Source organism: Amblyraja radiata, chromosome 27 (assembly GCF_010909765.2).
Source record: "Amblyraja radiata isolate CabotCenter1 chromosome 27, sAmbRad1.1.pri, whole genome shotgun sequence".
NCBI lineage: Eukaryota > Metazoa > Chordata > Chondrichthyes > Rajiformes > Rajidae > Amblyraja > Amblyraja radiata.
This window is the reverse complement of record NC_045982.1, coordinates 25,870,584-26,393,766: the sequence shown is the minus strand read 5'-3', so window position 1 is coordinate 26,393,766 and position 523,183 is coordinate 25,870,584. Positions and strand designations below refer to the sequence as shown.

Sequence of the window (523,183 nt, the reverse complement as noted above, 5' to 3'; positions counted from 1 at the left end):
TAGTCCCTGCCTCAACTACCTCCTCTGGCAGCTTGTTACATACACCCACCACCCTTTGTGTGAAAAAGTTACCCCTCAGATTCCTATTAAATCTTTTCCCCTTTACCTTAAACCTGCGTCCTCTGGTCCTCGATTCACCTGCAAGAGACTCTATGCATCTACTCAATCTTATCCTCTCATAATTTTATAAACTTCTATAAGATCACCCCTCATCCTCCTGCGCTCCATGGAATAGAGGCCCAGCCTACTCAACCTCACCCTATAGCTCAGACCCTCTAGTCCTGGCAACATCCTCTATAGATGACGTTTCACCCTTCTTCAGAGTGATTGTAGCAGTGTAAAGAAAGCTAGAAGAGACATGGGGGTGGGACTAAACCTGGCAAGTGACAGGTGGATACAGGTGGGGGAAGGGCAGGGTTGGTAGATGGGTGGAGCAAGTGGCAAAGGCTACATGTGGAAAGGAGACAAAAGGATTTCAGATAAGGAGAGTGAAATGTAAAGCCGGAGGGAGATATATAGTTGGAAGAAGGCATGGGGGGAGGGAAGGGGGAAGTCGGGTGGGATAGTGGCAGGAATCAGGCTGGACTATTCAGGAGTAAAGGGACTTTTCCTGAGAAATTTCATTCATCTGAAACTCTTCCTCAAGACGCTTGGTGTTGATGGAATTGTGAAGATGAAGCAGTGGATCCTTGGGCCTGGCATTGAGATGTGGCCTTGATGGGAGAGTGCCGCCTCCCGTCCCATTTCACAGGCGACGCACCGTCACTGGTTCTGCGCCGTACGACGTAGTGGGAACGAGACCTCATCGGTCTTCATGATTTCCTCTCCTAATGGGTGGCAGCAGGAGACGTCTCCAACTCCATCGGCCGCAGATGCCAAACTGATAGCCCATTGTGGAGGAAAAGAGATCAGAGGCTGTGAGTAGGGTGGTGGGTTCATTTACCCCCCTGCCTTTTCTCTATTGAAGTAACTAGAAGTGATCTTTGGTAGGAGAAGGGTTTCGCCCCGAAACGTTGCCTATTTCCTTCGCTCCATAGATGCTGCTGCACCCGCTGAGTTTCTCCAGCATTTTTGTGTACCTTTGGTAGGTGAATGGCAACTTTCTGGAGGTTTGAGAACGACTGCCTGCTGACTGTATGAGAAAAGGCTCTGAATCACAGGCCACAGAACGAGAGCCATGCCCTCTGGTATTTGACATTTCTACCCTGGGGAAGAGGGTTGTGATGTGCACACTATCCATGCCTCTCATAACTTGATATACTTTATCAGGCTGCCCCTCAGCCTCTGACATTCCAGAGAAAACAATCCAAGTCTCTCTCGATAGCTGTCTGGAGAAGGGTTCTGACCCGAAACATCACCTATTTATTTTCTATCTTTGGTATAATCCAGCATCTGCAGTTCTTTCCAACACTCTCCTTAAAGCTAATCCTCTCTCATCCAGGCAGCATTCTGGTAAACCTCTTATGCACCCTCTCCAAAGCCTGCACATCCTTCCTGTCATGAGGCAACCAGAACTGCACACAGTACTCTGAATACAGTTTAACCAACATTTTGCAGAGCCAGTCCTGCCGTCCTGACTCCAATACTCAACGCCCTGTGATGCCTGACTGTGTTCCTGACTAGGTAAAGCTGTTCAAGGATAAGGGCTGTGACAGTGGCTTGTGCAAGACTCTGGCATCAGTTGCTATTGCAGAAGGCGCCTCAGCTACCCCATCCATTCAGAGCCTTGTCTCACTGTGGCAAAGTTACAAATATCCTATTAAATCTTTTCCCCTTGACTGAAGATGTTGGATCAGTGCAACCTGTTGATTCCAAGTCCTCTGTGAAGGAGGTGTGTACAAGGGCAGAGGGGCAATTAGCGAGTTTTGATGTCACCCATTTACAATGCTTTTGCACAAATAGCTGGTAAATGATGCAGAACCCAGGCTGCAAGAGGCGATGTTAACCACCGCGTCTGAAGCCTGGATGTTGTTGCCAAACCCCGTTATAGATTCTATGTTGGATCTTAGTCCTTCCACTGCACATCACTTTGGGTCTCATTTAACCTCCTGGCCATTGGACTCCATACCCAACATCACCCATCCCCCAACCCAATCCACCCCCTCCCCGCGGTTCGCATCTCTGACCGGCAATTACTGAACAGCCATCGATAATTCTCCTCCCATCCCCATATCTGATCTGACCATCCAGGTCTCGAATCCTTCACCATCACTCAAGCTGCCGTCTTCTAGATAGGAACGGCACAGTGGCGCAGCGGTAGAGTTGCCAGCGCCAGAGACCCGGGTTCGATCCTGAATACAGGTGCTGTCTATGTGGAGCTTGTACATTCACCCTGTGACCTGCGTGGGTTTTCTCTGAGTGTTCCAGTTTCTTCCCACATCCCAAAGACGTGCAGGTTTGTAAGTTAATTGGCTTCCGTCTGAAAATGTAAATTGTCCCAAGTGTTTAGGATAGAACTAGTGTACTGGGTGATTGCTGGTCGGAGTGGACTCGGCGGGCTGAAGGACCTGTTTCCACATTGTATCTCACCTGTTGCAGCGGCCCCTACAGCCTGTCTGTCTTTTTTTTAAATTTTTTGTCTAGTTAAATGTAGTTGTTGTGTTTTTTAATACTGTTTTTAACTGTGTATATATGTGGGGGGCGGGGAGGGGGAACCTTTTAATAATCACTTCCCTGCACGGGAGACCCGACCTTTTTCCTGTCGGGCCTCTTTTGTCGTTGGGGCCTAGCACCGTGGAGCGGCCTGCAGCCGGAACGACCTGGGGGCTCCAGTCACGGAGCTGCGGACTACTCATCATCGTGGGACTGGCCGTCATCGGAGCGTGGGGAGCAGTGGTGGATCGCTACTGCAGCCCGACCCTGGAGCTTGGAAGCTCCAGCTGCAGATCTGTGGACTGTCGGGACATCGGGAGCTTGCGGGTCCGAGTGGAGACCGCTTTTCGGTGCTCCTGCAACGCAACTTCTCCAGCCCATGTCGCGGGGTTGGAACGACCCGGAGCGGGGCCGTACATCGCCCGGCGCGGCTTTAATGGCCGCGGGACATTCCAGCGCCCGCCGGGGGCTCCAACTTCGTGACATTTAGACCTGGAGCAGGACCGTACATCGCCCGGCGCGGCTTAAAATGGCCGTGGGACTTACCATCGCCCGCCTGGGGATTCGACATCGGGAGAGAAATGGTGCAGAGGAGAGAAAAGACTTTGCCTTCCATCACAGTGAGGAGGAGATTCACTGTGATGGATGTTTCTGTGAATTGAATTGTGTGTATGTCTTGTAGGAAATGTCTTTGTTTGTATGGCTGTGGAAACGGAGTTTCGTTTGAGCCTCACTGAGGTTCAAATGACGTAATAAATATTGTATTGTATTGTATTGGTGGGTATATGGAACAAGCTGCCAGAGGAAGTAGTTGAGGCAGGTACAATCACAACATTTAAAAAACATTTGGACAGGTACATGGATAAGACAGGTGGATGGGACATGTTGGTTGTTGTGGGCAAGTTGGGCTGAAGGGCCTGTTTCCATGCTGTACGACTCTCTGTGACTGCTCCCCACTCCACCATTTTGCGGTTCATGGAGGAGAGACCTTGGCTTCCACGTGGTCCCTCCCCATCCTGGTTGGACCAGCTCCGACAGTAGACTTAACCCTGCCTTCCCTTCCTGGAATAAAAACCAGCCCCTGCGTTTTCCCTGGAAATTGCTGCAGTTTTTACATGTCAAGCTAAAAATATCTCCTGCAAATGAATCACCAGATAACAGCTTCTGAACTTGTCAAAAGATGTATAAAACAGGCCCAATTAAATCAGTCTGTGACTTGCAACATCATGCAAGGACACCAAGCACAGCAGCCAGAAGAGAACTGCTGTGTAAAGTACACTACCGACCCCCTCACTGTTGCAGTATATTCAGTTTCAAAAGGTTTTTATACGTGGAACCAGACTGCTCCTGACACCCTAATCACTTCAGCAAATCAGAGGAATAGCTACTCTGGGATTGCAGCTTTTAAACTAGCTGTGCAGATGTCTCAGGGTGGAATCTGGTCAGGGAGATCACGTTGAGCAACTCATACCAGCGAGTAGTTTACCCACTTGAATCCATTCATGAGGGTGGCTGCCCTATCTGTGGAAAGGCACATACCTACAAAAAGGAATCTAGCGGGAGGATTTGGGAAGATTCTCAGTAGTGTGACAAATACCCATACGTTGCTAATCTAATCATGGTTGTTGTTTGGCTAATATCAGCTGCTACCTCAATATGTCAATCCTGACCTTGTGTGCTGACTGTGTGGAGATTGCACGTTCTCCCTGTGACCGTGTGGGTTTGCTCCTTGTGCTCCTGTTTCCTCCCACATCCCAAAGGCATGCGGCTTTGTCGGTTATCTGTACATTGCTCCTGGTGTGTAGGTAGTGGATGCAAAAGAAACTTTAGAGAGTCTTTACAGACTTGAGAGACATACAGCGCGTAAACAAGCCCTTCGGCCCACCGAGTCCGTGCCTATCATCCAGTACACTAGTACTATCCTACACACTAGGGATAATTTACAATTTTACCAAAGCTGCATGTGGAGTGCGAGAAAGAGTACCCAGATAAAACCCACATGTGTTTCTGGTGGACTCTGGCACTGTAAGGCAGCAGCTCTACAGGTGTGTCTACTCTCCTGTTAGATGCACCATAGTGGCGTCGTTAACAAATTACGGCGCAAATCTCTGCCAAATACTCCATAAGAGGCCTGATCAAAAGATTAATAAGAAAACCTCACTGGAGATGTTTGAACAGTAAAGTGCTCAGGTGATCTAACTCAGCGGGTCAGGCAGCATCTGTAGAGGGAATGGACAGGCAATGAACCGAGTCTGAAGAAGGGTTCCAACAAAAACATGGCCTGTCCCTTCCCTTCACAGATACTGCCTGGCCCACTGAGTTCCTCCAGCACTTTGTGTTTTGCTTAAGATTCCAGCATCTGCAGTTCCCTGTGTCTCCCTTCATAGATGATCTGTTCCTCCCAAACTTGCTTCACTTACCACACTTCCCAACTCTAATTAATCAAATACTGCTTCACCATACATTATTTTCCAAAATAAACACAATGAATCACCAGTTTTCTTTGTCTCCCAAGACTGCTCCATCACCTTACTGAAACAATATTATTATTGAAATACTAGTCTAAAGAAGGTTCCTGACTCAAAACGTCACCTATCCATATTTTCCAGAGATGCCGCCTGACCCGCTGAGTTACTCCAGCACTTTATGCATTTTTTTTGTAAAGCAGCATTCACAGTTCCTTGTTTCTACTATCATCACGGGTTGGCATTGAACTCATTCCCTTCAAGAATCGGTTTGCCCTTGGCTTCTCTTGCTCGAGACAAGCTGATGTGACTTGTCATGGCTTACATTACCTAGTCCCTGCAGAGTCCCAGATACAGCAATCATATGACAACATTACACCATGCCCAATTTATATAATAGCTGCTCATAATCCCCCCCCCCCCCCCCCCCCCACCAATCTTTGTGGGTCTCTCTTGCATTCCTCAATATCTGCAGCATCGTTTCCATGACGTGATGCCCAGAGCACCACACGGTATTGAGAGAGCAGCTGTAGTGATGATTTACAAGCGACAGGATTACCTCACTCCTCTGGCAGAGTACCGACGTTCTAATGAATTTAATCATCCAGCTTTCTTTGTTCATTGCTGCTGCACATTGTTGCGAGAGCTTCCATTGAGCAAGACCCCCAGATCTCTGGCCCTTTCCAAGCACTTTCTTTCCATTTCCGTGAGACACTGTTGCTGGATTTTCATTTGATCTCCGAGTGAAATGCAATGGATGTCTTTACGTTGAATTCACCAGCCACCAGTTGTCCAGTCCTCCGCACACACTCACATCTCCAGTAAGTCATGCTGCTCGACTCCAGAGCTAATCTTTGTTCACCAACTGATCAACATTCAGCCTGGACTATATATGAAGACATTAAACCAAGTTATATAACCAGTGACCCCTCTCACCTGACTGGTCACTTCCCCCAGACAGAGAGATATTCTCTGCACTGCCACTCTCTGAATTTATTAATCAACCTATTCAATATCCACTGATCGTTTGCTTCATTTTCTCCATCGAAGGGATCTGTCTATAGGAGGCGCTGCCTCAAAAAAGCAGCCAATATCATCAAAGACCCACACCATCCCGGCCATGCTCTCATCTCATTCCTCCCATCAGAAGAAGGTACAGGAGCCTGAACGCAGCTGTTGGTGTCACTGTCCACAGTGGCAGAGACCCCTGTTTAATCCTGACCTTGGATACTGTCTGTGTGGAGTTTGCATGCTCTCCCTGTGACCGCATGGGTTTCCTCCGGATGCTCCGGTTTCCTCCCGGATCCCAAAGACCTCTGCAAAATGCCCCTGGTGTGTGGAGAGTGAAAAAGAGGGATAACCACAAAAACTAGTGCTATCCAATCAAATCTGAAAATATTATACCGCTGTGGTGGATGTTTATATTAACTTTTATGTATTTGTGTGCCTTGCTGCTTTTCCCCCCGTATGGCTGTATAGTAATTCGCGTTGCACTGTACCTTAATTGGTACATGTGACAACAAAAGACCTTTGAAACCTTTAAAATACAATCCAGTCAAACTCGTACAATAGTTAGAACAAAGGGGAAAGAGTCTAGAATATAGTTCTCAGCATTGCAGCTGCCGTTCCAGAGCTAAAGTCTAAAGTCCACAATGGGGAAGAGGTGAATCGGACAATACCCTACTATATTGAAGGACCATTCAGAAGCCTGATAGCAGAGGGGAAGATGCTGTTCCTGAGTCTGAGATGTTATATATAAGCCATTACCTCTCATGAAGTTTTGAATGACAAACTAATGTACTGTACATGGACAAGATTAAAAAGTGATGTGGCTCCTCGAACTCGACCTGGCATAACCTGGCAGGCAGTCTAATTTCCATTCTCAGCTTCTACGAACAGCGGCACAGCTGGTAGAGCTGCTGCATCACAAAACCAGAGACCCAGGTTCGATTCTGACCTTGAGTGCTGCCTCTGTGGAGTTTGCATGTTCTCCCTGTGACCGCATGGGTTTCTTCTGGGTGCTCCGGTATCCTCCCACATGACAAAGATGTGTGGGCTTGTAGGTTAATTGATGCCTGTAAATTGCCCCCGGTGTGTGGGGCGTGGGTGAGAAGGTGAGATCACATAGAACTAGTGTGAACGAGTGATCCCTGGTCGGCGTAGACTCGGTGGGATGAAGGGCCTGTTTCCATACTGTAACTCTAAACTAAACTGAACCAACCCTGTTCCCATTCATTTCCTGTAAATCGAATATCCCAACCACTATTGTTGAACCCCAACCAATCTCCTCAACTCAATCCATAATACCAGAGTGAGTATCCCTGGACTCAAGATGGGATAGCCTTAGTGAGATATAGGCTGAACGTGGGTGGGTGGGGCGAATGTAAATGGGGCATCTTGGTCAGCAAGGGCAAGTTTGACCAAAGGGCCAGTGACTATGAATCTTTAATGCTGCCTTAGGGTAATAAACAACTAACATTGTTCTTACCTATGAAGCCCACCCAAAGTGATTCTCGACCTCTCTCACTTATGCCCCAAAGCTGAATTTATTTCTCAATTGATGAAGTGCCTCTTTTTATTCCAATTCACCCCTGCCATGCAGTCGACAGACTTACAGATACCTGTCCTACTGATTAATGGTGGCGTGTCTCCGTGATACTACAATCCAGTTCATCAACAAGGGAACACTTCCAGACCACACAGGCCCCGTTTCTTTCATATTCCCCCGTTAATTTATTCACATTTTTAAAATCTTGTTTTGCTCTCCCTGTGGGCGACGGATTTATTACATTCTGATTTGAGATGTTACTGCCTGCCAGCCAGGTTTATTTCAGAGCTGTCCATCTGGTCTGGGGAAGCTCCGAAGCACTGATTGGTGAAGTAAGTAATGGGGGCCGCAGGGGCACTGAGATGCTGGTAGTAAATACACACACTGTGGGGGAACTCGGTCATTTGAGTAGCTTTTGTGTGCCTGTGTATGCGTGTCTGTTTGTGTACGTGTGTGGGTGATGCGTGTGTATGTTTGGTGTGTGTATATGATGGGGAACCCGGTCATTTGAGCAGCTTGTGTGTGCGTGCGTGTGCATGTCTGTATGTGTGCGTGTGTGGGTGGTGTGTGTGTATGTTTGATGTGTGTATACGTCTGTGCGTGGTGTACATCTGTGCGTGGTGTGTGTATTTGCATGCGAGTGTACCTGTGTGTCCATGCATGTAATTCAGTGTGTATGTGCTGACTTCACCGGCAATTTGTGTCTATCCACGATAAACTAGTCTCCTCTGCCTGCCCGGTATCCATATTTCCCACATATCTAAAAGCCTCTGGTTCCCCTTTATCTAACCTGTTTGTTTTATCCAAAAAGAACTCATAGCAAATTTATCAAACACTATTGGAAATTCCTGTCTCCGTGATTGTCTTGGGAATTTTTAAATGCCCTGCTAATATCTCTGTAATAATGTTTCTTTGAATTATCCTATTGACAGATGTTTGGCTAAGTAGTTTAGAGCTTCCAGTTTCCTGTCTCCTTCCTTTCATGAATAGTGGTATATCTAATTTTTCAGTCTCCTGGGACATTAGACTTTAGAGATACAATACGAAAACAGACCCTTCGGCTCACTGAGTCGGAACCGAGCAGTCATCACACTGCACACGAACTTGCACTATCCTACACACAAGCAACATTTTTGTTTTGTAACTTACCAAAGCCGATTAACTTTCAAACCTGTATGTCTTTGGAGTGTGGGAGGAAACCGAGGCACCTGGAGCAAACCCACGCGGTCACAGAGAGAACGTACAAACTCCGTCCAGAAAGCACCCATAGTCAGGATCAAACCTGGGTCTCTGGTGCTGTAACTCTACCAGTGTATCACCCCAGGACCTCTTCTTAATCCAGGGGAAATTTGGTGGATTACAGTCAACGTAAATGCTAACTCTGGAACCAGTTCCACATGAACACCAATAGGTCCAGGGGACATCAGCCTTAAACATTAATTTGCTGAGTGCATCATCCCTGCTCAGTTGTCTCTTCCCTCGAACGCCTTGATGAACCATCATAATTGGATCATTTTTAGAGATCCAATGATGATAGTACAGGAGTTTCTTGATTAGTACGGGTGTCAGATGTTATGGGGAGAAGGCAGGAGAATGGGGTTACGAGGAGCAGATAGACATGATTGAATGGCGGAGTAGACTTGATGGGCCGAATGGCCTAATTCTACTCTTATTCCTTATGACCTTATAACAAGACCTATCTAAACATTACCATTTAGAATCTCTGCTATTTTTCTATTCACCATTTGCCATATTTCATTCTCCAGAGGGGTAATACTTACTATGGTCTCTCTCTTTATATACTTACACTGTCTGATTTTTAATTATTTGCTGCTTTGCTCTCATACCATCTCATCTCCCTTTCCAATTTCTTTTAGTCGCCCTTCTCCGATGTCTCAAAGCATCCCAAGCCTCTGGCCTGCCACTAAACGTTGTCTGGGGCTTTTATTTAATTTGACACCATCTTCAACATCCTCTGTCTCACAGGGTTTTTCTTTCTCATTGCAATACATCGTTCTCCTTACGACTCCTTCTACATCTTCCACTGCTAATCTATTGTCATGCACTTTAACTTATCTTAGCCTTCAATACCCTTATAACATTGTAATTCCCTGTACTTAGGTTTAAGGCATTTGTTTCAGACACTGATCTCTCTCTCCCTCAAGCTTCAGTGCCAGGATCGTTCAGTCCTCAGAGATCCTTTACAATTAGAGTATTAATTAATCCTGTCTCATTAGGCGATGCAAGATCTCTATTAGCTTAAGATAGACACAAGTTGCAGGAGTAATTCAGCTGGACAGGCAACATCTCTGGATAGAAGGAATGGGTGACGTTTCGGGTCGAGACCCTTCTTCAGACTGTGTCAGGGGAACCAGAGATGCTGCCTGTCCCCTCGCTGAGTTTCTCCAGCATTTTGTCTATCTTCGGTTTAAATCAGCATCTGCAGTTCTTTTCCGCCGACCTCTCTATTAGCTTGCTCCATAATGGATTCCTCAACGTATTTCTCCAAGGAATCACCTTCAATACCCTCCGCGATCTCCTCCTCTAGGCTACCTTCATCAACTTGATTTGCCCAATCTTTATGAAAATTAAGATCACCCGAGATGATTACATCTCCCTCACCACTCTCACCTATTAGATTTTGACTCTGTCCGACATTGCTGCATGGCTTATCCGCCACTCTTTTTAGCCCGTATCTTACCTTCATCCAAACTGACTCCACATCTCGAATTTTGGAGCCAATATCAGCGTTCTTCACCTCAGTGATCTCATCCCCAATTCACAGAGCTACCCTGCATCCCTTTCCTATCTGTCTATTCTACCAAAATGTCAAATACTCCTGAATACTGATCCCTGATCTTGGCCACTTCGCAACTATTTCTCCACAATGACTTTCAGGTCATACCCACTTATTTCTATTTGTGCCACAAACCTAGGGTGGCACAGTGGTTGAGTTGCTGCCTTACAGCATCAGAGACCTGGCTTCAATCCTGACTACGGATGCTGTCTGTACGGAGTTTGTACGGGGTTTTCCCTGTGACCGTGGGGGTTTTCTTCGGGTGCTCCGGTTTCCTCCCACAATCCAAATACGTCCAGGTTTGTAGGATAATTAGCTTCGGTAAAATTATAAATTGTCCCTAGTGGGTAGGATAGTGTTAGTGTACGGGGATCGCTGGTCCGCGAAATCGCTGGTCGAAATCCCCGAGTATGTCTACCCTGATGCCTTTGTACTTGCCAGGCGTATGCATTTCAATTTCCTCATCTATCTCCCTTAGCATGTTCCAGTTCGGTTCAACCCTAACTCACTTTGCAATGCTCCCTGTTTGATGTCCAAGATCCAGATGTCATTAGTTGCCACATCAATGCAGCTTGCTTCCATGGGAATATCAGTCTGAGCCCATGTACCAGGTCAGTTTCATACAACATAAAACAGATCAATGTTAAATGCGTTATCCTTTACATTGAGACAAGTTATCTTGTTACACTTCGATTAGCAGAAGACGCGAGGTTGTTGGCTGAGTTTGGTTAATGACTTTAAGTACAGTGCCAGAACCTTACACAGTGACATACATCTCTCTGAGTCAGGAAACAGGAGCGCCTGACTTCTTCCAGTCTGCATAAGATTCTACGCCAGTTGAACAAAGCTTTAGAGGCACCAGTGACAGTACAGATTAGGATTTAATAATGAAAGGAAGGAACTTGCAGTTATTTGAATACCTCTATTTTATGCATTTGTGCACAACATGTGGATGCCACTAGTAATGCCTATGTTCACTGACCACTCCTGTGGCCCTGGGACCGAGGAGCCATTTCAGGCATGTTAAGCCATTCAGTGGCACAGCTGGTAGTGCCACTGCCTCACTGTCAGAGACCTTGGTTCAATCCTGACTTCGGGTGCTGTCTGTGTGGAGTCTGCACGCTCTCCCTGTGACTGTGTGGGTTTCCTACGGATACTTTGCTTTCCCCCCACATCCCAAAGACGTGCGGGTTTGTAGGTTAATTGGCCTCTGTAAACTTGCCCCTAGCTCGGTGAGAGTGGATGAGATAGTGGAATATCATAGAACTAGTGTGAATGAGTGATCAATGGTCGGCGTGGACACGATGGGCCGAAGGGCCCATTTCTGTGTTGTATCTCTAAACTAAACTAAACATGGTATTACTCCAGACCCACCCTGAGGCAGACTGCCCAGGAACAACAAAGTTTCCACACTGATTCTTGCCACAATCCTTTAGTTTCATGGTCACTATACCGAGACCTGCCTTTTTTTTAACCTTAAGATTTATACAATAATTGAATTTAGATTTGCCAGCTGTTGTATTGGGATTCAAACTAATGCACCTGGATCAATGTCTAATGCTCCAGCTACTAGTCCAGTACCCATTACACTAGCAAATGTCCAGGGCACACAAGGGGCCATGTTTTGCGGTGGAATCTCTCTTGTGAAGTTGGAAACAAGACACAGCAAGCTCCCACAAATGACAACATGATAACCACCAGAAACTCTGGTCTAGGGATCTTAGTTAATAGGAAAATAGTGGCTGGGACAGCCCATCTCATCTGTGCCAGTCAGGGGCTCAGTATAATACCACCTCCAACAGATACTTGCAGAATACTCCCTCACCCCTCTTGTGGGAAACCGACCATGATTTTGTTCAATTATCAGGACTTGGACTTTGAACTGACAACACTCTGGGTCAGCGAAAGATTGCAACCGCCAGCCATGGCTAACACTTTGCTACAACTCTGATGCCACCGCAAACTTTAAAGCCTTCCTCATTTGTCTGTGACATTCAATTTGTAATTTGCCCGTAGTTTATAACGCAACTACCCGAGGAAAACACAAAGTGGAACTCCGTGGGTCACACTGCATCTGTGGCGGGAATGGACAGTCGGTCTTTCGGGTTGGGACACTTCCAGAGGTAGGGTTTCGACCCAAAACATCACCTGTCGATTTCCTCTGCAGATGCTTCTTGACTCACTGAGTTCCTCCAGCACTTTGTGTCTTTTTTTACTAATCACATCTCCTGTCCGGCTCCTTGTTTTCTCGGTACCACCAGAGTTGTGTTCTGATCACCTTGTCTCCTTTGGGTGCTGATGGTTTCTGACCAGAGAAGGAACAGAGGTTTATCCTCTCTCCTGTCTGCACCACCTGCCTCACGCTGTTCTTTGATAGACGCAAAGTACTGGAGTAACTCAGCGGATCAGGCAGCATCTCTGGAGAAAAGGATGGGTGGGATGCCAGTCCCAGAAAAGAATAGTTGCCACCCTGTTCTTGAGCTGCCAGCACCCAGGGTCACACACACCCACCCACACCCACCCCAAAGGTTGCAAGGCGCCCAAAATTGGGCAAAATCCGCGGTTTTGAGGCATTTCATTTGGAGAACTGATTATAGAGAGAAGGCTCACACAACAGGTTGTGCAGAAGGGAGGGGGGGGGGGGGGGGAGGGAGGAGAGGAAGGGAAGAGAGGGAGAGGGTGGGAACAGAGGGAGGAAGGAAGGATGAGATGCGAGAGGAATTGAGAATTAGATTAGAGGGATGAAGCAGAAAGAGAGGGAGGGGGAAAGGGGGAGCGAGAGAGGAGGAAAGAGAGGGAGTGAGGAGGAGAGGATTGGGAAAGGGTGGGAGAGGGAAAGAGGAGGACTGAGGAGATGGCGAGGGGAAGAATAAAAGGTATGAAGGGGGGAAGCAAGGGAGAGGAGAGGAGAGGGAGAGGGGAGAGGACATAGAGAGGGAGAGTGGGAAGAAGGAAGGGGAGAGGAGGGAAGGAGGGAGAAACGGAGGGGGGAGAGGGACGGAGTAGAGGCAAGGTGCCCATCTTCAGCAGGTTCACCAGCGCCCAGCGAGGGTTAACTAACCCCCAGTTGCTATTTTAGATGAAAATACAAGCGGGCCACAAGCGGCTGGACGGTGACCCGGAGAGACGGATCAGTCATCGGGGCTCGAAGCCCCGCCGCCCGGGGCATGGGGGCGAGGCGCTCCCTCCTCTCCCGGGGCCAGCGCCCGGCGCTCCCTCCCCTCACAGCGCCTGGGGTTGTGTCCGGGAGCGGCTGGTGGTCCGGCCCCCCGGCGCTACACAACATCGCGCTGTGACCCAGAGCCCCGGGAGGGCAGGGAGAGAGCAGCCGGCACCCCTTGTCATCTACAAAATGCCCGTCTAATCCCCCCTGCACCCAGAGCAGGAATACATTACCCCCGGCCCGCGAGGCTGTGTTACTCCGATTGGTCCAAGACTGTGTAAATGCGGAATACCCCCTGCACCCATCTGTGCACCCATATAACCAAATAACCATACAACAATTACAGGACGGAAACAGGCCATCTCGGCCCTTCTAGTCCGTGCCGAACACTTACTCTCACCTAGTCCCATCTACCTGCACTCAGACCATAACCCTCCATTCCTTTCCCTTCCATATACCTATCCCATTTATTTTTTAATGATAAAATCGAACCTGCCTCCACCACTTCCACTGGAAGCTCATTCCACACAGCTACCACTCTCTGGGTAAAGAAGTTCCCCCTCATAGAGTTACCCCTAAACTTTTGTCCCTTAATTCTCAAATCATTTCCTCTTGTTTGAATCTTCCCTACTCTCAATGGAAAAAGCTTATCCACCCCTACTATACACGTGTATGACCTGTACCCCCTGTATGCCCCTATACCTCTGTAACCCCCTGCACCGTACCTCCCAAGAGCCCCTGTAACCCCCTGCACTGCCATGTCCCACCCTGTGCCCTCTGCACAGCCACAGCTGGAATGTAGTGCCCCCTGCCCCTTGACTCTCCCCACCATCCACACTCACCCACTCACACTCACCCACTCACAGTGCCGTGCTTGCCCCGTCACCTCCATCACTACAGCTGGACACAGCTTGCTGCCTGCCCTGTCCACTTGCCGAACCTCCCACTGAGCTAGTCCCACGGGTGGCACCATAAAGGTTCTACGCCCCACCTACGCCTCTCATCATTTTATAAACACCAACAAGTCTCCCCACGGCTTCCGACGCTCCAGAGAAAATAATCCAAGTCTGCCCAACCTCTCCCTGTAGCTGAAGATAGCACAAACTGCTGGAATATCTCAGTGGGACAGGGAGCATCTCAGGAGAGAAGATGGAATAGGTGACGCTTTTCGGGTCGAAACCATGCTTCTCCCTATAGCCAATACACTCTAATCCAGGTAGTATTTTGATAAACCTCCTCTGCACCCTTTCCAAGGCCTCCCCATCCTTTCTACAATGGGGTGACCAGAAGTGCACACAATACTCCAAATGCAGCCACAACCAAAGTTTTATAGAGGTGTCTCGTTAGTCACCTCCGAACCTGCAGAACTGGAATGGAAACAAGTCACCCTCCATCCCAAGAGATCCCTTGGAAGGAGTGGGGAATCTCTTTAATTTGAGTTTAGTTTATTGTCACGTGATCCGAGGTACAGTGAAAAGCTTTTGTTGTGTGCTAACCAGTCAGCGGAAAGACAATAAATGATCTCAATCGAGCCATCCTCAGTGTACAGATACATGATAAAGGAAAATAATGTGAATGACGTTTAGTTCAAGATGAAGTCAAGTAAAATCCAATAGTCTAAGGGTTGCAAATGAAGTAAATATTAGCTCAGGGCTGCTCACTAGTCATCGGTAGGATGGTTCAGTTACCTTTGAATATCCCCAATAAAATACTTTTTCTTTGGGTATTTTCAAAGTCCCTACTATTATCTCCCGCTTTCCAGGTCATGTTAACCTCGACAGTAGGGAACATTCAAGAAGCAACAATCACAAACAGAATTGGCATTCACTTTAGACAAGAGTAGTTTGACTGGGTGAATCTAACACAGATTTAATTGTTCAAAGCAAGTCATTTCCAGCCAACTTGACATGAGAGAGATTGGGAAAATATAGTTGATGTGCTAAATGTGGACTTGTATGAGGTGTCTGATGAGGTGGCGCAGTATAGCCTTGTCATCGTGAGTGGGATAAAAGGGTCTGGAGTGGCACAGATCAAAAACTGACCGAGGTGCTGGAGAGAGGGAGAGAGACTCTCTGTGACCCTTCCAACTTAAGCTCCTTCACAAATGTCCACAGCTCCTCTTTGATTATTTTTTGCCATCAACCCTACACTGCAGGGCAAATTACAACAGGCAATAAACCGACCAGCATGTGTTTGGCCATCGGAGTTCCCAGAGGAGAGCCAGGCTTCCGGGCGTCAGTGTGAGGACAGAGTCAACACACAAGGTCAGGATCAAGCAAGCCACTGACCACCGTGCCAAGCAATGTTTTGGATGGCTGTAGAGGGCACTAATTCAAAACTTTAAGCTGGCACAAACTTGGAAGCACAGCAAACTGTTTTGAGGAACATTAGTTGACTTCAAGGACATGTAGCCACTGGAAGAATAGCTGATGAAACTTAATACCGAGAAATGTATTCAGAGGGAAAAAAGAGAAGAGTCAATGAGGGGAGATCATTCGTAGAGGGAGACAAGAACGGAGATGTGCTCAGTTGATAGGACGTGGTAGAGCAGGCTGTTAAAAAAGACATTCGGGATCCTCAGCTTCATAAATAAAGACATGAGATACAAGAACAGGGAAGTCATGATGAACATTTATCAAACACTGTTTCAGCCAGTCTTTGATGAATGGCAATACACTCCATAAAATAAATGGAAAGGGAAACAATTTAGGTGTCCTGCCTCATCTCAAGAACAGATGGGGTGGAGACAGAGAAACTGAGAGATAGGGGCGGTGTCCTTACAATACATAGGGTTGGATGAGGTGGCCCAGGTATCTGTGGAATCAGCGGGTTTGTATCAAGTAGTTTGTGTCCTGAGATGGAGACAGAGAGATGAGAAAAGGGGAGAGAGATGTCGAAGTGAATCTACGGATAATGGTGAAGGTGATGACATTGATGAGTTCCGCGTGGTTCAGCACCAATGCAGCCATCGATGCAGCGGAGACCGAGTCGTAGGTTGGTGCCAGAGCGGGTTGGAACAAAGAACACTCCACATAGCTGAATAATCTGCTGGAGGAACTCAAGGGGTCAAGCGACACCTGTGGAGGGAAATGGACAATCAACGTTTTATGTTGGGACCCTTCATCTGCTCTGAAAGAGTACAGGGGAGATGGGCTGTATAAAGAGGGAAGCAACAAACATTCTGCTTTTGATGTCTATTTGACGTTGGATCTACAAAGTGTGGCCAGAACAAGACTGAGACCCATCCAGGCCATATTGCAAGAGCTGGAAAGCATCAATGAGAGAAGGTCAGAAATGATGATTCTCAAACTCCATTGGGACTGGAAGAAAGAGACAAAGTGCCCAGCATCCATGGGAAGGTGCGAAGGAACTGCATAGGAGCTGAGGTGGGAAGATGAGGAATGAATCAAAGTTGTGGGTGTGTTTATGGTATGTGGTGTCATGGTGAAAACATTCATAATGGTACCTGCCACAGTATTAGTACAAGTAATGGGGTCAAGGAAAGAGCTTTCAGAGACAGAGCTCTGGCTGAACAATTTGTAATCTTGTGATGTGTACTCGATAAGAAGAAGTACAAGTAATAGTAGGTTGTGTTAAATTAGTGCTGCAGTTAGCACTATACAAAATACACAAAATGCTGGAGTAACTCAGCGGGACAGGCAGCATCTCTGGAGAGAAGGAATGGGTGACATTTCGTGTTGAGATCCTTCTTCAGATATAAGTCATCTGGTTCTTCATTCCCCTTACCCGGGGTAAAAAAAAGATTGTGCATTCACCCTACTTATTCCTCTCATGATCTTTTACACCTCTTGATATGAATTATCTGTACCTGGCATGGATATATTAGAGATGTTCCATTTATATAATGCAGTCGAGTTATAATTGAGAAATGCAAATAAATAAGATTTATATTTGATGAGCTCCTGCAACTTTTTCATACATATCATCTTGTAAATATTTTGTAGCTTAAGCTATAAAGTATTGCAAATGTAAATATTTAACCGCTGATATAATCTAATTTATGTAATTAGTGGTTGACATTGGTCTGTCACTGGAGGCAGTGTAGTGTAGACAACTCAGTGTGTACCTGTCGGAAGGGAGTGGACGCTGGCGCGGTTTAGCTGCCGCTGCTCTCTCTTCACATTGTGTTTTTGATTTTTTTTGTCTTTGGATCGATTTCTGTCTTTAATTTGTGTATTGGTGATGTCTTTATTATTTATTTTACTCCGATTATATGTTTTTTACTCTTGTTAAATTCTGTAAGGTGTCCTTGAGACTTTTGAAAGGCCCATAAATAAAATGTATTATTTTTATTATTATTATTACCTGTGGATGCCAGGTGGAAGAACATGCAGTATTTCATTGCATGCTGTTAATTAAGTGTTAATTAAATCATGTATTTTGTGTGTATTTGTGTTTTTATGACTGTTGGCAGATTAATTTCCCTCCTGGGATAAATAAAGTTCTATTGTATCGTATCGTATCGTACTGTGTTCAGTGCTATTCCTTCTACTCTTCGCAGAGATTAGCAACACAAATGTGGTTTATGGAAATCAAGAAAATAAAGTCAGTAACAAAAATCTGCAGAATCTGGAAATCTCAAATAATCCCGGTGTTGAGAGCTGCTGGAGCTGCCCTTGTCCAGGGAGATGCCGAGTATCTCATCACTCTGCTGACTTCATCCTTGCCGATGATGGAATGGCTTTAGGGAACCATTGAATATCCAGCCTCTGATACCTCCCGCCATCAGGTTAATGATGTAGCTAAAGCAACAGCCAGGATGCTGATGTGGGACTTTGTGATGGTGATGCTGCTGCCAAGGTACACAATTCAGAGGGAAAAATCTGTATTGAAATAGCTGCCAGGAGCATTCCATGCAGATCAAATGCTGCTGTTACATTCATATGTTTAATTCTGATCCCTTTACTGCTTAATATTTCCACAACTCGAGATGTCTATTTTTTGCATTCTCTCAGTGAGGAAGACAAAAGCAGAGGGAAGATGAATGGGTGTGCAGAGAGCTATCGACATTGGTCATATCCTGTGGTACATGAGCGGTGATGAGCAGCGCGGGTGCATTGGGTTGGTGCCAATGATGATTGGGGTGCAAAGTCTCACAACACAAACCTCATCAGCCCACAGAGCAACAGCCTGGACCCACTTCCGTTTACTTTGACCCAAATCCATCAACACACTGTGCCACACGGACAAGATTCTAGTCAGACTTAGATTCAAATCCTTCTCGAGCACTTACAAAATTCAGGTGATTCCAGTTTGAAATTCCTAAATAGGACAGTGGTTTCTAAAGTGGACACATCTAACATGGGCCATGTGAGAGATTACATGAAAATACCAATCGGATAGAAGGCGCAATGGATCAAGCTGTAGACACAAGGAACTGTAGATGCTGCTTTATCAAAACAGACACAGAGTGTTGGTGTAACTCAGCATGTCGGATAGCATCACTGGAGAACATGGAGAGGTGACGTTTGAGATCAGGATCCTTCATCAGGCCAAGCTGGTTCACAATCACAATCACAATAATACTTTATTAGCCAAGTATGTTTTGCAACATATGAGGAATTCAATTTGCTACGTTGGTCATACAAATAAAAAGCAACGGAACATACAAAACACATGTTAACATAAACATCCATCACAGATTCCACATTTGTTGCCTTCCATCACAGACTCCACATTCCTCACTGTGATGGAAGGCGAAAAAAAGTTCAATCTCTTCCCTTTGCTCTCCTGCGGTCGGGGGCACCGAGCCCTCTGTTGACGGGATGATCTTGTCTCCCCTAGCTGGCGGCGGGCACTCTGCGTCGAAGTGATCTGCTCCTGCATCAGAGGGATGTCAGCTCCCCCGCGCCGGGCGATCGAACCTCGCCTCGGGGCTGGTCGAACCTTCCGCTACATTGAAGCTCCCGACATCCACGGCCTCTCCCGAGACTGCAAACTCCCAATGTAAAGACCGCAGGCCCCGGTTGGAGCGAACCCAGGCAAGGGATCAACTCTGATGTAAGTCAACAACCCGCGGTGGGGCCCAAGGTCAGTCCGAGGAGGCCTCCAGCTCCATCGATGATAGGCCGCAGAGCGACCGGTGAATGCGATCTGAAAATTAATCTCATCTCTGGCAAGGTAAGAACCTGAAAAAAATGTTTCCCCCGACCCCGACCCCGACCCCTCCCCCACATAACACAAACCGGAAAACATTTACAGGAACTGTTAACACACACTAAAAATTGAAAAAAAGACGAAAAAACAAACAGACTGTTGGCGGGGCTGCCAATCCAACGGCGCCCCTGGTGACTCTATTAGATAAGTTCGCTGACCAAATAATTCAGATCAGTAATTCTGAAAAAACCCAATCCCGTAGGTTAACACATGGCAATTCAAGCACATAGGATGTGGAGGCTTTGGTGAGGGTGCAGAAAAGGTTTATCAGTATGTGGTCTGGAATAAAGGGGATTAGCTCCTCGGAGAGGTTGGACAAACTTGGATTGTTTTCTCTGGACCATTGGAGGTTGAGGGGAGATCATATAGAAGAAAGACATAGATAGAGTAGACAGACAACCATTTTCATTAACCAAATGTCAAAGGCAAGTAAGCACAGCTTTAATATGAGAGGGTCAAAATGTAATGGTGATGTGTGAGCACGTTTTTTATACAGGGTGGTGAACGTACTACCAGGGGTGGAGGTGGAAGTAGATACGATACGCACATGGATGTGCAGGGAATGGAGGGATATGGATCATGTGCATGGAGAGGTGATTAGTTTACGCCATCATGCTTGGCACAGACATTGGGGCCGAAGGGCCTGTTCCTGTGCTCTATGTACAGAGAGCAGATGATACAGTGGTTAGCCTGAAATTCTTGGGCAGCAATTCTCAATTGGGCAGCAAAAACACATCAGCAACACTTATGGCTGTGTCAGGCATGGACACATGAAGGCTGGTTATGTATCTCTTGATGCTCATTTCAGCTTGGAGTCAAACAGCACAATCTAATCAATTGGATAGTCTGCCCGCTTTGCATTGGCGCAGAAGCCACTTTCGAAAGGGAATGTAACAGCATGGAAAGGCCCTTTGGCCCACCGAGTCCATGCAAACCACCAATCACCCGTTCACACTAGTTCTATGTTATACCATTTTTGTATTCACCTCCTACATACAAGGGGGAATTTACAGAGGCCAATTAACCTATAAACCCGCACGTCTTTGGAAAGTGGGAGGAATCCTGAGCGGCTGGAAGAAACCCACAGTCACTGGTAGAGCTGCTGCCTCACAGCGCCAGAGACCTGGGTTCGCACATAACCTTGGTTGCTGTCTCTGTGGAGTTTGCATGTTCTCCCTCTGACTGCATTGATAGCCAACCAGAGAGCTAGCAAAGACAACTAGGGCTGATTGGCCTCCTTCCGGGTGCCAAATCTTGGGGTCAACATCCATGCTTGTTTCTGACTTCTGAACAAAGCCTGAACTCACTGGAACAATCTGGACAAGAAGTTGTATTTGAGTGCTGACCAGTTCCCTTGTGGGAAAACCCTGCCTTTGGCTAATCCCCTTCCCAAGGTAATACGAGGAGAGGGTTCAAAAGACACCCGCCCCATAACAATGCTGACAACAGTTGAACCAGGTGATGTGCCAAAGCAATGCAGAAACCCTTAAAGTTCCTTGCAACAGCCCATCTCCACTGCAAATAACCAGTGCAGTGTATTACATTCACGGCAGCAGTTTGGAGAGCAGTGACAAAGATGGCACATCTGGACTTGTGACTTTACATGGAATTCACAGTTAGCTGCATCACACAGAGCAGTGGCAACAGTCAGCTGGGAAATTGGTGATAATTCACTGGAAAACCTAGACACATTACTGTACTGCAGCGGAAATGAGAGGGAAAAGGCCTTCTGGTCCGTGGGATCACCGCACCTTCCAATCTTCATCTGCATTTTGTAAAATTGATTTACATTTCAGTAAATCTTGCTTTTCCTGTGAGAAGGTCTATCAGGGAGTTTACGAGAATCAAAGCAGTAAACGCATTTAATTTACTTGAACAATTATCACTTAAGGACACACTGTTTTATGGATGTATCATGTAGCTATGACATTAGTCATAAGCTGCAAAAACACGAACATTATTTCGCAGTGGAAATCTCTGAGCTACACTCATTAAGCCTGGGTGATGCAATATTCTGCCGATATCAAGAATGCCATGGAAATGTGCAGTGCCGCACTTTGTACCCGAGATCCCTCCGTGTCTGACTGTAGATCGACACAAAGTGCTCAACGGTTCCCTCCGTGTCTGGCTGTAATTGTTCCTGAACCTGGCGGTGTGGGACCAAGCTATCTCTACCTCCTGCCCAATGGTGGCAATGAGCAGAGGGAATGCCTGGATGGTGGGGGTCCTTGATGATAGATGCTGCCATTTTGAGGCAGTGCCCTCATGTACATCCTTTCAATGGTGAGGAAGGATGTGTCCATGATGGACTGGGCTGAGTACCCCACCCTCTGTGCATTGTCTCTTGCATTCCTGTGCATGAAATAGATGTACCAGGCAAATCGTGCCGTTTCTCGAGTTGACAGCTAGTTCCTTGGTCTCGCTGACGTTGAGCGAGAGGTTGTTGTTGCGGCACCACTGAACCAGGTGTAACCATTGAACCAGGCATTGGAGCCGTGCTCATCCACACAGTGGTGGTGGAGAGTGAGTAGAGCAGGGGCTAAACACACAGCCTTGAGGTGCACCTGTGTTGATGGTCAGCGAGGAGGAGATGAATTTCTTCACTCAGAGCCCAAGTATGGGCTCTGGGAATTGAATGAAATAATTTGTTAGAAGGGGAGAATGAAATATGCAAGAGGAATATGTGTACACAGAGGGTGTGGGAGACTAACAGCATTAATGTGTAGATAAGGAGTAGAAGGGATTGGTCATGGGAAGACTGAGGGTGACATGCATCAATGTGTAGGAAGGAACTGCAGCTGCTAGTTTACACCGATAGACACAAAATGCTGGAGTAACTGGAGAGCGGGAATGGGCGATGTTTCAGGTCGAGACCCTTCTTCAGAATTCATGATACAGCACATATGTGTCAAAGGTTCATTACACAGTGTGAATACACAGTGCAAGGGAATGTGTGCAAATGTCTGCTGCAGCCAGGGAGTGTTAACACACAGGGTAGGGAGTGTGTGCAGTGGTTGGGCAAAACATTGGTGAACTTTCAATGGTGGGACATAGGGCGGGATGACTACAGATTTACAATTCCTGCTTGCAGGTTATTCAGGAAAAATTGGGATGAAGAAAATGCTGTTAGTCGGATAACTTTATTACATTTACCATTACAGGACTAGAAAGTAATAATAGACTCGAGGAACAGAATCTATTTGGTTGGAATTAAGGAACCATTCACCCGCCTTGCAATATTGACTGTTGGACAACTAATTCAAAGGAAGAATTTCATCGAGTCACAGGGTCATGCAGCATGGAAAAGGGCCCTTCGGCCCAACTTGCCCATGCTGACCAAGATGCCCCATCTACACTAGTCCCACCTGCCCATGTTTGGCCGGTAACTGGACTGAAGTTAAAATGGCAGTTTTTAATCAATTTATTGTACACTGGGAAAAATGAGTCTAAAAGGCAACGAGAGAGCAGAATTGCCAATGCAAAAGGACTAGGAACAAGTAAATATGGGGAAGGGTTAATTTTAGTGGTTTGAAAATGAGTCTGCCCTGGTAGATCAGTAAATGAGCAATAAGAGACTACTATGGATGGTTGGTGAACAAAGCAGATTTATTTACAAAGGAGGAATGGGGAATAGGAAGTTGAGGAAAGATAGAACCATTAATATGAAGCTGTAACTGGAGGCTTATGATAAACATTGTAATTCAGTCACAGGCCCACGGCTAAACATAGAAAATGCAGGAATGAGTTGAAGAAAGAATGAAGAGGCTCAGAGGGAGGGAGAGGAGGCAGGCTGGCAGCTCACCTGAAAAACAACCCAAAACATCTTTTATCAATAATATAAGGGGGTTAAATGGTGATGAGCAAGCAAAATATAAGCAGCCGTGTGAAGACGGAGGCTTTGTAAATTACTGTTTTCACAGAGGAAGAGGTTGCTGTCAATATCACAGTAAATGAGCAGGTTGTTCAGATATTGGATTGGACCAAAATAAATAAGGAGCAGGCAGCTGAGAGGTTTGTGCTGGTTTAAAGCAGCAGCAACGCTCTCATTTCGCTCCTACCATCGGGAAGAAAGTACAGGAGCTTGAAAACCGTGACCACCAGGTTCAAGAACAGCTTCTTCCTCCCAACAACTGTCAGGCTCTTGAAAATAAATCACAACTATGAAGTTATATTTTTGCACAAGCATTGTGTTTAATAATTTATTGAATTTTTATTTCTTATATATTTTCTGTGTTTATTGTGTTTACAGGCCTGTTATTCTGTTGCAAGTAAGGGTTTCATTGTTCCATTGTCGGTACATAAAATAATCAAACACTCCTGAGTTTTGAACTGGATGGGATGCTGGGGATGGAAGCTCTGGACACTCTGGCCACATCCGCTTTGGTGGCACAGTGGTAGAGTTGCTGACTTACAGCGCCAGAGACATGGGTACGATCCTGACCATGGATGCTGTCTGTACGGAGTTTGTACCTTCTCCCTGTGGCCGGATAGGTTTTCTCCGGGTGCTCCTGGTAGCACGGACTTGTTGGGCTGAAGGGCCTGTTTCCACACTATATCTCTAAAGTCTAAAGACCCATCCAACCCTCGATACAGAGTGTTTTGAGAGGACAGTGGGGTTGCAAATGCTATACCCACGACCGCAAGAAATTATCGAGAGTTGCGCATGTGGCCTAGTCCATCACACAAACCAAACTCCACACCATTGACTCCATCTACACTTCCCGCTGCCTTGGAAAAGCAGCCAACATGATCAAAGGCTTGTCCCACCCTGGTAATTTCTTCTCCCTCACGCTCCTGTTGAGCTGAAGCTACAAAATCCTGAAAGCACGCATCACCAGACTCAGGAACAGCTTCTTCCCTTGTGTTATCAGACTTCAGAACGGTCCTTCCATAAGCTAGGGTACAGCCCCGATTCTCCATCCTACCTCATCGCGGGCTTTGAACTTTTTCTCTGGAACTGTTGCGCTACATTGATGAGAAATTATATTCTGCACTCTGTATCTCTCATTCGCTCCACCTATTCAACATGAGTTTGGCCTCAAAAAGGCTGGCAGTATCATCAAAGACCCACAACATCCTGGCCACACACTCATCTCCCTGCTACCTTCAGGTAGAAGGTACAGGAGCCTGAAGACTGCAACAACCAGGTTCAGGAATAGCTACTTCCCCACAGCCATCAGGCTATTAAACCTGGCTCGGACAAAACTTTGATTATTAATAACCAATTATCTGTATTTGCACTTGATCATTTTATTTATTCATGTGGGTATATATTTATATTATAGTATATGGACACATTGATCTGTTTTGTACTCTACTATGTTCTGTGTGTTGAAGCAAAGCAAGAATTTCATTGTCCTATCAGGGACACATGACAATAAACTCACTTGAACTTGAAGTTGAATGTTCTCATTTGAATGGATAGCATGCAAAACAAAGCTTTTCACTGTATGTTGTTACAGGTTTCAATGATAAACCTAAGCCTAAATCCTTCCTGATTAAGTCGATTACTCTGCCAACCAGTTGGACTAACACTGGTAGGAGGATAATGAGAGCCACTAAGCTGGGAGCACTTGGAAAAACATTGCTGAATAAAAGCACACGTGTATTTGTTAGAGCAGGTCATGTCTGACTAAATTATTGAGACCTTTGCTGAAATAGTGGAGGCGCCGCTGAGATTAGTGCGATTGAAGTTGTTCAAATGTCGTTTAATACAAAGTACTATATTGTCAGAAAATTATTGGAATATAAGGGTCTGTAGTTACATCGAAATGCACCAAGGGTCAAGGAGAAATTAGAATGCTTGAAACACAGGATAAATATTCTCTCCATCTACCCACGGAATCCTTCAAACATCTTAACACCATGATTGGGTCTCTGTCAAACTTCTCTATTCAACACCTAAGGCAATTTATGGAACAATGATTCATTACTTAACACATTTGACGTAGCTCAGTGAATTTTCAGCTCTACTGAATGAGGCCCACTGATGGATTCTAACCAGGGCGCTGTGCTGGGCAAAAATATTTCCAACCTGTTTGGTTCCAGCCTCCTTGAGATAAAGGTCAACAGTTTCTGGGCCTTTCTAATTGTCCCCTGTACCAGACCAATAACTGTTAGTAATGATTAGATTAGTCATAGTGTCATACAGCATGGAATCAGGCCATTCGGCCCACCATATCCATGCTGACTAGTGGACACAGACCTATATTAATCCCATTTTCCAGCACTTGGCCCATAGCTTTCTTTACCAAGATGATTCAAATGTTCATCTAGACTCTTAAATGCCGCCAGTGTCTCTGCTTCCAAGTGTGTTCCAATCATTCTCCACTCTCCCAGTGAAAAAATGTACTCCTCAGATCCCTTCTAAATCTCTTACCCCTAAACCATTGTTCTCTTGTTTTATCCTCTGGATATGGGGAATAGTTTCCTGCCGTCTATTTTATCTATACCTCAATCATGTTCCCTCATCACCTTCTCCATCCCTGAACAAATAGACCTAGCTTCTCCCGTCTCTCCTCAAACATGAAATGCTCCATCTCAAGCTACATCCTGGAGTTTCTTTTGTACCATCTCCAGTCCGACAGTGTGGTGATTCAGGACCGCATGCAGTACTCCAGCTGAGGTCTAAATAATGTTTTATAAATCTGAAGCATCACGTCCCTGCTCCTGTAGACTGTAAGGGTTTTCTGCGTCGAGCTTTCGCCCGACCTAAGGTCCCTGTGGTTTGCTCTGGTCCCTCGACCAGGCCGCGCACACTGGTTCCCCGTGAGTGGCTCGACCCACTCACCCCCTACAGTTCTAGACACTGGACTTAGTTGCAGGAGCGTTGATAGTGCAGAAAATTCAAAGACCAGGGTTTAAACAGGAAAAAAAACTTTTATTTAGCGGTTGGGACTACGGTACATGAATACTTTGACACAGTTCTATAAGGCATATGCATAACTACAGTTCCTGTTTCGGGATCATAGACGCAATAACTACGATACAATACTCGAGTGCGGGATGGGGAACGTACGGCACATCGTAAAATTTGCCAGCACATCTACACTTACACCCACGTTAATATAACCCCCTCCCCCTCCCCTCTACACTAAACTATGTCCAGGATGTGCAGGATCGGGGTACATGCTCACCATGGGGCGATCACTGAGGTTACTGGCTGGTCGTGCTGCTTCCTCCGATTAGGTGGCTGTGGAAGGGTCGTCGGCGGTCATCTCGGTCTTTCAGGTGGTCCCGGGGATTCACCTCGCCCAGGGGTCCTACTGCTTTCCTTTTCTTTCCACGTGGCGGGGACTCCAGCCGGAGTGTGTGTCACACTAGACACCGTGTACTTTTTAAGCGCTGTCCTGTGTCCTCTCTCTCTCTCCGCAAGTCTCCAGATTCGTTCAGTGACTCCTTCCGTGTCTCCCTCCTTTTTTCCTTTCTTAAACCCAAAAATCGTGGCCAGTTATTCTAATCCTGACCCGTCCTATCTCCTGCCAGATCTCGGGATCTCTTTGCTTACAAGATGGGTTTCGAGCTCTCTCTTTGTTCTGCGTTATGTCCGGGAGTACCGGTGATGGCTAGACGGTCTGTTAATTTGTTTCTCGATAAGAGGTGATGGGTTTAACTGGTTTTCCCATCACCGGCCAGGTAGGTTTCTATGGGCTATTGTGCTCCCTTAACGAGATTAACTATGTAGGTCGGCTTGGGGCATTGTGATTCCTGCTGATGTCAGCGCCCCAGTGTCTGGACTTCGACCTGGTTTCGGAGGTTTCTGCACGGCCAATATCCATCTATTGTTCAGGCCGTGACTTTGCAGAAACCCAGAGACTGGGCTGTGGGGTTTCGCTTTTGTGGCTGGTCACGAGGTCCCGCGGCCATCTTGGGCCCCACTGATTGTGACATCCCTTGTTAAAACTGACCGCAGCTTTTCTCTCTCTCAGTCCCAGTCCCGTATAAAAAATGTCCAAAATGCAGCTCTTTGGTTTTGTTGATTGTAGCATGAGGAAAAACTTCTCAAATCTTACAAGACACAAGGAAGTGCAGATGCAGGTTGACAAAAAATGACGCTAAGTGCTGGGTCATGACCCGAAACATGGCCCAACCATGTTCTCCAGAGATGTTTCCCGAAATGTTGAGTTACTCTGGCACTTTATATCTCCACACTCATGTATTCAGTGCCCCGACTAATGAGGGCCAGCATCCCATATGTCTTCTTAACCATGTTATCCACTTGCACTGGCACCTCCTAAGATCTTTGGACTTGTCCACTGAGTTCCCTATGTTCCGCAATACTCTCAGTCCCTCCTTTCTATAAATCAAAGTTGTAGCCAGTGGTCGCTCGCATGAGGCTCAACTACACCGGTCTTTGTGCTGGTGATGTGGCACACTGTGTTCCAAGCCAGCTCTGGCACTCCTTGCCACCTCTTTCACTGCTGCATTGGCACTACATTGGTGCACATGTGCTGAGCGCATCAATGTTATCACCTTAGCACCCCACTCTCACATTCACAGACCATTTCTGACACTTCAGTCCCTTCAGTCCCATTTCTGGAAGTCTCTATCTCTCTCCGTCTCAGGAGACAAACCATCCATCCACACACGTGCTATAAACTCACATAAAACTCTGAGGGCAAGACGGGTCACATCTGCCTCTGGCCCCATGAGTCAGGAGCGAGTGGGTGGACCTGGTCCCTCACTGATTATGGTTTGGGAACAGCTCCATCCAAGCCCGCAAGAAATTGCAGACAATTGTGGACGCAGCCCAGACCATTATACAAGCCAACTTCCCTTCCATTGATGCCATCTATACTTCACGCTGCCTCAGCAAGGCCAGCAGCATAATCAAGGACGAGTCTCACCCCAGTCACTCCCTCTTCCATCAGGCAAGAGGTACAGGTGTGAAAATACATGCCACCAGATTCAGGGACAGTTTCTTCCCAGTTGTTATCAGGCAACTGAACAATCCTTTCATCAAGTAGAGAGTTGTCCTGAACTACCATCTACCTCATTGGAGACTATCCCTCGGACTATCTTTAAACAGACTTCACTATTCTTTATCTTGCTCTAAATGTTATTCAATGTATGCTGTATCTGTTCACTGTGGACGGTTTGATTATAATCAGGTGGAGTCTTTCCGCTGACTGGATAGCAAGCAACTAAAGCTTTTCACCGTACCTCAGTACACGTGACAATAAACTAAACTAAACTGATCCATCCCTCGCTAGTCACCCTTTTCATCTGCGAGGGCAGCCTCCAACACTGCATGAGCTCTTTCAACACATTGAAGCTGTGGTCAAAAGATCCATTGGACAGTAACGTTTGATAAGATCATTGAGTGGCCTGGAGAGCACTTTCTTTGGAGTGGCACCAGCCTTCAGGAATGATTCTGTTGTCAAGGATGCTGGGGGTCAGTTTGGCAAGCTTCATCTTCCTTTAGGTTTTGGAGAATGTTTCAGTAAATGTCACCGAGTCCGGCACATCTCAGGAATTGATTTTCATCTGTACAAAGAGAATATTGGATATCTCACAGTGGGTGGCACTGAACAAAAAGATTGGAAGGTTTATGAATAGAACCACAGAACCGTGAAGTAAGTACAGACATAAATCTAATTGAGGTTTTTAAGTGCTTTAAATGTAGAATAACTGAAATGAATTATAGCTTTGTGTCGCATTGATAGGATCGTTTGGTTTATGTATGAATAACCTATCTTTGCAACTCAATTATTGGATGGGATCTTGGGGTGTTGTATTGTTGACTAATGGCTTGCAATTTAATTGGAGGATGAAAGTGAGTTATTGGTAGAGCAGCTACCTAGGAGGGAACTCTAGTCAAAGATTCAAGTGGTTGTACATAGAATATCAGACATCATGAAGTGAGTTACAGACTGAAATCCAATCATGTGGTCTGGGTTGTTTCCCACATTGAATAATGGGCAGGATTTATGTGAGTTGCAGGTTGAAATATTACTGGAAAAAGTCCCTTAAACTTGGGGAAATATACACCTCTTCTAACGTTCTCCCCCCCCCCCCCCCCCTCTCCCCCCCAACCCACCCCTCCTCTGTAATCAGTCTGAAGAAGGGTCCCAACCCTTTCCATGTTCTCCGGTCCCGACCCTTTCCATGTTCTCCAGGGATGCTGCCTGACCCGCTGAGTTACTCCAGCATTTTGTGTCTTCCCCCAAACTTGGGTTATACTCATCACAGTATCTTGCTGACCAACAATTAGGGGTGGCACGGGTGGTGCAGCAGGTAGAGCTACTGCCTCACCGCACCAGAGAGCCGGGTTTGATTCCGACCTCCGGTGCTGTTTGTGTGGAGTTTGTACGTCCTTTCTGTGACCATGTGGGCTTCCTCTTGGTGCTCTGGTTTCCTCCCACATTTGAAAGACATGCGAGTTTGTGGATTAATTGGCCTCTGTAAATTACCCCGAGCATTTAGGGAGTGGATGTGAAAGTGGGATAACATAGTGTGAATGGGTGATGGATGGTTGGCGTGGACTCAGTGGATTGAAGGCCCAGTTTCCCTGTTTATTTTAACGATCAATTGATTAATCATTTGTATTTAGCTTTTGAAGAGAAGTGAACCAACCCAGTCACTTAAATATTTCTACTATGAATGCATGTCTGGGTTGAGCATCCTGTGAATCACCATTTGATTCCCCAAAACATTCTATCATCAACAAGATAAAAGTTGGGAGAGTGATGGAATAGGCCTCATTGTCCTAGATTACTGCAGCTCCAATTTTGCACAAAAAAGGAAAAAAACAACACACTTTAATATCACCTCGTTCATCATCCTAAACATCCGGTGTCTCCACCATCTCCGAGATACATCATCAGTTACATACACCACAGCCCGACTGGCCAAACCTTTCTGTCTGAACTCTTGACAGTCCACAGACTCTGCTGCATAGACAGCTGAAGGCAGCAGGCCCATGGGAGCATCAAAGCTAGTTGCTTTCCTTCCCAGCCACAAACAATCCTTGGATTTGGAGATGTATGGTCATTTCTTCATCTACCCAAGGTCATAATTGGTTGACAGATGCAGAATGGAAACAGGACGAAATGTGTAGGAAGGAACAGCTGATGCACGTTTAAACCGATGATAGGCACTAAGAAGCTGGAGTAACTCAGCGGGTCAGACAGCATCTCTGAAGTAACTAATATGGAGTAAAGGCCAAGATCCTTCTTCAGACTCCCTTTGGCCCACCGAGTCCACGTCGATCATCTTTCACCTATAGCAACAACCTTGTTTTCTCTCTTCCGCAGTTCTGATGAAGAGTCTTTGATGAAACAATAACTTTGTTTCTCTCTCCACACATACTGCCGAACCCACTGAGTGTTTTGAAGATATTCTGCTTTTGTTTCAGATTTTCGGCATCTGCAGCTTTTGCTTTGCACTTGCTGCTGCTGAGGTCACTGCGCCTTCCCCTCCAGGAGCTCCAACCTTCAACTTCTAGTTAATAGTTGTTTATTGTCCAATATATCTGGGTACAATGAAATTATTTGGGTGAGGCAGCATCTATGGAGCGAAGGAAATAGGCAACGTTTCGGGCCGAAACGTTGCCTATTTCCTTCGCTCCATAGAGGCTGCCTCACCCGCTGAGTTTTTCCAGCATTTTTGTCTATCTTCGATTTTCCAGCATCTGCAGTTCCTTCTTAAACAATGAAATTATTTATTTTGCTTACAATTCAGTGAAATCTTACCAAACATAAGCGCAATTGTATCTACGTAAAAATGGTAGATCTGTTCTGAGGCAGTACAAGAAACATTTTCAGCACCATCTTATACTATTCAAGTATTAAGTTCTTAAAAATACTGAGTCTTATCTTGGCTTTAAAGGCCCATTGTCCTGTTGGCAGCACTGGGCTGGAGTTGCAGGGGTCGGCCTGGCGATATTGTCGGTGTCCTCCATTGCTGCTCTGCCGCTGCAGGCCACGTGTTGTCCACGTGCTCATCCGACCAGCAGCGCCCAATCGACGTGATCGCCCGGCTGCTGCTGGACACCAGCGGCCCACTGCGCCGACACCTCGATCCTCGAACACGGCTCACCCCTCACCTCCCTCAGCCTCCATGCCCCAGGGCAGGTCCTGCAGTCGACCTTTGAACCCCCAGGACGGGCGGTGAGTCCCCAGCCCGCTCACCGCACCGATCCTCTCCTCCCTCCGTTGCAGTAACACGGGGTTTCTGCCTCTCCCGTGTCCTTGTTTGCTTGTTCTCACTGCTTTCTCTTTCCTTTCTCGCTTTGATAAAGAGTTGACCAAAAACATGCTTCCACACCTCTTTCCTTAGCAACCATCGCCAGTCCCAACTTCACAGTTCAGCTCCCCCACTGAATCACAGGGATTCTCACAGTGTTCAGCGTTTCTCAAGGCAGTGTTCACACCGGTCTCTGAGATCCCAGCTCACTGCCACGTGACAGTACAGGCATGTCCTCACCCTCGCCTGCAACAACACTTACTCACCCTCTCTCCCAGCTGTCAGGGTCCACAGTTCGAGTTTAATCTCAGAACCACAGGGAACTACAGAAGCTGGAACCTTGAGCCAAACACAAAGTGCTGAAGAAATCAGTGGGTCAGGCAGCATCTCTGGAGGGTAAGATTTCCTGCTTTGAGATGTTTGATCCCTGTTTATAGCTTCCAGCCTAACGGAATGATCATTGAAATCTCCAATTTTAGGTAACTACGTGACCGTCCCCCTCTCCCTTCTGCCCCCATATCCTCCCCTCCCCCTTTCCCACCCCCCCCCCCCCCCCCACCCCTTTCCCACCCCACTGCCCCCTGTGCCCCACCTGGGCTTGCACCTATTTCTCCCCTAGCCTTCTCGACCACCTACATTCCTTCCTCTAGCTTCACAATTCACAACTCTTAGAAACATAGAAACATAGAAATTAGGTGCAGGAGTAGGCCATTCGGCCCTTCGAGCCTGCACCGCCATTCAATATGATCATGGCTGATCATCCAACTCAGTATCCCGTACCTGCCTTCTCTCCATACCCTCTGATCCCCTTAGCCACAAGGGCCACATCTAACTCCCTCTTAAATATAGCTAATGAACTGGCCTCGACTACCCTCTGTGGCAGGGAGTTCCAGAGATTCACCGCTCTCTGTGTGAAAAAAGTTCTTCTCATCTCGGTTTTAAAGGATTTCCCCCTTATCCTTAAGCTGTGACCTTGTCCTGGACTTCCCCAACATCGGGAGCAATCTTCCTGCATCTAGCCTGTCCAACCCCTTAAGAATTTTGTAAGTTTCTATAAGATCCCCTCTCAATCTCCTAAATTCTAGAGAGTATAAACCAAGTCTATCCAGTCTTTCTTCATAAGACAGTCCTGACATCCCAGGAATCAGTCTGGTGAACCTTATCTGCACTCCCTCTATGGCAATAATGTCCTTCCTCAGATTTGGAGACCAGTGATTCCTGAATCCTTTTGTCTCATACCTTTTTTTTACATCCCAAGCCTTTGGTCACCACTTGCCTATCAAAATTCATCTCACCTGTACTAACTGATTACCTGCTAAGCTTTTGTCCTGCCCCTCCCAGCTCTCTGCCCTCCCCCCCCACCCCCCCCCCCCCCACCCTCCCCCCCCCACCCCCACCCTCCCCCCCCACCCCCCACCTCCCCCCACCAGTCTGAAGAACGGTCGTGATCCAAACAAGCCCTATCCATATTTTCCAGAGATGCTGCCTCACTACAATATTTTGTGTCTATTATAGCCAGGTTAGATGTTTGCTTCATTGTGTGAACAGTGCCATCCTGGGAAATCTGCCGCACTCTTGGCTAGATCGCAGTGCTGCAACTGCTTGGAACAGTTTGGCCGGCAGTGCTGCGAGTTCTGCAGTGCAGGTCTCCAGTACTATAGGTGGGCTGTTGTCCAGTCCCAATGCCTTTTTTGTTTCAAGTGGGGTGGCACAGTGCTGTAGCTGTGCCTTACAGTGCCCGAGACCCGGGTTCAATCCTGACTATGGGTGCTGTCTGTACTGGGTTTGTGCGTTTTCCCTGTGACCGCGTGGGTTTTTCTGGGTGCTCCGGTTCCATACAGGTTTGTAGGTTAATTGGTTTAGGTAAGATTGTAAATTGTTCCTAGTGTATAGGATAGTGTTAGTTAGTGCATGGGACTTGGTGGGCCAAAGGGCCTGTTTCTTTGCTGTAAGCCACTCAATAATCCACTCAAATTGGTTTGGCAACTTAAAAGCCCAGGAACAAAGAGGATTACAGAGAATGGTGAACACTGCCTGGTCTATCACAGGTACTGACCTCCCCACCATTGAAGGAATCGATGGGAGGGGCTGCCTCCAAAAAATATCATCAAAGACGCACACCAACCTGGCCATGCTCTCATTTCCCTCCTATCATCAGGGAGAATATACAGGAATCTGAAAACTGACCACCACGTTCAAGAACTGCTTCTTTCCAACAACCATCAGGCTCTTGAACATTAACCAACATTAACCAACACTAACCTCAACTATGAACTTCTATGGACTGTCTTTGGTTGCATTAAGGACCGGCTTTACATTAGTATCGCTTTATTTCATAGATTTTTCAAAATATTATTACATATCATCTGTATGTATTGTGTTTACGGGCCTGTTGAGCTGCTGCAAGTAAGAATTTCATCGTTGTCGGTACATATGGCAATTAAACACTTTTGACTTGAAAACCTTTCATGTGAATGGCCCCATCTATTGATTTCCTTTTCAGTGTTTTATTCCTCTCCAGGTAATTTCAGATGCATTCATTTTCTTCAAGTTCTGCCATCTCCAGACATGCCTTCACCCCCCATCTTCAACCAGTCACCACCACCGCCAACTTCTCCTGGTCTCCGCTCAGACACAGACCTGCCCTTTAGTTTGATCAATCGCTCCCTCCTACACTTGTCACTGAAAAGGTGTTCATTTTGTAACCTCTCCACTTCTGACAGAATCTTCCCTGGTTCTCTCTCCACAGATGCTGCCTGACCTGATGAACATCTCCGGGCTTTCTACTTTTACCTCATCCAGAATGCCTTCACTGTTGTGAGACTTAATTACATTAAAACAGCTGTCCCCTGTCCCACTTAGGAAACCTGAACGGAATCCTCTGGAGACTTTGCGCCCCACCCAAGGATTCCGTGCGGTTCCCGGAGGTTGCAGGTGGTTGCCGGAGGTTGCAGGTAGTGGAAGCAGGTAGGGAGACTGACAAAAACCTCTGGGAACTGCACGGAAACCTTGGGTGGAGCGTAAAGTCTCCAGAGGTTTCCGTTCAGGTTTCCTAAGTGGGACAGGGGCATTACTAAGTCACTTCTCAGACTATTTATATTGTCTTTTTCCCCTTTTAGAATTTCCACATCTGGCCCATCTTTGCTCCCTTCCATTACTTTGCTGAAAATCTAAATGGATTCTGATTGCTGCATCCAAAATTCTCTGAAACACCCTTTAGGTGTGAGTGTGGTGTGACCTGATCACATCTTTCTGTACTTTCGGTTTCTCACCCATTTCCAAGCCCGATGCATGCGACGTCAATCATTAAGCCCGGCCAGACATTTTTGTTCCTTTTCCACAAAACTTCCTTTCAATTGCTGTCCAAACTCGGTTCCTAAACTGAACACAGTGTTGGAGTAACTCAGCGGGTCAGGAAGCATCTTTGGGCGAAATGGATGGCCGATGTTTCGGATGGAGACCCTTCTTCAGACACAAAAGAGTTCTGACCCAAAATCTTCACTATCCATGTAATCCAGAAATGCTGCCTGACCCATTGAATTACTCCAGCACTTAGTGTTCTATGCAAGATTCCGGCATCAGCAGTTCCTTGTGTCTTCAGTTCCTAACGATCCCACCTTCCTTATTCAGATTTACCTCTCTCTTTAGAAGCGGCCTTGAAGATCCTGCTGCTCTAAATTGGAGGAAACTTTCCAATAGGAAGGTTGATTACAAGTTCTGTAATAAAACTACATCCCTCCAAGGTAGTGGAGGGAATGAATATTCAGGATAGCTCCCGGCGGGCCGCGGTCTGGTGGAGGGAAGCCGCCATGCTGCCCCATGCTTGTCCCCCGCGGCCTGACAAACTAAGACCTGGCTCGTGAAGGGAATGGCTCTGATGGAAATGCAGGGAGAACAAAAGGGGATCAGAGTAGGATCAGTGTAAACAGGTAGACAAAAGTGCTGGAGAAACTCAGCGGGTGCAGCAGCATTTATGGAGCGAAGGAAATAGGCAACGTTTCGGGCCGAAACGTTGCCTATTTCCTTCGCTCCATAGATGCTGCTGCACCTGCTGAGTTTCTCCAGCACTTTTGTCTACCTTCGATTTTCCAGCATCTGCAGTTCCTTCTTAAAAACTCAGTGTAAACAGGTGGTGGATGCTTGCACCATCTCTGTGGGTTGAAGGAAGGGTCTCTTTCTGTACTGTCTAACTCTTTGACTGTAACAATCTTAGTTTAGACACAAGGAATTTCGTAAGATGCTGTTAGTCTGCGGGGCCATGCTCAAGCGGTAGGTATGAGGGGGTGTCCAAGAACTGGCGCCTGTCCTCAGCATGCTAGATGCAGTTCATCTGTAGGTTTAGTAAAACGGCGTTCATACTGTGGGGCATTCTGAAATGTAACCGTACGTGCTTAGAATAATATCTGTACCATATCACCCTTATCTCTTCCAAAGTTGTCTTCATTTAATCCACATCTCTATTGTATCAACCCTTTCGAAAAAATGATGAGTCTCTCGGAGGATTAACAAAGACTAAAGAGAATACTGGAGCTACATATCCAAACTTTAACCAGTTATAAAGAATCTTATAATTTAGCAATTAACTAGATTACACAGCGTATGTTCATTCACTGTCAGATGGGAAAGTGTTCTCAGTCAGGTGAGTGCTAAACGCTGACTCAATCTCATCCACCAGTCTCCCAGAGGAGCCCATTTACCAACTAGGAGGATGACAGTATTTTACAGCAATCTGTTTTTGTCACTTGTTACGTCCCAAATTGCTGTAAAACTATCAGGCTGCATATTATATTCGTGGACAGCTGTCATAAATTACTGTCACCGCACAAAGATCCTATGATCACACGTAACTACCTGATATTACTGTCACACTTTACCGGCACAGATTACTCTGCGTCTCTGCTGCCTATCACCCTTGAATACAGTCACTGCAGATTACTGCGTTTTTCTGTGACATGTTATTGTCACAGATTATAGTAAATTCCCTCTCGCATATTTCCATCAGAAAATATTGTTACAGGTTACACTGTATTTCCATTGCGTATCATTACGAACAGATCACTGCCTATTTTTAATCATATTATACGATGGCGCGCCACGGTGGCACAGCGGTAGAGTTGCTGCCTTACAGTGCTTGCAGCGCCGGAGACCTGTGTTCAATCCCGACTACGGGTGCTGTCTGTACGGAGTTTGTCCCTGTGACCGTGTGGGTTTTCTCCGAGATCTTCGGTTTCCTCCCACTCCAAAGACGTACAGATATGTATGTTGATTGGCTTGGTGAATGTGCAAATTGACCCTAGTGTTCAAGGTTCAAGGTTCAAGATTCAAGATTCACATTTATTTGTCACATGCACCAATGAAGGTAGAGTGAGATGAGTTGCCATGCAGCCATACAATTAAAAAGAACACAATACACAATAGAATTTAACATAAGCATCCACCACAGCAATCTTCACTGTGATGGAAGGCTATAAAGTTCAGTCAGTCATGTGGTGTAGGATAGTGTTAATGTACGGGGTTTGCTGGTGGGTGTGGACTTGGTGGGGCGAAGGGCCTGTTTCCACGCTGTATCTCTGTACTAACCTATTGTCACAAATTATTGTCCAAGATTACTGTATATTCTAACCATATATTATCACGTGTTGTAATCATAGACTCTCCGAAGGTCAACACCGTGCCTTGGTGGAGAAGCTTGCATGAAACTAAGACCCTGAGATGAAGCCATTTGGAGCTGTGCTCATGGCAGGGTCACCCATGGCGGGCTGGTCGAGAGGGAGGTCCCCATCAAAGGGTGACCCATCAGCGGTGGAACAGGTGGAGGATAGTGTCTGGCCGGCGGGTGGAGCACCACAACGGCTGAGAAGGTGGAAGAAGGCTGTAGCAGGGACAGACTCCCAACTGTGGTGGAGTCCATGCTGCTGGACCTGAGTCTGTCTCTATCAGGGTAGACAAAAGTGCTAGAGAAACTCAGCGGGTGCAGCAGCATCTATGGAGCGTAGGAAATAGGCAACGTTTCGGGCCGAAACCCTTCTTCAGACTGATGGAGACTCTGTCTCTATCAGGGACCGTGTGGTGGATGTCCATGCACCCGTCTCCCCATGTTAGAAGATGTCACACACATGAGGGACATACCAGACCCACAGGCAGGACCCACCAGAACCACAATCATTTGCGACTTTAAATGTGTGCTGATGATGATTAAGGTACAAACAAGGGACAAGGTGATGATTCTTTCATATTATTGTCAAGTTACTGTTCTACATTGCTGTACACTTTTGTCATATGTAGCTTCACAAGCGACTGCTATCAATCAGACTCATATTCCTGCTATTTGTGACTGCTGCAGACATTTGCACACTTTACTGCCATGCATCACTTTTAAACATTTGTCTTAGAATCACTTGCTAAAAATTGAATCAAAGTTATGTTGATTGATCAAAGTAACCATCCACAGAGGCAGCTCTACTACAGGCACATCAGAAAGGATTACGTTTCACTTAAAGCGCTTATATTCTCCAATGCATATATTATCAAAATGAAATGCATTACATTTTACCAAACAAAATAAAATGGTGAGTAATGTTTTGAAGCAGAATAAAATCGGAGATACATACCGAGTCACTGAGACATGGCCACATAGAGACATCAGCACATAGACCACGTGTAGACCAAACGTCATGGACAGATACACAATCACAGAAAGACACAGACAGCCACATTGTGGTAACAGAGATAAAGCTCTTGCGTGTTTGGTGAAGAGAATCGTTATGCCCATGGCTGTCCATGCCCAGATGCTACAAAATAAAGACAACCCTCAGAGGTAAGACGCTATAGAAACATAGAAACATAGAAAATAGGTGCAGGAGTAGGCCATTCGGCCCTTCGAGCTTGCACTGCCATTCAATATGATCATGGCTAATCATCTAACTCAGCATCCTGTACCTGCCTTCTCTCCATACCCCCTGATCCCTTTAGCCACAAGGGCCACATCTAACTCCCTCTTAAATATAGCCAATGAACTGGCCTCAACTACCTTCTGTGGCAGAGAATTCCACAGATTCACCACTCTCTCTGTAAAAAATGATTTTCTCATCTCAGTCCTAAAAGATGTCCCCCTTATTCTTAAACTGTGATCCCTTGTTCTGGACTTCCCCAACATCGGGAATAATCTGGAGAAACTCCAGTTTCTCCAGCTTTTTTGTGTACCTTCGATTTTCCAGCATCTGCAGTTCCTTCTTAAACATCGGGAATAATCTTCCTGCATCTAGCCTGTCCAACCCCTTAAGAATTTTGTAAGTTTCTATAAGATCCCCCTCAATCTTCTTATCCCCCCTCAATCTAACTTATAGCAAGTTAAATTCACTGCATCATAGAGCGGGGTGTAGATCTGCTACTTTGGGGTGGCACAGTAGCACAGTGCTAGAGTTGTTGCCTTACAGCGGCAGAGACCCGGGTTTGATCCTGGTCACCAACAGATCTGACAAAATGAAACTTTAAATATTGAATCTAAAAGGTGCAACCAATCCCTCAGTTCATTCCTCAGGCACCTGCTGCTCTCGTGCTTGCCCCCTCTGCTCCTCAACGGTTCTCCTCGAACTTTGCTACATGAGTGGTGGAATTCTGAGCTCCAGCCCAGAACTCAGCGCTCCCACTGTGTCCTTCTGTGGAAAGGAGATAACAACTCGTGGTGTAACGGAAGTGAGATGTTCTCCAGCAAACTGCATGGTGTTTGCTTCAGGCCACTTCACTTAGGTCTATCCCACTTCTGTATCCAGTTTTGGCACACCAGGGGCACTTTCGCAACCACTCCCAGACTGTTCACAGAGGCCACTCACCCGACAAGCTCACACATCTTTGAGATGTTGGTGGGAAACTGGAGCAACGGAGGAAACCAATATGGTCACAGGGAGAACGTGCAAACTCCTCACAGTCAGCACCTAAGGTCTGGATTCGACCGGGTCTCTGCTGCTGTGTGCCACCCCAAGGAGTGAGGAATTTCTAACTTACGGAACAGGATACTGGCACCGTGTAGTCCGGTGCCCACCAACTCTGGAACAGTCCAGCATGGGCAGAGAAGCCCGTCTGTTTCTCCTCAGGTCCAAATGTAAGAATTTTTTTCCATTTTTTCAAGTCTCTTGATAGAAACATAGAAACATAGAAATTAGGTGCAGGAGTAGGCCATTCGGCCCTTCGAGCCTGCACCGCCATTCAATATGATCATGGCTGATCATCCAACTCAGTATCCCGTACCTGCCTTCTCTCCATACCCTCTGATCCCCTTAGCCACAAGGGCCACATCTAACTCCCTCTTAAATATAGCCAATGAACTGGCCTCGACTACCCTCTGTGGCAGGGAGTTCCAGAGATTCACCACTCTCTGTGTGAAAAAAGTTCTTCTCATCTCGGTTTTAAAGGATTTCCCCCTTATCCTTAAGCTGTGACCCCTTGTCCTGGACTTCCCCAACATCGGGAGCAATCTTCCTGCATCTAGCCTGTCCAACCCCTTAAGAATTTTGTAAGTTTCTATAAGATCCCCTCTCAATCTCTTAAATTCTAGAGAGTATAAACCAAGTCTATCCAGTCTTTCTTCATAAGACAGTCCTGACATCCCAGGAATCAGTCTGGTGAACCTTCTCTGCACTCCCTCTATGGCAATAATGTCCTTCCTCAGATTTGGAGACCAAAACTGTACACAATACTCCAGGTGTGGTCTCACCAAGACCCTGTACAACTGCAGTAGAACCTCCCTGCTCCTATACTCAAATCCTTTTGCTATGAAAGCTAACATACCATTCGCTTTCTTCACTGCCTGCTGCACCTGCATGCCCACTTTCAATGACTGGTGTACCATGACACCCAGGTCTCGCTGCATCTCCCCTTTTCCTAGTCGGCCACCATTTAGATAATAGTCTGCTTTCCTGTTTTTGCCACCAAAATGGATAACCTCACATTTATCCACACTATACTGCATCTGCCAAACATTTGCCCACTCACCCAGCCTATCCAAGTCACCTTGCAGTCTCCTAGCATCCTCCTCACAGCTAACACTGCCCCCCAGCTTAGTGTCATCCGCAAACTTGGAGATATTGCCTTCAATTCCCTCATCCAGATCATTAATATATATTGTAAATAGCTGGGGTCCCAGCACTGAGCCTTGCGGTACCCCACTAGTCACTGCCTGCCATTGTGAAAAGGACTCGTTTACTCCTACTCTTTGCTTCCTGTTTGCCAGCCAGTTCTCTATCCACATCAATACTGAACCCCCAATGCCGTGTGCTTTAAGTTTGTAAACTAATCTCTTATGTGGGACCTTGTCGAAAGCCTTCTGGAAGTCCAGATACACCACATCCACTGGTTCTCCCCTATCCACGCTACTAGTTACATCCTCGAAAAATTCTATAAGATTCGTCAGACATGATTTACCTTTTGTAAATCCATGCTGACTTTGTCCAATGATTTCACCACTTTCCAAATGTGCTGCTATCCCATCTTTAATAACTGACTCTAGCAGTTTTCCCACTACCGATGTTAGACTAACTGGTCTGTAATTCCCCGTTTTCTCTCTCCCTCCCTTCTTAAAAAGTGGGGTTACGTTTGCTACCCGCCAATCCTCAGGAACTACTCCAGAATCTAAAGAGTTTTGAAAGATTATTACTAATGCATCCACTATTTCTGGAGCTACTTCCTTAAGTACTCTGGGATGCAGCCTATCTGGCCCTGGGGATTTATCGGCCTTTAATCCATTCAATTTACCCAACACCACTTCCCGGCTAACCTGGATTTCACTCAATTCCTCCAACTCCTTTGACCCGCGGTCCCCTGCTATTTCCGGCAGATTATTTATGTCTTCCTTAGTGAAGACGGAACCAAAGTAGTTATTCAATTGGTCCGCCATATCCTTGTTCCCCATGATCAACTCACCCGTTTCTGACTGCAAGGGACCTACATTTGTTTTAACTAATCTCTTTCTTTTCACATAATGTATTACAATCTCTCAATACCATTTTTGGCTGCCTTTTGCGGAGCCAACCTCTTAATAATTTTCAGGCTGATCTCTTTTTTGGACATCATTTTGGCCACAATATTAAGATATCTTTAATTTCTCTTGCTGGCCGTAAATGACCTATATTTCAATTTTTCTTCTCAAAAATGGATATTAACTGTGAATGATGTTATAACTTTAACCATTTGCCAGTCTTTATCATTTAGTACGTTTTCACAATCTACTTTCAGAATCTCAGAAGACTAAGGACATTAGTTAGGCATGTCTCCAATAACACTTACCAACTTCCTCTGACGAATCACCATAAAAAGCATACTATTGGATTGCATCACAGCTTGGTTTGGCAACAGCTCAGCCAAAGCCCGCCAGAAATTGCAGAGAGTTATGCATGTAGCCCAGTCCATCGCAAATAATAGTCTCCCCACCATTGACACCATCTACACCTCATACTGCCTCAGGAAAGCAGCCAAACATAATCAAAGATCACTCACACTATAGTCATTCCCTCTTCTCCCCTCTCCCATCCGGCAAAAGCATCAAAACCCCACCAGGAAGGTGTCAAGGCCCTATGGTTGTTCCCTGAACAGAGATCCAACCAATTTCCCTCTACTAACACTCCCCACCAATCCCCCCAACTATTTCTCCACCACATTGATGACGGTATTGGAGCTGCCTCCTGCACCCGTGCAGAACTCAGTGACTTTATTAATTTTACCACAAACCCACGCTGCCACCATATACAATTGCACTATCTCTGACACCTCTCACTGTCTTGATCTCACTGTCTCCATCACAGGGGACAGACTATCGACTCATGTATACTACAAACGTATGGACTCCCACAATTATTTGGACTAAACCTTTTCCCACCCTGCCTTTTGCAAAGAATTCTGTGGAGTTCTCTGCCTCAGAGGGCGGTGGAGGCCGGTTCTCTGGATGCTTTCAAGAGAGAGCTAGATAGGGCTCTTAAAAATAGCTGTCAGGGGATATGGGGAGAAGGCAGGAATGGGGTACTGGTTGGGGATGATCAGCCATGATCACATTGAATGGCGGTGCTGGCTCGAAGGACCAAATGGCCTACTCCTGCACCTATTGTCTATTGTCTATTGTTATCCCCTGCTCTCAAATGTCCGTCTCTGCTGCATCTGCTCCCAAGATGAGGCTTTGCATAGTGGGACACCCCTCAATCGCGTCTCCTTTGTGTTCCGTAGTTCTGCTCCCACGTCCCCTTCCAAGGATAGAGTCACCCTGTACCTCACCTTTCACCCAACCAACCTCCACTTCCAACACATCATCCTCCGACATTTCCATCACCCCTTAACAAGATCCCACTACCAGTCACATCTTCCCATCCCCACCCCTATCCGTCTTTTACCAAGACCGCCCCCTCCACAACTCCTTGATTCACTCATTCATTCCTGCCCAAACAACCTGCTCCCCAGGTACTTTCCCCTGCAATCGTCCTGTCCCTATACCACCTCCATCAGGGCCCCCAGCATTCCTTCCAGGCGAGACAGAGGTTCACGTGCACCTCATCTAACCTCGTCTAGTGTTCCCGATGTAGCCTCATGTAAATGGCGAGACCAAGCGCAGAGTTGGCGACCATTTCGCTGAACACGTGCTTCGTCCTCCAAGGACTACTGGATCTCCCAGTTGCTAATCAATTTAACACCCTTGCCCATTCCCATTCAGGCTTTTTTGGCCTGAGCCTCTTCCATTGCCAGTGTGAGGCCACACACAAACTCTCATATTAGCAGCACCTCATATTAGCCTTGGGTAGCTTACAACCCCATGATATCAACATTTTTAGGTAACCACAAAACCCTCCCCCTCTCCCTTACCCCCCCCCCCCCCCCCCCCCCCCCCCCACCCGTCTCCCGTGCCCAACGTGGACTTGCCTATGTTTCCCCTTCCATCTACATTCCTTTCTCTAGCTTCACAATTGTCAATACTCTTTAGGGCAGCACAGTGGCTCAGCAGTAGAGCTGGTGCCTTATAGTGCCAGAGACCTGGGTTCGATCCTGGCTGAGTGCTGTCTAAACGGAATTTTCACGTTCTCCCTGTGACCCTGCGGGTTTTTCCCGGGTGCTCGGGTTTCCTCCCACATTCCAAAGACATGCAGGTTTGTAAGTTAACGGCTGCTGTCCCTGGTGTGTAGGATATAACTAGTGTATGGGGGTGGTCGCTGGTCGGAAGGACTCGATGGGCTTGTTTCCCCCTGTATCTCTAAGCTGAACGAAACCTTTTGATCCACTTATTTTGTCTTTTCATCTCTGGCCATTGTCCACCATCAGCCTATCAACCCCCCACCCCTCACCTGTACCAACCTATTACCTGAGGAGATAGGCACAACATGCTGGAGTAACTCAGCAGGACAGGCAGCATCTCCGGAGAGAAAGAACGGAAGACGCTTCGGGTCGAGACCCTTCCTCGGACCCCAAACGCCACCCATTAGTTCTCTCCAGAGATGCTGCCTGTCCCACTGAGATACTCCAGCTCTTTATGTCTATCTTCGGTTTAAACTGCCATCGGCAGTTCCTTCCTATATATTACCTGACAGGCTTTGTCCTCCCATTCCTCTCATCCACCGTTCTTCCCCACCGTCCTGACCCCAAACTTCACCGCTCCATGTTCTCCAGAGATGCTCCTTCACCCGCTGAGTTACTCCAGCACTTTGTGTCTATTTTGTAAACCAGCAACTGCAGTTTCCTATATCGATCTCTATAGTATGATTTGACTGGATAGCCCGCAAATGTTTTTCACTGTGTCTCAGCACACGTGACAATAATAAACCAAAAATAACGCCCAAATCCTTGTGCAAATACTGGATCTGATTCAAGATTCAAGATTCAAGAGATTCAAGAAATAATCGACGTCCGAGACATGTTATTGAAACACTGGTTTCAGGAACGATCTTGGATGCGCTGCTTCATGTCTACACATCACTGCTTGTTTATCTTATTTAATCCGCATGAAAATTGAGGTCTCCGTGATTATTTAATTATTACATGTAGCTGCACTTTCCAATGTTATCCTCTCCTGCACCCACAGCTTTAGCACGGAGTCCTTTAAACTGACAATATTTCCTAACTCTCAGTTTCTCGGTGACAGCCAAACTCAGTCTGCATCTGGATTTTCTGAGCTAAGATCTTTTTTTATCTGGCCTCTTTCTCCCATCTTTTCTCACCTTCTCTCCTTTATTCTGCCTGCCCCTTTAGAGCCTGATATCCCGAATACTTCCCTTCTCAATCATGCTTATTTTGCAATTAAGTCTTTGGAACGGCAAACATGCTGTTAATCCCTTTACCTTAATATAAATGGTTTATGCATTTAGATAAGGAGCCGTTTTCCTTTATTTTCCTTTATCCTGATGTCGCCTCATTCACTGAAACCTTTTTTTTTTAAAGCTTTCTGATTATTAATTTTCATCCAACTCACTCCCTGCCAGCAACTGTTTCCCTGTCCACAGCTTTTACAGGTATCCCGGCTTTAAACCTCTTATCCCACTCTCCTGATAGTTTAAAGATCTTATCACCGCATAAACACAAACAGAATTGCACCTGGACTTAAAGACGTGTATATTCACAATTACAGGGGCAGGAGTAGATAGATACACGCACACACACACACATACATCGAGCACACAGTTGGTAATACATAGATGCACGTAAACAGACACAGACATACACACTGAGAGCGAGCAGATGATGCCCTCACGCATACAAGCTCTGCAACCCCATACAGACAGGTAAAGAGGTCTGCTGAAGGAATGGATACTCACAGGACAGTGTTGGTTGGTAGTTCGGGTGAGGAGGTCGAGGGACAGCTGTGGGAGCCGTGCAATGCACGCCGCCAAATCTCCTGTTGAATGCAGAGCCAACCCCAAAGATCCAACTGCAAACTTGCCGTTCACTCCATTGCTAAGCGCAGAACCTCGAGCTGACTCTCCTCCAGGCTGCCTGTATTTTCATTCCCTCTCTCGCTAGAGTCAGTTGGCCATTGCCGGATGCATGAGCAAACAGCAACTCCGACGGGTCTCAAAGCAGCTTCAGCGATGGAGAGCCAGCCTGTCGTTGCATTGCCAGCCCTATCAGTCTTTCCTATCTGTGTTGGGTCCTGTCACAACCAGCTGCAGAGCATCCTCTGTTAGTCTTTACTCCCTCCCTCTCGCTCCTCTCCTCTCTGCTGTAGCTGTCATCCAGCAGCTTGTGCAAAGCTCTATCTTGAATACTAATAAGCAGTGGGAGCATGTGCATGTATGTGTCTGGTTGCTATGCTGCAACCACTCACTCGCATACTACCAGACGAGGGTATGTTACCTCATCAGACGTTATGTTTCCAGGTCAGTGGTGGCCCTAAATAACTCGGTACTCTCCACTGCAGCAGTCGCTGCCAGGCTGAGGACGGGCACCGCTACTGGGCTGGGGAGGAGACGGTGCCCAGCAGGTTGATGCCAGCCTGGCTCAGCGGTGGATCAGATCAGAGGCACAACCTCCCCACCCTGGCCGGCTCAAAGCTCAGCCTACATGGGGCCAGCTCTGCCTGCAACATCCAAACGGATGGATGGGAAGCTAGTGAGATGGGAAGATCAGTTGCAGTGTCGCAGCTGCCAGAGACCCAGGTTCAATCCTCACCTCGGCTGCTGTCTGTGTGGAGTTTGCACGTTCTCCCTGTGGCCACGTGGGTTTTCTCCGGGTGCTCCAGTTTCTTCCCACATCCCAAAGATGTGTGGGTTTGTAGGTTAATTGCCCTCTGTGAATCGCCCCTAGTGTGTAGGGAGTGGATGAGAAAGGGGACAACATAGAACTGGTGAGAACGGGTGATCATTGGCCATTGTGGACTTGGTGGGCTGAATGGTCTGTTTCAAATAAATAAAATAAATATATAGATAAATTGATGTGAATAAATGTACGGTGACTGGGAGTTGGAACAGTATTCTATAATGACTGCTATCCAATCTAGTCCTGGGTTGGTGCAATCTTCATTCTGTCCTGCCTGGAATCTTCTTCTCTTTGTGTCCATCTTGTTACAAATGTTGACCTCGCTGTCATCGCCCGTCCTGAAAAGGACGCAAGCTTCCGGCGACAATCAGTGGAAGCCATCATGTCGCAATAGATGATGGTGGTAGCAGAATTAGCTCAGGATACTTCCAGTTTCCAGCCCCGCCACGTGGATGCTTCTGCTATGGGGCCTTGCCTGGAGTGCTAGACGCAAACTTAATCTAGGAACAGTAGTGTCATTAAATCATTGAGATGATGAAAGATACAGCAAAGAAACAAGCTCTTTGACCCATCGAGCCCACGTCAACCATCGATCACCCGTTCACATGAGTGTTTTATTATCTCACCACACCCCACACACTAGGGGCAATTTACAGAGGATATTTACCTACAAGCCCAAACAATTTTGGGATGTGGGAGGAAACCGGAGCACCCGGAGGAAACCAACGCAGTTACAGGGCGAACGTGCAAACTCCACAATGACAACAGCCTCTGTCATCCAACGTTTGATTCCTCTCCCTGCACACTGGCATCATGTTATGCCGGTTCCTGTGCTCTAATCAGTCTGAAGAAGGGTCTCGACCCGAAACGTCACCCATTCCTTCTCTCCAGAGATGCTGCCTGTCCCGCTGAGTTACTCCAGCTTTTTGTGTCTATCTTCGGTTTAAACCAGTTCCTTCCAACACCCTAAGCTTCCATTCTGTATGTAATATTGATTCGGACTTGTTTGAGGATTGTGAAACCTGTCCAATCTGGTATCATGCGGAATGTTCTAGAAGCTGTCCAGCTCTATGAAGTGACCTACTGTAAGAAATTTTGTTTTGTATCGTTTTCGGTCCTTCGATACAAAGGATAGATTTGTTTGTTTTAATTGTCTGTTATTCTCCAACATCTAGAAGTGAATGTTCGAAGATAGTGAATCAATGCTCACCTGAGTTTTACTTTGTGATATAAAAAAGGTCAGAGTGGTAAATGTACGAGGGCATCTTAAAACCACCGGGTGGCGCCAGCAATGGCTGCCTCGCCAACAGTCTGTCTGTCCTTTCCTTCTTTGTGTTTAAATAGTATGTGCTAAATGAATGTTTTTAGTGTTCGTTAGCGTGTTTCGAGTGGGAGGAGGGAGTTGGGGGAAACTTTTTATAATCTCTTACCTCGATGGAGCTGCGATTTGTTTTCCGTATCGTATCTCCGTCTGCACTGCGGCCTAACATCGAGGAGTTGGCGGCCTCTGCTGGAGACCGACTTTTGAGAGTTCACTGTGGGTGCCTACGGGTCTTTAACATCGCGGAGACCACGATCCCTTTGCCAGGGATCGACCTTGGAGCTCCAACCATAGGTGCTTGCTGACTTAGCATCACGGAGCCCGCGGTCTATGGTCAGAGACCTACATCGGGAACTCCAAGCTGCGGGTGTTTCGACTGCCCCGACGCGGGAGTTTCAACCGCCGGCTGCGGGAGCTTCGACCACGCCAACCACGGGAGCTTCGACCGCGCCAACCACGGGAGAAATAAAGAAGAAGATTGGACTTTTTTGCCTTTCATCACAGTGAGGAATGTGGGGAACCCGCTGTGGTGGATGTTTATGTTGACTTTATGCATTTGTGTGTCTTGTTCCTTCTTGTTTTATTGCCATACGGCTCTATGGTAATTCGCATATCACTGTACTTTAATTGGTACATGTAACAATAAAAGATCTCTGAAACCTTTGAACCTTTGAAATGAACATATAATTCACCAGAAATACCCAGACCGTACATCTGATCAATTAGTGATTTGGATTTGAAACAATAAGGATTATTTAATAAGCTGAACCACACTGTCGAGCACATCCAGCTACTGATTTGTGCCATGATGAGGTTTCAATAAACTCATCCTCCAAACATAAACTCACCACCTAACGTTGTCTATCTGTTACTCCTCAGGGAGCAGTGAATTACAATGAAAGTAAAAGATATTTGCATTTACAGTATATTCCAATGTCTACAATATCCTAAAGCACTTTTTTCATTAATGTGTTGCTGCTGTTGTAGCAAATATTGTAATCAGCTCGAGAAGAGCAAGCCTGGAAACAGCATGATTATAACCAAATAATATTGGTGAGTAGGTATTGGCCAGCACTAGTTGGTATACCAGACCTTCTTTGCTTCAAAATGGTCTTCTTGAGAGAGTAGATTTAAGGGCGGCATGGTGGTGCAGCAGCAGAGTTGCTGCCTCACAGCGCCAGAGATATGGGTTCAATCCTGGCATGGGTGCTGTCTGTACAGAGTTTGTAAGTTCTCGCTGTGACCACGTGGGTTTCCTCCGTGTGCTCCAGCTTCCGCCCACACTCCAAAGACTTGTAGGTTTGTAGGTTAATTGGCTTCTGTAAATTGTTCCTAGTGTGTAGGATAGAACTAGTGTATGGGTGATCGCTGGTCAGCGTGGACTTGGTTGGCTGAAGGGCCTGTTTCCACTCTGTATCTCTAACTGAAAGGAAACTATATTGCTCCATTTAAAAGAGAGCAATTCTGATAGAGTCGTCAAGTCATGAGAGTCAAGAGAGTTTTATTGTCATGTGTCCCAGATAGGACAATGAAATTCTTACATGCTGCAGCACAACAGAATATGTAAACATAATACAGAACGGGAGATAAACGTTCAGTGTTATAGGCCATATATACACAATAAATAAACAGATATAGTGCAATAGTAATAATACTGTTATTGTTCAGAGCTTATTTGATGTTGTGTTTAATAATATAATAATAATAAATTTTATTTAATGGGCGCCTTTCAAACATCTCAAGGACACCTTACATAGTATATCAGAATAACATATAATCGGAATAAAACAAGTAATAAAGACATCACAGAGACACAAATTAAAAAACAGGATTCAATCCAAAAACAGAAAATCAAAAACACAGTGTGAAGAGGGAGCAGCGGCAGCCAAAGCGCGCCAGCGTTCACTCTCTCTTCACGGCAGCCATCTTGGACACAGACCTACAAGACTACAATTAGCCTGATGGCTGTGGGGAAGAAGCTGTTCCTGAACATGGATGTTACAGATTTTAGGCTCCTGTACCTTCTTCCCAATGGCAACGGAGAGATGAGTGTGTGGCCAGGATGGTGTGGGTCTTTGATCATGTTGGCAGCCTTATTGAGGCAGCGATTGCGATAGATCCCTTTTCTGTTGCACATCTCTGTTGTATCAATCAAGGTGCTTGAGGAACTCAGCGGGCTAGGCCTACCTATGGAGGGAAATGGGAAGACGATGTTTCAGGTTGAGATCATCCATCAGTCGAGATGAAAGGTCACCAGTCTATTTCCCTCCATGAATGCTGCCTGATCCGCTGAGTTCCTTCAGCAGTTTGCTTTTTATTCCATATTCCAGCATCTGCAGTCTCTTTCGTCTCCATTTTTTTTACCAGGGTGGAAACCTCAAAGACTAGAGGACATTGCTTTAAGGTGAGAATGCCAACATTTAAAGGAAGTGTGCAGGACAAATTTTGTTTTTACACAGAGGGAGGTGGGTGGCTGGAACACATTGCCAGGAGTGATGATGGAGGCAGATATGATGGCGGCATTTAAGAGGCACATGGATATGCAGGGAATAGTGGGATATGGGTCATGCGGAAGCAGAGAAGTTTACTTTGGCCAAGCATAATGTTCGGCACAGACATTGTGGGCTGAAGGGCCTATTCCTGTGCTGAACTATTCTTTGTTCTTTATTCTTTGTACTATGAATGTCAACATTGGTGGCTAGTCTACTAACTAAACAGGATAATCATTACATTGGTGGGGATGCATTATGTCTGACCATATTCTATCATACGTCACTGAGGGAATGACAACACAGTGGTCAAGGAGCTACAAATAACACAACGTTTCCTTACAATGCGGGACTGTTTCTTTTGAATTATTTACGGCTCCTTTACAATGCTGTAGTACCCTCCACACTGCAGCACAATTCTACCCGTGCTATTTCAATTCAATTATTATCGCTTTGCCCTTATTTTCTTAGACGTCTCCTTATGTTGTAGGGTTGCTGAGAATTGTACAGTTCCTCCATTGATGAACTGCAGTTGTCCGAGGCTTGTGGCTCCTATAGAACTGTGTTGCCGGTACTGTGGGGATGTGATTTTGTTCCGTTACGAGGTGTTACAGTTCCCACACTGCCTTATGACGGTTCCATATAATTGATACAGTCTACAGTGATGTGCATCAGAGCACCTGGGGTATGTTACACCTTTTGCAATACTGCAGCGCAGTTGCTTCAGTTTTGCTGCATGGTTGCTGCAGTATTGTGGCACAGTTCGCATCCACCGGAATGAAGTACTTCGTGATTATAGCACGAGTCAACTCCTGCCTCAGAAATGACTGCACCCGCCTCACTTTGTCCATTGCCGCAACAGGTCAGCAGCAGATGCTGTCTCACTGGCTCTCCACCCTGCTCTCGACCACGTGGATAACAGGAACACACACGTCAGGCCGCTATTTATCAACTACAGCGCAGCATTCAACGCTATCATCTCCTCCAAACTCATCGCCATGCTCTAATTCCTGGGCTTTTGCAACTGGATCCTTGACTTTGTCATCGACAGACCTGGGGGTCAGTGCAGATCAGTAACAATATCTCCTCCACACTGACCATCAAAACCAGTGCAGCGTAAGGCAGCAAGATCAAATGTAGACTCGACAACTTTCACCAAACGATTGGTGCGCCAATGCCTGCTGGACCTCCCGGTTGTCAACTATTTTAATTCCCTTTCCCATTCCCATACTGACCTGACCTGGGCCTCCTCCATTGTCAGAGTGAGGCCACCCGTAAATTAGAGGAACAAACCTCACATTCCACTTGCGTACCTCACATCCCAATAGTATGAATGTTGAATTCTCCAATTTTAGGTAGTTAACCAACAAAAACCCTTCTCTCCCCCCCCCCCCCCTCCCCCCCCCCCCCACATCCCCACACACTCTCTTCCCCCCTCTCTTCCTGTGCTCCATCTGGATGTGCACCCATTTCTCTCTTTCTCCTTCCCCCCGTCCCCTTCCACCAATATTCCTTCCTCTAGCTTCACATTTTGTGCATCTCCTATCCTTTTCTCACACTTGTCTTTTCATCTCTGGGCTTCGACCAACCATCAAAAACCTGTATCCACCTATCACTCTCCCACACCTCTTTCAGCTTTAAACCCCCCCCCCCCCCCCCACCCTGCCCCACAATGTTTGGGGAAGGGTCCCGACCCAAAACATCACCAATCCATGTTCTCCAGAGATGCGGCCAGACCCGTTGATTTACTCCAGCACTTTGTGTCTTTTTTTGTAAGCCAGAATCTGCAGCTCCTTTTGTCTGCTCTTCCACAATTATCAAATTCTTGAACCGATCCGCACAAACCTAATCCTACCACGACAACAGAACTCTTTCTCTTTCCTAATTATGTATTTGCACTAATGCCTTGCTTTTTTCAACAATCTTCTTTCTTTAAGAATCTTATTTGTAACCTACCCACAATTGATGTATCATCATTATTTGTATGTTGTCTGAATCAATGTACCTGTGAATCTGTTGCAGGTGAGATTGTCATTGTACCTCTACTTCACCATACTCATGCATAAGGTCATAAGGAATAGGAGTAGAATTAGGCCATTCGGCCCATCAAGTCTACTCCGCCGTTCAATCATGGCTGATCTATTTCTCCCACCTAACCCCATGTTCCTGCCTTTTCCCCATAACCTCTGACACCCGCATATAACAATAAACTTTGAACTTGAGCTAAGATGTATCTAAAGGAGCATTTGAATCACCAACTCATAGAAGGTTGATAAATGAGATTAGTGTAGATGGATACTTGACCCATTGAATTGATTGATTGAAAGATTCAAGATGGGAACAGGGTCGTCGGCCCACCAAGTCCACGCCAACCATCGATCACCCGTTCACAATAGTTCGACGTTATCCCACTTTCTCACCCCCTTCCCTAAAGACTGCTGCTATTGACTGATCATTGGTGAATAGTGTAGCTGTCGGGTCACCATAAGTGCTTAATGACCGACCGCTGGTGCATGTTGTGGCCGTGGGTTTACCAATGCCGCTGTTACTGACTGACCACTGCCGAAGGAATGCCAGTAGTAAACAGTCTGATTGCATTTGCAACGATCGCTGCTCCTCAGTACAATGTCTTGCAGGGTATGCTGCCATGGCAACATCATGGCTTCAATACATTTTCAACCGCAGACTGCATCTCGTTGTGGCCAGTCGGTCTGGTCACAAAGGGAATTACAGCAGCGCGGCAGGGACGGGAAATATGGAGTTAAGTGTTTACATTTTAAAGGCAATGCAACACTGACCGAACCAGAAAGCAAGATAGTATTGTTGAACTGCAGAATGTGGGGTTACATAGTTTTCAGGGAGTGCATTCCTGATATCCGGCAAGACTGAATCCACGGTAGACAAAAATGCTGGAGAGACTCAGCGGGTGCAGCATAGAAACCCCTTCAGGGGTTTGCCTATTTGTTGCCCGAAATGTTGCCTATTTCCCTCGCTCCATAGATGCTGCTGCCTGCGCCCGCTGAGTTTCTCCAGCATTTTTGTCTACCTTCGATTTTCCAGCATCTGCAGTTCCTTCTTAAAGACTGATTCCATGTAACTTACTGAAATACCAAGCGTTGCAGTGCTCGGGAGAGATGTTCCGGGTCCCTCTCTGAGGCAGAGGTGCGGAGGCAGCTGAAGCAGGTTGCAACCGCAGTGGGTAATGAGCCGATGAACAAAGGGAAGGCAATGTGTAGGAGGGAACTACAGATGCTGGTTTACACCGAAGACAGACACAAAGTGCTGGAGTAACTCAGTGGGTCAGGTGGCATCCCTGGAGAAAAGGAACAGTTGATGTTTTGGATTTTGGATCCTTCTTCAGTGGAGGGAATAACCTACCAAGAGAGGACTAGACAAGCAAACACAAAAGTTGAGCAAATCACAAAGCGCTGGAGTAACACTGTGAGTCGGGCAGCATCTGTGGAGGGAATGTGTAAGATGGAATTGCAGATGCTGGTTTAAACCGAAGACACAAAAAGCTGGAGTAACTCAGTAGGACAGGCAGCATCTCTGGAGAGAACGTTTCGGGTCGAGACCTTTCTTCAGACTGTGGAGGGAATGTCCACTGATATCCATAGAATGTCCATTCCATCCACAGATGCTGCCTGACTCTCTGAGTTACTCTAGCTCTTTGTTTTTGTGAATACAATTTCATGTGTGTGTTGTTAGGTTCACATGCTCCTTAAGGCGCTGCACCATTGTAACTAGGCTTTCTTAACTTGTGTTCACAAGGAACTGCAGATGTTGGGATCCTCAGACTGATGGTAGTTGGGCGAGAAAGCTGGAAAAGAGAGTGGGGGTAGGACAAAGCCTGGCGAGTGATAGGTGGATACAGGTGAGAGGGGTTTGATTGTCAGATGGGTGGAGTAAGTGTCAAAAGTCTAGAAGTGGAAAGGGTGAAATCTCAGACCCAAGCAACTCTCTCCCCTCTCTGAGGAGGTGCTGTTTAGTTTAGTTTATGTTGAAAATGTTTTCACTAGTGGGCGAGCCACAACAAGTGTCCTTCTCTCAGAGGCTCGAGAATCTCTGCTATTCTCTGTTCCCAAGGATGGAGGAGGCCGGATCATATTTAAGGTGGAGATAGATAAATATTTGAAAGATCGAGGAATTCAGGGCAGTGGGGACCTGGCACAGAGGGGGACGAGGTCAGCATGGATCAGCCATGATCGTATTGAATGGTGGGACAGTCTGAAGAAGGGTTTCGGCCCGAAACGTGGCCTATTTCATTCGCTCCATAGATGCTGCTGCACCCGCTGAGTTTCTCCAGCATTTTTGTGTACCTTGAATGGTGGGACAGGCTGGAGGGGCCCAGGGACCCTACTCCTGCTCCTATTGTCTTGGGTTTTATTTTAGTTTCAGCGGTTGTTTCAGAACGGTACGTGTTCTAAAGGGGTTTGTAACTTAAGAGAGGGTGTATCACAGGCCAGGGCACAGATTGATTCATGTGAGACATGAGCATCTCAGTGAAGGCTGGTTCATTACATACATATCTCAAACTGTACACACATGCGCAGTAAACATGTGACAACAAATAGGCATCAGTGGGAATGCACATATTTGCCTACAGCAGTTTCCTTCAAAAACAGCCCACACACACAAACAATTTCTCAACCTTTACTCATTGATTGTGAGCCTTTTCAATGGGGAGCGACTGGCGGTCAGCACACACAACCCAGGGCCATTCAATGTTTCCCCAGACTCCTTGCAGACAGAGCTAAGCCAGCTGCAAACCAGGCAGAATGAGCATCGCACCATGCTCATGAATAACCAGGCTGCTGCTTCAGTCCCCCGCTGAGAGCTGAGAGTTAACGTGTCTGCCCTTGTTGTCCGCTAGGTTAGCATTATCTCCCTTTGAAAGCTCGTTAAGTAGCACCCTGTACCGTTGCATAACTGACACCGATACCTCCCTCCTCCACCCAAACGTGGGTTCAACAGCTTGATCTCTGCTCCGTATCTAGGTCAGGAGTGTTTGCAGCGTTAACTGTGGGTTTACGAACTCTGCTCAGTGTAAGCTATGGCGATATAACAGTAAATGGTCTGTAAATTCTGCTGCCGCTGTTCATTTCAACCACCAATTTGTGGACGCAGCCCAGACCATCACACAAACCAACCTCCCATCCATTGATTCCATCTACACCACGCTGCCTCGGCAAGGCCAGCAGCATAATCAAGGACGAGTCTCACTGCAGTCACTCTCTCTTCAGGCAAGTACAGGTGTGCACAAACACATACTGAAACTGTTCTTCCCAGCTGTTATCAGGCAACGGAACCATCCTACCAACAACTGGAGAGCAGTCCTGAGCTTCCATCTACTTCATTGGAGAATCTCGGACTATCTTTAATCGGGCTTTAGCATTAAATGTTATTCCCTGTATCCTGTATCTGTGCACTGTGGTTGACTTGATTGTAATCATATATAGTCTTTCGCTGACTGGTCAGCACACAACAAACAAGCTTTGCATCTCCTCGGAACCTGGTCCGGATGCAGAATCAGTAAGGAGGAACTGCATGTGCTGGTTTAAGCTGAAGATAGACACTGAAGAAGGGACTCGACCCAAAACGTCACCCATTCCTTCTCTCCAGCGATGTTGCCTGTCCCGCTTAGTTACTCCAGCTTTTTGTGTCTATCTGCAGAATCAGTGTGTTGTCTGGGATGGAAGATTGCAACCTTCACGTGGTCCGCCCTGTTTCGATTAATGCAATCAACTCGACGTGCACAAACGGAAGATCAAATAGAACGTTGTCCAACAACTTTAGGTTGTGCACGCCACACGAAGGAAGAAGAAGTGTGTCGTCTTAGCAACATGGCCTTCCACCTATTGTTGTACCATCGGAAAACTCGGAAAATGTGTCCACCATTCCTTCCTCTGGTCATTAATGTACAGAGTGACACACTGTGGGTCAAGTACGGATCCCTGGGAACTCCGATAGTTGTAACACTGGATGCATTCGTTGATATATGTAGAGTGTAGTTAATGTTTTGAAAATTGAACTTTCATCAGAGGTCAAAGGTTTGGGAAGGAACATCACTTGAAAGGGAAATGCATATAAAATATTACAGATGGCGGAAATCTGAAACAAAAACAGAAAATGCTGTAGATAAACTCCCAACAGGCCAGGCAGCATCTGCGGAAAGAGAAACAGAGTTAACAATATTGCTTCAGAAATGGGAAAGGGAAAAGGCAAGATAGTTTTAAATTGCAGAGAGATTCAGGGAGAGATGGATGGGCCAAAGGGAATAGGGTGACGCCAGGGTTGCCATGGTGACAAACTGTTGACGAAGTTGTCTGATTGATCGATTAATGAGAGTGTTAGTGAGCGAGGATGTGAACAAAGTAGTGTCAAAGCTGTGAAGTGCTGGCGTGGGGAATATCCAACAGCTCAGGCCAGGGCCCTCAGATAGAGGAAACTGGGTCAACGTTACTGACAGAAAGTGATTGAAAATACAATCTTCCTCCCAATATAAATAACCTCATATCTTCAACATCTTCTACTTTCATCTCGGCTCCCTTGCAATTAAAGACATTTGCAATCCTAATTACTTGCTATACCTACAGTATGTGCTAACTTTCTGTGTTCAATAGATCAGAAAACATACATAGAACAGCACAGCACAGGGACAACCCCTTCACCCCACGATGTCTGTGCCGAACATGATGCCAAGTTAAACTGATCTCCTCAGCGTGCACTTGATCCAGATCCCTCCATTCACTGTGCAAATCCATGTGCCTATTCTAAAGCCTCTTATACATTACTATCATATCTGCCTCCACCACCACCACCCCTGGCAGTGCATTTCAGGTACCCACCATCCTCTGTGTAAAAAACTTGCCCTGCATATCTCCTTTAAACCTTGCCTCTCTCATCATAAATCTATGCTCTCTAGTCTTTGACATTTCCACTCTGGGAAGAAGGATGTGACTGTCTTCCCTATCTATGCCCCTCATAATTTTATATTCCTCAGAACACCCATGGTTAATAGCCTTGGACTATTTAAATAACAGTCAGTTTTGCTGATCTTCCCAGCAAAGTGGTTTGCGTCACCTTTCTCCACATTATATTCTATCTGCAGCACTTTTGCACAATCATTTAACATCCCTATACCCTTGCAGAACAACTGAAATCTTTGCAACTCACCTTCCCATGTGTTTTGGTGTTATATTACACTCAGTCCCTTCAACCATCAACATTGACTAAAATCAATGGAGGCTTCAAAGCTGAATCTCATTCACACCGCACTAGTTACAGCTTGCCAACCTAAACATTACCCATTTATCTGTTTACAATCAGATGCCAATCTTTCATTAATATTACCACCTCCAAACCCAAGAGCTTTGATCTAATGCAGTGACATTCAATGGCTTTCTACCCTAGACTACATTATGTTACATTATGAAAGAAAGTTAATACATTTATTTTAAATGATTTACCTTTCCTAAAATCCTGTTAACTATGTTTAATCATGTGATGCTTTAGAAGTGTGTAAGAAGGAACTGCAGATGCTGGTTTAAACCACAGATCGACACAAAAAGCTGGAGTAACTCAGTGGATCGGACAGCATCACTGGAGAAAAGGAATAGGTGACGTTTTGTGTTGAGACCGTACTTCAGACTGAAGAAGGGTCTCGACCCAAAAAGTCACCTATTGCTTTTTTCCAGAGATGCTGTCTGACCAGCTGAGTTACTCCAGCTTTTTGTGTCTATCTACGATACTTTAGAAGTGTTGTATCATTTTCTTAATATTTATTCTAACTTATTTCCCAAAGACTGATGCTAGGCTGACTAGCTCCGTTTCTCTCTCCCAGTTTTCTTGTAAACCAATGCTTCATGTTTTTGTTTCAGTCTGGTGGGGCCATTTCTAGAATCTGCTAATTTTGAATATTCATGATCAATGCATCTGATGATTAATTAATATTAATGCATCTAATGATATCTGCAAAAACTGCAGACATTGGAAATAAAAACAGAACCTGCAAGGAACACTCGGCAGGTCAGGCAGCATCTATGTTGAAAGAGTTAATGTTTCAGGTCAATAACCTTTCTACCATTTTGCAGTCACCTCTGTCAGAGTCCTGGTACAGCCCATGAAGTATCGCCAGCCCTCGCTACCTTCATTTACCAAGTATTTCTGAGCACAAATATGAAGACACAAATACTTCCCTTCATATTCTACCAAGAAACAAGAAACCAATAATAGTCTCCTGTTTAAACTGCAGGAGCTGTGACATGTGGTTTTATGCATGGACAACATTGGCTGCTTGCAATCCTTTTTACTTGTTTTCAGTCCTCGAATCTCAAGAGCAATAGGATTTACAGACTGAAAGCACACGCACACATGCACACACCCGCTAATACCCAGGCAGACAAACACACACTCACACAAGCCCACAGACGGACACATAAACACTCACAGTGAATTCCAAACATTCTCACATAATTTTTAAATATCTAGAGAATATCTTGAGTTCTCTGATGAAGTGATCAACAAGTTGGGATAAATGGATTACTTCCAGCTTGGCAGGTCATAGCTAATGGATTGTATGGGGATGAGTGATGGGCATCAGTCTATATTAATGGTTTAGATAAAGGGACAAAGTGTATCGGTGCCGAATTTACCCATTAAATAGAGTTGGGTAGGGGAGCATTAGTTCAGAAAGTAACTACTTTAGAGTTGCAGCATAGAAACAAGTCCTCGGCCCACCGAGGGAACCGACCATCGATCATCTGGTCACACTACTTCTATTTTATCCCACTTTCTCATCCACTCTTTACAAATTTGTGGCAATTTACGGAGGCCAATTAACCTACAAACCTGTACATCTTTGGGATGTGGGAAGAAACTGGAGTACCCAGAGGAAATCCTCACAGTCACAGCGAGAACATGCAAACTCCATACAGACAGTACCTGAGGTCAGAATCAAACCCAAGTCTCTGGTGCTGTGAGACCGTAGCTCTACCAGCTGCTCAACTGTGGCGCCCTTTAACTTTCAAGGAGAACAAAGAGGAGTCTGGAAAGAGGATTCAATTCAATTCAATTCAATTCAATTCAATTCAGTTCAACTTTAATGTCATTGCACAAATACAAATATGGGTACAACGAAATGCAGTTTAGCGTCAGTCCGTAGTAATAGTGCAATATAGAAATAAAAATACAGAATAAGCAAACAATGTGGACGGAGAGACTGAAGAAATCTATCGGCGGGACTCCGAGTTCAGCAATGTGATAGTGTTGTTGTAGAAGTTGTTCCTCATCCTACTAGTACGAGACCTGAGGCTCCTGTACCGCCTCCCTGATGGGAGGAGGGCAAACAGTCCTCACACACTCTATGTGTATGCATAAAATAAATGTGCAGTAAAGGAGCTAAACATGGGGAAATGTAATGATTTTAATGGAAAAAGACTACAGAATGCTGCCTATTAGAGAATTCTGAGAGTCGCATTGAAGAAAGATAAATAACTAGGTAGACAAATGAAACGTTGGCTTTCGTTACAAAAGGAATTGAGCGTCACGTCAGCAGAACTGAAAGTGCTGGAAGAACTCAACAGGTCAGGCAGCATCTGTGGAGGGAATAGCCAGGCGATGTTTCAGGTTAGGATCCTTCTTCAAACTGAAGAAGGATACCGACTCAAGATGTTGCCTGCCAATTCCCTCCACAGATGCTGCCTGAGCATATTGATCCTGATGTGGCTTCACAAAGTTGATGTTGAGATTCACTAGCCCTCAGGCTGAATCAGAGTCTAGCGAACAGTTCAATTTATGGTAGAGATGAATAGGGATTTCTTCGCTCACGCCTAGCACAGAGAGCTGTGGATCTTGCATCTGATCCACCAAGGAACTGATTGTGGACTTTGGAAGGAGTAGGAGGGGGACTCACAGCAGTGGCGTAGCGTGGGGGGGGGCCCAGAGGGGCGGTTGCCCCGGGCGCTAAATTTTTAGGGGCGCAAAAAAATTGTTGGATAAATTTTTTAAATAAAATGACAAAGAAAATTGTTCTAAAGGCACGCTGCACCTCTTTAGCAGCCTTCCCCTGAATTATTGGAATAAAATGTAATTTTTTTGCCATTTTATAAATTTTTTAATCTAACAATTTGTTTGCGCCCCTAAAAATTTAGCCAACAATTTTAACCAACCAGCGATCTCTGCGCCGAGGCCGCTGCAGCTTTCCCAGCCGCCGCTGTCGTCCACTGGGCCCGTGGTCGGGTCGAGTGGCCGCTGCCGCCGGAACGTGTCCCAGCTCCGAGTTCTGGTCGCCGCTGTCCCAGCTCCGAGGCCAGGTCGCCGCTGCCGCTGCTCCAGCTCCGATGCCGTGTGGCTGCTGTCGCTGTCCCCGCTCCGAGGCCAGGCCGCCGCTGCCGCTGTCCTCACTCCGAGGCCAGGTCGCCGCTGCCGCCGCCCCAGCTCCGAGGCCAGGCCGCCGCTGCCGCGGTCCCAGCTCCGATGCCTGGCGGCCGCTGTCAAAGCCGCCGCTGCCCAGCTCCGAGTTCTGGTCGCCGCTGCCGCTGCCGCTGTCCCAGCTGCCGCTGCCCAGCTCCGAGTTCTGGTCGCTGCTGCCGCTGCCGCCGTCCCAGCCACTGCCGCCGCCGTCCCAGCACCGATGCCGGGCGGCCACTGCCGCTGTCCCCGCTCCGAGGCCAGGCTGCCGCTGCCGCCGTCCCAGCCGCTGCCGCTGTCCCAGCTCCGAGGCCAGGCCGCCGCTGTCAAAGCCGCCGCTGCCCAGCTCCTAGTTCTGGTCGCCGCTGCCGCTGCCGCCGTCCCAGCCACTGCCGCCGCCGTCCCAGCTCCGATGCCGGGCGGCCGCTGCCGCTGTCCCAGCTCCGAGGCCAGGCTGCCGCTGCCGCTGTCAAAGCCGCCGCTGCCGCTGCCCAGCTCCGAGTTCTGGTCGCAGCTGCCGCTGTCCCCGCTACCGCTGCCCCAGCTCCGAGGCCGCCAGCTCCGCCATTAGGCCTCGGCGCAGGCGGAGACGGGGGATACACAAAAGAAGTCGCATCCCCCGAAGGAAGGGACCAAAAACCGCTAATGAGGAGGCGCAATATTTTAAACTGCCCCGGGCGCTCAAAACCCACCCTACGCCACTGACTCACAGCCCCATTTATATCAACGGGTCGATGGTTGAAAGGGTCAAGAGCTTCAAATTCCTGGGCCTGCACATCTTTGAAGATCTTTCCTGGTCCGAGAACACTAATGCAATTATCAAGAAAGCTCATCAGCGCCTCTACTTCCTGAGAAGATTACGGAGAGTCGGTTTGTCAAGGAGGACTCTCTCTAACATCTACAGGTGCACAGTAGAGAGCATGCTGACCGGTTGCATCGTGGCTTGGTTCAGCAATGTGAGTGCCCTGGAGAGGAAAAGACTACAACAAGTAGTAAACACTGCCCAGTCCATCATCGGCTCTGACCTTCCTTCCATCGAGGAGATTTATCGCAGTCGCTGCCTCAAAAAGGCTGGCAGTATCATCAAAGACCCACTCCATCCTGGCCACACACTCATCTCCTTGCTACCTTCAGGTAGAAGGTACAGGAGCCTGAAGACTGCAACAATCAGGTTCAGGAATAGCTACTTCCCCACAGCCATCAGGCTATTAAACCTGGCTCGGCCAAAACTCTGATTATTAATAACCCATTATCTGTTATTTGCACTTTATCAGTTTATTTATTCATGTGTGTATATATTTATATTATGGTATATGGACACACTGATCTGTTTTGTAGTAAATGCCTACTATTTTCTGTGTGCTGAAGCAAAGCAAGAATTTCATTGTCCTATACAGGGACACATGACAATAAACTCACTTGACTTGACTTGATCATTGAATCTATATTACTGACATATTCTTGGTCGCCAGGTGTCACAAGGGGGTGGAGAGCAGGCAGGAAAGTGGAGTTGGTGCAGAAGTCCCCCAGGACCACATTGACTAGCAGAGCAGACTAAGAGGTAGTGTGACCGACTCCCATTTCTCACAATTTTCAAACCAAAACATATTATTTATACCACGTTATTTATTCCACTGCATTCAAAAAGAAGCTGAAATCTGTGGGAGTTGCACCTTTTCTCCATTGTCAAGTCTTCCCGTGAGTTTTATGACATTAATGAACAAAAAGCTCTGATCATTACTTGATAGCCTTCATCATCCTATTATTGATGTGACAATTTAATTGATAACCTGTCCATCAGAGAGTTAGAAGAAATCGCAAAGAAAAGAAACTGAATAAAAATCCAGAACGATTTGACAAGTGTCACATATTTCATACACAAATTGTTCAAATAGTGTGGAAAATAAACATAGGGTAAATATAGCAATGCATAATGTCTGGCTGTCTGAATAGGAAACAGGGAATGTAAGCGAATTACATCAGTGGCTTTGTCTGTGAATGGAAGAAATAGACAGTAAATTAAAGTTATGTCCTATGTATAAGCGCTAAACCTGTACCATACAATTAACACTAGCCCTGTCATCATGAGCTGAACATGTTATTTAGAACATAGAACATAGAACATTACAGCACAGGAACAGGCCCTTCGATCCACGTTTGTGCCGAACATGATGCCAAGTTAAACTGTGCTCATCTGCCTGCACACCATCCATATCCCTCTATTCCCTGCACTTCCATGTGCCTATCTAAAAGCCTCTTAAACGTCAATATCGTATATGCAGCACATTGCAGGCACCCACCACTCTCTGTGTAGAAAAACTTGCCCCACACACCTCCATTAAACTTGGTCCCGCTCACCTTAAAGCTATGCCCTCTAATATTGGGCATTTCCACCCTAGGAAAAGGGTTCTGACTGTCCACCCTATTCTACATTCTGCTGGACAACTTGATTCCACAACTAATCTGTGAATTTACAATTATCCCTTAATCGTCTTAGTTCCTTTAAGAAGGCAACAGACGATTAGGCCTGATCCAGACTGCATGTGAGCAACTACTGTTTCTAGCAGGGGGGCCATGCACACAGGTGATTGTATACAGTGCAGATGCTCCAGTGCTGCTGGAGAACATCCTAACAAGCAGAGGTATCTGGCGGACCTTGTGAGCTGTGTGATCTTTGCAGCTTTACTGCACTTTACTGATCATCATCTCAAAGCACCAAAGTTCAGTTGCACAGCGATGAAAAGTGCAATGAGATATAACCTACTCTCTGGGTCTCGTTGTAGTATTAAGGGCCTGTCCCACGAGCATGCGATTGCATGCGGCAAGCGCGACCAAACCGGAAGTGGGGTGACCAAAGCGGAGGTCGAGTGATCCCGTACGAGCTGACGTGATGTTTGAGCGAAGACGTACGCCGTCAAGACGCTGCGTACGGCGTCGAGACGATGCGTACGCCCGTCGAGGCGGTGCGCACGGCCTCAATGTGGCTGCGTGCCGGCTGGCCATTGCCGCGCGGAATTTTTGGACAGGGTCAGTTTTTCGGAGCCCAGTGCGATGTCGGGACCAGTTCCGCACAACTCCATACGGCTCCGGTGATCGAAGTGGGACTGGCCCCGCGAGGCCGTAGGGCTCAAGCGATCACGTTAGGTCGCGCTTGCCGCATGTAGTCGCATGCTCGTGGGACAGGCCCTTTAGTTTCAGAGATACACTGCGGAAACAGGCCCTTCTGCCCAACGAGTCTTCCACCGGCCAGCGATCCCCGTACACTGACACTATCCTACCCACACTAGGGACCGCTGCGCCACCATGCCACCCTGGTCAGGTCTCACATCAGCATGGAAGGCCCAGGGCGGTGATAGTTTACTGTGTGTTCTTGTCCAACAGGAAGTAGTTGTGAACAAAGTCAAGTACCTTCTTGAAACTGCTGTAGGTGTCATGAAATTACTGGGAGACTCCGAACCAATTGAGAAGCAATGATCTGCAAAATCTAAAAGCTGGGACCACGGAAAAGGATCTTCTGAAAATGGAACAGGGAGTATTAATAAATAAAATAACTATGTTGTGGAGGAATTGGGCATCACTCAATCAGATTAATTGTCACCATTTAGATAGCTTGGAATCAGGATTGTTGCTCTTTTGCAGAGACCAGGAGTGCCTGTGGAGGGAGAACCCCATGTGGAGTGAGGGAGAGGATGTGAAGGAGAGCAGTGAACTACTGTCTGGAGGCTGGCGTTGGCTGTACCGGGAGCAGATTGGGTAAGAGTTGGTTAATGGGGTGATCACCTGGGAGTGTCGGTCAGGATGGCTCCCTGACTCCTCCATGGGATCAGAGGAAGCCTTGGCTTCCGAGCAGCAAGGAGGGATTAGCAATCAATAGCCTCCATGCCGCGATTCCACAGGTTGGGAAATATCACTCCAGGAATACAGGCACTCCCCGACCTAAGTAATACGTTACTTATGTAGACTCGCACTTACATAAATAACTCTTTAAGCCCACTGCTTTATTTGCAAGTTGTGAGTCTCAGTAGCAGTGTATTACTGCCGTGGCCTACAGCCATTTCAGCGTCAGCTGTTCTCATGGATGCTCCACCCGTGGTCTCAGCCTCGGAGCTCCCCCATGTCCTTCACGTCGGAACACCCCAGTGGTCCCCACATCGGAGCTCCCGCGTGGTCTCCAGATTGAAACTCCCATATAGTCTCCGGGTCGGAGCTCTCAATTGGAGTATGGGAGCTTTCCCATGGTCTCCGTCTCAGAGCTCGCCCTTGGTCTCTGTTTCGGAGCTCCTATGTGGTCTCCGCCTCAGAGCCCCCGGTGGCCTCTGCCTCAGAGCTCCTACGTGGTCTCCCATAGGTACTACACAGTACGAATAATAAATTTACACGTGGACCGTAGGACTTCTCTGTCCGACTTACATAACATCTGACTTTCACAAGGGTCTAGGGGACATAACCCTCACGAAAGTTGGGGAGCAGTTGTAGTTGCGGATCTGCTATCCAGTAGGGTGATTATTGCTCTGCCTCAGATCTGTAGCAGAGTTTCAGTGCTATGTCAGGGGTAGCAACCTGATCAGAGAGTTTCAAACATAGCTGTAGGAAGGAACGGTATGGTTCTGGGATTTTTAAACTGTTTAGGGGCTTTAGGTAGGAATGAGGGTTTGGAAATGGGGCAATAATTTACAAAAATAAAGATGCTTCTCAAGTGGCAAAAACAAAATCAATTGGTTAGGATAGTGAAAGAGAAGTTTTTGTTCTAATGGAATGGAGGGATATGGATCACATGCAGGCAGATGAGAAAAATCTAAATTGGAATCATGTTCGGTATGGACATTGTGGGCTGAAGGGCCTGTTCCTGTGTTGTACTGTTCTATGTTCTAAATGACCTATTGCTTTCACTAGGAAGATTGAGTGGCATTAAGAACATATACTGCCTTGCATAACGACATATGGTTGTGTGGAATTGGCTGTTCTGTGCTCAGATGTTGGGTTTTAAGGATACAGCAAGGAAACAGTCCCTGACCATCGATCATCTGTTCACACTAGTTCTATGTTAGACCACTTTTTCATCCACGGTCACATTAGGGGCAATGTAGAGGCCAAGTGACCTATAAACCTGCACATCTATGGGTTTTGGGAAGAAACCAGAGCACCCAGAGGAAACCCATGTGGTCACAGGGAGAACGAGCAAACTCCACACAGACAGCACCCAAAGTCAGGATCAAACCCGGGGTCTTTGGCGCTGTGAGGCAGCAGCTTTACCCGCTGCACCACTGTGCCGTACAACTGCTATCGTACAGCAGAACAAAAGATCAATTGACCCGACAAGCCTCTATTTGTATCGAAGCTGCTCGTTTGAATTATTTCCATCTTGCTTCATGTCATCTTATCCTGTCCCCTATCTAGTTTACTATTAAGGGGAATGCCATTTAATTCCCCTCAATTGCTCCGTGCTATTCACCTCAACTTCTCCTCATTGTTGAAGTTCCAAATTCTCACATATTTCACATATATACATATAGCCCTCTGAGCGAGGGCTATATGTATATATGTATGTAGTTTGTTTGTTTATACTATTCTTATAACGAATATAAAGCACTTTGGCCAACTAGAGTTGTTTTTTAAATGTGCTATATAAAAAAATGTGACTTGACTTGACTTGAAAACAAAGTTTCTCCTGGATTCCTTGATGTATTTATTGGTGATTGCACACGTAATGAGAAAAGTTAGCTATGTGAAATTCTTTCACGTTTTAAAAAAACTTCGGTCTCAGAGTAAATAGCTCCACCTTTTGAAAGCAGGGAGCAGAATGAAATCTTGGTGACCTGCTCTCAGGCCTAGAATTCACCTTTGCTCAAGCAGTGCGGGGTGTAATTATTCTTGTGCGGCCCCAAACACGGTGCCCAGATGGAGGGGTTAATGGGATCACCGATGGGGCAGGAAGAACAAAGCTTCGCCCAGAGGTGGCAGGTTTGTCACCACCTCATGGTGCGAACCTTTCATGCCTCGACACACAAGCAACGCTCAGCACACAGCAAATTACAGTCTTCCATGATGCAAGAGGCTTTTAATGAAAGAGTGTCATCGAGGGCTGGATATTAATACCGCATAATTACCAGCTGAAGCTGGCAAGGTTTGTAGTCTTTATAAACCTTTTTATGCATAAACCTTCATCTGTTGCTGGGTGGGGCTGACTTCTGTTTCTGTGTATGTTCTTTTACAGCCATCCTGTGCCTCAACAGTCGGATGTTGTGGATGAGAACAATCTGCTGGAAAGGAGACTCCTGACGTCCATCGCTTTGTGTCAAAACATGACCGCCTTTCTATGAAACAAGACACAAAGTGCTGGAGTAACTCAGCGAGTCAGGCAGCATCTGTGGATGGGCGATGTTTCTTCAGACTGATTGTTCTCTGGGGGGGGGAAGGATGCTGAAAAAGAGGAAGGGCATGATAAAGCCCAGCAAGTGATAGGTGGATACAGGTGAAGGGGGGGTGGGGGTGATAGGCAGATGGTTGGACAAAGGCCAGAGATGAAAAGACAAGCAGTGTGAGACCAGGATAAAAGAGGTGAGAACTTTGAAGCCAAAGGAAAGGAATGTAGCTGGAAGGGAAGGGGAAAGGGGAGAAATGGGTGTGAGTTCAGGTGCAGGAGTACGCCATTCAGCACCACCATTCAATATGATCATGGCTGATCATCCAGAATCCCTACTCTGTTCCTGCTTTTTCCCCATATCCCTTGATTCCATATCCCATATCCATATCCCTTGCTTTCCAGGCGCTTGTGCGGTAGAGTTGGCGGAGTGGACCCTGGAGGCTGGTGCCATAGACCTCCATGTTTGCATTGACACCAGCCAGGGATACTCCTGCTGGCAGTGGTGGCCCTCAGCCATCCTCAACCTTGGGATCAGCTGCAGTCAGCCAGAGAACGTGAAGCTTCTTCAAGTTGTTAAAGGGGATGGACCTTCAAATGACTCTGGAAGTTGCCTCAGGAAAACACAGCCCAGTGGCACAGCTTCTAGAGTCACTGCCAAAGTGCCAGAGACCTGTGTTCGATCCTGACCTCGGGTGCTGTCTGAGTGGAGCTTGCACGTTCTTCTGGGTATTCCAATTTCCTCCCACCTCTCAAAAACGTGCGGGTTTGTAGGTTAATTGGCCTCTGTAAATTGCAACTATTGGCATTTGGACTGGATGAGAAAGTGGGATAACATAGAACTGACGGACGGCATGGACTCGGTGGACTGATGGGCCTGTTTTCATGCTGTGTCTCTAAACTAAACTAAACTAAAAAGGAAGAATATAAATGTAATAAATATGAACTGCAGATGCTGGTTTATGCCAAAGATAGAGACAAAATGCTGGAGTAACTCAACGTGTCAGGCAGCATCTCTGGAGAAAATGTATAGGTAACATTTCGGGTTGGGACCCTTCTTCAACGTCACCTGTCCATTTTCTCTAGAGATGCTGCCTGACCCGCTGAGTTCCTCCAGCATTTTATGTTTCTCTTCTCTTGAGTACTGCAGCAGAGGATTGCGGTTCCTGACATGCAGTGAGGTCCCCAAAGCCCAATATGGCGCTGGTTGATGTGTTTGAGAGAGGAAAATATGTATTTTCACACAGTGGGGCATCTGAACAATTGCAGTGGGAGGAACCTCAGATGGAATGAATCGCAAAAGTCAAACCCCGGTGTTTACTGGAGGGGGTTTATTGGTCTCTTATAGGAGGGCAGGGACAATGTTACATTATTGGCTCTCCATCTCCTCTTCCATTCCATCTGATAATAGCTTCAGTCTGTATGTTTTTATTTCAGTCTGGTATTTTTATCATCAAAGACCCGCACTACCCTGGCCACACTCTCATATTGCTGCTACCATCGGGAAGAAGGTGCATGGACCAGAAAACCATGACCTCCAGGTTCAAGAACTGCTTCTTTGCCATCAACCATCAATCCTCTGCTGCAGTACTCAAGAAAACCACCCTGACCACAACTCAATTTCAACAACGATCTACTCTGCATTAATAAGTTTCCACCACATACTTTGGCTTGTACAAACATGGTCTGGTTTATCAAGAATAACTGTTAATCTAATGTTATTCATTTGCTGTTTTGCTGTGTTTCATGTGTCTATTCAACAGCAGCAAATAAGATTGTCACTGTTCTCGTTCCTGTGCATGTGACAGTTATACACTCTTCAATCTTGACTCTTGAGACGTTGCCTGACCCATTGATTTCTCCCAGCAGACAGACACAAAATGCTGGAGTAACTTAACGGGTCAGGCAGCATCTCTGGAGAGAAGGAATGGGTGAGGTTTTGGGTCGAGACCCTCAACGTCATCCATTCCTTCTCTCCAAAAATGCTGCCTGTCTCACTGAGTTACTCCAGCATTTTGTGTCTGACTTTGGTTTAAAACAACATCTGCAGTTCCTTCCTATACGATTTCTTCCAGCAGTCTGTTCTTTGCTCAAGATTCCGGCATCTACAGTCTCTTGTGTCAGCATTTGATCTGTCTCCTAGTATTTTCATCCTCGTCTGTAACCATTTTTCTTTCAATGGACTGGGCACAGTGAAGTGGGGAGGAGTGTGATCCTGGCTATGGAAGATATATCAACCTGTTGCTACTTTACTCTCACGCCATTAGATCCTGCACTCACTTCCCGTTCATTCAATTGGACACGAGTCATTTTGGAGAATTGAAAAACTTAATTCTTCCAGATGCCAAAACATTGTTAGCAGAACTTTAACCATTGAGTATGAGTCACATATTACATAGAACAGTACAGTACAGGAAGAGGCCCTTCAGCCCACATTATCTGTGCCAAACATGCCAAAATAAACTAATTTCCTCTGCCGCATGTGATCCAGATCCCTCCATCCCCTGCATATCCATGTGTCTATCTAAAATCCTCTTAAACGCCACAATTGCATCTGCCCCCACCACCACCCGTGGCAGTACATTCAAGGCACCCACCACCCTCTGTGCAATAAACCTTCCCCACACATCGTCTTTCAACTTTCCCCCTCTCACCTTAAAGCTATGCCCTCTGGTCTTTGACATTTCCAGCCGGAGAAGAAGGTTCTGACTATCTACCCTGTCACCCTGATTGTTGTGTGCAATTTCATCATAGAATAAAATAAATTCCTGCCTAACAAATAGAAGCAGTGGTCAAAGCTTCTCCAGCATTGTATATACTTTTGTCAGTTCTCCCTTCAGACTCCGACGCTCCAGGTTTGTACAACCTCCACTTATAGCTAATGCCCTCTAATGCAGGCAGCATTCTGGTATTGCTTTATAACACAGAAGCAGAAACTTTGCCCACTGCTTCTATTTGCGGGGCAGGAACCGATTCAATCCTATAATGACATTGCACGCCAACAATTGTTAAGAGGGTGACAACACAACAATGCAAGGCAGCGTGACAACTTGAGACAACATTGTGCTTGTGAGCTGAGTGTGGGCACAATCTGCAATACATATTTACATATGGACATTGTTAACATGTCAGTATGTGTACTTGGGCCCAACATTTAACTTAATTTGACAAATATCCCCATGGGATCATATTACCAATCTTTTAGACAATCAATGATCACCATGTGAAACAAACACAAACTATTAATCACTGAAGCTGAGAGTAAGAAACAAATAATATAAGAAGGTCATACGGAAGGTCCCAGAGTGTTGTGATGGTCAATATGGCACTTTAGTCACGGCTTTAGTGAAGGTGGTGACCTCTATGAATCATGAAAAGAAGCAATGATTAAACTATACCGATTACGTTGGTTACACATGGATGCTGGAATCTTGAACAAAGCACAAAGTGCTGGGGGACCAGTGAGTCAGGCAGCATCTGTGGAGGGAATGGACTGACCACATTCCGGCTCAGGACTCTTCTGAATATTGAACACAGAACAGTACAGCACAGGAACAGGCCCTTCAGTCCACAATGGGGGGCACAGTGCAGCAGCAGTAGAGTAGCTGCCTCACAGTGCCAGAGACCTGGGTATGATCCCAACTACGGGAGCTGTCTGTGTGGAGTTTGCACATTTTCCCTGTAACCATATTCTGGTTTCCACCCGCATTACAAAGACTTGCAGGTTTGTAGGTTCATTGGTTTCTGTAAATTGCCCCTAGTGTGTAGGACGCAAAACTGGGATAAGATGAAACTGGTGTTCGGGTGATTGTTTGTCGGTGTGGACTCAGTGGGTAGAAGGGCCTGTTTCCACACTGTATCTCTAAATTAATGTCCCTGCCGAACATGATGTCAAGTTAAACTAATCTCATCTGTCTGCAAGTGATCCATATCCCTCCATATCTTCCTCTTACCTTCAACCTCCCAAAAGGCACCACCTCACACTTGTTTGGATTAAACTCTATTTGCCATTTCGCTATCCATTTCTGTAGTTGATCTATATTGAATTGTTAAAAGAGCCAGTTAAAAAAAAAAAAATGTTCCCTACAACAGCACACAATAAATAAGTAGATAAATATCTCAGAAGATCTCAAATTACAAACAAGTAATCATCTCTTAGTCAACAACAGTTTTGCTCTGTGGTCAAATGACTGGATAGCTGTGCCAAGCAGAGCTCTCCTGCCGCCTTATGTAAGCCTTGTTTGGGAAGTACATTTTCAAGAATGTTTTTTTATGGATTTGACTGCTCTTATGCTGATGTGTTTGTGATACTAGATAATAAACGGAGCTGGTTTCAATGCATTTGTACTGCAACTTCAATGACCACTTCTGTCCTGAGTCAAAGAGTCATAGAGCACAGAAATAGACCCTTTGCACCAACTCATCCATGCTGACCCATTTAAGATGCTCACCCCATTTGCCTGTGTTTGACCCATAGAAGAAGGTCTCAACGCGAAATGTCACCCATTCCTTCTCTCCAGCAATGCTGCCTGTCCTGCTGAGTTATTCCAGCACTTTGTGGCTTTCTTCCTCGAAATCTATCCTATCCACATACCTGGCCAAATTAGTTTTAAATGCTGTTATACAGTACCTCCCTCAACTACCTCCTCTGGCAGCTTCTTCCATATATCCACTCCCCTCTCCAAGAAAATATTGTCCCACAGGTTCCTATTTAATCTTTCCCCTCTCACCCTAGATCCTATGTCCTCTGGATCTTGAGTTCATAACTCTGGGTAAATGATTTTGCGTATTCACCCCATCCATTCCCCTCATGATTTTGTACAGCTCTATAAGATCACGCCTCAGCGTCCTGTGCTCCAAGGAATAAACTCCTAACCTACCCAATCTTTCCAAATAGGTCAGCCCCTCGAGTCCTGGCAACATCCTCATAAATCCTTCATCTTAATGACATATTTCCTATAGCAATGTGACAATCGATAGGTAGCTTAAAGTCTCCCTGGACAATTGTTGTTCCCTTCCAACATGCCTGAGAAATGTCCCCATTGATGTTTCACCCTAGGGAAGATCAGAGGTTGAGGGAGATTTGATAGAAGTATAGAAAATTATGAGAGGCATAGATAAGGTAGACAGTCAGAACCTTTCCCCCCCAAGATGGAAATGTCCAACACTAGAGGTCCTGGCAAACAGGTGAAAGGGCCTGGATTGCAATGCCAGGAGTGGTGGTGGAGGCAGATACGATAATGATCTTTAAGAGTTTTTTAGATAGGCACATGGAAGTGCAAGGAACAGAGGGATATGGATCATGTGCAGGCAGATGAGATCAGTTTAACGGCATCATATTTGGCACATAGATGCAAACAATTCCTGTGTTGTACTGTTCTATGTTCTAAGGAAAGGTTACACATTGGGGTCTGTAGACTACTCCCACCAGCGTCTTCCTTCTTCCCGTAGGATATTATTTTGCCAGAAACTGATTCAATATCACTCTCCACTGCCTTGCTATTTTAGCGGTCTGAGAAATGACTACTGGAGTTTTCAACGTAACTTTATTTGAAAGATCAAGTTGCAGCATACAGGTTAATCAGACACGTCTAGCCACATCGGTGGTCAGCGCTGAACTGCCGCGCGCAAAGGAAAAACCGCGCGAAAACAACAGCCCCTCCCGAGTTCGTGACCGCGGCTTCCGAACGCCGGGTTCGATATCTGCGTGCGCTAGCAGGCGCCGCTACACTATCATGATTCAACGCTGCTCTGGTATCTTCCATGATTAACATTGCCACTCCTTTCCCCTTTGACTTTCTTTGGGAACAGTGCATTAGCTGACGTATTGAGGACCCAGTCCTGGTGACCCTGTAAACAGATTTCTGTAATAGGTATGACATCATGCTCAGATATGTTATCTGCACTATCAACTCATGTCTTGATACAAATGCACTCACTCAGCATTCAAATGTTTGTGTGTCTGTGCATGTACAGGTCTGTACATGTGCGCAGGTGTCTGCTTGTTTGTGAGTGTGCAGGGGTCTACGAGCGTGTTTATGTGTGTGTGAGGGTGTACACACGGGTACAGTGCATGTGCGCGAGTTGTCTCAGCTGTACTGCACCGGTAGTGTAAGAAGTTGACTGTTCTTGATCTATCAGGAATTTTGAGTCATGGTGAAATCTGCTGCTCGTCCTCTTCGAATAGCCCAGGCGTGTTGATGTGTGGGCAGATAGAAGCATGTGGTAATGCTTCCTCAATTAAAGGAAGGACAAGGTTAACATGTGAGAACAAGTCTTTCTCGGCTTGCACTGTGCGCTCCTGGACTGCAGCTCTGCAGTTAACCAGAGTGCTGATAAATCCCTCCAGTCAGCCAGTGAGCATTGCTGTGAAGCCTTTGAGCACCACCTGGCGGAGCATGGAACTACTGCTGACTTATTCTGCTTTATATCTTCACTGTGCAGGGTAGGGGCTAGGCAGGGCACAGAGCTGCCCAGTCATCTCCACATGCTAGCATCTCTGCACATCTCTTTAGCATGCAGAAAATCCAGTTTTTAATCACATGCACAGTTACATCTGTACCAGCTGCCCCATTCACAGTTCTGACAAGGCACAATGCAAGCTGAGAAAACAACACTTCACCTTCTTTGTAGAAGGGTCCCCTCCTTAAACATCATTTGTCCATTTCCCCCATTGGGTGCTGCCTGATCCACTGAGTACCTCCAGCTGCCTGATCCACCGAGTACCTTTGTGTGGATGAGGAACCACAAACATATGTCTATATCGACGGGACGATGATGGGGAGGGTCAATAGCTCCAAATTCCAGGGCCTGCACAATTTTGATCTTTCCTGGACCCAGCACACCGATGCAATTATAAAGAAAGCCCATCAACACCTCTACTTCTTGAGAAGATTGTGGAGATTCGGTATGTCAGAGAGTAGTCCCCTGAACCTCTACAGGTGTACAGTAGAGGGCATATTGACTGGTTGCATCATGGCCTGGTTCGACAACTTGAATGCCCATGTACATATGAATATATATATATATATATGAATATATATATATTCATACGTACATTCATTCATGCATACATATGCACCATCTTTTTGTTACTTTTAGTCTGTTTAAAAGTATGTTTTTGGAGGTTTCTTAGTCTTTTTACGTGGGGGAGGGTAAGGGGGAAACCGTTTCTCAGTCGCTTCTTCGCCCCCCCCTCGCGGTCTACCATCTGGATTGGCACGGCCTTTCCTGCCTGAGATCGACCAGAGCTTCAGCAGCGGGGATCGCCGTGTTGAAGCTCCAGAGTGTTGGGCCTGCTGCTTAACATCGTGGAGCTGTGGTTGCGGAGCTTCTAGCCGTGAGCAGCTTTGACTTTAACATCGCGGAGTCCGGGGATCCCATTGCCGAGGGCCGCCAGTGTTAAATCTCCGCCCAGCTTGGCCAGTGGACTTTGGGAGCCGCGGTCTCCGGTGAGAAGATTCAGAAACTCCTTTGAGAATGTTCTGTTCCAACGTCGGAGTTCCGATCATCCCGGCGAGAGGGCGTGAACATCTGGCCGCCATAGCGGCGACTGCGGAGGGCTCATAAGGCCCCGACCACGAGTATATATATATATATATATATACTAAACTTCTTTTCATATATTATATTGTTTACAGAGTACTATGCATACATATTCTGTTGTGCTGCTGCAAGTAAGCATTTTGTTGTTCTGTTGGGACATATGACAATAAAACACTCTTGAATTGCTCAAGATTCCTGCATCTGCATTCCTTGCGTCAGCACTTCATCTTCTGTCTGGGCATTTTGCAGCTTTCCAGTACCAAATTTATCAATTTCAGATGTGATTTTTTCTGTTTCTATCCGAACTAGTCCATTCTATTTTAGGTCATCCTTCTGTAATATTAAGATTTCTCTCTCCACGGAGACTAATTTATCTGCTAGCCATTTCCAGCTTTTCGATTATGATTCAGCAACTGCTCTGACCTTCACTTCACAATGTTGTTTGTTTGCTCTCCCTTTAACTGACCTCATTAATCTATCAACCAGACGGCCCCAGAAACAGAGGAATCACTTCGGTAAAGCAGACCATACCCTATCAGGGAGACTCCCTTTGTCGTACCCATCCCTCCCTGATGTTCTCTGCAACATAAAACTTTTTGTTTTGCACTTTCCCAGTTCTGTAGATAGATCTTTGATCTGACACTTTAACTGTTTCTCTTTCTGCAGGTGCTATCCATCTGCTGAGTGTTTTACAGCCTGACCATGAGTTACCTTTCACCGTGAGTAATAGAGTGATACAGCTTGGAAACAGGGCCTTTGGACCAACTTGCCCACACCGAACACATGCCCCATCTAGACTAGCCCAACCCGCTTGTATTTGGCCCATATCCCTCTAAAGCTATCCTATCCATGTATCTGTCTAAATGTTTCTTTTTTTCAACGTTGCAATAGTACCTGCCCCAACTACCTCCTCTGGCAGCTCGTTCCATACACCCAATATCTGCCAACAACCTGTCTACTCACACAAGGATGTACTGTCTCATCTCACACACACATCTGAACAAAACATTGGGGTTTCTCCCCCACAGTCTACTCCTCAACCCTCTTTCCAACACCCACCATCCTCTGCTTCCTTCCTGCTTTGATTCTGCAATTAATAATTACTCCTCTGTCTCACCACTCTCTCTCTCCCCTGCATCCTTCATTCTTTCTCCCCAGCAATCCTCTGGAACGTAGCTGATGCAGTCAGTAAAAATAGATTAAATCAGTGATATTATCAATATAGCCGTATTGATTAAAAATTCACCGACCCTTCCATTTTTTTCAGTATTCTCCCTTTTTCTCTGCCTGTCTCCCTCCCTCTCTCTCTGATGGGCTTTCCCTTTCTCGAGCTTTGCCTCTCTGCCCCTCCACCCTCTCTCTCTAACACGTACGTCTTCCCTCTTTGCTTCCCTACTGCTGACTCAGCCTGTTCCCTGCAAAATCATTCTGCCCATTACTCTCCCTCGCTCCACCCCACCTAATTTATTCCTAACCTCCAATCAACAGAACCTCACTTGCCTTGGAAATTATGCCGCATGGAACCAATGCTGTCAACGGTGTCCACACACACACACACACACACACATACCTGCATGCTTGTTTGCTTAAACATCTCTCACCCCTATATACAATTGGATTTTGGAATTTTTTATTAAATCCAGTTTAAGTCCATTTAATGCTAATATATTCTTAAATGTAACCTTTCAGATCTAATTACTGACTAGTTATATACTTGGCTGTTGTCCATGAGAGTTATGAGTCTGTGGAATTCTCTGCCTCAGAGGGTTCTCTGAATACTTTCAAGAGAGAGCTAGATAGGGCTCTTAAAGATAGCGGAGCCAGGGGATATGGGGAGAAGGCAGGAACGGGGTACTGATTGGGAATGATCACCCATGATCACATTGAATGGCGGTGCTGGCTCAAAGGGCCGAATGGCCTACTCCTGCACCTATTGTCTATAACTCCTGTAGAAGATGGTTATTACCTGCTGCTTGTGGTGATGCACCATTAATTGGTAATTCACAGACTGGGTGAATCAGACGGGCATTTATGACAGAGAGTATCTCAGGAGGAAGCTGAGATACTGTAGATCAGCCATTCCACACACCTGCCCAAATATGGTTGCAGTCTTGTCAGCAGCACTCACCCATTGTGCCTCAGCACTGCTCAGGATTGTGATCATCTCAATGCCTTCTCTTCCTGTTAGCGATATGAATGCCCACCCCTGTACACACCAAACTGTGGTAGGACAATAGAGCATTGATCTGATCCATAGGTTGTGGGATTGCTAAGCTTGCTGTTCTGCAATTTCACATGCATGTTGGTCAGGAAGGACCGGGCACCATCTGCAGCAACTGAAGTACATTTCCGCTTTGCCTATAACCTCATGTTCCAGTAGAAGGGCTTGTGCCAGGTAACCTGGGCAAAAGACTGCAAGGATGCCTGCATCGCCTCCAGCATGACCAGGGCCGATGACTCCGGGCGATACCAAAGCAATCAATAGACAATAGGTGCAGGAGTAGGCCATTCAGCCCATCAAGCTAGCACCGCCATTCAATGTGATAATGGCTGATCATCCACAATCAGTACCCCATTCCTGCCTTCTCCCCATATCCCATGACTGTGCTATCTTTAACAGCTCTATCTAACTCTCTCTTGAAAGCATCCAGAAAATCGGCCTCCACCACCTTCTGAGGCAGAGAATTCCAAAGACTCACAACTCACTGTGTGAAAACGTTTTTCCTCATCTCCGTTCTAAATGGCTCACTCTTTATTCTTAAACTGTGGCCCCTGGGTCTGGATTCTGCCAACATCGGGAACATGTTTCTTGCCTCTAGCGTGTCCAATCCCGTAATAGTATTATGTTTCAATAAGATCCCCTCTCATTCTTCTAAATTGCAGAGTATACAAGCCCAGCCGCTCCATTCTATCAACACATGACAGACAGTCCCGCCATCCCGGGAATTAACCTGGTGAATCTACGCTGCACTCCCTCAATAGCAAGAAAGTCCTTCCTCGAATTTGGAGATCAAAACTGCACACGATACTCCAGGTGTGGTCTCATTAGGGCCCTGTACAACTGCAGAAGGACCTCTTTGCTCCTGTACTCAACTCCTCTTGTTATGAACGCCAACATGCCATTCGCTTTCTTCATTGCCTGCTGTACCTGCTTGCTTATGTTCAGTGACTGATGAACAAGGACCCCCAGATCCTGTTGTACTTCCCCTTTTCCCAACTTGACCCTTTAGATAATAATCTGCCTTCCTGTTTTTGCCACCAAAGTGGATAATCTTACATTTATCCACATTAAACTGCATCTGCCATGCATCTGCCCATGCACTCAACTTATCCAAGTCTCCCTGCATCCTCATAGCATCTCTTCACAGTTCGCACTACCACCCAGCTTTGTGTCATCTGCAAATTTGCTAATGTTACTTTGACTCCCTTCATCTAGATCATTAATGTATATTGTAAATAGCTGCGGTCCCAGCACTGAGCCTTGCGGTACCCCACTCGTCACTGCCTGCCATTCTGAAAGGGACCCGTTAATCCCTACTCTTTGTTTCCTGTCTGCCAACCAATTTTTTATCCATGTCAGCACCCTACCCCCAATACCATGTGCTCTAATTTTGCCCACTAATCTCCTATGTGGGCCCAATGAAACAGTGCCGCAAGAAAATCAAGGCCAGATCATGCCAAGGTAGTTTCTTCCAGACAGCAGCTCAGTAACTACCTGACCACCCATTGGGCCCAAACCAACAGGTCTGTAGCTGCACAATGTTCGCTGAGTGCACACAAACTGCTAAGCTCCTCCATTAGATTAGAAGATTAGTATTCATGTCTAGCATACGAGAGGTCCGCCAGGAGTCCGGTCATGGAGAGGAAGCTGTTCTTGAATCTGGTGTCATGTGCTTTCAAGCTTTTGTGTCTTCTGCCCGACAGGCAGGGGGAGAATAGTCCTCGATTCTGATCTGCGTGATGGACTGGCCTACGTCCACAACCCTACAATTTGCTGCGGTCTTGGACAGGGCAGTTCCCACACCAAGCTGTGATGCATCCCGACAGGATGCTTTCTGCAGTGACTGCAACGAAACTGCATTTCGTTGTCTCTGTACTGTACACTGCACAATGACAATAAAGTTTAAATCTGAATCTTACTGAAATTGATGAGTCGTCAAGACTCATGCCGACTACCATAACCTTCTGATGAAGTAGAGACGTTGGTGTGCTTACATGGCCAAAGTGTAAATGTGGTTGGAGCACGGAGTGTTGGTGATACACCTAGGATCCCTCCCCAGAGGCTGCCCAACCCGCTGAGGGCTCTCAGCATTTTGTTTGTGTTCCACCTTCTTCATTTTCCTGAATGACTGCGAGGACACTTACAAACTTCCACAGAGGGGAGAATTGTCCGTGATTCCAATTGGCGTGAGACTGGGCCCGCATCTGTCCTCCACTATCACCCTGAGCACCCGCACACCACAGGGCTGTGTACTGTGTACTAAGCCCCATGCTCTACTCCCTCTTCGCACACGACTATGTTCCTGCATTCGACACCAACACCATCGTGAAGTTTGCAGACGACACAACAGTGATTGAGCTGTTCACCAACAGTAATGAAACAAAATACGGAGCGGAGGTGCAGAACCTGGCGGACTGGTGTGCACGTAACAACTTGTCATTAAACACCTCCAAGACCAAGGAGCTGATTATTGACTTCAGGAGGTCACATAATGGAGAATACGCCCCTATCTCCATCTACGGGGACAGTGTGGAGAGAGTGTCCAGCTTTAAGTTTCTGGGCACTCACATTTCAGAGGACCTCACATGGTCGATCGACACCGCTGCGCTGGTCAGGAAGGCACAGCAACGACTGTTTTTCCTGAGGATATTAAAAAAAGACTGTTCTGCCCCAACAGCTGCTGACAACCTTCTACCGCTGCACCACAGAGAGCATATTAACGTATGGCATCTCTGTGTGGTATCTCAGCTGCATGGAGGTGGAGAGGAGAGCTCTTCCGCGCGTCGTCCACAGAGCGCAGATTATTGGGACACAGCTACCAGACTTGGAGGGCATCTACCACACACGGTGCCTCAGGAAGGCCGTCAGCATCCATAAAGACTCCTCACACCCTTGTAATGGACTGTTCGAACTACTTCCCTCCGGCAGACGTTACAAGGCCTTCTACGCCCGAACCTCCAAACTCAGGAACAGCTTCATTCCCAGAGCTATAGCGGCTCTGAACCGGCCCTGCTGAGTGCCCCCCACCCTCCTGGACTGTCTCCCTCGGATGGTCATGTCGCACAGACACATCTGCACTTTAGTCTGTTTGAACTGTTTTGACTATTTTACTGTTCTTTTTACAATCCATGTTCTCGGGGTATCTAAATCAATATTTTATTAGTTATTTATGTTAGACATCGGATGGAAGCTGCATACCAAATCTCGTTGCGCTTATGTGCAATGACAATAAAATATATTATTATTATGGGCTGGACTGTGTCCACAACACTCCAATTTCTTGCAGTCTTGGGCAGGGTAGTTACCATAAGAAGCTGTGATGCATTCAGGCAGGATGCTTTCTGTGGTGCATCTGCTTGGCTCTTCCATCAGTATTTCACACTTTAGTATTTTCATCTCTGGTCTTTGCCCTATCTGCCAATCCCACCCCCCCCCCCCCCCCCCCCCCCTCCCCCCCTCCCCCCACCCTCGTTGCCTGTATTCATCTATCACTTGCCAGGCTCCCACCCCCACCTCTTTTAGCTTTCTCCTCCTCCGTCTGTATCGGTCTGAAGAAGGGTTCAGACACTAAATGTCACCTATCCATGTTCTCCAGAGATGCTGGCTGAACAGCTGAATTACTCCAGCACTTAAAAAAACCCACAATCAAAGACTTGTCCCACCTGGTCATTTCTTTTTCTCCCCACTCCCGTTGGGTAGAAGATACAGAAGCTTCAAAGTGTTCATCACCAGACACAGCAACAGCTTCTTTCCCTGTTATCAGAATTCTGAACGGTCCTTCCATAAGCTAGGGTGCTGCCCAATTCATCTCTACTTAGAACTAAGGCATTGAATGTTGTCTATGGAATTGGTGTACTACAATGTTGAGAACTATATTTTGCACTGTATTTCCATTTGTTCTACCTGATGTATTTGAGTTTGACGATGTATTTATGTATAGTATCTAATTTGATTGTATAGTGTGCAAAACAAAGCTTTTACTGTGGATAGACACAAAATACTGGACATGCGGGACATGCAGCATCTCTGGAGCGAAGGAATGTGTGACGTTTCAGAAGGAGACCCTTCTTTCGACTGAGTCAGGGGAGAGGGAAACTAGAGATATGGAAGGGTAAGGAGTGAATCCTACAGATCAAAGCAAACAATGTTCAAGGAAATGTAGAATGGTTCATTGTTAGCTGAGAGGCAGCAGACAACGAGGCATACAAAGTAAAATTAATCAGGAAGACGGTGAAACCAGTAGAACTAGGGTGGGGGAGGGACGGAGAGAAAGGGAAAGTTCTGGAGAAGGGTTTCGACCCGAAACGTTGCCTATTTCCTTCGCTCCATATATGCTGCCTCACCTGCTGAGTTTCTCCAGCATTTTTGTCTACCGAGGGAAAGTAAGGGTTACTTAAAGTTAGAGAAATCCATATTCCTACCGCTGGGTTTTAAGCTGCCCAAGTGAAATATGAGGTGCTGTTCCTCCAATTTGCATATCTGCGGAAAGGGGTGGAAATGGTAAGATGTGGCTTGTGGTGGGATCCATGTTGGAGGTGGCAAAAATGTCAGAGGATTTTGTGCTGTATGCAACAGCTGGGGATGAAAAGTGAGGACTAGGGGTACTCTGCCCGTTGCGACTGGGTGGTAAGGGGGAGCAAGAGCAGAATTACGGGATGCAGAGGAGACCGTCTGAGGGCCTCATCTATGATGGAAGTGGGAACCCCCGATCCCTAAAGTACGAGGACAATTCTGATGTACTGGTGTGGAACACTTCATCTTGGGTGCAGATGCGGCATAATCGGAGGTATTGGGAGTAGGGGATAGTGTTTGCAGGAGGCAGGGTGGGAAGAAGTAGTCTAAATAGCTAAGTAGTCTAAATAGCTGCGGGAGTCAGTGGGTTCATAACAGACGTCAATCGATAGTCTATCACCTGTGATGGAGACGGTGAGAACAAGAAAGGGAATAATAATAATAATAATAAATTCTATTTATGGGCACCTTTCAAGAGTCTCAAGGACACCTTACAAAATTTAGCAGGTAGAGGAAAAACATGTAAGGGGAATGAAATAAATAGTAGAGACATGACTGGTACACAAAGTAAAGACAGAATTCAATACAAAACAAAATATGAGGCAATTAATGCACAGATGAAAAGGGAGGGGGACGTGGGGCTAAGGATAGGCAGAGGTGAAGAGATGGGTCTTGAGGCGGGACTGGAAGATGGTGAGGGACACAGAATTGCGGATCAGTTGGGGGAGGGAGTTCCAGAGCCTGGGAGCTGCCCTGGAGAAGGCTGTCCCCAAAACTGCGGAGGTTGGACTTGTGGATGGAGAGGAGACCGGCTGATGTGGATCTGAGGGACCGTGAGGGTTGGTAGGGGGAGAGGAGGTCAGTGAGATATGGGGGGGCCAGATGGTGGAGGGCTTTGTAGGTGATGATCAGGATTTTGTAGTTGATCCGGTGGGAGATGGGAAGCCAGTGAAGTTGTTTGAGGACTGGAGTGATGTGATGCCAGGATTTGGTGTGGGTAATGAGTCGGGCGGCTGCGTTCTGGACCAGTTGGAGTCGGTTGATGTAGGTGGAGCTGATGCCAAGGAGAAGTGAGTTGCAGTAGTCCAGTCGGGAGGAGATGAAGGCATGGATGAGTCTTTCAGCAGCGGGAGGTGTGAGAGAGGGTCTGAGTTTGGCGATGTTGCGGAGATGAAAGAAGGAGGTTTTAACCACATGGCGGATGTGAGGCTCAAGGGAGAGGGTGGAATCAAAGATCACGCCAAGGTTGCGGGCCTGGGGAGACAGTGGTGCCGTCGATGGTGAGAGTGGGGTTATTGATTTTGCTGAGTGTGGCTTTGGAGCCTATGAGGAGGAATTCTGTCTTATCGCTGTTGAGTTTGAGAAAATTATGTTGCATCCAGGTTTTTATAGCTGACAAATAGGAGTTGATATGGGAGAGGGGGGGGATTTGGTGCTGAGGTAGATCTGGGTGTCATCAGCGTAACAGTGGAAGTCCAGGTTGAAGTGGCGGAGTATCTGACCAAGGGGGGGGGATGTAGATGATGAAGAGGAGGGGGCCGAGTACGGAGCCTTGGGGAACGCCTTGAGTGACTGTGGCTGTAGCAGAGGCGTGGTTGTGGAGAGAGATGAAGTGGGATCTGTTGGAAAGGTAGGAACGGAGCCAGCTGAGTGCAGAGCCTTCAATGCCGAGGTCTTTGAGTCTGGTGAGCAGGATGCTATGGTTCACTGTATCGAAGGCTACGCTCAGGTCGAGGAGGATGAGGATGTTGAGGGAACCAGTGTCAGCAGAGGTGCGGAGGTCGTTGAGGACTTTGAGGAGAGCAGTTTCTGTGCTATGGAGGGGCCGAAAGCCAGATTGGAGGGGTTCAAGTAGGTTATACGCAAGGAGGTGGGAATAAAGTTGCGACGCAACGATACGCTCCAGGGTTTTTGAAAGAAAGGGGAAGTTTGAGATTGGGCGGTAGTTAATGAGAGAGGAGAGAGGAGGGATCAAGACCAGGGAAGGGAGATGTCAGAGATGGTCCAAGTGAATTCGAGTGCAGGATGGAAATTGATAGTTAATTTAACAAAGTCCGTGAGTTCTGCATGGGTGCAGGAGGTAGCATCGATGTAATCGTCAATGTAGCAGAGACAGGGCCAGTGTACGCCTGGAACAGGGATTGTTCGATGTACCCTCGAGGCAGGAAAAACTTTTACTGTGTAGGAAAGAACTGCAGATGCTGGTTTAAATCGAAGGTAGACACAAAATGCTGGAGTAACTCAGCGGATCAGGCAGCATTGAAGGAATGGGTGACGTTTCAGGGTCGAGACCCTTCTTCAAACTACAGCTTTTACTGTACCACGGTACATATGACAGTAGTAATAAAGCAAATCTAAACCTGAATAGTCCACTGCCACTCCCCTAAATGGACCAGATGAGAGGACATACAAAGTAAGCTCTTCGTCTCTCTTGTGCATGACCCAGTTTTGGCCAAACAATCCCTTTAATGTGCCAACAAACGCCTTTAAGAGCGGGAGTTGCCGGCGACCTCTCGCGAGATGAGCTGCTCTCTCCACCCTGAAGCGGTGCGGGAGCCATCTTGTTTGGGATCGGTATTTCCAAGCGGGGGGGAGGCGAGTGACAGAGAGAGGAGCGGCGGCTGCCGGCTGGAAGTAGGCGAGTTCGGGCGGTGGGCCAGGGAGCAGCGGGTGAGTGTGGCGGCTGCGGACTGCCAGGCGCGGCTGCGGGTCGGGCCCGCGGGAGAGAGAGAGGAGACGGCGGTGCTGGGCGGCGGCGCCATCTTGAGCCCGCGTCTGCCGCCGCTCTCATTGGTGGACACGGGTCAGAGGTGTGATTGGTCTGAGGGCTACGGCCGCTATTGGTTCGCGGGCCGCAGCCCCCTTGAGCTGCCCGGCTCCTGGCCGCCGGCCCGGGACCAGAGGCTCCCACTACCAGTCCGCCAGCTCCAGCCCAGCCCCCGTCTCCCCGTGGCGCCAGAGCCGTCTCGACGCCATCGGCCTCGGCCCGGGAGCCGCGCGCCTCACACTAACTTGCTCTCGGGCCTGGATGGGCGCGTAGCCCGGCCAATCACTGGCCTCCGTCTGTACAATTATTGGCGCGCACTAGCCTTTCCGCCAATCAGCGAGCGCGGGAGGCGGGGCGGTGCGGTGCGGCCATCACGTTGGGTTGCAACCGGCCCCTCTCCCAGTTACCAGCAGCTCGGATTGGGTTGATGCAAAGGTGCAGGGCTCAGGGTACGCCTATGGAGATGGGGCCAGGAGCTGGGCTGGCTGGGCATGGATTTATTGGAACTTGGGTTGGATCTTCGCAACTCTTCACTCTCACCCACTTTATTTCAGTTCTAAATCATTTAGCTGTATATGGTCCCCCATTTTTACCCTTATCTGTCAGCCTGAGCTCTATCTGGGTACTGTCCACATTTATTTACCAATGATGTTAATAGAGTCTTAGAGCGATACAGTGTGGAAACAGGTCCTTCGACCCAACTCGCCTACACCGGCCAACAATGTCCCAGCTACACTAGCCCCACTTGGTCCATTTCCCTCCAAACCTGTCCTATCCATGTACCTGTTTAACTGTTTCTTAAACAATGGGATAGTCCCAGCCTCAACTACCACCTCTGGCAGCTTGTTCCATACACCCACCACCCTTTGTGTGAATATGTTACCCTTCGGATTCCTATTAAATCTTTCCCCCTTCACCTTGAACCTATGTCCTCTGGTCCTCGATTCCCCTACTCTGGGCAAAAGACTGTGCATCTACCCGATCTATTCCTATCATAATTTTGTATACCTCTATAACAAGGGTTACCCCCTGGGGGTAAATTTTGCCTACCCAGGGGGTAAATGTTTTGATTCTGGACTTGTACATATTTTTTTCTCATTGACTGGCTGTGTTTGGTTCTGGTTCTGTTCATCATTAGTTGTTCATAAATAAGTGAAATAACATTGTTATATGCTATTAAAGTTGCCAGGGGTAAACGGGGAGAAAAAGGTTGAGAACCCCTGCTCTATAAGATCTCCCCTCATCCTCCTGCGCTCCATGGAATAGAGACCCAGCCTGCTCAACCTCTTCCGATAGCTCACACCATCTAGTCCTGGCAACATCCTCGTAAATCTTTTCTGAACCCTTTCAAGCTTGACAATATCTTTCCTATAACATGGTGCCCAGAACTGAACACAATATTCTAAATACGGTTTCACCAACGTCTAATACAACTGCAACATGACCTCCCAACTTCTATACTCAATACTCTGACTGATGGAAGGCCAAAGTGCCAAAAGCTTTTTTGACCACCTTATCTACTTGCGACTCGACCTTCAAGGAACCATGCACCTGTACTCCTAGATCCATCTGCTCTACAACACTACCCAGAAGCCTACCATTTACTGTGTAGGTCCTGCCCTTGTTCAATGTCCCAAAATGCAACACCTCACACTTCTTTATTAAATTCCATCAACCATTCCTCTGCCCACCTGGCCAATTGATCCAGATCCTGCTGCAATCTTTCACAACCACCTTCACTATCTTCAAAACTTCTAACTTTTGTATCATCAGCAAACTTCCTAATCTTGCCCTGAATGTTCTCAACCAAATCATTGATGTAGATGACAAACAGTAATGGGCCCAGCACCGAACCCTGAGGCACACCACTAGTCACTAGCCTTCAGTCTGAGAAGCAACCTTAAAGAAGGATTCTGTTGTTCTAGTTTGAAGATTTAATAATTTCCCTACACCATTCAATCAAAAATTTCCAGCTAATACCACAACAACTTTCATTTCCATTTGAGTCAGAGAGATAATAAGCATGCAGGTACAGCAGGCAGTGAAGAAAGCTAATGGCATATTGGCCTTCATAACTACAGGAGGAGTATAGGAGCAAAGAGGTCCTTCTGCAGTGTACAGGGCCCTGGTGAGACCACACCTGGAGTATTGTGTGCAGCTTTGGTCTCCTAATTTGAGGAAGGACATTCTTAATATTGAGGGAGTGCAACGTAGGTTCACCAGGTTAATTCTCGGGATGGCGGGATTGTCATATGTTGAAAGATTGGAGTGACTGGGCTTATATTCACTGGAATTTAGGATGAGAGGGGATCATATAGAAACATATAAAATTATTAAGGGATTGGACATGCTAGTTACAGGAAACATGTTCCTTATGTTGGGGGAGTCCAGAACCAGGGGCCACAGTTTAAGAATAAGGTGTTGGCCATTTAGAACTGAGATGAGGAAAAACTTTTTCCTCATCTCAGTTAGAGTTGTGAATTTGTGGAATTCTTTGCTTCAGAAGGCAGTGGCGGCCGATTCAATGGATGCATTCAAAAGAGAGTTCAATAGAGCTCCTAGGGCTGGAGGAATCAAGGGATATGGAGAGAAGGCAGCAACAGGGTACTGATTGTTTGGTGGACGGTCTTCAGTAATGGTTGGGATGTCGAGCGGTGGTTGTGCTGAATTATTCACTTGTCATTATACAATACAATACAATTCAATTTATTGTCATTTGGACCCCTTGAGGTCCAAACGAAATGTCGTTTCTGCAGCCATACATTACAAACAAATAGACCCAAGACACAACATAATTTACATAAACATCCATCACATTGCTGTGATGGAAGGCCAAAAAAACTTATCTCTCCACTGCACTCTCCCCCGATGTCAGAGTCAAAGTCAAAGCCCCCGGCTGGCGATGGCGATTGTCCCGCGGCCATTAAAGCCACGGGACAAGTCTGTGCTATAACCTTTCAACCTTGTCTCATTCACCTGTGTATTGATTAGGCTTCATTGCCAATGAGGACAGGAATATACATCATGCTGCCCAAGTGGAATATGAGATGCTGTTCGTCCAATTTGCGTGTGGCCTCATTCTGGCGATGGAGGAAGCCCAGGGCAGTAAGATCAGAATGGGAAGGGATTTAGTAATTAGCACCAGGGAGATCGAGTAGGCCTTGGCGAACTAAGTGCAAGCGTTCAGCGAAACAATCTCCGATTCTATACTTGGTCTCGTCGATGTACAGGAGCTCATATCGGGAACACCAGATGAAGTTAGAGGAGGTACATGTAAACCTCTGTCTCATCTAGAAGGATTGCTGGGGTCCCTGGATGGAGTTGAGGGTGGGGAAGGATTGGAGTATTTCATGCAGTTGTGGTCACCCCATTAGAGGAAGGATAACTCGAGGCTTTGTAAAGAGTGCAAAGGTTCACCAGAATGATGCCTGGATTAGGGGGTATTAGCTACAGGGAAAGGTTGGACAGGCTTGAATTTTTTTTCTCTGGAACGCTGGAGGTTGTGCAGAGACCTGATAGATGTATATAAAATTATGAGAGGCATAGATATGGTAGACAGTCGGAACCTTTTTCCCAGGATGGAAAAATCAAAGAAAGAGCTCATAGTTTTCAGGCTATGTAGGGCAAAGTTTGAAGGAGATGTGCGAGACAAGTTTTTTTACATATTTTAGTGAGTGCCTGGAACATGCTGCCAGGGGTGGTGGTGATGGCAGGTACGATAGTGGCATTTATGAGAATTTTAAATATGCGTATGGGTATGCAGGGAGTGGAGGGATGTGGATTATGTGCAGGTAGGTCAGAGATGGTCTTGGCATCATGTACGGCACATACATTGTGGGCTGAGGAGCTGTTCTTGTGCTATACTGTTCTATATTCAGTGGTCGTTTCACTGAACACCTCCACTCAGTCCACAGAAAACAACATGATCTCCCGGTTGCTAAACACTTTAACTCCCCCTCCCATTCCCATACTGACCTTTCTGTCATGGACTGCCTCCACTTTCCGCATGAGACCCAACACAAATTGGAGGAGCAGCACCTCATATTCAGCTTGATTCAGCGGTATTGACTTCTCTAACTTCAAGTAACCCTTGCTGTCCCTCTCTCTCCATCACTCCCCCATTCTAGTTCTCCGACCAGTCTCACTGTCCTGATTAAATTTTATCTTTGTATGCTTTGTTGTCAACTTCCATTAGCTAACAATGATCTATTCTACATTTTCCTTGAACTTCGTCCTCTTTTATGTCTCTTTTTCACACTGTATACTTCCTTATCTCTGGTCTTCCTCTCTCCTGACTGTCAGACTGAAGAAGGGCCTTGACCCAAAACGTCACCCATTCCTTCTATCCAGAGATGCCTGTTCTGCTGAGTTACTCCAACACCTTGGGTGTATCTTCTATATTCTCAATTTTCTTTCTCTGGAAAGAACTCAGAAAGCAGGATAACTCCGTAAATGGGACCCTGGGAGTCAGATCCATATGGAATAAAGGAGACCTAGGGGTTGGAGCCCTGGGAGTTAACACAAGCAACTGGTTTAAGCAAAAAAAAAAAAAGTAATCTTAGTTCTCTCTCGAGACAGATACATTTTTTTTTATTTGTTCAAATAAATGGAGAAGAAACAGGAGCATCTCCATTGCTGTAACCCCTTGTTGCAGAATGTTTACCAGCTGGATTTTAGCATTGACCTTATTATGGTCCAACAGTTGACCTCATTGTGGTACATCCATGAGGCTGAGTGTTTCATGGACAGTTTGTATGAGGAGTGGTCACCTCACAGCTCGAGACTGCAGCCAGTGAAGGAACGTGTAGGAAGGAACTGCAGATGCTGATTTACGCCAATGATAGACACAAAATGCCAGACTAACTCGGCAGGTTGGGCAGCATCATCTGGAGAAAAGGAATAGGTGAAAAGTCACCTATTCCTCTCGACGGGGTCTGAAGAAGCGTCTTGACCCGAAGCATCTTGTCATTTTCTCCATAGATGCTGCCTGACCTGCTGAGTTAGTCCAGCATTTTGTAGGTCTATCGCCAGAGAAGAAACTTTCGACTGCCAGGTAGACACAAATGAGCAGGTTGTAGTTTAGGAGAAAGATGAGGACATCCTACTCTAATGAGTATTCAGTTCTGAGTTCTGAAGTTTCAGAAACAGGAAAATGTAGTTGATATCAATAAGTATGAACTTCTAAAAGAAGCTTTACTATTAAATAGGCTTCTAATCAAGATTGAAAGCCAATGAATAAACAAGGGTGAGCAATGTGGAAAGAAAATTAATAAAGCAACAGGAGGCAATAGACAATAGGTGCAGGAGTAGGCCATTCAGCCCTTCGAGCCAGCACCGCCATTCAATGTGATCATGGCTGATCATGCCCAGGCGCTTTATTGAAAAATTGTTTCATTCTAATGGAAGGAAGTGTACAGTAGGTCAATACTTGGGCCATTGCCTTTGTTAAAGCAACTGATTTACAGTTGGTTGTGAAAATAACTTTTTAATTACTCAGATGGTGTTGAACTTTTGAGGAAGACTGTAATAATCCTGAGGGAAACATAAAAGGCTGAAGGCATGAGGATATATATATATAGTGCCCTCCATAATGTGCCTCTGTACTCCACAATTTGAGATTTGTAATAGAAAAAAAATCACATGTGGTTAAAGTGCACATTGTCAGATTTTAATAAAGGTCATTTTTATACATTTTGGTTTCACCATGTAGAAATTACAGCAGTGTTTGTACATAGTCCCCCCCCATTTCAGGGCACCATAATGTTTGGGACACAGCAATGTCATGTAAATGAAAGTAGTCATGTTTAGTATTTTGTTGCTTATCCTTTGCATGCAATGACTGCTTGAAGTCTGTGATTCATGGACATCACCAGTTGCTGGGTGTCTTTTTTGGTGATGCTCTGCCAGGCCTGTATTGAAGCCATCTTTAGCTTATGCTTATTTTGGGGGCTAGTCCCCTTCAGTTTTCTCTTCGGCATATAAAAGGCATGCTCAATTGGGTTCAGATCGGGTGATTGACTTGGCCACTCAAGAATTTACTATTTTTTAGCTTTGAAAAACTCCTTTGTTGATTTAGAAGTATGTTTGGGATCATTGTCTTGCCGTAGAATGAACCGCCGGCCAATGAGTTTTGAGGCATTTGTTTGAACTTGAGCAGATAGGATGTGTCTATACACTTCAGAATTCATTATGCTACTACCATCAGCAGTTCTATCATAAATGAAGATAAGTAAGCCAGTACCTTCAGCAGCCATACACAGCCCAGGTCATAACACCCCCACCACCGTGTTTCACAGATGAAGTGGTATGCTTTGGATCTCTCCTCCATACTTTGCTTGTGCCATCACTCTGATATAAGTTAATCTTCGTCTCATCTGTCCACAAGACCTTTTTCCAGAACTCTTTTAAGTACTTCTTGGCAAACTGTAACCTGGCCATCCTATTTTTGCAGCTAACCAGTGGTTTGCATCTTGTAGCCTCTATATTTCTGTTCATGAAGTCTTCTGCGGACAGTGGTCATTGACAAATCCACACCTGAAGAGTGTTTCTGATCTGTTGGACAGGTGTTTGGGGATTTTTCTATATATTATAGAGAAAATTCTTCTGTCATCAGCTGTGGAGTCTTCCTTGGCCCTTTGTGATTAGTAAGTTCACCATTGCTCTCTTTCTTCTTAATGATCCAAAAAGTTGATTTTGGTAAGCCTATGGTTTAGCTGATGTCTCCAACAGTTTTATTCTTATTTCTCAGTCTCATAATGGCTTCTTTGACTTTCATTGGCACAATTTTGGTCCTCATGTTGATAAACAGCAATACAAGTTTCCAAGGGAGATGGAAAGAATAGAGGAAAGGCTAGGTGCTGAGAGCTCTCTTATATCTGCATTATGGTGGGAAATAAACACACCTGAGCATTTACATACGCCTGTGAAGCCATGTGTTCCAAACATTATGATGCCCTGAAATGGGGGGGACTATGTATAAACACAGCTGTAATTTCTACATGGTGAAACCAAAATGTATAAAAATAGCCTTTAATAAAATTTGACAATGTGCACTTTAACCACATGTGATTTTTTTTCTATTATAAATCTCAAATTATGGAGTACAGAGGCAAATAAATAAATGATGGGTCTTTCTCCCAAATATTATGGAGGGCACTAATATATATTAAGAGCAGGGGGGTCATGATACAACACTGAGCGAAACAAAACTGTTAGCGGAGCACAGCGGGCCAGGCAGCATCTGTGGCGGGAAATGGACAGGCGATGTTTTGGGTCGGGATCCTTCTTCAGACTGACGTCATCTATCCATTTCTCCATACAGATACGGCCTGAGGAGCCGTGTTCCTTCAGCCGTTTTATTTCATTTGCTCAAGATTCCATCATCCCCAGTTTCTTGTATCTTCATGATGTAACCTACTTTGACCATTGTGCTCGGTTCTGATCATAATCAAGATTGGCTGTTATAAGAAAGATGCATGAAGCTGGGAGAGGTGCAGTGAAGATTTACGAGGATGCTGTCAGGACTTGAGGGCCTGAATAATAGGGGGTGATTGGGCAGGCTAGGACTTTGTTCCTTGGAGTGCAGGAGGCATATTGGTCATCGTGGAAAAATCGAGGTAAAGAGCCTATTTCCATGCTGTATGACTCTTGTAGAGAAGGTGAAGAAATGTTTGACCAAAATTATTATGGGGTAAGAGACTTCAGTGATATTAATAGTTTGGAAATGTTTTTTTCTCGCTGGAACAGGAGAGGTTGTGAATAGTGATACTGTGTATTTATGGAGGGTCAGGAATGAGGAGGTGTGGAATCAAGGTATTTGACAAAAGACTGTTAGTGACATGGAGTTCATATTTACACGGCAAGTGGTTAGTGTATAGAATCCACTGACTGGATGATAGCCAATGCAGATTCAGTTGTACGGTCAGAAGGGAGCTGCATAACTATCTGAAAGGAAAGAACTTACAGGGAAGAGGGGAATAGAAATATTGGATTACTCTTGCACAGAGCTGGTCCTGACTGGTTTGAAAAGCCGCTTTACAATCTGGTATGATTGGGTAAAATGCTGGAATGCATTTTTATTAGGTAGCTGCAGGACATTTAGAAAATCATAATACAATGAAGTGTGTCAGCATAGTTTTATGTAAGGGAAATGACGTTTGACCAATTCATTAGTTATTTGAGAATGTAATGAACAAGGTGAACCAAGGGGAACTAGAAATAGTGGATTTGAATTTCTGGAAGGTTTCTGTACGCTGTTTCAAAAGAAAATTCCACTCATGGTATAGGGGGTAATATATTGGTTTGGGCAGAGTATTATCTAAGTAACAGAAAACATGTTTTGGGTAAACAATGAAAGACAAAATGCTAGAGTAACTCAGCCTGGTCAGGCATCATCTTGGGAGAACATGGATAGGTAATGTTTTGGGTCGGGATCCTTCTTCAGACCTATCCATTTTACATGCTACCTATCCATGTTTTCCAGAGATGCTGTCTGACCCACCGAGTTACTCCAGCATTTTGTATCTATCTTTGGTAAACTAGGATCCTCAGTTCCTCATTATTACATGTTTCAGGTAAATGGATCATTTTCAGGCTAGCAGACTAATGGGATGCTACAAGGACCTGTACAAGTACAGACCTGTATAGCTCCCTCACAGTTCCAGACTGGGAGCACTCTGACTGCTGCTGTCCTTGTGGAGTTTACATGTTCTCTCTGTGATGGGGTGGGTTTCCTCTAGGTGTCCCTCTCATATCTCAAAGATATGAGCCTGGTATGTTATAGCCATTTACCTGCATTTGGTCCCTAGCCTTTTATGCCAGCCAAAATATTGTGGGGATACCTGCCTCCACCATCTTCTCGGGCAGCATGGTTGAAATTCCATATATTTAAAAGGTTCTTATTATGTACTCTATTTATCCCTCTCATAATTTTGAACACCTCTATCAGGTCACCCCTTGGCCTTTTCCACTCCACGGTAAACAAACCCAGTTGAACTAATCTCTCTGACAACTCCAGTCCAGGCACTACCCTAGTCAACCTCTTTTTTGTTCCCTCCAGCACAGTTACATCCTCCTTATAGTGTGGCAAGCAGAGCTGCATGCGATACACCAAATGTGGGCTAACCAGTGTTTTATAAACTTGTAACTTGTTTATGACGTTTCTACTGGCGAAAGTAAGCATATTGTGTACTTTTTTTCAACTCTTCCTTGATAATATCAAATGATGACACTTGACTGTGCACCACTACAATGCATGTAACAACAAATTATTGGGAAGACTTTGGCCATTATCTTCAGACTCCATCGTAACTTTTATTCCCAAAGTACCAACCCCATTTCCTTTCCCTGGAGGTCCAATGAACTGGGGACTCTTTGCAACCTTCTGGACTTAAGATTAAGATGAATGGTGTCACACATGGTCAAAAATATCAGTATTCACTCTACACATTACCATAAATGTCCTTTTCTTTGCTAATTTGGTGCTGAAATACTCAACCTTGCCTTTATTACTCAACCTTGCTGAAATACTCAACCATGTCTTTATTACCTCTTGGATTAACTCACATAGTCATACAGCAACGAAACAGGCCCTTTGGCCCAACTTATCCAGGCCAGTCAAGATGCCTCATCTGCATAGTCCCACCTGCCTGCGTTTGGGCCATATCCCTCTAAACCTTTCCTTGGTCCACTCTACAGGACAGAGGTAATCTAAAATTCTTAAATTACATTGATTTCCAGTACCATAATGCCTTAATTGTTTTGTTTTTTTCAAATACTCAGTTCTTCTTCCAGATCTGTTCAATTTCTTCCTCATCTCTAATTATCTTTATTACTGTGAGCAATCGAGACATCTATACACATTGTAGGAATGTTACAACATTTTGAGATTTTAAAAATCCAGCCTGTAATTTATCCCATCAGATAAAGCATAAAAAACCTTTCATATTTACCTAATTCACTTTCATATCTTGAGGATTAAAAAAGTTATGATCATTTTCATACTAGGAAATTAGCATCTTGTTCCCTATTTTGCATTGACAACTCAAAAGCTGTGATCGAGGACAAGCCTCGTCACAAGGGCTGATTTACACAGACACACATACAGATCGGTCATGGCTGCCGCCATGTTCAACATGGGGGCCAGCATGTTTAACAAGGCGGCGGCCACAATCCGATCTGTATATACAGGTACTGTGAAAGTTTTTAGTCAGATATTTAGCATGAAAATAGTGATCACGGATAGACAATTACACAATACGGATAGTGATCATGTTGCCGATATCGGGGCCTAATTAACTTATTTCGCATCATCAGATTAAAATTAAATTACATTAAAAACTAGATAAGATGTTAAATAAACGTCCTATATACTAAAACAAGCGTGAACTTGCAATCTGTGATTTTAAAGGCCATGAATTTGAGCCCCGACTTTCAAATCCAGCGATGCAATAAATCAGGGGGAAAAAACGGGACCGGATGACAAAACGGGATTTCCTCTACATCATAAGCTTGTTGTAAGAAGAAATCCCTCCCTCACAACAATGTAAACCCCCCCCCCCCCCCCCCCAAAGCCTCTCGTGTCCTGCGCACAGCAGTCAGTAGATCTGGAGTGCCACTGATGGCAGGGATTGTAACAACTCTACACATTGGGATTGTGATCACCCCTAATTTATACTCTACTCCACCCGTCCAGTAGCTGCTAAACCACTGTTTAAAATTGGATCGCATTCATACAGCACAGAAACAACCCTTTGGCCCACCACGACCATACCAACATCTTTGCTCATCACAAATGCCACTTGAACACACTAGGATCTTACCTTCCCATTCCCTTCCAGTTTAAGTGCCTATCTGAAAGATAATAATTCTACCTGAATGCAGAATTGTGCCTAAAAAAATCCTAATCCACATCTTTCCAATTCTCTTCTCACTTTCTTACTTTAATGCATGCCTTAAAATCCATATCTTGTGATCAAACTTTTAATTATGACCCCACTATCTTGTGGATTTAGTCTGAAATTTTTCACGAGGCATCTTGGAATGTGCATTATAGGTGCTGGAATGGTGCCTGTAGTTGTCCGGTTTGGCCCTGATGCTGGTGTTGACTGTTGCTCAAATATGCATTCAGGAAGTCAACCGCAAAGTGTAGGCTAAGATTAATCACTTGTGTTGCAGAGCACACTGTTTGGGCAATGCTCGAGATTTTCTTTCTATGTTTGTCACTTTGCAGGATAAGTTTAGATTCGAGGAACGCTAACTTTGAGAGTCTTGCTGGACATTTGGGAAGGAATCTGACTGCAATTGTCAATGGAAAGGATTCTTCGGAATGACGCCAATTGTTGGCGTGATTGACAGTGCGCTTGGCCAATGGAGCACGGCGTTGTTCGAATGGAATGTTTGCCGGACGGTTCAGACCTATGGCGACGCTGCTGGGGCGGGACGTGTTTTAGTGAAAGGAAAAGCGGCGGAAAGTTTGCAGAAATAAAGCCGCATTGCTATTAAATCGAAGAAAAACAAAGCAAGGTTGGAAGGCGGGGTGGGCACTGCGATCCAAGCCTGTACACCAAAAGATACTCCCAAGGGCAAGCGTATAAATGCATCGGCAAATAAGACCAATGCTTACGGATTGGTTGCATTGCAAAACTCCGCGAGCTTTGTTACAAGCATACGTGTTATTTTTATACATAAAATGCTTTTGTTGGTCGCGCTGTGTGTCCAGGCCTCTCCTCCTCCTCTGACCCCTAGTGCAGGGCAACCGAACCTGAAGCCGGAAGTGTCAAATCGCCACCTGATTGATGTCGCGCTCGTACAATCGGGGTGCGCGTTCGGGGGGAAGGCTGCGGCCGTGGCCCAATGGGGAGGCGTGCGTGCGCAGGGGGCGGGCCAGCGTGCGGCAGCAGGTTGGGCTGAGTTTCAGCTTTCACTTGCCAGTGGGGGAAAGGCTGCAGGTTTGTTGTAGAGAGTTTATCACTGAGACAGGGGTCAAGTGAAAGACAAAGAAAAATGGCGATTGCGTTGCTTTACGGGGTTCAGAACAGCAAGGTTTACCCTCTGCAATGTGTCCTGCCTGCATTGTACTGGAGCTTCCTTTGGGATTCTCTGAATTGGAGGCGCTTTTGATTGTTGGCCTCCTTTTTCGGAGCCGAGGAGAGTCTTCCATTGCTCCTTTCCCACCCCCTCCCTCCGGAGCAGCAGAGGGAAAATCATACCGTAAGCCTGGACCTTAGGGTAAGTTTCACATTTTTTTCTTCTGTCAGATTGAGTTAATAGAAATTGCGGCAGGTTCTGCATGGTGGCGGATTTCCCTCCGAAAAATCCCGCGATGAAAAGGAAAACGATCCCACTTGTATATTACTCCATGCAAACATTTTTGCGGTGTCCTTCAGCGTTCCTTTTTTCTTTGCAAACCTGATCTAAAGAATCGAAGATTTTGATTCAGCCCTCTGAAATGACCAGTGAATAGACACTGATTATTAAAGGAGAAGTACAAATGTTTATTTTCGCCAAGTTCTCTTTGGAAGAATTTTACTTTGATCACATATATTTATAGTGTAAAAAACCCAGCATTAAACAGTATCGAAGTCCACTAGTTTGGGTGGGAGAATAAGTTGCCTGTGGCTTACTTTTGAAAACTTCTTTCCTCCCTCTGCCTCCAAAGAATCCGGTTGGGTTTCCCAACTAAAATTGCTTTAAAAGTAGTTTATATCGCTCCTGTGCTTGCATTCGGTTGGATAAAATTGTAAAGTGTGTGCAGACGAGTGCCAAGTTCAGCTGTTTTATCGCACAAAGTCCCAACACTGGATGCTAAATTCAATTTGAAATAGTTTATTTGTGAACCAAGTTGTTTAATAAATTCGGTACTCTCGCCAACCAAAATCTTGTAGCCTTTAACAATTCATGTTGCCATCATTGGTGGTGATTTTTGATGCCGATCCTTCGATTTCACTTTATTATTGGGATACAGTTGTAGCAGTTATCTGCAAGAGAAGAGACTTGAAGTTTAAATGGAAGGCATGAAAAAAGAAGGTATGCAGCCAAGTACCCCCTCCTGGATTTTTGTTTAGCTTGAGAATAGTGAATGAAGGTCACTGGAATGTTGACATGAATAGCTCAGTCAGCCAGTGCCTCCCAAAGTAACTACTAAAATTCCGAAGGGTACATAGCTTGGACAGTGGGGAAAAAAACACTCGCCTTTCAATTTGTCCGGAAGTCCATTAGGATTCTCATCTGAAAAGCATTACAATATCAATTAGTTTTGTTTCTGTAATGAGGGGTTTGATGAAGTGTGCTGGATGTTGGTGTAACTGGGCCTGGAACTGAAAGAAAGTGACCTTGAGATACAGTTGTCTTAATAGCTTTTCAGAGGGTGCGATAATCCATTGGATGGAAACAGGTCCAGGGTATGAACATATTCTGTGGCACTAGTTAAGTATTTATAATTATTTCAACAAGGTTTTCCCATTTTTCTTTTAATTTTCCTCACGATTTTGAAATGGGCTGCAATTTGGCAGAATGACGGGATCGATAACATGGCGTGTGGTAAATTATTGTGATAACTTTTGAACATGGTCACAACGGGCAATTGTGACGGTCACAAAACAAATCCAGGTTTGTCCTTTTTTGTTTCTCGCATGATGCAATGCCATCTGCTTCATGCACACCACGAGAAGGTGAGAACGGAGCCAGAATAAATTACATTGTCATATTTTGTTGCAAATGGTTTAAAAAGTTAATTTCAATTGTTCATCCACCCATTAACAAAATCAATCATTGTCTAGGGTTGGATGTTATGAGCAATGTCTCTTGGACCCATTTGGTCAACTTTACATTAAGTTTCTTAAGTGTAAAGAACTTCAATGGAGTATGTTGTCCATGGTTCTTCCACTATAACGCAAGTGTGCTGTACATTTTAAAATGGCAATCCTTGAAGTCTACTTTTTGCCATCTAGGAATGTATAACCTTTGGTTGTGTGTTGATGCTACTAGGTTGGATTTGGATGGCAGTCTAATTCTCACTGACATCCGCTTGTGTTGCAGTTAAATCTTTTTGGGAAAGATGGAGAATGGATCATTAATCCCAACATGAATTATTTTGGATTAACTGTATCTACTAATATTAATAGCATGGTCTTGAATGTACCAAATTAGTTCAAGTATCCTTCAACTTATCTCAGAAACCTCCAGGCCTCTGGATGAAAACAGTTTAGCTTTCCCAATTTTTACTTGAGCAGTGGTGTTCCTTTTGTTGTACACAAGGAAGGAGCAGCACACAGTGCCCTTGTTTGATCCAACTCAAAATTGCTGAACCCACCTTGGAACTCGTATTGCTTGCTCGGCAAGCAATGTTACCAAATGTACATTAACTTTTGCAAAATAAAACTGTTGTCATGTTAGTAGTGCCTACAGTACTGAAGGAATGCCTTCTGTAGTGTGAACAGTCAGCTGGCCCGTATGTAGAGATATTGATGGTGTCCAGAAATCGCACACAAGTGAAGTTTAAAGTATGGTGTAGTTGTGTTCACTGTTTTTCAATCAACTGTAGTAAAAAACAATATCCAAAAACGTCCAAGGTCCATGACCTATCTATCCAGGTCCTGTGGGAGATGCTGCCTGATATGCTGAGTTACTCCAACATTTTAAAAAAATCCAGATTTTATCTTATTTTATATAATGCTTTGTAAGAAAGAGAAGGGATAAAATGTGCCAATACTTGCAGTAGATAACTTAAATTATTTTCCGTAGAATATTCTGTATTATGTATATTGGTTGCTATAGTATGTCATGATTTGGACATCAGATCTCTTTTCTTGCCGGGGCAATTGAAACAGTCCCATTCCTTCCAAATATTAAACCAGTTTTGTCAGTTATTGCAGGTTAATCAGTGTTTTGGGAGCAAAGATTCATGCTGTTTTATTGAAGTAGGTGGGGGAATTTTCCATGTACTGAAGTGTAACTGCCTTGCGTGATCTTCCAGGGTCACAGCCTAACTAGTGTGTTCTTCCTGGTATTGTGTACATAGAGGCACTGAATGTTATAACGTTAAATATTGTGAATATACACATGCGCTTATTAAAGTTATTATGCTGTAAAAATGGAGTGTGCTTTCAGATTTTAATCTTTGGGTGTGTGACATTGATTAATTCTTCCTACCTGTTCTTACAATATGAACCCTTCCTTCAAATGTAATCATTTTTATTGATATATTTGCCCAGTATGTAAAGGGTAAGAATAGCAGTTATTACTGATGGTGACTGAAATATTCAGAATGTACTGAGAATATTTAATTTTATTGGGTTTATCAGTGTTAAATGCATAGCATTGAAATCAGAATGTGAACGCTACGAAATACTAGAACAAGTATCGGCTTGGTGAGGTGAATAGCACTTCTGTCTCTCGTTCAGTAGGGGAGATTATGTGTTTAAGACTTCTTGTCACCTTAGTCCAAACATGGACAAAAGAGCTGCATACCAGATGCAAGGTAACAATGACTGTAAGGCAGTATTTCTCCCAGTATGGTATCAATGGGTATGAAGAAAGGCCGAAACATCACCGATTTCTTCTCTCCAGAGATGCTGCCTGTCCCGCTGAGTTACTCCAGCATTTTGTGTCTATCTTTGGTATCAATGGGATCAATTCTCCATTGGTTGAAACTAAACCTTGCCGAAAGTAGGATATTTGTGAACATTAGAATTCAGTCACACGAGGCCCAGGACGTCACTGTATGACTTCCTCACTGGACTTTCCTGGTTCCTATCATCTTGATCAGCTTTGTTGATTTGGCCAGATGCCGTTGTGTTCACCTAATGCAGTGATTGTTTGCATGCTGGAGCTAACATCACTGGGGCAACTGGCAAGTAGTGAGCATCTCCAACAAGAAAGGTAGACCCGTCACTAAAATGGCGGGTGGCCAGTGGCTTTGTCAGAGACTGGTCATCCACACCAAGTGATCTCCACACCATCAAACATGGATCGGGGACCTATTGAATATTCCCACTTGGATGATTGCAGCTCTAAGAGGAAATCCTTTGGCACCTAGTGTGATATTCTAAATGTTCATTCCCTCAGCCACCACTGCAGTGTGTAACATCACCAACGTACATTGTAGTTTCGGGCCGAAACCCTTCTTCAGTCTGAAGAAGGGTTTCGGCCCGAAACGTCGCCTATTTCCCCGCTCCATAGATGCTGCTGCACGCGCTGAGTTTCTCCAGCATTTTTGTGTACCTTCGATCTTCCAGCATCTGCAGTTCCTGCTTGAATACATTGTAGTTTCCTCTGTTTTCCAAAATCCTAAGATTTCTACAATTGAGACTGGCTCAGGTTTTTTTCCGCTATTTATTTATGGAAATTGTGGATCTCCCTCTCCAGTAATATCCATGGAGGACCTTCAGAAGGACTTCAGTGGTTTAAAATGATGGCTCGTTGCCATCAGGCGTGGCTAGTTAATTTTGACCTTGATAGTGACACTTTCATCTTGTATATGAATAAGTCTCACAGCCAACTGACCTAGTAGTTTTAATTCTGGTACAAATGACTTTTTGTGGTTTTGTGATCAATTACAGATCAACCGTGCTCTTTGTATAAAGCAGGAAGTTTGCCATTGTACCAAAGCAAAATCCTGTGAATATTAGGAATTCCTAAATAAATAGTAAAAAAAAACTTAATAAGGCAGGCCAGCCAACAGTGGAATTCTTTGCCTCAGAAGGTTGTGGAGGCCAAGTCAGCGAATATTTTTAAGGCAGAGATAGATTCTTGATTAGTACGGGTGTCGGAGGTTATGTGTAGAAGACAGGAGAATGGGGTTAGGAGGGAGAGATAGATCAGCCATGATTGAATAGCGGAGTTGACTTGATGGATAGAATGACCTAATTCAGCTCCTATCACTTATGAACACATGGGGAAGGAAAATACTTGGTTTATGATGAGTTGGTTCTGACGGGGGTCAGCATTTAAAGTAATTCATGTGTGAAGTACTTTGCGACAAAAGGTACTGCATTATTGCAAGACATTTCACTTCGGGATCAAGCATAGAGATGAAAGTCTTAAACACAACTTGCCCCATTTCCACTAAAGACCAAAGGAATCGGTCCACAGTATAAAACAAGTTACAATTAGCACTAAAATAGGTTCTTTTAGAAAATGTGTGGAATGAGCTGATGTGAAAATGTAACTGTCAAAGTGTAATAGCAATTAAAGTCCAAGATTTGTCTGATCGATTGAATTAACTGGATGTGACATTGAAGAAATAAATATTATATATTTGGTATTATATACATTTTGAATCCTAACTTCGCAATGTTAGGATCCAAAATTATTGTATTTGTGAAATGGGGTGTGGTATTTATTATTCCTAATGTATATAACTACTTTAAAATAGGAAATTTATTTAAATGATTCAGGGGTGGAAAATTTGATTCACTAATTTTTTCCAGAAAAGCCAAGTATCTTGTCAGTTTAAATGTCACCATCGCTTTCTGGTCTGTCCTTTTCATTATATCAGCATTATGTTTGACCCAGAGGGCTGTTGATTAGCTTGTTGTATGGAACAAGATCTTTAATGTGTTAGTATAAATTTATATGAAGTTACAATTTAGCAATGTGTAACTGAAAACCTCTTTATGCAGTCCTAAATGTTATCTGCTATGGCACATTGTATTGAATAAATTCCTTGTCAGACAGAGTGAACATCCCATCACAAGGTATGGCAAGTCTTTTGGATGAATAGGAACTCAACATTGGTAACAACCCGATGATTGTGGGATTTGCTGTCTAACAAAGTTGTTCGCTGTTTACAATGATTCTGGATTTCCAAGAAAACAAGCCAAAGTCACCATATGTAAAACGCTGACCTTCAAGTACTGTGCTCTGTACTTATCCTCTTAACTTTAGGTACAGGCCTTCTGGGAAGGTGGAATCTTTTCCAGTAACTCCAAATTTGACTTTCAATATTTAACGTAAAAATAAGGCATATATACCAAATGTGCTCAATAAATAATCGGTTTATTATTGTCACATGTGCCAAGGTATAATAAAAAAACTGTCTGCATGTTATCCAGTGGAATCATACTATACATGAGTACAATTAAGCCATACGCAACCCCAACAGGTAGTGCAAAGAGAAAAGTACCAGCTTGCAGAATAGTGTTATAACATAGCATTACAGTTACAGTGCAGGGTCCACAATGAGGTAGGCTGGAAGATCAGGGCTACAGCCTCAGGAGGACTATTCAGTATTCTGATAACAGCAGGAAAGAAGCTGTTCCTTCATCTGGTGGTATGTTTTTTGAGGCTTTTGTATCTTCAACCTGAAGGAGAAGTGGGGCCGACCAGGGTGAAAATGGTCTTTGAACATATAGACTGCTTTCCCGAGGCCCAAACAAAACTGCTGGTGTATAGAGTCGGTGTCCTCTCCACCCTGTTGTATGGAGCCGAGTCATGGACCACCTACAGCAGGCTCTTGTTAGCCCTGGAACAATACCACCAAAGATCCTTACGAAAGATTCTGAGGATCAGCTGGGAGGACAAACGCACCAACATCAGCGTTTTGGAGGAAGGCAACATGGGCAACATGACCAGCATCACCACCACAATAATGCAGCACCAACTTCGATAGACTGGCCATGTCATCTGCATGTCCAACACACGTCTCCTGAAACAAATCCTGTACTCTCAATTGAAGGAATGTCGGCGAGCCCCTGGCGGGCCAAAGAAATGCTTCAAGGACAACATCAAGAACTGTGAAGAAATTCCACATCGCATCAAGCAACTGGGAGCACATTGCACTGGACAGGTGCTCCTGGAGGAAATCCGTGCAGGAAGGAGCTGCATGTCATGAAATGGAACTATGCCATGTCACAGAAACAAAGTGACAGCACCGTAAGGAGAGAGAGAAGGGGGCTCGACGACTACCAACCATCGCCAGTCTCCACTGCCCACATTGCACCAAGGTATGTGGATCGCAGATCTGCCTCCACAGACATCTGCAGACCCACAAGTAGACGACCCTATGGAGAGGGTCGGCATATTCGTTTCGAGTGACCACCGATGATGATGATGAGACTGCTTTCCCGAGGCAGTTTAAAGTGTAGATGAAATTGGGAGAGAGGGGGGGGGGGGGGGGGGGGTGCTATGCCACATCCACCACTTTCTTCAATTCCTTGTGGTCATGGGCACAGCTAATCTCAAACCAGGCTGTGATGCAAACTGACATATTTCTACAGCGGATCTGTAGAAGTTAGTGAGAATCATTGGAGCTGAACTTCTTTAATCTTCTGAGCAAGTAGAGGCCTTGGTCTACCCTCTTGGCTGTAGCTTCAGAGGGTTTTATCCAAAACACATTGTTGGTGATTTTTATGGCAAGAAACATGAAGCTCTTGACCGTCTCTTTTTCAGCACCACTGATGTTGACTGGGGCGTGTATGATGCTTCCTGAATTAATGAGGGTGCAAACCATGCCAAGGATTCATGTATCTTGACAAATTTCTTAACTTAAAAAACTTAGTGTGGCTGTTGAGACTTCAGATGAGACTTGTTGGCCTGCATGTTATAGGAATGGGTTTGTGCATCATAGATGTATTAGAGCATCATTTGTGTATTAAAGATTAACTCCAATATTGTGCTGTTTACTGCATAATGCTGAGCATTGTTGGTGATGCAAATAAGTTGCTTTTGATGGCATTCTCTTTTGACTGACTGGGTTTCCACTATTATTCTGGCTTACTGCTAATCTGCCTTACCCTTTCCTACACTGAATATATCTATGATAAATATTGCTGAAATCCCAGTAATGGAGGAATGAGAATTCTGTAGCTGGTAGAATGTGCAAAAAACACTCCTGGTCTTCAACATTCTTGCTTCTCTCCTGCTCTTCGACCTTCCATCGAACTTCAAACTTCCGCCTGCATCCACCTATCAATTACCAGCTTTGTACATTACCCCCCCCCCCCCCCCCCTCCATTCCCCCTAATTTTCCAGCTTTCTCTTCTCCACTGCAATAAGTCTGAAGCAGGGTCCTGACCCAGAACATTACCCGTCCATTCCCTCCACTGATGCTGCTTGACCCATTAAGTTCCTCCAGTACTTTGTGTTTTACACATCATACATTTCTTCGATTGGGGAGCTGTATGTAACTTTTGAGGTGCACAACAAGAGCAATTGTTGTGTGTGAAAATGCTTCCATGCAACACTTTTTTTTTTTCGTCTTCTTCCTTTCCTTTGAGCATAATATTGCATCTGCTTTAGTTAGCTTACAAATGTCAATGGATGGATTGTTCTCATTAAAAGCAGCTGTTGAATTCTTTTTTTAAACCTTCATTTAATAATCACTTAGCAAGATCTTTGAACCATTGCAAGTGAGGGCTGAGAAACATTTTAGTGACACAATTTGAGATCTAGATCCTATTGCCCAACTCCGATGGAGTCTCCTGCATTCACAATATTAAGAGATGAATTACTTGCACGTACTTTCAACTGTTGGGGTACTTTTAAAGCTAGCCATTACTTTTCAACTTAAATAGTGGGTAGTGTTTGTACATCTCAAAGGGAACCACTCCTTTGTGTATGACAAGGAGATTCTGGAAACTTTGATTCATTGTTTTTGTTTAAGCTTTGCATTTTGAAGTAACCTTCACATGCAACATCCTAGTGCCACAAAAATAAATTGTTTCAAAACCCATGGTCTTGAATGTTAACCCAGCCTCTCAATTTAGCTTCTACTTATTGCAGTGTTTTAATTGACAGTTGTTAAGTAACTATTTTCTTATTATGAGAATATAATTCCCATGTTGTTTTAAAATTGAGTTGCTTTGTTATATTAGACTAACCAGAAATTAGACACACTTGCATCTTGTCATCTTAAAATAGAAATGTTCCTCACCCACTGTTGTTAAGGTATAATCAGTCAAACTTGCTGCAGTCACCAGACTTCAACTTTACTAAAATACGGGGAGCCTAGATGTTTGTGGCAGGTCATTTGATCACTTTGGGGATTATTGACCATGAATTCACGAATGATTCAAGTGTATATTGCCAATTTTACGGACAGCGATACCACGCCTATCTAATGCTTCTGGGCATTGTTGTTCTGGGCAAAGCTGGGTAACGTGATATTTTGTGAATTTTGAAATCTTCACTAATATAGATTGGAAGTTGACTAAAAACAAGTGCAAATCAGGCGATTTATAATTATTTCCAAGTTCAGTGAATTGTGACCATTTGCATGAGCAAGCAAGTTGAGTTAATATAAATATTTTCAGAAAAAACTTTCCTTGTTTTCAGAAGGATGTTGCTCTTGGAAATAATTCATTACCCTGTGCTGAATGGTTGGGTGAACTGAGCTTATGCAACACTTTCAGAGTTCAAAGTGCCAATTAAATTAGTAACCAGGGACGTTTAAAAATTCTAAGAGATGGCTCTTCAATTAGAATTGCCAGTTCAAGAGTAAACCTTCAATTCCATTTTGCTAAGTTGCTAAGCTGGACAGCTGAAGGACTACAGTCTTGCCCAGAAGACATTGAAGGTAGACACAAAATGCTGGAGCAACTCAGCGGGACGGGCAACATCTCTGTAGAGAAAGAATGCGTGACGTTTCGGGTCGAGACCCTTCTTCAAAGACATTGACATTGAGACCAATTGTCGCTCCTTTGCATTCTCCTCAGTTTTGCAATTTGTCACTGTAAAAAATTTGCCCGCACCATGGATTTGAGCCTGACAAAATGTGTGGGCTTGTAGGTTACAGGGCCTCTTTAAAAATTGCCCCTAATGTGTATGAGAAAGTGGGATAACATATGGATGAGAAAGTGGGATAACATGTAACTAGCGTGAATGGGTGATCGATGATCGGTGTGAACTTGGTGGATTGAAGGGCTTGTTTTCAGGCTTTTTCTCTAAACTAATCAAAAATTGGATCTTGGCATTTTCAATTTAAATCTGATATTCCATATTGTCTTAATTGTAATTGAAGATGATAAGGAATATCAAATTTAAATATGATGAATGCAAACATTTTCTCAACATATCTCCAAAGGATTGTGCACAGCAGGCATCAATAAATGTATTTTGCGCTGAATTCAATTTGTTCTTGGGGAGGATTTTGATGGATCCTCCAGAAACTGGCAAGAATAAGATTAAGGTGTAGAAATGGAACTGCAGATGTTGTTTTATACAAAAGGACCCAATTAGCTAGCATAACTCAGTGGGTCGAGAAGCATTTCTGGAGGTGCTCCTTGACCTGCTGAGTTTCTCCATCTCTAACTACCCTTTTAGAATAAGAGTAAGATCCGTCAAAGAACGGGGAGAATTTTAATAAAATCCTTCCAAGACAACATGGCAATTCCTTCACTTGTGGGATCTGGTTACCACTCTTTGGTTAGCATTTGAAAGTGGTGGTGAGCCTTGGCTGGAACAACTTCAGCATTTCTGATGAAGGTGCTACCACAGCATTCATACCACAGGGTTGGGATTTCCAGATTTTGATGAATGGATTGCCGTCGTGGCTATACCTCGAGGTCGAGGATAATGGTCTACATTCTGTTGTTTTTATGGACTCTCATGTGGCTTATGAGTCCAATCCTGGTTTGCAGCTCACAGAACGAAGATGCCTGTGCGTGTGTTTGTTTAACGTGCACTTGATGTTGCACTCCCAAGAAGCGTACGGTCCTTCACAAATCAATCAACTAATTCCAATAACAAGAGAACCAAGACGATTGGAGCTGATAGCTGGTCCGCCGTTGAGGATACAGTGCACTCCCAAGTCATGGAGTTGAGAAGCAGCTGCAGGTTGTGCTGTTCTCCTTGTAAATGGTGGAAAGACTTTGCAGTGTTGGGAATTTAGCATCTGATTTCAACAACATTTAAAAGATGTTTCGACAGGTACATGGATAGGAAAGGTTTAGAGGGGTCTGGGCCAAACCTGGGAAAGTGGGACTAGTGTAGAAGGGGCATCTAGATTGGCATGGACAAATTTGTACTGCTGTATGACTTTATGAATCTCTATAGTAAGACCATAAACCTAAATTGTCTTTTATTGTTCATGGTATTTGCCTGGAAATTGTGTGGCACAAATGTCACCGAGTGTGAGGATTGTTTCGATCTTGCCCCATGAAGACGTGTGGTTTCATTTACTGCGGAATTGTGTGCATAATTGAAATTTATTCAAACATCGGGACGCATCCCCATTTCTGACCCTATGGACTGATGGACATCAACAATGACCACCTGTCTGCTGTATATGTACCAAGGACCTTTCCCTGCAATAAACACATCCCCAAAAATATTTTAATAGTTTTACTTTCAGAAATATGGGATATGTGGAGGACAAACATAGCGGCATTTTAAAAAATCGATCTTGTTAAAAGGTGAAGCAGACTCCATCTATTTCCAATTATGTTGTGTTCTTCCAATGTGCATAGTGAAAAAATAGGTTTGGTATTGAAACTGTAGATCTCTTATTAAAGTTACTCAGCAAAATGAAAATATTTATTTAAAGCTATTCTTATTCATATTATCCCATCAGTGCACACACTTTGAATCTCTTTTGAACCTAGCAGTGTGCTAATAGCTCTCCCTACCAATTTGCTTATACGTCTCCCCAGCACAGTACTGCACAGTTGTAGTTGCTTTATTTCAGTTAAGTGGTTAAACTAAAGACGGCTTTCTCAGATAAATATAAAAGATGCCGCAATAATATTTCGAAGAAGAGTAATGAATCTTTCCCTCTCCATCTCTTCCCCATTCTTGTTCTCCACCTAGTCTGTCTGTCTTTATTAAATTTTATCTTTGTTTGCTTCATTGTCAGCTTCCCCTAACTAACAATGATCTATTCTACATTTTCCGTGAACTTCATTCCCTTTGATGTCTCGTTTTAACACCTTACCCTTCTATATCTCTGTGTCTCCATATGAAGAATGGTTCAACCTGAAACGTCACTCAATCTTTCTATCCAGAGATGCTGCCTGTCCTGCTGGGTTACTCCAGCACTTTGTGTCTATCTTCAATGAAGTTCGCCTGTGTCTGTTGCCTATTATTTACACCACGATTAACGCCACTGTATTACCATGGCAAGCACCATATGAATGGAAATCTTTTTTCTTTTTTTAGGAATGTCTGCCACTGCAGATGGTTCGTTCAGTACAGCCGCTCAAGGAGGTGGCAACAGCGAAGCCCAACATCTGCTGCAGACGTTTTGGCCACGTGTCATGGAAGAGATACGCAACTTAACACCGGTATGCCTCGTCGCTTGTTGGCTTTGTGTCAATGATCACTGCTAAAAGAAAAACATTCTTTCCATGGGTCAAATATATAGTAAATATGTATGAGACAAAATTCCTTAAAATATTAAGCTGGCCTTTATAAGCCGTCAAAATTGGACAGTGGGCTAGTGTGGGATGGAATGCAGTTGCGGCACATGTGGTGTTATAGGCTGCGGCATGTGTTCAGGATGAGACTGATACCAGTCTTTAGACCAGTGTCCATGGTCAATCTCCCTCATTTCACCACTTGAAATAAGGGAAGCAGTGGTTCAACTAGTGAAGCTGTTTCCTCACAGCACCAGTGACATGGGTTTGATCTTGACCTCCAGTGCTTTCTTTGTGGATTTTGCATGCACTCATTGGACTACATGGATGCTCCAGTTTCTTGCTACTTCCCAAAAATGTACTGGTTGGTCAGTTAATTGGTCACTGGAAGTAGCCCCTAGTGTGTTGATTAACGGTAGAATCTGGGGTACAGTTGATGTGAATGAGGGGAAAATTAAAATTAGAGATAGGATTAGGGTGTCATGGTAGTAGAATTAATAGACTGGGGGGTCTTTTTATTTGCTGTATCACTCTACATTTCATTTATGACTCTACTTCATCTACACCCTCAACAATGCAAGTGGCTATATCAGGTCCTCTCAAGGTCAGTGGCTCTCCAGTTGTGTTTGTCAGCAAAATTCAATGACGTAGGTTGGGCTTTGTTCTTTTTGCCCTTTCTGATAAGCATCTGGAGTTGAGAGAAAACCAGTTACCACATTTCTATGTATGACTCAGCTGAGGTCCCAGATTTCCCATGAACATTTGGCAATACAATCCAGGATGCCGTTTATTATTGCCCCAGCCAGTTAGCATCTGACCTCTCTAGGTAGCCATTCCTGACCAATCATAAATGTTATTTTCAGCTATAGTCATAATTGTGCAGTTATTATTAGTGGAGGACATTTGTCACTCCAGTTGTAATCTCTAATTATTTTGTGATTCTTACTCCTTGACTAATTATTTTAATCACCGTACCTACAGAGGAGCACCAGAACCTGTGACAAACCCACTAATGACTTGACCCCAATGAGGTCGTCTCATTTACAATCAGTATCTGCATCCAATGCACAGCTAATTAGTTGTCCATCTTGTAATATCATCAGTGACGCAATTGGACTTAATTTTTCGCACAGTCACTCCCATTGTACCTGAGAATATGTTTTCATATCAAGCAGATAATGTGCGTCAGATCTCTGTTTAATAATTATTTTGTAAACACAAAGGATAGATCTGGTTTGTCAAATATCGCCTCTTTTCCAAATTGTGCTGAATGCTTCAGTGTCTGCTAATATTTAATTGAAAGGTTAAGATTTAATTGTTTTAAATAAAACATATGCTTTACATGTGGTTCTTCAACAATCCCGTTCTCTTGTTCTCAGAATGATTGCCAACATGGGCTATTTCTTCCTCTTCTTTGTTATCTAATTTCACTTAAGTTCTCAGTTTCTCCAGGTAGCTGAGACCCATGCATTCGCAGGCCCTTTGCCTTTCATTCTCTCTAACAATCAGCTAACGCACCATATCCCTTTCGCCCTTCAATACTGTGTTCATTGTTCTTTGATTCTTAGTTAAGTATTATTAATTTTAAAAATACTTGCTATTTTCATCAATATGCTTCCTTTCCCTTGCCAGCCATGTACATCCTACAAACCTCACCAAAGTGCATTAACTCGTACTCTCTTAATTTTAAGCACCATTGTTGGCTTTGCCGTCAGCTGCTTATGTGTTAATTTATGAATTTATCTCCTGTCTCTTTGCTCCAAAAAAAAAATATTTTGATCTTCTGGCCATCTGCTCCAATATCTCCTTGTGGTTTATTTTCACATTTTGTTTGAAGGTGTTCCAGTTAAATGCCTCAGGACCCTTCAATACATTTCCCAGTTTTTCTTACAGTTTAAGGATGGCTTCTATCCCAGTTCTGAGAGATTTTAGATAGCTGGTGAGGCCAATGTGGGTTCCACAAGTTCTGTATCAGGTGGGCAGGAGATAACTGCAGTGCCTAAATATTTTGGTAGGAGATGCACTTACCATTTGGTGTGTCTGTTTCAGGACTCCAGTTAGACCTGTCCAATGGTGCAAGCGGAGTACGAATTTGGCTTTTGTTGATCTGGAAAAGGACATTTAACATTGGGTCACTTATTATGCAGGGAGATTTGGTTCTGCAAGCATGACATTATTGGTACAACTGCTGTAGTTGGGAACAGAGAATATTGTTGACCTGTAGCCCCTGATCTTTCTGCTGGTTTGAGTTCCTGATCTTTTCCTCCAATGGTTAAATGCTCTATGGGTGAACTGAAAGTGGTGGATTTCTGTTCTTGGTGAGAGTGGCTGCTGAGGTGAGGCATTCCAGGGTAGTCTTGTGGATCTTTGTTGGTTGAATTTGTGGTATAGCAGGTGGGTGGATGACCCTTGAGTTGCAGATGTTGACATTTGTCCCATAGATTGGCTCCATTTCAGCGGGAAGCTTGCTGGAGATGAGGTGCTGTGTTGCTACATGAAAGACTGAGACAAGTGTTGAGGCTAGCGTGATGTCTTGCTTGACACCAGTGTACTCTGCGATTGGGCTAGTTGTGGGCCTGTTGTTTTAAGGTCACTGTTTCTGATACACAATAGTATGCAAGTTAAGGGGAGACATTTCTGCCTTTCGACCTTCTAAACATCTACCCTAATTTCTCCTTTTGTGGCTTAATGTCACATTTTATGTGCAAGTTCTCCTGTGAAGTGCCTTAGGGGAATTTGCTCCATTAAGACCCTATATAAATGCACCTTGTCAGAGTGAACATTTAGTTGAGCATTACTGCAGTCATTTCCTCCGGTGCTCAAGAATAAATTAAATTGTCTTTGGTACTTTTCCCATCTTGTGCTGCTCTGGTTTAGTGTACACTTTCCTCAAAGCAAGACAAAAAACAAGGCTTAGTTTAATTTGCTGTATAAAGGAAGATATCAATACTTGGGCAGACAGAATTACATGAAAAGTTGCTTTTAAGATGTTTCCCTACTTTGTATTTTTTCTATGAATTCTGTCTTTTAAACAAAAATGTTTTAATTTGTCGATACTCATCTCTGCTCATGTTTCAACTTCATTTTAGCATGCCTAATAATTCTTAATTTGATTTTTGGCGTTTAAAAAAACAAACTATTCCCTATCTGAAAGTCTCTCAATTGTTTACCAAGCCCTAATACTGCTTTTCAGTTCCAAAGAGGTGTGGTGTGATTTCCCTTCATTATAAAATAAATCCTTGCCTGTTACACGGCACCATTTTAAAATGAATTGAGGAGGACTTTTTAATGTATGGCAGGTTGTAAAAAAAGCTAAAATATTCCAACGTCGATTGTGATACAAGCCCAGATTCGCGTAATCGTAATCTCAATCCAAAACGTGAAAACATTCCAGAAATAAGACTGGCCTTATTTTGGAGGTGTCTGTGCTATTAAGAATAAATTTGGAATAGTCCATAGTTATTGATTATCATTTGAGCACAGGCCACCTTTCCCGAGTTATCTAGAAGTAGCAGAGGTAATTTGCTGGAACACATGCATTTTGGATGTTTGTTGTGAAGCTTTTGCATTGTGTTTTTAAACCACTCTTTCTGTCCTTTGTTTCATTATCTGACCCAACAGAATGATTTCAAGATGCAGGATCTTCCCTTGGCTCGTATCAAGAAGATTATGAAGCTTGATGAAGATGTGAAGGTACCATGGCAGTTTGTGCTGTAGTAATATCTAAAAATGAAGGTTACGTTGGGACACTGTTTCACTCTAAGTAGCATATTTTAGGAATGGGAAACTATCTACACCTGTGCGCACACACACACCCACCAAAACAAACGCTTGGGCTACAGATCACCAATACCAATTAACCGGTTGCAGCCCCACAGTGGTTGAAATGCTTTCACCCAGGTGATCAACACTAAGCCACCTTCCCTGGAAGTGTATGTAAGGGTAATGGAGAATCTAATTAGTAGCTCGTGCATGTTGATTTTATTGTTGATGTTCCCCTTTTAGAGTACAGACTAGACTAAGTGGGATCCGTTGGGTCCCAGTCACATGGGAGGCCTGATCCCCCAACACAACCCATTCCCCAACGCAATATTCCACCACTCACCCGTTTCCCCCAACGCAACCCATCCCCCAACACAATATTCCACCACTCACCCATAGCCCCTAACTGCAGCTGGGGACGGGTCGGCTTCAGGCAGGGTTCGGCGGGGAGTGTCCTGGAGCCGGGGGAGGGAAGCGGCTTCAGGCGGGGCCTGTCGGGGGCTGGTGGGGGGGGGGGGGGGGGGGGGGGAAACCGGTGCCGTGGCCTACCGCTGCTGCTCCCCACCGGCTTCAGGCGGGGTCTGCTGGGAGAGCATCCTGCTGTTGGGGACGGGACTGCTTCAGACGGGGACCGGCGGGAGCATCCTGTAGCCAGGGGAGTGGGGCAGCTTCAGGCGGGGGCTGTCAACGGCCGGGGGGGGGCGAAGTCCTGCAGCCTGGGGAGGGGGACGGCTTCAGGCGGGGCTGTCGGAGCATGTACGGGTGGGGGGAGCATCCGGGAGAGGGGGATGGCCGGTAGCGGGGGGCAGCGTCTTGCGGCAGGGTGATGGGGGCGGATTCAGGCTGGGGTTGCCGGCGACGGCAGCTGAGGCCTGTCGGGGGCCAGGGGAGGACAGCTGCCATGGCCTACCGCTGCCTCCCCCTGCCGCTGTCGTGGCCTATCACTGCCACTCCCCACCGGCTTCAGGTGGGGACCGGTGGGGAGCATCATGCAGCTGTGGACGAGACGGCTTCATGCGGGTGCCGGTGGGGGGGGGGGGGGGGGGGAGCATTCTACAGCCGGGGGAGGGGGACGGCTTCAGGCTGGGGCTGTCGGGGGCCGGTGGGGGGGGGGAGGAGAGCGTCCTACAGCCGGGGGTGCGGCCGGGGGAGGGGGACGTCGTGGGCTGATGGGGGGGAGGGGAGCGTCCTGCAACTGAGGGAGGGGGATAGCTTCAGGCGCGGGCTTTCGGAGCCGGTTGGGGAGAGGGGGGGCGCATCTTGCAGCCGGGGTAGTGGGGCGGCTTCAGATGGGGGCTGTCGGGGGTGGGGAACGTCCTGCAGGCGGGGAGGGGACTGCTTCAGGCGGAGGCTGTCAGGGGCGTCAGGTAGCACAGGAGAATGGTGAGTAAGATGGCAAAAAATCATAGCACTATTAGGTACCTTTTTTGCTCAAATGTAAATACAACACAAACTGGAAGAGGACAAGATGAGAGTTTTAGTTCAGGATAGATAGACAGTCAGATCAGATAGATAGATCAGACCGATAGATCAGACAGATAGATCAGACAGATAGATCAGACAGATAGATCAGACAGATAGATCAGACGGACGTATCCAGATTGACGATGATATTTTGAGTTTACGATGGTCATTTCCGGTCACGTGATCACATTGTATGAATGTGTATTTGACGAGATATTTTCGATTTACGATGGGTTTATCATAACGTATCCCCATCGTAGGAGCAGCTGTATAAGAGTTGAGTTACAATTTTATCTCTTGGTCTATTTCTGTTTCCTTTCTGTTTAATTTAGTATCTGACCAACCAAATCAGAATCTTGTATGATTGGGATTTAAATCCTTGCAGCTCAAAGTGCTTCATCATTAAGAAATAGTGCAGTGGCTCGCTATTATTAATTATCTTCAAAACTCACAAAAGTGTTTGTTCTGATTATTAAACAACGATCCAATAATTTTGTAGTTTTATTAACAAAATAACTTTTTTTTAAATTCTAGCAATGTGTATAAACAAATCTATCCACTCTGATGGTGAAGTTAAACAGAAATTAATGTAAAAAGTCTGCTAATTAAAACTTTGCTCACAGCATAACAGTGTCAAAGACTTCCTAATTCCTGACTCTTCCATTTGTGCCCTTTTGATCCTTTTATAGCTGTAAATCAGACTCCCTTTTTCTCACTGCAGAGTGTAGTACTTGCCTGTGGAAAAAGTAATTAATAGAAAACTGGTCCAAGAAGCATTCGAGATTAGTATGACACATCAAAGATAATTTGTGAGATTAAACTGAAGTCCAATGTGGAATGAAACCTGATACCTTTGTAGGTTATTTGGTGTTGCAAACATCCAGAGCGCCCAGTTTTAAAGACTACTGTCGCCTGATGTAGATCTACAAACAGACCTGTGGGAGACTGACAGCATACAATGCTGTAAACATCCATCGGAGATGTCTTTAGACTGAAACATATGATAGCCAGTGGAAGATGGGAACATAGATATTTGGTATCAAAGATAGAGGTGGTAATTTGATGAACTTGATCATTATGTTCAAACAAACTTTAGAAAAATAATGAGTCCAAAATGCATTTAACTATACCTGTATATAACTTAATGGTGTGGTTGCAGTTATATTACTGAACTACCAATCCAGGTCCAGTTGAACAATCTGAGATGTGGTTTCCAATGTCTGAATTTAAATTTAGTTGTGCTTTAATTTTTTTCATTGTCATTTATTTAAAATACCGTATTTCCCGGCAATGAAGACGCTATTTTTTACTTAAAATAAGGCCCGAATATTTCCCTGTGTCTTGGAGGCCGAAGGCTAGATTGTTAGCCAAGAAATATAGCCTTGGGCCAAATTGCTTTTGAAACATGGGGGGGGGGGTCTAACACGGCAACCTACGGCTCGGATCCAGCCCATAACCTGAACCCAAGCGAACTGACCTGGGAACTGCGGCCCATTCTCGGGACACGCAGCCGACCTGGGCGCAACAGCCAGACCTGGGGAAAGCGAGCTGACCTGGGAACTGCAGCCATTCGCGGGGCACACAGCCGACCTGGGTGTCACAGTCAGACCTGGGGCAAGCGAGCCGACCTGGGCGCTACAGCCAGTCCTGTGGCACGCAGGCTGTGGAGGTGTGTGGCGGTTGTCGGTCAAGTGAAAATAACAGAGAGAATAAGAATGCTGCCACCTTGTTAACAGACGCGCACAAAAGCAGTTGGTATTAGTTTTGAAATTCTCATTATCCCTATTTTTGACCTGGCTCGGAGACCGGACAGTGAGACCAACTCAAGAGCAAAGATCATAGAGCGGAGCGGTCAGTGGGCGATGGATAACAGGACAGCGGGCAGTGGAGCTTACTCCTGTGTCAGTGCGAGTAACCTCAACTGGTCCCTTGAACTAGTATTGTCATTCAATAAGAGCATAACTGATTCAACTTGTCCCGGTGTGCTCCCGTTTTTCCCACCATTTCTCCACCTGCCGTCACACTCCACCCCCCACCCATTCAGTCATTCAGAATGGAGGAGATCTGAAAGCCTTGGGAAAATTGAATTGTTACTTTCTTTCTTTATGTTTTTTTTTGAGCGTGAGAAATTCTATGTCCCGCCAGCCTTTTTTCAAAATTTAGCGACTCAAAATGGGGGTGCATCTTCATTGCTGGGAAATATGGTAAATAAAACACAAGTATGTTGAAGATTACTTTGAAACGGCTAAATTATCATAAGAATCAATCTTGTTCGCTAATATTCATTATGGACCCGAGACACATAGCAGTGTTTGGTTTAACTCAATTATACGACAATAAAAGCTGGTCTTGTCATGTTACATTCAAAACTTGAATCTCATTCTTCCCAAAATTGAAATGTTGTCAGGAGGAATGCTATTCATTGCTTCATTTTATTATATTATAAGTATATAATTACTTCATTTTATTATATTATAAGCTACTATACCTGGAGGTTCTCTTGTCCACCGGTTTTTCTGCACTAAGTGATACTTAATGAAGTTATTCCCATTCTGCCAGCATTTTCTATTCTGTTTTTTGAGCTTTTGTTTTCCCAATACCCCACACAAGTTTTCAGTCCGTCATCCAAGTTTCAGACAATTCCCTTGCACCTCTACCCAAGTTGTTTAAATAGGTCATTGAATGTATTGACCCAATACTCGTTCCTGTGAGACCCAGTTGGAAACCTGCCCCTGATCAAATTCGCACCTGGAAATTTGCTGTTCACAAGAGTTTAGCCATTTGTTCATCTATTGCAGCAACAACAGCAGCATGTTGGTTCCATGAGGTTCTGTCTTGGGAAGTAATCTGTTGTGACATACCTTAGTAAAATATCAGTGGAGTTAAATGAGCAAATGTGTGCTAAAATGATGGGTTACAAGTGTGAATATTCACTCACTATTGCACACTATGTCCAATTTGCAAGCAGAGTGTATGGCTTCACTTGGAAGGAAGAAGCAAGGGTCAGACGAGCAACGTTCTTGCCACAAAAGCACAGGGCAATATCCTTTTCAAGCAAGATAGCTCAACCACCTATCTTTGAATTTCTGGAAGGTCTTCCTCATTTAGTGTACTGAGGGAAGTTACAATTGTTCAGAACCTCAATCCCTGAGTGTCCTGCATCAACTAACTCGGCTGCCATTCCAAAACCTACAAGGCATGATCTTGTCTGCTGCGTTTTAAGTTTAGATCATTAAGGTACAGTGCATTCAGAAAGCATTCAAACTCCTTCACTTTTACCACATTTTGATACGTAACAGCCTTATTCTAAAATGGATTAAATTCATCAATCTACACACAATACCTCATAATATAACAGCGAAAACAGGTATTTAGAAATTTTTGCGACGTAATTAAAAAGAAATAACCGAAGTATCACATTTACATAAGTATTCACACCCTTTGCTATGACACTCAAAATTGAGCTTTGGTGCATCCTGTTTCCATTGATTATCCTTGGGATATTTGATTGGAGTCCACTAGTGGTAAATTAAATTGATTGTACATGATTTGGAAAGGCACACATCTGTCTATATAAGGTCCCGCAATTGACAGTGCATGTCAGAGCAAACACCAAGGCATGAAGACGAAGGAATTGTCTGGTGACCTCCGAGACAGGATTTTGTCAAGACAGATTTGGGGAAGGGTATAAAACAATTTCTGCAGCATTGCAGGTCCCGAAGAGCACAGTGGCCTCCATCATTCTTAAATGGAAGAACTTTGAAACCACTAGGACTCTTCATAGAGCTGGCCGCCTGGCCAAACTGAGCAATCGGGAGAAGGGCCTTGGTCAAGGAGGTGACCAAGAACCTGATGGTCACTCTGACAGAGCTCCAGAGTTCCTCTGTGGAGATGGGAGAAAATTTACAGTATTTTCTGTTTTCATTGTAACAATCCAGCAACAAGTGCATTTGGACTCTGGGGGTTTTGTAGACCTATGCCTCTGTTATTCATTAGCACTGTGCAGTCAGTAAGTACTTTGATCAGCCTGTTTCACAAAGAGCAGATGACAGGAGGAATTGTTAAGATGTAATCACTGCATGCTCTCTTTCTCTTTTGCAGATGATCAGTGCCGAAGCACCAGTGCTATTTGCTAAAGCAGCTCAGATTTTCATTACAGAGTTATCCTTACGAGCATGGATACATACTGAAGATAACAAGCGTAGAACTCTGCAGGTACTCTGAACACTCTTTGCTGAGTAGGAAGCTAGTTTTGGGATTGTGGGTTAAATCAAAATGTGAAGGGTCTACAACTTACTGTTCACTCTGTTTCTCATCCCATGGATGCAACTGATGAGTATTTACAGTATTTTCTGTTTTCATTGTAACAATCCAGCAACATGATTGTCCAAAACTGAATGCCTCAACTGATCACTCTTAACCTTGTCAAGGACGGGATGTAGACATCAACTAGATTCAAGGTTTCCAGTACAGAAGCTGGTCCTTTGACCCAACTCATTCTTGCTGACAAAGATGTCTATCTAAACTAGACCCATTGGGCCCATATCCTTCCAAAGATTCCCTCTTCATTTACCTTTACATGTGTCTTTAAATGATATTACTTTTATAATTCTAATTATACTTGCCACTGGCAGCTTATTCCATATACCACCTTCTCTTATGGAGGAAAAACTAGCCCCTCATGTCCCGTTTAAATGTTTCTCCTCTCATCTTGCACATATGCCCTCTGGTTTTAGATTTCCCCTCCTCTGGTGGAGAAAGGCTGTGACCATCGACGCTTATCTATGCCCTTCATAATTTTGCAACGCTCCATAAAATCACCCCCCAGCTTTTTACTTCAGGAAAAGCCGTCCCAACCTATCCAATCTCTTTATTACCTAAATTGTCCAGTCTTGGGAACTTTCCTATCAATGTTTTCTGCGTCCTTTCTAGCTTAATCACATCCTTGCGATGGAACCAGAATCGCACATAGTGCACCCAGGTAGGGAAAAGAAGGGGAATATGTTTAAATAGAAGTGCATGTCCTGCATTTCCAAACAGTCAGAATAGTGTGAAGTTCTGACAGAATTCTTAAAAGCACAATTTTCTTATTTCAGATGCTGTTTGTACATTTTCATTAAAAATTACTTAAGTGGTATTAATCTTAACAGCATTCCTTTCTTTGAATGAAAACAGTGCAGCTATTGAGCCTGGTTTCAGGCTATCCCTTGGAAAGGAGTTAACAGTTATAAGCAAGATAAAAGTTTGAACAGTTTGGTGTGCATTTGTTTTATTGGGAAGGAATATAATACAGAGCGTCTGGTTGAAATTTATACAATACAATACAATACATTTATTTGTCATTTGGACCCCGTTGAGGTCCAAACGAAATGCCGTTTCTGCAGCCATACATACAAAACAAAAAAGGCCCAAGACCCAACAATTTACACAAACATCCTTCACAGCGCATCTTCTCCTCGCTGTGAAGGAAGGCAAAAAAAACATATCTCTCCCCTGCACTCCCCTCTCCCCCCCATGTCAGAGTCAAAGACAGAGTCAAAGCCCCCGGCGGGCGATGTTAAATGCCCCGCAGCCATTAAAGCCACGCCGGGTGATGCAAGGCCACGCACCGGGTCTTGGTGTTGGAGCCCCGGCGGGCGCTCACAAAGTCCCGCGGCCATTCCAAGCCAATACTGTTTAAGGTACAAGTTTAAAACTCCTTCTGACACCTTTGTACTTGAGCTTGCAATAAAGCTTAATTGCAACTGGCAACTGTGCTTAACTTTATAGAAAGCATTTTTTTTAAGCTCAAGGAGAGCAAGAACATGTGTCCAGCTTTGTTGTCAAACACTCCTGCTCTCAATGAATGTGCAGTAATGGCAGAAATCTGAACAAGTAATTCCTGTTGATGCCCTGGAGAAAGCAATGAAAAAAGGTGCAAGGAACTTGAAAGTTTTGATCTTTTCTTGTTGGATAGCGAGAGTATAGGCAAAGTATGATTCCATGGGTATGGGGAGCCATCGGGTGGTAGTGTTCTGGTAGCACCTTAGGCATATAATTTACTGTGACAGTCTTTTGAGCCATGTGCCTCCCTTGTAAATTAAGCATAGGATAATGATTGGACCAGTTAATATCTGAAGCAAATGGGTCCATTTTACTCATAGTTCACAAAATAGGAACAGTTTGTTGTCCGTTCCTCGCTCCACTGTTTGCCCGGAGATGCTGCAGCAACTCCTCAGCTGCTGTGAACGAGTTTGAGTAATCGTGGACGGCACAGTGGCGCAGCGTTAAAACTGCTGTCTTACAGCGCCAGAGACCCAGGTTCGATCCTGCCTACAGGTGGTATCTGTACGGAGTCTGTACTTTCTGTGATTGCGTGGGTTTCCTCCGGGTGCTCCGGTTTCCTCCCAAGCTCCCAAAATGTACAGCTTTGTAGGTTAATTTGGCTTGAGTAAAATTGTGAATTGTCCCTAATGTGTAGGAGAGATTGCTGATCGGCGCGGACTCGGTGGGCTGAAGGCCCTGTTTCCGTGCTGTATCTCTAAAGGCTAAATCAGATTAGAGTATAGTTCTGCATTCAATCCACAGTTTCTGATTTACTCACTGCCGTGTTTGGGGAGAGGCCCGTGGAAAGAGAATGTTTGTATTTGCACTTTTAATTAAGATGGTCAGGGATTCCATGTTTTTGGGAGCTGTCATTCTTTGGATACAGAAAGATTTAAGTGACAATAGTTTTAATGCTGTATATGTATTGAATACATGTAGATATTTTGACCCAGGTGACGTTGGATTTACACATCACTTAAAAATAAAATGTATTAATGTGATGATGCTGTACAGGATGGTGTCAGCCTGGTTTCTACCCTGCTGATATCTGCTTATAGAAACTTTAAACAGATCGTTCCTAGCATATTATGCTGCTAGAATTCCCCTGCAAACCTTCAAACTGCACTCCATTGGCCTAACACAAATTGGGCTGTATTCCAGAGACCAGAAGTAATTTGTGCTTTGATCTGAAAATGAGGTGAAACACAGACTGGAGATGTTCTGTATGATAATCCTGTGCCTTACATCACCTTTATCCTTTCTCCTCTCTTCCCTTCCCCTCCCCTTCACTCACTCCAAATGAACCGTGCTTGTTGAGAGATCTCTCCTTCCCTCCCAGCATATTGTCATCGCACTGATCTGTTTGTATGGTGGTGTGTTTTCTGACATGCTTTTCATGATTCTCTTCTAACAGAGGAACGATATCGCCATGGCTATCACAAAGTTTGATCAGTTTGATTTTCTAATTGATATTGTCCCTCGGGATGAGCTCAAGCCACCAAAACGGCAGGTAAGGAGTTAAAATAAGAATATTGTTGGTCACTAGAAATCAAATCTGCACTTGTTCTCCAACTACTCTGCTCCAAGTCTATTAGTATTAGCTGCATATCCCTTTCGTCAAGTATGACAATATGGATGTTAGTACTGGCTGGAAAATGCTGTCCCAGTACATCAGGTGCTAGTGTAAAGTATTGTGGCAATGCCTAGGTGTCATGCTCACCATTTTTTTTTTTTTCACAAACCTTATTAATGTTATTTAACAGCTGATTAGAATTTAGCAGTCCTTGCCAGTCACTTGCAATGTTCTTAAGATCCTAATAAGTTTAAGAGGATCTGTTCCAAACAAAGTCCACAGTGTGTTTGCTTTAGTCGTGCGGCTTTTATTATTCTTATGCACAGTGTGCTTCAAACAAAGTAAATCTCGCTGAAAGGAACACAAGCTATAAATCCGTGGCCATGTAGTCCTTCAGTGTGCCTGACAGTCAGTGGACTTTCACACCAGGTACTGACTGGCTCTCTGTGTTTCAGATGCTGTCTCTATTTCAGTGGGTGTAGACTAAGAAGGGCATTTAGAAGAAATATGTAAATCTAATACGTTCAACTGTTTGGTTTTAAAACCGTGCTGTCCGTTTGCTCCTTGGGACATAACATGCAAACTAGTGCAGAGGTCATGTAAACATCTTTAACTGAAAGCTTGATGTGATAAGTACGGCTTTCAGTTAGATGTTTATGTTACCTTGTCACTAAAAGTCTCTGAATACCCTTGTTTCAGGCCGCTGGCTTCCCTAAGAAACTCAAGCATTACCGATTGTGTGAAACGAGCTGCTTTCTCGCACATGTTCTTGCCGTGGCGGTCCAGAAAGGGAGTTGCGGCTTGTTGTTTATTGCCTGACTGATTTGTGGTATTGAACTGAAACAGTCCATTGCGGAGGAGAGATTTTGATTTTAACGAGATTGTAAGAATACCAGTGTCACATAGCACTTAAAGATTCAGCCTGTGCACAGTGATGAGTTTTTAATTAAATCTTGATTGCATACTTGTTTAAGACTGCTATGCAGTACACCACATCTTAATGTTATTTTATCACGTTCTATCTAGCTTTACACTTTGCATGCTGATCTAGCCAAACTTATTGGTGCTGCATGTGCTAATATTCAGAAAATTGAGGCATCTTTTATATTTTTATTAGTAATATTTTACATTTTAAAAAGAGAAATACCAAACATGTATTTAATTCATTATAGCTAATTAATGCTGGGGACGGATGCCGGTTGAGTATCTTTCCTATTAGTTGGTGTTTGGTAAACTGGTTGATATTTTGTCATAGCGGAGATGTGGGTTAATTTTATGAGGTTCGCATGACATATTGTTAGGTAAAATGGGTCAAATCAATATATTGCATTTCAACTGGAAAGCATATGTGAGCGCTGGGGCCCTTATCTGAGGAGGGATGTGCTGGCATTAGAGAGGGTCCAGAGGAAATTTATGAGAATGATCCCGGGGATGATTGGGTTAACGTATTTTGACAGCACCAAGTCTGTACTCGCTGGAGTTTAGAAGGATGAAGGGGGGCATCCTTGATACTTCGCGAATAGTGTAAGGCCTGAATAGAGTGGATGTGGCGAGGATATTTCCACTCGTGGGAGAGTCGAGGATCAGAGGACACAGCCTCAGAATAAAATGACGTACCGTTAGAAAGGAGATGAGCAGGAATTTAAGGGTGGTGAACCTGTGGAATTCACAGCTGTGGAGGCAGTCATTGAGTAGAGATTGACAAATTCTTAATTGGTAAGGGTGTCAAAGGTTATGGGGAGAAGGCAGGAGAATAGTGTTGAGGGAAAGATAGATCGGCCATGGTTGAATGGCAAAGCAGACTTACTTGATGGGCCAACTTATGAAATTAGCAGCACTGAATGGCGTGACTTCTTTCGTGAAACTTTTCCAGAATTTGAATGATTTTAAGCACTATCTTTAATCTGATTCTCCCAAGATTCCACTGTTTCTGTTTCTATGATAGTTATTTCTGCAGCTATTTTGGTATTTTCACAACACTTGGTGCCACAAATCTTAATCTCCCTTTTCTGTAGCTCTTCATAACTGCATTGAAAATCGTCAACCATTCCTTGTCATTTCTGTATACCTTGACTTTATCATCTTCTATTTCGCTTTTTGGTCATGCGTGTACTCTTTTGAGATGATCAATATGATTACTGTCTTTAGCTCGGGGAGAGCTAGCTAACTGGACAGATAATTGTCTTCATGGGAGATGATAGTGGAAGGTTATTTTATTGTACTGGAGGCCTGTGACAAGTGGTGTGCATCAGTGATTGGTGCTCGGCCCTTTGCAGTTTGTGGTTTATATTAATGATTTTGATGAGACTTTAAAGGCATGATTAGTAAGTTTGTAGATGACACTAAAGTGGGTGGCAGCACAGATAATGAAGATGGTTATTAAAAATCACAACAGGATCATGATCTTTGGCATGTGGACGAAGGAATGGTTGATGGAGTTTAATGCAGATAAGTGCGAGGTTTTCATAGTTCCTTGAAAGTGGCACATGGGTAGATAGGATGATCAGGAAGAGTTTTGGTGCATTGGCTTTCACCAGTCAGGATATTAGTTTAGTTTAAAGATACAGTGCGGAAACAGGCCCTTTGGCCCATCAAGGCAGCACCGACCAGCGGTCCCTGCACATTAACACTACTAGACACACTGGGGACTGAAGATCTCGGAGAAAACCCACACGGGTCATGGGGAGAACGTACAAACTCCGTACAAACAAACACCCGTAGTCAGGATCGAACCCGGGTCTCTGGCACTGTAAGGCGATAGCTCTACTGCTACGCCACCGTGCCTCCCATATTGAGTTAAGAAGTTGGGAGATTATGTTACAGTTGTACAATACATTGGTGAGGTCACATTTAGAGTATTGTGCTCAGTTCTGATCACTCTGCTGTAGAAATAATGTTGTTGAACTGGAAAGAGTATAGAGAAGATTTACAAGGATGTTGCCAGGACTTAAGGGCCTGATCTATTTGAAGATGTTGAGCAGGCTAGGACTTTATTCCTTGGAGCACAGGAGAATGAGGGGGGGGGGGGGGGTCTTACAAAGGTGTGTAAGGTCACAAGGGGAATAGATAGAGTGAATGTAGAGTGTCTTTTGCTCACAGCTGGGGAATCAAGAACCAGAGGACATAGATTTAAGGTGAGAGGGGAAAGATTTAATAGGACGCTGAGGGACAACTTTTTAATACAGAGGGTGGTGGTTATAGGGAACGAGCTGCTAGAGGAGATAGTTGGTGAAGGCAACAACATTTAAAAGACATTTGGACAAGTACATGGATAGGAAAGGTTTAGAGGGATATGGGCCTTACGCAGGAAGCTGGGACAGGTGTAGATGGGGCATCTTGGTCAGCATGTGCAAGTTGGGCCGCAGAGCCTATTTCCATGCTGTATGACTGACACTATTTACGGAACTAAAACTTTGGAAAGCTGAAGACTGTTTCAATAACATCTAATCTTATCCATCCCTCAGGTGCTCAATTATGCATTTCCAGATGTGAGATAATATTAGTAAATATTATTAGACTCTGCATCCATTATTCATCAACGAGGTTTCTGTAAGGACATTGCTGAAGTCTCCAACAATACATTTAGGACATTGCTGGCAGATACCACCATTACAATGGAGTATTGTGAGAAGCCTGATTTGTCTTCAATTCTATTTTTTTTTTCTGTTCCCATTTGATCAGAAGAAATTGCTGATTTCTCAGATTATTTTTGTATTTAGTCTTGATGAAAGATATAATGAGCTGGAAGAAATTCAGTATTGTTTCAAGAATCAAAGAATCTTTTGTCCTACCTTTGTGGATAATTCACCCACTGCAAAGCTGGAAGGTTGCCTGTGCAGTGCTGCTTTCCGGTGTTACATAGCTGTTTTCTTTATATCAGCACCGTTGTTTGATCTATCAGCAACACGAGGTCCATAATTTCTTCTCTCGCTGTTTCATCTGTGGACATATAGCTGGCCAATATGTGTTTTTTCTTTGAGTGGGTTCCTGGAGAGCGAGCCCAAACATCAAAGAATGCAATCATTTTGCATCCAGCTCGTGACATTAGCATGCCTTTGGTAGGTTCTCTAATGTTCTACAAAAACTTCATTCATTTCTAAAGTTCTTTGTCATTCAGATATAAAATTTCATCTCTTCTTAATACACTCTGTGTTAGAATAACAGCATTCAGCACATAGAATATTTCGTGAACTAACAAAAGTGGCTTCTGTTGTTCTACAACTTCATTCAGAAACCTGCTGTTGGCTGTTTGGCGTGTTTTTAAGGTAGTTTTATTTTCCTCCTCCTGAAGTTATCATTTGTTTCATGGTGATGTTTCAGTTTACTAGTGTTGCATTTGGTAAGCAGTATTTTGCAAATAGGGCACAGCAGTTCTCCATCTTCAACAGTGAATGTAAAATCTTGCTTAATGTATTCTTTTGCCTGGGCTGCATTTCCTGCAATTCGATGATGCCATTGTTAGTACCTCATAAATGTAGGGCTACTGACAAGTTAAATCTTATGAATACATCCTGTAATTCACAGGCCCTAACCTCCTCGGAAACGTTCTGCAGGCAAATCACAAACACATTCAGCAAAATGGCCAAATGTCATCTGAAGTCGTGTTCTTGTGAAACTTCATGCTGAGTATGTTCTGGCAATTCTGCTGAGATTGGAGAGCAAAGTGCACTGTGCATTCTAGCACCCTACTCCACTTCCTGAGGAACCTACCATGTTTGCCACTAATCTCTGAGAGCAGCACTTGATCTGTAAAAGAGTCACATGCAGCTTGCAAGCTGTAGTTTGGCCACTCTTGCTTTCTGCTGTGATTAACGGCATAACTTTCTAGACCTAGCTACCACAGAAATCTGGAACTATCTTTTGAGGTGGTTTTGTGGTTCTGGTCCCTGAAACTGCTGGGTTATTTATAACTGCTGGGTTATTGAATGACTTTGGTGGATGTCTAACAGTGGTTGCCTTGTTCGCTGCCTCACAATAGACAATAGGTGCAGGAGTAGGCCACTCGGCCCTTTGAGCCAGCACCGCCATTCACTGTGATCATGGCTGATCATCCACATTCAGTCCCCTGTTCCTGCCATCTCACCATCTCACCCTATCTTTAAGAGCTCCATCTAACTCTCTTGAAAGCATCCAGAGAATTGGCCTCCACTGCCTTCTGAGGCAGCGAATTCCACAGATTCACAACTCTCTGGGGGAAAAGGTTTCCTCATCTCCAAATATTCCGCTTTTTCGTCTTTTATAATTGACTCCAGCATCTTCCCCACCACCGATGTCAGGCTAATTCGTCTATATTTGCCTGTTTTCTCTCTCCCACCTAAATTCACCTGCTTCAGTATTCAAGGGTCCAATTTTGGTCTTAACTAATCTCTGCAATGGGTTAGTTTAGAGACGTAGCATGGAGCCATGCCCTTTGGCCCACTAGATCCACGTTGACCATCGATCACCCATTCACACTAGTTCTATGATATCCCGGTTTCGCATCCAGTCCCCACACCCAGGAGGCAATTCACAGAGGCCGACAAACCCGCAAGTCTGGGATGAGGGAGGAAACCGGAGCATCAGATTGATCAGTTCTTGATTTGTTCTGATCAAATGCAATTTAGTGATTCTAGGTCTACATCTTGGTTTATTGGTCTTTTTGGTCTTGATGGAGGTGGTTACTGGCAGTTGATACTGTTGTAAACATCCTTGACTGGAAGCTGTGCAGCAATTGAAGGGCTTTCAGTCAGATGTTTGCAGCTGTTGGCTGCTGATTGCTTCAGTGAATCCTTGGTGCTCAGGAGTTACCTGGCCGCAGAACCTGCTTCCCGACCTTTGTCATCTACAGGAAAGCTGACTATTTCCGAGGTCCAATAGTGAAAAACTCCAACTTAGCACAGGTTCAATAAGCATTTGTCTTTTCCCTTTCTCCTCCACTACCTCACCTCATTTCCCAGTGCCGACACTAGTTCACTTTGTACACCTCTATATGTGGGGCCTTTTACAGTGTTTGGCATTTGTATCACTAGTCTAGCTGATGAGTTGATTCTACATATTTCATTTTGAAATCTGTGAATGGGAGAATGAGTCTGAGAACGGTCCCGACCTGAAATGTCGCTCATTCCTTTTCTCCAGAGATGCTGCCTGTCCCGTTGAGTTACTCCAGCATTTTGTGTCCTCCCCCAATTCTCCCCAATTCTCTCGCCTGACCCACTGAGTCTGAAGAAGGGTCTCCACCCAAAATGTCAAAATTTCCTTCGCTCCATAGATGCTGCCTCAGTTGCTGAGTTTCTCCAGCATTTTTATCTCCCTTCGATTTTTCCAGCATCTGCAGTTCCTTCTTAAACACTGAGTTATTCCAACACTTTGTGTTCTGCTTGCTTCCAGATACAGCTAAGATTCTCAATGCAATGAGTCACGTGTGTGTGTGTGTGTGTGTGTGTGTCCATTCAATGGTAAACACTTGTATACCAACGTATCAGTGATCCATGTGTAGGGCTTTGCTCCATAATTCAGGTGCATTTGCTATCCATTAATTGTTACTGTAATGTTCTTGTCGGTTTCCAATTTTAGATAAGATTCCTTTGAGCATAGACAGAGTGTGGGGCGTTTTGTGAACAACAGAACTGAGTTTTGTTGTTCACGCCTATTAAATTGGGTACCAGTACTTGGGCCCACAGACTCCACTACATATCATGATTCAACACCTCGGCAGTTCTCTCTAATACTTCAGTTCTAATAATTTGCCAAAAGTAGAAATGTGGCACTGAGCACCTATGTATAATAAATGGCGCCTGTGGTTCACTACCACAAGTTCAGAAGATTTGCCTATACTGCTGGTTATAGATACATAGACAATAGGTGCAGGAGTAGGCCATTCGGCCCTTCGAGCCAGCACCGCCATTCAATGTGATCGTGGCTGATCATCCACAATCAGTACCCCCTTTCCTGCCTTCTCCCCATACCCCCTGATTCCCCTAGCCCTAAGAGCTCTATCTATCTCTTTTTTGAATGCATCCAGTGAATCGGCCTCCCCTGCCTTCTGAGGCAGAGAATTCCACAAATTCGCAACTCTGTGTGTGAATTTTTTCCTCATCTCAGTTCTAAATGGCCTACCACTTATTCTTAAACTGCGGCCCCTGGTTCTGGACTCCCCCAACATCTGGAGCATATTTTCTGCATCCAGTGAGTCCAATCCCTTAATAATTTTATATGTTTCCGTAAGTGTCCTCTCATCCTTCTAAATTCCAGTGAATATAAGCCCAGTCGCTCCAATCTTTCATTATTTGATAGTCCCGCCATCCCAGGAATTAACCTCGGGAACCTACGCTGCACTCCCTCAATAGCAAGAATGTCCTTCCTCAAATTTGGTTATCTTTCTGTTTTTCTTGCCTGACCGTAAACACAGTAGGATTTGCGAAATAAAATGTTGCTGATGTGAAATGAGTCACACGCCATCTCTGCCATTTCTCTAACTCTACATTTGTGCATACTTGGTTGCACTGTCTCAGTAGATCACAAAATTAAACAACTAAGAGATATTGCCATTGAGGGGGCAACTGCTCAGAAGTATCCTGAACCGAAGCGTTGCCCATCCATTCCTTCCACTGATGCTTCCTGACCCGTTGAGTTCCTTCAGCGCATTCTTTTACTCAAGATTCCAGCATCTGCAGTTTCTTGATCATCCTATATATTGACTTCTCCTCATAGCACTGGAATATTTTCAATTCTTGCGATGATCTAACTTCCTTTTAAATTGTTGTTAAAATATGATTATTTTGTTTTATATTGTCTGATTCTTAATCTTCTATCAATAGAAACAGTTTTGCTCTATAGTCCCATGGAGATATTAAATATTAGATGTGCCATGAACTTCCTCTTTTTCCATCGAGGACAGCTCATGGAGTCAGAGTGGAAACTCCCTCTGAAACTTTCTTTAATTAATCTGTTTTGAACTTGAGTTATCAATCTGATGTCGTCTTATGCTTTATTTTGTTTCTGTTCTAATTCACCCTTATTGTTTTGATTATCCAGGTTGCTTTGGCAAGAATTGCCACACAGGTTCCACCCTCGTGGGAATTTATTTTCATTGCATCTGAATGATCTCCACCTTAAGGGCATTTTCTCTCTACACCACTCCAGTCATCTCAATCATTGCCACTCCCTGAACCAATCTTCCTTCCCTTTTCTCAGCACTTTGTATGTGGGGAAATTTGTAACACAGTCTTATCCTATTTGTTAGTGGCATGCCAATTTGGTTATTTTTTCCCCAGATCTCATCAACTCTTTTGTAATACTTCTCCAGATGTTGCAGCATGTTCTTAATATTGTTGATACGTTGCTCGACAAGTTTTTATTTTGAAAACAAGATCTGTTAGATTCTAAGGCATAAGCATTATTGTGAAATGAGGTCTAAGACTGTGTGTATGTCCCACAATACGATGACAGCAGTGTATCTAATGGGGATGTACGGGTGAATGGCTTGTGGTTTCTTGCCAAATTTTCATTCGCTGGCGTATAATATGAATCTTGATGGTCGTGCACCTGACCTATCTGAAGATGAGGTTGAAAGAAATGGTAACTGTAGAATGACAGCATCTTTCTCATGCTTTGACACTAAGGTACAAAATCAGAAGTGCAGGGTATCAGTTCAGTGAACAGAAGTCTGGATCAAGGCGCACTGAACTGCCGATACTGGAATCGAGCAAAACACACAGTGCTGGAGGAAATCGGGGAGGGTGGGTTCAGGCAGTATCTGTGGAGGGAATGGACAGGCGATGTTTCGATCGGTTTCACGTGTACAAAGGTACTTTGAAAAGATTTGTTTTGAATGCTATATAATCTGGTTAGATAATACTATACATAAATACATTCAAACTCGAGTACAATAGGTAGAGCAAAGGGGATAAGAGAGTGCAGAATATAGTTATAAAATAAATTTGAAAGTGCAGAGTGATCATATAGTACGATTGTAGATCCTCCTCAGAAAAGAGTCGCCACCAACTTGCATTCCGTTGAGACCCTTCAGACTAATTGGCTCGCTGGTGCTGCCGATCTTCCCAGTGATTACTGATATTTGTAGGGCATGTTGCTGTTCAGAGACAGACTCACTGGCCCGTGCTGGGAACTGATTCCAGGTGAGACAGTGGTGGGCATGCTGCAGCCAGACTGCTGTAACACCCATTTGCTGATGTGAGATGCAGTACAGGGTTTGCCTGTTGCCGCAGCTTTCATGTAGACACCTAACATCTGCCTGCCTGCACATTTGTTGGCTGCTTGGGGTTTGTTGAAGAACGAAAGTGCTTGCAACAGAAGAAAATGTGAGGTTGTCTACTTGAAGTTATTTTTTAGCAAGCAGGCTTCAGGGAAATTCATGAATTGAAGGAAGTCAGACTTGAATTTCTGTGGCATTTTTTGTAGCTTCAGAAGCTCCAAGGGATGGCGGTGGAACAGCAATGGAACAGGTGTTTCTGGGAATAATCCAGAAGATGCAGGATCATTTCATTCCAAAGAGGAAGAAAGATTCTAAGGGGAGTAAGAGGTGACCGTGGCTGACAAGGGAAGTCAAGGACTGTATAAAAATAAAAGAGAAGATGTATAACATAGCAAAGATGAGCGGGAAGCCAGAAGATTGGGCAACTTTTAAAGATCAACAGAAGGTAACTAAAAAGGCAATACGGGAAGAAGAGATGAAGTATGAATGTAAGCTAGCCATGAATATAAAGGAGGATAGTAAAAGTTTCTTGAGGTATGTGAACAGAAAAAAAATAGTTAAGACAAATGTGGGTCCCTCGACGAGAAAAACAGGTGAATTTATTATGGGGAACAAGGAAACAGCAGACGAGTTGAACAGGTACTTTGGTTCTGTCTTCATTAAGGAAGACACAAATAATCTCCCAGCTGTACTAGGGGACAGAGGACCTAGGGTGATGGAGGAACTGAAGGAAATTCACATTAGTAAGGAAATGGTGTTGGGTAGACTGATGGGACTGAAGGTTGATAAATCCCTAGGGCCTGATGGTCTGCATCCCATGGTATTCAAGGGGGTTGCTCTAGAAATCGTGGGCACATTGATGATCATTTTCCAATGTTCAAAAGATTCTGGATCCGTTCCTGTGGATTAGAGGGTAGTTAATGTTATCCCACTTTTCTAGAAAGGAGGGAGAGAGAAAGCAGGGAATTAAAGACCGATTAGCCTGACATCGGTGGTGGGGAAGATGCTGGAGTCAATCATCAAAGATGTAATAGGATAGCATTTGGATAGCAGGAACAGGATCGGTCCAAGTCATCATGGATTTTCAGTGCCCTCCATAATGTTTGGGACAAAGACATGATGTTTATGTCCCAAACATTATGGTGTCCTGAAACAGGTGGACTATGTATAAACACAGCTGTATTTTCTACATGGTGAAACCGAAATGTATAAAAATGGCCTTTATTAAAATCCGACAATGTGCACTTTAACCACATGTGATTTTTTTTCTATTACAAATCTCAAATTGTGTAGCGCAGAGGCAAATAAATAAATGATGGGTCTTTGTCTCAAACATTATGGAGGGCACTGTATGTATTTAAGTGTTTTGCAGCCAATGGAGCACTTTGCTCTGTAGTCAGTGTGGCAGTGTCTAAAATATGGCATCCAGTTTATATATCGCAAACTCTATGGCAGCTGTGTGGTAATAATCAACATGCTTCTGTGATGTTAGTTGTAGGATAAACATGACCAGGGCACTGATCACGTTTGAAATTGTGTCCTGGGACTTTGCTCCTCTTTGAAATAATGTTATGGGATCCTTATCTATTTGAGAGCATTATTAGGCATTTCTGACGATCCTGCATTATACAGGTCCTGCAGCTCACCACAAGCATACCCGCCAAGGGCAGCAGGGTGGCACAGCTGGTAGACCTGCTGCCTCACAGCATCAGAGACCCAGGATCAATCCTGACCTTGATGCTGCCTGTGTGGACTTGCACGTTCTCGCAGGTTTCCTCCGGGTGCTCCGGTTTCCTCCCATATCCCAAAGACGTGAGGTTGTAGGTTAATCAGTTTCTGTAAATTGCCCCTAGTGTGTAGGGAGTGGATGCAAAAGTAGGATAAAGTGGAACTAGTATGAATGTGTGATCAATTGTCGTGCCTGTTTCCATGCGGTATATTTTTTTAAATACTGACGATCACAATAAAAAAAAAATAAAAAAATTTAAGTTTAAATCTTTGTAGTGGGGGGGGGGGACATGATCTCTTAGCCATGGTCAGAGGGAAGGCTACTGCTTCCAGGGGTGTTTGTGCACTGAATGTTATAAACAATTATAGTGGCATGAATACATCAGAATTTGGCAAAAATTATGTATCTTTTTAATCCCATCTGTGATATTGTTTTTGTGAAGTACCAGCAAAAATATACTAGAAATTCAAATCATAACAGAAACTGGTGTAATTGCATGAAAAGTGGGATGAAGCAATCTACTGAGGTTAAGAAATTTGTGTCAGTGTTCCTTTGCCTGGAAACGAGTGCCATTGAATGCCTTGAGTGCCTTTCCTTTCATTCACTGAACTGCATGCACTGTTTTTTGTTTCCGGTTGTGTAATCTCCTTTCTTCTCGCTCTCATTTGAAGCTTTAATATTGGTGCAGAGGAATCACCATCCCGACACTGTGGTCTAGTGTGTAAACATCCTACACTCTCAGCTGTGAGCTGAGCGAGCTGGGAGAAGGATGTTTGCTCATTCTGCCACAGACTGAGCAGCAACAAGCCATCAAAGAGAACACATGGATTGTACTCTATCTGGTAGGGGGTCTGTTACCTTCCACTGACAGAAGCACCAAGCATAACGGGGTAGGGAGAAAGCCTGTCCATGTTGGAAGTATCTGTTAAAACTGATGACACAATATGAATAAATGGCTTAATTGATTACCAATAAAAGCATCCAAATGCTGCAAAAGGCTGAAAATTAAGAGACCAATAATCAAAACCAGATCCCTCCTGCACTGTGTGTTCATTCTCTGGATCTCCCTCAAAGAAGGAACTATATTAACTAGTGGTTTTGATCTTGCAAGTGGGCACCAAAATAACCTTGGACATCTAAAGGATTTAAAGGACATCTGCATGCGTTAAAATCACATTTCAGGATTAACACAGGCACCTGCTGGTGTGGGTGGAGTTGGCAGGAAGAGAGTGTGCACTATCATATCACTGTGTGCTGGCAATATCACAAGAAGGAAAATGCACAAACGGCCTGGAAGCAGGTGAGTGAAGAGTAAACAGTATCCAGCGAGCACACAGTTATTCTGCCTCTGAGCCACCATTTTCCCTATTTGGTACTGCCTGGGAGAGAATCCAATGCTTAATGCCAGCCAGTTACCACAAGTGATGAAGCCAAGATCTGTTTGTTGGAGAATGAGGAATGGCTGGTTTGATCTGCTGATGCTCTTGGAAATACACAAAACTGCAGATGCTGGCATCCAGAATAAAACACAAAGGGCTGGAGTAACAGTGGGCTAGGCAGCATCTATGAAGGACAAGGATAGTTGACATTTTACATTGAGGCCCTTCACATCTTGATGTCTGAAGAAGGGTCCCAAAATATCACCTGACCATGTTTTCCAGAGATGCCACCTGACCCGTTGAGTTACTCTAGCGCTTTGTGCTTGTGCACCATATTGGGGGCATAATCCATGATGTGGGTATCGCTGCCATATCCCACTACCACCTTCAGGTATGTGAGATTGTCTAGCTGAAAAGGACAGTTAGTAATATGCTTAATTTTATATTTAATTGTAGAATAAAATGCCTTTCATTTCAATGGCAATGTCTTGAACAATGGTAGCAAATATTCTTGCATCAATCAAGTGTACTTTTTTGTTTTTTTGTCTCACAGGAGGAAGTCCGCCAGGCAGTTCCAAGCTCTGAGCAAGTGCAGTACTATTTCACGTTGGCCCAGCAGCCCACCACAGTGCAGGTACAGGGGCAACAACAAGCTCAGGCTTCTGGTGGCTCAGCCATTCAGCCAAGTCAGATCATCATTGGACAGGCACAGCAGGGCCAGGTAGGAAGCACGGAGGCTTCAAGAAGCAGCATAAGACTTTTTGGTATCCAAAATTTTCCCACTTATAATCGAATTCCTCAGCTCACCAAGAACCCATAGCGTCTTTATTCATGAATATTAAATGTAAGTTCTTGTCTCAAGGGAGATTCAGTGACCTTTGATTCTCTGGCTTGATCTAAGACCTTGGATTCATTCTATTTGCTAAACTTTGGAGCCCAGCAAAGAGCAAGTTTAATTGTCTGTGTTTTTCGCTGAGCAGCAGGAACTCTCTTTGCCATTTGAATATACTGTATAGTTGAGGTTAAAACCATAGCAAGTATATGAATGCACAACATTTTTCTTTGGCTCAATATGTCTTTCAAAATATGGTTCAGAATTTAATTTTGGTAGCTCTTCATTTTTTCAATTCATAATAATGCCACATGCAAAGAACTCTAAATGTTAATTCTTGCAACGCCCCTTATAGTAAGCCCAGTAATTTACAGGTCACGGCAGCATGTTACATCAGCATATTTGATCCTTGCTCTAATGCAGGGGTCGGCAACTTACGGCCCCAGGGCTGACTGCGCCTTGTAACCCGAAATCCGAAGGGGAGGAGAGTTCCTTTCCACAGCATGTGGGGAGTCTGGCCCGGGTCAGCACTGCCTGGGCTGCACAAAATAGCAAACTTGGCTGGGTCGCCAGTGGTAAAGTTGCAGGGAAGGCAGGAGCGTTGAGAAGGTGGGGATCGGGGATCGGGGATCATACAACACATTCATTCACTCAGTAGCTCGGGCGGTTGCGAGCGGGAATATACAGCGGAACCGGCCACTACCTCAGCGCCTTCTGCTGGCCCGCCAGCTAGCCATGGTGTCCTTTGGCACAGGCGCAACTGGTGGAGGTGGTGGTTGGAGGGTAGCAACTGGGCAGAAGGCTGGCTGCTCCATTCCGGGCATGCTCCCTCCCTCGCTCCCCCTGGTTAAGTGACAATAAACGCGAAGTTGATCATGAGGGTTGTTTCAATACCAGTGTCTCAAACTAATTCCTATGTTCAGCAGACATCATATTTCTTAAATATATAAATATGTCAAAGGTTATTAACTATGGCGACAGATGTGGCCCTCCAACCGTTCACAGACATGGGACCCGGCCCCCTATGCACAACAAGGTTTCCGACCCCTGCTCTAATGGAACAGAATACTATGCCGTGTGTTACTGATTAGATATGCTGGTAGCGTGCATTGGAATTGCAGCATTGTGTAATTGGAAATGTTGCATCTACAGGTGCAGGGAGCCACTGTCCAACAACTGCAGCAAGTGCAGGTCGCACAGTCGCAGACGGCAGCAACAGCAATCACGGTAATTTGTGACAGTGGGGACGCAGCATGTGTACTCGGTGTTTGTGCAAGGACTTGTCTTTTTGTTCACATCACAAAAATTGTGAATTCACACGTGAATTCTCTGCTTATCTCGCATCTTGAATTCCTTTCCTAAACTCTATCTCTCTTGAAGACACTCCTTAGAAGGTGCACTCTTAACTTTTGATTACCTGCCCTAATGTCTTGTGCAATAAAATGTATTCTGAAATTGATCCTGTGAATGGAAATGCATATGCATGCAAAATGCTGCTGCCATATTGTTCAATGTAGTGTATGATATTGGACTGAGATTTAGGCTGATGGGGTGATAGCTCTAAAAGCAAAAATGTGTATTTCTGGTTGTCTATGTTAGATTGACAGCCACCAATTGATGACCACCTTGGCAATGCGGTGAAACAATGTGCCTCGAAGTGTAAGAAAGAGCAGCATAATTTCCAACGCCTTTTAGCAGACTGTGTTCCTTAAGATTACGTGCCAAGCTGCACATATTGGAGAAAGTACAGATGCTTTCAGGGCCCTTGTTAGTCCTGGTTTTACAATGGAGTCATATCTCAGAACTCTCAGCTAATACCAGAACCACGCAGGCATTTCCATACAATCTAATCGACAGTAATCAGCACTTTGGGGAAAGCATTACCAAATTTAAATCATCTAATTTGAAGAAACTAACATTTTCAATTACATTTTGGTAATCTTGCAAAAGTGAAGAATTTTACAGCCAATGGATGACAGAGCCAGCAAATAAATGCGAATCCTACTGTATGTTTGACTTGGAACCAAGTTGCTCATTGACATAAAACCAGAGCATGCTGAAATGCACAGCAGGTCAGGCAGCACCCGCAGAGAGACAAATGGTGTTAATGTCTTGCCTTGATGATGTTTCATTAAAACCTTGTTTCAGTTCAGTGGCCTTTTGATGAGCATCTCTCCAGAGATGCTGCCTGATTTAAATATTTTCAGCATTTTCTGTTTTAAGAACAAAAATATGCAAATAGGATTTGCCCATCGCTTTGCTTTGATACCCTATTCCTTTACTAATCCCGCATCCATCAATTCATTTAAAAATCAAAATTTCACCATCTCTAGTACTTTGTTTTTGAGTATAGAAATTAGGTGCAGGAGTAGGCCCTTCGAGCCTGCACCGCCATTCAATATGATCATGGCTGGCTAATATCTGGTCAAATTAGATTGCCTGACTGGGCTTCCAACCTGTGCATGTAAAACTCCTTTATTGCCTTCAAGTAGAATTGCGCAAAAAGGCCTGATCTCTGCTCGTCGTGTCGGTAGACTTGGATATCACAACTGTCAGAACTATAACAAACCCATTCAAATCATTATGCCTGCCGTGTAGAAACAAAGAACTACAGAAGCCGGTTTACAAAAAAGGACCCATGGTGCTGGGGTAACTCAGCGAGTCAGGCAGCATCTCTGGAGAAGGTGAAGCAGAGTGAAGAAGGGTCCTGGTCTGAAACATCACCTGTCCATGTTCTCCAGAGATGCTGAGTTCCTCCAGCACTTTGTGTCCATGCCAGCAGTGTTGTTGTTTTCAAGGATTTATCCCGATGATGATATGCTCTCATTTTACCTCTGGCCCCCTTGTCAATTGCATTGTCAGATTAATTACTGAATGCAGTTTTGCTCTATTCACTGATTGTCAATAGCCCTCGGCACTTCAGGAAAATCCAGTCTGCTCAAATGGAACCTGTGCATGCTGATGGGTGCAGAGTCTAACCAGTCCTGGCCAATGTTTTATCTCAGCTGATGTATGAAAACAAAGCCCTGAATTCCAGCGGCTACCTGCCAGATCCCCCAGACTTGAAAATAATTCTGTTTATAGATTTTGTTTGTATTTTTTGTGTGGAAAATGGTTTACAGCATGATCAAACAATTGTGCAACAAGAAAAAAGGACCCCACCGTTTCTTGCCCATCCAACTCAGTATCCCGTACCTGCCTTCTCCCCATACCCCCTGATCCCTTTAGCCACAAGGGCCACATCTAACTCCCTCTTAAATATAGCCAATGAACTGGCCTCAACTGCCTTCTGTGGCAGAGAATTCCAGAGATTCACCACACTCAGCGTGAAAAATGTTTTTCTCATCTCGGTCCTAAAAGACTTCCCCCTTATCCTTAAACTGTGCTTGTTCTGGACTTCCCCCTTATCCTTAAACTGTCCTTGTTCTGGACTTCCCCAACATCGGGAACAATCTTCATGCATCTAACCTGTCCAACCCCTTAAGAATTTTGTAATTTTCTATAAGATCCCCCCTCAATCTTCTAAATTCTAGCGAGTACATGCAGAGTACATTGCCCAGCATTTACGATTGTATCCTTCAGTGCCTTGTCTAGTTAAAAGTATGTCTCAATGTCTCTTAAATGTAGTAATTGCATCTCATTCAACCACCTTTTAAATATGTAGGAATTGATTGTTTACAAGATACAGCATGGAAACAGGCCCTTCGACTCACCGAGTCCACTCCGACCATCGATCACCCGTTCACACTAGTTCTATGTTATCCCACATTCTCATAGACTCCCTACACATTAGGGGCAATTTACAGAGGGCCAATTAACCTACAAACCCCACACATTTTGGGGACGTGGGAGGAAACTCATGCGATCATGGAGAATGTGCAAACTCCATACGGACAGCACCTGAGGTCAGGGTTGAACACAGGTTTCCGGAAGCTGTGATGCAGCAGCTCTCCCAGCTGTGCCTTGGTGCTGCCTTTAACGTTAGTAAGTGTGGTTAGTTGTACCAAGCTCACACAAAAAAGTGACAATAACCACAATGCACTCAAGTGATTTTTGGTTGAGAGATAAAGATTGCTCACTACTCCATGGAAGCTTGCATTCTCCTGAGATTAGCTGGGCCCTTGGTTAGGTATCTCATCCTCTCTAACAGCACAGTACTTCCTTGGGTATTGCATTGGAATATCAGCCTTGACTTTCGTGCCAATGCTTCTGTAACTTGGCTTAAACGTGTATTCTATCACCTTCAGGGTCTGAACCACTGCTGACACTGAACCAGAGTGATACAAGATGCATGTGTTTGCATGGAGTGTCTGGGATGGAGAACAGGCCAGGTTCACAGTGGGAATGTCCAGAGCATATTTCATGGAGATTTTGTATCACTGTCATAGCACATGTTGTGGGAACACAGAAACTTTAAAACTGCTTCCTAAGTTGTGCATGGTTTTGAGCAGAAAAGTAATTGCTGCTTTGCTTTGTTGCAGAGTGCCCCAGTGACGATGCAGGTTGGCGATGGACAGCAGGTGCAGCTTGTTCCTGCACAGAACCAAACGCAGCCAGCTCAGACCAACTCGGTGCAAACCATGCAGGTCATGCAGCAGATCATCACCAACACCGGCGAGATCCAGCAGATACCAGTATGCACAGCTCCTTGGAACCACTTGTAAAGTTATCAAATACAATTATTTGTGGAAACTCTTTGTTTCCCCAAATGTGCACAGCAGGACGAAGGTTTTGCGATAGGCTGTAGGTACAGGAGATGAGATTCTGCTCTCCACTGTCACTTGGTGATGCCCCAAAGCCTGAAAGCACCTTTTAGTCATTTTCCAGAGTGGTGAAGGAGATGCAACAGTAGACAGAATAGTTTATTCTTCTGGGTTCTAACCTCACTCTCAACGCCACCCCCACTTTCCTGCCATTCTGAGGTTTTTGACTGAGCTCCCTTGCGGGAATGCATGAAAAAAATAAATGGAAATTCTTTACAATCTCTAGAAGAAATAAGCAATACATATATTTTGGATGTGTAAATTCTGACAGAAAATAAAGATTAAAAAGCTTTATTACAATGTAAAATGAGGAAGTTATATTTTAATACTTACTAAGAGTAGAAATATAATTTGAATAATCTTTACAATGATAGAAACACTTTTCAAGGAGTGTAAACATGGTGGTGATGTAGCCAACCTGTGGAGTGCTCCCTCGAACAACGTCAGTCACCAGATTATTTGAGGGAAGTTTTGGATGGGACATAAGGATAGTTCCCTGGTATTCTTTGGAATAATCTCATGGATTATTTTAAATCCTCATGAAGGAGATGACCAGACCAGCTAAATCTTGAGCCTCTGTCAGTGTGGCACTCCCTGTTTAAGAAAGAACTGCGGATGCTGGAAAAATCTAAGGTAGACAAAAATGCTGGAGAAACTCAGCGGGTGAGGCAGCATCTATGGAACGAAGGAATAGGTGACGTTTCGGGTCGAGACCCTTCTTCAGACTTTCCAAGTGTTCCAGCTAGACTTTTTTCTTCAGTCTCAAATGCAATTTGAACCTATAACCTTTTGATTGCAGAAGTAATTCTTTTACTAACAAAGCAACAGTTGGAACGAAATAGACACAAAATGCTGCAGTCACTCAGCGGGTCAGGCAGTATCTGTGGAGAAAAAGAATAGGTAACGTTTCAGGTTGAGACTCTTCTTCAGAAAGGTCTCACCCTGAAACGTCACCTATTCCTTTTCTCCAGAGGTGCTGCCTAACCTGCTGACTTACTCCAGCATTTTGTGTCTTATCCTCGGTGTAAACCAGCAACTGCAGTTCCTTCCCACACGGGTGGAACAAAATGTTATATTGAACAAATGGTAAAGCAAGCACTGTGATCTTTCTGAAGAATAAACAACAGAAATGATCTGAGCATCTTATTAATACAGGACCAGTGTGAGAAAATATCTTGAGTTGAAAGTATAGATGCAGAATTGGTTGACTAATAACATGGGAAGTAAAACCAGTTAACTGCTCTGTAGACTCCCGAGCAGAGGCTAGCCTATAGCCCAGAATATAAATTGGGAAATGGGGGCTTCAAAGACTGGTACTGCAATAATCAAAATTTTAATCCTTGTATAGATTGGACAACCTAAATTTGCAATTGGGGTGTTGAAGAGAAGTTGATGGCGTATTCTGAACAGTTTCAAAAGATATGCTGTGAAACTAAGCAGAGAACTGGATAAATTAAACCTGGCCATGTGTAATGATACAGGATGGATTAATGAACTCTCAGTGAAGGATCCTGAGGAAGAATGATTATTTCATGATAGGATGCAGTGAGAAATAGTTTGACAGTGAGAAAATTGACTCTGAAATATCAAGTCACCTCCATTCACCCCTGCCCCTTTCCCACTCCTTCCAGCCCACCCAGTTTCTCCCTTTGTCCACTTTTCCTTCTTGCTTTTCCCGTAGCAAGTATTTTTTTCCTTTCATCCTCCTCTTGCAGCGTCTCGACGTGAAACACCAGCAATCCCTTTGCCACCACAGATGCTGCTTGACCCATTGAGTTCCTCCAGCTGTTTATTGCTCCATAGTTTTTTGAGTCTGAAATTAATGTCTTAAGTTCAAATCTTTTCACTCTGGTGTGAAGATTGAGTTGGCTAAGGTGAATTGGAAAATATAAAGACAAAATGTGCGCTGTGATTTAAGGGGATATTTTGCAATTCGCTGAGGAGTCATATTCTATTAATCTTCTCAACCAAAGTTAAGGATGGAAAGAAAGATGTATAATATGATTAGATTGGGGAGAAAACATTAAAACCAATAAAGGATGAGTAAAAAGATAATGAAGGAGAAAATCAATTGAGACTATGACGGTAAGAAACATAAAACAGACAAAAGGAGTTTGTGCAAATATATAAAAATGAAGGTAGCCAAAGGAAACATTCATTCCTTAGATGTCACAGGAATTAATAATGGAAAATAAGGAAATGAGACTTTGCATAATTTATTGTCACCTATCTTCAAGTATATGAAAAAAGGTGGGAGAAAAGATGGAACAAACTCAAATCAATAGATATTGATTGTGGCAAATGGAACTATGGTCTTGAAACGAGTGTCTGCAGAGATTATTTTTACGTTAGTTGTGATTTTCCAATGTTTCCCAGAATCTGACATGGTTGCTGCAGCTTAGAAAAACTGCAGATGTAACGTTCCTTTTCAAAAGAACAATGACAAAAAGCAAGATAAACAACAGCGCCATTAACCTTGTACACCATTGATAATCCATTATAAGAAGCAGGTTATCTACAAAATGATAGTGTTATAAAGAAGAGAGAATATAACTTAATTTTAAGGAAATAATGTTTGACAAACATTGGGATACTTTGAGGATGAAGGGTGGATGAGGAGGTACCTGTTATTAAAATCTGACAATGTGCACTTTACCCACATGCGATTTTTTTTTTTTCTATTACAAATCTCAAATTGTGGAGTAATGATAAATAAATGATGGGTCTTTGTTCCAAACATTATGGATATTATAAATAAAATAAAGGGAAGGTTACATACTTAGTTTCATATACTAACCTTATTCATTCAAATCCTTCAGGGCAGCCATTCCCTTTAATTCTGGTCATATCAATTGAGGGTGAATGCTATATGTTACAATTAGTAGTGACATCCAAGCAAAATCAAAATGCGACAAAAATCTGGAGAGCTGGGGAAATTAGATTATTCACTTTGATACGAAAAAATGGAAAAGCATGATATTAATCAAATGGAACATGACTGTCAGGGTGTTCTCATTCGTGAAGCACCTGTTGGCCATAGCTACAGGAAGTAGGAAGGCAAATGGAATTTGACCTTTATGGCAAGGGTGTGGGAGTAGAGAACTCTTGTTACGATTCTGCAGTGCATTGGCCTGGTCACACCTGGCCTCCGGTGTACAGTTTTGATCCTCATTAAAGAGAGACACACCTGTATTGGAGCAGAGAAGATTGCTGGATGTAGGATTATATCTGGGGAATGATTGAGCAGGTTCAACGTGCACTCATTGAAATTTAGAAGAATCTAAATGTTGTGATTGAATTGAAGGTTAAAGTTCTGTGGAGCATTGATGGAGTCGCAGATGAGAGGAGTTTCTTGTGCAGTCGTCTTTTAGCAAATGCCTCTTGGAAATCCTGGTAGTGTGAAAGTTGTCCTGAGGCAATGCCTCTCCTTATAACCGATTCTCTTGTCCATCGCTCTGAATCTCAGTAAGATTTATAAGATTTGTTCCTCCAGCCCATTGTGTATTTTCAGGATAGCACTGTAATTATCAGTTAATCTAATGAATGCATGTGGATGGCGTTCAATGTAAACTATCTTTTGGGTATCAATATTGACAGCATTACTCTAGGTTGGTCGTGTGAGCCTTCAACTGCCTCACCATTCAGGATCAATGCTGATTTTAAACCTTTCCCTCTTTCTAATACGAACCCCATATTTTTTGAATCCCTTACCTTCAACCTCTGTCCTGAATATATTCTGTAACTAAATCTGTACACTTCTTGTAAAGGGAATTTTGCTCCGCTATTGGTTAACATAGAAACATAGAAACATAGAAATTAGGTGCAGGAGTAGGCCATTCGGCCCTTCGATCCTGCACCGCCATTCAATATGATCATGGCTGATCTTCCAACTCCGTATCCCGTACCTGCCTTCTCTCCATACCCTCTGATCCCCTTAGCCACAAGGGCCACATCTAACTCCCTCTTAAATATAGCCAATGAACTGGCCTCGACTACCCTCTGTGGCAGAGAGTTCCAGAGATTCACCACTCTCTGTGTGAAAAAAGTTCTTCTCATCTCGGTTTTATAGGATTTCCCCCTTATCCTTAAGCTGTGACCCCTTATCCTGGCCTGAGTGACTTCTCAGTCATAAATGTTTTCATCTGTTATTTACAAACTATTTAACCCTTAATTCATGACACTAGCATGAAGAGATGTCACCACCCCACGTCTATTCTGGTCCTATATGAATGTGTGTGTTTGATGAGACCACCTCATTCTCGATTTGAGAGTATAACCTCAATCCCTCTGAGGGCGATAACCCCTATCCCGACAAACGATTTTGTGAATCTTCGTTATGCTCCATCAATTAAAATATATCCTTCTGTAGGTGGGCTAACCAAACCTGTGCATTGCATTCCAGGTGCAGGCTTCTGGGGCGCCGTAATTGCAGTAAGATGTATTTTAATCTTTGTACTTGATATCTCATGCAGTAAACACAAACACTCTATTTGCCTTCCATATTGCTTGCTACCCCAGCATTTTGGCATTATAATTTCCAGTGATTCGTCCACTAGTACACCCAGGTATTTCTGAAAATCAACACCTTTCAATCACATTAAAACTGTGTAATATATTTGTGTAACTGCACTTGGAGCAGTGTGAGCGGTTCTGAATACCGAGCTACAGAAAGAATGTCATTACATTTGAAAAGATTCACAGGAATATTGCCGTGACTGGAGGGCTTGAGTTATAAAGAGCGATGAGATAGGCCTGTTTTTCTTGTATAACTACGGTTACCACTCAGTCACCAAGTAGGAAGGTAAAGGTATATGAAATCACGAGGGGCATAGATAAGATGAATGCATAAGAGGCCTGACCTGCTGAGTTACTCCAGCACCTTGTGTCGTAAGATGAATGCTCAATCTCTTTCTCAGGGTAAGGGAGTCAAAAAACTAGATTGCTAGGATTAAGGTACGAGGGGAATAATTTAAGGGACCTGATGAGGAACTTTTTCCCAAACGCCACTGGGTCTGTGGACAAGTTCCAGAGGAACTAGCAGGGGGTGGGTACAGTTACAATGTTTAAAAGGCATTAGACATATACATGGATGGGAAAGGTTTGGAGTGACATGGGCCAAAGGCAAAAAAATGGGACTAAATGAGATAGGCAACATTTTAAAACTACTGTTTCCCTTTTCTTTCATCGCCTTTGCAACCATTTTGACCTTTAATCCCTGTGTATTCGAGGCAAAGTATGTATTTGCCTTCTCACTAGTGTCGGGTTTTTTTGAATACCAAGCTCCTTGAGCATTCTCACATTTTCTAGATTCTATCATTTTTAAAGTAGAATCTGCTTCTATTTTATTCACCAAACGCAATGGTTGGGATTTCAAAATTGATCTTGGCAGATCAAATCAGCTATGATTCCCAATGTTGACCATTCTCCAAGCTGTTTATGGACAATGTTCATACATCAATGGCCGTCGTATGGGATTAAACCAAGATCTATCTGCCCTGCGGTTGCTGCCAAGGGACCACAAACGTTAATGCCCATGAAATAGGATGCATCATAAATGTACCATTTAGACAGGAGGCCTTGCGTCTTGAGATATTTTCATAAACTAAATCACTGCAAGCAAGTCACTATCTTTAGTAATGAAAGTTATGAGGAAAATGTACAACTTTATGAGATTGTAGATTAATTGGTGACAGGCTAGTAAAGAATTATAGTTGCCGGTAATGTTTGACTACTGCTTTATTAGACTCTACAATGATCCTGGAATGTAACAAAATAATATTCTGCACTTGTTGCTTTGGTGAAGTTGCTGCTTGCAACTTATACCAAAGGTCAAAAGGAGTGGCTGGAGATTTTAGCATTTGATATAAAGAAACAACTTGAATTGTTCATAATCTTTACTTTTGTAAGTTTACTTCTGTTATCCTCAGGTGCAGTTAAATGCTGGACAGCTGCAGTATATTCGCTTGGCTCAGCCTGTATCTGGAGCGCAAGTGGTACAAGGACAGATCCAGACCCTTGCCCCAGGCAATCCACAACAGGTGAGCATGTCTTAGAGCCCATCCTAGGCTGCAAGACTGAACATTGGTTGTTCTGTTACAGGTAACCAGTTATGTGTTCAGTTGTTGGAGCTGATTGTAAACACCATCCTACATTGTTGCAGAGACTGTCCTGGACTCAAGCATGAATGGATAGCAAATTGGCTCCATGCAAGGAAGCAGAGGGTGACGGTGGGAAGGTTGCTTCTCAGACTGAAAGCCTGTGACTAGTGGTGTGCCTCGGGGTTCGGTGCTGGGCCCGGTTACTGTTTGTCATCTACATCAATGATTTAGATGAGAACATACAGGGCAAGTTTGCTGATGATACAAAAGTTAGTGGCTTTGCAGATAGTGAAGGTGGTTGTGAAATATTGCAACAGGATCTGGATCGATTGGTCAGGTGGGCAGAAGAATGGTTGATGGAATTTATACAGAAAAGTGTGAGGTGTTGCATTTTGGGACATTGAACAAGGGCAGGACCTACACAGTAAACGGTAGGCCTGTGGGTAGTGTAGAGCAGATGGATCTAGGAGTACAGGTGCATGGATCCTTGAAGGTCGAGTCGCAGGTAGATAAGGTGGTCATAAAGTCTTTTGACACTTTGGCCTTCATCAGTCAGAGTATTGAGTATAGAAGTTGGGAAGTCATGTTGCAGTTGTATAATACGTTGGTGAGACCGCATTTAGAATATTGTGTTCAGTTCTGATCCTATGTTATAGGAAAGAAATTGTCAAGCTTGAAAGGGTTCAGAAAAGATTTACGAGGATGTTGTCAGGACTAGAGAGTGTGAGCTATCGGGAGAGGTTGAGCAGGCTGGGTCTCTATTCCATGGAGCGCAGGAGGATGAGGGAAGATCTTATAGGCGTATACAAAATCATGAGAGGAATAGATCGGGTAGATGCACAGTCTTTTGCCAAGAGTCGGGGAATCGAGGACTAGATGACAGGTTCAAGGTGAAGGGGAAAAGATTTAACAGGAATCCGAGGGGTAACTTTTTCACATAAAAGGTGGTGGGTGTATGAAACAAGCTGCCAGAGGAGGTAGTTGAAGCTGGGACTATCCCATTGTTTAAGAAACAATTAGATAGGTACATGGATAGGACAGGTTTGGTGGGACATGGACCAAGCGCAGGCAAGTGGGATTAGTGTAGCTGGCACATTGTTGGCCGGTGTGGGCAAGGTGGGCCAAAGGGCCTGTTTCCACAATGTATCACTCTATGACTCGAGCCTTATGATCCCTGCAACACAACTATTAACATAATTCCTGCTGACCTTGGACCCCTCTCTGCTCTCTCCAACACCATTCCTAAACAATTTGCACCTCGGCAATCCTCTAGTTGTGTACAATTGCAACTCCAATCCTCTTGTCTCACACCCAGTGTGTGTTCATCTCTGTCCTTTGCTCAACCATCTGCCAAACCAACCCTTGCCTGTGTCCGCCTATGATCTGCCACACTTTGTCCTGCCTCTCCAGTCTCTAGTTTTCTTTCCTCCCACCCCTGCAATCAGTCTGAAGAAGGGTCCCGCAACAAAATGTCAGCTACCGATGGTCTGCAGGGATGCTGCCTGATATGCTGAGTTACTCTAGCCTTTTTATCTTTTCCCGGTAAACCAGCATCTGCAGTTCCTTCCATCTACATTGCTGAAGGTTTGCTGGATATGCTCTTTAAAAATAAATTTGTGGATGAAAGTGTTGGCATATTTTCCAGTTTACACACAGACCTCTGGTGTGTCGTGAGAATGGATTTCAAAGCCGGAGGTTGCTGAGAATATTTTGTTTCACTCATGGCAAAGGTAGAAAATGATAGCCCAAGGCAGAAAGTCCGTTTTAGTGCTTTTATTGCTGGCAGTAACCTTACTGCCTGTATTCAAGGTGACTATTTAATGTCCTCTATTTCTGAAATAAAGGTGACAACATGATTAAAGGCGTGATCACCATTCATAAACTTTGAACAGTGTCGTTCTCGGTATGGTTATTGGAGTGATTGTTTGACGTCTCCATGGCTCTGTGAAGCCAAGCCAAGGATCATATAGACACAGAGAGTTGAAAGCTAATTTTCCTATAGTAAGTAGAGTCAGAAAATCCTGCATGTCGGAAATGGACCCTTCAGCCCACCACATCCACACTGACCATGATCCTCATCCTAGTTTAGTTTAGAGATATAGCGCGGAAACAGGCCTTTCGGCCGACCGAGTCCGTGTTAACCAGCGAACCGCGCGCACTGACGCTAATGCAAACCTGTACGTCTTTGGAGTGCTGGAGGAAACCGGAGCTCTCGGAGAAAACCCACTCGGCACGGAGAGAACGTGCATACTCCTAACAGACAGCACCCGTCGTGAGGATCGAACCGGGTCTCTGCCACCATGCCGCCTTATTAGTCCCATTTCCTTGCATTGGGTCCGTGGCCTTCTATGCCTTGGCTATTCAATTGCCTAGCTGGAAGGCTTTTTGAAATCGCGATTACAGCTGCCTTCACACCTCCCCTGACAAAGCGTTCCACGTATCAACTACTCGCTGCGTTGAAAAACTTGTCCCTCTTTTCCCCTCCCCTAAACTCCTCACCTTAAATATACAGCAGTCGAGTGTTGACAAGAGAGGAACATTCTTGACAAATGTTCCCACCCTGAAAATCACCCAGGTTTGTCAATAGTGAATAGAGAGCTGGTGTGTGTGACTGCTCTTTGGGATACATTTTATTATTCAACACACAGGCTAGAAACCTAAAATTAAAAATGTAAAATGCTGGAAACACTCAGCTGGTCAAGCAGCATCACTAAAAGAGACATAGTCACTGTTTAGTGTTGACAATTAATAAAGTGAAAAATCTTTGTCAATTCTGACTAGGTTCCAGGGTGAAGGAGGAACAGATAAGACCAAAGGAATATCTCTGAGGGGGTGAGGCCAGTGTTGCCCTGGTGACGTGCTGTTAACAAAGTAAACAGTTTAGTCGGTATGGAGTGAGAGGAGATAAAGTGAAGTAAAAGCTGTGAATGCAGGACAGCCATTGCAGAGAACCAAAATCAAGAGGGGAATACACTTTGGGCGACTACTCACGACCATACAGGCGTCACCCCGCGACATGTCGCGGGGTGACGCCTGTATGGTCGTGAGTAGTCGCCCAAAGAGTCGTACCTTTATCTGGTCGCCGCTGGATTTTCAACATGTTGAAAATTGTCAGCGACCTGCTGCGACTATGACGGGTGCCGGCAGTCGCTGAAAAAAATCGGGTAAGTGTGACAGGCCCTTAACAGACACTCCTTTTATAGTGGTTATACTTTCCCCATCACCACTGCTACTTAAAACTAACCTGTTTTCACTTTTCCAGTACAGTACTGGACTTGCGGTCATGTACTTGTTGGTATTTTGAGGAACAAAACAGTTTGCCTAATCCCAGAGAAGCTTGCAAGATTATTGATTATTTGGGATGAAAAGCTTTTGATTATGAACAGAAGATTTAGTAATTGATAGGAACTTTGTAACGATTGTATTACATTTCTATTTGCCTGCACTGAATATGCATCAGTAAATCTTGCTGTTTGCTTCATTGAACATTATAATCTAAATTGGTTTCTCCCGGACTTGCTTGCGCTCGCAGGAAAGCAAGAGCAATTGAGAATTTCTTGGCAATTAATGATTTCCTAACTCGTGCTTAAGTTAATGGGCCTGACTTGAAGGTCAATATAACAGTTCATAAACTGAATTGCTGAGGTTGAGTTTCCCGATCACGGGACTATTAGTGTGTTATACTGATCCCTCCCCTTAGCTCTAAAGAAACAAAGAAAATACACATTCCTTCCGATGGCTGAAATGCTCAGCTCTAAGGTGGTTACGTCGATGAATGCCTGCCCTTGTAGTCAGTAGGTGTGCATTTCTAGGTGTTACCCCACAGGGGAATTAGAACTAGATAGATAGCCTGTTTGTGCAGATGACCCGCTCGCTGTTGAGAGTGGAATTAGGTCACCTCTGAGTTATGCTGCAGAAACACGAGGTTCGATCGAGAGATCTAGTGAATAGCTAGAAGTGGAAACACAAATGTAAACTTGCTCTTTTGTACTTGTATCTAACTTTGGCACATGTTTCTCCCCCGTATTTTAGGTTAGTCAAGCAGAGGTTCAACAGGGTCAGCAGCAGCAACAACAGCAATACAACCAGTTTACTGATGGACAGGTACGCTGATATTGATCAGATTTAATCTGAAACTTTATTTCCAGGAATTGTATCAGAAATATGTGTCCAGCACCATGTTTTCAGTATATCTAGAACTTGTATATCTAGAATTTTAATGTAGTGATACAGCATGGAAACAGGCCCACCGATCCATGCCGACCATCGTTTACCCAGTCACACCCAGTTCTATGTTATTTCCATTTTCACATCCACTCCCTACATATTAAGGGTAATTTCACAGAAGCCAATTAACCTACGAACCCGCACATATTTGGGATGTGGGATGAAACCGGAGCAACCGGAAGAAATCCACATGGGACAACGTACAAACACCAGGAAGACAGCACGCACGGTCAGGATCGAGCCCAGGTGCCTGGCACCATGAGGCAGCAGCTCTACCAGCTGCACCATTCTAGCAGGATTCTAGTAATGCTTATAGTCTCACGTTTTAAGATGGAAATTTCCTGAAGTATCATAAACCTATTTCTTTTGCACATCAAGATTCATAGCTAGTCTTTGCAACTTTCTCTAAAAGTTAATATGAATTAGAAAAGATCTGCAATGTTCTAAAAATGACTGACTGCGTTGCTTTTGTGCTTTAAAAATCTGTTAATGCATGTCCTCTTGTGCAGTTGCCTAATACGCATTGTAAGAATGATTTGTGAGGTCATTGCCTGATATGTGACCGGATTAGAGCTGTTGTACTGGGACAGTAATTGTCATGAACAAAGGAACTTACTATTTGCAGTGCAAGTTATGAAGCACGATTTGCGGTTGGTAGTGTGAGCTTATCAATTGACCAGGCCGTGAACTGCTTCCTGCTAGAGTTTGCCCCTACTCTTTCTTGTGAAAGAGTTGTGAAATAGGTTGTTGAGTTGATTTTGTGTTTTCAGGTGCATAGTTGGTAAGGCATTGGAATAAACGACTACGATGGGATTGCTGTGGCATTTGGAAACTGCTTGAGCAAACTGTCCATAAACAGGGCGTCACAATAGCGCAGTGGTAGTGCTGCTGCCTCGCAGCACCAGAGACCCACGTTTAATCCTCACCTCAGGTGCTGTCTGTGGAGTTTGTACCGGTTTGTATGTTAATTGGCCTCTGTAAATTGCCCCTGTTGTAGGGAGTGGGATGACATACAACTAGTGTGAAGAGGTGATCGGTGGTCGCCGTGGGCTGAAGAGCCTGTTTCCATGCTGTATCTGAACTAAACTGCAGTCCACTATCTTCCCCCTGTAGGCATCTGTCATGCTAGATAGAGGGGTCTGAGGCACTGTTAAGCCAACTAAAGAAATGTCATAGTGCAGGATGTTTTGGGGAGTTCATCTAACGTATTACTCGTTTATTGATCCTGGATATTCTGCGGCAAACAACAAACGGTACATCACCTGAGACTGACAGATTTGGAAGAGTTTTGTTTTCCCATTGCTTCTTGATACAATTGACAATAGGTGCAGCAGTTGGCCATTCTGCCTTTCAAGCCAGCACCGCCATACACTGTGATCATGGCTGACCATCCACATTCAGTACCCCGTTCCTGCCTTCTCACCATATCCCCTGACTCTGCTATCTTTAAGAGTTCTATCTAACTCTCTCTTAAATGCATCCAGAGAATTGGCCTCCACTGCCTTCTGAGGCAGAGAATTCCACAGACTTTACAAGTTAATGTCTGAAGAAGAGTTCTGACCACGAAACGTCACCCTGCCTTTTTCTCAAGAGATGCTTTTATGACCTGCTGATTTACTCCTGCGCTTTGTGTCTCTTCAATAAATCTTGATTTTAGTCGGGAAGACTGGCACCTCTACACTGTATTTTACACGCTTGGTAGAATCCAAAGTGCAATACACATAACAACTCTTAAAGTTGTAGTGTTTGTGATATAAGAAAAAGGACATATGTCCATGTGATAACAGCCCACTGACGGCACTCTGACCGTATCGAGATGTTTTTAAAGTTTTTAAAGAGATAAGAGCAAATATTAAAGATGACACCAGCAGCTCTTGACTCAAGACAGCAGTGCTTGTTACTTTTCATTCATTATTTGGGATGTAGGCATTACTGGCAGAGTATGCCCTTAAATGCCCTTGAAAGTCGCGCTAAGATTGCGCTGCACTGAAATGTTGCCAGTTACAGAACAAAGCTGCCGTTTCTGAAATCTGGACCATTCCTTCCGGGCCTCATAATCTCGTAAACTCGAGGAAATAGTGTGCATAGTGCATAGTGGTATTGCCAGCAGTAAAAAAAGAACTTAGATTTAGGGAGAAGCGGTCATCGACTAGAGATATCTCAGAGGAGTGGATTGAATGTTGCTCTGGTGAAGTGAAATGATAATTGTTGGCATTTTTGCAATTTAAGGTTCACAGCGAAGGCAACCCCTGTGGTTCCCGAGACATATATTAGGACAGCATGAAAGAGTAACATGTTATATTAATTCCCAGAAACTGGGCAGCACAGTGACGCAGCTGGTAGAACCGTTGGCTCGTACCAAGAGAGACCCCAGTTCCATCGTGACCTAGGGTGGTGTCTGTGTGAAGTTAACACATTCTCCCTGTGACTGGGTTTCCTCCAGGTGCTCTGGTTTCCTCCCACATCCCAAAGACGTGCTGGTTTGTAGGTTAATAGCCTTCTGAAAATTGCCCCTTGTGTGTAGGTAGGTCGTAGAACCTGCGGGAATTAATAACAATATGGAGAGAATATAATTGGATTATATTAGTATGAGAATAGTGTAAATGGGTGGTCGATGGTCAGCGTGGACTCGGTGGGCAAAAAGGGCCTGTCTTCATGCTGATCCATGTATGTATGCATCTATCGAACAGTGGAGTGCCAGCTGAGAATGTTCAAGAGCTGCCAGTTGCAAGTCTCAAATTCTCCAATGTCTGACTCCCGTGAAAGTACTTCCCATTGAATCTTAATTACATCTGAATCCCAAATCCTGGCTATTTTCCGGCTTAAATATGCATTGTTGCCATCACTATTATTTGAATTGCTGTGCTTATCTGAAGAATTAAAACACTAACTTTCAAACTGCTGTTCAAGGTAATATTCAGCAGCTGCTTACCATGGGTGGGGGAATAGATGTAAATAATTGACAAAGAACGATTTGACCTCCATGGATTGCATTCCTGCAGTTGACAACCAACAGCAATTCACTAACTTAACTGTGGCAACAGTTCAAATCCCTTGCATGTGCAACAGTTCCAGGTTTACAATATGATTTTAATTTTCCTTTGCTGTATTTAAATCTTTGATTGCAAAAGGTTTATAAATCCAAAAACCAGTCTATAACTAAATATTTCTCCTGTTGCTTGTTCTTGTAATGCCTTCTCTCTCTCTCTCTCTCTATCTCACACATACCCAATCTTCCCACACGTCCTCTCTGGGGTATGGCTCATTAAAAACTTCCAGGGCTGTTAAAGACAGGCAATAAACACCAATGTTTGGGAGAGATGCCCGCATGGTCATAAGGAAACAACATTGGAGTAGTCATTCAGTGGGAGGCGATGTTTTCCGGATGCAATGATAACCTGACCTCCTGGGTAAATGTGGAGGATTGCATGTCACCATTTTAAAGAAGGGTTGTGGAATTTCTCTGCAATATTATTTCCAAAACCTGTTCACCGTTCGCATTGTATTGGGTTGCTATCTTAGTACTGTTTCTGTGCGTAAATGGATTCCTCAATCCCTACATAGTGTATAGTGACTGTGCTAGAAATCCTTAATACACTCGCATAAAGCATTCAGGATTTTTCTCTCTCTGCTTATCCCTCTCTACCAGAGAGCCATTACTCCATCTTCGTGTTTAGTGCCCAACTTTAGCTTGCCTAATATCCATGTGCCAAAGCCCAGTTTGGGTTTTACTTGAACCATTCAGCTCCTGTCCTTATCACAGCCTTGGTCCCAGTAGAGTCACATTCATATAGCACAGAAATAAGCCCTTTGCCCCAATCAATGCCGACCAAGATACCTCACCTATGCTAATCTCACCTGCCCGCATTTGGCCCATATCCCTCTAAACCTTTCCTGTCCATGTACCTGTCCAAATGTATTTTTGAAAATTGTTTTAGTACCTGCTTCAACTAACTCCTCTGGCAGCTCATTCCATATGACAATAAAGGTTGATTGATTGATTGATATACCCACTACCCTCTGTTTGAAAAAATTGCCCTCGGGTTCGTATTAAATCTTTTCCCTTGCACCTTAAACCTGGTTCTTGATTTCCCCTACTCTGGCTAAAATACTCTGTGCCTTGGTTTTATCTATTCCCCTCATGATTTTATACTTATCTACAAGAACACTCGTCCGTTTCCTTCGCTCCAAGGATCAAAGTAGTAAACACTGCCCAGTCCATCATCGGCTCTGACCTTCCTTCCATCGAGGGGATTTATCGCAGTCGCTGCCTCAAAAAGGCTGGCAGTATCATCAAAGACCCACACCATCCTGGCCACACACTCATCTCCCTGCTACCTTCAGGTCGAAGGTACAGGAGCCTGAAGACTGCAACAACCAGGTTCAGGAATAACTACTTCCCCACAGAAATCAGGCTATTAAACCTGGATCAGACAAAACTGACTATTATGAACCCATTTTCTGTTATTTGCACTTTATCAGTTTATTTATTCATGTGTGTATATATTTATATTATGGTATATGGACACACTTATCTGTTTTGTAGTAAATGCCTACTATGTTCTGTGTGCTTAAGCAAAGCAAGAATCTCATTGTCCTATACAGGGACACATGACAATAAACTCACTTGAACTTGAACTTGATTAAAGTCCTAACCTGCCCAAACTCAGGCCCTCAATGTGGACGAGCTAAATTCCAGAAGCTAGGTGCAAGTGACTGCCCTTGACATCAAAGCAGTGTTTGACAGTGGGATCAAGGAGCCTTGGTAAAACTGAAGTCAGTGGTATCTCTAATGGTTGCAGTCGTACCCTTCACAGAGGAAGTTAGTTGTCTTTGTTGGAAATGACCCATACTGTCTTAAATCCATCCACGTTAAGCTGCTTTGTCAACAACCTTCATTCCACCATCAGGTCAGAACTGAGAATGTTTGCTCACTGCACAAATGTTGACATGCATTTGCAACTCCTCTGTAAATGAAATAGCCGATGTCTGCATGCGTGAGACCTGGATAGCGTTCAAGCACAGACGGATGAGTGGCAAGTAACATTCATGCCATGAAAATGCCAGGCAGTAATGCCCCTGTCCCACTTAGGAAACCTGAACGGAAACCTTACTGGCTATCTTACTGTTGTAATGTTCTTCTTACAAACCATGTTCTCAGGGTATCTAAATCTAAATTTTATTAGTTATTTAAGTTATGACATCGGATGGAAGCTGCATACCAAATCTCGTTGTGCTTATGTGCAATGACAATAAAAGATATTATTATTATTATTATTATTATTATAAAGACAAAATGTGCGCTGTGATTTAAGGGGATATTTTGCAATTCTCTGAGTCATATTCTATTAATCTTCTCAACCAAAGTAAAGGATGGAAAGAAAAGAGATATATAATATGATTAGATTGGGGAGAAAACATTAAAACCAATATAGGATGAGCAAAAAGATAATGAAGGAGAAAATCAATTGAGACTAATGCCCCTGTCCCACTTAGGAAACCTGAACGGAAACCTCTGGAGACTTTGCGCCCCACCCAAGGTTTCCGTGCGGTTCCCGGAGGTTTTGTCAGTCTCCCTACCTGCTTCCACTACCTGTAACCTCCGGCAACCACCTGCAACCTCCGGGGAACCGCACGGAAACCTTGGGTGGGGCGCAAAGTCTCCAGAGGTTTCCGTTCAGGTTTCCTAAGTGGAACAGGGGCATAATAAGACTCCAATTAAGAGAGAATTTAATCACCTGCTCTTGATACTGATTAGCATTGCTCTGGCTGGGTCTCCGACCATCAACGTGGTGTGGGTCACCATTCACCAGGAACTTGACACCAGCCAGACACATACAGAGCCTACATGAGTAGGTCAGAGGCTGGGTATCCTGTAAAAAGACTCACTTCCTGATGGTCGAAGCTGCTCAGTAAGACTGCATAATCTCTCCTTGCCTGGAGAAGTACAACTTCATCACTTACTAAGAAACTCATTAGAAATTTGAAGCCACCTTGTTGATTGGCACCCCAGCAACCACTAAATATAGAATGGAAGGAACTACAAATGCTGAATTAAACCGAAGATAGACACAAAATGTTGGAGTAACTCATGGGGACAGGCAGCATCTCTGGAGAGGTGGCGTTTTGGATCGGGACCCTGACGAACGAGTCTGAGGAAGGATCTCGACCCGAAACGTCATGCATTCCTTCTCTCCAGAGATGCTGCCCAACCAATAATTATACATTCTCTCCACCACCAGCGCATAGTAGCTGCAGTCTGCTTTGTCCACAAACTGCACTGCAGTTACTTATATCATCCCTGCCTAAAGGCCCCCAAGATGGACTAGAGCACATTTGAACAATGCCACCCGCTGGGTTCCCTTCCAAGTCTGGCACAGACCTGGTTTAGAAATCTATTCCTGTTCGTTCATTGTGCTTGGGTCCTTTTCATACCTCTAGTTTCCCTCAACCTGGCTCGGACAAAACTCTGATTATTAATAACCAATTATCTGTTATTTGCACTTTATCATGTTATTTATTCATGTGGGTATATATTTATATTATAGTATATGGACACATTGATCTGTTTTGTAGTAAATGCCTACTATGTTCTGTGTGCTGAAGCAAAGCAAGAATTTCATTGTCCTATCAGGGACACATGACAATAAACTCACTTGAACTCTCCCCTGATTCTCAGTTTGAAGAAGGGATTTAGCCCAAAACATCATCTATTCCTTTCCTCCAGAGATGCTGCCCGACCTGCTGTGTTACTCCAGCATTTTGTGCCTATCTCCGGTGTAAACCAGCATCAGCAGTTCCATCCTACACACTCCTTGCCATATGTTCTGTATACACTGCAGGTGGAGGAGGCCCTGAACCTGATGTGCACGTTTGCTTTGTACGAAGTTTCAGCTTCATCTGTGAGAGACTGCAATGTAAATGTGTATCTTTTGTCTTGTTCACTGCAGCAGCTGTACCAGATTCAGCAGGTCACCATGCCAGCCGGACAGGATATCACCCAGCCTATGTTCATCCAATCCACCAACCAGACTGTAGATGGACAGACGGCCGAGGTCACAGAATAGTCTCAAGTGATGGAGAGCGGAGAGCAACTGCCACAGAAGCCATTGTATAAATAGTACAGCCACTAAATAATTGGGATAGAAATTGATTTTTTAAAGTTTTTTTCACCATTGCATTGTGTTAAGTAAAATTAATTGTACATATATAAAATGCAATAAACTCCTTCCAAGTAGACCTTTGTAAGTGCAAATACAAGAGTAGAGAGGAAGGGAGTTCTTGTCCGTGCTGATTATCCAGTACCATCACTGAGATTATTGCTGTTCTGTCGTTGACTTGTACAGTGTTGTGCCTCGGCTTTTTTATTATATAAAGAAATGCAACAATTGCTTATAAATGTGAGCAGGGTAGCCAGATTTATTTCTTGGCTCACTTACCAAGGGACAGTCTCATCCAGAGTTTTGTAGTAACACATTTATAAACTAATATTCTCTATCGGTGACAAATTTTAAAATGTCTACATGCACATTGATGAAAACTGGAGAATGGATCATTAGGATGTGTTTATAGTATCAGGTTCAATTTCCTGCAAGGTACATTTACTTATGGCACTTGGGTTTGGCACATATACATTTAGTCAAATATTACATTTTATTTTCAGAATGCATCATAATAACTTCAAGTCTTTCAGCTATTGGTGAAAATGAAATTAATTTTCCTCATTTATAACCTTACTTGAAATTAGTGTTAAAGTAACGACTGCTTGGATCTAAGTGACCAGTGAACTGCGTTATGCTGTAAAGCTGCGTGGGTTGGTCACGTGCTGGTTTATTCCTGACATAAGAGGGTATCTATTTGTGTGAGGACCCTCATTACATGCTGAGGCTCCCTGTTTGGCAGCGTGCTGTGTTTAGTAATTTCCCTCCACATCACGTTGAAGGAGATTCCTGGTTCCTCCCATGACATTTGGCCTGTATACTGCAAGGTAATATGGATGAGGGAGATCCTCTCATCTAACCAGCAATAAATATTAAACTTTACCCTGCATCCACCTCTTATCGTGCAATATAATAATTCCAGATTTCTGCCATTGTCACTCTTCATGAAAACCCTTGTGTTGACCTTTGCATAAATGACTCGGTGGCAGTACCACAGTTGCCTTCCATCCACTGGAAGTCATGTATTGTGGATCTTTTACAGTGTTGTTTGGAATTCTACTTTTTATTGTCGCATTTACTATCATGTGGTTCTCTTGATCTTCTCTGTTTTAAACTCGACAGATCTAGTTTCTGGAGACACCAGGAACTAAAGATGCTGAAACCTTGAGCAAAACAGTGCTGGAGGAACTCAACTGGACAGGCAGCAACTGTGGAGAGAATGAACAGGCAATTTTTCAGAAGGATCCAGACCCGCAACTTTGCCTTTTCATTCCCTCCGCAGATGCTGCCTGATCTGCTAGGTTCCTCCAGCACTTTGTGTTTTGCTTAAGATCTAGTTTTGCTCAGCTTTTCTCATGAGACCTGTGGCACCAATGTTGAGGCCCGTGGGTGTTTTCTGTAGTGCTTCAATGTCTCCTTTTCTGCTTTGCAGACTAGAAACAGAAACTTCAATATGGTGCTGTAACTGGATTGTAATGCAACTTGGCGTAAGCTATGTTGCTGAGCATTGAATCAGCGTTTTAAATGTTCCTATGCACAGTGTTATATCCACTCTCATGATATGGCCAGCATTTTTTTTACTCAGCCCTGGTTAGCTGTGGTAAATGATGGATGACCACTTAGAACTGCAGTCAGTGAGGGGTAGGTGCTCTTTCAGTCAAAAGTTAGAAACCAGAGAAGCCCATAAATAAATCCCTTGGAACCCTTCTGTCATTCAATGAGATCACAGTGTATCTATGGCTCTGTATACCTGTGATTCCCTATATAAGTCTTTGGTTAACAAAATCCTATCAATCTCAAATTTAACCTCCAGGCAAGAATTGCCAATTGATGAAGAGAATTCCAGATTACTTTCACCTTCCTGTGTAGGTGAATATTTCATGCCTGCCTCTTATTTTTCCCTTTGCTCCCACAGAAATAAGAATGACCCAGCAAGTATTGTTTTTTACCCTCCATATCCCATCAGATCTTTGAAAATGTTATGTAAAGCACACATTAATCTTCTAAATTACAGGAATACAGCCCTTGTTCCGGGAGATTGGCTAAGTGTTTGCAGTTATTGACTCTAATAGAACACAACACCTCTCTCTTGATGTAGTTTTGAGTCATTTGACAATGTTCAAAGAGTAAATGCTGCACTATTTTCCTCCCTGTGAACTGGGTCTTGTCAATATTGCTTCATCAGTTTCTCCATTACTTAGGAAGTTTGCCTCACTTGATTTTTTACTACCTGTAGTTCCAAAATGAAATGCATCTTCCCAACGTTGCTACTTATGTAGGTTAACAAATTGAATTACTATATTACCAAACGTAGCGAGCAAGTCCCCTCGCAAAGAACACGGTTGGCTACTCCATAGGGGACCCTTAGTCCTTTCAATAGTCTGTTTATTATATCGAAATTATTTCCTGTTAACTGTGCTGTAGTCCGTTCCTGTTATTGAAATGGAAGCAAGAGAAGATCGGTTAACCTCTGTCCTTCAGTAAGATCTCGACTGATATCTTTGATCTCAACTCTTTTCCTTCCCAATCCCTACAACCACTGGTTGCCTCTGGTAATGGTACTGAGAGACCAGTATGTTTAGTCATAGAGCTATACAGCACGGAAACAGTCCCTTCAGCCCACTTCATCCATGCCGACCAAGTTGGCATATTGGGTTAGTCCTAGTTGCATGAATTTGGCCAATAGCCCTATAAATCGTTACTCTTCATATGTGGATTTTAAATCAGTAGAGGTGAAAATACCTGTTTGAAGGATTGAACGCGATCAGTAATCCATGCAAACAGTTACTGTGTGGATTGCAGGATCAAAGTCAGCCTCATGTCATTTAACGGCATCCTTCTCTTTTCATTCTGCCCAGCAGGGGTCAGAGCACATTAGTTTTCTAATGGTACTAATTCCTTTATAGAATTGTGTAGATGGAAGCTATTCAGTTCATCTGGCCGATGCTGGCTCTTTGGGAAAACTATCCAGTTAGGGTCTCGGCCTGAAACGTCACCCATTCCTTCTATCTTTCCAGAGATGATGCCTGTCCTGCTGAGTTACTCCAGCATTTTGTGACAGTGGGATTGGCTGGATTGCTCTTGCATAGAACTGCTACTGAATGGCCTCCTGTACTCTAATATGACTACTTTTAAATTGGGGGCAGGCTGCTTGACTTCCTAAATCTGCTCTAGCATGTGATGAGATCATGGCTGGCCTGATTTGTTGTCCAGTTTCCTTATCTGTCGGTCATATCACTGTAACCTCTGCTTTTCCAGTCCTTTTTTCTGTTTGCAAAAGTATTAAATCTGTTTCCACCACCTTTTGGATAGTAACTCCCAGATTGTAACACAAAATTATTCTTCCCTTACGCACAGGTTTTTAACTACATCTTTCATCTCTACTTACCTGCCCGTGGGGACATTTCTTCCTACCAAATTCCTTTGTAATTTTGAGTGTGTCTACCAACTGTGGTGTAAGGCCATGAAGATGGTATCTGTTGTGACATCTGAGCAATGGAGCAAGCTACATAAAAGCTGCTCCTGTGGCATCAGGGTTTATTTTCTATCCAGCATGTTGTGATGAAACGGTCTGACTTAGCATTGACTATCCATTCCCTCCCAGGTCAATGGCACAGGACTGAGAAAAATGCTGAGATTGCCCATCCTTTACGCCTCGCACATTTGGGAAATGGTAACACTAATACTGGAACAAAGCTTGAAGAGCTTTTCCCAAAGAAATCCTAACCGTGCTTGAGGTGGAACCAAATACACCCTTGCCCACAATGTGTGTTTTTATTGCAGAAAATTGTTAATCCCTGAAAATGTGTACTTGTTTGGAACATGTACTTTGGGTGGTCCCATGGGAACTCTGGTTAGTTTTTTTGTATTATTGTTACTTGAGTTAAAAAAAAAAAGATTCTGTTGGGTCAATGAAGATGCAGGGATTCTGAATCGAGTTAGGCAGAGGTCATGATGATACTGCCGTATTAGGGTAGGACTATACAAGGACCATTTGTGATGCATCATAGAATAGTCAATGATCTTTGTATTTCCAAGGTGGTGTTTACCATGAGGAAACCCACTCTACCCCACTCCTGATTGCTTCTCCCTTCTCTCCCTCCTCTGGGAATTATTCACATTCAATGTACCCCATCTTTGTTAGCATACTTGCCTGCATTCATCCTGCTAGGATATCAAGATATACGCACAAGTCATTATCTCTGGTGAGCTCCCATATCCTTCCTTTAAAGAGTTTTGTGTTCATTGAAAGTTGGAAAGGTGCAGACATTGCTGCTGCTCCTCCCCTAAAATGGTTGAGTGTCTTTTCCATTTGGAAATATTGTACATCAGGCCCTCTGCTACAATGTCTGGCACTTCTCCAACATGTGTGTAATACACCGAGTGCATTTGTTGTTTGAAATTGTCTTAAGAATTTTCTGATATCCAGAGTCTTTGATATTCTCCCACTTTTACTTTATAAATCTTTAGAAATAAAAACCTTTGTTATAAACACTCGTATGAAGCTTTGTTTGAATGTTGATGAAGTGGAGGTCAAAGAAGCTTACAGCTCAGGACACTTTTACATCTAATCATCGAGGGACCAATGCTGGAGTAATTTAAAATTCGCTGCAGTTCTCTCTACTCTTCCACATTGCCAACTTGTATGATGATGAGCGTTTGACGGCACTGGGCCTGTACTCGTTAGAGTGTAGAAGAATGAGGGGGGAAATCTCATTGAAACTTACCGAACAGTGAAAGGCCTGGATAGAGTGGATGTGGAGAGGATGTTTCCACTAGGAGACTAGGTCCAGAGGCCAAAGCCTCAGAATAAAAGTGCATGCCTTTAGGAAGGAGATGAGAAGGAATTTATTTAGTCTGAGAATGGTAAATCGGTGGAATTCATTGCCACAGAAGGCTGTGGAGGCCACGTCAATGGATATTTTTAAGGCAGAGATTGATCGATTCTTGATTATTACGGGTGTCACGAGTTATGGGGAGAAGGCAGGAGAATGGGGTTCAGAGGGAAAGATAGATCAGCCATGATTGAATGGCAGAGTGGACTTGATGGACAGAATGGCCTAATTCTGATCCAAGAACATGAACTTTCATGTCTTACAAGATTTAATGACTTCTAAGTGAGGGACTTTACATTATGACTGCTACGTGACCCAGCATTATAGTAGCAATTAGACTTGCAAAGTATATATATGATCGTAATGGTTTTGAGATGCCCTGAGGTTATAGTTGTTGTATAAATGCAGGTTCATTAATTTCAATACATGTGTCCAGTGCAGGTAGTAAGGCACGTTATTGATCCCCGAGTGCTGTGACCTCAGTGACCATAAAAAGTAGGTAAGTTTCAATTTTGGCATTGGCCAATGTCACAGAAGGATTGAAATGCAAAAGCATGTAATATGTGCCATCCGTTAAACACCCAGAGTATCCCAGGTCATCTGTGACACCAGCATGTTTCCATCCTACAGATTCGGTTAGTGTCAGCTGCTGTATCATCTGGAAGAACTAACTCTGAAGAACGATCCCGATCCAAAATGTCGCCTATCCATTCCCTCTACAGACGTTGCCTGCCCCGCTGAGTTTCTCCAGCACTTTGTGTTTTGCTCAAGACTGCAGTTTCTTGTGACTCATTAACTATGGGATTCAGTTACTTGTTCGTATAGAAAGGGTAGCTGCCACTCATCTTTTCCAAGTGTGTAATCTCAGCTGGTCTTGTGCCCAACACTCATGCCAACCTATGTCAATATAATTTACAGAAGTCCATGTTGTGTTCCTGGTGCTTCTCACTTTAACTGAAAAATATTGATGTATTCCTACTTCAAACGTGCCTTTCTTTAAACTTCTGAGGTAAGTATACTCTCCCTGACTTTTGTTTTGTGCAGTAGTGAATATGCAGCTCCCTGCTTAATTACAAAACTGGACTGGGACTTTCAAGCAGAATACCCATCAATGCAGATTTGTCAGGGGCCTGTTGAGACCTATACCTGCATTAAAGGTGCCAGATAAATACAGACTCTGTTTCGCAATAATCCATTAGTCTAGAGCAGGGGTGGGGAACCTGCGGCTTAGGCCATTAAGTGCGGCCTTTTGAATTAATCCAAATTTTGTAGAACAAATCCTTTTATTTTTATTAATGTTTTTGTTCGTCTTTTATTATTTTAATTTTAATCTTAAAATGATGTATTCAAAATACCAAAGATTAAAAGAAGATTCAACAAAATAATCCTCCCCGGCTGACGGACACAATTAAAACATTAGGAAGTCATGAGGGCTATTTTAACAAAATAATGTACATTTTGAAGTATATCTAATTGAAGTTTCTTGGATGCGGCCTTATTAGATTACAGCTAACTTAATGCGGCCTTCCAACATGAAAAGGTTCCCCACCCCTGCTCTAGAGTTTCTGGATAATGCTTTGGAGCAAGATCTTGGTTGACCTTGGGTAAATGCTTTCCTTAGCTTGGGAAGTGGTGCCACCATGTGTCCAGTAGGTGTTGGAGCCATGCTAACTCTGCACATATAACTGGGCCTCGATAGTCAGTGTACAACAAGGCATTGGGTCAAATAGTGGCAAAAATAAATTACAAAATCCCAAATTTCAAACAGAATAGAACATAAAACAGTGCAGCGCAGGAATGGGCCCTTTGCCCACTATGTGTCAAACATGATGCCAAGTTAAAGTGATTCATCTGCTTGCACATGACCTATGTCCCTTATTTCCTGCACTTCTGTGTACCTATCTAAAAACCTCTTACACACCACTATTATATTTGCTTCCACCACCACCCCTGGCATTGTGTTCCAGGCACCCCCTACACTCTGTGTAAAATAATAAAGGTTCTGACTGTCTACCCCTATCTATGCATCTCATAATTTATATACTTCTATTAAGTCCCCTCTCAACCTCTGATGTTCCACAGAAACCAATCCAAGTCTATCTAATCTTTCCCTGGAGCTGAAAGCCTCTCGGCCATCTAAGCTATATTCTTCCAATTACATGTGGGTTTAAAAAAATAGAATAAACCCCTGTGTCAGGCTCCATAGCTGATGATACATGGGGAGGGGTATTAATGTGAACTATAGTAGACAAAATATGCCGGAGAAACTCAGCGGGTGAGGCAGCATCTATGGAGAAAAGGTATAGGCGATGTTTTGGGTCGAGACCCTTCCGTCTGAAGAAGGGTCTCGACCCAAAACGTCGCCTACTGCTTTTCTCCATAGATGCTGCCTCACCCGCTGAGTTTCTCCAGCATTTTTCCGATTTTTTTTCCAGCATCTGCAGTTCCTTCTTAAATTTAATGTGAATAGTTCATTGAATAATGAGTTATTCAATAAATACGTTGATTGAACTATTCAATAAACTCATTGTTTATTATTCAATAATAAAATTGGATTATTATATCTGAAACTAATATGAAATCTTGCATCGGTCATCAGGCAGTGTGGAGTCAACAGCATAGAACAGCCATGGTAGTATTGAAAAGGTGTTTACTGTATTACACAGCATTTATGAGAAGTTGATCCAGGTATTAATATTGAGATGTATTGCTTGGAATTTTGAACAATTCCTTGATCCAGAGAAACATTGAAAGAGTGGGACTGTATTCCTGAATTCCTTGGAGTTTAGAAGAATGTGGGATGACCTTGTTCATGCATATAAGATCACGAGGGCTTGACAGGGTCAATGTTGCTTTGTTTTCACTGCTGGGTGCAGTGAATAAAGGGAATATGCCGGTAGTTACAAAGGAAGGGACTTGTCTTTTAAAACTGAGGTGTGTAAACATTTTTTTCTCTCAGAGGTTAGTGAATTTCTGGAATTTTCCCCTTGAATGGGTGCTGGAGGCCGGACCATCAGATAAACTTAAGCTGGAGAATGAGGGCCTTGGGGAAGAAGCGGAATAGAGGCCAGTACAAATCTGCCATGATCACATTAAACAGCGGGGCAGGCTTGAGGGGCCTCGTGGTGTACCCCTACCTCCTATTGTCTTGCATTTTTGTGTTGGATACATGGAAGGCAAGGACAAAGGGAACACGATCCTTGATGTGGGTTGGAAACGCTAGGGGTGAAGAGAGGCGTGGGCCATAGAATCATCGCTGCTGAAAGCCATGCCAGTGATGGCAAGGGGGGGAATTATTGTATATCAATTAATCAAATGTGTACTCGACCATTTCTGTGAGACTAGGCATGTGAGCTCAAATCCTGTTGAAACAAAATGGGAAGAACTGAAAATAATTGATTGGAAATTGAGCGGCACGATTTGCCAAGTTAGATGCACAGTCTCTTGCCCAGAGTGGGGGAATCGAGGGCCAGAGGACATAGTTTAAGGTGAAGGTGAAGAGTGGTGTGTGTATGGAACGAGTTGCCAGAGGATGTAGTTAAGGCAGGTAAGATTGCAACGTTTAAGAAACATTTGGACATGTACATGGATAGGACAAGTTTGGAGGGATATGCACCAAAAGCAGGCAGGTGGGACTAGTGTATCTGGGACAAGTTGGCCGGTGTGGGCAAGTTGGGCCACAGGACCTGTTTCCACATTGTATGACTCTATGCTGTATGTAAAAAGTTTGTACGTTCTTCCGGGACCTGCGTGGGTTTTCTCCGGGATCTCCGATTTCCTCCCACACTCCAAAGACATACAGGTTTGTAGGTTAATTGGCTTAAGTAAAATTATAAATTGTATCTAGTGTGTAGGATAGAGTAAGTGTAAGGGGTGATCGCTGGCCAGTGCAGATTTGGTGGGCCGAAGGGCCTATTTCCACACTTTATCTCTAAACTATGCTAAAATGCAATGCGATTTTGCGTGTATTGAAAAATATTGTCAGGAACAGGATGATAAACGATGGCTGGTATCCTGGACCAAAAGCCAAAGAACGCATCAAAACTGATTATGCTGGGGATGAGTGTCCAAGGTTGGTTGAGTCCAGAGGCAGAACCTTCACATACAAGGTCAAACTGAGTGGATCATCTCCCATCAAAGGACTCAAATATTCAAACAAATTGGCAGAATGAGAAGTGTTTGATTAGAGAGGGAGTACATGGAACATTGAACAGCACAGCACAAGAGTCCACCCATTGACCCCATAATGTATGTGATGAAAATGGTGCCAAGATAACTAAGACTACCATAAGACACAGGAGCGGAATTAGGCCATTTAGCCCATTGAGTCTACTCTGCCATTCAATCATGGCTGATCTACTTTTCCCTTGCAACCTCATTCTCCTGCCTTCTCCCTGTAACCTTTGACACCCTTACTAATCAAGAACCTATCAATGTCTGCTTTAAAAACGCCCAATGTCTTGGCCTCCACAGCCATTTGTGGCAATGAATATCACAGATTCACCACCCTCATCGGTCTGCACATGATTCTCATTCCTTCCACATCCGTGTGCCTATATATAAGCCTCAAATGCCATTATCATATATGTCTCTACCACCACCCCTAGCAGTGCATTCCAGGCATCTCTTGTGACCAGAAACACAACCAACCACCTGGGACAATAATGTAACTACAGTGGCTTGCAAAAGTTTTCATACCCCTTGAACTTTTCCACATTTTGTCACGTTACAACCACAAACGTAAATGTATTTTATTGGGATTTTATGTGATAGACCAACACAAAGTGGTGGATAATTGTGAAGTGGAAGGAAAATGATACATGGTTTTCAAATTTTTTTACAAATAAAAAACTGAAAAGTGTGGCGTGCAAAAGTATTCAGCCCCCCTGAGTCAATACTTTGTAGAACCACCTTTCGCTGCAATTACAGCTGCAAGTCTTTTGGGGTATGTCTCTACCAGCTTTGCACATCTAGAGATTGAAATTTTTGCCCATTCTTCTTTGCAAAATAGCTCAAGCTCAGTCAGATTGGATGGAGAGCGTCTGTGAACAGCAATTTTCAAGTCTTGCCAGAGATTCTCAATTGGATTTAGGTCTGGTCTTTGACTGGGCCATTCTAACACATGAATATGCTTTGATCTAAACCATTCCATTGTAGCTCTGGCTGTATGTTTAGGGTCGTTGTCCTGCTGGAAGGTGAACCTCCGCCCCAGTCTCAAGTCTTTTGCAGACTCTAACAGGTTTTCTTCCAAGATTGCCCTGTATTTGGCTCCATCCATCTTCCCATCAACTCTGACCAGCTTCCCTGTCCCTGCTGAAGAAAAGCATCCCCACAGCATGATGCTGCCACCACCATGTTTCACAGTGGGGATGGTGTGTTCAGGGTGATGTGCAGTGTTAGTTTTCTGCCACACATAGCGTTTTGCATTTAGGCCAAAAACTTCAATTTTGGTCTCATCTGACCAGAGCACCTTCCTCCACATGTTTGCTGTGTCCCCCACATGGCTTGTGGCAAACTGCAAACGGGATTTCTTATGGCTTTTCAACAATGGCTTTCTTCTTGCCACTCTTCCATACAGGCCCGATTTGTGGAGTGCACGACTAATAGTTGTCCTGTGGACAGATTCTCCCACCTGAGCTGTGGATCTCTGCAGCTCCTCCAGGGTTACCATGGGCCTCTTGGCTGCTTCTCTGATCAATGCTCTCCTTGCCCGGCCTGTCAGTTTAGGTGGACGGCCATGTCTTGGTAGGTTTGCAGTTGTGCCATACTCTTTCCATTTTCGGATGATGGATTGAACAGTGCTCCATGAGATGTTCAAAGCTTGGGATATTTTTTTATAACCTAACCCTGCTTTAAACTTCTCCACAACTTTATCCCTGACCTGTCTGGTGTGTTCCTTGGGCTTCATGATGCTGTTTGTTCACTAATGTGCTCTAACAAAACTCTGAGGCCTTCACAGAACAGCTGTATTTATACTGAGATTAGATTACACACAAGTGGACTCTATTTACTAATTAGGTGACTTCTGAAGGCAATTGGTTGCACTGGGTTTTATTTAGGGGTATCAGAGTAAAGGGGGTTGAATACTTTTGCATGCCACACTTCAGTTTTTTATTTGTAAAGAAATTTGAAAACCATGCATCATTTTCCTTCCACTTCACAATTATGCGCCACTTTGTGTTGGTCTATCACATAAAATCCCAATAAAATACATTTACGTTTGTGGTTGTAACGTGACAAAATGTGGAAAAGTTCAAGGGGTATGAATACTTTTGCAAGCCACTGTATCCAGCTCCCCCTCTCAGTCTCTTCCCAGTGCCCCACCTAGACTCTCATCCATTTTTCTCCTCCCTTTCCACCTGTATTCCTTCCTCTGGCTTCACTCTTCATGCTTCGTTTATCTTACACCTTTTGTCTTTTCATCTCTGGCCTTTGTCCAACCATCAGCCTTTCACCCCCCCCCCCCCCTCATTTGTATTTACCTTTGTCCTGTCCCTCCACTCTTCCAGATTTCTCCCCCCACCATAACCCAAATGAAAACCACCTGTTCATGTTCTCCAATGCCTCAGCAACCTGTTGAGTTGCTGAGGCACTTTTTATTATTAATGATAATAGTCAACAGTTTTGAAGTGATCGTGTCCTTACCTATACTGAGCAATTTGACCATCTGATTATCCCCAAAACTTTGGACTGGGTTGGTCTGCCCACCTGCTGATGGAAGGGCCATGAGCTTACTGGAGGGAGCGGGAGGGAATGTTCGTGCGTGTGGAAGTTCAGGAAGAGGATCCTGCTCTGGGTCCTGGGTGCAGCTCTGCATCTGAGCCTGGGGCCATGAAGCCCACTGCATCATGTCCCTTCAGCCTCATCCCAGGGAAGGCCGATGCAGGAGATTGTCACCATGAGGGCTGATAAAGAGTTGGTTCCTTCATCATCTTTCTTTTACATACCATGAATCTTTTAAAGTCATTTCTACCCGTTAAGCTTGTTTATTATTTTTCATTGTTCAAATAACTATTTTTCAGTCATTTTCATTTAGGCCAATCTTCAATGTCCCTGCTCTTCAGAAACATTTCAAGGAGGTGCACACAACAGTCAGGAGCCTATCTCAGGTTTTCTTCCTCACATTAATTCTAAAAGGGTTGACGGTGGATATGCAATGGAAGACATTTAAAGACTGCATGGATGAACTACAAAAATTGTTCATCCCAGTTTGGCAAAAGAATAAATCAGGGAAGGTAGTGCATCCGTGGATAACAAGGGAAATCAGGGATAGTATCAAAGCGAAGGATGATGCGTACAAATTAGCCAGAAAAAGCAGCATACCGGAGGACTGGGAGAAATTCAGAGACCAGCAGAGGAGGACAAAGGGCTTAATTAGGAAAGGAAAAATAGATTATGAAAGAAAACTGGCTGGGAACATAAAAACTGACTGCAAAAGTTTTTATAGATATGTGAAAAGAAAGAGATTAGTTAAAACAAATGTAGGTCCCTTGCAGTCAGAAACAGGTGAGTTGATCATGGGGAACAAGGATATGGCGGACCAATTGAATAACTACTTTGGTTCTGTCTTCACTAAGGAAGACATAAATAATCTGCCGGAAATAGCAGGGGACCACGGGTCAAAGGAGTTGGAGGAATTGAGTGAAATCCAGGTTAGCCGGGAAGTGGTGTTGGGTAAATTGAATGGATTAAAGGCCGATAAATCCCCAGGGCCAGATAGGCTGCATCCCAGAGTACTTAAGGAAGTAGCTCCAGAAATAGTGGATGCATTAGTAATAATCTTTCAAAACTCTTTAGATTCTGGAGTAGTTCCTGAGGATTGGCGGGTAGCAAACGTAACCCCACTTTTTAAGAAGGGAGGGAGAGAGAAAACGGGGAATTACAGACCAGTTAGTCTAACATCGGTAGTGGGGAAACTGCTAGAGTCAGTTATTAAAGATGGGATAGCAGCACATTTGGAAAGTGGTGAAATCATTGGACAAAGTCAGCATGGATTTACGAAAGGTAAATCATGTCTGACGAATCTTATAGAATTTTTCGAGGATGTAACTAGTAGCGTGGATAGGGGAGAACCAGTGGATGTGGTGTATCTGGACTTCCAGAAGGCTTTCGACAAGGACCCACATAAGAGATTAGTATACAAACTTAAAGCACACAGCATTGGGGGTTCAGTATTGATGTGGATAGAGAACTGGCTGGCAAACAGGAAGCCAAGAGTAGGAGTAAATGGGTCCTTTTCACAATGGCAGGCAGTGATTAGTGGGGTACCGCAAGGCTCAGTGCTGGGACCCCAGCTATTTACAATATATATTAATGATCTGGATGAGGGAATTGAAGGCAATATCTCCAAGTTTGCGGATGACACTAAGCTGGGGGGCAGTGTTAGCTGTGAGGAGGATGCTAGGAGACTGCAAGGTGACTTGGATAGGCTGGGTGAGTGGGCAAATGTTTGGCAGATGCAGTATAATGTGGATAAATGTGAGGTTATCCATTTTGGTGGCAAAAACAGGAAAGCAGACTATTATCTAAATGGTGGCCGACTAGGAAAAGGGGAGATGCAGCGAGACCTGGGTGTCATGGTACACCAGTCATTGAAAGTAGGCATGCAGGTGCAGCAGGCAGTGAAGAAAGCGAATGGTATGTTAGCTTTCATAGCAAAAGGATTTGAGTATAGGAGCAGGGAGGTTCTACTGCAGTTGTACAGGGTCTTGGTGAGACCACACCTGGAGTATTGCGTACAGTTTTGGTCTCCAAATCTGAGGAAGGACATTATTGCCATAGAGGGAGTGCAGAGAAGGTTCACCAGACTGATTCCTGGGATGTCAGGACTGTCTTATGAAGAAAGACTGGATAGACTTGGTTTATACTCTAGAATTTAGGAGATTGAGAGGGGATCTTATAGAAACTTACAAAATTCTTAAGGGGTTGGACAGGCTAGATGCAGGAAGATTGCTCCCGATGTTGGGGAAGTCCAGGACAAGGGGTCACAGCTTAAGGATAAGGGGGAAATCCTTTAAAACCGAGATGAGAAGAACTTTTTTCACACAGAGAGTGGTGAATCTCTGGAACTCTCTGCTACAGAGGGTAGTCGAGGCCAGTTCATTGGCTATATTTAAGAGGGAGTTAGATGTGGCCCTTGTGGCTAAGGGGATCAGAGGGTATGGAGAGAAGGCAGGTACGGGATACTGAGTTGGATGATCAGCCATGATCATATTGAATGGCGGTGCAGGCTCGAAGGGCCGAATGGCCTACTCCTGCGCCTAATTTCTATGTTTCTATTATAACTGGACTAGAGGCCTATAAATAGATAGTGGTCTATTAATGCACTGGGTCTGATAAATATATCAGGACCTCTCAATGGACTGGGACTTAACAATAGACTAGGACCTATCAATAGATTGTGATCTATTAATACATCAGGTCCTATCAACATATTGGGTCCTTTCAATGGACTGGGCCCTGTCAATGCACTATAATCTGGCAAAGGCACTAAAATGAGGGAAGGGCTAGAATTTGCTATTTGAATTGATCCTTGGCAGGATTTTTTGGACTTAATGGTGACATTAGAATGAATTAAGGGAAGTTGTAAACAATGTAACTGCTTGACACATACACTAAGGAAGAAGTGGTGTTTTAAGCCAAGCGATGAGATCTGGATAAATAGCTTTTGAGGAGTGCCTAATTTTAAATTGTCCCTTTCTGCACAGTGTTTCATGGTTTTCATTGTTTGTGCTGTCTAGTTTAGTTTCGTGATAGTGTGGAAACAAGCCCTTCTGCCCACCAAGTCAACGTCAACCATCAATCATCATTTCACAACAGTTCTATGTTATCCCACTGTCGAATCCTACACACTAGGGGGCAATTTACAGAGGCCAATTAATTTATGTTTGGAATGTGGAGGAAACCAGAGCATCCGGAACAAAACCATGTGGTCGCAGGGAGAATGTGCAAATTCCACACAGACAGCACCCGAGGCCAGGATTAAACATGGGTCTCTGGCGCTGTAAGGCAGCAGCTCTACTGCTGAGCCACTTTGCTGCCCAAACTGTGGATTTATTTACTCACTCCATGAAATTTAATGTATGTGCAATTAGCCTGATATATTGATATTGTGTCAATAAGCTAAGATGTCTATCTTCAGAATATTCCCAAGATCCTTAAAATGACAAAAATGTTGACTTAAGATAGACACAAAATACTCGAGTAACTCAGTGTGACAGGCAGCATCTCTGAATAGAAGGAATGGGTGATGTTTCATGTCGAGACCCTTCGTTAAAGATTCCATTTGTATTAAAATCCTAATCATGTAAAAAAAAAAAACAGTTAATAGTGTGTGTCCAGAACTCAAGAGCTGGTATCTCAAACTACACAGTTTACATTTAGAGATTAAACTGTCAGTAAATAATGAGGATAATAATTACTATTACTAGCTGCCCCCAACATTAATTTGTTGAATTGGAATCACAGATGAAGGTCTGAGCGACAGATGTTTAGTATGTTGGGAGTATGATGATAGAGACTGGTGTAAATTAGAACTAAGAACATGAGCATAAAGGGGTATGGAATGTAGTTGCCTGTGGATTAGAAACGGGCTGCAGCTGGAAATAGATCGAGGTTGTGGCTATAAATCGACAGAAAGTGAAAGAGAGGAGATGGGTCAAGGCAAGAGAGGCCCGAGAGAGGGAGAGAAACGGTCAGTCTGCATAGAGAAGGAAAATATAAATGGGGAAAGTGGATAAAGGAAAGGATAGATGGCAGAGAAGAGTGGAGAGAGAAGAGAACGGATAGCAGATTCGCTCCTCCTCTCCCTCCACTACACATTCCCTGCTTCCAACAGGTCCTAGGAAACTTCTTAAGCTCATTGAGCTGATGATCGGTCTACAATTCGCTCGCCTTCCCCCTGTCGTGTCTCCCTCCACATATATCCTTTGGAAGTTCATTTCTAACAGACCAGGTAGAGCCGCTGCCTCACGGCACCAGAGACCCGGGTTTGATCCTGACCTCGGCTGCTGTCGGTGTGGAGTTTGCACGTTCTCCCTGTGACACTGTGGGTGTCCTCCGGTTTCATCCCAAAGACGTGCGGATTTGTAGGTTAATTGGTCTCTGGAAGTTGCCTCTGGTGTGTCGGGAGTGGATGAGAAAGTGGGATAACATAGAACTGGTGTGAACGGGTGATCGATGGTCAGCCTGGACTTGGTGGGACAAAAGGCCTGATTCCACATTCTATCTCTCAATTCAATTCAACTCGATTCATTTCTGCTGCACACTGCGCCATCTCTGTGTGGTTGCAGCCCCGACCCGTTGAACCTCACGCATGAGCGCAGAGCAGAAGGGTGAGTATCTGCAGCGGCCTCCTGCCATGTGTCTCACTGAAGCACAAGGCTGCACTCACTGGTCTCACAATGGCTTTTACCTGTACCTTACACAGTTCTTGCAGTAATTGTGGCTCAAAAATAGAGCCATAGAGCACAGAAACAGGCCCTTCAGCCCTACTCATCCATGCTGACCAAGAGCTACTGGCATCTACCTGCGTTTTGTCAATATCCCTCTCATCTCATATTTCGCTTGGGCAGCCCAGTGGTGTAATTATTGATTTCTCTAACTTCATGTAACCCCTGCATTCCCCCCTCTCTCTCCATCCCTCCCCCACCCAAGTCGCACCAGGTTCCCGTTCTCACCCAGCAAACAGCTGACAATGGTCTGTTTCCTTTATCATCGTTACTTTTTTGCACATATTTCATTCATTTGTTCTATATCTCTCTGCATCACCGTCTATATCTATCGTTTCCCCTTCCTCTGCGTCTAGTCTGAAGCAAGGTGTCGACCCGAAACGTCACCCATCCCTTCTGTCCGAAGATGCTACCTGACCTGTTGAGTTACTCCAGCGTTTTGTGCCGATCTTCCATCTAAACCTTTCCCGTTAGACCGCTCAACGCTGCTGCGTACAGGGTTTCTGGCTGAGACGGAGAGGTGGAGCAGAGGGGAGGGCATTCCTAGGTGGGTGCAGAGGTGGATTTTCTGGGTGGCACAGGTGAGCTTTCACTGGGGCTGAGGACAAGGCAACACCTCGTGAGAGAAACCCCAGACCCACACCTCTTCATCCGTTTATTTCATAAACCCCTACAGGTACTCTCTTCAGATTAACTCTTGGTGCGTGTGTGAGCATTTTTAATACCATGTTTAACCAGTGATGGCAGTTCCAATGTTGGGAGTCTGTTGAAGGGTTCCGACCCGAAACGCCACCCATCCATGTTCTCCAGAGATGCTGCCTGACCCGCTGAGTTACTCCTGTACATTGTGTATGAACCAGCATCTCCAATTCCTTGCTCCCACATCGGGACTTCCAGACCGACCTCTCTCCATTCTATGTACAGTATGAGTGATGGCTTGTGTGTGTTGGAAGTCCATGTACCCGCCATCCTGCTCCCTGTGGCTTTCCCATTGAACCCTACTTACAGCAGGCTATACGGTTCAGGGATAGTTTCTTCCCTACAGCCATTATGCTATTAAAGGCTACAACCGCCATTAAGATCTGAGCTAGTAGACCATCATGGTTATTATTGCACTATTATTGTTTGTTTGATTTGTATCTGCGCGTGTGTATGTATATTCACTGAACTTTTTTTTCTCGTTGATTATATTGTTTACAGTGTATTATGTTTACACATTCTGTTGTGCTGCAGCAAGTAAGAATGTCATTGTTCTATCTGGGACATATGACAATAAAACTCTCTTGACTGGGGACATTCTCAAAAAGAAATTATGACATTCCGGAGGACAAATCCGCCCACACACAGGGAGTGAATGTGCAGGACCACACAAGGACCCACAGAGTGCATAGGGAATCTGCATGGGAACACGGCGCTGGGAGGAGACACGGCGCGGGGAACGGCCGACCGACCCTCCACACCCCCTGCTGTTCGAAGCCCCCCCCCCCCCCCCCCTCCTCGCTGTGTGTATGGACGTTTCTCTTGCTAGTGAAGCTGTTCCACCCGTGGTATCGCTTCTACTCACCTGTATCCACCCATCACTTTTCCAACCCCCACCCTCTTCCAGCTTTCTCCCCCGACTACACAGTCTGAAGAATTGGTCCCGCCCCGAAACGCTGTCCATTCATTCCCGGAGTATTATTCACCGCTGCAGGGGGGTATCTGGCGAAACTACGCCGCACAGGATGGGAATGGACACTATTCCCATGGATATATTCCCACAGTGGAATGCACAGAATTCGCTGGGATATTTCCAGGTTATGATTCCCAATAATATTCCCAATGGGATGTTCATGATTCCCAGCCATGTCCTCTGGGTGTGTGTACCATTCCCATTGGAATATCCATCATCCCCAGGGATACCCACGGAGAGCAAGAATCTCCGAAATGCCAGAGGAAAATCCAAGTCGGGGGCAGGGGTGTAGGCGGATAGGAATCTCGGTGCAGCAGGGGGCGAGCGAGGGGCGTGGATCCATGGAGCTGAGAGGCGCGGATTCTAAGCAGGCGCGGGGGGTCCCAGAGATAGCAATGACCAGGGCGCAGGGAGACAGGATGGTGGGGGGGGGGGGGGGGGGGGGAGGGGTGGGGGGGGGGGGGGGTACAGGGAGGTCCAGGGTTTACACAGTGCAGGAGGGAAGCTTTCAGTCAGGACATGGATTGAGGCTGTACAATAGAGGATGTGCACGGCACGGTAGAGTCTACACAGAGTCACTCAACGGGCCAGGCAGCATCTCTGGTGAAAAAGCATAGGCGATGTTTCGGGTAGGGACCTTTCTTCAGACCCTTCTTCAGTCTACACAGAGCGGGGTACTGCAAGTGTGGAATCTACATCGAATGTGTAAAGGCCTGAGACTAGAAGGCGTAAGTTTGATGTGAGAGGTAGCAACATATAAAGGAGATGAGCGGGCCAAGTTTTTTTACACAGAGCGTGGTGGGTGCCTGGAATGTGCTGGTGGTGGAGGTAGATACAATATAGTGGCCTTTAAGAGGCTTTTAGGTCGTCGCAAGATGGGGACAGTGAGGACGGGGAATCCATGGGACACAAGTGGGGAAATCGCAGAGTGCAGCAAGGAGGTCAATGCGAAGATAGACACAAAATGCTGGAGTAACTCAGCGGGACAGGCAGTACCTCTGGAGAGAAGGAATGCGTCTATCTCCGGGCACGAAGCAGTTAGTCCAGACCCGAAACGTCTCCTGTCCATTCCGTCCACAGATGCTGCCTGGCCCACTGAGTTCCTCCAGCACTTTGTGTTTTGCTCGGGATCCCAGTATCCCCAGTTCCCTGCGTCTCAGTGCAAGAGTTGTCCGGGTAATCTCGCATTCAGGCTGTTATACCCGCGGCGACCAGCGGAGAGCGACGCCACATCGCGCATATACACAATGCTGGAGTAACTCAGTGGGCCAGGCAGCATCTGTGGACGGGATGGACAGGAGACGTTTCGGGTCTGGACTAACTGCTTCGTACCTGTACCTTCTTACCGAACGTGAGGGGAGAAGTAATGTCCGTGGTGTTGCTGCTTTCCTGAGGCAGGAAGTGTAGATGGAGAGTTGTGTAGTGTAGAAGGAACCAATGGTGGGGAGTCTGGTTTGTGTGATGGACTGGGCTACATTCACAACTCTCTGCATTTCTTGTGGTCCTGAGCGGAGCTGTTCCCAAACCAAGCTGTGATTTATAGAAACATAGAAAATAGACGCAGGAGTATGCCATTCCGCCCTTTTAGCCAGCACTGCCATTCAATATGATCATGGCTGATCATCCAAAATCAGTATCCCGTTTCTGCTTTCTCCCCATATCCCTTGATTCCATTAACCCCAAGAGCTATATCTAACGTAGACACAAAATACATAGATACATAGAAAATAGGTGCAGGAGTAGGCCATTCGGCCCTTCGAGCCTGCACCGCCATTCAATATGATCATGGCTGATCATCCAACTCAGTATCCCGTACCTGCCTTCTCTCCATACCCCCTGATCCCTTTAGCCACAAGGGCCACATCTAACTCCCTCTTAAATATAGCCAATGAACTGGCCTCAACTATCCTCTGTGGTAGAGAGTTCCAGGGATTCACCACTCTCTGTGTGAAAAATGTTTTTCTCATCTCGGTCTTAAAGGATTTCCCCCTTATCCTTAAGCTGTGGCCCCTTGTCCTGGACTTCCCCAACATCGGGAACAAGCTTCCTGCATCTAGCCTGTCCAACCCCTTAAGAATTTTGAAAGTTTCTATAAGATCCCCCCTCAATCTCCTAAATTCTAGCGAGTATAAGCCGAGTCTATCCAGTCTTTCTTCATATGAAAGTCCTGACATCCCAGGAATCAGTCTGGTGAACCTTCTCTGCACTCCCTCTATGGCAATAATGTCCTTCCTCAGATTTGGAGACCAAAACTGTACGCAATACTCCAGGTGTGGTCTCACCAAGGCCCTGTACAACTGCAGTAGAACCTCCCTGCTCCTATACTCAAATCCTTTTGCTATGAAAGCTAACATACCATTTGCTTTCTTCACTGCCTGCTGCACCCGCATGCCTACTTTCAATGACTGGTGTACCATGACACCCAGGTCTCGTTGCAGCTCCCCTTTTCCTAATCGGCCACCATATCGGAATGGTGGAGTAACTCAGCGGGTGTGGCAGCATCTCGGGAGAGAAGGAATTGGTGATGATTTGGGTCGAGACCCTTCTTCAACTATCTAACTCTTTCCCTCCACTGCCTTCTGTGGCAGAGAATTCCACAGATTCACAACTCTCTGGGTGAAAAGGTCTTACACCATCTCAGTCCTAAATGGCCTACCCCTTATTCTTAAGGTCTACCCCCAGGCCTACCCACTGATTCAACCTGACTATGGTTTAGTTTAGTTTAGTTTAGTTTAGAGATGCAATGTGGAAACAGGCCCTTCGGCCCAACTGATTGTTGCCGGGTCATGGAGATTTGGTTGGGTCCTGGTCTGGAGGCAGTGAGCTTGTGATCCTGGATGGAGGTCAGTAGGTGAATAGGCATTGATTGAAGGCATGGGTCTGGCAGATGAGGTGGTGCTGAGATCGGTGTCTGGTCTGAGTGAGTGAGGCCTGCATCTGCTGGAGGGACTGAGCGAGGGCTGAAAGGTGCTGGTGCATGGCGGAGAGTGGGGATCGTGGGGCATGGAGGGAGAACTGTTGCAGGTCTAGTGGATGGAGTGTAGGTACATGAGATCCTGGTTGGGCCCCAAACTGGGAGACCTGGTAACGAGGCTGGAAACCACATTGGATAACATGATGGTGGAGGCAAGTGGTGAGGAAACACATGTGGCTGTGGGAGCAACTCACCAATATCCATGCCCACCACCAACGGCTACATTGCCTTCATTTCCTCGTGGATCATTCCTGAGACTGTAGAGATACAGCATGGAAACAGGCCCTTCAGCCCATCGAGTCCATGCTGACCAATGATCACCCTGTATACTAGCACTATCCTACACACTGGGGGCCATTTACAATGTACAGAAGCCAATTAACCTACAAACCTGTACATCTTTGGAATGTAGAAAGAAACAGGACCACCCGGAGAAAACCCATGTGGTCATGAACAAACTCCATACAGAAAGCACCTGTGGTCAGGATCGAACCCAGGTCTCTGGCGCTGCAAGGCAACAACTCTACCGCTGCACCACCGTGCCACCCTGCTCCTCTTTTCGATGACCTGTCTCAGAACCTCAGTCACGGGGTGACTGGCTCTCTGCCTCACGTGGATCTTACACGGTGGTTTCCAGCCACCATCTACAGGTGGACCTGCTGAGAGGAGCTGGGACTCCTGTTCCACTGCACTGGATCCTGTCTCTTGTTACTCACACAGAACAGTGCAGGACAGGAACAGACCCTTTGGCCACACGTCTGTGCTAAACACAATGCCAAGACCAACTCATATCTGCCTGCACAGAATCCATATCCCTCCATTCCCTCCTTGTCCACGTGTGCTAATCCAAAAGTCTATAAGACACCACTATTGTATCTACCTCCACCACAATCCCTGGTAGGACGCCCCAGACACCCACCATTCTCACTGTAAAAAACTTGCCCCGCGCATCTCCTTTAAACTTTGCCCTTCTCACCATAAAGCTATACCCTCTAGTCTTTGACATTTACACCCTGGGAAAAAAATGTCCTGACTGTCTACCCTATCCCACAAGTAGGAGCAATCCCTCTTCATCACTAGTGTGGTATCCATGCATTTCTTGAGTGTTGCTGTTACTCACTTTGGATGCAGCTGACAAAAGGCAACCAGTCACAAACTAGCCAAATGCGTGCTGGAACATTATATCAAGCTCATCCCACACGATGCTCTCAGTTCTGTAAAGCTAAATTCTAGCTGGGTTTGGGCCACAGCTTGTTTACGCTGTTGACTTTGTCAGAGAGTGGGATCGTACTATTTAATGTTACAGGATTCAGATCAGAGGCAAACTGGGACAGGCACATGTCCTCATTGTGATTTGTTGTAAAATGTTCTGGCTGATTGTTGCATAAATAAGGAACATGTCTCATGTCTCCACTTTTATTCTGGTTTCAAAGCCATGAATCCACACCAGTAGTAGGGCACACCTTGACTCGCTCTCTGTGTGCCTCCCATCTCTGTCTTGTGGACTTTAGGGATATTTTCTTGCAGAAGTGGTGAATCTCTAGAGTTCGCCACCCCAGAGAGTCATTGGGGAGACTGGATCATTGGTGGGGGGGGGGGGGGGGGGGGGGGGGGGGGGGGGGGGGGGGGGGGGGGGGGTGGGGGGGGGGGGGGGGGGGGGGGTAAAGAAGGGGTAGATAATTTTCTGAAAGATGAGGGAATTGAGGGCCCAGGACACGAGGCCTAGATTAGATCAGGCATGATCACACTGAAAGACCTGGCAGGCTTGAGAAACCAAGTGGCCAACTTCTACACCTTTGAAGGTTTTCCAGCACTTGAGGGTCTGAGCTATAGGGAGAGGCTGGGCAGGCTAGCACCTTATTCCTTGGAGTGGGAGGATGAGAGATACAGGCCAAACATGTGCGGGTGGGTCTAGCATAGATGGGGCATCTCAGTCAGCATTGGCCATTGGGTCGAGCGGCATAATTCAAGACCCTTTTTCAGACCCTTTACAGATTCCCCTTGGTTACAGTTTCCAATACTGATGCAACTGAAGTGAAGCTCATGCGTCTGAAAAATGGTCTCAACCCAAAATGTCGCCCATTCCTTCTCTCCATAGATGCTGCCTCACCTGCTGAGTTACTCCAGCATTTTGTGTCTATCAAGGAACTGCAGATGCTGGTTTATACCGAAGACAGACACAAAATGCTGGAGTAACTCAATGGGTTAGGCAGCATCTCTGGAGGAAAAGAATAGGTAATGCATTGGGTCGGAACCCTTCTTCAGACTAATATTTATTTAACAATATAATTCCATAATAATATAACGTAATTTAAGAATATAATACAATATTTTTTAAATAATATAATTCTGAAGAAGGAAGAGGATTCCAACCTGAAACGTCACCTAAAGTTGATACATCTATCCATAGCTGGTGGGTGGGAACCCTGGTTACAGTCTCCAATACTGATGCAACTGAAGTGAAGGTCATGTGTTCAATTGCAGGTGACAAACGCTTGAGGAAATATCGATCAGCAAGGTGGACCGTTGCAACAGGAGAGAGTTTTCAGAAGGTTTGGAGATCATCAGCTCCACAATAATCCCTCAGATAGTAACCAAGACTTCTGATGAAGAGGTTAACATGCAGTTAATAAACAGCTTTCACAGAGACTCACCCAAACTCTGAGACAATGTGATCGCTCTGACCACCACCAAGGTATTTAGTTAGTGAGGTCAGAGATCCCTTTGCATCTTTCCCTTATAAATAATCATAGCCCACTTCCCAAAAACTGACCCCCTTCACCCCTCCCCCCCCCCCTTTTTAGGCACTTCCTGCTTCACTGTGGCAGAGTACGCAGGACCTGATCTCATAAGTTGCCTCAGAACCCACAAAACCCAGTTATCCTCCATCCCCAGGGACTGCCTAAGGAGAAGGAAGATGGCACACCCTACAGGAGATTTGGACTTTAGACTTTAGAGATACAGCATGGAAATAGGCCCTTCGGCCCACCGAGTCCATGCCAACCAGCGATCCCTGCACACTAACTATCCTACCCAATGGAAACAATTTACTATTTTACCAAACCTAATTAACATACTAACCTGTACATCTTTGGAGTTTGGGAGGAAACCGGAGCTTCCCGGTGAAACCACACATGGTCACAGAGAGAATGCACGAAACTCTATACAGTCAGCACCCCACAGTTAGGATCGAACCCGGGTCTCTGGTGCTGTAAGACAGCAACTCTACCGCTGTGCCACTGTGTCACCCCTTTATGATAGTAAAAATAATCAACCACTTCAAGCCCTACGCCCTTCTGATCACATCTTCGGGATTTGGAATACAAGAATTGGAAATTGACTTCTATTTAAAATAATAACTACAACTTAGGGAAGCAAATATTTTACAGATGACATTGTTTGCAGCTTTCACAGAGATGAGCCCATCATCCTTCCCTCCTTCCATCGTTCCACCCCAATGAAACAATCATAAAGAAAGTCCATCAAAGACTCTACTTCTGAGAAGATTGAGGACATTTGGTACGTCAATGAATCCTCCCTTGAACCAGGTGTACGGGAGAGATCATTTTGACTGATTGCATCACATCCTCGTTCTGCAACAGGGAAGGTTTGTTTGGGTTCAAGTGTGGTTTTTTATAAGGGAAAGATGCAGAGAGATCCCTATTGATGCCCCAGGATGCAAAAGGGGATGAGTTGTCCATTCCAGATGATTGATGGCCCAGGTTTGGACTCACATTGTAAATCTACCTCTTCCTTAAGACAATTTTTACATTTGCCAAGCCAATTAACCTACATACCTGTACGTCTTTGGAGTGTGGGAGGAAACCAAGGATCTTGGAGAAAACCCAAGCAGGTCACGGGGGGAACATACAAACTCCGTACAGACAGTACTCGTAGTGGGAACCCGGATCTCCGGTGCTGCATTCGCTGTAAGGCATCAACTCTACCACTGCGCCACCATGCCGCACAATATCTGGCTGTATTTTTGACAGTCTTCCCAACAGTCGATAATCCAGCAATCTTCATGTCATCTGCAAATTTACTAACCAACCCATCTACATTTACTTCCAAGTCATTAATATATATCACAAACAGCAGTGGTCCCAGCGCAGTTACCTGCGGTTCTCCACTGGTCACAGACTTGCAGCCTGAATATTGTCTTTCCATCGCACCTTTGTCTTCTATCAGGAAGCCAATTCTGAATCCATACGACCAAGTCACTAATAATCCCGTGCACCTTAATTTTCTGGATCATCCTACCAAGGGGGACTTTATCAAAAATCCACGTAGTCAACATCCAACACCCTATCCTCATCAATCCCCTTCATCACCTACGCCAACATCTTGATCATTAGTAAGACACAACCTGTTGCATACAATGCTATGATGACTATCCCTAATTAACCCATTCTCTTTCAATGAGAGTAAATCCTATAAACCTCTCCAAAAGCTTCCCTACGACCGACATGAGTTTCACCAGCCTATAATTCCCTGGATTCTCCAATTCCCTTCTTAATCAAAGGAACAACGTTCCCTACTCTCCAGTCCTCCAGGACCTCACCTGTAGCTGGGGAAATTGCAAAGATCTTCGTCAAGGCCCCTGAAATCTGCTCTCTTGCCTCCCTCAATAATGGGATACACCCCTTCAAGCCTTGGGGGTTTATCCACCTTAATGGTCTTCAAGAGCCCCAACACCTCCTTCTTGATCTCAAACTGACCTTGCATATTAGGATTCTTCACAGTGTCCTCCATGTCCTTCTGCTTGGTGAATCCTGAAGCAAAGTTCTTTAGTACCTCGCCTACAACCCTAGACTCCAAACACAAATTCCCTCCTTTATCCTTTCTCCCTAGTTAGCCTCTTGTTTTTAATGTACGTCTAAAAAGCCATGGGATTTTCTTTAATCCAATTTACCAATGAAATTTCATATCCCCTATTGGGCCTGATAGACCACGTGTTCTTTCCGGCTTACTATATATTCCTCAAACGCCTTGTCAGAATTCATATTCCCAAACCTTACATTTTTCGTATTATCCACATTTATAACTTCTTTGGTCATCCAAGCTCCACTTACTTTGTCATCCATATCCCTCCTCTTGACTGGAACATGCCTGTCCTGAACTTTGGTTGATTGGCCTTTAAATGACTCACACATGTCAGATATGGACTTACTCAATAACAGCTGCTCCCAATGTACTCCTTAGCACCTGCCTAGTAATGCTGTAATCTCCCTTATCCCCATTTAGTACATTCCCACAAGGTCGATAATTATCCTTATTCGTAACTATCTTAGAACTTATGGAGTTGTAATCACTTTTTCCAAAATACTCTTCCATGGGGGCACCAGTCACATGGCCAGATGATAGACCAAAAATGCTGTAGTAACTCAGCAGGTCAGGCAGCATGTCTAGAGGAAAGGAATCAGCGACGATTTGAGTCGGAACCCTTCTTCAGACTGAAAGATAGAGAAGGCCAAACAAAACAGGGCCATCAGAGTGAGGCCACATGCAAATTGGAGGGACAGGGGCTGATATTTTGCTTGGGCAGCTTACAACCCAGCGGTATGAACATTGCTTTCTGTAATTTCAAGTAATTCCTGCGTTGTTCCCCTCCTTCTCTCCCCCCACCCACACCCTAGTCGTTCTACTAGTTCCCAGCATCCTTGTATCCCTGCTGTTAGCACATCTTCCCCAGCCAACAATGGGCCATTATGGATTCCACCCTTACTGAGATCATCTGTTGCGGCGCTGTTTGTTCTGGCCTTCTTTATCTTTCAGTCTGACAAAGGGTTCTGACCAGAAATGTCACCTATTCCTTTTCTCCAGAGATGCTGCCTGACCCGCTGAGTTGTTGCAGCATTATGTGTCTCTCCTCGGTATACATCAGCATCTGCAGTTTGTTCCCACACAGTCACCTTGGCCAGGCTTGTTTACCAGTGGAAGGTCCAGAATGGCCCTTCCTCTGTTTTTGTCAATAAATATTGAGGTTAAATTCCTGAAACCACTTGACCCCGATTAACGCAGTGATCAATGAATTTGAATGCTCATAAACAGGCACTTGTTGCTCTGCTCTGCACCAGCATATTCCCAGAATCAATCTCTAGCCTGTGCTCTTGGCTGATCACCATCGCTGATTAGGCAGTGCAATTCATTATCTTGCTCGCCCCTGATGTCCACGCTCAATGTTTATGAATTAAGCTTGCCTATTTCAACCTTCTCAAGGTATCTGTCAATCAGAAAGAATGGGTGCCGGTGTGGATTTCCTCAAATTTTGTGCCGGAGAATTCTAGAAAGCACTGGACGAAAGTATATAAAATTATGGGAGGCATAGATAAGGCAGACAGTCAGAACCTTTTTCCCAGGGTAAAAATGTCATATGGCTCTATGGCTATTGTTCCTTGGCTGTATGGATCTATGGCTCAAATCCATGGTTCTTTGGCTCAAAGGCTATATGAGTTCATGCGCTAAGGCCCTATGACAATGGTGCCATGACTATGGCTCTACAGCTCCATGGCTCTATCACTCTATGAATTTGGTCCTATGACTGCGACCATGGATCTATGACTATGGCAATTGCTCTATGAGTCGATGACTCAATTGCTCTTTGTCAAAGGCTCTTTGACTCTATAGCTCTGTGGTGCAATACAGGCTGTAGCAGTCCATTTCACTAACATGCCATCTTCCGCCAGCAAACTGTGGTATCGACTGCTCTTTCAAGCACTTCCTCTTCCCATGTCCTCTACCACCAAATGGAATGGGTCAGCAGATGTTTGGAGTGTCCCCAACACTAAGTTCCCCACCAGACAACCCTTTGAAATGCATCACTGTTCCTCCATCAAGCCAGGGACAAATCTGGAAACTCCCTCCCGAAAACACCCAGTGAGTGCCTTCACCAGATGAACCCGAGCAAAGAGGAAGAAAGAATTTCAACTTCGTTTACTGAGCTTCGAAAGCACTTTTCAGCTGATGAAGTACTTCGGATGTGCAGTTTCCATTAGAATGGATAAAATGTAATATTCTCGAGGGCAGCTCGCCATCACCTTCTCAAGGACAATTAAGGTTGGAGAGTAATGTCCAACAATGCCCAAATCTCATGAAAGAATAAATGAACGGAGGAGATTAATCTGTTAGACGATGCACTATAAATAGTTTTGCTCTTGTAGTGACTCTGGCACACTGTCTGTCTGTCTGTGCTGCAGTCGTGACAACACGCTCTCTTCCAAAGGACTTATTCCGTGCCCTGGAAAATAGTGAATTCACCACTAATTATTCTCATCTCCATTGCAGTGAAAAAACAAAGATGATTTCATCCCATTAAATCTCACTCATTAATGTCTTCTATTTCTGACACCCGTCTCGGTGAGAGATTTACAGTGTGTACTGTAGTGACCGAGCACTTCTTCCTAGTGACTCCTGCACACTCTGTATAAACGCAGTCCTCAATCAGTCTGACACACCATGTAATATAAAAATAGTGACAGTTCCCTCTCATTTATCTATCTTAATCCGCATCCTTTAAATAGTAAAATAGTATTACGAAGAGTGTGACTCATATTGAAAACATAAAGAGTGATAATTCTCAGCAATGACAGCTCTCTCCCTGAGTCTGAGATCTTGGTCTCGTTTCAACGTCCCAGTGGCACACTCACAAAATGACCAAGTTTTATTCTGTGGAGGAAGGATGTTGGTTTACACCAACGATAGACACAAAATGTTGGAGTAACTCAGCGGGTCTTGACTCGAACTGTCACCTATTCCTTTTCTCCAGAGATGCTGCCTGACCCGCTGAGTTACTCCAATATTTTTAGTATATCAAGTTTCACTCTGTGTTAGGGCTAGAACGATTGAGGCTGCCCTGTTTTTTTGTTGTAATATTACATATTTATTGAATTATTTTATGCAATTAAATATCGTACAGTTTCCTTAAATTGAAAGTGCTTGCAAATCCAATAAGGTTATTTGACCGCAATAGACCACAAGACTAAAGATGAGTTTTGTATGAGTCACCTAAAATTTAACCTTGGACTCCTGTAAATCTTCCATCAGATGCACAAACCTGACTTACAACTCTGGTCCACTTGGTCACTCGCTCATCTCATTACATTGCATTAGGATATTTTACATTCCCAAGCAGTGATAGAAATTCCTTCATTAATGTGGACAGACCATCATTTACAGTAGCTGTTTCAGAATCTAATCAAGTCTTTGCTCACTTCAAAGCAGGACAGAGCAGGATGTAAAATGGAATCTAAAGGAGGGACTCAGATAGTTAAAATTAACTCTAACGGATACACAGAATTTGGTTTATACAAGGAATCAGCTGACTCACGTCAAGAGTTATTGATACCCAGGTCTGGATAAGCAGTTGTTAGAGCTGCTGCCTCACAGCTCCTGAGTCCTGACCTCAGGTGTTGTCGTCTGTGTGGAGTTTGCATGTTCTCCCTGTGATCACCTCGGTTTCCTCCCAAGTCCCAAAGACCTGCAAGTTTGTAGAGTAGTTGTCCTCATATTCTATGTCGCTCTTCTAGGGAGATGCTAACTGCATTTCGTTGTCTCTGTACTGTACACTGCACAATGACAATAAAAGTTGAATCTGAATCTGAATCTGATCTGTAAATTGTCCTGAGTGTGCAGGGAGTGAATGAGAAAGTGGGAGAACATAGAGCTAGTGTGAAAAGGTGATCGGTGGTGGATGTGGGACTCAGTGGGCTGAAGGGACTGTTTCCAGGCTGTATCTTTCAATCAATCAATAACAGTCTGGATCTATTGACTGAAATCGAATTGAAGAGTGTGGATGGTTTATGTTTGGACTAGAGGATATCTAATTATGGTTTGGAATTTAACGGAGAGGTTCAAGTGGAAAACATGTAGAAAGCAGAGTGAATTACAGCTTGATATCTGATTTGAGTTAGGTTGAATTACATATAGAATAATAAATGCTGGGGATTGAGTTACACAGTGAGTGATTTGGTTGCATTAAATATAGAATAAAGGAATGTCAAGAGTAGGCTAAATGTGAAGCTCTGATGGTTGAAATATAGCAGGTGAGTAATGGGGGCTCATGAGTAGGTTATCAGTTGGAATCCAACTAGACAGTTTAGGTGGATTATCAAGCTCGGTCCATCACAGGTACTGACCTCCCCACCATCAAAGGGATCTATAGGAGATGCTGCCTCATGAAGGCAGCTGGCATTATTAAAGACCCATACCACCCTGGCCATGCTCTCATTTCAGTCCTCCCATCAGGAGAGTGTACGGGAGCCTGAAAACAGTGACCACCAGGTTCAAGAATAGCTCCTTCCCAACAAACATTAGTTTACCTGCACTCCAACGGGACACACGGTGCTGGAGCAATTCAGATTCAGATTCAGATTCAGATTCAATCTTTATTGTCACTGTGCAGTGTACAGTACAGAGACAACGAAATGCAGTTAGCATCTCACCCAGAGGAGCGAACGTAGAATAATGAGCAGTAAAAATATATATGTACAAACAGTAGCAGTAGTGCAATTTTTCTGGGGGAAGGATTGTCGGGGGGGGGGGGGGTGTAAACAGTCTGTGGCTGGGGTGAGAGCAGTCCTTGACGATGCTGCGCGCCCTTCGCAGACATCGCTTGCTTTGGACAGACTCAATGGAGGGGAGTGAGGAACCGGTGATGCGTTGGACAGTTTTCCGGTCGGAGTGCTTTCTGGTCGGAGACAGAGCAGTTGCCATACCATACTGTGATACAGTTGGAAAGGATGCTCTCGATGGTGCAGGGACCTTCTTTAGTCTCCTCAGGAAGAAGAGACGCTGGTGAGCCTTCTTGACCAGTGTTGAGGTATTATGGGTTCAAGACAGGTCATCAGAGATGTTGACCCCCAGAAACCTGAAACTCAGCAAGATAGATGATGTTACAGGTCGGCGTCCTTCTTCAGACTGATGGTAGGGGGTGATGAGAAAGCTGAAACAGAGGAGAGGCAGGATAATGGGGGGGGGGGGGGGGGGGGGGGGGGGGGGGGGGGGGGGGGGGGGGCATGATAGGTATATGTAAAAAGGAACTACAAATGCTGGTTTAAGCCGAAGATGGAGTAACAAAACAATGGAGTAACTCAGCGGGTCAGACAATGCCTCTGGAGAAAAGGAATAGGTGATGTTTCGGGTCATGGATTTTCTTTATATGGTTGGAACACAGGCCAGAGATAAAAGTAGGAGGGGTGCGGCAGGATTAAAGAGTGGCGAATTGCCACTCGCTGCCTAGAGGGAGGAAAGTGTCAGGGGACCGGGAGGGGGTAGGGGTGACAGATACTGGAGAGGTGTAATGGTGAAAGGGACTCCAGACACAACAGCCCCGAAGCCCAACTTAAAACATTTAAGAAGGAACTGCAGTTGCTGGAAAATCGAAGGTGGACAAAAATGCTGGAGAAACTCAGCGGGTGAGGCAGCATTATGGAGCGAAGGAAATAGGCAACGTTTCGGGACGTTCCAGCATTTTTGTCTACCCCCAACTTAAAACACGCGTTTTTGTGTCTCTAACAGACGCGAATTGATTTTAGAAGAGGTTTTAAAAGAAGTCACACATTGATCAAATTTTTTTAAAAAGTCGAAGGAAAGCGCTGATACTACATTTGCCGCCACCTCCAGACACCTCTCCTACCGCGGGGGAACAGTTCCATCTCACCGTCTCTCTCCACTAACACTGCACCCCAGGCCGAGTGGCGGACAGCGGACAGGTGGGACTCGCTCAGTGTAACCGGGGTGGGAGTAGTGGAGGGTGTGTGTGGGGGAGAACAGCAGCTGAACCGTGGTCCTGGGACTCGGGTACAGAGTAACATCACACACTGAAACTCCAGACAAGAACTGCACACGAAGCAAATCTGAAATACAACAGTGAATGTGGTAGACTCAATAGACAATAGACAGTAGGTGCAGGAGTAGCCATTTCGATCCTTCGAGCCAGCACCGCCATTCAATGTGGTCATGGCTGATCATCCTCAACCAGTACCCGTTTCTGCCTTCTCCCCATATCCCCTGACTCCGCTATCTTTAAGAGGCCTCTCTATCTAGCTCTCTCTTGATAGTATCCAGAGAATCGGCCTCTGAGGCAGGGAATTCCACAGACTCACCACTCTCTGTGTGAAAAAGTGTTTCCTCATCTCCGTTCTAAATGGCTTACTCCTTATTCTTAAACCGTGGACCCCTGGTTCTGGACTCCCCCAACATCGGGAACGTGTTTCCTGCCTCTAGCGTGTCCCAGCTGGTCGGGCAGCACCCTGAGGAGAGAGAATAGACCGGCCAGAGGGGACAGAGTCACGCAGACGTCGCAATTGTGGCAACGGGTAAAACAGGCAAAGGGCAAACACACGAAGTGCTGGAGGATCTCAGCGGGTCAGGCAGCGTCTGTGGAGGGAATGGAAAGACGACGTTTCAAGTCGGGGCCTTTCTTCAGACTGAAATCAGACAGAAAAAACTGAAACTGAAACGTCGCCTAGGCCCGCTACGTTCTTGCAGCACTGTGTTTTGGACAACATGCCGGCTGCTGCAGTTCCTCGGGTAGACAAAGTGCTGGAGTAACTCAGCGGGTCAGGCAGCATCTCCGGAGAAAAAGATTGGGTGACGTTTCGGGATCGGGACCCTTCTTCAGACTGAAGGTAACGGTGGGGGACGAGGTAGAGAGGTGGAGGCGAGAAAGACAGTTCTTCACCCCCTCGCCCCCACTCCTCCACCACCCGACCCATCCTGAAGACTGGTCCCGACCCGAAACGTCACATTTTCTCCAGAGATGCTGCCTGACCCGCTGAGTTACTCCAGCACTTTGTGTATTTCTTTGGCATAAACCATCATTTGCAGATCTTTATTTCTGCAGTTAATTGTGTCTCAGTTTCTCTCTTTTACAGTTCTGCCTTGCTCGTAGACTTGAAACCTCAATAGTTCTTACAAGCTGCCTGGCCTGCTGCTAGTTCCAACTCGGCACTTTCTGTTTTTTAAACATACTCACCTGAAAATAGGTAACATCCAAGAGTTTAACGGAGAGAGAGAGAGGGGAGGGAGGGGGGGGGGGAGGGGGGGGGGGGGGGGGGGGGGGGGGAGGGGGGTTGTGAATTCGTGAACAGCTTATGTCAGCCCAAGTCTAAGCATAAGTTGTGATAGAGGCAGTGCAGCGTAGGTTCACGAGATTGATCCCTGGGATGGCGGGACTGTCATATGAGGAAAGATTGAAAAGACTAGGCTTGTATTCACTGGAGTTTAGACGGATGAGGGGATATCTTATAGAAACATATAAAACTATAAAAGGACTGGACAAGCTAGATGCAGGAAAAAATGTTCCCAATGTTGGGCGAGTCCAGAACCAGGGGCCAAGGTCTTAGAATAAAGGGAAGGCCATTTAAGACTGAGGTGAGAAAAAAACGTTTTCACCCAGAGAGTTGTGAATTTGTGGAATTCCCTACCACAGAGGGCAGTGGAGGCCAAATCACTGGATGGATATAAGAGAGAGTTAGATAGAGCTCTAGGGGCTGGTGGAATCAAGGGATATGAGGAGAAGGCAGGCACGGGTTATTGATTGGGGACGATCAGCCATGATCACAATGAATGGCGGTGCTGGCTCGAATGGCGGTGCTGGCCCCGAATGGCCTCCTCCTGCACTTATTTTCTATGTTTCTATGTTTCTAAGTTGCAGCGGTCACGTTGTGCGTGCAGGCTCAGAGTTCCACTACACACCCTTTCTCCACCCGGGTGTGAGCCGGGCCGGGCAGGTCACTGCCTTCTCGGGGGCTGTTCGGGGCAGGCAATAAATGGTGGTCTTGACAGACCCCCCCCCCCCCCCTCCTTCTTCCCTTTGAATAAATACCCCCCCCCCCCCCTGTTCAAATACGCAGACTGAAATCTGCCCGGAGGTGTGGATATTTGGAGAGGGTGCAGATGAGGTTATGAGAATGTGACCTGAATCAGAGGGTATTAGCTAGAAGTAGAGACTGGGCAAATGTGGATTGTTTTCTCTGGAGCGTCGGAGGCTGCGGGGAGACTTGATAGATGTATTTAGAATTATGAGGGCCATAGATAGATGGTGTAGATAGTCAGGGTGGAGATGTCAAAGACTAGAGGGCATTACTATAAGGTGAGAGGGGCAACGTTTAAAGAAGATTGCGGGGCAAGTTTTTTTTTCACACAGTGGGTGCCCGGAACGCGCTGCCAGGGGTGGTGGTGGAGGCAGATATGATAATAGTGTTGAAGAGGCATTTAGACAGGCACATGGGTATGCGGGGAATGGATCATGTGCAGGCAGCGGAGATTAGTTGAGTTTAGCATCATGTTCTATTTACTAACTTCACCCCATCAACTTCGTGGAGAGCGGGACCGACCCGTCCCAGCCGGCATGCTCCCCCCCCCTCTGGCGCTCGGAGCCGTGCCAGCTGCGCTGCCGAGCGGCCGTCACATCTGGGCGGCGAGGGGGCGGGTCGCTGGCGAGAGCCGGGTTGTGTGGGGCGGAGATGGCAGCAGCCGCGCGTCTGGACGGAGGCTGGAGGTAGCGGATCCCGGCGCCTGATCCACAGCTCCCTGCACTCTCTACAAACTCGGCGGCATGTCCCGTTAAACTCTCTCCCCGACCCCAGCACTCCACGGCACACTCCGCAGCCCCCTCTCTCTTCCCCTTCCCTCTCACCCAGGCTCCGTCCGGCGCTGTGTGTCCCGCCGCTTCCCCTCTCCCCGGGCTGGGAGACATGCCCCGGAACCACGCGGATAACGGTGGCATGCCGGACGAGAAACGGGTGGAGTTCGTGGGACTGACAGCGGTGGAGAGCAGTCTCCCCCAGAGCCGGGAAGGGTCGCTGGGCAGCCCCGCCGAGCGCCTCCACGGTAGCCGGCTCCGGTTAGCGGGGACACCCGGGGACGGCGAGAGGCTGGGACTGGCAGCGGCGCCCGGGGATGGGGCGCACAGTGCCCGCTTCGGGCTGCTCGGCAGACCACTGCCCCTCAAACACGGCACCAAGCGGAATGCTCGCTACAGGAAGCTGCAGAATTGTCTGTACAATGTGTTGGAGAGACCCCGCGGATGGGCGTTCATTTATCACGCCTTTATGTAAGTACTCGGGGCACTGAGACAAATACAACACACTGTCTATGGAACATATTTCCAATTGATTGCAATCTTGTTTTGCTATACTTTGGGAAGTGGGTTTTCATTCCATGTATGTTGCAAACTGTGCTGGTATTGTGTAAAGTTGCAGTGTTTATACGAGTGCAGCGTGACGAGATGTTTACAAGACTGTTGTATTATTCGATGTACAGTATAACGTGTATAAACCGTGCCGGCGTTGCAAAAAAAAATGTTTACCCCTCTTGCTGTTATTTCGCCCAGTGCATCTAAATGATCACAAATGTGAATTACAGATTGTGTAGGAAGGAACTGCAGGTGCTGGTTTACACCGAAGATAGACACACATTGCTGGAGTAACTCAGCGGGACGGGCAGCATCTCTGGAGAGAAGGAATGGGTGACGTATCGGGTGGAGACTCTTCTTCAGACTAAGAGTCGGGGGAGAGGGGAGACACAGAGATAAGGAAATCTAAGGTGTGAAAACGAGCCATCAAATGGGATGTAGTTCAAGGAAAATGTAGAATAGATCGAGAAGGTTAACGATCAAATGTAATCGGGACAGTCAGACTGGTGAGAGAACGGGGGAGGGGGAGGGGTGGAGAGAGAGGGAAAGCAAGGGTTTGTTTGTTTAGATGATTATTGAAGCATTTTAAGTGCGCTTGTAAAGAGTGACATTGTAGGTCGCGGGGGCAATGCGGTCGAGGGCGGCAGCCTGTGCGATGTGGAGTACCGGGGCTTGTTGTAAACTTGTCCATGTTCACCGGCAACGAGAGGGACTTCACTCGGGACACGTCGCCGTCTGAAGCCTTCCGCATCACACACGAGTTTCAAACTCGGAAGTTTAATGAGCAACTTTTGCCTGTGTTTATAAGTAAAGGTCCCAAGACATTTAGAAGAGTGTTTCAAGTATTTCACACATTCACGTGTGATAATTCAGACGCTTGAATTCCCTCGTTGTAACTGTGCTGGGGGATAAATCCAGCATCTCACTATTCTGTTTGCAAGCTGGACGATGTAATTTGTGTCACATTAGTGCTCAGCTGTTGGGAACTACTCCAGTGTCCCGCCCGCTGAGTTCAACAGGCTCAGGGACGCCGTCATATCCCCAGCGCTATCTCCTCTACCCGCGTGTGATGGTAGCGAGGCGAAGCGTCGGCCAAACATGGTATTGACACGCGGAGTTTGGCCGCCAAGGTAGTGCCAGGGCCGGGCAAGCCCAGGTGTAAATGGAGGAAATGTCCACGGGCTTTGTGAATTCGCGCACAGACCGGTCTCCATTGATGTTCAAGAAGGAACTGCAGATGCTGGAGAATCGAAGGTAGACAAAATAGCTGGAGAAACTCAGCGGGTGGAGCGAAGGAAATAGGCAACGTTTCAGGCCGAAACCCTTCTTCAGACTTTCTCCAGCTGAGTTTCTTCAGCAATGTTGTCTACCTCCGGTCTCCATTGAGACAGGCAGCGGTTGTGCGGCGCTCGTTGACTTGGTACAGAACCGGGCAGAGTCCACACGGTCTGGTTCATTGCACCCACGTGCGCTCACTATCCCGTGTCAGGGTCGGCATTTCACCAATGCGCCGGCACCGGGCATTCCGCACCAGACACCAAACACAAAGGGACACCGAAGGCAGGTCCCGACCCGAAGCGTCACCCCTCCTTTTCCTCCACAGATGCTGCTTGACTCGCTGGGTTATTCCAGCACTCTGTATCTACAAACGGACACAAATGTGCTGGAGAAACTCAGCAAATCAGGCAGCATCTCTGGAAAACATGGATATGTGACGTTTTGGGTGGAAACCCTTCAGACTGATTTATTGGGGGGGGGGGGAGATAAATCTGGAAGAGGGGAGAGGAATGACAAAGCATAGCGGGGCGGGGGGGGGGGGGGGGTTGATAGGCGTTGATAGGCAGATGGCTATCAAAGCATAGCGTTGATAGGCAGATGGCTATAGATGCTACCTGACCTGCTGAGTTACTCCAGTACGTCGTGTCATTTTGTGCACTAACCAGCATCTGTAGTTTCGTGTTTCGAGAAGTGTCAAAAAAAGTTGCCGGAGGAACTCAGCGGGTCGGCCAGCACCTGTGGAGGCCGGAGCGGCGATCGTGCGGCTCGACCAGAAACGTTATACGTCCACGGATACTCCCCGACCCGCTGAGTTCCTCCACCAGTCTTTTATCCATTACAGCCAGTGAATGCTCTCTGAATGTAGATGAGACTGGATCTCTCGCTGCCCCGTTCTAGTGGCCTGGTGATCTCTGAGCTTCACCTGCCGCCCTCTGGGACTAGTTCACTGGCTTGGTGCTGTGGCGCCGACCGGAGTAAAGCAGAGGGGAAGTTGGAGATGGGTATCATTTACAGTTGAGTTGAGTTGAGTTAATAGTCACCTTGTACCGAAGCTTTTGTTGCGTGCTAACCAGTCCGCGGGACTGTACTCACTCTATACTCATGACTGTGCAGCCGGTCATAGTGCGAACTCCATCATCAAGTTCGCTGATGACACCACTGTTGTGAGACATATCACTGATGGAGATGAGTCAGAGTATAGAAGTGAGATCGACCGATTGACCAAATGGTGCCAGCACAATAACCTGGCTCTCAACACTAGCAAAACCAATGAACTGATTGTGGACTTTGGTAGGGGTAGGATGGGGACCCACAGTCCCGTTTATATCAACGGGTCGATGGTGGAGAGGGTCAAGAGCTTCAAATTCCTGGGCGTGCACATCTCTGAAGATCTCTCCTGGTCCGAGAACATTGATGCAATTATAAAGAAAGCTCATCAGCGTCTCTACTTCCTGAGAAGATTATGGAGAGTCGGTATGTCAAGGAGGAATCTTTCGAACTTCTACAGGTGCACAGTAGTTAGCATATTGACCGGTTACATCGTGGCTTGGTTTGGCAACTTGAGCGCCCAGGAGCTGAAAAGGCTGCAAAAAGTTGTAAACACTGCCCAGTCCATCATCGGCTCTGACCTCCCTACCATCGAGGGGATCTATCGCAGTCGCTGCCTCAAAAAGCTGCCAGCATCATCAAGGATCCACAACATCCTGGCCACACACTCATCTCCCCACTGCCTTCAGGTAGAAGGTACAGGAGCCTGAAATCTGCAACATCCAGGTTCAGGAATAGCTACTTCCCCACAGCCATCAGGCTATTAAACTCAACTCAAACAAAACTCTGAACATTAATAGCCTATTGCACTTTATCTTTATCTGCTTATTTATGTGTGTTTATATATATTCAATAGTATATGGTCACACTGATCTGTTCTGTATTTATTTATGCCTTCTATATTCAGTTGTGCTGAAGCAAAGCAAGAATTTCATTGTCCCATCTGGGACACATGACAATAAACTCTCTTGAATCTTGAGCCAACCACAGTGTACAGATACATGAACAATAAAGGGAATAACGTGGTTGGTCTTCATCACCTGAACACGGATGGTCTTCAGGGGTTATGGATGCTGGGGCAGGAGGGGATTATCAGGCATGACCTCTGGCCTGAAGGGCAGGATTATCTCCAGCTGACTCAATCAGTTAACCTGCCCCATACCCGCTCTCCCACCCAGTCACCGCCCAGTCCCCATTCCAGCCTCGCCGCAAGACCCACCCGTGGTTCTCAGCCATGTCCAGATTCCGAGCTCCCCGCTCCACCCTCCCCCTGGTTTATCAACGGCCTTTGGGCAGTTGTCACGTTGTAGAGGACAGAATGAGCCAGGAATCTTTCAAAGACACGGGGGTGGGGCGGAGGGCTGTACTCACCGTGAAGCCAGTACCCGGGCTGGGCGAGGGAGCAGTGGTGTGTGTGTGTGTCTGTGTGTGTGGTTGTGTGACTGGGTGGTGGAGTTGCAGGCACGGGAGGTTATTAATGGGGAGTTAGGGTGTGGGGGTAATTGCTGATATGGGACTTTGGCAGGAGGAGTAGGGGATGTGGTGAGTTGATGATGTGAGGGAAGTGGGATTGAGATGTGGGCTATGTGGGAGTGAAGGGTGGGGAGATACAGTCAGAGGGCTGTGAATCTGTGGAATTCATTGCCACAGATGGATGTAGAGGCCAAGTCAATGGATATTTTTAAGGCGGGGATTGATAGATTCTTGATTAGTACTGGAGTCATTGGGAGAAGGCAGGAGAATGGGGCTGAGAGGGAGAGATGGATCAACCATGATTGAATGGCGGAGTAGACTTGATGGGCCGAATAGCCTAATCGTGCACCCATAATTGATGAATATATGAATCTATGAGATACAGTGAGAGGGGAATGGGAGTGGGGTGGTTTACTGGTGGGGCTGTGTCGGTGGGCGGGCAGAATCCAAGACCTTTTCTGGAACAGATGCGAAGAGGTGAGGTTGTTCTGATGGCGAGGTTCGGGGGCGAGGATGGATGTGTGGGGAGTGTTGAATGGGAAGAGGCGGGTGGCAGAGAGTGTCTCTGGGTTTGGGGAAAGGAGTGTGGGGATAGGGATTAGGAGCTGCTGAGTGTGGATCTACCACACCTCAGGGTTAGAGTTACATGTTCAGTGATTGGGGGGGGGGGGGGAGGAGGGTGTTGGAGTCATGGTAAGAATGCCCCCCACCCCCATGTCATGCCCCCCGCTGCTCAGGCTTAGAGCCACCGGGGTTGCTGACTGTCTCCACGACTTGCTACCTCTTTACAGGATTAGAGAAAATGTGTAATACTGGGGATAACATGTGGCCCATTCTGCTCGTACTGTTTGAGAATGGACATGGAGGGGTATGGATCTTGTGCAGACAGAGTGGATTAGTTTATCTTGGCATCGTGGTAGGTACGGACATTGTGGGCCAAAGGGCCTGCACCTGTTCTATCCTGTTCTAAACAACTCATCAGCTCTCAAACCCCCCCCCCCCAGCGCTGGAACTGTGGGCCCGCAGCTCACGGCTCAGGGCGACCATATCCCAGCTGTGGCGAAGAGGTAGCTAGCTGTCAGCCCCAGGGTGGGACCGAGGTCCAGACCCCACCACATTCCCACTCCCAAACGGGCTTTGCTTCATCCGTCCGCTCATCTTCCAACAGACTCATTACATCTTCGCTCTCTGGGTTGTGACCCTCTGTTGAGGGGAATAGACACACAAGAGAAACAGTCCCATTCATCTCCAGGAGGACATCTCAGCTCGTCACACATTTATCAGCTTAGTTTACATGGTAGCGAGGTACAGTGAAAAGTTTTTTGTTGCATGTTATCCAGTCAGTAGAAAGACTATACATGATTACAATCAAGCCGTCCACAGTGTACAAACACCTGATAAAGGGAATGTAGTGCAAGGTAAATTCCAGTAAAGGTTTCAACCATCCCCACTTCTCTACTTCAGCGCCTTTCCTCACTGCTCACAACTGGGCCAGTAGTTTTTCCGATGTATCCCGGCTGGCGAGCTGGGAGCTGCTCCGTTAGATCTCGGCACGGTTGCTGATACAAATATTGGTCCAGAGTGAAGTCGTGAATTGAAGCTTGGTGTGGAGCCGGATGTGGAAGTGGACACACAAGAGACTGCAGATACCAGAATCTGCACCAACATACAAACTGCCTGGAGAAGAACTCAGTGGGCCGAGCAGCATCTGTGAAGGTAAAGTGATGATCAACGTTTCGGGTCGAGACCAAGCATCAAGACCATCTCTCTGCCTTCACAGATGCTGCTCGACTCGCTGAGTTCCCCAAGCAGTTTGTGTTTGGCTGCAGGAGATGGCAGGTGTGTCAATGGAGGGGGATGAAGCAGGCGATTGGGAATCCCTGTGCACGGCTCCCAGCGGGCAAGGAGAAGGGGAACAAGACCAGTCTTTTGCAGGGACTCGGCTGTTGGTTTGGGTTGGAGGTTTGGGACCCTGGTGGTGTGGGGCTGTATTGACCCTGGGTCTGAGTTCATGGTCTTCTGCTGGCTTCTGGGGAGTCTTGGCACTGGGAGGGGGTAGTGTTGGAACACTGAGCTGTGGGTATGGGTGGGGGTGGTGGCAGGTGCCTGTGAATGGTGGTGGCTGGTCCCTGGCACTATATATTGGGCAGGTTCTCAGGGAGTTGCCCTGTGTACAGCAGCCTCCAATCTCCCACCCAGTCTAACTCTGTTCCAGCTCCAATTGTTACATGGTCTTGCAGCACGGAAACAGGCCCTTCAGCCCAACGTGTCTATGTTGACCATGTGCCTATGCTGGACCTAATCGATTCAGTCCCATTTGCCTGCTCCTTCCTAACCTTTCATATCCACGTACCTGTACAAATGTTTTTTACATGTTGTAATTATACCCTCCTCTAACGCTACTTCTGGCAGTTGGTTCCGTGTATGCATCACCCTCTGTGTGGGGAAAAAAGTCCCTTTTAAACCTTTCCCCTCTCGCCTCAATATATCCTCTAGTTTTAGATTCCCCTACCCCGGGGACAAGATTGTGGCTACTTGCATTATCTCTGCCTCTCATCATTTTATAAGGCTTTTCAATGAGGAAGTCACAGCCATTGTCACTGTCCACACCTTGCCTTCGCAGTCTCCCGAGCAAGCGGAGAGAACTCGCATCGCCTCGCCACCAGATAGCCCTCTTCCATGACCCTCACTCCTCCTGCTCACCTTTCCTGCAGCCATCTCTTGTCACCCCGGCCTATCTCTCACCATCTGCACCCTTTTGCCTTTCTCACTTCTCACCTCTCGCCTTGGTTATTATTTCCACCCATCTCAACTCCACCCAACTACTCTGCCAACTCCCCCCCCCCCACCTGTATTCACCTATCACTATTCTGTCCCACCCCTTCCCTCTCCTCTCTTTTCCAGCTTTCTCCCCCCCTACTACAATCAGTGTGAAGGGGACCGAGCCACAATGTTGCCTGTCCATGTCCTCCACAAGCTGAGTTCCTCCAGCACGTTGAGTTTTGCTCAAGGTTCCAGCATCAGCAGTTTCTTGTGTCTCTATCTTTTCATCAGAACTCGACTGGAAACTTACAGACCAATGAAAGAGTTTTGAAACACAAAGGTCCCAGATTCATAGTTCATGGATTCCATCAGAATCAGAATCAGCAGAATTAGTATAATTGGAATCAGCAGAATGAGAAGCAGCAAAATGGGAATCAGCAAAATTAGAATCAGCAGAATCGGATTCAGCTGAATTAGTATAATGAGAATCAGCAGAATCAGAACCAGCCGAATTAGTGTAAACAGAATCAGCAGAATCGGAATCAGCAGAATCGGAATCTGCAGATTAGGAATCGGCAGAATCGGAATCAGCTGAATTAGTATAATCAGAATCAGAAGAATCAGAATCAGCTGAATTAGTATAATCAGAATCAGCAGAATCGGAATCAGCAGAATCGGAATCAGCAGAATCGGAATCAGAAGATTGGGAATCGGCAGAATCGGAATCAGCTGAATTAGTATAATCAGAATCAGAAGAATCGGAATCAGCAGAATTGGAATCAGTTCACAGATTCCAGCAGCTACTGCTTTACTCTCTTGCTCTCAGGTTTCTCCATTCTCTCTCTTTCTTTTAACTTTCACTTTCTTTGTTTGTTCCCTCTTTACATTTTGTTCTTGTCGTCTGATTTCCACCATTGAACATACAGGAACAGGAGAGTGAAGCGCTCCCTGCCTCCTCCCTGTTGCAGGCAACACTGTGAGGTGTTCTGCATTCCACTGCACGCAGGCACAATTTGGGGCCGAGCTATGAATTGATTCCACCCATCGTCAGTTTAGAGCGGATCCTGAGGGAAGTCTGAGGAATCTGGGAGGAGGCTGGAATATGAAGCAATGGGAACCGGGATGGATAAACAAGGAACAAGGAACTGCAGATGTTGGAATCTGGAGTAAAAAGTGCTGGAGGAACACAATGAGTTGGGCAGAGAGAGAATGGACAGGCAACCCTTCAGACCAGAATCAGAAATGGTTTATGGACAATATCCTATGCCCACACCAGGAGCAGGGAGATCCCAAACTAGACTAATTTCCCACAGAACACTTAAATGTTATTGCATAAAACTCAATAGGAGGAACTCAGCAGGTCAGGCAGCACCGTGGAGGTAAATGAACAGATGACATTTCAGGTCGAGCCTCTTTCTTTGGATTGCTGCCTGACCCTCAGCGTGCCTCCAGCAGTTGGTTTTGTGCTCCAGACTCCAGCATCTGCAGCTCATCGTGGCTCCATTTAACGTTATCACCCCTGCCATTCATTCAGCCCTGTTCACTGAGCGCTGTGTTTAACCAGCAGGGCACTGCTCGCTGTGGGCAGCTCAGATAGTCATTGACCTGTGAACGGCACTACAGGAGAACCAGCAAAATGATATTAAAATTATAATTGAGATGGCAACTCTGTTAATTTACAAACACGGGCCCCTTTGGGTTTACAGGTCACGTTGAGTTAGTTAACATGGATTTACCAGCAGCTGGTGATTACACCTTGTTCAGAAAACCGCTTATTTATTACAATGTTAATTTATCTGCTTCACCTTTGGAGGCCATGCCCATCACAGCTTGAACCCAAAGCTCTGGTAAATCTAGCTACATCTCCGACCAGTTCCCCGGGCTGAAAATGTCAAAGACTATAGGGCACAGCATAAAGGTGAAAGGAGCAAAGTACAAAGAAGATGTGCGGAGCTGAGCTTTTTACACAGAGGGTGGTGGGTACCTGGAACGCACTGCCAGGGGTGGTGGTGGAGGCAGATGTGACAATAGTGAGTAAGAGGCTTTCAGATAGGCACATGGATATGCTGGGATTAGTTTACCTTTAAGGGCAAAACAGTGGTACAGCAGGTAGAGCTGCCACCTCACAGCACCAGATACCAGGGTTTCATCCTGGCCTCTGCTGTCTATGTGGAGTTTGCATGTACTCCCCGTGACTGCGTGGGTTTCCTCCCACATCCCAAAGATACATGGGTTTGTAAGTTAATTGACCTCTGCAAATTAATTTGCCCCTAATGTGTAGGGAGTGGATGAGAAATTGGGGATAACATAGAACTAGTGTGAATGGTCAGCATGGACTCGGTGGGCCAAAGGGCATGATTCCATGCTGTATCTCTAAACTTTGGGCAGTGGGCAGGTGCTATAGACCTGCATGGGGAGGTATACGCTCTCGCCCCCATGAGTCCCGGGCAGATGGGGCTCGTCAGCCCTGGGAAGGCAGTCCATCTAGGAGAGGGAAAACTCTGATTTAAAACCTCCACTGCCTTGTGGCCATATCCAGTCATGGAAAAGGCTCCAGGAGTAAACCTCAAGAAAAACCGGAGTCGGAGCCCCTAAGGTAGTTCGTCGTTGTCTACAACCTCGTTCTGGCAGCTCCTGCGATGGCGCTGGTGCCAAACTGTAACGACACTGCTGTTCCTTTGGATCGATCAGCGACGTGGAGAGGGGGGACGTGCTGCATGGGCAACAGCCTGTCCTCCATATGACATCGCCCAGGCTTGCATCTGACCACACATCACCTGCAAACTAGGATGCATCACCCATGGTCAGTCATGACCAAGGGGGGCCTACTATCTCTAAACTAAACTGACCTAAGCTTGGCATCATGTTCTGTACAGACATTGTGGGCTGAATGGCCTGTTCCTGTACTGTTCTGTGTTCCATGTTTATCCCAACTCCACCTCTTCAAAAGTTGCTCAGGGCTTGCTGATCTGACCAAACATCGGGCAGCCTCAGCCAACGGCTGCCGGGAGAGTGCTCATGTACTATCTTTCTGCTAACTGGATAGCACACAACAAAAGCTTTCCACTATACCTCAGTACACGTGACAATAATAAACAAAACTAAACAGGGAAGGACAATGTGCAAAAGTTGCTGAATAAACGTACCTTGGTTGCGATGCACTGATTCAGCTGTTTTTAAAACAAAAAAAACTGCACTGTTACCGTATAAATAAGCACCAGGGAATAACTCATTTACCTTAAAGTAAAAATAATGTGCAGGGTGCATGGGTGACTTTGTGTTTTAATTTTGAAAGTGGAAATTTGAATCATAAATAAAGACTCAGCAGGATATGCTGTGAAGAGAGGGCGAAAATACTAGTTTCCGTGCAATTTAATAAGAACAGTTCTTGTATGAGTCATTGTATGAGTCATTGACTCAAGATGGTAACCACTTTCCCCTCCATGAATGCTGCCCAACCTTCTGAATATGTACAAAGTTTCCTGGTTTTATTTCAGTCTTGCAGTTTCTGCGGTATTTTAGTTTTGCCACCTGAACCATTACCACATCCCAAAGGTGTGCAGGTTGGTGGGATAACTACCCGGTAAATTGTCCGTCATGTGTAGGGAGTGGTAGAATTTGGGGTGGAGTTGGTGGGAATTTATGGGGGGGGGGGGAATAAAAATGGGAAGGGCCTATTCTCTCACAGCCATTGCCTTACTCTTCCACAAATCCCACAAATGAATGGATCTGATGAAGATTCAGATGGCGTGAAGTTAGCAAGGCATTGGGTGACAGGAGGAAGGGAGGGAGAAGGGATGTCTATAACAGCAAACACTCATGTTGAGGAAATGATTCCAAGAGAGGCTGAAGATGATTTCTTTCTTTAGTGGATCTAAGGGATACTTTACTAAATTTGCATCAGTGTAGAGACATAAAATGTTTGAATATCATTTTGCTTAACACATACTTCTCCTTACTTGGGGTGTTTGAAGGGACTGTACAACCAAGAAACTAATTGGTACATCAGGGTTTAAACTTGGCACCATTGATCACCATTACCTATTGCGGGACTTGTGCCTGTGAAGTGCAGAAGCTGGAAGTTGTTAGGTTGCCAAAAGAGGGAGAATGACTGTAAACAGGGCTGTAAATCAGCGCAGTCGGTGAGATGGTAATCTCTGAACACCCTCTCCGTATTAGTAATGCCATTGGCTCTGTGATTGCGTTCCCAACAAAACTAATGGCTAATTAATGCATAAATGCTTTCTGGATAGTTTCAGTAGAGTTTCTGTGGTGTACAGTGGTTACAAACTGTTCCAGTATAATGTTTGGCAGAACCTCTCAGACAGGCCTTGGTACATCTGGTGCTCACAAGGAAATATTAAAATGGAAGATTTGAGATACTTTGCTGAATTTGGGTCAGTGTAGATGAAGGATCTTTTGTCATAATTGTGTATCATTTATACTTCTCCTTTCTGGGGATGTTTGAAGGGAAATGTACGACCAAAAGACTAATTGGTGCATCAGAATTTAATAAAGGCTTGCAAATGATAATCCAACTCAAAAGAGCTGACAAACCTGAACATAGACAAGAGGCACAAAGACCAGTGTGTCCAGGGTATTGTACAACAGTGGTTGCACTGTGTAGGAAGGAACTGCAGACGCTGGTTTACACTGAAGATAGACACAAAATGCTGGAGTAACTCAGCGAGACAGGCAGCATCTCTGGATAGAAGGAATGGGTGACATTTTGGATCGAGATGTCACCCATTCCTTCTATCCAATGGTTGCACTGTGCCTGATTTGCAAGAGTAAGCTCGCTTTTGCATCATTCTCCATGCCTATCACCTCTTTTTAGCGTCTGAGCCTTCTGTGCGTCTTGTGTTTGTGTTAAACAACACACAGGATGGTAGTGGGTTGTTAGTGTCAGGTTGGGGGAGGAGACCAGGGAGAAAACCAGGGCTGGGGGCCCCACCTGTGAAGGAAAGAACTGCATGATGCTGGTTTGTACTGAAGATAGATACAAGGGGCTGGAGTAACTCAACAGGTCTGACAGCATCTGTGGTGAAAAGGAATAGGTGACGTTTTGGGTCAGACCCTTCTTCAGACTGACAACCTTCTTCAATCTGCAGAAGGATTCCCACCTGAAACCTGTTACCTATTCCATTTCTCCAGAGATGCTGCCTGACCGGCTGAGTTACTCCAGCACTTTATGTCTATCTGGGGTCTGAACTGATTACTAATTAGGAATCCCTGCTTGCCCACCCTCACATTCTACCCACTCGTGGCCTTGGAAATGAAAGATGTACCTTGCACTGATACAGCAGCATCTCCCGGCTTTAAGTTAAAAGCAATGTGTGGGACACGTTCTTTACACAGAGTGGTGAGGGCCTGGAACACACTGCCAGGGGATGGTGGTGGAGGCAGACATGATAGTGGCATTTAAGAAGCTTTTGGATAAATGCACTAGGGTGGCACAGTTGCACAGTGAGAGAATTGCTGCCACTGCACCAGAGGCCCTGGTTTGATCCTGACCATGGGTGCTGTTTGTGCAGTGTTTGCATGTTCTCCCTGAGGAAGAACTGCATAGGGTTTCTCCCAGTGCTCCACTTTCTTTCCGTATTCCAAAGACATGCAGGTTTGCAGGTTTATTGACTTCTGTAAATCATCCCTAGTTTGTAGGATAGATCTAGTGTAGTGGTGATCGGTGGTCGGCGTGGACTCTGTGTGCCAAAAAGCCTGTTTCCATTCTATATCTTCAAATTTAACTAAACATAGATAGGCTGGGAATGAGAGATACGGAGCTTAGTATAAGTTGATATTATGTTCGGTACGGACATTGTGGGCCGAATGGCCAGGACTTGCGCTGTACTGTTCTATTTTTTATGTTCTGATAAGCCCCCAAAATTCTGAATGTAATAATGACCAGATTACCCCTCTAATTATATCGTTTGCAGGGAAAACTCCTAAACCAAGCCAATCAGTGTTTGCAGAGAAGGCATGAGAAAGATAGTTAGGTGGGAATTATTTTTGTGCTTTGTTACTAAACGCTTGTAAGGTAATAAATTACATCCCAGTGTTAGCGATGAGGACACAGTGCCCACTAATTCTGTCAGTCCAGCTCCACCAGAGTTCCTTAGACATGTACAAATGAGACTAAAGAATGCTGCACTAAGAATCTCTATTTATGCTCATTCATTAATTAGTTTGAGCTTAAGAACAAAACGTGCCTTTCTTACTGAAAAGGGATAACAAAGCAATAAATGACAGAGGTTAATTGGTGCCGAAGGGTCCTGACCCAAAATTTCACCAGTCCATGTTCTCCAGGGATGCTCCCTAATGCACTGAGTTAAGGGCTTGTCCCACATAGACGATTTTTTTTGGCGACTGCCGGCGACAGTCACAGTCGTAGCAGCTCGCCGAAAAACTGGCGACTGGAACCCCCCCCCCCCCACGACAATGTCTACAACAACCTACCACCTAGTGGACGTCAAGCTACGGCAAGCTACCGAAAACCGGCGACCCATTAGGACGTCCACATGTGACCACACCTATGACCACACAGGCGACAACCTACGATAACCGAAGTCAACCTACGTCCACCCACGACAAGCTACGACAAACTACGACCCTGTCGGCGACAACTGAAGTCAATTCAGTCGCCACTTCAGTATCAACCTGTCGGTTGACGTAGGTAGTTGCCAATCAAATTCACCAAAGTCATCACCTGGCGACAACCTACGTCACCTGGCGACATCCTGCGTCATCCTGGCGATAACCTACGACAGGAGAAAACAAGCGACGTCAAACCCACAGTCGCCGAAAGGTTTTGAACATTTCAAAATCCAGTGGCGACAAGAAAAACGTTACGACTCTTTAGGCGACTTGAGGAGAACACGATCGTACAGGCGTCACCCAGTGACCATGTGGCGACTGTCTAGTCGCCTGTAGTCGCCGAAAAAATCGCCTGTGGGACAGGCCCTTTAATCCAGCACTTTGTGCCTTTTATGCATGTAACAAATCTGCACTGCCTCTCTATTATCAAACCTGATGATTTCCAGGTGCGTTTCACTGTTTTCCTTGATTATTATTCTTAAAAACTTCCTACAATTTGTTAAAGTGTAATTGCCGGACACGTCCGATGACTCCTTCAGGAGAAAGGCTGCTACGTTTGCTACGTTTCCAGCCCTCTGCCACTTTCCCTGTATCCGGAGAGAGTTAGAAGTATTGGATAAGCATATTTGCAACTCACCCTCACATTGCACTCAGTGGGTCAAGATGCTTCCGAACCACAGTTCCTGGTGACGTTTAGGCACAGCCGACCTTTGTAGCATTTTCTCATTGATTTCATCCCATCCATCATTTCCACAACCTCCCCTTCCACTGAGATTTTGGCAGCTCCTTCTCCTTGGTTCTTATTTATTTCTGCAGTGATACCTTCTGCCTCTAAACACCGGACCCTTTACTCATAATCAGCCCAGCGTTACTCTTCTTTCCCCCTCGCTTCATACATACTCCGTGAAGACTTTCAGAATATATTCTATATTAGTGACCATGTCTTTCTTACTCTCCCACTTCCATTTTCAATTACTCCACTCTTGTCATGGTTATAACAGCAACATGTGTGTGTGTGTATCTTCACATAATGTGGCATAGGCCAACTGCTTATTGCTAAAGATAGACACAAAATGCTGGAACAACTCTGCGGGACAGGCAGCATCTCTGGAGAAAAGGAATAGGTGACATTTCGGGTCGAGACTCTTCTTCATCTCTGGTTACTTTTCTGGTTACTCCAGCATCTTTGGTGTAAACCAGCATCTGCAGTTCCTTCCTACACATCTGTTTATTGCCATCTTGATTGCTTAATTATCCCTTCTAAATAGGCTGTCTAAAGGATTTACTGATTCTTTTGTCGCTCCATTAAGTTGTCCCGTCAATGACCCTCTTAAGGTGCTGCTGAATGAGATTAATGGCTCTGGAGATTGCCCCACTGTTGGGTTTAATAGACCTGTTGGGTTTCATGACTCCATCATTCCTATGGGTAGATTTGAGGATCCCCTCCAATGCTCTGCTGAAGAGTCGATTTGGAGCTACCCTGGTGATGGTTTAATGGGTGTCTCCAATACTAATGGCAGTTTAACAAACCCTCTTCATATCTTCAAGTAGTTTACCCAATTCCTTCCACGCCCCCTTAATGGGTTTAACAAGCTTCTTCAATGTTGTCTTGAGTGGTTTACTGAGCACCTTCCAGGCCTTATTGATTTGTTTAGTGGCCTTGTTTCATCCCGTAGTTGCTTTAATGGCCCTCTTTAAAGCCCTCATGATGGATTTAATGATCCTACGTAATGTCCATTAAAGAATTTACTCATAATTGACCCAGTTCATTGTACCTAGCAGGAAGCATCAATTGGCAGAAGGTGCTCAATGTTCCCGCTGTTGGCTTCAAGTAACGTGTCTGTCTACTCTTCTCATGATAGTTCTTTTATTTCTTGCACGCTAGCTGATCAATGATGTGCCCCAACCAATCTACTTTATACTTCCGCTCTGTGTTTGTAGTGTGAGCCCCTTGCACCGTTTCACACTGCCCTGTCCGTCAGACCTCCAGTGATTCATGCTGCCTGATTGTTCACCACGTTTTGGAACTGTGTTTGGAGTCTTCGACTGTTTCTTGACCACGTCAACTTTATCAACTTGCATTTTAGGTCCCTTCTTCGTCTTGGTATTCACCGTGCCATTTACTGACTTGGTGTTCTTTTCCTCCTCCTCAGATGTTTGGTGAATATGGTATTGGGATGTAGAAGAGGCAGCACAGTGGTGCAGCTGGCAGAGCTGCTGCCTCTCAGCACCAGAGACCCAGGTTCAATCCTTACCTCGGGTGCTATCTTTGAGGAGTTTGCACATTCTCCCTGTGACTGGATGGGTTTTCTCCGGGTACTCCGGTTTCCTCCCACATCACAATGTGGGTTTGTAGGCTATTCAGCCTCTGTAAATTGCCCCTAGTGGATGAGACAGTGGGATAGCAAAGAACTAGTGTGAACGGTTGATCAATGGTTGCTGTGGACTTGGTGATCTGACGGGCTGCTTCAATGCTGGAACTCTAAAGAGGCTGTCCCACTTGGACGACCTAATGTGCGAGTTTAGAAGAGTGTCTTCGACCTTCAAACTCGCAGCATGGTCAACACGTGGTTCTAGGAGGTCCTATGAGGTCGCTTGAACTCTCCTTCATGCTCGAGGGAAGTTCCCGTATACTCGTGGCCTCAGCTGGGTCGCGGATAATTTTTCAGCATGTTGAAACATTTTCCGTGAGTAAAATTTGGTCGGCATGGTTCTTTTGAACTCGTAATGCTGTGGAGTGGGGTCGCTATGTAGTTACAGGCAGTCGAGGGCAGCCGTAGGCGATCTCCTTCGCTGACCGGTCATTTTGATTGGCTCATTGGAGTTTTCAGGACCAAGGAAAACCTACTGGTAGGTAAAATGCACGCTAAACATTATTATACTTCTTAAAAGTGTCTCCACCCCCTCCCCTCCACTCCTCTCCCCTCCTCTCCCCTCCTCTTCCCTTCTCACCCCCTCTCTCCCCTTCTCCCCCCTTCTCCCCCCTACCCCTCCGCACTCTCTAAAGGACATACCGTTACTGTGCTGCCGTCTTTTACCTTCCTCTTCATCGCGGGTGTGAATTTCAGACAGCGCTCCCCCGCTTTCCCTGACCCCCGTCTTTGCGATGTGTGTGTGTGTGTGTGTGTGTGTGTGTGTGTGTGTGTGTGTGTGTGTGTGTGTGTGTGTGTGTGTGCGCGCGCGTGCGTGCGTGCGTGCGTGCGTGCGTGCGTGGTCGGTTGATCCAGCTCGCGGTTTCACCGCGGACAGTCGATCCAGCTCGAGGCTTTCCAGGCGAGTGCCCTCGAGCTTGAAGGTCGAAGACACTTTTCTTAAGTCGCCCAAGTGGGACAGCCCCTTAAACCTACCATTTCGATTACATGAGTAAATATGGCTCTGATACACTTTATCCCTTTTTCTAAACCATGAATATATCTGTTGGTTAATTGGTCCCTGCAAATTGCCCCTGGTATATAGGGAGTGGATGGGAAAGTGGGATAACCATGGACTGGTGATCGATGGTCAGTGTGGACCTAGTGGGCCGAAGGGCCTGTTTCTTTGCTGTAAAATGCTATGTGGAGATCAAAGCTGGCCATGAGTGGGATTACATCAGTGATATAAAGTACAGCAAAGTTAAACTTTTTAATTTCAACTAAAATCTGACTGAACCACAATTTTGTTATCTATTTAGATATTTGCTTCTAAGATCAGTATTGTGCACAATAATGTAGTGTGCTGCAGGAGGTGAACACTGCATGTGTGCGTTGGAAAGGCAGCTACCTTCCCCTTGTGTTGTGTGTCGACTCTCTGACCACTGTAAAGCCGCTCAGTTGGGCCACTTGACGTCTCAGCAACGTGCACAGCGGGATCTGATGCAATTTTAGCAAAATCCAACATCGAAAATAAAAATGTGAAATTGTAGAAATGTTTTAATTGTTTTTCAATCACGGCACTTTTTTTTGCAAATCAGCCGAGAAGTTGTGCTGGCATCTTGGCCAATATTCATTGTTGATTTAACAGTAATAAACCAGGCTATCTTGTAGCCAGTGAGAGTTTGCTATGCACAAACTGTGGACAGACCTCCCCGCAGTGCTGCACTGATTGTATCTCAGAGGTACGCAATCAAACACTGTCTTGATGCATCTTCCACTCAGAAAGTAAAACTTGCTTGAAATCGCAGGTTATGGGATATAAAACATAGATATGAACATAAATATAATTGAACCATGTAAATAGGCAGAGAAATGTCAGTCACCTCTGTTCTATGTCCTCTAACTCTTGTTGTCAGAGAGCCAGTCTCTCCCTATCTATATTGTATCGCCTTCACGATTTTACGATACGATACGATAGAACTTTATTCATCCCCAAAGGGAAAATTGTCAGGAAAACAGCACAATCAAATCTGCTGGCCATGTCCTCTGTTCCAAGGAGAACAACTCCAACTTCTCCAGTCTGTCCATGGAACCAACAAGTTTCATCCCTGGACTCATTTTATTGAATTATTTTTTCACCATCCTCAATTCCAAATCCCTCATTAACCTGCGATGCATTCCATGATATTTATCCACTGAAAATGCCGTTGACTGATCTTGTACTTTAAAAAAACGTAATTTTAGTCAATTCAGTGCAGGATATGTATACGTGTGCGCGTGTGTGTGTGTCTCGTGTGTGTGTGCGCGTGTGTGTCTCGTGTGTGTGCGTGTGTCTCGTGTGTGTCTCCCATGTGTCTGTCTCCTTTGTGTGCGTGTGTCTCCCATGTGTGTGTGTATGTATGTGTCTCCTGTGTGTGTGTGTGTCTCCTGTGTGTGTGTGTATGTCCCTGTGTTTTCTGAGTGTGGATGTTGGGTGAACGGAAGATGCTGTTCAAATATGTTGTGTCTTTGCCGTGTGCTCTAATATGACAGGTTGGCATTTCTGCCGTGTACAGTTTCAGGTTAGTTATTGGGATTGGCATTTAGTGTATTCCAAGCATAGTTTGTGGAGGAGTGCCATTCCGGGAGGGATGGTGCTGGAGAGCTGGTGATGTATGTCCATCATCAGTCATGGACAGTCGCTGAAACTCATGGCATTAACCAGTGAAGCACAGACAACAGTTGTTATCCCATTCCACCATTGGATTTGGTCTGTGATAACAACCTGGCCAAAACAAACCAGGCAACAAGGTAACGACCCAAAGTAAGATGAAGGTTGTGATATTGGCCTTACTGACCTTAAGGTGGATTAACTATCATCATCCATGCCAGACCTTTCCCTGGGACACATTCGGAGACAGACATCGGGTGCTGCTGGAATACCGTCAACTCAGAGAAAGACGCTCTCTGGTCGGCCTGAAACCTGTTGGTCTCCCAGCACAGTGAGATGACCATCAGGGAATGTTGCCCACTGACCCATTCCAGACTGCAGGAGTACGTGCTGAGGGACTCACTGAAGCTCGGTGCAGCCAACGCCAAGGCACTGCGAGGGTGGTCCACAGTCTAGGGTCCTTCCCCTGCTGGACATTGAAGGGCAGAGTCTGGTGGGGACACACCTCAAACAGGGGAAGGCATAACACCCCAGTAGAGACATGAATGGCAGGGATATGAATATGCAAACTGTAATGGGTCCATGTTGCGAGGGAGGAAGGCGCAGATGTGTTTCTTCACCAGCCTCTCAAAGCATTTGGTTAAAGATAGGTGCAAACACTACTGAGTAAGACACTAGTAATTGTATAGATGCTGAGAATATCTGAATACATTTTGCAGTTTTTATGTTGTATACATTAAAAAAAAATTCTGAGTGAAGTTTATTTTTGGAATTAAAAAAGTACCTGGGAATTAAAAAAGTGTTGCGGCCTTATAATGCTCATTTCCAAGCAAAGTGTACTCGCCTCCTGTTGTGCAGTCTCTCAAGTCAAGTCAAGTCAAGTCAAGTCAAGTCAAGTCAAGTCAAGTCAAGTCAAGTCAAGTCAAGTCAAGTTTATTTGTCACATACACATACGAGATGTGCAGTGAAATGAAAAGTGGCAATGCTCGCGGACTTTGTGCAAAAAGACAAACAAACAAACAACCAAACAAACTACAAACAGAATGGAACAGAATCACATATTCTTTTCCATATTAAATATTGTGGGCGGAAGGAAAAAGGGAAAAAAACAGCACTTTTAAAAAAAGCAGTAGAGTGGTACAGTAAAAGTTAGTCCTTGGTGAGATAGGAGTTTACAGTCCTAATGGCCTCACTGGGAAGAAACTCCTTCTCAACCTCTCCGTTCTCACAGCATGGCAACGGAGGCGTTTGCCTGACCGTAGCAGCTGGAACAGTCCGTTGCAGGGGTGGAAGGGGTCTCCCATGATTTTATTGGCTCTGGAGTTGCACCTCCTGATGTATAGTTCCTGCAGGGGGGCGAGTGAAGTTCCCATAGTGCATTCGGCCGAACGCACTACTCTCTGCAGAGCCTTCTTGTCCTGGGCAGAACAATTCCCAAACCAGATTGTAATATTTTCGGACAAGATGCTTTCCACAGCCGCTGAGTAGAAGCACTGGAGGATCCTCGGAGACACTCTGAATTTCCGCAATTGCCTGAGGTGGTAAAGGCGCTGCCTTGCCTTACTCACGAGTACTGCGGCGTGTGATGTCCATGTCATATCCTCAGAGATGTGGACTCCCAGATATTTAAAACAGCTCACCCTATCCACAGTATCCCCATTTCTCCTCAATGGTGTGTACGTCCTCGGATGATGTGCCCTCCTAAAGTCCACGATCAGCTCCTTCGTTTTTTTGATGTTCAAGAGGAGGCTGTTGTCCTGGCACCAGAGTGCTAGATCAGCCACCTCCTCCCGGTAGGCCTTCTCATCGTTGTCTGAGATCAGGCCCACCACCACAGTGTCATCAGCAAACTTGATTATTGAGTTGGAGCTGAACCTAGCCACACAGTCATGTGTGTAAAGGGAGTATAATAGGGGGCTGAGGACGCAACCTAGGGCGATCCTGTGCTCAGGGTGAGGGACTTCGATGTATTCCCTCCCATCTTGACTACCTGGGGCCTGGTGGTGAGAAGGTCCAGGGCCCAGGCACATGCCATAATTCCAGTAGCTTCTCGGCCAGTCTGGTGGGGACTATCGTGTTGAAGACTGAACTGAAGTCTATGAACAGCATCCTCACGTAGCCCCCCTTCTGGCTGTCAAGATGAGAGAGAGCGGTGTGCAAAACCTGGGAGACCGCATCGTCCGTGGATCTGTTCGGACGGTATGCGAACTGTAACGGGTCCATGTTGCGAGGGAGGAAGGCGCAGATGTGTTTCTTCACCAGCCTCTCAAAGCATTTAATGACTACCGAGGTAAGCTAATGATTTACCTCTATCCTCTCAGCCTTGTCCCTCTCTTTCTGACAATCCAACTCCCTGGCCCCCTGGTATCCAGTTTACTTCCATCTGGGTCAGTCAGGAGCAAAGATACTCGAGGAGCAAGATAGACCACTTCTACAAAATCCTCTAGTATCTTTGGTCTTAAGGGCAGTGCTTCTGACTGTAGCACACCACTAACTACATTGAGATGATTGAGCTGAGCTGAGATGTTTAGCTGAGGGTCTCTAGAGGGGAACAAGCCTACCACCTGCTAACTTGGGGACGGGATTGCTAGCATGGATCAGAAACTTAACACAAGATGGTCGGAAGATGGTGTTTCCCTGCTTTTTGTTCTTCGGAGCTATGGTCCCACTTTGCACGGGTCTTCACAGAAAGACTATCAATTAGGGCTGGGCTGTGGATAATTGGTTTAGAGCCTGGATTAACGCCTGTTGGGTTAAATCTGCCCCTTGCCTCTCGCAAACAAAAATATCAGCTGACTGGATTCAAACTTGTGGATGAGATAGTACGGGAATTTGCTAATTGGTCGTGTCATCCTGTCCCCTTGAAATATGAGCCCATTCCATGCTGATGAATGACTTACAAAGTTCATGCAAATTAAATAAAATTGGTACTCTGCTATTCCCCATTGTGAATTGTTGTTTATAGCTCAAGTAAACATCTCAACGCACGAACCACTTTTGAATTTATTAAATAGTTTATGTGCATTGATACGCCGAGTCCTTGAAAGCCATTAAATTACTTAATGGTGTGGTGAGAGCATTGTTGGCTCAGTCTGGAGAAAGGGTAGGGAAGGAGTGGAGTTTCCACGCTCAGTTAGTCTCCCACTCTCCACGTAGACACCAGCATGCCTCACAGTGAGTGCTGGGCTTTCAATGGGGCAAGCAGGTGGGATTCTGGAAGAATAAAAAGTTGAATGTAAGACTGCAGATACAATCAGAAGGTGGGGCAACTCAGTTAAGCCAACGCCAAGGCTCTGTGGGGGAGGACCACAGTCTAGAGTCCTTCCACTCACTGCTGGTCATTCAGAGGCAGAGTCCGGTGGGGACTCCCCTCAACCAAGGGAAGGGACATCACTCCAGGGGGCCACAGGAGTGGCAAGGGTTATAAGTAAACACATTAGGCTTAATTAAACACCTTAAGGTCCTGTCCCATGAGCATGTGACTGCATGCGGCAAGTGCGACCAAACCGGAAGCGGGGGCTGCGCGGAGGTCGAATGATCCCGTACGAGTTGACGTGAAGTTTGAGCGAAGGCGTACGCCATCAAGACGCTGCGTACGGCGTCGAGACGCTGCGCACGCCGGTCGAGGCGGTGCGTACGGCCTCAATGCGGCTGCGGGCCGGAAGGCCGTTGCCGCGCGGAATGTTTGGACAGTGTCAGTTTTTCGGAGCCCCGAGCGATGTCGGGACCAGCTCCACACAACTCCATACGGCTCCGGTGATCGAAGTGGGACCGGCCCCACGAGGCTGTACGGCTCAAGCGACCACGTTAGGTCGCGCTTGCCGCATGCAGTCGCACGCTCGTGGGACAGGCCCTTAAGGGACATGTTTGCTAAAGCCTCATTTTTTTAATTAAAAAAATTAACAGTGCTGAACTCAGGCGCTAAAATGGCAGCACAATGGCACAGCGGTAAAGTTGCTGCCTTATAGCTTCAGAGACCCGGGTTTGATCCGGACCGTGTCCGGAGATTGTATGTTCTCCCTGTGATCGCGTGGGATTTCCCCGGGTGTTCCGGTTTCCTCCCATATTCCAAAAACATACAATTTTGTAGATTCATTGGCTTTGGTAAAATTGTAACTTGTCCCTAGTGTTTGTGTAGGATTGTGTTAGCGTGCGGGGATTGATGGTCGACGCAGACTTGGTGGGCTGAACTGCCTGTTTCCGTATTGTATCTCTAAACTAAACAAAAAATTGCTGAATAAAGCACTATTGAATGTACAGACACTAAAAATGTTTGAAGAGTTTTTGTACAGCTTTTATTTAAGAGGAGGGGTGTGGGGGGCTGCTCTTCACGGTGTACATCAATGATTTGGATGAGGGAATTGAAGGTTTTGTGGCCAAGTTTGTAGATGATACAAAGATAGGTAGAGGGACAGGTAGTGTAGAGAAAGCAGGGACTCTGCAGAAGGACTTGGACAGGTTGGGACAGTGGGCATAGAAGTGGCAGATGGAATACAGCATAGCAGTGTGGAGTTATGCATTTTGGTAGTAGGAATATTGGTGTATACTATTTTCTAAATGGGGAGAAATTCAGAATCCAGAGGTGCAAAGGGACTTGGAAGTCCTGGTGCAGGATTCCCAAAAAGTTAATTTGCAAGTCGAATCACTAGTAAAGAAGGCAAATGCAATGCCAGCATTTATTTTGGGAAGACTAGAATATAAAAACATGAAAGTATTGCTGAGGCTTTATAAAGCACTGATCACACTGCATTATGAGCAGCTTTGGGCCACATATCTGAGGAAGGTTTGAAACTTACCAAATAATGAAAAGCCTGGATAGAGTGAATGTGAAGAGGATGTTTCCACTAGTGGGAGAGTCTAGGACCAGAGGCCATAGCCTCAGAATAAAAGGATGTACCTTTAAAAAGATGAAGAGGAATTTCTCTAGTCAGAGGGTGGTGAATCTGTGGGATTTATTGCCACAGACAGCTGTGGAAACCAAGTTAATTAATATCTTTTACTTCTCATCGAACCCAAATAACAAGATTAGAAATTGTTCAGCCAGAGCTGAACACACTTCTCGGCATCTGCATACAATGGCGTCTCTCTTGCACTTCTTGACTTCTTATGCGTGGTGGTGGAAACAGGGCTGCGATGTGAACCCTCTTTCCTTGACCCCATTAATATTTTTAAGGCGGAGGTTGACAGATTCTTGATTAGTATGGGTGCCAGGGGTTATGGTGAGAAGGCAGGAGAATGGGATTGAGAGGGAAAGATGGATCAGCCATGACTGAATGGCGGAGTAGTCTTGATGGGCCGAATAGCCTAATCCTGCTCCTATAACTTATAGACTTGAACTTATGGCTCATTGAAGCTTGGTGCAGGCTCTGTGGGGGAGGATCACACTTGACGGTGCTTCCACTGCTGGACATTAAAGGGGCAGAGTCTCTTGGGGACACCCCTCAAACAAGGGAAGGCATATTACCCCAGGGGGCCACCAGAGTGGCAAGGGTTAATAAACACTATTGGTTTAATTTTACTTCGGAGTCACGTGAGTGACTACGTGAAGAACCCGCTCAGTGCGCAGGCGCGGCATTACGCCAGCAGTGCAACAGCGGCCTGCAATGGGAGTTAGGCTCTCCCGCTACAGAATGAACCGGACCGTCAGGTGAGTACCCTGAGGTCGGGTTTTCTTTTACAGGTGAGCCTTTTTCTGCTTGTGTTTTTTACAGGCAGAGAAAAAGGCTCTGGAACAAAACTGTCCCCCGTTCTAGGAGGAACGTTTCCCGTCGGGGAGGGGGGCAGCAACAGGCGGTAGGAGCGTTACCCGGTGTTCCGTAATTCCCCGACACCGTGCCGAGGCCAGCCCGCTAGTACCTGAGCAGCGGGCTGGATGCATAGCCACTCGAGAGGCATCCGGCAGGTGTTCCCGATGTCGGACGGGACGTCTCTCCACCCGCACGGGGGGAGAGAGAGCCGCCTGAGCCGCTGGAGCGGCTCACGGAGCAGGTGCCTGCGAGACGCGCTGCTTGAGGGGCGCTCTCGCTATTACAAGGCACAAAAGCTCCAGAAGAAGGTGGTAGGAACAATTACCGGGCGCTCCGCTATCCCCATCACCGCGCCGAGCCCAGTCCCGCTAGTGCCTGAACTGCGGGCTGGATGTCTAGCCATCCGAACAGGCATCCGGCCGGTGGCGTCCGATTCGTCGGACGGGGACATGTCTCCACCTAAATGGAGGAGAGACAGCCGCCTGAGCTGCATCCAACAGCAATTGGAGCAGCTCCAGCGAGATGCGCAGAAAGAGCGCTCTCGCGGAGGGAGGTCAGGCACAGTGTTTCATGCACTGCCTCATTACTGGAGGCTAGCATTGGTGACCAGGGCTGGGCTGGTCTGGAACAGGGGCAGGCGGACGAATTCGGGAGTATGCCAGGGGTGCAGGAACATGAAGAGCTGTTGGGTGTGATGGACCGCTTGTAGCAACCCCACGGGCTGGAGCACCGCTGGAACCAAGAATGGCGGCCAGCATCAACCATTACTGGAAAAGGTGCTCGCTGAGGTGCTGAAACAACACAGCACCAGAAAACGGTGAAGCCCTCAAAGTAAAAAGTGTCAACAGCCAAATCTGGGGGCATGTGGGTCACACATCCGGACCCAAGAACTCAAGCTACAGCGGATCCTAAGGCTCCTGACGTCAGCCATCACAGCCTTTGCTCGTTCCGTGGAGACCACGGAGATGGATACCTGCCAGCAGGATGTGCTGGCATTAATGTGTACCACACAATTTGAGATCAACAATCTCCGGAGGGAAACATAAGACCTGCCCTCAATCCCAAATTTGCTGGCTTGTGTAAAGCCCCAGCTGCGGAGACGGACGCGCTGCTATTTGGGAAAGATGTCAATAAAAAACTGAAGGAGATGCAGGAAGCATCAAAAACCTTCGGCCTAATGAGGGCAGGCCCCGGGACGAGCAAACCAAGACCTCCGATACCCAAGCGGCAGCACCCCACGGCATCCACCAGTCGACGTCCGCAATATGGGACTGGTGAACGCTTGGGGTCCGCACATTATCCCCAAAGATCTTTTTAGATCAGGGCCCGCAGCGGACCCTCTGGAAAATGCGCCTCCCCCCAACATCGCCAGCACGTCAGAACAAAATCTTCAGGAAAATGAAGAAACAGAATCGCCAATAACCATGGAGGTAGGTGGGTCTGGTCCCTACCAGCATATAGAGAATAAGGGTGCTTTATTAACAGGGGGGAGATTACACTTGTTTAAAGAAGCATGGGGTATGGTCACGAGTGACAAGTATATACTCAACAGCATTAGAGGATATAAAATACAATTCATGTCAGAAAAAACGCTGCCAGTTCAACAATGGCCCCAAAGGGTATTTCTCCCTCCGTCAAAGAGAAACGTGAGGGACAAGCTGAACTGGTGAGACTTATCACAAAGGGGGTCATCGAAAAGACCAAACATGAACCTTTGGAATTTGTATCGAATATATTCACTAAAACCAAAAAAGATGGTGGCTGTCGCATCATCATTGACTTAACATCACTAAACAAATTTGTTAAGTATATACATTTCAAAATGGAGACATATGTTACTGCCAAACAACTGAATTCCAAAGGACACTTCATGGCAAGCATTTATCTTAAAGATGCTTACTATCTAGTACCCATATACAAGGATCATCGCAGATACCTAAAATTTATCTGGATGGTACAAAGCATTGCCCTATGGGCGAACTTCAGCCCAAGATTATTCACCAAAATATTGAACCCAGCCATGGCAATACTAAGAAAACAAAAACATATTGTCATGGCATATCTGGAGGATATTCTGATAGTAGGGAAAACGATGGAATTGGCTGTGGCAGCAGTATCAGCTACAAAACAGCTCCTCGAAACTCTGGGGTTCATCCTACATCCAGATAAATCTAAGTTGAAGCCATCCACTATCATGGACTACCTGGGCTTCACAATTAACTCAGTCCATATGACTGTTACCTTGCCAAAGGCAAAAATGGTTGAATTAGCACAATCATGCAACAAATTAATGGTCAACGAGCGACCAACTATTCGACAAGTAGCAAGAGTAATTGGGGAAATGGTAGCAGCATTTCCGGCTACACAATTCGGACCTTTGCACTATCAAATTTTTTTTTACAGAGAGCAAAGGTACGGGCAATAAAACGACATACAGGTCATTATGATCGTGTCATGAACTTACCCACTGAAGCAATATCAGAGCTACAGTGGTGGGCAGAAAACGTTTGGCATAGTTTCAGCCCTATCTTTATCACTAACCCTACTTTAGTTATTCAAACAGATGCCAGTGCTCAAGGCTGGGGAGCGACTAACTCCATATCCAGCACAAGTGGTAGATGGACTAACCTAGAGTCATCATTACTACTTACACTGGGCATTAACTATCTAGAGATGTTGGGCGCCTTTTATGGTTTAAAAGCATATGTATCTAATATGCAGCACTTGCATGTTCGGTTACAAATTGATAAATACTACGGGGATGGCTTATATTAACCATATGGGTGGCATAAAATCATTATCATGCGACAAATTGGTCAACATGATTTGGCAATGGTGTGTCGAAAGACATATTTGGCTATCAGCTACTTACCTACCAGGTAAGCTAAACACCCATGTCATGAGAAAATTAAACGCCTGGGTTGCAAGTTTGAACAGACCTTACCTGGAACTGGGATTGTCCAAACAAACCATCACCACCATGTCGGCATCCCTTCGAACATCCACCAAGAGGCAGTACTTAACCAGCATCAAAAAAGGGAGAAGTACTGCCAGGAAACAGGGACAACATACGCAACAGCTACAGCCACCAACATACTGGAGTTCCTGGCCTATCTACACCACGATGTAGGGATCAGCTACAGTGCCATCAACACAGCGCAGAGTGCTCTTTCTGCTTATCTCAAACCAGCGCCAGGACAACAGGCGATGGGATCCCATCCACTGGTGGTAAAACTGATGAAGGGCATTTACAATATCAAGCCCTAAGCCCAGGTATACCCATATTTGGGATATCAGTGTGGTCCTGACATATCTCAGGGAATGGCCACCAGCCAGATCCCCCGGCCTCGAGCAAGCTACACTAAAGACGCTCATGTTGATGGCACTTGTATCCACTCAGAGGGTCCAGTCACTACACCTATTGCGACTGGACAACATGATCACAGCTCCAGACCAGATCTGTCGTTATCCAGCGACTGGTCAAACAGAGCAGACCAGGAACACCTAATCCAGTCGTGGCTTACCCACCAGAACCACGGTTATGTGCCATGACCCACCTACTATCCTACATAGACACAACCAGAATATTCGAGGGAGATGAAAAGCCTTGTGGGTCAGTCACAAAAACCTTATGGTGGGATACGAGCCAAACCATTGCGAGATGGCTCAAGCAGGTGCTAGAAACTGCTGGGATAAACACTAACATGTACAAATTTTATTCCACCAGGGCAGCATCCATGTTGACGGCTAAAGAATGGACATGCCTATAGACCACATCCTGGCTACAGCAGGATGGTGGGAAGGGAAAAGACCGTTCAGAAATTTTATAATAAGCCGTTGGCAAAACCTGGTTTATTTGCAGTAAAGATTTACGAACTGCAAATATTTAATTTAAGCCCAGGGGAGCAACTTAATTCTTTGTTGTTATTGTTTAAAAAATACCATTGTGTTTTTCTACAAATAGACTCATTGGTTCATTACGATAACACTTCCTCCCTCAAGAACTTCGGCAGTGAGTGAAATGAAACTGTTACACGGTTTGAAATCACAGAGCTTTGAAATCTTCACGTAGTCACTCACGTGACTCCGAAGTAAAATAGTAAGATTAAACGAGAACTTACCAGTTTGAAGTTTGATCTGTATTTTATGAGGAGTTACGATGAGGGTATTACGTGCCCTCCGCTCCCACCCTCATTATATGGATCAAACTAATAAATTGATGTCTCCTTATCTTTACTATGTTTACTTCAAAATAACTGTGTCTATCTGTGATTCCACACCGCTGCTTGGAAGTATGCCGCGCCTGCGCACTGAGCGGGTTCTTCACGTAATACCCTCATCGTAACTCCTCATAAAATACAGATCAAACTTCAAACTGGTAAGTTCTCGTTTAATCTTACTATTAAACACCACCTAGAGTCATGTCTGCTAAAGTCTAATTTTTTTAATAAAAAATTCAGGTGCAAACGTTACTGAATAAGGCACTATTGAATGTACAGACACTAGAAATGTACGAAGAGTTTTATATTTATGAAATGTATGAAGAGTTTTATATTTCATATAATTTTTATTATGAATAAAGTTTATTTTAAAAATAATAATAAATGCGAGCTCCAGCTGAAATTATTCTAAGCAGTTAAATTATGCACTCAGTTTGTCGGGTGTGGGGATCACAGGTCGCTGCGGGCTAGCTGGGCTGAAGGGCCTGTTCCATGCTGTATCTCTAAACTAATCTATACTAAAATCAACTAAACGAACACAATCAATACGAATGATTATCTTGCCCTGTTTTTATCCTGGTTGAACGAGTTTATCCTCGTTGCTCTGGTTTTCTTCCAACCAGCATCACGATAACAGATTTTCTGGTTATTATTTCATTTGTTTTTCGGAGCTGACTGTGCACAAATTTCTCGTGTTAATAAAGGAACCACGATACAAGAGTATTTCCTTGGCTATTGCCTCAGGATGTCTCAATGCTGGGAAGATGCTTTCATAAGTGCAAGCCTTTCTTTAAGAAATGGATCCAAAAATAACATGCTGTGATTAATGATCAATTCGGACAATTGCTAAACATTTTCCACACCTTCACAAAGCCCTAAAACCCCCAGAGACTGAAGGAGTGTTCTGCTTAGTCCTTTTATAACTATGGCCTGTAAATAATATCAGTCCTGAAATCATAGCTCAGGATCACAAGACACAAATGCTCAGTGGTTTGAAGGATTAAAAGGCGTTATGTGCCCAGGAGAATCTTTGACAACTTGCATCATCCGAAATATACATGGTATTCCTCACTTAACTGCCGAATAATTAAAGCAGAGGTTTTGTGCGAGAGAGGATACAGGATAAATAACAGACCTACTGAGGTAGCACGGCAGAGAAATGGAAGCTGCTTCAGAATTCCCAGTCCAAATGTGATTTATTATAATTCATTATATAAACAACGTGGGAATTCTCACCATGGAAACTCAGCTAAAACAAATTCATAATACAAAACATTATTTATATGCCCGTATACATAAGTTGTTTTTATCTTCCAACTGTGCCAGTGATCACAATGGCTGGCTCTATTCTTTAACCCTTTCCTATGGTAATTGTATGTCCCTCTTCACCAGGTAGTGAGGCGTCAAGCTGATCGGAGCAGCCACTGACTTCTTCCTCATTTGCTCATGTCGCCTTCAATTCCTTTCATTGAGTAATTCCTGCCTTTGCTCCCTTCCTTCTCCCCCTCCTTCCATCTCCCAACTTTCCAGGTACAAAACATTCCTCATTTGGGTAATAATGGTACTCTTTGTATTCAAACTCCTAGAATTTGTACTTAATCCATCCTGATGGCAGTATTGTGGGAATGTCATGCCTTGTTTCACTTCAATGCTGGAAGTATAGGACGCGATATTCCTATTAGAGGGGAGCAGTGTAACTGTCTGAAGAAGGGTCTCGACCCGAAACACCACCTGCTCCTTTTCTCCAGAAATGCAGCCGGACCCGCTGAGTTACTGCAGCATTTTATGTCTATCTTCGGTGTAAACCATCACCTGCAGTTCTTTCCTACACTAACTGTCTTACTTCTCTTTTTAATTGCTTCATTGAAGGATACAGCAAGGAAATTAAGCAATGGGAGGTCTCTCAGCTGGAGATGTTTTCGCAGCAGTCGAGGTACATTCCTAGGTGAAGTTGATTGAACGATACAGCATGGAAACAGGCCCTTCGGCCCACTGAGTCCATGCTGACCATCGATCACCTATTCACACTAGTTCTATGTTATCCCACTTTCTCATCCACTCCCCACACATTAGGGGCAATTTACAGAGTCAAATGAACCTACGAACCTGCACATCTCTGTGATGTGGAGGAAAACTGGGGCACCCAGAGGAAACCCATGCAGTCACAGGGAGAGAGAGCAAAGTGCACACAGACAGCTTCTGAGGTCAGGATCGAACCTGGGTCTCTGGCGCTGTGAGGCAGCAGCGCATCCCGCTGCACAACTGTGCCCCCCCCTTCTCAGGCAACCCCTCTCGGTGAGGAGGATTTCCTTCCATTCTGGTTCCGTGGGGTTCCGAGTTTAGTTTAGTTATACAGCGCGGAAACAGCCATTCGGCCCACCGAGTCCATGTCGTTCACAATCCCTGTGTACTAACTCTATCGTACACACTAGGGACAATTTACAATTTACAGAAACCAATTTAATCTACATACCTGTACGTCTTTGGAGTGTGTGAAGAAACTGGAGTACCCGGGGAAAATGCACGCAGGTCACGGAGAGAATGTACAAACTCCATATAGACAGTACCTGTAGTCAGGATCGAACCCGGGTCTCTGGCACTGTATATGGGGCTTTTTCACGGGGCGAGTTGACGCAAGATGTCACCAGAGTGAAGTGGTCGTGGTCCAGCACGAGTCTCGCACGATATAACGGGGGGTAGATAAAGAGTTCCCACGGTACTCGGCATTTCTGTTATTTGTGCGAGTGACTTGTCCGTCTCCCGAGCTTTCGCGTTAAATCTTGAATGAACATCGTGAACTACACGTGACACAAATGATGTAACTTTTTTTTTCACACACTATAAATATCCTCCCTTGGTTGAATTGGCTCATTTGGAGACATGCCTATACTAAGTAATTTCGAGTACAGGATGGTGGTTTTTTTCATTGACGCGCTGTCTGCGACTTTTTTACTTTGCAGCTGCAGGGCACAGACAGACTTATAAGAGAAGTTTAAGTTAACTGCAAACACAGCACTTTTACATCAATAGCAATGTATGTTTTTAAATCTTGGATAACATTAAATGGTTCTCCTCTTGATGAACTTATATATCGTTATATAAACTCACACGAGCACTCGGGAAACTCGGCAGCCTTCGTCTCCAGCAGGTTCCTTTTTCTCTCTCCCTGTTTCTATAATCCTCTCTGGATTTATCGTAGAGAATGTTAAATTGGTACCATTCTACAAGTTCCCCCTCTTGTTCCCTGGTGAAGTCATATGGCCTTACCTTCTGCCATCTTCCCTTTACATAAGCGTCTGTAGAGGCTATTCCTACAACAGCTACTGGGGAGGCAATCTGAAATCCACCTTGCTCACCCTCTCCCTGCTCCAAGGAGCCCACAGGCAGTGTTATCTGTGGCATCTCCTGTTGCCTCTCCACCTGTCTCTCTTGCTGCGTCTCCTCCTCATTCTCCTGCATGGCAAAAACATCTCTGACACGCTTTACCCCCTTTCTTTGAGATTTTCTGGGAGCCATCTCTGCAAGTGTTCCTGTTAAAAAGATTATCCAACAATGACAATTAGGTGGGACGTCCTCGAAGGACACATGTTCCCTTGTCGATATTGAGACCACCTTTTTTACTCACCTTCTGTCCCCTCTGTCCAGCTTCCGGGTTTACCATTCGCAGGAGTTCCCACGCGCTATATCTCTAAAATCTGAAGTTAGGTAATGTCTAAAGGAACTGCAGACGCTGGTTAATGCTGGTTAATACGCACAGAAGGACACAAAATGTTGGTGTAACTCAGCAGGTAAGTCAGATCTGGGAAGAAAAACATAAAAAGCTGGAGTAAGTCAGCGGGTCAGGCAGCATCTCTGGAGAAAAAGAATAGGTGGCGATTCGAATCGGAACCCTTCTTCAGACAGCCTAATCGGAATTGAGTCTGAAGATGTGTCTCGTCCCGAAACATCAGCTATTTTTCTCCAGAGATGCTGCTTGACTCGCTGAGTTACTCCAGCTTTTTGTGTCTGTCTTCGGTTTAAACCAGCATGTGCAGTTCACTCCTTACACGGGTCTCTGTACAACATTGATTGGTAGCGTTCCGGACCCTGCTTCGGAAAGGCATCGATCGCTAGTCGGCGAGGACTCCGACCTGTATCTCTCAAAGAAGTACATGTGAAAAATTTCTCACGGACCATAAAAATGCGTAACCTTTCAGTAAAGTCCCTTTTAAAGTCCCTTTTAAAGATTATAGTTATTTTCTTGAATCTCATTAACATAACTCATGAATAAGTTGATGTCCATATGCGGATACAAATCTTTATTTTTATTTATTTTTTAAATTCAATCCCACAGAAGACAATTTTTACTCACCTTCTGTCCCCTCTGTCCAGCTTCCGGGTTCACTGTTCGCAGGAGTTCCCACGGTACCCGCAAGAGTTATTACGGATATCGCACTGGCCACTACGTCCATATAATGTTGCAATGCTCAACCACAAGTGTACAAGTCACTCTTGGAGAAATTCAAACTTTCTTGAATTTTCTCCCGAGTGACCAAGATACACGATTACCTGCCGTTAGCGCTACGGTGGTCCACGGTGGTCCACGAATGCCGTACTGTTATCGCACGAGGTTCCCACGATGTTAAACTCTGGTTAACTCTTGCGTCAAGTTGCCCCTTGGGGCAGAAGGTGGCAAGTGGGCGGTTTCTGAGATGGTCCACTCCTTTTGCTGCCTGTACAGGGATCTCTGTGTAGTCCTGATGCATGGCTTTGAGATTCTAGGAGCCAACTCTCCAGAATGAGTGGCCAGAGCTGCCCTAGAGCCAGTGAGGACGTGACATTTATCAATGAAGCTTTGCAAACATTTCTTAAATGTTCTAGGTTTAGGTTTATTATTGTCACATGTGCCAAATGCATGGAGGGATACGGGCTAACGGGAATAGTATACATCATGGTCAGCATGGAAGAGTTGGGCCGAAAGGCCACAGTCCTGTGCTGTGTGATTCTATGATTCTATAATTCTATGATTTACAATATCTGAAAATAAAATTGGTATTATTTAGTGGAAGTTGTTAGCTCTGGTGTGTGTGGGAGGAAAAGTCCTATCTTTGATCGGACTTTATTTGCTTTATCCGGCACGAAACATCATTCCCTTCTCATGTATTTGTACACTGTGAATACATTCATGAATGGTATGGTGGCGCAGTGGTGGAGTTGCTGCCTTACAGCGCTTGCCGCGCCGGAGACCCGTGCTCGACCCCGACTACGGGTGCTGTCTGTACGGAGTTTGCACGTTCTCCCCTTGACCAGGTAGGATTTCTCCGAGATTTTCGGTTTCCTCCGACACTCCAAAGACATGCAGGTATGAAGGTAAATTGGCTTGGTAAATGTAAAAAAATTGTCTATAGTGGGTGTAGGATAGTGTTAATATGCAGGGATCACTGGTCGGCGCGGATCCGGTGGGCCGAAGGGCCTGGTTTCATACTGTATCTCTAAACTAAACTAAACTAAACATTTCTTATTAAAATGTACATATTGTAGAACGCTGAAGTAGGCATCAGGCTCTTTGACACTCTCAGAAACTATGAATTATATTATAGTTATTATATTATTTTTTGAAAATCTTGTATATTATGTGTGCGTATTTTATTTATAGCTTAATTTAATTTATTGTCACATGTACAGAGGCACAGTTAAAAGCTTTTGTTGCCAGCTAACCAGTCAGCGGAAATACTATACATGATTACACTCGAGCTATCCACAGTGAACGGATACATGATAAAGGGAATGACGTTTAGTGCAGGATAAAGTTCAGTAAAGTCCAATTAAAGGTCTATAATGCTGCTGCAAGTAAGAATTTCAGTGTTCTGCAGTCGGTACATGTGACAATTAAATCCTGACTCTCTTGACTCTAGACATCAAGAAATCGACTCCAGAGTATGTTTGAAGGATACAGGTTTGCCCATGTCTGCCTTCCCCTCCTAATTCCCCCTCCTTTGCTTCCATGTAACTCTTGTGGCCAGTTGAGTGTAACCAAAGAGATTCTCATCCAAAAGCTTCAGCACTGATTACCAGTAGCACCACTGCCCCAAGCTCAACTCATACCAGAAAAAAAAACCATTGGTGATCCTCGGACTATCTTTGATCGGACTTTATTTGCTTTATCCGGCACGAAACATCATTCCCTTCTCATGTATTTGTACACTGTGAATGGCTGGATTGTAATCATGTGTTGTCTTTCCACTGACTGTTTAGCACGCAACAAAAGCTTTTCACCGTACCTCGGTACACGTGACAATAAACGAAACTGAATGGAACTGAATTGCTGGAGTCAATGCCTCTGCTCTTTGTTCAGCTGGGAGGTTTCAGTCTTTGCTGCCTGATCTTTAGAATGGAATGATACAGCTGATAGTCCCCCAAATATTATCCTTGCGAGACAGAGTGTGTGCACCAGCACCAGGGCTCCAGGCTAATCACCCTGGCACTGCTGCAGACAGAGGCATTGTCTATCATTGTGTACAGGATACAGGAAGGATTTCATTAAACCAACATGTACAAACGACATTCCTTTCAAATCATCTGCTGAAAAATTGATGATCTCCTTTCAGGGGAGTAGGATGGAGATTTACTTGGACATTGGATTCAAGGTTGGACGATGGAAATTAGGGTGAGGTAATTACTAAGTGGTTGGTAACTCAGGATGTGATAATATTTGAGACAGAGAGAGTAATATTCCCTTGTCACTGCCATTGAGTACTCCCATTTCACACACCATCCTCTCCAGTACTAGTCCCCAGTCATCTTGCCTCCTCTCTCAGCGGCACTATATGTTAAATGCTAAAACATGGACAGTTTTATGTTTGATCCCAAAAACACACTGAGCACTAGGTGGAAACATTTAGCTGCCATTGTTTAAAGAGTGAGAGCTTTACTCATTTTAAATGATGGTACTCGATGCATTCTCAGCAGTCAACATTCCTTCCAGATTCAGATTTGAAATTTACATGCAGTAAACTTTTTTTCATTGAGCATGTATAAATTGGTTTGTAGATATCGACAGTGCCAACATCAAGCCTGTGACTGATCTCTGCGCCAGGCTGAGGGTCATCACGAACGTACAAATCTGATAAAGAAAGGAAACTGGCTGATCTGAGGTGGGAGAGTCGCAGGATAACTCACAGGGATTGGATCCACGAACAGTGTTTGCAGCTCTCCACTGTAAGGGAAAGGGCAGAACTAACAAGTCTCTAATGAGACTCAAAGTATCCCTGAGGAGAAATAACTGCTGCTGCGGGTGACATTTGAAGCATGCGAGGTCTTGGAGAGACTAGTTTAGAAATGGGGATGTTAAAAACATAACGTGCGGCAGTAACTCAGCGGGTCTGGCAGCCTCTCTGGAGAACATGGATAGATGATGTTTCGGATCAGGACCCTTCTTCAGGCTGATTGTAGAAAGCTGGGTAGAGAGGTGTGAGCAGGACAAAGCCTGGGAAATGACAATTGGATAAAAACAAGTTGAGTTTGACTGCCAGATGGGTGGACAGAGGCCAGAGATGAAAAGAAGACACAGGGGTGCAAGATAAGGAGAGAAGAGGAGTGTGATGTGAAGCCAGAGGAGGGGATATAGGTGTAAGGGATGGAGTGAATGGGAAAGGAGGGGGCAGGATAGTGGGAGGATAGTTTGTGCATCTGGGTTGGGCACAGGGAAGTGAGGGGGGACAAGGGGGAGAGAGGGGAAATGGAGGGGAGGTGGGGGGAGAGAAGAATGGGGGGAAAGGCGGAAAGAGGGGGAAAAGAGGAAGAGAAAGGGCGTTTCCTAAAATTTGTGAATTTAATTTTGATACCATTGGGTTGTAGGTTACCTAAGCGGAATATGAGGTGCTGTTCCTCCAGCTTACACGTGTATAAGCCAGATTAGTGAGGGAAGATCACATGTGTTGATGTTGTGCCTCTCATGGTCAGTCAGCGAGCTGAGGTACACGTGATAATAATGCACAAAACTAAACACGTAACAAAACATCTTTCAATCCCGGTCCCGTTGAAGACTATGTGGACAATTTTCTTGTGACATGAAGCAGTAGCAGCTTATATAATCACAAACACAATCACAATAATACTTTATTAGCCATGTATGTTTTGCAACATATGAGAAATTTCATTTGCCAAGTCAGTCATACAAATAAAAAGCAATGGACACACAAAACACATTTTAACATAAACATCCAGCACAGAGACTCCTCCACATTCCTCTCTGTGATGGAAGGCGAAAAAAAGTTAAAATCTCTTCCCTTTGCTCTCCCGCGGTTGGGGGCCTCAGGCCCTCCGTTGACGGGGTGATCTTGACTCCCGTAGCCGGCGATGGGCACTCCACATCGAAGCCATCAGCTCCTGCATCGGGGGGATGTCAGCTCCTCCGCGCCGGAGGGGCTGGTCAAATCTTCCACGACATTGGAGCTCCCGACATCCACGGCCTCTCCCAAGACTGCGAGCTCCCGATGTAAAGACCGCAGGCCGTGGTTGGAGCGATCCCAGGCAAGGGATCGACTCCGATGTAAGTCCACGGCCCATGGTGGGGCCCAAGATCAGTCCGAGGAGGTCTCCAGCTCCATCGATGGTAGGCCGCAGAGCGTCCAGAGAATGCGATCTGCAAATTAATCACATCTCCGGCAAGGGTAGAAATTGAAAAAAAAGTTCCCCCTTCCCCTCCCCCTCCCCCCACATAAAACAAACCGTAAAACATTTACATAAACTTTTAACACACAATAAAAATGAAAAAAAAGACAAAAAAACAATAATAATAGACAAATTATTGACCAACGGCAGAGGTAGTTGAGGCCAGTTCATTGGCTATATTTAAGAGGGAGTTAGATGTGGCCCTTGTGGCTAAAGGGATCAGGGGGTATGGAGAGAAGGCAGGTACAGGATACGGAGTTGGATGATCAGCCATGATCATATTGAATGGCGGTGCAGGCTCGAAGGGCCGAATGGCCTACTCCTGCACCTATTTTCTATGTCTATGCTTCTATGTCCCAGTGAAGGGTACTGGGACATCTCCCATTTTCAAAACAGTACCTTGAACAGTGCAGCACAGGAGCAGGCTCTTTGGCCCACAAAGTCTGTGCGGATGCCAAGACAAACTCATCTCCTCTGCCTGTATAGGATCCACATCCCTCCATTCACTGCATATCAATTTGCCTATCTAAAAGCCTCCTCACACCACCTTCATATCTGCCTCGACCACCACTCCTGCCAGCGCCTTCGAAGCACCCGCCACCCTCTGTATAACAAAACCTGCGCCAGCCATCTCCTTTAAAATTTGTCCCTCTCACCTTGACACTATGATCTCTAATCTGTGATATTTCTACACTGGAATAAAAGTTCTGACTAAGTGAGCCTTCAACTTGTGCATATCTTTCATTCATTTGTTCTACATCTCCCTATATCACCGTCTATATCTCTCGTTTCCCTTTCCCCTGGCTGCCAGTCTGAAAAGGGTCTCGACCCGAAATGCCACCTATTCCTGTTCTCCAGAGATGCTGTCTGACGTGCTGAATTACTCCAGCTTTTTGTGTCCATCTAAAGGTTCTGACTGTCTATGCTGTTTATGCCTCTCACGATTTTATATACTTCTCTGGAAAATTGCACTGGGATATTTTCTGTCCAGTTGGTTACACATCAGCAGTATTCCCTCACTACTGCACTGAAACGGCAGCTAGATTGTGGTCGATAGGTGTGGGAGGAATCTTCCGACTCAGACCACACGTGAGTTGCGGCTTCCCCATAACATGCTGATTCCCATGAATCGGAGACACACGGGGGATGGAATTCCTCGCACGGTTCAGTTGCCGCGATGTAAACATGCAGGAAATATTGCACAAGTCTACTTGGCACTGAGCTTACACGTTCCCCAACTGCCCTGCAGACCATTCCAGTCATGAAGTCCATTCAGAACTGCTCACACAACAGGGCCGAGAGTTAAAATGAGCGATGGAGATGGCCGGAATTTGCATATGCAGAACTCAATGTGTATATTCAAATCCCAGCCATCTCTGCTCATTTTAACTCTCGGCCCTGTTGTGTCACTTATCAAACCCCTCTTAAACGCTACTATTGATTCTGCCTCCACTGCACAGAAATATTATTTCTTGGTCAATTTTTGGCTCTTTTGCCAATTGCCTTCGTTCATTGCTCCCAGTTCTTGAGCAAAACACAAAAGTACTGGAAGAACCCAATGGATCGATGGAATTTCTTGCAAGGTTGAGTTGCCGAGACATAAACATGCAGGAAAGATCTGCGGAGGGAATGGACAGTCAATGGCTTGGATTGGGACCCTTTTTCAGAGTGCCTGACCTGCTGAGTTCTTCCAGAACTTGGTGTTGTTTGCTCCTTGCACATCTGCTGCCTGATCTACTCACAAACACTTTGTTTTTTGCTCAGGATTCCAGCATCTGCAATTCCTTGTGGCTCCCTGTTCATGTTATTTCAGCCAGTATCTCTACTCTCAAATCCACCTGGAACCTTTGTCGTTTTAGACATTTCTTTCAGATCGCCCTTTACTGTTCCAAAGAGAACAATCCCAGCCTGCCCTGATGTTCCACAGAACTAAAGCCAGTTTAGTTTAGAGAGACAGTGCAGAATCAGGCCCTTCGGCCCATCAAGTCCGCATCGCCTAGCGATTCCCACACATTAACACCATCATACACTAGGGACTACACTCTACCAAGTCAATTAACCTACAAACCTGTACGTCTTTGGAGTATGGGAGGAAACTGAAGTTCTCTGAGAAACCCATGCAAGTCACAAGGAGAACATACAAATTCTGTGCAGACAAGCACCCATAGCCAGGATCGAACCCGGGTCTCTGGTGCTGCAATAGCCCTGTCCCACGGTATGAGTTCATTCCAAGAGCTCTCCCGAGTTTGCCCTGATTCGAACTCGGAGATTTACGGTAATGATCACCCAATCTCACTAGTTCTCTGTGTAGGAAGGAACTGTAGATACAGGTTTATACCAAAGATAGACACAAAATAACTCAGTGGGTCAGGCAGCATATCTGGAGAAAAGGAAGACATTTTGTGTCGGATCCCTTCTTCAGACTGAAAGATAGAGGTGGGGTCGGGGAGACTGGAGGTGAGAAAGTGGCCAGCAACAGATGACCTTAGGATGGCTGGAGTTCATAATGGCCCATTGTTGGCTGGGTTCTATGCTATCCCACTTTCTCATCCACTCCCTACGCATTAGGGACAATTTATAGAGGCCGAGCTGAATTTACTATGTTGCTACAGTTTCTATTCTATGGCCTTCAATCATGACAAACTGATTATGTGACACTTCATCACAAGGCTTTGGGAACTCATATAGACCTCATCAATTATACTTCTCTCATTGTCTTTCCCGCCCACTTTACTTAGCCACTCATGGTTTGCCTTGACCAAATCCATGCTTTCTCCGATCAATGTACACCTGCCCGAGCTGACTAATGTACTCATGCAGTACCAGAGTAATTTCCATTCTGATCTCTGATCTCCTCTTAATAGTCTTATGGAATACCTATGATCCCTTCTATGTTTGCTGCCAGGTTTTTTCTCCCGCCCTCTCTCTGCCTCCCTTTTTTCCAGTTGTTTGCAGGAAAAAACCAGACCTCTTCTTGATCGGCCTGATTCACACTTGAATTAGCTACCTGGCACCTGCCACATGCTTTCATTTTCTGCTCCACTTTACACTCCATGTGGGTCTTTGGCTTTTGGGCAGCACAGTGACGCAGTGGTAGAGTCGCTGTCTCACAGGGCCACAGACTCAAGTTCCATCCTGACCTCGGGTGCAGTCTGTGTGGAGTTTGCACGTTCTCCCTGTGACGACGTGAGTTTTCTCCAGGTGCTCCGGTTTACGACCTCACCCCAAAGGCGTGTTTGTTTGTCGGTTAATTGGCCTCTGTAAACTGCCTCTAGTGTGTAGGGAGTGGATGCGAAAGTGGTATAACATAGTGCTAATGTGAATAGGTGATCGATGGTCGGCATGGCCTCGGTGGGCCGAAGGGCCTGCTTCCATGCTGTATCTTTCAATCAATAAATCAACTTCATCCCCTCCCTCTTGGGAATGTACCCGAGGCTGCAGCCAAAACATCTCCAGCCCAATAGCCTCTCATTGTTCAGTTTCCAAGTTAAGGTTTGACTTGTTGACACCACTGAACTCACAAATAATTGCTCTTGTTTAAGTTACACAAATTAATATGTGGCATGGAATGCAGCCAGAGTCCATTCTGCCCAAGTAATCTGTGCTAGAATTGTACTCAATCATTCCAATTTCATTCATCCGCCTACGTCTCTCTTTCTTTTTCCCTCACGTATTTGTCTGGTTTGGTATTTAAAGCTTCAAAGCCGCTTTCCTCAGCCACTTCCTGAGGTTGTCAGTGCATCATTCTCACCCCTGCCTCCCTCAGGAAGGACATTTCCCTTTGTTTTTCCAATGAAATCTTGGATTCTCCGACATATGGAAAATTCTCCCCACATCCACCCCCTATCCATCTTGCTGATAGTTTGAAAGGTCTCCATGAACCGACCTCGAAAGTCTTCTCACTTCTGACGAAAGTGCCAATCTATTCAATCTTTCCCAACAGAACATGTCCAGTATTTCTTGTTCTTGGATCATCCTTCAAAATCTTGCACTTTTCCTGATCTGTCCATCTTCTTTTTATAGAATGGAGTCTCAATCAGTGCCTGGTGCTCTAAGGGCAAGCAGAATGTAGGCAAGTTCAAAATAACTTGAATTCCGTGTCTCTTAATATAAATGGCATTGGCTTGCTAAAATTTCTAATCACTTTGTTGATTTATACGACTCATTTTAATGATCACTCCAATTGCATCCTTTGTCCTTCCAGCCCATTATGTTATAAGATGCAGGTGCTGCAGGGGAGAGGGGAATGTGGAAAGAGAGAGTGGAAGAAATGGGTGAGAGAGTGGAATAGATTGGTGATAGATATAGAGAGAGGGGGGAGGGGGATAGAGAGAAGGAGAGAGGGTGGAAAAAGGGAACGAGGGAAAGGTGGGGAGAATATTGTGGAATTTGGGTAGAAATATAGGTAAAGGGTGGGGAAGTGGGAGAAAGTGGGATAGAGAGAGAGAGAGCTGGAGAGAGGGCGTGATCTTCTGATAATTCTGCCAATGTGGATCATAACAGTTATTTAGGTTAGGGTTAAATTATTATTAAATTATTCAGCCTACGCGTTTTTTAATGCCATCTTATGACATGCTGCATGGTATTAAGTTTATAAAACCCAAAGATTGGTTTAGGTTTATTATTGTCATGAGTACTGAGGAACGCTGACCAAACTGATCAGGTCTACTATACATAATTATAATCAAGTTAAACTCATGTCCAATAGAAAGAGCAAAGGGGAAGAGTACAGAATATAGTTCTCATCATTGTAGTACACCAGTTCCACAGACAAAGTCCAATGTCCGCTGTGGGTTAGAGATGAATCGGACTTAGTTCAGAAGCCCGATAACGGAGGGGAAGAAGCTGTTCCTAAGTCTAGTGGTGTGCGCTTACAAGCCTCTGTATCTTCTGCTGGATGGGAATGGGGAGAAGAAAGAATGACTGGGGTGGGTCAAGCCTTTGATTATGTTGACTGCTCTCCTGAGGCAACATGAAATGTAAAAATGGAGTCAATGGTGGGGAGCCTGATCTGTGTGATGGACTGTGCTAATGCTGTTGTATTATTGTTTCTAAATTCAGACCACAAATGTAAATTATAATTTTGTTTAACCAGCTCCAGCAGGGATGTATAGCTTTACACCTTTCTCTGGTCTGAGTATCACTCAGTTAGCCCTATACCCTAATTAGATTTTTAGTCAATTTACCATCTCTTCGACTATTTATTCCAAACCCCCAATCAAGATCATAATCTGAAATTTGGTAGTTTGCCAAAGGCCATTGGATAATCCAGGTTTGTGCCATCTACTGCTGTATTGATTTTGGCTACATTTTTCATTTATTCTTCAAAGAATGCTAGCAGATTATATATTTTAATGGACTACTGCTGAAAACCTGAATATCTGCAGCAACAACCTCCATTTCTGCCCCCAGAGTAGATTCTCAAGTTGCTCAAGGATTCCTTGCACTTGGCATCATCCACTGGTGACGTCATCCGCCGGTGACGTCATCCGCCGGTGACGTCATCCGCCAGTGACATCATCCGCTGGTGACATCATCCATTAGTGACAACATCCATTAGTGACAACATCTATTAGCGACATCATTACTCACCTGCAGCATCATCCATTGGTGACATCATCCTTTGGCAATGTCACACGTTAGTGACATCACACATTGGTGACATCATACATTGACCACAGCATTATCCATTGATGACATTATCCATTGGCTTTTGTGTCCATTCAACCAAAGTCTGTTTCCACAAATGCTGATGACTCATGTCGTTCCTCTGAAGAACCTCCATCCCATACCTGCCCATCTATATTTGGGACATCTCAGACACTGTCCCCACTTTAGTAGTTCCCTGTTTTGAAGCCCTAATCAACCTTTCTTTACTCTGCTGCCCAGTTCTTCCAAACCTTCCATTGTTCCCAAGAAAGCCTGAGGGCTTTGTATTATCTTTGAGCTGTGGGCCAGGGAAGCGTTCAGAACCAGGGGAGTGGTCTCAGAATAGGACTGACGTGAAGAGACCGGCTCTCTCAGATGGTTACCACAGAGCTGAGGGATAGAATCTTATGTATTGCAGGGTGAGACAGATTGATTTCTAATCAGTGAGGAAATTAAGAAAAGTAAGGGTCTCGAAGACTGGTTAGGCTACATTAGAAGAGTTGTGTGCAGTTCTGGTCGCCCCATTACAGGAAGGATGTGGAGGTTTTGGAGAAGTTTCAGGTTACTGAAATGCTTCCTTGATGAGAGGGAAGTAGCTACAGGGAGCGGTTGGACAGACATGGATTGTTTTCAATGGATGTCAGAGAATGAAGGGAAGCTTGATAGAAGTACAACATTTATGGGAGACATAGATAGGGTAGACATTCAGTACCTTTTTGCCGGGATGGAAATGTCAAAGACTGAAGGGCACAACTTTGTGGTAGGGGTTGAAGGTTTTTTACTGGGGCCTGTTAAATGAAATGGTGCCTATTGTTGGCATTGGGATTATTAATGGATGGAGTAAATATTGTGAGATGAATTAGAGGTACAGCAGAACAGAGGCAGGCCTTTCACTCGGGGTACCTCGTGGGTCAGCTCCTACCGTGAGACAGGGCTCTTAGCTGCAAGGAGAGGTTGGACAGACTTGGATTATTTCCTCTGGAAAGCTGAAGGCTGAGGGGAGACCTAATAGAAGTATATAACATTATTATATACAGTCAGAATCCATTTCCCAGAGTGGAAATGCTAAAGGCTGGAGGACACAGGTCTAAGGTGTGAGAGACAAAGTTTAATGGAGATGTGTGGGCCAGGTATTTTACACACCAAGGGTGGTGGGTGCCTGGAACATGCTGCTAGGGATAGTGGTGGAGGCAGACATGATAGTGGCATGTAAGAGGATATGGAGGGAATGGAGGGGTATGGATCACCTACAAGCAGAAACAATTAGTTTATCCTGGCATCATCTTCGGCACAGTGTGGGTTGAAGGGCCTGTTCATGTGCTGTATTATAGAATGACACAAAACACTGGAGTAATTCAGTGGGTCAGGAAATGTCTCTGGAGAACATGGATAGTGACGTTTTGGGTCAGGACCCTTCTTTGGTATCCAGAGATGTTGCCTGACCTGCTGAGTTACTCCAGCATTTTCTTTCTTTCTTTGGTAAACCAGCACCTGCAGTTGCTTGTTATTACCAACTATGCTCTCTGAAATCAAGGGTTATGGGGAGGTGGACAAAGGTAAGGATGGGAATACTGTCGGATCAGCCATGATCCCAATGAACAGCATGGAGGGGCTGACTCTTCCTCACTCTCTGGTCTTACGGTTCCCTGTGTTCACACTGGGAGCAGACACATTGCTGGGTTCTATCAGCCATCAGCACCTTGACAACATGTTTCTGTTATCTAATCCTGCATTTACAACTTGTAACAAACTGTGGCCTTCCATCTCTTTGGTGTCGTTAAATCACTTAAATCAACACCACAGATTCACCGCAGATCTCTCATCCAGTTCAGGAACTATTTGGGACAGATAGTAAATGCCTCCCTTGTCAGCAGTGTTAACATCCTGTGAATGAAAGGACAATCTCTTTGTCTGAAACTGATTTTCTGTTAATCCTGCTGTGGTCACAGTGAGAGGGAAGGTTGCACACAACTCCATGATTCAAGAGTTACCAGGCCATAAATATAGTTGTATCTTCAATGTTATACCTTGCACTCATTGTTGTACCATTTATCCTTTATCTGAGCACAGTGGGCAGCTTGATTGTTTTCTTGTATAATAATTTCTTTGACTGGATAACATACAAACAAAATCTCGTCACTGTACCTCGGTACGCGTAACAATAATAAACTAAACAAAACCATTGTACATTCAACAAGGTCACCCCTCAGCCTCTTACACTTCAACGAAAAAAGTCCTAGACTATCCAACCTTCCCTTGGAACTCAAGCACGCATGTCCGGCAAACATTCTGGTGAATCACTTTTGCACCCTTTCCAACTTAATGACATCCTTCCTCTAGCTGGGCAACCAGAACTGACCACGTTACTCTAAGTATGGTCTCACCAATGACTTTTGTACTCAGCACCCTTCCCAATGAAGGCTAGCGTGCCAAATGCCGCCTTCACCACCCTGTCCACCTAACTCGCCACTTTCAGGGAACCATGCTCGTGTACTCCGAGATCTCTCTGTTCCGCAACACTCTCCTGGGCTCTAACCTATACCTTTTTATTCCTGTCCTAGTTTGACATACACCAAAGTACAAACCCTCACACTTGTCAGAGTTTAATTCCATTTGCTAGTTATAGGCCCACCTTCCCAACTGATCTATATCTTGGTGTAAACTTTGATATCCTATCTCACTGATCACTATACCACCAATTTTGATGTCATCCACAAATGTACTAACAGTGGTGACTACGTTGTCTCCCAAATAATTATTCTCTATAATAAACAACAGTGGTCCCAGCACCAACCCCTGGGACACTCCACTGGTCACAGGCCTCCCATCAGTAAAATAATTTTCCACATCTACCTTTGCCTACTTCCTCCAAGCCAATTTTGAATCAATTTGACCAGCCCCTCTTGTATTCAGCTGCCCGACCCTTATCAAAAGCTTTGCTAAAGTCTTTGTCGACAACATCCTCTGCCCTTCCCTCAGTAATCGTCTTGGTGACCGACAAAAACATCTATCAGATTTTTGAGACCCAATTTCTCACTTTTCCCCCCTCTCTCCCCCAATCTCTCCCTCTCACACTCCCTCTTCCCCTCTTCCGCCCCCTCTTTCTACCCTTCTCTTTCTCCCTCTTTCTTTCTCGCTCCCTTTCTGTCTCCTCTCTCTGCCCCTGTCCATCTCCCCCACTCGCTCCCACTCTCCTGTTCTCACCACCTCTCCATGTCTCTCTATCTTCGTTATTCCCACCTCTCCATATTTCAAACCCTGTCTCCCCTTTCTTCTCTCCTCTTCTCTTCTCTCCTCTCACCCCTCTCCCCACTTTGCCCCCTCACTTCTCACCCTCCTCCCTGTCCCTCACACTCCTATCCCTATCTCTCTTTCTAACTCGCTCTCTCCTTCCTAGTGTTCTTATCCCTTTTCTCCCTTTGATTCTAATCCCTCTTCTCCTCGCTATCTGTCTCTTTCACATCCTTTCTATCTTTTCTCTTCCATCTTCCTCTGTTCATTCAGTGTCTTTTTCTCCTATTTATAGGAGAAAGTACGCCTTCTAGTCTTTCATATCCACACTCTGGGAAAAGGATCCTGACGATCTATCTCACCTGTGCCTCTTGTAATGTTATATACTCCTAGCAGGTCACCCCTCAGCCTCCAGCATTTCAGAGAAAACACTTCAAGTTTTTCCAACCTCTCCTTAGAGCTAGATTAGAACTCTCTAATCTAGGTAACATTCTAGTGAACCTCTTCTGCACCCTCTCCAAAGCCTCCATCCACATCCTTCCTATAATGGAGCAACCAGAACTGCTCGCAATAATCCAAATGTGCGTAACCAAAATCTTACAAAGCTGCAACATGCTTCCATTATTTTGGAAGATGCCCGCTTGCAGTGTTTGGTTCAGGTTGATGATGTATAAACTGATTCTGAAAATCATCTGTTTGCTTTTTCGGAACAGATTATTTCTTGATGTTTCTCAAAGGTTTATCAACGACAGTGTATGTCCATGGACTTCAAACCCGTTCAGACCGAGCTGGCTGGCTGATTGCAGGCAAAGGCATTGGCAGGAGGCAGCCAGTGAGGGTAGGCAAGAAGTGGGGAGGGATGTCAGTCTTCTGAGAGCGCTCCTACCTGTCGTTCTGAGTTCAAGTCCCAGGCATGCAAGAACATATTCAAGCTGATGCTCCTGATATCCGTTCTAACTTCCCTCTTGTTGGCACTCTATCATGAGTTTTGCTGCACATCGATTGAGCCAGGGCTAAACCAGACCCTAGAATATAAAAGCAAGCATGTAAAGCTGAAGGTTTATAAGGGGCTGGTCAGACCTCATCTAGAGTATTGTGAGCAGTTTTGGGCCCCATATCTGAGGGGGGGATGCGCTGGTCCAGAGGAGGTTTATGAGAATGATGCCAGGGATGATTGGGTTAAGTGCTCTAGGCCTGTACTCGTTGGAGTGTCGATGGATGGGGAGGGGGGGGGATCTCATGGAGTTCGGGACCAGCATTAGCGTGAACCTTTGTAAGGTAGAACACAATTCCTGGATGTTTCTATTACTTGAGCCTGTAGATATGGGGTCTTCTACTTCTGGGGTTTCACTTTGAGAGGCCTGGAGATGGGTGGAGCTTCCTGTGGGCTGTTTGCTATCAGTGGGATCGTGTCTTCACAGACCCAGTTCAGAGTGCGGAGAGCAGAGATCTGGCTAGCTGTGATTTCTAAATTGCCTCCAGTTGACCACCAAGCAGAAAGCACACAGAAAGAGATCAGCATTCATGAGGTTAAACAATGGCCAGAGAATGTCGATCCTGTCTTGTGCTCACTAAGCCTCTGACTGATGGTGTACCTAAAGCTGTAGCTTAAACGTTCAACGTGGCTTTCCCTCTATCTCGTGTTATTCTTGGCACAGGGTGACTCCTCTTCCCATGACCTGTGCAGTTCTATCAACATTCAGAAACATCGTTGTGAATTATGTTCTATGTGGGGATGGGAAGGGATGGAGAGGGGAGGGGAATTTTGGAGACACAAGACCTGCAGATGCTGGAATCTTGAGCTGAACACAGAGTGCTGGATCCACTCAATGGGTCAGGCAGCATAAGTGGAGAAAATAGACAGGCAAGGTTTCAAAATCTTTCCCCACTTCTCTTTGCGTTACTGTTTAGTTTCGAGATGCAATGTGGAAACAGGCCCTTCGGCCCACCGAGTTCTCATCGACCATCGATTACCCGCACACTAGTTCTATGTTATCCCATTTTTCTATCCTTCACACTAGGGGCAATGTTATATGATGCCAACTAACCTGCAAACCTGCACATCTTTGGGATGTGAGAGGAAACCACAGTACCTGGAGGAAGATCGCGGGGCGAACGTACAAACTCCGCACAGACAGCACCAAAGGTCAAAATTGAGCCCGTGTCTCTGGCGCTGTGAGGCAGCATCTCTACCCGCTGTGCCAGTTTGCTGCCTTTAAACCTCTGGGTCTCTTGCTTATTTATTATTGTGCTCTCTTTTACTCTCACTCATGCTTTTGGATTCCTCTTGCCCTCTCTCACTTCATGTCGTCAGTCCACCAGCTTCTGTTTCACTTCCCCTCTACATCTCCCATCCTTGTGTCTGTTTTTTTTTCACTCTCTGTCTCTGGGCAGCTCGGTGGTGCAGCAGTGGAGTTGCTGCCTCAGTGCCAGAGACCCGGGTTCAATCCTGGCTATGGATGCTGTCTGTAAGGAGATTGTATGTTCTCCCTGTGACCGCGTGCGTTTTCTCTGGGCGCTCCGGTTTTATTCCACACTCTAAAGATTTGCAGATTTGTAGGTTAATTGCCTTTTGTAAATTGTCCCTAGTGTGTAGGATAGTGGTAGTGTATGGGGTGATCACTGATCGGTGCGGACACGATGGGCCGAAGGGCTTGTTTCCGCACTTTATCTCTAAAGTCTAAAGTCAAGTCACTATCCGTGCCTCACTTTTCCCACTCTACTTTCTCACCCATTTTTTTTCTTTTATCTAAATCTCGCTCCCTTGCTTTCTGCCTCTCCCCCTCCCTCCATCCCTCCCTCCCTCCCTCCATCCCTCCATCCCTCCATCCCTCCATCCCTCCATCCCTCCATCCCTCCCTCCCTCCCTCCCTCCCTCCATCCCTCCATCCCTCCATCCCTCCCTCCTTCCCTCCCTCCCTCCCTCCCTCCCTCCCTCCATCCCTGCATCCCTCCCTCCCTCCATCCCTCCATCCCTCCATCCCTCCATCCCTCCATCCCTCCATCCCTCCCTCCCTCCCTCCCTCCCTCCCTCCATCCCTCCATCCCTCCCTCCCTCTCTCCCTCTTCCCTCCCTCCTTCCTTTCTCCCTCACTCTCTCCATCCCTCCCTCCCTCTCTCCATCCCTCCCTCCCTCCCTCCATCCCTCCCTCCATCCCTCCATCCCTCCCTCCCTCCCTCCCTCCATCCCTCCCTCCCTCCCTCCCTCCCTCCCTCCCTCCCTCCCTCCATCCCTCCCTCCCTCCCTCCATCCCTCCCTCCCTCCCTCCCTCCCTCCCTCCATCCCTCCATCCCTCCCTCCCTCCCTCCATCCCTCCCTCCCTCCATCCCTCCCTCCATCCCTCCCTCCATCCCTCCCTCCATCCCTCCCTCCCTCCATCCCTCCCTTCATCCCTCCCTCTCCCTGTCACATTGGTCTCTCCATGACCTACACCCCATTGACGAAAGCATTGCCCAGTCTACAGTCTCCCTTGTCCAGCTCTCTGCACACATCTGACTTCATATTATAAATTATTCTCTCTTTACGCAAAAGTCGTTACATTTTGCTGGATCTATGCCTTCTGATGACCATCTTTATGTAAGCCTGACTTAAAATTCAAACATATTTATGATCCTGATAATCACCATGGATAAACGAATAGTGTTTCTTGTCCACAATAAACATGTCTAATGAATGAATTAATTCTTTCAGTAAAAAAAAAATTCTGTTTGCTCGTAATTTAGGTTTAGCTTTTAGTTTTAGAGATACAGCATAGAAACAAGCCCTTCAGCCCCACCGAGTTCACACCGACCATCAATCACCCGTTCACACTAGGTCTATTATTCCACTTTCTCATCCACTCCTTACGCATTAGAGTCAGCATTACCCGGGTTTAATAAGATGCAGGCAAACGGATCTGAGGAACTATTACTAATGAAATCCAAGAGGAGTATAACCACCTTCATCTAGGCTCATGTCCCAGGGAAGCCTGGCGCGACAGGGTGTTATGGGCCTGTCCCACTTCGGTGACTTTATAGGCGACTGCAGGAGACTATGCAGTCGCCACATGTTCGCGGGTGGTTGCTTGGAAGTCGCCTTCATGGTCGTGAGGAGTTCCCGCATTCTTGGAACTAGTCGCGGCCTCATTATGGTCGCCGCAAATTTTTCAACGTTGAAAAATTAGCGACGACCAGAATGAAGCCGCCATGGAGAGTAGCAAGAATTCTCGTGCCGTAGGTGGCTCGCCAGAAGATCCAGTGGGTTGCCAGGAGGTCGAAGGTTCTCATAAGTTCTCGTAGGTTGTAGCCAGTGCTGAGCGTCGATTTGAAGGAGTTGATGGAGGGGGCAGTTCTGATGAGGAGAGGGATCCTGTTCCACAGTCTAGGTGCTGCAACCACAAAAGCACGCCCACCCCTGAGCTTAAACCTCGACCGCAGAATAGTCAGCAAAGTCGGCCGACCTGAGGGACCTGGAGGTAGAATGGTGGGTTAGAAGATTTTTGATATGGGGGGGGACTTTGTATACGAATAAGAGGAGCTTGAAGTTGATTCTGTACCGCACTGGGAGACAGATAGATCAGCCATGATTGAATGACATAGATTTGATGGGCCGAATGGCCTAATTCTTGTCCTATAACATGAACTTATGAACTTATGAAGCACTGAAGAATTTAGAAAGCTACAGCCCGCCTGGAAAAGCAGGAAATTCTAGTTGCTTTCCAAAACCCATCTATGTGCTGCTCATCTTTCTTGTTTGTTAATCTGATTGGAATCTTCTGGTGCAACTTCAGACATTCACAGTTCCCACTCCTCCCCTTCCCCACTGACTCGACCCAGGACATCACCGGCCCAAGCACGGGTTGTTGTCCCAAATGGAGTTGGAACGAGTATCGAGGTGAGGCAGGTGGAGTTCAACCCCATCTACACTCATCCAACAGTTTGTTCCCTGCCCCCCCCCCCCCCGCAGAGACAAGAGAAAGCTATTACCAATCCCAGCTTGTATCGTGCCTGTCTGCATTAGGTGTCTGCACGTCATCACCATCTCTTACAAAAGAACAAGATTCACCTGTATAAATACAAGAGCTGACACATGCTCTGACTTTGGTGCCTTCCCTCACAGTGAGAAACTTTTGATTCTGCTGTGTGGGGATGTTTTATGTTTAAATCTATCGTGTGTTGTGTTCTTTATTTTAGTGTATGGCTGTATGGTGATCGCATTTCACTGTGTCATCTGGCACATGTGACAAATAAATGTATCTTGTATCTTGTATCTTGTACATGCTCGTGTAAGTGCTGGTGTGTGTGAGCATAGAACACAAAACAGTACAGCACAGGACAGGCCCTTCGGCCCACAATGTCCGTGCTGAACATGATGCTAAGATAAATTAACCTCCTCTGCCTGCACGTAAACCATATCCCTCCATTCCTTGCATATATACTGTACATGCCTGTCTATAAGCTTCTTAAAAACCACTGTTGTATCTGCCTGTACCACCATTCCCAACAATCCGTTCCAGCCATTCACCAGGCACCACCTCTGTTTAAAAATATTTCTCCGCACTTCCCCTTTAAACGTTGTCCTTCTGTGACTGCATGTACCTGTATGCACGTGTGCGCGAGTATCTTTATGTGCCCGTGTGAGTGCGCACGTGAGTGTATCTCTGTGTGTGTATTTTTTGTATTTGAGTATATGTGTGTGTGTGTGTATGTATGAATGTATCTGTGTGTGGGAGTGTTTCTGTGTGGCAGTGTATTTGTGTGTATGTGTGTGTGTGAATATATCTGTGAGTGTATCTGCATGTGCACGTGTGTGTGTGTGTGTGAATGAGTGTGCATGTGAGTAGCAATGTTTTGTGCTATTTTCTCACATGTTACAATCAGTATTAAGTGGCACTATTGCTGTGGCCTGCCCTGTTAAGAGTACTGATCTCTGGAACTGCTGCTGCTGCTGCTGCTGCTTTAACAGCGCTGCAGAGATTTCTGGACGTCTGTCAACAGTGTCAGTGTGTCTTGGACTGTGTTCAAGTGCAAGGTAACCCCCTGGGTTGTGCCCCCTGGTTGAGGGAAGCCTACCAAGGCAGGTCAGCGTTTGCAGATCCCCAGGGGAGAGGTATTCTGACTGGGGAGAATGGCTCCAGCCTCACACATGGCCACACATCTGACTACAGTGTTCCTAAATATTATTAAAAAAAGAACTGCAGATGCTGGTTTATACCAAAGAAAGGCACAAAGTGCTGGAGTAACTCAGTGGGTCAGGCAGCATCTCTGGAGAAAATGGACAGATGACGCTTCGTGTTGGGTCCTGTCCAGACTGAATGTAGTTTGTGCCCAGTGTTTCTACCCTGACATAAAGCACTATTCTGGCAAGATTTTAGCTGATTGATTGATTGATTGATTGAATGACAGATACAGCATGGAAACAGGCTCTTTGGCCTGCTGAGTCCATGTGTGAGTGTATTACACAGATATTATTGATTGCGTAAATGTGTGCCTGATAAATACATACAGCCATGTGTGAGTGTGTTACACACAAACCTGTGCATGTGTGTGTGTGTTACACATGCACTGCTATGTGTGTGTGTGTTGTGCACAGACATGTGTGCGTGTGTGTGCATGTGTGTGCCTGTGTGCGAGTGTGCATTTGTGTGTCTGTGTGTGCGCGCTTGTTAGTGTGACTGTACGTGTGTTTGTACATTATTATATCTGTGTGTGTGTACATGTTAGTGTGTCTGTGTGCATGGGCATATGTTAGTGTGTCTGTGTACGTGTGCATATGTATATGTGCATATGTGTGTGTGCGCACATGCGCATCAATGTGCGTGCATGCATGCGTGTGTCTGTGCGCGCGTGCATTAGAGTATCTGTGTGTGTGTGTGTGTGTGCGCGCGTACGTGTATGCGTACGTGTGTACACGCGTGATTGTGCGTATGTGTGCGTGTGGGTACTGCTCACTGCACCTGGTGGTGAAATAGCGTATTCCAGATACATACTATTTGCTGGGGGTGGGAGATTGCAACCTTCATGTGGTTCGCCCTGTTTCGACTAATGCAATCAACCTGGCATGCACAATCAAATAAGATCAAATAGAACAAGTTGTCTGACAACTTTAGGCTGTGCACGCCATACGCAAGAAGAAGAAGATACTATTTGCCGCTGAATTGAATCTCATAAAACGTTCCCTTGATGGAAAGCAGGAAATAATTCTGGTGAGCTGTTAAAAACCGTGTAACATGTGCCCCACCTCCACGAAGAGGCCTTTGTTCGTTACTACCGTGCGTGATCAAAGTTTGAGCAGCATTGGACTTCTGCTCGGATGGACAAAAATATTTATACAGTTGGCTTTGCTTCTAAGAAAACCACAGGCTGTGAACTCAGTTGAGAGATTACTGGGATTACTGTCATCAGCTAAAACTTTACTTTACTGAATAATGAGAATGTTTTGTTTTTACTTCCCACATTTATTGGACTCCCGCAATTCTGAGTCGCCACGATAATGTAATTGGGTGAGAACTGATGTAACTGGCACAGATCTCACTGCAAGACCAATTCATTCTTCAAAGCTAACGTTCACAAAGTGTCTCAAATGAGCGGACACTGTGATAACACTAATCATGGCCATTTACAAATGAGGTGCAAATAAATCTGTGCCTCCAGAGGGTGGGGAACCTCTGTAATTCTCCACCCCTGAGCCGAACATTGCACGCAAAAACCAGGTTGGTAGATTTCAGGATATGATGGGTTTTGGGGATTTGGGGATATGAGAAGGGAAATGGTGCTGAGGCAGAAGAACAGCTACGATCTTGATGACAGAGCAGACTCAAATGAATCAGACTCGAAGCACCCGGAGAAAACCCACGCGGTCATAGGCAGAACGTACAAACCCCGTACAGACAACACCTGTAGTCATGTTCAAATGTATCTCTGGCGCTGTGTGGCAGTAGCTCTACCACTGTGCCATTGTGCCATCCTTACGTCTTTAGTAAGTCTGGATTAAAGTTCTAATATCAGTTCAGCAATGTGAGCACCAAATTGGTGTGGTTATCTTATTTTGTTCACTAACATTGTTCAGAGATGGCAATCTGCCTCCTCCTTCCCACCCTGGCCTGTACGAGACCCCAAATCCACCCTCGTGGCTGTGTCTTAACCCACTCTGCTGGCTAATGGAGGTGGATAATAGACCCTGCTGTGTCCAGCCACCGCTCTTTGTGGTATCAGTACATTGTTTTTTTAACAAGTTGACAACTTGCTGTGTTTAGCCATAAGAATTGAATTTAACCTGTGCCTTGGGCACCTGAATTTGTCCATGTGCATGTTAGGGCGGCACAAATTAGATTAGGTTAGATTCGCTGCCTCAAAGCGCCAGAGATCCGGGTTCAATCCTGATCTCAGGTGCTGTCTGTGTGGAGTCTGCACGTTCTCCCTGCGACCACGTGGGTTTCATCGTGGGCTCCAGTTTCCTCGCACATCCCAAAACGTACAGGTTTGATGGTTAATTGGCCTCTGCAAATTACCCCTAGTGTGTAGAGAGTGGATGATAATGTGGTATAACATAGCACTAGCGTAGACAGGTGATTGACGGTTGCTGTGGACTCAGTGGGCCGAAAGGGCCTGTTTCCGTGTTGTATCTCTAAACTAAATGAGTTGAATTTAACCTGTGAATTTGACCATGGGCATGTTTGGCCAGCCAGCGCCCCACAGTATGGGTTACGTCACATGATTATACTTAAGAATTCAGTTCATTATCTGCTCACGGATAGAGTATGAGTTTTTACAGCCCAACACTCATATCTCAGCGTGTTAATCCAGCAGCTCCTTATAAGGGAAGGTACATCTTTCACATGTTTTTAAATAAAAGTAGCCCTCCTTTGTAGCTGTGAAAGCTGTTTAAATGTCTACACTTCAAAGTGAAAGGATAAAATAACTGTTTAAACATACTATAAAGTATTTATTCATAAAAGTGACAGGATAAGGAAACTGGGCATCACCTCCAAAGGAATCATCGAGTTGTAAGTGGCTTTTCAGAGAAGGTTTGTCTGATCCACACCTCTCATCATTTATTACAGGGAATGGATGAGAGAGTGTTTCGGTGTGAATATCCATTGGAGACCACGACTGTGTTTAGTACTGAGCGGGAGAAATCATATTTCCCGAAGCAGAGCTAACAGAAAGCTTTGTTATCTACTCCTTACACTTTATACGGATCGGCTGCAGAGACCAATCCTCTGTTCTCTCACTTTTTGTTCCCCTTTCCCATGCCCCCATCACGGTAACCCCTGCATTCCTGCCCCTCTCTTCCCCCCTACCCCACCCTAATCATCCTACTAGTTCCACTGTTTGCATCATGTACCCCTCTTGTTAGCACACCCAGCCCACAATGGGCCATGATGGACTCCACCCTTCCCACCTATTCCTTTTCTCCAGAAATGCTGCCTGACCCGCTGCGTTATTCCAGCATTTTGTGGTATCTTCGGTACAAATCAGCATCTGCGGTTCCTTCCTACACCTATTTTCATATCGCACTTCTTTTCCCATCCTGCTCTCTCACTCATATTTCACCAGCAGCGTGTCCCCCCCCTCCCCCAATTCCTGGTTCTGGTTCCATCAGCCGTTCCCCTCTCCTCTAACGTTATATGCAAAACACTAGGTGCTGGAGGAACTCAGTGGGCCGTGCAGCATCTGTGGACAGGTGACATTTCAGGTCGGGACTTCTTCTTTAGACTCATGAACGGGTGACCTGAGTCATCTTCTGTCCACTCTCTCCACAAATGCTACCTGACCCGTTGAGTTTGTCCAATACTTTGTGTTTTGCTCCAGATTCCAACAAGTGCAATTCCTTGTGTCTCCCACTACAACCTTCCTTACTTATCAGATTGCATCACTGGCATCTTCCTGCGATATCCACCTGCACTCTCCTCTCCCCTCTCCTGGCTTCATCTTTTTACCTCTTCTATCTGCTCCCATCCATCATCCGCCTTCCTCTGCCTCCCAACTCCAATCCTCTTACTTCCCTACCTGGCTCCATTGTCCTTCACCCATCGTATTGTTACTGGTATTGATATAGGTTTATGATTGTCACATGTACGAGATACAATAAAAAACTTAGATTCGCATAGAATCCAGACAAATCACATTGTACATGAGCACAACAGGTGGTCCAAAGAGAGCATGCAGAATATAGTGTTACAATTGCATAGAAAGTGCGGATTTTTATTTAAGTGCAAGGGTCACAACAAGGTAGGTTGGAAGATCTGGAATTCATCCATAGCATATGAGAGTTTCGTTCAAGAATCTGAGGGAATGACTGGGGAACAAGTGCATTGCACTTGAGTATGTTGGCTGCTATCCCAAGGAGTTGATGGGATGGAGCTGATCTGTGTGATAGACTTGGCTGCTTCCACAACTTACTGAAATTTCTTGCTGTCTTGGACAGATCAGTTGCCATACCAAACTGTGATGTAACCCGAGAAGATGCTTTCTATACTGCATGTGTTTAATTGCTGATAGTCAGTGGGGACATGCCGAGACATTCTGAATCGTTGACTTGTTTCTTGACTGTAGAGTCAATGTGGTTGAGGCTGGACAAATTGCAGGACCTGGAACTCGGTGGACTGGGGCGGTTCACTGCTCACCTCTCAATCTGTCTCCCCATATCCCCTCTCCTCTTTATTCTCTCCATCCTCTCTCTCCATTCTGTAATGACGCTGGGCGTTGACCTGAACTGTTGACCATTCCTTTCCACCCACAGATGCTGCTCGACCCGCTGAGTTCCAACAGCAGGTTGCTCGTGGTTTCAGAGAGTTTTCACTCAGTGTTACCATTGCATATAATTGTTGAGCATGTTTAAATTCCATATAACAGCACAGATCTTCAGCATGCTACGTTCATAGTGATAAGATAGAACTGCTAGAGCTGCCTCACAACACCAGAGACCCGAGTTCCATACTGACCTCCGGTTGCCGTCTGTGTGGAGTTTGCACATTGTCCCTGTGACTGCGTGGGTTTCCTCCAGGTGCTCTGGCTTCCTCCTTCTTCCCATAGACGTGTGGGTTTGTAGTTCAATAGGCTCCTGTAAATTGCCCCTAGTCTGTAGGGAGCGGATGCAAGAGATGGATATAACTGAACTAGTGTGAATGGGTGATCGATGGTCAGCATGGACTCGGTGGGCCGAAGGGCCTGTTTCCATGCTGAATCTTTCAATCAATCAATCAATCAATCAATCAATCAATCAATCAATCAATCAATCAATCAGAGAACTTGTGATCGACATCGTCAGTAGACAGCTTGTTGATCCATAAAGACTCATTGCTCCTGCAATCTGCACTTTCTGTACAGACCGAAGCAGATCGATTGGTAACATCAGTCTGAAATTCTTCGTTCATCCAAGTGTCTTATTCCTCAGAGAGCACTGCAGAGGAGACCTGGTTAATAACAAATCAGCTCCTTGGCAGCCTTGTTGGGAAGCCGTGCCCATTCTACAATATAGAATGACTGCTGGAACAAGGAGGGAGTGATTCAAACAAATAGCAGTCGTTAGAAAACAACCAGGAGAGGAGTTTGAGTGAGCTGAGACTTATGGAAGTGTTGAGTTTGAGGGTGTGATGGAGAGAGGCAATGCATTTTAACCACACAGAATGAGTGTTTTTTGAAGAGCTTCCTGCAGTTTAAAGCTGTTTTTCTTCAAGAATAGTAATTACAACTGTAAAAGGACACAAAGTCTTGCAGTAACACAGTGAGTCGGGCAGCATCTCTGGAAAACATGGCTAGGTGATGTTTTGGGTCAGCACCCTTCTTCAACATCCCCCACTCCTCTCAATCCCCAACGTTCCCCTGCAGTACCTCCTCCTAGCTTCCCTCCACCCCTCTGCTCCCCTCTGCGCCCAACCCTCACCCCTGCCGTGTGTTCACCATCCCCCCTGACCGCTCTCTTTTGGATGCAGAATGGTCAGTCTTCAACAGAGGCCTGACCTTTGTACCCCACCCCACACCCACCCATACCTCAACGAGTTCTGTTCCCTATCAACCCTATCCATGTTCTCCAGAGATGCTGACTGACCTGCTGAGTTACTCCAGAACTTTGTGCCCTGTTGTGTAAATCTGCAGTTCCTTGTTTCTATTAATTACAACTGCAACTGCTCAGCCCATGGGCTGGGTACAGATCCAGTCAGGAATGGGCTGGGAACCATAAGATACCACACTCACCTATCAATGATCCCCTGTGTCCATTATCTTTAATCGGACTTTACTGGACTTTATCTTGCACTAAACATTATAACCTGTACCTGTACACTGTGGACAACTTGATCAAGTATACCCTCAACAGAGGCACTAAGAGAAGATTGGGAACATGAGCTAATGATAAAGATCTCGAAGGATAGATGGGAAAAGTATCTGATGAACACACATAATTGTTCTATTAATGCAAGACATAATTTAATTCAATTCAAATTATTACATAGACTATATTATTCAAAAACGAGGTTGAATAAATTTTATCCAAACGTCTCTCCCAGATGCGATAAATGTTTGTTTCAAAACGCTAATATAACACATTCATTTGTAGGATGTACAAAGTTGAATACATTTTGGAGTGATATATTTGATATATTTACAAAGCTTTTCAAGTCCACAATAGAACCTAAAACGGAATGGATTATATTTGGAATAATAGTAGAAGATATCAATTTAAATAAAGACCAAAACTTTTTTTTAAATTATGGGTTAATAATTGGAAAGAAATTGATACTTAAATTTTGGAAAAATACAACCATACCAACTGTTAAAATGTGGATTAGGAATATGATGGACATAGCACGCCTTGAAGAAATGAGACTCCGACTAATAGATAAATATGACCAATTCTTAAGGAGTTGGTCTCCTTTCATCGACTTTTTGGAATCATGTGATGCAGCGGTACCATAAGGATTGCTGATTTCAGTTCATGACGTGGATAGATTTACATCTCCGAATATAGATTTGAAAATTTCTCTTTTAAGGGGCCTTCTCTCCTATTTCTACTTTCCACTTTTTCTTTTTTTTATATACACACTTCACGTTTTTCTATTCTCTACCATCTATTTTTCCTCTTTTTCCCCTTTCTATTGTTTTCTTTTTCTTGTCTTGCTTACTTCCTTCTCAAAACATAAAACTAGAGGTTGTACATAGAATGGATTACGGTATGACATAGTTGGCACCTAAAATTAGGTTCCACTGTACTGTTTTGTACTGTATTAACTTCTAATAAAATAAAAATAAAAAAAAAAAGTATAGCCGTTTCACTGACTGGATAGCACGCAACAAAAAAGCTTTTCGCTGTACCTCGGTACACGTATCAAGGATGGTCAGGTAGAAGCAAATGGGCGAGGCATAGGACGAGAAGGCTGGGGGAGAAGAAAGGCAGGTGTAGGAAAGAACTGCAGATGCTGGTTTAAACCCAAGATAGACAAAAAGCTGGAGTAACTCAGCGGGACAAGCAGCATCTCTGGAGAGAAGAAATGGGTGACGTTTTGGGTCGAGGCCCTTCTGCTGACTGCTGCCTGTCCCGCTGAGTTACTGCAGCTTTACAATTCTATCTTCGGAGAAGAAAGGCTAATGGCACCAGGTGAAGCAGGGGTAACACGTCAGGGTAGCAGTGATGAATAGGGAGGGTTGCCAGTTGAATCCTGTTGATAATATTAAGTTGGCAACTTGTCCCTGGATTTTGAGTGTATGAGGTTACAGGGCATGATAGGTTGGAGAAAATGCTACTCAGCTCCAGTCGACACTACAGGGCCTCGTTGGGTCATTCGGTACAATGGCAGTGTCAGGCAACCTGGTGTGGGTGAACTCAGGTGGGTGACCTTGATGATAGAAGTTTGCTGCAGCTATGGAAGAGGAGAAGGATAGGAAACTAAAGCCACAGCAAACAATCGTGGCATTGGCCATGGAGAGAGAAACTAACATCTGCCAACCTGCCACCAAAAGACCTTGGCCACACAATGGATTGGTGCAATGAGTTCACCTCTCTGGTATCACAGACCCAGGTTGCATGCTATACTGCGAAGTGAATTAACTTTTGTTCAGCTGCCTTTCCGTTCCTATTGTGTGCCGACAACTCCCATATTTACTTGGATGACCTGGAAATATTTTTACGAGTGGTATTTCTGGAAAACAAGTCAAATAGAAACATAGAGACATAGAAAATAGGTGCAGGAGTAGGCCATTCGGCCCTTCGAGCCTGCACCGCCATTCAATATGATCATGGCTGATCATCCAACTCAGTATCCCGTACCTGCCTTCTCCCCATGCCCCCTGATCCCTTTAGCCACTAGGGCCACATCTAACTCCCTCTTAAATATAGCCAATGAACTGGCCTCAACTACCTTCTGTGGCAGAGACTGTGGCATGTGTAAAACTGAGGAGTAGACGGAGCCCCGAGGAGAGGCGACCGGGATTAGCTGTGGATCACCACTGCAAAGTTATGCGTTCACACAACGTGCCAAGTGCTCTCCATTCACAGAGTGTATTTTTGTAACCCGGGGCTCGGGATACAGAATATGTCAGCGAAATCCAAAATCCTGGAATAACAAATAAGGAGGGAAAGTGTCGGTTATGTGTAGATTGATGAGTGTTGAGTGACCTCCCGTTCCCACATTCCATGAAGTGCTAACGAGACCCAACTCCCACTGGACCCCCTGGGAAAAGGCTGATGATGTACTTGGAGGCCGCCCGCCAGCACGTGAGACTCTGCCAGGGTGTGGCACTGTCTGCACTGAGCATCACTCTCACACACCCTACCCCACCCCACTGATGTTGAGATACCACGGCCACAGGTGGAAGCTGCTGACAGACAATAATGTGAGCTGGTTACTTCATCATCCACTGTTCTAACACAGAGACCTTGGAGGGAAACTAACTCCTTCACTGCAGGAGGGAGGTACGGGCTCGCTTGAGATTCCGAGATTCCTAGTTGCTGAATGATTCAACAGGTCGGATGCTAATCCCGCCAAATAAATATAGATCCAGAGAGCATTTATTATGCATTACAGGAATGTTTTGAGCTGCTTGTAAGCCCTGGCTCCCTCTCTCTCTCCTTGTTCACATCATGTGCTCCCATTATTCTCCAATTTAAGGGAGTCTCTGCACTCAAACTGCAGCAACTGTGCAGTGACTGATGTTGCCCATGTGGCTTCAGTATTCCTGGGCCTGCCTCCAACTGTAGGCTAAAGAAACATCAGCCTAGACGATCGAAGATTTCTGGTCAGGGGCCAGAACCATCCCCCACCCTCAGCCCATCCCCCACTTTCCAATATGACAACAACATGTTACCAGGGTTGGTGTGCTTTAGTTTAGGTTTAGAGATACAGCGTGGAAACAGGCCCTACGGCCCATCCAGTCCATGCAGAAAGTGTAGGAAAGAACTGCAAATGCTGGTTTAAATCGAAGGTAGACACAAATTGCTGGAGTAACTCAGAGGGACAGGCAGCATCTCTGGAGGCAAGGAATGGGTGATGTTTCTTCACTGAAGAAGGATCTCGACCTGAAACATCACACATTCCTTCTCTCCAGAGATGCTGCCTGTCCAGCTGAGTTACTCCAGCATGTTGTGTCTACCCGTACACTAGTTCTACGTTATCTCAGTTTTGCATCGTACACACTAGGGTCAATGTGGAGAAGCCAGTTAACCTACAAGCCTCCATTTCTTTGGGGTGCAGGAAGACACCGGAGCACCAGGGGGAAACCCACGCCGTCACAGGGAGAGTGTGCAAACTCCATACAGAAAGTGGATCGAACCCGGGTATCTAGCGCTGTAAGTTGTGACGGAAGACAAGATAGGCAGAGACACAAGGAAGTGCAGGTGCTGGAATATAGAGCAAAGCACAAAGTGTTAGAGGAACATTTGTGGAGGGAATAGACAGATGATGTGACCACTTGTGACCCTTCTTCAGACATCTTCAGAAAAGCTGGGTTTATACAAACCATGAAACCAAAGGCGTAGAACATGGATCGGAGACGATTTGGCTCAGGACCCTTCTTCAGACTGATTGTGGTGGTGTGGGAGGGGGGGGGGGAGGTAAGGGGGGTGTGTGTTGAGGTGGAGAAAGCTAGAAGGGAGGTGAGGCACGACAAATCCGGGCAAGTGATAGGTGGATACAGCAGGGGGGGGGGGGGGGGGGGGGAGGAGTTAATTGGCAGATGGTTGCATAGAGACTAGATATGAAAAAGACAAAAAGTGTGAGATAAGGAGACAAGGATAGAAGAGGTGTGAATTGTAAAGCCAGAGGAAGGAATACGGGTGGAAGAAGACAAGAGGTGAAAGGCTAAGGGAAATGGATGTGAATCCAGGTGAAGAAAAGGCAAGGGAGAGTGGGGGGAGGGGGGGGGGGGGGAAGGGGGAAGGGGTGGTTGTTTGTAGGCTAGTTACCTAAAATTAGAGAATCCAATGTTCATACCATCAGGTTATAAGCAACTCAAGCGGAATATGAGGTGCTGTTCTTCCGGTTTGCGTGTGGTCTCACTCTGGCAATGGAGAAGGCCCAGGACAGAGAGGTTAGTATGAGAATGGGAAGGGGAGTTGAAATGGTTTAGTAACTGGGAGATCTAGTAGGCCTTGGCAGACCGAACGCAAGTGTTTGGTGAAACTGTCGCCAAGCCTACACTTGGTCTTGCTGATGTACAGGAGGCCACATCAGAATGCAGTTGAGGTTATAGGAGGTGCACCTGAAACTCTGTCTCACCTTGAAAGACTGCTGGCTGTCCCACTGTGTCATTCGTAAACTTGTAGATGTTACATTTAATTCCCTCGTCTAAATTGGTAATATATGTTGTAAATAACTGGGGTCCCAACACTGAGCCTTGCGGCACCCACTAGTCACTGCCTGCCATTCTGAAAAGGACCCATTAATTCCTACTCTTTGTTTTCTGTCTGCCAACCAGTTCTCTATCCATGTCAATTCCCTACCCCCAATACCCTTACCTCACACATTTTGTCTTTTCATCTCTGGCCTTCATCCAACTATCTGCCAATCATCCCCACCCCCCCTCACCTGTATCAATCAGTCACTTGCCAGGCTTTGTCCTGCCCCGACCTCAATTCCAGCTCTCTACATCCCATCTCCCCCAATCAATCTGAAAAAGGGTCCCGATCCAAAACATCACCTATTAATGTTCTCCACAGGTATAGCTTGGTGCGTTGAGTTACTCCAGCACTTTGTGTCTTCCTTTTTGTCACTGTCATCTCCCATGCATCTCAATTTTCTCTCTCTCTTTCTCTCGATCCACCTCATACATCTCCCTTTACAAAGTCTACGTTTGTAGGGGAAGCAATCCTATCTCTCCTTCTCAGACATCCTTACCCTTCTTGTACTTTGACCATTCGCTCAGTTCCACCCTGAATCCTTCTGTATTCTCAACAAATGTTCAGCAGATGCACTTGAGAGTTGTGCTGTACTGAACGTAATTACACTACAGGTTGAAGAAGATTGTCCGAAACCACAGGAGGGACGTGGAGTTTTTGATATTATAAATGGGGGAAACTGCTCTCTGACAGGTTAGTAAACAAAGGACAACAATTTAAGGTAATTGGCAAAAGATCCACAGGAGAGATGAGAAGGGTTTGTTATAATCAATCTCGAGGTATTGTTTGTGGCATCTGGAGACATTGTAACCAGAGGACGTATATTACAGATAATTGGCAGAAGTGGGGAGTGGGCTGAGGAGGATTTTCTTCAACATGGTACGTTGTTACAATGGAGATTGCAAGGAGCAGCCTCCAGAGAGAGATAGACCTTGAAATGACCACTTCTCAAGGAGAAAGGCCAGTTGGAGAGCCTTTACACACACCAGGCGCAGTCTTCTTGTGTTGAGAAGCCTCTGTCTGTGCTGCACTGATGTAACATGTGTGAATTGCAATTCTGATCCATTGAATTTATGAGCTTCACCTCTTTTTGGTTTGTTCCCAAATCGGCATAAGCTGGGCCCCCCCAGCAGACTTTTGGAAAGTCTAAGATGTAAATCAGTCTGCATTTCAAATAGAAAGCTCATCGCCCCTTTTAAGCTCAAACATGGAGGAGTTAACAGTGTTGATGGTTTATGTTGGAAGGCAGACCATGAGAAAAGCCAGCAACACAACTCCATCCCTGACATCCTCACTTCCTAACCCCAGTTCCGCAATAGTGTTGCGAGACAAATCTTCTAATCCATCTCCTGTCTGATTTCAGATTGGTAATCTTGTGAAGCTCATCCTCCCCAGTACATGTTCTAGTTAGCGAAGGACCTGGTGGGGGAGTTTACTTTGGAAACTCAGCGTGGAAACAGGCCCTTCGGCCCACCGTGTCCATGTTGTCATGGTAACTAACGTAGTATTGAACTCTATCCCATATTACACTGAGTTAGAGGTCAGGTGACACAGGGTGGTGGGAACATAACTGATGGATGAATAAAACAGCACGTTTGTGTTCACTGGTGTTGAATGTGTAATTATTATAATCAGATCAAGGCGAGGATCTGACTGAGGCCAACCGCGATCACCCGTACACTAGTTCAATCCTACACATGAGGGACAATTTACAGAAGCCAATGAACGTACAAACTTGCACGTCTTTGGAATACGGGAGGAAACCGGAACACTCGGAGAAACCCCAGCGGTTCACCGGGAGAACGTGCAAACCCCGTACAGGCAGCACCCGAGGTCAGGATCGAACCAATCTCCCTGCAATGTGAGGCAGCAACTCCACCGCTTCACCACTGTGCCGACCAAGGCGCTGGTGAGGGAGTTCCACTGACGAGAGAGATGATGAGCTCCCATCATGATGTGAACAGATATTTGGGGATCTGCCAAGTTTGAAACTGCAGTTTAGCTTTAGGATTAGGTTTGTTATTGTCACGTGGACCGAGGTACAGTGAGAAGATTTTGTTTGGGTGCTGTACAATAATCAAAATATCAAATAATACTATACATAAATACAATGAAGCACAACAGGTAGAGCAGAGAGAAGGATACCAGACTGCAGAATATCGTTTCTCTGCACTGCAGCATAACAAGTCCAATGCCCGCAATGAGGCAGGTTGGAGAATCGGGACCGTACTCTAGCTTATGCAAGGGCCATTCAGAAGCCTGATACCAGAGGGGATGCAGCCATTCCTTAGTTAGGTGGTGCGCACTTTCAAGCTTCTGTGTCTTCTGCCTGCCGGCAGTGGGGAAGAGGAGGAATGTGGAGGTCACTGTGAACTACCACCCGATGCGGCTATAGGGAAGATGGGTCACTAACGCAAGAAACTCGGTGCAAAAATCATTTACCATCCAAATATTGGCTGCGTGACTGACAGTCAGGGATCCACCTATCTCTGTAATAAAACCTTTCCCTTCCCAACGGCGTAGGAAGGAAGTGCTTGACCAATGGCAGAAGTGGTACATGTGACAACAAACTGACCTTGAAACCTTGAAGTGTAGCAACACAGCAGGAGATCATGTGACTAAAAGCTCCAGGGTCAAGGGTCAAGCGTACCTTACTTGCAGCAGCTTTAGGTATAGGTTTAGAGATACAGTGCGGTAACAGGCCCTTTGGCCCACCGTGTCTGCAATGCCCAGCGATCCCTGCACCTTAACACAAGCCTACACACACCAGGGACAATTTACACTTATACCAAGTATACAAACCCATGCTAATTAATAATAATAATGTTTTGTTTATAGGGACAGTGCATATTAATGAACATTTGCATGTAAATATGCGAGATTGTAGCCAATCAGTAGCTAATTTCCGTCTCTAGTCCCAGGCAAAGGTAGGTGAAGTGTCTTGCCCAAGGACACAACGACAGTACACACTCCAAGCAGGATTCGAACCGGCCACCTTCAGGTTGCCAGCCGAACACTTAGCCCATTGTGCCATCTGTCGTCCAATTAACCTGTACATCTTTGGAGTGTGGGAGGAAACTGGAGCACCCGGGGAAAACCCATGCGGTCACGGGGAGAACATACAAACTCTGTACAGACAGCACTTTGTAGTCAGGATCAAACCCGGGTCTCTGCTGCTGTAAGGCAGCAACTACCACTGTGCCACCGTGCCACCCCTAAGTATTGAAAGTGGATGTTATTGGAGCCGTAGGCAAAGCCAGCTATGCCCTGCCTGACGCCAGGTTCAAGATGGCAGTTATCCTGGCCATTGCTGCTTCTGGAGCATAGACCCAACAGTCTATTTGATGCATCATTGTAGCAACCAGATCAAAGCATTTGTTGTTGAATTCACTTGGTAACAACTTATGATTATAAATGAAGCAGTGTCAATTGCTTTTATGCCAGGATAAATCAGAGAATCATCTCACACCAATGGAATGTGCGCGCTTGAAACGTACAATCCACCACAACCTCACCAACTATCCAGTGATTACTCATTTTAATCAAGAGAAACGACGTTATTTAACCAGCACCCTCACTAAGTTTTCACAAGCACAAAAAATGAATTTGATACCAAGCCACACACATAGTAAAACAGAGGGCCAATGGTTTGGTGAAGTGCGTCAATTTGAGGAGCACCTCAAGGGGGGAGAGGGGAACAATCCAGAGGAACTCCCAATGAGGATGAAGCACGCAGCATGAGCTGAGATAGACACAAAATGCTGAAGTAACTCAGTGGGTCAGGAAGCATCTTGGGAGACAAGGATAGGTGATGTTTCTGGTCGATAAAAGTCACCTATACCTTTTCTCCAGAGATCTCGCCTGACCTGCTGAGTTACTCCAGCATTTTTTGTCTATCTTCAATGCAAACCAGCATCTGCAGTTCCTTCCTACACAGAGAACTGGGTTCAGTGCAGAGACAGAAGGTGATTTCTGTCAACAGCCATTTGGAGATCTTCACAGCACCAAAGACCCAGGTTTGATCCTGACCTCGGGGGCTGTCTGTGTGGAGTTTGCATGTTCTCCCTCTGGTTTCCTCCGGGTGCTCCGGTTTCCTCCCACATCCCAAAGACGTGTGGGTTTGTGGGATAATTGGTCTATTTAATTGCCCTGGTGTGTTGATAGTGGATGAGAAAGTGGGATGACATTGAACTAGTGTGAACCTGTGATCGATGGTTGGCTTGGACTCGATGGACCAAAGAGACTACAGTTTCCGTGCTAAAGTTGAGAATTTTCAGCACAAGCTTGGCTTTGTAGTGACTCAATATTCAGTTTCTTCATGTTTGTTTTATCTGTGGTTCCTGTAAAGCTTGAAGGAATATTTATGTCTTTGCTGCATCTGCTTTAAGGAGTGAATCTGCAGCAGTTGTGCAAATTAATCTCTCTGTCCATCGCTGACAGTGCATTTGCCAGCCAGAGGCCCCACAACAGTTAAATAACTGGATCCTTTAATGACAGATTCACTTACACTGTCTCTGAGTATAGACATTTATTGTGCTCCCTCTCACAGATGTTACATTATATTTCACTCCTCCTGTCCTCTCCTCTCCTCTCCTCTCCTCCTCTCCATATCTGATACCTCTTTTCATCTCTGGCCTTTGTCAGTTACTCCACTCATCCCCCCCCTCACCCAGATGTGCAGGACGGAACTGCAGAAGCTGGTTTAAACTGAAGATAGACACAAAATGCTGGAGTAACTCAGCGGGACAGGCAGCATCTCTGGAGAGTAGGAATGGGTGATATTTCAGGTCCAGACCCTTCGTCTGAATTCCCTCTCTCCAGAGATGCTGCCTGTGCCACAGAGTTAAGGGCCTGCCCCACTTGGGCATTATTTGCGCGCCATTTACTTATCCAGAACCAGGGGCCACAGTCTTAGAATAAAGGAGAGGCCATTTAAGACTGAGGTGAGAAAAAACTTTTTCACCCAGAGAGTTGTGAATTTGTGGAATTCCCTACCACAGAGGGCAGTGGAGGCCAAATCACTGGATGGATTTAAGAGAGTTAGATAGAGCTCTATGGGGTAGTGGAATCAAGGGATATGGGGAGAAGGCAGGCATGGGTTATTGTTTGGGGACGATCAGCCATGATCACAATGAATGGCGATGCTGGCTCGAAGGGCCGAATGGCCTCCTCCTGCACTTATTTTCTATGTTTCTATGTTTCTATTTACGCGTCACGACACATGACGCGGCATACCGTGCGCATGGCGTGCATTATGCGCGCATGGCCCGCTGTGAGATGTGGTGGCATAGCCAGTGACGTGCGGTAGCACGCTGCGTCCCAGGATTTGGGGATTCTCAAAATCCTCGCGCGCCACCTACCAGGCGCAAATGACGCCCAAGTGGGGCAGACCCTTTACTCCAGCATTTTGTGTCTATCCCCCTCATGAGTGGACTGCGCAGTCGGCCTCTACTCGCTGGAGTTTAGAAGGATGAGAGGGAACCTCATTGAAACTTAGCGAATAGTGAATGGCCCGGATATAATGGATTTGCAGAGGATGTTTCCACGAGTGGGGGAGTCTAGGACCAGAGAACACAACCTCAGAATAAAAGGATGCACCTTTAGAAAGATTAGAAGGAATTTCTTTAGTCTGAGGGTGGTGAATCTGTGTAATTCATTGCCACAGAAGGCTGTGGAGGCTTTTAATTGATATTTTTAAGGCAGAGGTTGATAGATTCTAGATTAGTACGGGTGTCAGGGATTATGGGGAGGAGAATGGGGTTGAGAGGGAAATATAGATCAGCCATGATTGAATGTTAGAGTTGATGTGATGGGCCGAATGGCCTAATTCTGTTCCTATCACTTATGATCTTATGACTCCGGCCACTGACTCAGTAGGTCAATTATCTCAGCCTCGATCAATGATCGTGTCCCACATTCAATGATTCACCCACTGCAAACTGAGCGAGGTTTGTATCAGCGCTGAAGTAAGGTTTGCGTGGAGAATTACTACAATGGCCCAGGCTTTAAGTACCTCAGTAAATCGAAAGCTCTCCTGTCTGCACAAATAAGTGGTTGGACATGGATAATATTTCTGGAGCAAAGCCATGTTGCTCTTGGCCGGGTTCTGCTGATCACTTGTGTGGAACAAAACTCCTGTCATCAGTAAAACAAGTGAATTTACATAACAGCTAATCCTTGGAGATTTAAGGAGAGATGCTGTACATTGTTTGTACGATGTTTAATCATTCGTTCCCAAAGTTTACCTCCTCCATCTTCTTGTCAATTCATCACTTTAGCAATCACGCTTCTGATGGCCAAACATAGCAGTTAATGGGAACTGAAATTACTGACCAGCGTATCAGTTGTTGTTGCTGGTGATTGCAGGGGGAATGTTGGCCAGAGAACGAGGAGATTCCCCTGTAACATTTCTGCTGTCATGCATGTTTAGTTTAATTTAGTTTATTGCCACGTGTACCGAGGTACAGTGAAAAGCTTTTGTTGCGTGCTAACCAGTCAGCGGAAAGACAATGAATGATTACAATCGAGCCATTTAAAGTGTACAGATACATGATAAAGGGAATAACCTTTAGTGCAAGATAAAGTCCAGTAAAGTCCAATCTGACTGATTGGAGACTTTGCAGTCTCACCAGACAATTCACACTTGCCAAAAGGGCGGCACAGGTGCACAGCGGGTAGTGCCACTGCCTCGCAGAGTCCTTGGTCAGATCCTGACCTCGGGTGCTGTCTGTGTGGAGTTTGCATGTTCTCCCGGTGATCATGTGGGTTTCCTCTGGGTGTTCCGGTTTCCTCCCACATCCCAAAGACGTGTGGGTTTGTAAGTAAATTGACCTCCGTAAATTGCAACTAACGTGCAGGGAGTGGATGGGGAAGTGGGATAACATAGAACTGAAGACCGATAGTCGGCATGCCTTGGTGGGTCAAAGGACTTGTTTCCACATTTTATCTCTAAACTCTAAATGAAATCAACAATGTTGAGTAAAACACAAAGTGCATGAGGAACTCAGCGGGTCAGGCAGCATCTGTGGAGGGTATGGACAGGTGACGTTTCGGGTCGGAGGGTTTGGACAGGTGACGTTTCGGGTCGGGACCCTTCTTCAGACTACTTGTGATAGACGGGAGAATGTGGGTGCAGATCAAAGCCTGGCAAGTGATAGGCAGATACAGGCTTGGGGGTGGTTTGATTGGCAAATGGGATGGATCCACCTATCACTGTTCTGCCCCACCTCTCTTTTCCAGATACCATCATCAGTCTGAAGAAGGGCCCTAACCAAAATTGTTGCCTGTCCTTTCCCTTCCCTGACCCACTAAGTTCCTCCAGCACTTTGTGTTTTGCAGGATTCCAGCATCTGCTGTTCCTTGCGCCTGCATTCAGCTGGATTGAATCCTGGAGAGTAACATCATTAAAAGCCGCCCTCTCTTCATCTCCTGTGTGTTGTAAAATATTTACAACTCAATGTCTTTGTTCGGGATAATATTTGATGCAAAGGCATTGATTTTCCATCAAAAGGTTGTGCTCGCTGTATTCTCTCCTGCTTAGCTTCAGATCGTACGAGGGCTGTTGAGAATTCTATCGCAAGATCAAACCAATGAACTGCTGCCAAGGTCTCATAAACTGAACTGAATGTGAGATGGAATGGTGCCTCTCACACTTGAGATGAGTCGCAGATCTGAGAGGGAGGATCCAACAGATGCAAGAACTGGATCTTGTCTCCCGGGCTAATGCAGAGACAAATCATGAACTCCCTGTTCTGATTTTGGAAGGGTAGATTTTGCCACTCCTGCTGAAGCTGCATGTGATGGTCACCTCCCCCTATCCACCACCATCCCACCCCCCATCCCCCCACCCCCGACCCCCACAGGTATCCTGTGAACCAAGATTGTAGACATTGATAGGCTGCACTAAGAATAGAGTCATGGGTCTTAAGGGTCCCGACCCAAAAATGTTGCACATCCACACATGCTGCCTGACCTGCTGAGTTATTCCAGCACTTTGTGTTTTACTCAAGATTCCAACATCTGCAGTTGCTTGTGTATCCCCCAAGAATCTCGTAATAGATTAGTAATAGAAACCACATGGGTTTTTACCCCGGATGTTCCAGTTTCCTTCCACATTCCAAAGATGTGCAAATGTCTGCGGGCAAGTCCACAATCTCATCCTTTCCGGACGATCTGTGCCATTGGTTAGGTAACACCTGGAGTGTTATGTTCAGTCTGGTCTTGGTGCATGCCGATCCAGATCACTATCTGCATTAATCCCATTCGCCTGCATTTGGCTCATTATTCCTCTCCCATCTATGCACCTGTCAATATGCTTATTAAATGTTGTTACTGTACCTGCCTTACTTACCTCCCATGGCAGCTTATTCCATATACTCACCTGCTTCAGTGTGAAAATGTTGCCCCTCAGATCTTTAAGTATTTACTCTCTCATCTTTAATCTACAGTGGCTTGCAAAGGTTTTCATACCCCTTGAACTTTTCCACATTTTGTCACGTTACAACCACAAACGTAAATGTATTTTATTGGGATTTTATGTGATAGACCAACACAAAGTGGTGCATAATTGTGAAGTGGAAGAAAAATGATACATGGTTTTCAAATTTTTTTACAAATAAAAAACTGAAAAGTGTGGCATGCAAAAGTATTCAGCCCTCCTGAGTCAATACTTTGTAGAACCACCTTTCGCTGCAATTACAGCTGCAAGTCTTTTGGGGTATGTCTCTACCAGCTTTGCACATCTAGAGACTGAAATTTTTGCCCATTCTTCTTTGCAAAATAGCTTAAGCTCAGTCAGATTGGATGGAGAGCGTCTGTGAACAGCAATTTTCAAGTCTTGCCAGAGATTCTCAATTGGATTTAGGTCTGGACTTTGACTGGGCCATTCTAACACATGAATATGCTTTGATCTAAACCATTCCATTGTAGCTCTGGCTGTATGTTTAGGGTCGTTGTCCTGCTGGAAGGTGAACCTCCGCCCCAGTCTCAAGTCTTTTGCAGACTCTAACAGGTTTACTTCCAAGATTGCCCTGTATTTGGCTCCATCCATCTTCCCATCAACTCTGACCAGCTTCCCTGTCCCTGCTGAAGAAAAGCATCCCCACAGCATGATGCTGCCACCACCATTTTTCACAGGTGGAATGGTGTGTTCAGGGTGATGTGCAGTGTTAGTTTTCCGCCACACATAGCGTTTTGCATTTAGGCCAAAAACTTCAATTTTGGTCTCATCTGACCAGAGCACCTTCCTCCACATGTTTGCTGTGTCCCCCACATGGCTTGTGGCAAACTGCAAACGGGACTTCTTATGGCTTTTTTTCAACAATGGCTTTCTTCTTGCCACTCTTCCATAAAGGCCCGATTTGTGGAGTGCACGACTAATAGTTGGCCTGTGGACAGATTCTCCCACCTGAGCTGTGGATCTCTGCAGCTCCTCCAGAGTTACCATGGGCCTCTTTGCTGCTTCTCTGATCAATGCTCTCCTTGCCCGGCCTGTCAGTTTAGGTGGACGGCCATGTCTTGGTAGGTTTGCAGTTGTGCCATACTCTTTCCATTCTCAGATGATGGATTGAACAGTGCTCCGTGAGATGTTCAAAGCTTGGGATATTTTTTTATAACCTAACCCTGCTTTAAACTTCTCCGCAACTTTATTCCTGACCTGTCTGGTGTGTTCCTTGGGCTTCATGATGCTGTTTGTTCACTAATGTTCTCTAACAAACCTCTGAGGCCTTCACAGAACAGCTGTATTTATACTGAGATTAGATTACACACAAGTGGACTCTATTTACTAATTAGGTGACTTCTGAAGGCAATTGGTTGCACTGGATTTTATTTAGAGGTATCAGAGTAAAGGGGGCTGAATACTTTTGCACGCCACACTTTTCAGTTTTTTATTTGTAAAAAAATTTGAAAACCATGTATCATTTTCCTTCCACTTCACAATTATGCGCCACTCTGTGTTGGTCTATCACATAAAATCCCAATAAAATACATTTACGTTTGTGGTTCTGACGTGACAAAATGTGGAAAAGTTCAAGGGGTATGAATACTTTTGCAAGCCACTGTAAGTCCTCAGCTAAATCGCCTAAATTTAGATTCCCTTGGGCAAAGACTGCGATTATCTCCCTTATCTTGCCCCTTATGGTTTCATAACCCTCAAAAAAGTCACCCTTCAGCTTACTGTGCTCCAGTGAGAACAATCCTATCTAACCTCCCCTTGTAACTAAAACCTTCCATTCTAGGCAATATCCCGATGAAGGGCTTCTGCATTCTTTCTCGTGTTAACACTTTTTTTCTGTGTAGTATGGAGACCAGTACTGCACATAATACTCCTGATATGGCCCAACCAGAGGCACACTTCATCGGGAAAGGATAAGATTGTGGACTTACCTGCAGATATTTGCAGTCTAGCCCACTCCTTCAGCAGCTAGCCATCTTATAGGGCCATCACACACCGTTCCCATTCTGTGGGGCCAATCCTGCCCTCCTGTGCTCCATGCCTCTGTCATTGTCATAAGTAATAGAAGCCGAATTAGGCCATTTGGCCCATCAAGTCTACTCTGTCATTCAATCACAGCTGATCTATATCTCCCTCCTAACCCCAGATACGATTGTGGTGTTTAAGAGGCTTTTAGATAGGCACATGGATATGCAGGGAATGGAGGGATATGGATCACGTGCAGGCAGAGGAGATTAGTTTATCTTGGCGTCATGTTTGATACGGACATTGTGGGCTGAAGTGTCTATTCCTTTGTTATATTGTTCGACGTTCTATGTTCTAAATCACAAAATATAAATTTCAAGTGTGAGAAATGGCTTTGATTGAAAATAATTGGTCTGTTTATATATATGTCCCTAAACTAAATTACACTGGGAAATATGTTCTTTTAATTAGCCCACGATGGAACATGGATTTAATGCTGTGTTTTACAAGCGGGCACGATGCCCTCAGTGGCGAGCTGACTCCTCCACTCCACCCATGTAATGGGCGGGCAGGGCAGGGCTGGAGCTGGGTGGCCATCGCTGCCAGCTTTAAAACTCTTCCAATAATGCTGAATGAGACCCTATAAATAGATATACGGTGGTTAAAAATAGAACAACAAGTCTATGACACGGGCCTGCGAGTGTACACATCATCTCCGATAACAGCCATATCATCAGATATTGCCCTGACCTTCGAGAAGAACGCAGGCCAAGGCAGATCCCAGAATCGACCAACGGGCATAACAGCACCCTCTGACCCCCGCGGTTCTGTCCTTGGGGTCAGAGTGCTTCGTTAGCACATTGTTCGATTTTGGATCAGGACCTGCATCGGATCAATGCCAAGATGGCCGGTAACTACGAAGTAACCTTTAATCCCACCACCTCTACACCATGTGCTGGATCTACAGGGTAAGGACATCTCTGATGGTGGATTTAAAGGTTCTTTCATCATTTCCTGCAGATGTTGGTACAGCCCTTTAACATCTTGGATAGACACGAAGTGCTGGAGTAACTCTGGGTCAGGCAGCATCTCTGGAGAAAAAGGATGGGTGACGTTTCGGATCGGGACCCACAATGGAACCAGGCAACCCCCTGCCTGAGGTCATTTGTGACTGGCCCGGATTGGTCCTGGTCCTTACTGGCTTCCAACACTTCACCTCCCCACCCCCACCCCCCCACCCCACTACCTCCTACTTTCAGTCCGAAGAAGGGGCCCGACCTAAAACGTCATCCATCCTTTTCCTCCAGAGATGCTGCCTGACCTGCTGAGTTACTCCAGCACCTTGTGTGTATCTTTGGTATAAACCAGCATCTGCAATTCATTGATTCTACTCTTTAACATCTTGTCCAGCTGTAGAATGTATTACATCGAACGAGGAATAATACAGCAGAGGAACAGGGGTGGCACAGTGATCCAGCGGTTAGAGCTGCTGCCTCAGAGTGCCAGCGACTCAGGTTCAATCCTGACCTCGCGTGCTGCCTGTATGGAGTTTGGACATTATCCTTGTGACCGCGTGGGTTTCCTCTGGGTACTCCAGGTTCCTCCCACATCTCGAAGATGCACGGGTTTGTAGGTAAATTGGCCTGTGTAAAATTACTTGCAGTGTGTAGGGGGTGAATGAGAAAATGGGATAGAACTAGTGAGAAAACATAGAGCTAGTGTGATTGATGGTCGGCGTGGACTTGGATGGGCCAAAGGGCCAGTTTTCATGCGGTACCTCTAAACTAATCTAAACTCTTTGGTCCACAATGTTCATGTTAAACATAATGGTAAAATAAACTCATCTGCTTTGCCTTATGTGATCCAAATCCCTCCATTCCCTGTATATCCATGTGCCTATGTAAAGGCCAACATTATCATATAAGCCTCCACCACCACTCCTGGCAGCTGTTCCATGCATCACCCCCACGGTGGGTAAAAAAATGAGGCAAAATTCTGCTTGATCTTATCATTGGATCTTATCAGTTGATCTTATCATATCCGTTAGATGTTTCCCCTGGTCAAGAAGTCTAGAAACGCACGCACAGTCCCAAGATAAAAGGAGGATATTTAGGCCTGAGATGAGGAGAGACGTCCTCACTGAGTGGTTGCTGAACCTGTCTGTGCAATTCTCTCGCACAAACGGGGGTGGAGGCCGTCACTGAAAACATTTAGGTAGATGAATAGATGTTCGGATACAAGAATTATCAATGGCTTCAGAAAGAGGGCTAGAATAATGGTATTGTTGAGCAGGCTTGAAAGGTGGAATAGATCTTTCCTGATCACTCAATCTAGACAGCTCATAGTTGTACATCTGAGTGGAGCCTTTCTCAGCCTCCTGTATTCCAAAGAAAACAATCCCAGGTTATCCCATCTTCCCTCAGCACTAAACTTTTCCAGTCCGGGCAACATCCTTGTAAATCTCCGCTGCATCCTCTCCTGTACAATCTCACCTCTCCCCTAATGTGATGGCCAGATCTGTAGAATAAGGGTCCCAACCAGAAATGTCACCTGTCTATTTCCTCCCCAGATGCTGCTTGACCCGCTGAGTTCCACCAGCACCTGGTGTTCTCTCTTCTAATGCTGCCTGACCCGCTGTGATCCACTCGCAGTAGAACATATTACATCGAACAAGTAATAATACAGCAAAAAAAACAGGCCCTTCATCCCACAATGTCTGTGTCAAACGTGATGCCAAGATAAACTAATCCACTCTGCCTGGACGTGATCCATATCCCTCCATCCATGTGCCGGTCTAAAAGCCTAAATGCTCTTGCATTCCACAATCATATCTGCCTCCATCACTGCCACAGGCAGCACATTCCAGGCACCTGGATGCTGCCTGACCTGCTGAGTTCCTACAGCACTTTGTGTTTTGCTCCACTACTGTAAGCACGACTCAGGCTGTGACCTACTGACTGTCGGCTACACACCTGCCAGCACGTCCCTGCTCCTGCAATTTCTGCGTCGGAGCCTGAAGCGAGAGTTACACAGAAACAGAAAGGCAGAGGCTTTGGAACCAATGCCATTTGCTTTGTTAACCACAATATTGGCCCATCCAGCTACCTTTAAGGAGCTGCAGATGTAATCACAGAGATCCTTTCATCATTCACTCAATTCAAGGTCTTCCTTTATTGTATATTCCATGCACAGTAACATCTCCTCAAAACCAGTACCCCACCCTTCTCTGGTGTCATTGTCAGCAGAATTTGGCCATTTGGCCAATCAAGTCTAGTCCGCCATTCAATCACGGCTGATCAATCTTTCCCTCTCAACCCTATTCTTCTGCCTTCTCCCCATAACCCCTGACACAAGTACTAATCAAGAATCTGTCAATCTCTGTCTTTAAAATTATCCATTGACTTGACCTCCACAGCCTTCTACGGAAATGAATTCCACAGATTCACCACCCTCTGACCAAAAAAGTTCCTCCTCATCTCCTTTCTTTTGATCCATGTTGCCTCCCTCCCTTGAGTCCCATGGGTTGGTTTTGTTTTCCCCTCCGGGGGGAATCCGGAATCCCAGAGGAATCCCGTGCGGTCACAGGGAGAATGTGCAAACTCCGCACACACAGAGCTGAGGTCAGGATTGAACCCGGGTCTCTGGCGCTGTGAGGCAGTGGCTCTACATGCTGTGCCCCAGTGCCGTCCTCCAATCTGTAGAGGGATAGACACGATGGGCAGGAAAGTTGTGTTACGTATATAGAAGCTTATCTTGACTGCCAGTGTGCTAACTGGTGAATCCATGGCCCTGTGTCCTCTGGTTTTACTTCCCAATTAGACTTCCAGTGTCCAAAATTTATTTCATTCCCAATGTCAAAATGCCCCCTCTCATACTGTCAACGGTGAAATTAATTTTCCACTTGGGCATTGGTTCTGTGTTAAATACGTCTTGTATTTTGACAACATCTTCCTCGTTATTCACTCTACATCCTGATCCAGCAGAGTTGGAAATTGTGCTTCTGCTCGGTAAGCCTACAGTGTTTACGTGAGTGTGTGGAGCAGTGTGCAGACTGCACTCCCCAGAGAACTACACTTCCCCCTCTTACCAGTCCGAGCAATTGCCATTAAGTCTTTTCCTCCTTTATAGATGTGAAGTCAGCTAGTTTTCCTTTTGCATTCTGCACTCTTTGACTCAACCTGTCCCTGTAGCACATTGCAAAAGCCGTTTGTATACGATCAGGAGTCAAGTCAACGGCATTTAATTGACCAGAACTGGGACAATTAAATTCTTATTTGCTGTAACTGAACAGTCACGTTAACACGACAACACAACAAATAAACGATAAATTACCAGTTGTACGAGGTAACCAGACCATAGCAGTGCTCGTAGAAACACATTGTGTGACCTATTAAAGATCTGTGGTAACAATTAGAGGTGGCACAGTGGTGCAGCTGGTAGAGCTACTGCGTCACAGCGACAGAGTCCCAGGTGATGTCAGGTGCTGTCTGTGTGGGGTTTGCATGGTTTTCCTGTGACCATGTGGGTTTCCTCTGGGTGCTCCGGTTTCCTCCCATATTCCAAAGACACGTGAATTTGTAGGTTAAGTGGCCACTGTAAATTGACCTCGCTAAGTGTGAAGGGAGGGGATGCGAAAGTCAGATAACATAGAACTAGTGTGAATGGGTGACCGATGGTCGGCATGGACTCAGTGGGCCTGTTGCCATGCTGCATTTCTAAACTAAAAATAACTGCAGAGGTTTACCAGAATGATGCCTGGATTTGAAAGTTTCAGCTACAGGGAGACGTTGGATAGACTTGGATTGTTTTCTTTGGTACATCGGAGGTTGAGGGCAGACTAGATAGAAGTAGATAAAATTATTGGGGGCATAGATAGGGCAGACAGACAGACCCTTTTCCCAGGGTGGAAATGTAAGGAGAGAGGGGGAATGTTCAATGGAGATGTGCTTTAAGGGGAAAGGGGTAAACTTTAAAGGAGATGTCCAGGGCAAGTTTGTTTACACTTGTGGTGGGTGCCTGGAACACACTGCCAATGGTGGTGGTGGTGAGGCAGATACGATAGCAATGTTTAAACTTTTAGTTAGGCACACGGAAGTGGAGGGAATAGAAGGATATGGACCTTGGACAGGTAGATGAGATCAGATTAATGGCGTTATATCCAGCACATTGTGGGCTGAAGGGCCAATTCCTGTGCTGTACTGTTCTCTATTGCTGAGGTAGGCGTGTGGTTAGGGTTGTGCAAGCTGTTCATGAGGCTGAAGGATGCTGGGCAGAAGCTGTTCTTGAACCTGGAGGTCATGGTTCTCAGGCGCCTGGACCTTCTTCCCAATGGCAGCAGTGAGATGAGAGTGAGGTCAGGGTGGTGATGATAGTAGCTGCCTCCTTGAAGCAGCATTTCCTGTAGATCCCTTTGATGGTGGAGAGGTCAGTGCCCGTTCTGGACTGAGCAATGGCCATTCATCATCGTTGAAAACATTAGCGACGCAGTGGGCGCTGGTTTCAAACGGGAACATTGACGGAAGCACCACACATCTCTATCCTCCAGTTCCTGCGGACTTCTGCCGCTGGAAGTATAGGACTTTGGTGTGTGTGAGCTTCATCATCATTCCTTACAATGCTATGTACGACAGTGATCGCAACTTCTACTGAAGTGTGGATGGCCGTTGGCTCACTAGAAGCTTATCCGCCCTTTGACAGGTCTTGTTTTTGGTCCTGCTGGGGGTCCACAGCCCCCTCCTCATCTGGCAAACCTGGTTTAGTTGCCCATGGAGCAGGTAGCACAGGATTACATGGTACCCATGGCGGGGGTAACTCCCCACGACCTGACCTGCCCTACCTCCACCCTTCAACACTCGGGGATAGGCTGTTCTTGATCCTGGAGGTCACGGTTCTCTGGCTCCATTTTGCCCACGTTCTATTTTTTTGTTATTTCTTTGAAGTATTTGATGCGTTTGAAGAAACTTGACCTCCCTTCCTGAAATCTCTGCATCCTGTTCTGTATTTTATTTTTGGTTTCTAGATATTATTACATCTTTGAATAAAGATCCCATTATCTTTGCTGGCACAGAACTAACTGGTCAATAGATTACACAACTTATTCATTCTTTTTTGTAAATATAGTGATCGCATTCACTTTCCTTTTGTCCTTTGCCATGAATCGTTATAAATATATATTTGTGACTATGATCACAGCCTTCGTATCGTATGTACAGGACCTGTCTATCCAGACCAGGGATTTATCCTCTTCACTTCAGTAGTTCCCTCTTCCATCTTTAACCTGTGTCTATTTTTTTACCAAAGCCATATTCACCCTGCTCTTCTCCCTTGAAAAGACATACAGATTATTTGTTCAAAACCTTGACCCACCTATCGTTTTTGCCTTTGACGTACCTGTGCCCTTGTTCATCTTCAGTCTGCTATGTTCACCAGCCCTTTCCTGGTGACTAGAACATAGAATGTAGATCGGTATATCACAAGAACTGGCCCTTCAGACCACACTGTCCATGCTGAACATGGCATCAAGTTAAACTAATCTTCTCTGCCTGTACATGATACATATCTCTCCATCCCTGCATATGCATGTGCCTATCCTGAAGCCTTTTAAATGCCACTTTCGTATCTGCCTCCACCACCACCCCTGGCAGCACGTTCCAGATACCCTCCACCCTTTGTGTAAAAAACTGGTCCCACACATCTCCTTTAAACGTTTCCCCTCTCACCGTAAAGCTATGCCTTCTAGTCCTTGACATTTTCAACCTAGGAGAAAGGTTCCTACTATACATCCTATCTATGCCTATCTATATTTTTTATCAGGTCTCCCCTCAGCCTCTGATGTTCCAGCAGTGATAATTTCTCTCATTGGATGGTCTAATGGTCTAGCAGTGGTCATTTCTCTCATTGGACCTTCTACAGGCTAAGCATAAAGGAGTCCTGTGCTCACTGTGAAAACTCCCTGTTCTTAAAGGATGCTGAGAAGATTTACCAGGATTCGAGGGACTGAGCAAACTGGGCTGGCTGGGGCTCTATTCCTTGGAGCGCAGGAGGGCGAGAGGTGATCCTATAGAGATATAAAAAATCAAGAGAAGAATAGATCGGGTAAACGCACAGAGACTTTTGCCCAGAGTAAGGAATCGAGAACTAAAGGACTTAGGTTTAAGGGAGGGAGGAAAGATTTAATGGGAATCTGAGAGGTTTTTTTTTTTACACAGAGGGTGGTGGGTGTATGACATGAGCTGCCGGAGGAGGTAGTTGAGGCAGGGACTATTGCAAAGTTTAAGAAATATTTGGACAGGTACATGAATAGGATGGGTTTAGAGGTATATGGGTGAGATTGTTTGTCAGTATGGGCAAGTTGGGCTGAAGGGCCTGTTTCCATCTGTATGACTCTACGACTCTCCCTACCTTTTATGTGTTTATTTGGATAGTGAAATGTTCCCGCAAATGTTATTGTATGGATGTTGTCGAGTGTGCCAATGTGTTTCCACTTTAACTGTAAATTGTGAGCCTATATTTACTGTCAGTGACTCCCAACACAAACAAAAACGGCTGGAAACACTCAGCAGGCCAGGCAGCAGCTGTGGAGAGAGAAATAGTTAGTTTCAGCTGGAACACCATTCTCTTCTCACTGCCGATGGCTTCCAGCTTTTTGTTTTAGTTTTAGATTTCCACCATCTGCAATTTAGAAATTTTCATTGCTTGTCAAGTTGTAGAAACATATAAGGCAAGTGGGGAATGCGCAAAGTGGCCAGTTTGTAATGTTAGTCTTTATGAGACACTGATTTTGACACCAGCTTCGTTAATGTGATCCAGTTAAATGCTAAATCTATTGAAGAATCACCATCCGGGTTCGATCTTGACTATGGGTGCTGTCTGTATGGAATTTGTATGTTCTCCCCTGTGACAGCGTGGGTTTTCTCTGGGTCCTCCGGTTTCCTCCCACACTCCAAAGAAAGAAAGAGGGAGAGATTGGACTTTACTGCCTTCCACCACAGTGAGGAATGTGGGGAACCGCAGTGGTGGATGTTTATGTTAAATTTTATTTTATGTGGTTGTGTGTCTTGAAATTAACGGAGTCAGGAGATATGGGGAGAAGGCAGGAATGGGGTACTGATTGGGGATGATCAGCCATGATCACATTGAATGGCGGTGATGGCTCGAAGGGCTGAATGGCCTACTCCTGCACCTATTGTCTATTGTCTATTGTCTTACTGCTTTTCACTTGGTGTGGTCGCACAGTCATTTGAATTTCACTGTACCTTATGGCACATATGGCAGTAAACCCATCTTGAACTTGAATCTTGAGTTTGTAGATTAATTGGCTTTGGTAACATTGTAAATTGTCTCTAGTGTAACATAGTGCGAGTGTGCGGGGTGATTGTTGGTCAGTGCCGACTCGGTGGGCTGAAGGGCCTGTTTCCGCACTGTATCTCTAAAGTCTAAAGTCTAATCCCAGTCTCATTTCGCCACATTTACTCACTTTACCTTCCCTCTGTTATTAATCTACTTCACAACCTGTTGACTATATTCTATGAATGCAAGAGCCATCTGAATTATTGTACAAAACCACATTTATAGATCCAGTCAAGCCAGGTCATGCAATTGATTATGAAACTGTAAATTGATATAAGATGATCAGCCCTCGAACTTGTGTAGAAACTCGCCTCAAGGGAGATAGTATCTGAACTCTGTCGGGAGAGTTGGCCACTCATGCCCAAGATTGGGAGAGAGAGAGAGAGGGGCGGTTGGTTGGAAGGTGAAAAGACCAGTTAAGTTTTAAATTAAAATCACTCTGGTCAGACATGAGGGATCTCAGTATATCTGCCCCTGTCTAGCCTCCTTTAAGCACTGTGCTGTGATCTGGTCGAGGAGGCTCTGTGTAAACACCGCTGGGCTGTTCCAGGCGTGACGGAGAGCAGGCACTGCTCGGAACAACCTGATCCAACATCATGGACAGTGTATATGGAAAATTATGTCATCCCACGCAGCACTGTGTCTGCCGGGAACACAAGCACCATCCCTCAAGTTCAAGTTCAAGTTACATTTATTGTCACATGCACCAATTGGTACAGTGAGATTTGAGTTAGCATACAGCCATACGAATAAAAATAACATAATGCATGATAGAGTTTAATATAAACATCCCCACACAGCGGAATCAACGTTTCCCACTGTGAGGGAAGACAACAAAGTTCAGTCATCTTCCTCTTTGTTCACCCGTGGTCGGGGCCTTTGAGCCCTCTGCAGTCGCCGCTATGGCAGCCCGATGTTCAGGCCCTCTCGCTGGGATGATCGGAGCACCGGCACAGAATGGAAGAATGCACTCAGTGACTTGGAGTTTCCGAATCGGACGCTTCCTACCGGAGACCGTGGCTCCCGAAGTCCACAGGCCGAGCTGAGCGGAGCTCCAACACTGGCGACCCCCGGCAAGGGATCCCAGGACTCCGCGATGTTAGAGTCAGCGCCATCCGTGGCTGGAAGCTCCGCAGACCACAGCTCCATGATGTTAAGCAGCAGGCCCAACACTCCGGAGCTTCAACACAGCGATCCCCGGTAAGGCATCGCCTGCTCGGCGATGGAATCCAGTGCTGCACCACTGCTAAAGCTCTGGCTGGTCTCCGGCAGGAAAGGCCACGCCAATCCAGATGGTAGGCCGCGAGGGGGGGGTGCGAAGATGCGACTCGGAGAAAAGACGCATCCTCGACCAGGTGGTGACTGGGAAATGGTTTCCCTTCTTCCCCCCCCCTCCGCCCCCCACCCACCTCCCCCACATAAAAAAGACTAATAAACCTCCAGGAACATACTTTTTGACAAACTAAAAATAACAAAAAGGATGAAAGGACGGACAGACTGCTGGCGAGGCCACCACGCGCGGCGCCACGCGATCCCTGATCAGAATTGCATGGTCATATTTCCCTGCCCGGCGACTCAACGAGGTTGGGGTGGTGATCTTTGCCGGAAATTGGATTTTGGACACTTGGCGCTCCCTCCCTGTCATCACGGGCGCACACACATTCCCGCAGAGGGTGAGATCTCCCTACAGGCTGCCCATATTCAGCAAAAAGTTAATGCAAAATGCAATATGTGTTTTTTGAAGCATTTACAGGGGGGGGGGGGGGCAAACACACGTCCAACAGAGAAAACTCTATTCCCTCGGTCTTCAACTACGCGGATCACTCCCTTGTACAACTTGTTTTTATGTTCCGGTTTACCAAGCATGTCCTCGCTGAGATCTGTAGGAAAAAACACCTAACAGTATGAACATCACAATCACCAACCGTAGGTAACACCCCCCCCCCCCCCCTTTCCCCACTTTTTTTCATGTGCCCCTGTCCAGCACATATTGCTCTCACTATCCCACCCCCCTTTCAGCCCCCTTTACCTTTCACCTACATTCCTCCCTCTCGCTTTACATTTCACCGCTCTTTCACCCCTTTTCCCTGCTTATCTGACACCCCTATGACTCCTTGTCTCCTTTTTTTCACCTTTTGTCTCCCTCATCTCAGGTCTTTCATCATTCTTCCATTTAAATCCCCCCCCCCCTTACTTGTATCCACCTATCACTTGCCCGGCATGGTCCAGTCCTACCTGTATTTTCTAGATTTCGCTCCCCTATTGCAATCAGTCTGAAGAAAGGGCCCGACCTGAAGCATCGCCTATCCATGTCCTCCAGAGATGCTGCCTGACCCGCTGAATTACTGCAGCACTTTGTGATACCAGCATCTGCAGTTCCTTGTGTCTTCTTTTGCTGTGCTTCCAGGCACCTCATAAGTGATAGGAGCACAATTAAGTTATTCGACCCATCAAGTCTACTCCGCCATTCAACCACGGCTGATATATCTTTCCTAACCCCATTCTCCTGCCTTCTCTCCATAACCCCTAATACCCATACTAATCAAGAATCTATCTATCTGCTGTCTGCTGAGGTTTCAGTCTTAGTTTATTGTCACATGTACCAAGGTGCCGTGAAAAGTTTTGGTTGCATGCTAAGCAGACAGCGGAAAGACAATATATGATTACAGTCAAGACATTCACAGTGTACAGATACATGATAAGGGCATAACGTTTAGTGCAGGGTAAAGCCAGTAAAGTCTGATCAAAAATGGTCCGATGGTCCCTGATGAGGTCAAGGTCATGGCAACTTTCAACTTCCTGGTCGCCAGATCTAACCAAAGAGCCTCAGCAAGGGAAGGTGGCATGGTGGGCAGTGAGGTTTGCCAACACTGCCCTGGCTTTGCATGACTTCAGGCTCAGGTGGCCAGAACAGCTCTCTTCGAACCCAGGCCTTCTCAGGAGAGCTTGCGTAAGCTGTCTACCTGTGTTGGAGTAAAAAAATCCTTTATTTTTGTTACATCATTTTGCAACCTTTTTTGTGGTGACACACAATCTTTTAGTGGGTTTAAATGGGCCGTATCCAGTTTCTGCACTATCACTTCCTTCAAAATTTCACCTGGTCTTATGCTGATGAAATAATGCCACAAATCTCCCATTTTGTTTTGAATGCGGAGCACATCGCTGTTCAGGGAATTTAATTCTGATCGATCCTATTGCTTTATTTTTACATATCACCTTACATATATCTGTGTATCCATATCGGTGATCTGATCTGTTGTGTTTATTCTGTACCTTGGTTTGACCTTTACAGTCATCTCCAATTTCCTTTCTCTTTTGGATTTTGTTATTTGCATCAGTTTCCATCTCCATGCTGCTGGTTTCAAGTCCTTCCCATGAGCTTATCTTTGTGTCGATTGTCCATTTTTAGTTCAGATGCAGCCTGACCCTTCTATCCCTCTCCTTTCTGTCTCAATATCCCTCTTCCCATGCCGATTTTCAATCCTGTTCCTCTTTGTTAGTGAGTAGGCAGCTCAATTCATACATTCACATAGAGATTCACAGAGTAGGAATCACCAAGGCCTACCAAGCCTGTGCCAACCACCTACCACCCATTGACATTGATCCAATGTTATCTTCTCCCCACATTCTTATCAACTCCCCCAGCTTCTACCACTCACCTACACACTTGGAGAAATTTACAACTGACTATCGACCTGCAAATCTTTGAGATGTGGGAGGAAACTGGAGTATCCAGGTTCCAAGGAGAACATGCAAACTCCACCCAGACAGCACCAGAATGGAGATTTTGCTTAGTTTAGAGATACAGCGCAGTAGAAAATCCTTCGTTCAGCTCACTGAGTCTTCACCGACCAGCGAGCCCCATACACTAGCACTATCCGACACAATTTACAATTTTTACCGAAGCCAAATTAACCTACAAACCTGTAGGTCTTTGGAATGTGGGAGGAAACCACAGCAACCAGGGAAAACCCTCGTGGTCACGGTGGGAGCGTACAAACTTTGTACAGGCAGCACCAGTAGTCAGGATCAAACGTGGTTCCCTGGCGCTGTAAGGCAGCAATTCTTCCGCTGTGCCACCTGGGGGAGATTGGGATTGCATCTGCATCTCCATTTTTAATTGAGGTCTGAGCTTCAGCTAACCCTCAGCAGGACCTGCCCACTCTTACCCTTATCTATAGAGTTCGATTTAGCTCTTAGGGCTAAAGGAATCAAGAGATATGGAGAGAAAGCAGGAACAAGGTACTGAATTTAGATGATCAGCCATGATCACATTGAATGCCGGTGCTGGTTCGAAGAGCTGAATGGCCTACTCCTGCACCTATTTTCTATGTGTCTATGTTTCTACCCCGTGATCTCATGGGTTCGGGAGTGGACACAGCAGCGATTTCTTCCATTTAGAATTCCTCAGCAGCTGACCAGGACCATTAGCCCGGCACAGGTTGGGCAACATATCCTTGATCACAACTGCAGTGGTTACCGGCTCTCCGTTAGTCACTGACTCCCCTGTGACCACAGGCATCCTGTCTATCTCCTGCCTCTCTCAATAGGCAGATACAAAAATGGTATTTGAGAGACATTGGGATTAGCACATTGATACAGTATGCAGGGAATGGAGAGGTACGGACCACGTGCAGACAGAAGAGATTAGTTTAACTTGGCATCATGTTTATCAAGGGCTTTGTGGGCTGTAGAGCCTGCTCCTGCACTGTGCTGTTCTATGTACCATGATATGTGGAAAGCAACTGTCAGAGGAGGCGATGAAATCAGATACCATTACCATATAGTTAAGAAGCAATTAGACAGGTTGAACTCTATGATTCCAAGACTAGTCATAATGATATACACTGCTCGGCAACACCACTGTCCCTCTCACCTCCTATGCTGGCTTTGAACTGCTTGCTGCTTGCTTCACATACCAGCCCAAAGCTGTGTTTGCACAGCTCGAAAGAGTATGGGGCTGTTGGGTTATTCCAGAGTCAAGTAGTGTTGTGCACAAGATATGTGGGGCAGGTTTTGTTTTTACACAGAGAGTGTTGGGTGCCTGGAACATGCCGCCAGGGCTGGTGGTGGAGGCAGATACGACAGCGGCATTTAAGAGGCTTTTAGGTAGTCACATGGATATGCAGGGAATGGATCACCTGCAGGCAGATGAAATTAGTCACTTTTGGCATCATATTTGGTACAGACATTGTGGGCCGAAGGGCCTGTGCTGTGTTGATCTATGTCCTACGTTCTTTTTCAATGCTATGTTCTTAATTTAGTTTAGTTTAGTTTAGTTTAGATATACAGTGTGTAAACAGGCCCTTCGGCCCACCGAGTCCGCGCCGACCAGCGATCCCCGAACATTAGCACTATCCAACACACACCAGGGACAATTTTACAATTATACCAAGCCAATTAACCTACAAACCTGTACGTCTTTGGAGTGTAGGAGGAAACCGGAGATTCTGGAGAAAATCCACGCGGGTCACGGGGAGAGCGTACAAACTCTGTACCGACAAGCATCCATCGATCCCGGGTCTCTGGCGCTGCAAGGCAGCAACTCTACTGCATTGCCACTGTGCCATCCACAACTCATTACAAATGCCCCCTGGTCACGTCTTGCCAGGATCACGTGACCACAGAACATGCCTCCCATGGGCACTGCTCTTCACCATCCCTCTGACCAACTGGGGAAGGCTCTCGACCACTGCCCACCCTTTAATCTGCAGGACTCCCCAGTTGCTTTTCATCCTCCTGCAAGGGCCAGTTGCTGAAGTCACAGCCGTGAGGTTTAAAGGCAGCAGCTGTGAGAGCTTGCAAAGGATCGATACAGTGTTGGTGTGTTGAGAGTGACGGCACAGCACTACACAGCCAGACCTGACCACCCTGAGCAACTCACAGAGGGAGCTGATGATCTGTATGGAACGTTCACAAGCAGCAAGAGGCTGACACACAACGCACTTTGAACACCATCAATAAATAGCAAGGTGATTTCTGGGCCACAATACCTTCCAGCAGTCTATTTTGTTCTGACTGCAGTGTCACTCCTTAATGAGGTAAATAACAGCAAAAAAAATCTGTAAATGAAAATCACATGGTCATCCGGAGAGTTATGTGTTCATAAGTTCATAGGTTGTAGGAGCAGGATTAGGCCATTCAGTCCATCAAGACTACTCCGCCATTCAATCATGATTGATCTATCTTTCCCTCTAAACCCCATTCTCTTGCCTTCTCCCCATAACCCCCGACAGCCGTACTAATCAAGAATGTGTCAATCTCCACCTTAAAAATATCCATTGATGGCCTCCACAACCGTCTGTGGCAAAGAACTCCACAGATTCACCACCCTCTGACTAAAGAAATCATCTCCGCTCCAAAGGTACTTCCTTTTATTCTGAAGCTACGGCCTCTGGTCCTAAACTCTTTCACTAGTGGAAACATCTGCTCCACATTCATTCTATTCGGACCTTTCTCTATTCGGGAAGTTTCAATGAGGTCCCCACTCATCCTTTTAAACTCCAGCGAGTGCAGGCCCAGTGCCATCAACTGCTTCTTCTTCTTCTTCTTCTTCTTCTTCTTGCGTATGGCGTGCACAGCCTAAAGTTGTAGACAGCTTGTTCTATTTGATCTTATTTGATTGTGCACGCCGAGTTGATTGCATTCGTCGAACCAGGGCGGACCACGTGAAGGTTGCAATCTCCCACCCCCCGTCAACTGCTCATCATATGTTAACCCAATCATTTCTGGGATCATTCTCGTAAATCTCCTCTGGACCCTCTCCAATGCCAACACATTCTTCCTCAGATATAGGGCCCTAAACTGCTCACACCACTCCAAATGTCGTCTGACCTGTGCCTTATAAAGCCTCTGTTATATGCACATGGAAAGCTTCATTGAGGAGACGGCTAAACTAAATCAGCTGCAGTACTGTGTGCAGACCTGGTACTGGAAAGTGTGCAGAGAAAATTAACCGGGATGTTGAAGGACTTTATTTATGGCCAGAGTTTGGATAGGCAAGTCCTGTTTTCCCAGGATCAAAGCATATAAAGTTATGAGAGGCGTAGATAGTCAGAATCTGTTTCCCAGGGTGGAAATTTCAAATGCTGGAGTTGTGTAAATAGTTGTTGAAAGAGTTAAAATGAGGGGACAGGTTCTTTTCAGCTTCTGACACCAATGCTGATGTGTGGAGGCTCCTTGTATTTACAGACTATCCTGTCTCAGTAACTTCACTGGAGACCCAAGGAACTGCAGGTGCTGGAGTCTTGAGCAAACCGCAAGCCTGGAGGTCAGGCAACATCTGTGGAGGGAATTGACAGATGAAGTTTTGGGTCGGTATCCTTTTCTGGACTGATTCCAGAAGGGTCCCGACTTGAAATGTCACCTATCTGTTCCCTCCACAGAGGGATGGCAAGGTGGCACAGCGGTAGAGTTGCTGCCTTACAGCGGCAGAGACTTGGGTTCCATCCTGACTACGGGTGCTGTCTGTACGGAGTTTTACTCTTCTCTCTGTGCTCTTTCCGCATGGTATCTCTAAACTGAACTAAACTAAAAAGATAGACACAAAATGCTGGAGTAACTCAGCGGGACAGGCAGCATCTCTGGAGCACATGGATTGGGCGACGTTTCGGGTCGAGACCATTCTTCTCCAGAGATGTTGCCTGTCCCGCTGAGCTACTCCAGCTTTTTGTGTCTATCTTCGGTTTAAACCAGCATCTGCAGTTCCTTCCTACACATTTCGCAATCTATAAAGATGCTGCCTGACCTGCTGAGTTCCTCCAGTGCTTTGTATTTTGTTTAGGTAACGTCACTGCCAGGCGTATTACTTTGCATCTCTCTCTGGATTTGATCTGGGGAAGGTGATGACGTTTGACAGTGACAGATTAGGCAGGGAAGTAATGTCTAACTGAGTCGCAGACCACACGCCACTGATCTGGAAACAACCCTGCTCCACAGCTCTCGCTTGGGGGGGATTGTTCTTGTCATCCAGCTGTGCGGAGCCTCTGTGACCACAGACCCTGCACTCGAATGGTCCTCCTGGAGGTCTCCTCCAACATTGAGGGCAGGCGTTTAACTGCGTGTTAATTGGCAGAGCTTGGATCAGATCGCAGTCCAGCCATCTCCAACCCTGTTCGAAACCAGAACCTGTGCAAGTGATTATTAGTGTAAGAAGGAGCTGCCGATACTGGTTTACACCAAAGATAGACACAAAATGCTGGAGCAACTCAACGGGACAGGCAGCATCTCTGGAGGGAAGGAATGGGTGACGTTTCGGGTTGAGACCCTACTTCAGTGCACCCTGAATTATTCTGAATTATTCTTCCCATTTCTTAACACACAGGCACTGAGTCCAAATGGAGTTGGGTTGTTGAGTTTGATACCAAGTGGTAGATCGGTGTGAAAACTCCCTGCGAGGGTTAATTGGTGGATTGTGTGTGGGTGACTGGGCTGTACGGCTAAAGTCAATTTTCTGGTATTCTCTGAAAGTATCACTGACGGATTATGAAATCACTTGCTGATAGGGTTAGGTTTTCCAGTCTTTATAAGGCAAGCAGGGCTGCATCCCACCTGATCATCTCCAACTCAGTGCCTCGCTATCTGCACTCTGGATTAAAGGTCGCAAACTAACACTGTCTGCTCTGGCTCCTGGATAATCTCACTGTTAGCTTCTGAGCACATACAATAAGCTCAGCCCCCGAACAGCATTCATCTCCGACACTGTGACAGTGTGTGTGTGTGTCTGCATGTGTGTCAGTGCCGGCTACTGTACACGTGCTCCACACGGCATGAGTCACTCCTACTGTGCGCCCCATTGCCAGCACCTGTACACATGTGGTGCATGCCCTCTGTTGCCAACCCGACCGAGAGCAGGACTGTGGCTGGCATCACCAGTGGACTATGCCTGTAGAGTCATAGAGTCTTGCAGCACGGAAACAGGCCCTTCGGCCCAACTTGTCCATGCCGACCAAGGTGCCCCATCCAAGCTTGTCCTATTTTCTCCGAGTTCGACCCATATCCCTCTAAACCTTTCCTATCCATGTACCTGGCCAAATGTCTTTTAAATATTGTTATAGTACCTGCCTCAACTTCCTCCTCTGGCAGCTCATTCCAGATACCCACTACCCTCTGTGTGAAAAAGTTGCCCCTCACATTTCCATTAAATCCTTCCCCACTCACCTTAAACCTCTGCTTCTTGGTTCTTGATTTTCCTGTCCTTGGTATTCACTCTAACTAACCCCCCCCCCACCCCCCACCCCATGATTTTATGCACCTCTATAAGATGACCTCTCAGATTCCTGCACTCCCAGGAATAAAGTCACAGTCTGCCCAACCGCCGCCAACATCTCAGGCCCTCGAGTCCTGGCAACATCTTCTCTACACTCTTTCCAGCTTAATGGCATCGGAGGGTTTATTAACTTTTGCAAGTTAGTTGAAACAGAGGAGCAAAGGATCCTACAGTGTTATGTTGAGTCAACCTGTCCTATTTTCTCAGGGTTTGCGACCATTTTTGGTAATTTATGTTCTCCTTTCCTTGGGAGCTGAGCCAAAGCAGTCCCCTCATTTATATGTTTTCATAGATACATTTCCTGCATGTTAATGTTTTCATTATAATGAGATATTATAGACCATATTTTATTCTTGAAGTGGAAATTCTGAACTGCTGATCTATATCAGTGGATTAATGTAGTCATATTTTGCTTTGTTTGCGTAGTTCGGTGGTTAAGAGCACTAGGAACTAAATGCGGAATTTCTTTCAAAAAAACCTATTTGCTTTAGACAGGAGACAGCAATTTTAAAGAAGACAGGTCTGCAATAATAATAATATATCATGAAATCAAAAGATAACAGTTACTATGGTTTGGATGGAAAGAGGCAAGAGACTTTGTACATGATTTTATATTTATAACAAACCCCTTTCTCCACCAAAACGACAAAATAAACTGGGGTAACTCAGCGTGTCAGGCGGCATCTCTGGAGAACATAGGCAGGTGATGTTTCCAGTCGGGACCCTTCTTCAGACTTCAGACTCAGTCAGTCTGAGGGAGGGTCCCGATCCGAAATGTCACCAATCCATGTCCTCCAGAGTTGCTGCCTGACCTGCTGAGTTATTCCAGTACTTTGTGTCCTCTGTGTAAACCAGCATCTGCACATCCTTGTTACTACCTGTACTCTAGCAACCTGGCTCAAACTGAGAGAATCAGTGTCAATGGCAACACTTTGACTAGGTTGTGCAGAGCCTGGAGTTGATAGTTCTGCCCTATGTTCCATGCATTAGAACATACATAGAAGGGAGCTCTGTACTGTGTAAACTGTATTGAAAAACATCAATGTTGTTTTAAACTACAAAGTGCTGGAGGAACTCAACAGGTCAGGCTGCATCTGTAGAGGAAATGGATAGATGATGTTTCGGGTTGGGATCCTTCTTCAGTCCTCAGCCTTAAGAATGATCCCAACCTGAAAGATTGCCTGTCCATATCCTCCACAAATGCTGCCTGACCTTCAAATTCCTCCATCACTTTGTGTTTTGCACAAAATTCTTGCATCTGCAGTTGTTTCTAAGTTCCATACTGTTAAGACTCCGCCAGAAATTCGTCAGTTTCCTTCAGAAAACATCAAATGTAAATTCAATCCTGAGCCTCATCCAAGTCAGGAAATCATGGTACTGTTTTATAAGACTTTGGTTCGGCCACATTTGGAGAATTATGTGCAGTTCTAGTCACCCTCATTACAGGAAGGATGTGGTGGGTTTGGAAAGGGTGCAGAAGAGATTTACCAGAATGCTGCTTGGATTAAAGTGAATTCGCTATGTTGGTCAAACTTGGATTGCATTCTCTGTAACATTGGAGGTTCGGAAGAGACCCAATAGAAGTATATAAAATTAAGAGAGGAATAAATAGGGTAGACCGTCAGAACATTTTCCCCAGGATGGAAATCTCCAAGACTGGAGGGCATTGTTTAAGGTCAGAGGAGGAATGTTTAAAGGAGATGTACAGGCAAGTTTTTTTAGGCAGAGGGTGGTGGGTGCATAGAATCCACTGCCAAGGGTGGCAGACACGATGGTGCCATTGAAGAGGCTTTTAGGTGAGGACACGGATATGCAGGGAGTGGAGGAATGCGAATCACGTGCAGGCAGACGAGAGTAGTTTAACTTGGCATCATGTTCGGGGTGGACATTGTGGGCCGAAAGGCCTGTTGTACTGTTGTGTGTTCTGTGATAATTGGTCACTCAACAAATGGTTCCTCACTGTCTGAGGCAAATGAAGCTTTGGAGGAAGATGCAAGACTCGCACTGTTTCATGGAGAAACCAGGAGTGCGTTGTGCAGGAATGAACAATGAGAATTAGGAACAGCAATAGACCTTACAGCCCTTCTAACCTGTTTGATAAGTCATAGAGTCTTAGAGCATGGAAACATGCCTTTCTGCCCAACTTACTCACACTGGCCATCATGTCCCACCTGCCTGTGTTTGGTCCTTATCCCTCTAAACCAGTCCCTCTAAACCATGTGCCCATCTAAATGTTACTTTGCGATAGCACCTGCTACAACAACCTCCACCGGCACCTCATTCCATACATCCACCACAACCATGGAAGACCATCAGGGTAAGAGAACCTTCCTCCATTATTCCTGCATCCCTTAATATCCTTCATATCCACACAACCAGACTGAACTCAGCCCGGACCATCACATGCACATGCACTCCCCATCATCGAAAGCATGAAGGTGGCATCTATCATCAAGGATCTACACCATGCAGGCCATGACCTCTTCTCGCTGTCACCATCGGGCAGGAGGTACTGAAGCCACAGGTTCAGGAACAACTACATTCCTACCACTATCAGGATCTCGAACCAACCCGCATAGAAACTTACAAAATTCTTTAAATTCTTAAGGGGTTGGACAGGCTAGATGCAGGAAGATTATTCCCGATGTTGGGGAAGTCCAGAACTAGGGGTCACAGTTTAAGGATAAGAGGGAAGTATTTTAGGACCGAGATGAGAAAATCATTTTTTACACAGAGAGTGGTGAATCTGTGGAATTCTCTGCCACAGAAGGTAGTTGAGGCCAGTTCACTGGCTATATTTAAGAGGGAGTTAGATGTGGCCCTTGTGGCTAAAGGGATCAGGGGGTATGGAGAGAAGGCAGGGATGGGATACTGAGTTGGATGATCAGCCATGATCATATCGAATGGCGGTGCAGGCTCGAAGGGCCGAATGGCCTACTCCTGCACCTGTTTTCTATGTTTCTATGTTTCTATAACTAGTTCTCCCTCAGCAACGGACCACCTCTTACACTACCAAGGACTCGTTTTAAATGGTTAGCCTCACGCTTATAATTCAAGTGCCCATGTGTTCGTCAACGCACGAGTACACTGAAATACAGGGACAATGAAAATCTTGTACGCAGCAGCTTTACGGATACACAGACTCAAACAATGTACAAAACATAAATTACACATCAATTGTGCAGGACAGTGAAAAGAAAAATAACTATAAAAAAACACAAGACATTAGTACACAGCCCTAAATGGGTAGCCTCTTAAAAACCTTCAAACCCATTGTCTGATAAACTTCCTTTGAATTGCATTAACATCCTTCTGTAAGTAAGAAGAGCAATAATGTACACATATTCCAGATGTGGTTTCACCAATGCCTCATTGAACCTCAAGAGCCAAGAGTGCTTAATTATTATATGTATCGACAATGGAGCAATAATATTCTTACGTGTAGCAACATTACAGGCCTGTAAATGCAATGCTCACAGATAATACGTAAGAAACAAAAATTAAACAAATTAATAACCAAAATACTAATGCAAAAAAAAAAAAAAAATCCTCAAAGTCCTTAGTACAAGCAAAGACAGTCCATAGAATTTCAAGAGGCAGGAGTGTTTATTGTATCGACTTACAACAAAACAATGACATTCTTCTTAACACCAGCATAACAGGCCTGTGAACATGTTACTCATGGACTGCATAATAAACAAAACAAAAGATAAATTAAAAACTCCAATACCAGTGCAAAATGCCCAGAGCTCTTAGTACAACTGAAGGGCCTGTCCCACTTACGCGACTTTTTTCGGCGACTGCCGGCATCCATCATAGGTCGTTGTAGGTCGGCGAAAATTTTCAACATGCGACCAGAAAGATGCTACGACTCTTTGGGTGACTAGGAGACGACTCATGACCATACAGACGACACACTGGCGACATGTTGTGGGGTGAAGCCTGTATGATCGTGAGTAGTCGCCCAAAGAGTCGTACCTTGTTCTGGTCGCCGCTGGATTTTCAACATGATGAAAATTTTCGGCGACCTGCAACGACCTATGATGGGTGCCGGCAGTCGGCGAAAAAGTCGTGTAAGTGGGACTGGCCCTTAAGACAGTTCATAGTTCAAAGTTTAGTTAGTGTTGTGTAGTGTTCAAGAGTTTGATGGTTGCTGGAAAGAAGCTATTCTTGAACCTGTGGTCATGGTTTTCAGACTCCTGTACCTTCTTCCCGATGACAGCAGTGAAATGAGAGCATGGCCAGGGTGGTATGGGTCAGTGATGATGCTGGCTGCCTTTCTGATTCTATTGCTTCCTTTGATGGTGTGGAGGTCAGTACCTGCGATCAGTACCGGGCAGTGTCTACACTCTCTGTAATCTCCTTAGTTCCTGGGTGTTCGAGTTGCCGAGCCAGGCCGTGATGCAACCAGGCAATATGCTTGCCATAAACTCCCTCTGTAGCTATTCAGTTCCCCTCACAATAAACGTACTGTTAGGTTTTACTAATTACGTGCTCTGCTCGAAGGAACCTTTTGTGAATCGTGCACCAGGGCACCAAGAAACCTCTGCACAATTGAACTCTGCAATCTCTCACCATTTTATTACTTATTTCTGCCAAATCAGACAATCTCACATTTTCCAGCATTAGACCTGGGTTGGCAGATCTTTCCCACTCACTTAACCCATTTATATTCCTTTGTGGCCTCCTTATGTCCTCCTTAACAAATCCATTAGTCACTGTCTTGAATGCAGACAACAACTAACTGAGTCTCTTCAGCCCGTTTGAGTCGAGGATTCAGGACAATGAGGGGCGGCAGAAAAAGAGCCTGCACTGTCACATTGATGCCCCCCCCCATACAGTGTTCCCTAGTCTCAGTTTGCAATGGTCAGTCGTCTGTTGGAGAATACACTGGTGCTGCTTCAGATCCATGCAGCGTTTTTGTAAATTACCTGTGAATTCTGTGCTGGAGTTTGCACGCTCTCCCTATGATTGCCTGGGTTTTCTCCGGGTGCTCCAGTTTCCTCCCACATCCCAAAGACGTGCGGGCTAGTAGGATCATTGGCCTCTTGTAAAATTGCCTCTAGTGTCTATGGAGTGGATGAGAAAGTGGGATAACATAGATCCTACTTTGAATAGGTGAATAGGTCAGTGTGGACTCGGTGGACCGAAGGACCTGTTTCCATGCTTATCTCTAAATTTAAATAAACAAGAGCAGAAACAAACAACTGCAGATGCAAAAGAAAACTGGAGTAGCTCAGCAGGCCAGACAGCATCTTTGGTGAACATGGATAGGCAATGTCTTGGGTCAGGACCCTTCCTTAGAGTTTGAGGAAGGGTCCCAACGCAAAACTTCAACCATCTACGTTCTCTTGAGACACTGCCTGACTTCCTGAATTTCTCCTGCATTTTGTGGAAGAAGTTCTCCTCCTCTCTTCGGCTTTGAAGAAGTTCTCCTCCCCTCTCCGTTGGGAGTTCTGTAAGACCCTCTCTCATGCTCCCATTTGTGATTCTTCCTGCTCTTCAACTGCGTTCTGACCAGGACTCGCTGCTGCATCCTTCTGTCCAATTTCTCCAATTGTCCAATTTCTTGAATTCTTGTGGCAAACTCGGTATTAGCACGGTATCTAACATGTTCAGGGCACCAAGAGAGCGAGAGTGAACCACTCTATGAAGTTCAGATTCAAAAAATACTTTATTATATTTTTTAAACCTGTTTCACTACCTTGGATGCTGTATGTACTGTACAAGGTAGTGGTAGAATTGCTGCCTTACAGCGCCTGAGACCAGTGTTCGATCCTGACTATGGGTGCTGTCTGTATGGAGTTTGTACGTTCTCCCCGTGACCTGAGTGGGTTTTCTCCGTGGGTTCCGGGGTCCTAACACACTCCAAAGACGTACAGGTTTGTAGGTTAATTGGCTTCAGCAAAAATTGTAAATTGTCGCTAGTGTGGACGTTAGTGCTGGTGTACGGGGTGATCGCTGGTCTGCACGGACTCGGTGGGCCGAAGGGCCTGTTCCATGCTGTATCCCTAAAGTCTAAACTGTGCTTTACTATTCTGCGGTCTGTGCATAATACTAGTGCTTTGCGGCCTTGTTGGATCTGTGTTCAGTTGCTGGAGTTGGAGAGCTACACTGGTGTGAGCAGCGAGGAAAGTAAAGGGCTCCTTGTTCCACCAGGATCCCTCTGGGCAGTGTGGGGTCCCTCAGGATGAAGGGGTTGTGTGTGTGTGATCTCTGGAAACGTGTCTCTCATCGCCACCACATTCTTCTCATGATCCACAATGACCTACACATCGAGGGACTGCAAAGCTTTCCTGTTGGTATAAAGGTCCGGGTTATTAGTGGGAGTTCGTGTTCACGTGAATGCTGCCTGCACCCGCGAAAACCTGCCATGCTGCCAAGTCCACTGCTCCATAACCTATCTGCTCCTCACTGAAGTCAAGTCGAGTTTATTGCATAAGTACGGTGAGATACAAGTACAACAAAAATCTTGCTTACTGCAGCATCACAGGCACATAGACTCAGGCAACATACAAGAAGAGATTATGTATAAGTTGCACGTGAAATTTCTAAAATAGTTTATGTTATTTTTGGAGCAACACACGAAGGGCTGGAGTAACTCAGCGGGTCAGGCAGCATCTGTGGAGGGAATGAACAGGCAATGTTTCAGGTCCAGTCTTGTCATCAGACTGATTGGAATAGGGGAGAGAACCCGGAAAGAGAGGTGGGGGCAGGACAAAGCCTGGTTAGTTTAACTTAGCATCATGTTAGGCATGGACATGTTCCTCTGCTGTACTGCTCTAAGATGGGCGGATATGGGTGAGAGGGATTTCAATTGGATGGTGGGTGGAGGAAGTGACAAAGGCTCGCGGTGAAGATTAAAGGATGTCAGATGAGGAGAGGAGAGGAGGAGTGAAATGTAAAGCCAGAGGGAGAGATATGGTTGAAAGGGAACAGGGAGAGGGCAAAGAGAGAGGGGGATAAAATGGAAATGGGGGACTTAGGAGTGGAAAGGAGCAGGGTACTGGGGGAGGGGATGGGAGATGATGGGAGAACAGGGAGTGCACAATGGTCAGGAAATGGAAAAGAGAAGGGAAGCTGGGCTATTACTTGAGGCTGGAGAATTCAATATTGATACCTTTGGGTTGTAAGCTTGGCATTATTTCTTTACTAGTTCCGTGCCTGGGTACGATGTCAATGTTCAATGCAGTGAGCTTAAAGTTAGGAGATGCGGCAGTGATCTGCTGAGGCCTGCTGAAAGACACAAGATGACCCTGACATGCAGAAAACTATCTGAAGGTCTACGAATGTAATGCCACGTGGGTGTGTGCGAGGATGTCAAGGTCAAGGTCATGTTCACCAGAGAGAACCAGGTAGCAAATGGCTCTCTGGGGGGAGACAGCTCCTCACTGATGGCCATGTCACTGTCCCAACCTAGGTTTTCGAGATAAGTGTGGAAGCGACCCACTGAGTCCATGCCGACCAGCAATCACCCCATACACTAGCACTATCCTACACACCAGAGATAATTTACAGAAGCCAATTAACCTACAAACCTGCATTTCTTTGGAATGTGGTAGGAAACCTGAGCACCCGGAGTAAACCTACGCGATCACAGGGAAAACATGCAAACTCCATACAGACAGCACCCGAGGTCAGGATCGAACCCGGACATTGTAAGCTGGCAACTCTACTGCTGCACCACTGTGCTGACCAAAGTCTCCTACTCACCCCTCTCATCGAATATGTCAGCAACGAAAGGGTGGAAAAGGGTGGAAAAGGCACTGTTAGTTATAGCTGTGTGCCTGAGGGGTCTTTGAGCGGTCAGCAATGTTTTCTGGTCACAGATCATAATTTTATCAGGGTGGCTTTTTCAGTGTGAAAGAAAATAGTAAGATTAAACGAGAACTTACCAGTTCGAAGTTTGATCGTTATTTTATGAGGAGTACGTTGAGGGAATACGTGAAGAACCCCGCCAGGACGCATGCGTGTCATTCTTCAAAGCAGCGGTGTGAAATCACAGATAACTGTAATGACTGAACATAGTAAGATTAGAGAAGAAATACCAGTTGAGTATATGATCATGGGTGGGAGCGGAGGGCACGTATTCCCTCAACGTATTCCTCATAAAATAATGATCAAACTTCGAACTGGTAAGCTCGTTTAATCTTACTATTTTACTTCGGAGTCACGTGAGTGACTACGTGAAGATTTCAAAGCTCTGTGATTTTATGCCGTGGAAACAAGTCCATGCATCACATCTGCCTTAATGACTGTGGGAGGAATTGTGTCAACATAATTTAGACATGAATCCGACATTGAAATCCATGAAAATTTATTAACACAAAATTATAGCCCTTATTTATGGGGTAAATTAAATTACAGAACTTAAAATTGTTTCTGCAAACGTTCCAGGTTTAATGACTGGTCTATGATAAAATAGTTGGAATGTTTTTTCCCCTGACCACCCTGCTGTCTTGAGGATTTGGTCCATTGGTACAACCAACTGCATAGCTGCCGATGTAGCTGCAGCCCTGGTGGAATGAGATTTACAAATATTAGTATCCACCCCAGCCTGTATTAGAACCTGTTTCAGCCATCTTGAGATGGTCTGGACCGTCACTTTTTTGTGTGGTTGCTTGTGGCTGATTAAAAGTGCCTTCTCATTGCCTCTGATGATTTTCGTGTTCTCCATGTATAACAACAAATGTCTTACTATACAGAGACGATTAGCTGTTGGGTAAGACCTAAATTCTATATTGAGGCCTGCTGATCCCTGTCTGTTCTGCTTAACTAATTCATAAATATGAAACGTAATATTTCCAGATGAAGAAGTCATGTTGTCCTGTCTTAATTTATGTAACGACTGTACCCTTTGTGCCGTGACCAAAGCCATTAGCATGACTGTTTTTAATGTCAGTCTATGTAGGGACAGAGCTGTTGCTGGAGACCAATTCCTGAGCATCGTCAGGACAATACTCACATCCCATATTTGAGAGTACCTGGTTCTTGGGGGATTGGTATTAAAAATTCCCCTCATAAGTTTTGTTACCAGTGGGTGAGTCCCAACAGATTGACGTTCTGTTCCTTGCCATAGATAAGTTGATAGGGCACTTCTGGCGCAGTTGATGGCACTATAACTGAGCCCTTCATCATAATGGAGGCCTGCCAGGAATTCCAGAACAGACGGGATGTTCATTTCTCTGTAGGTGATGCTGTTTTTGTGACAATACATCTCCCATTTCCTGATATAGACCAGATACTGTTTTTTGGTGGACTGTCTGTGGGCCGCCGAAATCATGTTCACTGTTCGGTCCGTCAGTCCCAGTTGTAGTAGAGGTATTTTTAGACTCTACAAATTAATAAATCCATATAGTTATGGCATGGGTGGCTATCCCCTGTTACAGGATGAACCAATAAATCTGGTCTATTCGGGATGGTGATACATGGTTCTAATACCATGTTGAGTATCACAGGGAACCATGGTTGAGTAGGCCAATCGGGTACTACCAAAATACCAGACGCAGAGTCTTACTGTATTTTCCTTAATACCCGACTGATGAGGCAGAAAGGAAGGAATGCATAAATAAGCAATTTCCCCCAATGCAGCGAAAATGCATCTGTCGCCGCTGCCCCAGGGTCTGGTTCCCACAAAACATAGTTTGATAACTGGTGATTAAGCCTGGATGCGAATAGATCGATATCTGGTGTTCCATATCGTGCTGTAATATCAGCAAATACTTTTTTATTCAACATCCATTCGGTGTTTTCATTAAATTTGCGTGACCTGGTGTCTGCCACTAAATTTAGTTTACCTGGTAGGTAAGTAGCTGATATCCAAATATGTCTCTGGATACACGATTGCCAAATTGTATTAGCCAGATTGTCACATGATGTCGATTTGTTTCCACCCATGTGGTTGATATATGCTACCACAGTGGTATTGTCAATCTGTAGTCTAACATGCTGGTGATATGACCCAGTACAATATGACTTTAGGCCATAGAATGCACCCAACATTTCCAGGTATGTTTATGCCCAGTGTTAGTAATAATGATGCCTCCTGTGCAGTCCATCTACCTCCACACCTGGAGATGGAATTGGTGGCACCCCAACCAAGTGCACTGGCATCAGTTTGTAGCACCATAGAAGGGTTGCTGATAATGATTGGATTGAAACAAAACCGAATATTATCTATCCACCATTTTAGTTCCATTATAGCTTTGATTGGTAGCTTCATTGGTCTGTCAAAATGACCAGCAATAATTTTGAGTGCTCGTATTTTTGCTCTCTGTAAATTTTTGTAATGTAAATTGTGTGGCTGGAAAAGCAGCCACCATTTTGCCAATTACTTTTGCTACCAATCTGATGGTCGATTTACTGATGTCAATGAGGTTATTGCAAGCCTCTATTAAGTCTATAGCCTTTCCCTTTGGCAAAGTCACCGACATGTGAACTGAGTCAATGGTGAACCCCAAATAGTCCATAGTAGTGGAAGACGTTAATTTAGATTTAACTGGATGGATAATAAACCCCAGTTTTTCAAATAACTGTTTTGTGGCTGTTACAGTTTGTTTGGCCAATTCCAAAGTTTTGCTGACAATAAATATGTCATCTAGATATGCCATGACCATGTGTTTTCGTTTCCGTAGAAACGCTAGGGCTGGTTTAAAATTTTTTGTGAACAGCCTGGGGGCTGATGTTAACTCATTTGGCAGCGCTCTATATTGCCATTGCTGTCCCATCCAGTTGAATTTTAAGTAACATCTGTGGTCACCTCGTATAGGCACTGAATAGTAAGCATCTTTTAAATCGATGCTAGCCATGAAGTAACCTATGGAAATCAATTGTTTTGCAGTAACAAAGGTTTCCATTTTAAAATAATAATAATAATAATAATAAATTTTATTTAATGGGCGCCTTTCAAACATCTCAAGGACACCTTACATAGTATATCGGAATAACATATAATCGGAATATAACAATAAAGACATCACAGAGACACAAATTAAAAACAGGATTCAATCCAAAAACAGAAAATCAAAAACACAGTGTGAAGAGGGAGCAGCGGCAGCCAAAGCGCGCCAGCGTCCACTCTCTCTTCACGGCAGCCATCTTGGACACAGACCTACAGGACTACAAATAGACAAAAAAATCATCCCCCCACAGTGGGTAGCACTGTGGAGGAAGGCACAATGTCCAGTCCCCACCCCATGTTCACCCCAAAGTCAGGCCTATTGAGGCCACCGCAATTGCCTCTACGGAGGCCCGATGTCCCTGGCCGTTCTCACCGGGTGGTCTTGCCCCGGCGTCGGGAGAGTCCTTTCGGCGGCTGGGCCACCTGGAACGGCCGCTTCCTGGTTGGAGCCCGCGGCTGCCGAAGCCGACAAGGCCGCGCCGGTTTGGAGCTCCCAGGCTCCCGATGACAAAGTCGGCGCCGCCTCTCCGCTCCGCAGACCCGCAGCCCGGAGTTGTTGCTCTCGGCGGTCCAGCTCGCCAGAGCTCCAGCGCGTCGCTCCAGCGCGGCGACCCAGGCAAGGGATCGCCCGCTCCGCTCCAGCGCTCCAATGCTGTGCCGCCGCCGAGGCCGAGGTGCTGGGCGGTTCCCGCCAGGAAACGGCGCTCCAAGCCCGCAGATAGGCCACGAGGACGGATCGACGGGCAGCCCGGAGAAGAAGCTGCCTCACCGACCAGGTAGGGACCTAGAAATTAAGTTTACACCTACCCCCCACATTAAAAAGACCATATCCCCTACAAACAAAAAACAGGACTCACTAAAAACTATAAAAAAACCGGATTTAAAACGGACGGCTGCTGGCTAGCAGCCGTTCACCAAGATGGCTCCTCCTCCAGGAGGAGGAGCCATCTTGGATATATACAATGAATATATTGTACAAATGTATTCAATTTGGTCAGATCTATGATGATGCGACAACCACCATCTTTTTTGTTTTTGGTAAAGATATTGGACACGAATTCTAGCGGTTCGTGTTGGGATTTTTCAATTACCCCTTTTGCGTAAAGCCGCTCTAGTTCAGCATGCGCTTCTGATTTTTCTTTACTGGAAAGAACTAACATTCGGTTCGGTACATGCTGAACTGGAGGGCTGTATTTGTGTATAAATTCTATGATATATCCCTGGATACTGCTTAAAATATAAATGTCGGTAGTTAACATACTCCATGCATCCAGAAAGGAGTGTAATCTCCCCCCAACCTCCATGCTCCCCGCAATTTGTAGGGAACCAGACCCACCTACCTCCATAGTTACCAGTGGCAGGTTTACTTATTTTTGTAAATCCTTCGTTGATGTTGAGGCGTCGGTGTCTGGGTTTGTGGTTTGGTTGATGTTGGAGGTTTGCGTATCTTCCAAGAAGGCCGGCCTGGGCCATGGCCTAAAAAAGACTCATGTTCGGTGTACCGGACCTTCGAGCTTTCACCAGTTAGTCTTGTTCTACTGGTGGGTGCGTAAGGGTGCTGTCTATGGCCGTGGTGGGTTTTTGATGAAGTCCCTTTTATGAGCCCCAGGGTTTTTGCCTCCTCATCGAGCTCCTTGACTTGCTTCGATAGGTTACCTCCAAATAGTAGAATTGGTGGTTTTACGTTTCCAGGTTTGCACAGACCCGCGAATTTCGGGTTTAAAGTAGGTCGGATGGCACTCTTCCTGATGCTGTTTATTTCATATTGTGTGTTGCAAAGCAGTGCCAGTGCATCCTGTTGGTCCTGCGACATGTCCTTCTCATCTACTGTGCGGGTGAAAGCTGTTATCCCCGCTGTTAGGAGCTTTAATACCTTTTGGAGTTTGACATCCATGCCTCTAACTCCTACTCCGATATGTTTCCATATGCAATTATTTACATTCAGGGATATACAGTTACCCGGTGCCAAGTGTCTTGCCATGGTGTCCAATACAGCCTGTTCCTGTAGCTGGTTAAAGGACATATAATCTATACTGGCAGCTAGTTTTTGTTCCAGGTTTTGACCAGTCTGGTCTGGCTGTATAAAGTTGGACACCATGTCCAGTAGATTTTCACGTTCCTGCAACCCCTGCACACTTGATTTCTCTTCTGCAAACCCCTCTTCAGGATCAGCCCAGAACTAACCCCCAGCACTCCCCTCTGACGAGGGAGATGCACTGTGCAGCCCTACAAGAGATGCTGCTGTGGGTTTAACATAGTGCCCACAGTGACTAGACTCCATCTCCCGGAGCCTGTCACGTTGGAGCAAGTGCTCCACACACCGCTCCATCCGGCTCCAGCGCTCACGGTCGCTGGTCGCCCGCGGCTGCTCAAAGTCGGACTCATCTGAGTCCACGACTTTGTTGGTTTTTTGTTTTGCCTTACCGCCCGGCCACGGAGTGGATTTGGCCGGTGCGGAGGCGACATCGGGCACAGCTGATCCCATTATAGGTGATTCAAGTGCCGCTGGCCGCTGCTGGCTGCCCACTACTCCGCGGTCCTCCCCCACCAGCTTTGTCGCAGCCCTCGCTGCTTTCTTCGACTTGTCCATGCTCCCCACCTGTAATCAGTATGGGAAAACACAAAAAGACCGCAGAATACTCTTACCTGCAGGTTCCGGCTTTTAAAACTGCCGCTGCGGGGGAACGTTGTTCCACCCTGCCTGACTGTTTCACAATGCGTGTAGCGATATGACACGCATGCGTCCTGGCGGGGTTCTTCACGTAGTCACTCACGTGACTCCGAAGTAAAACAACAAACTAGTGAGATGTGATCCTAGAGACATAAGAAACTGCAGTTGTTAGAATCTTGTGCAAAAAAAACAAAGTGCTGGAGGAATTCAGCGGGCCAGGCAACATCTGTGGAGGAAATGGAAGCTACCAGAGTGGAATATGAGGAGGTGTCCTCACTCTGGCAATGGTGGAGGCCCTGGACAGAGTGTGGCCACATGCAAACTGGAGGAACAGCACGTCATATTCCACTTGGGTAGCTTACAACCCAATGCTTTGAACATTGAATTCCCCATGTTTTCAATAACAAACAGCTCTCTGCCACTCCCCTTTCTCCAAACACATCCCCTTCCACCCCTCCACGGTGCCCCACCTGCACTCATACCTATTTCTCTCCCCTCCCTCCTGCTCCATCCACTTTCCTTCCTCCTGCTGCACAATTCGCAGCTTTTCAGTCCCTTCATCTCACATCTTCTGTTTTAATCTCAGGTCTTTGTTCTAACTAACTGCCTATCAACTCCCCCCTCGGTCACGTTAACCTATTACCTGCCTCGCTTTGTATTGCCTCTCCTCCCTCCCAGCTTTCTTTCCTTCCCTCGCCCAACGCCCACAGTCAGTCTGAAGAAGGGTCCCGACCCGAAACGTCGCCCATCCATGTACTCCAGAGATGCTGCCCAACCCGTTGAGTTACTTCAACACTTTGTGTTCTTCTTTGTAAACCGGCATCTGCAGGACCTTGTTTCTGCAAAGTTTGGTTTGTTTTCCTTGGAACTCGTCAACTGGATGAATTCCACAGCAAAAAAAAAAAAATCCTCTGACACAACTCAACATTTTATAACTTGCAATAACCTTTTCCACTTTGAAAATCTCTGAGTGTGCAATCTGTCACATAAAACAGCGAAGACTAAATATGAAAATAAATCAGTGCCTTACAATAATATGTGCTGATGAAGTGAACCTGGTTAACTTTCAGGCAAAAGTACTGAGTTAGGATTGAACATATTAAGCAATTGTGACCCACATCATCCCACATTGGATTCTTTCCTTCAGTAGTAATAACTCTTCCCTTCCTGAATCTGCTAGGGATAGCAAATATTCAGAGAGACTATTCATTATCTGCAGTGAAAACTCTGCACGCACCTCCCCACCTTACTCACTACCTTACTCAGGATTACTTCCTCTCCCGAAAACACAGGTCGAGGCAGGATTTTACAAGCTGCAACTTCCATGCAATTCATTGGTAGCTCAATCCACAGTGAAATGAGGCACTTGGTTCCAGCTCTTAGCTGGAAGTGTGCAGAGCCAATACAGAACTCATCCTGCAGTGGTACCATACAAGCCTGGCCAATTACCCATTAACTGGCTAATGTGGTCAACAACATCACAGGGTGACCATTTAAATTGGTGAAGGCTTCACCCAGGCCTAGGGTTAGTCACTGCTGCAAATCACAGTGGTTGAGATGAAGGGGATAGATCAGTCATAGGCAGGTGCAGACAAATTTTCTCTGGCATTTGAAGTTCTCCAAGCTAGCAGGGACTTCCATATGGGAAGCCATCACACATGCCCAGGTCTCTGGTTAAAACAACTATATTAGCGCTTATCACCGGTGGCACGGACCTAACTGTCTGCAGTGGTTGCCAATCTCACGGGCACTTTCAATGCAGGTTGAGTTGCCAGTGCAAGTCAGTGCCGGGCCAGGACATTCACCAATGCGCAGGCAATGGAGACGGATTGTGCCCATGGGTTTTGCACTTTCAGCAGAGGCTAATGGCAACAAATGAAGGTGGATACATCTGGCTGATTGTTCCAACTCATTACAGCTAATTCCTGGGATTATGGGTACCATCCTGGATGAAATCTAGGAGAGTTATGCTTTGTGTGGATTGGCCATCTAGACAACTGAAGTCAGGCAAGGGCTTGAGTGCACTGTACAATGTAGTGTTAACATAGCGGTTGCTTTTCCTCTTGAGTGTCACAGTGATTCCACCCAGCTGTATATTGCAGAAGCTCTTGGAAGTTCCTTTATAAACTGCTCAAGGAGGAACTGCAGATGCTGGAAAACCGAAGGTAGACAAAAGTGCTGGAGAAACTCAGCGGGTGCGGCAGCATCTATGGAACGAATGAAATAGGCAACGTTTCGGGCCAAAACCCTTCTTCAGACTGATGCAGGGTGGGGGGAGTGGGCGGTGGGGGTGGGAAGTAGAAAGGAAGAGGAGGAGCCAGTGGGCTGAGGGAGAGCTAAGAAGGGGAGGGGAGGAGACAGCAAGGGCTACCGGAAATTGTAGAAGTCAATGTTCAAGCCGCTGGGGTGCAGTCTGCCCAAGCGGAATATGAGGTGCTGCTCCTCCAATTTCCGGTGGGCCTCACTCTGGCCATGGAGGAAGCCCAGGACAGAAAGGTCAGATTCGGAATGGGAGGGGGAGTTGAAGTGCTGAGCCACCGGGAGGTCAGGTTGGTTATTGCGGACCGAACGGAGGTGTTCGGCGAAACGATCGCCAAGCCTACGCTTGGTCTCACCGATGTAGATCAGCTGACATCTAGAGCAGCGGATACAATATATGAGGTTGGAGGAGGTGCAGGTGAACCTCTGTAGTACCTGGAACGACTGCTTGGGTCCTTGAATGGAGTCGAGGGGGGAGGTAAAGCGATAAGTATAGCATTCCTGCGATTGCAAGGGAAAGTGCCTGGGGAGGGGGTGGTGTGGGTGGGAAGGGGAGAATTGACAAGGGAGTCACGGAGGGAGTGGTCTTTGCGGAAAGCAGACATGGGGGGAGATGGGAAGATGTGGCGAGTGGTGGGGTCACGTTGGAGGTGGCGAAAATGACGGAGAACTATTTGTTGTATGTGACGGCTAGTGGGGTGGAAGGTGAGGACTAGGGGGACTCTGCCCTTGTTCCGAGTGGGGGGATGGGGAGAGTGAGCAGTGTTGCGGGGTATTGAAGAGACCCTGGTGAGAGCCTCATCTATGGTAGGGGAGGGGAACCCCCGTTCCCTGAAGAATGAGGACATTTCCGATACCCTGGTGTGGAACATCTCATCCTCTGAGTAGAAGCGACATAGATGGATGAATTGGGAGTAGTGGTGCAGTCCTCACAGGAAGCTGGGTGGGAAGAAGTGTAGTCTAGATAGCCATGGGAGTCAGTGGGTTTCTAGTAGATGTCGTTCAGAAGTCTATCACCTGCGATGGAGATAGTGAGGTCAAGAAATGGTAGGGAAGTGTCGGAAATGGTCCAGGTGTATTTGAGCAGCTATTGGCAATCGCCTTGTATGGTTATTGTGCTCTGCCTTACAGAGCACAACAGCAAGTGGAGATTCCGTTAAGGAGCACCGTAGTTATCAGGGATTCCGTTAAGGAATGCCGTCATTACTGGGGATTCCGTTAAGGAATGCTGTTGTTATCGGGAATTCCGTTAAGGAATGCCATAGTTATCAGATGTTCCGTTACTGGTTGTTTTTGCTACTCGGGATTCCGTTTCAGAATGCTCCTGCTACTGCTACAGGAGACAATTTACAAAGGCTAATTAACCTACAGACCCGCACGTTTTTGGGATATGGAAGAAAACCCGAGCGCCTGGAGGAAACCCATGCTGTCACAGGCGCAATGTGCAAACTCCATACAGGGAGCACCCACGTTCAGGATCGAACCCGGGTCTCTGGCACCGAGTGGCAACAGCTCAACTAACTGCTACACTGTGTCACCATTAGAAACTCCATTACAGGGTGGAGATATGATTAGGGATCCTGTTATAGTGTGTCATTGTTATTAGTGATTCCATTCTAAAATGCTCAGAGGGGATAGAGCCTTCTCTGTTGCTGCTCCGGCACTCTGGAACGCTCTGCCGTTGCACGTCAGACAGGCCCCCTCACTGTCCATCTTCAAAGCCAGTGTTAAAACACATTTATACTCCCTGGCTTTTGACCATGCATGAGACTTTGCTCCTGTTTTTAGTGTTTTTAATATTTCTTTATTTTGAATATCTTTACTTACTCCATCTTTTAATTGTTATTATTGGTGTGTATTAACTTTTTTGTCAATGATTAGTGATGTACAGCACTTTGTTGCAACTATGATTGTTTTTAAAGTGCTCTATAAATAAAATTATTATTATTATTATTATTAAAATGCTGTAGGTTTTGTGGGTTGCCTTACATCGTGCCACAGTTTCAATAAATAATTACAGAACACTGTAGTTATAGGAATTCGCGAACAAAATACTGTTGTCATCACGGGTTATATTATAGAATGCTTTAGTTTCCCTTAGAAATGCTGCTTTTAATTTATATTACACCAAAGAATGGTGTTGTTTGGAGATTCCTAAATGGTGTAGAACAACCATTAGAGATTTTTTGTAGTCTTCCATGTTATTGGGGTTTCAGCTTAAGGGCCTGGCACACTTTCACGACCTAATTCACAACCTTTTTTACTCGTGGACATTTTTCATCATGCTAAAAAAAATGCCCCGACCTACTTGATGTCACGAGTACCTACCACCAAAGATACTAGAGGAGCTCCTCTAGTATCTTTGCCTACCACTAGCATCACGGCCTGCCACGACCTAACTACGACCTCCTACGACATCGTGACGACCATGCTGCGAGTATGAGTCAAGGGCAAACTCAGCAGAAGTCGTGAATTAGGTCGTGCAAGTGGGGCAGGCCCTTAAGAGTTATGCGGCTATTGTGTCTAAAGAAAGCTGCAGGGAGTGAGTAAGATAACTACTGTGTATGCCATCATAATTTTTATGATGTATGATATGATATATGATAATAATTATATAATTATAGTACTATTATATACTATATTTCTATTATTGTTAATTCTAGTAATGCTGCAATCCACGTCTGAGTGGAAATCCTCATTGATTGGGGATTCCACCATAGAGTGCTTCAGTTATTGGCAGTCACCTTATGGATAGCTGCAGTTATTGAGTTTTCAGTTTTAGTGCTGAACAGCCACTGATGCTGGATGGTCCACAGCCTCTGTCGAGAGTTGCTTTGAGCAACTGTGAAGGTTTTATGGGTGGTGTATAAAGAATGCCGTCTGGAGTGCTGGAGTTATTGATCATTCTGGAACAGGCTGATGCAATTGTTGGCCCTTCTGCCACAGATTGGTGTCATCATTGAAGATTCCTTTGGAGAGTGTTGCAGTTATTGGGAGTTTGTTGTGCACTGATGTGCGGGCATTTTAGATAGGCACATGGATAGGCACATGGATAGGCACATGGATAGGCAGGGAATGGAGGGAGTGGATCACATGCAAGTAGAGGAGACTAGTTTATCTTGGCATCACGTCTGGCATGGACATGGTGGGCCGAAGGGCCTGTTTCCTGTGCAGTACTCTTCTCTGTAATGAGTATGAAAAGGAGGGAGACAAAATGCTGGTGTAACTCAGTGGGTCAGATCGATCTCTGGAGAAAATAAATTGGTGACGTTTCAGATCGAGACTCCGCTTCAGACTGAAGAAGCAGGGTCTCACCCCAAAATGTCACCTATTCCTTTTCTCTGGAGATGCTGTCTAACCCATTTAGTTGCTCCAGCATTTTGTGTCTACCTTTGGCTTAAAGCAGCATCTGCAGGTCCTTCCAATACATGAAAAGGAGGAATATGGATTAATTTATCTCGGCATCATGTTGAGCACAGACATTATGGGCTGAAGGGCCTGTTCCTGTGCTGTACAGTTCCACGTACCATGCTCTAGGGTTAGAGAATCCAATATACCTTCTGAAGTCAATGGGAGTCCCATCACACAATGTCACAGTTATTGAGGGCTCCTTAGGATATTGGATCTTCTATCCAAGATTGCCTGGGTTAATGGATGTCATTAAAGTATGCAAAGATTACTGCCTTTATTATGATTTCCCTTCTGTATTGAGTTTCACTTCCATTATAAGATGTTGTTGGAAATGTGGATACCATTATAGATTGCAGTGGTAATTAGGCAATCCATTATGGAGAGTTGTCATCATTGTGGATTTAATCAAGTAGTCATTTGTATCTACTGTGGATTCTAGCACTGAATGACGGAATTATTTGGGACGTTATTACGGAGAGCTGACATCCATTACCGAATGTTTCATGGATTGGGGATTCCCTAGATAGTACGTCATCATGAGCGTGAGCTACAGGGATTCCACGTGGCTGTTGAGGATTCAATGCCAGTTTTCTTGCAATGTTACAGTAGTGTGGGATCTCATTGCAGGTGGTGTAGTTATTGGGCAAAGAGTGCTAGTGTGGTTGAGGATTAGATTTATATGGGATACACTTATTAGGGGTAGAACTGTGCAGTGTTTCTGGATTACTTGGTAATGTTATTACAGATTAGAAAGTTTGTCTCAGTTATTGGGGGCTTCCTCAGAGTGAAGTCCACTTATTGGAGTTGCCGGTAGATCCCAGTTTCTGAGTACAGGTGCTCCACAATGTACAAAACAGGCGACTTACGTAAACTCGCACTTACGTAAGCAATTCTTTAAGCCCACTGACACCCACGTGATCCCCGTGTCGGAGCTCCCCTGTCATCTCCACGTTGAATAGTAAAATTTCACATGCGCAGCAGCACTTCTGTTTCCGACTTACGCAAGGGTCCGCGGGATGTAACACTAAAGGGCCTGTCCCACTTTCATGACCTAATTCACAACCTCTGCCGAGTTTGCCCTTGACTCATACTCGCAGCATGGTCGTCACAAGGTCGTAGGAGGTCGTAGGGGGTCGTGATGCTAGTCGTAGGTACTCATGGCATCAAGTAGGTCAGTGCTTTTTTTTCTAGCATGATGAAAAATGTTCACGAGTAAAAAAGGTCCTGAATTAGGTCCTGAAAGTGGGACAGGCCCTTTACGAAAGTTGTGGAGCATCTGTATCCCCTTGTCGGGGCTCCAGCTAATGGGGATTCCCTTGTGAGATGCCTCTGTTACTCGGAACTTCCTGGTACATAAGAAGATATGAAACAGAGACCGGAGTGTGTGATTTTCTCCCTAGTGTCTGCTTCAACATTCAATAAGGTGGTTTTCCCTTTTACCTCAGCAGCAATCTCCTGCATCAACTATAATTTCCTGCATATCTAAAAAATCTATCGCATTCTGTTTTGAATGTAATCAGTGACTTAACCTGCAAAGGCTTCTTGGACAGAGAATTCCAAACTTTCACTTCTCTCAGGATGAAGACATTTATTCCCATTTTGACCCTGAATAGCTGACCCCTAATTTTGATCCAGCATTGCCGGAGGAAGCAGTATCTCCCCCCCTCCCCACCACCACCCCCCTGCCTCCACCCCACCATTCAATTATGCCCCATTTTTCAATGAGATCACCTCTCATTGTCCTCATCTCCAGAGACTATAGACCCAGTGTGCTTAATCTCTCCTCATCTCTCCTCATATGCCATCCCAGCATTGAGTCTGGTGAATCTATGTTAAGCTCGCTTTAGCATCTATGCTTCCAGAGGAAGGAAGGCATGACATACACAAGTCACTCCAGCATTTTGTGTCTACCTATGACATGCAAAAGGTTGTGTTCTTCACTTAATGGGGATGCCCCAGTGACTAACCGTAGAGGCATAGAGTCATAGAGTGATACAGTGGGAAACAGGCACTTCAGATCAACTTCTCCACACCGGCCAACATGTCTCAGCTACACTAGTCCCACCTGCTTGCATTTGGTCCATATCCCTCGAAACCTGTCCTTTCCAGGTACCTGTCTAACTGTTTCTTAAATGTTGGGATAGTCCCAGCCTCAACTACCTCCTCTGGCAGCTTGTTCCATACATCCACCACCCTTTGTGTGAAAAAGTGACCCCCTCAGATTCCTATTAAATCTTTTATCCTTCACCTTAAGTCTACGTCCTCTGGCACTCGATTCACCTACTATGGGCACGAGACTCTATGCATCTACCCAATCTATTCCTCTCATGATTTTATACACCTCAATAAGATCACCCCTTATAAGATCATCCTGCGCTCCAAGGAACTGCCTACTCAACCTTTCCCAGTAATCAAAGATGTATACCACCAGGGGGCGCCGCACGATGGCAGCCTCGCCAACAGTCTATCTGTCTTTTCGTCTGTTTAGTGTGTTTTAAAAGTTTGTGTTAATGTTCTCTGGTTTGTTTTATGTGGGGGGTGGGCGAGGTGGGCGGGGTGGGGGGAGGAGGTCGGGGAAAACTTTTTTTCAATCTCTTATCTTGCCGGAGATGCGATTGTTTTCCGGATCGTATCTCCGGTCGCTCTGCAGCCTAACATCATGGAGCTGGAGGCCTTGATCAGGACTGACTTTGATCACCACCACGAGGCATGGACTTACCATCGGAGCCGATCCCTTGCCTGGGATCGACGCTCCAACCACGGCCAGCGGATTTCACCATCAAGGAGCTCACAGTCTCGGGTAGAGACCCATGTCGGGAAGCTCCAAATGACACAGAAGGTTTGACTAGCCCCGACCCGGGATCGATCGCCTGGCGCGGGGAGCTGACATCCCCCTGATGCAGGAGCTTGATTGCCCCGACATGGAGGGCCCGAACGCCGCCGGCTACGGGAGCCAAGCTCGAGGCCCCTGACTACGGGAGGACAAAGAAGGGAAGACATTGAACTTTTTTTCACCTTCCATCACAGTGAGGAATGTGGAGGAGTCACTGTGGTGGATGTTCATGTTAAAATGTGTTTTGTGTGTTTTGTTACTTTTGAATGGTATGATGTGTGGCAAATCAAAATTCCTCGTACATTGCAAAACATACTTGGCTAATAAAGTATGATTTTGATTACGATTACGATTACGATTATGATGTACTGTCTATTTGAGAGATTCCCTCTTGGTGTATTCTAGGGATTGATACACTCTTGGTACAGTTCACTTATAGAGACTTCATTCCGAGCATTCTCACAGTGTATTCGACTTAATGCGGGATTCCCCTGCTGAATTGCAGTAATTTACAGTGTGGACTAGTAATCAATGATCCCTAGTTAATGATCCCTATTATACTGGAGGATTCCCTTCCATTTTATCTTCTCCTGATCGAGCTCTTCACCAAGTCATTCCATTAAGCTATAATTCATGAAGATTCGTTTACAGAACAGTATAGTTATGAGTAATCCATTTAGAACATTTAAGAATAATAAACTACTGGGTCGGTTGAGTGATTGTTTGAAAGATACAGCATGGAAACATGCTCTTTGTCCCATCGAGTCCACGCCGACTATCAATCACCCGCTCACACTAGATCTATGTTCTCCTACTTTCGCATTCATTCCCTATGCACACTCAAGGTAATTTACAGAGGTCAATTAACCTACAAATCCGCACATCTTTGGTATGTGGAAGAAAACTGGAGCACCAGGAGGAAACCCACGCAGTCACAGGGAGAATGTGCAAATTCCACACGGACAGCACCCGAGGTCAGGTTCGTTGTGCCTCTGGTGCTGTGAGGCAGTGGCTCTACCAGCTATGCCATTGTGCTGCCCTTGTAAAGATACCCCTTTAGAGCAGTTAATTATTCAGTTTTCATATTATTAAAGTTTCTATTGCAGGGTGGATGTCACAGTCACAGAAGCTTACATTATACGAAAGCCCAAAATCTGCGGAGATTTTGATAATCAAAACATCCTTTAGATTTTAGAGATATAGCATGAAAACAGGCCCTTCGGTTCAACGGGTCCGTACATCACACACACCCTAGCACTACCCTACACACCAGGGACAATTTACAATTTTTACTGGTCAAATAACCTACAAGCCTGTACGTCTTTGGTATGCGGGGGAAACTGTAGCACCTGGAGAAAACCCACTTGGCCACAGGGAGAACATACAGCCTCCATACAAACAGCAGCCGTAGTCAGGATCGAACTGGCGCTGTAAGGCAGCAGGTACTGAGCCACTGTTCCGACCCCGAACCAATGACTGCAAAGACATCTCTTTCACAACAGTATATCATCAGGGGCTTTGGATATATTTGCTTTTGAGTTCATCAGCTTCTCTTGTACTATCTTTTGGCTAAAAATGATTTCTTTCAAGTTCCTCAAACATGCTGCATTTATTGGAGATGCTCTAAATCAATGCAGTTATTGAAGATATCTTTGTAAATTTCTGTCTCTTTATTGAAGATTTGTTTCCAGAATTCTGCAGTTGCTGATGATTCCACTGCAGAGTGAGCATTAAACTAGGAGTCTCTACAGAACGGGGGGGGGGGAGATTCCAGTCTTGTGCAGAAAGTCCTCTTGCATTTCCTTCAGTTTACAGCTGATATTGTGATTTCTGATATAGAATTAATCAGACATTCTTTTGCAAAGGGAGGCAGATATTGCAGTTTGCCTTCTGGAATTGTGCTGTAGTTTGAGATTCCCTGCAGCATATTGCAGGTAGTTGCATTTGCAGTTGTGGTTCAGATGTTGCTCATGCACATATACATTTATTTTGGAAATTCATCACTGTTGCTGCAAGTTATTATATGTTTCCTTAACGTCTATTGGTATCCTGTTCTTTTATTTGCTGCTTCCTTATTTGCGTAAGTATAATTTCTTCCATACACCCCAGTTATTGTTGGTTCCACTGTAGTGCATTGCCAGATTCTGGGGACTTGCCATTTCATTTATTGGGGAATTTCTTCTGGTGCTCTGCAGTTAATGGGAGATACTTTCTAAAGTAGCCCAGTTGTTGGCGGTATTGCAGTCCAGTTGTTGGGACTCCTTTCTTACAAAGCATGCAATTTTGGATTGGTTTCAGCTACTGCTAATCTCCTTGCTAAACACTGAACATATAATATTGTAGAGTGATTGGTGATTCCCCCAGAACATTAAACATAGAACAGTACAGCACAGGGCCTTCAGCCCACAATGTCGGTGCCAAACATGAGGCCAAATTAAAGTAATATCCTCTGCCTGCAGGTGATCAAGATATCCATATTCTTTGCATATCTATTTGCCTATCTAAAAGCCTTTAAACTCCCCCCCCCCCACCCCATTGTATCTGTCTCCACCATCACCCCTGGCAGTGCGTTCCAGGCACCCACCATACTTTGTGTAAAAAAAAACATGCCCTGCACATCTAATGTAAACTTTGTTCATCGACAAATAATTAATCATCTTATGAGGGAGTTTAGTTTAGTTTAGTTTAGTTTAGTTTAGTTTAGTTTAGTTTAGTTTAGTTTAGTTTAGTTTAGTTTAGGAAGGAACCGAAGATAGACACAAAATGTTGGAATAACGCAGCGGGACAGGCAGCATCTCTTGAGAGAAGGAATGAGTGACGTTTTGGTGAAGGCAGATATGATAATGGGCATTTGAGAGGCCTTTGCATAGGCACATGAATATGCAGGGAATGAAGGGATAATATTACTTGCAAGCAGTGGAGATTAGTTTATCTCGGCATTATGGACATTGTGGGCCAAATGGCCTGTTCCTGTGCTATACCTTTCCAGAACACAAAGTGCTGAAGTAACTCAGCAGGTCAGGCAGCATCTCTGGAGAACATGGATGGGTGGCATTTCGGGTCGGGACCCTTTTTTAGACTATATCTTTCTATGTTCTACGATAAAAGACAAGCATGACAATCAATAAAGGATAAGATGAAGCAATATAATGGTTCAATACAGTGAATAGAAGGATCATGCAATCAAAGCATAAACAAATCTTTGAAGGTGACAGATCAAACTGATAAGCCACTAAAGCTTGGTGTGATTCGTGGCTTTATTGCTTAGAAGCAAGGAGTCAGCATGAAACAGGTGATTGCAACCTTCACGTGGTCCGCCCTGTTTCGACAAATGCAATCAACCTGGCGTGCACAATCAAATAAGATCAAATAGAACAAGTTGTCCTACAACTTTAGGCTGTGTACGCCATACGCAAGAAGAAGCATGACAGTATAGATGAGTGAGGCTTAGCTGGACTATTGGGGAAACTTCAACTATAACAGAATATTGTGCCAAGCAAAATTACATTTATTTGAATCCAAATAATAGAAGTTTAAAGCTGTTAAGAAACTGTCCTTCATGTGCTGTTGCAAATATTACTACTAGGCGGCATGGTGGCGCAGCGGTAGAGTTGCTGACTTACAGCACCCGGATTCAATCCTGGCTGCGGGTGCTGTCTGTACGGAGTTTGTACGTTCTCCCTGTGACCACATAGGTTTTCCCTGGGTGCTCCGGTTTCCTCCCACACTCCAAAGACATGGAGGTTTGTAGGTTAATGGGCTTCTGTAAATTGCCCATAGTGTGTTGCACGTAACTAGTGTACCGGTGATCAGTGGTCGGTTCGGACTCAGTGGGCCGAAGGGTCTGTTTCCACGCTTCATTTCTATCAACTAAACTCCAAACTCTCTAAATCTAATCTTGGGAGAAGCCAATAAATCGCAGCAATGGTGGCCCGTTACGCTGTCTGAGGGAAGTGGCCACTGGCAATGATGTACAGGTTAGCGGATGGTGAGCAGAGAACTCTCTGTGCTCCTGTTGTGAGTCGCTTTCAGCATGCCACTCTTCAGAGTTCCAACCCAACAGATGCATCCCAGTAAAATGTGGACCACAGCAACTTCCACTCACACATACTGTAAGCCTGACTCAACAAGAAAATAAGACAAATTAGTCATGGATTTGTGAAAAGGCAGCACTTTTATGTAGTTGCAAAAACAACCTTTCATCAATCCAATTCCGACTTTTGTCTGGTTTCAAATGTAATTAAGTTCTTCCCTTGGTTGTGCTTTATTGCGTTTCAGTGGGACCGAGAGGTGCTGAAAGAGAAATACTTCTAGTTAGCACTTTTGAAAGGTTACCTTCCCTTTGTGATGTGCGACTGATTGGTGTGGCAGCAACACTGCCAGAAGGGTGATAAACTACAGCAATCACGCCGGCCCTGCCACAAATGTACCTAGTGGGGAAATCCATCTGATCTGATGTGATCTGATCCTTTAATAGAGTCATACTGTCAAAAAACACTGAAACAGGCCCTTCGGCCCAACTCAACCATGCCGACCAAAATGCCCGATCTTTGCTCGGCTCAATGCCTGAATTTGGCCCATATCCTTCTCAACCTTTCCTATTCATGTGCCTGTCCAAGTGTCTCTTACATGCTGTTACCGCACCTGCCTCAACTACCTCCTCAATTACCTCATATTACCTGCTCTTATTATGTCGTTCGAGTCAAGCACTGTCACTGTGCACAAGGATGGAGGCAGTTTTGCAAGAGAGTGTGTTAATATGCAGTTTAAAAAATGGCTCTGTTTAATTAGTTCAGCATTTTAACAAATATTCTGCTGTATCAGCAGAAATAACACTAGGCTTGTTTACCACCTGGTGTTTGGGTTATAGTCTCAGACGGGCAGAGGAAGCAGGGAGGTATAGTGCTGACTAATACCAAATGTAACAACTGGCAAACAGCACAATTTCAGTTGTGGATGTAAACAACGAATGACACTGAGTGCCACCCTGAATTGTAGCCATCAGCAGTCTCAGTACCATAGTGAATGCAGCACAAATACTGCAGCCTGCTCGCCTCAATGCCCTCCACATTGATCCACTGTTCAATGAGCAATAGTTGTGGATATTACGGGTGTCTTGTAAAAAGTTTCCTTTTACTGATAGTTGGAAATTAAATTCTTGAATCAATATGTCCACAGGATCAATGGGTATATGTTGTGATATTTAGAATGTACAGGAGCATGATACCCCTTAAGGGCCTGTCCCATTTGCCGATTTTTTTGGCGACTGTCGGCATCATTGTCTGACTTATCATGTCACCAAAAAAGTCGCGGCGTGATGCGGCGTGATGCGGCGTGATGCGGCGTGATGCGGCGTGATGCGGCGTGATGCGGCGTGACGATGTATTGACGCGCACTGTCTCCTCAAGTGTTGCAACATTTTTTTTCTCGCCGCTGGATTTCGAAATGTTCAAAATCTTTCGCCGACCCTGATATGTCAGTCAATGACGCCGGCAGTCGCCGAAAAAATCGCCAAGTGGGACAGACCCTTAACTCCAACATTGGTGGCATAGTGGGCACTGAAGAAGGTTATCTAAAATTAGAACATAATCTAAATCAACTGGAAGAGTGGGCAAAGAAATGGCAGATGGAGATAGAATCATGAAAGGCAACGATAAAATGGATGGTCACAATCTTTTCTTCCAGAGTTAAGGGAGTTTAACACAACAGGACATAGGTTTAAAGATGATAGGAGGAGTTTAAAAGGGGACTGAGGAGCAAGAGTTTCACAGAGCGGGAGATTGGATCTAGAATGAGCTTCCAGAGGAAGTGGTAAAGGCAAGTGCCCATTTAAAAGACATTTGGGCTGGTTTACATCGATGACCCAGGTTTAATTCTGATTTTGGGTGTTGTCCGAAGTGGAGACTAAAATGGAATTAGTGTGGATTACACTTAATGGGTGTTTGATGGTCAGTGTGGACTCGGTGGGCCGAAGGGCCTGACTATATGCTGTAATACTGTGTGATCTGGTTTGTTATTGAGAGGAGTGGTGCAAGTGCAAAACTTTCCCAGTGACAGAGCCAAGCGTGTGAAAGTGTCCAACAGCAGAAAGATGCCTCTCCCCAAGCCCAACCCTACACTGTTCAATGGAATCATTAGACACAGGGCAGCTTATTTATATGAAATGCCAGCTGCAGCATCTGGCTTGGTGCTTTCAGAACTCAATGGGCTCTTCATGTCTATATTGGGACGACAGATAGCACAATGGGCTAAGTGTTCGGCTGGCAACCGGAAGGTAGCCGGTTCGAATCCCGCTTGGAGTGCATACTGTCGTTGTGTCCTTGGGCAAGACACTTCACCCACCTTTGCCTGTGTGTGAATGTGTGTGAATGTGTGTGAGTGATTGGTGGTGGTCGGAGGGCCCGTAGGCGCAGATTGGCAGCCACGCTTCCATCAGTCTGCCCCAGGGCAGCTGTGGCTACATAAGTAGCTTACCACCACCGAGTGTGACTGAGGAGTGAATGAATAATGCGATGTAAAGCGCCTTGAGTATTAGAAAGGCGCTATATAAATCCCATCCATTATTATTATTATTATGTGATACCATGTGCAGGAACAAAGCAGCTGCGATAACCAGCCGACCCCAAGCTAGTAGTAGCCGTTCCTGGCACAGTAGCAGCCGTTCCTGGCACAGTAGCAGCCATTCCTGGCACAGTATGATCAGGAGAGAGACCATACAGAGGGATGTTTCCACCAGTGGGAATGTCTAGGACCAGAGGGCACAGCCTCACAATAAAAGGACCTACCTTCAGAATGAAGATGAGGAGGAATTTCCTTAGTCAGAAGGTGGTGCATCTGTGGAATTCATTGCCACAGACGGCTATTGAGGCCAAGTCACTACATTTTTTTAAATCGGAGAATAAACGGTTCTTCATTAGTAAGGTTGTCAAAGATTACGGGGAAAAGACAGGAGAATGGGGTTGAGAGGGAGAGATAGATCAGCCATGATTGAATGGTGGAGTAGACATGATGTGCCTATCACATATGATCTTATGACTCCAGCCACTTACTCAGTAGGTCAATTATCTCAGCCTCGAAAAATGATCCTTTCCCACTTTCAATGATTCACTTGAGAGAGGTTTGTACCAGCGCTGAAGTAAGGTTTGCGTGGAGAATTACTACAATGGCCCAGGCTTTAAGTACCTCAGTAAATCGAAAGCTTTCCTGTCTGCACAAATAAGTGGCTACTCGATGGGCCAAATGGCCTAATTCTGCTTCTCTGTCTTATAATCTAATGTGAAGGGCCAAATCCAGCAACAGTCTTGCACTGAAGATAGACACAAGATGCTGTAGTAACTCAGCGGGACAGGCAGCATCTCTGGGGAGAAGGAATGAGTGACGTTTCGGGTCGAGACGCTTCTTCAGACTGAGAGTCAGGGGAGAGGGAGACAGAAATATGGAAGGGTACGGTGTGAAAATGAGAGGATAAAGAGGACGAAGATCAAGGAGAATGTAAAATGGATCAGTTGGCTGACGGGGAAATGACAACCAGGCATATGATCAGTAAAATGTAATCAGTAGGACAGTGAAACTAGTCGGAGAACTAGGATGGGGGAGGGATAGAGAGAGAGGGAAAGCAAGGGTTGCTTGAAGTTAGAGAAATCAATATTCATACTGCTGGGGTGTAAACTACCCAAGTGAAATATGAGGTGCTGTTCCTCCAATTTGCATTGGGCCTCACTTTGAAAACGGAGGAGGTCCAGGACAGAAAGGTCAGATTGGAAATGGGAGAGTGAGTTAAAGTGTTTAGCAACTGGTCGATCTGAGCGGACTGAGCGGAAGTGTTCAGTGAAATGATCGCCGAGCCTGCGCTTGGACTCACATCGGTGTAAACCAGCATCTGCTGTTCCTTCGCAACATCCTTGCACTGCTGTTCTGCTGCCCACCACAGTGAGGAGCCATGGGGCGCAGAGCCTGATCCTCCATCTGATCATCTCCTCCCATGACAAAGCTGAAAGCATTTTTGAGTTTTTGAGTCGCTGCCTCAAAAAGGCAGCCAGCATCATCGGAGACCCACATCACCCTGGCCACACACTCATTTCACCCCTGCCATCGGGAAGAAGGTACAGGACCCTGAAAACTGTTAAGTCCATGTTCAGGAACAGCTTCTTCCCTGCAGCCATTAGGCTATTAAATACTACAACCTCAAATAAGCTCTGAACTACATAGACTATTATTGTTATTAATGCACTGTTATTGTTTGTTTTTTATGTGCATGTGCAAAAGATAGACACAAAATGCTGGAGTAACTCAGTGGGACAGGCAGCATCTCTGGAGAGAAGGAATGGGTGATGTTTTGGGTCAAGACACTTAATCAGGTCTCAACCCGAAACATCACCCATTCTTTCTCCCCAGAGATGCTGTCTGTCCCTCTGAGTTACTCCGGCATTTTGTGTCTACCTTTGCTTTAAACCAGCATCTGCATTTCTTACCTACACTGAACTTTTTTTTCTAAATTATTATATTGTTTACAGTGTACTGTGTTTACATATTCTGTAGTGCTGCTGCAAGTAGGAATTTCATTGTTCTATCTGGGACATCTGACAATAAAACACTCTTGACTCTCTTCAGTCTTGACTCTTGGAAACAGAGTCTCTGTGTTTCAAGTCTATTGGCAGGCATGTGAACCGCACGTCCTGTCAAAGGGCAACGCAGGTGGGACCTCGAAGCTGGCGATACCTCACTTATCCTGACAATGGAGTAGCAGGATTTAATATTCTACAATGGGCCCGTCATCTTTTAACAAGGTTGACCTCTGGAGAAATAAAACAGCTTCTGAGATTTGACGACGATATGATTCTTTCTGGCAAAGCAGGTTCAACGTTGTTAACATCTACTGGTATTACATTTGGCAACGGTGCCCCATAATGTCATATCCCCAGCCCATCGATAACATGATGAGCCTTTGATCATTTCAAAGTATTCCACAAGAAACTGCTGAACTTAAACACCTGCTTTTACGCTCATTATTGCTTTGAAGTGGAGATTTGAAGTGTGGATAAACATTATGATATTGCTTTCTTATATACAACTGACAATATCACATATACATATGCAACTGCATGCATTCAAGCAGGCTTGCCCAGAGGCAGAGGAGAGCCAGATGAGCAATGACGAGTGGTCCCAGGGACCAGGGACACGGGCTGTAGGGCGAGAGTGGGTGAGCTGGGATGAGACCTGTTGGAGTGAGAGAGAATGGAGACAATGTGAGTGAAGAGGAACTGATCTCGGAGGCAGACGGCTCAGGAGGCTGAGGTTTTACTGCGACCTCTCAGAGAATGGAAGAAGAGAAGATGGGCGACTCTTCACACAATGGGCAGTTATGGATCAGGAGGTCATTACCTTGGGGGTTGCGAATGCAAGTTCATTTGTAGCTGTCAGAGAGGATTAGGCGAATACGTGAGGGAGACGCTTTGCAGAGCCAGGGAGAAGGAGGCAGGGAATGGGGTTAATTGGGAATGTGTTACCGACCCAGACGTCTGGCAGGGTCATGGTCAGACTTCTGCATTGATTCATCTTCGTTGGAGAGGGACAAGGGAAGTAGAGTAACTAGTGGGGGGGGGGGGGTCATACAGAGGACAAGGAGGGGGTCTGTACACAGGAGAATGTACAGCGGGGATCATACAAAGGGTAGGGGGAAGGGTATGTACACAGGAGAATGTACAGAGTAGACCACACAGAGAGGACTGTACAGAGAGCATTATCGGACGGACAATACAACCAGGCTGTTGTTCCTTTCAGTATCAAAGCAAATGAGGCTGCAGCTCGTGATGGCATTTGCAGATGTTTACAGCTGTTAATGGACATCACTAGCTGTACATGTTCACAGCTGTCAGTGGCCACCACTGTCTACAGATGTTCACAGCTGCCAGTGACCACCACTGTCTGCAGATGTTCACAGCTGTGCCCTGCCCGTTCCAACTTTCTGTTCCTACTTCACATTTGAGCCATTCACAGTTGTCCGTCCTATCCCAGTCCAAGTTAAAGCCTCTGCCTTTGATGTACTCCATGCATTCAGTTTGTAATCATTTATGTTGGACTACTCCTTAAATCAAGCCGGAGAAAAATCAGCTATCTAGTCTCACTGACAAGAAGCAGATGACATTAAAATAATAACATTGTGAGATTTAAACTCTGGTGCGCACTGTCTCATCCTTTCATCCCCTCGCCAAATTGATGTTACACTCAGTGGAATGCTCAGCTAATGAAGTCATTAGTTAAACTCGGAAACATTCCTTGATCTCTTTGGAGACCGAGTCCCATCCCTTGGTTCAATCTCCCCCAAAGCTGTGACCGGTCGATGGCCTTAGATAAGGATCTCCACAGATTAGTTAACACAGAGGGTATCGCACTCCCACCTAGCCCTCATCTACGGTGCCAATGTGGTGGGCGCACCCCAGTGGCAGTGGCAATGGGGTGAACTGATAATGGGGCACGTGGCAGAAGGCAGCAATGACACCATCACAAAGAATGCCGGGAGAACCAGAAATAACATTGAAATTACGGACAAGTTATGTTTTTCTGCTCCGCATCTTATACAGTCCCGAAATGCCTAGAATTTCTCAGGCAGGCGAGATCTTGTGCCTAGGTTTAAAAAGAAATTAAGCTATAAAATCGAACTGTAAAATATATCAGGTTGTATCTCTCAAGAGTCAAGTCAAAAGTGTTTAACTGTCATATGTGCAGACAATGGAACTATAACATTCTTACTTGCAGCAGCATAACAGGCTTGTATAATGCAATACTAACAGATAATATATATTTTTTTAAATCAATAAATTAATAACTGTAATATTACTGCAAAAACTGACGTCTTTAGTGCAACCAAAGACACAATGTATTCAGAGTTGCTGAGGTTAGTGTTGCGCAGTGTTCAAGAGCCTGAGGTTTGTTGGGACCAAGCTGTTCTTGAACCTGGTGGTCATAGTTTTTGTGCTCCTGTCCCTTCTCCCAGTGGCAGGAGCGAGATGAGATTGTGTGAGGGTCTTTGACGATGCTGGCTGCCTTGATGAGGCATCGGCTCCTGTAGATGGTGATGAGGTCAGGACCGGGCAGTGTCCACCGCTCGCTGTTCCTGGGTGTTCGAGTTGCCCAACCTGACCGTGATGCACCAGTCAATATGCTCTCTACCTGTAGAGATTCAAGGGAGTATTTGTCGACATACTGAATCTTTCATTCTTCTAAGAAATTCAAGCTATGACTGCGTCACTGTGCTGGGCCCAGGGTGGGAATCATTGTGGGAAAGAGATTTGAATTTGCATTTCTCTTCCAACAGGTGTGTTCTGACCTGATGAGTGTTCCTGACATTTTCTGTTTTTAATATAGATTTCCTGCATCTGCAGTTTTTTTTTGATTTTCAAAGATTATAACTTCCCATGTGAGTGCCAGTGAGAGTTGGCCACATGCCACAGCGTCACACAAGGTCCCGACTTGTGTCAGCGGTCCATGCTAATCCCCCTGGGGAGAAAAGCAAGTCCGAATTAGAAGTCCGAATCAGCGGCGACCAGAACAGTCACGACCATACAGGCTTCACCCCGTGACATGTCTCCAGGGTGTCGCCAGTATTGTCATGAGTCGTCTCCTCAGTCGCCCAAAGAGTCGTAGAGTCTTTCTGGTCGCCGTTGGATTAACAGTCGCGTAAGTTCAATGGTACATGCATAGATGGTGCATCATGTTTGTCATGGATTAGTTGGGCCATATGATGCTCTAAGTCTCCATGACTCCATCAGATAAGATCTGGACTTCAAAACCCAGCATTTCCATTTACTGATACACAGTGCGCATGAAAGCAAAACATAAAAGGAGGGCTGAGCGGAACTGGCAAGTGTCCAGCTCGGAAAATGAGCTGCAACGTGCAGGGGAAGACCACTTTCTGAATCGTTTGCATTTTGGGATGTTGTGACAATCCAACTCTTTCATGGAAGCTGTTACGAACATTTTCGGAAGTAATTCCCAGCTACTTCAGTGAATTAAAATTCTCCAGACTTTGAAATGTAAAAGACATTTGTATCGGAAAGGTTTGGAGGGAAGTGGGACGTGCAGATGGGGCATGTTGGTCAGCATGGGCAGGTTGGGCCGAAGGGCCTGTTTCCGTGCTGTATGACTCTATGACTCTCTAAGACTCTGTGCCGTGCTGGGATCTGTCCTCACATGTTTAGGGTCATTAGTCCAGCTTTCTGGATCGCTGGTCAGGTAACTTAATCTTTACAGCGGGAAGTGATTGTTCGGTACCCAGTCCAAGGGACATTGATCCTGGCACTCATTTTGATGCTTTTAGCAATAAATAAGTTGCAGAAGTATCGAGACCAGCACAAATTCTGCACACTGAGAGTAATTTAACAGTGTGAAATAATCATACTGGTTCAGGGAGCGAGAGATTTCACCGCTAAGGTTACAGGTAGATTGTAAGCAATGGGCTATTCTGAGAAGGTTGCTGGAGCTTTCACAAATGAGGACAAGCTCACGACAGGTTTAGAAGGGGGAAGAGGGGAAACATTCTCACAGTGTGGGTTTTCACTGGGCACTCCGGCTTCCTCCCAGATCCCCAAAAGCACATGGGTTGGTAGGTTCATTGGGCTGCTGTAAATTCTCCCTAGTGCGTGGGTGAGCGGTAAAATCTGAGAGGCCTTGATGAAAATGTGAGGAGAATCGACTAGGATGGGTGTAAATGGGTGGTCAATGGCCAGCAGCAGTCCGGGCACTGAAAGGTGGGAGGTCATTATGTATGATGTGTGACCAGCAGGCGCAGGTTTAAAATCTTGCGCAAAATATATAAGAAATTACATAGGACATAAAATGTACAGCTCAGGAACAGGCCCTTTGGCCCACAATATCCGTGCTGTACATGATGCCAAGTGAAAGTCATCTCTGCCTGCACATAATCCATATCCCTCCATTCCTTCCATATCCATGTGCCGATCTAAATGTATCTTAAACACCATTATCATATATACCTCCACCACCACCACCCCTCAGAATGTGTTCCAGGCACTATGCCCTTCAATGTTGGACATTTCCACCCTGGGGAAAAGGTTGTGACTGTCTACCCTATGGAGGCCTCTCATAATTGTACATACTTCTCTGCTGTGATTCTAATCTTCCCCAAGTGCTGTTCACCCACAGAAGGTGCCTGTGCTCTGAATATCCACATCATCTCCGGGTATTAGTCCTTTTCTTGGGGGAATGGTTGGTTCAACCTCCGACTCTGAACGCCTCCCTTGAATGTCTCAAGCATGACTACCTCCGCCTGGTTGCTTTCAGCTGCCGCGCAGAGTTCCTGCAATTGCTCACAACTATTGTAGGATCACACAAAAAAAAAAGCAGCAGGATTGAATCTGCTGAGATGCAGAAATGCCAGCAAGATGAGCCGGCGTAAGGTTCATGCATGGGACAAACAGGCGGCTTCCTCTGCCTATTCTCACCATGGATCAACTTTCCTCCCCAAGGAAGCCTCATGTGAACTTCTCCAGCCTGTCTGAGATGGGTCCCAAATGCACCTGGGGAGAAAAGCAGGTCCGAATTAGAAGCGTAGGCTAGGCAACCTCGTTTCACTGAACACTCGCGCTTGGTCCGCCAAGACCTGCTGGATCTCCCGGTTGCTAGCCATTTCAAATCCCCTTCCCCTTCCCATACTGACCTTTCTGTCCTGGGCCTCCTGGGAATGGGAGGGGGAGTTGAATTGCTGGGCCACTGGGAGATCAGGTTGGTTAGTGTGTACCGAGCGGAGGTGTCGGGCGAAGCGATCGCCAAGCCTACGCTTAGTCTCACCGATGCACAGCAGCTGACACCTAGAGCAGCGAATGCAATAGATGAGGTTGGAGGAGGTGCAGGTGAACCTCTACTTCACCTGGAAAGACTGCTTAGGTCCTTGGATGGATTCAAGGGGGGAGGTAAAGCGACAAGTGTAGCATTTCCTGCGGTTGCAAGGGAAAGTACCTGGGGAGGGTGTGGTTTGGGTGGGAAGGGGCGAATTGACCAGGGAGTTACGGAGGGAGCGGTCTCTGCGGAAAGCTGAAAGGGGAGGAGATGGGAAGATGTGGCCAGTGGTGGGATCCCATTGGAGGTGGCGAAAATGGCGGAGGATTATCTGTTGTATGTGACGGCTGGTGGGATGAAAGGTGAGGACAAGGGGGACTCTGTCCTTGTTACCAGAACTATGGGATATAGAGGAGACCCTGGTGAGAGCCTCATCCATAGTCGAGAAGGGGAACCCCTGTTCCCTAAAGAATGAGGACAACTACGATGCCATGTGTGGAACACCGCATCATGGGTGCAGATGCGGCGTAGACGGAGGAATTGGGAGTAGGGGATAGAGTCCTTACAGGAAGCAGGGTGGGAAGAAGTGTAGTCCAGATAGCCATGGAAGTCAGTGAGTTTGTAGTAGATGTCAGTCCAGATAGCCATGGGAGTCAGTGGGTTTGTAGTAGATGTAGTAGATAATATTCTGCTTGGGTGTCCCAACGGTATGAACATTAAATTCTACAAATTTAGGTAGCATCCTTCCCGCACCATATATTTTCCCCAATTCTCTTTCCTGTGCCCCATCCAGTATGAACCCTTTCCTCCCAATATCCCAAACCCCTTTCTGCTTTTTAATTATAATGTCTTTATTTATATAGCACATTTTTAGTCAACTTGCATTGACCCCAAAGTGCTTCACATAATTACATCCACACACACAGGCAAAGGTGGGTGAAGTGTCTTGCCCAAGGACACACACAGGCAAAGGTGGGTGAAGTGTCTTGCCCAAGGACACAACGACAGTATGCACTCCAAGCGGGATTCGAACCAGCTACCTTCTGGTTGCCAGACGAACACTTAGCCCATTGTGCCATCTGTCGTTCCACTCTGTTCCCTTCCACTAATATCACTTCCACTGGCTGTACATTTCACTCTTCTTCCCCCTGTATCTGACACCCTTTGTCTTCTTTTCCACTCCAGCCTATGTCCATTCATCTGCTAACCATCCCCTTCTCCTGAATCCACCCATCCCACCCCATCAAATCTTTACCAGCTTTCTCATCTCCTACTACGACGGGCTGGAGAAGGGTCCCAACCTGAAACGCCACCTCCTTATTCCCACCACAGATGCTGCCTGATCCACTGAGTTCTTCCTGTACTTTGTGTTTTTTTCTGAATCGCTAATCTGTTTTGTGTCACTGACAACAAGTCACCGCTGAGCAATCTCCATTTGTGTTGAATTGACGTCCCCACCATGAAAGGGATGTGTAGGAGGCACTGCCTCAAACCACCCACACCACCCTGGCCACACTCTCATTTCACTCCTACCATTGGGAAGAAGATACTGGAGTCTGAAAACTGTAACGTCAGGTACAGGAACAAATTCTTCGCAACAACCATCAGGCTTTTGAACAGTACAAACTCCAATTAAACTCTGAACTACGAACTGCCTTGAGTGGCACGAGGGACTTGGAGCATTGATTTGGGTCTTTGGACTAAGCTGGTTGTGTGATTTTATATATTGCATTTATTTTTGTTGTTTATTATGGTGACTACAGATGTTTACATATCTGTTGTGCTGCTGCAAGTTAGAATTTCATTATTCGGTTTCGGGACACAAGACAATAAATTATTAAGTGGAGAGTGGAGCGGCAGAGTGGACCTATGGTAGAGCTGCTGCCTTTAAGCGCCAGATCCTGACTACGGGTGCTGTCTGTACGGTGTTTGTACGTTCTCCCGGTGACCGCGTGGGTTTTCTCCGGCTGCTCCGGTTTCCTCCCACATTCCAAAGACGTACAGATTTGTAGGTTGATTTGCTTCAGTAGGTTGTAAAATTGTCCCTAGTGTGTGCTGGTTAACATACGGGCTGTTTGGAGTGGACTCAGTGGGCCGAAGGGCCTGTTTTCACATTGTATGTCTAAAGTTGAAAGTCTAAAATACTCTTGACTCTCTTGGAAGAACAAAGAATGCACAATCCGTGATAAATGTTGGATTGTTACTGACATTAATATTTCTTGAGTTATTTCTATCCTCAAACATTGAGTTCCCAAATATTTAGACTGCAGCCCTGAGCTTCAACCATGTGTCGTACCTCTGGTCTGACCTCCTGAAAGATAGGGGCATTACCCCCCACCCACCCCACTCAATGGCTTGCCAATGTGATTATCTGTACATCTTATCTGACCTTGAGAAATGAATTGTAGAAATGCTGGCTCACTTGGGTTTATATTGGATGAAATAATGAATCAATTTGCAATAGATTGTGTTGATATGTTTTGCACCTGGCCTTTCTGGTGTCAGCATCTTTCTTATAATATTTGATATAAAGCGCAGCGATTAAACATCACTCACTACTATAGTCCACTGATACTCGCTAAAGCCCTGTGATAGTCAATACAATACAATACAATACCGTTTATTGTCATTTGAACCTCAAATGAAGTTCAAACAAAATGTGGTTTCTGCAGTCATACAACAAGAAGAAACAATTAACAAGACACACAATTAACACAATTTACACAAACATCCATCACAGTGAATCTCCCCCTCACTGTGATGGAAGGCAAAGCCTTGCCTCTCCCCTGCCTCCATTCTTCTTCCGATGTTATAGCCCCCGGCGGGTGACAGTAAGTCCCGCGGCCGTTAAGGCCACGCCGGGCGATGTAAGGCCCTGCTCCGGGTCTTGATGTTATAGCTCCCGGCGGGTGATGGTAAGTCCCGCGGCCGTTAAAGCCACGCTGGGGGCGATGTAAAGCCCCGCTCAGGGTCATTTTCAACTTCGCAACTCGGGCGGGAGAGGTTGCCGTTCCGAAAAACGGTCTCCCACCAGGGACCCGCAAGCTCCCGATGTTACCGTCCACTGGGCCTGTGGCTGGAGCCTCCGAAGCTCCGGAGTCGGGTCGCAGCCGCGCGCCACCACAGCTCTCCACGCTCCGAAGCCGGCTAGCCCCACGATGGTAAATCCGCAGGCTCCGCGACTGGAGCCCCCAGGTCGTTCCGTTTGGAGGTCGCTCCACGGTGCTAGGCCCCAACGACAACGGAGACCCGACAGGGAAAAGGTCGAGTCACCCGTATAGGGAAGAGATTTAAAAGTTTCCCTCACCCCCCTGCCCCCCACATATACACAGCTAAAAACAATATGAAAACCACAACAAACTATACATTCAACGGGACAAAAATTAAAAAAAGACAGACGGACTGCAGAGGCCGCTGCAACGTCGGTCGTGCCGCCCACAAGCTGGAAGTGTAAGGAGGATGGGGAACAGGTATCAACAGGTGGCCCAGGGGAGCAGTGACCTTAACTCAGTGTAACCATTCTAACTTCCCTTCCCATTCCCACACCAATCCTTCTTTCCTGGGTCTCCAGCATTGCCAGAGTGAGGCCACACACAAACTGGAGGACCAGCATCTTATATTCCGCTTGGGTAGCTTACAACCCAATGATATGTACATTCTCCAATTTTATATTACACCCCCCCATTCCACCCCCCCCCCCCCCCCCCACCTGTCCTGTGATCCCCCCTCCCCCATCCTGGTGTGCACCCATTTCTCCCACTATCCTGCTATCCCTCCATTCCACTCCATAGATGCTGCCCGATCCATTGGGTTCCTCCAGTAATTTGTGTTTTACTCAAGATTCCAGCATGTGTCTGTGTATCCATGCATACATGCAGCTCTGTGCATGGATTCGTCCATGTGTGCGCATATGTGTGAGACAGTGTGTGTGTGAGTGTGAGAGAGTGTGAGTATGTGTGAGAGTGTGTGAGTATATGTGAGTGTGTGAGTGTGAGTATGTGTGAGTATGTGTGAGTGTGTGTATGAGAGAGAGTGTGCGTGTGAGTGTGTGTGTGTGAGTGTGTGTATGTGTGTGTGTTTGCGCACATGTGGGTGTGTGTGTGTGAGTGTATGTGGGTGTGTGTGTGTGCGTGCGTGTGTGAGAGTGTATGTGGGTGTGTGTGCGCGAGTCCGCGTGTGTGTGTGTGTGCGCATGCATGTGTTTGGGTGTGTGTGTGTGCGCATGTGTGTGTGTTTGCCGGTGTAAGTGGGTCAGAGCGTGTGCATGTGTGTGCATCAAACCATAACATGGGAGAGCATGTAAACATTACAAACTGCCAGCAGACAAGGTGCAGGAACACAGTGACAATGTTAACAACAGCGAGAAACGTCAAACAGGTTTTTAACTGCAGTTACTCCAATTGGACTTTAAAATCTTTCAATTCTATACTTCTGACACATTTCGAGGTTGAGGTGTTACATATGAGCACTTTATACTTTTAAATCCACTAACCGTCTTGCTGAGAGCGTGGATCAGAGTGGGAGCCTCACCTGGAGTCAGTGAAGGGCTTCTCCCACTTGGGCGTCATTTGCACATCACGCAGGTGGAGCGTGAAGGTTTTGTGAATCCCAAAATCCTGGGGCGCTGCGTGCGACTGCGTTCACAAAACCTTCACGCTCCACCTGCGTGATGTGCAAATGACGCCCAAGTGGTAGAAGCCCTTCACTGACTCCAGGTGAGGCTCCCACTCTGATCCACGCTCTCAGCAAGACGGTTAGTGGATGTAAAAGTATAAAGTTGACGCGTAAATGATGTCGCGGCAAATGACGCCCAAGTGGGACAGGCCCTTGAGATTTCCCGGCACGTCACACACTGGCCGTGTGTGCTCGGGGAAAGGTGCCACTCATATTAGCAGCCCCAGTGTAGCAGGAAGGCTATCCATGTCTACGGCCCTCTGGGAGACAGAGCAAGGGCATTGCACTTCATTCCACTGCAGAGAACCAAGCAGAATACGGAAAGTGAGAGAATAGAACAGCAGGGTCACATCTAGAGCAAAAGGAAGATGCCCTTGAGAGGGCAGTGTGCATGGCTGAGGGGCTGAATGTGCCTTTACCCTCTGTCCACCTTCCATTTCCCCTCTGTCCACAGCCCATTGACCTTCCGCACAATGCCCGATGTCTCATTGCCCAATGTCTGTGGCCCATATTCCATTGCCTGTTGCCCGTTGGCCCACTACCCCTTTGCCCACCTCCTATTGCCCCTCTGTTCACCCATTGCCCTCTGCCCACCTTCCATTGCCCTTGTCCACTGCCAACTGCCCATGACTTCATTGTCTACTGCATCCAATGAGACATTTTCACTGTCATTGGATCATACACTGCTATTGAACAAAACATGTTTGAACATGGAACATAGAACAGTACAATGTCCGTGACAAACGTGATACCAAGTTAAACTAATCTCCTCTGTATGTGATCCACATCTCTCCATTCCCTGCATATCCATGTGCCTATCCAGAAGCCTCTTCAATACGACAATTGCATCTGCCTCCACCACCACCCCAGGCAGCACGTTCCAGGCACCCACCATCCTCTGTGTATGCAATGGGACTGGTTGCCTGCACTGTGCCTTCTCCTCGAAACTTTTCCCCCCAACCCCCTGACACTCCAGAGAAAACAATCCAAGTTTCTCCAACCTCCAACTTGTAACTGATGCCCTCTAATCCAATCTAGTGAGCCTCCTCTGCATCCTGTCCCAAGCCTTGTACTGGGGCGACCAAAACTGCACACAGTACTCTACATGTGGCCTAACCAAAATGCTATAAAGCTGCAAAAGGCTGAGAAGATGCATTATAACTTGACTAAAGATGAAGACTTAAGTAAAGCACACATGTATACTGCAAACTCATCAAATCCATTAAACCACCAGTGGCCCCAGGGAGATTGGACTTGCGTCAGCACATCCACACTCCCTTCTCCAAACCTCGCACAGGAAGAGACGGAAGGAACCAAAATAAGAACCCCAGATCCCGCGCTCCACACTATTTCTCAAAATCAACCAGCTGAGAGCAGCAATGTAACCGGGTCAGTGGCAGAGGCTGTTGGGATGGTTTGGGTAGACTCTGTTCGTACACTCTTGTGCTGTGTTAACGATACTACTGAGTTGTACCTGTATGGCTATGATTAGTACTGGTGTCAGGGGTTATGGGGAGAAGGCAGGAGAATGGGGTTGAGAGGGAAAGATAGATCGGCCATGGCTGAATGGCGGAGTGAGACTTGATGGGCCGAATGGCCTAATTCTGCTCCGAGAACTTATGAACTTATGAGATCAAAGGTTGTGTGCTGAATGGGGCAGAACACTGGGTTTAAACCTTCATAAGGGTACAAGAAAGAGATTAGATAAGTTTCAAAGAAAATTTGGAACAATTGTCAAAGTTCCAGGCTGCATGGAAAGGAACGATGGGGTAGTCCTCTCACGGAGCTAACATAAAGCGGATGGGCAGAATGTCTCCCTTCTGGCCCATTCTATGAATCAAAGGACCGACCCATATCTATTGCTCCCATTTATCATCGCAGTTTGAGATAGTGTTTCCTCTGCACTGGAGGGACCAGTGGAGATTGGCATTGTTCTGCATTGGGGCACAGTGGTGCAGCTGGTGGAGCTGCTGCCTCAAAGCGCCAGAAACCTGGTTTTGATCCTGACCTCGCGTGCTGCCTGTCTGGAGTTTGTACATTCTCCTTGTGACCGCGTGGGTTTCCTCTGGGTTGTCCGGTCTCCTGCCACATCCCAAAGACGTGTGGGTTTGTAGGTTAATCGGCCCTCTGTAAATAGGTATGTTGCAAAGCCTACCTGAAGCGTCTTTGAAAATCTGCCGCTGAGGGTGTGCGCGATTTTGGCGCCGTTTAGAGGGGGCGGGTTTAAAACGCGATTTTCTCTAAGCTGTTCAAATCGAAGATGTTCAGCCTAGTTAATTATTAACGAAAAATCGCTGGAAGACCCCGTCGCAAAAGCTATTATTAGGTTTAAAGGCCTTGAATAATAGTTATAGTAGTTTAAAAATCAATCTTTAAACCCGCGAGCGCCAGCAACCGCAGGGTCTCATAAAGAAAATAGCAGAAGTTAGGTTGTATATTTTTACATTCAAAAGGGCTTCTAAAGATCCTTTTATACAAAATTTAATATTGCGAGTAGCTCAATTTGGGCCCATTATATCGCGCAGTATTTTTCTCGGCATTTGAGGCACAAATCTACCGCAATGTGAACGTTCTAAACCAGCGCGTTCCACAGGGACCCACTGGAAAGCTGATTTAAATGGGCATTTATTTACAGCAATTGAACACTGAATTCCTTCCATTTGGCCTATAAATTAATGTAAATGAGATTTAAAAATCATGTTTTATTGTGAATTATTTGTGAATATTATTTGGACATTTAGGCTATTTAAAAATGTTAATCATTTATTAAGAAATGGATAGATGTTTAGATCTAGTAATTGAAGTCTGAAATTAGCTACAATTAGGTAACTAACTAATTATATGCTTTAATTTCAGGTCATCCAAGTAAGATTATTTTATATTTGTTTCAGAATGCTTCAATCTATGATAACTGAAAATTTCATTCAGTTCTCTTAATTTTTAAGAAAGTTATGGGCTTTTGACTGTTCACGATCACAACTTTTTTGTTATGTCCATAGAAAATCAATAGGGAACAAGATGCTCATTTCCGAGTATGAAAATGGCCATAACTTTTTAAATACTTGAGATATGAAAGTGAATTAGATGTCAAATTAAACTTATTTTTATGCTTTATCTGATGGGATAAATTACAGACTTGATTTTTAAAATCTCAAAATTTTGTAACATTGCTACTGTAAATTGCCAGAGGGAGTGGATGAGAAAGTGGGGTGGCAGAGAACTAGTGTGACCAGGTGATCGATGATGGGCATGGACTCAGTAAGCAAAAGTCATGTTGTGCGATGGAGAATGGCGGACACTGGATTGATTGAATGAAAGATACAGCAGGGAAACAAGCCATTCGTCCCAAGTGGGACGAAGGGCTTGTTTCCCTGCTGTATCTTTCAATTCAATCAATCCAGTGTCTCCCATTCCCCATCGCACACCATGACTTTTGCTTTTCATCCTTTCCTCCTCCTGCCCCCTTCTGTTCATCCTAAAATCCATTTACACCTCTCCCCATCCCAGTGAAACCCACCGGCCATTTAGAACGGAGACGAGGAAACACTCTCACTCGCAGAGAGTTGTGAGTGTGGAATTCTCTGCCTCAGAGGGCGGTGGAGGCTGGTTCTTTCAAGAGAGAGCTAGATAGTGCTCTTAAAGATAGCGGAGTCAGGGGATATGGGGAGAAGACAGGAACGGGGTACTGATTGGGGATGATCAGCCATGATCGCATTGAATGGCGGTGCTGGCTCGAAGGGCCGAATGGCCTACTCCTGCACCTATTGTCTAGTGTCTATTGGCCTGATTTGTTAGCCCTGTTTCTTTCTCCATTCCTTGTTCTGCTGAATCTCTCCTGTGTATATTAATATTGGAGCATTTTGTTGTGTAAGTTTAAATGGCAGGTCGCTGCTGGCAAAACTGCAACATTAGTACTTTTACTGCCAACAATGCTGAGGTGCCCAGCTGTTGTGGGCCCAGCTGAAGAAATGCCCTCCCTCCCTCCTGTATCAGTGCTGCAGGGTTTTTTTTTTCCTGTAAATGTTGTGCTTCTGAAGGTGGAAGGTTGCAGAGCTGAGGAATGGAAACATGTAATGTTAGTACAGAGCTCCTGCATCAGCAAGTTCTACTCAGGTATTATGCTGTGGTAAACTGCAGACTAAATCAATCTCAGTTATTAACCCTAACAGCGCTCCTCAGTCCCCATCTTAGCATGGTATTGTGAACTGCTTTCAACGGACAGCTTTCCCTCCCACACAACTCCTTCTGATCACCCTCTGAGCAAGATTTTTTGGACTTTTGCAGGTTATAGGTCACTAAAGGAGGCAGCACAGGTGGTAAAGAAGACATATGGTATGCATGCCTTCATTGCTAGGGGCATTGAATATACAGTGCATTCAGAAAGTATTCAGACCCCTTCACTTTTTCCACATTTTGTTACGTTACAGCCTTATTTTAAAATTGATTAAATTCATTTTTTCTCATCAATCTACACACAATACCCCAGAATGAAGAAGCAAAAACAGGTGTTCAGAAATTTTTGCAAAATAATTAAAAATAATTAACTGAAATATCACATTTACATAAGTATTCAGACCCTTTGTTATGACGCTCAAAATTGAGCTTAGGTTCATCCTGTTTCCATTGATTATCCTTGAGATGTTTCTACAACTTGATTGGAGTCCACCAGTGGTAAATTAAATTGATTGGACATGATTTGGAAAGGCACACACCTGTCTACAAGGTCCCACAGTTGGCAGTGCATGTCAGAGCAAAAACCAAGCCATGAAGACGAAGGAATTGTCCGGTGACCTCCAAGACAGGATTGGGTCGAGACACAGATCTGGGGAAGGGTATAAACCAATTTCTGCTGCATTGCAGGACCCGAAGAGCACAGTGGCCTCCGTCATTCTTAAATGGAAGAAATTTGAAACCACAAGGACTCTTCATAGAGCTAGCCTCCGGCCAAACTGAGCAATCGGGGGAGAAAAACCTTGGTCAGGGAGGTGACCAAGAATGTGATGGTCGCTCTGACAGAGCTCCAGAGTTCCTCTGTGGAGATGGGAGAACCTTCCAGAAGGACAACTATATCTGTAGCACTCCACCAATCAGGCCTCTATGGTAGTGGCCAGACAGAAGCCACTCCTCAGTAAAAGGCACATGACAGCCCGCTTGGATTTTGCCAAAACACATGAGAAATAAGATTCTCTGGTCTGATGAAACCAAGATTGAACTCTTGGACTGAATGCCAAGCGTCACGTCTTGAGGAAAACGGGCACTACTCGTTACCTGGCCAATACCATACCTACGGTGAAGCATGGTGGTGGCAGCATCATACTGTGGGGATGTTTTTCAGTGGCACAAACTGGGAGACTAGTCAGGATCGAGGGGCAGATGAACAGAGCAAAGTACAGAGAGATCCTTGATGAAAACCTGCTCCAGAGCGTTCTAGACCTCAGACTGGCGCGGAGATTCACCTTCCAACAGGACAACAGCACACAGCCAAGACAACACATGAGTGGCTTTGTGATAAGTCTGTGAATGTCCTTGAGTGGCCCAGCCAGAGCCCGGACTTGAACCCGATCGAACATCTCTGGAGGGAGCTGAAAATAACTGTGCATCGATGCTCTCCATCCAACCTGACAGAGCTTGAGAGGACCTGCAGCGAAGAATGGGAGAAATTACCCAAATACAGGTGTGCCAAGCTTGTAGTGTCATACCCAAGAAGACTTGAGGCTGTAATCACTGCCAAAGGTGCATCAACAAAATACTGAGTAAAGGGTCTGAATACTTTTTAGTCCATAAGTTTTTAATCCATTTTAGAATAAGGCTGTAAAGTAACAAAATGTGAAAAAAGTGAAGGGGTTTGAATACTTTCTGAATGCACTGTAAGAGTAGAGGTGTCATGACGAAGCTCTAGAACACTTTGGTTAGGCAGCATTTGGAGTATTGTGTGCAGTTCTGGTTGCCCCATTGCAGAAATGATGTGGAGACTTTGGAGAGGGTGCAGAGGAGGGTTACCGGAATGCGACCTGGATTTGAGTGTTTCAGCTACAGGGAGAGGTTGGACAGATGTGGATTGCTTTCACTGGAATGTCGGAGGTTGAGCAGAAATCTGATAGAAGAACATAAAATTAACAGTGCCATAGTTAGGGTAGAGAATCAGAACTTTTCTCCCCCCCCCCCCCCCCAGGATGGAAATGTTAAAGACAGAAGGGCTTAGGTTCAAGGTGAGAGGTACAAAGTTTAATGGAGATGTGCGGGAAGATGGTGAATGCCTGGAAAGTGCTGCCAAAGGTTTTGCTGGAGGCAGATATATGATAGCATTTTACAAGAGGTTTTTGGATAGGCACATGGATATGCAGGGAATGGCAGGATATGGATCACATGCAGACGGAGGAGATTAGTTATCTTAGCTTCATGTTTGGCACAGACATTGTGGGCTAAAGAGGCTGTTCCTGTGCTGTCCTGTTAAAATCCAGAGAATTTTGCTCATATTCCTGAAGACAAAGGAATAAAGAGAGTTGGACGACTTGTTTAGAGTGGCGGGAGCTTCTTGTGGAGTATACATCTCCGCAAAGATTGTTGTTCTCAGTAGTTTCTCTGTAAGATATTGCTTTCTGCTGTGTGGCCCACGGACACATGGATGGGACGTGTGGAAAGTTCAGATGATACCGGCTTGTTATAGTAAACAGAAGCTTTTAAGCCCAGAGAAGATCTGAAGATAGGTCCCGACCAAAAACGTCGCCTGTCCATGTTCTCCAGGGATGCTGCCTGCCCCGCTGAGTTACTCCAGCATTGTGTGTCCTTTTGTAGATTTAAACCCAGTGTTCTGCCCCATTCAGCACACAACCTCTGATCTCATGTTCATAAGTGTTAGCAGCAGAACTAGGCCATTTGGCCCATCAAGTCTGATGCCATTCTGCCATTCAAATATGTCTGATCTATCTTTCCCTCTCAACCCCATTCTCCCGTATTCTCCCCATAACCCTTGACACCTGTACTAATCAAGAATCTGTCAATCTCCGCCTTAAAAATATCCAAAGGCAAAAAGCATCAAAGATTCACCACCCTCTGGCGAAAGAAATTCCTCCTCATCTCCTTCCTAAAGGTACGTCCTTTTATTCTGAGGCTATGCCTTCTGGTCCTGGTCTCTCACACCAGTGTAAACATCCTCTCCACATCCACTCTATTGAGGACTATTCTTCAGCATGTATCAGGGTGTGTTTGCAGATACTGGAGGGGAACTCACTTGTGTATAAAACGTTATTGCTTTTGCACCCAGCTGGGCAAATAGAAAAGTATGTGATGCCTCAAATACTCCAGATTCTCTTGCCATCTCTGACAACCATCTGGCTATACTGATGGGGCGATCGTCACGTGAAGGCAGGTCTGCACGGCTCTGTGAGAGCTCAGAGCCACGGGCAGCTTGTGGTGCTGCTGACCCCCGTTCCAAACTGATGGCAGATACGGGTCAGTTTGGACTGGGCTGGGTTCCAGTTGGGAAATGGTTCAAGAGAGACCAGCTTTCATTTCGCTGAGGATCCTCACACAGAGCAGACACAGGAGACGTTCATCCCGGATCCCGAAGCCAGGATCCGAGCCAACTTTCCGCAAGTGAAGGAGATCGTTGCATGGACCACTCTGTCCCCAGCGCCAAAGCGAGCAAAGGAAAAGTCTGAGGCCATACAGTTACACACAAACACTTCAGGATTACACACTTATTAAACCCATGCACGCAGAAACATTCTTCAACTCCATCTGTTCCTCCACAATTCACACTATTGACAATTGTTGACAGCAGCCACAGTAAAGAATGCATCCAATCTTATTTCACTACTGTTCCTGCCAGGGTTATAGATTCCTCACTACCCCACCCAGAGGACTACACCTGTGGTCTTTGCTGACACTCTGAACACACTAGATGCCACATTGTTGAAGGTGCAGGGTATCAGATCATTCATCGGGCATGGACACATGTGACAATAAAGTATCATCATTCATTCATTAGACTGGTAGTGAACCAGAGGCAAATGTTTGGAAAACAGATGCAACAGATTAAATAGTTTATAAGAAGGGAGAAAATTGATTTTCTTTTTTGAGAAAGCTTGCAGATATCTGAATTAACAGTAAGAGCTTTCATGCATATGTAAAAAGGAAGGAATCTTATTTTTTAATTTAGAAATACAGCCCGGAAACATCGACCTTCGGCCCATCGAGTCTGCGCTGACCAGCAATCCCTGCACATTCATAACTAACAACCAATTAGCCTACAAATGTTCACATCTTTGGAGTGTGGGAAGAAACCAGAGAAATCCCACGCAAGTCACGGGGAGAAGGTGCAAACTCCATGCAGACAGCACACATAGTCAGGATCGAACGTGGGTATCTGGTGCTATAAGGCAGCAACTCTACCGTTGCGCCACCATGCCAGGCATGATGCATTTTGTGTGACATTGCTGACTGCAACCTTAGATATTGTGGAGAAGCCTTGAGAAGTCAACTGGGGGAGGCCACTGTCTTGCTATTGTAGCCAAAGCAACAGGTTATAGAATATGTTAAAGAAGGAACTGCAGATGCTGGAAAATCGAAGGTACACAAAAAAAGGTATAGAATAGAATATTGTGGACCTCTTCGTCCTGGCATTTGCAACTTCATCAGCCCAAAATTGGAAGTACTGGAAACACTCAGCAGGTCATGCAGCATCTGTGGAGAGAGAAACTTAGTTAACGGTTCAGGTCGAAGCCCTTCTGATGCTGCCTGACCCGCTGAGCATCTCTAGGCTTTTCCACCAAAAATGACAGGGGTTTGTGGTCCAGGGGTATATGGGTTAGGAAAACAAACCGGTTCTCCTCCAAGTCGTCTGTAAATATCCCGCTGGCTCTTCATTGTCACTGGGTCTAAATCCCTGAACTCCCTCACCCGTTGCACTGGGAGACCATCGTCATCAGAAGGAACACAGCAGCTCAAGGAGAGAAGATAGACACAAAAAGCTGGAGTAACTCAATGGGTCAGACAACATCTCTGGGGAAAAGGAATAGGTGATGTTTGCGTTCGAGACCCTTCTGAAGCTTTGTGTGTCGATCTTCGGTTTCAACCACCATCTGCAGTTCCTTCCGACACAGCTCAAGGAGAGAGTGCACCACCACCTTCTCAAGGGCAAACAATGCTGACTATCCCATCGTCACTCATGTCTCCTAAATTACAACGTTTTTAAAAGTTTCCCCTGAACCTTAGTTTAGTTTAGTTCCCCTTCAGCCCACTGGGTCCGCGCCGACCAGCGATCCCCGCATATTAGCACCATCCTACACACACTAGGGGCAATTTTTACATTTACCAGGCCAATTCACCTACAACCCTGTACGTCTTTGTACCGTGGGAGGAAACCGAAGATCTCGGAGAAAACCCACGCGGTCACGGGGAGAACGTACAAACTCCATACAGACAGCACCTGCATTCGGGATCGAACCTGGATCTCGGGCGCTGCAAGAGCTGTACGGCAGCAACTCTACCACTGCGCCACTGTGTTGCCCTCATAAAAAATTTAAAATCTTTGTAATAAATCCAACATTGATAGAACACTTCTTTCTTGGGAGCCAATTCCTTTTTAATAGATTTTTACTAGGTTTTTTTTTGTCACGTATACCAAGGTTGGTGATGAGCTTTTGTTATCAAATCAAATCAGATAATACTACACAATTAAACCTAAATCAAGTACTGTAGGTAGAGAGAAGAGAAAGATAAAGAGTGTAGAATATAGTTCTCAGAATTGTGGCTTATGAAAGGACCGTTCTGAAGCCTAATAACAGGAGGGGAAGAAGGTGTTCCTAAGCCTGGTGGTGCGCGCTTTTAAGCTTCTGTATCTTCTGTCCGATGGGAGCAGCGGGAAGAAGGAATGGTCGAGATGGGACAAGTCTTTGATTATGTTGGCTGCTTTCAATGGGGACAATTGGTCTCCTCCTATTTTGAGAGGCCAACAGGCCCAGATAACCCTGGTCAGAGCAGTACAGGCTGCACCTGCCTAGTGATGGGCATTGTTGTGGAGCCAGCAACAGCAGACACCGGAGGTCTGAGTGGACACAAGGAGAAAGCAACTGCATGCGTCCCGGAGATCAGAGAGAAAGACACAAGCCTCTGGAGATGAGCTGCTAATGTACCAAATTGATAAAACACAAAAGCTTGAAACAAAAGGCTTTCCTAAGTTCAAACTAACACTTACAATAAAAGTGTTTCAAAAAGGGGCATGACAAAGTCTTAATATGTCTCCACACTTCATGTGTTGGTGTTCTCCCCAGCACTGCTCTCATCTCCTTTCCAATGTAGCACAGGAACAGGCTCTTCAGCCCACAATGTCCGTGCCGAACATGATACCAAGATTAACTATCTTCATCTGCCTAGACGTGATCCATATTCCTCCATTCCCTGCATATCCATGTGCCTATTTAAAAGCCTCTTAAACACCACTATCGCATCTGTCTCCACCACCACCCCTGGCAGCTCATTCCAAGCTCTCACCACCCTGTGCAAAAAAAAACCTGCCTCACGCAACTCCTTTAAACTTTGCCCATCTCACCACAAAGGTTTGCCCTCTCATCTTTGCCATTTCCACCATAGGAAGAAAGCTTATGACCGTCCACCCTCTCTGTGGCTCTCATAATGTTATATACTTCTATCGGGTATATAAACCTCCACCTCCAGTGTTCCAAACAAAACAATCCAAGTTTATCCAACCTCTCCTTAAAGTTAATTCCCTCTAATCCAGACGGCATTCTAGTAAGCCTCTTCTGCAGTCTCTCCAAAGCCTCCACATCCTTCCTGTAATGGGGCAACCAGAGGCCTCACCAATGGTGCCGGAGAAATGATTACTGATGTGTCCGCTATTTGTGGCTGGGTCGGTCATTGGGTCAAAAACCACCACAACAGAAGGGAGAAGGTAACGTTCATGGTTTGCTGAGTGCAAACTAACAGCTTGCTGCTTTAGTTCTCACGGGGGCACTGAGTACAAGAGCTTCTCTGGAGACTGCGCAATCTATTTGTAATGTCCTTGTGGGCCACCAGCGTACAATACCAGTGAGGTGTGGGCAGGGAGGCAGGCACCTTCCCTGAAGGCTGTCCGCTGCTGAAGGCTGGAGCTGATAGCGCAGCAAGTGTGCTCCTCACAACCTGTTCCCTGTCTCCCTTGAGGATCGGGCTCTCTATTTATAAACAAAACTCACACGTCATCAGTCTTTGGCTGCGCACGTGTCACCTATTTTGGTTCTTCCCGTGCTCTGACTGCCTGGTCTGATGAATGGGCACAGGCAGAGCTCTCACCTTGGTGCAGATAGCTGTTCATGTTCCCCTCGTGCCTGCCACTGCTTGCAGCCCAGGATATTTCCAGAGGTGTTACCAGCTGCGCCGCCAGACAGACTGAGAGGCCATTTTTCACGGCTCCCCAGAGAGTCAGTACATTAGCAGACTATGACTGTACAGGTGTCGCCGAGGAATCTGGTCCCGTATCACAAGGCACGACACAAGGCAGTCAGAAGAAGGGTTTTGACCCGAAAAGTCACCCTTTCCTTCTCCCCAGAGATGCTGCCTGTCCCGCTGAGCTACTCCATATTTTTGTGTCCATCACATATGGAGTTTTATTAATTGAACTCTTTCCTTCATTACAACCATGTTATCTGGCAGATAACTCATGGACCTCTCCAATGGCAGCGCCACTATGTGCTGTTGAGTATGTGTGTGCATGTGGTGGTTAAGGGAAGAACAAGTGCTTCTTATCCCCAATGCTCCTAACTTGATGCTTCCTGCATCCTTTCTCCAGCACCTCACCAACTCCTGGTCCCTACCTCTCTCTCCCTCACCACCTTCCCCATGGCCCTAGCCTTCACTATGAGTTGACCTCTTGTGGAGCTGTGTGGTGGAGGAGGCTGTGGGAGGGATGGCCATGACCACTGCCGGCCAGTCCCACCACCACCGAGCTCTGCATCTCGGGAACCGCACAAACGTGCCCCGGGTTCTGTGGCATGGAGGCTCCCGTGTAAAACTGTTTATATGTTTCTTAGGAGCTGTAAAACATCAAGCCCTTTAACCCATGCCTGGGAAACCTCTCCTGGACACCCTCCCTACCTCCGGCAACCAACCATCCTGCCAGTGTTGGTGGTTTAGAGCAAACACATCTCATCCCAGCTGTTATCAGGCAACTGAACCATGCTCTCATCAGTTAGAGAGCGGTCCTGACCTCCCATCTACCTCATTGGAGATGGTTGAACTATCGTAATCGGACTTTATGGGACTTCGATGTTATATCTTTGCACATAGTGCTGTAGCTTTTATCCTTTATTCGTGCACTGTGGACAGCTTGATTGTATTCATGTACAGTCATTGACTGGATAGCAAGCAAAGCTTTTCACTTCACCTCAGTATACGTGACAATAATTAAATTAAACTAAACAAAATAGTGGGGGGTAACGCATTTGTCCACTCATAGCCATGTGCTTTAGTGCATGTGGTCTAACAGTGGGCAGAGGGCTGCAACCAGAATTTACCCTGTCTTACTGGACAAGGGGACAACGATGCTGCCTGGTCCATCGCAGCCTCCTCAGCAAAGATCGAGGACCGTACCCGTGTCAGTTCCTGCTAAAGGAGAAAGCGATTATTTCTGACCTTTGCATGCATTTATCACCGTGGAAGATCAGTGGGAACTGAATGCTCAGCATTGTGTTGACTGTTTTTGCGGGAAGACCATCATACTGGTACAGTGACAGACATATCAGATTTCAGGCATCTACTGGCAAGGCCGTGCGCTTGTGGGGAGAGGTAAATGCGTCAGCAACTTAGTGGTAATATAAACAGAACGGTGATAATCCCACATTACACTGAGGAGCCCGGGACAGAGCAAGGGCAGAGATGACCAGGGTTGTTACTGCTCTCCACCACTCTCACCCTATCCCATCTTATATATCTTGGTGGTGGTAGCAAATATTCAAATGAGAACGTGTACTTGCATGCGGTACCTGCATGCGGAACTTGTTTTTATACTTGCATTTGGGAATGTTAAATAGTGAAACTTTGAAGTACAAAATATTCCAAACACTTCCACTAAGCTCTGGTTTAGGATTTGGGAGGTCTCCAATTATGAAAGCTGAGAAAAGACCTGATGGAAGTAGATCAAATTATGAGAAGGATGATCAGGGATGACTGTCAGAATCTTTTTCCAAAGGTAAAATGTCAAGGACTAAATGATAGAGCTTTGAGTGATGGAGTAACTCAATGGGTCAGGCAGCAGGCAATCTGTGATTGGGCAATGCTTGGGGCTGGGACCCTTCTTCAGACTGATACAGACTGATTCAGATTGAAGAGGGAAGATACTGTAACTTTGTTCTCATGATGTTGAGAGGTAGACCTGGTGTATTTTTCCTTTGAAAGCTCCACTTTCCTGCAAGGTAAAGGTGAAGCTTAGATAATTCCTCACTGCTGTCACATCCACCCCTTCCCTTGTTCATGCTATTCTCTCACTCATTTTGAGATTAACAATAAAGGTCTTGTCCCACTTATGCGACCTTTACAGGTGGCTGCCAGCACCCGTGATAGGTCGCCAAAATTTTCAACGTATTGAAAATTCAGCGGCGACCCGAAAGACGCTACGACTTTTTGGAGACCTCTCACGACCATAGGAGACCTCGCACGACCATAGGAGACCTCGCACGACCGCTGACATGTTGAAAATTTCGGCGACCTGTCACTTGTGTCAGCAGTCCTGTAAAGGTCGTGTAAGTGGGACAGGACCTTAAGGAAAAAAATCTCATAAATAGAAGGAACACAGGAGGAACACAGTGGAGGCACACTTCTTAAAGAATGCTGACACATTACTGATAAAATGTAAATAGTGGTAGATTTTTTAATGTGTGCATTTGTTCATGTCTATTTACGGTCATGACGGTGGGCGGCGCGACTCACGTCGCAGCGGCCTCTGCAGTCCGTCTGTCTTTTTATTATTTTTTGTCTCGTTTCAACGTAGTTTTTATTTTTTTTTGACGGGGTATGTGTGTGTGGGGGGCGGGGTGTGTGTGGCGGGGGGGGGGGGAACTATTAAAATCTTTCCCCTGAACGGAGAACCCGATCTTTTCCCTGTCGGGTCTCCGTTGTCGTTGGGGCTGAGCAACGTGGAGCGGCCTCCAACCGGAACGACCTGGGGCTCCAGTCGCGGAGCTGCGGACTTACCACCATCGCGGAGCTGGCCGAGTTCGGAGCGGGTGGAGCTGTGGTGGCGCTCGGCTGTGACCCGACCCCCGGAGATTCGGAGGCTCCAACCGCAGGACTGGTGGACAGAAACACCGGGAGCCCGCGGGTCCCTGCTGGGAGACCGCTTTTCGGGGCTTCCGCAACGGCGACTTCTCCCGCCCGAGTTGCGGGGTCGAAGAGTACCTGGAGCGGGGACACTTACCATCGCCCGGCGCGGCTTTGAATGGCTGGGGCACTTTGCTAGCGCCCGCCGGGGGCTCCAACAACAAGACTCGGAGCGCGGCCTTGCATCACCCGGCGCGACGTTAATGGCCGCGGGACAATTACCATCGCCCGCCGGGGGCTTTGACTCTGACATCAGGAGGGGAATGGGGAGTGCAGGGGAGAGATAAGTTTTTGCCTTCCATCACAGCGAGGAGGAGATGCACTGTGATGAATGTTTGTGTAAATTGTGTTGTGTCTTGGGTCTTTTTCTTGTGTGTATGACTGCAGAAACAACATTTAATTTGAACCTCTATGAGGTTCAAATGACAAATAAAATTGTATTGTATTGTATTGTATATGGTTTAAAATGTGGTCGGTGTGAGAATAAATCATTTTTGATGAATTATCTTTTCTAATTGCATTTCAATAAAATCACCAATGTAATTATTCATGCTTTCAATGGAAATCATATATCATTGTCATATTTTCTTTCCCATACAGAAAATAAGAATGTCAAAAATTAATATATTTCTGCTGTTTGAAATCGATATATTTCTGCTATTGCACTTTCGTTCCTGTTATTTCAAATTTTACAAGTCAATAATTCCATTACTTGGTACACATTTGCATAATACTATATTTTAGGAGGTCAAACTAATGTAGAAGAAATACATGGCATTGATCAAAAGCAATGTGATCATCAGTTGTCCTTGCAATTAATTTCCCAAAAACTTGTCATAATTAGTTTTTAAGAACAAAAAAAATGGCGATATATTATCAGCAATTCATTAACTAGTGACAGATGATCTAAGAGGAATAGTACCATTTTATCTCTTCGGGTTTTTGCATGGAGCCACAAAGACTTCAAAGGTTTATTTAATAGGTTTCTTATTGTCTTACAACAAAACCTGGATACACTCAATGTTGAAAGTTAAAACAAATTCTTGATTTCAATATCAAATATGAACCTATATGGCAATTTTTTAAAGTGGAGAGGATATTTCAACTCGTGGAGGAGTCTAGAACCAGAGGGTTTTGCCTCAGAATAAAAGGACGTAGAAAGGAGATGAGGAGGAATTTCTGAAGTCAGAAGGCAGTGAATCTGTGGAATTCATTGCCACAGACGACAGTGGAGACCAAATCATCGGGTATTTTTAAGGCAGAGATTGACAGATACTTGATTGGTAAGGGTGTGAAGGGTTATGGGGAGAAAGGAGTAGAATGGGGTTGAGAGGGAAAGACTAATCAGCCATGATTAAATGGTGGAGTAGACTCGATAGGCAGGATGGCCTACTTCTGCTCCTGTGACTTCTGAATTTACAAACTTATGAATTTTAACTTAATCCACTCAGAGGAAAATGGCTACTGGTTAGTTTAAGAGTTGGAATTCAGGATTAGGATATTAATCTACTCAGATAAAAGAAAGCAGCCTGTAGCCAACAAGATCCGCTTGGCCCGCCAAGGCCGACATTATCTCCCAGTTGCTAACCATTTTAACTCCCCTTCCCATTCCTATTCTGCCCTTTCTAACCTGGGCAATCGAACAACTAAACAACCCACTCCCCTCTTTCATTCCCACAATCCATCCACTATTTCCCTCCCCTCCCTGTGCCCCGCCTGAACTCCTACCAGTGGCTCCTGGATGTGCCATGTCCAACCTTTGTTGATAAGGGTTCGGGACTTTGACCTGTTGCATGTCCACTCGTACCTGGTCCCTCACTTCCCTATCATTCACTCGACGCTGAGTTACAGACTTGTAATGCACTGTTGTTATGCTCTCCTCTAACAGCCTTCATCAATATCAGAGTGCCAGAGATCCTCATATCGCCAGAAATCCAGGTTCAATCTCGACCTTCGGGTGCCGTCTGTGTGGAGTTTGCACGTTCTACCTGTGATTGGTTGAGTTTTATCCGGGTGCTCCGGTTTCCTCCCACATCCCAAAGACATGCAGATTTGTAGGTTAATTGGCTTCTGTAAATTGCCCCTACTGTGCAGGGAGTGGGTGCGAAAGTGATCGATGGTTGATGTGGACTCAGTGGGCCGAAGGGCCTGTATCTTTCAATCTAAACATATTCCGCTTTCTCATGCTTTTTATCGCGGAAGCATTGACTCGTTTAGAATTACCTTGCTGTAAATCCGCAGGGAGTTTCAACCTTCTGCTTGAGTTACGCAAGGGAAATTGTGTTTTTGTTTGCAGATTGTGAAAGTATACTTGTCAGATGGTGCTTAGTCAGCAGATTTTGGCTCGTGAATAATGCACCATGTGTTAGACTCGCTCAAGTACTTCCAGTTCACATTTATTGTCACATGCACCAATTAAGGTACAGTGATATTTGCATTTCAGCCATACAAGTAAAAAGAATGCAATACACAATAAATTTAACATAAACATCCACCACAGTGGAATCAACATTGCTCATTGTGATGGAAGGCAATAAAGTTCAGTCATCTTCCTCCTTTGTTCATCCGTGGTGGTCGAGGCCTTTGAATGGGGCCTTTGCCGACGGTCCGATGTTCAAGCCCTCTTGTCGGGATGATGGAAACCCCGGTGTCGGGACGGATCAGAACACTCAGCATGGAGCTCCCGAATCGGCCGCTTCTTACCAGAGACCGCGGCTTCACCGTGTTAAAGTCCACAGGCCCCGCGGTCGGAGAACTTTCACAGCGGATCGCCCGCTCCGCGATGGTAAGTCCACGCTGCTCTTGTGGCTTGAAGCAACGGGCCAGTCTCCAGGAAAGGCCGCACCAATCCTGTTGTTAGGCCGCAAAGGGGGGAACGGAGAAAGATCACATCTCCGTCGAGGTAAGTCACTGAGGTTATTATTTGATAAATACAATACTTTGGAGATATGTTGCATCATTTTCATCCAGATTGTTTGGGAGTTATGTTATGTTAGAGATTCATGCATTATAACTGCCTCAACAGTCCACCAAATCCCGGCTGACCATCGATCACTCATAGTTCTATGTTATCCCACTTTTGCATCCATTCCCTTCACATTAGCGGTAATTGACAGAGGCCAAGTAACCTACAAACCTGCTCAAGTTTGGAATGTGGGGGGGCGGAACTGGAGCACCTGAAGGAAACCCATGCAGTCACAGGGAGAATGTGCAAACTCCACATGGACAACACCTGAGGTCAGGATTGAACCTGGGTCTCTGTCACTGTGAGGCAGCAGCTCTCCCAGTTGCGCCACATACTCCATGTGTGGCGCCATTTTAGGGTAGGAGCAGCTGAGATTCTGACGATTTGTTCTTTGCTATAATTGGGCAATCATTTCCCTTAAGTAGAACCTTATGAAAGGTTCTAGTAAGACTTACATAAGACTTAATCTGCTTCTTTCTGCATGTCAATCAATAATAATTGAAGATGTAATGCACATTTGACAGTGAACACATTTACGCTTGGTATTGCTGAGAATGCCTGCAGCAACCTCAGTGAAAGTATCGATCTGTACATGTCCAGTTGGCATATCTTGCCAAAACAGGGGCAGGTGTTTCAGCCACCTCACCTGTGTCAGTTCCGTGTGGGAGTCCTTCCGCAGTCTATGACATCTTTGAAACATTTCTTCACTTTCCTTTTATAAATGATAATGGATTTAGCCTTCATCTCCTGCATTTGAAGGACATTCCATTTTCTAATAGCCTCTGAGAAATAGATTTCCCTCAGCAGCTTCTGTTGTTCATTTAGTTGTATATCAATAAGTGTAATCATCGCTTATTTTTACTCCTCGTTTTCTGATGGTAGAATATGGAAAAAAAATCATGGATGGTGGCTGTTTTCTGATCTTAGTCTTTGACCCTCCAGTCTTTGACATTTCCACCCTGGGGGAAAGGTTTTTATCTGTCTACCCAAGCTAGGAATCTCATAATTTATATAGAAGATAGACAAAATCTTCAGTGTAAACCCACATCTGCAATTTCTTCCTACTCATAATTTATATATTTCTGTCAGGTCTCCCCTCAACCTCCGATGTTCCAGAGAAAACAATTAAAGTTTGTCCATCTCTCCTTGTACATAATGCCCTATAATCCAGGCAGCATTAAGGGCCTGTCCAACTTGGGTGACCTAATCCGCCAGTTCCTGCGAGTTTGCACACGACTCATACTCACAGCATGGTCGACACGAGGTCGTAGGAGGTCTTCGTAGCTCTCCTTCATGCTCGAGAGTGGTCTTCGCGTACTCGAGGCCTCAGCTAGGTCGTGGCGTTTTTTTCAATATGTTAAAAAATGCCAGGCGAGTAAAAAAAGGTCGCCATGGAAAAAATCGATACTTTTTTACTCGTAGGTTTAGTCGTAGTAGGTCGTAGTAGGTTGGCATGTTAGTCATAGGTAATCGATGGTAGTTGAAGGTAGACGAAGGTAGTCGTAGATAGTCTTCATCATAGTCGACGGGAGGTCGAAGGAGATCGAAAGAGGTCGTCTTCACTCTCCACTATTCGTTGTCCAATTTTCCCGAAGTTAGTCGTAGCTAGTCGTAGTTAGTTGAAGCTAGACTTCAACATAGTCGAAGGAGATCTTCAACATGTCATTTTTTCAAACTCTTCTAAACTCGCCAATTAGGTCGCCCAAGTGGGACAGCCCCTTTAGTGTTGAATTATGTCTCTCTGATTTCCACGCTGGCATAGAATTGGTAGCAGAGGCAGTAAATGTGAAACACTGGATTTGCAGGCTGAGGTTGCAAGTGGGATGGGGTTTTTCAGATGTGGTTGATAGGTTACAAGATATTCTGCAAGTACAAGTAGTCCTGATGTAATGTTTGTTTCCACGCAGGAGTTGAATATAATGTGATTGATGAATTAGGAAACAATATTTGTATTATGCGGGCCAAATTGGTTATCACACGATTTTGATCGGAAACTAGAGAAGCACTTAACAGTTACTTTGGAAATTGACAACAGGAAAGAAAACCTGTCTTGGATTTAAACAGTGAGGGGAAAAACTGTTTCCATGTAATCTCCCTGCAGCAATCAAATACCATTGTCTCTTTAGAACACAGCTGTTCATTTCATCATAAGATATCAATTATATTGCTATGGATGCAACTATACTCAATTACACAATGTAACATATAGCCTTTAGTATTTTTAGCATGCAGTAACAAAAATAAATTTGTTCCTATAAAATAGACATTTGTATTTGAAAATTCTGCAGGAAAAATCACTTTTTAATTGTGTTAACTCTCTGGCCCCCAATTCCCCTTTTCCCCAATAATGTTTTTAATAATAATTTGTTTTAAATAACACAAGGTTTCTTAGGAATAGAACTATAAGCACAGGAGGAATGAACTGGAATAAGATGTTGTTTTATAACTTCTTGGATGATAAGAATGTAAATATCATAGAACATAGTAGTATGTGGAACTACCTATAGTACTTGCCTATGGCTTAACTGTACTCAAGTATATTATGAATTGACTGGATAGCACCCAATCTTTTTCACGGTATTTCAGTACACGTGACAATAATCAATATCAGTATCATTAATAAACCAGCTAACTGAGTCTTGAACTGAGACACTTTAAAAGGCAAGAGACTAAAGCTGTTGACAGAGTTGTTCTATATTGTGAACTGCATCATACAGCAACACTTATTTGCAGGACCCAGTGAAACAGTGAGAGGCATGAACAGAGGTAATCATCATCCCATGGAGAAGATTGTTATCGCAGCATTTCTTGTACAAACAGATGACGATGCAGCTTTTTGTGTCTGAGAGACACAGGGAAGGGGTGGATGGGGTCAAAATCCGTCACGAGTAAAGCACAGGGAGCCTGCACCTTCCCTGAAGCAGCATGAATGATGGCACCGTTACTGCCCAGCCCTGTTACCCAGGGATTAAGCCGGATGTCCTGCTGTAAAAGTTACCAGAGAGAAATGCTGTTCAGATAGCAGAGGATTGATTTGTTTGTGAGTGTAAGCGCTGATGCATGCAGCCTGATGTAGTCAGTTCACAAACAGCCTGTAGTCTCAGCTCCCTGGAGTTCACATGCTTCCCTTTACCTCGTGCCTAGGTCAGCATCTTTCGATGCCTTACCTGTGTAGGCGCCCATGTCTTAAACAGAGTAATCATATCGTGTTCCACCCCCTGTTCTGACAGCAGCTTCCACATACCAACTACTCTCAGTGGAAAGACTTATTCCCCAGATTCATTCATCCCACCTCAAACCTACATCCTCTTGCTTTTGATGGGGAGAACATTCTGCCTGTCTGTCATATCTAAGCCTGCTACAATTTGGTCTACCTCTATAAAGGACCAGGAATGCAAGCTTCTGAAGAAGGGGCCCGATCCGACACATCACCCATCCTTTTTCTACAGAGATGCTGCCTGACCCTCTGAGTTACTCCAGCAATTTTTGTCTATCCGGGAACGCCATCCCCTATCTTCCCAATGTCTCCCCATAAATTCCTCCTGTGGCTGCTGGAAGATCAGGCCTGCACCCGATAATGCAGCCCGGACAGATAATCCTGGAAAAGTACTGCCGTCCACAGTTGAATAGCACACAGCACGTGGAACACTGTGAGATTACAGATTAGGAATTGATGTAGTTTAGCTGTGTTTAGTTCTGGTGGGATATGATTAAAATAATAATAATAATAATAATAATAATAATAATAATAATAATAATAATAATAATAATAATAATAATAATAATAATAATAATAATAAACTTTAATTCGGACTCAAGGTCCAGACAAGGGACAACATTACATAAAAAATACATTGCATATTAAAAACATCATAAAGTACATATAAAATCTTAGTATATCACTTATAAAAGCATCATAAATTATATGTTAAATAAACACAATACATGAATTAAAATCCAGAATAAAAAGAATGATCAATGTCCTACAACGAGACAGCGATACCAGTGTCTCCACAACTGGAATTCATAGCATGTAGTGCTAAACCTTATGTTTGACAAGGCCACAATAATTACATTTTTAGAGTTCCGTGTGTGCCCTGGGTGGAGATTGGTGCTGGGTGAGTCTGAAGGTGCAGTGTATTGAGCAGTGTGACTCTAGCGGAACCTTCGGTAGGAAAATTGCACTAAATAATATCCCCTTTATGCCGTGTCTGCACACTGGGAACGGCTTGACTGTAATCATGTATAGTCTTCCCGTTGAGTGGACAGCACGCAACTAAAAAGCGTTTCACTGTGCCTCGGTACACATGACAACAATAAACTAAACTAGACTAAACTAAACTAAAAGACACTCGTACAGTTGAAAAAATCTCTTGCTTTAGCGCCACATATCTATTTAATGAAGGGCTGTGCTTCCTGTGAGATGTGGACATCTCCCCATCACTACTCCTTATCGAGTGTAAATCTGGGAAGCATGTTCACCTTGCAGCTATTCTTATGTAGAGGCACAACATTAGCCAATCTCCAACTATTGATGTCAAAAATATCTCTGCCAATTTCTCCCCTAGCTTTCCATAATGTCCGAGGAGAGTTTTGTAAAGTTGGAACGTTCAGTACGAACTTCAGTCTTCCTCCTACGGCCTGCCAGCACTCTCTCCTAGGACTTTGGTTGGTGGGATGAGCAGCTTCAGAGAACCAACTCTCATGTGTGGGTTTCCTCCAGGTGCTCCGTTTTCCTCCCACATCCCTAAGACATGCGGTTTCGTAGGTTAATTGGCCTCTGTAAATTGTCCCTAGTGTGTAGGGAGTGGGTGGGAAAGTGGGATAACATAGTACTGTAAATGGGCAACCAATGATCACAGTGGGCCGAATGGCTTGTTTCCGTGCCGTATCTCTGAACCTAAAAGTAATATTAACCTAAATTAAACTGTCTCCCATTAGTCCGATCGCGCCCGCCTCTCGGGAGCCAGCCATGACCTTAGAGGCAGCGTTGTTTGTGGCTGAGACCAGAGGGAAGGTGTGCCTGTACACACGCAGGGGTTTAGCTCCTGTCTGAGTCCCTGAGAGAGGCATCCAGACACAGGACTACCATTGGAACTTTGAGCGACATTCCGACTGGTTCGGAGAGGTTCGTATCCTCAGTCAGCTGAGTGTCCGAGAGGGAAAGTGAAGTGGGACATTGCACCAACAACAACACAAATCAGCAATAATTTGGTCTCTGGCCAGATGTCACTTCAGTTTTGCTTGTTTTTCAGTTGCATGAAATTAGATGTCAAAACAGAGCAATTATTTTGTCAAACAAGGAGAAACAATGTCACAAAATGCACAGATTGCTGTTTTATTTCCTTGTTCAGATACTGTGAGGATGTGTGTGGAGGGAGGGGGGAGGGGAGGGGGGGGGAGGGGGGGAGCAGTGCAATCATCATAGAAACATAGAAAATAGGTGCAGGAGTAGGCCATTCGGCCCTTCAAGCCTGCACCGCCATTCAATATGATCATGGCTGATCATCCAACTTAGTATCCTGTACCTGCCTTCTCTCCATACCCCCTGATCCCTTTAGCCACAAGGCCACATCTAACTCCCTCTTAAATATAGCCAATGAACTGGCCTCAATTACCTTCTGTGGCAGCAAATTCCACAGATTCATCACCCTCTGTGTGAAAAATGTTTTTCTCATCTCAGTCCTAAAAGACTTTCCCCTTATCCTTAAAATGTGACCCCTTGTTCTGGACTTCCCCAACATCGGGAACGATCTTCCTGCATCTAACCTGTCCAACCCCTTAAGAATTTTGTAAGTTTCTATAAGATCCCCCCTCAATCTTCTAAATTCTAGCGATTACAAGCCGAACATCATCAGATGTCCTCTCCCTCATAGAGAGGGGGCTCCAATATCAAGGGACCTCCCCCACCAGAGCGTCTGAGCCCACTAACCAGGGCAGCCTGTCCCAACGCCACATCTGGTATAGCCGCAACTTCACAACGCCAGATTCAATCCTGACCTCGGGAGCTGTGTCTATGTGGAGTTTGCACATTCACCCACAGGCGACTGGGTGGGTTTCCTCCGGGTGCTCCGGTTTCCTCCCACTTCCCAAAGACATGCGGGTTTGTGGGTTAATTGGCCTCTGTAATTCGGCCTGAGCATGTAGGGAGTAGATGATAGTGGGATAACATAGAACTGGTCTATTAACTGCTGATGCCGGTTAATCCCCAAAGGACACCAAGTGCTAGACAGCATCTCTGGAGAACATGGTTAAGTGGCATTTTGAGTCAAGACCTTTCTCCAGAGTAGACCCTTCGGCCCTTTGAAGGGTCCCGACACGTCGCCTTTCCATGTTCTCCAGAGATGTCGCCTGACCTGCTGAGTTACTCCAGCACTTTGCGTCCTTTTGGTACAGGAGTTGTGCTCTGGGGCAGGTCACCCGTGATCCATATTGAATGGCGGGGCCAGCTTAGAGGCTGAGTGGTCTCATGTCTTGTGCTCCAATGGCCTTGTGTTCTTGCGGTGGAATTTCTTCAGTGCCTCGAGGTGCCTTCTGTAAGTGGTTCATGTCTCGGAAGCATTTAGGAGAGCAGGGATCACTGCATCTGAGGGCTTGATCCTCAAGCACTTTGGTCTCAGATGCCCACAGGATCCAGGGCATATTATCCATCTGTGGGGAAGTGAGCTAGTGAGCTTGCCCTTGCATAAGCATCAGTGCACAGGTGTATCTGTGAATGATTTCAGCACACGCGTGTGAGGGTACACACATAAGAATCATGTGGACATGGGCACTGAGTGAGAATAGTTGTGCAGTTTCTACTGTGGGTCATTAGAAGTGTTTGCTGGGCAAAGATACCTTTGTCCCAATGTAACTATAACATGGAAATGATTGTTGCCTTCAGGAGAGAATGAGCTGAAAGGCTCATTGCCGACTGGGCAAAAATACACTGAAAGCAGGAGAGAAGGATGGAAGCTGGAAAGAACAAGGGAATCTCAGCACCAGGGGGGTGGAGGGCTGGCAGTGAAGGCAAATCAATGAATTAAGTAAAGGACTGTCAAATAAATAAATGTTTGAAATGGCAGAAGAAAATAATAGGAACTAAATAAACACAAGGAAGTGTGGGAAGATGAAAGGGAAATAGAACGATAAATCACCAGCTACTTCAAACTGGTTTTACTAAAAAAAGATTTACTTAAATCTTTCAAATTACTTCTTGTTTGGACATTGTTCAACAGATCTTTGCAGTAAGTCACAGTCGAGCTGAAGTCTCTGCTCAGTTCTGATCACCCTGCTGAAGGAAAGATGCCATCAAGCTGGAAAGAATGCAAAGAAGATTTATGAGGATGTTGCCAGGACTTGAGGGCCTGCGCTGTAGGGAGAGGTACGGCAGGCTAGGACTTTATTCCTTGTAGCGCAGGAGGCTGAGGAGTGATGTTGTAAGATTATGAGGGGAATAGATAGGGTGAAGGGCACAGTGTTTTACCCAGAGGAGGGGAATCAAGAACCAGAGGGCATAGATTTAAGGTGCGAGGAAAAGTTTTAATAGTAATCTGAGTGGCAACATTTTCACTCGGAAGGTGGTGAATATATGGAACAAGCTGCTCACCAAATAGGTCGCTGACCCAAAATGACCTTACCATTGTAACAGGAAGTTAAACACATCAACAGCAGTCACAGAAGCAGACAGAATAAATGCAGCTGTCATTGAAAGCTATCCCCACCCTCCTATATGTGAGCCTTGCTGGGGGGATTACTAAAGGCATTCCTTCCCTTCATCAGCAAGTGACATTGAATGCAAACTTCACCCGCTCGTTATTCCCACCTCACGTAATCTTAGGGACTTGACAGAGTTGTGGGGATTGAATCTCAGATTGTCTATCCTGAGGTTAGTTGGCATCACGTAAAGAAGCACCTTTTGCAGTAGACATTTCACTAAGTTATTCCGGTCAGTGTGACTGTTCCGTGATCTGTTAGCCAGCAATAAATAACTTCACTTTAACGGAAGACGGGAATCTCCATTTAACTTCAACACAGGAACACTTTGTTCAATGACTACTAACCATAGAATGACTGAATCTAAGATGCATTCAGTAAAATGTACAAGAGAATACAGACGCAGTTTGGGAATTAAAGTCACTTTAAATGGATGGGTTTCACGCTCTCAGTCCTTCCTGTGACATTCAAGAATTAAGATGAACTTTAACGTATACCCATCCAACTTCTCAACTAATGTTGCTCCCTGTAGTGGGCTGAGGTTATCAGGAGGAGATCTGTCTCTCCCAGTGCAGAGGTGCTGGCTCACATGCACATATGAGGGTGCCAGTGAGTTCAGAGTTACTAGTAAAGGTCCCCTCCAAGGTTAATTAATGGAAAACTGTAAGTGGTGGGGGAGAGAGAGAGGCATTGACGTCTACAATTCCAGGCTCCTGCTTGGGTATTTAACCATCGTGTCTTGGTCCATTTCACTGGGATATTCCTGTAGACGGGTTGTGGGAATGAGGAACTGCAGATGCTGGTTTACACAAAAGGACACAAAGTGCTGGAGTAACTCACTGGGTCAAGCAGCATCTCTGGAGAAGATGGATAAGTGATGGGATCCCCACCCGAAACATCACCTATCCATGTTCTCCAGAGATGCTGCCTGACCTGCTGAGTTATTCCGGCACTTTGTGTCCTTTTGTGTAAACCAGCATCCGCAGTTCCTCATTCCTACGCCAGAACTTGACAAGGTCTCTGCACAGACCCTTCACAGTGTAGCATACCTCCCTTACACTTCCTCAACAAAGATAATCACAGCGGTTCACCATTGAGCAGAGGCATTGAGAGTGGAGTTGAGGCAAAGAGGCAGCTATGACAAACTGGACACATTTCCTCCTGTCCTTTCATCAGTGCTGAGAATAACATTGTAGATAGGGTGGATTTAAATGATCGGAGATGTGTGGAAATGAGGGGTTGAAGAAACAAGAAAGGAAACGGTTGCTGAATGAATGGGTGACTTACACAGCCAAAGAATCTATAGTACAAGACAGAAGATGACATGGAATATACAGCACCAGGACTTTCAGCCCACAAATCCACGGCAGCATTTCTATTGTAAATCTATCAGCGTGAGTCTCTGCTCCTTTGTTTATGAAATGTTTTGCATCTCTGTGCCTGTGATGCTGCTCGAAGCACAATTATCATTGTGCCAGCACATTACTGTACCTGTGCAGATGGCAATAAACATGACCTGACTCGACCTCACTCAAATTGACTTGATCAGACTTGCTGGTCTAATCTCCCACTGTGCTTCTATACTGCCCCCTGCAACACTCCGTGATGAGACCCAAACACTCGCTGCTCCATGGCTAAAGAGGTTCCATCTGAATCCCCCATGGGATATTTCACTGACTCTCTTATATTGACAGCCTCTGGTTTTCCATGGATGGAACATTTCTCGCTGCTTCCTCTTTATTCAAACACATTGTTGTTTTAAAGTCCTCCACTAGTTCAGCCCTCACCCCTTAGGAGAAAGCTATATTCATCTTTTCCTGCTATGAACAGCCTCGTGTTTCATCCTTGAATCCTCTCCAGTGTCTCTGTAGCGTTTGGTAAAAGGGTGACCAGAGGTGTATGCTGACTTAAGCACAGTCCTAACAAAGTTGAGTATAAACTCCCTTTTCAATTCTGTCTATGGATAAAGTTTAGTGAACAGTTTGCTTTGTGGCTGTGGCCTAGCAAACCTGTGCCACAAATTGCATTTGTGTTGCGAGATCTTTTGGTCACTCTACCCTGGTCCAGTCTCGCATCTTCCAAATATTGAATGGCCTCCACCCTCTCACTCCCAATGTGTCCCACCTCATTGTTGTCCATACTGAACATCATTCAGGATCGGGAATGTGACCCTTATTGTTCGTTATATACATTAGTGAACAAGATCTATATGAATATAGCTTTCTCCTAAGGGGTTGTTGTAGGGGGCGCTGCACTGGCAGCAGCCTGTCGGCAGCGTGTCCGTTTTCCCCCCAACTTTTTAAATTTTTTTAGTATGTTTAAAAGTCTGTTTTTAATGTTTCTTTGTGTGTTATGTGTGGGGGGTGGTGTGGGGGGGTAAGGGGGAAACCGTTTTGGCCGCCTCTTCCATGGAGAGGCGATTTTTTCAGGTCGCCTCCCCCGTGGCCTAACAGCAAGGATCGGCGCGGACTTTCCCGGAGACGCGCCCGGGGCTTCAGCGGCGGGCGCAGCGTGGACTCTCGGCGCGGAGCGGGTGAGACCTCGTTGGAGGGGAGCGCTCCGTTACGCTGGCCCGCGGCAGCCGGCAGCCTGAAGCCGCGGTCTGCAGAACTCCAGCTGGTGCGGCGTCTACAGCCCGGGATCCCTCGTGGAGGACCCGGGGGGAAGAAGAAGCTTCCACCGCCGGCCCGCGGCCGTCTTCTACCGCGGGTGCGGCATGGACTTACCATCTCCCCTGGAGGGGAGCTTCGACCGCCGGCCCTGCAGACTGCGGTGCTTCCGGCTGCGGCACGGCAGGTACTTTAAAACTTTGACCGCCGGCCTGCGGCCTACACCAGCCTGAAGCCGCGGTCTCTGGTTGTGAAGAGCCGATCCTGGACTCACCTTGACTTTGACTTTGTCCTTTACCATCTGGACGCCCGCAGCAACGGCTGTGGAGGGTGGAGGTCCCGACCACGGGGGAAAATGGAGGAGGACTGGCCAAGCTCTGTGCCTTCCACCACAGTGATGAATGCTGTGGTGGATGTTTGTGTAAATTTTTTATTGTGGTTGTGTTCTTTATTACTGTACCGCTGCTGGCAACCCAAATTCCACCGACCTTGGTTGTGTGGCAATTAAATTATATCTATCTATCTATCTAAGATGACACACTGGTCAACCTGAGGAGTACCTTCAGCAACAGACTGGTTCCACCAAGATGCAGGGCAGAACGTCACAGGAGATCCTTCTTCCCTTTGGCTATCAAACTGTACAATTCCTCCCCCTTCTGTCGTGGGGTAGACTGAGACATGTATTTGGTGTTTTGCGTATTCTGTGTTTTTATGATTGTTGGCAGATCAATTTCCCTCCTGGGATAAATAAAGTTCTATCGTATTGTATTGTATCGTATCACAGATGTTAAGTGAAGATCAATATATTGTTATGTAGGGTCTGGTACAGGTACAGTTACAATCTAGCTTGCAGCAGCATCACAGGTACATAGACTCAAACAACACACAGATAAATTAGACATAAATCACAATACATTCTACAAGACAGTGAAAAGAAAAAGACTGCACAAAAAAACATGACATTAGTCAAATCACAATTAATTAAAACAAAATCAAGTTCCATGGTAGTTCAAGAGGTGGTCCGTGGTGTTCCATTGCTGAGGGAGGATTAGGGTCATGCGAGTCAGTTCAAGAACCTGATCTGATTCGGAAACTGCTGGTTGGAGTAAAGGTTCCTGAACCTGGAGGTGTGGACTTCAGGTTTCTGCACCTCCTGCCCGATGGTAGCAGTGAGAAGAGGGCATGGCCCAGATGGTGCGGATCCTTGATGACAGATGAGGCATTGCTTCACGTAGATCCTGTTGATGATAAGATGTTACATGACGGACCGGGCTAAATCCACCACTCTCTGCAGCCTCTTGCATTCATGTGGATTGGAATTGCTGTACCAGGTCAGGATACATTCTGCAATAAATCTGTAGAAGTTTGTTGGTGCATTCAGTGACATGCCAAATCTCAACAAAGTCGAGACCCTGGCGCATCTACGTCATGCGTACATTCAATGTTAATGTACGAAGCATAATTAGTAAGTGTGCAGATGGCACAGGGATTTCCGGTGTTGTTGATGGTGGGGAGGGACGTTTGAGAATACAGATAGTCATCATCTGATCAGAGCAATGGCTGATGGAATTCATTTCCTGATATGCAGTGTTTTATTTTGATGGGAACGCAGCACTCCAGCATAGACACAAAATGCTGGAGCAACTCAGCAGGACAGGCAGCATCTCTGGATAGAAGAAATGGGTGATGTTTCTGGGTCGAGACCCTTCTTCTGACTGAGAGTCAGGGGAGAGAGACACACAGAGATAAGGAAGTGTAAGGTAAACACATACCAGCATCTCTAAAATCTTAAATGTCACTATATTGTTTTCCATTCACATAACACTTGTTTATTAATTGTGTGTACCAGCATCTTATTACGCATAAAAAAGTGCTGTTGATGGGTCAGAATTGATGCATATTGGGAGAGTAATTAAGAGTGGGACATAAGCATTGAATGGCAGGACTGTCGGGTGCATTGAATAACAGGGGGAGCTTGGGGACAAATCTGTAGATGCCATATGTGGCAGTGTAGGTGGATAGGATGGCAAAGAAGCCATTTGGCATGCTAGTGTTCATTAGCCAGGGCATGCAATACAAGAGCAGGGATGTTATGGTTCAGCATTATAAAACACTGGTGAGGCCACATGGGGAATATTGTGTGCAGCTTTGTGCACCTCGGTATAGAAGGATATGATTGCTGTTGAGAGGGGCGGAGGAGGTGGGGTAGTATCAATTATGAGATGAGACTGGATAGACTGGATTGGAAGAGGTTGAGAGAAGGAGAGTGAACCCTATGGGAGTGTACAAAATCGCAAGGATGGAGACAGGGTGAACTTTTCCCCCATTGCAGAGCTGCCTATAACCAGAGGGCATGGCTTTAAGGTAAGGAGTAAGTGTTTTTATTGGGGATATAAGGAACTCTTTTTTCACCAGAAGGTAGTTGGAAACTGGAAATGGTGGTGGAGTCAAGGGCTGTTACAACATGCAAGAAGTATTTATACTAGTGTAGCGAGACAGGCAGGTTGAGTGAAGTAATTTTTATTAACAAATAAAAACGAAACAAAACCTCGTGTAATACGCGTGCCTGACTAGCTAACACTAAACATCTCCTGTTGCTGGGAGGGGCGCTGATGAACTAACTAAAAACACCCGCGAACGAACCCCCGTGGTCACGTGACCGAGCAGACCAATGACGAGTGTTCTGACCTCCCCAAACCACCACTAGGTGCCGCTACACTAGAAGTAGTGTAAAACTATTAAGCTACAGACCAAGTACTGGGAAAAGGAATTGGTGTTGATTGGGTTGATGGTCAGGAGGGAGGTTTAGTTTAATTTGGTTTAGAGTTGCACCATGGAAACAGACCATTCGGCCCACCGGCGACCAATCACCCTGTACACTAGTTCTATTCTACACACTACGGAAAATTTACAGAAGCCAACTAACCGACAAACCCGCACGTCATTGGGATGAGGGAAGAAACCAGAGCACCCCGAGGATACCCATTTGGACACTGGGAAAATGTGCAAACCACGTACAGAGAATTCAAGTAGACAGGATCGTACCCGGGTCCCTGGTGCTGTAAGGCAGCAACTCTACCGCTGTGCCACTGTGCTGCCCTGTGAGTTCCTTCAGCACTTTGTGTTCTGCTCATGTATGCTCATATATATCAGTGTATTCTACTCCTCAAATAAACCCGAATGCTGCCCCTCCTGTGCCTCCTGGTTAACTCCAGACAATTTTAGGGCCTGATCTCACTCTCAGTTCCTGGTTCAGCTGATCTTCTACTTTGTCCATTCACTTTGAGAACTTGGCTACTTGGGGTTTCCTAAAGATAATATTGCCTTTTCCTAGTCAACGGCAATCAAAGCGAACAAGTGGAACAACTTTACAGCACCTTGCCGTTTGACCAACCTGACAACAGGGCTCGTAATGTTCTTTGATTTAGTGATTTATTTTATGGAAATAGTGATTCCAAGTACTTAGGTCATCAAAGGCGCTTTTTATATGACTTAGGATCTATTTAGTGGTAATTTACTGCTTGTCCCCTCCAGAGTGTAGTTTGGTGCTTCAAGTTATTAGCCTGCATCCCTCCGAGATATCTCAGACAAGTTATTATCTTGCTTGAGTCTGATGTTTGGGGTTCAGTCTCACCCTGGTGACTAGAGCTGAAACATCCAGGGTGATTCTCCACTGCTTTGGTGTGGGAGGTGCGGGCATTTGGATGAAATGTTCAGTGCTCTGTTCTCTCAGGCAGTTCTGATTTAAATCTTTTTATTTGAATTTCACAGCAATTTGCATACATACAATGATAACAGACAGTGACAGTCAAGGCATAATTGTGCAACAGTATGTAGGCGACCCTCAAAGCCCTTACCCTTACCCACCTTCAACCCACCCGAATCAGGTCGGAACCAAACGGGGACAAACAACACTCACATACATACACATCCACACAAATATGGTAAGATAAACGAAACAAAAAGTACTAAAAAAAAAAGGGAAAAAAAAGGGGATCACTAATAACAGTAAATAAGTAAGTAATTAAATAAATAAGTGTGGGGAGGGAGGGGGGGGGGGGTTAAGGGAAGAGCAGCTGCTGTAGAGCAGAACAATGGTGGAGAGCACTCAGTCCTCTTCCGAGTCCGGGGACAAGTTGAGAGAGTTAACAAGTTCCAAGAAAGGGTTCCATGTATCTAGGAATGTCTTGGTAGAGCCTTTGAGAGAGAACCTAAGTTTTTCAAGCTTTAAATTGTAAAGCACCTCCTTAATCCAGCGGGCGTGTGTCGGTGGACAGGTGAGCCTCCAGTTAAGCAAGATCAGTCTCCGGGCTAACAAGGTTGTAAAAGCTAGAACCCGTTTCACCGTAACAGAGAGGTTGGTGTTGGGAGGGGTACCGAAAATGGCTGACAGTGGGTTTGGAGGAATAGTCTGGCCGTAGGCTCTGCTTATCAAGTCGAAAGCACTCCTCCAAAAGGCTGCTAGCTTAGGGCAAGACCAAAACATATGGCTATGGTTGACAGGAGATTGATTACATCTGTTGCAGGTGTCCCTAACAGCGGGGTAAATTCTAGATAATCTTGCATTTGTGTAGTGGACTTTGTGAAGGACTTTGCATTGGATTAGGCCATGACGGGCACATATGGAGGAAGAATGGATCAAATCCAAGGCAGAGTCCCATTGCTGTCAGGCAGTTCTAAACGTTCCTGTGGCACCAGGGCAGAGGAGTGAGCTATGGTTTACTGACTGATACCTCTTCCTCACTGAATAAGGCTTTCCATTCAGTATCGTGTTGCTATTTCTGGGAGCTTGCCATGTAAAGACTGCAACAGAACAGCAAGAAAGGTGGCTAAAATTTGTTTCAGTGGCTGCAAAACCAATTTGGGATTATTGGAATGGTAGTTCCCTGAAACTAAGAACACAGGTCGACATAGTGGTGAAAAAGACAAATGATATGCTTGCCTTTGTTGGTCGGGGCATCGAGTGCAAGAGTCTGGAAATCATGTTACAGCTTTATAGGACTTTGGTCAGGCTGCAGTTCTGGTTAGCCCATCACAGAAAGGATGTGGAGGCTTTGGAGAGTCCAGAAGAGGTTTACCAGAATGATCCCTAGATTAGAAGATAATAGCTGTAATAAAAAGTTAGACAAACTTGAATTGTTTTCCCTGGAGCGATGGAGACTGAGGGGAGATCGGAGTATATAAAGTTATGAAAGGCATAGATAGGGTAGACAGTCAGAACCTTTTTTCCAGGCCAGAAATGTCACATAATAGAGGGCATAGCTTTAAGGTGAGAGGGGCAAAGTTAAAAGGAAGGAGATTTCATTGCACGATTTTTACACAGAAGGTGGTGAGTGCCTGGAATACGTTGCCGAGGTGGTGGAGGCAGATACGACAGTGGCATTTAAGAGACTTTTGGATGGACACATGGATATGCAGGGAATGCGTCACATTTGGGGTTTTTTTGTTTAGAGATACAGCATGGAAACAGGCCCTTCGGCCCACCAGGTTCACACCGACCCGCAATCCCCGCACATTAACACTACCCTACATGCACTAGGGATAATTTACACTTATACCAAGCCAATTAACCTACAAACCTATGTGGGAGGAAACCGAAGATCTCGGAGAAAACACATGCAGTCACAGGGAGAATGTACAAACTCCGTACAGACAGCACCCATAGTCGGGATCGAACCCGGGTCCCTGGCGCTGCAAGTGCTGTAAGGCAGCAACTCTACCGCTGTGCCACTGTGCCGTCCTTTTTTGCAGACAGATAAGAGTCAGTCTTGGCATTATGTTCGGCACAGACATTGTGGGGGAAGGACCTACTCCTGAGCTGTACTGTTCTTTGCTCTATGTTCTGTGAAAGACTTCCTTCATTTCTGTGATACTGTTTCTCCACCACCCCCGCTAGTCCAGCTGGTTGCTGCTGTGAAGTAAAGCAAGTGAGGCCAAGCATTATGCATTGAGTGTGAAGAAGGGTCCAGACTCCAAACATCATCTGTGCGTTTTTCCTCCCCAGACAATCCTTGACCGGCTGAGTTCCTCTGGACCTCTTCAGCCTCTAATGAAAGATCCCGATCCTGATTCTAATGAATCACCTGTCCATTCCATCCTGAGTGTGAAGAATACGATGGATTATAATTTTGCGAATTATTCCCCAGAGGGGACTTTGTGTGTATCTTTGGTATAAACCAGCATCTGCAGTTCCTTTCTACACAAACTCTCCCTCAATGTCAGCAAACAGAAGGAGTTGGTCATTGACTTCAGGAAGCAGGCTACAGTACCTACCCCTGTCTGTTTCAATGGTACTGCTATGGAGATGGTTAAGAACCTCAAGTTTCTGGGTGTAAATATCACCAACAATTAGTCCTGATCCAACCACGTTAACCCTACGACTGAGAAACCACACCAATACCTCATCTTCCTCAGATGACAAAGGGAATTTGGCATGTCCCTGATGACTTACCAATTTCTACAATGCACCATAGAAGGCATCTTATTGGGCTGCATCATGGATTGGTATGGCCATTGCTCTGTCCAAGATTATACCGAATCGCAGAAGGATGTGGATGTAGCCCAGTCCATCACCCAGACCAGACTCCCCACGACTCCATCTACACTTCACGCTGCCTCGTGACAGCAGCCAACAAAATCAAGGGGCATTTTCACCCAATCAAGGACCATTACCTCTTCTCCCCAATCCCATCGGGCTGAAGTTACAAAAACCTGAAAGCACATACCACCAGATTGGGAAACAGCTTCTTCCCCTCAGTCAGCTTGCTGGAGACATGCACAGACCCAGGCTGACCTTGTCCGTGCTGTCCTTCCAGTAACTATCAATACCAATCCCATTTACCAGCACTCGCTCAATATCTTGGTGATTTACTGCTCATCTAAATACTTCCTAAATGCTATGAGAAGCTCTGCCTCCATCTCCCTCCCAAGCAGTGTTCCAAATTCCAACTACCCTCTGGGTCTAATAAACCTCCTCAAATTTCCTCCAATCCTCATACCCTAAATATCTGTCCTCTAGCTTTTGACACCTCGGTTAGGGGGAGACATTTCTTGCTGTTTACCTCATCTCTGCCCCTCCATCAGCTCCCACCTTGACCTCCAAACTCCAATGAAAGCAAAGTAAGCCAAAGCATTATCTTCTCATCACTGAAATGTTCCAACCCTCTTCTGCAGCTTGCTGTAGTGTGCTGGCCAAAACTGCACAGTGGCTTAGACTAACCAATGCTTTATAAAGTTGTATCATTCCCACCAGGCAATTACATTCCATGTCCCAACCAATGAAGGCAAGTATCCTGGATGTCTTCTTCACTGTATCTCTGTGTTGCCTCGTTTAAGAATTATTGCACTCCTAGCTCCATCTGTTCCCCAATACTCCCAGGAACCTCTTATTCATTGTGACCTCCAAAAGAGCTTCACCTCATCAGAATTGAATCCCGCCTGCCTTCGCTCTGCTCAACTTACCAGCTGACTAAAGTATTGTTTGTGTCAGGTTTGCAACACCTGCAACTCCAGTTCTCCCCCTGTCCATTTACACACCCGGGACAATTTACAGCAGCCGATTTATCTACCAACCCACACTTCTTTGTGATGTGGGAGGAAACTGGAGACCCTGGGGGAAACCCACAAGGTCGCAGGAAGAACGTGCAAACTCCACGTGGTCAGGATTGAACCTGGGTTGCTGGAGCTGTGAGGCAGCAGTGTGAGGGACTGCTGAACAGTGCAGGCCCTTCTTTTAGGAAAGGAAAGCAGAACTGTTGACAGTATCCGAGTTGTGATATCATTAAGTCTCGTGCGGTTGTAACAGCCAAGAAACAGGACCTTGGGCCTAGTTCGTCTATGCTGACCAAGATGCCTATCTGTGCTCATCCCATTTGCATGAGTAAAGTAATCTTACTGTTGCGCTCAAATCTCTTTGCAACAATGGCCATCCTTCAAAGCACCTTCCTAAATGCCCATCCCATCTGCACGTAAGCTTTCCGTGAATTGTGTAGAAGGGCACACAGCAACATGTCCCAATATCTCACCATTTTAAAACAACATTCAGCACTTTCTTTCACTCTACCACTGTCTAACCTCTTGATAAAATAGGTCAAGCCTGCTCCTTCATCCCTCTCACCATTCAAGGAATCTAAATATGCATTCTGAGGCAGAAATCACCACCGAAAAAAGTGGCACAACCAATGATTACAGGAGAAATTAAAGATATTATTAATTCTAAATAAAACAATTGAATAATTAAATAAGACTAAATTATAAATAAAAGTTAGTTCTGCAATGTTGTCAGACATAGCCACCTCTCTCTGTTGAATTCTTGCGTTGCTGTCCGATGCTGCTTTACATCTTATTTTCTCGCCCTGAGTGTTTTGGACATTTATCATGGGTTGTTTTACTTCTGCTCTGTCTCACGTACAATTACCACAAGACTATACTCAGGTGATGAATCTTCCCTCATTAATCACCAGCTAATCTCTTCTTTCCGTCTGTTAAAGCAAATAATCACTAATAATTTTATTCCAAGGCTTTTATGTATCGAACGCTCCATGGTAATTATACTCCAGGAGTGTTTTACAGAATACACACTGTTAATTGGAGTCTTGCCTTGCCAAACTTTGTTAAGTGGCTTTTCTGTTTGTAGTTCACTGATGTTTAAGGATTGTGGGCCCGGGATCGGCAAAAACAAATAAAACCAAAAATAGCTGACTCAGCAGATCAGGCAGTAACTGCGGAAGGAATACAAAGTAATGTACAATACAATACAATACAATACAATTAAATTTATTGTCATTTGGACCCCTTGAGGTCCAAACGAAATGTCGTTTCTGCAGCCATACATTACAAACAAATAGACCCAAGACACAACATAATTTACATAAACATCCATCACATTGCTGTGATGGAAGGCCAAAAAAACTTATCTCTCCACTGCACTCTCCCCCCCGATGTCAGAGTCAAAGTCAAAGTCAAAGCCCCTGGCTGGCGATGGCGATTGGCCCGCGGCCATTAAAGCCACGCCGGGTGATGCAAGGCCGCACACCGGGTCTTGATGTTAGAGCCCCCGGCGTGCGCTCGCAGTCCCGCAGCCATTCCAAGCCGCGCGGGGCGATGGTGTAAGGCCCCGCTCAGGTGCTCTTCAACCCCGCAACTCGGGCGGGAGAAGTCGCCGTTGCGGAAGCCCTGAAAAGCGGTCTCCCTCCAGGGACCCGCGGGCTCCCGGTGCCACCGTCCGCCAAACCCGCAGTTGCAGCCTCCGAATCTCCGGGGGTCGGGTCGCAGCAGCGTCCACCACAGCTCCACCCGCTCTGGACTCGGCCAGCTCCGCGATGGTGAGGTGAGTAGTCGGCACCACAGCCCCCGGTCTTCCTGTTGGAGGCCGCTCCTCGTTGCAGCCCCAACGACAACGGAGACCCGACAAAGAAAAGGTTGGGTCTCCCATGCAGGGAGAGATTTAAAAGTTACCCCCCCCCCCCCCCCCCACACCACCCCCACACACATACCCCAACAAAAATAACAAAAACTACATAAAAACATAAGACATAAAATAATAAAAACGCAGACGGACTGCAGAGGCCGCTGCTGACGAAAGTCGCGCCGCCCACCGGGGGCGTTAACTGGTGTCTCTGCCCACGGATGCTGCCTGACTAGAAGGTACAGGAGCCAGAAATCTGCAACATCCAGATTCAGGAACAGCTTCTTCCCCACAGCCATCAGACTATTAAACACAACTTCAAACAAACTATGAACTATGACAACCTATTGCACTTTATCTGTTTACTAATGTGTTTATATATATATTCTATGGTATATGGACTGATCTGTCTTTATGACTACAATATCCTGTTTTGTTTTGTTTTCCTCCCACAAATATGTAATATGTGAATATGTGATTCTGTTCCATCCTGTTTTGTAGTTTTTTTGCTCAATCCACAAGCATTGCCACTTTTCATTTCACTGCTCATCTCGTATGTGTATGTGACGAATAAACTTGACTTGACTTGTTGTGCTGCACCAAAGCAAGAATTTCATTGTCCTATCTGGGACACATGACAATAAACTCTCTTGACTTGAGTTGAGTGTTTCCAGTTTTATTTCAGATTTGCGTAATCTGCAGCTTTGTTAGAATTGTGATCAATAATACTTGTGTTCACCGTCACCACTTCACTGATGTGGCCTTGTCTGTGTCTCCAACAGATTCCTCCTGGTCTTCAGCTGCCTTGTCCTCTCGGTGTTTTCTACCATCCCCATGCATCAAGCCATGGCCAATGCCTGCCTCTTTATTCTGGTAAGGGACATCAGCAAAGCTCGAACAGGAGATACAGGCGGTGATTCATTTTAACTGGTTAACCTCTCGACATTTTTAGAACTGATGTAAGAATGAAACAACTTTTGCGGTTGCCTCTGTTGGGCCCAGTGGTCAGAGTATTTAGGATTCAGATCTTCTTGGACTGGGGGGGCATTGTGATGAGTTGTACATCACAAGGTACAAGAGACCACATCTAGCTGGACTCCCCCCATGGTTCCTGCCCACTCCTCAGGTTGATCTCTGCCCTACCCACCCCTCAGCCCTTGATCTGCCCACTCGTCCCTCCCCTGTGGCCTTGCTGCTGCAGTATCCACTAGTTTTATCCACCTCTGAGAAGAGCAAAGGCTTCCTGCATTCTGTCCTATCCATATCCCTGATAATATTACACAACAGCAGATGCTGGTTTGTACCGAAGATAGACACAAAGTGCTGAAGTAACGTAGCGGGTCAGGCAGCATCTCTGGAGAGAAAGGATGGGTGACAGTTTGGGTCAGGACCCAAGGGTCCCCCCCTGGGGCCTTTCTCCAGAATTGCTGCCTGACCCGCTGAGTTACTCCAGCACTTTGTGTCTATCTCTAGAAGCTTTGGAATATGTTCAAGCCACTAGCTCACCGCTGCTTGCTGGTGGGAGTTTCCAGAAGGACAATATATGGCAGCATTGCCGAGATGTCCAAGTTCCTGTGTTGTGCAGTTGAGCAGGTGAGAAGGAGATGTTGGTCAGTGGGGCAGAGTAGTGATCTCTGATCAAAGAGACGGTGCATTGAGATGAGTGTTAGCAATACTGAGTGTGAAGCCCATTTGCAGGCTCTGACCGAGGGAGAGATACATGGATAGGAAGGGTTTTGAGAAATCTGGGCCAAATTCAGGCAAATGGGACTGGACCAGAAGGATAAAGTGGGCCGAAGGGCCTGTCTCCACACTGTATAGCTCCGTGACTCTGAGTGAGTGGAGGGGCAGAGCAGGCCAATAGGGGGAAGAAGGAAAGTGAATGAGAGCAATGCGATTGTATCCCTGGGATCCAGCATGAACATGATGGGCCAAATGGCCCTCCCCTGTGTCAGAATAAGTAAGGAAGCACATTTTGTGCTGAATCTCCGAGTGTGGTATTTTATAGAGAGTGATAATATGCTTTAGTGCACGTGGCCAGAGGGCGATACTTGAATGATCTAGTCCTGGTGTTGAGCTTGGCCGCAGGTTGGAGACTCTCTGACGTATAACGGAAAGGGAATAGCATCCGGACCTGTGGAGATCAGTGAGAGCAGGATCGGCACAACTAATGGTCCCATCTCCCTCGCAGTTATTTCTTTGGGATCTGGAATGACGTCAGTTCATAGCGAAACTAAAAAAACTTAAATTAATTAAATAAATTAAAATCGGGAAAGTGTCTGTGAGACTGGAATGGTTACATCCCCTCGCCCCAGCAGAGTAGGAGAGGTGGGAGCACCACAGGGTATTGGTGTTGGTTTATTATTGTGGCATGCTCAGTGAAAAGCCGAGAGCCAGTCAAATCAAATCACACTATAGAACATTAAACAGTACAGCACATAATATCTGTTCCGAACATGATGCCAAGTTAACTAATCTCCTCCGTCAGCACTTGATGATCCACATCCCTCTATTCCCTGCATATCTATGTGCCTATCCAGAACTGTCATCAACACCATTATAGTGTCTGCCACCACCACCACCCCTGGCAGCACATTCCAGGCACCCACTATGCCCTGTGCAAAAAGAATTGCCCTGCACACGGGTATCTCCTTTAAATTTTGCCCTTCTCACCTTAAAGCTGTAGGTGAGCTTTAGTCACCTAATATTTCACATTTCCACCCTGGGAGAAAGGTTCTGGTTGTCTACCATATGCATCTCATAATGATACCAACCAATCAGGTCTCCTCTCAGCCTATGACTACTGACTCTGACTACTGGCCGCAGCGCCTGGAGGCCGTTACATAACCTCAAACGCAAGATAAAGAAGAAGCCTCTGACGCTTTTAAAAACAATCCACTTTGTTCAAACACTCCTTAGAGTTAATATCCTCTAATCCTGGCAGCATTCTGGCAAACTTCTTCTGCATCGTCTCCAAAGCCTCCATATCCTTTCTTTAATGGGGCAACGAGAACTGCATGCAGTACTCCAAATGTGGCTGAACCAAAGTCCTAGTAAGCTGCATCATGTCTTCCTAACTCTGATACTCAATGCCCTGACCTATGAAAGCAAGCATACCATATGCTTTCTTTACCAGTCTATTTACTAGTGTTACTACTTTCTATGACGAAATGGTCTTGGATCAATGCAGTAAAGGCTCTTCACTGTATACTTTTTCCTTATATTTGAGCTCTCAAAGTGCAACAGATGAGTGCAATGTTTTACACTATACATGAGACAAGTACTACAGGTAGTGCAAAGAGAAATATACAAGAGTACAGAGTATAGGTTACAGCAATGTAGTGTTAGTTACAGATATAAAGTCCAGTGTCTGTACGCGGCAGGTTGGAAGATCGAGGAGGGGGGGGGGAGTTAATGGATGTTAGAATTAAAGGACGTTCTTTTAGGAAGGAGATGAGGAGAAACTTCTTTAGTCAGAGGGTAATGAATCTGTGGAATTCTTTGCCACAGATGCTGTGGAGGCCAAGTCAGTGGATATTTTGAGGGCTGAGATAGATAGATTCTGGTTTAGTACAGGTGTCTGAGGTTATGGGGAGAAGGCAGGAGAATGGGGTTAGGAGGGAGAGATAGATAATAATAATAATGGATGGGATTTATATAGCGCCTTTCTAATACTCAAGGCGCTTTACATCGCATTATTCATTCACTCCTCAGTCACACTCGGTGGTGGTAAGCTACTTCTGTAGCCACAGCTGCCCTGGGGCAGACTGACGGAAGCGTGGCTGCCAATCTGCGCCTACGGCCCCTCCGGCCACCACCAATCACTCACACACATTCACACACATTCACACACAGGCAAAGGTGGGTGAAGTGTCTTGCCCACGGACACAACGACAGTATGCACTCCAAGCGGGATTCGAACCGGCTACCTTCCGGTCGCCAGCCGAACACTTAGCCCATTGTGCCATCTGTCGTCCCCTGAGATCAGCCATGATTGAATGGCGTAGTAGACTTGATGGGCCGAATTGCTTAATTCTACTTCTATTCCATATGACCTAATGACCTTATGAATAGAATAGAATAGAATGCCTTTATTGTCATTCAACCAAACAAAGGTTTGAACGAATTTTTGTTCCCTGCAGTCATAACAGCAAAAAAAACAAAACACAGAATGAACACAGTTTCACACAGACATCCATTACAGTGAATCTCCAAACACCTCCTCACTGTGATGGAGGGGATCTCTTCCCTGTTCTTCTCCCGCGGTCAGGCAGTCAAACTGCGACGTCGAGGCGATCGAGGCTCTTGATGTTAAAGCCCCCCAGTGGGCGATGGGTAAGAACCATTGGTTCCTCAGAAATAGTTTTCTGCAGCCTGTTGCTTTTGGACACGTGGCTGCAGAAATAGTGGAAGCGTTTGTTATAAACTTACAAAACTCCCAGGATTCTGGAAAAGTTCCAGCAGATTGGATACCGGTGACTATGGCACGATGGTTCAAGAAAGAATGAAGAGAGAAAACTCTCAGCCAAGTAGATTAACACTGTTCCCATGGAGTCCATTATTAAGACAAACTCACTTGAGCACTTTGAAAACCATAACATAATTAGGCAGAGTTAAGGTGCTTTCGTTAAAGGAGAAGTGTGTGTAATATTAGAATTCTTTGAGGATATAATAGTTGATGATAAAGTGGATCCAGTGGAAATATTGTGTTGAGATTAGTAAAAGCTGCTTTGGTTACTTAGAATTAGGTAACATCAGGTTGAGGATGTAAGGATTGATTAACAGATTGAGAATGGAGAGGCGTGTGTAAGAAGGAACTTCAGATGCTGGTTTATACTGAAGATAGACACAAAATGCTGGAGTAACTCAGTGCGACAGGCAGCATCTCTGGATAGAAGGAATGGGTGATGTTTCGGGTCAAGGCCCTACTTCAGAGAGAAGTTGTATCTCGCCTTAGAATATATGTGGAACACTACTGGGCAGGAACAGAGGACAAATCAGAGGGGATTAATTCTTTAATTCCTGTCAAACCATCGAAGAGCAAGTCATATACGTCACCATTGAGAAACTGTCATGACTTTCCCAAGCGCAGGCTGCATGTTAGCAAAGTAGCGACTGATTTGTACAGAGTGTCAGTCACCCAGTCACTGGAATTACACGTGTCATGCATGGAGCTGCTTAAACTATGACGGGTAGTTCATAATTGTCAGTGTAATTCAGCGTCAACATGGGGTGAAGGTTGGGTGAGAGGGAGGTGAGTATTGAGCCTCAGTTAGCAGACGTTAGTGGCATGGACCGAGTCTATGCCCCCCTGTACAGCATCACTGAGTCCGTCTCCTCTCTTTCTCCATCACAGCCACTGATACCGAGTGAGTCAGCCCTTGCTGACCTGGTCCTGTAAACCGATTTGGATCCTTGCTTGCAGCTGAGCCGTCCGCTGACGAGCTGATGGTCTGTCCCACCCGCTGCCACCTCACCGGTTACACTGACACAATGCCTCTGACCAGCAGCTCTGACCAACCACCTCGCCGCTGCACTCCCACAACGGCACTGACCGCCGTCCCTATCACCGGAAGTGTTACTGTGGCTCACTGTCAGTAACACAACAGACCCGCAGACAAAATAACATGTGTTCTAATGTTCAGCACATTAAAAATGCATCCGTAGCCCATAAATGGGGAGAGGTAGTGGGGAGCAATAACCGTGAACACTTCCCAATATGTCACATAAACCAGCCTCCCCTCGCCCCAGGGAGTGGCCAGTTGACAGAGGGAGCAACAGTGGGCAAGGCAGCTATTCTCTCCTCCAGCAGGGAGCAGATGGGGGTTTCCGACACTAAAGCGGCCTTTTCACGGGGCGACTTGACGCAAGAGTTAACCGGAGTTTAACATCGTGGGAACCTCGTGCGATAACAGTACGGCATTCGTGGACCACCGTGGACCACCGTAGCGCTAACGGCAGGTCATCGTGTAACTTGGTCACTCGGGAGAAAATTCAAGAAAGTTTGAATTTCTCCAAGAGTGACTTGTACACTTGTGGTTGAGTATTGCAACATTATATGAACGTAGTGGCCAGTGCGATATCCGTAATAACTCTTGCGGGTACCGTGGGAACTCCTGCGAACGGTGAACCCGGAAGCTGGACAGAGGGGACAGAAGGTGATTAAAAATTATCTTCTGTGGGATTGAATTTAAAAAATAAATAAAAATAAAGATTTACATCCGCATATGGACATCAACTTATTCATGAGTTATGTTAATGAGATTCAAGAAAATAACTATAATCTTTAAAAGGGACTTTAAAAGGGACTTTACTGAAAGGTTACGCATTTTTATGGTCCGTGAGAAATTTTTCACATGTACTTCTTTGAGAGATACAGGTCGGAGTCCTCGGGTCCAGGGGTCCGGAACGCTACCAATCAATGTTGTACAGAGACCCGTGTAAGGAGTGAACTGCACATGCTGGTTTAAACCGAAGACAGACACAAAAAGCTGGAGTAACTCAGCGAGTCAAGCAGCATCTCTGGAGAAAAAAAGCTGATGTTTCGGGACGAGACACATCTTCAGACTCAATTCCGATTAGGATGTCTGAAGAAGGGCTCCGATTCGAATCGTCACCTATTCTTTTTCTCCAGAGATGATGCCTGACCCGCTGACTTACTCCAGCTTTTTATGCTTTTCTTTTTAATTAATCTCTCTCTTCTGCCTTCAAGCAAGCATTTTCGATGCACATAGTGGGCAGCTGCATGCAGCGCGTCAATGAAAAAAACCAACATCCTGTACTCGAAATTATTTAGTATAGGCATGTCTCCAAATGAGCCGATTCAACCAAGGGAGGATATATATAGTGTGTGAAAAAAAAAGTTACATCATTTGTGTCACGTGTAGTTCACGATGCTCATTCAAGATTTAACGCGAAAGCTCGGGAAACGGCCAAGTCACTCGCACAAATAACATAAATGCCGAGTACCGTGGGAACTCTTTATCTATACCCGTTATATCGTGTGAGACTCGTGCTGGACCACGACCTCTTCACTCTTGTGACATCTTGCGTCAACTCGCCCCGTGAAAAGGCCGCTTAACACGTGGATTAGTGGGTGTGGGGCAGGGGGTGGAGGGGGAGGAATGGAGCTTTGGCCTTGCAGGAGCTGAGTTGAGGCTGTGTGGTTTGGAGTTTAGAGATTCCGCATGGAAGGGGCACTTTGGCCACTTAGCCCACGCCGACCATCGATCACCCGTTCACACTAGTTCTATGCTATCCCACTTTCTCATCCACTCTACACACATCCTCCATACTAGGGGTAAATTACAGAGGCCAATGATCCAACATATGTCTTTGGGATGTGGGAGGAAACCAGAGCACCCAGAGGAAACCGTACTAACAGGGAGAATATGCAAACTCCACAAAGGCAGCACCCGAGGTCAGAATTGACCCACGGGAGCAGTGCCGGATTTAGATGAAGAGAGGCCCTAGGCTATTCAACTTCGGAGGCCCCTCCCAACCCCCCACCCCCACGACTAGAGGAAGATGGAAGAGTGTTTTAAATAATTTGCGTAAAGCCAAGGATGATGACGGGTGTTTAAAATTTCGCAATTCGCAATTCCTTCTCTAAAGGACATAAAATGTTATTGTTAAATACCGTAGTGATTGAAAAAAAAGCATAAATATTAAAATTCACACTGTGAAAAACTTTTGCTATAACCGAACTGTTCAATATTGACAATTATATTGCAAAATCTGAATCAAATCTGCTTCCAAAAACCGTTTACAAAATGAGTATGCTTTTTCCTATCGTTAACAAAGATGCTACAAATAAGCTTAGTTTTATTACTAACCTGAGAGTGGCAGCCACAGCACTACACAGTAGGTTACTGGAGCAGGTGTGAAAGTTTGCCGGACCCCGGTGCCACCAGATTGACACCGATGTGCAGCTGAGCGTGGCCAATGAGATAAGGGGCTGGAAAGCTGCGCTTTTGAATATTTATTTATTGCCAGTGCTTGTGTCGAGTTATCGGCTTAAACCAGTATTATTCTGAAATGGAGTGCAAGGAAAATTACTGAAGGGTTATTTAGAGACTACAGTGCGTTGTGACAGCATATGTAAGAAAGGCCTATGACAGTGACAAAAATATTATACACCTTGGCTGGAGGCCCCCTAGATTTTGAGGCCCTAGGCTTCAGCTTTCCAAGCCTATAGGTAAATCCTGCTCTGCACGGGGGTCTCTGGTGCCACAAGGCAGCAGCACTGTCAGCCGCGCCACTGTGCCGCCTGTTGTGCCGAGGCTGACTGTTTGTCTTGTCTTGTTCCTGCAGGAGTTCGTCATGATCATCGTGTTTGGGCTGGAGTACGTGGTGCGGATCTGGGCGGCCGGTTGCTGCTGCCGCTACCGCGGGCTGCAGGGGAGGCTTCGGTTCGCCCGGAAACCCTTCTGTGTGATCGGTAAGGACACTCGAGCTGAGCGGGGACCGGGGGACTTATCGACGGGCCATTTACACCGACAAAACGCTAGAGCCATTTCTTACGTTGTTCTGTTGCCAACATATTTTATTTCATGTGAGAGATGGAATCAGTCCAGCTGGTGGAAGCTGAGAGAACAGAGCAAACCAATACTGATGGTGACTTCCCAAATGTGTTAGACATTCATATATTGCCCAGTGGGAGTGGGCACTCATCATGCACAGACTCTTTAGTTTAATTTAGAGATACAGCAGGGAAACGGGTCCTTCAGACCATTGTGTCCACACTGACCATCAAACACCCGTTCACACTCGTTCTATGTTATCCCACTTGTTCATCCACTACCTACACATGAGAAGCAATTTACAGAGGCCAATTCATCTACAACACACATTTATTTGCGATGTGTGAGGAAACCGGAGCACACCGAGGAAACACACGTGGTCACAGGGAGTGGACCTGAGGTGGAGAGTGTTGCACAGAGCTCTGGGGGGCAATAGATGTTTGAGTGGGTTCACGGAAACACCAGCCGCATGTAACTTCTGCGGCGAGGAAGAGAGTGCGTTTCACGTGTATATGGAGTGTGAGAGGTTGCAGCCCCTGTGGGAATATCTGAAGGGGCTGTTCCGCAAGTTCTGGTTGCATTTTAGTCCCATCATTTTGGTATTTGGGCACAAGGCAGGGAGTGGAGAGGGTCGATCGGGAGGGTGGGATCTCACTGTCGGTTTGCTCCTGGGCCTGGCCAAGATGGCCATTCGCGGGTCCAGGCAGCAGGTAGTCGATGGTCACACCAGAGTCGGCTGCCTGCCCCTGTCCGTGCTAGCGTGTCCCTGGAGAGGAAACATGTGGTGTCCATGGGGACTCTGGAGGCCTTTCGTGAACACGTGTCCTTGAGACTCTTGAAAGGCGCCCATAAATAAAATTTATTATTATTATTATTAACACTGGTCGCCTTGGGGGGTTCGAGTGTATTGTAGATAAAAATGCCACTATCGTATTATAACGATTGCCTGAAGCAATGTTACTGTTGAAAGTCTTTGTACCTTCTGGCACACAGTAAATTGCAAATACTGAATAAAGTCCTTGTGAAGAACGAACACAAAAGGTCACAGGGAGGATGTGCAAACTCCACACAGACAGCACCTGAGCTCAGTGATGGGTGAGGTGGTGGTGGAACTTTCAATGTAAGCTGTGAGGAAGTTCTTCCATCCTCCCAACCTGATAAATACTTTTTTTTCTACTCCCTACCTTCTGTGTGATAACCACCCTTCAACCTATGTTGACACACTTCAACCAGTAGTATGTTTAAGAAAGAACTGCAGGTCTTATCTTGGTCAGTGGCCTCTCACGTGGCAGCCTGTCAAATGCCTTCTGGAAATCAAAATACATTACATCTGTAGGTCCCCCTCCATCAACTCTAACTAAAACATCTTCAGAAAGCATACAACCGCACAGCACAGAGATAGGCCTTTAGGCCCACAATGTCTGTGACGAACATGATGCCAAAATAACTTATCCCACACTAAAATAATCTGCATTAAGGTATCACAAATTAATCTGCATTAAATCTGCATTCATTTGCATGAAACTAATTTATACACATTAAATCTGTTTTAAATCTGCATTAAACTAATGCCAAATTAAACCAATCTGCAAAAAACTAATGACAGATACAAAAAGCTGGAGTAGCTCAAACGGGACAGGCAGCATCTCTGGAGAGAAGGAATGGGTGACGTTTCGGGACTGGACTCTTCATCCAAGAAGGTTTGAAGATGGTTCTCGACCTGAAACGCTACCCATTCCTTTACTCCAGAGATGCTGCCTCTGCCACTGAGTTAAGCCCTTGTCGCACTTTCCCGAGTTACTCACGAATTCTCCCGAGTTTTCCCCTTGATTCAAACTCGGAGATACCAGCCGTAGGTACTCGGGGCTATTTTCTTTACTCGTGGACATTTTTCAACATGCCGACTCACCTGATGCCCCGATTACCTTCAGGCTGGCTTTACGAGCCGCTACAAAATATCTACGGACTTCTATGGCCTCCTATGGACCCACTACGGACTCCTATGGACATTTTCCGAGTTTGAATCAAGGGGAAAACTCGGGAGAATTTGTGCGTAACTCGGGAAAGTGGGGCAGGGGCTTTCCTCCAGCTTTTCTGTGTCTATCTTCGGTTTAAACCAGCACCTGCAGTTCCTTCCTATACAAAAAAACTAATTTCAGAATTCTCGCAAATTCGTCAAATGGGATTCACATTTCATAAAACCATGCTATACCCCTTTGGACAGATGGTTCTAGGACTGGTGTTAGGAATTTCTTTGCAAGGACTGGGGAGCAGATGAAGCAGCAACGTTTATGGGAGCAGCGGCAAAATTCTTGGAATTGTCCAGGCTGGGGCAGGTCATGGTGGTGAGGGGCGGTGTGGGCCAGGCTGTGTGGGCCAGGGTGGTGCAGGCCAGGGTGGTGCGGGACAGGGTGGTGCAGGGCCAGTAGCATCTTTGCAGATGCATGAATCCATCTGCATTTGCATCTTGTCTGAGCTGCCTCCCGCCCTTCACTAGGGTGGCACAGTGGCACAGAGCTAGAGTTGCTGCCTTACAGTGGCAGAGACCTGGGTTCGATCCTGACTATGGGTGCTGTCTGTATGGAGTTTGTACATTCTCCCTGTGACCACGTGGGTGTTCTCTGGGTGCACTGGTTTCCTACCACTCTCCAAAGATGTCCAGGTTTGTAGGGGCGACCCGAAACGCCACCTACCCATGGTCTCCACGTATGCTGCCTGACTCGTTGAGTTACTCTGGCATTTTGTGTCTCCTGCATCTGCCACTCGAGAAGGAGATGGTCGACCTTTTAGGGTTGAAACCCTGCATCAGGGCTAAGATTGAGGGGTGAGACAGGCATTATGATAATCTGAGGAGAGAAGATTGAGACTGGGGCTGATGGGGAATAGTTCATAGTTGGATCTAGTTCCGGGCTTAGCTCCAGTGCTTCCAATCTAACAATCTCTTCAAATCCTTCCAATCTTTTCATACCTCTAGTTTCCCTCTCCCCTGACACCCAGTCTGAAGAAGGGTCTCAACCCGAAACATCACCCATTCCTTTTCTTCAGAGATGCTGCCTGACCCGCCCAGTTACCCCTTCATGTTGCATCTATTTCCAATATAACATTTCATTCCAAACCTGCATCACATTGACATCAATATATTCACCATTATTTTGACCAACGTGAAGTTTGTTGAAACCAACACCCAAATTGAAAGTTTCCATACATACTAACCTTGGATCAATTGCACTTAAAAGCCAATCAGCATGCAAGCAATCCACCAAAAATATGTTTTCTTTTAAAATATTTGTACATTGAACAGTTTGTTTTTGTCAAAATAAATCCACTACACATTTCATAATTAAAATATGTAAAGATCATTTTGGAACATTTTTCCTGACCACTTAAAACTTCCCTTTCCCAAGTTGTAGTCTTAAATTGAAAATAATACTCGACAGCCGTGCCTTGACAATATTGATTGCTGTAATAGGTTTTAAACCCTGCACTGACAGATTTTAAAGATCTTCCTGAGGGCTACTCACTGAATTTGCCGCTCCAGCTCTCCTTGGTGGTTTTCTGAACAACTTCCTAATTAGATCATTTATGTAATTACTCCAATAATTACCCCCACATCAGTTAAAAACAAATTATAACTTCTGCTGACCAGGTTATTGGTGAATCGTGAATGGAAGGGCATTAACGGGCTTCCAACTCTCACTGTCCAATCTATTCACGTACTGAAGAGAAAAATTCAACAGCTTTTCCCCTTCTGAGAGAGATAACTCAAAAGCCACATGTTTCTCAGACTGAGGTTCACGTGCACCTCCTCTAACCTCATCTACAGCGTTTGGTGTTCCCGACGTGGCCTCCTGTACATCGGTGAGACCAAGCGTAGACTAGTGACTGTTTTACTGAACAACTGCACTCAGTCCGCCAAGGCCTGTTGGATCACCAGGCTACTAACCATTTTAACTACCCGTCCCATCTCCATACTGACCTTTCCTCCATTGCCAGAGTGAGGCACAGCTCCTCATATTCCGCTTGGGTAGATTACAATGTAATGGTATGAACATTGAATGCTCCAATACTTCAAGATTTTCCCTCTTTGACATTCCAATCCTGGGAAAAGTCTCTGTGTCTACCCTGTCGATGGTTCTCATAAATGTATAAACTTCCATCTGACCTCCCCTCATCCTTTGACGTTCCAGAGAAAAACATCCACGTTTGTTCAACCTCTCCTTATAGGTAATACTCTCTAATCCAGCCAACATTCTTGTGCAGTCTCTCCAAAGCCCCCACATCCTTCCTGTAACACTCCAGGGGAAATGTTGACCACTCAGTGGTGGTAAGTGATCTGACTGTAGAATCAGCCATTTCATAGCAGAACTGTGTGAACTGGACAAGGTCCATGAATGTAGGCAACACCTCCACCCTGCGTTCAGCTGCGGAGGAGGGCAGGAGGAGGACGCTGGTGCCACCATCACCTTCACGCCGATGGTCCTCCAGTAGATGTGGCCAATGTCCCCCCCTCACTGCCACGTTTCCACCCTGCAGACTTCATCGTCTTCGTGGCCTCTGTCGCAGTGATTGCTGCCGGCACCAAGGGCAACATTTTTGCCACGTCGGCGCTGCGCAGCATGCGTTTCCTGCAGATCCTGCGGATGGTGCGGATGGACCGCAGGGGCGGCACCTGGAAGCTGCTGGGATCCGTGGTGTACGCTCACAGTAAGGTCAGTGCCCTCTCTGTGCTATCTCACTCCCACCTCCTCCCTGCTCCATAAACGCTCCACGCGGTTCATGGTGTACGCTCACACCAAGGTCAGAGCCACTCTTCCATTCCCATCTCCTCCCTACTCCAGGGTCCACTCCACATAGTTCAGTGGTGTACGCTCTCCCATTCCCATCCCTGCCTCACGGCAGTTCCATGCAGCTCCCCACTTGCTGACCACCCTGCCCCGAGCTCTCCTCCATCACATTCCAGGATTGCCCTGTGATTCTTCACTCGAATTCCTCCCCTTTATCTTTGTATGTGAACCTTAAGATCACCAGCTGGTGATGTTGAAAGGCACCACAGCCGGAGTGAGGGTGTTCACACATTTACACCTAATGCCCAGATTAAGGACCTAGCTAACCAGGAACAGTCAGCCTTGCTGAATCCATATCAACTCCTTAATCCATGACGACAAACCCCAAACCTAGCAAGCCTCCCCTTCCCCACATCCCCCACGCACAAGGCCACTCTTGTCCTTGTATCGGTGTCCAGTGCAGGCATCTGGGAAGCATCGATGAGCTGATGGTTTTCTCTGCACATTCTCTGTAGCTGCAGCACCACATTCTGCACTCCGTTTCCTTTCTTCTTCTCCACTAGCTGTGGTGCGAGGTATGATTTATTTGTGCTCATGTACAGTATGATTTGCCTGGACAAAGCACAGTATCTCGTTACATGTGACAATAATTAGTTTAGGTAGACAAAAATGCTGGAGAAACTCAGCGGGTGAGGCAGCATCTATGGAGCGAAGGAATAGGTGACGTTTCGGGTCGAGACCCTTCTTCAGGTAATTAGTGTTGTGTACTTTATTGTCATTTGTACTGAGGTACAGTGAAAAGCTGTGATGTAATAAACCAATCAATATATCACCACAAATACCAGGTGGGAGAAGGAACGGATTCCTTCACACTGTGTGAATCACACACACCCACCACTCCAGTAATCGCCAAGGACAGGGACAGGGGTTTTCCCAGTCAGTTTCATTCAGTCACTCCCACAGTGATGTCCACACCAGCCAATTAATGTACAGAGAGCCTGAAATATTTATTTGTTCCAAGTGTTACCTGGTGGTTTGGATCTTTGCAGTAAGACAGTCACTTGTTTCGTTGCAGGAGCTGATCACAGCCTGGTACATCGGTTTTTTGATCCTCATTTTCTCCTCGTTCCTCGTCTACCTGGCTGAGAAGGAGGAAAATTCGGAATTTTTAACATACGCAGACTCCCTCTGGTGGGGTACAGTAAGTCCACATGCCGCGTCGTGTACTTGGCTCCTTGAATGCCTCCCCCGTATCTTGATGGTGATGAGTCAAAAAATTAACAATGAACCCTAAACTTGCCATTTGCTTCTGGGTTAGATGACATGATCTCTCCAGGATGTTTAGGGGAGAACACAAAATGGCAGCGTTAAGGGCCTGTGCCACTTTCGCGACCTTTACAAGCGACTGCTGGCACCCGTGATGGAAAGACGTTGGAGATCTCTCACAACCATAGGAGACCTCTCACGACCATACAGACTGTATGGTCGTGAGAGGTCTCCTATGGTCGTGAGAGGTCTCCTATGGTCGTAAGAGGTCTCCAAAGAGTCGTAGTGTCTTTCTGGTCGTGGCTGATTTTTCAACATGTTGAACATTTCGGCGACCTTTCACGGGTGCCGGCAATCGCCTGTAAAGGTCCCGTAAGTGGGACAGGCCCTTTAACAACTGAGGTTCAGAGCTGGAGAGCAGAGAATTATGAGGATGTTACCAAGCGTGTAAGGAGAGGTGGGGTAAGCGGGATTATTTTCCCTAGTGTCAGGGACTGAGGGGTGACCTTAAAGAGATATCAAAAAATCATGAGGGGCATAGATAAAGTAAATGAACACAGGGTAGTGGAGGCTGACATTAATAGGTTTAAGGTGAGAGGGGAGAGATTTAAAAGGGACCCGAGGGACAATGTTTTCACCCAGAAGGTGGTGGGTGTATGGAACGAGCTGCCAGAGGAGGTAGCAGAGGTGAGCTGGTGGAGCCACTGCCTCACAGCACCAAAGACACGGGTTCAATCCTGACTACAGGTGCTGTCTGTGCGGGCTATGCACGTTCTCCCTGTGTGCTCCAATATCCCCCCAAACTCCAAACAAGCAGATTTGTAGGTTGATTGGCTTCTGTAAATTGTCCCTGGTGTGTGGGATAGAACTGGCCGTTCATTGGTGGGCCGAAGGGTCTGTTTCCATGCCGTATCACTAAAACTAAAATCCTCCAACTTTACAGGTAACACTGACGACCATCGGTTACGGTGACAAAACGCCGCAGACGTGGCTTGGCCGAATGTTGGCGGCAGGATTCGCGCTGTTAGGGGTCTCGTTCTTTGCTCTCCCAGCTGTAAGTATTGGAGCCGCTGCAGAGCCCGCTTCCACACAGTGAAATCCCTCCAGCTAAAATCAATCGAATATTATCTTTTAATCATTGAATAGCTTTGCCTTCCAGCTCTGGTTTTCATGATTACTGTTGAGTTTGCATGTCGCACTTTCATCATGGACCTATTTAGAATCTTCCCCCAATCCCTTGTCGAACCGGTTGCTAAGGATTTCAGATATTTATCTCTTTTTTTGAATGATTTGGCGAAACTGGTAAGTAAGGAGCTCGGACCATTCCACCCAGCCCACTATCACTGGAAGAGCTGCACAAACTGCAAAGTCCAACACCTCCACCCATACTCTGCTGTCCAGCACCTTTCTCTACCTTGCATACCCAATTCCCTTTACTGAAAGTCATTGTTGAATCTGCCTCAACACTGCCCCTGGTGGGCACTTTCTCTTCCTGCACTGGTGAGGATCCAACTTGAGGGTGGTCACAGAGGGTTTCAGCGGTCTGAGCGTAGCCCTGTTGGGTTGCTGCCCACATCCCTGGTCTCAGATGGTGCAGAGTCTGCATATCCATGGTTGGCAATGGCATCCTTGGCCATGGGGAGGAAAAATCAATCAGTACCAATTGACTATTGCTCTGTTGTTGTTGAGGACGCAGTTTGTGTCCTGTATCTCTAAGGTCTGTGATCAATGAGCCAATTGTCACTGCCAGTCTCAGCACACACTTAATGTACGAGCTGCAACATGGTTAAGGGATCAATGTTGTCAACTTTCATAATGGGTTAGTGATCCCAGATAAACTGTTGGTCTCACAGCACCTGAGACCTGGGTTCGATCCTGACCTCGGGTGCTGTTTTTATGGAGTTGCATGTTCTCCCTGTGACCGTGTGGGTTTCCTCCGGGTGCTCCAGTTTCCTTCTACCTCAAAAGACATGCGGGTTTGCAGGTTAAGCTGCCTCTGTGGAAATTACCCCTAGAGTGAGGGGCATAGATGCAATAGTGGGATAATATAGAACTACCATGAGGGGGTGATTGGTGGCCAGTGTGGACTCGGTGGGCCGAATGGCCTGTTCCTCTCCTATATATTTCAATTATTCAATCGAGCAATGTCGGAAAGTGAGCGCATTGCTCAAAGTATTTAGCACCAATCCTTTCTCACCGTGCCAGTGACAATATTGACAGTGTTCATTCCGGCTCAGTGTTGGGTCTCCAGACAGTGACTCATGGAGATTTGTTGTCCACAGGGAATTCTGGGCTCAGGGTTTGCTCTGAAAGTTCAAGAACAACATCGACAAAAGCACTTTGAGAAAAGGAGAACTCCGGCTGCCAACCTCATTCAGGTGAGTGTAGAACTGGGCACTTGGTCAGCACTGCCCGATGTAACCCAGTCGTAACAGGCCGGGGAAGTGCCCAGACTGGGGCTTCAGGCTGTGGCGTCAAAGGCTCAGAGCTAGTACGTGGATCGGAGCGGTAGTTTCAAATTTCCCTGCAGTGAAAGACAGGGAGAAGGAGAGGTGAGGACAGTGAAATACATGGTTGCTGGATCAAGGAAGAGCATCAACCCTAGCCAGTTCTTGAAGCTGGGCTTGTATTCACTGGAGTTTAGAAGGATGAAGGGGTATCTTATAGAAACATATACAATTATAAAAGGACTGGACAGGCTAGATGCAGGAAAAATTTTCCCAATGTTGGGCGAGTCCAGGACCAGAGGCCACAGTCCTAGAATAAAGGGGAGTTTAGGACTGAGGTGAGAAAAAACTTTTTCACCCAGAGAGTTGTGAAATTGTGGAATTCCCTGCCACAGAGGGCAGTGGAGGCCAAATCACTGGATGGATTTAAGAGAGAGTTAGATAGAGCTCTAGGGGATAGTGGAATCAAGGGACGTGGGGAGAAGGCAGGCACGGGTTATTGATTGGAGACGAAGGGCCGAATGGCCTCCTCCTGCACCTATTTTTTATGTTTCTATGTTTCTAAGCTCCTCATAGATGTGGAAAGCTGGGAGAAGGAGAGGTGAGGATTGCATTAGTGGGTGCAGAGCATCAGAAGACACGTTTCAGAAAAAAATTGAGGAAAAAATAGTGAGGTCTGCTTCTGAAAATAAATACAACCAACATTTGATTTTTGGAGCGATTGTATCTATGGTCAATTTCCAAAGTGTTGCAAAAAGATCACAGTGTGCCATGAAAGCACTTGTTTAAAGTACATTACCATGGCAGGGTTAGTTCCTTCATCATAGTTAGAATTCCAAACGTACATTATTGCAGGACAGCAAGTGCCTGAGGTAGAGAAGTATTGTCCTGAACTGTTCCCACAGTGGGATACATTCCAGCTGATCCCGTGACCCCCCCCCCGTACAGCTCCATTCCACCTGCTGTATGAGTGAACGTGAACAGGAATACAGTCTTGGGCAGTGTCCACAGTGAGCTAATGTACTGGATGTCCAGCCAAGTAAGGCACAAGTGGTTGTGTTGAGGTCTCCATCCTTTGCTAGTGGGAAGGGGAACTCACTGTCTAGGGTGGAGGGTTAGGGAGGCAGGAGACCGTCCCGCATTGAGGCCATGTGTCTGAAGAGCTGTGACCAGCAGGGCTGACAGCCCAGCAATGGGTTATGTGGTGTGGCTTCCTTATGACCAGCATTGGAGAGATGGGCTGATTGGCCTCCTGCATTATAAAGGCCATGCTGGAACGAAGCAGGTGAAGTTCTGTCTGGATAACTGGAGAAACATAAACAAGAGGAGAGAAATTCAAATTGAAGCAGGTAGAGCTGCTGCCTCACGGCGCCAGGGACCCGGGTTCGATCCGGCCCTGTGTGGAGATTGCACATTCTCCCTGTGACCACGTGAGTTTCCTCCAGGTGTCCCTCCCACATCTCAAAGACGTGCGGGTTTGTAGGTTCATTGGCCTCTGTAAATTCCCCCTAGTGTGTAGGGAGATAACGTAGAACTAGTGTGAATGGGAGAGCGATGATAGCCAGCATGGACTCGATGGGCCGAAGAGCCTGTTTCCACTTAGAGTCAAAGTGATATACAGTGTGGAAACAGGCCCTTCAGCTCACTTGTCCACACCCACCAACATGTCCCATTTACACTAGTCCACCGGCCTGCGTTTGGCCCATATCCCTCTGCCTGTCACCTTAGATGGAAAGAAGGTTGTTAATGAAGAATAGCACTAATTGAACATCAGCCCATGTGGACACACATTATCCTGTCAAGAGAAGCTTAACTGCCTTGAGATTGTGTGGAAAAGCAGCCTTGATGTTTGTGGAACAGCAAGGACTCTTTCCCTGCTGCTTTCCCCAGCTTCCAAGCCGACCACTGCCTAGGAGAGTGATTGCTTAATGAGGTTTATGAAATGATGAGTGGCATGGGTAGTTTAAGGAAGACTATCTAGAGAGAGTGAGGTGATGAATTGATCACGATCGACGTCTTGCTGCCAAACCCAGATGAAGTGCTGGTGTTTAAAGCTCGGTGTTCAAGGAAGTCTTGTGCAGTGAAGCAATGTTGGACAGGAAGAGAAGCGAGAGACACTATAATATGCAGATGCTAAATTCTTGAGCAAAACACAAAGTGCTGGAGGAACTCAGCAGGTCAGGTAGCATCTGTGGAGGGAATGGACAGACAACGTTTCAGGCCGGGACCCTTCTTCAGACTGATGGTGGCGGGGGGGTGGGAGAGGAAGCTGGAGGAGCGAGGTGGGGGGTAGGAAAAAACATGATAAGTAATAGGTGGATACAGGTGGGGGGGGGGGGGGGTGGGTGCATTGGCAGATGGGTGGAGTAAGTGACAAAGATACAAGGAGAAAAGGCGACAAAAGTTTGTCAGATAAGGAGAGAAGAGGAGGAGTGAGATTTAAAGCTGGATGTAGGAAGGAAGAAGGAGTCAGGGGGGAGGGGAATAAAATGGAAATGAATCAACTCCGGGGTGGGAGATGAGTGTACAATGGAGAAGAAAGGAGCAAGGTGACTGGAGGGAGTGGGGGAGATGGTGGGAGAAATTAGAGCACACTAGCGTAGTGATGTGGGGCAGCAGGGGGGAGAGAGGGGGGGGGGGGTGGGGGTGAGAGGAGTGGGAGATTAACACTAAACTAACAGAAAGAGCCAACACAAGCCAACATTTAGTGAAGGGGCGTGAAATCAGCAGAGGTATCCACGATGGATGAGGTAACCAGGGACACAGAGGGCCTGCCCACCTTTGGTATGGTGCGGCGGAATCTTCAACGCATACCTGGACATTTAACATCCACTGAAGACACAACTCCTCAACAGTGCAGCACTCTGTCAGCAACCCAGGTTCCTCACTGAAGCCGACAGGGCCTGGTAACCAGTGCACGGTTCAGAGGTGAGTATTCGCATTAATGCAGCATCTACCCTCAGATGCCGACCTCCCAAAGCACCAGGAAGGTCATAGACCCCAGGAAGACCAGTGATGTGAGCGGGCGTGGTGCACGTCATCACATGTATCACTGACAGGGAGATCGCCTTCACTGCCCTCACCATGTACATGCCTTCTGTCTGTGTAATGTTCAATGGAACGGACACTGAGTTGGATGAGGGATGAATTCAAACGTACCACCGGAAAGCATCTACCTGGGGCAGGCAACAGCGTAAATCCCATCCTTAATCTCACGGGTTGTGCCCACAGACGCTGGCTGGGCTGAGAGAGCAGGGGTGCCCAGCACTGACTTTTCATTAACTAGTTGGCATAACACTAAGTGCTGGAACAACTCAGCGGGCCAGGCAGCATCTGTGGAGGGAATAGACAGGCGCGTTGCAGGTCGGAACCTTTCTTCAGACTGGTTGTATTAGGGGGAAAGAGGTGGGGGCAGGACAAAGCCAGGCAAGTGATAGGTGGATACAGGTGAGTGCGGTTTAAATTGGCAGGTGGGTGGACATAGGCCGGAGATGAAAAGGAGACTAAAGTGTGTCAGGTAAAGTGAGAAGAAGCAGTGAAGTGTAAAACCAGAGGGAGGGATGTAGGTGGAAGTGTTTATGTGGGGGAAAGGGAGATGGGCAGGATAGTGGGAGAAATGGGTGCAATCTAGGCTTGGGGCGGGGGAGATGGGGCACAGTGAAGAGAGAGGGGGAAGGAAGGGGGGGGGGGGGGGGTTGTAACTTAAAATTTGAGAATTCAATGTCCATACCATTAGGTTGTAATAAACTCCCCAGGTAGTGTCGCTGCCTTGACCAGCAGAATCTGTTTATACTGAGAGACCTATCATTCAAACAGAAACTAGGAAGCCCCCAGACCTCCTTCAGTTTGCCCATCACCATTGGCTGCACTGACTTAGACCCTGCTGAGGTTTCCACAGGCAGAGCCGGTTGCTGGGTGATAGCATGCATCATGCAGGCAGTGCGTTTGTCGACCATGTTTTAACAACCAAAGGGGCAATGTTTGTTTTGTGTGTACTGTGATGTTTCTCAGCAGATGGATCCCCGCCACGCTGTTGTTTAGTTGTGCCTCTTCATATTCATCTGTGTGTGCTCCTGTCGTGTGTGACGGTCTGACTGGCCAGTGTGTGTCTTTCTGTTTTTATTCATCCAGGCTGCCTGGCGCCTCTACTCCACAGACGTGAGTCGGCCATACCTGACCGCCACCTGGTATTACTATGACAGTATTCTACCTTCGTTCAGGCATGTACCCACACATCACCGAAGTAACAAGTCTTTATTCTGACCCGCTCTCTCAGGCTACCGCTCGTATCAGCAATCACTCGGGCTAATCTACACAGCTTGCAATGGAGAGGAAGCACTGATTCATTGGTCTGTTCGAGGCTCCGCGGGGACCCCACTGGCATTGACACGATCGTAGAAACCCCCCCAATATTACCCTTCAATTTTATGTGCAGGCTTGCTAGTTCAGCCTGAGAAAGATAGTTGATGATATTTGTGGGGAAGGAAATCGAGGCCCAAATCCCTGCGCCTCCAGCAGCGGATAGTGCCGGGCCACTGTAAACACCAAAGGAGAATGGGTTAGACTTGCCCAAGCTTTCTCCAATAGTCAAATAGTCTGCCACGATGTAGGGCTGCACAGTGACGCAGTTGGTAGAGCTGATGCCATTGGTGACAGAGACCCGGCTTCGATCCTGACCTTGGGTGCTATCTGTGTGGAGTTTGCACGTTCTCCCTGTGACCACGTGGGTTTCCTCTGGATACTCCGGTTTCCTCCCGCATTCCCAAAGACGTGCGGGTTTGTAAGTTAATTGGCCTCTGTGTAAATTGTCCCGTGTGTGTAGGGAGTGGATGAGAAAGTGGGATAACATAGAACTGGTGTGAACAGGTGATCGATGGTCAGCGAGGACTTGGTGGGCCGAAGAGCTGTATCTTTCATTTCAATTCAATTCAAGTGCTTGTGTATGTGTGGAGACGAAGGAGTGCAGTGAAGAGGGGTGGAGTGTGGGTGGAGTCCGCTCAGGCCCCCTGCTCCCCCTCACCCCCTTACTCATCCCATCATGCCCACTGGGTTAGTGCTGGTGTGACACAGGGTCACGCACGGCTCAGTCCTGGTCCCCAAATGACCAGCGACCCGTCAGGCTTTGTAATAGCCAACGAGGCCCCAGCTCACAAACTTTCAGAAAAGAACACGGTCACGGTGGCGCAGCGGTAGAGTTGCTGCCTCACGGTGAATGCAGCGCTGGAGACCCGGGTTCGATCCCGACTACGGGTGCTGTCTGTACGGAGTTTGTACGTTCTCCCCGAGATCTGCGTGGGTTTTCTCCGAGATCTTCGGTTTCCTCCCACACTCCAAAGACGTGCAGGTTTGTAGGTTAATTGACTTGGCAAATGTAAAAAAATTCCCTTGTGGGTGTAGGGTAGCGTTAATGTGCGGCGATCGCTGGTCGCCGCGGACCCGGTGAGCCGATGGGCCTGTTTCCGTGCTGTATCTCTAGTCTAAACTAAATTAAACAAACAAACTTGGTGGAGATTAAATATTTCCTCCTTATATACCGCCCCCCCCACCCGACTAAACACAGACCAATAATGAAGGTTCCTCTCTCTTTGTTGTGCATTTTGCTGCTGCATTCCTGCTGTACTCACTGTGACAGAAGTGTGTACTCCTTGCTTGTGACTGGAATTGAGGCAGCAGGCGCTTACCATCACACCATCTCACATCCTCTCCTGTGCTGGTTGCAGGGAGATAATCCCTGCTGGTAGATTTTCCATGAAGCACCCATGACTACTCAGGTGTGAAGGTGTGAATTGTTCGATTTCAAACATAGCTGCCGCACACACTGAGGGGGAAAGGTTAGTTCCATTGGTTTGGTGATAACTCCCTGCCCCAGGCACATTTGTGCCGCCCGCATTGGGTTCAGGAGCCAGCCTGGGTGAGTCAATCAGATCTACCCCCACGATAAAAGAAAGAGTGGCTCTCAAATGACATCAGTGCAATGGGAGCCCAGTACATAGTCCCTCAGTGAGTTTCTAACCTCAAGTAAAAGCAACAAGCCAGTTCCACGATTCTGATATTCACCCTCCGATCATCTGGTAATATTCACAGGCAGAGTTACCTGCCCTTTAATTGATTTGTTGGGCTTAAATCGATTATGCAACATGGTTGTTGACTTTATTCTTACACAATATAACTTGGACCTTCTAAGCTGATCCCCTCTCCACAGTCTGAAGAAGGGTTTCGGCCCGAAACGTCGCCTATTTCCTTCGCTCCATAGATGCTGCTGCACCCGCTGAGTTCCTCCAGCAATTTTGTGTACCCCCTCTCCACAACGCTTGGTCAAAGGACACGTTAAAATATAAGTACAGGTTTCCCCAAAAAGAAGGGCCATTGGGACAGTTCAGGAAGACTACTTGAACCATCTTCAACAAGGGTGAGTTGGAGAGATATCTCTGCCCAGGCAATCCTGCAAATAAAGAAAGAACAAATGAAGTGGGTTTCAAGTCTCTGAGTCGAGGATAACAGGGCTCGGGGCTGCACAATGTCTAGAGCCACAGGGAAGGGGTGGGGTGGACATTTGGACCACATGCACTGAATGTGCAACAGTGCGTTGAACTCCCTGCTCTGCAAGCCACTGTCCAGAGTGCACAGACACAGACCAGTTCCCATCCACTGTCATGGTAACTCCCAAGTCCCTGCAAACTGAGGACTCTACAATGATGTTGCATTTTCATTTAAAGTTTTGGAATAAAGATGGAGACAAAGGATGTTGAGTCGTCATGTGGTTAATATGGAAAATGCATTCTAGTTCAAAACTATGTGCGTGCAATGGAGCTGCTTCTGCAAGATGCTACTGAAGCCCAGTGCTTCCACTATGCAACATTGGAGGCTTGTTGCGCTGTGTTGCCTACATCTCCTACCCACCAGTTACCTGCCATTATAGTCACTCCGTTTTGCGGCTGTTTGTTTGGTCAGTCTGACTAAACTTTTTTTTAATACTTTCAGTCGGTGCGTTTGCTGCATGTGAGCTTATGCCTGAGTTCATTTCTTCCACTGAGAGTCAACCAGTCCTCTTCCCTACCTCCCATCCTATTTCCCCATTTCTTTTCCCTCCCTATTAGCTTTGCTTTCTCTCTGAGATCTCTATTGTTGCTTCTGCCTCTTTGTGACAGCATTTCTGGTGTCAGGGCACCTTGAGCCATCTGGATGTTAATTGTAATTACACGTGGAACTGTGCAATGGCCACTTTTCCCTTTCTACTCCCTAATATTAAACAGCTCTCCACTTATCTCATCTCTTGGATTTGAAGTGGATTTCTTGATCAGATCTTGTCCGAGAGTTTGAGAGAAGAACAGTATTTCCTGTGGTGCAGACAGATGAGATTGGAGTAAACTTCAACAGTCACAATGTCCAAAGAGCAAATGTAAGGTACAACTTAAGGTTGACATCTACCTCAGAGCTTAGCTGTAAATGTACCATTTAAAGGCTGGTTGAAGATGTTCCTATTCTTTCACTTTCTGATATTATCCGGCAGATTGGTGAAGTCACCAATGTACTGCCAATAGAATATCCTAGCCTTCGAAAACCTAGAGTAGAAGTGTTTGCTGAAATAAAAACTGGAAATGCTAGAAAAACTCAGCACATAAGGCAACATCTGTAGAGAGAAAAAATTGTGAGACTTTCAGGTCTGGGACCGTTCAGTGGAACAGAGGAACAGAGAGATATCATATTAGGTAGAGGGAAGGTGGGGAAAGACAATGGGGAATGTCCGTGACAGGATGAGCTAAAGTGGCAACAGTGGAGCAGTCAAATTACTGATGTGTGAATGACTAGCAAAGTCGGGTTTAAAGCATCATATTAGGAACCATCCAAGTGTAGAGTTGCAGTGGGCCATCTCATTTTCAAAAGTAAGGACCAAATTAAATTAGTCATGGCCTTAAGCACCAATTAGTTCCAGTTGTCACTTCAGGCGATGTTTGGTTCAGGGATGTGAAGAATAGTGTCATTGAAAACAATCTCACTAGAAGCTCAGCTCTTACTTTGTGGGATCATCCATCAACTTCAGTATCCCCATTCTGTGCCTTCTTCTGTCTTTCTCTCCATCCATCTTTCTCTTTCTCTCTATCCACCTCTTTCTCTTTAATCCCTCTCCATCCATCTCTCTCCTCGCCATCCCTCTCTCTTTCCCTCTTCATCCTCTCTGTCCACTCTTTTCCTCTCCATTCCCTCTCTTCTTCTCTCCATCCATCTCTCACTTTCTCTCCATCCACATCCTCTCCATCCAATTCCCTTCTCTCAGTCCACCAATCTCTCTCCATCCTCCTCTCTTTCTCCACCTCTCTCCTTCTCTGTCCACCTTCTCTCCGCCTCTCCTTCTCTCCATCCACCTCTCTCTCCTCTCCATCCACCTCTCCTCTCCACCTCTCTCTCCTCTCCATCCACCTCTCTCTCCTCTCCATCCACATCTCTCTCCTCTCCATCCACCTCTCCTCTCCACCTCTCTCTCCTCTCCATCCACCTCTCCATCCACTTCTCTCTTCTCTCCATCCACCTCTCTCTCCTCTCCATCCACCTCTCTCTCCTCACTTTCTCTCTGTTCACTTCGCCTCGTCGCTGTGCTCATTTTACCGCACGTTTCGAGGTTAATTTATGATTAATTGGCTTTTTCCCTTGTTTTGTGAAGATAAAACTCTTCTGGAAAAACAGGGGAGAGACCATTAGTCAAATCAGATCACTTCGCAGAGGTTAAATAGTATTTGTCTCCTACTTGTCACCTCACCAAATGCTTTGCAACGCACTGGACGGGCACTGCTCACTCTGAAGGCTAATGCTGAAATGCTCACACAAGCACAGGTCACGCACAGCTAACAATCCCGTTTTTATTTTTTGTTTCTTATGTGTGGATGAAAGTGACGGTATCTTCTTGCTGGTTTCTGCAAGCCTTGGGTAAGAGCTGCTTCAAGATTAGACTGACCTCGGCCGTTCCCTGCAGTACAAGGTGGCTCAGGTGTCAGTGGGCCATGGGGGCACCCTCACTGCCATTCCGTTCCTGGGACTTCTCATGATGACCTCTGCCCGCCCCCATTCCTCATCACCCCCCTCCCCACCCTACACTGGCATCCGCCTGACAAAGTGCAAGGTTGCCCAGGCCTGTGGTGGAAGGAGTTAGCAGTGCCATCAAGTGGCACTTCCTCCCTGATCCCCACTTTAGGATTCGCCAGGAACACTCCCTCCTCACCTCATCGCACCTTGGTTCAAATGCAGACTTAAGACCTGAATTCTAGAGGTGAGGTGAGAATGACTGCTCTTGATATCAAAACAAGGAAGCATTTAATTGAACATAGAACATAAAACGTGGAACAATACAGCACAGGGACAGACCCTTCAGCCCACAATGTCTTTGCCGAACAAGACCAACTCATCTGCCTGTCCAGAATCTATAGACCCTCCATATCCATGTGCCTATCCAAAAGTTTCTTAAACACCACTGTCGTATCTGCCTCCACCACCACCACCCCCAGCAGCACGTTCCAGGCACCCATCCCCCTCTGTGTAAACAACCTGCCCTGCAGGACTTTGTCAAATATAGTGGCGCAGCGGTAGAGTTGCTGCCTTACAGCGGTTCGTTCCTGTCAACAGGTGATATCTGTACCGAGTTTGTACTTTCTCCCCCGTGACCATGTTTTCTCCGAGTGCTCCCGTTTCCTCTGACATTCCAAAAACGTACAGGTTTGTAAGTTAATTGGCTTCAGTAAAAATTGTAAATTGTCCCTAATATGTAGGATTGTGCAAGTTATGGGGATCGCTGGTCGGCACGGACTCGGTGGACTGAATGGCCTGTTTCCATGCTGTATTTCTAAGTATACTAAATTAAAGTAAAAGCCTTGTGAAACCTTGACTTACATTGTAAATCACATCTATGCTGCTACCTTCATGAATTTTCTCAGTGTTCTCCTCAAAATAACTCAGATTCGTGAGTGGATTTCCCCTGAACAAAACCATGATGATTCCATCTAATCAGTCATTGCCTTTCCAAATGAACATAAATCCAGTCCCTTAGAATTGTTTCCAGGTCAATAAGTGTTTTGGTAAAAACGTGTCCAGATTTCAGATCGAGCCTTTCACCTTCTGCAGCACAGTGGCGCAGCAGGTAGAGCCGCTGCCTCACAGCGCCAGAGCCCTGGGTTCAAACCTGACCTCAGGTGCTGTCTGTGTGGAGTTTGCAGATTCTCCCTGTGACTGCATGGATTTCCTCCAGATGCTCCAGTCTCCTCCCACATCCCAAAGACGTGCAGCTTTGTAGTTTAATTCGCCTCTGGTGTGTAGAGTGGATGAGAAAGTGGGATAACTTGTACCTTGTGCGGGCTGGTGATCACTGGGCCGAATGGCCTGTTTCCATGCTGCATACCTAAAGTAAACTAAACCTTCACAGGATGAATCTGTTACATAGAAACATAGAAACATAGAAAGTAGGTGCGAGAGTAGACCACCAGGTCCGTCGAGCCCGCACCGCCATTCGCTCATGGCTGAACACTAAACAGACACACTTACCCACAAACAGTAGACACAAGACACAGAACACAAGACACTACCCTCCCCTTTATACCGCTATCACCCCTCTCCACCCCAAGAACCTCGCGATCTCCTGGGGGAGGCAAAAAACCGGATAAAAACCCAGGTCCAATTCGGGAAAAAAATCCGGGAAATTCCTCTCCGACCCCAATCCAGGCGATCGACACTTGTCCAGGAGATCACTCAGGTCTTACTATACTAACCATACCTAGGTCCATATCCCTGCCCTCTCCCCGTAGCCCCTTATCCCCTTGGCAGCTAAAAAACCATCTATTTTAGTCTTAAATATATTTAAAGTTTCTGCTTCCACTGCTCCCTGGGGCAGTGAATTCCATAAATTAACCACCCTCTGGGTGAAGAAGTTCTTCCTCATCTCAGTTTTAAAAGAGCCCCCCCTTATTCTGCAACTATGTCCCCTAGTTCTAGTTTCCCCGATCATTGGGAACATCCTCGGTGCATCCACCCGATCAAGGCCCCTCACGATCTTATATGTTTCAATGAGATCGCCTCTCATTCTTCTAAACTCCAAAGAGTAGAGTTCCAGCCTACTTAACCTTTCCTCATATGTCAATCCCCTCATTGCAGGAATTAATCTTGTAAACCTTCGCTGCACTGCCTCCAGGGCTAGTACATCCTTTCTTAAGTATGGACCCCAGAACTGTACACAGTATTCCAAATGTGGTCTCACTAATACTGTGTACAGCTGCAGCAAGACCTCCGTGTTTTTATACTCAATCCCCCTAGCAATAAAGGCCAAAACTCCATTGGCCTTCCTGATTGCTTGCTGCACCTGCATACTAACTTTTAGTGATTCATGTACTAATACCCCTAGATCCCTTTGCGTTGCATTACAACGCAACTCCTCCTCATTTAGAAAATAACTTGCCCTATCATTTTTTTTCCCAAAGTGAATGACTTCACATTTATTAATATTAAATTTCATCTGCCAAGTTGTTGCCCACTCACCTAGCTTATCTATATCCTTTTGCAGACTCTTCCTATCCTCCTCATCCCCTACTTTTCCTCCCATTTTTGTATCGTCCGCAAATTTTGATATATTACACTTGGTTCCCTCCTCCAAATCATTTATATAAATTGTGAACAACTGGGGTCCCAGCACCGACCCTTGCGGAACCCCGCTAGTTACCGGTTGCCATCCCGAGTATGAACCATTTATCCCCACTCTCTGCTTCCTATTTGTTAGCCAATCCTCTACCCATGCTAATATATTACCCCCAATCCCATAATTTTTTATTTTTAGCAATAGTCTCTTATGTGGCACCTTGTCAAAAGCCTTTTGGAAGTCCAAGTATACCACATCCACCGGTTCCCCTTTATCCACCCGGGTTGTTACTTCCTCAAAGAATTCGAGCAGATTCGTTAAACAGGACTTCCCCTTCACAAAACCATGCTGGTTCTGTCCGATGAAGTCATGTTTATCCAACTGCCCCGTTAGTGTTTCTTTAATAATTGTCTCTAACATTTTACCCACCACCGATGTTAGACTAACCGGTCTATAGTTACCCGCCTTCTGTTTACTTCCTTTTTTAAATATAGGTGTTACATTGGCCATTTTCCAATCCACTGGGACCGTTCCTGCCTCCAGGGAGTTTTGGAAAATTATCACCAATGCATCCACAATCCCCACCGCTATCTCCCTCAAGACCCTTGGATGTAATCCATCAGGCCCAGGGGATTTATCCTCCTTCAGTCTCATTAATTTCCCTAATACCACCTCCTTGGTGATCTTAATAGTATTTAGCTCCGCCATTCCTACCGCCCCCTGTTTATCCAGCGTTGGAATATTTTTTGTGTCTTCTATGGTGAAGACTGATACAAAATACTCGTTTAATGCCTTTGCCATTTCCATGTTCCCCACCAACAACTCTCCAGTCTCACCCTCCAATGGACCAACGTTCACCTTAGCCACCCTTTTTCTTTTTATATAGCTATAAAAACTCTTACTATTAGTTTTTATGTTGTTCGCTAAATTCCTTTCATAGTCTATTTTCCCCGTCTTAATTAATCTCTTAGTTATTTTTTGCTGACCTTTAAATGCTTCCCAATCCTCTACCCTCCCACTATCTCTGGCTACCTTATATGCCCTTGCCTTCAGCCGAATACTATCCTTTATAGTTTTACTGAGCCATGGCTGACTGTTCTTACCCTTACCCCTTTTTTTCTTCATAGGAATAAATTTTTCTTGAAGGTTATACAGTATACCCTTAAACGTACACCACTGCTCATGTACCGTCTTATTCTTGAGTCTGCTATCCCAGTCAACTTTGATCAGCTCAGTCCTCATACCTTCATAATCCCCCTTATTTAGACTAAGCACCCTAGCCTGAGTTTCAACCTGCTCCCCTTCTATTTGAATATGGAATTCGACCATATTGTGGTCACTTGTTCCCAACGAGTCCCTAACTATGACATTTTTAATTAATCCTGCTTCATTACACAGGACCAGATCCAAGATTGCCTCCCCCCTTGTCGGTTCGGTGACATACTGTTCTAGGAACCCGTCTCTAATACATTCTATAAACTCTTCCTCTAGTCTACCCTGCCCAGTTTGGTTTGCCCAATTAATATGAAAATTGAAGTCCCCCATGATTACAGCAGTTCCCTTTTTACATGCGTCAACTATTTGCAGATTTATGTTCTGACTAACAGCGTCACAGCTATTTGGAGGTCTATAAATTACACCCACTAGTGTTTTTTTCCCCTTATTATTCTCTATCTGTACCCAAGCTGTTTCACTATCCTGATCCTTCAACGCAATATCCTTCCTCTCTATTGCCGTTATTCCCTCCCTTATTAAAAGGGCCACCCCTCCTCCCTTTCTTTCCTGTCTATCTTTCCTAATTGTCGAGTACCCCTCTATATTTAACTCCCAGTCCTGATCTCCTTGCAGCCATGTCTCCGTAATGGCCACGATATCATAACTATATATACTTAATTGCACCGATAATTCATTTATCTTATTACGAATACTCCGTGCATTTAGATAAAGCACTTTCAGATGATTTTTACTACCCTTCCTTTCCGTTTTTGCCCCTTTTACATCTAGATCTTTATCTTCACAAATTCTGTCTCCTGTCACATTTTGAATTTCCGCTTCCCCACTGATACCCTGCTCTATTTCCTCTACCCCTGCCGTTATTACCCCCCTTGATACCTCCCCCCCGCTACTTAGTTTAAAGACCTCTCTACTGCCCTAGTTATATGATTTGCCAGGACCCCAGTCCCAGCACCGTTCAGGTGAAGTCCGTCCTTACAGAACAGATCCCCCCTGTCCCAGTACTGGTGCCAGTGGCCCAAGAAACCAAACCCATTATTCCCACACCAGTCTTTGAGCCACGCATTTAGCTTTTTAATTTTACGTACCCTCGCCGATTTGGCCCGTGGCTCAGGTAGCAATCCGGAGATCAGTACCCTCGAGGTTCTGCTTTTTAATTTATTCCCTAACTGCTCAAACTCCTTCAGCAGATCCTCCTTCCTCGTCCTTCCTATGTCATTGGTCCCCACATGGACCACGACCACTGGATCCTCCCCCTCCCTCTGCAAATTTCTCTCCAGCATCGCAGAGATATCCTTAACCCTAGCACCGGGTAGGCAACACAGCCTTCGGGACATGTTCTGCTGGCCGCAGAGAACCTTATCTACCCCCCGAATAATACTATCCCCTATCACTACGGCATTTCTTCTAACTCCCCCCTCTTGAATGGCCTCCTGATCCACGGTGCTGCAGCCAGGTTGCTCATCCCTCCCACAGCCCCTGATCCCGTCCTTACATTGAGTAAGAGCCTCGGTCATGCTCGTCAGGGACAAGGGCTGTGGCTCCTGCCGCATCTCCTCCTGGTTCCCCCTACCTGCCTCGCTTATGGCCACACCTTCCTTTCCTTGCTCACTGCCTACTGAATTAGTTAAACTGGTCGGTGTGACCATCCCCTGGCACAAAACATCCAGGTAATACTCCCCCTCCCTGATGTACCGCAGCGTATGAAGTTGGGTCTCCAGCTCATCAATGCGGAGCTGGAGTTCCTCTAGCCTCAAACACTTACTGCAGCTGTAGGGATCTTCTACATCAATGGTGTCGACAAATTCCCACATCTCGCAGTATTGGCACATCTCCTGACCGCCCATCTTATATAGGTAATTAACTGGTCCTGTTTAAGAATCCCCTACTGTATTGATACACCCCTTATTTATATAATCCTACCTCCTATAAATGGGAAAGTACTCACCCCAGCCGTAAATTACCTACTGGTTTGGCTGTCTAGTGGTAATTCCGTCCGCTCTTCCTGTCTGGTCCACTGCTCCCTTGCAGTGCGAGGCAAACCTCTTTGCCTCTGTTAGTCTCTGTTAGTCTCTCGAGCCGCGGCTCCGTCCGTCCTCCCTCGGCGACAGCACCTGTGGCACCGCGGTCGTGACGTCCCTTCCGTTCCTGCAGAGCCTTCCTGCCCTGGGCGGAGTCTGCAGCTAACTGTGTGCTCACGTCCGTTAAATCAAACGAACCTTGCTACTGCACACCCCAGGCGAATGGTGAGAAAGGCCTCAATCAGGAAGTGGTGTGCCTCAATCAGTCTCTGCAAGTGGTGTGCCTCAATCGTTAGCGGGTCTAACGGTGGAATAATATTGATTTGTTCTGAACTAGGTGGGATGTTAGTTTTAAGTTTGACTGTCAAGCTGTCTCGATAGCTCAGAAGGTCCGAGCAGATAATTTCTGCCTTCATGGTGGGTTATTGGTAGAGATGACGCAGGGTTCAATAACCAGCTGAAATACCCCTCTCCAAGCTGGGGACTTCCCCCTCAGTATTACACTCTGTGTCTATACCACATCGCAACAGTCAGTCCCGACTCCGATCCAGAGAAACCTCCCTGGGAGCGGAATGTGGGAAAACGGATAAACACCACAGAAAAATCCTGAACAGCTTCTACCCAGACAGAGAATTGCAAACCAAGCCGAGAAATGGAAGATATTGTCCCTTTAAGAGAGTCGGAACGTTTGACAGTGGAAAAGGAATGATTATTTTCATTTGTTAAAACCAACCTCCAGAGAACTGGCTCTAATGTTTGAGTCTCTCAGTCGTGGGCGCAATGGTGGACTTAAAAATTCAGACTGCAAAAAATTACAAGAGGAATCCCCACGGATACATGCGTTTCATTCAAGTCAAAGATTAATTGTACCCTCCAGTAATTTGGGGGAGAGGTAGGTGACAAATCTATTTACCTCTAATTGAACCTGCACCTGTGTGCATGTGCATCTTTCTCTCCAGGGATGGTTGTTTTTTTCTTTGCTCAGTTCTAACATAACCGTCAGCTCCTGGGATGAGAGTCTGTATTTCCTGCTTAAATTGGCCTGCTCTAGGGTAGTGGGATCCAAATGATGTTGGTCATGTCAGTGCATGGGCCACACACTTTATCAGAATCTTGCCTATTCAAGGGTTAATGTCAAAGTTCTGGGTTCCTCAGAGTGAGACTAACCCTTCCACGGAGAACCCCTCGCACCTTGGTTGAAAGTGTTTAACCCTTCCAGCCAGCATTGGCACTCAGTGGCTGCAGTTTTAGAAAGTGCCCCCTGCCCACAACAATGTGAATTTAGGCCATAGACTGAGGTGCTCTTTAGTGACCTGAAACATAGGGTTGAGTTCACATCTCACCCTCTCTTCATCTCCTCTACCCTATCGTGAATGGGAGCAGATCCATGAAAGGAGAGAATTTCAAAGCTAGTATTTGGACAGGAAATAGTCGCTCATCTCAGCAGCTGCTCTGTGATATTTACATTCTCGTTCTTTATTAATCTTCATTTCTCTTTCCATTTTTCATCCATTAACATCAGTGAGAAAAATAAGTCGGAAGGCAGGTTTGTGGCCATCAAAGCGCAATCTAACTCTATGTTTATCTCAATCCTATTCAAAATATGTCAGCCTTGTTTAAAATAATTGTGACATTTTAAAACTTATTACAGCTGGTTGTTAATAAACTGTGACCTTACATTCCTTGAATCGTACGTGTGGTTTTACACACTAACAAATACTATCATGAACCTGATGAATTCACAGTATATGTTTAGAACATTTTTCATGTTTGGTCTATTCCCTGCAAGAGAAGGAAATGTTGTTCTCAATTGTGTTGTTTAACCTCAAAGACATTTGAAAATCGAGGCCAGTTCCGTTGCTATCATCTTCCCCTGGAGTCTATGTCCAGTCCAGGCCCTTGGAACTGGAGTGTTTGAAGTAAAGGTTCCTGTTAAACAAATATCATCATTTTGCTAGGTTCCTTCAGAGAAGCTATTAGATACCACTTGCAGTAGATGCAGACAACCTTCTGAGAATGTTGCAGTGTACAGCCTCCAGACATGGTCTTGGGAAACAGGTACATCCCACATCCAACGGTCTGGCCTCAGCCCAGTCAGTGTTGCCACGCCTATGGTAAAGAATCTTATAATGTACGAGACCTGATCTTAGAATGTTTGATGGGGAAATTCCATAAAGAATCCACTCAGAGAATGTATCCGACTCACATTATATCTTGCCTGAAAAACACATGGCAAGATTGTCTAACGGAAGATTCATTGTGTGCCTGGTTTAAGCGGATTGCCATGGTGAAGTGAAGTACATTGAACTGTTGCTCTGGGAACCTTTGATGGGGCAGTGCAAAAGGTGCAATACCTGATACAGGAGTTTTCTGAGAACCAGTGAAGTAGGAGGTTTACTCTGTATCAGCTCCAGGGTCTTTGCTCTGTATCTAGTCTGTGCTGTGTCTTGTGTTGGAGTTCTTATGTCCTGCACAAAACCTGTGTTTCAACAACCTTGAACTGCTGGCAAGGAATGTCATGAAGAATACTTCTGCAATCCTGCACTGAATACTTTGTTCAAAATCCACCATTGCCTTTTCACTGTGGAAACAAGTCCAGACATACTAGAAAATGTAGCGAGATGCAATTGGTTTTGAAGCTAAATATTTGCATGGTAAGGTCCGTTTATGAAAATAATGAGTGGCAAAACTTCCCTTCCCCATATCACAACTGGAATAAGGTGTCTGATGTGGGTGTAATACGTAGAAATTCAGCCTCAGGATGAGATGCCCAGTGTGGTCAGTTCCACCACACATATCTGTGTTCACACTGAGTGTTGTACACTGACCACTTTGTAACATTCTTCACCAAGCAGACTGCCACTGAGCACAACTAAGCTCATACCACCCCCCCCCCCCCCCCCCCCCCCCCTGTTGGCTAATTATGGAATGATATTTTTTGGCTAGAATTTGGTTGCATTTGCATTGGGACTGAGGACTAATTTATATGGTCAAGCTTCCAGTAGCGAGGGAATTACTGTCAGCCCTACACTCCCTCAACCCCCCCCCTTTCCCTCGTCTCCCCCCCCCTCACCCCTCTCCCCCAATCTTCCTCCCCCTTCTTCCCCTCTTGCTCCCCTCCCCTCCTCTCCCCTCCCCTCCCCCTCTTTCCCTCATCCCTCTTCCCCATCTCTTCCCCTGTCTCTCTTCCCTATCTTCTCTCCTCCCTCTCCCCATCTCCCCCTCCCTCGCCATCTCTCTCCCTCCCCCCTCTCCCCCCCCCTCTCTCTCTCTCTCTCACTCTCTCTCTCTCTCTCTCTCTCTCTCTCTCTCTCTCTCTCTCTCTCTCTCTCTCTCTCTCTCCCTCCTCCCCTCCCCCTCTTCACCCCCTCCACTCAGTCTCCCCATTCTGGTAATGATTCTCAATCTATTTATCAGATGTATTAGTAAAGAGCCACAGGATAGGGTTAGGCAGAGTACTTTCCTTTTCATTGTTTTACCCTCAGTGTCTCCTGTTTTATTTTGTTTTTTTGTCAAAAAGTTTTATGTTTATTTTACTGCGAAATTTGCTCAAAGTATTGTTTTCTGAGATATCGCCTCTTCCTCCCAAAGGTGGATTGGTGCTATATCCAAGCATGATCTTACCATGCTTTTCCTGCCCTCATCTGTACAGGACACACTATTAATTAATATCAGCTTTAATCGTGAAGATATTTTTTCTTGTTCTTTGGGAACTGCGAGGTGTGGATGACTGAGGTATGCATGCTGAAGTATCTTATGTGAACAAAGAGCACATTAGTTAGTGTCAATAGCTGGTGTCCTGGCTCTTGATAGTTAAATAATTCCCATGGAAAATATATTTTGAAACTTTTTGAAACTTGGTAAGCTAAAGAGAGGCCAGGAGGACTGATGGGATTGCTCTGTGAGAGCTAGCATGAACCTGAAGGGCTGAATGTCCTTCTGTATTATAGTAAGAGTTTGGAACCCTTATCACCACCCATGCTCAGCAGAAAGAACTATAGTCAGTGATCCATAGTGCTGAGAATTTAATTTCCTCTGTTATCAATCTTCAAAGAAAAATATTCAAAGGAAAGTGATTAGAAGGACAGTCTTCAAGTCAAACAAACTCTATTTGTTATTCAGGGAATCCCAGACACAAACTAATACAAAGTGCTGGAGGAACTCAGTTGGTCAGGCAGCATCTATGGAGGGAATGGACAGACAACGTTCAGGGTCCCCAACTGAACAAGGGTCTTGATCTGCCACATCATCTATCCATTTCTTCCACACATGTTGCCTGACCCACTGAGTTCCTCCAGTATTTGTGATTTGCTCAAGATCCTGACATCTGCAGTTCCTTGTGTCTCCAGCAATGCGTCTTCCTAAAAAGTCCCGCACCTTTAATATTAAAATGCCAGATTTGATTGTTCAATACTCGAGCTGGCATGAGGTTGCGTTACTTAACAAGAATAGTTGGGTTGATTTCTGCTTGCTCAATTTAATCTGCCAATGTTATGTTGACCCGCACTTATTCCTACCCGCGGAATGAATCAGAGTTCTGAGATACATCCCACTTAAAAGTTTTCTTCCTGGCAATCTCTGATTGAGGAGATGCAGTTAGTTATGTCCTTCTCTATTAATGACACCGAGCACTCCCATATAACACAAAGGACAACAACTTGCCCCAGCCACGAGATAAGAAACGGGCCAAGTATTCACAGATGTATTCCAGATTGAGTCAGGGCCAGGAAGCCAGCGCATTCCTTGCAGGAACACTAACCATATTTAAACAGAGACTAGCCTCAAACTTGCATCAAAGTCAAACTATCTGCATTGACCCTACTTGTAAATCAGCCAGGGTTTACAGGCACAGGCTTACACTTGCGTAGGGATGCGGATGACAAATGTGCCTCTCCATTTCAAGAGGGGAAAGATAACAGAACAAGCATAAAACTGGAATAAAAAACAGAATATGACGGAGAAACTCAGGTCAAGTGGTGTGCGTGGAGGGAGGGAGGGAGATAGTCATACAGGTCAATGACAATCGGAGCTGAGAAATGTGAGGAATTTTGACATTTCAGGGACGGGAGGAGCAAGAGGTTAGATCCATGATAGGGTGGAGATGAGGGTGGCGGAGAGGTGGTAGTGTCGGCTCAGTGAGGGTGGTGGAGTTGTGCGTGGAGGATAGAGACAAAAAGCTGGGGTGAATCAGCGGGGACAGGCAGCATCTCTGGAGAGAAGGAATGGGTGGCGTTTCAGGTCGAGACCCTTCTTCAGACTGTGTGTGGAGGAGGTGGAATCAGGCGCAGACTAAATGCCAGAAGCAGACAGAGAATGGAGTGACTGCTGGAAATGTGAGGCTCGGGATTGGAATGATATTATGAGATTATCAAATTCAGATGCCCGAGAGATGAGACAATGTTCCTCAACTTTACGTGCAGGATCAATATAAAAATTAGGCCAAAGATGGAGGAATCAGAGTGAGGAGAAGGTGGCATGGAGAATTTAAGTGACAGGAAATAGACAATAGACAATAGGTGCAGGAGTAGGCCATTCAGCCCTTCGAGTCAGCACCTCCATTCAATGTGATCATGGCTGATCATCCCCAATCAGTACCCCGTTCCTGCCTTTTCCCCATATCCCTTGACTCCGCTATCTTTAAGAGCCCTATCCAGCTCTCTCTTGAAAGCATCCAGAGAACCTGCCTCCACTGAGGCAGAGAATTCCACAGACTCACAACTCTCTGTGAGAAAAAATGTTTCCTCATCTCCGTTCTAAATGGCTTACCCCTTATTCTTAAACTGTGGCCCCTGGTTCTGGACTCCCCCAACATCGGGAACATGTTTCCTGCCTCCAGCGTGTCCAAACCCTTAACAATCTTATATGTTTCAATAAGATAACCTCTCATCCTTCTAAACTCCAGAGTGTACAAGCCCAGCTGCTTCATTCTCTCAGCATATGACAGTCCTACCATCCCGGGAATCATGGTTGATCATTCTCTTCCTCCAAACCCTCCTCTCCTGCCTTCTCCCCATAACCCCTGATGCACGTACTAATCAAGAATCTATCTGTCTCTACTTTAAAAATATCAATGGACTTGGCCTCCACAGGTTTCGCTGGCAAAGAATTCCACAGATTCACCACCCTCTGACTAAAGAAATTCCTCCTCATCCCCTTCCTAGAGGAACGTCCTTTAATTCTGAGGCTATGACCTCTAGTGCGAGACTCTCCCACTAGTGTAAACATCCTCTCCACATCCACCCTATCCAAACCTTTCACTACTTGATACGTTTCAATGAAGTCCCCCCTCATTCTTCTAAACTCCAGCGAGTACAGGCCCAGTGCCGACAAACGCTCATCATGTTAACCCACTCGTTCCTGGGATCATTCTTGTAAACCTCCTCTAGACCCTCTCCAGAGCCAGCACATCCTTATTCCAAATGCGGCCTGACCAGCGCCTTATAGATCCTCAGCATTACATCCCTGTTTTTGTATTCAAACCCACTTGAAATTAATGCTAGCATTGCGTTTGCCTTCTTTACTACCGATTCGACTTGCAGATTAATGTTTTGTGAATCCTGCACCTGCACTACCAAGTCACTTTGCACCTCTGATTTCTGGATTCTCTACCCATTTAGAAAATAATCTACGCCTTTATTCCTACTACTAAAATGCATGACTCCACACTTTGCTACACTATATTGCATCTGCCACTTCTCTGCCCACTCTCCCAATCTGTCCAAGTCCTTCTGCAGAGTCCCTGCTTTCTCTGCACTGCCGGCCCCTCCACCTATTTTTGTATCATCTGCAAACTTGGCCACAAAACCTTCAATCCCCTCATCCAAATCATTAATATACAACGTGAAGAGTAGCGGCCCCAGCACCGACCCCTGTGCAACTCCGCTAGTCACAGGCAGCCAACCAAGAATAGCCCCCTTTATTGCCACTCTTTGCCTTCAACCATCCAGCCATCCTGATATCCTTGCTAGTATCTGCCCTTTGGTACCATGGGCTCTCATAGAAACATAGAAACATAGAAATTAGGTGCAGGAGTAGGCCATTCGGCCCTTCGAGCCTGCACCGCCATTCAATATGATCATGTCTGATCATCCAACTCAGTATCCCGTACCTGCCTTCTCTCCATACCCTCTGATCCCCTTAGCCACAAGGGCCACATCTAACTCCCTCTTAAATATAGCCAATGAACTGGCCTCGACTACCCTCTGTGGCAGGGAGTTCCAGAGATTCACCACTCTCTGTGTGAAAAAAGTTCTTCTCATCTCGGTCATCTTCCTTAGCAGCCTCACGTGTGGCTGAAAACCGAGGTAAACAATGTAGATCTTCGTGGATTTTCCCTAGTTGCAGCCGGAATTTTGTCAGAAAAAATGAGAAGCTCCAAGACCAAGGGGTGGCACAGTGGCACAACCGGTAGAGCCTCTGCCTCATAGCAGCAGAGGCCCAGGTTCAATCCTGACCTCGCCTACTGTCTGTGTGCGGTTTGCACGTTCTTCTTGTGACCGCGTGGCTTTCCCCTTGGTGCTCAGGTTTCCTCCGACATCCCAAGACGTGCAGGTTTGTAGGTGAATTGCCCACGGTAAAAGTGCCCCTAGTGCGTAGGCAGTGGATGCAAAGTGGGACACCAGAGAACTAGTACTGAATGAATGAATACGTTTATTGGCCAAGTATTCACATACAAGGAATTTGCCTTGGTGCTCCGCCCACAAGTGACAACATGACATACAGTGACAGTTAAAAATGACACATAAAACATTAAACATTAAATATGGGTGATCAATGGACAATGTTGGCCAAAGGGCCTGTTTCCGTGCTGTACCTGTCAATCAAATAAACACTTTCAAGGACTTGTCCTAATAATTTATGTTGAGACTCCTGTACAATTCTGAAGCAAGTTGCCTTGTCCAAGCTGCTGGTTCAAGGATGGAGTGTCTGACTGTGTGGACGGATATGGTGGATATAATGGGGCTGTTTGTGGAAGTATGATGAGCTCCCTCTGTATCCAGCATCTGTTTCTGCTGCAGCCAAGGTTGGCTGCACTGCTGTAAACCACACTGTACCACACATTATAAATCATCCATCATTACATTTCAATGTAGTAGATAATGGAAGATACATACTAATCCCATTCTCTTCTAAGAGTCTGCATGTGCTTTGAAAATTAATCAGGCAAAACTTGCCATTAGTGGTGAGCCACTTGCCCACACTGACAATAGACAATAGACAATAGGTGCAGGAGTAGGCCATTCGGCCCTTCGAGCCAGCACCGCCATTCAATGTGATCATGGCTGATCATCCCCAACCAGTACCCCGTTCCTGCCTACTCCCCATATACCCTGACTCTATTATCTTTAAGAGCCCTATCTAGCTCTCTCTTGAAAGTATCCAGAGAACTGGCCTCCACCGCCCTCTGAGGCAGAGAATTCCACAGACTCACAACTCTCTGTTTGAAAAACTGTTTCCTCATCTCCGTTCTAAACGGCTTACCCCTTTTCTTAAACAGTCCCTGGTTCTGGACTCCCCCGACATCGGGAACATGTTTCCTTCCTCTAGCGTGTCCAAACCCTTAATAATCTTATATGTTTCAATAAGATGCCCTCTCATCCTTTTAAACTCCAGAGTGTACAAGCCCAGCCACTCCATTCTCTCAGCATATGACAGTCCCGCCATCCCGGGAATTAACCTACGCTGCACTCTCTCAATAGCAATAATGTCCTTCCTCAAATTAGCTGCCCTTTCATCAAACAGAGAAGCAACCATTAACCATGAAGCTTACACATCTCCATCCCCAATTACCCAGAGCAGTCCGTTCTCCCGCGACAGATAATTTTGTTCCTGGCAGTGATTCCGTTAATGAAGGGGCTAGAAGGGTCGGGTAGGGTGTTGGTTCACTACCAATCCTGGCCACAAGCCCATCGCAGAGGTGCCAGTACAAGGTAACTATGTTATACGCCAGATGTACTAACCATGGGCCCAGGCAGGTCATTCAGTTAACAACCCCACCCTCCCAGTACGGCACTGCCTTCATCCCACACACCCCCACCTCTTAATCAGCCCGTCTCTGGCTCATGTTCACTCTCTCCATCCTGGGCCAATGCCTCTGCTTCTCCCTCACAGAGCCAGTCACCCCCTTCCCAAACAAACTGCAATGATGACTGTCCTCATCTATCCCTGATACGGTACGGATGGATAGGAAGGAAATGCAGATGCTGGTTCATACTGAAGATAGACACAAAATGCTGGAGTAACCCCCACCTCTACCTTTCAGTCTGAAGAAAGGTCCCGACCAGAAGCGTCACCTATTCCTTTTCCCCAGAGATGCTGCCTGACCCGCTGAGTTACTTCAGCACCTTGTGTTTATCTATGGTTCGGTTGGAACCAGCCATGTGAGCAGCAACCTGTGTGAGGAGGAGCAGGTATCACATGTGCAGTGCCAGTGATGCTGAAGAGTATCTCCCCCTCTCCTGTCCTCCTCCTAGGCGGCCATGAGGTTGTGGAGGAAATTCCCAAATATTGCCCAAATCCCAGCCCAACCCTTTACTCTGCCTCTGTGGCCCGATGTCTTTCCACAATGTAGTGGAATTGGTGGTCTCTCCATAAGGGTGGGGGGGGGGGTGGAGGGGGAGGGGGGAGGGGGGAAGTCTACAGAGACTGAGGTGAGGACACACACTCCTCAACATGGGCTATACATTCAGTGACTCTCTGCCGAGCACAGTCTTCTCGAAGTAGACCACTTGCTCAGCCCCAGCAATGCCTGTTCCCAGCAGCAGGGGGCAGCCTGATTCCATATCTCCCAGATTCAGGTCCCAAAGCAAAATCACAGCATTAAACAGTAAGCCCTCGCAATTACACACATCTATAAAACGGATTTCGGTTTTAGTGGACCGAGGCGTCCGTTCGTGGTGGCGGGTGATGCGCATTGAGGCATTGGGCAGTGGAAAGGCAGCCTGGTGCACGGCATGTGTGGCCGGGGCTCTGAGGCTTCCCGGCCTGTGAATTACCACTGGTTTAACATCTCTCCCCCCCCTCTCCCCACCGACGCCATGTTTCTTCCCACCTAGCCTTGGGTTAAACTAGTTAACAGTTATAGCGGACAATGGATAATAGTGACACCATCTCCCCCTTGGTTCATCATATTGAGGGTTTACCTTATTCAGAGCTGTAACAAAACCGCTGACAACTTAATTGCTAGCCCTGTCTGCTCATCTCATCATTAAATAAACTGGTTCAAATACATTTTTGGCAAATAATTTTGGTGAAAGAGTAACCCGTGGTTTGTGGATAAGCATCATGAGTAAAAGGAGAAATGGACCAAGTCACGCTTTGACAGCCTATCCACTTTTGGACAACTTGGTCAGCATGGGCAATTCGGGCCGAAGGGCCTGTTTCCATTTCTGTACGACTCTGTAACACTGTATCTGCTTGAATGATTTAATCCCCTAATATGTGCAATAACATTATACTTTTATTTTCTTCTTGACTCCTAGTAATCTCTTTAGTATTAAAAAGAATCTCTTCCGGATTCAGACCACACGGAAACAGAGGTATCAGGCGCTGGGATGGGTCTCGTAATCTTTGGAATGCCGGCTAATTGAATCTGCATGAACCCTGTATCCTCAGCCCCAGACTCCTTGCATCAGCTCATGATGGAGACTCGCTTGCTCTCCCTGAGGTGGACTCTTAGATGCTTGATACCAAATGACTATTTATGCCTGGTTCCTGCATGGGTAATGATGGGGTTATTCCTTTGATAATCTATTGAAAGCCGATGCTAATTGATGATGAATCTGGAGTTCCAGGCTGTTCCCAGGGCTTTCCTGCTGTCTGTACATTGAAACCGCTTGCGTTCCGCAACTTCCTACCAGCCCACCTCTTCAAGTGGAGGAAGCTCCTAATTCAGTGATTCAATTATACTTTATTGTCACGTGTACCTAGTTACAGTGAAATGCTTTGTTTTGCATACAACCCGGTGAAATCGTATACACGCCCTCACCCAGACAGTACACAAGAGTCGCCACGTTTCCGTTGCCGACAGAGTTACAACAGTTCACCAAGCAGTCCTATCTTCTGTCTGCCTCTTCCTTCTCACCAACCCCTCACCCGGTCTCTCTTCCGTTTTGGTCAACAACCAGCTCTTTGGTCTTCTGACGTTTGGGACTAGGTTGTTTTTGTATACAATTTTCTAGCTTGCCCTGCATCCCATATGACTTAATCTTTGAGACTACTCCACTACTTCATCTCTGAGACTACTATAACAAAGATCTTTGATAGAGTAGTACATGGTGGAGTAGTCTCAAAGATTAAGTCACATGGGATGCAGGGCAAACTGGCAAATTGAATACAAAATTGCCTTGAAGGTGGGAGGTAGAATGGTAGTGGATGGATGTTTTTTTTGCACTGGTGGCCTGTAACAAATCGTGTTGTTCGTTATTTACATTAACGATTTGGATCTGAATGGAGATGGCTTGGTTAGTAAGTTTGAGGATAGCACTAACGTTGGGTGGTATAGTGGAGCATGAAGAAAGTTACCTGAGGTCTTGATCATCTGGGCCAATGGGTCGAGCATTGGAGTTTAATTCAGATAAATGGCAAGTGTTATATTTTGGTAAAACAAACCAGGGCCTGATTCACATAATAAATGATAGGACCCTGGGCAATGTTGTAGAGCGGAGAGACTTAGGCATGTACTGTAGGTACATCGTTCTATGAAAGTGTTGATACACCTAAGCACGGCGGTGAAGAATGTGTTTAGCACAATTGCTTTTGTCAGTCGTGGTCCTGAGTACAGGAATTGGGCCGTCATGGTCCAACTGTACAAGGCATTGGTAAGGCACCCTGCCATTGGAAGGATATCATTAAACGGCAAAAGGTGCAAAAAAAGCTTCACGAGGATGTCATCTGATCTGGATGATTTCAGTTAGATGAAGAAGATGGATAACCTAGGAATAGAATGTGAGAAGGTGCATTTTGGTAAGAAGAATGAGGAAGACAATGCAGAATAAAAAATACTGTACTAAAAGGGGTCCAGGAGCAGAGGGACATGGGAATGGCTGCACTGATCATTGATTATGTCAGACATAAAGTGTTGGAGTAACTCAGCGGGTCAGGCAGCATCTCTAGAGAACATGGAACGGTGACAATTTGGGCAGCTCCTAGTTTATACATTGAATTGAACCTGCTTTGTTGAGAAAGAACTATAGACATATACTATTCCAACATTATCAATAAAGACATAGGTTTTGAAATCAGCCATGCTGAACCTTCACAACATGACTCAGACTCAATTGCAGTCTCGTCTTTAGTTCTGATCGCCACAATGTAGAAAGGTTGTGAACACATCAGATGAGATACACAAGTGTACAAGAATGGTTTCTGGGATGAAGGAGTGAGATACAAGGGCAGATTGGAGATGTCGAGCCAGTTTTGTGCAGAGAAGAGAAGTCTCCGGGCGGATTGGATAGGTATCTAACATGGATGATGGGAGGCGGTTCCCATTGCTGGATGGGCAGGAGGCCATGTAAAACCAAGAGAGAAGAAGGGAGAAGAATCAGAGGTGAGCTGACAGAAGCATTGTTATACAGCACATGGATGGAATCTGCAATGCATCAAAATGCTTCTCTAGTTATCCATCTGAAAACTCTCTGGTAACTTTCTGACCACAGATGTTAGACTTGATGGCGTTGTTCCCAGGCTTTTCCCTGCATTCCTTCTTAAATAGAAGTACAACATTTTCCACCCTCCAATCTACTGACACCCGACCAGCTTGTAATGATGACTCTTTCTACAAATGTTTGAAAGTTTCCCACTTGCCGAGCAACTATTCCTGCTAACCATCTCACTGAACCTCCCTGGCTGGTATCTGGTATTGAGGTTCCCCTTGTTGTGCGTATGATTGAAATCCAAGCCCTGTAATTCACTTGGCCAGCTTTGATGTGCATATAGTTTAACGGCAGCATTAAGTCTTCACAAAAAAACGATTACAGCCTTAAATCACACTTTGTGTTCATTGCAACTGGAACATGGTTGTATATGTTTACTGTGAAGCAGCTCAGACACGGCATACATCTTTGCAAAGTACCAAGCTGCATCTCCTTCATGAAGATAATGCTATTCCCACACAGTGTGGCCATGGACAAGGAACCAGGTGCCTGGGACAGGGACAGGGAACTAGGTGTCTAGGACAGGGACAAGTCTTGAAGTTGCTTCACCAGCAGGTACATTTGAGATTTGTTTGTTGGTGCAATGATCCGCAGAACCTTAGGCTGGGAAAGGTTTCAGGATGTTGTGAACATTTCAGGAGGTAAAGGCATTGGGAAATTCGAAGGGCATCTGTTGTGGTGTCACTGGGCCATCAGCTCTCTGAAACTCCACCGGCACCAGGTACCTGGCGGGAAGCCCCTGTGGCTCTTGCGCTGACCTGTTCTCCGTATGGAGGTTGGGCGGAGAGACATGCCGGAGACAGGTGTATGTTGATATGGACATCAGTGTCTGTTCATGAGATGACTGTGTGTCTCTGCTGTATGAGTGGCCCAGTGGCCCAAGTAGGTGTGAGATTGTCAGTCTGCCACATGAGGTGGGTACTGCCCCACTGATGCTGCCCACAGATGCAGTGCAATACCAGTGGCACAGGTTGGCAGTGGTAGAGTTGCAGTCTCACAGCGCCAGAGACCCAGGTTCGCTGCTGACTACGGGTGCTGCCTGCATGGAATTTGCATGTTCCTCCTGTGACCGCGTGGGTTCTCCCCGGGTGCTCTGGTTTCCCCCCACATTCCAAAGATGTGCAGGTGTGTGGGTTAATTAGCTTCTGTAATTACCCCATAGAGCATAGGATAGAACTAGTGTCCGAGGTGATTGTTGGTCGGCGCGGACTCGGCGGGCCAAAGGGCCTGTTTCCACACTGTATCTCTCAACTAAACTCCCAAATGCCATTGTTACCCACCCACACAATGGTTGAGTTACCAGTTCCCGCTGTTTTGACAGATCTAGACATGATGTCAGTTTACATTGGTTCAACCCACTGCAGAAATCTTGTTTATCAAGTACCAATGGCTGATCGAGATATGACACCAGATTAATGTAGGATTAGTGTAATTGGGTGATTAATGGCCGATGTAGACTTGATGAACCGAAGGGCCTGCTTCCGTGGCGCCAGGATTATAAAGTCATGAGGACAAAATGTGCGGTGTCCAGTGACTGAGGCTCAATCTCACGGCCAGCGTCAGTCAGCCTGTCCCACAGTGTGTGCTCTGTTCTGAGCCCCACCTGCGGCTCTGAGGAAGCACTGGGGATTTCCCTGCTGGGCTATGTGCATCTACGAGGCTTTGTCTCCTGGTTTGTCCCTTTATGCTTCCCCTCCTGGCCAGTGTACCATGATCCTGCAGGTGACTGAGGCACCATGCCCTGGTTGCCGTTTGATTGAACGATTTTCCGCTCACTGGCATCTGCATGTTGATCCATTGTATGCCCCCAGCAATGTGACCTTCCTTTCTCCGCCCAGCCCTGGGTTGGGCAGAAACTGCTTCCCTCCGTCCACCTCTTCACCAAATATTAGTAATTAGTAATTTTTCCAACTTATGCAAGGAGATATCCTGGGCTTCAGTGCATTGGCAGTAAAACCTTGTTGTTGCAAGATCAACGTGAACAAATCATTAATGGCAATTTTGGGAACAGATCTAATAACCCCAACTCACTGAGGCTCAGAACATATCCTATTTATACCACATGTTACAGATATCTATACACAATCCGATCTGGTTCACAGATCATCTATGGTCTGGAAATGTTAATTATTTTGCAACTTTGAGTCCAGTTGGAAGATAATGAAACTTTAAGCTTTTTTTTCCCTTTTGGAAAACGATTGGGCTTGGAGTTGAGGAGCATGTATAGACGTGAGGGTTGTGATGGTGGCACACTGGTAGTGCTGCTGCCTTGCAGAACCTGGGACCCCCAGGTTCGATCCTGACCTCGGGTACTGTCTATATGGCGTTTGCATGCTCACCCAGGTGGGTTTCCCCCGGGTGCTCCGGTTTCCCCACACATCTCAAGCACATACGTGCCAGGATGTTTATTGGCCACTGTAAATTGCCCCGAATGCACCATGAAAAGATGAAGCGTATGTGAGACAGAGGGAATAGGATGGACAGGATTGCTCTGTTGGGGGCTGGCATGGGACCAATGGGTCGAATGGCCTCCTCCACTTTAACGAGTAAGTATGACTCCAGTATAGTGCCCCCGGTGGTGAAGGTTTACTCCCAGGTGGCCACCACTTAACAATGAGGAGAGTAAAAGTTAAAAATGGGCATTCGGGTGAATCCTTTCCATATTTTATTTGAAATGCAAGATTAATAATCACAAAGAGTTGGTGATTATATCTGTTTTTGGATATATATCTAAATGGAGATGTGATTCCCAGTGTGGGTGGACTTCCCAGATCTTCAGAAACATTCTGTGATCCATGGATACGTTGCTCTGACTTCTAAGTGTGGTATAAATATACTTTAAACGTATAAAAGTATTGTTCTTCACAAGAGGGTTGCATTGCCATTGGGTAACAACCTCAGCCGATGCAGGAACCCTTCACGCTTTGCTCTGCCTTGTTTCAGTAACCAGAGGCTGGGCTTCAGAGACAGGATGAAGATGAACAGCCCGGCCCTTCAGAGTATGCGGAACAAGCAGGCGTCGACACCAAGCATCCAGCGCAGCCCCAGCGCGGAGAACGCGGCGCAGGCCAGTCCCACCAAGGTGCAGAAGAGCTGGAGCTTCAACGACAGGACACGCTTCCGGGCCTCGCTGCGCCTCAAGCCCAGAGCCACCGTGGAAAGTAAGGAGCAAGGTCTCGCAGCTCATAGCTCAACAGTGGCGCAGCACGGTGGCGCAGCGGGTAGAGCTGCTGCTTCACAGCGCCAGAGACCCGGGTTCGATTCTCCCGGTGACTGCGTGGGTTTCCTCAGGGTGCTCTGGTTTCCTCCTACATCCCAAAGACGTGCGGGTTTATAAATTAATTGGGATCTGTAAATAGCGTATATGGAGTGATGCATTACACGCTCCCAACATTACACACTACTCCCAGTGTTACACACAACCCCAGTGTTACACACAACCCCAGTGTTACACACAACCCCAGTGGTACACGTGGCTCCAAATGTTACACATAACTCCCTCCATTACACAACAATTGCAGGAGTGGATCGTCACCGCGTAATACTGGGGACATCACAAGTGACACAATCTCCGTGACCTGTGGGTGGGGTGTGGACCCGTTGCCATGACTGCCCTGCTCCGGCACGTTGAGATGTGATGTCCATCTCCTTGCTTTTCCCTCCAGCGGAGAACGTGGGAGATGACAGCTACGACGAGAAGGCCTTTCACTGCGACATCAGCATGGAGGACGCCAAGCCCATTGTGAAGACCCTTATCCGGGCCATCAGGTTAGTTCTGCTGTGTGAGACGGGTCTCGAAGGAAACCGCTGTGTTTCCATAAGCATAAGGTTATCCTAATCAAAGAAAAGTCTGGGTATTGAGTAACTACTGGCAATCTGGTAGTGTTTAAGAAGCTTTTAGAAAGGCACGTGGATATGGAGAGAATGGAAGGATGTGAATTATGTGCAGGCAGAGGAGATTTGTTTACCTTGGCAACATGTTCAGCACAGACATTATGGGCCGAAGGGTCTGTTGCTGTGCTGTACCGGCTTACAACATGCTGAGTTCGCCTTGTGAAGTGGAGTTATAAAGTCATACAGCACATAAGCAGGCCCTTCGGCCCACTAAATATATGCCAGCTGATATCCACCTAGTTACAGTAATTCCATTTCATTCTCCCTATATTCCCATTAATTCCCTCCCTCCCTGCACACTCAGGGCATAGTCTGAAGAAGGGTCTCGACCCAAAACGTCACCAATTCATTCTCTCCAGAGATGCTGCCTGCCCCGTTGAGTTACTCCAGATTTTTGTATCTATCTACAGAGGCCATCTAACATATCAACCCACATGTCTTTGGGCAGTGGGAGAAAACCGGAGCACTCGAAGGAAACTCACATGGTCACCGTGAGAATGTGAAAACTCCACACAGGCAGCACCCGAGGTCAGGATTGAACCTGGGTCTCTTGTGCGATGAGGCAGCAGCTCTACCAGTTGCGCAACTGTGCCGCTCATTTATAGAGTTCGAGGTGCTCAGAGATCCCTGGCTCCTTTTCAAGACAGGTGTAAAGACACAGAAGGAAACGGCTGGTGAAAATGAAACTGTTCTGCTGAATGAAACTGGATCCAGCAGCAAACATCAGCCAGACTCGCCCTGAGCCAAAAACACGGGGCAAGATTCTGCTCCACACTGCCCACTAGTGGCCCTGCACGTACAGCTGAGATCCATCCCCCGCTGCCTCAATGTGTGAGCTGGGTCTAAACCTCGGATCACTGGAGGTCTTTGTCAGTTCAAACTCTGCAGGGGGCTTTTCAAATGTTTCTGCACGTCACCTTGAGACGTTTAAAACAGCAGAAAAATACTTAAATAATTGATAGACACAAAAAGCAGGAGTGAATCAGCGGGTTCAGACAGCATCTCCGGAGAAAAGGAATAGGTGATGTTTCGGGTCCAAACTGAGAGACAGGGGAAAGGGAAACATGAGATATAGACAGTGATGTAGAGAGATGTAGAACAAATGAATGAAAGGTACACAAAAAAGTAATTATGATACAGCCCATTGTTAGCTGTGGGCTTGGTGAAAACAAGTTACAGACAATGAAACTCACCAGGACGATACATTGATACATTTAACACACGATACAAAGCACGGTTAACTGATCTATGTAGCATTGGTATTGGTTTATTATTGTCACCTGTACCAAGATACAGTGTAAAGGGCCTGTCCCACTTGGGCTTCATTTGCGCATCATTTACGCGACATCATTTACGCATCACGACGCACGACGCGCGCGTCATGACGTGCACGTGATGCATGCATGGTGCGCATTACGCTCGCATGCTGCGCATTACGCGCACACGGTGCGTGATGACGTAGGCAGTGACGCGCGGTCGTGAGCGCCGCCCCAGGATTTTGGGATTCACAAAATCTTCGCGTGCCATCTGCGTGACGCGCAAATGACGCCCAAGTTGGACAGGCCCTTAAAGCTTTGGATATCATGCTCTCCAGTTATATCAGATCATCCTTTGCATGCGTATGCAAGTACAACAGGTAGTGCAAAGAGAAAAATACCCGAGTGCAGAAAATAATTTCATAGCATTGCAACAGTAATAGTTACTGTTACAGGGGGAAAAGTTCAGCATCCACAATGAAAGTAGGTTGGAAGATTGGGGCTACCCCCTAATTTGTGGTACAACCATTCATTCGTCTGATAACAGAGGGCAGAGGTTGCTCCTGAGTCTGGTGGTACATGTCTTCAAGCTTTTGATCCTTTAGCTGATGGGAGAGGGGAGAAGTGAGAATGACTGGGTGAAAATGGTTATGTTGGCTGTTCTTCTGAGACAGCTTGAAGTGTGGATAGTCTATAATGGTCTGTATGACGGACTGGGCTACATCCACAACTGTACAAGTCCTTGCAGTCTTGGGCACAGCTGGTCCCAAACCAAACTGATGCAACCGGACAGTACGGTTTCTATGACGAGACGCGCCGTAGAGGCATTGAGTGCATTTTTGGCCATGGTTTCAATGTGATTGGTCCATGACAGATTGTTGATAACATTAATGCCAAGGAGCTTGAAGCTCTCAACCGTTTCCACTTCGGCACCATTGATGCCGATTGGGGCATGTACTAAGCTTCCTGAAGTCAATAACGAGCTACTTGGCTTTGTTGACACCGAGGGGGAAGTTGGTGTCTTGATACCATGTCTCTGAGCTCTTTATCCCCTTTCTCTACTCGGTCTCATCACTGGTCAAGATATAGTAATTAACATTTTAAATGAAGAAATATTTACCTCCGTTTCTCTTTTGCACAAGGTGTTGTACTCCGAGTGTTAGGGCGAGACAGTGGCCTCAGGGCTCCATGGGCTCAGTGCTGATTCTGGGGGCGGAGGAAGAGGATGGTTCTGACCTCCTGGATGTTCTTTTAGATTAATCGCTTGAAAGACACAGCATGGAAACAGGCCCTTTGTCCCACCAAGTCCACGCCGACCACCGATCACCCATTCAATGCTAGTTCTATGTTATCCCACTTTCCCATTCCCAACACACTAGGGACAATTTACAGAGAGTCAATTAACCTACATACCCGCACGTCTTTCGGATGTGGGGGGAAACCGGTGGCCCGGAGGAAACCCACATGGTCACGGGGAGAATGTGCAAACTCCACGTGGACAGCACCCGCAGTCAGGATCAAACCAATGTCTCTGGCACTGTAAGGCAGCAACTCTACCGCTGCTCCTCTATGACGCCCTTGCCTCTTCCAGAACATTCCAAAGCACTTCAGACACGCTCACTAGATGCGAAAGGTATTTAGATTTGTAAAAGGAACAGCATGGGTGTGGTGGGCTGAAGTGCCTGCTTCTGACCCATATAAACTCTATGCTTCACAACTAAAGTAGATCTCGTTATGGCTGTTGTTGTAGGAAGTGCAGCAGACAATTCCTCTGCAGCGTAAACAGCAGAGTGATCGTGAGCCCATGACTTGCGTTGGAAATGTTGATGAAGGCAAGGCAGGAACAGGACACAGTGAGGAGGGAGGGGGAGCTTCCTCTCCCCTAGAAGCAATGCTGGAGTGGGGGGAGGGCAGGGCGATGGGGGGGGGGGGGGGTGCACTGACATTTCCAGAATCTACCGCTCTCGGAGGTACTGTGGAGCCGGGAGTTAAAGAGGATGTCGGAGTGCACACTTCCTGACTCCACTCAGGATGTCCTGATAATCAAGGCCAAGTTATTCGAGGTGTTTATCACATAATGCTGGAATCAGATACAATGATAATACTAAAGAGGCATTGGACAGATATTTAAATAGACAAGGCCTAAAAGGATATGGACCTAGAGTGAGCAAATGGGATTCATGTAGATGAGCCAAAGGGTTGGCAGGAATGCGGTTGGCCGAATGGCCTGTTTCTTTGTTGTACATCTACGACTGACTCTTGTGTACCTGTCACTTTTTTCTGAAATACATGGTATGAATCTTTCCAGATAATTCACTAAACCTAGAAATCTCCTTGTTATTTTCAGGATGTTATCAATTATGATACTTCCATACAGTCCGATTCAATAGATTGATCAATGTATTACCAATGATCTTAGCTCAGCAAACTCAGCATGGAGACTTATCTTTACCAAAACCAGCCTCAGTCACACTAACGATCAGCCAGAGAACCCTTCAGCTCGTGAGAGAATTGATGGACAAGCCTCCTCTGAGCCCGTTATCCCTTAGTTACTGTTCATGGCTTATTGCTGTGTCCCCACATTGCAGCAGTGACTATGTTTCGAACATACTTTGCTGGCAGCTATATGCTTTGTTGGAGGCAGTTGTGATTTGTGTCAGGTGTGCAAACCAGTGCTGTGCTTCCGAATGGTATCCTTGAGGAATGATGTGTTATTGATTGGAAGGGAGGATCTTCAGAGTGCCCAGAATTCTCTGTCACAGAAGGTAGTTGAGGCCAGTTCATTGGCTATATTTAAGAGGTGTGTGAGTTAGATGTGGCCCTTGTGGCTAAAGGGATCAGGGGGTATGGAGAGAAGGCAGGTACAGGATACTGAGTTGGATGATCAGCCATGATCATATTGAATGGCGGTGCAGGCTCGAAGGACCGAATGGCCTACTCCTGCACCTATTTTCTATGTTTCTAACTAACTGATCATATGAGGGAAGCCTTCCAACTGCCAGGAACTCAGTGGCTTGGGAAGACTGAGATCACAGCCTCCAGGCACTGTAGTAACTCTGTCTTTGACCTGTTCCACTCCCAGTCGCCGCCCAGGCCTGAAGCAGGCTGCTTGGAGGCTTGGCATCACATCTGACGTCAAGCAGAAATTACAAACCGCACACCTCAGAGGATCAGGTACCAATAAAAGTCGACTTCTAAAATATGTCCCTTCCCGCTGATCAGCTCCAGGTATAAGCTTTTTACAATAACGTTTTTGTCCCTCTCCTGGTCTTACATCGATGCTGACATCCACCCTTCATCCCAGCGCTTCCTGTCTGACTAGGGTTCCTGATGGTCTACTCTATCTCTGCCTCTCATAATCAGGTCTCACAGTGAGCGGTACTGTAGAGGTGCTGCCAGGGACCCGGGTTCGATCCTGACCTCGGATGTTGATTTTTTGCCGAGTTTGCACATTCTCCCAGTGACAGCGTGGGTTTCCTCTGGGTGCTCCGGTTTCATCCCATATCCCAAAGACGTTTAAATTGGTCCTAGTGTGTAGGAAGTGGATGGGAAAGTGAGATAACAGAGAACTAATGTGATGGTCGGTGAGGATGTGGTTGGCCAAGGGCCTGTTTCCATGCTGTATCTCTAAACGAAACTAAGTCTCCCCTCAACCTCGGACACCCAGAGAAAACAATCCAAGCTTGGTATGAGATTGCCTCAGGTTCAATGTGTAACAGGCACACTTCTTACACTGACAGGTAGCCCTGTTACATCTGACCAAATGGACTTAAACCCAGAAATTAATCATCATTGTTTCATTGCTTTATTGTTTCAATACAACTTTTATTTTGCGGAGGCAAAGATACCAATCCAGAAAACCATCAGCATTTATCCTAGCTTGAGCATAGAGTCACGTGGACATGATGACAGTCAGAAACCAGCAGGACCCCTCTTAACTCCACTGTGGGGACAGCCGGAAACACCAAGTGATTGTTTTTGGGAAAGTTTGTGTTTGCCGTGTTCGTCGCTGCTCTGGGCCGGACTTCCATCCGGAAAACCTCATTAGCCGTCTGCTTTGCGTACTTTGTTATTTTGGCCCCTGACCTACATCTTCTTTTATCCCGCAGGTAGTTTCTCCTGCAAAAGGTTCCAGATAGCTTTAAGAGGAAAACAAGAAAGTTTAAAGGAGATGTTCAGAGCAAATCTTTTACACTGAGAGTGGTGGGGCCAGGGGTGGTGGTGGAAGCAGATACGATAGTGGTGCTTAATAGCAAGAGCGGAACTCGCTATCAAAACATGGAGGGGACCGGGGGACACAATATTTTGCTGGCCACGCGCGCATGCGCACACTCACACACACACTCGCGTGCGAGGCTTCGGAGGCTCAATCCAGCGCTAAATGCAACTCAACTCTGCCTGTCTCACCGGGTTAACTACAGCCCTGTCTGGACTGATGGGATACCAGCGCGGTTTCTCCGCGCTGGCCATATTTCCCGCAAGTCCAGGAAGGGCTGTAGGCTCACCTGGCGGGACAGGCAGAGTTGAGCTGGGTTTAGCACTGCTTCTCTGGGGGCACCGCGCCCGTCTGACTCCCGACCAAAGATCCTATAGTGGAGGATTTTTGCTGCCAGCCTCTCTGGCCACCCGTGGGGAGGCACTCAGGAGGGGACGGGACAGCGCCGGAGACCCGTCCGGGATCGTTCCTGGCTGCGGATGAAGCGCAGGTCTGTGCCACGTTTCCCTCCTCCAATCATGTCACTGAATCATCATGTCCCGCCCCCATTGCCTGCTGACCAACGTCTCTATCGTCCATCAGTCCCACCCCCACTGTCTCGCGGAAAGTGGAGATTTCACCGGGTTTTAAAACCCGGATCACAAAAACTTGGAGAGGATGTCCCCCACCTCTCAAAACATGGGGGGGGGATGTGTCCCCTCTGGCCTCCCCCGGGTTTTCCGCCCCTGCTTAATAGGCTTTTGGATAAGCATGTGGAAGTGTGGGGAATGGAGGGATATGAATCATGTAAAGGTAGATGAGATCAGTTTAACTTGGCATCATGTTCGGCACAAGCATAGTGGGCCGAAGGGCCCGCTACTGTGCTGCACTGTATGGTACTGTTCAGTTCTATGTTAAGAGTCGTTATAGTGACTTTAGTCAAGTTTTCAATGAGAATATAACTCCAAATAAAGAAAATACCACTTCAAATAAAAAGAGCAGTGATGCAGTGTAAACCTTATCAGAACACATCCAGAATATTTGCAACTTTCAGGCAAGCAAGGATTGATGATGGAGCAAATTGAAATAAAATATATTCAGTTTATCTTCATGCCGGTCAGCTTTGGGATGAATCACTAGATCAGCTTCTGTTGAAGGTGACATCCTCACAAGAGCTTCCCTTGTTCATCAACTTGCTTCCGCTTGTAAGTCTTAAAACACGTCACAGTGAAGCTCTGATCATCGGGAGCACAGACTGAGTGGTGTGTCTCGAACTGTGGTCGAGATCCGGAGCACCAGGGGTCAGGAATGTGAGTAGATTTGCAGGTGAAACCAAAGTCCAGAATACTTGTATTATCTCCTGCTCCCTTCAAACCTACCAGATTCACTGCAACATGTGCAGTATACAGAAGAAAGTAAAATAGTAAGATAAAACGAGAACTTACCAGTTTGAAGTTTGATCTGTATTTTATGAGGAGTTACGATGAGGGATTACGTGAAGAACCCGTTCAGCACGCATGCGCGGCATACTTCAAAGCAGCGGTGTGGAATCACAGATGGACACAGTTATTGAAGTAAACATAGTAAAGACAAGGAGACATCAGTTTATCAGTTTGACCCATATAATTGAGGGTGGGAGCGGAGGGCACATAATCCCTCATCGTAACTCCTCATAAAATACAGATCAAACTTCAAACTGGTAAGTTCTCGTTTAATCTTACTATTTTACTTCGGAGTCACGTGAGTGATTCCGTGAAGACTTCAAAGCTCTGTGATTTCAAACCGTGTAACAGGTATTATTTCACGCACTGCCGAAGTCCTTGAGGGAGGAAGTGTGTTATCGTAATCAACCAATGAATCTGTTAGTAGAAAAACACAATGGTATTTTTTAACAATAACAACAAAGAAATTAAATTGCTCCCCTGGGCTTAAATTAAATATTTGCAGTCTGTAAAATCTTTTCTGCAAATAAAACAGGTTTTGCCAACGGCTTATTATAGAATTTCTGAACGGTCTTTCCCCCCACCATCCTGCTGTAGCCAGGATGTGGTCTATAAGCACGTCCATTCTTTTAGCCGTCGACGTGGATGCTGCCCTGGTGGAATAAAATTTGTACATGTTAGTGTTTATCCCAGCAGTTTTTAGCACCTGCTTGAGCCATCTCGCAATGGTTTGGCTCTTCACCCGACCATATGGTTTTTTATGACTGACCCACAAGGCTTTCCATCTCCCTCGAATATTTTGGTTGTGTCTATGTAGGATAGTAGGTGGGTCATGGCACATAACCGTGGTTCTGGCGGGTAAGCCCGGAATTCCACGACTGGATTAGGTGTTCCTGGTCTGCTCTGTTTGATCAGTCTCTGGATAACGACAGAGATCTGGTCTGGAGCTGTGAGCATGCTGTCCAGTCGCAATAGGTGTAGTGACTGGACCCTCTGTGCAGATACAAGTGCCATCAACATGAGTGTTTTTGAGCATAGATTGTTCCAGGTTGAGGGATCTGGCTGGTGGCCATCCCCTGAGGTATGTCAGGACCACACTGACATCCCATGTATGGGTGTACCTTGGCCTAGGGGTTTGAGTTGTAAATACCCTTCATTAGTTTGACCATCAGCAGTTGCGACCCCTTGGCCTGTTGTCCTGGAGCTGGTTTTAAACAGACAGGCAGGGCACTTCTAGCTGTGTTGATGGCTCTGTAGCTGCGTCCTTCATCGTGGTGAAGGTTCGCCAGGAATTCCAGTACGTTGGTAACTGTAGCGGTTGAGTAGGTGGTCCCTGTATCCAAGCAGTACTTCTCCCATTTTTTGATGCTGGACAAGTGCTGTTTTTTAGTGGATGTTCGGAGGGATGCTGACATGGTGTCGACGGTTTGTTATGATAATCCCAGTCCCAGAAGTGGTTTGTGCAGAATCTGCAACCCAGGAGTTTGATTTTTTTAATGGCACGGGTGGCTTGCGCCCGACACTGGGTGTTAATAACTCTGGGTCACTGGGGAATACCATCGGAGCTTCAACAACCATGTCATGGAGTATTGGGAACCATGGCTGTGTAGGCTAGTCGGGTACTATCAAAATACCTGAAGCAGAGTCCATTTGTATTGTGCGTAGTCCCCGACTGATGAGGCAGAAGGGAGGAAATGCATAGAAGAAGAATTTCCCCAATCCAGCGCGAACGCATCTACCGCTGCTGCCTCAGGGTCTGGTTCTCAAGCGACATACATAGGTACCTGGTGATTTAGCCTTGATGCAAATAAATCGATATCTGGCGTGCCATATTGCTTGATAACTTTTGCGAAATTTTTTTTTTGGGTTTTAACATCCATTCGATGTTGTTATTAAATTTACGTGACCTGGTGTCTGCCACTGTATTTAGCTTACCTGGCAGGTAAGTTGCTGATAGCCAAATATGTCTTTGGACACACCATTGCCAAATTGTGTTGACCAACTTGTCGCATGATACCGATTTTATGCCGCCCATATGGTTAATGTAGGCCACCACCGTAGTATTATCTATTTGTAACCGTACATGCAAGTGATGCATATTTATGCATATGCTTTTAAACCATAAAAGTCACCCAACATCTCTAGATAATTAATGCCCAGTGTAAGTGGTAACGATGACTCTGGGTTAGTCCATCTACTACTTGTGCTGGATATAGAGTTAGTTGCTCCCAAGCCTTGAGCACTGGCATCTGTTTGGATAACTGACGTAGGGTTAGTGATGATAATAGGCTGAAACTATGCCAAACGTTCTCTTGGCAATGTTACAGTCATGTAGACTGAATTAATTGTGAAGCCCATGTAGTCCATGATAGTGGATGGCTTCAACTTAGATTTATCTGGATGTAAGACAATCCCAGGGTTTCGAATAACTGTTTGGTAGCTGATACAGCTAACATAGTCAATTCCATGGTCTTGCCTACCATTTAAGATATCATCAAGATATGCCATGACAATATGTTTTTGTCTTCTGAATATTGTCAGAGCTGGTTTTAGTGTCTTGGTGAACAATCTTGGCCTGATGTGAACCCATTGGGTAACGCTTTAAACTGCTATAGCTGCCCCATCCAGGTAAATTTCAGGTATCTGCGATGATTCTTGTGAATGGTACTAAATAGTAAACATCTTAAGATGAATGCTTACCATGAAGTATCCTTTGGAATTTAGTTGTTTGGCAGTAACAACCGGTTCCATTTTGAAATGTATGTACTTAACAAATATATTTAGTGAAGTTAAGTCAATGATGATGCGACATCCACCATCTTTTTTGGGTTTAGTGAATATATTTGATACGAATTGCAAGGGTTCAGGTTTTCCCATGATACCCTTTGTAATTAGTCTCACCAGTTCAGCTTGTCCCTCTCGTTTCTTTAACGGAGAGGGGAAAAATACCCTCTGGGATGAATGTTGACCTGGTGGCAATTTTTCTAGTATGAATGTATTTGTATTCACTAATGCCATTGAGTATATACTGATCACTCGTGATAGACTCCCATGTGTTAGTATTACTCTATATACTGGTAGGAACCAGACCCACCTACCTCCATGGTTATGGGTATTCTTCTGTTTCCTGCCGGTTCAACGAGTGTTGCACGTCGTCTGACGTTGTGGTGACGTTGGGGGGTGGCACATTTTCCATGGGGTCCGCTCTGGGCCCTGGTCTAAAGAAGACTTTCGGTGATAGAATGCGGACCCCGAGCTTTCATCAGTCCCATATGGTAGACGTTGACTGATGGATGCGATGGGGTGCTGCTGCGTAGGAATTACTGTTTTTGGTTTGCTCGTCCCGCCCTGCCCTCATGAGCCGAAAGTTTTGTAAAACCTCTTTCATGTCCTTCATATGCTTTGTGAGGTTTTTTGCCAAAGAGCAGTGGGTCTGGCTCAGTGGCTGGGGTATGCACAACCCCGCAAATGTAGGATTTTTATGGCAGGTCTTATGACTTGTTTACGAAGGTTGTGGTCATCTCCGTATTTGTCCATGGAACGAGGAAAAACGATGTGATGGCTGACGTCAGGCTTTTAACGGCCTCCTGCACGTGGGGTTGCCACGTAGCTGTCCACCACACCTAGCAGCTCTTCCTGTTCCTGCACCCCTTGCATACTCCCGAGATCTTCAGCCATTGACCCTGTTCTTGACCAGCCCAGTCCTGGTCACCAAAGCTATCCTCTGGAAAGGAGGAAGCAATGGACAGTGCACAAGGCACTGTGGAGGGAGTGCCTGACCTCCCTCTGCGAGAGCGCCCTTCCTGGGGTGCACCTCGCTGGAGCTCCTGCTCCAAGAGCCGCTCCATGCGAAGAGCCGCTCCCCCGCCTGGGTGGAGAGACGTTCCCGTCCGACAAGTCGGAGCCACCAGCCGGATGCCTCTTCTGTGGCTTTACTTCCAGCCCGCTGCTCAGGCGCTAGTGGGCTGGGCTCGGACGCGGTGTCGGGGAATAGCGGACCGCCCGGTAAGCGGTCCTACCGCCTTGTTGCTGCCCCCGCCAGATGGAACGCTCCTCCGTGGAGTCGAGCGGGGGCAGGTCTGTTCAGGCGGCTGTCTTTCCTCCCGGGCGGGTGGAAAGACGTCCCGTCCGACAAATCGGATCCACCGGCCGGACGCCTCTTCAATGGCGTTACTTCCAGCCCATTGCTCAGGCGCTAGCGGGGCTGGGCTCGGCACGGTGTCGGGATAGCGGAGCGCCGGGTAAGCGGTCCTACTGCCTTGTTGCTGCACCCCCCAGATGGAACGCTCCTCCGTGGAGTCGAGCGGGGGACAGGTCTGTTCTGTTGCTGCCCGCCCCCAGATGGAAAGCTCCTCCATGGAGTCGAGCGGGGGACAGGTCTGTTCTGTTGCTGTCCCCCCCCCCCCCAGATGGAACGCTCCTCCGTGGAGTCGAGCGGGGGACAGGTTTGTTCTAGAGCCTTTCTTCTCTGCCGGAAAGCAGAAGGCTTCCTGTGAAAGAAACCCCCGACCTCAGCTTACCTGACGGTCCGTTCTTTCACCTCCGTAGCGGGAGCGCCTGACTCCCGCTGTGCCGCTGTTGCTCTGCTGAACGCTAAATGCCGCGCATGCGTGCTGAGCGGGTTCTTCACGGAATCACTCACATGACTCCGAAGTAAAATTAAGGTATTAAAAGGAGTAATATACAACAATCCGGAAAACCTTATTGCCTAGCATTGACCAAAGTCCCAATGATGCTGGATTATTGGAGTTTTACTGTGCCGCTAATATCCTATGATGCTGAGCAGATTGATCATTGCAAGAGGAGATACAAGGAACTGCAGATGCTGGATAGTTGGAAGTGCTGATCTCTCAAAAAGGATTAGGTTCACATCTTGGGTGGCACAATGGCGCAGCTGCTAGAGCTGCTCCCTCAAAATGTTAGAGACCCGGGTTCAATCCTGACCTCGGGTGCTGTCAGTGTGGAGTTTGCATGTTCTCCTTCTGACCACGTGTGTTTCCTCTGGTTGCTGCGGTTTCCTCTCAAAGCCAAAAGACATGGGAGTTTGTATGTTTATTGGCCTCTGTAAACTGTCACTCGTGTGCAGGGAGTGAACGAGAAAGTGGGATGAAATAGAACTAGTGAATGGTTGATCAATGGTCAGCATGGACTCGGTGGGCTGAAGGACCTATTTCCCATCTGTATCTCTGAACTAAAACTAAACCATCAGGCTCTGGAGCATTACACAACACTAACCTCAACCATGACTTCTATGGACTGTTGCACTAAGGACTTTGGGATTTTTAGTTGCATTAGTATCGTGGTGATGAATTTCCTGATTATTTCTTTATTATATGGTATCTGTGTGTATTGATTGATTGATTATACCTTTAATAATCCTTTACAGGAAATTACAGTGCCACGACAGCTTCAAGACAGACATAACACCACACATTTCCTCAAATAGCTTCCATACTTAACAAGTTAAAATACAAGTTAAAATACAAGTTAAAATACAATGAATGAAAAAAAAGTGCAGTTATTTATGCGCATTATATAACCTTATAGCAGCTGGTATACAAGACTTCCTATGTCTCTCAGTTTTGCACTTTGGTGCAATCAGTCTCTGACTGAAGATGCTGCTCTTGATCACCTTCAGGGCATGGAGTGGGTGAGTGGGGTTGGTCATTATTGAACCCAGTTTGTTCAGAGTTCTGGCCTCTGCCACCTGCTGGACCGTTCGTTGCTCAGCCCCGACCACTGAGCCGGCCTTCCTGATCAGCTTGTCCAGTCTGTTTTTGTCCGCTATGCGGGCGCCTTCTCCCCAACAGGCCACAGCAAAAAACAGAGCACTGGCCACCACTGAATGGTAGACACTGCACAGTAGGGGTTGGCAGATGTTAAATGACCTCAGCCTCCTTAAAAAATACAGTCGGCTTTGTCCCTTCCTGTACACCGCCTCCATATGACCCTTCCAGTCCAGCTCACTGTCAAGCTGCACACCAAGGTACCTGTGGTTGGCGACCACCTCCACCTCAGTGCCCTTAATGGTGATTGGTGTTGGAAACAGGCCTACAAGTAAGAATTTCGTTGTTGGCTCATATGACAACTAAATTCTCCCATCAATTAGCCCCATGCCCAGCAGTTTCTGCTGCTGTGTAGAAAGAGAAAGGACTGAATGGGATCGTTGATTGTAGCAGCAGGAAGCAGAAGCAACATCAGAAAAATAATGCCATTCATAGAGTAAATGAACCTTTATGCAAGGCAGTCGAACTTCCTTCTGATGCTAACAAGATTCTAAAAATGGAATTTATTAGGAACCCTGCCCAATTTTTATCCTTTTCGTAACATTTGCAAAAACCAAATTATTTGATCATGATCACACTGCTGTTTGTCAAAGTGTCCTTTGAGCACATTGAATGTTGCTTCCTATATTGTAACAATGATAACTAAAAACTCTGTTATCAGGCTTCTGAACAACTCTTCCATGAGCTAGGGTACTGTCCGATTCACCTCAACCCCATTGCAAACCTTCGATTTTGTCTAAAGGCCCTGTCCCACTTATGTGTCCTTGCCACGCAAATTACGCGACCTCGTCGTCGCGTTGAGGCGCACGGGCATCGTGTGGCCGTGCGAGGCCGGTCCCATTGAGAAGCGCAAAGGGGTATGTAGTGGTGCGCGATATCGCGCGGGGCTCCAAAATTCTGTAGCGAACGAAATCTTCGCGCGCCAACAGCCTGTCGCGTAACAGACGGCCAAAGTGGGACAAGCCCAAGACCCTGGTGCAACGCAACGTCTCACCTCCAACAGTAGCAGAAGCAGGCAAACGATCGCCGAACTTGGCCTGGGGCTCACGGCCGTTGCAGATCTGGTCCGTCCCCACTTCTACTCCCAGCGGGGCCAAGAAAATTGAAGATAGACACAAAATGCTGGAGTAACTCAGCGGGACTGGCAGCATCTCTGGAGAGAAGCAATGGATGACGTTTCGCATCAAGACCCTTCTTTCAGACTGAAGAAGGGTCTCGACACGAAACATCATCCATTCCTTTTCTCCAGAGATGCTGCCGGTCCCGCTGAGTTACTCCAGCATTTTGTGTCCATCTTCAAACGACGTCACGCACTCCAGACGGCTGTGCGGGCGCATGAAGTCGTGCGCGACCTTCGCGGGACCGTCGCGCCACAACGCGACCACGAGGTCGCTTAATTAGCGTGCCAAGGACACGTAAGTGGGACAGGGGCTTAAGGAACTGGTGTGCTATAATGCTGAGAACTGTATTCTGCACTCTGTATCTTTCCCTTTGTTCTACCTATAGTACTTGAGTTTGGCTAGATTGTATTTATGGTATTATCCGATTTGTCTGGGGAGAATTTCACTGTACGTCGGTACATGGGACAATATAAAAGCTAAACCTCAAACATATCCTTGACTGTAAAGTGCTTGGAGTGAATGGAAGTTGTAACCATGAAGAGCAGATATTTTTAGCAGGCCATTCCTTTTTTTAAAAGCTTCAGGTAGGATGGGCAACACAGTGCCGCATTAGATATTGTGGCCACCTCACAGCTCCAGGGACCAGAGATTGATCCCGACCTCTGGAGCTCGCTCCCTGTGAGTTTCCACTGGGTGCTCTGGTTTCCTCCCACATCCCAAAGTCATGCAGGTTGGTAGGTTCATTGGCTGCTGCAGATTACCTCAGGTAAAGGTGGGTGGCAAGATATTCCAATGGACATGTGAGAGAGAATAGGTTACAGATAAATAAATTGGATTGATGGGATTGTCTGAGAGAGTCGATGGGCCAAATTACCTCTGCTATGTCATAAAATGTACAGTACATGCGATACGAGAAGCAAAGTATTTTGATGCAATCTGGTTTCCTTTTCTGAGCTTCTCCAAATTACATGCAGGCTATGAGATGCTGATAAACCTAAACCTATATCTTCCCCCTTGCTCTATCTATTATACAATATGTGCAGGAGTAGGCCATTTGGCCCTTTGAACCAGCACCGCCATTCACTGTGATCATGGCTGATCATCCACAATCAGTATCCTGTTCCTGCCTTCTCCCCATATCCCCTGACTCCGCTATCTTTAAGAGCTCCATCTAACTCTCTCTTGAGAATTGGCCTCCACTGCCTTCTGAGGCAGAGAATTCCACAGATTCACAACCCTGTGTGAAAAAGTTTATCCTCATCTCCGTTCTAAATGGCCTACCCCTTATTCTTAAATTGTGGCCCCTGGTTCTGGACTCCCCCAACATCGGGAACATGTTTCCTGCCTCTAGCGTGTCCAAACCCTTAATAATCTTATATGTTTCAATAAGATAAGACAAGTTTGGCTTGATTGTATTTATTATATTATTATATATTATTTCAACCTGATTTGATTGAATAACATGCAAACAAAGCTTTTTGCTGTACCTCAGTACACGTGACAATAATAAACTTAACGCTAAACATATACCCGGCCCCTGTGCATAATGCAACAGAACACATTGCTTCATTGATCACTTCAGGAATAAAAGGGTGAATGGTGTTATATATGTTTTAAACTTTCGAGAGAGTGTGCAGATTTAAGGTAATTACGATGAATTGTACGGCAGATTATACCGTTTATACTATTTGCACAGAAGTTGGCTCGTACAATGGAATGTTTTATCACAAACATGTCAAATCAGTCAATAAATTCTTTAAATACCAAATTAGATAATAGCTTGGGAAAGAAGTATATTAACAGAGGACACAGAATGCTGGAGTAACTCAGCGGATCAGGCTGTATCTCAGGAGAACATGGATAGGCAATTTTTGGGGTCGGGACCCTTCTTTGGACTGGGATCCTGACCCAACCTTTTACTTACCCATGTTCTGAAATTCTGCTTGACCTGTTGAGATACTCCAGCACTCTGTGTCTTCTTCTGTAAATCAGCACCTGCTGTTCTTTGTTTCTGGAATGTGAGCAGACCTGTGGAGTGAGCTGGTGTGGGCTAGGTGGGAGGCAAAGATCCGACTGTCTACCTTATCGGAACCTCCCATACCATTATATACCTCTATCTGGTCTCCTCACAACCTCCAACATTCCAGAGTAAACAATCCAAGTTTGTCCATCCTCTGCCTGTAGCTAATACCCTCTAACCCAGTCAGCATTCTGGACAACTTAACGTGATATCCAGGAGAATTATTCTCACTTATTTGGAGACAGAACACCTAGACGTTTTTTGTCCTAGTTTTATTCCCCCAATTATTGCATTGTTGACAGTAAATCACTCAACAAAACCACTGCACCACTATAGAGCCATCATGGAAGGATTTGCAGTAGTTAATAGTGTGTGACGTGGTACAAATATCTTCAGTGTTATCAGGGCCCAGTGTGCAATACGGCAAAGTGAACTTAGCTGATTAATACAGGTTCACGTTATATCAGAGCGAGGGAACAGAAAGAGATTTTGTTCTTTTTATAACTATTCAGTAAACTACAAGCGCATTCACAATCTAGAACCATTTATTTTATTGCCGTAGAGTTAATCATTCACTAAGATGAGGTTACTTCATTTTAGTTTGTTGGGATGTCATTAACTAATTATTGCATTGGCACTCCAAAGGTCAGACGACATAATAGTTGCTGTAACACCAGTAACCTCAGATGCTAGAAATCGGAAACAAAAACTGATGGGAACAGTCAGTATGTCAGACAGCATCTAGACACAGGTCAAAGACTAGAGGGCAAGGCTTTAAGGTGCGAGGTGCATGTTCAAAGGAGATGCACGGGGCATGATTTTAACACAGACGGTGGTGGGTGCCTGGAATGCACTGCTGGGGGTGGTGGTGGAGACAGACATGATAGTAGCGTTTAAGAGGCTTTTAGATAGGGACATGGATATGCAGGGAGTGGATAGATATGGATCATGTGCAGGCAGAGGAGATTAATTTAACTTGGCATAATGTTCGGCATGGACACTGTGGACCAAAGGCTCTGTTCCATGCTGTAATGTTCCATGTTCTCTAACATTGGTCACAGTATTGTGAATATACATCAACTCAGAGCCATGTACCAAGCACTAATCCCTCTGCTACCGAGTAACCCTAAAGCTTTTCCACACTTCTCCTCCAGGATTTTGAAATTTCTCGTAGCGAAGAGGAAATTTAAAGAAACCTTGCGGCCGTACGATGTCAAAGACGTGATTGAGCAATACTCTGCGGGGCATCTCGACATGCTGGGCAGGATCAAGAGCCTTCAGACCAGGTCAGTCTGAGTTCGAGTCGACCTCTCAGGGCTCGTGGAACTGGTTGTGATGTTACATCTCACACAGGTTGGTCCAGGAGCAATGGAAGCCTTCTCCTTCAGACGTCAGTCTGAAGAAGGGTCTTGTCGCGAAACATCACCCATTCCTTCTCCAGAGATGCTGCCTGTCCCGCTGGGTTTCTCCAGCATTTTGTGTCTACCTTCTCCTTCCCCTTTCTCTTTGTACTACCATACTACCATGCAAAGTCCCACAGAGAGAAGCCTGCCACAACTCTAACCTCTTCTACACCTTGCATTTATATAGCATATTAATGTTAAAAAAACTGGTCATGGGGGGTTTGGAAAAATAAGGAGACATATTCATGAGGAGATTTAAATACAAAGATTATAATTTTTAACTACAATAGCCTGTTTCATCATTCCTCAATGCACGGCTCTGGAAACCAAACTCATATATAATCCCTATTTCAAGTGAGTTGGTTTACCCAGTCTGTATGTTGATCAAAGTCACCCATCATTTTTGTGTTGCCCTTGTCAGGCTTTCCTCAAAGTTCCTGATTTATGCCGTGCCCTACACTACTGCCACTGTTTTCTGGTCAATGGACAACCACTACCAGCATTTTCTGGTGGCGTTTCTCAATTGCATCCAAACCGATTTATTTCTTGATTTTCTCAGTCTAGTTCCTTCTTCTGTCCTGTCTTTATCCACTTTTTATTATTAGGAATCCCCTCCTTCCGAATGTGAACATTCCTGGAATATTTATCTCCCAACACTGCTCATGTTTCAATGATGTCTCTGTAATGCCTACTGTGTTGGATCCATTTACCATCACTTCATCATCTTGTTACAAATGCCTGAGATTGGTGCCATTGGTGCCATTTTCCTTATTCTAATTGGAGCGATACGTATTTTTCATGCTCTGACCCTTCCCTATGGATTTTGATTATCATTACCCATTTCGCCATCACTGTTTTGATATTATCCCTCATAACAGCCCTCCGTGCCCCACCATTGGTAAAGTCTTATTGTCACCCAGTTATTCAATTTTCAAGGACTCTGGTCCTAACATGACACCACCTCTTTCACCTCTGTTTCTCTCTCCACAGATGCTGTTTTCACTGCTGATGCTTCCAGCATTTACTCTTGTTCCCAGTGAATGAATTACACTTCCCCCTATTGTTCATTCCTTCTGTGATCTCATTGATGCTACTATGCCAGTCGATGTCTCTGCGATTTTTCAACTCAAACTCCTTGGCTCCAAGCTTCCGAAACACATCCTAAACCATCCCACCTCCTAATTGTTGTGTGTGATGTGTTTACATTGGTCAGCATGAACATGATGGGCTGAATAATAATAATAATAATAATAATAATACATTTTATTTTTGGGCGCCTTTCAGACATCTCAAGGACACCTTACAGAGATTAACAGGAATAAAAAACATATAATCAGAATAAAATAAATAAAAAAGACATCACAGAAACACAAATTAAAAACAGAATTCAGTTCAAAAACAAAAAATCAAAAACACAATGTGAAGAGAGAGCAGCGGCAGCTAAAACATGCCAGCGTCCACTCTCCCTTCACGACAGCCATCTTGGACAAAGACTAACAGGATTACGTACAGACAAAAAAATCATCCCCCCACAATGGATACCACTGTGGGGGAAGGCACAATGTCCAGTCCCCAACCCCAAGTTCACCCAAAGTCAGGCCTATTGAGGCCACCGCAATTGCCTCTACGGAGGCCCGATGTTCCTGGCCGTTCTCACCGGGTGGACTTGCCCCGGCGTCGGGAGAGTCCTCTCAGCGGCTGGGCCACCTGGAACGGCCGCTTCCTAGCTGGAGACCGCGGCTTCCGAAGCCGACAAGGCCGCGCCGGTTTGGAGCTCCCAGGCTCCCGATGTTAAAGACGGCGCCGCCCGCTCCGCTCCGCAGACCCGCAGCCCGGAGGTGTTGAACTCGGCGGTCACAGCTCACCGGAGCTCCAGCGCGTCGATCCAGCGCGGCGACCCAGGCAAGGCATCGCCTGCTCCGCTCCGCGATAGTGCTCCAGCGCTGTGCCGCCACCGAGGCCGAGGTGCTGGGCAGTCCCCGCCAGGAAACGGCACTCCAAGCCCGCTGGTAGGCCGCGAGGACGGGTCGACGGGCAGCCCGGAGAAAAAGCTGCCTCACCGACCAGGTAGGGACCCAGAAGTAAAATTGCCCCCTACCCCCCACATTAAAAAGTCCATCTTCTCCAACGGACGAAACACACGACTTACTAAAAACCTTTAAAAAAAGCGAATTAAACGGATGGCTGCTGGTTAGCAGCTGTTCCCCAAGATGGCTCCTCCCCCTTGAATGGCCTTCTCAGTGCTTCTCATGGATCCTTGCAACTCCTGAATCGCCATTGGTATCAGTATAGGGGTGGACACCTCACTTTAAATTGTCTGCAGGTTTCTGACTATTAATATCAATGGAATTGCACACTTCCAGTAGACCTTCAGCCCTTTCCCTGCTCCAGTAAGAGTTGCTGGGGAATTCTACACTGTTCCCTCTGACTTTGTGTTTTCATAAATTCCTTTGAGAGAAAAGTCAGGAGCACAAATTTATCACAGGTGCTTTTGTTTTCAGTTGATGCTGGTTCACACAAAAAGCCACAAAGTGCTGGAGTAACTTAGTGGGTCAGGCAACATCTCTGAGGAACATGGATAGACGATGTTTCAGGTCGAGACCCTTCTTCAAACTGGAGAAGGGTCTGGAGAAGGGTCTGGAGAAGGGTCCTGACCCATAACACTGCCTGTCCATGTCCTCCACAGCTGCTGCCTGACCCGCGGAGTTACTCCGGCACTTTGTGTCTCTGCTTTGGTTTGCACCTGGTGTTGATACTTTGTCTTCACAGAGTTGACCAAATCGTGGGGAAAGGTCAGATGACGCAGGATAAGAAGATGCGTGAGAAAGGAGAGAAGGTGTCAATGGAACTGGAGCCCTTCGATGAGTTCAGCATGATGGGCCACGTGATCAAGGTGGAGAAGCAAGTACGTTTTTCGGGAAGGAATGTGAGATTGAACCTCTGAACGACTCCTTGTTGCTTTGGGATCTGGGGAGCAGCTACCCAGCTCAGGGGGTAAACCCACTTGTTCTCGGCAAGGACATCACAGTGGTTAGAACAATCAGACCCTCCTCACCTGTATCCATCCATCACTTGCCAGGCTTTGTCCCGCCCCAATATATGATGCACATTACACAACAGAGCTGTTGCCTCCCAGCACCTGAGACCCTGGTTCTATCCTGATCTTGGGAGCTGTCTGTGTGGAGTTTGTACATTCTCCCTGTGAGTAGCCGCCGGGTGTTCCAGTTTCCTCCCACATCCCAAGGACATGCATTTTTCTAGATTAATTGGTCTTTGTACATTGCTCCTAGTGTGTAGGGAGTGAATGAGAAAGTGGGATAACATAGTCCTGCATTCCTCAACCCTGGGGTAAAGCCTGTGTCAGAACTGCACACAAATGAAGTTTAAACCAAATGGAAAGTGGACCAGAAATTCCCTGTCACAAGGGTGCATTGGAGCACCATTGTGGTGGGAGAAAAATGATTACAGAGGAGGGGAGTGGGAGAGAGGGAGAGAGGGAGAGAGGGAAGGAGGGAGGGAGAGAGGAAGAGAGGGAGAGAGAGAGAGGGGGGAGAGAGAGAACGAGTGAGATGAGAGAGAGAGGGAGAGAGGGAGAAAGGGAAGGAGGGAGGGAGAGAGGGAAGGAGGGAGGGAGAGAGAGATGGAGAGAGAGAGAGGGAGGGAGGGAGGGAGAGAGGGAGGGAGAGAGGGAGAGAGAGAGGGAGTGAGAGAGGGAGGGAGGGAGAGAGGGAGAGATGGAGGGAGGGAGAGAGGGAGAGAGAGAGAAAGGGAGAGAGGGAGAGAGTGAGAGAGAGAGGGAGAGGGTGGGAGGGAGAGGGAGGGAGGGAGAGAGAGGGGGTGAGAGGGAGGGGGGGAGGGAGAGAGGGAGGGAGGGAGGGAGAGAGGGAGAGAGGGAGAGATGGAGGGAGGCAGAGAGGGAGGGAGAGAGGGAGAGAGGGAGAGAGGGAGGGAGGGGGGGAGGGAGGGAGGGAGGGAGGGAGGGGGAGAGGCCCACAGAACCTCAGGCAGAGGGACAGAAGATCATTGGGGTGATATGGGAATGATGGGAAGGGTTTGGTTCTGTGCATGGGAGGGGAGGGCAAAGGTTGAAAGTAAATGATTTAGCAGGATCTCCCAGGAGTCCCCAATATTGGGCAACACCTAGATAAGGTGGCCCAGAGTGCTCATCATCTGACACGGTTATTGCTTGGTTTAGAAGTGATCTTATAAAATCATGATAAGCATTTATAGGGTGAATGCACACAGCCTTTTCCCCGGTGTTGGGGAATCTAGAACGAGAGGACGTGGGTTTAAGGTGAGACAGGAAAGACTTAATAGGAATCTGAGGGTGCTGAGTGTATGGAACAAACACCCAAGGGAAGTGGTTAAGGAGGACACTGAGGGCCGAAGGGCCTGTTCCTGTACTCTTCTATGTTCTAATGCCAAGCCAATTGGTTATTTTAAATTAGAGCTTGATGCCAACCAACAGAAGGCAGGGGGAATTATTGAGTTACACCACAGATCACAATCATGTTTCACTGAGCAGCAGAACAGGTCCAATGTTGCTTCACACCTTCTCAAAGAATGGCAGAAAACTGAATTACAATCACCACGTAACCTGGCACACTACTGATCACATCTTCATTTGCCATTAGATCACATTTTCATGGACGTCAAAGTCTATGTGTGTCTAGAATTTTTCCTCCTGGTAGTCTTGCTTCATACTTGCTCTGTGTCTTTTCTCTTCACATTGCAGGTGCAGTCCATAGAACAAAAGCTGGACATGCTGTTGCTGATCTACAGCCAAAGCTTAAGCAAGGGTTCAACCACAGCATTGACTCTGGCTGCGATGAACATTCCTCTAATTGACCAGGACCTGACCTCTGACTATCATAGCCCAGTGGACACGACAGATATCTCCATGTCCACCCAGACATTGAACATATCTACCAATACAAATACTGAGGAAAGTCAGTAGAAGGTCCAGGCGACCTACCTTCCTCTGTACTCTGCTGACATTAATTACATGGACTCGCACTTAGGAAGACACTTCAAATGATTATTATTCATTTTAATTTAATTATTTTCTGTATCAGTCATCCACAATTGAAGAGCATCCCAGTACTTTCAAGAATGCCCAACCTTCAAGGAAGATGGGCATTGCTGGAGTAACTCAGCATCTCTGGAGAGAAGGAATGGGCGACGTTTCGGGTCGAGACCCTTCTTCAGACTGATGTCAGGGGAGGGGGCGGGACAAATATAGAATGTAGTCGGAGACAGTAAGGCTAGTGAGGGAACTGAGAAGGGGAAGGGGATGGAGAGAGAAAGCAAAGGCTATCTGAAGTTAGAGTTATGAAGTTCATACCGCTGGGGAACCTTCAAGTAATATCTTCTGAGACCTTGAGGACTATCACTAATATAAATTTCAAAACAGGCTGGGATACAGGAAGGAAACAAAATTCATCAGCATAGCCCATGAACATCTACAACAAGACTTGTGAAAGGGACCTGACATCCACAGTGCACTGCAGAAGGTGCTCAATGGTGAAAGACAACACTCTGGCAGAAATAATGGATAGGAATCCCAGAAGTAGGGGATGTCCTATTTACTACTATGAACATTCCAGTAACATTGTTTATTATGTTCCTTGTGTGTGTGAGATCCCTAGGTTATTGCTTGCCTTTCTGCACCAGGGGACTTATGTGAAAGGCCAGATGCATGTAAGATCAGTTGAATTGGGATTGCAGAGGATTGAGATAGGGGTGTCAAACTGACCATCTATCAGTGGTCAGCCACATCACATTGACTTCACTAGACAGCATTCGAGGAAATGTGTATTTCAACAAAATGGGATTTTGAGGAAAGGGCGGGGATTTTTTTTTTTAAATCAGAGAACCTTCAGGTACAATCAAATCCTGAGTGAAACGGGACTTACCTGGGCATCGAGGTAACTTCATATATAATGGCCGGGATTTTCCACCACTGTTGCGTTCACTTGTCCTATTAAAGATGAGGTGCACTGGCAAATGCAAAAACACAAATCCCGGATCAATCCTCCCACCTACCACCCAGCAGTCCCGTATTTCTCAGTGAATTCCAGGAGTCTTAGAAGGTGCACAAAATGTCACGTGCGTCTTTTGCAGGGGATTAGTGGATTTTTTCATTTTAAATGAAAAAATTAGTAAACTCTAATAAGGATCCCAGTGACTATGTTCAAAAATCCCATATCTGCAAGCCAATATTGTCAGACCTCTTTCTCAGCCTGTATATAATTCAGTTAACAACTATACCATCACCCCATGGCTGATGTTCTAGCTAATTAGAAGTCCGGGTTTAAATATTTTCACTGTTTTGTGATGGTCCATTAAATTACAGATTCATGGGTGGTCCAACTTCAGTAAATCATCATCATCTGAGCGTTGTCCTACACTTACACTCTGCCAATGTACTGCACGAGGAGAGAGGTAATAGAAGGCAGAGAGCAAAGACCAACCTTTCTCTCAATCCTTCCATCATTCATGCTGCAAACACATGTAGAGCTGCTATGATGACATCATTGACATATCACCACAAAGACCTCTGTGCTTGGAGTGGATCTGATGAGTTCTGACTCAACCTTGAAAAAAATTCCATCAAACCACCAGCTCTTTGTGAAAAGCCACCAGATCCAGCAACGTTGATGAGGGAGGAGATCTGATCTAGGCCCGAGGCTTAGCTTGGTGCCATGGTCTTCATCATTATCCACTTAATATTGAATGTGAACTGTATGGTTCATAGAGCAGTTATGGGCAAGCAATAAGTGTCGCCCCGACTACCAGCGAATATAACTGAACATATGAAACAAAAACTATCTTATTTGGGAATTGATAAGAACTGAAAGGAAAGTGTATTTTGCTGAAACATATCATTTCAAATGAGTGAAAGCAGTCGAACAGCTTCTGCACCTCTAGTCATGGCTTGTGACTGGGTTTCATGCTTTTGGACTGCTGGTTGGAAAGGACTTTGTTGTATCTGTAAGGAGCATCTCAGGTTGCTCAACCCTTGCCTTCAGGTACACTGACTATCATGTGGACAAGTATGACAGCCATTTGAACACAGCAAAAAACTTCACACAGCAATAAGGTGTTGATCCGTTTTGTAGTGTAGTTGGCTACAGGTGCAGACACGGGGAGGACCTATCTTTACTTCTGATCGTGCCTTGGGACATGTCATGTCCACCTAATCCACCGCAAAGGGCAAACATCTCCCCTCGGTATTGCACTCCGCTGGCGGGCTATGTCTGCAGGCAGGAGGCTTAAACCCCTTGACCAAGAGGACAGAATGCTATTGAAGGAGGTTCCTTGTGCTGAGCTCCACCATTCCAAAGGTCCACTATAGGGATGGCAGAAAGGGTAACAGCCGGTGGACTAGACCTCCAGATAGAAAGTGATGGGAAATGATTGATGAGTGTCTGCTCACAGTCACCTTCAGAGTTACATAAAACTCATTGCTTGACGTGATGAAGAGTACAGAATGTTGCAGAGTGCCCTTAAACGAAAGGTTCAGTGGCGTGTGTGCACCAAGCACACCTGCAATTGATGTGCCAACCCGATGGAGATGGAACACTAGGTGGGATACAACTAACAAGGGAAAGTGGCGTGCTACAGATAGAACAGAGCGGTCCCACAACTAATGGGGAAATTCAAAGCTTCACCAACCTGCATTATCCATTTGTGAACAGTTTGGGGCAATGAAAAGATGATTTTCTGAAGGCAACACAAAAACCATTCATCAGAAGACAGTGAATGCCCAGCCTGTTGTTCTAAAAACATAGTGGAACCATCACAGATATCTTCAGCCACAGAGGCTGTCTCTCTCATTCCCCATCTCCTCCTCCTGAGCCCTCCACCATCATCTCCCTACAGCATTGAAGGACAGTTGAGTGCATGGGATCGGGCAAGATCGATGGACACCATCAGTATTCCAGCTGTAGCGAAGACCAGACCTCACCAAGATGTTCCAGCACACAGTTACACGACTTTAATGCTGGAAGTATCCAGGAATGAGCTGCAGTGAAGTCTACCACATTCAATGACTGGCCCAAGGTCTATTTTTATGGAATATTTAGGGCAGAGAAGGAGACTATTTACTAATTGTGTCCATGTCAGCTTCCAGAGTAACAATCTGATCAGTCCCATTCCCCATCCATCTACTCTCAGCCATCTCCAGCGTGATGGACGCTTTCAACGAGCCTGCAATCAAGTAGCACTTGCTCACCAATAAAAGCTGTTTCTCAATGACATGTTTGGGTTCTCTCAGGATCAACCAGTTCAACAGAGCCCTGATCTAAAGATGGACTGATGGAGCTGAATATCAGAGGTGAGGGAAGAGTGACAGCATTTGGCCAAGTGGCATCAAGGAGCCCTGGTAAAACCAAAGTCAATGGCATTGAGGTGGACATGGAAGGAGCTGATGGAAGGATTGTTATCCTTTTCAGAAGACAATTACCTCACCCTCAGGACAGCACAGCAGTAACTCCTCAGGGAAGTGTCGGAGACCCAGCCTATTGTTTCTTCCGTGACCTTTATAAGGTGGGGATGTTCCTTGCTGAAGGCACAATTCAATTTGCACCTCTTCAGACATGAAGCCACTCATCCCCAGGTGTAACAACACCCTCTCCACGTTCTGGCTTTGGTTGTGAAGTGTGAATTAACATTTGAAGCGGAAGAACCCAAAATATTATCTTCAACCAGCAGAAGTCTAACCATCTCTGGTGACGTTACATCTTGGAGTCACCTTCTACCAGGTTAACTGTTGCAGTCATTGAAATGCTGAGGCTGTAGTGAAAGCTTGGTTGCTTGGTATCCTAAAGCTTCTCCCTGTCTAGCCGACACAGGCGGAGCGAAATGGAATCATCTCCATCTGCACTAACCTTGTTCATGAACATGGACACCATCCCAGATACATATCTCACCTGGTCAGCGGGCGCACAGTGGCTCCAGTCCTCACAACAACTGTTACCAAGGCATCTTCAGCAGCACCTTCTGACACTGTGCCTTGTAGCATGTCCAAGGACAAATTAAGTATCTATCCGGGAATCCATCACATCCAGGTTCCCGTCTCAGTTCAGTTTTGTTTATTGTCACGTGTAACGAGGTACAGTGAAAAACGTTTGTTGAGTTCTAACCAGTCAGCGGAAAGACAACACATGAATACAATCGAGATATCTACAGTGTATAGACACATGAGAAGGGGGAATGTGGAGCGATTGTAATATGTGATTGTAGATCAGCTTCTGTGGCCAGCACACAAATATCCGCCTGGGTTGAATGCCATCCCTATCACGGTATCACCATTGTAACTGGCTTTGAAATCCTGGACCTTCCCTGGCTGATAACACCTTTATCAAAAGCGTTTGAAGAAGGCCACTTGTCAAGGGCAATAAAAAAATGGTCAATAAATACTCCGGATAACGACCATCTCCGGATAACGACCAGAAAACAAGTCGATTTCCCCCTTTAGAATGGCGACTGTGCCTTCTGCTGACAAAGTCCAGACATTTGGTATTTCATCAATTCCTCGCAATATTTTTTCTCTGGATGTGAAAGGGGGGGGGGGGGGGGTAAAAATAGCTGAGTGGAATAATAATATGGAAAGGCTGGGATTTCCTGAGAAATATCGGAACTGCCAGCATTTCCTGACGGGAGACTCAGGAAAGCTGCAGGTGGTGGTGTGGAAGTCCCTGTCTTCCTGAGAAATGCCGGCCAGATACTTCCCATTCCAACACTGGCCGAGCACCAGCTTCCAGCAGTTCCCCAGCAGTCCATCAGGGAACTCAGGTTCAGCTCAGGCCCAGCAGTCTCAGGTCGCAAGCTTCAAAACAAAGTGTGACAGGGAGAAGCAGAGATCTAGGCTTCAGGTGATTTGTGGTCTCGGAGTTAATTAACTTAAGTGTATTTAATTGTTTCAAGGTATTTTGTAATGCTTTAATTAATTTTAATATTTATTTTGTTAAATTCTTGAAATATTTCAATGTTTTCTTAAATGTTCCTGAATGCTTGAGACGTTCAGAAACATTTATAGTTTTCAACGCTTCCGACAGTCAAAGAACGCAAGTGAGAGGGCTTGTTCAGCCCCATCACATGACATTACTTACAGCCCAGAAAGGCCTTGTGCTGTGCAGATCCTCGTCAAAGGCATGAGAACAGACCAGATTCTGGAACTGCAGTGAGATTCTAGTAAGTTGGAGAGAGGCCAGTGCAGGCAGCACAACGCTGTAGGGAAATTCTGGTTGGCTCTGAATAGAACATATAAGATAAGTGTCTGCAGGTATAGTTCATATCTTGTTTGCAAGTGGCCGGACTACTGTGTCCACCTTGGCCAGGAATGTAAACCAAGCTTATTTGCTGCTAGACGGACTACACTCTCACCTAAATCAGGTCCCGTATACGTTATCCTTCATTTGCCATCAAATGTGAAGGTTATACTAGAACATACCCATGGAGCATTGAACAGTACAGCACAGGAACAGGCCCTTCAGCCCACATGATGCCAAGTTAAACTAATCTCCTCTTCCTACATTATCCTTATCCCTCCATTCCCTGCAAATCCATGAGTCTATCTAAAAGCTTCTGAAATACCACGATCGTATCTGCCTCCACCATAACTCTAGCACCACGTTCCAGGCACTCACCATCCTCTGTGCACAAAACTTGCCCTGCAAATCTCCTTTAAACGTTTCCCCCTTACACCTCAAAGTTATTTATGCCTTCTCATCTTCGACATTTCCACCCTGGGAAAAAGGTTCTGACTGTCGAATCTATCCATGCCTCTCATAACTGTATATATTTCTATCAGGTCACATACCGCACTGAAAGCATTGGAAACAAATGAGCAGTGTAGATGATTATGTCCACACTGCAGGGGCTACACCACTTGAATCTATCCATGTTTTGGTACCATACATTCAGATCACCACCCAAAAGAAAATAGTGCAAATGTTGGAAATCTGAGTTAAAGCAGATAGTGATGCAACCCCCCAACTAGTGTTCAACTAGTGCCATCTAGACCATACAACAGTGAGCAGTGCAGGAACAGGCCCATTTCACTGTGCCAGAGGCATCTCGTTGTGAGTGTCACATTCTTACACCTGTTACTTGCTGGATGATGTTACTTGCTGCTGAGGACTCATTCTTAACTCAATGACCGTGGCATTACATGGATGTTGGTGTTACCAGTGGAGGCATCACAATGCTTATGTGACACTGACGGTGTTGGCACCTTGATGGAGACTAGACACAAAAAGCTGGAGTATCTCAGCAGAACAGGCAGCATCTCTGGGGAGAAGGAATGGGTCACGTTTTGGGTGGACACACTTTTTCAGACTCAAAAAGTCAACCATTCCATCTCTCCAGAGATGCTGCCTGTCTTGCTGAGTTACTCCAGCTTTTTGTGTCTATCTTTAAACCAGCATCTGCAGTTCCTTCTTACACACCTCGATGGAGGGACACTGTTCCTTCAGATCTCCTTTATTCTGGAAAAAAGATTCCAATCTCCTTATCTTCAGCTGTTATGTTATGCCCAGGATAGTGAATCTTTTCTGTCAGATCTTCCCCAGCCATCCCTGAAACGTCATCAGACTATACTGCATGGAAACAGGCCCTTCAGCCCACCCTGTCCATGCTGACTTAGTTGGCATTCTGCAATATTCCCTTTTGCCCGCAGCCCACTAAACCGTTCCAGTCCATTCATCTGTCCAAATGATGCAAAGCAGATAGATATGAAGACAATGGCGGGATATTGATTACATGCAGGCATAGGAGATTGGTTTAACTTGGCATCTTGTTCAGTAGTGGGCCGAAGGGTCTGACCCTCTGCTGTATTCTATGGTCCTCTTAAAGTTGGCCCCGGCATGTGAGCTGGTGTTGAGGATCAGCCGCTGATCACTGAGCCCATTCTCTAGCACACCCCCTCCTCACCCTGGAGTAACAATTACAATCTGCCCCCCACATACAGCGCAAAAGTGAGGTTAAATAATACACGAGGAAATTAATATCTGTCATACCATTTTGAGAGTAAAAGCAGACTGGAAATGAACCTAGGCATAATTAATAAGTGATTTACAGAAATATTCCTGCTTAATGTTTGCCATGAGCTGTGAGCAGTAACATTCAGGAGATAATTCCAAACTCAGGTTGGGCTGCCTGCATTGATACATACCTTTGTTACTGAGAAGTCAGAGTCAATACTAGCTGGGTGCGGGGGCCAACAATCTCCATGCAGTTTATAGTTTGGTTTAATTTACAGAGACACCCATGGCGTTTTTTTTCTCCCCGCCCCCCCACCCTACATCAGTCTGAGAAAGGGTTTTGGCCCGAAACGTTGCCTATTTCCTTCGCTACATAGATGCTGCTGCACCCGCTGAGTTTCTCCAGCACTTTTGCCTACCATCGATTCTCCAGCATCTGCAGTTCCTTCTTAAACACCATGGAAACAGGCCCTACGGCCCATCAAGTCCATGCCGACCAGCGATCACCTATTCACACCAGTTCCATGCTATCCCACTTTCTCATCCAATCCCTAAGAGGGGCAATTTACAGAGGCCAATTAAACTATAGATCCACACGTCTTTGGGATGTGAGAGGAAACCGGAGCACACGGAGGAAAAGCACACAGTTACAGGGAGCACGTGCAAACTCCACACAGATGGCACTGTGAGACAGCAACTCTACCAGCAGCACCACTGTGCTACCCTTCTTCAGGACCGAGGGTTTGGTAAGGGTAAGATTTTCACTTAAGAAAATAATGACTAAGTGGTTGACAGCCTGACTGAAGGATAGTTGACAGATTGGTTTCATGTGAAAAGTAGGGGAGGAGATGGGAAAGGGGTTGCTGAGTCTATCTTCATCGAGCTTTGCATCGCAGGGTGCCTTGGAGACGCAAGGAACTGCAGATGCTGGAACCCTGAGCAAAACACAAAATGCTGGAGGAACTCAGCGGATCAGACAGCATCTCTGAAGGGCATGGAAAGGCGACGTTTCTGAAGCAAGGTCCTGATCGGAAACATCGCGTCGCCGTGTCCTTCAGAGATGCTGCCTGACCCGCTGAGCGTCTTGCATAGTCCATGCTAGCAGTGGCAGGACTGGAAGGAAGGGGTGGGGTGATGACTTCACCTCACTCTCCATCTGATGGGAGGGACAAAGTGGGAAGCCCTGATAACTGCCTGGAAACAAGCAGAAAATTAGAAAGGGAGGTGAGCCCCAACTGCTGAACCCAGGGCAACAGCTTCCCGGGGCCTCCAGTGTTCCTGAAGCTGCAGCAACCACAGGGAATTAAGTCAGTAGGGAAACCAGGCTTTTTAAAGTGGAATTCCAAACTCACTTATCATTCACATTAAGTTCCCAGAATGGTACCGGATATCAGCAGAGTAATGTCCTACCTAATGGGCCTGTCCCACTTAAGCGATTTTTTAGGCAACTCCCGATGACTAGCTAAAAAAGCTAAAGGCTTTAGTGGGCTGCAGGCTAAATTTTCAACGTGTTGAAACATTTTCAGCAACAGTGGGTTTGACGCCAATGGGCGTAGCTTGACTTCTCCTGACGTAGGTGCTGTCGTAGGTTGTCGCCAGTCGCCGGCAGTTGCCTAAAAAATCGCCAAGTGGGACAGGCCCATTACTCATTATTAGCCCCTCTCCTATCGAATCGATGAGCATTCTGGGCAAATAAACAGTTATTTAACCCCCACCTTGTACATTAATGCTTTTGCATCCCCTGCAACTTTGCAGAATGGCAATACCTCATGGACCTGTACTATTTACATCATCCCTCGCTACATTGTGCTGTCCATCCTCCTCACTTTCCCACTGTGCCTTTTAAACACACGGAGCCAACCCAGCCCCGGGGTCTCAGTCAGGGCTGCACACAATGGGAAGATTAAAAACTGCTCATTACTAGTTGCGCCGAGGAGCATTCCAATCATTTCAGGACAGGACCTTGCCTTGTGCAGTTTGTGGCTTTGATGACAGAGTGCAGGAGTCTGGTGCAGAACCAATGTTAATGAGCCTGGGATAAGTGCACTGACCAAACCGATTTATCATTGCTTGCAAGGATTTGAATTGAGGACATTCTGATTTTGGCTGTAAACCTAACTTGTCTCTTTATAATCTGATTGTGCAAAACCGCAGGGAATTTGTATGGAGCCAGGACATCTCGTAATAGTTACAATGTTGATGCATTTCCAACAGCAGGTCGGTGATGACACTTCAGTCTCCCACTGTTTACCTTGTTTTACATCCGTGAAGGCTCCTGGCGGCTTTGGCCGATGAAGACTGGGTGTAAGACGTTGTACATCACTCCCACAGTGTATGCTCTCCCTTTCCATGTGCCCAACCTGCCACCGGCGTGGTCAAACCCAACGCACTAGCGTTGTCCACCTTGCCCGTGCACAGTACCACAGCAACAATCACTGGCTGCTACTTCAACACGGGGCCCATATCACCGATCCCTTGCATATCCATGTGCCTATCTCAAAGCTTCAAATACAACTAACGTGTCTTCCTCCACCACCATTCCTGGCAGTGCGTTCCAGGCCCCACCACCCTCAAGTAAAAAACTTGCCCCGCACATCTCCTTTAAACCTTGCCCCTCTTATCTAAAAGCTGTGCCCTCTAGTCTTTGCCATTTCCATTCTGTCTGTCTATGCTATCTATGCCTCTCGTTATCATATACTTCTGTCAGTTCTACCCTCAACCTCCGGCATTCCAGAGGAAACAATCCATTCAGTCCAACCTCTACATGTAACTAATGCCCTTCAATCCAGGCAGGAATCTGGTAAACCTCTTCTCAATCCTCTCTGAAACCTCCACACCCTTCCTATAAAGGGATGACCAGAACTGCATGAAATGCTCCAAATGCTTCAGATTGGCAGACCCAGGCACACCCCAGCCTCCCGTCCATCACCTCTGATGGATGTTATGACTAGGTCTCTGGATGAATGGAAATTATCTGCTGTTTATCATTGGCAGTTGTAACACAAAGATGCCATTGCATGCTTAGCCTATCCTATCGCCTTCTCATGGCATTGGGCAGGACCCGGAAACCCATGCAGAAGACCCCTTCAACGTCTCCATCTGTTCTTTTTTAAGCATATTCTTATATCACTAATGATTGCTCACAATTAGTAGGCCAGGTATTGCCATGCAAGCCTCCGTGTCCATCCAACTGAGCTTGCCTCCCGCGGAGGACCTTATATCAAGCTGGGACTAGCGGAAGACGTATGAGCCCGGCGTAGCACACCGCCACACTAGTCATGCGTAGAAACTGCATGTCTCCACAGGGTTATGCATTTTGTCCCACAGACGACACATGCATGAGATGCATGCCCGTCACAGTGCGCCGTCAACTCCATTTTGGCACAAGGCACATTGATCTTAACAGAATTAGAGAGAATTATTTCCAACCACAGTGTAGATGTCGAGGACATTAATTTTCCAATTACGATCTGCCCTCTTGCAACCAGGGTTAGTAACCCACATTGTCTGCAGTTAAAGGACAATCCTAATCAGCTTCTAACCAGTTTTATTTAATAAAGAAATGAGTACCTCACTCTGATAATAAACTGTTATTTATTACAATAAACTTTTATGAAGAAACTTTCACCAATGTGTTATGATTCATCTGATGTTCACTGCTGTCATTTTATTGCGGGAACTCCCCAGAGCTGGGGAATCAAGAACGCGAGGGTGTAGGGTTAAAGTGGGAGGGGAAAGATTTAAAAGGGACATGAGGGGCAACTTTTACACACAGAGTGTGGTGGGTATATGGAACGAGCAGCCAGAGGAAGTGGTTGAGGCAGGTGCAATCACAACATGTAGTGAGATAGAGATGGAGCGAGGTTCAGCATGGAAACATACCTTTTGGCCCACTGAGTTCATACTATATTCAGGTCGGGGGGAGTTCCCTACGCCACGGGTACCATGTAATCCCGTGCTACCTGCTCCATGGTTGGATAGTCGGCGACTAAACTGTCTCCCCCACCTGGTTTGCCAGGTGAGGAGGGGACTGTGGACCCCCAGCAGGACCAAAAATAAGACATGTCAAAGAGCGGATGAGCTCCTAGCGAGCCAACGGCCATCCACACTTAAGTAGAAGTTGCGATCACTGTTGTACACGGCATTGTAAGGCACCGCGCCCAATGATGTTTTCAACGATGATGATGATGATGATGATGAGGTCATACTGACCATCAACCACCCATTTTCGCGAATCCTACAATCATCTAATCCAACTTTATTCTCTTTATATTGTTACTAATTCTCCCCAGATTCTACGACCCACCTACAGTATTCACCAGGGACATTTTACAGTAGTCTACCAATTAAGCAACAAACCCGCACATCTTTGGGATATTGGAGGAAACTGGAGCACCCAGAGGAAACCCATGCAGTCACGAGGAGAATGAACAAACTCCACATGGATCGCATCTGAGTTCAGGATCGAACAAGATCCTCACCGCTCCCTCCCCCCCCCCACCCCATACACAAGTAGAACAGCTTGTGCAAAGTGAAAAATACCAGAGTGCAGAATATAGTTTTATAGCATTGTAGTTACAGTGATAGAGAAAAAAATCCAGCATTGATTTTTAATGAAGTTTGGAAGATTGGATATTCCCTAATATATAGGATTGTTCAATGGTCTGAGAACAATAGGGAAGAAGCTGTTCCTGAATCTGGTGGTGTGTGCTTACAAGCTTTTGTATCTTCTACTCAATAGGAGAGAGGAGAAGAAGGAATGGTCCTTGGTAAAAATTGTCCTTGATTATGTTGAATACTTTCGTGAGGCAGCATGAAGTGTAGATGGAGTCAATGGTGGGGAGTCTGATCTACGAGAGGGACTGGGTTTCATCCACTGCCCTCTGCAATTTCTTGCGGTCTTGTGCAGAGCTGTTCCTAAATCGAGCTGTTACCAGTGTGCTATCTAAGTTGCATCTGTAGAGGTTTCTTGATGAACTTCTTTAGTCTTCTGTGGAAGTAGAGGCGTTGACGTGCATTTTGGCTGTGGCTTCAATATGGTTGGTCAATTTCACCAGGAAACTGTTTTAGCACATTGATACATCGGGTATAACTGCAGGTTTGCTTTGCTGAACCGGGCTGATGCTGGTTGATGCAGCAAGGCCAGCAGCATAGTCAAGGACGAGTCGCACCCTAGCCACTCCCTCTTCTCTCCTCTCCTATCAGGCAAAAGGTATAGAAGTGTGAAAATGCACACTTCCAGATTCACGGACAGTTTCTTCCCAGCTGTTATCAGGCAACTGAACCATCCTACCAACAATTAGAGAACAGTCCTGAGCTACTATGGACCTCATTGGAGACTTCGACTATCTCTGATTAGACTTTACTGGACTTTATCTTGCACTAAACTTTATTCACGTTATTCCCTTTATCATGTATCCGTACACTGTGGATGGCTCAATTGTAATCATGTAATCAATTGTAATCATGTCATTCTGCTGACTAGTCAGCATGCGCCAAAAGCTTTTCACTCAGTACACGTGACAGTAAACTAAACAAAACTAAACTGATATCAGGATGACAGTTCCATAAACGGAGGTGATCGTTGCCTGCTATTGGTGCTGCTGCAATTTTTTAGTTTATTGATACAGCATGAAGACAGGCCTTTCGGCCCACTGAGTCCATGCTGACCATCGATCACCAGTTCACACTAGTTCTATGTTATCCCACTTTCTCATCCACTCCCTACACACCAGGGGCAATTTACAGAGGCCAGTTAATCTACAGACCCACACGTATTTGGGATGTGGGAGGTAACTGGAGCCTGCAGGGAGGACACATACGGAAGCACAGGGAGGTTGGGCTAACTCCAGTGTCGTGGGATCTGTGGGGTTAGGTGGAGTTCATGAGCATGAGGTGGTCTGAGGGGGCGATCAGTTGGGGCATTCAATCCCGACATAAACTTGGACATCTGCAGGTCGGGAAAGAACAATATGAAGGAGCAATTGGCAAAAATTGAAAACAGAGAGTGAGGTCATGTTATACATCCAGCAGCCCTGGAGGGTAGTTTCTCAGCAGAAATTAACTGAGCTTATTATTGGAGAGTTTGTCTCTGCTGCTCCTATCTGTTGCCTGACCTTGAGCAGTGGGCAGTGGGAGTCAGTGGAAGACACATCTATGTGGCACACTGTCCTTGCTGTTCATGTGCGCTTTTATCTTCTGCCTCCTCGGCCACACTTGCTTTTCCTTCCTCCACACTCACGCTGATACTATACCCAATAATCTGCTCACTTGTGGGCTGGTAACAGAGAAATAGCTGCAGAATCAGCCACTCTGATGTAAATACCCACCTCTGCCGTGAAATGAACCCTGCATTCTCCTCCTCACACTCAGCTGCAACCCCATTCCCCCCCCCCCCCCCCCCCCCCACAAATCCAACGCCAACCACCAGCGAGAAATGTGTTGTTCAATTAACAACAACAAGGTAAGTCTCAAAACAAGGACAGGGGATGATGACATCTTGTCATGGAGCGGAGAGGAAAACACAGGAAGCAGAGAGTCAGGACAATTGGGTCACTTTCAGGTGGACTAGCTGTCAGTAGTAGGGTCTAATTCATGAGGGAACCGAGCAGTTTTTGTGGCAAATCAGCCGACAATATTAAAATAGCCCATGAAAGCAAGCGATGAGGAGGGATGGAGGGACCAGTGGGGGGATTTAGTGGCCAGAGAGGGTGATGGGAATAGTGGGAAAGGAACAGTAAATGTGGTAAATAGTGGCTGCTACAGAACGGGATTGTGGAAGGAGAGGAGAGACATGGTGGAGATCGGGGTAGATGGTTTAACAAGAACGCTGTAATTTCCGTCAACATACACTTGGGACCCTCAGCAGGGAACCATGGGACCAGTGGAAAGATGAGCAAAGGGCAATAAACTCAATCGCTCGAAGATGATAAAAAATCATCTCTGGAAAGTTTGTACATCCATGGAGAGTCGTGAAAGCTTAATGAAGGAGGGAATGGGATGGTGGGAGTGTAAGAGGCCACGGGAACAGAGACAAGTCGTTGAGGCACAGCATCATGCAGCACGGAAACAGGCCCTTCAGCCCACAACAGTCCGTGCTGACCATCAACACCAAACCACATCCCCAGCAACTCCATCCAGATCTCACGCTCACCTACACACTCCGGGCAATTTACAGCAGCCAGTTAACCTACCAACCCGCACGTGTCTGGGATGTGGGATGAAATGCAGGGGCACCCAAGGGTGGGGCGGAGTTGGGGTGATTGGGCCCGAACCTGGTGAGGTTCATATCAGAGCCCAGCAGACTGAGGAAAGTTGGGAAGAGAGCTGGGCATGGTTTAGCCCCAGTTTCCTGTCACCACACTGTCTCAGCGGCAGAGATCAGCTATCTTCAGCTCAGAGATACTGGGAGTTAATTTTAGTTCAGGGACTTTGACACCCTGTTGCCGTGGGGAACCAATTCCTTCAAGAACCACTTATTGTTTTCCTTTCAGTAACTTATTTCCCTGAACTTTGAAACTTGTAATGTTTTTCAGAATATTTACGGAGGCATGGGAAAGGGCAATGAGTGTTTGCATAGGTCTCTGATGAATTGCTACAGGCACTGTGGACCAGTAATCACCCTCCCTGTCCTTCAATCTGTTTCTATGTTTTTCACAGTCAGTTATAAGCTTGAGTTTTAATTCAAATCCAGTACCAAGCAATGTGATACTATAGATGAATTAGGACTTCCCACTCCAAGCAAGGTTGTGTATTTGTGCAAGAGGGGAGATACATCTCGGAGTTGCCATGGGAGACCGATGGGTCTGGTTACCTTCTAGTTAATGGTTTAGTTTTGAGATACAGCATGGCAACAGGCCTTTGTATATGGTCACGTGTACCGAGGTTGAGTGTAAAGCTTTTGTTGCGTGCTATCCAATATATGTGAGCTGGCATGTGTACGTTTGTGTTTTGGGTGCATGTGAATATGTATGTTTGTATGTGTATATATGTGGGCATATGTGTGGGTGTGGATATGTATGTCCTTGAACATGTGTGTGCACATGCACGGGTGTGTGCCTGCATGAGTGTGTAAGTAAGGATGGTATGTGCGTGTGCCCATCTGTGTGTGTGTGTGTGTGTGTGTGTGTGTGTGTGTGTGTGTGTGTGTGTGTGTGTGTGTGCGTGTGTGTGTGTGTGTGTGCGTGCGTGTGTGTGTGTATGTGTGTGCGTGTGTGTGTGTGCGTGCGTGTGTGTGGGACGGGATTGTATCCAGAGACTGATTCTTCCTCTGATGCCTTGGTTGGAGCTGTGATATGCCGGGACCTCTTCTCTTGGGCTCCACACAGTCACGATGTGTCACTGATTTAGACTGCATCCTTTGGCACACTTGTTTGCGTCCTGTTTTGCAACTTTCGGAGCTGCAAGGACTTGGGCTGGGCTACAGAGCTGCCTCCAGCCCTGGCCACGGGGATGTGGGGAGTGGATGCAGGGGGCTGAGGAAGCAGAGTGTAAGCATTCACACAGGGTATCCCTAAGCCGATAAAGCACAGATTCTGTTCATTGCTCACTGCATGAGCATTTAAAATGTTGCACTGGACAGTAAAACTCTTCCAAACTCGGGGGAAAGTATTTATAGATGTTTTATAAAAAGAGGCTGGAAAGTCAGATAAACAAATGGTTGCAATAATCTGGCACACACAATGCATTCTAAAGGAGGCCAGGAAAGTGTAATTAAATAAAGTTATTCCCTAGATTCCTCTTGGGAATGCAATGTCCCGGCCCATGAACTTACATATTTTGAGAGAATCAGGTTGGATATCCCCTGGTCTGACTCATCAGTGGCAGAGACTGAAGAAGATAGACACAAAATGCTGGAATAACTCAGCAGGACAGGCAGCATCTCTGGTTAGAATGAATGGCATTCCTACTAACTGGAGATGTTGCATATCCCGCTGAGTTACTCCAGCATTTTGTGTCTATCTTCGGTGTGAACCAACATCTGCAGGACCAACCAACACAAACTGGATAAGCTGTCCAAAACCATTCTGGTCCTTGGCTGAGCTCGGTGAGAAAGCACCATATAACCTGGGTAAGGTGAGGAGTGTGGCACACACTGGGGACCAGTTTGACTGCAAATGTGCCCTGTTATATGCAATGTAAATAGCATGTGGAACAAACAGTGTGGTGAGTGTGTGGTGAAGATTGGGACTCAGACCTAACATGGTTACTTGGATAAACACAAAATGCTGAAGTGACTCAGCGGGTCAGACAGCATCTCTGGAGAAAATAAATAGGTGACATTTCGGGTCGAGACCCTTCTTCAAACTGAGAGTCAAGGGGGATGGAAAGTCAGTAGTTACTTGGAAACAGCACAATATGGATCGCATCATCTTGACACCGAAAGCTGAGAGACCATTGTAGATCATCACTGCATGGACACCCGTCTAACATGATCACTTCAGTAACACTGCAGGTCAGGGGACATTGAAATGGATGGGGGGCCCACAGGGATTTGATTGACAAAGCAGACCAAAGCAGAGCTCACACCTGGTGATGTGCAGGCAGATGAGATTCGCTTATCTTGGCATTATGATCGGCACAGATATTGCGGGCCAAAGGGCCTGTTTCTGTGCAGTACTATGTTCTATGGGTGATGAGTACCAGGATCCTTGCTTTCCTGCTAATTTGTCATTTCACCAGTTACTCCGGAGGCTGTAGTCACCATGAGCTTCGCAACTGGATGTTGTGGGATCAATGTGGAAGACCTTGGTCCCAGGGCAGGGTTGGTTACACTGAAGAAGCTCCGCACATCGTGAGTGGACTGTTAGGATTATTCTCCCTTCCCCGCCCGTTTCTGAACTCCCAGAATGTCTGATGAGCCACAGCTTTACACCTTTGATGGGAAGCCTGCTTCCCACTGTGGGAACATTGTCTTCATCAAACATGTCCTGACTGTGTTGGGTGGTAAAGCCACCATTTTCCTTGTGGACGGGCTCTCTCTCATCTGTCTCAGCATCAGTTTTGGCATTTTACTGCGTTGCAGTTGTTTCTCACTGGGTTGCAGTTGAAGGGTCTTCAACAAAGCGTGGAGCCTGAGGAATTGTCATGTTGCATTGTCTTCCAAACAATTTAATATTCCACAACAATTTGGATGGGAATGGTCGCTCATATTAAGCAACAATCAGTGCAGCAGGCATCGATTCCTCTCAAAACATGCATAGCATGGATGCCTTTCAGTCACAAAGCTGCCATTGTTTCAAACTGGAGTGTTGCCGTGTTGTTTTCTAACTGTTGTGTTGTGAGGACACTCCCATGGTACTTGCATTCACCCAAGTGAAGTTCACTTGACCCATTGCCATCTTCTCAATGGCTCTATGCCACACATTCCAACCCAGCCAGCTCCTGTATTGAAAAACTCCTCGCAGCAAAGGGTCAGGACACGGTCAGGGTCAACGTAAGATGGCTCGTTCACTGGCATCAAGCTTTGGGGATATACACTGATTTCAGTGGCATAGGGAGTTCATAGAACAGTAGGCAGAGGGTCAGGAGATGCTCATGGATGTTTGCAGGGAATTCAGTATTATTAGCTAGGAGAGGTTGGACAAACTTGGAGCAGTGGAGGTTGTGGGGAAACCTGATAGAAGTATATAAAATTATGAGAGGTATAGATCGGGTGGACAGTCAAAATCTTTCTTTGGCTTGGAATTGTTAAAGACCAGAGGGCATGGGTTGAATGTGAGATGGGGCAAAGTTTAAAAGAGATGTGGGGCATCAGCATCAGTGTTGGTGTTTTACTGCCCTAGGGTCAGTACGTTCCTCGCTGGGTTGTAGTTGAAGATCTTCAACAAAGTGTAGATCCTGAGGAATTGTCTTCAGGACGATTTAATATTCCACGATAATTCGGATGGCCATGATTGTTCATATTAAGCAACAATCAGTCCAGCAATCATTGATTCCTCTCAAAACATGCAGAGCATGGATGCATTTTAGTCATCAAGGTTCAAATTTGGGCTGCCGAGAACTGAACACTGCGCAGCAGCCTGCTCGTGCCGCATAGATCTCATGTGGTAGAAGAGAGGCTTTTCACACAAATTATGGTGGGTGCCTGGAACATGCTATGTTCGCAATAGTCGCTTTAACGTTTCCTTATCCAGAAGAATGTATTGGAAGAGCAGGAATTCAGCTGAGCAGTTCATTCAACATGCTTTCTATTTCCAGGAAGCAGTATGTGTACTCCAGTAGAGTGCATGCATTGAAGTGTAGAGGGATACGGGCCACAAGGGAGCAGGTGGAGTTTGCGTAGAGGGGATGCAGAGCCGCCCAAGAGAGAACCCGGCGGCCAAGGAAGGGTCGCAGAAGTCCTGGTGACTGACGGCCGAGAGTGCTGGAGGTCGGTCGAGGACTCACCGCTGAGAACAAAGAAGGCCCCGGCGTGGGGGTGGAGGACCGAGAGAACAGAGAGGACTATCAGGACTATAATGAATATTTATGTAACTTTGTCTGCTCACTATACGTGCCGACTATTGCACACTTGTATAATGTATGCAAAACAAAGAAATTCACTGTGCCCGGTACATGTGACAATAAAGTATCAATAAAGTCCATAGTTTGGTTGGCATGGACAAGCTGAGCCAAAGAGCCTGTTTCCATGCAATATGACACCATGACTCTATGATGTGGTATCAGGGATAGGCTTGGAAACAAATCTGAATCATTCGACCAGCGTAGGGTCACTGCTATTCCCAAAGCAGCAGAACATTTTTCCAGCTTTCTTCTTGATTCCTGCAAATGTAGTGTCAAGAGATCTTATCTCACTCCCATGGTAACTGAAATAGTCACCCAAAATAATATTTACAGAGCATGCCTTGGCAGGGCAGGGGAGTGATTAGATTGAGCAGCCCTGGCCTCTGCTCACCTTTGAGCAGCCCATCCAACAAGGAATGGATGGAATGCATGGGAATTCTGCTCCGTCCTTCCATACGCTGCTGAGGCCAACCCTCCTCGCTGTTCTGTGGCAACAGAGTCGAGGTTGGTGCGCAGGTCCTGCTCCGACCAAAGGCACGGGGAAGCTGAGGCGTGAGAGATTAGCCGAGAGATCAGGGCTCGTGGGCAGACGGAGAAATGTTTCTGCTAATTGTGCACAGCAGCAGAAATTGGCCAGGAAACAAACACCAGCGACCTGTCGAGAACTAAACACTGCACAGCAGCCTAATCGCGCCTCATGTCCCACACAGCCCAATCCCACTCCCCCTCATCTTTCTGCACATCAGACGCAGATTAGTTTATTGTCATATATTACGAAATTCATGTTCTCATCAAGCTCACAGAGTAAGCAGTATACACACAATAATGACACATCCAATGAGCAACACAGTGGAGCAGCTGATAGAGCCACTGCCTCACAGCGCCAGAGGCCAGACTTCCATCCTGACCTCGGGTACTGTCTGTGTGGAGTCTGCATGTTCTCCCTGTGACCGAGTAGGTTTTTTCTGGGTGCTCCGGTTTCCTCCTACATTCCAAAAACGTGCGAGTTTGTAGGTTAATTGACCTCTGTAAATTGCCCCTCGTGTGCAGGGAGTGGATGCGAAAGTGGGATAACATTGAACTCGTGTGAACAGGTGATCGATTTTTAATTTTTTTTATACTTCTATCAGGTTTCCTCTCAGTCTCTGACCCTCCAGAGAAAATAATCCAAGTTTGTCCAACCTCTCCTTATAGGTAATATCTGCCAAACCAGGAAGTATGTCTGCAAAGGTACACAAAAATGCTGGAGAAACTCAGCAGGTGCAGCAGCATCTATGGAGCGAAGGAAATAGGCAATGTTTCGGCCCGAAACATTGCCTATTTCCTTCGCTCCATAGATGCTGCTGCACCTGCTGAGTTTCTCCAGCATTTTTGTGTACCTTCGATTTTCCAGCATCTGCAGTTCCTTCTTAAACACAACGGAATGTCTGCATACCTCTTCACACCCTCTCCAATGCCTCCACATCCTGTTAGCAATGGGGTGACCAGAACTGCTTGCAATACTCCAAATGTGTCCAGACCAAGGTCCCGGAGCCATCTTCACTCTCCTCAGATCCTCACTATGTTGTAATCTACACTTGCTAAAAGTGAACAGAATGATTGCATTTAGAAAACATCTTTCCTCATTCACAGATCTCTCTAATGCAATGTAACTGTTTGCATTGCTTCTAATCATATCAGACTGCCAGCACGCATTTAATATGATCAACTATTTTTTCTACGTAATGATATCTTCAGTGGGTAACATCACTGTTACAATCCCTAAAGGGCCTGTCCCACTTGGGCATCATTTGCGCATCACGCAGGTGGCGCACGAGGATCTTGAGAATTCCAAAATCCTGGGGTGCCGCGCGCTATTGCGCATCACTGCCTAATGGCACCACGTTTCACCACACGCCATGCGCGCGTTACCGATCTCCTATCATTGTCAGGCTCAGCACCGGTTAATCTGTCTCTCTATACACCTTCTAGTTTCAGTCTGAAGAAGGGTCTCGACCCGAAACGTCACTCAATCCTTCTCTCCAGAGATGCCGCCTGTCCCGCTGAGTTACTCCAGCTTTTTGTGTCCATCTTCTTTTGGTTTAGTTTGTTGCGGCATGTACCGAGATACAGTGACAAGCTTTCTGTTGCGTTCTACCCAGTCGGCGGAAAGATCATTCATGATTACAATCGAGTCGTCCACAATGCACAGATGAAATGATACTGTTGTAGTATAGGTTTGAAAGAGGTTTGAAAGAGTGAAATTGGTTGCAGATCGGATACTGGGGCCAGCACGTGGAGAGTCACCAGGCTTGGGCGCCATCTTGTGAAGCTGAAACCTCTGGAGTTATGAAACCTCAGTAATGAAAATATTACAAACCGACTGTTCCAACAGAAGGGAAAATAAATAAAAATCTGTAGGTGTTGGAAATTTGAAATAAAATAAGCAAATGCTGTGCACCTTGCAGGTCAGACAGACGTGTCGGGCCAGAATCAGATAATGTCTCAAGCCATATAATAACCATATAACAATTACAGCACGGAAACAGGCCATCTCGACCCTTCTAGTCCGTGCCGAACACGTATTCTCCCCTAGTCCCATATACCTGCACTCAGACCATAACCCTCCATTCCTTTCCCGTCCATATAACTATCCAATTTATTTTTAAATGATAAAAACGAACCTGCCTCCACCACCTTCACTGGAAGCTCATTCCACACAGCCACCACTCTCTGAGTAAAGAAGTTCCCCTCATGTTACCCCTAAACTTCAGTCCCTTAATTCTCGTCATGTCCCCTTGTTTGAATCTTCCCTACGCTCAGTGGGAAAAGCTTATCCACGTCAACTCTGTCTATCCCTCTCATAATTTTAAATACCTCTATCAAGTCCCCCCTTAACCTTCTGCGCTCCAAAGAATAAAGCCCTAACTTGTTCAACCTTTCTCTGTAACTTAGTTGCTGAAACCCAGGCAACATTCTAGTAAATCTCCTCTGTACTCTCTCTATTTTGTTGACATCCTTCCTCTAATTAGGCGACCAAAATTGTACACCATACTCCAGAATTGGCCTCACCAATGCCTTGTACAATTTTAACATTACATCCCAACTTTTATAGTCAATGCTCTGATTTATAAAGGCCAGCACACCAAAAGCTTTCTTTACCACCCTATCTACATGAGATTCCACTTTCAGGGAACTGTGCACAGTTATTCACAGATCCCTCTGTTCACCTGCATTCTTCAATTCCCTACCAATTACCATGTACGTCCTATTTTGATTTGTCCTGCCAAGATGTAGCACCTCACACTTATCAGCATTAAACTCCATCTGCCATCTTTCAGCCCACTCTTCCAACTGGCATAAATCTCTCTGTAGACTTTGAAAATCTACTTCATTATCCACAACCCCACCTATCTTAGTATCATCTGCATACTTACTAATCCAATTTACCACACCATCATCCAGATCATTGATGTACATGACAAACAACAGTGGACCCAACACAGATCCCTGTGGCACCCCACTAGTCACTGGCCTCCAACCTGACAAACAACCATCCACCATTACTCTCTGGCATCTCCCATTCAGCCACTGTTGAATCCATCTTGCTACTACACCATTAATACCCAACCATTGAACCTTCTTAACCAACCTTCCATGAGGAACCTTGTCAAAGGGCCTTACTGAAGTCCATATATACAACATCCACTGCTTTACCCTCATCAATTTCCCGAGTAACCTCTTCAAAAAATTCAAGAAGATTAGTCAAACATGACCTTCCAGGCACAAATCCATGTTGACTGTTCCTAATCAGACCCTGTTTATCCAGATGCTTATATATATTATCTCTAAGTATCCTTTCCATTAATTTGCCCACCACTGACGTCAAACTAACAGGTCTATAATTGCTAGGTTTACTCTTAGACCCCTTTTTAAACAATGGAACAACATGCGCAGTACGCCAATCCTCCGGCACTATTCCCGTTTCTAATGACATTTGAAATATTTCTGTCATAGCCCCTGCTATTTCTACACTAACTTCCCTCAATGTCCTAGGGAATATCCTGTCCAACCTGGAGACTTATCCACTTTTTATTTCTCAAAAGTGTCAGTACTTCCTCTTCTTTGAATCTCATAGTTTCCATAGCTACTCTACTTGTTTCCCTTACCTCACATAATTCAATATCCTTCTCCTTGGTGAATACCGAAGAAAAGAAATTGTTCAATATCTTCCCCATCTCTTTTGGCTCTGCAGATAGCTGTCCACTCTGACTCTCTAATGGACCAATTTTATCCCTCGTTATCCTTTTGCTATTAATATAGCTGTAGAAACCCTTTGGATTTACTTTCACCTTACTTGCCAAAGCAACCTCATATCTTCTTTTAGCTTTTCTAATTTCTTTCTTAAGATTCTTTTTACATTCTTTATACTCCTCAAGCACCTCATTTACTCCATGCTGCCTATAATTATTGTAGATCTCTCTTTTTCTGAACCAAGTGACCAATTTCCCTTGAAAACCATGGCTCTTTCCAATTTTTACTATTTCCTTTCAACCGAACAGGGACATAAAGATTCTGTACTCTTAAAATTTCACCTTTAAATGTCCTCCATTTCTCTTCCACATCTTTCCCATTAAACAAACTGTCCCAATTTACTCCTTTTAAATCCTTTCGCATCTCCTCAAAGTTAGCCTTTCTCCAATCAAAAATCTCAACCCTAGGTCCAGTTCTGACCCTCTCCATAATTATATTGAAACTAATGGTATTGTGATCACTGGTCCCGAACTGTTCCCAACGCATACCTCTGCCACCTGACCCGTCTCATTTCCTAACAGGAGGTCCAGCACCGCCCCTTCTCTAGTAGGTACTTCTATGTATTCCTGCAAAAACCTATCCTGCACACATTTTACAAACTCCAACCCATCCAGCCCATTTACAGAATGTGTTTCCCAGTCTATGTGTGGAAAATTGAATCTCCCACAATCACTACCTTGTGCTTACTACTAATATCTGCAATCTCCTTACATATTTGCTCTTCCAATTCTCGCTCCCCATTTGGCGGTCTTTAATACACCCCTATAAGTGTTGCTACCCCTTTCCCATTTCTCAGTTCCACCCAAAAAGCCTCCCTAGACGAGCCCTCTAATCTATCCTGCCAAAGCACTGCTGTAATATCTCCCCTGATAAGCAATGCAACACCTCCACCTCTTGCCCCTCCAATTCTATCACACCTGAAGCAACGAAATCCTGGAATATTTAGTTTCCAATCACAGCCCTCCTGCAACCATGTTTCACTGATCGCCACAACATCATACTTCCAGGTGTCAATCCAGGCTTTAAGTTCATCCACCTTTCTTACAATGCTCCTAGCATTAAAATATACACATTTAAGAAACCCACCCTCTCTTATTCTCTGTTTATTGTCATTTTCTTCTCTCTCCCCTACATTTTGGGTCAAAGTGCTACCATTCTCTGCCTCCTGCCTCACACACTGACTGCTAGCTTTTCCAATTTGAGTCCCTCCCCCCAACCATACTAGTTTAAAGTCTCCCCAGTAGCCTTTGCAAATCTCCCCGCCAGGATATTGGTCCCCCTCGAGTTCAAGTGCAACCCGTCCTTTCTGTACAGGTCGCACCTTCCCCAAAAGAGGTCCCAATGATCCAGAAACTTGAATCCATACCCACTGCACCAGTCCCTCATCCACTCATTTATCCTCCACCTCACTCCATTCCTACTCTCACTGTCGCGTGGCACAGGCAGTAATCCTGAGATTGTTACCTTTGCAGTCCTTCTCCTTAACTCTCTACCTAACTCCCTAAATTCTTCTTTCAGGACCTCTTCTCTTTTTTTACCTATGTCGTTGGTACCTATATGTACCACAACCTCAGGCTCCTCTCCCTCCCATTTCAGGATTTATTGGACACGTTCAGACACATCCCTGACCCTGGCACCAGGGAGGCAAACTACCATCCGGGTCTCCTGTCTGCGTCCACAGAATCGCCTATCCGACCCCCTGACTATAGAGTCCCATATTACAATTGCCCTCCTCTTCTTTTCCTTACCCTTCTGAGCAACAGGACCGGTCTTTGTGCCAGAGGCCTGGCCGCTGTCGCTGCCCCCAGGTAGGCTGTCTCCCCCACCCTTACTCAAACATGAGTACTTATTTTCAAGGTGTACAGCCACCGGGGTATTCACCAGTCCCTGCCTCTGCCCATTGCCCTTCCTAACTGTGACCCAGTTTTCTGTCTCCCGTGGTCTTGGAGTGACCACCTCCATGTAACTCCTTTCTATGACCTCCTCGCTCTCCCCTGAGCAGACAGAGGTCATCGAGTTGCTGCTCCAGGTTCCTAACACGGTCCCTTATGAGCCCTACTCGACGTACCTGGCGCAGATGTGGACGTCTGGAGGGCACTCAGACTCCATGACCTCCCACATCTGACATCCAGAACAGTAAACTGCCCTGGCTCTCATTTTCCCCCTTATCCGAATACAATAAAGCCTTACCCGGGATATAAGATAATCAGCTGCTTCCTCTGGTCCTCTTCCACCAATCAGATGCTTCCACCAGACTCCTTCTCTGGAAGTGAGATGGAACGTTGCAGATTTGGGTAACTCACAGCTCCAGGTAACTCCTCCTCGCACCAACGGCTGCCCGGGCCTCTGTAGAAGCAAGCCCCGCGCTGTTTTTATACTCACAGCTCCAGGTAACTCCTCCTCGCACCAACAGCTCCCCGGGCCTCTGTAGAAGCAAGCCCCGCGCTGTTTTTATACTCACAGCACCAGGTAACTCCTCCTCGCACCAACGGCTCCCCGAAGAACCTTGTTTGGAATTGCAATGTTAACTCTACTTCTCATTCCACAGATGCTGACTGACATGAAGAGTGTTTTCAGCATTTTCCGTTTTTATTTCAACAGGAGCTTTTAGCACAAAGTATTGAATTGATTGGGGAAAAGGCTCTTCAGCCCACTGAGTCCACACTGACCAATGTTCACACTACTTCTATGTTATCCCCCGTTCTCATCGACTCCCAACACAGTTGGGCCAATTTACAGAGGGCCATTTAACCTAGCAACCCGCAAATCATTGGGATATAGGAATATACTGGAGCACCTGGAGGAAACCAATGCGGAGAACGTGCAAACTCCACACAGACAGCACCCGAGGTCAGGATGGAACCCTAGTTTCTGGCGCCGTGAGGAAGCAGCTCTACCAGCCACACAGGATCCATATCCCTCCATTTCTTGCATATCTGCTGTGCCACTGCGAGAGTGGGATAATTGGGTGGAAGAATGAGGGTCTGACTACAAGGGGAAACATTGACGCAGAACTAATTTGTTCTTGTAGTCTGGTGTTGTTTGCATCTGAAAGGGTTGTGCTGATAATGTCTTGCTGGGCACATTTACTCACTACACCTCGTCTCAGTGAAAGGATCTGAAATCAGTGCTGATTGTTCAACATAGTATTTTAAATTAGTTCATCAAAGACCCATCAGGTTCCAATTACAGTCAGACTCTGATAACTTTGGATCCCATCGCCCCAAAACTAGTTTGGCTTAGAATGAAACTCCACTGTGATTACTGTACAATATTGCAGCTGTTTTTGCTGCATTCTTTTGAACCACAGAATGTTGAATGTTTTGACCATTGGATATAGATCTGTATTCGGCACAAAGAAGTTCTCATTAGTTGGCTTTGCTGTTCCCACCATCAAAGTTGAATCTGGCTACCTCAGGGTTGATTCATGGAGTCACCATGTCGAATTGAATAGGCTCAGAGGTCAACAACTAAGGACATGGGTCAAGGAGACACCACCTGCTGCTATCCTTCAGATGGACACAATGGAGTAACTCAGCAGGTCAGACAGCATCTCTGGAGAAAAATAATTACCAATGACTATTCTGGTCAAGACCCTGTCTTCGGGCTTCTATCTGAACCAGTCTGAAGAAGGGTCCCGACCCGAAATGTCACCTATTCCATTTTTCCAGAGATGCTGCCAGGCTCGCTGATTTACTCCAGCACTTTGTGTCCATCTTCTGTATTAACCAACATCTGATGGCCGTTCCTTCCCACACATTTTCTGTGCCATCCTTCAATTGTCAAATCGAACGATGCACCAGTTTCCTCCCTCATTCCAAAGACATGCACTTTGTAGGTTAACCGGCCTCTGTAAGTCTCCCCTAGGGTGTAGGGAGTGGATGGGAAAGTGAGATAGCATAGAACTAGTGTGTGAACGGGTGATCAATGGTCGGCATGGACTCGGTGAACCAATTGCCAAACTTGAGCCAAGTTTCCTTGGTGTATCTTTCAATCAATCAATTTAATTTTGTTTAGTTTAGAAAAACAGCACAGAAACAGGCCCTTTGGCCCACCTAGTCTCTGCCGACCAGCGATCCCCATAAATTAGCACTATCCTACGCTCACTAGTGGAAGGTCTTGGTCCCAGGGCAATGTTGGTTACACTGAAGAAGCTCCGCGTGCATGAGCGGTTTGTTGGAGTAGTTTTCCCTTCTCCACCCACTCAATGTTCCTGAGCTCCCAGATGAACAGAACTCTACTCTCTGGAGTTTTAAAGAGTGATAGGTTGAAACATACACAATATTTATGGGACACATGTAGAGTCGATGTTTTTCCATGGCTGAGCTGTCTGGAACCAGGGCCAGACCATTCAGGACATAGATGAGAAGAACATTCTTCACCCTAGAGGGTGGTAAATCTTTGGGATTCTCTACCTCAAGGGCTGTGACAACAGCGTCGCTGAGTATCGTCAAGCCAAAGATCGCTATTGTTTCAGATAATAAGGGAATTGAGATATAAGGGATTGTGTAGGTACATGGCACTGGGGTAAGGCATCACCTCAAGAGGCCGAATGGCCTGTTCTTGTTAGCATTTTTTGTGTTCTTATGAGGCCTGAATAGACTCAGTCATCAGGATCTATTTGCTGTCACTTCTACTAACACAAGCCTCGAATCTCAGGGGAGGGAAATTAGAACCATCCTCCGACCAATGATTCCTGACCTACTAGAGCCCATGATGGCTGTGACGTGCATCCCAGGAACTAAAATAGGGAATGGGGGAACCCACAAGACAATGCCAGACTGTTTGTCCAAAGACAAACACTGAGGATAGCTGTGGCAATGGGAGGACACTGTTACTGGGCACTACCACATAGACACAGTGAAAGGGTGGGCAAAGCACTCATGTCATGGCTATTCAAGGAGGAGATCTTGGTGCACAAGAACCTTCTCCTCACCTCCTCCCCCACACATGTCTGGCTGAGATACACCTCCAGTGACTGGGAGTGTGCGTATGGTGTGACTGAAGGCAGGAGATTGTAATCACCACACTCAGCATCGGTATGCACTTAGCTTATCTGGGAATACACATACGTGGTTTTCTGAATCACCTCATTCAAAAATGCACTCTGAATGGATCAGACTAATTCATACCCAACATATCAGTGGCCTGTCCGGAACAAAACAGGCCCAGACAAGTTCAAAGCATTGCAAGTTTGTTCATGTGAAGGGACAATATGTTGCTGTGGGGTCAAAACAAGTACTTAGCTAGTCAGACAGCATCTGTGGAGAGAGAAACACAGTCAATATCTCAGGTCAATGGCCCTTCATCTGATGCTCTGGATTAAATGCTTTCATCTCAGGGGATTGTGTGAGGATAGACAGCTAGAACCTTTTTCCCCAGGGTGGAGATGTCAAAGACTGGAAGGCAAAGCGTTAAGATGAGAGGGGCTAAGTTTAAAGGAGATATGGAGGTGAGGGTAGTCGGTGCCTGGAACGCGCTGTCAGGGATGGTGGTAGAGGCACATACAATAGTGACATTTAGGAGGCTGTTAGATAGGCAGATTGATATGCAGGGAATAGTGGGATATGGATCACTTGCAGGCAGAGGAGATGACTTTAACTTGGCATCATGTAGAGCATGGGCATTGGGGGCCACAGGACTTGTTGCTCTTCTGTACTGTTCTATGGTCTTTGAATGATTTTTCTACTCCCATATCTAATTATCTTAATTCTACTCCTATGCCTTATTTGCTGACTGTCAAACAAAATTGACTTATGGAAGTATAAAAACAGACCCCATTTGTCACCTGGGACAGTCTGTGCAAAAATGGGCTCAGTATATTTAAAGTGAGTTTTTCCTCTGTTTTTAATCATTGCTGTTTCAGCTGTTGTTAGAAACATGCAGGAAGATTTTATCTGGATTTAAACCATGCTCTGCAGATTCTCTAAGTGTTTGATGGGGCAAGACAGAGAATTCATTTTACTGTTTCTAATCTGTGATGTTCTGTGATAATTGTAGGCATGTTTGATGGGTCAGCACAAAGAGAGCTTTCTCTCCATATAATCTCTTTCTAAATGTTTAATAGAGTTGCAAAGTTCACTTGAACCTGTCTCTAAACTACGACACACCTACCCTAGGAGTGCTAGATGCAATGGAACGTAAAGTTTCCATCTGCCTTTATGCCATGCTAATCCTTCCAACATTTTTTTTAAAGCTACAGCAGAAGTTTTACTCTGTATGCTAATCTACGGAATACTTAAAGGGCCTGTCCCACGAGCATGCGACTCCATGCGGCAAGCGCGACCTAAAGGGCCGGTCCCACCAGCATGCGCCTGCATGCAGCAAGCATGACCTAACGTGGTCGCTTAAGCCGTATGGCCTCGCGGGGCCGGTCCCACTTTGATCGCCGGAGCCGTATGAAGTTGTGCGGAGCTGATCCCAACATCGCGCGGGCTCCGAAAAACTGACCTTGTTTAAAAATTCCGCGCAGCAACGGCCTGCCGGCCCGCAGCCGCCTTGACGCCGTGTCACTCACTCGACCTCCGCACGGCTCCCGCTTCTGATTTGGTCGCGCTTGCCGCATGCAGGCGCATGCTGGTGGGACCGGCCCTTTAGGTTACACTTGCCGCATGCAGGTCGCATGATCATGGGACAGGCCCTTTAGAGACGCAAGGAACTGCAGATGCTGGAATCTTGAGCAAAACACAAAGTGCTGGTGGAATCTAGTGGGTCAGGCAGCATCTGGGGAGGGAATGGACAGATGACCTTTCAGGTCGGGATCCTTCATCTTCATCAGTTAAGAAGGGTTTTGACCCGAAATGTCGTGTGACCATTCCCTCCACAGATGCAGCTTGACCCTCCAGGACTTTGTGCTTCACTTTAACCGGAAGTGGCGGCTGCGGCTCGCCTGCAGTCCGTCTGTTTTTACTTTTTTGTTGTTGTTTTTTTGTCTTGTTTAGTTACATTTTGGGTTATTAGGTTGTGTTATGTGTGGGGGGGGGGGGCTGAAACATGGTTTTCTGTCTCTCCCATCGGGGGAATGTGACTCTTCTGTCGTATCCCCCCTTCTCTGCCTCCGTCTGCACTGAGGCCTAATGGCGGAGCTGGCGGCCTGCAACCTGCGACCGACCTTGAGGCTCCGGAGGCAGAGTCAGCCAGGACTCACCAACGCGAGGCTGGCCGTCCGAGCTGTGGTGGCGTTCGGGCGCTTCAGTGGCAGCGACACGACTCGGGGATGAGACGGTGCTCCGGTGAGGGCGGCCCGGCGCGGGGCTGAGGTGGTGCTCCGGTGAGGGCGGCCCGGCGCGGGGCTGAGACGGCGCTCCGGTGAGGGCGGCCCGGCGCGGTGCTGAGACGGCGCTCCGGTGAAGGCGGCCCGGCGCGGGGCGGAGACGGTGCTCCGGTGGCTGAGGCGACGTTCTGGCGGCGGCGACCTGAATCCGGGGCTCGGCCGCGGGCCAGTGGACGACATCGTCAGGAGCTCGCAGGTCACAGGCTGGTGCCTGTTTTCCGGAGCTCCCGCGGCAACAGCTGCGTCCGCTGGACTGGAGGGCGGCAGCTTCGACCACCCCGGGCCGCGGAGCTTGAACCGGCCCGTTCGCGGAGCTCGGTGAGCCGCGGGACTGACTTACCATCAGTTACCGGTGGGGTAACAATATATCGCCTCAGCGCAGAGGGAGAATGAGGAGGGAAGAGACAGTAACTTTAAGACTTTTGCCTCCATCACAGTGAGGAGGTGCCTGGTGAACTCACTGTGGTGGATGTTAATTTGTGTTTATTGTGTGTTTTGTTGTTTATTATTATATGTATGGCTGCAGGCAACGACATTTCGTTCAGACCGAAAGGTCTGAGTGACAAATAAAGGATCTAATCTAATCTAATCTAATCTAATCTAATTACTCAGAATATTTGATTGCACAAAACAAAAAGATTTCCACAATTTCTATCAACCCTTGTGAGTTCTTAATATGTCAGTGTAAAAGAGTAAAACCAATAAAACTGCACATGCTGCAAATCTAAAATTAAACAGGAAATGCTGTAAGACTCAGCAGTTCAGGCCGCATCTGTGGGAAGAGAAATGGCGTTAATGTTTCCAGTCAGAGGGCAAATGGGACTAGTCTAGATGGCCAACTTGGTCAGCGTGGATAAGTTGGGCCAAAGGGCCTATTTCTATGACTATGACTATGATGTTATGACCCTTTCTCAGTACTTCATCGATGTAAAGAAAGTTTTCCTTTCCTTCTTGCTTTGTCGCTGTCCTGGGAGTGTTCAATGGATCAGTGCAGTCAGGGCTTTCCACGCCATCCGATCTGTGCTCTCTATCCATAGGAAACAGTACGTACACCCGGATACTTCCAGTCACTGACTGAACTCAAAGATGGCATTGTCTTACAGTAAATTGCTGAGTCTGGAGGAGTCTGTTATGAAGTTCAAGCCCTTGCCTGCAGCAGACTGTCATAGAGCCATGGAGCTCTACAGCGGGGAAACAGGCCCTTCAGCCTTCCTTGTCCATGCTGATCAATTGGCATATTGGGCTAATCTAATTTCCCTGTATTTGGCCCATATCTCTCTAAACCATCCTATCCATATATCTATCCAAATGTATTTTAAAAGTTGCAATTGTATCCACAAAGCTGATGGAAAAGCCAGTCCTATTCCCATTACAGTTCATTGTTGCTGAGGTTGGTTTTGTGTAATGTTCAAGTTGGGTGGTTGGAAGAAGCTATTCTTGAACTTAGTGGTCACAGATGTCAGACTCTTGAACCTTCTTCTCAACATTAGGAGTGAAATGAGAGTGTGGTCGGGGTAGTGTGTGTCTCTGATGATACTAGCTACCTTTTTGAGACAACGACTCCTGTAGATCCCTTTGATGGTGGGGAGGTTGGTACACCTGATGGACTAGGCAGTGTTCATCGCTTTTTGCAATCTGCTGCATTCTTGGGCATTCGAGTTGCCGAACCAGGCGGTGATGCAACCAGTCTCTATGGTACACCTGTAGAAGTTCAAGAGAGTATTCATTAACATTTTGAATCTCCTTAGTCTAGTGAAGGAGATGCTTTGATGGGCTTTCTTCATGATTGCATATGAGAGTGAGGAAGATCACTTTACTCATCAGAGCGCAACATATTGACAGGTACTGACAGGATAGGTGCTGAAAAACTGTTTGCGCATCAACTGTGGTGAATTTGGCCTATTACCTATTAAAATGCTAATTGAATTAGCAAAATGTAGGTCAAGTTATTCGCAAAGAGCTCCCCTGGCTGAGAGATTAATGGATCGAATCTTCATTGGTCAAGTTCCCGTTTCACGCTCCTGCCATCTGAAGCTTTGTACCTGGAGGGAGGTGTAAGCTCTGTGGCCCCCAGTTTATTAAGCGGCAGGTTTAGCTGCTTGAAGCCAGCCAGCATCAGCAACTCCATGACGGAATCGCCTGAATGCCCCGATTGTTCCTTGTTTGAAACGACTGTGACAAATGTATGGGGTAATGACTGTTTCACCACAACCATTCAATGTGCTGATTCAACTTTAATAGAGATGAACAATTCTTTCTTTGGATACTTGGTTACATCTGTCCCGCTTCATCAGCAGCAGTTATTCACAGCAGCAACCAGACCACAATCACACACGGTGGTTTTTTTTGAGTCAGCCATGCGGCTGGTATTTGGTCACCATTCATTCCTCTTTCATTGCCCAGATCCTTCTACGAGAACAGTGACTGGAGGATGATTCACTTCAGTCTGGGGTTTATGGGTCCTGAGGTGACTGACGAGTCCACACACACTCCACCGCCACTGGACAGGAGGCCTTGGTGGAATGGGAGTGAGGCCCAAAGATACTAGAGGAGCAAGATAGACCACTCCTGCGAAATCCAATGGATTGACGTGTAGTACGCATCAGAACGCAACGGAACGTCACTTCCGCCATTTTAGGAATAAGACCCCGATCTCCGTTCTGCCTCTCGCAGTTTAATCCACGTCAGTCCATTGGATTTTGTAGTTTATTTTTGTTCTCTTAGCCTTCATTGTTAGACTATTATTATCTTTGTTTATACTAAATAAGGTGCTCCTTTTTAAAAAAAAAATTAAAAAGGGAAACTGCGTATAAAATGAGCAACAATGCTCAATGAAAGGTCTCTGGACCATATTCTATGATCTTTTGTTTAATCAGTGTTGTGGGGGAAACGGTATGTGTGTGTTTCTGTGTGAGTGGCAAGATAGAGATAATATATTTCAAAGTTCCTCATAGATCAGAAGCAACTTTGATTTAAAGCAACTCATGATGTACATGAGCCATTCTCATGATGTACATAAGCCATAAAGACAATTATATTTGCCTTTATATTTTGCTATAAGATATAAGGAACATAAGCCATAAGCCAATATATTTGCCTATATTTATATTTTATAAACACATAGATTATATATATGATACACAGATATATAAATGTGATATTGATGTATATAATTATATAACACACATACATAATTCTCTAGTTTCTTATATATATAAACACATATATTCATTATATGATGTGTATATATGATGCGTATATATGTGTGATATATATGTATATAAATATATAACACGCACATATGTGTGTTTCTCTAGTTTCTTTCTTGTGATCTCCTAATTTTGTTGAACTTTTTTTTCTTTCATTCAACCTCTCTCTGAAATCCTAATATTGTGAATAAAATATAAATGAACACACGCCAAGATATTTTTTCATTCTATATTAGTGTAAAGAAACATAGTGTATACATATCTACATTGGTGCAGAAGTGCGAGCATTATACATGAAAACTGTGCATTGCTACCATAGTTTAGTTTTTAATTTAACATATATTTGAGGGAAATCTACATATTATTGAGGGAAATGAGTTACCCTATTTCCCGGCAATTAAGACGCACCACCATTTGAGTTGCTAAATTTTGAAAAAAAAGTGGTGGGACAGGATCGATGGTTTGGTTTAGTCCAGGGGTCCACAGCCTTTTTTGCAGAGGGGCCAGGACCCTCCAGGACTAGCTGCAGTTCCCAGGTCACCTGCAAGCCCCGGGTCTAGCTGCGGTTCCGCTGTCCGGGCCCGGCAGCTGCTCGCAGCCACCCGAGCTCTGAGTGAGTTTTTAATGTGAATATCTCATACCTAAACATTTGTGGGTTAGCAGTATATTGCATCAATCCACTCAATTTTAAATAATTCTACAACAAAATTCATAAACAAGGATAACACTTTTTATTTCTGTCATTTATGGTAAGATTTACATAATTTATTGTTTTATGTGCGAGATATACAGAGTGTTCAGAACAATGACGGCAGTTCTTTGACAAGTACTCCGTAGTTCGCTGTAGGAGATCTTATCAACGAGTATTCTGGACCCACTGTCAACATCTGAAATTACAGTAAAATCTATATTACTAAATCTCTGTTCTTGACCGCTTTCGGCCTTCTGTGCTGCGATTTCCGAGAGAACGCCGCCACCTACGGCCGTCATTTTTGGCCACCTCGCTCAGAGCCCCCCTCCGCCGCATGTGTGCCGAGGATTTTTCCCGTCGATGAAAAATGACAGAGATATTAATGTTTTTACAAAATTCCCCATTCTCTCTGCTGCCCCTGCTGGAGGGAGGGGGAGGGACTATAAAACCAGGAAGTGGTGTGCCTCAATCAGTCTCTGCAAGTGGTATGCCTCAATCAGTCTCTGCATGTGGTGTGCCTCAATCAGAGCTCTGAATAACACTGAACAAATGTCCCCACAGCTGTGAGTACCCATAATGTGGTTTGAAAATGAAAATATGGTTAGTTTGAGGGGAAAAAGCACTGCCTGCAAATGGTTGCTTGGGTTGAAGTAAAAACTTGTGATCTCTTGTGATCTCTCTCCCCACCTCTCTCTCCCTATCCCTCTCTCTTTCTCTCTCTCTCACCCCTGTCTCTCTCCCTTTCTCTCTCTCTCTCTCCCCTCCTCTCTCTCTCCCCCTCTCCCCACCCCCTCCTCTCTCCCCCCTCCTCTCTTCCCCCTCCTCTCTCCCCCCCTCTCTCCCCCCCTACCCCCCCTCTCCTCTGCCCCCCTCTCCTCCCCCCCTTCTCTCCTCTCCCTCTCTCCCCTCTTTTTCTCCCTCTCCTCCCCTCCATTCCCTCCCCCACCGTCCCTCCCCTAAACCCCCCTCCCCCCACACACCCCTACCCCCTTCACTCCACCCTCCCTTCCCCTCCCCTGCTCCCCACCTCTCCCCCTCCCCTCACCTCACCCCACTCTTAGCACACACTCTCTCTTCCCCTCTCCCCTCCCCCTCCCCATCTCTCTCCCCCCTCCCCCTCTCTCCCACCCTCAACCCACTCTCCTCCACACCCCCTACCCGCTTCCCTCCACCCTCCCTCCCCTCTCCCTCTCCTCTCTCCCCCCTCTCCTCTCCCCCCTCTCCTCTCCTCCCCCTCCTCTCCTCTCCCCCCTCCCTCCCTCTCCTCTCCCGCCCTCTCCTCTCCTCTCTCCTCTCCCCTCTCTCTCTCTCTCTCCCCTCTCTCTCTCCCCTCTTTTTTTCCCTCTCCTCCCCTCCATCCCCTCCCCACCATCCCTCCCCTAAACCCCCCTCTCCTCCACACACCCCTACCCCCTTCCCTCCACCCTCCCTCCCTGCTCCCCACCTCTCCCCCTCCCTGCTCCCCACCTCTCCCCCTCCCCTCACCTCTCCCCCTCCCCTCACCTCACCCCCCTCTCAGCACACCCTCTCTCTCCCTCTCTCCCCCCCTCCTCCCCCTCTCTCCTCCCCCCTCCCCCTCTCTCTCCCCTCCATTCCCCCCCTGAACCCCCTCCCCTCCACACCCACTACCCTCTTCCCTCCACCCTCCCCCTCCCTCCCTGCTCCCCACCTCTCCCCCTCACCCCCCTCTCAGCACCACCTCTCTCTCCCCCTCACTCTCATCCTCTCTCTCTCCTCCCCTCCTCCCCCACCTTTCCCCCCTCACCCAACCTCCCTCTTCTCCTCCTCTCCACAACCCCATCCCTCTTGCCCCTCTCTGTGTCTCTGTCTCTGCCCCTTCTCTCTCTGCCCTCACTCTCTAACCCCGCCCCCCCCTCCCCCCCTCTCTAGATGTGACTGCAAGTTGGGGGCTACGCGTCAGTAGATAGGGTGGGTATGGCGTAAAAGGAGCAAATTAATAATATTAATATAATATCAAGGGGGGTAATTAGCGTGTGCGGGGGGGGGGGGGGGGGGGGATAGTTAGTATGTGTGTGACCCTGCATGCCACCTCCCCCTCCCCACAACCGCACGTTGGGGGAACAGACCCAACGGGTCTGCACTTGGTCTAGTATTATATAGAATTAACATAAGAACAAATCTGATTATAACTACATAACTGCAGATGGATGATATGTCACTTAAATGCAATTGTTTTCAGGGGTGTGGAGAGACATGTATATTGAAGATGCATTTTTCCTCTAGTAGGTCAATTTATGCCTTCTGAATAAAGTCTGCATTCATGCCTACTATGTTCTGTTGTGCTGAAGCAAAGCAAGGATTTCATTGTCCTATCTGGGACACATGACAATAAACTCCCTTGACTTGATTTGACTTGATTTAAATGTAGAAGAGCTTACAATACCATACCTGCCTTATGACAAGAACAAAACCAAAAATGTACAGCAGTGTAAAAATTGATACCCTTATTATTGTTTAAGAAGGAACTGCAGATGCTGTAAAATCGAAGGTAGACAAAAATGCTGGAGAAATTCTTATGGAGCTGGAGCATTTTTGTCTACCTTTATTATTGTGCTAAGTCTATATCTATAAAAGAAGACTTTCTAATAACTTGCTGATGTACCAAAAAATGTCTTATATAATATAATACATTGTCAGGATCATAAGAATAGAATTATAAATGTTACAGTCATCATACATTGGGAAGGAAATTAAGGCTTTAATGTGTGCTCCTCGTGGCATGTCATTGTTCCCTATAACTCTATTTATCATGTATTTTAAACACCACTGATCGTGTACATTGTGTATATTTAACATCATTTTTCCCCTGTATTTTTAACACTATTTCAAACCTGCTTAAACACAAGCCGATTCGGGATCTCCGCTGCTTGGAGGTCCTAAATTGGCCACCTCCTACCGGAGACCGGGGCTTCATGATGTTATAGGCCGCGGGCCGGCGATCGGAGCTTTTCTCCGGCGAGGGATCCCAGACTCCGCGAGGGAAAGTGCACGCTACCCCCGCGACTAGAAGCTCCACACACCGCGGCTTCAGAGTGTTATAGTCCGCGGGCCAGCGATCAGAGCAATTCTTCTGGCGACCCCCGGCTCCGCGATCTGAGCTATAGATCGGCCTCAAGACAGAAAGTTATAATTTTTTTCTTACCTTTCGTCTTTAGTGGGGAACCTGAAGAAAGACTGCTATAAAGTGCTTGAATCGCTTACATTGGCGATTCGAGCACTATAGCAGAACGGCTCGCTACGCGTGTAGATTTGGGCGCCATGACAGATGCCCATTCAAAAAAAAACCCTAATATCTATGATTCCCAAAATGGCGTGCCACAAATTACCCATGAGCCCATGACCGTACTACAGCTTTTTCATCAAGTGGTTTATCTTGCTCCTCTATAATCTTTAGTGAGGCCTCTGGTGGGGAGGGAGGGAGCCCCTGATCGAGAAGCAGGAGCCCATGGAGGGAGGGAGGACCCTGGTGGGAGGACCTGGTGTGAGAGAGGGAGGACCTGGTGAGGAGGGAGGGAGACCCCTTGTAAGGAGGGAGAGAGTCTCCTGTTGGGAAGGATGCGCTTGGTGGGACAGGAGTACATGAAGGATAGAGAACTGAGTGACATGGTCTCAGGCCAGCAACCTCTCCCTCACTGTCAGCAAGGCAAAGGAGCTAATTAGTGACTTCCGGAAGAATAGTGGAGCACGTGCCCCAATCAGCACCAATGGTGCAGAAGTGGAAATGGTTGAGGGCTTCAAGTTCCTTGGCATTAATATTACCAATGATCTGTTGTGGACAAACCACATTCATGCGGCAGACAATAGGGCAAACCGATGCTTCTACTTCCTGAGGAGACGAGGAAACTTGGCATATCTCCAGTGACTCTTACAAACCTCTACAGATGCACCATAGAAAGCATATTGGCGGGTTGCATCACAGCTTGGTTTGAGAACATCACTGCCCGAGACCGCAAGAAATTTCAATGAGTTGTTGATGTAACCCCGTCCATCATGCAGACCAGACTCCCCACCATTGACTCCATCTACACTTCACACTGCCTCAGTAAAGCCGCCAACATAATCAAAGACTTGTCCCACCCAGGTCATTCCTTCTTCTCCCTGCTCCCATTGGCAGAAGGTACAGAAACTTGAAATTGTGAACCATCAGATTCAGGAACATCTTCTTCCCCGCTGTTATCAGGCTTCTGAATGATCCTCCTATAAGCTAGGGTACAGTCCAATTCCCCACTGTCCTATTGTGGACACTGGACTTGGTCTATGGAGCTAATGCCCTACAACACTGAGAACTATATTCTGCACTCTGTGTCTGGCCCTTTGCTCTATTTGATTTGGTTCTATCTTTTAATGATATATCTGATTTGTGTGGATTGCATGCAAATCAAAGCTTTATACTGTTCTTTGATGCATGTGACAATATTAAACCCTAACCTAAACCTGCCAGATTGAGCCAAGAACACATACAGGTGAAGGAAGTTCAGAGCAACACAGTTTGGAATGTCCTCCGCCTTCTTTCTCTTTGTTTCAGTTAATATCTGGGTCATTGAAGTCCCCGAAGTTGCCTTTCTGTGGTTGTTGCACTTTAATGTTCTACAATGTCCTTGTCTCTACCTCATACAGTTTGGAGATATACAGAATACCTAAACCTTTTTTTGCTATTCAAAATTTATCAAATAGATGCTTTACTCACCTTCACTCTATCCAATAATCAATATCTTCTCCAACCAGTGCTCTCATCCACCTCCCATCTTACCTTCCCTACCTTTTCTGAACACTTGGTGTCCACGAACATTGTGCCCCAGTCCGTAACATTTGTAATGCATGTCCCCATGTTATCACCTGTATTGCATGTGCTTGTCCATTACCCAACAGATTCACCACACTTCATTCATTGTCTCAATCTGCTCTTATGTAATCATTATTACTACCGAGAGGATACTGTGTTTTAACTAGTGTGAGCTGGTATTATCAAACATTCTCACTCCTCAACGCATGATGTTCTGCTCAATTCACAACTCCTTGGCAAATGAAGCAGTCCATGCCTTCATGCAGCTAGACCTAGGCAAAATTCAGCCATTGATGATGTGTGCAACTAATAATGATTAAATGATTGAAAAATAGAGGCCCTTTGCCCAAGTCCATGCCGACCATCAATCACTGTTCACACTAGTTCTTGTTATCCCACTTCTGCATCCACTTCCTACACATTAGGGGCAATTTACAGAGGCCAATTAATCTACAAACCCACACATCTTTGGTATGTAGGAGGAAACCGGAGCACCTGGAAGAAACCCCCATGGTCATATGGAGAACGTATAAACTCCATGTTAGACAGCACCTAACATCAGGATTGAACCCGGGTCTCTGGTGAGGCAGCAACTCTACCACTGTGCCACATTATTCTTGCCACAGAGGTACCTGGCAATGGTCATTGCCAACAAGTGTCTGACCACTTAAACTTGACATTCAATGGTATCACCATCACCAAGACCCACCAGTTACATTTTGTGGAGCACAACAGACCATAAATTCAACTAGCCTAGCCACAGAAATACCATAGGTTGTAGGAGGAGCCAGAGGTAATGACCTATCTCCAAAGTATTTCACCTTTTACAAGGCAAAACTGCGGTCCATTATTGAGTACTTTCCACTTGGACAAGTGCAGTTCCAACATCTCAAAACAATCCAGGATAAAGTGTTTTTTGCTTACCCATTGAATCATCCAAAGCACTCATTCCATCCTCCACCGGTGAACCGTGGCTGCTGTTTGTACCATTTATGAGCAAACTACAGTTACTCACCCAGGCTATGCTGACAGCACCTCCTGAATCCACAGACTTTCTCATCAAAGAGCACAATGACATCAGGTGCATGGGATCACCACCACCTACAGGTTCCCCTGCAGGACACATACAGTGCGTGCATTCAGAAAGTATTCAGACCCCTTCACTTTTTCCACATTTTGTTACGTTACAGCCTTATTCTAAAATTGATTAAATTCATTTTTTTTATCAGCAATCTACACACAATAGCCCACAATAAAAAAGCGAAAACAGTTGTTTAGAAATTTTTGCAAAATAATTAAAAATAAATAACTGAAATATCACATTTACATAAGTATTCAGACCCTTTACTCAGTACTTTATTGAGGCACCTTTGGCAGTGATTACAACCTCAAGTCTTCTTGGGTATGATGCTACAAGTTTGGCACACCTGTATTTGGGTAATTTATTCCATTCTTCTCTGCAGATCCTCTCAAGATCTGTCAGGTTGGATGGGGAGTGTTGATGCACAGCTATTTTCAGGTCCCTCCAGAGATATTCGATCCAGGCTCTGGTTGGGCCACTTACGGACATTTACAGACTTGTCACAAAGCCACTCTTGCGTTGTCTTGGACGTGAGCTTTAGGTCATTGTCCTGTTGGAAGGTGAACCTCTGCCCCAGTCTGAAGTCCTGGACGCTCTGGAGCAGGTTTTCATCAAGGATCTTTCTATACTTTGCTCTGTTCATCTTTCTCTCGATCCTGACTAGTCTCCCTGTTCATGCCGCTGAAAAACATTCCCACAGCATGATGCTGCCACCACCATGCTTCACCGTAGATATGGTATTGGCCAGGTGATGAGCGGTGCCTGGTTTCCTCCAGATGTGACACTTGGCATTCAGGCCAAAGACTTCAATCTTGGTCTCATCAGGCCAAGGAATCTTGTTTAGGTGCCTTTTGGCAAACTCCAAGCGGGCTGTCATGTGCCTTTATCTGTCTGGCCACTCTACAATAAAGGCCTGATTGGTGGAGTGCTGCAGATATAGTTGTCCTACTGGAAGTTTCTCCCATCTCCACAGAGGAACTCTGGAGCTCTGTCAGAGTGACCATCGGGTTCTTGGTCACCTCCCTGAATATGTTAGTAAGTCTCTATCCTAAGGACCTTCTCCCCCGATTGCTTAGTTTGGCCAGGCTCTATGAAGAGTCCTGGTGGTTTCAAAGTTCTATTTAAGAATGATGGAGGCCACTGTGCTCTTCGGGACCTGCAATGCTCCAAAAAATGTTTTATACCCTTCCCCAGATCTGTGTCTCAACACAATCCTGTCTCACAGACAATTCCTTCGTCTTCATGGCTTGTTTTTTTGCTCTGACATGCACTGTCAACTGTGGGGCCTTATATAGACAGGTGTGTGCCTTTCCAAATCATGTACAATCAATTTAATTTACCACTTGTAGACTCCTATCAAATTGTAGAAACATCTCAAGGATAATCAATGGAAACACAATGCACCAAAGCTCAATTTTGAGAGACACAGCAAAGAGTCTGAATACTTACGTAAATGTGATATTTCAGTTATTTTTTTTAATTATTTTGCAATAATTACTAAACACCTGTTTTCGCTTTTATATTATGAGGTATTGTGCGTAGATTGATGATAAATAAAATTGACTAATCAATTTTAGAATAAGGCTGTAATGTAACAAAATGTGGAAAAAGTGAAGGGGTCTGAATACTTTCTCAATGCACTGTACCTGAACAACCTGACGATGTTGTGGATCCTTCCTCATCGCTGGGGCTACATCCCCTGTGGCGTTGTGGGAGCACAGCGGTCAAGCTCACCACTCCAGGCCAATTAGGCGAGACCAATAAATACTGTACTTGCCAGCAGTCCGAGATCTCAAGACATGAACATTGTCTTTTCCAATTTTAAGTAACACCTGTGATTGTCCATACCTGCCCCAGTCACCCTGCTCCTTTCCCCTCCTTCATACACTCAGCTCTCTCCCCACGCCCCTCATTTCCCTTCCCCATCCTTACCCCTCCCACTTTCCCCATCCATCTATATCCCTCCCACTGGCTTCACATTCCACTCCTCATCTCTTCTTATCTGAGGCCATTTTGTCTCCTTTTGACCATGAGCTTTTATCACTTACTTTACCCATCTGCCTCTCCCCCCTCCCCCCCCCCCCTCTCACCTGCATCCACTGATCACTTGTCAGGCTTTGTACCAACCCCACTTCTCTTTTCCAACTTCCTCCACCCCTTCTCCATCAGTCTCAAGAAGGGTCCCGACCCAAAACGTTGCCTGTCCATTTCCTCCACAGATGCGGCCTGACTCATTGAGTTCCTCCAGCACTTCATGTTTTTCGCAATAGACTAAAGAACACCTTCTTCCTCATTTCAAGTTTATTCTAGTGTTTAGTCAGGTTTTTGATAAACCATATTTTGTAATATTAGAACAATATACATTGAGCCCCAATGCGTATAAAATGACTCAATTTTACAGAAATGGTCCTGTCCCACAGGCTATTTTTGGACGACTGCCGGCTAACTGACATAGTTGTAGTAGTTCGCCGAAAAACCGGCGACTGGGCCCCCCTTCGACATAAAATTTGAAATAGAATCATTACTTTAACAACAACAAAAAACCTAAGACAGCACCGGCAACAACCTACATCACCTGGCGACAATCTACGTCATTTAATATTTAGTGTTTGGAACATTTGGTAACTTTGTATTATGGTGGTGGGTGTGCTGGAGCTGTTAGTTTTGTAAATATTATTATTGTAAATAATTGAATACATTTAATTTTGTTTGATAAAAGGTCTGAGCTAGGCACAAGCCCCCACCTTGCTCTGAGTGAAGTTAGGGTGATCTTGTCGTGGGGTTTACATTCCTGACCTGCTACTTTGCAGCCGTTGGTCCCTTCACCCATTCATGCAATTAGACATTAACTGCGTCTCGTTGAATTGAATTCACTCAGCAATATGACAGGAATAGATTTACTCCATGGCTGTGACAATTGCTGCAGTCAGTCAGTGAACACTCTGTACTTCCATTTTCCCCACCCCCGCCCGCCCCCCTCAAACGTGAGCTTGGCTCGGTCCCCAGCCATCAGCTGCACCCTCGGTCATTGAGTAATAGAGGTGGTTACAACAGTATGAGCGATACAATGGAACCAATTCTTTACGGCGTAGAACACCCTGCTCAGTTTCATTTCCTGGATTTCTCCGAATTGATTCACCAGCCCCAGGCCCGCTGATCTCTGCTTCCTGTAACTAGTGAATCACATACCATGTAACGCATTGGGGTCTGCACACACATGAAAAAGGGGCCTAATGTGTGTTGCTGCACTTCTGAACTTTAGTTCCCATCAATAGTTTCGCTTCTCGGCAGCTGCTGAGTGTGCATCATGTGAGCGCGTTCTCATTCCATGCGTCGGAGCTTGCTGGGCCTTGAGTCAGCCACCCCTGACTTGGCTCATTCACACACAGCAGGCTGAGCTACTGGGCTCAAGGTCACAGGCAGGTGTTATTATGTGATACGAGGGGAAGTGAGTGGAAGTGAAGGTGCAGGATGGATGTGAAGGATGTTGTGGTTGCTGGTACCTCAGGGTTCTGGACAAACATCCTCCCTCCTTTGTGAATGATGGCCAACTCCCTGCAATGCTCCTCAGCAAATGAGGCAGTGCATGCCTGATTGTTTGATTAAAGGATACAGCATGGAAACAGCATCCCATCGAGTCCAAGCCAACCATCGATCACCCATTCACACTAGTTCTAATGTAGAAACAAGGAACTGCAGATGATGGTTTACCAAGGAAAGACACAAAGTACTGGATTAACTCAGCGGGTCAGACGGCATCTCTGGAAGATACGGATAGGTGACGTTTCTGGTTGGGACCCTTCTTCAGATTCTTGCAGCAGGAATCACAAGGGGGGGGGGGGTGGGTCAGTGAGAGAGGGGCTCTCAGAAGTCCTGGCAGAGAGAGAAGGAGAACTTCTTTAAAGTACGCAGACCTTGAGGAGATTTCTCTGAAGAGCAGTCAAAATGTAGGAAAAGTGAGCTGCAGATGCTGGTTTACCAAGGAAAGACACAAGGTGCTGGAGTAATTCAGGCAGCATCTTTGGAGAACATGTGTAGGAAGGAACTGAAGATAATGGTCTGGGCCAGCATCAGGGGAAAGGGAAACAAGAGATATATCCCTTCATTTCCCTTTCCGCTGACTCTCGGTCTGAAGAAGGGTCTTGACCCAAAACGTCACCTATTCCTTTTACCCAGAAATGCTGCATGACCCGTTGAGTCACTACAACTTTCTGTGTCTATTTTTGGAGGACATGGATGAAATCAGTGTCTGACATGGAGAGTCTGAGGCAGGATCTCAACCCAAAACGTCACCTATCCACATTCACCGGAGATGTTGGCGTAACCTGTTGCGTTACTCCAGCACTTTGTATCTTTCCACATTAGTTCTATGTTATACCATTTTACCATCCACTCCCTACACACCAGGGGCAATTTACATACAAAGCCGAATGTTCTTGGGGTGTGGGGGGAAACCAGAGCATCTGGAGGAAAGCCACGCGGTCACAGGGAGAACGTGTAAAGTCTGCACAGACAGCACCCAATGTCAGGGTCAAACCACCGTGAGTCACTGGCCCTATCAACTGTATCACCATGAGAATGCCCAGTCTCTGGTATGGCCGCTAAGCGGCAAGTACAATAAATGCCGTAAGATTGCCAGGCAGTGACCATCGGCAACAAGAGAGAATCTAATCACTGTCCCTTGGCATCACCATTGCTGTGTCCCCACCAGCTACATCCCGAGGGCCACAAATGACCAGAAATACAGCTGACTCCCACAGATATACCATGGTCACCAGGGCAGGCCAGAGAATGGGTAACCAAGCTTCTCATAGGACAGTATAGCATAGGAACAGTCCGTTCAGCCAACAATGTCCATGCCGAACATGAAGCTAACATAAACTAATCTCCTCTGCCTGCATGTGATTCATATCCCTCTGTTTTCTGCATTTCCACGTGCATCTAAAAGCCTCTTAAACACCACTATCGTATCTGCCTCCACTAACGCCAGTGGTAGCATGATCCAAGCACCCACCATCCTCTGTGTAAAAAAAATCCTGTTCTGCACATCACCTTTAAAGGTTGCCCCACTCACCTTAAAGCTATGCCCTTTTTTTGATATTTATACCTGGGAAAAAAAGTTCTGATTGTCTACCCTCTCATAATTTTATACACTTCTATCAGGTTACCCCTCAGCCTTCGACATTCCGAGAAAGGAATCGAAGTTAGACCAAGCTCTCCCTGCAGCGCCAATCCTCGTTGTGTGAAAGGTCAGTAAGGTGACAAAATGCAAGGAACAGTAAGAGGTCACCCCAGTGTCACTATGCTTTAACCTGTGCAGAAGGTGTGTACGTACAACTTGCATTTACATCACATCTTGCACGTGAACCATAGGGGGGTTATGAAACAAATATGACAATGATCTGCTTCATTATCTGCTGAGAAGTATATTCTGTACTCTGCCCCCTTGTACCCAAGTTTGACCTGATTCTATTTATGGATAGTATTAACTGATCTGATTGGACAACATACAAAACTAGGCAACTCTGTACACGTGACGATAATAAACCTAAATCAATCAAAACACTCTTATTATGTTTAGTAATAGAGTTTGGAATGACATTCGAAGCATTAAAGCATTGTGGTAGTTGATGGAATTTCCAGCACACAAACATTAACACAGCTGCCCCGTTCTTAGAGCTAATGGGTTAGTGCTGTGTGATATTTCATGAAGGGAGACCAATAGCCTTGATCTCATTGAATGGGAGAGCAGAATGCCCCACTCGTGCTTCTATTACTTATGCTCGCCCTGCCCAACACACCTGTCTTTCCACTGAAGGAGATTATTCCTTCTACAGCTGCCAGAAACAGCTGTTAGCACATTGCACTCGCGTCCTTTGATCACCCACATGTATCGTACAGCGGAGAATTGGGGATGTGGCTCACTCTCCCTGGTCACAGACCCCAGCATCGCGCAGCAAAGTGACAAATCCCCCCCCCCCCCTTCCATGGTGATCAGTATCTTGGACAACATCACAGTGCATTCACCCATGTACACATGGATCTGAACCTCAGTAGGAGAGAGCCAGGGCTGGAGAACATGGGACCATTTGACCCTCCCTTCAGGAGTCTGGCAAGCCTGACATTTGCACAATATGGCTCCTTTTTTTTATTTGCATTGATTAGTTTAGAGATACAGCACAGTATCAGGCCCTTCAGCCCTCAGTATCAGGCCCTTCAGCCCACCAAGTCAATACCTAACTACCGATCACCCATTCAAATTCGTTCTATGTTATTCCACTTTGTCATCCACACCCTATACACTAGGAGCAGTTTACAGAGGGTAGTTAACATACAAACCTGTACGTCTTTGGGATGTGGGGGGGGAAAACAGGAGAGAGCCCACCCTGTTGTAGGGAGCATGCAAACACCACACAGACAAGGTCAGGATTGAACCCAGTCTCTGGTGCTGTGAGGCAGCTGCGCTACCTGCTGCAACACTGTACCACCCTGTATTAATAATTAATTTGATATCTCTGGTGGTTCAGGCGACCCACCTCCATCAGATGCTGAGGCTGGTATTATCCAAGCTAAGGTGCAGAAGTGGCCACAGCAAAGCTGACTGGGGAACCAGCCAAGGTTTAGTTTCCCGACCTGTCCACCAGCAATGCAAAGGTGAAGGAGAACTGTGTTTTTTTTTGTTTTAGAGATACAGTGTAGAAACAGGCCTTTCGTGGGCCAACGAATCCACACTGACCGGCTACCCCCGGACACTAACACTATCCTGCACACACTTACATTTATACCTAGCCAAGGATAGTGAAGATCTTAGAGAAAACCCACGCAGGTCACGGGGAGAACATACAAACTCCGTACAGACGGCACTCGTACACGGGATCGAATCCCGGGTCTCTGGCACTGTACGGCAGTAGCTCTACTGCTGCACCACTGTGCCGGCCTTATGTGATGGCCAATGTCCCACCAGCATTCATTGTGGGGCTCATGTGCTCTGATACCCAGGTTAGAGTAAACTTAACAGAAAGGGCAACTGACTAAATAAGCAAAAGGAAATGAAAAAGAAAAAGCAGCAACTTTAAATAGAAATAGATGAGAAGACTCCTCTTCCTCCACAGCACAAATCTGGCTGTGCAAGTGCTCACACAATGACACGTGTCAAAACTGTCTGTGTTTCGAAATTTCCTCTTGCCTTTTTGCGTAATGGAATACGTCTGAAAAGTGTGACGTTAGCAAAATAGCTTCCCGGCATGGAAGGGATCTATAGGAGCCGCTTCCTCACAAAGGCAGCAAATATCATCAAAGAACCACACTATGCTGGCCACACTCCCATTTCACTCCTACCATCGAGAAGAAGGGACATGAGACTAAAAACTGTGAAGACCAGGGTCAAGAAAAGCTTCCCAACATCCATAAACACCGCACAACACTAACCCCAATTATGACCCTCTATGGACAGTGTCTTTGGTTGCAGTATAGAATTCAGCTTCTGCAGTATTAGTGATACAGCACGATAACAGGCCCTTCGGCCCACCGAGTCCACATTGATCATCGATCACCTGTCCACACTACAGAGGCCAACTAATCTGTAAACATGCACGTCTTTAGAATATGGGAAGAAACTGGAGCACCCGAAGGAAACCCATGCGGTCAGAGGGAGAACGTGCAAACTTCACACAGACAGCACCTGTGGTCAGGATCGAACCCGGGTCTCTGGCACTGTGAAGCGGCCTTTTCACGGGGCGAGTTGACGCAAGATGTCACCAGAGTGAAGAGGTCGTGGTCCAGCACGAGTCTCGCACGATATAACGGCAGTAGATAAAGAGTTCCCACGGTACTCGGCATTTCTGCTATTTGTGCGAGTGACTTGTCCGTTTCCCGAGCATTCCCGTTAAATCTTGAATGAACATCGTGAACTACACGTGACACAAATGATGTAACTTTTTTTTTCACACACTATATATATCCTCCCTTGGTTGAATTGGCTCATTTGGAGACATATTTTACTGTGTATGTGGGAGACACAGATGGACTGAGCACAGTACCTCGGTCTTACTGTGTGTGGGAGAGGGGGAGAAAGAGACGTACACTCACAGAGGCAGAGTCTCTCAGCCTGTGTAAGAGGGAGGGAGAGAGAGAGAGAGGCACACACAAGGTGGATGTGAAATCTCACCTGCCTGTTTCAGTGACAGACACCCGCCGTCAGTAAATGAAGACACCCCCATCTGTCTCCCCCTCCTCTCCCTCGACTCCCCCACCTTTCTCTCCCAACTCCAGTCCCGTCCCGACCCCCTGGGAAACTGAATAGAGCAACAGTCAACTGCTGCCTGTGCGCTGATATGACAATAAAGGCTACTTTACTTTACTGAGTTAAAGAGTTCCCACGGTAGACTGTAAAACTGGGACCCTGGTTCTGGACTCCCCCAACACCGGAACCCTTCTTCAGACAGCCTAATCGGAATTGAGTCTGAAGATGTGTCTCGTCCCGAAACATCAGCTTTTTTTCTCCAGAGATGCTGCTTGACTCGCTGAGTTACTCCAGCTTTTTGTGTCTGTCTTCGGTTTAAACCAGCATGTACAGTTCACTCCTTACACGGGTCTCTGTACAACATTGATTGGTAGCGTTCCGGACCCCTGGACCCGAGGACTCCGACCTGTATCTCTCAAAGAAGTACATGTGAAAAATTTCTCACGGACCATAAAAATCGCGTAACCTTTCAGTAAAGTCCCTTTTAAAGTCCCTTTTAAAGATTATAGTTATTTTCTTGAATCTCATTAACATAACTCATGAATAAGTTGATGTCCATATGCGGATGCAAATCTTTATTTTTATTTATTTTTTAAATTCAATCCCACATAAGATAATTTTTACTCACCTTCTGTTCCCTCTGTCCAGCTTCCGGGTTCACCGTTCGCAGGAGTTCCCACGGTACCCGCAAGAGTTATTACGGATATCGCACTGGCCACTACGTTCATATAATGTTGCAATACTCAACCACAAGTGTACAAGTCAATCTTGGAGAAATTCAAACTTTCTTGAATTTTCTCCTGAGTGACCAAGTTACACGATGACCTGCCGTTAGCGCTACGGTGGTCCACGGTGGTCCACGAATGCCGCACTGTTATCGCACGAGGTTCCCACGATGTTAAACTCCGGTTAACTCTTGCGTCAAGTCGCCCCGTGAAAAGGCCGCTTGAGGCAGCAGCTCTACCGCTGCATCACTACGCCGCCCTACTAGATTTTGGTTGCTAATCTATTGTGTTAAAATTATATTTTTAACTGTGTGTATCGCAGTTACATATGTTGAGCTGCTGCAAGTAAGAATTTTATTATTCCGTACACTTGACAATTAAACACTCTAGACTCTCTTGATTTGCCACTATGTAATACAAATGAAACATCCCGTCTCCTGAAATACCTCTGAATGCATCCTGACCTCTGTGTGTCCTGATGATGCTATTGTAGCATTTGCACTGTCATCCCAGCACACTTTTGAGGTGCTGAGAAACACAGGGGCAGAATGCACAGTTCTGGTCCGCCCTCAGTAGAAACATAGAAAAATAGGTGCAGTAGTAGGCCATTCAGCCCTTCGAGCCAGCACCGCCATTCAATGTGATCATGGCTGATCATCTAAAATTAGTACCCCGTTCCTGCTTTTCCCCCCATATCCCTTGATTCCTTTAGCCCTAAGAGCTAAAACTAACTCCCACTTGAAAACATCCAATGAATTGACCTCCACTGCCCTCTGTGGCAGAAAATTCCACAGATTCAATAGACAAGAGACAATAGGTGCAGGGGTAGGCCATTCGGCCCTTCGAGCCAGCACCGCCATTCAAGTGATCATGGCTGATCATCCCCAATCGGTACCCGTTCCTGCCTTCTCCCCTATCCCCTGACTCCCCTATCTTTAAGAGCCCGATCTAGCTCTCTCTCGAAAGTATCCAGAGAACCGGCATCCACCGCCCTCTGAGGCAAAGAATTCCACAGACTCACAACTCTCTGTGAGAAAAAGTGTTTCCTCGTCTCCGTTCTAAATGGCTTATCCCTTATTCTTAAACTGTGGCACCTGGTTCTGGACTCCCCAACATCGGGAACATGTTTCCTGCCTCTAGCGTGTCCAAACCTATAACAATCTTATATGTTTCAATAAGACTCCCTCTCATTCTTCTAAACTCCAGAGTGTACAAGCCCAGCCGCTCCATTCTCTCAGCATATGACAGTCCCGCAATCCCAGAAATTAATCTTGTAAACCTACACTGCACTCCCTCAATAGCAAAAATGTCCTTCCTCAAATTAGGGGACTAAAACTGCACACAATACTCCAGGTGTGGTCTCACTCGGGCTCTGTACAACTGCAGAAGGACCTCTTTGCTCCTATACTCAACTGCTCTTGTTATAAAGGCCAACATGCCATTTGCTTTCTTCACTGCCTGCTGTACCTGCATGCTTACTTTCATAGACTGATGAACAAGGACCCCCAGATCCCGTTGTACTTCCCCTTTTCCCAGCGATGCCATTTAGATAATAATCTGCCTTCCTGTTTTTGATACCAAAGTGGATAACCTCACATTTATCCACATTAAACTTCATCTGCCATGCATCTGCCCACTCCCCCAACCTGTCCAAGTCACTCTGCATTCTCATAGCATCCACCTCACAGTTCACACTGCCACCCAGCTTTGTGTCATCTGCAAATTTGCTAATGTTACTTTGAATCCCTTCACCCAAATCATTGATGTATGTTGTAAATAGCTGCGGATCCAGCATCGAGCCTTGCGGTACCCCACTAGTCACTGCCTGCCATTCTGAAAGGGACCCGTTAATCCCTACTCTTTGTTTCTTGTCTGCCAACCAATTTTCTATCTATGTCAGCACTCTACCCCCAATACCATGTGCCCTAATTTTGCCCACTAATCTCCTATGTGGGACCTTATCAAATGCTTTCTGAAAGTCCAGGTACACTACATCCACTGGTTCTCCCTTGTCCATTTTCCTAGTTACATCCTCAAAACATTCCAGAAGATTAGTCAAGCATGATTTCCCCTTCGTAAATCCATGCTGACTCGGACCGATCCTGTTACTGCTATCCAAACGTGCGACTATTTCGTCTTTTATAATTGATTCCAGCATCTTCCCCACCACCGATGTCAAGCTAACTGGTCTATAATTCCTTGTTTTCTCTCTCCCGCCTTTCTTAAAAAGTGGGATAACATTAGCTACCCTCCAATCCACAGGAACAGCTCCTGGGTCTATAGAACATTGGAAAATTATCACCAATGCATCCACGATTTCTAGAGCTACTTCCTTAAGTACCCTGGGATGCAAACCATCAGGCCCTGGGGATTTATCAGCCTTCAGTTCCATCGGTCTACCCAACACTATTTCCTGCCTAATGTGGATTTCCTGCAGTTCCTCCGTTACCCCAGATCCTCTAGTCACTAGTATATCAGGAAGATTGTTTGTGTCCTCCTTAGTGAAGACGCATCCAAAGTACCTGTTCAACTCATCTACCATTTCCTTGTTCCCCATAATAAATTCACCTTTTTTCGGTCTTCAAGGGTCCAAATTTGGTCTTAACTAATTTTTTCCTCTTCACATACCTAAAGAAGCTTTTACTATCCTGCTTTATATTCTTGGCTAGCTTACCTTCGTACCTCATCTTTTCTCCCCGTATTGTCTTTTTAGTTATCTTCTGTTGCTCTTTAAACATTACCCAATCCTCTTGCTTCCCGCTCATCTTTGCTACGTTGTACTTCTTCTCTTTTATTTTTATACTGTCCCTGGCGTCCCTTGTCAGCCACGGTCACCGCTTACTCTCCTTGGAATCTTTCTTCCTCCTAGGAATTGAACTGATCCTGCACCTTCTCTATTATTCCTAGAAATACCTGCCATTGGTGTTCCACTGTCATCCCTGCTAGGGTATCTTTCCAGTCAACTTTGGCCAGCTCCTCCCTCATGGCCCCATAGTCCCCTTTATTCAACTGTAACACTGACACCTCCGATCTACTCTTCTCCCTCTCCAATTGTAGATTAAACCTGACCATATTATGGTCACTACCTCCTAATGGCTCCTTAACCTCGTCCCTTTATCAACTCTGGGTGATTTTTAAAAATATATAAGTTGGGACAGCAACCCCACTCAACTCCACGGGATAAGCAATCTACTGCACAGTGGGGAAGTCCAAACCCCAAGAAAGGAACGATGCCAGTCCCGACATGAAGACCACCCCACAAGGAGGGTTGCAAAAGCTCAAAGGATAATTAACTAACCTCCAACGGAGAAGCAATCCAATAGCACTCAGGAGGCACGACGCCTGTTTACTAAGAAATAAAAATATCCAAAGTCCCCTACTGGGAAAAAGCTCACAAAGAACCCGGGTCATTCACAGAAAAGTAACCTTGGCAGAAACAGCCCAATTCTCTGAAACACGGCAACACAGGCGGGAAACTGGCCAACACATCCGTCGGCAAGTTCACCCTCTCTTCTACAGGAAAAATGCCCAGTCCCAAAACTGTCTGCAGGGATACAGTGCAAAGCCCGCAACGGCCCAACGGGGAAACAATATAACGGGGAAATAGAAGAAAGGCACAAAAAGTTGGAATAACTCAGCGGGACAGGCAGCATCTTTGGAGAGGAATGTTTCTGGTCGAGACCCTTCTTCAGACCGGTTCAAACGGTAAAACATCCCGATTGTGAAACGACCCGACACTGAAATGGTCGGATGGTGAACCAGCAAAACGATGAAACTGCTCAACGGTGAAACGGCCCAGTCGTGAAACGAGCCACGGTGAAGAATTCTCGCCTCAATAGTCAAGAATGATCAATTATTTTTTTTAATTTGTAGCAGCAAATCAGAGATAATATAGCATACGCAACCACCTACAGTAAACAACCCAACTCATGGACAGGTCAACACTCCACCTCCATACATAGATCAGTGACCACACTCTGGAGAAATTTCAATTCCACTCTCCCAACAGCCCAAATCATCACCGAATCCTTTGATGCTCCAACGCCCTCTCAAACCCAGTGATTGCACCTTCCCATAGTACGGCGCTCCCTCAGTGTTGCTCCACCCACAATGCGGCGCTCCCTCAGTACTATCCTTCCCACAGCAGTTTGTTGGTTCACCAGCCTGGAATATGTAGAGTTCCAATATCTGTTACAGCAGGTGGGACGGATAACACGGGCACAATCGTTACCCAAGTTACGATGACTGCTGCCAAGTACCGGGAGAACAATGAGAGGAGCTGTGAGGCAAGAACACAGACCAGTACAACACAGCAACAGGCCTTTCGGCCCGCAATGTCCGTGCCGAACATGATTCCAGGTTAAACTCATCTCCTCTGCCTGCTTGTGATCCATATCCCTCTATTCCCTGCATATGCATCCATGTGCCCATCTAAAAGCATCTCAAAGCCACGTCATCTTCTTGAAAAATAAAAGATTATAAAGGGTTTGGACACGCTAGAGGCAGGAAACTTGTTCCCGGTGTTAGGGGAGTCCAGAACCAGGGGCCACAGTTTAAGAATAAGGGGTAAGCCATTTAGAACGGAGATGAGGAAACACTTTTTCTCACAGAGACTTGTGAGTCTGTGGAATTCTCTGCCTCAGAAACATAGAAACATAGAAACATAGAGGCCGGTTCTCTGGATACTTTCAAAAGAGGGCTAGATAGGGCTCTTAAAGAAAGCGGAGTCAGGGGATATGGGGAGAAGGCAGGAACGGGGTACTGATTGGGAATGATCAGCCATGATCACATTGAATGGCGGTGCTGGCTCGAAGGGCCGAATGGCCTACTCCTGCGTCTATTGTCTATTGCATTGAAATGATATGTGTGGTTTGTAATCGAGGAGATTGCGGGACTGGTTTTAGGATTATTTCTTTGATTATTCCACTTGCTTTATTGTTGGGGCGGACTGCCCCACCTTCTGCCCTGCCTTCACACAGTCATGGCCCGTTGGTCTAAATCTAATCCCTTCCATAAATCTCCCGTTGGCCTGACCTGACCAGCCTTGCCTTACAGCCATTGGTTCTGTGCTTGATCTCACACAGACATCTTAGTCCATCAGTGTTGACCGCTTCATGTAAGATCCATGTATTTGGCTCCAATCCCAAAGTGGGTCAGGCAACATCTCTGGAGAACATGGATAGGCGACGTTTAGGCTCGGGACCCTGCTACACAAACGTTGCCCATCCATTCCCTCCAGAGATGCTACCTGACCCCCTGAGTTACCCAGCACATTGACTAGTACGGGTATCAGGGGTTACGGAGAGAAGGCAGGAGAATGGGGTTGGGAGGGAGAGATAGATCAGCCACGATTGAATGGTGGCGTAGACTTGACGGGCCAAATGGCCTAATTCTACTGCTATCACTTATGGACATTGTGTTCTACGAGTGATTCCAACATCTGTAGTACCTTGCAGCTCCCATAGACACTACCATGTAGTCGCCCCCTCTCTCTCTGAACCTCCGAGATACATGGCTCTGCCAGTCTTGGTCCCTCCACCTACCCTCAGCTCTCTCTCTGCAAAGGCAGTGAGTAACCAGGCTGTAGGGTGCGGTTTGCCTCAGCTGCCCCTTGTGGCCCCGTCCTCCCACAGGGGGCTGGCGAGGACTGATGGACAAATGCTGAGAGTTTCTCACTGCTGCCTTGGTGGGCGGGTCGCTCTCTACATAAAGTAGGTCCCTGGCGGCCGTGGACGAACACTTGTTGCCGAGTCTCGGCCACATCGAGGAATCCCGCCACACACACACACAAAACCACCAAGGTAAGCGGAGCGCTGGCAGCCGGCGTGGCTCCACTTTGGAGGCGGTGCAGCCGGGGACGGGCTCTATGGCAGAGTTTACAGGGAGTCAGGACAACAGGTGCGGAGAGCTGTGGCCGTGGGTATTCTGGCCGGGCCTCGGCACTGCAGTTGTGCGAGTTGTGGGGTAGACAAGTGCGGGGACTGGCGAAGGAAGTGAGAGCAGGGGCAGACAGGGGACAAGGAAGGAAACGGGCGAGGGATAACAGAGGGAATAAACAGAGCTGGGGGGGGTCAGGCGTGGACGGCAGGTAGAGGGAGGTTTAATGTCCCCAGCCACGATTGCGGCTGAGGGGGACCGGGGTGGATGAGAGGGTCGGGGTGAGGTGTGAGGACACTGAGCTGCTAATCTTGTCCCGGGGTGAAGTGGGATGGCCACGGCGAGGGAGGGAGCGGGTCGGGTCGGGGTTGTACACGGGCCAGGCGCGGCTGGTGGGACGGGACGGGGTGGGTTTGGGATGTAGGAGACTCTCTGGGACGCCGGACCTGCCCGCTCACTGTCTGCCCCGTGTGTTACAGGAGCGATGCCCACCAGCGTTTGGCTACTTGTGCTGCCGTGCCTGCTCGCCCCGGGACTGGAGGCGGCCGGTCGGCGCAGCCGCCGGGAGTTGAGTCCGGGACTGCACCGGGCCGGGCTCCGGGACCCCGGCGGCTCTTACTGCCGGCGCCTGGGCTCCTGCTGCCCCGGGCGGGACGACGCCTGCACCGTACCTTACATCGACACCATCTGTTACTGCGACCTCTTCTGTAACCGAACCGTGTCCGACTGTTGCCCCGACTTCTGGCCCTTCTGCATGGGCACCCGGCCCCCCTTCCACGCCGGACACGGTAAGCTCCAGCCCCGGGCGGGATGGGCCGGGGATGGGGTGGGCAGGGCGGGCAGGACGGGTCTGTGCGCTCATGTCAGCCGCTGCGTTATTTGCCTCTCGTGTTCGGGCTAGTGGAGGAATCGGGGAAATAGTGAGGGTGTGAGGGCTGGCATCGTATCGAGGGGCCGAATGTTCTCCTGTGGTACCTGGTGGTGGGAGGTGCAAGCGAGGCCCGGGCACCATTACTCCCGCACGGTCTGTAAATCTTAATGCAGCACGGTGAGAATCCACCCGGCCCATCAGTTTGGTGCTAACCACCAGGGGCATCCCACCAGTGTTCTACATCCCCACTCCTTGTCTTTTTGCAACATACACTCACCACATTCCTATCTATCCCCTCCCCAAAAACGACCTCTCACCATTACACCGGGTGACTGCCAGAGGCCAATAACCCCCCTACCCCTCCACCCCACCCCACCACACACACACACTCGCCGGGTTTACTGTTGGGAAGCGGGCCATGTGGCTGGACAGGGAACTTGCATACTCACCATAGACAGTCCGGCGGGGCTCATTGCCGGGTATTACTGCGAACTGTAGCCATAGGGAGGTGCTGATTGAGTGGTGGGTGCCCTGGGTACAGCTGTTCTCTGGCCCCACACTGACCCTTCTTCTCCAGAGGTACTGGCTGACCTCATGAATTACTCCAGTACCTTGTGTATTAACCAGCATCTGCAGTTCCTTGTTTCTCCACATATCACTTGCCATGTTCTGTCCCACCCCCACCTATCTTTTCCAGCTTTCTTCCCGTACTACAATCAGGCTGAAGAAGGGTCCTGACCTGAAACATCGTCCATCCATTCCCTCCATAGATTCTGCCTGACCCACTGAGATTCTCCAGCACTTTATGTTTCGGACAATATTCCTAATCTTGTAGAAGCCATGGACGGTGTTCTGTGTAGGGAAACGCTCAGGAAATCAGTCTGGAAGCCCAAAGAGGGCGATGATCGGGACAATTCAGGCCCCCTGGACTAGGACTCTTCATTTCCTGGCAATGTCTTGGGGCAGGAGGCTCTGTACCCACGGGGAACGGGGGCTGTAGTCCGTGCACCATCTGAAGGTGTTGTTGGGCTCTGGGAGACGTCTGTTTTCGGCTTCTGCAGGGTCTGAGGCCCGTGCCTTGGGTAGGATACTTCTCTCAGTGCTATTGATCAGGCAACGGCATTGATGCCTGCCAGCTGTCGGTCGGTTGTGGAGCCCCGTATGTGTGGTGAATTCAAATCATTTTCCCACTCTAACGCCCATTAGTGCATGAACAGAGCCCCCATAGCCACGCTGGTACTGTGTGTAGACACAGGGTCCTCCCACACTCCTCCAACTTGTCAACATGGGGTTAGCAATAGTTTTATTTTTCTTATGCTCTGTTTCTTCTCTGCTGAATGCTCTCTTTACTCTTCCAGAGTGCACAAGGAACGGACTGCAATATCCCATCGGGGCCACCTACAAAGACAACTGCAATCTGTGGTAAGATCCGTTTGCTCTCGACTCCAGTTCAAACTATGCTGGGATTTTGTCTCGCAAATTTGCTTGTTTTAGATCAGGCAGAACAGTCGGGGTCCAGGAGATTATGGTGATGGAAACATTATCCAACTCTTGTACAACCTCGGCATGTAGCCATGTTCTGCACCTGCCCATTGATGGCATTTGAAGTGTAATCACAATGGCGACGTTGACACTGTTTGCACATAGCAAGTTCACGTAGAGGGCAAGGTGATAACGGGCAGGACTGTTGGAGACGCAAGAAACCGCAGATCCTGGAATCGTTAGCAAACTACAAAGTGCTGAAATGACACAACAGGTCGATCAGCATCTGTGGAGGGAATGCACAGACGATTATTTGAGTCAGGTAGAGTCTGAAGAAGGGGGGGGGGGGGGGGGGGGGGGGGGGTTGGTCCAGAGACTGTCCAGGATTGCAGCCAGCAGGTTTCCTGGGAGGTCTCTGGAATGTTGTCATAAGTAAGTAAGTAAATTTATTGGCCAATTATTCACATACAAGAAATTTGCCATGGCGCTCCGCCCACAAGTAACAACATGACATACAGTGACGGTTACGAATGACTCGGAAAATACGAAACATTAATAATAATAAAACATTAATGATAAAGCACCATTGATCAAGCACGTGAACCAACAAAATACCAGATCAAAGGGAGGCTGCAGATTTTTGGCTGTTGAGTAGAGCAACTACTCGTGGATAAAACTGTTTTTATGTCTGGCTGTGGCAGCTTTGACAGTCCGGAGTCGCCTTCCGGAGGGAAGTGATCCAAAGATTTTGTGGCCAGGGTGAGAGGGGTCAGAGATGATCTTGCCCGCTCACTTCCTGGCCAACTATCCTCAACTATCTACTCTGGCTATCTACTCTGGCAGCTTGTTCCATATACCCGCCACCCTCTGTGGGGAAGAAGTTGCCCCTCGCGTTCCTATTAAATCTTCCCCCTCTCACTTTTAACCTATGCCTTTAGGTTCTTGATTCCTCTACCCTGGGTAAAGAACTGTATTCACCCTATCTATTCTCCTAAGGATTTTATACACTTCTATAAAATCTCTCCCTCAGTCTCCTGCCCCCAAGGAAAAAAGTCCTAGCCTGCCCAACCTCTCCCTCGAGTCCTTGAGTCCTGGCAAAATCCTCTTAAATCTCTGCACTCTTTCCAATGTAATGACATCTTTCATGGAGCAGGGTGACTAGAACTGAACACAATATTCCAAGTGTGTAGGAAAGAACTGCAGATGCGGGTTTAAATCGAAGGTAGACACAAAATGCTGGAGTAACTCAGCAGGACAGGCAGCATCTGTGGAGAAGGGTTTGAACCCGAAACATCACCCATTCCTTCTTTCCAGAGATGCTGCCTGTCCCGCTGAGTTACTCCAGCATTTTGTGTCTGCCTACAATATTCCAAGTACTGCCTCAGCCACAGCTTGTACAACTGTAACATAACACCCCAACTTTTATGCTCAATTCCCTGACTGTTTGCCAATGTACTAAAAACCTCCTACACCACCAGATCTACATGTGATGCTACTTTCAGGGGACAACGTACCTGTATTCCTAGATCCCTCTGCTCTATAATGCCCCTGTCACACTTATGCCCCTGTCCCACTTAGGAAACCTGAACGGAAACCTCTGGAGACTTTGCGCTCCACCCAAGGTTTCCGTGAGGTTCCCGGAGGTTTTTGTCACTCTCCCTAATGGTCGTAAGTGGTTTACACTTCTTCAATGTTCCGGCGATTATTTCAAAAAATTAAAAACCAGCCTCCACTAAAAATAGGTTGCCGTTTTAAAAATCGGTAATTTTTTAGTCGAAGCCGGTTGCGATGCTAGTTGAAGGTGGTTACCGGAGGTTGCAGGTAGTGGAAGGTAAGACCTCCCTGGTGGAATAAAACTGGGTGAAAAAAAGGTTAATATTAACATAAGCATGTGACCTCTGTCACTCCTGGGCCTGCTCAATCATAGTTGCACAGTTCTTTTAGCAGAGAAAAGTTTTATTTTCTTACAATAAAAGCCTCTCAGGTTTTTTTTTTTTTAAATCCATCTGAACCATGAGAGCAGGGAAGGTACAAGTTAGGTGGATGTTACTAAAAGTACATCTACTTCTTGAAAGGCTGATGAAGCAAAAGGGCTGCTGCTGCTTGGTCCACTGTGATCCAGCCTAGGTTTTGACTTCCCAAATGCAACGCCACCTTTGAATTAAACTGCTTTAGCCGTTCCTCGGCCCACTTTCCCAGCTGATCAAGATCCTGCTGTAATTCCTAATAACCATCTTCATTGTCTATGATTCCAGCTATTTTAGTGTCAGATGATTTGGCATCATCTGCCCAAATTCCATAGATTCTAGAAAGGTTCCCACAAAGTGCATGCTGGCAAATGTATTGCCCCACTATTACGAAAGGCAGGAGAGGGGAAAGGAAATTATAGTCCAGTTGGTCTGACATCAGTCGGAGAGACTGTGACTGGAGTTCTTTCTATGGTGGTGCAGTTCCTGTTGATGCAATCGTGACGTTTAAGGGGCTTTTAGATAGGTACACGGACGTGCAGGAGTGGTGGGATATGGATCACGTGCGGGGGAAATTAGTTTGACTTGGCATCATGTTGGGCTCAGACATTGTGGGCCGAAGGGCCTGTTCCTGTGCTGCACTGTTTCATGTTCAGTGTTGTCACATTGTGGTGTCGGCTGGTCCAGTTGGGGTGAGGACCCTGTGAAGGCCCAGCCCCAACCAGGGCTGCCAGCTCAGGACTGCCTCTCGATCCTCATTCACCAGGGCTGTCTCAACCGCATTCAAAGCCAAGGCCTGTTGACCTAAAGGCAGCAGCCTGAACATTGACTCTTGCCTTATCCTTGGTATTTAATTATCCGCCCCCCCCCCCCCCCCCCCCCCCCCCCCCCCCCCCGCCTAATGACTACAAGATTGGAAAGCAGCTGTCACGTGGTCCCTGCTGCCAATTGTAGTGAATTGTAAACTAGCAGCTTTGTGTTCACTGTGAAGGCTTCAAACCAACTCCGTCAGTGTGCGCAGCCAGTGGGTTATTGCTCTTCATGGCTGGGATCGGGCTGTTGAAGGCAAGGCTACTGCTCAACATAGAACAGTGCAGCACAGGAACAGGCCCTTCAGCCCACAATATCCGTGCCGAACATGATGCCAAGTTAAACTAAGCTCCTCTGCCGGCATGTGATCCATATCAAAGATAGACACAAAGTGCTGGAGCAACTCAGCGGATCAGGCAGCATCTCTAGAGAAAGAGGAAGGGTGACGTTTCAGGTCGGGACCCTTCTTTAGATCATATCCCTCTGTTTTCTACATATCTATGCGCCTATCCTAAAGCCTCTTAAACTCCGCTATCGTATCTGCCTCATTGTTCCAGTCACTTACCCCACTCTGTTTTAAAAAGAAAAAGCCTGCCTCGCACATCTACTTTAAACTTTGTCCCATTCACCTTGAAGCTTTGCCCTCCAGTCCTTGACGATTCCACCCTGGGAGAAAAGGTCCGACTATCTACCCTGTCTATGCCTCTCATCATTTTATAGACATGTCGGGTCTCCCCTTGGCTGCCACAGAGAAAACAGTCCAAGTTCATACAGCCTCTCCTTATGGCTAATGCCTTGTAATCTGGTTAATTAGTAAACCTCGTCCTCTCCAAAGCCTCCACATCCTCCTTGAAATGGGATGACTAGAATTGCACAGAGCTTTCCAAATGCAGCCTGACCAAAGTCCTTTGCAAAACTTTGACTCTTATACTCAGTGCTCCGACCAATGACGAAACGCTACCATATCCTTCTTTCCTATGCTGGAGTTTGTTGTCCTTCATACCATGCATTTGAACAGAGTAGGTCAGTAAGCTATTGAAATGGGCACATATCGGTCTCTCATCTTGGGAGTTCCGGGATTGAGAGTAATGTTGGTTAAACCTCGTTCCTAAGGGGCAGCCGTGCCCCTGCTGTTTTTCACCATGAATCAGTAGCGGTGTCATCACCGTGCCCTCGGGCTGGCTATCTCTTCCAGCGTACCTTTGCAGCACCAGGAAGGTCAGATCTCCCAGGTGGCTGAGCAGTGGCACTGAGGACAACCACTCTCCCAGTCCCAGGGTACCAGGTGCAAAAAGGAACTGCAGATGCTGGTTTATACTGAAGATAGATACAAAGTGCTGGAGTAACTCAGCAGGTCAGGCAGTATCTCCAGAGACGCAGGACGGGTGATGTTTCGGGTCGGGATCCTTCTTCAGTCCAGAGGCGTCCAGCACACGCTGTGCTTTACCTGCAATACCAGCTCATCAGATGACTTGGTGTTTGCAGAGGCTGCAGGAAAGGAAATGAATCACACTGATGACATTATAATACGGCAATCAGTTTGTAATGTTGTTGAAGTTGTTCCCAGTAAAGGTATGCCTCCCCTCCCTGTCTGGGAGAGCCTAGTGCTTGGTATCTGTCCTTTGCCCTTGTTGGAGTGCTTGGAGTTATGGCTTCCGGACATTGTGTACACAACAAATACAATACTGTACGTACCTCTGGGGGAGGTTGTGTGCCTCCTTCCTAACCGCGTCCTGACTCCAGGTGTGTTTTTACTCCAGAGATAAAATAATATTTTGTAGACTCAGTAGAGAAACACAACCCTCTGCTTGTGCCTATCAGCAAGGACAATTTACAATGATGGCTTCCTTACTCCACCCAACCTAAGAGATTGTTAGTACAACATGGATAACAAAGCTGATTAGTGTCTGAGCCAATGTTATGCTCAATAGAATGCACACACTGAGAAAGTTAGAACAGAGGCGCAGGAAATAATGTTAATGTAACTGGGGTGGTGGTTGAGATGGATATTAGTTTTGATTATTGTCACGTGTACCAAGGTACAATGAAAAGCTTTTATAGCGTGTTAACCTGTCAGCGGAAAGACAATACAGGATTACAGTCGACCCATCCACAGTGTACAGCCACATGATAAAGGAAATAACATTTAGTGCAAAATAAAGTCCAATAAAGTCCAATTGAAGATAGTCCAAGGGTCTCTAGTGAGGGAGATATTAGCTCAGGACTGCTCTCTAGTTGTTGATAGGATGATTTAGTTGCCTGATAGCAGCCAGGAAGAAACTGTCCCTGAATCTGGAGGTGTGCATTTTCATATTTCTGTATCCCTCGTCTGACGGGAGAGGGGAGAAGAGAGAGTGATTGGGATGAGACTGGTCTTTGATTATGCTGGTGGTCTTGCTGAGGCAGCGTGAATTGTAAATGGAGTCAATGGAAGGGAGGTTGGTTTTTGTGATGGTCTAGGCTGCGTCCACAATTCTTTGCAATTTCCTACGGTCTTGGATGGAGGTGCTCCCAAATTGTGCTTTGATGCTCTCGATAAAATGCTTTTACGGTGCATCTCTTGAAGTTGGTGAGAGTTGTTGAGGACATGCCAAACTTCCTAAGCCGTCTATGGCCATTGCTTTGATATGGGTGGTTCAAGACAAGTTGCTGGCAATATTTGCTCCGAGGTACCTAAAGCTTTCAACCATACTTCAGCACCATCAATCCATACCAGGATATGATAGAGGCATTTAAAAGGCTTTTGGATAGGCACATGGAATGGAGGAATATGGATCAAGTGCAGACAGAAGAGATTAGTTTCATGTTCGGTATGGACATTGTGGGCCACAGGGCATGTTCCTGTGCTGTGCTGTTCTATGTTTTAACTGCAGCGTGTACCAACAGGCAGAGGCAGGGCTGGACACTGAGGGCTTGTCCTGTACTCAGTACAGGTCCTCAGCTGCCCACTCGCTGTGTGTGGTGCGTGTCTAGGTGCTGGCACCGAGCCACACACTGACTGCGGGTACCATAGACCGCACCCGTCACATCAAACACAAAGTGCAGCAGGAACTCAGTGGGTCAGGCAGCATCTATGACGGGAACGGATAGATGACGTTTCGGGTGGGAACCCTTCTTCAGACTGATTGTAGGTGGGGGTGGGGAGGGGGGGATTTCCAAATGTCCTGCTCAATAGAATGACCCCAGCATCTACAGCTGAAGCCCCAGGCATCATGTTAAACATCTTCATTAGGCACATGAGCCTTGTACTGGTTTGCATGTGTGTGTTTGTGAGCGTTGAAGTCAGGCCAGGTGCAGAGCTAGGAACTCCCAAGGTTAGCATTTCAAGGATAGTCTGGAGTGGAACTAGAGCACAATATGGAAAAAATGTTGCTGCATTTCAGTTGAGTGATGAAGCTTTTTCCAACGTTTTGTTGTGTTTCCAAAGGCTGGTCGCCGTGTGACCCATCCCCCAGGGATTTAATTGCCTGCTCACAATGTTGCATCATTTCCTTCAGAACATCCCGGCTCCTTATCTTTTGAACTCCAGAATTCCGTACGGTTTGACAGAGTGGATTTTCAATGTTCCCTCCCATAAAAGGCTAAACAATTCTCAGATTAAGGTGGGAATTCTGTGAAATTTGGAAGAATGCTTGCTGATTGTTTACATTGGGTGGTTGATATCTTTACAAGCTGGACCATCCTCAGAAATAAAGCACTGTTCTAGGTATAGAATGCATGATTTGTTTACATTTGTGTGAGCTCCTGTATCTGTTTTACACTACAATTACAATGTAACTAGTGATCCACCATATCCCTCCCTATCTTTACATTTCACTCCTCCTCTTCTCCTTATACAACAGCCTTTTGTCTAGTTTTCACCTCTAGCTTTTGCCACTTATTCCACCCATCTGCCAATCAACCCCCCCCCCCACCTGTATCCACCTGTCACTTGCCAGGCTTTGTCCTGCCTCTCCCCCCCCACCTTTTTTCCAGCTTTCTCACCCCCCCCCACTCTCATTCGGAAGAAGACGTTTTGAGTCCTGACCCAAATGTCACCTGTCCATTCCCTCCCCAGGTAGTTCCTCCAGCACTTTAATTTGCACAAGATTCCAGCATCTGCTGTTCTTCGTGTCTGCGCCAGCTTTCTTTGGTTGGAATGCTGATAAGGGTGGCATCCATTGCCCACACCAAGCCAACCTTGAGAACTTGGTGACAAGCCACCGCATTGAATCATTGCTCCACATGCTGAGAGTTGTTGTGCTGGCAATTGCAGGATTAGAATGGGCAACACTGTTGCGCAGCTGGTAGTGCCACTGCCTCACAGCACCAGAGACACGGGTTCAATCCTGAGAATTGAAGCAAGGATGTAATGCTAACCCTTTCTCAGATGACGGTTATGCATCAGTCTGTGGGTCAAAGCCTTGGGAAAGGTGTAGAGACTTCTTAGAACATGGCCAGGGGTGAGAAACTCTGGATAGGCACAGAGTGCTGGAGCAATTCAGCGGGTCAAGCAGCAGCTCTGGAGGAATGGAACAGGTGATGTTTTGGGTCGGAGCATTTCAGCCAGACGATGAACTGGAGAAGCTGGGGGTAGTTTTTGCTTGGAGCAGAGAAGGTTAAGAGGTTTTCAATCAAATATTTAGATTATTAATGTTTTTGATTTTGTGTAAGAACAAAGTATTGTAAGTGGCAGCTGCATACTATAACTGATGGGCACAATAGACCAGTAAATGACCAATGGTACCTTCAAAAGGAAATTGGATAACTGAGGCAAGTGTGAGGAGGAGTGGGCTTGTTTAGAAAGCTACTTTAAAGAGGCGCACAGGATGTTGATGAGGCTGCATATGGAGTATTGTGTTATGAAGAGTGCCATTAAGCTGGAAAGAGTGCAGAGAAGATTTCCGAGGATGTTTCCAGGAGAAGGGCCTGAGTTATAGGAAGAGGTTGGGCAGATGATCTTGTAGACATAAAGTCATGAAATAGGAACTTGAGGGGAAACATTTTCACGCAGAGGGAGGTAGTTATATGGAATGAGCTGCCAGAGGAAGTAGTTGAAGCACAACAATAACAACATTTAAAAGTCCTTCAGACAGGTAAATGGATGGGAAAGGTTTAGGGGATATGGGCCAAATGTGGACGAATGGCATTAGATTAGATGGAGCAACTTGATCAAGTTGGGCCGATCACAAACAAAGACGTGGGTGGGGTTTCAGCAGCAGAGGTGTCAAAATACTCTTTGACTCTAACATCTTTGCTCTAAATCCAGTCATTGAGGTGAGGTAGAGACTGGAGAGATCACACCACATATTCTTGCTATACCCCACTGAAGATCAATCCATGCAGTGGTGTTTAAGTGTGTGATAGGCCGTTCTGGTTATTACTGTAGTCCAAAAGAACACAGGAATGCTGCCCCTGATTACATTGGCAGTTTTCCTGAGGCAGCGTGAAGGGCAATTTGCGTGATAGACCGGGCTACATCCATATCTCTTGGCACTTTCCTGCCGTCTGTGGCAGAGCAGTTGCCAAACCAAATGGTGGTGCTTACTTTGGGTGAAAGATGGAGGGTGGAACCATCCGGTAGTGTGCTGCAATAATCTGATCTCAAACAATAGTGTGGATGGGGTTTCAGCAGCAGATGATCTAAAGCAGAGCAGTGCCAATATGAGGCCAGGGTAATGCATGGTGATGGATGCTGGGGCAGAGGAAGGTGCAATTCTCTGGCCATTTACAACACAATGGAAAAGTTCTTCAATTGAACTCAGAAGGCTGTGGAGAACCTGCGGAGCATTTCTGCCCTTGTGTCATTTCTTTAGCTTTTGTATTGATATATGTACGGTGTGGGGCCTGTGTCTAAGCTCCTTGTTCTCCATGCCTCTGAGGGTTTTACATTGACAAGTCAGTCTATAGTTCTCTGCCCAGGCACCACACACTCGTCTTGCTTGTCCTGCTACCAGCACTGAGGTCCCATGAAGGCCTATTGCTAAACGTAGGAGAGTCACAGATGGTGGAGATGGGCATGGAGCGGTGCTGGACTCTGTGGAGGGTGCCAGGGGGTTAAAGGAATGTCCTACCATGCCACTTCTGGACAATGTTTGAAGTTGTATAGTCATGCAGAATGGAAATGGTCCCTTCAGCCCATTGAGTCCATGCTGGCCATAAACCACCCATTGAAAGTGATCCTTAATCTAATTCCATTTCATCCTCTCCACATTTCATCAACTCCCCCCAGATTCTACCACTCACCAAACACACAACGAGCAGCTTACAGGGGCTGGTTACCGACTGACCCGCACGTCTTTGAGATGTGGGAGGAATACCTCGTTGTCACAGGGAGAAGGTGCAGACACTCCCACCTCTTCTCCTTCTCACTGGGCCCACCATGCCTGTCCCCATCTGCTGATTGTGCAGTAGTCACAGAGCCCTGTTCTGCTGCAGACACTATTTGCCCTAATGCAGGTCCTGATGAATTTTGCAGTCATACCTTGCACTGAGATGGCCACGTTAAGTAAAACTGCCAGTTACCCAAAACATGGCAAAGGCTTGTTACGGCTTCAACCAGCTTTCACCGTTCTTGAACTTGCCTATTCCCACCTCATCTCACCCCTCACAGCCCTGTCCATTGATTGCCATGTCCACCCGTCACTGGGGTCCCGTCCATTCAAGGGATTTACACTGAGCTTATAAAGCTTTGATTTGAACCTGTGACACATTGTGTCCAATTCCTTCGATGTTTGTAATATGGAAGAGTTTACTATTCTCCACTGAATAGTCACTTCCTCAAGGAAGTCATGGAAGTCAGTCTGGCAAGTTATTCTTGTTCTGGAATGTAAGAACAAGAACAAAAACAATATAGAGACAGGAGCAGCCCGTTTTGTTCCAATAATCTATTACCAAAATGTAAATAGCGAGTGGGCAGAAAGTGGGGGGATCCATACAAAGTGAAGAGATGTAGCCACGGATCGATGAGCAAGCAACAAACTGCTGGAGTGGAAAATGGACAGGTGACATTTTTCGATCAGGACCCTTCTTCAATCTGATGGAGCAGAGGGGAGATGTATGGTAGAAAGAGCAAGAGCTGACAAGTGAAAGGTGAATCCAGGTGAAGAGGTGGTAGGTGGATCAAGGAGATGGTAACCAAAGCTGGAGGTGATTTGGAGAAGACAAACGAGCATAAATCATGGAATCTGTTAAGAAAGTAATGTGGGGTGTGAATTGAAGGACCTGAGATAAGGAGGGATGGTGGGTGGGAGAAAGAGGTGTGGGGGGGGGGGGGGGGGGGGTGTAGAGAAATGGCATGATACAAAACCTATATATAATTAATATATTATATACATATAGCAAGTGAATGTAGTCAAGGATGAGGAGTGGGAGGTGAACAATAGGGGGCAACTGGATCATTCTGGCATGATGATGACACAGATTTGATGGACAAAATGGTCTGGTTCCATGCTCCAACTATTGTGATTCCGTGGGCCAGAATAAACAGGCAAGATATCAATAAAAACTGGGAAGGGTGGAGGCGATGGAGGGTGTGAAAACTGGCAGTGGGGTGAAACGAGTGTTGATAGAAGGGGCATCGCTTGGGGCAGATACCCGTGAAGGTCCTTCAGAGGGGGGGTGTAGGTGTGGTTTTAGGGACGAGAGACTTTGGCTGCAAGATTAGGGTAGAGAAGATGAAGTTTTCAGAGAAAAGGAGGCTGAAGGAAGACTTTACCTCGGATTATGGGATCATAACAGGTTTGAATAAAGTGAGCAAAGCTTGTTCGTCAGCTGATGATCTGAACAAAGAGACATAGATTCATTGAGTGAGAGTCCTAAAGCATGGGACCTACCCCTTAAGCCCAACTCTGCCTAGCCGACCAAAATGTCTCTCCAAGCTGCTCCCATTTGCTGGCATTTGGTCTACGTCCTTCCAAACCTTTCCTGCCCATGTCTAAATCTCTTTTACATTTTGTTATTGTATCTGCCTCAACCATTTCCTCCAGCAGCTCGTTGGCAAGATGGCATGATGTGAGGGAGAACTGTTATGAGCAGTGAGTAATAATAGACTGAAATCACTGACCAGCAGTGTGGTCAAAGTGGAAACTGTCAATAAGTTCAGGAGGAAACTGAGTTGGTTCTTGAGGAGACAGAACGGGGCGATGAGTAACTCTACATGGTCAACAGGGAGCTGGTGTGCTGAATGGTCCTCTCCTGTGTTTAAATGCCTAGTGGCTGTGTATGTGCTGAGACCATGCATTGAAGTACAGCTTACTTCATTCTTAAGATCTAAATTCAGCCTCGTGTCTTTTAAAGTGTGTTAGAGACCAAGACCATTAATCATTAATCTTTCTTGACATTTCACGGAGCTTGGCTATTATGGATGTGAAAGAATGGACCTGGAAAAATATGTACACGCTGGATAGGGAGGGGCAAAATAGTTGTTTGAAATGGAAGGAGTGAAGGGCAGTTGTACTTTTGTGAATCTCATTAGCGAGTGACGCCGAGTCAAGGATCATTGGAGCTCAGGATTTATTTGGAGCGGCATCAGTGCTCATTAAGTGACCGTGCTTCTGCTCTGCAGTGAAATGAGCCCGAGGGGAAGGGTGAAGGAGGAATGAGTGGGTCGGTAATGCCCCATTAACCAGCATAACCTTGCATGATAAATAGTCACAACAAAGTGGCAAGCCACAGCCAAAACACGATAACTATGAACACGTAACAGTGGCTGGAATTCCAAACAAACCTTTCCTTAAAAGGAGCCCCTTCCTACTTCTCCCACGGAATGAGGGGAGAAATCTGTAGTAACACTGCAAGGAAAACAAATTAACCATTGAGTAGATGGATCATAAAAAACAAACCCATTATAAATACTTCCCGGAATTAACTGAATTGAACAGCCCACCCACACCCTCTTCTCCATCACCCCAATTAATAGGACACTCATCAATAGGTGCAGGAGTAGGCCATTCGGCCCTTCGAACCAGCACCGCCATTCAATGTGATCATGGCTGATCATCCCCAATCAGTACCCCGTTCCTGCCTTCTCCCCATATCTCCTGACTCTGCTATTTTTAAGAGCCCAATCTAGCTCTCTTGAACGCATCCAGAGAACCTGCCTCCACAGAGGCAGAGAATTCCACAGACTCACCACTCTCTGTGAGAAAAAGTGTTTCCTCATCTTCGTTCTAAATGGCTTACTGCTTATTCTTAAACTGTGGCCCCTGGTTCTGGACTTCCCCAACATCGGGAACATGTTTCCTGACTCTAGCGTGTCCAAGCCCTTAACAATCTTATATGTTTCATTATGTACTCTCTGTAACACACGGAGACAACATCCAAGTACCTTCTAACAAAATACTGGTTGAATCACGAGCACTGAAATATGCTCCCCATAACACTCTCCCAGTGCACTGTGCACACTTTAGTGCCCCTCATTGAAGATGAGAAAGACCAGCATTGGAGGCAGTCCATAAGAGATTCCACTCAGCTAATTCCTCAGTTGAGGGTGTTGTCATGGAAATGGGTCCTTCGGCCTAACTCATCCACACTGACCAAGATGCCCCCACTGCACTAGTCCCACCTGCCAATGTTAGGCCCATATCAAAACCTTTCCTATCCATTTACCAGTTTACATGTCTTTTCAATTCTGTTATAGTACCTGCTTCAACTACCTCCCCTGGCAGCTTGTTCCCATCACCTTCTGAGTGAAAAGGGTACCCCTTGGGTTCCTGTTAAACCTTACTTCTCTCATTTTAATCCTATGTCCTCTGGTTCTCGATTCCCCTGCCTTGCATTCACCCTATCTATTCCCAAGATCTTGCACATCTGTGTAAAATCAGCCTCCTGTGCTCCGGGGAGTAATGTCCTAGCCTGTACAATCTTTCCCGATAGCACAGGTCTCTGAGCCCAGGTGACATCCTCGTACATCTTCTCTGTACTTCTTTCAGTGCTTTCACCTATGAAGGGCATCTTGAACAAGGGGACATTGTTACAAGATTAGGGGGGGCGCATTCAAAATGCCATTCAATCATTGCTGACCTATCTTTCCCTCTCAACCCGATGTTCCTGCCTTCTCCCTGTAACCCTTGATTGCCTTACTAATCGGGAACCTATCAATGTCCACATTAAAAATACCAAATGACTTGGCTTCCACAGCCGTCTGTGGCAATAAATTCCTCAGATTTACCACCCTGTGCCTGAAGAAATTCCTCCTCATCTCCATTCTAAACGGATGTCCTTTTATTCTGAGGCTGTGGCCTCTGGTCCTGGAAACATCGTCTCCACATCCACTATCTAGGCCTTGACCAATAACTCCATCGATTTGTATGGCCCAGTTTGATACCAAATGCAACAATGGTTAAGAGGAACTGAAGGGATGAAGTGTAAAGAGGCCCAACGCTGGCAAGCTGCCCCATATCCTGGCACTCGGTCAAGGGTGGGAGTGGCAGATGATGGGCACTCTGCCAGTAACCCAGTTGCTTGTGAACTTTCCCCCGGGCACGTATCAGCAGCCCAGACCACCAGCTCAGCTCGGGATGGCCGGCACTTTAAGATTCCCTCCAAAAGCACTGGTAGAAGCAGCCAGCACCCAGGGGATATGTTAGTGCATACAAGGTTAAGCTTCTAAATACGGCAGTTTTGGTCCCAGTGGAAGCAGGGCTGAATGTGGACAGTTGCCGTGTAAATGCAATGGGATGACCTCTTGGTTCAGCCCCACACTGAGCTTCCCATAAGCGGAATAATAAAGAGACTTACATTTATAGAATGGTTTTCATAACCTCAAACTCCCAAAGAAACATTCTTTGCGGAGTTGTCAGTTTTATAATGTGGGACACAGCAAGTTCCCCACGTAGTGATGTAACGAATTTGCTGATGGAGGGATGGGCATTGAAGGGGCAGCTGGGGGACTCCAAGAGTTAAGAGTCAAGAGTGGTTTATTGTCACGTGCCCAGAAACAGAACAATGAAGTTTTTATTCTTTTTTTTTTTTTTTTTTTTTTTTTTTTTTTTTTTTTTTTTTATTAGAAGTACGGTAAATTACAATAACACACAACACATATATCTTAATACATTTTTTGTACCGCTTCATTTTTTTTTTTTTTTAAAGCTTTAAGAAAAAGATAGAAGTAAGGAAAGTAAAGAAGGTGCGCAAGAGTTGTGAAGTGCAGAAGAGTGTTGGGAAAAGAAAGCCCCTTAGAAAAGAAGTTAGAGAAGGAAGTAAAGTAAGAAAGTAGACCCTAGAAAAGAAAGAAAAAGAAAGTAAGGACAATCGCTCTATTATAACATTAAACTCCGCAGAAAGACTACCAACCAAGTCTGTTTTTGTTGTTTTATCTCCCAATGCCAGGTCCTGATACCATTTATTTATTTATTTATTTTTAAAAATTACTATTGCACCTCATGCTTGTAATAGGTCCATAAACGTAGACCATGTCTTTTGGAATTGGTTTGCTTTATCTGCTAAGAGGAATCTCATCTCTTCCAGATGTAATGTTTCAAACATATTTGATATCCACATTTTTATTGTTGGTGTGGGCGCATTTTTCCAGAATTTAAGTATGAGCTTTTTTCCCATTATTAGCCCGTAATTGAGTAAATTCTTCTGATACACGTTTAATTCAGGGATACCTTCCGATATCCCAAAAATGATCCATTCTGGTTTTGGTACCAGTTTTATTTTAATTAATTTTGAAAAAATATCAAATATTCCATGCCAGAATTTTTGGATTTTTGTACAAAAAACAAAAGAATGCGCTATGGTAGCTTCTTGACACAGACATTTATCACAGATTGGTGAAACATTGGGAAAGATTTTATTTAATTTAGTTTTTGAATAGTATAGTCTATGTAATGTTTTGAATTGGATAAGCGTATGTCGTACATTGATCGAGCATTTATGCACCTGTAGTAAATGTTTATCCCAGCTCTCTTTTGAAATTTTTATAGCTAATTCTTGTTCCCAGTCTCTTCTAATTCCATCTGTTGTGGGTATTTCTATGTTTAAAATGATATTATATAAGTACGATATTAAGTTAGCTGATTCCGCCTTTGTCTTCATTGCTTCATCCAGTAAGTCGGAAGGCATATTATGATAGTCTTTTGTGTATTTTTTCAAATAATCACAAATTTGAAGATATTTAAAATATTGGTTATTTTTCAAATTATATTTCAGTTGTAGTTGTTGAAATGATAGTAATTTTCCCACTTCATACAGATCTTCGAGCGTTTTGATTCCCATTCTTTCCCAATGTATAAATGATTTGTCTATGATTGATGGTTTAAACGATGGGTTATTGGCTATTGGTATTGAGAGAGATAGGTTTCTTAATTTTAGATTCTGTTTTATTTGTTGAAGTTTTTATTCTTATGGGTCATTGAGATATAACACCACCACCACCAACCCAGCCGCACTGTCAGCCTTCCTTCATTTCTGGAATGATGCAACAAAGGAGTCCATCTGGCCCATGCTGATTAGTCATGGAGTCATACAGCATGGAAACAGGCCCTTCAGCCCACCTCATCTATGCTGACAAAGGTGCCCCATCCAAGCTCATTCCATTTGCCTGCGTTTGACCCATATCCTGTACAAACTTTCCCATCGTGTGGCTGTCCAAGTGTCTTTTGAATGCTGTTATACTTCCTTCCCCAACTACCTCCTCAAGCAGCTTGTTCCATATACCCACCACACTTTGAATGAAAAAGTTACCCTTCAGGTTTCTATTAAATCTTTCCCTTCTCACTTTAGACCAGGGGTCGTCAACCTACGGCCCCCGGGCTGAATGCGGCCCGTAACCCGAAATCATCCGGCCCGCAGGCGGATTTTTCCCCCCGTAATCATCCAGCCCGCTAGGCGCCGAGCTCTGGCTGTACCGCATCCTGCGCAAAGCCGCCGGCACGGCCGCGCACCTTCGGTGAACACATTTAAGAAAGAGCTGCAGATGCTGGAAAAATCGAAGGTAGACAAAAATGCTGGAGAAACTCAGCGGGTGAGACATGCAAGGATTGCATGAGGCTGCCTCACCCCTGAGTTTCTCCAGCATTTTTGTCTACCTTGTGTGAACACGTGATTTGATGCCTGCCATTCAGGGCGGGATGGGGGTGGGATCCATGTGTACACGTGATAGATGTGGCCCGCCATCCACTCACGGACATGCGTCCTGTCCCCTGTGCAGAACAAGGTTGGCGACCCCTGCTTTAGACCCATGTGTCTGGTTCTTGATTCCCTTACCCTGGGTAAGAGACGGTTAGCACCCACTGTCTATTTCCCCTCTTGATTTGGTACTCCCCTGCCCCTGTGGGGTGTGTGAGGGAGATGGGGCTGTATTTCCTTGCCTGAGACTGTCTCTTGGCACTGCATTGTACCAAGTGCCTGAAATATGGCCTTGGTCAATAGTGGGACTTGAACCTTGAACCCTGAAGTGACAACGGAGCCTCTGTACTCTGTGTTCTTAGATGAAAGTGGGCAGCATTCATGCTGCTGAGAAGTGGACATGTGTGCAGGTAGATGGGTGATCCAGTTAACTGCCTGTGTTCCTGGCGACAGTTTTTGTGCTTCCTGTTTATCTTTTACAGAATAACCCTTCGGCGATCCAATGCATTGTAAAGGCTCTTCCGACAAGTTGTCCAAATGAAACAAAAGGTGGCGATTACAATCCTGCCTCACCCTGCTGGGTGAAAATATTTTCATCAATTCTCTTAATCTTGCACCAATTCGTGTTAATCCAACGCCCTCTACTTATCTGAGGAGAGATAGGCCCTTTTCTCACAATCAAAGCTTCTCAGAATTTTGTAAATCAACTTTAATTCCTGCACCAAAGCAAAAACAAACATCCACTATCTAATCTTTCCACGTAGTTGAAATTCTTTTGATCTGTAAACTCTTCCAAGTGCAATAGCATTGTTCCTGAACCGTGGTGTCCTAGTCTTTGCAGTACCTCACGCTGATGGTAATTTGTGTTTGACATAGTTCCAGCAGAACTTCACTGATTCAAGCACTCAGCCAATAACAGCAGATGTCTGAAACAAAATATAAAGCACTGGTGGAACTCAGCGGGTCAGGCAGCATCTGTGGCGGGAATGGACAGGCAATGTTTGGGGTCGAGATCCTTCGTCAGACTGATTGTTGTAGGAGGAGGAGCTTGAAAAGAGGGGTAGGGATAGGACAAGGCCTGGCAAGTGATAGGTGGGTACAAATGAGTGGTGGGGAGGTGATTGGTCAGATGGGTGGAGAAAGTGACAAAGGCTAGATGTGAAAAGGAGACAATGTCAGTTAAGGAGAGAAGAGGGGGGTGAAATGTGAGTCCAGAGGGAGGGATGTGGGGGGGGGGGGGAGGGGATGAGGGGCAGGATAATGAGAAATGAATGTGGGTGGGGTGGGGTATGGAGTGCGGTTATTACTTAAAATTTGAGACTTCTATGTTCATGCATTGGATTGGAAACTTCCATTGCAGAATATGAGGTGCTGTTGATCTTCAAAGAGCTGTGAGCATGCACTCCAAGGTTCCTCTGCTCCTGTAGATGTCCCAGTAAAGGTGCATTGCTTTGGCTTGCTGGCCCTCCCAGGGCATTAGCTCACACTGGCCCAGAGGCCAGGGATCCGTGTGGCATCACAGGCTGAACGAGCAGCTGCAGGATGGTGGGGAGGTCAGGGTGGTGGGGAGAGCTGGAGCATCGAGCGGGGAGGGTCCAAGAGAGAAGTGGGTGGTTGGAGAGGGGAAGGGGGGGGGGGGGGAGTCTCCATCAGACCATTGGCAATCCTGAGTAGGCTTGCTCCTCCATCCCAGGTCCCCAGGGAAACCAGCCCTCCAGCCCAAGACTGCCACTGCCACCCCTCACGCGATGCTGAGAGATGTCAGGCCGACAGGGAAAGAGGAGTGAGAGCATGGGTGGGTAGGATTGTCCCAACCACCAGGAGCCACATAGTCCATTGGCCATAATCGGCACTTGTGAGGAGGCTCTTGGTCCCTCTACCAATAAATGTTGGCACTGGTTTGACGAGATTGACCTAGAGATCATTTAATTTAGTTAATTTAAACACAGATACAAATTGTTCTGCTACTCAACAGGCAACTGTAGATCCAGCAGAAAGCCTGTGACCTGCACACAGAATGGTGGTTAACAAAAGCGCAATGTTCAGCAACTCACAGGCACCCAAAGTTGTTGCCAGGACTTGTGGGGCTGAGCTTCAGGGGGAGGTTGGGCAGGCTTGGATTTTATTCCTTGAAATGCAGGAGGCTGGGAGGCGATTACATTGAGATGTATAAAATCATGAGGGGAATAGATGGGGCAAATGCACAGTCTTTTACCTAGAATTGGGAAATTAAGAAACAGAAGACATAGGTTTAAGCTGAGAGGTGAAAGATTTAATAGGAATCTGAGGGGCAACTTTTCATTCAGACGGTGGTGGGTGTATGGAAAGGGGTGTCAGAGGAGGTAGTTGAGGCAGGTACTATAACAAAATTTAAAAGACGTGGAGCTTCAGATGGAGCAACTGGATTGTGCACAAAGTCATCAGAGGACCTTGCACCCGGCTGGCTTCAGGGCAGCTTCACTCAGTGGCTTTTGGCCGTGATGCGGGTGTAGTAATGATGTCCTCGCTGTGTTTCCTCAGCACCTGCAGCAGCGGCCGGTGGGCGTGTGAGCAGCATGCGTGTCTCGTCAATGACGAAATGATCAGTGGCGTCAACCAAGGCAACTATGGGTAGGTCATGCTTCAAGAGCAGTCGCAATGTTGAGGCATCAGCTGTTGCTTAAAGAATCTGCATGCACGTGCTCCATATCCCTCCATTCCCTGCATATCCATGTGCCTATCTAAAAGCCCCCTAAATACCACTATTGTATCAGCAAAATTCATTGCCTTTATATCTGTACATCACACTGTAAGATCACTCACTAGGAGAGCGTGTGTGTGTGTATATATGTGTGTGTGTGCGTCTGTGTGTGTGTGTGTACACTACAGCCTCCATTGCTTCTCTGTGTACATCCACACCGTAACTTCACTCACATGGAGTGTGTGCACAGTGTGAGATGACTATAACTGATGTATGTAACCAGAGACGTGAGCAGCCAGCTGCCCTGTCGATGTCGACACACAGGGTCCTGTGTGAGGGCTGGAGTTCAGCATTGCCCACGTGGCCTCCGCTGGCTAGTTCTGAGAAACCTGCTGTGCCAAGATGAATTGTCTGTTCATTCCCACAGATTGTCCCTCCTCTCCAGTCTCCTCATGTCCCACTGCCCTCTCCAGGGGCAGCAAGGGGGACACTGCCCTCCATAGCTTCATTCTGGGCCTGTGCTGTGGAAAGCTCCTGCTTCAACGTGACTCTGGATCGGAACCACACTCCTCCCACATTGGGCTCTGGCCTGACACAAAGTGGCGATCGGTGTTGCCTGTTGGTCGTGAGAGGGCCCCTCAGTGGGGGTCCCTCTACGCAGGGATTCTGCCCCTCTACATCGGGGACCTGGGGTGGAGGGTACTGCACCGAGGAGTCCCTTGCAACCTGTTTCTCTCGCGGTTCACAGACTCGCCAGCCGCCTGCCACTTTTGCGGGTTGGAATAGTCTGTGTTCCACGTGTATATGGAGTGTGTGAGGCTGCAGCCCCTGCTCCAATATCTAAAGGGGCTGCTCCTTTACCTTCTGGCTGCACTTCACACCCACCATCCTCATCTTTGGACACCCTGTGCGTAGGGGAGAGGGTAGGGCTGAAGATGGCCTGTTGCTCCTAGACCTGGCCAAACTAGCCTTCCACGATTCACGGTGCCAGGCGGAAGAGGGCTCTGCCCGAGCCGGCTGCCGGCCCCTTTTCCAGGATTATGACCGTGCCCGGGTGGTACTTGAGAGGGACTACGCGCAGTCCACGTGCGCCTTGGGGGATTTCCGTTGGGCACTGCAGGGAGTTGAAAGCATTTTCAATAAGGATTGTAATGTATTATTGTATAGTAGTTTATTTAGTATATTTGTTTGTCCTGTATTATGGTGGTGGGTTTTGTTTTGATTTATTTCATACTGTAGATATTATTATAAATATTAGTTAAAGAATTTCTGGTAAAACAAACTGGGCTGTGGCCTTATGACCTTTGGCCTTTCATCTGGGCTTCACAAAGGGAGACACAAGGAACTGCAGATGCTGACATTTTAAGCAAAATAAAGTGCTGGAGGAACGCAGTGGGTCAAGCAGCATCTATAGAGGGAATGAACAGACAATGTTTTGGGTCGGGACTCTCCTTCTCAACCAGTCGGAAGGGTCACCTGTTCATTCCCTCCACAGATGCTGCCCGACTTGCTGAGCTACTCCAGCACTTTGTGTGTGTGTTTTTTTTCTTTTTTTCTCACCGTTCTCATTTCTCCGGACAGATGGAAAGCTTCAAACTACAGCCAGTTCTGGGGTCTGACTCTGGACGAAGGGATCCAGTATCGACTGGGCACCCTGCGGCCCTCCAGCACCGTGCTGAACACCAACCAGCTGAATGTAAGGCCACTGGTTGGGGTGATGGGGGGGGGCTGTGGCGGTGAGGAGCACATTGGGGGAGGGTGGACGGGTGTGAGGGCAGTGGTCTGTCTTTGAGGCCTGTAGCGTGGAGTCAGCAAGGACATGGCCCAGTGTCAGGTTTGGGCTCAATGTAGAGCGATGGGGATTCTGCGCGGTCCACATACCGTATCCAGGGGAAGGGTGATGGGGAGGGACCGTGTGACAGTCAATGCCTCCAGGAGTGAGCAGAGCCGGAATGAACCTCGTGTTCCTTTTCGAGGGACACCCTGGTGCGAAGGTAACCCCATTAAAGAGGGGGGGAGGGGGGGGGGGAGTGGATGAGACGGACAGGGAGCTGCCACACAATTACACTGGATTTTGGCAAGTTAAAGCAGGACAGGACACACAATAAATGGTAGAGCCCTGGAGAGGGAACAGTCTGAGGACATGGCGTGCTAGGGGTACGCTACACAGTCGTTTGAAAATGGAGATGCACGTATTCAAGGTGGTGAAGAAGGTGTTCGGCACGTTTGCTTCTATTGTCAGCGCATTGTGTGCAGTAGATGGGATGTCATGATGCAAGTGTACAAGCCGTTGGTGAGTTTAAGCTGGGAATGTTGTGTGCTCTTCCCGTCGCCCTGCTATAGGAAGGATGCACTTAAGTTGGTAAAGGAAGTTACCGGGACTGAAGGATTTGAGGCATAAGGAGAGACTGGATAGGCTTTATCCCTGTAATGTAGGATGTTTTGAAACGGTGTAACAGGAAACCTTTGTAACTTAGTTGGTGCCAAAACGTGGCGATACTTTTGTATTGCGTAGATAAGGTCTGCTGTTTTTTTTTTTTTTTTTTACTGGGCTGTATGCAAATCAAAGCATTTCACTGCAACTAGCGACCTGTGACAATAAAGTATCATGGAAGTTGAAGAGTGACATTCTATAGAAGTACCAAGTCATGAGTGGCTTTGTAAGGTGAACGTTTTGACTTTTACCCAGGATCGGGGAGTCTAAACTAAAGGGAGTAGATTTAAGGTGAGAGGGGAAAGATTTAAAAACAATCGGAGGGGTGACGTTTTAATGCAGGGAGCGGTGGGTATATGGAACAAGCTGCCAGAGGACACTGTGGAGGCTGGTACAACAAACATGTTCAAAGGACATGTCGTACAGAGTAAAGGTTCAGGGGATGGGCCAAACACAGACACGCGTGACTAGTTCAGGAAAACAATTTAGTCGGCATGGATGAGTGATAAAGTCATAGTCACACAACATGGAGATAGGCCATTTGGCCCAACCTGTCTATGCTAACCAATGATGCTATAAGTAGAGCAAGCAGTTAGAAAAACAAGTTTTTCATTGACCCTAGGTAGACAAAAATGCTGGAGCAATTCAGCGGGTGAGGCAGCATCTATGGAGCGAAGGAAATGGGCGACGTTTCGGGCCAAAACCCTTCTCCCTTTTTCTTTAAAAGATTGGAATACAAATGTCACTAATGTGATATAAGGTGTGAAGAATTTTTGCAATGTCCAACTTTCAATTCTGCACCTATAGAAGGATATCACTGGCTTTGTGTCAGTATGTAAAGAATAAATAGAATGAGAGTATTAACCAAGGAGGGGTGATTAAGTAGATATGGTTCAAACTGGCTAATGATTATGACAATAAGAGGTGATATCATTGAAAGGTTCAGGGGCATTGAGGGGGCTGATGCTGCCTCCAATGAGAGAGTCTATCTCGAACAGGGGGACATGGTCCCAAGGGAGACTGAGCTGTGGGGATTCATCAATGCAGACATCAATGACTACAGAGGTTGTAGACCTCTGTAGATGTTTGGCTCAGGACTCCGGGTGTTCAGACATTGCTTATATTCAAGGCTGGAATCGAGAGATGGTTTGGAATTGGAGTTTGAGGAGTGGACAAGATACCACCCATGAATGATGGCGTGTCCACTGATGGCCGGCTCCTGCTCTCATTACAGGTGAACATGGACAGCAACGAGGTCCCACCCAAGTATTTCAACGCAGCAGATAAATGGCCGGGGATGGTCCACGAACCCATGGACCAAGGCAACTGTGCAGCATCCTGGGCCTTCTCCACAGCAGGTAACAGCTCCACTGGCTACGTTAGGAGGGGGGAGGGTGGGGGGGGCAGGTGTTGATGGTGACAGTGAGGGAGAAGGGGGGGGGGGGGAGGGTGGGTGGTGGTGGCGGTGAGAGTGATTTCTGAGCGTGGGGGTGGTGATGTCCCGGCATGATTAGGGGTCTCTCAATTTGGGGGGGGGGGGGGGAGGGTGATGACCCGGACAGGGATTCCAGTCCTTTGGCAAAGAGGGGGCGATTTCTCAGCAGGGGGGGTGTGGTCCAGGCGAAGGGAGGGGGGGTTGGTGTTTCGCCCATTGCGGAGGGGAGGTCTCTCAACCACTGGGTGATGTGCAGACCACACCTGATGCCCCTCTCTCCCCACCCCCTCGCTCTCCAGCTGTGGCCTCGGACAGAATCACCATCCAGTCCATGGGTCACGTGAAGGCGACCCTGTCACCACAGAACCTCATCTCCTGCAATAGGCGGAGGCAGCACGGTTGCCATGGCGGCCGCATCGACGGGGCCTGGTGGTACCTCCGACGTCGGGGGTAGGTACAATACTTTGTTAGCCAAGTATTTTTTGCAACATGCGAGGAATTTCACTTGCCAAGCCGGTCATACAAATAAAAAGCAACGAAACACACAAAATACATTTTAACATAAACATCCACCACAGTGACTCCTCCACATTCCTCACTGTGATGGAAGGTGAAAAAAAGTTCAATCTCATCCTTTCTTTGTTCTCCCATGGTCGGGGGCCTCGAGCCTACCGTTGATGGGACGATCTTATTCACTTAGCCGGCGGTGTTCGTGCACTCTGCGTCGGGGCGATCACTCCTGCATCGGGGGGCGGGGGGGATTCTCGGCTCCCCCGCGCCGAGCGATCGGACCCCGAGTCGGGGCTTATCGATCCTTCTGCGTCGTTGGAGCTCCGACATCCACGGTTGCTCCCGAGACTGCAAGCTCTCGATGGTAAAGTCCGCAGGCCGTGGTTGGAGCGATCCCAGGCAAGGGATCGGATCCGATGGTAAGTCCCGCAGTGGGGCTCAAAGTCAGTCCAGAGCGAGGCTTCCAGCTCCAAGATGTTAGTGACCGGAGATACGACCCGGAAAGTAATTGCATCTCCGGCAGGGTAGGAGATTGAAGGCGGGGTGGGGTGGCGGAGCACTATCCTGCACACTAGGGACAATTAACTATTTTATCAAAGCCAATTAACCTACAAATGTCTTTTGAGTGTGGGAGGAAACCGGAATACCCGGAGAAAATCCACGTGGTCACAGAATGTTGCCATGATTAGAAGGTATTTGCTATAAGGAGAAGCTGGACTAACCTGGACTGTTTTCTCTGGCGTATCAGAGGCTGAAGGGAGACCTGGTAGAAGTATACAAAATTAAAAGAGGCATAGATAGGGTAAACAGTCAGAACCTTCTTCCTAGGATGGAAATGTGCAAGAAACAGTAGGCATTACTTTAAGGTGAGAGGAGCAAAGTTGAAAGGAGATGTGCGGGGCTAGTTTTGTTTACACAGAGGGTGGTGGGTGCCTGGAACACGCTGTTAAGGGTGGCGGTGGAGGCAGATATGATAATAGTGTTTATGAGGCTTTTCGATAGGCACATGGATATGTAGAGAATGGATCACTTGCAGGCAGAGGAGATTGGTCTAACCTGCCATCATGTTCAGCATGGACATTGTGGGCCGAAGGAAGCGTTCCTGCTCTGTACTGTTCTGTGGTTTATAGCTGGTATTACTCTTGATTTATTTGGGATTAACTGTGTTATGTGAAGTCATTGCCTCCCTTCCCATCAGTGGAGCAGACTCGCCCCGAGCTGTCAGCTTTCATGCTGCTCACATGCTTGATGTCCTGACCCTTGAACACAGGACCTGTTTGCTGCTTATGTAGAGGCATGTCCACAGCATCATTGAGGAAGGCAGCTAACATTCACACAGCATCAGCTGCACTTTGCTGCTTTGAAGTCCTCTGATGTGTAATCATTGTTTAATGTGGGGAATGCACCAGTGCGCTTGCACAAAGCTACTTCTCACAAATAATGTGACTGTGATGGGTCATCTGTGTCAGTGACGTTGGTTTAAAGGATGAATCTTGAGCTGTCCTGGCCTTTTGCCAATTCTGTCAAGTAATCTTTCACATCCGAGAGCAGACATGAACTTGCTAGGGCAATGTAGATGGTGGAATCTGGAGCAAAACACAAAGTCCTGGAGGAACTCAGCGGATCAGACATCATTTGTGGAGTGAATGGACAGGGGACATTTCAGGTCAGGATCCTTCTTCAGACTGATTAGGGAAAAGAAAACTGGAAAAGAGAGGTAGGATAGGACAAATCTTGGCAAGTGATGGTTGGTTACAGATGAGGAGGGTTTGATTGGTAGAGGAGAGGATGAATGGTAAGGCAAGAGGAAGAGATTAAATTGGAAAGGGGATTCCAGCGCTTGCAGTTCCTTGTGTCTGCTGAGTGATGGGTGGATACTACTGGTAAGGAGGGTTTGATCAGTAGTAGGGTGGAGAGTAAGGGACAAAGGCTGGAGGTGAAAGGGAGACAAAAGGGTCTCAGACATGGAGAGAAGAAGGATGAAATATAAGGCCCGGGGGAAGGATATAAGTTGAAGTGGGAGAGAGGAAGTCAAAAGGGAGAAGGGGATCAAAAGAAGTCTGTAGATGGGAGATGAGTGTACGGGGAAGGGCAATAAAGTGCCGCTGCATTGAGATAGTGACCTAGATCTTGAGTGTGGGTTTCTGGAGCAGGACCAACCTTCATCATTTCAACCCATACCCTGGAGCACAGGTGGTGCCTACCAATGGGTGAATATTCTGAATTATCTTGCCTGAGACCAAGAGTTCCCAACCTGGGGTACATTTCCCCTTACCCAGGAGGTAAATTTGTTCATTCTGGATTTGTACATACTTTTTCTCATTGACTGACTGTTTGGTTCTGGTATACCGGTATCTGTTCATCATTAGTTGTTCATAAATAAGTGAAATAACATTGTTGTGTGCTATTAAAGTTGCCAGGGGTAAACGGGCCGAAAAAGGTTGGGAACCCCTGCCCTTAGCCATTTAGCAACTTGGAGTGTGAATCGGGGAAGGGATATGGTCGGAAATTCCTGGCAACGCTGAGGGGAAGGGCCTTCGCTGAGGGGAGCTACAGCAGTGTGTGGGGTGACGGTCATTTGGAAAGGGCCAGGCTGCGGTAGCACCAAACACGCGGGTGATTGTGGAACTAGCGCTACACTATGTGCACGGCACTGAATCTCTTGTCCGAGGGAACCTCTCTTTACTGTCTTCCTCCTCCCTCCTCGCTCTGCAACAGGATCTCCACAGCTGGCGAGTGCTGGTGCTGAGATCCTGCCTCACCTCCTCACCACTGCTGGGATAAGCGATCACGGCAACTCCGTAGTTCTGGCACTAGGAACAGTGGCCGCCTCCTGTCTTTCACCCTTCTCCATCCCTGCTGCTGTGTGTCTTCTTTCTTCCTCTCTTGATTTGTGCCTCTTCGGTGAAATGACTCATTTATCCCGTGGATCTGTTGTAAGAATTCAGGCTTCAATGCATGATTAAACCCAAAGTGATTATTAATGTGAATCTTTCACTTGCATAGTTTCACTCAATTGTGTCGATTTCCTTTCCTTTTGCCCCATTAGATAGGCTGAATTGGGGCAGTGCAGTCTTTTTCCCAGGGTTGTGGAATCGAGAACCAGAGGGCATAGTTTGAGTTTAAATATGAAAATCTTTTGTTGCGTACTAACTAGACAGCAGAAAGACAATACATGATTACAATTGAGCCATCCACAGTGTACGGGAAAGTGTACAGGTTTAAAGTGTGATGGGAAAGATTTAATAGGAACTTGAGGGGCAACTTCTTCATTGGCGCACACATGAAACAAGCTGCCAGAGGAGGTTGTTGAGGCAGTACTACAACAGCATTTAAAAGACAAATGGACAGGTACATGGATAGGAAGGGTTTGGAAGAATGTGGGCTGACTTTTACCTGTTGTACCTGCAGGGTGGTGTCGGACAGCTGCTACCCCTTCTCCAGCCCAGGCAGCCATCAAAGCGAGAACCACTGTATGATGTCCACCCGATCGGCCGGCCGTGGCAAGCGGCAGGCGACCATGCCGTGCCCCAACTCCTACAGCCACACCAACCACATCTACCAGACCACTCCGCCCTACCGCCTCTCCAATGACGTGAGTACCTCCACCCACCACAAAGGTGCCGGTACGCACATCCTTCCTTGCTGCTGGCCGATCATCATCCTGTAAACTGCTGGAGCTGTTTAAGGGCCTGACTAATTTACCAGAAGGTGGCATTTTTTACCAGGATTCTTCCTAGATCAGAAGGCATTAGCTATAAGGAGATGACGTGTGCTGATCTGCCCCATCAGTGCCACCAGGCCTCGGGCATTCCATAACCCTCGCTCACTGGGATTGGGTCAGTCGTGACCTCTTTCCCCAGTAAATCAGAGACCAGCTCCCACTGGGAGGCAGTGGGCCAGTTGCCATCCATAATGGAGGACAGGGCAAGCTCGGTGGGCCAGTGAGTCCCCTCAGTGGGATGGAGGTGTAGCCCAGGCTTGTTCAGGGGGTTCGGTGACCCTCCCTCCCTCTGCCATGTGCCGTGTGCTTACAGACGGGCTGAAGAATGAAACGTTGCCACGTGCATGCTCTCTCAGGCCCATGTGCAGGCTTCTGGGCCTTGGATCTATCTGTGCATCAGAATGCAGCAACCTTTGCACCGGCGGGCTTTTCCTCCACACCCTGCACTTCCTCGCCCTGGTCCACCATCCGGTCAAAGTGGCAATCGGTGTTGCCTTTTGGTTGCGAGATGCCTCCCCCCGGTGGGGTCCCTCTATGCAGGGATTCTGCCCCTCTACGTCAGGGACCTGGGGTGCAGGCTACTGCACCAAGGAGTCATTTGCAACCTATTTCTCTCGAGGTTCACAGACTCGCCAGCCACCTGCCACTTTTGCGGGCTGGAAGAGTCTGTGTTCCCCGTGTATATGGAGTGTGTGAGGCCGCAGCCCCTGTTCCATTATCTAAAGGGGCTGCTCCTCTGCCTTCTGGCTGAACTTCACACCCACCATCCTCATTTTGGACACCCTGTGTGTAGGGGAGAGGGTAGGGCTGAAGATGTCCTGGTTGGGTTGCTTCTGGGCCTGGCCAAGCTGGCCATTCGAGAGTCACGGCGCCAGGCAGAAGAGGGCTCTGCCTGAGCCGGCTGCCAGCCCATTTTCTGGGGCTATGTCCATGCCCGGGTGGTACTTGAGAGGGACTACTGGCTGTCTACGGGCGCCCCGGGGGATTTCCGGGACCGCTGTGCACCGCGGGGGGTGGAATGTATCCTCTATAAGGATGGAGAAATAGTTATTTAATATTTAAGAATATTTATTTTTTTTGTATTATGGTGGTGGGTTTGTTTGTATTTTTGTGTGTATTTGTGTAAATAGTTGATTAAATTATTTTTGTTTAAAAAAAAAAACCTTTGCACCAGCGAGCAGGAGCATCAGCTGGAAAGCAGACATGGTGGGCTAGTTGTCAATTGATCTTCTCTCTTGCATCAACAGGTGAAGGAGGTCATGAAGGAGCTCATGGAGAATGGGCCTGTCCAAGGTAGGACATTGAAGCCACTTTTGTCTGGGCCTGGGGGATTATCCCAGCTACGGTCAGGGCTATCGAAAACTGCAGTGTAAGAGTTGGGGTGGGGGAGGTCATGAACCAGTGCGGTCCACTCTCCCTGAGGTAGGGGTATATCGATGTTCAGAAGATTTGGGGGAAGCGTTCGTTAACCTTTGAACAGAACCTGAATGAGATGATGGGGTTTGAGTGGAAGTGGGACTGGCAGTGGAGGGTCAGTCATTAACTAATGGATGCTGGTGTGGGCTCCAGTAAATCTCTCATTTTGTGTGGTCTTTGCTAAATGGACTATGGTCCAGAACATTAACTGCAGGAGATCTAGACAATCCTGATGCCCCTCTCAATGTGGCATTGCTGATGCACTCAACCTATCATTGACCCATCCTGCAATTCCTTGTGGCAACACTGATGAGATTCCCCTATGCACTTCATGGTCATGCATCAAGGCCCCTTCAGCCCATCATATCCATGCTAGCCATCAGCCACCCATTCCATATTCTCCCTGCATTCCCATCAGCTTCCCTCCAGACTCTTCCACTTACCTACGCACCAGGGGAAATTGGCCAATGAACTGACCGACCTTTGCATCTATGGGATGAGAAAACCAGAGCAAACTGGAGGAATCCCAGATAGACACAGGGAAAATGTGCAAACTCATCAAATAATTTTTTATGGCAGACAGATAGATTCTTGATTAGTACAGATGTCGGAGGTTATGGGGAGAAGGCAGGGTATGGGGTTAGGAGGCAGAGAACCATGATTGACTGGTGGAGTAGACTCGATGGGCCGAATCGCCTAATTCTACTCCTATCACTTATGACAGCACCTGCGGTCAGGATCGAACGCAGGTATCGAACGCAGCTGCATCAGAATCCCCCCCTCCCACATTTCATACACCCCATCTTTCACCTTCCCCCCCCCCCCCCCCCACCCACCCACCTATTGCAAAGCTCTACCCTGTGACCCAGAGACTGCAGGTTGCAGCATTAGTCTGGAGATCCACTTCCACAGGCTGGAAGACTCCCCTTGCTGTTGTCAGCTAAAGCCACATGTACTGTCTGCTGGGTATAGTTAATCCCAGGGAATCATTGGATTTGCTCCACGGTGAATTATTTCAGCCCCATTCAGGGACTGGACTCTCTAAGCAAGTTTCTCCCTCTGAGGATTTCCTCGGTAACCTTTGATTTTTTTTGTTGTTGTCTTGCCTTTTGATCTCTGACCTCATTGATCACTCATCCATCCGTTTATCAGTTGAGCCTGACCCTCAATTAATCTTCTCATCCAAACTGAGCGGGATTTCCTTCACTCTGCTTTGTGTCAATAATCTTTAATGAGGGATGGTGTCCCAAATATTTGCTGCATGCATTACTGCCCTCTTACAAGGTTAGTTCACTTAGTGAGATGCCCATGGACAGAATGGGTAAAATAAGATGATCAGCGGACAAGATATAACTAGTTTTGGGTGATGGCAGTCCGCATGATGATGTTCTGGTATCTTTATTATTGTTGTTTTCATGGTTAGAGATGATCATGGAATTGAAAGGATAGTTAGAATTTGCTTGGTTGTTACATGTTGCTGTTTTTTTTGCTGGGGGGGGGGGGGTGGTGGGGTCGGATGGTGTTTGAATAGAGTGGTGAATTAAAAAGATTTTCTTGACTGCACACAAAAGATAAGAATGACTCATCAAAGTTGAAGGATCTCAACCCGAAACGTCACCTATCCATGTTCTCCAGGGACGCTGCCTAATCCGCTGAGCTACTCCAGCACTTTGTGCCCTTTTGTGTGTTAATCAGCATCCACAGTTCTTTGTTCCCACAAGGATTTCCTTGGGTGTTCATGTTATGTTGGACAGTTTGAATGGCCGGGTGCCCAATAATATTCTTGTTAGATGTCCAATTGATCCCAGGAATTTATCAGAAGTTGGGGATCAACATGCAAGGACAGATTGCTGCATCAATCCCAGCATCTGATTGTAAATGGAAATCCTGGAATATTGTGGAATTCTCTGGAAAGTTTGCCAAATGTACAGGGACTGGGGCGGCGTAGATATTCTAACTTGGCTTTATCTGGGTTACAGTGTCATGCCGTATTAATGAAATTCAGGTTGTGTCACGGTGGGAATACAGTGAGTTTGTACTGAGATTCGGGTGGGGCTTTGACAGAACAATGGTCTGGCTAAAGTGGGATTATTGTAAACTGGGGAAAAAATGCTGACGCATCTCCGTGATTTCACAGCCCTGATGGAGGTACATGAAGATTTCTTTGTGTACAGAAGCGGAGTGTACAGGCACACACCCGTGATGGGCGACAGACCAGAGAATTTCCGTCGGCACGGGACGCACTCCGTGAAGATTACAGGGTAAGTAACGATTGATTCAAGTCAACCCAAAGAGGAATGAGAATGAAATATGATCAACAAAGGAGTGTTTGTGGAGGCTGATGTGAATCTACATCTGGAGGGAGGTTTCTTCTCTCCCTCTCCTTGGCCTCTAACCTCAGACACTGCGGCAGTACATGTTTCAGTGTGGGTTGCATTGTTTTCCTACACGTCTGTTCTTGGGAGGGTGTCTTGTTCAGGAGCCCTGACTTTCAAAGAGGAAGTGACAAGAATAGAATTGCTTTTCCATCCCAATGTGGAATGTGATAAATGTTTGAGTATTCTCCACGTAGAGGATTGTCTCCAACCCCATCACATTGGGCTGTCCTCTCGCGCTGATAAAATCAGCGTCCAGAAATGACAGGATGTGGCTGCCATGGGGATAGACCCAGCATTGTTTGGGATTGTGGATGGAGTCTGCACAGTGACGTTTGGCTGGTTATAGCCTTTTTCCGCCTGTTCTTTCTCCCTGAAAAGTGACGCAGATTTGGGTGAACGGAGGAAGTGCCCTCTCGTGATGTGCAAACAATCTGGAGCTGGTGGTCGCTGGTTCCTGGGCAAACAAATCCACCGCTAATTGATGTCTTAGCAACGTGTCTCTTTTCAAGAACAGCTTAGACTTAGACTTAGATCCTTTATTTGTCATTCAGACCTTTTGGTCTGAACGAAATGTCGTTGCCTGCAGCCATACATGTAATAATAAACAACAAAACACACAATAAACACAAATTAACATCCACCACAGTAAGTTCACCAGGCACCTCCTCACTGTGATGGAGGCAAAAATCTTAGGGTTACTGTCTCTTCCCTCCTCTTCTCCCTCTGCGCTGAGGCGATATGTTGTTACCCCACCGGGCGATGGTAAGTCAGTCCCGCGGCTCACAGAGCTCCGCGAACGGGCCGGTTCAAGCTCCGTGGCCCGGGGTGGTCGAAGCTGCCGCCCTCCAGTCCAGCAGACGCAGCTGTTGCTGCGGGAGCTCCGGAAAACAGGCACCAGCCTGTGACCTGCGAGCTCCCGACGATGTCGTCCACTGGCCCGCGGCCGAGCCCCGGATTCAGGTCGCCGCCGCCTCAGCTACCTGAGCACCGTCTCAGCCCCGCGCCGGGCCGCCTCAGCCACCGGAGGGCCGTCCCAGCCCCGAGCCGGGCCGCCCTCATGGAAGCGCCGTCCCAGACTCGAGTCGTGCCGCTACCACCGGAGCGTCTCTTCTAGCACCGTCCCAGCCTCGCGCCGGGCCGCCCTCACCGGAGCGCCGAGTCACTGGATCGCCCGAACGCCACCACAGCTCGAAGACAGCCAGCCTCGCGTTGGTGAATCCTGGCTGGCTCTACCTCCGGAGCCTCGAGGTCGGTCGCAGGTTGGAGGCCTGGAGCCGAGTGTTCTTCAGTCACTCGGGGCCCCAGAGTGGAAAGGATCTCTGTGCAAGATTCCTTCCACACAATTCCCAAACTTCCCAACATGTCCTTGTGGTGCAGCCGGTAGAGCCAGCACCTTGCAGCTTCAGATTCAAACTTAACCTTGGGTGCTGTCTGTGTGGAGTTTGCACGTTCTTCCTGTTGATGTCTTATTTTAATTTTTTTTTAATTGTAATTAAAAATTACACAACGTCGAAGAAGATGGAACTGGCTACCACCGGTTGGTAGAACATCTGCAGCATCTTGCTACAGACATTGAAGGAGCGGAGCCTTCTCAAAAAGTACAGCCGGCTCTGTCCCTCCTTGTACAGGGCCTCAGCATTCCTGGACCAGTCCAGTTTACTGTCCAGGTGCACACCATGGTACTCCTTGGTAAACTGCACATCCACACCATTGATGGTGACAGGGGTGTTCCTCTCCTCCTAAAGTCCACCACTAACTCCTTAGTCTTGTCGGTGTTGAGCTGCAAGTCCACCACCCAACAAAGTTATTGACTACACCTATATCTGGGTGACCAGAGTTGCATACAGTGCGCCAAGTATGGCCTCGCCAACGACTTGCTCAGCTGCATCTTGATATCCCAGCCTTTGTACTCAACAGCCTTCCCAATGAAGGCAAGCGTGCCAAATGCCGCCTTCACCACCCTGTCCACCAAAGCATGGACATGCTGTCACTGTAACTCTGGGTTGGACCCAGCCAACCTCCATGGCTCCTTTCCAAGCTACAATCTCCCCCCCCCCCCCCTTGTTCTCAGGTGCTTCTTCACACATCACCTCCCTCTGCAGGGTCCACTACTGCCCCCATCCTCATCTATGCAACAAATTACAAAGGCTTCATGCGCCACCCCCATGTCCCCCCTCCACCACCCTGCAGAGTTCCTCGTGTCATTACTTGACAAGATTTTCTGAGGCATCAGTGATCGTAGAATGAAGAGAAAGAAAACTGTTGATGCTGGAGATCAGAAAGTGGCGCATATACTCAGCTGGTCAGGCTGCACCTGAGGGGAAAGAACCAGAGTTGACATTGATCATAGATTGCTGCCCTTCCCTGGCCAATGAAGATCATAAATGTCCAGTGACAGTGGAGGCGTGGTCCCAGACCTGCCACTACCTAGCAGCATGGAGTGATGGCACCTGTGTACGTACCCTTCAGCCCACTGATTCCGTATTGTCCGTCCATCCTAAACCAATCCCATCTTATTCTCTCCATGTTCCCAACAACTCCCACCAGATTCCCCCCCCCCCCCCCACCTCCTCCCTACGCACTGCAAGCCATTTACAACGGGCAATTAACCAGCCAACCCATGTGTCTTTGGGATGGGATACTGAGTTGGATGATTAGCCATGATCATATTGAATGGCGGTGCAGGCTCGAAGGGCCGAATGGCCTACTCCTGCACCTATTTTTTACGTTTCTTATGACAAACAAGCTATTCCTCAGTCTGGCCGTGCGTGCTTTCAAGCTTCTGTATATACTGTCTGGTGAAAGATGGGAGAAGGAGCAATGACTGGGGTGAGACAAGTCTTTGATGATGCTTGCTGCTTTCCTGAGAGAGCATGAAGTGCAGATGGTCAATAGTGGGGAGTCTAGTTTGTGTGATGGGCTGGGCTACATCCACAACTCTCTGCAATTTCTTGCGGTCTTGGGCAGAGCTGTTCCCAAACCAAGCTGTGATGCTTTCTGTGCTGCATCTGTAATAACTCGAATTCGGGCTAATAACTAGAAGCGTTTAGACGTTCTTCTAATCAGGAGTTGCTTTGTGTTTGATGTTTTGTAGATGGGGTGAGGAGCAAGGATACAACGGAGCGATTCGTCAATACTGGGTATGTTGAAATCACCAGCACACGGCTAATACATGGGGGATACAAATGACGTGTCAGGGTTCGAGGCAGAGGAATGCACCGTGCACATGCGAGATACTCGCATGGTAGGAATCATACCATATCCAACACTGAAAGTGGCCATTCAGCCCATCCCATCAATACTGGTCAAAGGGCTGTTTAACCTAATCACAGCCCTGGCAGGGTTTGTATCCTTGGGTCACGGTTTTTCAAGCACACACTGTGTGAGCATTGTTTAAATGCGATATGGGGTTGGTTATTCCTCACTCAGGCATGGACTTCCAGATCTACCTTCCTCTGGGGAGGAAAATCATTATCTCCTTCATTCTTCCACAAATTACTTCCCCTGGACCTCTTCTGGAAAATAGTTCATTTCTATTTATTTAAGCCCCTCATACTTTCATCCACCTCAAGTAAGTGACCCCTGGTCCAGGGAAACAGATCCAGCCTCACCAATCTTTGCTCATGGTCAAACCATTCCAATCCTGGCAACATCTCCTCCGCACCATCTCCATTGCAAGCCTGTGTCATGAAGACCAGAACTGTACACAAAACCCACGGTGTGGCCTAACTTGCGTTGTACATCATTCGAGCAATTTCAAGGGCAGTTCAGGATAGCTGATAAATGCTGGCATTACCGTCGTATTTTTGCTTTAAAAAGACTGACCAGGTCATTACCACAGATTGGTGGAGGCCATTTTTAAAGTGGAGATTGATAGGCTCTTGTTTAGTAAGGGTGTCCAGGGATATGGGGAGAAGGCAGGAGCATGGGGTTGAGAGGGAAACTAAATCAGACAAGATTGAATGGCAGAGCATAGTGGCCTAATTCTGCTCCTATATTTCATGGATGTTGCTTCCTTCCTGTGGACTAAAGTCAAGCTCCAGTCCACACAGGCCCCACATAAAGCAGTTCACATCTCCACTACCAGCAACTCGCTCTCATCAGTCACCAGCCATCTAATGTTGAGCACATTAATGTCAGCCCCAATACCATGGAAATTCCTGCTCGAGGTGTCGACAGCTCTGTGCAGTCGTGACGTGGGTTAACCTAGAAGAGTGTTGTGCTGGGGTAAAGGTTCTGCTACCAACGAGAATGCTGCCAGGTCAGATGGGGGTTTCCCAAGATCCTGGGCATAGGTGCAATGTTATCCCAGGTTAATCCCTGATCGACATTCCTTCCTCCGCCCCTCACGTTGTCTTCTCTCTCTTCCCCCCTCTGCCAGGTTGCAGCCAACTCGTGGGGACGGAACTGGGGGGAGAACGGATACTTCAAGATAGCTCGGGGCGAGAATGAGTGCGACATTGAGACCTTCATCCTGGGAAGTTGGGGTCGGGTGACCATGGAGGACATGCATCGGAAGTGAGGTGCTCCACATCCCTGGCCGTGGCCCAAACATCTCCAATCTGGAAAAGACTCCTCCGTCAAGTTAACCCCCTTTCTCTCCCCCCCCCCCCCCCCATCTGCAAAGCTCTCACTATCCAACAGTATTAAACAGTGTTATGTGGCTCATCATGAGCAAGTTCTGTCAGACAGTTTGTGACAGAACAACCAAGAAAACATCACTCCTTACATGACACACGGTGCTCCAGAAAACCCACAGAGCGATAACGAGCAACAAACCATGAACCTCTGGGTGCGGCTCTGATCTGGTGCAACATTGCTATGGAAAAGGTCACTGGTGCACTGTGGAAGGCGTTCCGGTGCTCCAGCATCCACGGGAATGTGTCAAGACCCTCTTGCCTCCTAGTGTGCTTTGGTTGGGGTTGTGAACAGTGTGCGAATTGACCCAGATGGTCTGGTTTGGGAATGTGACATTGCACTGGGCAAGTTGTGACAGGAAGCACAGAGGAGAGGGGGGGGGGGAGGGGGGGAGGGGGGGAGGGGGGAGGGGGTGGGGGGGAGAGGATGAGGTGTGCGTGTGTCTGAGTCACTGCACCTGCCCACATGGGCCTCGCCTCTGCTGCTGGGGTTTCTGATGCCATTCCACAGTTTGCCCTGATTTTCACACGCGAATAAGTATCGTGCTTTTGCCATTTTTATAAACTTTATGAAACCTAAAATCAACCGCATCTTAAACGTTAGCATGCGTGATGAATTAATTTTATTTTTAAACTCTGGAAAAGCTGTGATTTATAAGTGGGTAGGGGGGAAATTGCCAGGAAGATGGGATATCGAGGAGCACAGATTTGAGGTGCCGATCAGGAGCGATCAAGTTGCAGGCAAAGTGAGCTGAAGGATGCAATGAGCAGTTCCTGCTCCTGAGTGGCAAAGTG

At 46.1% G+C, this 523,183-nt stretch overlaps 3 protein-coding genes across 6 annotated transcripts; all 3 read left to right on the top strand.

Annotated features, from left to right (window-relative positions):
- Positions 1-84,029: 84,029 nt before the first annotated feature.
- On the top strand, positions 84,030-161,042 carry nfyc (nuclear transcription factor Y subunit gamma). Of its 3 annotated transcripts, none has more exons than XM_033045507.1 (11): positions 84,030-84,178; positions 108,369-108,493; positions 112,187-112,258; positions 117,893-118,006; positions 121,011-121,106; positions 134,024-134,104; positions 135,455-135,529; positions 138,784-138,936; positions 144,993-145,103; positions 149,196-149,267; positions 156,341-161,042. In XM_033045507.1, exons 2-11 carry the CDS (start codon positions 108,371-108,373, stop codon positions 156,455-156,457), a joined length of 1,014 nt encoding a protein of 337 aa, XP_032901398.1. In that variant the 5' UTR covers positions 84,030-84,178; positions 108,369-108,370; the 3' UTR covers positions 156,458-161,042. The 3 variants fall into 3 exon arrangements, with proteins under 3 accessions (XP_032901398.1, XP_032901396.1, XP_032901397.1); XM_033045505.1 differs by having other exon boundaries at positions 134,024-134,191; XM_033045506.1 differs by lacking the exon at positions 84,030-84,178 and adding an exon at positions 96,193-96,503 and having other exon boundaries at positions 134,024-134,191.
- Positions 161,043-191,098: 30,056 nt separating this feature from the next.
- kcnq4 (potassium voltage-gated channel subfamily Q member 4) lies at positions 191,099-430,455 on the top strand. Its single transcript, XM_033045532.1, has 13 exons — positions 191,099-191,537; positions 360,433-360,523; positions 367,964-368,090; positions 372,706-372,881; positions 374,032-374,157; positions 375,166-375,276; positions 376,505-376,600; positions 380,801-380,893; positions 407,138-407,348; positions 407,853-407,955; positions 425,056-425,187; positions 428,074-428,209; positions 430,040-430,455. Exons 1-13 carry the CDS (start codon positions 191,179-191,181, stop codon positions 430,259-430,261), a joined length of 1,983 nt encoding a protein of 660 aa, XP_032901423.1. The 5' UTR covers positions 191,099-191,178; the 3' UTR covers positions 430,262-430,455.
- A 54,317-nt stretch (positions 430,456-484,772) lies between these two features.
- Positions 484,773-522,767, top strand: tinagl1 (tubulointerstitial nephritis antigen like 1). Of its 2 annotated transcripts, none has more exons than XM_033045496.1 (12): positions 484,773-484,915; positions 485,471-485,779; positions 487,221-487,284; positions 505,695-505,784; positions 507,436-507,550; positions 509,523-509,646; positions 510,023-510,173; positions 513,645-513,828; positions 515,205-515,250; positions 517,511-517,634; positions 520,846-520,891; positions 522,133-522,767. In XM_033045496.1, exons 2-12 carry the CDS (start codon positions 485,476-485,478, stop codon positions 522,271-522,273), a joined length of 1,389 nt encoding a protein of 462 aa, XP_032901387.1. In that variant the 5' UTR covers positions 484,773-484,915; positions 485,471-485,475; the 3' UTR covers positions 522,274-522,767. The 2 variants fall into 2 exon arrangements, with proteins under 2 accessions (XP_032901387.1, XP_032901386.1); XM_033045495.1 differs by having other exon boundaries at positions 484,809-485,012; positions 522,133-522,273.
- The last annotated feature ends 416 nt before the right edge of the window (positions 522,768-523,183 follow it).

Excerpts from the sequence above, each read along its gene's own strand:
- nfyc (XM_033045505.1), top strand. The coding sequence starts at position 108,371 with ATGTCTGCCACTGCAGATGGTTCGTTCAGTACAGCCGCTCAAGGAGGT. Across the intron at positions 108,494-112,186 it reads AGATACGCAACTTAACACCG|AATGATTTCAAGATGCAGGA; the intron begins GTATGCCTCGTC and ends CTGACCCAACAG. Across the intron at positions 118,007-121,010 it reads ACAAGCGTAGAACTCTGCAG|AGGAACGATATCGCCATGGC; the intron begins GTACTCTGAACA and ends CTCTTCTAACAG.
- kcnq4 (XM_033045532.1), top strand. The coding sequence starts at position 191,179 with ATGCCCCGGAACCACGCGGATAACGGTGGCATGCCGGACGAGAAACGG. Across the intron at positions 375,277-376,504 it reads CGTTCTTTGCTCTCCCAGCT|GGAATTCTGGGCTCAGGGTT; the intron begins GTAAGTATTGGA and ends TGTTGTCCACAG. Across the intron at positions 376,601-380,800 it reads CGGCTGCCAACCTCATTCAG|GCTGCCTGGCGCCTCTACTC; the intron begins GTGAGTGTAGAA and ends TTATTCATCCAG.
- tinagl1 (XM_033045496.1), top strand. The coding sequence starts at position 485,476 with ATGCCCACCAGCGTTTGGCTACTTGTGCTGCCGTGCCTGCTCGCCCCG. Across the intron at positions 505,785-507,435 it reads GTCAACCAAGGCAACTATGG|ATGGAAAGCTTCAAACTACA; the intron begins GTAGGTCATGCT and ends TTCTCCGGACAG. Across the intron at positions 515,251-517,510 it reads GGAGAATGGGCCTGTCCAAG|CCCTGATGGAGGTACATGAA; the intron begins GTAGGACATTGA and ends GTGATTTCACAG.